Source organism: Periplaneta americana, chromosome 3, assembly GCF_040183065.1.
Source record: "Periplaneta americana isolate PAMFEO1 chromosome 3, P.americana_PAMFEO1_priV1, whole genome shotgun sequence".
Taxonomy (NCBI): Eukaryota; Metazoa; Arthropoda; class Insecta; order Blattodea; family Blattidae; genus Periplaneta; species Periplaneta americana.
Genome location: NC_091119.1, coordinates 98654724 through 99151207, shown reverse-complemented (window position 1 = coordinate 99151207; position 496484 = coordinate 98654724). Strand labels below are relative to the sequence as shown.

General features: G+C 36.7%; 1 protein-coding gene across 1 annotated transcript; it reads left to right on the top strand.

Annotated features, from left to right (window-relative positions):
* The first annotated feature begins 32170 nt into the window (after positions 1-32170).
* LOC138696314 (ras-associated and pleckstrin homology domains-containing protein 1) lies at positions 32171-485901 on the top strand. Its single transcript, XM_069821103.1, has 8 exons — positions 32171-32298; positions 206612-206711; positions 332713-333211; positions 333291-333630; positions 333980-334704; positions 352714-353266; positions 444967-445026; positions 485386-485901. Exons 2-8 carry the CDS (start codon positions 206677-206679, stop codon positions 485487-485489), a joined length of 2316 nt encoding a protein of 771 aa, XP_069677204.1. The 5' UTR covers positions 32171-32298; positions 206612-206676; the 3' UTR covers positions 485490-485901.
* Positions 485902-496484: the final 10583 nt, after the last annotated feature.

Here is a 496484-nt window from a genome sequence, read left to right as displayed (position 1 = left end):
GGCTTATGTGAGGGTGGCAATGAACCTGAGGGTTCCTTAAAAGCCATTTGTAAGTAAGTAAGGATTCCAGCTTGATATTTTGTCTGAAAATATGGCTATTGCTTCTCTTCTCTCTCTTTGCTTAAACAATGTGATCAATTTAAATGATTTAAGAGATGTTTTGTTATTGTTTTATCTTGAAGATGACTTATATGATGAATTCTGCAATGTAAAAGACATTCTAAAAATAAGGTCAATGTTATTGGTAGGTTTGCCAGAAATGGGTCAGTAATTTCAGGACTGTAAATCAAATGGAGTTTGTGTTCTCAATTTAGAGAATCTCTTGTGTTTTTTATGAGCATTCCAGGGTCAAATGCTCATACTGAAAGAGTATTCTCCTTAATGAAGCAGAAATGGACTGATGCAAGAAATAAGAATTATGTTGAACTCATAAAAGCAGAGCTACAAATTGTTGTTAATTTTCAATATTCTTGTAAATAGTTTCTTAACTTTTCAAAATTAAATCCAGATTTTGTTAATATAGCCAAGTCAAGTTCAAAATATTAAGCTATTTCGTTTATATGACGTCATTCCATTTTCGACGAATGAAGTGTAATGAAATTTTGAATTCCAATCAATCACAGTCATACATCGCGATAATTTTTGCAGCTCAATTTATCACTATAAATTTATTGCAAGGTCGTTGTTTTGTTTACTCAGTGTCGCCAACTGTTTCCCCGTAAATTGATGAGTATGAATCTACTGTACTAAATAAAGTACGAAATCCTACTTGCACATCTACATCTTCATCTTCTAATTCTATGATCATTGTATCTAAAGAAAATGATACTCCCTCATAACAATTGTTCATTTAATTAACGTATTGATTGAGACTCTGGCAATGCTGTAAAGGTAAAAGGTATCCCCGTAACATGCCATGAAGGCACTTGGGGGCATGGAGGTAGAGCCCCATGCTTTCCATGACCTCGGCACTAGAATGAGGTGGTGTAGTTGGAAAAAAAAATTAAGGGATACTATTGAAATCTCCTTGATTATAATAGACTCCATACGACTCGTACTGTACTTCTTTTTCAAGGTTATTTCTTCGGCATGCAGTCTCCTTTGCAGACCTAAGGCATGAGGTTAAATGGTGACACTGCTGGCCCAACACATTTTTGGGAACAAAAGCCTAGAACTTCTTTTACTAGAAGAGTATTCCTTTTCTTAGTCCAGATACTGTTCATTACACTAATGGTCGACCTGGTTGGCGCTGGCCTTCTATGCCCAAGGTTGCGGGTTCGATCCCGGGCCAGGTCGATGGCATTTAAGTGCGCTTAAATGCGACAGGCTCATGTCAGTAGGTTTACTGGCATGTAAAAGAACTCCCGCGGGACAAAATTCCGGCACATCCGGCGACGCTGATATAACCTCTGCAGTTGCGAGCGTCGTTAAATAAAACATAACATTTACACTAATGCGTTTTCGTATTCTGAAGTTGAAATTTGAATATAATCTATTATATGTAACAAACCGCAAAGCTCTGGTGCTTTCACATTGAAGTCAGTATATTTCGCCAAGGCCTCAACGTACTTTCGCTTGTCTTCAAGAAGGAAATGTTCATACAAGTTTGAGATGCGTGTGTCACTACAGGTTACATATGTTTGCACTCGTATTCGTATTTACAAGTCAAATCTTTTAACAATCTCTTTTCTCATCTGTCTTTTATTTTGTATTATTAATCTTAGATTTTCAAGTAGGATGTTTGTAGGCCTATGGGACTGATAAGCCTCTGCTTGAAGTTTCCTGCTAGGCTTCTGTAAAATTGACCAGGGTTTATTTCAAATATCTTTGTTCTGCTGTTTAGCTCACTATCTTTGAAAACTTTCTGTTTTGAAGCAGAGAATTTCTCCTCAACGTAAGATCCTGGCGAATATACCATAGATTCAAAGACCTTAGCAGTACAGTACGCTTTTAAGCTTCTGGAATTGTTAAATCTCTCATAATAAGGCCATCATAGACTAGTGTCATATTCTGAACAAAATCAACAGACATCGTAATTTTAGCTAAACCTGCATATTTGTATCTTTATTTAGAGTCGCTTTACTTATTATTGGAGGCTTTAGCCTTGAGGCGCCGTGTCATCAGGTTAGTAGGCCTATAAATTAGAAATAAAGGACGGTCTGCAAGCTTGAAATTAACAGATCACAACTATTCTTGAGGTGCCAGACCATGGTTCTCGAGAAAACAACGCATTTACAAGCGTTTAAGCAAAGTATATGAGATGCCAGCCGTTACTTTTATACGAGATATCAAAATCAATTATTTTGATACATCTTACATCCTCCATTCCAAAGTGTATTAAAAATTAGTTGAACATAATGAATGTTTTCGAGACTAGCCTATATTTTTTTTACCGGTACGATAACAGCGAGTTTTTATTTTAGACGGTACGGCGTACCGGTTCGTACCGGCCCAACAACAGCACTGTATTTAGATCTATATCTATTACATCTATTATCAGGCAATACATCTCACTTGACGATATGTGTCAGGGGAAAAACAAATTGTTTGTATGCATCTGAAGTCTGATTAATGCAATATGTAGCTAATCGGCGATGTATGCATTGGAGGGGGAAAAGATCACTGGTCACCTATCCCATTATCTCCTGCCCTATTTGCCTCATGAATATGCCTTATTGGTGTTACTTATGAGGTTCAAACCTGTCTTCGGACAGTTGACTAAACAACAACAATCAGGTTATTTGTAATTATGTTATAAAATGTTTAAATTAAATTATGATTTCAGCAGATAATGAAAATGTATTTGTTATAATAACAAGAGAAAAGCGCAGTACATGTAATTAACACTGTTAAACCTGTATTTCGCTTTTTCAATCGGCTTTACTGAATAACATCCAATTTCTTTATTACAGTAACCGATGTTCATCTATTTCAATTTCACAATATCTGAATAAGTGAATTATTATCTATACTAATAATAAATCTGTAGCCGAAATTTTTCTGGTAATTTTCGATTTTCCAAAAATAATTTGTCCTAACATATATATATATATATATATATATATATATATATATATATATATTTAACCGCCCTGAAACCGAAAATCGTTTTTTTTTTTTTAATTTTTGTTTGTATGTCTGTCTGGATGTTTGTTACATTTTCACGCGATAATGGCTGAACCGATTTATATGAAAATTGGAAAATAAATTAAGTTCGTTGTAACTTAGAATTTAGGCTATATGGCATTTAAAATATTTTATTTAAATGGGGGGTTATTAGGGGGCTTGAATTAAATAAATCGAAATATCTCCCTTATTATTAATTTTCGTGAAAAATATTACATAACAAAAGTTTCTTTAAAAATAATTTCCGATAAGTTTTATTCCATGCAAAAGTTTGGTAGGACTGATATTAAATGAGATAAATGAGTTTCAAAATTACAATAACAACGCCATCTAAGGCGTTGTAATGAAATAAAAAACAAATGACTTCGTCTATAAGGGGCCTTGGACAACAACAATCGAAAGTTATAAAACATACGGTAGCCTACAGAGAATGTTTCTGTGTTTGTATGAAGTAATATCGGAAGCTAAATTAACCGATTTGTATAATTAATTATGAATTCACCATTGGAAAGCGTAGTTTCTCTAGATGGAAAAAACGCTATAATGTTATTACAGTAACTTCTGAGTGAATCGAGGACAGATAAGATTAAAATAGCTTCTTATGCACAGAAAACTTGATAGGCATTCGTTTCCTGTAATTCCTAAAATAATTTTTATGACCAAATGAGTGGTCTCTGGATCAAAATGATCGAATTTTAATTTTTTTAATACAATTTAAATTAAGTAACATAATAAACGATTTATCCTTCTATCAAACACGAATGTTCCCTGGATTAAATGTCCTATTTTAATTATGTAATTACTTTATATTTGTTTGTAACGGTGCAGCGGAGCGCACGGGTATGGCTAGTCCTATACAATAGTATTAACATTTTGTGACTGAATTTTAGAGATATATTATTTACATTTTTATTTTATTCACGAAATAGTCACTCGAGGTCTGAGATTACTATAGATCATATTTTGTGATGTACCAGTTGAAGCATTAATTTTTTGTATATTGTTTAAATCCTTATTTTTGTTATCTAAAGGCAAAATATGTCGTAAGGTCATGTTAAAATAGTTTCCTGGTTTCCAAATTTCCCTTATTTTCATCATTATAATCTGGAAATCTCCCTTATTTCCATCATTATAAACTGGCAACTCTATGTATAACCCGTCTGACGAAACATTGCAGTTTTCAGATGAGGGCGCTCGTGTGTCGCGAATGCGATCCGCTCAGTCTCGATGCGTGGCGAGTCAGCTGGTGAAATGTTGGTACAGTTGACAATAAAAACATCAACGACTGTTATGAACATAATCAAATACAATTACCAATACCATAGTTGAATTCACTTTTTCTGTCATGTACGGTATATACACGTACTTTATTCCAGAAGTAGCTGTATGCCCGAGGCTGAGATCTCAATTTTATTTGCACTATCATTTGAACTGCCTTCGTCTGCTGTATCTGTGCTGCTACCTGGCCTATCATAATCCATCTCATCTTCATCACTACTCACAATGCCTGTGTTTATTCTACCCTTTCTATTTCCTCTTCCATTAACGCGTCACGACATCAATATTCGTCCTCGATATGTTTAACAGATTGCCAGCATTTTATCCAGACTTCTTTGCTGATTTCGCTTACTGATTGTGCGGTCATTTGTTTCAAAACTGACAGCCTTCAGAATGTATCTTTTCCGTCATTAAACTGTATCTGTTTCTTAACAGCATTCAGAAGCTTGCATAGGGTCGGAATTTCTTTTCTCTTCTCATAAAACTCCAAAAAATTTCTGCGGATGACACATTTTTTTCAAAATCATCGAGTACAAATTTCTTTGGATGTGGGCGGCTTTCACCAGGAGTTGAAAATCGTCCTCCAATGCGCTTTGCTTCCTCACCCTCCTTAGCTATAGTATGTATTGTTCTTTCACTCTTCCCCATCGCCATTGCTGTTATTTTCACAGCGTTCGTTAATGGAATGATAAGACCTCCCTTTTTCTCTTCTTTACAAAACTTTAGCACATTGTATATAATATTTCTGCTTTGCGAGTGTAAGACTTCGCGTGACGAATGTCTCGGCGGAGTTTCCCTTCGGTCTTGTGTACAGACACACTTCCGAAACCGACTAGCAGACTTAACGAACTGAACTGAGGCATTTCTTTACTGCAGCGCTGTGCATAGTACGTCAGAACAGGGTGACGTAATGCACTATCGATCGCATGTTTATGTCCAAGCTTACTCTACCTGCCGTCTGCAATGATTCTTCAGACGGGTTATATGAATGAGTTGGCGATAACACTCTCCGTGTTGTTTCACATCATCACCTCATATCATTATTATGAAACATACATTGAACCACAGTAAAGAGTCGGCCTGGTTAGCGCTGGCCTTCTGTGCTCGAGGTTGCGGGTTCTATCCCGGCCCAGGTCGGTGGCACTTAAATGTGCTTAAAGCGATAAGCTCATGTCAGTAGATTTACTGGCATGTAACAGAACTCCTGCGGGACAAAATTCTAGGCAATAGGACTCGAATTCTACGACATGTCATATTTTTATCTTGGTCTCTTTTTAAAACTTAAGTTAAATTTGTTAGCTTATCTGAACACAATGATACGGTTTTTAATGGCCACACAAATGTATATTTAACATTTCAACCAGGAGACAGGACGAAGCCTAGGGTAGAGCGTGCTTTGTGTACCTCTTCCGCTCTGCTCGTCAACTGAAAGCATTGTCTCGCTTTCAGGGCTATTAAGCGTCTGGGAAAAGATTATGATATTAGACGCTATCGGGTAGCGACTATAAGGACAAAATGACTTAGAAACAAGCTGTAGACCGCCTCGCCCACATAACACACCTCGCCTTTCTAACCGGCCTAGATGACGGTTTCGATTGGTTGAAAGTAATTTTTTCCGACGAAAATGTCCTCTTGACCGGTTACAGTGGACCTGTTCAAGAGGGCTAGAATAGACAGAAAACCACAATTCAAGTCACACATAATTTGTGTGCACTCAAAGTTGGGTTTCTGGCGTTTTGTCAGCTCACTTGAGGTGTGTGGATATAAAGGGAAAAGTTGAGACGGTGTCGGGTGTAGTTCCTGAGTAGCTCAGTCGGTAGAGCGTTGTTGCGCTAAGCCAAAGGTCCCGGGATTCATACCCGACCCCGGAACAATTTTTCTCTTGAAATTATTCAAGTCTGCTTCACAGAGAGGTATACCTGAAAGCCAGATTTGCACAGCGTGGAAGGCTGGTGATGTTCTGGAGGAAGGTAATGAATGGACATAAGTTTCTATTGTTTTTCATTCAGCATTTTTGAAAGAGGTCTTATCTTCATAAATTTACCATTTCTGTCTAAATTGTCATTGTCACAACAATGTAGGTTTGAGAAAATGAACTCAAACCTGTCTCTCGACAATGCCACAGCAATTGCTTCATTATAAATATCGTCACTTCTCTCCCAATATAACCTCCTCCTCGAAACTTCAAAACGCTTCGCCTATTACGTCATTTTTACGTATCAATAGCAGTACAGTACTAGTCAATGACGATAGCATACTAGAGTTAAAATAAATGTAGCCACAATGCATCGTTCTTCAGAATAATCTATAAGTAGGCTACTAATAATAAATCTGTAACCGAAATCTTTCTGGTAATTTTCTCTTTTCCAAAAATAATTGGTGTTAAAATGTATAATTAATCATTCTGAAACCGAAAATCGGTTTTCTGAAAAATTTTTGTTTGTATGTATGTCTGTCTGTCTGTCTGGATGTTTGTTACCTTTTCACGCGATAATGGCTGAATGAATTTTGATGAAAATTGTAATACGAGTAAATTAAGTTCGTTTGTAACTTACTTTTTTACGCTATATCCCATTCAAAATACTTCATTTTATTTTAAAAGGGGGGGGGTTATAAGGGGGCCTGAATTAAATAAATCGAAATATCTCCCTTATTACTCATTTTTGTGAAAAATGTTACATAACAAAAGTTTCTTTAAAAATGATTTCCGATAAGTTTTATTCTATGAAAAATTTTGATAGGATTGATATTACTATGATGTACCGAAGTACATAATTATATTTCCGTGCAGGAATTCTGGCAAGAGAACTATAATATAATATATATAGTCCTCTTGAATTCTGGATTACCATATGGCGAGATATATGTTTTAAAATAACAATGGCCACGTCAGATTAATGTACGACGTTAGCCACGAAGATATAACAAATGACTCTGCATTTATTTAAGACGGTCTTGGAATCCTTGGACAACAATCGGATTAATATACGGATGATATTATGATATGTGTTTATAATAATAATATTATTAAACTGCCCCCTCATTGAGGGTAGCCCTTACGGACTCAGTATATCCTCAAAAAATTATTATGACATATGTAAACATAGATATTAAATTTTAAAGAAGGGAAACAAAGAAAAGAGTGTCAAAATTACAATTGCTATTAATGTGGCACCATGTGATTAATTAGGATTTGGCAGGATTTTTTTAACACAATTATCACAATGTCGTCCCTCAGAGATGTTGGCAGAGCAAACTGCCGTCGAAATTCTTCGAAAAAAGCTGGTATAGTCCCTCGAGCACCTACGAGCAAGCCGAATACCTCAACGTGAATTAAGGCATATTTCAGCTTGAAATAGTTGACTGTAGGCTCATAGATCGACTTCTTCTCATGGTGGACCTCGGCTGACTGATGACATCCTACTTCAAAACATATCGTGGGGTCCACAATGATGCCCTGTTTAGTGTCAGCATTGTACGCTAAAATGTCTACTCGTCTCGTTGACCCATTTTCAGCTAGACAGGAGATTTCTTCTTCTACTATCCAGCCCTTATTTCTTAATGCGGCAGCAATTTTGGATCTTACAAGATGATGTCTAGAATTCCTCAAGAGCAATCCCTGTTCACAGAATCCCAAGACGTGTGCTTAAATATTATTATATTATAAAGAGAGAGTGTTTATGTGTTTGTATGAGGCAATCTCAAGAAACTATTTTTAATAGATTTAAATAATTCTTTAATCATTGGAAAGTGTAGTTCCTTTAGATGGACGTAGGCTTTATGTCATTACAGAAGCTCTTGAGAGAATCGAGGACTGGGCACAAATGCATATAAGGAAGGACTAAACAGAACCTTACGCACAGAAAACTTTATATATTGTCGAAACTAATAATTAGCTATATGTACTGCAGTTATTTGGAGATACCGTACTGAAATTTGATGTCTGATTTGCGCTGCGTTTTTATGAAAGAATGAAAGCTAGAGATGGAATAATTTTACAAATATAGGCTACACGCGGCACATATTAAGTATTAATTATTCAGTAACATAACAGTACATATTTGTGTTGCTTAATTACGTATCTGGGTGAACTACGGTAATGTATACTTAATAGGTAAATTAACAGTTCTATGTAGTGCACAATACTCCATATTGAATAATTAACAAACCAACATCTTTAGTATGACTTATGGTTTGTAGGCCATCTCAAACCCCAAACTCCACCCCTCTGAGCGCGAGATCTTTTATACTCGGTCAGTTACGGCCGAATGTTACAATAAAAACAAATAACAGCATAGGTATTTCAGTCATAACGTCATACAATACCAGATGAAGCTATGAAGTAATTACATAATTAAAATACGACTATTTGGTCTAGGAAGCATCCGTTTTCATTGCAAGAGTAATTCGTTTAACATGTTTGTAAATTAGTCTTGAATACGTTGCGCTGCTGGAAAAGTTTTTTTTTTTTTCCTGAGGTTCAAGAGCCCTCACAACCAATTAAAAACTTAGATAGGTACTTATAGTAGTACATCCGTTATCAACACACGTTTTAAATAATATAGGACAGTACAACACCTTATTTCAAATGTATCGTTTGGTGACAAAGCCTTTTTCCAGCTGAAAGTAACAACCTTCAGTTCTTACAAATATATTCTATTTCAGACGCTGTTAGGTCTAAACAAAATACCAAGCTTAAAAGTAGAATTAATCGAACAACTCCAGAACCTATTGCATGGTAATTCATAGTTCTGAATATAACTTTGAAAGTAATTCAGGAGCAAATGATTTAGAATTGATAATAAATTAATTATTAACTAACAATAACAAAGCTGTATTTGGAAATATAACAGATTTAAGTCAATGATATTTATTTATAACAAGTGCAGCGAAGCGCGCGGGTACGGCTAGTATTAGTAATAATAATAATAATTGTAAATTACAACAATGACGTTGTTTCTTTTCATGTAAGCATAGTACAATTCTTCCTCAAAATGTATGCTCATATGCCTACAGTTTCTAGCTCAACCATTTACAACTAGAATGTTTCGACACCATACATGTACTTCAATTATATAATGCATTAAATGTGATTTGTAAAATATACAAAAATTACAAAAATATATTTCAGGTATACATTAATACAGAAAATTCTTTTCACATTTCTCGATAATTGGTTTGAAATGTTTTCCCCCGTTCAACACCTTTGCATAGTTATTAATGATGGAATTTCTTCCACACTGTCATCTTTCATATTCAAGAAAATAACATAGTCATCTTAAACAACAGTCATAAATGAAACCACACTTCTTTCCTGAACATCACTTTGAAACTGATCAAAAGTGCTAATAATATCCCTTTTACACCATTCGCTGAAAAATTCTTCTTCTCTCTCCATCTGTTCCCCTTTCCGTTGTTGTGGATTCTTTCTGGGCGCTAGAATGACTGACAGTAAGGTATGAAGGTTGGTTAGGAAATGTGGTTGTTGGTAAGATTCGAAATTTCCCGAGGAATACGAAAATCATCACCATTTACGATAGGAAAAATATCTTTCCTAATAACTAATCTAGGTTCAAAATGTTTTGTGTGTAACACTGTCATTTTAGGAGAATAGGAATTGGTAAACCTACCCCATTACCTCTTGGCTTAGTTGCCTCATAAGTGATGCCTTGTTGGTATAATTTGTGAGGTTCAGGCCTGTCTTCGGATATTGATTAAACAGCAACAAATTGTAATTTCCTTAACTTGAAAATTGTCACGATTATGCACCTAAACCATTTGTCGCGTAGTAAAGTTATATTTTTCGGGAACTTAAACGCTGAAATATGAGACACAGATCCACTATTAGAATTACAATCCGGTACACAACACGAACGGCCCATTTCACGACGTAATTAACGCAAGACAACATCATAACAAAACGTGGTAATCATGCTTGGACCGCACCAGCGCCATTTTGGCCACTATCGATACCTACATTAAGGTCTGAGTATTGGAGACGGTCTTGATTGATTCTTGGTACGTACGACCGATAGAGAGAGAAATTCTGGCTCACTATGACATCCCAGTGGGTTCAGACTGGGAACAAGGGAATTTGCTTATTTATCGTAGTTGTCTCTGAAGTTCAAGAGAAAGCAAACATAGACATGAAATTATGTGAAATTTGTGTCAGCACAGCTTCAAATCAATGTACAGATCAATTATTTTATATCTGTCTCTGTATCAAATTTGCGGTGGGGAGGAAAGCAGACGGCAGAAAGGTTGTAGGCCTAATGCTTTTAATACGCCGATGCCCATAAATAAGATAAGCCACTTGAAATTTAACGGTCACTGACCGACAGAGATAAAATGTAAGATTTATAGACCATTGAGTTAACGCTTATTGGGCATATAGATACCGAGGGGTATGTTTTTGTTTTGCTGAATTTCAAGATATTGCTGACTCATTTAAAGTGTGTGTAACTGTAGCCTTTATATATTTTCGTTTGGTTTTACTTTGTTTATAGTTTGAGCTTTCTCTATTATTTTATTTGTATTTCTGGTGGTGTAGAAGAGGAGGCCCGTCCGCGTTAACTATACCAGATTAAATAAATAAACAAAAATAAACAAATAAATAAATAAATAAATTAATTAATTAAAAACCAGTTGAACGTAAGGAACACAATGAAATGTTTTCTTTTCGTTGTCTGATCTACAACTGTTTTAAATCGAGTTGACCCTGGCAGATATTTGGCTAAGAAGTTTATTAGTTAATGTAAAATGACGCTATGTAAAGATTCATTTTTATGGACGAGAAAAGCTTAGTAAAAAAATCGTTTTGGTCGCCTATAGTCGAGTTTCTGAGATTTCTGAATAGTCTAACAACCAGTTTAATTAAAACTAGAAACAGAAAGGATAATTCGGGCAACGCCTGGTGCTTTCAGCTAGAATAACATAAAAATTACATTATTTTGTTTCATTATAAAATAAAATTAATTACTGTAATAAACTACAACGTTTTATAGCCACAATAAAAAAATAATGCCTTTTCATCAACATCCTCTAGGATTCCAGAATGGACACTATTTTTGTTGAAATTAATAAATTTTCTAAAAGTAAGCTTCGAAAATTGGAATGCAATATTAATTATCAACATTAGTTTTAAAAGTAATTACTAGGGAAATAGACATTTATTGCAATTATCCAATGTCGAATTAACCTATTTCTATTGTAGGCCCATTATTATTTGAAAAAGTTTTGACTCCTACAGAAGTTTCTAATCTATATTTTCAATCAGTACGTTAATTACCTCATGACTGACATAATGTAGTATTATAAAAGAAATTGTGAAATTTCAACTGTCTACTTTCACTTGTTCCAGAGAAAATGGAAGAAATGTAATTTTCAAAAATCAAATACACAAATGAACACATGAGAATAACTGTCATCATCATCAATAACAGTCTTGGATTAGGCCTCCTGGCCTGTTCCGCTTCCAGAAGAAAGTTGGTCTTTCCATCTCTTCCTTGGTCTTCCGATGTCTCTTTTTCCATGAGGTGTATAGTCCAATAGTCTCTTGGGTAACTTATTGTTGGGTATTCTTAATACATGTTCATACCAGTTGTTGCGTAAGATTCTATAGTATCCGTAATGACGGTGATATTCAATTCTGTTCGGATGTCAGCGTTCCTTTTATGGTCGTAAAGAGTACTTATATCCTGTAAGAGGTCTCAGCAATCGCATTTCAGCAGCTTCTATTCTTCGAAGTTGCCCTTTCGTTAATGAACATGTCTCTGATCCATATAATAATGCCGGGACTGCCATAACTTTATAGAATTTCAAAATTGTTTCTGGTCGAACTTTCTTTAATAGAGTTTAATACAATTGGAAAAATCATAGCAAAGAAATAACCCCCAAACTTACCTCAGAATGCTTCGCAATTAGGTCGTTACAACAATTTCTAAACAGCAGTATCTTAAAGACAATATATTTTGCCTATTTTCATTCCATTATGTCCTACGGAATAATATTTTGGATAAATTCTGCAGATAGTAAAAATATATTATTACAAAAAAGAGCCATTAGAATAATAGTTGGAGTAAAGGCTAGAGAATCATGTAGAGGCCTACTATGAACTTTTATCAGATCTTTAAAAGAATAAAAAAAAAATAATCCTTACTATAAAAATATTAGTATATTTTAATAGTATTTAACAATTCACACACGTAATTATATAAAATCTAGTACTTAATTGTTCTTCGGTTTCACTTTAGTTACACTTAACGATCGAATCCTCACATTTTTTTGTTTAGATTAGGTCCTTCAAATTACATAACTGAAATTTACATTAGAGCAAAAGAGGGATTTTGAAAAGGAGCTGTTACGAAAACAATTATTATATAGTTAAAAATAAATTATTTACATAATTATGAGAAGAGAACAGAGTCCAGGGTTTTCTTTGAATGTTATTTGGAATACAATTCGTTTAAAGAACTTAAATTGGTAAATCTCTTTGTGATGAAATATTTGCTCTGGAGATGGGAATTAAAGGAAACAATTAAAACGCGATTATTACAAATGTAATTTCGGACTACCACTGTTATGAAAGGCAGCTGAAACGTGTATTCTTTCGAGGAATTCTAATAAAAATAAATTATTTACGTTTTCATGATCTAAATGGTTACTGAATTAATATTTTAAGTTTTAACATTGCTTGTTACATATCGTTAACCGCACCAAATTTATACGGAACACGAAATATTGATTTTTTTTTTTTTTTTGTAATTTACATTTCATTATATACGTCTAAAACTCACAATAAATAAAATACCGTACTAGTAGGCTTGGGGAGATGATAGATGCCTGAAATTATTACATAATCGACACTGACATAACAATATTAGCACAGTTGAATATATTCTTGTCTGCTACCCAGAAACACAATATAGTTTCCTATTCGTATCAATTAAACTTATGTGCCCCATTCATCTTGTGCAACTATTATAACTGTTTTGTTTGGATAGGTATTGGAATTTTTGTTTTTGAGCGTTATGTTAGAACGAGGGGCTGATATGAGTGTAAGGATTTGGGTAATGTAACTACATTCTGGTACAAGATACACGTGACGCCACCAATTTTTCAAATAGCACTACATACTTTAATCATGTTACATTGATTACATACATTAAGAAGAGTTCAAAAATGTATTACAATGTCACCTTCCTAATCAATAACAACAACAAAACGAAACAAAAATGTACTCCCAATGTGATAATGTTATGCTCTTAGAGCCACAGATGATGTTCCAAATGGTGACCATTCACATTAATGCACATTCGAAGGCGTTCCCCAAAAGACCGTGTGACTGCGCGGCATGTTGCTGGCTGAATGGACACACAAGCCTGTCGAATGCGTTGCTGCATGTCGTCTGGTGTTGTCAGAATATTCTGGTATACACTATCCTTTAAAGTTCCTCACAGGAAGTAGTCGAATGGCGACAGGTCCGGAGAACGTGCATGCCACTGTACGTGGATTGTGGCGTCGACAGGTGTGGCTTGTTTACATGTTAAGACAGCAAACACACAACACACGACGTGAACGGACGTCAGTCGTCTTTAGTTTTGTGTAAGTTAATGCACAAGATGAATGAGACATCACAACAAACAGCACATTCTGATGACATTCATTTTGAATTTTGTTGTCTTTATTGATTGGGAAGGTGACATTGTGATACATTTTTGAACGCGTCTTAATGTGCTATTTGAAAAATTGATGACGTCAAGTGTATCTTGTATCATAATGTAGTTACATGCACCAAATCTCTACACTTATGTTAGCCCCTCTTCTAACATAACTCTAAAAACCAAAATCCAATACCTATCGAAACAAAAAAGTTATAATAGGTGCACAAGATAAATGGGACACTCTGTATATGTTTGTGGAATGATTTTGAAAAGATTAATTTAATAAGGAACAATTGGAGAAAAATTAAATCTATAGCTACAATGGTGATCGAATCTTAAATACAGGAAGACAAAAATAGTTTTATAATATTGTACGTAAAATTAGTATCAAGTTTCAATGCTGTTAGATCATAATTTCACTTTCCAGTTAACATCAAATACTTTGGCATATTATAATGTTATAGAAGTTCTTCGCTGTTTGAATTGCTGGTTATGATACGATATCTTGCTAACCGACTGCATTCATTCTGCTATTGATATCTGGTACCACCGAATGAGAGCGACGGGCGATGTGTACATATTTTAGAGCGAAAATCACTATTACAATCTACAAAAAATTACAATTAAATCCACTTTCATAATAACATTTCAAATAATAATTCAATAATAAATATAAATGTAATCTCCACCAAAACATAAACTGCACCTTGACCTGAAATAATTTGGTAGTTCTGTAGCTAGAATTGCCCTCAGTTCCACACACTTCTATTCGTTAATGTTTGTAATTTTTATTTAACTGAACTTTAAATTACTGTACTTCTTTGATAAATAATCTGTTAGTATTATTTTCTCCAAAATTATACTGCCACATAAGTCCTAGTCAATATATTAATTTTAAGTTTCTGTAATCCAGTAATGTGTCATTACGCATTCAGTTTATCGATTTCAAAATAAATTGGGGTCGTATTAATAACAGAATCTTTAATAGAAATATTTTTTATTCTACTGCACATTTCCTGTATTAAAACTGTAAACATTTCAAGTTGTGGCAGCAAAGGTACTGGGCTGCCTCTGTTCTAAGTTCTTCAGTTGAAGTTGACTTTACTATAGCGGTTACTGAATGGAGAGAAGTGCAGACAGCTTTTACTGGATATTTAACTGTATTTACCAAATATCGCCTATTCATATTAATGTTACGCAACTCATGAAGTAAGATTATATATCAGAAATTACATCATGTTAACTAAATCTTTTGTTAAACTAAATTTGAAAAATCTGAAGTGCGCTCAGGCGTGAGGTCGATTACTGCTTGGGTTGATTATCTGTTTGCTATTTTTCAGAGGTTTATACCAAATATAAGACGAATGTCAAGTAATAAAATGACGAATATGAGGCCTCACCTCACCAAATATCATCTCGCTGTCAGCAATTACAATGAAGTGAAGTAAATAATATTTCAAATATTTAACAAAATGTATCGTATACTTTCCGTAACAGTTTAATAGTAACAGCTTCTAAAAAATAATTATTATAAGGAATCATCTGTGTACCGAAGCGTCAGCTGAATGCTTTGTTGCCTACTCAATTTACCCCAGAATGATACACATCATATATAATCATTTTATCAAGAATTAATAGATCCTTACTTGAAATTAAAACACACAATGGCTATCCACTGTGAGACACTTCAGACGATTTCGTCAATACAAAACCATCAGTGAATTTCATGTTGTTCTTATGCATTTACCACTTTTGGCGACGTTGAAAGGAGTTTCTTGTATTGTAAATATTGTTTAAGTGACCACTTAACTTAAAATTCGGCTATTTTCGTATGTGCAGCATTGTTCACTGTAACTCTAGTGTGGCATAGCTACCTGGTGGCCCGTCTGCGCCGTCTTTAGTTGAACTAGACTTCCCTTCGTGCACGAAATGCTAAACAGTTGCCTAGTTCAGAGACTTAGGGAACGGATACCAAAACAAATGCAATAGTTTGACTGTGTCCTAGTGGTTGCAACGTCAAGTACGACTAGTAACAGGGTTATGAACCCGCTCCATTTACTTCGTTCTTGTTTTGATACTAATTATGATAATAGCGTGTTTCTGGTGCGTTTACGAATGAGGAGTACACCGACATTGTCTTGCTCTATGTTGAAACATGGAAAAATGCAGCTGCAACTCGTATGCTTTACCGACAGTAGTTTGAAAGTGATGTTAATTAATAATAATAATAATAATAATAATAATAATAATAATAATAATTACAAATCTATTTCAGTATATTTAGCCATGGATCTAAACCAGTGACAATCGCCACCACATTGATTTCATGAAGGCATTACCCCTGTAATGTAGAAAATTCTATTTAATGGGTTTTCTATAATCGTTTTAAAACGGCGCAGATGGGCCACCTGGTATAATACTCCCGGTATATCTTGACCGATAGCGACCGTTAGATTGGAAGTGGTTGGCAGCGCATGCGTTACATTTACATCTAAATTTGCTACAATACTCCAGTTATAGTATGTACTATTTTATTTTACAACATGTACTTGATAGTAAACTCTTAGTAAATTAAAATAAAACTCGTCGACTTCAGTATAGTCTGTGGTGTCTTTGGATACAACTGTATGGTCAATAAAAGAAAGAAACTAATGGATACCTGTACAAACAGCGCTCAACGAGCGCGCGCGCTCTTTCGGAGCGGGAGAGCCGTGTTTACCGCTCGCCGAAAGATACGTCAGAATGACATAGACTTGCTATAGGTAGAGGAGAGAGAAACGACCACTCAGCTATCTAGTGGAGTGCAGTGTGTATTCTCAGTAACAGTTTCACGTTGCTTACCTATTGCTACAGTACAGTATGGAGGAATCTAAAAGACGGAAAAGTGATCATCAGGCAAATTCTTTCAATGTTGCATGGGAAAATGCATATTTTTTCATAGCTGCTGGAGTAAATACCCAGTGCCTTATCTGCCACAACATTTGAAAGGTAGAAAGAAACATAACATAATGCGTCATTACGAGTCCAGACATAAGATACTTACGATTGTTTTGTTGCTGAAGATCGCATTGAAAAGGTTCAGGACTTGAAAGCTGCATTATTACCCGAGATAGGTACAGTCAGTATTTATTTTTTATGAATTTTAAATACATTGTCTTATCAGAGGTACTTTCTTAATTACTTCTACACGTATGCCCGAGGTTGCGGGCAGTGGCGTAGCGTCAATGTAAGCTAAAAAGCTTAGCTTCCCCAGTTAATAATAATTTCATAAGAAACCTGCAGTTTATGGAGAAAATTATTTATTAATTTTAATAGAATTTATATTTACGCGTTAAATATTGCGATGAGGCAGCCCAGGATGATTTGTGATGCAGCAGTAAACAAGAAGCCTGCACACACCAGCTTCCAAGCAGACCGGTTTCTTCTGTGTAATCCACCCCGCAGATTTTCCATCCCTTTCTAACTGAGCTACCCTAGTCGCAAGGCTCGCAAAGAAGCTAGCTTTAACATTTAAAATAAGTAGTTTCCGAGTTATCCCTTTTCGTCAGTTGTGTTCAGTTGAAGTGTTAGTGTGCATTGTGGTTGATATAATAAATAATGAGCGAAATAACAGTTCCTGACACTAATTTACTTGAATTTTTTTAGGACAATTGTATTATCAAGACCGACTTACGAACAAAAGTGTGATTTAAAAAACAAATGACCGACTCCCTTGCTGTCAATGAAGGACACAACCAAAAGACAGACGCATACTTACGTAATGATACTAATATTGTGATTTCTCTAAGTATGACAGGGAGTGAGCTAATTTTATACGTATACGTGTTTATTTGTTAAGAGATATGTGTAAACCGTGAAATCATATTTTATTACGTATCATTTGAGGTCATGCCTTATTGGTGTTACTTACGAGGTTCCAACCAATCTTCGACTACTGACTTGAAATTGACTACTATTTATTTTAAGACTGTATTTTTGTAATACGTTTTCTCATATTGCATGAAAGACAACTTGAGTTAGCTTCCCCTGCTCAAAATTTCATGCTACGCCACTGGTTGCGGGTTCGATTCCGGGCCAGGTAGATTGCATTTAAGTGTGCTTAAATGCGACAGGCTCATGTCAGTAGATTTACTGGCATGTAAAAGAACTCCTGCGGGACAAAATTCCGGCACACGGGCGACGCTGATATAACCTTGGCAGTTGCGAGCGTCGTTAAATAGGCCTAAAACATGACATTTAACATGTAACGGTTTACAGCTCGAACTTATTGATCTTCATTGTGACCTAAGGGCTAAAGATCGTTTGAATAATACTACTAGCCTGGTTGAGTTTTATAAGACTAAACATTAGCAATAATATCCATGACTACACAGGCTAGCTGTGAAAATGATTTCTATGTTTGGCTCAACATTTATATTTGTGAGCAACTGTTTTCTACAATCAACTTTAATAAAGGCAGGCATCGAACATCTGTAACTGATGTTTCATTATGATCAGTAGGCTACTGTTCCTTTCAGCTGCCAACAGCATAGAACCTCGTTTTCATGTACTGATAAATAAAAATATAACAAAATGATATTGTACATTTAAGTAGCTAAAGAATTTCTATTATTTCTGTAAAATAAATATTTCTTTATTAATTAATAATAGTCCAAGATAGTTTTGCAAAGACTGAACGGGCATTCATTTCATGAACACTCGTAATAGTACTTCCTTTTGTGTACATTTTATACGAGATCACCCCATCTTCCAGTCCACCCTTAAACAGAGCGCAGCTAATATCTGCATTCCGCTCATGAGCTGTGAGCCGGCTCGGAGAGCGCAAACCTTGTGCAGGCCTGTACTAGACTGTGATGTTACTGTAAATAATGTAAACACACTGTTCATAAATCTGCAGAGAAATGTTCATTAAAATAAATGTCACGGAGAAGACACGTGCTTTGTTTATTATTATACACTTAAATGTTTCGCAACAGTTCAATTATTTTATCACGTTGCGAATGATTATTACTGTTTACAGTTCATATTTTAACTATTATTCAATATATATACGTAAACGGAGTTATTTACTGGGCACCAGAATAAGAAGATAAACTTTCGTTTTCTAGATCGCACACAAAAACGTTCCCTGTAATCCCAAAAGCAAGATATTTCACTTAGACTAAGTAAACGTATACGATTTTCCACAAATTCACATAAAACAAGTATTCGAATATCGCAATATTTCTAATATTTTAAAGTGTTTAAGAAAACTGACATTTAAATATAGCATAAGTAATTAAATATATTAGTGGTTTATAATAGGACTCTAAGCATTTGTTTTCCCTTTTATTTTAACCTTGCTTCCATGGAAATCCACCAAGATTAATAAGGAAAGCTTTCAACTAACGATCAGTAACCCTCTTAAGAAATAAGAAGTGTTGAGAACTACTGACTGACAATCTTTGCTGTCAACTAGAAGGAGAAGGTAACAAATTGGACTAAAACAACAAATAGTAATCATACATAATTATGCATCTATAATCAATTTCTGTCAATAATATCTTCCTTCATATGAACTACTGTTATCGCAACGAAAAAATCCACTTGTCTCTAGTAAAGCACGTGGAACGTACAGGACTACAGTGCGGCATTGCAGCTAGTAGCATTTCTCCCTTCCTTCACCCCGTAGCACAGTGATTCCCAAAGTGTGGGTCGCGACCCCCTGGAGAGTCGTGTATGAAGCTGAAGGGGGTAGTGAGATGATTTGCAAAATAAAACCAAAATGCCTTATTAACATACATTTATTTTAAATATAAACTTCATCTTACGATGTTGGATGACGTATATACGTCCGTTGATGTGACATATTAATGAATATTCATTAATATGTCACATCAACGGACGTATATACGTCATCTAACATCGTAAGATGAAGTTTACATTTACAATGTTTCTTTCCACCCATAAGCAGTGCTGACTAGATCAGACGCTATGGACAGTACTCTATAACAGAGTCGCCAGTATGAGAGGAGAATTTCAAGCCTTTGGCGTGAAACGAACTCGATAGCTCAGTTGGTAGAGCCCCTGACCGGAGTACAGGAAGTCGCAGGTTCGAATCCCGCTCGAGGTTGTGAAGTTTTTCTTTCATACCATGGCATGATTGTGACTATATAAGTATTCAAATATTCACATTTATTTTGTATTAACAACGTGAAGATAAACAGCGTTGAACTTAAAAATAAAGAAAAAATATATATTTCAGTAGTTATGAAGTAAAAAATAATTACTGCGATAGCCTAAATGTGCCTGCTATCAGAAAGTAGCTTCTCAAATCTTGATTCTGTATTCGATCCGTACACAATGATTTCAGGGAAATTTCTCGCTTTTGTTTTGATTATAATTATAGACGAAAAATTTATTTCGATTGAATATAAGGTTGCAAATATTACAAAAAAATGTAAGAGTTTCTTTTGTAAGCTCGAGTATTCTTGCATTCTTTCGATCCAAAATTGGTCTACACTCTGGGGAAAAAAAATCTAGTTTCAACATGCCATCAGTAGGTACGTATTTCAAAGAGTTTTTTCTTCATCTTCCCTGGAATTTCAACCATTTGAACGCAACTGTCTACAAACAGATTCATATCCATCTTAACTGTCGTGATTGTTTTCAGTTTCTTCCGGAAAATACTCAAAAAGCTGTTGTTTGAAACTGTGCAATCTTGACTTGAGGCTTTCCCGGCGTTTGATGTAGAATAACTCTTCTCGGGTTCTCAGCCAGGTGAGTTGGGGCGCATTCTGGTTGGTGGAAGCAGTGGCCAATATGGAGCTAGTTGGTCTTAGGATACCTGGTGTCTACAAAATACCTTGCGAGTGTGGGAAATGCTACATCGGGCAGACGGGACGCATCATTATGGAACGCTGCAAGGATCATCAATGCAGCACAAGACTATATTACCCCAGTAGCCCAACACAACCTAGAAACTGGTCACAAGATAGATTTCGGCGCCACCACCATTTTGGACAAGACATCAGGTTACTGGGACTTGGTTATCAAGGAAGCCATCGATATCCAGCTAGATGGCAATAATTTCAACAGAGACGTTGGTCTACAGCTGAGTACAGCATGGAAACCTGCCATCAATACGCTTAGACCACCAGCACACGGCAGATAGTCGGGACCAGCAACTAGCTCCTGATTGGCTACTGCTTCCACCAACCAGAATGCGCCCGGCGGTCGGGACTAGGAACTAACTCCTGATTGGCCCGCAGCGGGAAGCCCTACTATTGCATATATACCGGATAGACATGGTCCCATATCGGCTTCCCCTTCAAAATTTTCTAGAGCTCCTTCAGGGGAGCAGCGTAACCCGGAGTGAGACTAGTGGCCAACAGGCTTGGAGCTCACATATTTAGTTTTGTACAGCCCCCAACCCCTTGCAAGGACGCGTTTTGCGTACCTTTCAAATTTTCCTCCCAATTCTCCTTCGATTTTTTCGATTTTTTTTCGTCCCATATCACTTCATTCCCCGAAGAAGATGGCAGAGCTAACCGTCGAGTTGGGTTATTTTACGACGCTGTATCAACATCTAGGTTACTTAGCGTCTGAATGATATGAAAGTGATAATGCCGGTGAAATGAGTCCGGGGTCCGGCACCGAAAGTTACCCAGCATTTGCTCGTATTGGGTTGAGGAAAAACCCCGGAAAAAACCTCAACCAGGTAACTTGCCCCGACCGGGATTCGAACCCGGGCCACCTGGTTTCGCAGCCAGACGCGCTGACCGTTACTCCACAGGTGTGGACCTAACCGTCGAAAGCCTGGAAGCAAATCTCCAACTCACCTGGCTGAGAACCCGAGAAGAGTTATTCTTCTGTGCAAACTTAATTGCATATCCACAAAAACAAACACAGTACTTGTCGTATGATACGTATTGCAAGTGATGTCGACCAGAAATCAGGTTTTCTTATAAATCCGTTGGGTCAGATACGACCCAAGCATCATTTTCCACATGTGCTGAACTGTTATCCCAGCGCCAACAGCAATTATAGTTTGAAGTACTAGAAATTATGTTTACGTAGTATTTCGTGTCATTTTTGTACCATCCTACTTCTATTTTGATCATTCTTTGGGTGGTGTCTACTGATTTTCAGTAATATTATCGTTGTTTTCGATTTTACTGGAATTTGTATTTTTCAAATGGGGTTAAGTACCGGTAAGGTAGTGGAGAGTGGCAAACAAAAGTCTCGCTCAAAAGTGGGCGCGCCTTCAAACCACTGCTGTAGCACACAGGCAGACAGAGATTTTGTGTTGATTACTGTTAAGAGAAGTTGCGAATGCAATATGATGGCAAGTTGACATATGAGCTAAGAGTCTACCGTAGACTATATGGCGTATGAAAGCGAGTGACGAATTCAGTTCCTATTGGCTGATCGATGCGGGTAACGGGTAAAAATATTTAAAAAATAGATGTTACGGAGCTCAGAAGGGAGCGGAAAAATATGACATTTGATATTTTACACCACTGAGGGGAGTATGTACTTCCATATATTACAATGTTAAACTCCTCAATTTTGGGTACACTTTTCTCAGAAGTTATAAAAGATACAAATGTACAAAAAAATAGGGCATATGCAACATACCTTCATGTATACAATCGGTTAAATAAATTTAAAATTCCACTGAGCGGTTGGCAAAAAAAAAAAATTCATTGATAACATTTTTTGCATTAAGAATTACTACAAATGATTTTTCTTTATTTTTGCTGAAGATAAAAATAATCTTAATTTTTTAATCTACTGTGTAAAATGCCATCACATTGATATTATATATTAATTTCAGACTTCTGGGTACAATACCTTATGAGAAAAGTGCACCAATGTCACAAAAATAAGAAAGTGTAGAAAGATAGTGTCAAAATTTCCATATTATGCAATGTTGAATTCCTCAATTTTGGGAGCACTTTTCTCAGAAGTAATAAAAATACAAATGTATGAAAAATAGGGCATTTGTAACATACTTGTATGTATAGAATAGGCGAAATAAATTTAAAATTCCACTGAGAGGTTGGCAAAAAAATTTTTTCATTCATAACATTTTTTGCATTAAGAATTACTATAATATTTTTGCTTAAGATAGGGCTAAAAGCCGACAATTAGAAGAAATAGAACCATATTATAATTTTACACATATTAAACTACCGAAAAACGATAAAACCAAAATTTCATTTTTTGGTAAAAATTCGGTGTAGACACTTCCCTTAATCGCAGAGCATTAGGAATCATAATTTTTGTGTTTCTTCGTAAGTAGAATCAACTTTTTTCTCACATTTCATAAGGTTTCGTAAAACTTTTCATGTTATGAACAAGCAAATCTTCATATTTATTCTTATTTCCCAACACCGGCTTTCCTTTTATGTAGGTATTTCCGATCTACTGGAGAGTTTTGGAAACGAGCTTCGATTTTCTTAAAGGACCAATGACATCCGTCATATCAAATGTGTACCATGTTTAAATTATCCGATTACAAACAACCTATTGTAACACCAGCACCAGTGCCCAGTGCACCATGAAGATTCGAGTGTTGCCAACCGTGGCCGAATTCTAATGATAAACGCCCACTTTCATCAGAAGTGTCACTTTGCAAAGTGATGATATAAAGTGTCGACTATGAATACCAGCCTAAGATGAATGTACCATATGAGGCGACAAAGAGGAAGGCAGGAAATAGGAAAGATTGGAGAAAGCTGAATTGGCAATGAAAGACCTATCCTTGGGCATAACACTAAATGATGAAATTAATATCTTTTTGTATCAAATTTATTTTCCCACACTCTAATACCCGTAAGATATCCTCAAAATTACAAACATGCAGAAAATTAGATGACCGGCTAAATTCCGAACACTGCGACCCTCATTTATGGCATTGTTATTTCATTTCCCTGCTATGTGAATATCATCTAGTTCCTAACTGACGATTCATGTATTCGTGAATTCGCCGACACTCGTTAGGTTCTTTATTAGGGATCGCCTATCCAACAAAAATAAACCGGCCTCACCCCAATAAATGATGAAAAATTTCCTTCCTACTAGACTGAAAGAAATCCTAGTACAGACCCTTGTGATACCTCAGTTTGACTACTGTGAAGTTTTACATAGCGACCTAAGTGATGAACTTTCTCAAAAAATTCAACGTGTACAGATATGGAACTAAAATTTGGAGCGAGACTTGATGGGAGTCCTCCTGTTTGTAAGTAACAATTTCGTACGAATATCCTCAAGTAGCATATGCACAGGGGCTCTTGTTTACTGCACATGCGCAGTGTGTTGTAAGTGAAACTTATACGATAAGGGAACTCCAAATTTTATTTCTGTAACTGTACATAATATCTGTGTCCGATTTATTTTCAATATCCGTCGACATGATCTAGAGCCCGGATTTTATGTAATTACACATTCTGTACCTATATATGTAGCTATATAAAATGATTAAAAGCACAATTTGCAATTATATTTGTAGGAGTAAATATAAGATTATATCTTTTCATTAATTCCCAAAACTAATATTTTAAAGAAAAGCTAAAATATCGGCGAATCACAACAAAAGAAACATCATTCTGAAGTTTTAAGTTACATATTTTTACATATTTTGGTGCATAATAAATATTTGGTCATATATTAGCCTATATATTTTTACATATTTTGAAGGATATTGCATATTTTGAAAGAATACACCTTTTGCATCAACTTTTCCACCTCTTAATTCATAAGTTATGTTTCAAAATTGTTTATAAAGCTTGTTCCTTCGTCTCTAATGCATAAAAATAATTTAATAATTGAAAATAATAACGTATTCTCTAAAAGAATAGACATCCCTTTACAGTTTGTGTATCCCTTAAGAAGTAACGATAAAGTCGGGACAAATACCATGAAGTCACAAATAGATAAGCATTTCAAAACAGAACTTCATATGACAAATAAAAAACACGCTCCGTGCAAAAAGCAAGTTCTCTTACACAAGCGGTGCTGGAATCTTCTTCGTCTTTTATCAATGAATTTAATAAGATCTGTGCATGGCAATGGTTGCTACAAACATACCATGGTATTAACTTGGAGTGCCAAAGTTTCAAGAATTCCTACGCAAATACTGCAAATTCAATATTCCGGATGAATCAACACTCCGGAAAAATTATTTGAACTCCTGCTATACTGACACAACGGAAAAGATTAGAGCTCAACTTGGTGATTCCTACGTATTGTTTGCCGTTGAAGAGACAATCGATGACCGCAGAAAATATGGAAAAATAATAGTTATTTATGCAACAATTGGATTATCTTTATGATTATGGCATACGACAATTTTCACGAGTGTCATAATAAGAATATCTACGAGTTGGATTCAACACTTTATGCATCTTAGCATTATAAATTGTAGGAAATAAATTATGAAAGAAATTCGGAATCCATAGCTGACAGTCTTCATATGTTCGTAACGATTAGTTGTGCCTGGCATTGACACTGAATAAAGTGAAATGAATGACCTTGCAGGTTATGGTACGAATGTTCCTTTATTTTGTTAATACAGAGTCTCTGAAACACAGAACTGTTTTATGTGATATTACAAAAGTGATACAAAATTGTTAAAGATTGGAAATAAATGATACGTTACCTTCTGTCCTGCATTTCATTTCTTGTTACGTCGCGCGTAAAAGCGGTAAGCAAGATAGCAAGCATTCCGGTATTACGTCATAGCGAATGCGTCATTGCTCTTATTGGCACGCGTGTTATAATTAGCCAATTACGAACGATATTGGATGTAGTAACAACCTGTTTATAATGCTGGGACGGCATACGAAAATATTAATTGAGCCGCCATAGAGTAATTAAATGAGGTTTAATCACATGTGCACCTGTAATTTTTATCAATGTGCAAAAATACATCTAATAAAGTCTAGATTTTAAGTTACAGATTTTTTATTTATTAGATATTTATCTACATATTTTTCCATTGTTAGCTACATATTTATGTACATATTTCTCATTTTCATATTACATAAAATCCGGACTCTAATGATCATATATCGGAATATTTTCTACGACTCTCCTTTCTCCTCTTGCAAGATAAATGTTCAATAAATTCTCTTTGTTTACTATATCGAATTATACATGATTCCACAACCAACTACCTTGCCTCTAGGTTTACTCTCCTAGTTTCACAACATAATTGTAATACACGTTCAAAGCAGAATCTGTTGCTATCAATATCACATCATCAGACATTTCTATACTAAAGTTCTTCCTCAATAGCCATGGTCCGCTCCTAGAATTCGCTGCCGCTGAACATCAAGGCAGTCTTATTCCTCAGTCCTTTAAAATTAGGTTATTTAGAAATATTTTTAATGCACAGATTTTTTGCAGCTAGAATTTTTTAATATACAGTTATTACTTTGTTGTTTCCATTAATTATAATTTCTAGGTAATTGTTATTGTTTAAATATAACTCATACTAATTGAAGACATTATTTCAACAACAGTCCTTGTCAAAAATGTCGATTTTTCAGGAGAACAAATAAACAACCCCCAGCCCATGTAAATTATAACATCGAAATAAAAAAAAAGGTAGACTCTTTCTTCACGATATAAGAATCAGATATATGATAAACACATATAAGTTTTTACATATTAGAGACCTATAATTAATTATTGAATGTGGGAGCGTGTGACATGGACTATTTTTGTATTAAAATAGTACAAATGAAGATCGTAATAATATTAATTTAATATTTAATATTGTATTGTAATATCAGTAAATTGTCAAGAAATCACAACACTTATTAATAACTTTTTCTCTACTGCTATTATTGGACCCTTCAATATCTACAACATGTGTATTGGTAGTTTCCGTTTCTGAAACACGTTGGAGACTTTCTGGAGATAATAGTCCATACAGTTTTTTCAGGTCCTATAATTTTTATTGCTTGATCTTCAAGGGTTCATTGTAAAGAGTGGCAAACGTTAGTTTTTGAAGTATTGATACCCTTGGAACCGCCTTGGGGCGATTAGTGTGTTTATCTCTGGAGTCAGTAGGAGATTTATGATAGTTCAGCAATTATGCCTGTACAGTAGGAAGACGCTCTCTTATTATCTCATGCAAACTCATAAACGCATTGCGACAAACAGGCACATCTTTGGATATACCATCTGAACTTATTCTCACCTTATAATGTAAGCTGCTACATATTTCCCTACGTAATCAGTATTTTATTTTCCCTCTACATTAATTTTCTTAATAAAATCTTCCTTTCTGCCATTTCGTTTTCTTTTCTGAAAATTTAATCCACTTCCATCATTACTAGCCATGATGTACAGTAGCGGCAAAAAAAAAAAAAAAAAAACCGGACCGACCCTTGTAGCTCATTTCAGACCCTTGTTCACTCCAGAGCACGATAGACTGGTAAGTAAGACTTTTGTGGTTCGAATCCTGCCTGGGAAGGAAACTTTTTTTGTTCCTTATTTCGATTGCAGTGATATTTTACTACTTAATTAATTTATTAATTCCCAAAACATGAATTTTACTAGCAATTGAAAAGTATTGGAAATAAATTTGAATAAGGAACAAAAAAAAGTTTCCTTCCCAGGCAGAATTCGAACCACGAAAGTCTTAGTTACCAATCTACGGTTTTCTGGAGTGAACAAGGCTATGAAATAGACTACAAAGGTCGGTCCGGTTTTTTTTGCCAATACTGTACAAGAGACTAAAATGGAATGCTCAATGACTTCATTGTTGCAATATGAAACATTTCAATATTTATTCAATTTAACACAATGCTGCCAATAATTATTATATAATGCATAATGTACCTAATCAATTCAATGCTGAAAATATTTAACAAAAGAACAACCCATGTCAGCTGACAAGGGCAATTTTTGTACGAAAGCAGAATGACATGGGCTGTTTTTGTAGAATCGGTGTTTTTTCTTACGGCTACTGCACCTGACACAGATCGTTTTTGGCTTTTAAACACATTTTAGATTGTGGCAAAAATGCTCCTTCACGTGATGGTGTTCTTAACTCATTTTCGTTAAAAATTGACAAGGGCTGTTTTTGTAATAATGTCTTCAATTACATTAATTGTACTTTTTCTTTAATTTAATTTTTGTATTCATAAGAGGGGGGTCAGAAGCAAAGGTGTACAAGTGACATTTCCAAGAACATGAGTTAAGTGCATCCAGGACAAGCTAAAACATTTAAAATTTTGGTGGCAAAGGGATACATTTTTAACCACACCATACACTAAAATTCAAATAAACAATTTCACGGAATTTACGAAATCTTAAGTACTTTCAATCAATTTTCTCTCAAATAACTTAAGTGCACTTATATTCCTTTGCTTCTGACTTCCTCATACGTATTCAATCTTTTTCTTAAGTTAATACTTGTACGAGTAGATGTACAGTACTGTATTCTCCTCTATGTGCTTTTATCCTGGCTGAGTAGAAGAGAAGACCTAATGGCCTTGACTCTGTCAGGGAAAATAAAACTATAATTATTATTGTTATTATTATTATTATTATTCTTATTACCTCCAATATAACTTATCCGCAAATCAACTATAAATCAGTAGCATTGATAGTCGGTTCTCTTTATTATTCAAGAAGGACTCTCTCTAAACAACTTCCAGATGTGACGCTCTTTACGTATGAAATTCTGTTGACACAATGTTTACAATATTCTGCACGAATTGTCGCTGGAAGTCGACAATGAGATGGATATGCGTGGGAAGAGCCAGTTTTTAAAATAGGGAGGGGCTTATATTTAATTGTTATTTGTTTATTTGCTATTATGGCATCTTATGATTTTGAGCGTACCTAGCTTAATTTTGGTATTTTTAGCTGAATTTCGGAACATTTGTAGGTTAGTAATAGGTTATTTTACGACGCTTTATCAACATCTTAGGTTATTTAGCGTCTGAATGAGATGAAGGTGATAATGCCGGTGAAATGGGTCAGGGGTCCAGCACCGAAAGTTACCCAGCATTCGCTCATATTGGGTTGAGGGAAAACCCCGGGAAAAACCTCAACCAGGTAACTGCCCCGAATGGAAATCGAACCCGGACCATCTGGTTTCGCGGCCAGACGCGCCAGCCATTACTCCACAGGTGTGGGCCTCGGAACATTTGTAGCAGACTCATTCATGTTTAGGTTGGCAACGCTAACAGACGTTTATTTCGCGTAATGCTTCCTGCATTAGGATAATTTAATATTTGCTAAAGAATATTTGTCTTTTTTTAATTTTGGGGCTATAGATTTCATATTTTGTCAGAATATTTTTTATATTTTCCGCTCTTTAGCTTGTAAGTCACCTCTTCCGTTACGGTAGCAGTAGAGTACTTCATCTGCCAATTTATTTTACGTAATACTAAGAAAATATTTGGATTTTGATTGGAGCAGCTCAAAAACTAGTTAGATTGTACTGCATATGTATTATTTTCTGATAAACTGACTCGTAGGTGCTGAACGTGAACAAAATTCGATCAATAGTTTAGAAAAATTAATTAACTACACACAGACAGATAGACTGACACACTGCGTGTTCTAAACCACTTTGTGCGTATCAGCGATGCTGAAAATGTGCATGTTCATGAAAATTCCAAAATCGATTCACAGTACTCTCTTTATACTTCGTCTGTATGTGGAAGCAGTTCTGCAGTATGCAATTTGAGTTTGCATTCACAAGAGTATCTGCCTATACGTGGGAGCGGAGTTACAGCACGAACTGAAAGGCTTTTATGAGAGGGAGAGAAGGTCCTATGAGACACGTGGCGGGAAATAGATTAAATGAAACATTTTCTCCGAGAAATTCTGTAATTCTCACTCCGGTGTAGCCTAACATTGCGTCATTACCGCCGCATTCATTGTCGTGTAAAAAGTTGTCAAGTAACCATCTGTCTCCCTGCTTCTTGCGGAGTTAGAGTCTTCAGTTTGTCATAAAATTGTGTGCATTTTTTTTATTTTTCAATGAAGTCAGATTGAAGTCTTTTTACACTGCAATCTTATGGATATTTTACTTACCGACAGACCCACTTGGGAAGTTGATTTGATGAATGCAATTCATGAGCTTTCATGATAACTCAGAGATACCACAGAGGTAGTCCAAGTAGGTCCTAACGGCGATGACCAGCAACATTCCTTACATACCCAGCTTGTTGACAAGTGTCATTTCAATGAACTCCGAAGATCGAAGCCGAATTGGCGGAATTTTAGCATTCAGCTACAGGTAGGACAACCTCATTGCACTAATTTATTTATCACCTTCCAGTATCAAGTGATGAAGCATTAGGGCGACAATTTTTATTCCTCTAATTTTGTTCAATTCTACCTGATCGTATTCAAAGCTAGACACATAATGTGTATGTATGTATGTATGTATGTATGTATGTATGTATGTATGTATGTATGTATGTATGTATGTATGTATGTAGTCCACACCTCGGAGTAAAGCTTAGCACGTATGGCCACGAAACCAGGTGGCCCGGGTTCGATTCCCGGTCGGGACAAGTTACCTGGTTTAGGTTTTTTCCAGGGTTTTCCCTCAACCCAACATGAGCAAATGCTGGGTAACTTTCGGTGCTGGACACCGGATTCATTTCACTGGCATTATCACCTTCATCTCATTCAGACGCTAAATGACCTAAGATATTGATAAAGCGTCGTAAAATAACCTACAAAAAAAAATTAAAAAAAAAAATAAAATTATGTATGTATGTATGCATGCATGCATGTAGGCCTATGTTTTAACTTACACATTATAGGTCATTTTATCGATCATGTTCGCGCCATTACTTAAGATAACACGAGATGTCACTACGATGAGGCTAGAATGTAGGTTGGAACTGATGTAGAATTCTAGCCATTCAGGCGTAAACTAGCCTATTGTACTCGTATGTGCATTACAAAACCAGCACTTCAACAACCTTGTTGAAGTCTTAGAAACTTTTGTAAGAAGCTAATATTATATATATATATATATATATATATATATATATATATATTATATTATATAGTTTTTCTGATTCGAACATCGAACGCCGAACTCTAATAGCGCTTGCAGGAATTTAATCGGCGAAAAAAGATACCTGAGCTACGAAATGGCGGTAATGTTGTCTGGAGAACACGAACTTGAATTCTGCGACTAATATTTACGGATGTATGACAACTAACTTATATGTTTATCCTTGATTTAAATAGAACTCATGACTAAGGCTTCTTCTTCGATTTCATTTTCATTATCTGCACCATTGCTTTTTCTCTCCTTTAGATTAAGCTTCTACACAGTGTCAAGGGTGCGCTTAAAATGTTGTGTAACGGTTAAAAAATTATGCCTACTAAAGTAAGCAGAATGTATAGCGATAAGTAAAACCTATTGTCTTGAATGCAGAGAATGAAATAGGCATTTTTGAACACAAGTATTCAGAATAATTTTGATTACATATTCATAGTTCTGAATATGTTGGCCTATTCACCCAGATACCCTTTTCTAACTATTCATCCCTTCTTTGACCCGAGTTCTTCATCCATTCACTCACGAATTCTTTACTCTTTCTTTCCGTTTCTTTCTTGTTTATATCTATTTTTTCACTTTTCTTCTTTGATACTTGCTGTAATCGTTTTTAAACTTCTTTTATACAGAGTTCTGTATGGGCGCTAACAAAAGCGTTGCCTTCCATCCAACCATTTATCCATCCATCTAACCATCCAATCATCCATCTCTTTCTCGAACAACTATCCCATTACCTATTCACTCATTTTCTTTCATTCCACATTTCTTTCATTCGTCACTTCTACTAATTCGCTAAATTACTTCTTTTGTACTTCAATATTCCTCCCTTTCGTATTGTGCCGAGTACTGCTTCTGTGCTAAAATACGCGTTGTTCATTCATTCATCTATCAATCCATCCACATCATTTACTCTTGCTTTTTCTCGTTACCTATCTATCCTCCTTTTCCATTTTCCTTCCTTCTCATTCATTCATTTATTCATTCATTTCTGTCGCTCTTTCTTTCCTTCTTCATTTCCCTCTTCGCTGTTGTTCGGCTCGCGGCCGCCGTGGCGCTGTGTGCGCGGGTCTGACAGTGTGTCGTCGCTCGCCGCAAGGAGCGGACGTGTGTGTGCGCGTGTCTCCTCTCAGTGTTGTTGCGTGTGTTTGTGCTGGTGTGGGTGCGTGCACCTGGGTCTTCCGTCTGCAGCTCCACTCGGTGAGTACCCGTCTCGGAGGGCTCTCGCCCCCCAGGATCGACTTTCATCCCCTATGACGCAGTTGGCTGGCCTTGGCCTGCGACACACATGTGGCTGTTTCCATGGAGACAAAAGAGCGCCACGGTTGTCCAATCGGTCTGATGTCCCATGTCTGCGACGCCAAGTTTGTCGGATGCGTCAGCTGACGGCGGCCATCTTTAAATGCTGTCATACTTTGCGAGGAACTGTTTGGACTTAAAATTGCACTCGCACGCACTTCCCTATAAGGATAAGGCGTCCGAGTAGGTCACATCCACGCATGCGCTGCTCACAGTTGCAGTTGAGTCGCGACCCGAGCGTGCGTGCATCGGGCTCAACCCGTGGTCCGCAAGTAACATTCCTTTCAAGAATAATAAAATTCACAGCATGTCTGAATGCGAGGACACTTCCAAATTCTCAATCACCCTGTCTTCATTCCTTCTTACAGTCGCCCCTACCACAGAAGCGCAATGTCTGGAGGTGTTAAGACATCATTCATTCCGCGAAGTTAAAACTTCCGCGTATTAGAACTGGATGATGATTCATTTTCCACTTTAACAAGGCACGTGTGTTAACATCTCAGACTCTGTAACTTTATTTCGGTATCTCTTGTCATATTCCACAAGAAGGGAGTATACAGTAATTCTGCATCCTTGCCTTCTGATCTGTGTTGAGGTGACAGATTTCCATGCGGCTATACTTCCTCATAAAGCAGTGACAATGAGGTATTGAATGGATATTTTGTGCAGTGGTAACAGGCTAAGGAAGTACTTCGAGAAAATGGACATATCATCGATGATTACGTTTAAAATTACTTTTCCAGAATTCAGATATAGGTCATCTGTTAGACTATAATAATAATAATAATAATAATAATAATAATAATAATAATAATAATAATAATAATACGTACTGGCTTTTAAGGAACCCGGAGGTTCATTGCCGTCCTCACATAAGCCCGCCATTGGTCCCTATCCTGAGCAAGATTAATCCAGTCTCTATCATCATATCCCACCTCCCTCAAATCCATTTTAATATTATCTTCCCATCTACGTCTCGGCCTCCCCAAAGGTCTTTTTCCCTCCGGCCTCCCAACTAACACTTTATATCCATTTCTGGATTCGCCCATACGTGCTACATGCCCTGCCCATCTCAAGCGTCTGGATTTAATGTTCCTAATTATGTCAGGTGAAGAATACAATGCGTGCAGTTCTATGTTGTGTAACTTAGTCCATTCTCCTGCAACTTCATCCCTCTTAGCCCCAAATATTTTCCTAAGCACCTTTTTCTCAAAAACCCTTAACCTATGTTATAATAATAATACTTACTTACTTACAAATGTCTTTTAAGGAACCCGAAGGTTCATTGCCGCCCTCACATAAGCCCGCCATCGGTCCCTATCCTGTGCAAGATTAATCCAGTCTCTATCATCATACCCCACCTCCCTCAAATCCATTTTAATATTATCCTCCCATCTACGTCTCGGCCTCCCTAAAGGTCTTTTTCCCTCCGGTCTCCCAACTAACACTCTATATAATAATAATAATAATAATAATAATAATAATAATAATAATAATAGCTCATTTGAGAAACCTTTCTACCTACAGATCCAGCGATTCAGAATTCAATTTCCATTGAGGAAAGTGAAAATTCATCGTCCCATTCCAAGGTTATTAATTAGTCCACCACCTTGTATTGTACTGAACACATTGTTGCGATAGAGTACCGCCAGTTCTGCAAGAAATGCGAAAAATGTGGTAGTAGTGTTGGTGGTTGTAGTGGCGATGATGGTGGCGCTGCGCTGACGCTGGCGTAGGGTCTCCTGGCTATGTCACGTTGGTGTTGATTATGGTGATGGCAGAGGTGATGATCGTGTTGATAATGATTATATTGTTGGTGGTGAGGTTAGTTTTTTAATCTGCAATTCTCTGTCTATTCAAAATTTCAATATGTACACTTTTAGTAAAGGATGACATGTGGGTAATAAAGCAATAGTAGGCTGACAGCAGTAGAAAAAAACGTGTCTCACAGCCACTTTGTCGGGGTTCGAATCTGGTAGGCAACCCGTCAGCTGTCTGACCCGCGAGTGGTCAGTTAGTGATGTCTGCTTTCACAGAATTTCCTCGTGGGATCGAACCGAAGCCCCTAGTCAGATTAACTACGCTGCACTAATTACAGAAATCCTCTTCCCACGTGAGGGGCACTGAACTCGGGCCCGAGTACTCGTGTCGTGTGGGAAAAGTACTTTACCATAGTCTGGGAAGCGAGGGACCGCGCCCCTCCTCACTGCAAACCCGCTTTCACTGACACAGTTGCGGCACCTGTGCGGTAGATGTGGCAACACAAGCAGTGCTGATCGAGAGGACCTAGAGGGCTGAGGGCACACTCATCTTCGTGTTAACACTTACCTTCTTCGTCTGTCTCGCTATACCCCCTTGGGTTATGGCAGTCATCCAGTCACTTCGGCCTTGAGGCTCAATCCTCTATATTTCCTTGAATCAGTGTGACTTTTGTCATTTTAAGCTTTCGAGCAGAAACTTTCTTATGGGATGAGGTTGTCACTCTCAAGGACAATCCCCAGCCTGGAAAATCAGTCCCCAGATTTAATATGCCTTTGGGGCGGGTGGTCCAGCTGTACGCCTGGGTACTATTTGGCTTGTACCTCTGAAGTGTTATTTCTCTACCTATAATCTCAAATACACCGCTGATTGTGGTTATGATTGATAACTACATCTATTATTATCACTTTATCATGTAGTACATCTCACGTAATGATATTAAGTGTCAGAGAATTAGCGTAATATGTATCTAGTCAGCGATGTATACAATGGATGGGGAAAGAAACTGGCCACCAAACCCCATTATCTCCTGGCCTATTTGCCTTATAAGTTATGCCTTATTGGTATCACTTGCGAGGTTCAAACTTGTCTTCGGACAGTTGACTATACAGCAATACTGAAATAACTGGCCCTTCCTCTGTGTCTGATTGTTCTACTTCAACATCTTCGTTTAGGCCTAATTCTTTTTCTGTTCGTCTTTCTCATTGGTAGTACCTTGAAGTTCAGGCTCCAAAAACCTGCTAACTATCCATGTAATTATGAACTCGCCAATAAATGTGCAATAATAAATAAATCAATGAAAATGTTACCTTGCATTTATTTATCCCTTACAAGTGTAAATAATAAATTGTACTTTCGCTGTATAAAACTGCGACTATTTGCAATTCATGACTAATGCTTCACAGAAGTAATAAATTTAAGAAGTTGCGTCTGTAGATCCTGACGATCATTTTGTATCGCAGAGAACTTCTTCTAGGGCCTATGCCACACTTTGTATCGGGATACTAAGTATGAAAATCGTACTATAGAGAGATAAGTAGGCCTATTTGGTATGATGGAGGATATGCCTTCATTAATTTCTCGAATTTATAACATCTGTTGTTATCCAATTGTTTTAAGTATTATTTTAGAAGACATTAGGCCTAACAAATCTTCCAATGGAAAATAATGGCAGATTGTCGATTGAACCTTGTGCGTAGTGTTGAAGTGTTGGTTCGTTATCAACACGACAATTCACATTTTCAGTATTATCTTTAGCTGTCTGCTTCTTTATGTTCACATGATAGTAAATATTTATATCGGCAATGTAAAAAAAATGTCTTTCTAGGAGATTACAACCGTACTACATAGTTACACGCTTTACGCATTTCGCAACATTTCAGCTCTTTTACCTTGTTGCGAATGACAGTTTGGTGTATAGTTTATTTCCTTGACCTATTGTCCAAAATACATACATAAATAACACCTATCCGCCCAAATAGTTTCAACTTCCTTCTTTTAATCACAAGAAAGTACCCAATTTCACTTATAAATTCACATAGATACCTACGTCATTAATTTTGTACAAATTCACATAATAGAACTAGGCCTATTAATAATATTCGTGATATTTTTCCATTATAATTTTTTTCTGTTTACGAAAACAGATTTCTAAAAGTGATATAGATATTAAAACATAATGATGACATAACAGGTTTTTAAGTACATACAGCATATGTTTTTCAGTAGTCATTAGTCTGTACGAGGTTTGTCTAGAAAGTATCCATCCATTTAATATAAAAAAATAAAACATAAAAATAGCCTGCCTATGACAGTAGAACCTTAATCCCCTTCAAAGGACTCCCCTTGGAACCTTACACACATATACAAAAGTTCATTTCAATTTTCAAAAGTCGGCAAGATCCGCTTTCGGTAACGCCTTCAGCTGCCTCGTCGCGTTCTCAAGTAATCTCGTCCACAGTCTGAAATCTCCTTTTCAATGGCGATTTATCTTCGGGAAAAGTCACAAGTCGCAAAGAATCAAATAAGGGTTTATGGGGACTAACATACCTTGGTGATGTGATATTTTGAGGAAAAAACTTAGCAATGAGCGAGCGTATTGTCGTGATGAAGCTGCCAGCAGCTGCGGCCGTTTTCTTACCAGCCGACGAGAAACTTCGATATAAGAGTGGCAACAAACTAAACATAGCGCTTCCGTTCCTGCTTAGCGCATGATGTCAATGTCCCAGACCCATTAACATTACGAAGACGTGACAGAGAGACAGGCCATTTTACACTTTAACATTGACCTCAAATGCGCTAACGTAGTACGAATACAACAATGCTATATTACACTTACTTACTTACTGGCTTTTAAGGAACCCGGAGGTTCATTGCCGCCCTCACATAAGCCCGCCATTGATTCCTATCCTGAGCAAGATTAATCCAGTCTCTACCATCATATCCCACCTCCCTCAAATCCATTTTAATATTATCTTCCCATCTACGTCTCGGCCTCCCCAGAGGTCTTTTTCCCGCCGGCCTCCCAACTAACACTCTATATGCATTTCTGGATTCGCCCATACGTGCTACATGCCCTGCCCATCTCAAGCGTCTGGATTTAAAGTTCCTAATTATGTCACTTAGAGTAAACCGTATTTCACAGGAGCAGATTTCAAGAGTTTCAAGTCAAATGGGTTAATCTCCACTCCAGTATGACCGGTAGGTGCACTTCGTTTCTGCGCACTTTGAAAATCTTTGTTGCCGGGCTGTAATATAATTTGTCTGGCCTCGAGGAGCGTACTCGTAGTGGACAACACCTCCATGACAAAAAAAAAAGTTATGAGTCATGACCTTAACGCTGCTCCGACTGCGTCTCGTTTTTTCAGACGTGGAGACTCAATAGACTTTCATTGGGAAGATTGGGCTTTTGTTTCAAGGTCACAGTCGTAGATCCATGACTCATCTCAGGTTATTCGTTTTGAGGAATTCTGGACCAATGATAACGGTTTGAAGCAAGTTCTGTGCAACATCGCATTGACGCGAAATTTCTTCTCCTTTTGTGATGGGAGCAGCAGAACGAATTCAGCCTCCGTCAAAAGCTCTGAAACAGAAATCCGTGAAATCCCCAAGATACACTTGACATTCTCTTACGACCAAGCGCCGATTTTCGTTAAGTGCAGCCCGCACACGTTCAACATTTTCGAGTGTTGTGCTTGTTGATGTCTTTCAAAACGCGAATCTCTTTCAACGGACTTCCGGTCATCCTTGAAGCGTCAGTACCACAATTTTATCTTAACTCCACTTATTTAAATGTTCCCGAAAGTGCTTTAAAACTTTGAAATAATTTCTGCCAACAAATATCCAAGCTGGAAGCAAAGCTTGGTGCAGATTCGCTGGTCAGTTTGATTGGCCATTATCAATGCGACGGTCACACAGTAAACAAACTCAACCAATGGTGTGTCGCTATCAACTGAGCAACTGCTCAGCTAGCAGCAAGGTCTTCTTTGACCGACTGCCAGTACATGAAGGGGCACTACCGATTCTCGAGGTATTCAAAATGGCCGGATACTTTCTGGATGAATCTCGTATTATTAATCAGGACAAGTTATGAAAATAATTGCTTCAGAGGAATTAGAACTAGTGATCATCAAATATTTAAGAAATAGCTACCCTTTCGCTTCCTTGTACATCGCAAGAGATGATTCTTCTGTGTCGGGGTATCACGAAATCATAACGAAGTGTAGAAGTACTTTTGTAGTTAATTTCTCTACAGTTCTAAATAATTTTTATGCGAATTAATTATACCGTTTAATTTGTATGTTCGTTGTGTGTGTTACAAGAAATTTAAAAGAAAATCATCTATTTTCATTTGGGATTTGGGATAAATCGTCATTGTGCTCTTGATTTCAAATACAACCCACTGGTATTTTAGTAAGATTATCAAATTGCATGTGTGTAGGTTCCGGATAGATTGACTTGTAGATATCGAATATGAATAAAATCAGTTAAATGGATTAAAATAAATGTCTGAACACAGACAGACGAGCTACTGAAAACGTGTATCTCCGTGAAAATATAAAAACTGTTTTTGCATCATCGTAGTACATTCTCTTTATACTTCATATTATCGGAGAGTAAAAATGTACCCACCTCGTAATATACCGTATGGACGTTAACACACTGAAATTATCAGCAGAGATCTTAAGATGTTGCGGCCTTAGGCTAGCCATACTTCGGGCACTTTCCTCTCCCTCTGAACAAATCGTGCGTCATCAATATTACGTTTTATGTACCTTTCATTAAATTATTATGAATGTGAATTATCATAAGTACTTTAAAACCGCTGACTGTATGTAGAAAAGAAATAAGCGTGTTTCTAGCTCTTCAGTGAAGCTAGTAAATTAGTAATGAATCATTAACAGTTGTTCTGAGTGAAGGGGGGGAAAGCCATGGTGAAATGTTCAATGGTTGAGCTGTTTGGACGTTTTCTATTGCTAATTTTCAAAATTGTAGCACAACGTTTTGAAGAGTGGATCTCTCTTCGTCGTCAGATGCAAACCTACTGTGGGGATCAGACAGACAGGCTTTCTGTTTGTAACGATCCCCACAGTAGGTTTTCATCTGACGACGAAGTGAGATCCACTCTTCAAAACGTTGTGCTACAATTTTGAAAATTAGCAATGGAAAAAGTTCAAACAGCTCAACCATTGATTAACAGTTGTTGTTGTTGAGTCAACTGTTCGAATACAGGTCTGAACCTCACAAGTGATATCAAGAAAGCACCACTTATGAGGAAACTAGGCCAATGTATGGTATTTTAAATGAAAAGAAGGAAACCAAAAGTAAGTTAACCTTCCAGTGCTATATTATTTAGGTCTGTTGCTTGATTTGTTATATTTGCTATAAAATTTATTGGTATGGCGAATATAGACGAGGGAGAGTTTGGAAACTCCTATGGAGACAAATTAATCAAGGTAGACCCCTAATGCTTTTGTTTTAATGTATCTATGTCAAATCATCTGCACCCGGCATGACCGCAGTTCATAGTATACAAATACGAAGTAATATTTATATATACAGTAGAAGAAAGTTTCTGGAAAAGTCGTTAAAAGTTGTAGGCTACATGGTCTACAGTCTTAATTTTGTTCAGCTCAAGTCTTCTTTCAGTGAAATCCAGTTCCACACTACAAAGAAGAGGATATGACTCTATGCGCTTCACTGTGCCGGCCTTGCATCGGACAAATAGCTCATTGAGTCTAAATCTGGACTGTAGGGGGGAGGGATGAGTTACAGCGCCATTCTGGAGGGCGATTTTTTTTTTACCAGCTCACAAAAGTACAGTACATTGACCACAACATCGTTTTGGAAGAATCTGTGATCAACTGATCACCATGTTTATTTTTTCGTAATGCGGTGTAGGTGTGTTCAGCAAGCTGTGGACTCGTAAAATGGAATGGAAGCGGCAAGGACGCGGATTTCAGCTGAGATGCGAGAAACACAGGCGAATGTCTATGCGACAAATGACGACTGTCAAACTTGTATCGACGGGAATCCAGCGCGGAGACTTGAAACAAATGACGGTAAAAAGACGACGAAAGGAGAGGAAAACACTATCCAGTCTCCCAAAGTATGAAGGGTACGCTAAATTTAAGATAATTTTAACTATATTTGATAATTATTATCAGAGTTAGCCTAAATAAATTTATGTAACGTTCTTTAATCTTCACATACACAACAAAGTAATGGATCACGTTCAGGATTGACCCATAGCTAGAATCTTTTATGATCTTTGATTAAACGAATTAGTTGTGTGGATAACAGTGGCAAAGCCATATTGATCAAAGAACCACCACTGATGCGTATTTTTCTACATTCCCTTGATTTATGCAACTGCGTATGCACTATAATAATATGCGAGTTATATAAATTAAAGCTAAGATTAAACGTAAGTAACACTTAAAGCCATTAATATACGGTAGTTCTTGCCAGCTTATAAAAATGTTGCTTACTAATTCAGTGTTTATTTTTATTGTATACATTAGTTTTTAATGATAACGCGGGCTGCAGGTCGCGTGTGTCCAGAACTTAACAAGGTTATCGCTTCATTAAGCGCGAAGGGCAATTTAGCTTTATGGAGAACAGTTTGTTTACAGTACAATACATTTTGTTTCTATAACAATGTGTCGACAACTTACAATGTAACTTACGGTGCTAGTATGATTCACACTTAAAGAGAATAGCCGCTTCTAATTGCTTACAAAAGGGATTTTGACACATCTGAATTCATAAATATGCATAATAATAATAATAATAATAATAATAATAATAATAATAATAATAATAATAATAATAATCCGTGGCGCTACAGCCCATGAAGGGCCTAGACCGACCAGCCGGCTGCTGGCCTCACGCCCACATGTCGAAGCAGAGGTGGAAGATCATTCAACCAGAATGGAGGTATCGTGTGGTTAGCACGATGATCCCCCAACCGTTATAGCTGGCATTCGCAACCGGATTTCGCTACATATCGTAGCTCCCCAAGTGCATCACGATGCTGGGTGGGCATCGGTCCCATACACTGGCCGAAATTTCATGAGAAGATTTCTTCCCCCATGAGTACTCGAACCAGAGCGCATTCCGCAATGCGAGTGCTATGCAGGATGCCTTAGACCGCGACGCCACGGCGCGAGACAACGTCTATGTATAATTTCACGAATTTCAGTCGATTGAATTAATAGTTTCAGTCGGAGTCAGATTTTAAAACTAGTGAACTGGACTTTAAAAGTGCAAGTGACTTTCGATAATTATATACATTCATAGAATTCATTAATTGAAATGAGTTAACGTGTGTAGGAATTAACCGTTTTCCTTTCGGAACCAGCCATCGGGCTCCTCCAGGTGAAACTCGCAATCGCGTTCCGTGTGGCGGTTATGCTGGAAAAAGCGCGAGTCCGCGTGTTACAGCTGGACACATCCGTTCACCCAGCGAGAGGAGATCTTGCAAATTTCCCAAATTATAACTAATAATTTGTATGCGAAATAGTAACGTAATATAGCCTACTCGTATTAGCGGTAGTTAGTAGTAGTAGTAATAGTAGTAGTTAGTAGTAGTAGTAATAGTAGTAGAAGTAGTACAATAATAATAATAATAATAATAATAATAATAATAATAATAATAATAATAATAATAATAATTATAATAATAACAATAATAATCATATTATTATTATTATTATTATTATTATTATTATTATTATTATTATTATTATTATTTCAACATGGCGGAAGGCCACTACATAAGACAACAAGCTGAGCACAAGACAGTATACACACATTTACTTTCTACAGAAGAGATCCGGATTCGCAGGATTGTAGCCGGATATGCTGCCACTTGAATCACCATAGAGATGATGATGATGACGATGATGATGATAATTTCTGCAGTGAAGACATTTATTTCCTTGCCATTGGGACTCGATATGCTCTTTCTTTTGTGTTGTTCTGTGGTAGCCAAAGGTCTTCCTCCATTCTGATTAGGTACACGTAAATGCTCAGAGACCCGCATGGCTAAAATTGGTTCATTAATCCTTCCTTCATTGTGTAAAGACGGAATGAGCCAAAGAACTCCATCCTTAAAATAAAATGATAACATTGACAATGCTTTGTTGTTGTTCTCGTATTATTATTATTATTATTATTATTATTATTATTATTATTATTATTATTATTATTATTATTATTAGCACCATTAAGGACAAACATGATAGAAAACAAATTATAAAACAGATAAACCAATATAATTATTTAAGCCATAATATGACTTACATATAGGCATAATATGTTACAAATAAATTTATTAAATTTTACCTTATAACAGGAACAATAAAAAGACTCGCAAGAAAAATTAAGACAAGAGAGAATAATTGTTGTAAAATTTTATAAAATCATGGCAATTCCTATATTGATCTACGGATCAGAAACCTGGGCATTAATCACCAGACAAGAGCAACGGGTTGAGGCACCAGAAATATGATTTCTAAGACTTGTATGTGTCATAAGAACTCGTAACTTAACAGATAATAAACAGATTGAAGAAATAAGAAAACAACTACGGGTAATAAATTTGAACCTTACGACAGAGGATTATAAGCAAAGGTCGCACTAACATGTAATGCAACGTATGCAGAAGAAGGATAGGGCCCCCAGGAAGAGATGGATAAATGGACAGACGTTAGACAAACATATTTGTGTGTAATCGTAACAGGCCAAATTGGCCTAAACCGTGTTGATAATGATCTTTATTAATGAACGAGCATTACAAAGATTATCTTCCCACGTACCTAGGGCATACGCATAGTATATGCAAACCAGGACGCACTGACAGCTGCTTGCAAAACGATATGATCGCTCGGAGCGTACAGAAATGGCTCCGCTACCGTGTGATCAACGCCCTCACAATACGTGCTTCTTGCTGTCGCAACAATCAGCGACCGTGACGTCTGCAATTAACGCCGACTCGAGCTCCTGTGACAGACTCCGACCTCAAGCGTCCCACGATCCGTAGTAATGTTGACCGTTTGTCACATGTCTACAGCTGTCCGGTATGTTAAGACATGGAGGTCTGTCGAAATGAAAGTCGCTAATGAACGCAATGCATTGTACAGTCCATTTCGCGTTGCACAAAAGAATGAAATGTTGATTTTTTTACAGAATAGTAGTAGATCATGACTTCGTAATCATCTTTGTCTCAGCTTTAACAATATTCATTTTCATTCAGTGGCGTATACTGGTTTAAGGGTCTGGGCTACCACTGACCCTATTATTACACAAAATATATTTTTAAAACCCTATAATAAAATTCCTTACCTATTTATCCTATTTATATGTGAATTCCAGACGTCTTGACTGGGACGAAACTACTTTGATGACTTCGTCATTGAAATTACAGTTGGGCCGCTTGCGAAGTTTCTGTAGAAATGACTTTTCAATTGACATCAGTGCCAAGCCGGATAAACGTTCTTGTGTATGAGTTGATCTACAGTAGGATTTTATTCTCTTCAACGCAGAAAATGTTCTTTCTACCGATGCTGACGTAGCTGGTATTGTCACAATTAATGTTGCCAATTTAAGGACTTCAGGAATAACTTGGTTCAGCTGGTTTTCATATATGGCAGATAATATTTCATGGTAGGTTTGTTCGAAAAATCAAAGACTTCTGCTGAATATATTACACTTAATTCATTTCTCAAACGTACTTGATCAAAGTGACTGTTATAGGACTGAAATAATTTGTTTAGTGCCTCATTCGGGAAGTTTTCTCTATAGGCAGAAAATTTTTGAGAATCTAGAAGATGTGTGAACTGAAGCTTTCCATAATCAGAAAATCTGTCAGTAATTTCCATGTGCATACGATCTAGTATGCTGTAGTACAGCTGCCTGTATTTCAATTCATCATCTCCTTTTCTTCGCTTTAATGGTGGTTCCATTGTATTGTCTGAAGAATTTTCATTTTCCATATTACTCCATATGGACGGAAACTCACTACGTCTGAACTCGGATATAGTATGTTTTAACTTTGATACCTCAGAGTCATTACAAATGATATTTTCAAAGAAAGCAGTCAGTTGTTCTCTGTATTCCTTTACTGTATTTACAAGCCGAGATGTAAAATTCCATCTAGTTGGTGCTACTTTTGGGAGTTTCTTTTTCATAAATTCCTTGAGTTTTTCTGATCTTTTAGGAGATGATGAGAAAAATGCTGCTAAACCCGACAGTTTTTTTGAAAAAAATGCGGCATTCTGGAATGGATAAAGTAGTTTGTTGCAAAACTAAATTGAGAACATGGCTGTAACAATGGACAAATAGTGCTTGAGGATACTTTTCTTGAACTTTTGTTTTTAAGCCATTAATATTTCCCGCCATAACTGAAGCACCATCGTATGTCTGTGCAATTAACTTATTGCCGACATTGTATTCTGCTATAACACCTTCCACATGCTGAAACAAAGCAGCAGCAGTTTTGCCCGAACTGACATTTGTGAATCCTATAAACCGTTCTTGAACATTGGCAGTACTGTCAACGTATCTTAAAACAGTGGACAATTGACTCTGATTAGAGCAGTCACTTGTTTCATCAACAACAATGGCCACAAAGGGTGCTTCTTCTATTTCAGATTTTATGTTCTTTATCATAACCCCACTTATAGCAAATATTAAGTCATTCTGAATTGCGGGAGAAGTACCACGGAATACTGTTGAACTCTCAAGATGATTGGCCAGTAAATGGTCAAATTCACTTAAGGAACTTAAATATTCAATATAATTTCCTCTATTGTCTGATTCCACACTCTCATTATGACCCCGAAAAGCCAGTTCTTGTTTTCCTAGAAAGCAGACTGCGTTAATAAGACGCAGTAAAATCTCCCGATTTTTTTTCACAAGAGCATTGTGTTGATTGATGTGTAGAACTTTTTGCTTATCTAGCTGTAAATCAATTCTTGTCTTCCCAAAGTTTGCAAAGTTCATGCTACTATAAATATGAGCTTTTGATTTGTCGTGTTTTAGGACTGCCGTTCGAAGGGAGTTCATATTAGAAAACCCCTCTTTTGACCACACATTAGTTTCGCGGCTAAATAACAAACATGGCCAGCAAAATAGTTTAGACAGTTTAGAAGTACCACACAACCAATTCCACTTACCATATGATGTTGAAGTGAAATGGCGTGTGTACTCACGCTGTTTTTCTTTTACGTCCATGGACAAATTTAACTCAGGAGTTGGTCTTTCCATTTTCACAATTTCAACTTTCTCGTTGTTATGTACGACGGTTAAAAGGCACTTTTAATAAACCTTCTATTACACAGTCATTTTCAACACAAACCTCTCCAGAAACTTGTTCTGCCATATTTTTCACAATATCACTTAATTGGGAAATTAAAAACTTAATAATTCACAATTAATATAACTCTTAGACACTCGAACAAATCACAAATTTAAAATACTGCACTGCAAGAACACAATCACATTAATGAGCTAGCGTACTAAGCATATTGTTGCTTCGCGCCTTCCAAGAAACCGATCACGAGAACGGCAACTCACCCACCTACAGTGCACGATGGAAACAGGAGGGAGCGGGGGGACGAGCAGTTGTGCGACGTGAGCGGAACGGTCACAGGCTATCCTTCGTAGCAGCGGTTTCTCCAGTGATGCCGCCTTGACAACTTGTTTCTTTTCGAGAGCAGAGAGCGCATATAAATCTAACAATTACTTTAATTTTAATTACTGTGGTAAAACTAATACGGTAATACAAAATTATTACATTATGTTATATTATAAAGTTTTTCTTTTGTAATTTCCTTGGGCTACCGCCGGTAGCCCCGGTAGTCCGCAAAATACGCCCCTGTTTTCATTACGGAATAATTCAGAAACAGAACATCTCATTGGTGGTCCACTAGTTACTATCAGACCTGTGCAGTCGAAGTTGATGCGTAAGCAATTCTGGGAGGAATCAGAGCCGGTGAATGTGTTGTTTTCAACACTTCGCTTCCGTATGAGCCGCCGCGCCGGCCGGCGGTCCCACGCCAGGGAGATTCAGTGACGTGTCGAGTCACATGGTGTAGAAATACTATAGCTCTTTACCTCGAGAACCGATTTCTTTTGTAGCTTACAATAACTATTACACTTAAATTTGAATACTGGTATAAGCCTTGCTTGTTATGGTGATGAGCGCCCGACGCCAATAGCGAGCCCTAATCGATTAATATATGTATATGTATATATATATGTATATATATATATATATATATATATATATATACAGTAGCGTACAAATTAATCCGAACACGACATATTTTTACATTTTCTGTCATTGTTGGCCTCACAGCTGCTCATACCGCTTTAATTGACATCTGTAGTACGTGTAATTCCATTGTTGAAGGTCTGTCGTTATTATTTTTTTTATAATATGTGACATTTTGCCTGTCGTTTTGTACTTATAAGCATTTCAGTTGTGTTGAAGACTTAATACTGCAATCCTGTGTACATTCTGTCGTCTTCACAAATGGATACAACTCCACGAAAACGGTCTAAAATTATAACATTAGCAGAGCATTCTTCTATGACACAGAGGCAAATTGCTGCAGAATGCCACATCGGCTTAGCTACTGTTAATTCGATCATAAAACGATACAGGGAGACTGGATCCATCACACCCCAGAAAAAAGGAAACTGTGGCCGGAAAAGGAAGACTTCACCTGTAGATGATCGTTTAATTGTCAGGAAAAGTAAATTAAATCCTAGACTAACTGCTGTCGACTTAACCCGCGAGTTAATGGCTACCACTTGGGCGAATATTCACGTCACAACAGTGCGACTTAGGCTTTTGGAAGCTGGACGAAGGGCTCGTAAGCCTATTAAGAAGCAATTGCTAACCCCTGTTATGTGCAAAAAACGCTTAATGTGGGCAAAATTACATCAACACTGGACAGTGAATGACTGGAAGAATGTACTTTTTTCCGATGAGTCTCATTTCGAGGTCCACGGCCACCGTGTTTCTTACGTACGGAAAGGATCCGAAAAAGTAACAGCAGCTCATCTCCAACAAGCACTCAAATACCCCCCTAAAGTAATGTTTTGGGGTTGTTTTACACATGAAGGGCCTGGAGCATTAATACCTATCAAGGGAATGATGAATTCTGACAAATATATTCACTTATTGGAAACCAGAATCGTACCCCGGCTGCAAAAATCATTTCCGGATGGCAGAGGTGTGTTCCAACAAGACCTGGCACCATGCCATACGTCTCGAAAAACTACAGAATTCTTCAACAAGAAGAATATTCAGGTACTCCCTTGGCCTGGCAACTCACCCGACATCAACCCCATTGCGAACTTGTGGTCAATTTGCAAAAGAAGAATGCAAAAAATGGATTGTTCTACAAAGGAGAAGATGATTTCTGCCCTCATTGGTGTATGGTTTCGCGATGAAGAAATGAAGAATATTTGTGGGAAATTAGTGGAATCCATGCCAAATCGTCTCAGAGCTGTTATTAGGAACAAGGGAGGCCACATAGATTACTGAGGTATGTCTTAGATCCTTTTTTTTTATCCCGTTTGAGTGTTTTTGAATAAGCAATTACGTTGTTCGGATTAATTTACACGCTACTGTATATATATATATATATATATATATATATATATATATATATATATATATATGGTCGTTCAAAAGTCACTTCAAACTTTCAAGCGTTATAAATATAATTTTTGATGATAATAATAATAATAATAATAATAATAATAATAATAATAATAATAATAATAATAATAATCCCTCCAAGGGCCCAGACCGATCAGTCGGCTGCTGGCCTCACGTCCACATGCCGAAGTAGAGATGGACGATCATCCAACTACAATGGAGGTATCGTGTGGTTAGCACGATGATCCTCCCAGCCGTTACAGCTGGCTTTCGCAACCGGATTTCGCTACCTATCGTAGCTCTCCAAGTGCATCACGATGCTGGGTAGGCACCGGTCCCATACACTGGCCGAAATTTCATGAGAAAATTTCTTCCCCCATGAGGACTCGAACCAGAGCGCATTCCGTAACGCGAATCCTAGGCAGGATGCCTTAGACCACGACGCCACGGCGCTGGACTATAATTCTTGAGGTAGATAAAAGAAGCATCATCGTGTTGGGCGGTGGGATTTTTCATTTGCTACTTTTTGCACTTTTACACTTTCATAGTTACAATTTTGTCGATTAAAACATTAATGATTCTGTTAGTACTGCTTCTGAACATTTCAACATCTGACTTGGCTTAGCAACGGCAATGACTTAGTACACACATCTTTCTGACGTCACTTGCTTTGCAACGGATCAGATTCTTGCATTGATAATATGTTGTTTGCTAGAAGGATGGACTTGAATGAAATTAATTATATTTGTTATTTCTCTTATCATAGACACATAGGCTACAAACGGCTCTTAAACAAAGCTATTCAGCTGAAATGCTGCAAGTTCATTGTAAATAATACTCGGTTCAAAACGTTTGCGGAATAATTTTTTTTTTTCGCCGAAATGAATGTTATGTGGTATATTTCTCTTTCTGATGTTGGCATCATTCATGACGTCACTTCCGCAGAGGTTTCATGATCATAGTCATTGTTGTTGTGTGGCAACTGGCTGTTGTTTGTGTGATATTCGTCGCATTATCAAAGAAGACCGCTATCAGAAAAAAAACGTTTATATCAGGCATAGACTTGCTTTTTTCATTGCTGCTTCACCAGAAGCTTCTTCAAGGATTCTTAATGTCTCTGAAGGAGATCTGTGCAAAAGAGAATTGATATTTGCGCTTTGCTTTGTATCCCACATTCTGAAATGCGACGAACGAATATCACACAAACAGCAGCCAGTTGGCACACAAAAACAATGACTGACTAGTTAGCTACGCTTCCACGGAAGTGACGTCATGAACGATGCCAATACCATAAACAGAAATATACCACATGACATTATTTATTTCTATATCTCGGAAACTTCTGAACCGAGTATGTATTTGTACAGATATATGGCACTATATTATATTATATTATATTATAAATATGCTACTGGAGCTAAGTGACAGCTGTGAGCAGTATGGGATGAAGATAAATGCAAATAAGACGGTCATAGGAAGAAAAATACAGAAGATAAACTTGCGAATTCTAAATGAGGCAGTAGAACAAGTGCACAGCTACAAATACTTGGGGTTTACTATAAGCAGTAACATGAGCTGCTGCCAGGAAGTCAAAAGGAAGTAGCAATGGCCAAGGAAGCTTTTAATAGAAAAAGCATTTCCTGGGGACCTGTAGAAAAAGAACTAAGGAAGAGACTAGTGAAGTGCTTTATATGGAGTGTGGCATTGTATGGGGCAGAAACATGGACATTACGACGAAGTGAAGAGAAGCGACTGTGGATGAGGAGAAGAATGGAACGTGTGAAGTGGACATATAGAATAAGAGATGAAGCTGTGTTGGAAAGAGTGGGTGAAGAAAGAATGATGCTGAAACTGATCAGGAAGAGAAAAAGGAATTGGTTGGGTTACTGGATGAGAAGGAACTACCTACTGAAGGATGCACTGGAAGGAATGGTGAACGGGAGAAGAGTTCGGGGCTGAAGAAGATATCAGATGATAGACGACATTAAGACATATGGATCATATGAGGAAACGAAGAGGAAGGCAGAAAGTAGGAAAGATTGGAGAAAGCTGGGTTTGCAGTGAGAGACCTGCCCTTGAGCAGAACAATAAATGATTGTATATTATATTATATTATATTTACTTACAAATGGCTTTTAAGGAACCCGCAGGTTCATTGCCGCCCTCACATAAGCCCGCCATCGGTCCCTATACTGTGCAAGTTTAATCCAGTCCCTATCATCATATTCCACCTCCCTCAAATCCATTTTCCCTCCGGACTCCCAACTAAATTATATTATATTATATTATATTATATTATATTATACTAGTGGCTTGTGCAGCAAATGCTGCAAACTACGTAAGTTCATTAGACGTTCAAATAAACATTTTTCAGACTTATTTTCAATGAAGAATACCATACATTCGGAAAGTTATTTGCTTCCATAATAATGAAAGATACTCTCTCTCGAGCCAATAATGAAGAGAACCACGCATATAAATATCTACACCACTTGATTAATAATTATAAAAATATTTGATTTTTAATAATATTATTATCTTACGTAAGTTTTATAGCTTTCAGTAACATATACTATATATACTATGTAGCCGCCACTCAGTAAAATATAGAAATCAAAATCTAATTTAAGTTATTCTCTACATCTACTTATATAACCCCAAAATGTTTCAATTTCATATCATCAATATAGCATTAATATGTATAATTAATGAAAAATAGTCACATTATGGCATTAACTACAATAATATTTCATTTCTAATGGTAATAATGTCATCAAACCACCTCAAGTTTTGTGATTTTTAATATCCAATACACAGCTGTACCCAGAAAATTACATACCACAGAATCGAACCTGTAAATTATTTTTAGTAAGTTAAGTTTTTAATAACCAATTTAATTTGAGCTCTAAATATGTCAGCATTCTTGCAGATCATGGCCTTCGTGTAATATTGTTTACTGTAGTATGTGTTTTGTTTTCTTCTGAAATGCAACACGGCCGACTTGATGCTCGCTTCGCTTCTCCTTTACAAAAAAGCGAAGGGAATATCAAGTCGGCCGTGAATGCTATTAGCTAGTTTTCAAAACTGACGACAGATGGATTTTGGAAAATAGGAAAATTACGTTTAAAAGTTGGCATTTTACTGAAAACTACTATTTTTCCGAAAAAGTTTGAGTTCTAAGCTTCAAAATGAGAGGTGATTTATTAAAATCCGTCCAGCCGTTTTCCCGTAATTTCCATTACAGTTCAAATTATATATAGATAGATTATATTATATTATATTGTATTATATATTATATATTATAAAGAAATAAAAGTTACTAGTAATACAACACATAGCCTAATTGTATTCATTTTATTTTACTGTCAATCATATTCACAGTCCTTACATAAATAAGAACCAATTCATTAAAATCCTAAATATCACAATAATATCTACCGAGAACATCAACGGTTCACGCAATTACAGAATTCCTATGAATACCGTCACTTTTTTTTTTTGCCAAAAATACTGAAAATCAACTCTGTTTCTTTATGTAACTATAATCCAACTAAACTATATACTCGTATTTACTGGAAAACTTTAATTATGCGTATTTAATACCATCTGCACCAAGGACGAAGGACCGTCACGGAGGGCAGAGGGGCATAACGTCTAACTAAAAATTCGAATTATTCGGGATAATCAAATTTTCCTTAAGGCCAAAACTTTAAATTTTGGTCGCTCTGTCTTTCCTATTTTCCCTTATGATGATGTCAGGATAGATCATCGGCCATTGCCTGAAGACACGAATCCCAGGGATTTATAAGATACTTATTCCTTAGAACGTTCGACACAGAACGTTGATTTATTTAATTTTCTGGAAATATTATATGGCGATGTAGTTTCCCTTTGCTTTATGCACCGGTGATAATTATAGTGAATTATAGAGGAATGACAAAATGAGAGGGGAATGAATGTACCCGGAGAAAACGTGCCCCAGCTTTACCATTATCTGTCACAAATTACACTTGCCTTGCTTAGGATTTGAATTGTATGATTATGCACGTGTAATGCACTCGTCATAGAGAGGTGTAAGTTTCTACTAAAATGTAATTGCAATAGACGAATCTTAAGACGAACGAAGAAACATGTAGCCTATTGCACTCCTCGACTATTATGTTCTTTACCGCTCTGAAAATGAAACAATTTTTGACGCATTTATTTCCATCAATTGAGATAAATTCATACTAAGCGTAAAAAGAAAGGGTGCTATGCATAGACATTTCGCTAGCCCGCGCTACGAGCGTGCTAAACTAGCCCCAGCTATCGACTGATTATTTGTACAGGATTCATATCACATCATATCGCTAACACTGGTTTATGAATACGAAAAACGTTAGTTCGCTGATCATTCACCGGAAGCCCGCGCTAAGAATGTCTATGAATATGGCCACGGTCGACCGTGATATGGTCCAAAGTCTTTTGACTGAATTGCCATTGCAGTTCTACATTTCTCGCATGTTCTAGAACTATACGATGTCTAGTTTTTAGATTAAATAAGATCAATCCCATAATATTACAACCGCGTTCGCCATTTTCGTAAGGGATACACCTCAGTGGTCACTCAACCTACAGCCGTAATTGATTGCGCTGTAAAAGCGAGAAAGTACGCCACATTGTTGCCAGTCTATGAGAAAAATATATCCGGTTTATCTCGTGACTCATGTAAGATGGTTTCAATCTCTATTTTTAAACATTCCATCAGGCGTGTTATCAAGTTCACAATGCAAGAAGGCAGAGGCGTCCTTATGCTCGCCATCTCTGTCTTTCTGTTGACATACAGTTCGTGAAAAGGCGAGCGTATGAAATCTTTCCTTGAATTCAGGATTGGTATTTTCGTTTTCATCTTCATCACCTTTCGTTACAACTCGCTAACATCATGTGACCTAGATGCCTCTGTAACAAATGAAAGTATATCTTGCCTTGTGTTATTCAATTAAACAAAAACGCGTGACTAATGCGATTGAATTTTGCAGTGAAATCTTTGCATGCTGAACGTTATGAGTTCGAGACTGGTTTAAGGTACAGAATGTGCAAAGAGTAATATTACAATTTTACAGTTACCGAGTCTTGGCATAGTGCGACTTTGTTTATAGATTTTTTTTATGTTTTTGATTATATGAGTCCTTTTATATCAGTACAGAAAATAGTTGTTACATATTGCATATTGGATTCATGTGAAGTTGAATGCATGAGGATTTCCTTATAGTTCTTATACTGAGTCCAGATTCATTCGTACGCGTTATCTGTTAGCACTGCTGTAATAAACGATACAATTTCTAACTACCAAAAGATACCACTATGGACATCTACTAACATAAAGTGACTATTTGTGTTGGTATATTCCGGCAAAGTCTCACTTCTTTCTTGTTTCAAATTTTATTCCGATAACGCCAGCATTTCTTTCGGTAAAAGTAAATATTTGAGAATGAACATATAATTTATAATTAATTTTACTAGGTTTGCGTTTTAAGAATGTGGTGCTAAAAATCCATTCATCTCATAAGTGTAGTTAGTTATCGCAATCGAATTAAATTCCGAGTGGTCTGTGATATCAACAACTCTTATAGGCATGTCTGCCTTTATCTCTATAACGTCTTGAGGTGCTGGTGCTGAAAATTATGAGTCATCATAAGTTTATTATTCCTTTTAGATAATTGAATTTTCACCAATGTAGAATGATTATGCAACTGATCCGTTTTTAGGAATAAGAACTTGACTATAAAATCTTGAACTTACATCAAACATTTTAGATTTCGAATAACAGCACTGCGCAGAACGACATTCAATTGTCCTACAGGGCACTATATGTGTTAGAGGGAAATAATGTCTTTTCAGGAGAAAGATGTATTATTAAGGATTCAAGGGAAAACATAGTAACGTACAGTACGTTAAGGGGACACGCTACTGAGTTTTCGTCAATTTTGGTCAATGTTAAAAGTTAATTTTTTTTTTTTTTTTTTTTTACTGATGAACTGTATTGACTAGGAACAAACCCATGCACCATTTCATTGTAGGTAGTCTTAGCATCATTTTAAAAGTTTAAGAAACAAATTATCTTTATATGAGACTCAGATATTTGTTTACTAAAACTATAAACACTTTTTTATATTTTATTTTTTTCCGAGTACATTTTTCAACATAAAATTTGGAAAATAATTGTGCACATGTAACGCATCAACATCTATTCGATTTTAAAATTTCAAAAACTTACAATCAAAATTGTGGAGATTAGAAATCTCAGTAGCGTGTCCCCTTAAGTTGTTATTTCTGGAAACGCCTCAATTTTATGTGTACAATAAATATTACACTTGTCATTCGCGTAGTCAATAAAAATAACGAACTTTTGAGAAGTGAAAAACTGTAGAAAAAGGGAACCCAGAAATGGTCCAATCTAAAAAAAAAAAAATGGTGTATTGGTGCCAATAACATTCAGGCCTAGACATTCAGTTCATATTCCCACGCAAAATTATTTCGCAGTAAATTGTCAGCATGAGTCTGTGATCACTAGGCGGCGGATTTTAGCATATTTGCCTGTTTTATTCCTCAGTTGCAAATCATATGCCACCATTATATAAACGAATCGGGGGTTGCAGAACCAGCATGTGTTGTTTCTGCAATCCCCGATTCAAATGGATTTCAAGTTATTTGCAACCGAAGATGAAGATGTTATAGTGGATGCATAAGTTATGTAAGGGGTTAATGCTTATTTCAGTTTTTAGCACATATAAAAGCATATTTTGTTACTTTTTAGCAATTGGTGCTTAAACCAAAAACACTCCATAAAAATGCATTGCTGACTCTGTGCAAATGTGTAATAATAGAGACGTTATGATGGACGGAAATTGAGATTAAAATAACTGATAATCAAAACAAGAAACCGCCTTATTTTCTACTTGGTACATGCATAAAATTTTGACAGTTGTCATGAGAACGCTGAAATATGATCGGCACGAAAATTACAGGAAGTGTTGATAGACTTCTTTGCGCTCACCAAAAGTATTTAATTTTATTATGAATAACAGGTCAGAGAAACTTCGACAGTGTGTAGAGTGAGTGATTGTACATTAGAACAGCTTAGCCACAAAGAAATTATCAATTTTGAATTAGTTATTTTCAACGATGCTTAACTAAAAATGTGTCAGAAGTGTACTGCTTAAGCAGCGGGTTGAATGACACACAACTTTAACAACTGCTGATGTCTCAATATTTTTATGTATAACAGAAAAATCATCAATAATAGTAAATTGCTTAACATAAAGTAAGTTTTTTTAACAACGCATATTTTGTTACCTTAGTGCATATGTCCTCGTTTTTAAGTGCATACGTATTTTGCCGTTTTTAGTGCATATGAATCCGTTCCGTAGTAATCACAAACATCCTATGTTAAAAACATACATTAGTCTAATGACATGTGGATTTGTTTTCCACTCCAGAGATCCAGGAAGTGTCCAACTTTTAACATTCATGATAACAACATAGGACTATCCTCAGGCACGTAATGAAAGCTTCTTTTCTGATCAGATCAGCTACTTGAGCTGATTGCAGTTTAAGAGAGAAAATATAATACGTAAAAACAAAAACTCGACATAAAGGAGAAATTTTGTTAGTGTCCCATTTCTTTCCGAAAGTCTCAACAGCAGTGGTAGCAGGTTCCACACACAACGGGCTGGTTTCGCGAAAGTCATCTCTGCATCATAACAAAAGGAAATCGATTTTCCAGTTCATTGATTACACTTAATTCAATTACCGCGACTGCAGCTCCGCGTCACATTTTCTTCGTTGCCCCGGATACGACCGAGTGCGATCGTCAATTATTTTACGTACATAAGTCGAGATGGATTTTAATTGGTCGACAAATTCTTGTCACGTCTGAGTAGTGCCAACTTGACAGTGCTGTATCGAAGACCCTAGTGGTTGCTATGGCAACAGTTTTCATCTTGATGGGCACCCCTTAAAGCAGCTGCACACCACCACGTGAACATGCGCATACGCTGCCGACTCAAATCCAAATTTCAGAGTCGCAAGGTGACGTCACAATGGCGTAATTGTCGAAGTGTTGACTTCCTCCTTGGGGGTCGGACCACAATGCTTCTGTTGTGTTGCGAAACTGAGCTTACAGGGTACGGTGCAGTGCCTGTCGTAGTTCCATGAAGATCAACAGTGTTTTAAGAAGACTACTAGGGGGCCCGAATTACGAACTCCTGATAGATCTTTCTCGTCGATTAGTGAGATGATAGAATAGTAGAATCAAATAATTAGAGTGTACGTATTCTTTATACATTCCTGCAGCAGCGCATCAACTGACGGCTTCTCACCAAATCTACTGTCAAATCCAAGCACCAAGATGTCGTGCGTCTTTCTACTAGTACTTTGTAATTCGGATTTCTCCAAGATTCCAGCTTCGCGAAATGAAAATTCTAAAGTTTCGGCATATTAAAAAATCAAGTTGGATTACACCGCCGGAAAAAAATTGAATTATTCACATTGTTGCTATAATAATAATGATGATAATAATAATAATAATAATAATAATAATAATAATAATAATAATAATAATCCGTGGCGCTACAGCCCACGAAGGGCCAAGACCAACCAGCCTGCTGCCGGCCTCATAGCCACATGTCAAAGCAGAGGTGGACGATCATCCAACCAGAATGGAGGTATCGTGTAGTTAGCACGATGAGCCACCCAGCCGTTATAGCTGGTTTGCGTAACCGGATTACGCTACTATCGTAGCTCCCCAAGTGCATCACGATGCTGGGTGGGAAACAGTCCCATACACTGGCCGAAATTTCATGATAAAATTTCTTTCCCCATGAGGACTCGAACCAGCGCGCATTCCGTAACGCGAGTCCTAGGCAGGATGCCTTAGACTACAACGCCACGGCGCGGGACATTATAATATAATATAATATAATATAATATAATATAATATAATATAATATAATATAATATAATATAATATAATATATAAAGTGATATAAATTATAATGCCATTACGTAGTGACTACACAGGCGTAACATATCTTTCAACCTCAGACAATTAGAAGCATTGTGTTTCCTTTACTGTCTGAAATTTGAAGTAACACTGGTTTTGTTATCATGAATTCATACTTCAACAATGCATCGTAATGAAGTTTGATATAGCAACGAATTCGGGAAAAATGTCAGGGGGAAAATTCCATGTGGAGCTCAAAATCCCCCACCCTATCCCAGGGATTTCAAATGCATCTACAATATTTTTAGTTTAATTGTAAGTAATTTGTGACAAATTTAACTTAAACTGAATTAAAAATTAACGAACTCCTTGTTTTCAATCACATAATTATATAAGCCTAAAGTATTAGCTGTCTTTCAGAGATAGTATGTCAGTAGTTACTTTATACACTATGTATTATACGAGTATTATTCATGATGTATTTGACTTACAGTTTTTTTGTATACTCTTAATAAAGCATGGTTAGTGTGTTATGTAGCTAATGGGCGATGTATGCAATGGAGGAGAAAAGGATCTGGCCACCCTATCCCATTATCTCCTGACCTAGTTGCCTCATAAGTGGTGCCATGTTGGTATCACTTGTGAGGTTTAGAACTGTCTTCGGACAGTTGACTAAACAACAGCAATAAAGCATGGGATGTATAGCCGTATAGCCGTACATACATACATACATACATACATACATACATACATACAGGGTGTTTCATAATTCCTAGAAAATGTATCATTTCGATGCAAAATAAGTTTGAAGATTGAATCGATTTCACATCTCCCACTTCACTAGAGACAATGAGCTCTTGCCAGTGTGCACTACAGGAGTCTCATAAACAAGGTTCTTCATGTGGCCCCAAAGGAAAAAGTCGAGAGGAGTTAAATCTGGCGACCATGGTGACCAAGGAGTTGAACCACCTCGACCTATCCACCTTTCCCCGAATGTTTGGTGGAGATGTTCGCGGACGGCAAGTGAAAAGTGGTCGGTTGCGCCATCATGTTGGAACCACATTTGCTGACGTAGTGTCAGTGGCAAATCTTCACATAACTCTAGAAGTACCCCTTGCAGGAAAGTCAAGTACCTGCAACCCGTTAGGCGGTACGTGGAACCACTCTTGTAGTGCACACTGGCAAAAGCTCATTGTCTCTAGTGAAGTGGGAGATGTGAAATCGATTCGATCTTCAAACTTATTTTGCACCAAAACGATACATTTTCGGACATGGGTTCCTAATCAAAACTTTATCTACTCATGGCGAAGTGTATCAACATCGGTTAAAAACGCAGTAATCATAGATTACGAAACGACGGTTAAACAGTAACAGTGGTTAAAATGTAATTTCTGTGCACCATTCACAATTACCGATTACTTAAACATGGCTAGCTGACACCTCATTTAACCAGAGTAATGTCTATGATAGTACACTGTTTCTACAAAATTACTAAAGGAAAGCATCCATACCGCTGCAAAGATAATAGTCAACGTCTAAAAACGGCTGCGCTCACTCCGTTCTACATCGAAATGAACCTGTCCTACATTTTCGTTTTGCATTTGTTTGCCTTTGGGCGCTGTTATATTTGCGAGTTGCATTTCTTTGCTTTTCAGTGCTGTTAGGTTAAAATCGTACAAAATAGAAAACTGAATGCAAAAATGATTATATCCCAATGTGAGGTTGAAGCATCGATAGACCCAATTACTAGATTTAAATATAATATATATAAAAAGATGGAATATCTATAAAGGAAAAGGATGCAGAAGATTAGTAGGAATGTGTATACGATCCAGGACCCCATTTACACGAGGGAACTGTTCATTATCCCAAGATCCATCCATAACCTCTCTTTGTTCAGCCAGTGACATGGAGAAAGAGATATTCGAGTATTCCCCCTTTTATACAGAAAATAACAGTTACCTAGAATCGTAATATAAGCAACCGATCCATAGGAGAAATATGACTTTTTGTGTTATTTCAAGTGATCCATTTGTACATTTTGATAAACGAAATACCTCCTGAAATTTTCTGTCACCTAATTCCTCGTAAGAATTCTCTCTTTCCACTAAAGAAACTTCACGCTCACGCTCTATCCAAGAAATTCAAGTAGGCTACTGTGTGATAATAATCGTCTTCGAAATAAACATCTGTGGCTCTGGCCGCCATTTTGCTTTACTTGCTCTACTAATCACTGGTTATCTCTTTTAACCGCTCGAATATGACCGGTTAGAGATTACTGTGGTTAACCTCCTATTTAAGTCGTAACCGAGGTTGACCCACTGTAAAAATGCTTAACCAGCGGTTAGGTGACAATTTTAACCGGTGATTACACCAACCGACGTTGATGCACGTGGGCATTAGTCTCCTCTACAACCCCTAGAAGTTTGTCATATGAATTATGAAACACTCTGTGCATATATATAGAATATGTGTGTATACACAAAGTTTTTGCACTTCCATTTAAACGCTATTTATTATTATTATTATTATTATTATTATTATTATTATTATTATTATTATTATTATTATTGGATACATACATAATAATGGAAATATACGAGTGAAAATTTAGGTAATATGTTGCAGCATCAGAATGCATTATTTTTGTGTGTGATGTGAAAGTAAAAATAAATGTATATCCTATATTAATAATAATAATAATAATAATAATAATAATAATAATAATAATAATAATAATAATAATAATAATAATAATAAAGTGTTTTGTAACTCGAAGATTGGTTCCAATATAATACCAGTGAAACAAAATGCACTAGCTTCCAAGAATCAGAGTTGTTAACTGGTAGGAAATTTCCAAAAATATGATAAATTTTAGTATCCGGAGGAAAGCGAAAATATTTCAGCAATTAGTATGAAGAGTATTTTAAAGCATTTTCTCCGATAATAGATTTATAGATTGTTTTAATAGTTTCAAGGGACACGCAGTAGCGTCGCGGTTAAGCTGTTGCGCTGCAAACCGGAAGGTAATGGGTTCAATTCCTGATAGGATCATGGATTTTATTCATTAATGTAATCCGTTCGACAGCACTATGGCCTTTGGGGTTCACTCAGCCTCTAACAGAAATTAGTAGGTACCGGGGTATATTTCCTTGTGGGATAAAGGGTACAAACACGTTAATACCGATTGTTTGCAAATGTGGGAGCTTCAACCTGGCGCTAACCTGTGGGTCTCCATGATCTTTAATAAGGATAACTTTACCTTTATAATCAGTTTTAAAATTAAGTCCCAGCCAAGCAATGTATTTCGCTATGGCAAATAAGCTTTGTTTCGCGAGCTTTTGAGCTAGTTTGTTCATTTGTTGTGTTAAATGTTAAATTGAATACCTGCGGCAGAAAGTCAGTCTTTTTTATAAAAATAATTTTTCCACTCAGAACTATTATGTGCGCCATGAAAATGTGTTTATTGAGTTAATAATGGCAAACCTATATTTTGCAAGTCACATTTCAATTGTCAATAGTTGTGAGGGAGAAGAAAGGTTGTAATCAGTTTGTAGCTAAAAGGTTGTAACTTACAATGTAAGAAACTATTACAACCTTTCTGCACGGAAAACACATCGTTTTGTTCATCTTAGAAAATGAAGCACTTTTTCATTTTTTTTTTTTCAATATTTGTTATACATGTAGGTACATTAAAAATCTGGTCAACTTACCTCAAGTGACAAAATATTACAAAGTAATTATATGTGAAATACAATATTCTCAAATTAAACTTACTAACAATTGATTATTAAAGTGTACCTTCCAGAATATAACATAATTAATCGGTTATGCTGCTATTAAAGTATACCTTCCAAAATATAACATAATTAATCTGTTATGCTGCTATTAAAGTAGGCCTATACCTTCCAAAATATAACAATTAATCGGTTATGCTGCTATTAAAGTATACCTTCTAAAATATAACGTAATTAATCATCGTAAAAATCGTACAGAAAGAGAAGTAAAAACCTCACTTTCATGAAAGTGACGCATACTTTCCCATTATACGTTTTAAACATTTCGCATAGTTCAGTCGCCATTATTATTCCTACTTACAGCTTGTCGTCTTGAACTATCATTAAAAGACATGCACAGATAAAATACGAGTACAGTACTACGTACCCCAGAATGAAGACGAGCTTTCTGCATTGCACACAAGGCATTTGTATAACACACAAAAAATCTGAGTTGGTTTGAAAATTGTACGGTTGATTAGATTTATGTACCTAATTAATTTTTGCACAAATTTACGAAGTTATTAAATACGTAAATAACTCTTTCATGAGTTATTCGCATATTTTCACAACATTTAATGGTATGTTGCTATTGATGAATGTCGGCATTTCAGTGTGATGAAATGTTAAAAGTTATTAGTAATTTATGATACAACATTCTAAATACACTTATTAGATTATTCCTAATTTGTAAAGTAGCCATCAGTAGTAGTGTATAATCACACTTCGAAGGGTGACTGTAAATGTGTTCTGGACTTTCGTCCGTGCTTAACGTGGAATATTTTATTTGTGAAGGTCAATCCTTTGAGAAGGAAGACACCGGATGCTATTTCTGTCATGCCTGTATTTAAAATTGTTTATGGCAAGATACAGTTTCTGAGAGTACATACTCGACTTCGATTTAGAAACGTAGTGTTTTCACAGAAATGCTTTTTGTGTGTTCCACAACGGCTACGAATAAGTTAATGTTATGATTAGGGGGCGGATGTTGATGAAAAGTCATCTTATTTTTTATATTAGGGCGATGCCTGTTAATATAGAAATCCTTTCAATGTCAATATCAACGTAAAAAAGTAATTTCTTATATTGCATTTTTTTATGTTTTTGAACTAATAGGTCATTTTTATATTTTTTTCGGCATTTTTGGTCATTTTTATTACTCTGAAGAACTTTTAGATCATTTGGAATGCATTTTACTTTCTTCTTTCCCGATAGGTTTGTTAAATCATTTTCTAAGCAAATAGGTCAGTAGTAATTACCTACTGAATAAGTGAATAACAGTGAAGCTTGAGTTTTATAGTTTGGAACAGACTCTAAAATCCGTCCCTCATTCCACCGAAGGGTTCACTTCACACAACGGAAGTAATATAAAATGCTTGACAGCAGCTAAGTTTAAGTGAGGACTTCGATCGTTACTGTTCTTTTGTCGGTACGAGGGTGTCTTTAGAATTTATGTTTGGAAGGAGGGAAACTTTTACCATGTCCTGGACAGGACGTTGTGTCCTCAATATGGTTCGGAAGGGATGTCTACTGTAGTAGACAATATTTTTAACACAAAGATTGCAAGAATGTACGCTGCGCCCACAATTTTTGTCATTCACACTCCCTCATCTGGTAGATCTGGTAACATAAGTGAAGCGCGGAAGGAGAAAACAGAATGAAGGCACTGACATGGACCACTCCTGATTGAAACATATTGTAAACCCTCATTAAAATCTTTAGTTTTCCCTTAAAACTTTCATTTTGTTGCATGTTCTTTTCCTTTATCTTAGCCAAATTCCAGGAAGTTGTCTCCTCTCTCCGAGATTTGCAGGGCAGTCATTGAAACAAGGTGACTAATTTTTAAGAAGTTGTGGTGTGAGTACGGTGAATAATACTTAAATGTCATTTTCTTTTAATTTTATGCCACTTTTCCATTCGATTAAGGGCATTTTAATGATCATTTTAAGTAGATATTTACGTCATCAACATCCGCCCCCTTGTTATGATGTAATTCGTGGCGTTTTTTTAAGCCATAAGGCTTCTGTCTGAGGAAGTTTTCAGTTGGAGGCACACTTCTATATTAATGGTTTCCAACATTTTGAGCATCACAGACCCTTAAAATTCAATTGACGGATCTCAAAAATGTTTTGTATAATTTAGGCTGGTAATCACGTTCTACTCATTAAACATTTGCGTAATATAAATTAAACTTCCCTAATAAATTGACAGCAATATTAAATTTCAGTTTTAGTTTTTGAAGATAGTCTGAAATGCATAAATACAAACTTATTTTACGTTATATCATGTCTTTACTGTGAAAAATGAAACCAATTTTGTAGACTTACCATCAGGTTATCAGTGGGATGGCTGATATTGCTTTGCGAAGTATGGCTCGATTGTAAATATATGTAAGTCGCCAAGTCTACCTCAACGTTAAGTTTACTTCTATATTATTTTTTTTCTCAAGGAAAACAAAGCAGAAAATGTACTTTCACACAAGTATGCTGATGTAAATGCTTAAATAATTAACATCACAATAATATAAGACTTGTGGAGAGAATGACGACCATTAACGTTCCTCAAAGCATCAATAAATCAGCGTGTCTTTTCCTCTTGAGGCGACAATCAGGTCGTGCAGGGGGCAGGTTCCGAGGAATCTGATTGATTAAGCTATTAGAATGTGTTGGCAATGTTGCATATAACCGTGTGTAGGAAGAATGAATTACAGTCTCTACTTTGTCTATAACTAGATCTGAATGAAGTGTCTCATTTCTCAAGTATCATGGTGCTCCAGTGATTATCTTTAGTGCCGATTTTGGAATGTTTGAATACGTTTGATTTGGTTATAGAAGCCGATCCCCATAATTAACATGCATAGAGCCAAATAGGTTTAAGAAGCATTACATATTTTAACCTTTTGTTGAAAAGGAAAAGACAAGAGCTGGAAAGTATTACTTTCAATCGATGAAGTCTGTACCTTAATCTCTGAAGGGTATGAATGAGGTGTTTATTCCAGGTCAAGTGACTGTCTAGGATGAGTCCAAGATATCGTACTTCTTTCATGCTGTGATACTGGTGAACAGTTGAGGTATAATTGAAGTGGTTTTTCTTTCTCGAGATATGTGAATGTTACTGTTGATGACTTATTCGTGTTCATGGCTGTTCATTTTTTGTTCCATATTTTAATTTCTTGTAGAAAGTTTTAAAGATTGGCTGTCACTTGTTCACCAGTATCTCCTTTGCTAAAGACAGCAATATCATCAGCGAACTGGGCTACAGTTATAAAAATCTGATTTAGGTGTTGATATATCATGGATGTAAATTAAATAGAGAAAAAGGGCTAGAACACTCCCTTGAGGTACACATGCAGAAATGTATCGAATCTGAGACTGTACAACCTCGTAAATTACTGAATAAGTTCGTCTTTTAAGAAATGATTGAATTAAACGATAGTATGTGTCAGAAAGATTTTTTTTTTCAGTTTGAATAAGAGGCCATCATGGCATACTTTATCGAACGCCTTTTTTGTATGAAGGATTTATTTCTTTTCATAGGTATCAAGAATTATGTCAATAATCCTATGTAATTTTTGCGGACAGGAATGCATTTTTCTGAATTCAAATTGAGTATTTGGGAACAATGATTCTAGATGTATAATCATAAGTATTGTTACATTAAATTTGTAATGTGTGTGGCAGGCTGTTATATGAGCAAGACCTGAAACATGTAAACTTAACTACACACTAAGAATAAAGATGTTTCACGCAATTAAATGGACTTCATAAATCCCCTGTCACTTTTCCATCAGCATCCCTTAATTCTCTACAGTAGTTCAAAGTATGTAGTAGACCACATTAATCCTAGTTGAATTGACTCGTAGATGTTGAATATTAACAAAATCCATTCAGTAGTTTGGAGAAATCGTTGTACACAGACAGGAGGCACGCCGAAAATCAATTATTGCATGTCAGGAATGTTGGAAATATGTATCTACGTGAAATATCGTATATATTACATGACAATAAATTATTCGTTTAGTATGAAGTTAAAAAGGAACTATTTTAACGGCACACTTAGAAATAAATTTTAAGAGAAATAGGCAAATTGTTCTGTTTTCTGCAAGAAAAAAACTTTTAATTTTTTACTTTACAAAACGCAGCATTTCTACTGATACTCATTACGAAATGTTTAGCACAATTTTATTGATAAAGGTAATTTTAACTGAACTGCTATCAACTTTTCATTTTATTAAAGCTTTACTTGCAAATATGCCAGTATACTGTACATTTTCGAGACTAAAGAATTCGTAAGAAAATTGAAAGGTTAATATGGTATGTCGCCATTGCAAAACACTCTCTACACGATGTCGAGAAATCTCCCTGCACTGTCACACAGCAATCTCGCCATCAATCAAAATGAATCAAGAAAATATACAATTAGTTGATCGGATTGCATATTTAGGTGTAGTCCTTGATAAGCACTTGATATTCAGACCTTAGCTTGAATATCTAGCTGCTAAATCCACTACATTTAACAGATTCGCCTTTGCATCACGACCAACGTGGAGAATAAACTCTGGTGTGGTAAAAATCATTTATAGAGGTGCAGTGGAACCTCTAGTGTTGTATTTAAGATCGGCTCAGGATATAATGCGTGGATTTCCCTTATCAGTTATTGCACCACGATCGCACTTTACATTGTCAGTTTCATTCAGCTGTTTGAACTATTGAGAAATACGTATTTTAAACATGGTTAGTACACAGTACATCAACGTATTTTCCTTGTTAAAAGGTATCTACAGAAGAAGTCGTACGAATTGTGCTTACGCAGTTTCAGCGGCGCTTTCTAGAGACGACACAACCTTCGAAACATGTGTTGTTAAATTATTTAATAAGTGGCGAGAAACAGGTTCAGTTCTCGATAAGAAACTTTGTACACAGCTAATACGCAATATTAGTGAGGATGAGCTCCAGCGAATGTTCCATAACTTTAGACATCGCTGCACCATGTTACAGAACGTAATGAAGGATGTGCAACTGCTCTAAAATTCAGGTAAGATTATCTGTAATTAGTTAAATAATTCACTAGTTACGCGAAAGATTACATGCCAAACTGTACTGTCGTGAGACGACAAGAACGTTTTCCACGAGAGCTGCTTCCCCAGACTGAAGTGCCCAGAGACGGCAAGAGTGCCGGTTCCTTTGGTGTGACTCATCTTGCATCATGATCCCGTAATTTCTTAATCTTTGTTTTTTATTACTTTTGTCAACTAATAACCATCACAACATATCGGAAGAGCACTTAATGTTTAGTAATCAAATAATAAATAAATATGCATAGTGTTCACGTTACCTTATTCAGGGTACTTTATACACTGTCTGCGATATAAAAGGGGACTTCCGAGATGTTAATATGACATAAGGCGTCCACCTGATACAACACAGAACATAATAATTACGGTAAAGGTTGGTAATATTGTGATCGACTTATCGAAGGTACTATAAACTGGAACTACTTTCAACTAAAACTAGATTATGTTTTGCTGCCCACCAATAACTTGAAAACAATCACCTATGCTGATGCAGCAGTTCATATTTTCACTGATGCTATTACTTCATCCATTCGAGCAGCAATTGTTCCGTCAAGACGAGTACATAAAAAATCTTTCACGAAAGTCTCCCCTCAAAAATAAAACGGCTTATAAAGGAAAAACATCAAACCCGTCGATTGTGGCAAAAAAATAGAGAACATGGCAGTATCACCGTCTAAATCAACTAACCAGAGACGTAAAGAAATTGTTGGGCGAACACCAGTTCATATTTTATCAACACTATCTGTCCACTTTATCTCCAGAAGAACCTTATTCAGGGTACTTTATACACTATCTGCGATATAAAAGGGGACTTCCGAGATGTTAATACGACATAAGGCGTCCACCTGATGCAACACAGAACATAATAATTACGGTAAAGGTTGGTAATATTATGATATGAGTAATATTGTGGTAGTTCTTTTTGAGAATTTATTACAATTTTACTGAGTGAGAGAAAGATCGGTTTTTGCGTCAACGTATTAAGAGAATGTTCGTGGACAAGCTGCTGCACAAAACAGGTTCTTCTCTCGTTCAGTAAAATTGTAATATATTCTCAAAAAGAACTATCACAATATTACTCGTATCACAATATTACCAACCTTTGCCCTATGTAGGTCTATTAACAAACGAGTAAATATATCCTAGGCGGAATTCGAACCCCAGATCGTGATTTCCACACAATGTCTCAACCTATGAGTACATCACGGCCTAACTGTAAGGCTAAATAAAAAGGAAAATAGAATTAAATAAACAAAGAGTGTTGAAGAGTAGGTGAAGATACTTGACGGTATCGATGACGAGTGGTAACCCGTGCAGTTGGTACGATGGCCAACGTTCTCGTGCCATTTCCTCACAATTCCGTGTTCACGATTGGCGGGCGTTGCCAGCGCAACCCGAAAGGTCAAACTGTTGCAGGTCAGCAGAGTTGGAGCAGCGAATTCTTCTTCTTCAAGTTACAGATCTGAAGTAGATGGTAGTGAAGGACAGAGATGGCATTCCTATTCAAGCAATTTTTTAAGCGCAAGTTTTATAAAATTAGAACAATCTCTACAATGACAGAATACCGTAAATTAACTTCATCTGGAAAGCTTAATTTATATTTAACTTAAAAATACAGAACCGTAGGTGCGCGCGGAATACTATTAACACTGTTTGAGGATGTCATCTGATAATATTCTTATAATATGAGAAAAGCTTTCTCGACATCGATTGAAACAACTTACCATGTCCCCTTAGGCGGAGTTATGACACTGCCCCCCCCCAAACTTATCTCAACTCTTTTTTTTCCTATTAACGTTAGAAAATATTGAATTCAAAAGATCTTTTTTGCTTTTGTTTATGATTAAGTTTCTGTGCTTAAATTGATGAATTAATGTCTTCATGTGTCTGGACTATAATATTTATTTTAAATTTCTGAATATATAGGCATTCCTATAACTCATTTGAGGATTGGAAGCACTGTAGTGTTTCTTTTGTAACAGCCTGTACTCATGTGTTAGAAGTCTGCAGGTGTTCAGGCCCCCACTTGGAGAAATATGAAGAACACTGCACAACAGTGCAGAAAAAAGAAAAGTGATCCCGGTATAATGTATAAACTTAAAGACGAGATTAAATAAAATAATTAGAGTTTACATTTCGTAATATCATATCTTCAGGAAGGTAAACTTCATATAAGAAAGTCTCTGTTAGCACTGTTACGTATTTTTATTGATGTATGCATGTATTTCTGTACGAGAGACAAAATGAGGGAGATTGTTTTAATTATACCTTATTATAATTTGTAGTAGACCTACAGTTCAAGCCCTATACAACTCAGTCCGAAACATCGCGGATATGCATGTAATAATAATAGATGGGGACAAACAGAGAAATGGTAATTTAAAATATGCGTAATTTTGTTAGTTTCATTCCATTTTTTAATACTCATATCGGTATTGAAATTTTAATATAATGAAACTGTTCTGCATGCATAATAATGGAAATACATTCATTATTTATATAAGGTAATGGCAGGTATTTGCATCTAGTAAAGTTAGAGTAGTCCCGCGCCGTGGCGCCGTGGTCTAAGGCATCCTGCCTAGGACTCGCGTTACGGAATGCGCGCTGGTTCGAGTCCTCATGGGGGAAGAAATTTTCTCATGAAATTTTGGCCAGTGTATGGGACCCAGCATCGTGATGCACTTGGGGAGCTACGATAGGTAGCGAAATCCGGTTGCGAATACCAGCTATAACGGCTGGGGGGGGGGGATCATCGTGCTAATCACACAATACCTCCAACCTGGTTGGATGATCGTCCACCTCTACTTCGGTATGTGGGCGTGAGGCCAGCAGCCGGCTGGTCAGTCTAGGCCCTTCACGGGCTGTAGCGCCACTGATTATTATTATTATTATTATTATTATTATTATTATTATTATTATTATTATTATTATTATTATTATTATTATTAAAGTTAGAGTAAGTCGTGTTTCAAGTGCCAGAAGGTATGTCTCAAATTCCTGTACTTCACGGCTGAAATTAACTACACAAGTCAGTTATTAGATGGAATAGAATGCGAGAATTTAGACATTTTTAGGAAAATTTGCACCCGAGTTTTGTCTTACATATATTCATTTTGAAAACGTCTTTTGACATGTGCAGCTTGTAAACACTGATAACGGCAAAGTACTTAAGGTAAAAGCATCGAAAGTTGACATGCACCTGTAGTTCTTCCCTGAACTTAAATTCTTTTAAACAAATGAGATAGGTGGTTTGATAATATTGGTTGCCTCTACTTTAAAACTAAGTACGCACGATAACAATGCTATCGCATTTAAGTATATGGAAAATTCTTAAGCACATTACGTTATCTTCTGTGTTACAGTAAATTCTTAATATTAATGTTTCTGTAGAATGATGTTGAATGTGCAATATGTATAGGTATAGCCTAAACCATGTGTTCATTTCAAAACTTCCCATCTTGAATAATTTTAGCTGTGCAGGGAACACGATTTTGAGAAAAAAAAAAAAACACGTCGGTTTAGTTTTCGAGGGGGAAGCTCAAAACAAATGCCGATTAAATTTTCTGTTTCATCCCTTCATCACCTCCACCGACCCCTTACTTTTGAATCTTCAGATACATAATTGAAGAGTGTGAACCCAGAACACGTTAACTTCATTTTTATGACAGGACTGGGCTAGTTTTTTTTTTATCCATCAGTCTACGACTGAGCGAGTTTCCAAGTGACATGCACATAGACACATTTAGGCAAGGAATGGCGTTGTCTTGGAAGAAAGAAAATGGTTTATTTAACGACGCTCGCAACTGCCGAGGTTATATCAGCGTCGCCGGTGTGCCAGAATTTTGTCCCGCAGGAGTTCTATTACATGCCACTAAATCTAGTGACATGAGCCTGTCGCATTTAAGCATAGGCCTACTTAAATGCCATCGACCTGGGCCGGGATCGAACCCACAACCTCGGGCACAGAAGGCCAGCGCTATACCAACTGCGCCACTCAGGGCGACGTTTTGGAAGAAAATAAGTTTAAATATAGTGATAAAAGTGTCAAACATAATCATATTTATGTATAAATCATCAACTGAGCGAGTTTTGGGATCACACTCTACAGTTTTAAAGGGGTGATAAATCCTATCCTTCTAGCAAAATAGATTAAATAAATAAACAAATAAAAAGTAACGATACTGGTAATAAAATACAGTAGAACCTCTATTATCCGTGATAAGGAAGCGGGTGAACTGCACGATTAATCGAAAAAAACTTATAATCCGTACCATAAAATATTTTCATAAATTAAGTTTATTACAGTTTTGTAATTCCCTCCGTGGTTTTGTGTTTAACATGCTAGGTAGTGGACCAGAAGTTCACTAATTTAAGTCTGGTTGTCAACAATGGGTTTATAAGTGCCAAGGAAATTCCTTGTGATGTTTGTTCGCGGAATGATAGGAATAGTGTGTCTCATGTTGTAGATTTACATACTTTATACATTTTATCCTTGTTTTTCATTAAATCGCGCACAGTTTTAACGCCAATCTCGTATTCTGATGAGAAATGAGTCGCGGTTTCTCTTTTCCCAAAACTCTCAGTTATTTGTAGTTTTATTTCGATACTTAGCAAAACACTTTTGATACCCGTGAAAGATATTTTACGTTGAAAATATAAAGTACAGGCACTCGAACAGTAGGACAAGGACTGAATGCTGCACGGGTTTGCTATAAATTATGCGGAAGTTCTTGGGACCATTCTTTGAACGCAGGTAGTGGTTATTTTACAAGTTGGGAATAACACCTTCAAGTAACTGTTCTTATTCCCGGCAATAGTACTATGTAAGGGTAAAAGTTTGTAATAATACAATGTAGAAAAAATAAGTAATAATATAAGATATAGTATTACATATTTTCCGCAGCAAAGAAGAAAAGAGCGAGAGATATACAGTCGGATAATTCGCCGATCGGTTAATAGGGTGACGGATAATCGGGGTTCTACTGTAATCTGTTTCTGAGATAGATCCAGAAACATATCAGTTAATGAATACATTAACAATAATACAATTACAGGGGTTAAAAATTAATACAATCCATTTAAAATACATGAAGATAAAAACAGAATCACAAGAATAGTTCACGGCCTATTGAAAAATACCCAAAGATCTTACACACACGATACGACCTAAGCCATTAAAGCGCGTATAAATAATGTGCTGAAAAAACCATCATACAATTCTACGGCAACTGGAACTCCAGTCATACCATGCCAACAGATTTATTTTCTAGAACGGACAGTTGCACAGTATCTTCATAATACGGTGTAATAACAACTGAACTTTATTGTGTGTGTGTGTGCGTGCGTGTGTGTGTGTATGTGAGATTACTACTTGAACCCTCCTCCCCAAGCTATGCTCATTCTCCCCCACTTCGGAACTGCCTCCTCCGCACGTCGCCGGCTGGACATGGCAGAAATGCGGATGAAATTATGGATATGAGAAATGACTATGCCTATACTGGGGAAACGGGAGAACACCGAGAAAAACCCCAACTAGACCTTATTCACCATAAGTTCATTACGGATTTTTGAGTGAAAAAAATCCCTGGCCTGATCGAGACTCGAACCTCGACTTCTTCGTGACAGGCTGATGGTACAGATCACGCAGCTACCGCAAGGGAAAATATTTGCAATCAGTGATTCTAGTTTTTATTTCTACCGCTCTTGGGGGTCTGAAGCAGGGGTGTTGGTAGAGTTAATTTAGCAGCTGACAGTCTCTGTCAACTGCTCATACTCGTACATCTTAATTAAAGCAAATTGTGGCTCTATAAGCTTTAAATAGTAGCTCACACCCACACGTCAACTATTAACTCATTACATGTTGACTGCTAGAACTTATATGTTCTGGTGTAATATTTAATTTTGCTTAGAACAGCACAATACAGTGTGGGTTGCAAAATACGTAATTATTCAGCAGAATAATAAGGTCTTTAAGTATATTACTCGGAGGGAATGGTGTTGCTATTACAGCAAAACCGATCAATAATAATTGGAATATGAATTAATTCTGTTGCCTCGTGTGAACTGTCTGCTAAGAAAAAACAATACTAATGTCGTCGCTACGCCTTAAAAATCCAGTAGTGACATTTTTGTCGAAAATGGCTCTTGGCTCGGCTCCCAGCTCTCCTTCCTGCCTAAGGAAAAGCTCGAGCCGAGCCGAGCCGAGCCGAGCCGAGCCGAGCTCTCATCAGCGGCCCGGCTCTTCTCGAGCTTTATGCTTAGCAGATTGCCTTGCGGTAGGCGTTTTCCTCGAGAGTGACTTTCGATACGCTAACCTAGCCTGGCAGTGAAACAAAGAAATATAAATTACAACCTTAAATTGCACGGAGAATATTTACCTTTATTTATGCATATAGAAAAAAAACTGCTTTCCAAATCTAAATCATATATACACTTATATCGTACTTGCATATTTATTTTTCTTAAATCTAGCTTTTAATGAAAATCATAGAATGAAAAAATATGATAGAATATTTATGTACAGTAGTCAAATCCTTCCAGTATGACAAACATCTGAAAGAAAATAAAATACTTTTCACAGAATAACGCACTGAATTTGTGAAAATGTCTTCAACTTAAAATTTCATTCAATAAATTATATTTGTCACGTTCTCAAATGCAACGAAAATTCAAACTGTTATAACAAAATGTTGACTCTCTTACTAAACGTAAATAAAAGCTTGCTACAATCTTAATTATTTATTATTGGAAGTGGACAGCTTCAAATATTTGGATAGTACGAGCTGCTGCCAGGAAGTCAAAAGGAGGATAGCAACAATGGCCAAGGAAACTTTTAATAGAAAAAGGAACATTTTCTGAGTATCTCTGGAAAAAGAACTAAGGAAGAGACTAGTGAAGTGCTTTGTATGGAGTGTGGCATTGCATGGAGAAGAAACATGAACATTACGACGAAATGAGAGAAGCAACTAGAAGCATTTGAAATGTGGATATGGAGAAGAATGGAGCGTGTGAAATGGACAGACAGAATAAGAAACGAAGCTTTGTTGAAAAGAGTGGGTGAAGAAAGAATGATGCTGAAACTGATCAGGAAGAGAAAAAAGGAATTGCTGGGTCACTGGCTGAGAAAAAAGTACCTGCTGAAGGATGCACTGGAAGGATTGGTGAACGGGATAAAAGCTCGGGTCAGAAGAAGATACCTATCAGAAGATGGACAACATTAAGATACGTGGAGACTAAGAGGAAGGCGGAAAAGAGGGAAGATTGGAGAATGCTGGGTTTGCAGTGAAAGACCTGTTCTCGGGCAGAAAATTATGAATGAATTTATACTTAGTAGAAGTGTTGCTGAAATTGCATGGAGCATATCAGAGGATTTCCTTTATAAGAAATCGAACGAATCCATTATGTGTTACTGGAGAAAGGATGTGCTTGCAAAACTAGGAAGATGAAGGCGTGTCACATAAATAGCTGACTGAATACTCGTATGATAGCAGATAAACAGCCTTAACCCGTACGTAGCGGAAGCCGCGTCTTAAGACACTCACAGAAGGCGGGAATTCTTCAATTGCGTAACTGTAATGTATTTGTTTGCTATAAAGCGACATTTTTATTTCCTTCACTTCTAACTTTGGTCATTTAATGACACTGTTAAACAACTGCTCTTTTTTCGCCATAAAAAGCATATTAACTCTAAATAAACTTTCCACACATTACCAATTTATTCATAGATTCATACCATACTAGTTACTAGTACGTTACTTAGTTGTTTTACGGTTTGCAGTGGAGTCAGGGGAAAAGTCTCGTGAAATTAGCTCTGTTCTTTGGCGAAAAGAGAAAACAATGTCACTAAATACGATAAAATTGGTACCTATATGAAACGTAAGAGGTAAATATTTTATACATGGACAATACATGCATTATCATAATTATTTAGATTAGTTTTTTAAATTATTGAAACAACTCTTCGAATAATAACTAAATCACTTTTTTTCACAGCAATTTCACAAACAATGCTTGATATTGCCACTACAGTTACTCCTAAGGAGAAAAAATACTGATAGGGAATAATTCATTAGTCCAATATGCCTGTGAAATGGATCTTTCAGTTGTAAATGTAAGGACGAAAAATGAAAATACAGCGTTTTTGAATGTGCAGAAGTGTTTTTATTCACGTGTAAATGAGTATGGTTTCAATGAGCCATTAATATCTAACAAAAACAAATGAGAATAGAACAGAATAACCTGCTGTGAAAATAACAGAACTGAATCACATTAATGTTGAAACAATATCAGGATTATTTGTCAACAAGCAATACTGATCACGAAATACTTGTTGCAGAAACTTAAATAAGAGAAATACCTAAGAAATAATGAGTTACTAAGACAGTGGTACTCATTACGCGGCCCGCTGGCCGCATGCGGCTGTCAAAGACATTACTGCTCTTCAAGGTAATATTACCAGACTATTATTATTCTTTTTCTGAGAATTATTTTTTAATTTCTGTAATGCGCAACTGGAGAAAACTTCGATTACCCTGCATCATTAATGCGTATTCAACAACGACACGTAGGCCTATTTGTTTTCTTTAAAAATGTAGTGTCATGTCTCATTTGCTTATTATATCTTGATATAATAGTGAATTATAAACGTTTATATATTGATAGGCATTTGTGCATACATTCAAATTCTGGTAAGAAGTCTCAAAAACACTTTCGATCAAGAATAGAAAAACCAAAAATGTTAAAAAATGCCAGTAATATCTGAACAGAAAGTAATGTATTCCACTGTAAATAAAAACGAATTGACAACAAAAGCATCGTATCAAGTTTCAAATGAAAAATAGATTACGGGTGAAATAAAACCAATCAACCTGTTGGTATTGACATGATTTTGCAGAAGAGTAGCAGTGTCCGCTCTTAAACTTCAAAAAGACCAATCGTGTGTTAGTTATTTTATACTTATTTACTTGCAAATGGCCTTCAGAGAACCCAGAAGTTCATTGCCGCCCTCACATAAGCCCGCCATCGGTGCCTATCCTGAGCAAGGTTAATCCAGTCCCTACCATCATATCCCACCTCCCTCAAATCCATTTTAATATTATCTTCCCATTTACGTCTTGGCCTCTCCAAAAGTCTTTTCCCCTCAGATCTTCGAACTAACGCTCTATATGCATTTCTGGATTCGCCCATGCGTGCTGCATGCCCTACCCATGTCTGGACTTAATGTTCCTAATTATGTTAGGAGAAGAATACAGTGTGTGTAGTTCTGCGTTGTGTAACTTGCTCCATTCTCCTGTAGCTTCATCCCTCTTAGCCCCAAATATTTTCCTAAAAACCTTATTCTCAAACACCCTTAATCTCTGTTACTCTCTCAAAGTGAGAGTCCAAGTTTCACAACCACACAGAACAACCGGTAATATAACTGTTTTATAAATTCTAACTTTCAGATTTTTTTACGCAGGCTAGTTGACAAAAGCTTATCAACCGAATAATAACAAGCATTTCTCATATTTATTCTGCTTTTAATTTCCTCACTAGTGTCATTTATACTTGTTACTGTTGCTCCAAGGTACTTGAATTTTTTCACCTTTCCAAAGGATGAATTTCCATTTCGTACTATGTTCTAATCACAAGACATAATCAAATACTGTACTTTGTTTTGTTTTTTTTTTTTCGGGATTTACTTCCAAACCTATGTATGTCCTTACTTGCTTCAAGTAAAATTCCCGTTATACGTTATTCGTATTTTAATAATAATAATAATAATAATAATAATAATAATAATAATAATAATAATAATAATAATAGTAATAATAAAGAATATAACAATAATAATGGGATAGTAATGAGGATAATAGTAATAATGATAATAATAATAATAATAATAATAATAATATTTTTATTTTAGTAGGTTATTTTATGACTCTTTATCAATATCTTAGGTTATTTAGCGTCTGAATTAGATGTAGGTGATAGTGCCGGTGAAATGAGTCCGGGGTCCAACACCGAAAGTTACCCAGCATTTGCTCATATTGGGTTGAGGGAAAATCCCGAGAAAAACCTCAACTAGGTAACTTGCCCCGACCCCGGGAATCGAACCCGGGCCACCTATAATAATAATAATAATAATAATAATAATAATAATAATAATAATAATAATAATAATAATAATAGTCATTATCAGTGAAACGTACAGCAGAGTCCGTATAGGCCAGTTTCTATCTGATGCTTTTCCAATTCACTGCGGGCTAAAGCAAGGAGATGCACTATCACCTTTACTTTTTAACTTCGCTCTAGATTATGCCATTAGGAAAGTTCAGGATAACATACAGGGTTTGGAATTGGACGGCTTACATCAGTTTCTTGTCTATGCGGATGACGTGAATATGTTAGGAGAAAATCCACAAACGATTAGGGAAAACACGGAAATTTTACTTGAAGCAAGTAAAGCGATAGGTTTGGAAGTAAATCTCGAAAAGAGGGTTGAAGTTACAGGTGAATGGAGGAAGTTACACGACGCAAAACTTCACGCATTGTATTCTTCACCTGACATAATTAGGAACATTAAATCCAGACGTTTGAGATGGGCAGGGCATGTAGCACGTATGGCCGAATCCAGACATGCGTATAAAGTGTTAGTTGGGAGGCCGGAGAGAAAAAGACCTTTGGATAAACCGAGACGTAGAATGGAAGGATAATATAAAATGGATTTGAAGGAGATGGGATTTGATGATAGAGAGTGGATTAATCTTGCACAGGATAGGGACCGATGGCGGGCTTATGTGAGGGCGGCAATGAACCTTCGGGTTCCTTAAAAGCCATTTGTAAGTAAGTAATAGTCTTTATAAATACAATAATTAAAAATTGGCGTATTTCGTTTAGTTTCAATACTGTGAAATGCATTGTGGTTCTCGACAAATTACTACTTACCCATTTCTCATTTTTGGCTCTCTGGTGAATAACACTGTACTAAGGGCATATGGTAAAATGTATGAAGAAGCAAAGGGATATTATAGCAATATATTAATTCTGGCAGAATGCAGTGAACAAACATTTCTGCCAAAAGTTTGCTCACATGCACGCAGCAAACAGTAAAAGAGACGCATTTTGCGTGAACAAATTGAAGAGAGCGCCAAGAGAGATTTATAAAAAAATTATATTTTAACGGACATGTGATCTTTCGACCAATACCGAGACGCAGGAAAGCGACAAAGACATTCAATTCAAGCAGTATCGGAATGATTGTTCTCTACGTAATGAAAATTGAATTAAAGTGAGATTTTGTAGAAACTTTTCTCGTCAGAAGACGGGACTGAAGGAAGATGCACTCAATAACAGGGTAACAGTGTTTAATAAAAATACAAATATATTGATGACAGCAAACAAAAAATTCGAAGCCATCAATAAATAAAAAAAATATCATCTGAGAGTAAGGTAGCCAGAAAAATGTTAAAATTAGATTCGGTGATCGAATGGCTTGAAATACAGTAATAAATCTAAGTTCTAAGACATTACAGTAGAACATGTAGTTTAGGACTACGTGTGTAGTCGTATGTGGAAACAAGCCTCATGTCAGTTACGTAGTAGGCTACATACATACATACATACATACATACATACATACATACATACATACATACATACATACATGCGTACGTACGTACGTACCTAACCTTGCAGTGAAAAGTAAAATATTCTTGACATTTTGAACAAAAAATTATATATAACTTATATATGCCACAGCAAAAGCATTGATTGCAGTAGCCTATTTGTGTAGCGTTTAAAGAAAGGAAACTTTCCAGAACAAGAATATAATCTACACGTTCAGAAAAAAAAAAGGAACTGCTCATAAGATGCAATCTTTTATGTCTTTTACTCAACTTATTAACGCCAATGAATGTGCAAATTGTGTTAGTGTGCTCTACATTGTTGGTGTGGAAACAATGTTACTATCAAAAATTACGAGTTCACAATCTCGCCATACACATTACAAACAATAATAAGAAAGTTCATCTCTTTGCATGTTACGAAAAGAAAGGAATAATGTAAAACCTGCATTATCGAAAAATCAGTTCTCATCTCTGATGATTGCCCCTACGAGAATAAGGATAAGATACTAAGAACTGCTCTTGCAGATTTATTGTTTGGAAAGACCATCGAAATTAACAGATTGTTTTAGCGAAGGGACACACAATGTGGAGGTACACAACTTCATTCCACACCGCTCACATTGTCAGCAAAACAGAGGCTGTAAAAATTAAGAAAAGCACATATGTAACTATTTGGACTACGCTTTCTTAAAATAATTATGAAATAATTCGAGCAAGCTATTTTTCACTAAGACTGGGAAAGGATTGCAGATTATAGAGAAGATGGTATATGGGACGGGGTTGTAAAATGAAACACTGCTGTTTTTCTGAAAATAGTGAGCTATCTTTTGCGTACAGTGGCATATTTTCCTCCTCAGTCTTTGTCTGTTGTGGGATGCATTTAAGTCCATCGAGTGAGAGTTGTGTATGAGAGGGAGTCCTGTTCATTACGTCAGTGTTAAAAGCTTTTGCAGAGGGTGCTTTTCTCGCCTGTTACGCAGTAAAATATTAAGGTAGAGGAATTCTCTTAATGCGTAAAAAAGTAGGATGCTCAGCATCATGGAAATCAAATGCCATTGTAAATTGAATTTATTCAAGGCTTTATACTATGGTATGAGTGATGGTATTATAGGACAGGGTTTGTTCTATATTACATTATTACTATTCGTTTGAGGAAAGTAGATATTCAGGACAAGGCTAGAGTCTTAGAACCTTCTAATTTGTATGTAAAGTACTGATAAGTTGCCGAGGACAAAACTAAGGCTTTCACCTATGGAAAACGGAGAACTTCCATATTTTTGACATAGCTATCAAGACATTGACTTCCATATGAATTCTGTGTCTAATGTGTTACCAGTGTCCATGTCTTAAACACTGTATGTGATTCAAGGTTTAATTTTTAGAATTTACGCAGGCAGTTTGTCTGTCTCATATTGCAACCTTATTTTCTGCAAGTCCAATTATGCGGCATGAGAACTTTCTAAAACATAACATCTGATTCCTTGATATGATCATGTTACGACTTTGCACATATGAGGAGACGTGATATTCCTGCAAGGGATCACCTCAAATCTCATTTTTAACTTTGTTGTTTTCAAATTAGAGATTTTGAAAAAGTCTGTCTCATATTACCACCTTCTCCTCTACTGAATTTAAAATAGGCTTAAGACTACTCTCTAAAGAGCGAAGTGGTAACTCACATTCGAAAGGTCTCGGGTTCAAATCCCTACTAATTTAATCTGGGATTTTAATGGTTTTCGATCATAAGTATGGTTATTTCAAAGGCAGATGTCAGATTATTTTTTAATTCCACTACAACAAAATACGTAGAAATACATATCCATAGTTGTGCATTGTGGCGATAGATGGCAGTAAAGTGAAACCCAACATAGAAACAAAGTACGATTCCCAACGGACAATAGCTATATGACCTCGCAATTAAGGCGACTATAAATAAAACTTAGACGTGTAAATTGGGAAAAGTGTTTTACAAAATGAAGCACTGTGACAGTCACAACCTCAAAGAATACAGAATGGACAGAACCGAAACTGTTAACTTCTACAGAGTGTAACTAAATTCAATACCCAAACTTCTAGGGATGATAGAAGTTATAATAATAATAATTTATTTATTTAATCTGGCAGAGCTAAGGCCAGTAGGCCTACGCTTCCGCCCAGCCAGACTCTAATTCTAATTAAAAACATTTGCTTACATAGTTATTACATTAATATCTAGATCATAAAACAACATGAAAGTAAATAATGAAAATTGGATAACTAATGTTAGTGTGACAATAATAAACACTGGTAAGAAATAGTTATAATAATAATGATAATAATAATAATAATAATAATAGTAGGATAATAATAATAATAGGGTAATAATAATAATAATGATAATAATAATAATAGTAATAATAATAATGAGATAATTTAGATATTTATCTGTGATATATATAACCATTAAACATTGAGAAACCTGAAACAGCTATTATTGTTGACAATAATTGTTAGAAAAATATCTCGTTAGCCTATTCTTAAATTGATTTGATGTCTGACAGTCCCTGACATTACTCGGTAGGGAATTCCAAAGTCGAGGAACAGCCACAGTGAAAGAAGATGAATATGAGGATGTTCGGTGGGAGGGAATGGATAATATTGAGGAGTGTTGTGATCGTGTGTCTAGGTTGTGATGGGTGGATAAATTTTGAAAACGAGACGCAAGATAGACAGGAGTGGAGAAATGCAAGTTATTACGTCATTGAGAGCATAAAAATATAACACCTTAGAGTTTTTTTTAAATATTATCTGAAAAAGCATTATTATAGCCTATTGTTTATTTGTTTTATGTAGAATCATTATAGTTACGGTTACTATGGTAACAAATTAATTACTGATACATTTTGTTAGTCCTCGTGTTACGAAAGCACTTTCATTGATAAAATAAACATAAAACAAGGTGTTTTTATCAGAAAAGGAGAGAATTGACCGATTTGGTTGAGTTTCGTTAAAAAGTGTGCATACCTCTTGTTATGTACGTTTTCTGTTACCAAATCATATCAACAACAACATCATCATCATCATCATCATCATCATCATCATCATCATCATTAGGATCTATGGTATGGAGGTAGATAAATGCCTATAATCATATTTCACACTGTCATGTTGATTATCGCTCAACCAATGTAATATTCTCTTTTCTGTTTTCAAATTTATACGGGTAATAATTCCAAAAACATCGAATAATTATAACATGTAGTAAATGTGTTTTGTCTAATCAAGAACATCCCAGTAACGTATTTTACGCAATAGCCTATATGCTAAATCTTTAGAAAATCTCAACTACTAGTGACTTTACTTTAATTGCATTATACACACCTCCAATATGTGTTGTTGCTGAGAAATTTTTTTTATATTCTTTGTCCTAGAATAAATGGCCCTAATTATATTAGGAAAGGTTTTAAATAGTGCTTAGTTCCTTGTGCATTACATTTAAGGACAAAGAACACGTCGTAAAATAATACTATGGCAGGTTTATTCTGTTTCGATTTGATTATCACTCTTCCGTTACTATGTCACTTCTTTCTTGGGAGTATCTTAATTATTCGCCCTGACACAGACTTCAACTGAAATGCTTAGAGCTATTAAGCTTCTAATTTTACAGCGTTACAATTGTGTTATGTGAACATATTGATCTGCTTTATGTTAATGTTTACGTTTACAATGCAAACTGAAACATTAAAATAGCGTACGGAAGGAACGTCATGATTTCATTCAACCCTCTGCCCAGCAGTGATGCCCGTCGGGCGAGTTTTTTCAGCAGCGGAACACCCACAGTAGCTGGAAAAAATATATACACTATTTTTCGAAGTCACTGAAGTTGGTGTTTCTGCTCTGTAAACACTAGCCAGATGTCTGTACTTCAGAAATCCGCAAAGCAGAAATGGATTCGGAAAGATTAACAATAGTAAATACATAGCGGAAGTTGATGATTGATAAACACCCGTGCGTTCCGCACCCAGTTTTGAGTTGGAACGATGCAAGAGAAGACCGTTCTTTGTTGTGCTTAAGCAAAATATTTTTTAAATTCCACGTGGAAAGTCTGCCCAAAGTTATGCACTTTTGGTTTATATAAAGATTAATTAATTTATTCATTGTCAATACTGTAATAACAATGTTCGAAATTGCTGAATTGAAAATTAAATTTTCGGTCATGAAGTTAATTTTTATACTGAGATTTAAAACAATCGGCTCTTACACGTACGGAATTTTTGTGACCACAATACAAAACAATATTTGGGCTTTTTATCCCATATTGCGATTTAACTGCCAACGCGGCCTTTTTTTTTTTTTCAAAATACTTAGACTACTTATATTTCTTTATATGTAAGGTGACGGCGAGCAAAAGTGGCCTTCGGTGACCCGTAAAGAGTTATTTAAGTTAATTTCTTACAAGAAACGCTCTTCTGAATCGTTAGGCCTATACGAGTATGTTTTGACAAAATTATAAATATCAGAGTGTTTACAGATCGTTTTAAGGGAATGAAGAAATCTGCTCGTTATTTTATTAATGATTTTAGGAAACGATTGAAGTTGTACTGGACTTTTGAAGGTTTTTCGTGAGATATTCGGAATGGTTGAAGACTGAGGTGAAGTTTCCTCATTAGAAACTCAGCGGTATAGCTAAAGAACCTTGCATCTCGCTTACCTGAGAGACATTACAATTGCGAGCGTAAGTTATTTATCAAAAAATTTCGTCGTAAGCAAATGAATAGTAATTCGTTTCGTTTTGAGTCCTGCCCCATGAAAGGAATTTTTGGGCCGCCCAGCACCCGAAATTGATGGCAGCGGATCTCGTAATGTTATATTACTGGGTTTCTATTAAGGAACCTTCACATGAGGATTCAACCATTTCGAATATTTCGCCAGAAACCTGCCTTTTTATTCCCCGCACAACTTCACTCGTTTCTTAAAATCATTCATAAGATAACAAATAGATTCCTTAAATCACTTAAAGACGCTCTGTAAACATTCTGATATTTATAATCTAGTCAAAACATAGACATATAGTCTACACCTATGGAGTAACGTTAGCGCGTCTGGCCGCGAAACCAGTTGGCCCGGTTTCGATTCCCGGTCGGGGCTAGTTATCTGGTTGAGGTTTTTTCCGGGGTTTTCCCTCAACCCAATATGAGCAAATGCTGAGTAATTTTCGGTGTTTGACTTCGGACTCATTCCACCGGCATTATCACCTTCAACTCAATCAGACTCTAAATAACCTATGATGTTGATAAAGCGTCGTAAAATAACCTACCAAAAAAAAAAAAAAAAAAAGAAAAAACCTACTATAGACATACAGTCCTAACCATTCAGGAGAGTCTACGTAAAGATTAATTTTTTTGGTCCTACAGAATACATATATTGTGGTAACAATTGATATTAGAGGAGAAAAATTCGCAGTTGGCAGTTGACTTATTATAAATGTCAACATACATGTCAAACTTGGAGTCAGGCCACTAAGGGAAAGACACTGGAGGAGAGGGATTCGATCCGGTACTGTGGATTGAACTTCGGCGTAGCTCAATGGTTAGAGCGCTTGGTACATAGAACAAAGGATCCGGGTTCGATCCCCGGAGCCGGAGCGAATTTTTCTCCTCTAATATCAATTATTCAAGATAGGGTTTCTTGTCAGAAATCAATTAAAATAACTCTTTACGAGCCACCGAAGGCAGATTTTGTTCGCCGCCACCTTATACTGTATAGCTTATAAAAAAGAATAGGCTATATTAAAAAACAAAACAAAACAAAAAAAGGCGCGCATTGGCAGTTAAACCACAATATGGGATAAAAATTCCAAATATTTTTTTTTTTGTATTTTGGTCACAAAAATTCCGTGCAAGTAAGTGCCGACTTTTTAAAATCTCAGTATAAAAATGAACTTCATGACCGAAAATTTGATTTTCAATTCAGTAATTTCGAACATTGTTTTTACAGTATTGACTATTGACATTGAATAAATTAATTGTTTCTACAGTGTTGACATTGAATAAATTAATTAAATTTTATATAAACCAAAACCTTTGGGTAGACTTTCCATGTATAATTAAAAAAAAAGTACTTAAGCACAACACAGAAGATCTTCCCTTGCTTCGCTCCAACCCAAAACTGAGTGCGTACCGCCCGGGTGTTTATCAATAATCAACTTCTCCTATGTATTCACTGTTGTTAATCTTTCTGAATCCCTATCTGCGTTGCGGATTTCTGAAGTGCAGACATCTGGTTAGTGTTTACAGAGTAGAAATACTAACTTCAATGACTTCGAAAAATATAATTTTTTCCAGCTCGACTGAGGTTCTGGCCCACTGTGGCACCGCGTAAAACACAATTAGTGGTATATAGTATGTCGGATGTACCTGAAAGTAATTTTCTTCATTCGCTTTGACTTTTATCGTAAAAACTTGGGTGTTGTAAGTGACGACCAAGAGAAGCATTTTTACTGCCTAATACATAACCTTACTGTGGTTGTAAAAAAACTATAGATATAGTAGAGATATGTAATGATGTAGCAATATTGTTATCTTGTAGACATAAGAGTGAGAGAAGATTTGATTGCAAGAGAAAATCTTTGAGATATAAGTAGTCATAGGGAGTTTGGAAGTAAGTGTTCAATGAAATTTGTCGACTGTGTTATTTATGGACTCGAAATAACATTTAAAATATTGTATTCTGAGTATATTTGCCTCATTACTAAGTTAATACTGTTAAGGTTTTAATATATGACTAGACATCGGATTTTTAGGCACTAAAAATTGCAATTTTAGGCGCCTAAAATAAGCTCAAAATTTGTAAAATTAGGCTCTATTTTAATGAAAATAGGCATTTTAGGCACATCAAGGTATCATACTTATTTCTTTCACTGAAATTTTTAGTTATACACTAAAATACGCACAAAAAAGTATGTTTAAACATTAAAAAAGAATACTATATTATATTTATAAACAGAGCTGCACAAATTTAATATATTGAAACTAATGAAATAATGATTATTGATATCAAGATTACTCATTTTAAGTTATTGAAATTCAGTTCCATGCTCAGACTTTATTATAATTATCTGCACAGTACACCACCAGAATTTTTTCTAAATTCTCCACAGTTAACCTTTGCCTTTTGTCACTGAGAATCATTTTGAAAGCAGAAAAACTTCTTTCAACCGAAACTTATGTGAGAGGCGCAAATTTTAAATTATGTACAATAGAAACATCAATACTTAATGGAACATTTACACTTTCCCCCGATATCATTCTTGATACTTTTTCCAACAATGAAAATCCTACATTCTTATTTAATACGTTGTCCCACTTATTTTTAACTTTTTTCCCAGTTTCGCCCAAAGCAGAATGTATGTTCACTTGAGCTTCCTTTACTATTGCTATTTGGCTACAAAGAGATTGTTTTTCACGTTCTAATTGTTCAATGCTTGCAGGTATGAAAGAAAAGTTTGATGTTATGTAGGCAATATCGTTTTTCACTCGTGAGTCATTCAGACAATCTTTCACTGCTTTCACACACGCTGCACTATCAGTTTCAGGTAATTTATCAATAACTGTGACCACTTCTTTAAAATACTTAGAATAATACACCACTGACTGAATCCAGGTTCCCCATCGTGTAACAACCGGCTGAGGTGGGAGTGGGATATCTGGAAAGTTCTCTCTGAATATTGAAATCCTGGATGGGGCTTTACAAAAACATTTTTTTGTGTTAGAAATAAACGAATTGACAAGAGGAAATTCATTCCGGATTGTTTCAGAAACCCTGTGAAGGCCATGTGCTAGACAGGTTACATGCGTGAGGTTAGGATAAAATGTTTTAAGAAGTGGAGCTGCAGCAACCATGTATGAGGCAGCATCAGTACAAAACAACAGAACTTTAGAATCGTCTATATTACCTGAGTATAAAGACTGTAGGCCTTTATTTACAAAATAAGCAATGGCTTGGCTATTCACTTTCAAAAGTTCCTTAACACATACGAGGTGTGGAATCGAATGTCCATCAGGACTAAGTTTTCCTACTACCATATTTGCTATATACCTATTCATAGGATCTGAGGTTTCATCCACAGAGACCCATATGTAAGAACCACCTATATCCTCCCGAATGGAAGCTAAAGTTTCATTGTATATTCTGTCTAAGTAATTTTTTCTTAGGGTCGACTCAGATGGGATATTTTGTTTGCAGTATTTTTGTAAAAACTGTCTTAAAACCGGATTTTCAATTGCATTCCAAGGAATGTTAGCAGCAACAAACGCTCTGGTTAAATCAGCATAGAAATTGCTGCTGAGATTGGATGAAGTAGGCTGTGTTAGTAAAGTCTGTTGCAGTTGATGTTTCTGCTGAGCTTTAGCCTTATGAGCCGCTCCTTGCACATGCTGCTTTAGGTGGCACTTCTTTTCTTTTCTTGCGAAATCTAAAAATGTAAAGTAAACTGAATTAAAATAAAATCCTAATTGTTGTATTGCCGTATTTCTATCACAAAGTTAGTGGGTTCGAACAATCAAAATTTTAATGACCTGCAAATACTTTAACTATCGGAATTTAAAAGGTTAAAGTGTAGTGGTCTTAAAAAGAATTATACCTCAGGATAGCTCAGTCAATGTATAAATATTATAGGCCTACTCATTAAAATTAATAGAATTGATATATTTCAACTATTGTTACATACCTGTTTGCTACAAATCTTGCAGAATATTATTTTTCCATCATAAGTGAATTCTGAATATTCTGTTAGCCATTGCCGGATCAATGTAGATTTTGCACTCATATTTTTCGGCATTATCGCGTTAAACGTCAGAGGAAAACGTCCTACCGCTCAAAACTTCTCAACACAAATACGGTGACGAATGTTAAAGAGCATTCAAATGAACCGTTGTTATTGAGATTCAATTGGACAAAAATACAAAGTTCCACTTATTGTTGCATTTCCTGGTAGTGTTAACACTAGGAGGGCCATTCTTTTAAATATTTTGTAACGGTTTACCCTACTAATTCGCAGTTTTACGACTTTTCATAAATATTTCAAAAACACTCTTTCTCCAAAAATTGTGATTTTATGACACTCTGAAGGGCAGTACAGCTAATCGGTTTCAGACCGAAAACAGTCATTTTTATAGTATATTATATCTCTGAATCGGTAGCAGCACATGTTGTGATTGTTGCCTGCTTCAAAACTAAGGTTGGTTCTTTGTCGGCATTTATGCCTCCAAACATGTTACATTCGGTGAAATCTATTGCGAGTGTCGTGAGATTCAAAACATTTTGTTTCCTTTATCAATGGTTTCATGGCCGGTGTGAAGCAAACTTTCCACTTTTTAAATGCCTTAAATTTCGCAGTGAATGCATGTATAAATTATAAAAAGTAAGAGTAAAATGCGAAACTTTACAGTGAGTTAGGCGTTTTTAGGCGAATATTAACAAATTAGGCTCTAATAACCGTTTTAGGGCATTTTAGGGCACTATAAAACTCTTTGAATACCTTTCAATTTCCATGAAACACAAATATTAATAATTATTTTTACTTTTCTCCTAAAGAAACAAAATAGGCATTTGCCCTAGAATCCGATGTCTGTATATGACACAGCAGCGTTTTTGTATTACTTTGAAGTTGTAGGTCTATAATATCTTTTGGACCAAGCCCAGAAGAATAGACCTATTTGGAATGAGCGCCTTGATTTTCATAGGAACCAGCTAATTTTCATTGGAAACTATAGCAAAAGCTTGTAAGTAATGAAATAATTATATTATTGGAAACGGGAATATCTCTATCACAACCGTCTTTGCCAGTCATAGTTTTCACTTGAATAACTTAAGATTTAAAGCCGATGACGTTGGCTTTGAATAATTGATAGTTGTGTGGCTAGCAGTGACAAATACAAAACACATAACGCTAACAAGAACTCTTACATTTTCGAACTATATAATATGTCTCTGTGATGTGTCAAAGCTCAGTTGTAGTTCAATCAGCTGGCTAGCAAAAGAGTTTTCGTATGACACAAAAAAAGGAGACTCTCAAGAAGAATATACAGAGAGTCGTACTGAAAGTCATGAGAAACACATAGCTATCATTTCAATTTCAACAATGTAACAAAAACGATTATATGATCATTAACCTAGAGACTTTACAATATGTATTGGCATATTGTGACGTGATTAACTTCTATCATGTGACCAAAGGTAATGTTTGCAAAATGGTCGACAACGATGGTTCGTTTCGACAGCGTACTGTCATTAAATTCCTTGTTAAAGAAGAAATCTCTGCTGCTGAAATTCACCTCAGACTTCAGAATGCATAAGAAGCTATGTGCATGGGTGCCAGCAAAGTTAGGAGATGGGTGAAACATTTCGAAGATGGTAACACGAGCATCCAAGATGAGCCTCGTAGCGGTCGCCCTCAAACTGCCTCCACGGAACGCAACAAGGGAAGAGTTGATGAGTTCCGGGATGCATTTTGGTTAAATTTCTTGAACCTAGACAGAAAATCAGAACATGTGGATGGGAAACTCTTCCGCAATCTACCTATAGTCCAGACTTGACACACTCCGACTACATATTTTCGGTTCTGTAAAGGAGCAGCTGCGAGGCCAACGCTATGAGACGCTGGAGGACATCCGGAAAGCAGTGCGTCAATGTCTTCGGGAAGATGAAACGGATTTCTACAGTAAGGGAATTTTCAAACTTACAGAACGGCGGGAAAAATATGTGCAAAGAAAGGGAGACTATGTTGAAAAGTGACAGAAAAGTCTGTAGATTAAGATGATGTACCTGGCTTGTCTAAAAAATAAAAATTAAGATTTATAACAACGGGTTGGTCATGACTTTCAGTATGACCCTCCTACTGAGTACATTGCGACACTGAAAGAAAATAATAAAAGAACTAAGTAAAAATTTGTAATGAAGGTAGCTGAAATTTATAGCGCAATAATTATTATTTTTAAATGGCAGCTTGGCTTGAATAATTTCAAGGAAAAATTGTTCCGGGTATCGATCCCGGGACCCTTCGCTTAGCGCGCGAACGCTCTACCGACTGAGCTACCCTAGGAATTATACACGACACCATTTTGTCCCCATTGTAACTATCACATCACCGAGGACTACTCCCATCTATAGTCTACGTAAACGATTGGCCCTCACTGGACTGCCGGGCACTTTTCTTGATTACTTTGATTGTCCTGTCATTCCATTCCGCTCTTGCCCCATTACCACCATACTGTCACCTCATCACTTCTCAATAGTTCTAGTAATTGTAATGATGCACATTTATAAGATGTAGGCAAAAAAACATATTTCTGTCCTTTTCAACATCATATTTATGTGAACAAGCTTTCTTTGCTACGATAATTACAGTAAAATCCAAAGTAAGGTATACAATTAAGTCTTAAAGGCGTCCATCGGGGTGGAGTAACGGTTAGCATGTCTGACCGTGAAACGAGCGGGCCCGGGTTCATATTTTGGTTGAGGGTTTTTCCGGAATTTTCCCTCAACCAACTGAAGCAGAATTGCTGGGTAACTTTCGGCGTTGGACCTCGGACTCATTTCACCATCATCAGTTAACATATCGTCATCATCCATACCATAGCCCGGGTTAAGTTCACGGTACGGCATGCTGTACTTGTACAAGAGCGCGGCCGTTCAGCTACCCAATCATTCACAGAATAGGAATGATAAGCACCATAAACATCAGGCTGTAGTGTAAGTCTTCGGGTTCCTTCTCCATAGAAGAGAAAAAAGTCTTAAAGGCGGTAAGTGTGTTACATTCTCAACCATTAGGCCAGAATAAGAGTTTACTCTCGAAACACCTACCACGATATTTTCGTACTTATTTCTTATAGAGATTTATGCTTTTCAAAGCAGTTGGGGGGGGGGGGAGGATCATTTTCTTTTTTCTGTTTTCGTATTATATGAAGTTTAAAGCGGGAGTACTATGTTCTGTGAGTTGCAATAAATAGATTTAGATATTTTCGCGGAAATGTACGTTTTCAGCATCCTTGCCGAAAATGTGGTTTTTGGGTCTGCCGTGTGTGTGTGTGTGTGTGTGTGTGTGTGTGTGTGTGTGTGTGTGTGTGTGTATGTTTGCACGTCCGTCCGTGTATAGCGATTTCTCCTATTATTCAACGAATTTTGTTCATATGCAATATCTACGTGTTATTTTGTCCAGGAATGATGCACATGAATATTATAGTCTACTTACAAATTTTAGTAAAAAATTAAAACATCAACACTTTTGTTTTCTTGTTTATTGCATAAGATAACGAGAAAATTTAAATGATGTGGACAATATGTCTCTAGACCTATTTCGGAAGAAACTATTTTATTCAAAATTACAACACATGTCAATTATTCATGTAAGTTTGTGATAAATTAGCTAGCTACCTAGTATAGCTACCTATTTAAACTTACATTTTTCTGTAACTTTTGTGGTTTCTCTAGAACAAAATTTTATCTGTGATTGTAATGTTTTTGAAATGACAGTAGACCGTCATTATTTACTTCCGTCCGCCATGTACATTGCAACTGTGGTGATATCCTTGTTTTCAAATCAGGTACTCTGTTGTACATTGTGGTGGTGTTAGCGTGTGTTGGAAGATCATTGGCAATGAGTTCACATTTACTCGAACAGTAAAATATTAGACTCCTACCAATCCTAAAAACATGATATTTTTAGGAATTAAAAACAAAAATAGAAGCAAAAACAAAATTTCACTACACATCATGTTTAGTAGACCGAGATGTACTGTACAGTCTGTATAATTTTGGCAGTTTACATATTTTTTACACTCTGTATTAATGAAGTGAAATGTCTTACTTTTGGGATTATAAACAATGCCTTTTTGTGTACAATCCAAAAAACTAAATTCAGACTTATTTCGGTGGATATTAAAGAATTTACTTATATATTTCTTTCGAATGATATTTCGAGAAAATAAACTGGTAACAGTAGGCCTGTGTGTCGCAAAGTGACAGAGGTATGTGTAAATGCATAATGAGACACTTTATGTCAATTTAGTGGCATTCATTTTTCATTAAGTTTTTAAAAGTAGCTATAGTCGGCTTACATGCGAAAATATTCCAATTTAAATTGAAAGTTTAAAACGAAAAAACAGCAACCACAAGTTTTACTCAATTGTTTCCCACTTTCTTATATTAACTTTTTTTAGAATTGAAAATGTTTTATTTGAATGAGTACATTATTTAATTTATTTTAATAGTGTTGTTTGATTACTCAATTACCATTTTATTTTCTTTTTGGTGTCTTTATTTGTGTCCATACCGTGAATGAAAATATTCTCTTCTAAATTAAAACATTTCTATAATCGATTTTCCGTAGGCCTGTAAATTCAAAGTTCAGGTCATAAGACAATGAGATTTTAAAAGAGAAAATAAGTAAACATAAATTAGTAAAAAATTCATATAGATTGTCGCAAGTTCTAATATTCTTATACGGATACTACCAACATAATATGGTTGAAAATCGGTTTTATAGTTACGGTACATTTTCTGAATCTGAAAATATTGTGGAAATACTGCGAGAAATAACATTTGAGCAATGTATCAGAAAGAACATCACGACCATCTGTACCCGCGTCGTGGGAATCTGGTGTCTTGAAACAAAGGCGGTTGTCTCTCTCTTACTCGCTCGGGTATCGATCTGCGGAAAGTGGGGCAGCGCGCACGTGTCCCCGTAACCGAACCTGGTGCTCTGGGATCAACCGGCAGTAGAGAACACGGAAATGAATGCACTACTGCTGCTATTGCAGTATACTACTGTATTAGTCGGCAGGGTTCTCACTGCACCTGTCCCCGGTTCCGGGAATGTCTCTCTCTCATGCCACTGATCCCAACATCTGTGGGCACATTACAGTGCATTGCCCATGTGTTTCATTTTTATGAATGGGTAGGATTGTACACGGAGTTCGCCAGAATCCTACGAGATTCGTGATGGATGATACGAATGTGACGACGCATTTCTTTTTTTACATGTATGGCCATTATGTCATAATCGGTAGTCTAGCCGCTGCGTTGACTCAGAAGTTCGCGGGTTCAAAGCTAACTGAAGGTGCTGGATTTTAAAGGGTGATAAAATGCTTAGCATGGCTTCCTTCAGCAAGGAGCTCTGTCCCTGACACATTGCTTCAGACGAGATATTTCCACCATTTCTCACCAATGTTGAATATCGACGCTGTATAACCTCTGCAGTTGAAAGAGTGTTTAAATAAAATACTGCTATTACTACCACCACCACCACCACCACCACCACCACTACTACTACCACCACCACCACCACTACCACTACTACTTCCACTATCTACTACTACTACTACTACCACCATCACCACCACCAGACCTACTACTACTACTACTACTACTACTACTACTACTACTACCACCACTAGGCCTACTAATACTACTACTACTGGGTGTTCATTTCAAAGTGTGTCATGACGTCACTGTTGTTGGGTCACCGATTTGAAGCGAGTTTCAGCTTATATGTTAGAGAAGTTGCCTATTATTTAAGGCGTTCTTCAATCTGAACTTGAGAACGTGTACGGTATAACTTGAACGTCGTAGCAACAGATGGCGGTCTGTACGGTCTGTGTGCTACCATAACCTCTTTCGAACTGTGTTTTGCGCCGGCAAGTCGTACGCAGGGTATTTGTTATCATCGGTTGCGTACGGTAACATTCCATAACACAAATCAAATGCTCCGTGTCCATGTTGACCGTCGAAGTTAGTAATGTCAACAAATACGTAAGTAATCGTCTTAACCCTCTCCCCATATCCCGACAGTACGTATTTCCAAACAGTTCACATTCCTGCCACTACCGGCGTTACCGTACGTATCGGTATGTACGCTTCAGAATAAACGCCGTACTTGCTAGGCAACTTTTCTGCCTCTTAGGTTATGCACCTCTGCGGAAGTGTAGGAAGATTGAATTCTCTAGGCCAGCGGTTCCCAAAGTGTGCTCCGCGGAGCCCTTAGGGCTCCGCGAATGATTCTCAGGGGCTCCGTCCGCGGAAGTTATGAAGATGACAAGAATTGCTAATTCCATCTTGTCTCTAGCGGGAAAACGGAAACTACTTCCATTAAGCCAAAAATACTTTCTGAGAAAATAGTTTGCGTTCTTCTTGCTACATGGAAGCATTAATATTAGATCTACTCGTCACTGGAACTATCTCGATCTTTCTTGCTTGCCAAGTACTCAATGATTCTCGAAATTTATTTTATTTTTTATATACTGGGCAGGCAGCGTTTGTTATTCGTGGTACGTGGAATCTACAATCTATTGACTGTTATGTTACCTCAAAAACTAAATATATACTGTAAACCTGCATGTTAATTTGATAGCAGATGTGTTAGCTAAACTTTCGTTGACCGGAACTGTGGCTTAAGACGGGCTCCATAAAACCTAAGAGTCATTAGCCATCAACCAGTGCTCAGTCAAAGGGAGATAACAACAGCTATAACCTTAATTCAAAGAAGATAGTGCGAATTCCTGCGAATTGAGTTCGGAATATGTTGAGCATTATCCTGTCTCAGAGTCTACGATGCCTAGTGTAGAGGTATTGAAAGTAACAAACGAAAATATTGCGATTTATATTTGGACATGGGATTCACTGAATTTGCTTATTAACGTCCACAGTGTGTGATATGAACAAAGTTTTTCCCAATAGTTCTATGTTCCCTGCCAAGCTTAGACGGTATTTCTCAATTCAAAAAATCACAAATAAAACTGCAGACTACTTCGAAAGAAAAAGTGACGAACTCCATGCAGTTCAGACAAAATTTTACCTCGTGTAAAAACAAACAACGAGAAAGCACTGAAAACGTCGTACTTGGTTAGTCATGACCAGGCTCTTGCTGGTAAACCTCACCCTTGCTGAATTGCTGAAACTCTTATGAAACCACTATTAGTGAAGGTAGTGAAGTGCCTGGTGGACGAGAAAACTGCAAACTTGATTTCCATCGTGCCCTTATCAAATAACATTGTGCATAATCGAATCCAGAATATATGAAAAGACGTAAAAATATCATGATTTCCCGTATCAGTTGAACGAAATTTTCGATACAAATTGACAAATCCACGGGCGTTGCCGGATTAGCTATGTTAATGATGTTTGTGCGGTATGAATTTTCAGGTTCTTTCATGAAATATTTTGTTCTGCAGCCATTGCCATCCTCAACAAGCGGTACTGAAAATTGTTTTTCTTCATTGAAAACTCGATACCGTGGGACAATTGCATTGACGTGTGCACAGATGGCGAAAAGGCCATGGTATGTCCTGTTGCTGGCGTTGTTACAAGGATCAAGAAAGTTTTAAAAACTGAACAAGTAGTCACTGTGTATTACACCAACACGCCCTCGCAAGGAAAAAATGCCAGCGTTATTAAAGCAGGTACTAGACAACTCCGTCAAAATTATCAACTTTGTTAAGGCACGATCTCCGCAGTGTAGGCTACTTAAAATCCTGTGTGAAGGTATGGGTAGTATACACAAGTCATTGTTAGTAATATTGCACACAGAAGTGCGATGGTTGTCGCGCGGTAAAGCGCTGTCCTGATTACATGAACTTCGAACATAAGTTTCTTCACTTTTGAATTACCAGAACAGTTTGCTAGCAGATTATTTGAATGATCAGGAATAGTTGTACAAATTATGTTACTTGGCAGAAATTTTTCAAAAATGAATTCAGCACATACATACAAGGTAAATGGAAGACTATATTCGATGCTGATGACAAAATTGTCGCACTGAAGAAAAAGATAGCGTTCTACATAGAAAGCGTCGACAGTAAGGATCTTACGTTTCTCATTGACTTCAAACTTCAGAGAAGAAAATAACATAACAATGAATGTCTCATTCATAGCAATAATGAAAGAACACCTTGACAATTTGTTTCAAAATATCAATTCGTACTTTCCAAGGGACACTCAGGAATTGATTCTAAAGAAATATGAGTGGATTGTAGATCCATTTCCAGTGATGTCAAAACCAGCTGCCCTCACTGCTTCAGATATGAGAGCCTTATAGACATGGTTTCGAACAGCCACTGTCAGGCATAATTTAAAAGCAAACCATTTCCCAAATTTTGGGCTAAGTTAGGGGAGGATCTTTTGATATTAAGTTCAAAAGCTAAATTTCTCTCACTGCCTTTTGGTACTGTGTACCTCAGTGAAACGACCTTTTCGAGGTACACGGCTACAAAAATAAAATATCGAACTTGTTGGATACAGAAGACGATATACGTCTTCAACTGACTTCTATGACACCGGACATTGACAAACTCTGTCGCAAGAAACAGGCACATTCTTCACATTAATTTCGGGTTTACATGTATAGCTCGCGCAAGAAACGATTACCGAAAAGCAATGGTGACGTTAAAGTCTGTTTTGAAGTGAGTATGTAGGCAAGCCGAGGGGGAAGAGATGCGAGCTGATGGAAGTACTGTCTCTTCCAAGAAGATGAACAAATGAGGACATCGCTGTGAAAATAAAGAACGTAGCAAGAGAAAAATTCGAAGCTAATTAAACGCGCAACATATGTTTACGAATGAAATAATAATACCGTGCGATACAAGACACGCATTCACGTGCAATGGACAAACTAAAGTCGTAATGTATTTATCACAACGCAACACTGATTCTATCGACGTCATTTCTCTTACGACTATACTCTCGAATATCATTCAAGTTATCTCGTGACCTTTCCTCTCGCCCGCTCTTCCTTATCGCAGTGTTTGATTCGCATTCCTTCCGTCGGTAATCCGTACTTGCGAGACCTGTAACATTGTAACATTTTTTTAAATATCTTAACTACTTGTTAATATCATTTTGTAGATTTAAATAAATTATATCCAGTACTTTTTTACTATTGTTTCCTTTATATATATATATATATATATATATATATATATATATATATATATATATATATATATATATATATATATATAGAAGTAACCATTTGTTGGGGCTCCACGAGAAACTTTTGCTTCATAAAGGGCTCCGTTGCTGAAAAAGTTTGGGAACCGCTGCTCTAGGCTCATCGGCTAGCCACATGACGGCATACAGCGAGCAATGACACATTTTGAACTGAACACCCAGTATTACTACTACTATTAATACCACTACAACTATCACCACCACTAGGCCTGCTACTACTACTACTACTACTACTACTACTAGGCCTACTACTACTTCTACTATCACTATCACTACAACTACCACCACTACTAGGTCTACTACTACTACCACAACTACCACCACCACTAGCACTAGGACTACTAGTACTACCACTACTACTACACCACCATAACCACCATTACCACTACCACCACCATCACTACCACTACTACTACCACTATTATTATTATTATTATCATTATTATTATTATTATTATTATTATTATTATTATTATTATTATTCGAGATTGTTATATCATCCACTTAACCGCCACGGTGTTCTAGTGACTAGAACGCTGGATTTATAAACCTTTGGATCCGGGTTCGATCCTCGGAATATCTCCGATTTATAATTTATGTTGAGCAGGCCCATGGTCCACGTAAAGAGGGGTTTTCTCCGGAACTTCGGTTCCCCTGTGACATCCCAACAAATCTCCATCATTATCGGAACTGATTAAACTAAAAACAGGTAAAACCTAAGGTGCTATTCATAGACATTTCGCTAGCCCGCGCTACGAGAGTGCTAAACTAGCTCCGGCTATCGACTGGTTACTTGTACGGGATTCATATATCATATCATATCGCTAACACTGGTTTATGAATACGAAAAACGTTAATTCGCTGATCATCCACCGGAAGCCCGCGCTAAGAATGTCTATGAATACGGCTCTTGGTGGTTAAGAAGGAAGGATTTATAACAACTTCAAAATAATAGTGATCACTGCCGGAAAACTGACTCGTGAGGGATGGAGTATATCTACTGGTTCTTAACATCCTAACTTTTGTAAAGGATTTTTTTTTGGGGGGGGGGGTATCGATTACGCTCGAAAAGGTCAAAATCTCATCAACTGCGCGCGGACAGCTATATTGTAAACACATCAACTGCGCGCAAACAGTTATACTGTAAACACATCAACTGTGAGCATCAGTGCACCCTTGCAATTTTTATATAAATTTTATATACAGTTTTATACAAAATAGAATGTTACTATAATAATAATAATAATAATAATAATAATAATAATAATAATAATAATAATCAAAGTAATATAATGGGTGGTAACACTGCTCGCCTTTGTCAATATTTGTACATTCTGCTTTACAACGAATGACAATTTTAACTATATGAGAAATGAAAATATACTTATTATTAGACTAACAACGAGTATTGAATGTTTTTCAACCGAAACTAATTTAAGGGTACTTTGTCAGTCTGATAGAATTTTTGTTGATGGAAATTTTAATTACTGTTGTAAATTTTTTATCGACTCTTTACTATTCATATTTCAAGGAATGTTGCATACATATCCTTAGTATTTTGTTTACTTCCCAACAAATCAGCAGAAACCTATTATACGAGTAACATGTTCAAAAGCTTGTCACTGTCTGTGATAATATTAACGTTAAGCTTCAACCATCAACAATAGTAGGAGATTTTGAACAATCTATTCATAAAGAGCTGTGAAACAAGTGTGGCCTACTTCATCTATCATAGGTTGTAAGTTTCATATAATACATGCATGGTGAAGAAAAATCCAAGCTTTGTGCCTTTCATCTGAATATAAGGACATTAATAGAGAAATTAGCAGATGGTTGCACTGGGTATTCGACCTAACGTTTCTTTGTCCCCTGCAAGTAGGTGAAGCTTTTGTTGAGGATTTAATGAGTATAATTCCCACAAATCCAATTGCAACTAACATTGCTGATTATTTAGCTTCTGATTTCATAGATGCAACATTTTCTCTCGAAATTCGGGCTTCAGATACAACAACATAAAAAAGAACCACAAATGCTTGTGAGGCATTTCATAGGACTTTCGGCCTGAATTTTAACAGTACACATTCATACATACTTTTGTTGATGCCTTTATCCAGACACAGACTAGCACATACATCAAAATTAATGATAGCGACAGTGCCAAACCTAATCCTGCGTATGAAAAGAGCAAAAAATATATAGAATAACTCATTTCTCAATACAGACAAGAATATATTAGCCGATTACATTTTTTTTAAAGCGTGTCTTATTATTATAATAAGAAATAATTTTTTGACAAGTATCCAGTTCGGGTATTACCATTTTAATTTCTTGACACGTACCCAGTTCGAGTACTAGTATTTTAAGTTTCTTGACAAGTACCCAAATCCGGCATTTTTGACCATTCCTATTCATAAAATATAGAGTCCTAAGTCTTTATAAAATAGGCTAGGAAGGAAAATGCAAAAACTGACCCCTGCGCGCAGTTGATATAGATCCACTGATATCTCAACTGACCGCCGCGCGCAGTTGATGAGTTTCTGGCAGGTAAAATTTTGGCTTGCGCGTAATTGGCACTCTCCGTCTTTTATATCATATCAAATAAAGACTACAAACCAGAGTGCTTAGTATGTCTTAAAGTGCTAGCAATTTTTTTAATTGATCAGCCTCCTATGGCGCACCTTGGACAACGGCTTTGTCGATAAATCGGTCTATACAACTGGCAGAATGACGAACAGTAAAGTACCCGCTATTAGCCGCTATTAATAAAAAAATATTCACTTTGAGTAGTCTTCGTTGTTCAAAAGGAAAAAAGAATATTATTAAAAGATCAATTTCTGTGTCTTTGCTTTCTTTGTTTTAAAGGAGCGAGAAGAGAGAAGTCGGGAAGTCGATTTTCCTGTGATGTCTGTTGGATTCGTTGTCATGGGGACGTTAAAACAGACGATCTAGCCGTTCGGAATCGATGCGCCGTGAGTGTTGCGACCTGAATTAGTAATACTAGCAGAGATTGCTGCACGAATTTTGCATAAGCTGCTTCAAGGAAAACTTGAACTTGGGAGAGAACTGTTCCCAACTTCACATCAGGTGTCAAGCATTAGGGGTTACCTCAACATCTATTTATTTATTTATGATCGCTAGAAATATACGACTTCGATTCCCGACAGGAGCTGAGTTAAGTCCCCTGCTTGCGTTTGTCCTGTCTGCCTTGTAAGTGGTGACATTGTGCCTTGCTGACCCCATGACGAGGGAGTCTCCCGCACTTGTGTTGGTAATAAGAGCTTCTAGTAAGCACGAAAGGTTCAAAGGGTCCCATGCTTGAATAGATTATAAAGATTACAGTCTAATCCATTTCACCTCAGAATGAAACCTCACAACAGTTTCGTTTACCGCTGTGCTGGAGGCGGAGTCAGAGTTTTCTCTCCATTAATCTGAACCATTGTCGCTGCTGATTGACAAGTCATCTGACACATCACTGCTATCAGTACGTGCTACTATTGGCTGACAATTAGGAAGGAGGAGGTGAATAGTATATTGTGTCACTCTTTAAGATTGACGCATGCGCAGACCAACAAAGTTTTCTAAGTTGTTTCCCTTTTTTATACCAACAACAATCCTTTCGTTTATGTTCATATCTCATAAAATGGTTGTGATATCCTGATTGCTTATCTGGTCTCTGGAGATAGAGCCAGGTAGAGATAGTTACTGTCTTTCATTCGTACGCCTCAGATTTTATTCCTACTTCATTTTCCCTGTGAATCGTCATTTATTTTTATTGAATCTTAATATTACAACTAGGCAACGTTGCTTTAGAGCGAATGGCTCATGTTGTTCTGGGCGCCTAAAATCCGCTACTTCCATGAAAAGGGAATAGCCTAAGGCATTTGCCTTAAACATCATTTTTATGTTTATATGATCAGGGAATCTTGCTATTCCTGAATGTAGTTTTCATTCATAATTCTTATAAAAGGGACGGAACTGGCCGAAATACATTATTATTAATACATTATATGATATCAGGCAAATCTTGGTTGTTTTTATTAGAGATAAACTCATTTTATGAGATATAATGAAAGATCACAATCCCCACCTCAATAAATATAGGGCCTATGTACTGTTTTCAGAAAAATTGATCTCTGGTTATCTCTTTGTTGCTATCCCTATAGGAATATAGGTCGTATATTATTACTACCACCACCACCACCACCACCACCACCTCCTCCTACCAACACTGCTGCTAATGCTACTTATGGATCAACGTACTGTCCGATCGAGTGGTTGTCACATCTCAACTTCCTCCACCTGTCTCTATTGGCCTCTCTGTAAAGGCTAGTGCTGGGCTGTTTCCTAAAAATATTTGCTGTACGGAACTGGAAGTCTACGTAATATTATACAAATGCTTAAAATAATTTAAATAAAAGGGCCCCGTTAAGTAACTGTCACGTGATTCCTCCGTTTCGATGACCCTGAGATATAACCACTCAGGCGGACAGTATGTTTGCCTGTGCGGAATATGCTTCCCATTGTTGCGCTTCATTTCGATTATCGACATCTGTGAAATGATTTACTCTAGAGAACTTCTAGGTAAAGCTGCTTTTCTGCTACCACTATTTCGTCACCTACATCATAATCATCTCATCGTCATTATCTTTTTCACCATCATTATTATTATTGTCATTTCCATATTAATATATATTAGCAGCATAAGCAGCATGTATATTAGTAGTACATAAGTATTAGTAGTAGTGGTAGTAGTAGTAGTAGTAGTAGTAGTAGTAGTAGTAGTAGTAGTAGTAATTAATAACAATAATTATAATCATTCATAACCATCACTACTATTACTATCAGTCACTGCCATCATCAGTAACACCACCACTATCACCACATTTTCACCGTCCTGAAATGGTTTAAATACCTATCTCGCCATTTATTTGAACTCTAAGTTAAGAGAAGGAACAAAATAATAATATTTATGTTTTCTTTATTCAACATCTATTTCGAATGTAATTGTTAGAAGAGGAAAATATGAAGTGACTTGGAGGAAAGAGATCGTGTTTTAGGCTACTAAAGTTACTAAATTTTATTACCATCTGTTGGCTCAGTGGATATGTCCCGGAGGAATGAAATGAAGCTTCAATAATATATCCACTGTATAAGAAAGATGATGAATCTCAGTGCCTCGATTATGGAGAAGTAAGTCTTTTAATTTTTGTAATAAATTATACGCTAAAATAATTAATACAGTAAAAGTTTGGTACCTACTGGAGCCCCAACATGGATTTACAATGTTTAAGATCCTGTACGGATTATATCCTTACAACTAACAGAAAAATAATAATTCAGACTACCTACATATTATATTTCAATTGATTATGAAGAAGCATATTATTACAGTCTAGTATATACAGTCACGAAGCTCAATACGTAGTAAATATGCATCCATAGATAGTTGCTAATCACTAGAATCGCTACTATCGCCTCATTACAGACAATGCGAAATAGTACCTGCACAGTTTATTGTTCCTAGTACCCTCAACAACTCAAGCTTCGTGACTGTATATACTAGACTGTGATATTATGATAAACTTAAAAGCAAATTACCCTGGAGAGTATTAAAGTCCCAGCTCAAATAGTTATAGTGATTCTATCATTGTATGAAAATGATAAAATAAAGATTCGAACACTGTGAAATGGTACAGCTGAAGCTATCATTAACCAAGGAATCGGACAAGGGTGTCCACTTTCACCCACACTTTGTAATATTTACATTGATGAGGTCATAAAAAATTGGCTGATGACATTAAAGGCATTTTAACTATTAACATCAATTTTAATACCTTACTCTTTGCTCTACATCTGATTGAGGTTCTGGCTGATATGTACAGTACATCTATTATCAGGCAGTACATCTCACTTGACGATATGTGTCAGAGGGAAAACAATTTGTTTGTATACATCTAAGGTCTAACTAGTGTAATATGTAGCTAGTCAGCGATGTGTGTAATGGAGGGGGAAGGAAACTGGTTACCCTACCCCAATATCTTCTGGCCTAGTTGTCTCATAAGTGCTGCCTTGATATCACTTATGAGGTTCAGACCTGTCTTCGAACAGTTGATTAGACAACTCTTTGCTATTGATTAGCTTATTATAGCGAGGTCTGAGAAATTTGTACGTAAGTTAAGCCAGATTTCTGTTGAACACTTCTTCGTCTTCACAGTTCGGACTAAAGTATTTAATCTGTTTCGGCTCCATATTGTTCGATGCATCTCTTCTTTGGTCTACCCAGGTTTATTCTGCCGTTAGATTAGTATTAAGATTGTTTAGAGATTCTGATTTCCGTCTTCTTGTCAATATATTGTAACCAGTCCTTCCTGTTTTTGTATTATTTCATTCACGTCTTCTATTTCTAATTGAGTGGGTCGCGCAACAGTGGTCTAACCCTCCTCAATGCGAAAAATTAAATATTGAGCCTTCTGTTGATTTTGACGTCAACTATCTTCCTACGAAGTGGAATAGATCGATCCACCATTATATAGCTAGTTACGAAGCATGTAATTTTTCCCCTAAAAAGATATCACACACATATATATATATATATATATATATATATATATATATATATTGGTATATAGAACTTTAACTTGCTTTTTCTGCATTTAAAAAGTGACTTAGACCACTGTTGCGCTGAACCCATCAATTCTTGTCGCGTATCGGTATTTTTTTCTTGTCAAGTTTTGTTTATCTGAGTATTGATCTGAGAAATCTAATTTCTGCTGCTGATATTCTGGTTGTATGCCTTGGTGTTAGTGTCCATGTGTCTGATCCATGTATAAGAATTTTCTAATGAATACGGTATGACAGTTTCAACAAGTAAAACTAAAGTGATGACGTTCGAAGTACTAAAACCCATAAGAGCTAAAATCAGTAAAATCGTAATAGATAGAAAAGTTATCGGACAGAATATAATATCTAAGATAGTTTATTTAGGACACAATTTTGGCTATAAAAGATACGATGTTGAAATAAAACTAAATAAATTGAGAATATTTAGTGGGACATAAAATTAACACTAAAACATAAAATGCGAAAAGAAATATTATTAAAACTGTACAAGTCATCGCAATGTCAGTACTATTATATGGATGCGAAAGCTGGGCATCATTGTAAGATCAAGTAAGGCCATTTGAATAATCAGAAGAAAATTGTCGGGATCAGACAAAAATTATATGTCGAATCAATTGCAGCTAGTACATTTAAAAGTTAAATAATATACATCTTGATTACACAACTTTTAACACTGTATCACTTCGGAATATGTATGGTAAGACTTTCCTGTGTTAAATTTCAACGTACCTCGTTAACATGTTTCGACCTATTTATGGGTCATCTTCAGTTCAGATGACCCATAAATAGGTCGAAACATGTTAACGAGGTACGTTGAAATTTAACACAGGAAAGTCTTACCACACATATTCCGAATTAAATATATATACTGGAGAAATCATGTCCAGACTATGCCAAATGCCAGAATAACTAAGCCTGTCTTTCATTACAATCCTATAGGAAAGAGAAATTTGGGTCGATACTTGAAAAGACTGCGTGAACAATTTTGAGATGGAACAGGCCAAAAGATCTACTCCTTGATGTCGATGATGATTAAAACCCGGATTTGTATGCATATTATATAAGGCTTGAAATATGTCTCAAAATATACTAACTATATAAAATCTTAAAATATGCGATATTATATACAATACAGGCCCTAAAGTTTCCAAAGATAACCGTTTGTAAACGTTTTCACTTTTCAATTGAGTAAAATGTTGGTAGTTTTTTAAACCTCAATACATGAACATTTTGTTGAAACTTGTGTAAAAGACTGTACATTGCAATAAAACACAGATAAATATCTAACTTGAGTTTGACTAATATTTACTTAAGTATAAATGTTTACCTTTCACCCATTGCAGGAAATTATGAATGTTATATTCATGTTTTCCTTGTGAAGCTCCTACGCCTATCAGAAAAATTTTTGTACATTAAGAATAACTTCTCCACATAACAAGAAGTCAAAGGTTCGGGGGATAAACTCCATATTTCTTTTTGTGTCAGATCCTCTTCTAATTCTGCTGCTTCACTACGTAACAATTTTGCTATCTTGCAAACAGAATGGTATCTAGAATATTTTTACAAGCAATTACCAAAGTTCTGCAGTTTTTTTTTTTAATTCCGTTTGTTTCAGGAGACAAAGTAGGAAACTAACATTTCAAGTAAGAACAAGGACTCTTGCAGTGGAAACAGTGTGCGTCCATTTTTTGTTATTGTTTGAGATATACTGACTCACGTGGTACTAGAAAACAAATGAGCTAAGAATAGTGCTGCGTTTCCAGACAGCGTGAATCATTCCTTATACATTAAGCTTCGGAGAATTGCTGAAAATGACATTTTTTGTATTACAAAAAAAAAATGACATAGAATATGTCCAGAATAAGCTAATTTTACACTGAAATAGGAGAACATGCATGCAATGTAAGTAGGCCTAAATCTTCAAATATGTAATCATATGCACTAAAAAATGTGTTAAGTGATTACTAGGGCTAGGATTTTGATGAAATTGCATCTTTTTTTCTAGTAAGGCAGAAACATTGCTGCTTTAGTATTTATATGTTATGTGATAAACTGAGTGTTCTAAAACATATTTGTTAGGGCATTTTTTTTTTGCATTTTTTACCTCTTACAACTCATAAGAGCATTTTTTGTTTTATTCGGTCATTTTTGGGGTATTTTCATTTAATTTTGGCCATAAATCCCCATATTATTAATTATTTCCTCTGATATTTTCTCTGCATATTTTTTCAATTAATACTCATTATTTTGTATATTATTTTAATCGTTTTCCTACACAAATATTGTCATTTTAACGTAGTACACCCCATGTAATGGATCAGTCCAACCACCCCTTCAATATAGACTCCTCTGTACCTGCTAGTTCCGGATAAGAGTGGCCTTGTGGTGGACTACGTGGAACTACATCAGGTAAAATAATTAATTAAAGTGTACTACTTAGAAAAATTATGTAAAATTAAATAAACTTGAATGTTGATACTAGAATTTAATTTAATTACTAGTCTAAATATTAATATTCCTACTAAGCCAATTATGTAAGATCAATTTTTAGGACATTTTTAAGGGTACTTTTGAAGGTTTTTTAGTTCATAAATGTATTGTTTTTAGGACATTTTTTCATGATTTGTAAGTCATCAAAATCCTAGCCCTAGTGATTACTACTGTCATAATAATATAAGAAAATCGTGCTTGCATATTATGTTAAATTAGTTTGCATGCATTATGGATTTTGCATGTAAATCAGGGCTCTAATGTTGATGAATTCTTTCCCATCCTAGCATAACTGTTCCTGCTGTGTATGTTGCCCTGTCTCAATGAGTAAAAGTCAATTGCTGTGTCTGCGACTCTCTTTCCCTGAAGATGGATTCAATAAGGAGTTATGAAACATTTATTTAAAATAGAGAAATATTTAAAATCACTGAGATGGCATTATAATTATAATGAAACACATCGGAAATCAGAATTATACTGCAGAATTAACCGAATTGATCAGAGGGAATCTCTCCATCAACACCATTGTTCAGGTGAACTTATATTTCAAAGGAATCGAACCGAGTCTTGTTGAGAAGCTGTTGGAGCCAGTTATTTTTTTTATGAAAGGAGCCAACATTGTATTCGTGGAATATATCTGACTTCATATCTCGGAGATTTTTTCTGTGTACTCAGTAATATTTTTCTATGTACCCAATTTCTTTAAGAAAATACACAACCAGCACTTATAATTTAAGTCACGCAGATTCTTTCCATGAACATTCTACCATGTTATCGATGATTAAAATATATAGCCTATACGAATAAATCATATTTAATATACAGAGTGTTTCCGAGGTGGTGTTACAAGCTTTCAGGGATGATGGGGAAGGGCACATGTATCAATTTGAGATAAGGAACCCTGATCCGGAAATGACCGAATCGAAAGTTACAAGCAAAAATAGTTGTGTGGAAATGAAATAATTTTATTCCTCTGTACACCTTATTTATGTGCATTTCTCTGTATATCTTACATATACTGTATTCATCTGACGTTGTTTACGTTGTCTACTTACAGTATTCCGTTCAGTGCGCTGTCTGAGGGATGGGGATAGGAAACTACACTAAAGCAATGCAGATAGCGTAATGTGTAACGGACATGGTCGGTCCTGATATGCACGTCTGTAGACAGCAGTGTATGTGTACAAGTTGCATTGTCCAGTCGATCAGTCCTAGTGAAATGGAGGAGTACACGAGAGCGGAATAAGCAGACCTGATTTTCGAATACGGATGAGCCAATGGGAACAGTAGACAAGCTCACAGATTGTATTGGCCCAAGTACCCACGTAGGAGACATCCGGCCCATACCATTTTTCCACGACTGTTCAAAAGGTTAAGGGAAGGAGGGCACGTGGTGCCAAATTACAATTCCATTTCCACACAACTATTTTCGCTTATATCTTTCGACTCAGTCATTTCCGGACCATGGTTCCTTATCTCACATTGATACATGTGCCCTTCCTCTATCATCCCTGAAAGTTTGTAACATCACCTCGGAAACACCCTGTATAATTCATAGTATGGGAAGGTAAGGTATTCATATTCCGCCATACTCTAGCTGTCGTGACAGCTTCAAATCCTGCTCTGAGAATTGCGTAAGAAGTAATAGATTTTGACCAAACCTGGAAGTGACAACCAAATGTCGAGTTGAGCTTCGAAACGCTAATGGAGCCGTCACACCTTGTCATTGTGGCAGCGCCTTTTATCCAATTTGGACTGCGTCATCTCCATCTTGGTTAAGTGGCAGGCACCGCGTATCTGCTTTGCGATCCTCCACTCACCTGAAATCCGCAAGACTTGCAGTCAACTCAGTGTATCAAAATAAAAGAGACCCACACAGACGGTTTCACGAACAATCCTTAGTGGTTGTTAAATATTTAACAAATGTCATCGGCGTTCGTTATCTCTTGTAGGCTATTAGTCAAACCGATGATGGTCGAATTAAAATACTGTAAACTGACTTGCTAACTGTCAGTTCCTTGTCATTATGTCAGTGACGAATTGTTATGCAGTTCACCATTTAAAATGTCAGAAGAATTTCGTAAGTACTTTTAGTAAAATGGCAGAAGAATTTCGTAAGTACTTTTAATAAAATGGCAGAAGAATTTCGTAAGTACTTTTAGTAAAATGGCAGATAATTTTGATAATCGAGCATTCTGTCAGGAGTAGTTATAAATACATTTGATTAAATATTCTATACCAAAAAAGAAATACTGACTTACTACCAGTATTCACTGGATAATGATGTACAACACGATGTTGTTTTCGATACAAATCGAGGACCAAATCGAGCAATACTATCGTAGCCAAACAAACAGTTGACGCACACCTACACAACAGTTCTTAAGATTTTACGCAAAAAATTCATTTAGACACGGTTCCATATACGAACAACGGCAAAATGGCATTTTGATATTTTGTTTTCATTTAATGGTTACCGTACTTAATATTAATAAACGTATTTTCTTCAATTGAGTACTTACTTGTGGCTTTTAAGGGACCCGAAGGTTCATTGCCACCCTCACATAAGCCCGTCATCGGTCCCTATCTTGTGCAAGATTAATCCAGTCTCTATTATCATATCCCACCTCCCTTAAATCCATTTTATTATTATCCTCCCATCTACGTCTCGGCAGTCCCAAAGGTATTTTTCCCTCCGGCCTCCCAACTAACACTTCATATGCACTTCTGGATTCGTCCATACGTGCTACATCCAAATGTCTGGATTTAATATTCCCAGTTATGTCAGGTGAAGAATACATTGCATGCAGTTCTGCGTTGTGTAACTTTCTGCATTCTCCTGTAACTTCATCCCTCTTAGCCCCAAATATTTTCCTAAGAACCTCATTCTCAAACACCCTTAATCTCTGCTACTCTCTCAAAGTGAGAATCCAAGTTTCCAAGTTTAAATATTCTCAATTAAGTGCCAATTTATAAATTTCTTATCGTCAGGCTTGAAATAATGGCATCTCTTTGTATCTTTTTCCAGTATTGTCTGTTATGTAGTTTCTTTTCATAGTTGAATACACAGAGTGACAAATATGTATTTGCTAGGGATCTGCAGAAAAAGTAACAAATGTAGGAACTTCAAAACGTTATTAGTAAATGTTTACACAGTAGTAAGTAGTGTGGCCACCATTTGCCTGGCGTACTGCGTTTAGTCTATTCGGATATAACTTCAACAGACTTTCGAAAAATCCGTTCCGAGTTCCATGTGAATAACGATCACCATCTCGTTCTGTAGGCCTAATCATCAAACTTAATCAGTCTGTAATCGAGCTCATCTCACACTCTTTTTAATATGGTCCTGTCAATTGTCCCCATAGCTGCGGCTTATTCTCAACTTTAGTTCATCAATGTACAGTGATAAAATGGAATGAACACCTTGTCCTTCACATAATTCCATAAAAGGAAGTCACATGGCGTGAGGTCGGAGAAGCAAGAGAGGCATTTCATCCACTGTTGCTCTCCAGCTCTCCAAATACACCGGTTTGATAGAGTAGCATTCGCGAACTCTTCGGAGAAAAAGAGGTTGCTCGTCTTGTTGAAAAATGAACTGTTGCTATGTTCTGTAAGCTGCGGCATCATAATGTAAACAAGTCACACATGTAGAAATCCCTTTCAGAGTATTACATGTCACGAACACCTTTCAGTTTGAAAGGGGGAAAAAAAAAAATATATATATATATATATATATACATATATATATATTTTAAGTGGCGGAGCCTAGCGATAAAGATAGCTAATATGGAGATATAGGCCTACCGCCAATTTTGAAATCTTTGAGAGTTTCACTTTCAGCTGCTATCGGTTATCCGTGAGCATCCTTTGTAGTTACCTCGTGTTTTTTACCCGAAAGTAAGTTTATTAAGCAATTTACGGAAAAGGTTTACTTATCTAAACGAAATGAGATTTGCTTATTATTAAAAGTGTAGGTAAAAATCAATGCAGAATTGTGAAGAGTAAAAAGAAATGAGTCCATCTATGACAAGGAATTATTCATATATGGAAGGCAACAGAAGGCCGCTAAAGATGTTTCATTCCAATAAATCTTCGATTAACGATTCCATTAGTAGATTCTTAATTTGAGTCTCTAGTGTGACGATATTGTTGAGGTTAGGTTTAATTTAAAAAATATGTGTTTTTAGTCAACAATCAGAAAACTGGTTGGAACTTCGTAAGTGACACCAATAAGGCATCACTTATGAGGCAGCTAAGCCAAGAAATAATGGGATAGGGTGGCCAGTTCCTTTCCCCCTCCATTACATACATCGCTGGTCAATAACAAAGTTCACTCAGACTTAACAATTCTTCCTCTGACACACGTCAAGTGGTACGTAGGCCTACTGCCTGACAATAGATGTATCAGCCAGAACCTCAATCAGAGGCAATACAATTATGTATTGTTGTTGTTTGGTCAACTGTTCGAAGACAGGTCTGAACTTCAGAAGTGATACCAAGAAGAACCATTTATGAGGCAACTAGGCCAGGAGGTAATGGGGTAGGGTGGCCAGTTCCTTTCCCCCTCTATTGCATACATCGCTAACTAGCTACTTATTACACTAGTCAGACTTCAGAAAGTATGTCTTATTACAAAATAATATAAGTACAATGACATTGTGTCGTTACGCCCGCCGCGGCGTTTTCATTTGTCGCGTTGCCGTGCATCTATTGTGTTTCCCGCCTGCTTCCACTAACGAACGCCGCGCCATACAGTGAAAATTGCGAGTTAGTTTATCATCTGAACTCGTGCGTGAAGGTTGAATTAATCGTGTTATGTTGCGTGTGTGTGTTCGGCGTTGTTATAATGCGATTTTCATTATGTGAACGTCTGTATATACGTACCAGTACATAAAATACAGAAAATCTTATGCGAGAACACGACAGAACTTCCGTAATTTCCAAATAGACCCGTGCCTAATGCCAGTACAATAAGAAGGTTAACCAAAAAATTCAAACAGACAGGTTCAGTAAATGATCGCAAAATAGAAAGGAGGAGACATGTTCTTACAGAAGAAAAATTAGACGAGATAGGACAGAGACTAGAGCACACCCCGCAAAAATCTCTTAAGCGTTTGGCGCAGGAAACAGAAGTAAGTTACGAGTCTGCTCGTCGAGCAACAAAATTACTTAAATTAAAGCCATATAAATTCCGGTATTTCAAAAGTTAAATGAACAAGATCCCCCCAAAAAAGTTGCATTTTTGTAATTGGATTTTAGGGAAAGTAAATTCTGAGGAAATTGATCCGATATTAATTTATTTTTCTGATGAGGCCTATTTTCATTTAAATGGGCACGTATCATCACAAAATCATTGATATTACAGTCAGGAGAAATCCAATCTTGTACTCGAAGCACCTTTGTACGGTGAAAAAATAGGCGTGTGGTGTGCAGTGAACGGTCACAAAATTATTGGGCCTATTTTCACTCAGGGCACAATTACCAGCGAGCGTTATGTGAATGAGATTCTTGTCCCATTTTTAGATGAAGTGACTTATGGAGAACGTTCCTCAGTATATTTCTAACAAGACTCCGCCACTGCTCATACTACCGAAGAATCCATGAGAGAATTGCGTAGAACTTTCGGAAGCAGAATATCAGTAAAAATTTGTGAGCCCCACGAAGTCCAGATTCAACACCAAACGATTTCTATCTATGGTGGGGGGAGGGGGCACTTAAAAATAAGTTTATGCGAAAAACCCGCATAAAGTAAATGACCTTAAAGACTATATACTGTTCTCCAACCAGGAGATCAACCGTCATAGGAATGTGCTTACTATTGCGTCATCTATTGGAACGAAGTAGATAGATAATATTACCGTTATAACGTCAGTTTAAAAACCATGCGCTCTCCTGCATATGTTATTTCCTGTATGGAGAGATTAAAAGACCAGGAGATTAACAGTGATCTAATTTTGTAACTAGGGTAGTATCAATATGTGTGTATCAATGTTATTGTTTGTGCTGTGAGAGCTAGACAATAGAGATATGAGTACCCATGTGTGCGACCTTATGACATCTTATGACATCAACATTCATTCACAGCATTACCCCTCTTCGTCTCATTCCCCAAAGACTTTCTCGTGGTTGGAGTACACAGTACAGTATAAGAGCTGAAATCGAGTCAGTCAGTGAAGCAGAACTTCTTAAAGTAATTAACAATTTCATAAGAAGGTGTCTACCTCTGATTGAGGTTCTGGCTGATCTATTCTCAGGCAGGACATCTCACTTGACGATGTGTGTCAGAGGAAGAACAATTGTTTGTAAGCATCTGAAGTCTGATTAGTGGAATATGTAGCTAATCGGCGATTGGAGGGGAGAAATGAACTGGCCACCTTACTTCATAATCTCCTGGTCTAGTTGCCTCATGAGTGATGCCTTATTGGTGTTACTTATGGGGTTCAAACCTGTCTTCTGACAGTTGACTAAACAACAAGAAGGTGCCAACAGTGTGTAGAGTTGGTGGGGGACATTTTCAACGCCTATTTTGAGCTGGGTAAGTACAAATTCCTATACTAAAATGTTTCAGTGTCGGCAGACCGGGTGGCCGCAGATAAGCTCCTAGCTGCGGGCTACGAGAAAACGACAACCGCGCGGCGTAACAAAACAATGTCACTGTAATAATGGTATTAATAATATCAAGCTATAAATTCTTAACAAATTTAACAAGTAAATTCATATAACAAACTGCAAACAACAGCAAAACAGAGAACAGTGAATAAACATCGAAATAAAATATGAACTTCAGCTGTTCTTCAGAAGGGAGACAAACATCATGATCATAGAGGAAATTCTTTCCTCTATGGTAATTCAGCTGTTTGCCAGACGGAAGCAAGCGTGATCTAGTGTACCGGTACACACTGTAAATCGCGATCAAATATAATCCCGATTGGCGACTGTAGTCTGTATAACCTATAATGTGAATATGGGCGTGGGCGTAGCTCTAACTCCGGTGAGCGTGAGTGAGTTGTATGTCACAGATTTCAACCTCTGCAGGAAAGGTCATTAACTATGAAAACTCGACCGAACGTGAGAGTAGACGTAGTCGTAGCCTGTTCTGATAGTATGTTGCGGGAAAGCATGATTTATCTCAGATTTACGCACTACAATTTCATATCGAACAAGTCCATCTGATGTCCAACATAGGAATTCAATTCGTCAGTTGAATGAATAGACAGACGTATGTGCTTGTCAGCTGTGGTATACACCACAGTGTTCCTCAACCCCCGGACCCTGGCATCAATTTGTACAGGGCCGCGAAATTTTTCCTGGAATTTGTCATTTTACTTTTCTCTGCATTTTTAACGAATTAATATTTTTCGTGGTTGTGACGAAAAGCGCAGATCCAGTCCGTCTCTAAACTCTAAATTCTAAAACAGGGATACAGAACTGGCGAGAGAGGGGTGGAAAGCATGGGGAAAGCCTTGGTTCCCCGTCCACAGTCTACCGGCGTTGAATGACGTATCTGTGGCCCGTACGCAATCACATAAGACAGACACTGAATACAAATCCCCTCCCCTACCAAGTCAATGACGAGGGGGTGGAAGGAAGGGGTGAGTGACGTATCGATGAGTTTCGTAACGCCACAATTGTCGCCTAGTTCTGCAAACCTATTCTAAAATCTAACCAAATAACATCTGTGTAGCAAATATCAGTGACCAAACCACTTACATTTTAATTGTTGGGAATTTTTCAGTCTTAGAAATTTTCAACATATTTTTCCAACACTTCATCGGACAGAAGACAGCAACAAAAGTCTCACTAGCCTCGCTAAAATATTGAAAATTCTCAGGTGTAATAAAAAATAAAATATATTAAACACTAAGGTTAACTTTTTCAATACATTATAATTATTGCTGTGTTAATGTGCTTTGTTTTTAAATTCACAATATTAATAATTTTATTAGTGTTATAAATAGTGTTAAAATTGGGAGATTCATACTTTTTATAGATAAAATTACATACATAGCATATAAAAACATTTGGCGTGTGTGTGATAAATGTTTCGCCGACACGTTGACATCCTTCTGATGCTTCCCCTGCTCAGCTGACATGTGGTGAGTTACAGTGCATAATCATTCTTGCCATTACCATTTCTTGTGCAGACCAATCGTTAAAATTAATTTAATAATACAATGATCAGTGTTATATATTTTATAAATTTTTGGTACTCAGAAAGGGATGATATGTCAATGAAAATTAGCTTTAATTAATTAATGATGGCGTCAGGAAACAATATACTACCAAATTTGATTAATTCATTGATAATTGTTTAAATTATTTGTCAACACGTCACACCGCTTTCATAGTGTACCAACAGTCTAAAGATTACTCCATACTTGATTATTAATACTTATTTAGTTAAATGTACTGAAAATTATTTACGAGTAAATATGTTGGGATCGAGCCCTCGTCTCATGGAGAAAGAACTTACCGAGCCGCGGTCTCTCAAAGGTTAAAAACCACTGTATACACAACGGCTAAGAGGCAGCTTTAACGTCGAATGAAGCCATGATTGGTAGGTTCGAAGCTCCCCTAGAGCATGGATGCTTGCCTGTTGCTAATGTGATACTTCATATTGTCTTAGATGAAAGCATGAAGTCGTACAAATCTTGCTCCACGGAAACCCCACTATTTTAGTGCACAAATTTTTGTTGTTGCAAGAAAGTGTAGGGGGTGAATGTCAGTTAAAACGCTTCGAGGTTTTTAAATTCCATATAGAGAAGACGAAGAAGAGGTACGAATTTGTAATGGATGATGTATTGAAGAAGAAAATATGTACCCAATTTCATGCTTTTCGAAAATTGCCCATTGACTTTTTTCATCATAAGTATGCGAAATGATGGACGGATTCCAATCAGGCTTGAGTTTGTCGATTAAAAAAAATACAAAGTATGTACTCTTAAACTTATCTGCACAGTCATACTTTTTATGCATATGCTACACGAGCGAACGGACTAAAAAACCGGCAATAGGAAAGTTTCAAAACTTTCTCCTTGTATTCTAATTTAATTCCCTCCGTACAATATTCTATGAAAGTGAACTTAATTGGCTTACTTCTGAACAAGTCCCAACAATAATACTTCACTACAATCACTACTTAATAGCCCTGATCACATATAACAGATTGATCATCCTAATGGACATTCAAGACAATCACTATCAATTTCACTGTGCTTCCATCTATCAATTGCAAAAGAAGTCACGTTATAACCCTTATGGAATTGCATGAAGCAACTATACTTCCATCTAACGGTCGTCACCAAAAAAAAAAAAATGCCTTTGCGACGGTAGAGGGCTCTGGTGGTTATTTTATGTTGCCATTTCATAACATGGAAATGCCCAATCTGATGTACGTATATATATATATATATATATATATATATATATATATATATATATATATATTGTGATCAGGTCTAATAGGGATTGAACGCTATATTCTTTGTCCTACTGATGAACACAGCCATGTAAAATTATTACAGACTTTAACAATATTTTTTCAAAATGTAATAGGTTTAACACATTGTCTCCTTTTCAACAATTTGAGACATTTAACAATCCCTATTAAAATAATTATATTCTGAGTTAGGCCTACTACAGTATGTTGTTATTTCAATTATTAACAAGCAACGTTATTTCTATCACACAGCCTCTTTTCCTTTCCTTTATACCTGTAACAGGACGGAAGTACGACAAGATCACATACTCAATCCCTAATAGAAGCAAATAACTCCCCATTTCCCAGCAAATATCGAACCTGGATCTCCTGGATTCGTAGCTGGAAACGCTAGCGTTTGAGCCACGATTGAAGACGCAGTAGTAATTTTAGTCTAAAATACTGGATGGGGATATTTCGGTAGATTAGCATTGAAATTGCCGTATCCCCAGTCTTTTAGTCCTTCACAAAGTGGTCCTTAAAATTCCTCCCTTCCATTAACATTTACTCAGTTCGTTGGATTCAGCCATTAGTAAAACTGTCAGAACCGAGTTGCCTCTATAACAGTTCAAACAAATGAGAAATTAATGTGTGGCTCAAATCCCATTGTTTACCTCTTATTGTAGCAGTACGGAGAAAGTAATAAGGCGCCAGATAATACCAAAGCTGTACAGCCCTGACAACGCCGCAGGAACAGGTTTCCAAGGTGACACGAGCAACAATACCACGCGCGCGCCGGCATCGGGGCGGGCGGGATGCGATCCCAGCTCTCCGCTGCGCTAGGGCGGGAGGGAGGGATGAGCTGGCATGTAGCACGCGTGGGAAGGTGCCGACCGCCACCTGTTGCAGTTATGCCAACATGTGGCAAATTTCCCACGCACTATGGAAAAATATGTAAGGAGTTGGGGAGACGGAAAGGGAAATTTTGTATGCAACATTGAGACGGATGATTTCCTCCATTTCCATCCATGTTTACTATTCTACTCTAATCGCTTACTGGAAGCGAAGCTCGGCAGATGGCAGTAAAAGATGAAAGTTGGGATAAAGATTTTGCCTTCTGCAACCTTATATGATTTCTCACAAATTTCTAAATTGTACTTAAGATTGCATCTTTCTTTTTAGTCAACTGTCCGAAGACAGGTCCGGACCCCACAAGTGACACCAACAAGACATCACTCATGAGGCAACTAGACTAGGAGATAATGGGGGTAGGGTGGCCAGTTCCTTCCCCCTCCATTTCATATATCACTGACTAGATAGATATTACACTAATCAGACTTCAGATGTAGGCTATACAAACAAATAAAATTGTTCTTCCTCCGACACATATCGTCAAGTGAGATGTACTGGCTGGATTTGTACTCTCGAGGAACTGAAAAGTTAAATTTATGCATACGTTACGGCATGAAGCTTAAAATTTTCTGACTATCAAATTACCATAAAAGCTTGTAATCTCACAAGATACAAGTGGGCTATATTATTACAATCGAAATGATAGTTTCAATATTGATATTTGTATGAAACAACAGAGTTGTGAATTAATCTGTTACGTAATCAACTGAAGTATTTAATTTAAATTATAAAGTAGACGATTACAGAAAATGATGACAGAGCCATATAGCTACAAAGAACGAATGTAAAGCAATACCTGATACCCGAATTAAATTCTTTTTTATAGAACAAGATGAAATATTGGACTTACGAAAATGAGGTGACTAGAACAATAATTTGGAGCAGCAGTGAACTTCAGAATTCAGTGCTTGAAGAAGAAAAGATGTAGACGATCATACAAGCGATTCTATGTGAAATGTATATCTTTAAAATGCCAAAGCAATAGCAGGGCTGTGTTTTACTCTTACTGTATTTCATTACCCGGAAACAGGAAGACTGATTCATTTTACTGCAGTACTTATGACTCATGGAAAATCTATAGCGCAACCTCGCAATATTTCTCGTATGAGGTACGTTGTCATTATCGCACTTACAAAATCATTTACCCATATGAAGCCAATTGTGTAGACCAATTTATCGACAGAGTCGTTGCCCAGGATGCGCCATAGGAGTCTGGTCCACTCTACACCCGCAATGAGATGAGACGATGATGGAGATTTGTTGAGATGTCACAGGGGAACCGGAGTTCCCAGAGAAAACCCTTGGACCACGGGCTTGCCCAACACGTTATAAATTTGAGGTACACCGGGGATCGAACCGGATCCAGAGAATTATAAGTCCAGCGCTCTAGCCACTTGTTAGAATAGGCATTTGTTCCCAGAAAAAAAGTGACAGGGGATTTGAGGAAATCTCTATGCTTGCGTGTGACGTTTATATTGGAATTAGGATATTGGAACTGGAATAAATAATATAAACAATTTACTGTAAGTTTAAGTGTGTGTAATGAACGGAATGAAATAAACTATGAATAATAATAATAATAATAATAATAATAATAATAATAATAATCATCATCATCATCATCATCACGCTTTAGGCCTCTTGACCTGTTGCGAACTTCATACATATTGCTTATTCTTGGTCTTGCCATCGTTTTCTTGGTCTACCAATACTACGGAAGCCCTTAGGTTGATACCCGAAGATTAATTTAGGCAGTCTTTCATCACTCATTCGTTCCACATGGGATCTCCAGTTCTGTCTATTTTCCACAATTTTGTTGTTTAAGTTGTAGATATTCAGTGATTGCCTAATTTCTTCGTTTCGTATTCTGTCCCTCCTTGTTACACCCATCACTGAGCGAAGGAACCGCATTTCTGAAGCTTGAATTCTACTTTTATCTCTATTGGTGAGGACCCACGATTCTGCTCCATATAAACCCGCTGGTATTGCCATTGTCTTATAAAATTTTAACATTGTTTCCTTCTTTGCCTTGTTTTTTAAAGTTCTAGTTATTGTACCACACATTCGGTTGAATATTTCCGTTTTTTGTTTGACATCCGCTTCTTCAAAAGGCGATAGTGTGTAACCAAGGAATTTGAACTGGTTTACTTGTTTAATCAATTTATTATTAATAACAAACTTACAGCGGATTTGCGTTGGACCTTGGAATGCCATAGATTCTGTTTTATTAGTTGAAATTTCAAAGTTATACACCTCTATTATTTTCTGCAATTCAAGCAGAGCTCGTTGGAGTGTATTTTCAGAATTCGAGACAATTACTTGATCATCAGCAAACATAAGTGTAAGGACAAAGTTATCACTGTTTATGTCATTGTCAAAACCCAACTGTAATAATTTTCTCTTCCATGCTCTAATGGCGTCGCCAATATACAAATTAAATAATATAGGTGACATACAACAGCCCTGTCGGACACCTCTATAGTTGTTGAGGTTAGATCTATCTCTTTTCTTAAATATGGGAACAACAATAGCTCTTTCCATTAATAATAATAATAATAATAATAATAATAATAATAATAATGCATTAAAACACAGAGGATAAGAGGGCAAATATAGAACTGTTTTTTAGTTCTTAGACAGTATAATAGTTAACTGGTAGGTATACTGTACCTACTGTAGGTATATGTGCACATGAGAATATCCCGTAATATTGTTATTATTAGACTATTTATCCATCTGTATATGAGTAATGCCAATTAGTGTCCTGCAGTGTTCGAATGTGAGAGAGGCAATCAAGACATTACAAACTTCGTCTCATTTAATATTAAAAACTAATCTCAAGATCTGTGCTAAAATACTTCAGCGGTAGGTGTGAAGGACAGCGAATATTTTTATAAAAAGGTGGAAGAAACACGACAGGCCTCCTTCTGCAGAGTGAACAACGGTGAATATCGAACTTCACCTATTCGACAAACTTAAACCGAACATAGCGCCTGTAGTGTAGTCTTGGTTTTTAACAACCACGCAATGACGCCTATGTGAACGTGATGCGGCACAACGTGAAACCAAAAGTTTGACGTGTGCGTGACGCGCACTGTCGTGATTTTTAACAGACGGTCATTCTCTGCATCTCGCTAGGACCATCATGAAACTCGCAAGTTTCGTGTTGACATGGACCCACTTGTTGCCTTGTTGGCTGTTGCTTCAAGAGGAGGATGATGTTCATGATTTAAGATTAGGCCTACTGGTTTACTGTGCAACTGAGGGTGCCACAAATATGTATTTTCAATAAAAGGATAGGCTACAATTCCAGGCATTTTTCTTGGAAATCCTGTTCTTGTAAGACTTTTGCTAACCTCATAAATAACAGGAAAACTACGCACACAATCTGTTAATAATAATTTCTCTTGAAACTCTTCTTTGAAACTAATGGTACAAAAACGAATGCTATAGGCCTACAATACAGGAACAATATTTTAGAAAATATCCAACCTGTTATAAAGGTTATGGCTGTATCATTATTTGGGGTCTGAATTATATGCACTATAGAGTAGTATTGCTAGTTCGTAGATATTACTATGATGTACCGAAGTACATATGGAGTTTCAGTGCAGTAATTCTGCGTTTCCATATTTCATATATATTTAACCACGCCCCTATACGCGTCGATATCAGATGTTCCTGGATATTTAGCTGTAGTGTGGGAAGCAATGCATAATATGTCCAATCACAGAAACCTTTAAAGAAGACAAAACAAATTTAAGCACAGTGCTTCTTGAAAACTGCTGCAACGGTAAATTGCACATGTGAAAGGCTAGGCGCGCAGTGCAATAGGAGAATATTTGCCTTCTTTAGGTATTATTTAATATTATTGGAATATTTAAACTTCGTAATGCTGTAAACCACGCTTTCTTAATCGTGATGTGGACCATGCTTACCTAAATGTAGTTTATGTCATTTTATATCAGACATGAATGGGGGCTAGGTTAAATATAGGCCTATACGAAGTAGCAATACTACTTTATAGTGCATAATTAAATTTCGACCCCTAATCATTATAACACACTACTGCGTGTCACGCTGAAGTCTAAGTCTGGATCCCGCTGCCGCATTACATAGCGGATGTTGCGCAGAGTCGCTGCGCAACAGTCACGCGTGTGGCTATTAAAATCCAGCCTCTTAAATAAACACAGATTTGACTTCTCAGTGCCGCATCACGCTCACGCACGCGTCATTGCGCGGTTGTTACAAACCAAGGCTTAATGTCAACCTTGTATTATGTATTAACTCTCTATAGTTATACATATATTGTGCATGCGCCTGTTCCTGTCCATGTCAAAGCACTTCTGAATAACATTTTTTTTAATTCGTAGCGTTTTTTCACTGTGACAGAAGTTGTTATTTCAGATGAGTAGATGTCAGAAATTAATCAGTAATATATTCCCCTACATTATCTATGACATTAATACATAATACAAGGTTATATATCAATGCTGACATATTTATTTTATTATATTTGTTGATAATTATTGCAGTTTACATATTTTCTTTTACAATATCAACTTTTCCTTTTTTTTTTCTTTCAACGTTTTACATGATTCATTATTACTTTAGGTATTATTATTGGATCAATAACTATTGTACTCTTATTATTATTATTATTATTATTATTATTATATTATTTATTTTGCATATAACATCAGTAAGAGTTTTTGTATTTATTATAACAGCAATGCAGTTTTGGGGTACGAAGGTAAAATAAAGTGTATTTTGAGGATACGCTAGCAAACAAGATTGAATACTACTGATCTATGACTCTCCGCCAACGCTGGGGTTGTTTTTCGATTCCGCGTGTGAAGAAATCTGCTGGTTTGAAGTTATTACTCGACCAAGGCCAGTGGAGTCGTGCAGCCAGGAGCCGTGGCACTACTGCTCTTGCGTTCGTAATACCGCATCGCGATAATTCACATTACGCCCGCGGCTTCACTCGCCTTGGTCGAGTAATACAGAAGACAAGCCAAGTTTGTAAAACATCTTCACTATCAAAGGAGTTCCCTTGAAGATTGTTGGATAGAGAATGGAAAATGTGGAATAAGCAATCTCCTAACAACGCAGTGTTGTGGTGATGAACAAAAACGCTACAGACTTATGCATGAATCTAATATATTGCAACTCCCCCCCCCCCCATCCCCAATGGGTTATAATAAACTTTTCGAAGTGGGTTATGTATATATGCGGACTCACTTCGTGTATAGGAATAATAGAATAGGCTCTTTCACATTGTTGAGTTTATATTTATTTTCATTTATTTATTTTATTTAACCTGATAGAGATAAGGCCATCAGGCCTTCTCTCCATTTCTACCAGAGGATTACAACTACAGTGTTAAGAATACAATTATAGGATATGACGTAGATTTAAGCATTTTCATGACAGTGTCAGTGTAATTTCAGTTCCACAAAATCCTTTCATTCTTTGTATTTGTATAGGTCGAATGTAGACGTTACACGTCAAAAAGGTTTACGCAATTATTCTCTCTACCGTCAAGTACTGGATGTTATGCGTTTCGCTTCACATTCTTCTCGACAGCAAGTAAATTAATTGCTTCAACAGCTTTATGCATAAAACGTTTCATTCATAATTACTAAGATTTCGGTGCGTAAATTATCATGCCCACCAACTTTAGACCCCTTACTAGGAATATTTAAGCGAAGTAGATTTCCATTCGCTCCCTTGAGAATTGAAATGTAGGTAGGCTACTCTTTTACTTAAAGACACCCACCCTTCTCTCTCCCCCACTACCTCTTTCTCACGCACACATCATAATCTGCTGTAAACTTCTAAAGTTTTTTTTATTATTAAAATCGTGAACATTTATTTTTGTCTTTCTAAATGCACAGTCTATACGAAGAACAGAGAAAATGAGATTCTGAAAAAGAATCGAAATTTTAACGAAATTTATGTTTTTAATATCTCAGATATAGCCTAGAAGACGTTCTTCGTATTTTTCGTCTCCTAAGTTAATAGGCGAAATCAGGACCACCAGCGTAGCTCAGAGGTAGCGAGTTAGACTCGTGATCCGGGAATGGCTTCACATCCCACTTGGACTAATTGGGGTTTTCCGAGGTTTCTTGAAGCGCTAGGCGAATGTCAGATAATTCCAAGGTAAATCTTCATCTCGACATCATCAATTCCACCGACCTTGCAACTGATATAGCGTCGTTAAGTAACTGATAAACATGGACGAATTATAAAGACAATTTTGTTATTTTGAGAAGAATAGACATTTTCACGAAATATATGTTTTCAATATCCGTGATAGGCCTATACAGAAAGTGTTTTATACAGTCTTTCCTTCCTAAGATAATGGGCGGATTTTATTGATGCTCCGTACCTACGAGTGAATTCGTTGCTGAAGTATGAACAACAATAATAATTTTATTTCTTGCTTTAGGCTAATGTTTCACATATTGGAGAATGTGTCGTTACAGACCTGTGTTGATTTTCATCACTATTAGAATGACTGGTGCCTTAATTTTCCACTTTGGAGATCCGTACTGAAATCATGTTGTGTTGTGAAAAATACTGTTTGGAACTCTTCACATTAAAAGGATGAAATATACTTTTCGTAATATTTTCATGAACTTCGCAAAAAAGTTACTTCTTTATCATGTTACCAACATTACCCGTGTTATAATTAATTTTCTTGGATTAATTAGAGATCACTTACTATGCAGTCAGAAAGATAAACACTACTTTGCATTACACACCGACAGGCGTTTCTTTTTCTTTTTCCTTTTTTTAAGTTTTAAAAGTAGTAAAAGTTTTTAATATTAAGTACATTCACATAAAATATCTGTTTGCGTGCTTTAATCATCTCTAATTGTTTTGAAACTTAAGAGGACAATCCACTAAAAATTACAAATTTTCTTCCTAATCATTTTTAACCAAAGTTTGATTATACAATATCTTGATTGCACAACTTTTAACACTATATCACTTTGGAATAAAATATATATTACTTTCACGTGTTAATTTGTTTTTGTTTTGGTACGTTAGTATGTTGTATTTTTTGTTCTCTTGTATTTGTGTTACTATATTTCTTATAATTATATTTTGTCTTTTTTGTTATGTTGTCTATTATGTTGGGGTTGTAATGAGAGTATGTTTACTATGTAAAGGACTAACAAAATCCAAATTTTTAACTCCCAAATGTTTTTGGCTTTTGATTTTTTTTTTTTTTTTCATTTTTATAAATATTTTTAAACCCAAGGTATTTTTTTCAGTAGATCTCAATTTTTAAGCTTCCTTCCTTTTTTTGGTTACATTCACAAGATATAGAGAAATATTTCTATTTATTCATTGTATGAAATATCTCATTTATTCACTTTAAAAAAATTGAAATTTTGAAAATGTTATTTTTTCTATAATGTATGAAAAAAAATATTAATAAAACAAACTAGCATCATTTCTTACAAAATAAATGCATACAAACATGCAATTACCTCATAAATACTTACAGTAAATATTTCATCCAGATTGATTAATATTAATATAAAAAAGTTGGTGTTTAATCATGAAAAATAAACTTACGGCAAAATGGATTTGAAAGCAAAATGAATATTTATGTAACACATACCTATCAAAAATATATTCTCTTTCGCTATATTCATCTAGTAACTTCAGGGAGACAACTTTATAACAAAAATTTACTAGATTTGTAATAAAAAATTTGTGAAACAAAATTCTTTGATTAAAAAAATAATTTTGACAGCTCTTTAAATGTCGAACCCCCTTACAGCCTTAATTAAAAAAAAATTAAACATATTTGTAATCAGAATTGAACTAAATCCATTTGGGGTAAGAAAGTATACATTCTAAAGAAGTGAAATAGCCAATAAAATGTTTTTGGAAAATTTTCATGATTTTCAGTGGAGTCTCCTCTTAAGAAAGTTAGGTTTAGATACATTAAATGGTATTCAAAGTAAATTTATCCCTATGACAGTACATAAAGGCCTACATAGTAGCGGGTGTTAAGACTCCCATCTTTATAGGAGAGCGGCATTTTTAAGTCCTACGTACTTTCAGTCTTTAATCTCAACGAAATAACACTGGTACTCATTTCTATTACGGACCGAGTAAATCCTAGGACCACAGTGCGACCGGAAGGAATAAATCGATGGAGAAAATCCATGCTATACCAAGAAACAAACCCTCGAATTTCCGGCTTGCAGAGCAACGTCTTAGTCGCGACACTGTCGAGCGTCCCTTAAAGGGTATTAATGGTTTGCCAAATACCCAGTTATAAGCCTATTGTGAAATAAAATTTCTGCCTATCTTTTCTTTTTTCTAAACAATATTGCATTACGCACATTGAAAGGGCAAAGAAATAATATCTTGACAACCCTTGAAATAATCATCTTGAAATACCGAGCTGGTATGGCTATTTTCTATTTGAGGCGAGGAAAAATACAAACTTTGATACAACGACGACAAGTTAAATGAGTAGTGAGAGTTTTATACGGGCTATTTCATTCATCATTATGGGAACATTGGTTGGCAACATTATACATATTATCTTCTTCAAGTCTAGCAAGTCTCGAACTGGGGGCGTGCAGTGATAGGGCCAGCGACCCGTGAGAGTATCGATTGTTGCTGACCTTTACGCCACCTGATGTGATGCATAATGAAGGGTTCGAATCCCCCACTGAAAAATCAATCACAGTTCGACATTGGGAACAACCCCTCACGACCCACTTCCTCTTTGCCCTGCGGCGTTGCCAGACGCCTTCGTTACCATGGTGATCCAAAAGCGTAGTGTCACGGACAGACGCGGTCAGATGTATATTGGACAACACAAAGCGTCCAGAACTTTATTCTGAAGTAACAGTCTCTCTAGGATATAATAATGGCTTCGTAGTCATAGACTGGCTTCAGGGAGTACCAGTAGGTACTACTTTTATCCACAGTGGTACTATATCACTCATAAAGTCGTGCTATGCTGACACCATAGGTCAATATATGAGATTCATGCACTCCTATTAAATTAGAATTTATACGTATACATCACAGAACTGTATATTATCCACGATTGGTGTTGAGATGTGGGAATATTCCCGCGGGAAGAAATTTATTTGGGAATATTCCCAGGTTGAGATTTTTTTTTTTTTTACTATTCTTAATTTTCTTCACTTTGACAAATATTACAAGTCACAACTCAAGGGAAACGTAGAATGAACCGTAACGAGCATTGACAATAATCACATGATTAATCACTCATTCCACCAGCAGATTGTTGAACTGCTGACTCTGTTGGCTTGTTACGCGATGAATGAGTCAATTGTCTAAAAGAAGCGGATTTATGTACAAGCTGACACATCCGAAAACACAATGCAACCATTTATCATTATCAGGTTCAGATTTATTTAAAACAGTAGGCCTACTTCCAAAACCAAATCTCCATTATTTTGCTCATTTGCTGCCAACATAGCAGTTATGTTTGCATTTGTGAACTTTTTTTTTCCAAAATTTAAAATTGTAAAATCTAAAAAATGATCTCGCTTGAACAGACAAAAACTTACTTGCCTTGTTATTAGTAGCCGTTTGTGAAAATGATATTAAATGTTTGTGGCACAACAACATTAATTTATGATCAATTGAAAAAAGGACATCTTTTTTGTAAGGTTGTTTAAATAGTTCATAATATTATTAAAGAAAAATAAGACCTCTGTGTTCATAAATAATGGTTTTTCATGTTTTACGTAAGGAAAGGTCTGCAGTTAACACAATTTCCAGTGTGATTTCAATAATACCACTGAACTTTAAGAATCCATTACATTTTGGTGACTGGAAATTTTTCGAGGAATATTCCCGATGACGAAGTTCCCAGGAATTTACCCATCACATCCATGATGGATATATCGGCTCAGTTCAGTCGTATTTTACTGACACTGGATTTAAGTGCATCATGAAACTGTTTATTGTTAAATAGAATAGAAAATAAAAGTTTGAAGTGGTTTGGTCATCTGATGAGAATGGGTGAAGATAGATGGCCTAAACAAATTCACCAGTGGAAACCTCCAGGAAGAAGAGGAAGAGGTAAACCAAAAAGAACTTGGGACAACGAATTAATGGAGGCCATGCACAAGAGGGGGTTGAGGACTGAAGACGCACAAGATAGAAGGATTTGGAGGATTAGCACAGGAAGACGGCAGTAGCTGTAGAATCCTGAATATAATGAAACTGTTTATTATCATATCATCATAACGGACCTGTGACCTTCGTGCAGACGTAATATTTAAATAGGCATTTTATTTGCGAACAGTTCATTAAGAATCTGTGAGCTTCGTGCAGTCGTATTGTATAGAGTACAGACACTTGATTTTAAATGTATCATAAAACTGGTTTTGCCAACGACGATCTGTCAACTTAGTGTAGTCGTATAATATACCTACTTGATTTAAGTACATTGTGGAACTGCCTGTCAACTACGATGGATCTATTCGTCTACTGGAGCCGTACTATGCAGAAATTACGTATTTCCGATTTCGAGAGAGACGTTGGCGCTGCGTCATCCATCTCCTACGCAGTGTTTATGCTGTAGTTCGCCTACTGGCCGCCGGCAATCATTCGTGCAACGAGTACAGGATATCATGACACTATTTGTTATTCACGATAGGTCATTCGGCTTAGTGCAGTAGTATTATACCGGTACTTTATTTAAGTACAACGTTGACTGTTTGTTATAAACGATGGAGCTATGGCCTTAGTGAGAGTCACTTGATATAAATGCATTATAAAAGTATTTGTTATAAATAGGTATAGTTACTTGATATCCTACATCATGAAAGTGTCTGATATCCACGATGGATATATTAGCTTAGTGAAGTCATATTATTTAGGCACTTAATTTAAGCACATCTTTGTAGGCCTACTGTTTGTTAGCCATAGTGAACCTATGTTCTGCTCACTATGAATCCATGTATTTGGTGTAATAGTGTTTAGGGTTACCATCCGTCCGGCAAAAGGAAGACATGTCCTCTTTTTTAATCATTTTATCCTGTCCGGCAGGCATTTAAAAAAAAATTAAAATGTCCGGCATTTCGCAATTCAACTAGAATTAATATGAATATTGAATAATGTGCGATATTATGCATAGCATATCTAAACAAATGGTGAAAACCTATTAAAGAATATAACTGCTTTCAATGGTTGAAGCTGGAGCACATAAAAAGACAAAATATGATGACCTATTGACATGCATTGAATTCTTACACTCTAAAAAGTCACTATTCATGATTCTAAGCTATTTTATCAATTTTATTCTACAATGTACAAAGATATGCCAATCAAGTTAATTTGGACAAAGATTTGAGTTGAGATAAACAATGGTGCAAATTCTTCAATTCCAATAGTTCTGCGAGCACTGAAACTTTCTAAGAACACATAAAAATAAGTCAATTCTATTTATTTATCCCAAGTCACAATGGAAGTGTTGAGAGAGTAGGGTAGTTGCACTAGTGAATGACCAGTTAAGCACCTTGATAAGAATATTTGAATATAACCACTTATAAAAATAGGCATTCGATATAAGTAAGAGGCTTCGCTGGTTCCTGAAGACTCGCACTACTCATTCAATGAGTGAATTTTAATTTTTCTCTCATATTGGTTAAATTTATGGCATCATATTTTTATGATTTAAAAATCACCAGTGAATGACCATATTGTTCCAGTAGTTGACCAGATGAGCACTAGTGAATGACCGCGAATGGCAAATGATGAATAATTGGAATAGACTATGTTTTGGGGCTCTATGCAATGATATAGCATTGTGTACTATATATTATGTGGTTACTATTATGGTTTTCGGTCCAATAATATTAAATTTAAGATCTGGAACAAAAATATAAATTTCTTGAGAAATTTTTTAATATTCAAGAATATTTTATATAAATGTATAACTAGGCCTTGTTACCGGTTTGATTTTCCATTATCGGTACAAATTTGTTTTATAATTACTCGCAAGAGGCTACATTGTAAGAATAATGTAGTAAAATGTATACAAGTAATTGCTCAAAATTAAACTGTTCAATTAGTCCTAGTTTTAATTAAGACATTTATTTTCAGCACTGAATAAATAATACATATTTTTATGCTAATTTAAGCGCAGTAATTTTTGCGACAATGTTATGTTTTTACTATATTTGGTCAACTTCATTTGGCCATTTCCAAGTATACAGTGCACATCTTTCCACAACTTTCACTTCTGATTCTGTTTTATCCGTTTTTCTTCACTACCCCCGAAAAATAAGTTTCTTTATATTTCACAATAACGTACTACTTTTTGCGATAGATATCTTCTTCTAATGTAGTGATAGCACTAGGTTAATAACTAGGCCCATACATTACTTTCAAACAGTCAATGTTTCCTGAATGAGTGTCAGATACAAGTGACATTACACCTGAGTCAATTTCTGTTTCGCTCTCAGATAGTTTTTTTTTATTTTTTGTTTGTCTCAGAGTTCCCTTCTTTGTAGTTTCTTTCTCTTTTTTTCTTTGCGTATACATCTTCTTTACGCTGTTTCTTCACGTTTTACTTCCCTTCCTTTATTTTTCTTTTATCATGATATTCTTTCCACTCTTTAGAAGTTACTGCAAATGGAACATCAGGAGGGGTATTTTTTATATTATTTTATTATTATTATTGTCTTCTACTTTTGGCCAATGCAAATCACTTTTTCAGACAGTTTCTGATGTCACATTATTTGATGGTCCTGTAGCGTTTAGTTCATTAATACAACTTCCATCAACATCATTGCTTGGACTGAAACTTTGGATCCCATTTCCAATCTCCATATTATTTTCAACACTTCCAATCTCAGATGGTTCTGCAACAATCATATCATTAATAATAGTTCTTTGTCGAGGTCATCACTTGGAATAATGCTTTGGATTCCATTTCCAGTAATCCTATTAGTTTCAACACATCCATTCTCCACATTATTTCCGTCACAACATTTTTCAAAATTTCTATAAGCATTTCTATAAGAATCTACAGATTCATTATTATTAGGAACCAAAAAATTGGCATGAGAATCTTCTACTATTGCAACATTTCTCTGCAAATCTATGATTATTTGGAACCAGAGGATTGCTCTGGATGATATCCAAAGCTCTGAATATAACTTCTATGTTCTTTATTGTCACAAAAGGATGTCTTTTTAGAAAAAAATTCTAGCCATTTTTGCCCTGGGCGACCACCATTAAATGGGTTATTTCGTTTAATGTCTTTCGTAAACTTCTGAACTGAGTCTTTAACTTCGTCGGGATGCATGGCAATCCCAATTTGGCTTCAGCAATAATCCAATTTTCGAACCGGCCTTCCCCTTCTTTCGTTAATGTAGTTGTGGGACCCATTTTTCGCTCCAATGTTACTTTTCCATGTAGTTTATTTATTAAAGTAGCTTTTGGAATTGTTATATTCTTTGTTAGCCGTATTGGTACTGATTTGATTTCTACGTGTTGATTCTACAGCTGCATAGAGATCTCCTTCGCTATATTGAAAACATCTGTATATTTTCTTCTTTTTATTTCCTTCATGCGCATTTTGGGCTGATTTGCAGAAAAGTAAATTTAAAGGATTTCAATTGTTAATTTAAACTCATTTGAATACGAACCAGTAAATGTCTCTAGCCTCCAGTGAATGACCACTCAACTTTGGACCATGGTCATTTACTGGTACAAGTTCGTTTTTTGGTCATTCACTACCACATACATATGAAACAACAGTCACAGATTTTGAATTTCGTGCTTAGAAATAAAAATAACGCATATGACGATATCACCAGTAAATGACCAAAGTAGTCATTCATTGGGGAAGACCTATTATTCAGATCTAGTGAATGACCATCCACGTTATTCATACAGCTTTGTTGTTAGAATTAACTTTTTTACTGAAATCATTATTTAAATACCTATATAATTAATTCCTTGCTTAATATCTAAGAAAAATAACAAATAATTGCATTAAAAGGCTGCTATATGAATCGTTGTCATTAGTCTTACCTTATTAGGAGTGCAAGCAGGATTGCACATTTGATGCACACCTGAAGAAAACTGTCATATTTTATACACAGTTACGTGATTCTGAGTGACCACTGAGAGAGAATATTTCAAAACATAGTTGATCTTCTGTAATTCGGAGTTTCATATTGGTTTTTTGCAGCCCTGACTCCTATTTTAAACATATATTTTACAAGATGGTCATTTACTGGATCCGGTCATTCATTGGTGCAACCACCCTATTTTCCCTGATATCTGCTCAATGGCCAAAAGAACGAAATCGCATGCTAACGGAGACAGTCAGAGGTATCATCATGGTGAAATATATTTTCAAGGACATGTCCTGTGAACAGTTCCATAGTTATTTGGTACAAGATAGAAGTTTGTCTCTTCAGGCCCTTGTGCACAAAGTGGGCTCCACCGATAAGTAGGGTACAGATGTTATACTGATCCAGCAACTAGTGAGAATATTAAGGTGAGCCATTGTTTTTATCTTTAATTTTGTTCATATCAATTTTTAAAAAGTCTTCCTTTTTTCAGCAATGTCCTCTTATTTTAGATTCCATGTCCTCCTATAGAATTTCTTCTGATGGTAACCCTAGCGTATTTGCTTTAAGTAGCTACACTATAAATGAATATATCATGAGAAGGTAATCCGCATGTTAATCCATGTATTTGTTGTAATAGTGTTATGTAGAGATTTGTTTTAAGTAGCTACATCATGAGAAGGTTTATTTTCCGCAATTATTAATCCATATGTTCGGAACAGCGATGTGTGGGGATTTTATTTAAGTACAAAGTGGGTTAAAAGTCGCTCCCTCCAATATTCGTGCTTAGGTTTCATACTTGTAGGCCACACATAGGCTATACCCTAGATCATCTATGTAACAGATAGGTCGGCCTTATAGGCTTTGACGTTAACAACTTTTGTCAGGTTTACTACGCTGCCATCTAGTTGTTACCTAAGGAGTCACGTCATAATTCCCATTTGAATTGTATTAGCGACTGTACTGCCATCTCATGTTCGTTTACGGCGGACGGGTGGCGATCCTGGCGGTTATTCTCTTCAAAGTGCTGCCGATTTTAACATAGGGATGAGTTATCTGTTACATATATGATCTAGGGCTATACACATGTCATAACTTGAACAAACGAATAGCTGGTATAATAAGTGGTGGGTTGACAACCATGTTCGTGACAACTGTTTTACCGATGTCATGTCTTGTTATTGTTGCTGTTTTGTTTTATTATATTGGGTTACGTCCCTATGCAATAACTGCTAGTTTCTTGCAGTGAATAGAAAATTAACCACAAACAACGTGTTTTTGTGCTACAACGTTGGTGGAAGCGCAGTAAGAACACAGCACTGGTGAGAGCAGACTTTGAGACAAGATTTCCTTGTGTTCAACCGCCATCACGCCAAGCGATTAGAAACTTGAACAAACGGCTAGTGTTATGGATCTACCGCGAAGCGGACGACCACGAACTGTAAGAACGGAAGAAAAACGCCTATTATACGATGATCTGAAACTGAGACCATATCGACCAAAATCGTGAGTTATATTCTGCCATCTGTAAATCAGTGTCCAAACGTTGTGAATTATGTATCGAGAAACAGGGTCTCCATTTTAAACAAAACTTTGTAAAGGAATGTGCAGTCAAATGTAAATTGAATGTAATTAAATGCAAGGAAATGTTTGGGGAAAGCGATTTTTAATCCAACGAATTCTCTGTTGTCCAAAATGGATCTGTATCTTTAGTGAAGTATTATTCAGGTACATATTTTTGTAACTTATGCCAGTGAACTATTTGTTATTCACGATGTATCTATGTGCTTAGTTCAGCTGTATATACGTATACTTAGACACTTTAATTAAGTACATTATAAACTATTTGTTGTCCATAATGTAGATCGTGTCCTGGGGAAAATTATTCATGAATTAAATAAAACCAGACGCCTTTCACCCCGCACAACCAGCTTCTGAATTATCATTCGAATTTATGTATTAATGTTTGCTCTAGCACATACAGTATCTTGGTGACTAGAAAAGAATAAAATTACTCACCATAATATAGGTCAGAATAAGAAACTGCTGCTTAATAACGTTTTCAGGGAATTAATAATACAGGAAACCTACGTGATGGTGGTAACATTTAGTATTTTCGTCCTCCTGTCCCGAGCGCTGCGGACTGTATTCCCTAGGCTTCTGCCACGATGTATAGTATTACGTGACCATTGACCAACCGAACTGGCGGAACGGTCTGAAGTTCTGGAGTCGCACCGTCATGATGTAGGAATAATATGTAACGTTGTAACTGAAACACTGAACCGAATTTTCATAAAGAACTATACCACTGAAATATCACATAGCCCTACTGTAAGTTTATATGCATATGTATTTAAAGTCATCCATTGTGCATTCCCCCTCATCCTCGGTCAGTTATTCTTGTATCAGAACACAATCCATTTTCACTCGCATTTTCAATTTCATAATTAGGGCTAGGGTTTTTATGACCTATAAATCATGAAAAAATGTCCTAAAAACAATGCATTTATGACCTAAAAATCTTTCAAAAATGTTCTTAAAAATGTCCTAAAAATTGACCTTACGTAATTGGCTTAGTAGGAATATTAATATTTAGATTAGTAATTAAATTAAATTCTAGTACCAATATTCAAGTTTATTTAATTTTATATAATTTTTCTAAGTAGTACACTTTAATTAATTATTTTACCTGATGTAGTTCCATGTAGTCCACCACAAAGCCACTCTTATCCGGAACTAGCAGGCATAGAGGAGTCTATATTGAAGGGGTGGTTGGACTGATCCATTACATGGGGTGTACTATGTTAAAATGACAATATTTGTGTGGAAAAGCGATTAAAATATTATACGAAATAATGGGTATTAATTGACAAAATCTGTAGAAAAAATATCAAAGGGAATAAATAATATTTTACATTAATAATAGGGATTTATGGCCAAAATTAAATGAAAATGACCCAGAAATGACCGAATAAAACAAAAAATGCTCTTATGAGTTATATGAGAGAAAAAATGCAAAAAAAAAACCCTAACAAATATGTTTTAAAACACTCAAATGTTTCTGGCTTACTAGAAAAAAGATGCAATTTCATCAAAACCCTAGCCCTACTCATAATTATTGTTATCGTTCTTTAGTACCTAGTTCGTCACTGTCACTACTATCCATACCAATATCAAATATGAATAAGAGTTTTTCTACTTAGTCTTACAGTAAACCATATCAGTTCCAATAATCTGCTGTTTTCCTCACATGAATAATGGCGTTTTTCCAGTCATCTAGAATGATAATTGAAATGAATACTTTAGGAACCATTCTCTTAGGAAAGGAGTCTGTATTTATTTCAGAAATCTTTCTCTTGGCCATATTCCAGACATATTCAATGAGATTCAAGTTCTGGTGGTAAAAGGCCAATCGCAATGGAACAAATTCTCTTCCATGCAATAATTTATGAACCGAAAACACCGTCTCCGGTCGATGTAGTTCGACGAGATCAAGTAATTCGACCTTCCTTAAAGTTGGATCATACTTGTGTGTTATTTTTATCGAACCACGACTGTAAATCAGACTTCCTATTATATGATTCTGACGATTTATTTTCCTCTTTGTCGTGATTGTGCACTGTATAACCCAGTGGTTCCCAACTGGGAGACGTGAGAGGTTTACAGGAGGGCACATACAACTCAGGAAAAAAAACATGTAACCTGATAATTAGATTAATTACTATACATGTTAAAATTTCAGAGTGAGAGTTTTTTGTACAGTTGTCAGTTTTCAACATTAGCCATTACAAAAAATCAAACACTTCAACAGAAGTGGAGAATAATCTCAGGACCTGTGCCTTAACCAACTTGACATCGAACATTTTGCGTCCGTCGTCGAGCACCAGACCCGTGGGTACACCATAGCGGATTTTTTTTTGTCCATTTCATTCTATAAAAGATTATGAATGTTGAAATGAAAGCATAAGGACGTAATATCCCCAGAAAGTCTACCAAAATCTGTCTTCATTATACTAACTACAAATTCCACTAAGACATGCCATGTTTTGAACCCTAGTCTTCGGCATGTATAATCGACGGTCCAACTATGTACATCGAAAAGTGAGAAACCAAAATCGTCATAGTTCGTCACTGGCCTTAAAACGGGTTACGCTACTAGTTCTACTGTGCACATTAGTCCGTCGTACGTGTAGTCGAGACTTCCTCACTCTTCAGACTGTTCCTCTGCCATTCTTAGCAGATTGTTTAGAAAACTCATTTTAATACACCAGCATTCTATTGACTCGGCAGCTGTAATTCGTGGCGAAGTTCTTGGAGATCAGCGGGGAGCGGAGGCACATAGACAATATCCTTCACAAACCCCCAGAAGAAAAAGTCACACGGAGTTAAATCCGGTGATCGTGGTGGCCACTTAACGCGTTATCTTCTCGTCCTATGCGTCAAATCCATCTCTATGGCAAATTTTGATTAAGATAGTCTCGCACATTGTGATAGCAATGTAATCATTGCTATCTTCATTCAGCTGAGGCATCAGCCAGTTTTGAAACATGTGCAAGTAAATCATCCCAGTGACGGTGGGCTCTATAAAGAAAAATAACCCATATACCTTCTCTTTCGAAATCACACAGAAGACATTCACCTAAGGTGAATCTCGTACATGCTCTGTGACTGCGCGGGAATTTTCAGTCCCCCATATGCGCACAGTGTGCCGATTCACTTTTCCGGAGAGATGAAAAGTTGCTTCATCGCGATGAGCAAGTCAGCGAAATCGTCTACTTCAAATCTTTGACGAGGTCCTTGCATATTCGAACATACAAAACGATTTTTCACGTTTAGTAAACGCCATTTTACCACTATTGATAACTATTGCCATTTAACGATACATTATGGCAACTAAGAGCGGGTTTTTCTTATAAAAAGAAAACTTGGAGAGTTTCTCTCTTTATCGGCATATCAATTACCATGATCTGTTGCGTACTTTATTTGTTATTAACCCTTTGCAGCATAGTGGTTGTTCAGAAAAACCACAGTTTTCTTTCTTTCCAAATTTTATGGCACAGATATTCCACCAAGAAACCACCTTTTGAGTATACATAGAGGTGCAATGTGTGTTTTGAAATTGTGTGCAGAGTTAAAATGTTGAAAAAAATTGATCGAAGCTTTGTTATGATCCATGAAATGAACAACACAAAAAATTAATTTGTGCTGCAAAGACTTAAACTTTAAAATGTTTCACGGACTTACGAATAGTCCTGTACAATGCACTCTAATTTACTCTCTCTTTTATATGTAACCTTAAAGTTCTTAATAACAAATTATGAATGTGATGGGAAAGACGTATAGCTTTAGAAAACCAAGACGCAGGCGTTATAAAAAATGAAATTGTTTTAAAGAAGTCGGCCTACTTAGAGACGAAATTATTTAGTGATTGAGATGATATGATAGCGAGTAGAAATAGGACGCGGACTAGAGTTCAAACGTCGGCGATGGCGGAGTTTCACTTATGGTGGACAAAACCAAGGTTGTTTTTTTTTTTTTTTTTGTTCTCCCATTTTCCCTCGTCATTCCATCAACACTCCACAGTAACATTACTCTTTCATTATCCTCGCCAAATCGAAAAATAGGGCACCATTTGTGTTTCCACGATTTAATGAATCATTAATAAAACTATTAAGGAACGACTTTGTTTTTTTTTTTACTAATTTCGGCTGGCCCGGGTTCGAATCCCGGTCGGGGCAAGTTACCTGGTTGAGGTTTTTTCCGGGGTTTTCCCTCAACCCAATATGAGCAAATGCTAGGTAACTTTCGGTGCTGGACCCCGGACTCATTTCACCGGCATTATCACCTACATTTCATTCAGACGCTAAATAACCCAGATGTTGATAAAGCGTCGTAAAATAACCTAATAAAATAAAAAAATAAATAAATACTAATTTCGGCACCGCAGCCTGAGGCTTATTGTACCTAGACCCACAGCTCTACTGAACACACGCACACACTGCAGGACTTCCCCGTTTACTGGGTCAGAGTACCCGGGGCCACTGCGAGACACCACACACACTGGGACAATGGACAGACAACCAGTCCCTGTGAAGAGGTCCGAATTAAATCCTCCTGACTTCACGACCGGGAATCGAACCCGTGCCACCTTGATCAGGAGTCCAGCACGCTACCTTAAGACCAAGAAGGCGGGTAAGGAACGACTTTACAGATATATTACATTGAGTAAATAATATTTGAAACTGAGTTCATACTGTTTGATATGGGACTGTAAATCTGGGTGCCGATAACATAATTAATACCAACGTAATTTTGTTTCCCCTGCACCTGTTCATCTGGATTATCAAATACATTAGCTTTTGATTTGTGAATCGTACAGTGATTGACACACGCCATTTCGTTAACTCTTCGCAGTACAACTTGTTACAATGCAGAAAGCAGAGCAGATAATCAGACTAATAACATTTCCTAGATATTTGCTGAAAAACAAACAAAATTGTCTACTTTTAAAATTCTTATTTACTTGTAATTGGGACAAGATTGGATAGGATATGTTATATTTGTGCTGAAGTAACAGTGTTGGAGGTCAGGTTATAGTAGGCGACGTGTAAGAGTTTGTTGGTCATCCTGTGTCGCCAGTAAATAATTCTCGAGGGACACTTCACGAAAACAAGTGCGCGCCGATGCCAGAGGGGTCGAAAGAGTGGCCTGGAATTATTAATAAAAATGCGCGTGCTACTCTCATTTGTTCTCTCACACCCTCCACCTCTCACGTTGCTAGGATACGGGCTGTGAGTAGGGAAGTACACGGAAAAGTACGTATATTTTACTTCCTTACTTCACTGACACCGCGAAGAAGAAATAGCACTCTGGAGAGCCGAACTTTGATTAGCCGTGATAATTGCGTTCAGTAGGCTGCCTGCAAGTAGTTGCTTGGATATGAAGCGACTACTGTATGGAAGAGGAAATAATAATTAAAGGCTAATATTTAAATATTCATTGCTGAGGGGCGACTAATTTTTCAAGGACCTTAAAAATCAGCAGTATTGCTTCCTTCTGGGTTTCCATGTCTTAAATTTATGGCACTTAATAAATAAGTAGTAGGTTAATTTATATCAATATCTCAGGTTATTTAGCGTCTAAATGAAATGAAGGTGATAATGCCAGTGAAATGAGTCCGGGGTCTAGCACCAATAGTTACCCAGCATTTGCACATAATAGGTTGAGGGAAAACACCGGAAAAACCTCAACTAGGTAATTTTCCCCGATCGGGATTCGAACTCGGGCCACCCGGTTTCGCGGCCAGACACGCTAACCGTTACTCCACACCACTTAATAGAGCCCTGTGCTTGAATGAGAGGGCTTCTAACAAAAGTATATCACTAGAGCCCAGATTTTATATAATTACATAATATTTTATTCCTATAATTAGGCCTACCGTATTTACTAGAATATAATACGCCATCGATTATAATACGCACCGCAATTTTTTGATCCTGAAATCCAGAAAAAAAAATTACTGGTGAATATGATACGCACCTGTGCTAAAAACCACTTTAGACACGTTATAAAGGCACCCTTACCTTTAACTAAAGTATACATTACATTCATCATCACTTGCAGTATCAGAACTGGAACTTACAGTCGACAGGTCTGGGTTGATGTCAGAACATTGATTGATAATGATCAGGCTTAGGATCCGAGACAACTTAAGAATGAAGTGAAGTTACTATGCAACAGAGTACAGATGGAGTGAGGTGGCGCGTTGAGTTTTGTTGATCTGTGCGTTAGTGTACAATCCGGTTCGTGAACAGAGGTACAGTATTCTTCCATCTCTCCCTACGAAACGAACTCAGGCCATCACAGTGCATTTTCAATTCATAGTGAACAGTTTTTCGAACTAGTTGCAAGTATGTACAAGTTCATTGTAACGCTAACGCCTTCAACGTCTCCGAGGGACATGAAAACTTGTGATGTATGTACCCTACTTCATTTTCTACCGTCACTAGATTGTACTATTAACAGTAGAATATAACCAAGCACATTGATGTCATTGCTTACATTTACAGTATGTCTGTCTACTGTGTTCAAGGAACTCTATAGTCAAGTTGTGCGTATATTGGTTGCTAATGTAAGAAAAGCATTTAATTTCCCATTAAATGAGTACTCACGTAAATGTATTAATATTTATTTATTATCGTATATTTAATCACTGCGTACTATGACAAAAAGATGAGTAAGCATTTAATTTCCCATGAAATGAGTACTCACGTAAATGTATTAATGTTTATTTATTATCATATATTTAATCACTGCATACTATGACAAAAAGATAAGTAAGCATTTAATTTCCCATAAAATGAGTACTCATGTAAATGTATTAATATTTATTTATTATCATATATTTAATCACTGCATACTATGACAAAAAGATGAGTAAGCATTTAATTTCCCATAAAATAAGTACTCACGTAAATGTATTAATATTTATTTATTACCGTATATTTAATCACTGCATAGTATGACAAAAAGATAAGTAAGCATTTAATTTCCCATAAATGTAAATGTATTAATATTTATTTATTAGCATGTATTTAATCACTGCATAGTATGACAAAAAGATAAGTACGCATTTAATTTCCCATAAAATGAGTACTCACGTAAATGTATTAATATTTATTTATTATCATGTATTTAATCACTGCATACTATGACAAAAAGATAAATAAGCATTTATTTCTCCATAAAATGAGTACTCATGTATAACTGACGAAGATCTGAGTTTGAGATATAGCTTATCTCAGATGTTGTGAGCAATTAAGTAATTTTTTGCTCTATCTCTTTAACGCGTTGGCTTGGCTTGGTTTTACGAGAGACGGATGAGTCCATGCTCTTAACTTGCTTTGGTCCACTGTGGACCTATATGTGACTATTGTCCAGTCCGACAAATGGCCTGGGTAACATTCGTAAATCCGATGCTGTCAGGTGGGCCAGCCTGCCTCACCCCTCACAGAGCCAGGTTTCATCTCCAGACTAGTATCTAGGAAGCCCCAGGGCACGGAGTCCCAGACCCTTTCTATATCAGCATCGAGAACCCGTACTACCGCCAAGACTTAAACCAACTGTAGATTGTAGATGAAATGAGGGGAGAGAGTCGGTGGAATGAAAGAAAGAAACAAAAGTACTCCGAGAAAAACAATCGCCAAAGTCTGCTTTGTACACCATGAATTCCGTCACGATCTGGTCAGGATCGAGTCCGGTCCGCCAGAATGGAAGACAACGCACTAGCGTTGCTCCACAGACATCGCGCCTCTATTTTAGACACTCAGGGTGCTATGCATAGACATTTCGCTAGCCCGCGCTACGAGCGTGCTAAACTAGCTCCGGCTGTCGACTGGTTACTTGTGCAGGATTCATATATCATATCATATCGCTAACACTGGTTTATGAATACGAAAAAGGTAGTTCGCTGATCATCCACCGGAAGCCCGCGCTAAGAATGTCTATGAATATGGCCCTTAAATTTTCTTGTAGAAATTAGCTCTTCCAACCGTACATTTTTATCCGAAACGAAGTATTCTATTAGAGGTAATTTTTTCTGGAGGCAATTAATTTTTCAGAAAGAATCAATTTAAAGTACCACTTCACTTTAATAATGATAATTAATAATAAGTCCTTTAAGGGCCCAGCCTGATCAGCCGCCTGCCGGCCTCACGGCCACATGCCGAAACTGAGGTGGACGATCGTCCAATCAGAATGGAGGCATTGTGTGGTTAGCACGATGATTCCCTCAGCCGTTATAGCTGGCTTTCTTAACCCGGTTTTGCTTCCTATCGTAGCTCTTCAAGTGCATCACGATGCTTATACACTGGCTGAAATCTCATGAGAAAATTTCTTCCTCAGTGAGGACTCGAACCAGTAGCGCATTCCGTAACACGAGTTCTATGCAGGATGCCTTAGATCACGACGCTACGGCGCGGGACTCACTTCACTTTATCCCCGTCAAAAATATGTAGAAGAAAGTAATTTGAGTCTATATTGAGTAAATCTCCACTTTGTGTCATTTCTTAAATGCAGACTAATTAAGGTTTAGAAGGAATGTGCATCATTCCCGAACAGCGTGACTGCCCCTAGCTTAGTTGTGACGAGCTGGACTCATATTTTGAAGCTACGTTCACATGTGGGTTCGAATCGCGTTTGGGCAGATTACTCAGTTTTTGTTCGGAGATTTATCCTCGTTGTTGTAAAGCGAATGTCTAGTCATCTCATTACGAATCCTTGACGAAATCTCACCAAATACAGTACCATCTCACTATCATCAATTTCAATGACGCGGTTGAAACAGCGTCGTTAAATAACATTAAAAATTAAGTGACACTTAGATGTTGAGCATGAAAAAACTCCGGTTATAGCTAGTTTGAGAAAACTAGCTGACCATAATATTTGAACAGTCAGGCAAACAGTTAAGACGGCATATCAAAAACAAATTTTTCCGCGTCACTGAAAATGCACACTGACGTTCAAAAGGTATCCGACCTACGATTTTATGATCGTGTAAGCGAACTTTCCAACCACGGAATAAGTCAGAACCAAATATATAAAAAAATTGACAAACTTTGAAACAGTTCTGCTAGTTCTCAATAGGTGGCACCATTATTGGGACAGTTAAAAAAGTGTCACAGAAAATGATTATGTAGATTAAGCATAAATTATTATCACAATTGACAATATCAGCGGTTTCCAGCTAAACCCATTGTTGTTTTACAATCAGTTGAATGGGGTGAAAAATTGAATTCTATAATGCGGGAATATTTATCTACAATTGGCGATAGTCACTATTATCTTCGCCATCTATTCTTAGAAACAATAACTAAAGAATCCACATTTACACCAACAAATTATCGATCACTATCGATTGGTCAGATCAGATATCTTTGAACGTCAGTGTCCATGTCACAGTAGTTTTTCTTTATACTTAGTGTAATGAGAGTAAAAAAAAAGTTAAACAACACTTCCTTGAATTCGTGTTTTAAATTAATTTTTATTACAATGGAAATATTTTGATAAAATTATAAAAAAAGTGCAGTATTTTCCTGAGGATAAAAATGGGTGTGTCTGTGTAGGGGAAACAACCGTGGGTTTTACTTGAATATGTATCGACAGATCTAAAAGAGATCTTTCGTTTGATACCAAAATCAGGTGACTAGCACATCGGAATCGCGAGATAGGGGTCTATAGGCAAGAGTCCGGAAATTTTCTCGCACGCCCAAAATGGCTACCCTACCAAGTTCATGCTCACATTGTAGAAGATACCCGATCGAACGAGACAGCATTTATTTCGTGTTATTAGTCACGAAGTTACGGTGTCGGAATGGATCACCTGCAAACGTTACATCGTTATATCGCCGTTTCGTTACATCGTCAAAAATAATTAGGGTATCTTGGATCCAGGATTAACGTGGAATAATAAATATTAGGATTTTTATTAAAACAACTTTACTTTGGCACTAACATCTTTATACTCACGTACATATTCCGCATTAGTGTTTCTTCATTTGAGTATTTCATTACTAGATTTGGAATTAGCTTCTTCTTCACGTTTTCTTTTCCCGTACAGTCTCGCATATTCTGCGCGAAGCAGTTGCGTAAGCCAAAATGGTCATAACGCCTAAGCCGTAAGAGATGGCTCAAGACGGATTGCAATTGTGGAAAGGTCGCATTTATTAACACAGTTCACTCCTCCTTTTACAGTTCAGCCGCAGCAAGTGGTTGAAAGTCTGTAAAATTAGGCAAAGTATTACGTGTTCTTGGGTTATCGTTTAAGCAATGTACAATTTTACTTTGGGAATGAATTAAACAATATTTTTGGATATATCAGTCTTTGACAAGTTCCTATAAATACGGCATAGATATAAAGTTATTAGAATTCAAAGTCGGAGCTGCGTCTGTGTTACGCAAAAATCTGTCCGTTTCATTCTAGTGAGCCTCGAATAATGTTATTCAGCGTTTAAAAAATATTAAATTAATAATATACTTACATATTGATATTGGTTCTTTTAGTTACGTTAGAATCAAAACTACATGTAGAGAAAGAAGAATTAGCAACGGCTATTTCACTATTTTAATACTTGATGTCGCTACTGATGAGTTGCGTTTCAATAAAAATGAATACCTATTGCGTCAAATGTTCATAGTTCAGTTTATAGTGTTTATACGTAAGGCAAAGTCGCTACAAGGTCGCCAGCTACAGACTTGCTAAATTATTATTTACACTAGACCATTGCAGCATTGTCATCCTATATCACTGTCTTATAAGGATTTGGATGTTTTGTATACTGTGTCACGTGTACAGCCCATGCATTTTGTCAAGACACTCCCCCACTTTTCCTACAGAGCTGCGCACGAGATTGGATGAGTCTACTTACGAATTATAGGGGAATGGGTTAGTTTTTGCCTTGAATTCGGTAGACACACGCCCGACCTTCCCTTCTACTCCTACCCCTTGCACAGAAACGTTGTTTCCGTTCTGCACATCGCGAGTGTCTTGACAAAATGCATGAGCTGTACTATATTAATAAACGGTATCACCGAAACGATATATAAGTACTTTCTCATACTAAATTTTCGCATTGTTTCTTATGGAAATAAACTTTAAACGTGAACGAATTGTGTGAAATTTGGTATGAGAAAAAGGACCTACGGTGGCTGAGTGGTCAGATCTTCAACCTGTCACGCAGGCGGTCCGAATTCGACTCGCGGTTAGGCCTTGTGACACTTGTGATGGACAAGGTCGCAGTTGGGGTTTTTCTCGGGGTTCTCCCGTTTCGCCATATTAGGCAGTTACATAATTCCGTCAACTTTTCTCCATTTCGTCCTTATTCCATAGCATTTCCCGAACACCGGCTGGCGACGCACGGTGGTGGCTGTTCTAGGGACGAGTGGAGTGGCTTTCTCGAAACCTAGGTACGCAGCGAACCTTAGTGCAGTCAGCCAGTGTGGGTTTGGGAATGCGCCTAGCTTGAGGGTTAGCATAGTAGATTCTGAAAGATCGCAGTGCTGAGTCATAGTGCTCCCTTCCGAAATTCCATTCCATTGATGTGAGGAAGGCCTGTCGAGTGTTTATTGTAGACCGTCTGCAACAACATTTTCGCACTAAGATGATCTACATTGCTCTGTACCTATGTTGACACGTATTTCTAAGGACTGAATATTTCTAAATACAGGCATACAGCGTTCAAATCGATATTGTTTCTTACAATATGCGTAAATTTCTTCGTATTTCATGTAAGAATAAGAAATCTGTATGTGTCCAATTGGCTAAATCAAGTCATTATATGCTACTTGTTTTTATAAAGTCCTGAAATGCAATAGGCCCAATGCTGTTCTCAGAGCAATATTGGTAAATGTCATGCATGAAACTATCGCCGAAGTAAACAATGAGAGAAACCCCATATTCAATATCAAGATATATAAATGTAGGCCTATAGAAGGTGTTTCAGAATTAGTCCTGATTTTCAGATATGGTAGAGGGCATGTAATTAAATATTTTTTCTTAATGAAGTAGGCCTAGTATCCAGAAATGCTTTCATATCGAAGTAGATATTACGATGGAAGTCGAAAATCCTCATTAATAATAAATTGTATTTCAGCTGTTCCCATTACCAAGGAAACAAACTGAAGTTGCTTTATTTTCGTTGTGTGTAACAAAATAACTTCTGTCAGGCCTGTTTATAAATTTCAAATCATTAAAAAATGTAACGGTTTACAAAAGGTGAATTTACGTAAAACGGATTTTACTTTCGAAATTAGGGCATAAAACACGTTAGAATAATATAGTTTTAGCAGGTACAAATTTCATTGTTGTTATAAGTATCACACCTGTGAAAGTTTGGGCAGTCTGTGAAATAACTCTAAAATGTAGTTATCAGCGTCAAAAAAAAGCCTAGATACTGTAGTAAATATATTACTTTTGAGAAATTTCGATTGTGTCCTCTCTTAAGTTATCATGACCACAACTTTCGTCACACGCACGCACACACAGAGAGAGAGAGAGGGGGGGTGAGAGAGAGACAGAGAGCATGGATAAGAGAGAAAAGAAGAAGGGACAGAGGCCAAAATAAAGAATGAGTCAGGAGGAAAGGTATGTGGTTTGAGGGGTGATAATATTGGTGATTCTGAACAAAAAAGTTTATATGAATATAATGTCCAGTTGTTAACGGTTTCGGAGAAAACTGATCGAAAAAATGAGGAACAGGAAAATTGCAGGTGGTAGAAAAATTAAACCATTGTTACCTGATGTTCTGTTTATGTACTTTTATTTACAGAATATATTCAAAAAAATCCACCGTCAACTTCAATGCACTTTGCAGCTCTTGTAGACAGCTGCTGTGTTGCTGATCTGAGCTGATTCGGACATTCCTTTACTTGAGCTTGCATTTAAAATGCGAACGAGAAGTTCCTCCCTTGTTTCCACTTTACGCTTGTAGATTTCGCTTTTAAGCCAACCCCTCACACAGTAATCCAATGGAGTAAGGTTGGGTGACCTCGGTGGCCAAGAAATGACTCCACTGCGACCGATCCAACGTCCATTGCGCATTGAATTGATCAATAGAAACAATACTACAACCTAATGTCGTTTTGGTTGCGTACGCATGTGAGTTCTGATGAAGGACATGAGACTGATGCCCGTGATTTTCAAACAGCTGTATGTCAGATACTGTTAAGAACAGGGCATATGTTAATATAAACTTTTTTGTTCAAAACCACCAATATCATCCCTTACACCATGTACCTTTCCTCCTGACTCACCCCGTATAAGAAAATTTACGCTGCAATTTGTGATATACAGGGTATTTCAAAAATACGGGGCATAATTTCAGGTATGTATTTCCCACATGTAGACAATCAAAATAGTTCATTACAACATGTGTCCGGAAATGCTTTATTTCCGAGTTATGGCCTTCACAACATTGAAATTCACCGGAACGTTTTTCTTTCCGCAGGTCGTTGCCGTCAAAGGAGACATTAAGAGGGCACTCTGACAGTTCATTCCGAGGCGAAGGTCACATTCAGTGTTGTGTAGGCGTTAGACTGTGCGACATGTATTCAAATCAAGAGCTGGCAGAGATACACTTCATGTACGGTAAGGCGGACGGCAATGCTGCGCTAGCTCGTCGTTTGTACCAGGAGAGGCACCCACAGCGACAATGTCCAGATCGGAAGACATTTGTACGTCTCCATTACCGTCTGTGTGAGTATGGAAAATTTAACTCTCCTGGTTTGGGAAGGGGACGACCAAGATCTACAACTCCAGAAGTACAGGAGGAGATTCTGGAGGCTATGAACATGACTCCTTCTATCAGCACACGGAGGGTAGCGTTGCAAGTCAATGTTCCTCATACGACTGTCTGGAGACTGTTGAAAGAGTATCAATTGTATCCTTATCATTTGCAACGTGTACAGGCCCTGTCACCAGCAGATTACCCTGCACGAGTTAGGTTCTGTCAGTGGTTCTTGCAGCAGTGTGGTGTAAATCCGAACTTTCCTGCCTTAGTATTATTTACAGATGAAGCACAGTTCACACGAGATGGCATAACAAATTTCCACAATCAGCATGTATGGGCGTATGAAAACCCACGTGCAACTGTTCCATCTCATCACCAGGTGCGGTTCTCCCTCAACATGTGGGCCGGTATCATTGGTGATCGATTAGTTGAACCCCATGTACTTGTAAACAGACTTACGGGGCAGGAGTGCACAAACTTCCTGGAAAACACCATACCTCATGTTTTAGAAGACACTCACTCCACTGATCAATCGTCAACACATTCACTTTTTGCATGATGGCGCTCCTGCACACTTCAGTCGTACGGCTCGCCGGTACTTGGATCGAAGGTTTCCTGATCGATGGATAGGTAGAGGTGGCCCAATTGCTTGGCCTCCACGCTCACCTGATCTGAACCCTCTCGATTTCTACTTGTGGGGCCATTTAAAATCATTGGTTTATTCGTCTCCGGTGCCTGATTTGAAATTCCTTCGGAATCGAATTGTGGCATGTTCTGAGAACATACGCAATACTCCTGGAGTTTGGGATCGTGTTCGCAGGTCAATGAGACATCGACGTGAGGTCTGTATTCAAGCAGGAGGTGGACATTTTGAACATCTTCTGTAATGACAACGACCTGCGGAAAGAAAAACGTTCCGGTGAATTTCAATGTTGTGAAGGCCATAACTTGGAAATGAAGCATTTCCGGCCACATATTGTAATGAACTATTTTGATTGTCTACATGTGGGAAATACATACCTGAAATTATGCCCCGTATTTTTTAAACACCCTGTATAAGCCTATAAGTCTTCTAGGATTGTAGGATTTTTCTCGTTATGGAGTGCGGAGACCATCTGTGGTAGTAAGTCGAACCCAATTGCAATGAATACGCGTATGTTTTATAAAATACTGTAGCCTATGTCATTCAGAACAATACTTGTTAACTAAATAAATAATAGGCTATTTTAGGAAACTTATTAATATCGTCGTCTGTTGTGGGCTAGTAGTTACCATGCCTACCATTGTACCCGATGTTAGCGTATTCCAGAAATGTATAATAAATAGCGTGCGAACGACCTGCTGTTCCTTCGCGTGCTACCTGGCTGCAGTATATAGATTGCTGTACAAATAGTAGCAACCAAAAGACAAGGGTGAATAAAATTAACATTATGAAGTCGAGATGCAATATTTTTTATACTTTTGTTTATACATTTTTAACAAATGCAATACAATTAATTCACAGCAGAAGATGATCAAATAGCTTGGCCCTTAATCTTGGCTTTATTCATGAAAACCTACCGGCACGTAGTGCTGCAGAAAATCGTAATAGACTAATTTTCGCAGCAAATTTACGAATCTTCGGACACTGTTCATAGTTTAAGGTTTAAGGAATTGTAAAACTAAAGAAGTCCTTGTCATTATACGTACATTTCAGCAGTGCAGTGTGTGTCAAAGAGCAATTCATATTAGCTGTATCTGTGGAGGAAAATTTCCTGGATTTGAGGAATGGGGATGACAGAAGAGCTCTAATTTGTGTTGAATCATTTTCATTTAGCGTCTCTGAATACTGCATTTTTTAAATAGTGCCATATATTAAGGACAGTATGTCTCCTCTTTGTTCTATATATCACTGCTCTAGTTAACATATGCATGGGCAATCTTTGCATCGCTACCCCTCTTCCGGTGCGTTCTAGTAGGGGAACAAAGTTAACCCGCGAGCTTCATTCCGTACGGGCTTGAAAATGCACCGCTGGCATATTCAGTCTGAACCGATGGCGATGAGTAACAGTTTTAAACGATGATAAAATTTCTCAGTGGGACTCCATCGGAAGGGAGGGTAAAGCTGAAAAGTACTGTGTCTTACATTTATTGATAGTAAAAATTCCTGTCGCTGAGTGAAGGAACTCCGTACCATTTCCGTTTCCAACTTCGTGGATAGATGTCTCTGCAGGACCTCTAAGACCAGAGTCAGTGGATATACCAGAATAGCGCAATCACCGAGTCGGCCGCCATTGTCAGTCCTTTTCAACACGCTAGGGATAGGAATATTTAAAGTAAAACTCAGATATTTTTAATTTTAAGGTCAAAAACGTGTAAAGGATCTTCTTACATTATAGAACATTATTGTCAGGCAACATTCTAATGTATAAAAACTTCATTTAATAATGATTACAGCATAAATATACATTTAAGTGTTCAATATACTCCTTCATAAACATCACAGTTATAGGTATTACAGCAACATGAACTTAATAAATTACAAGTAACAAATGAAAACAACAATGTTGCAAATAAAATAACAATAAATCTAAACATTTCCAACTGCATTCCTCGTGCAAACTCTCCAATTTCCGCATTTTATAAGGGCACACTATACTGAAATTTCTCGAAGTTCATTAGTTTTAAGAGTTCACAAGAGTGAAATCAATAACTACCATACTTGCGAAGCTAGATTCACCAAGTTTTGATCACTGGTATATCTGCTTAATAGTGACAAGTGTACACAATTCCATCCACCTATGATACGTGGTCTGCATTTTATTAATTATTTTATTAAAATATTGAACCGCTTTATATAAAAAGTCGCTTGCACTACAATTGACATTATGCTTAAGTGATTTTCACTTATATGGCTCCTTACATACATGGAATCAAAGCTTACTATAAGGTTTTGCTGTAAAATTAATAAGTAAATTAATAGAATTTTTTATTATAAAAAATAAAATTAATAGTCATAAAAATTCCTAGTAATTTACCCATTCGCTGTGCAGAAAATTCCAATAGTAATGTTTGTTCCAATGTATATAAAGAATCTTATAAGTGAATAGCAATGAAAAATAATGTAAATTGTGACGCAAGGGACTTTTTGCATTAAGCAATACACTATATAATTAAGTTATTAATAAAATGCAAATCACTTATCATAGAGAGACGAAATTTTGTACATGTATTATTATCAACCAGATCTACTAATGATTAACATTTTGTGAGCTTAGCTTTAAAAATATGGAAGTTAGTAATTTCAGTATAATGCCCCCTAGGATACACTGATGTGAGATTGTGTCATTTTTGGTAAAAAAAATCGTTTCTTTGTTTTTATCTTTAAAAATTCATTTATGATCTAAAGATGACCTCTGCCAATTTTCATGACCATCTATCAGCTGTTTAGGGTCACATTTTTAAAAGGCTGCGGGCTCTGACTGTTAATTTAAATTCCCCGTCCACGACCTCCACTCTGAATTCTGCGACCATTTTGGAAATTACGCTATATTTCATACATTATGTATTATATTAGATTTCCGATTGAGCCAGTGTAGCTTCTCGACTTCTCGAAATATTTCTTCATAGAATCCAACAGGTGTTAGACCTACTTCAAAGGCTGCTTTCCTTTAAAGATATTCATTTACAAAGGAGAGCACAACTATTGTCTAAAGGAAAATTCCACTTGTTGCTAGTAGCCATAACAACGTGTTTTCCATGTTTGGTTTTTGTTTGTGATACAAGAAATATTTGCAAGTTTCTAACAGTTTTATTGTTAGTGTTATAATAGTGTCTACAGTCCATAGTGATTTGTAAATATTTATCTATTACTGTATAGTGTTTTCATAAGATTACATAATTTTTTAGTCATCTTTATTTACTAGTGTAGGTTAGGTGTGCACTGCGTGGTAGTGTATATAAGGATAAGTTTTGTATATAATATGCTAGTTCTGTATGTTTCAAAATGCCTAGAAAATAAAAAAGACAGAGACCTGGTTCATTATTATTATCCCAAACTTTTGAAGTCAATTTTCTCCACTTTAATTTTCTGTAAATTTTGCATTGCTAAAATGCTACTCTTTCTACAGATTCTGTATTACATGCATGATTTTTTGTAGAGGTTTTTGAATATGTTCTTAACAAAACTTACTATCACTATTATACCTAACACTCGTTATTTTTTTTGTTGTTGTTGTTGTTTAGTCAACTGTCCGAAGACATAAGTACCACCAATAAGGCATCACTTATGAGGCAACTAGGCCAGGAGATAATGGGGTAGGGTGGCAAATTTCTTTCCCCCTCCAATGCATACTTCGCCAATTAGCTACATATTCCTCTAATCAGACTTCAGATGCTTACAGACAATTGTCCTTCCTCTGACACATATCGTCAAGTGAGATGTACTGCCTGATTATATATATGCATATCAGCCAGAAGAGATATTTTTTAATATTAATTTTTTTACGCTCGAGTTGAATTTTTTCTGTTTTTACACTTTTAGTGCATTAAATATTTTTAATTATTTGTTTAGTAAAATAAAGAGGAAAATTGTATAGTAAGTTAAGTTTCTGAAGGTGTGACACGTATGTAGACAAAAATTCTGGCCAAAATAGTAGCAATTTTTGAAAACCTAAATTTACACAATTTAAAATTACAAATTAAAAATACACAATTTCATAGATCTACCTAGAATAGTTTAGAAAATTGAAATTTCACATCAGTCTAACCTTAATAGGGTTTCTAGTTTCTACGGTCTTTATATTTTCCAATCGAGCCAAACAATACAATCTTGTCTCAAGAATGAATTCAGAACTTCACAAATATATTATGTAATTCTTGCAAATAGCAAATAGGATTAAATTCAGAAATGCTTGGTTTGAAAGGGGGAAGATGGTAAAAATTTGACACTGATCCTAATTGGTATGTGATTTTCATTTGTTTTATGTAGAAATATAATTGCTGAAACAACTTAAATTCTAGATTAGTTTTATAAAAAACATTTTGGGGCCCAAATTTTGAAAAAATAAGTATCAAAACACAGTCATTCATTAATCTCACAATGTATGCTCGCTTAGGTAGCGGATCGTTCCTTTTTATATTTATAGTCACTTCTTTACTTTTTCCTTATTTCTTTCACCTTGTCACAGAAAAAACAAATGTACTCTTTTTTCAGTTCTCTGTGAACAATTCTGAACACAGCAGCATTTCATTTTTTCGCATTTAAATTACATTCTTTCCCTATACAACTGTATACTGCATAGCGCGCGCTGGACTAACAATGGCGGATTTGTCGGCATTTGCCGGCTCAAACGATTGCGGTACTCTGGATATCCACGGACTCTGTCTGAGACCAGAACCAATGTATATAGACCTGAGAGGATAAAAAAAAGGAGAGAGTAATCCAGGCAAATACTCGTATGTTTGAATTCGGTGCGACGGATATGACGTCAAACTACATCTTTTACGCCCCTTAATCCACCGCGAAATACCGCCAATTACCAAATATTAAGTTGCTACTATCGTTTTCGGTCATACGTAAACGGATTAGAATGGATGTGGAGGTAACAGGAGTATTAGCAGATTATTATATCAATGTACATTTCACTGTATATTTATTAAAAGTGTTACAGTTGTCACATGGACTGAACATTTCATTTCCACATTCTTTCTTTTATCAAGAAGGATGTTGACATTCCTTCATATGTTAAAGCATAGGGGGACATATCAACGAACATATTCTACAGTTGAGCCGAACAGAATATTAACTTATTTATAAAAAAAATAACACCTGCTGAACCTGACTACACTTTTGAAATATTCACAACACGAAACAATTTGTAATCGTAATAATATGAACAAAACACCTGATAAACACACCGAAAAAAAGAGATGAATTATGGATAATTTGACAGCCATACCAGTACACCTTTTTGGTTCCACCGTTTCAAGCTTAGGATATGGCTCAGGGTTGATATAGACTCAATTTGAGACTGCAGAGGACTTCTGCGCTCTACTTGATAAAACAGAAATGGTGGTTACTTGTATCGTAGGAAAAATACTGGGTCCTTGGGGCTGGAGCAATCAGAACCTACGTAGACAGCCTGTAGATAATTTTTGCCGCTTCAGTTCTGTGTATACAAATGGACTACTGGTTTTTCTCACTGAACGGTTGTGAGTGTAACTCATCAGGCATCGCTTACATAAACGTTTACACAATTCGTTTAGCACTGAGTTACTGTGTAGCAGGTACCATAGAGTGGAAAGTTTCCAACATTTAGATGAGTGGTTTTCAACCCGCGGTATTCCAGAATTACTTTGTGGTCCATCTGAATAAGTTAATACATAATACAGTCATTTCTTGATTATTTTACTTCTGTATCATTAGTTTCGTTGTAGGTAGAAAACGGGACAAACCCATGCATACTAAGCTACCCAACCGGGCCCAGTCAGAGTGCTACTCCCCAGCGTTAAATTTTGACAGGAGCAAGAAAAGATCGGAAGATTTTTCCTGGAGCCCTCTCATTGAGAAACAACATTTTTCTACTTGTATTAAATCTACGTCACGGATTCCTCAATTTTACTTCCGTCCGACTTTAATCCGGAAAACTCGGACCTAACAACGAGTACGGTAATCACTAAACCAAAGATAACGAAAGCCTAGTTTGATTCAGTGAACAGAAAATTAACACCTTTTAGTTATTTACAAGCTTATATTATTTTGACTTAGAACTACATCTTTCTCCTCATTAGGTGTGATGCCGTAACTTGAGAGTGACAGTCAGATAAAAATGCAACTATTCTCCTTTATTCCACATGTTCTCTATTCATTTTTCTTGTCTTCCTCTTGTTCTCCTTGCCTTCCCCTCGTTTTCCTTTTATTCCGTTTGTTATTTTTATATTCCCCTTATTATCCATCTTCTTGTTAGGCCATAAAACTTCTTCTCCATCTTCAAAACGTATTGAAAAAGCACCTTTTCTAATTCGTATCCTAAAATAAGTTTTCGTTCAGCCATGCTCGTCCTTCAAATGAAAAAGTGAATGGGTGCTTTAGTCCATTTTAATAAGTAGGCCTAATGCATATAACATTCCTTGCAGTTCGCTTGTTATGTCAAAAAACTATTCATCTCTAAAATGTACTGAACAAAGACTTTTATTTGTTCATTAATGAAATCAAAGATCATTAGAAGAAGCATCAGAGGATTTTTCGCATCACTCGCACGTAGTTCTATGTAAAAAATATGCCCGGCGATTCTCAACCTTTTTTCACTTGCGTACCACTCGGCAGCCCGTTTTCACAGTTTGAGAAAGGTGACTTGCATGCAGACTGTCATTCAATCCTGCACAGATGGAAAAAACTATTTTGGACAACTACTAAACATACATTCTGAAGTCGAAATGTGATAGAAAATCTGAAAAAGTACAAGTCTCCAGGTATTGATTAAATTCCAGCAGAATTAATACAAGAGGGTGGAAGCGCATTATCTAGCGAAATTTATAAGTTTGTACTTAATATTTGGGGAAAGGAAATTGTACTAGAACAATGGAAGGAGTCCATAATCATACCTATTTTTAAGACGGGGGACAAGACTAACTGTAGTAACTTTCGAAGAATATCACTTTTGTTGACGTCCAACAAAATTTTGTCAAATATCCTTTTGAGAAGATTAACTCCATATGTAGATGAAATTATTGGGGAACATCAGTATGGTTTTAGGCGTAACGGATCGACTATTGATCAGATTTTTTTTGTATTCGACAGATATTGGAGAAAATATGGGAGTATAAGGGTACAGTACATCAGTTATTAATGTTATTCATATATTTCAAAAAGGCAAATGACTCGGTTAAGAGAGAAGTTTTACATAATATTCTTATTGAATTTTGTATTTCCAAGAAACTAGTTCGATTAATTAAAATGTGTCTTAGTGAAACTTGCAGGAGAGTTCGTATAGGCCAGTTTCTATCTGATGTTTTTCCAATTCACTCCGGGCTAAAGCAAGGAGATGCACTATTACCTTTGCTTTTTAACTTCGCTCTAGAATATGCCACTAGGAAAGTTCAGGATGACAGAGAAGGTTTGGAATTGAACGGGTTACATCAGCTTCTTGTCTATGCGGATGACGTGAATATGTTAGGAGAAAATCCACAAACGATTAGGGAAAACACGGAAATTTTACTTGAAGCAATTAAAGCGATAGGTTTGGAAGTAAATCCCGAAAAGATAAAGTATATGATTATTTCTCGTGACCAGAATATTGTGCGAAATGGAAATATAAAAATTGGAGATTTATCCTTCGAAGAGGTGGAAAAATTCAAATATCTTGGAGCAACAGTAACAAATATAAATGACACTTGGGAGGAAATTAAACGCAGAATAAATATGGGAAATATGGGAAATGTCTGTTATTATTCGGTTGAGAAGCTTTTGTCATCTAGTTGCTGTTAAAAAATCTGAAAGTTAGAATTTATAAAACAGTTATATTACCGGTTGTTCTGTATGGTTGTGAAACTTGGATTCTCACTTTGAGAGAGGAGAAGAGATTAGGGTGTTTGAGAATAAGGTTCTTAGGAAAATATTTGGGGCTAAGAGGGATGAAGTTACAGGAGAATGGAGAAAGTTACACAACGCAGAACTGCACGCATTGTATTCTTCATCTGACATAATTAGGAACATTAAATGCAGACGTTTGAGATGGGCAGGGCATGCAGCACGTATGGGCGAATCCAGAAAATGCATACAGAGTGTTAGTTGGGAGGCCGGAGGGAATAAGACCTTTCGGGAGACCGAGACGTAGATGGGAGGGTAATATTAAAATGGATTTGAGGGAGATGGGATATGATAGAGAGTGGATTAATCTTGCTCAGGATAGGGACCGATGGCGGGCTTATGTGAGGGCGGCAATGAACCTCCGGATTCCTTAAAAGCCATAAGTAAGTGAGTATTACATTTTTGCACTTAATATATTAATAAGTAAAACTTGTATATGTTTTGAATTTGAAATATTTTTTGTCAAATATACAAGTAGGTATTTCATATCCGAGAAACATTCAGTGCGATCATTGAGTTTGTTTTGAAGCAAATACCGTACCTTTTTGAAATCAAGCTCAACTGATGTAAGATACAGTCTTCAATCTGGAAGTGCACTCAACTTAGTAAGGTATTATTTCTTTATAATGGAATAAGAAAGGGAATGCCCTCTCTACCAGGTTCGTATTTACAAATGGCAACAGAAACTTAAGCGCCTCGTCTGATGATGTTTGTCAAACGTTATTAAGCGATATTCCTTTGAATTCATCTTTTAATGTAGTAGACATAAATCGAAAGGTGGATCAGCTTCTTATTTTCATTGACTGATATATAATCTGGCGGCTCGGAAGTATTTTTCTTCAAAGAGAATAACAAGCCAGTTGTTATCTTTACAGATTTTGATAAACACTTCTCGAAAGTTGATTTTAGTCTTTTGTGTGTTCATTTATTCTCGTACCCATTTCCGTGGAGAGTTGTTACTTGTTTGAAGGTAAGAAATGGTCTAAAGTTTCACATACCTCAGAGTCGCTTCTTCAATGCGTGAACTTCAAGAATCTAATTTTTTAATCATTTTTCTCTGCAAGTTTGACATCGTTATCAAGGTATTCACGTGTCAAATTTTGATTTTTTATTTGTAGCCAAAATACATGATAAATATGCAAGAGCCTGAAGCCAATCACAAACTGAACCTCATGCTTAAGTTCGCATAACCGGAAAGGACTTCATCACGAGAGAGCAAGATAGAAGAAGGACTTCCAGCTCTTCACACAGTAGTTTGAAAATCGTGGAGTTTGTGAATTTCGTATAACATTAAAACCTTTAACACCTTGATCAGGAATGACTTTTAATTCACGGAAGGTGTTTAGATGTTAGGCTTTGCCTGTGGGTGGAGCATGACGCCGGGCTATATTAGGAGCTACATTCATGATACGGTCTCGAAGACTAGAGTTAAAGCATAACGTAGACTTGTCTCCATTAGTGCATAACTCACAGTAATTAATGTAGGCCTACTTTTCTTTTAAGTAACAATCAGTAGCTCTAATAGAGTATGACAAAGTAGTTCAAGGTTACTTTCACCTTCAGTGCCTTTCGAATACCTCACAATAACAAAACAGGAAATTAGCAAAATCTGTTGTTTCGTCAAAGCTAATAGCAAAGAATTTTATCCGTTACTGTCGCCTCAATAATATCAGACATAGGCCTAACCTGCATTCTTCGAGATATTGTATTGTTTGAAAGAGGAATAGTGTTCATTTTACTCACTTTTCCCAAGCATAAAGAGAGTCTTTATAATATAAGGAGAAGCTGAACTCACATCTACACTATAGTGTGATTTTTATCGAATCTGAAAATACGATAACTAATATTACCTCTGATCGAGATTCTGGCTGATACTTATATCTATTATCAGCCAATGTCCACCGCTGTGGAGTAACGGATAGCATATCTGACCATGAATTGCTGGGTAACTTTCGGCGTTGGATCTCGGATTCATTTAACCATTTCGCCATGATAATTACAATTACCGTATTTCATAATCTTCGTTCCTTTCCCAGGTTTCGGGCTTGCTCCAATGTATGTAGAATCGGCTGCGGGCCGCCGCCGAGCTTGGACTCCGTGGATATGTGGTCATTCGTTGTTGGTGGTAGCGCTATGCACCATGGGCTCTTCACTGGACTCATGGTACAGCCAGCGCCAGCGTTTTCGGCGCGAGTCTTTCAATACAAGCCCAGTCAGTGAGCCAGTGCAGTTGAGAATGGTACCACTCAAATACACGTCACGTCAGCACTCTGCCGATCATAGTCGTCAGTCTTATCGTCCATACACTGCGGCAAAGGCAAGATACTCTCACTTTCTCGGATGTGTCCTTGTGTACAGTGTCCAGTGCGGCAAAGATAAGATACTCGCTCTTAACGTTCCCATTAATTATTTCGCGCGCCAAAAACGGTAACTTTGGTTATAACTCGTAGGACCGGGGTTGAAGGACAATGGTGAGGGCTACGTGGAATGGTAAAGAGATCATGTAAGCTGTAGGAGAGTTCGGAAGTGACTCGCAGAGGTATCTGTAGCCCGGGGAGGCCTTAGAGCATACACACCATTCCATCCCGGGTAGTACAATGGGTCCAGCCGAGCGACCTGCGTGCGAGGACAGTTCCAGCCCGAGCCCTCCCCTAAAGGGGGAATAAGTCTTAATATATATATAGATTATCAGGCAGTATATCTCACTTGATATGTGTCAGAGGAAGAACAATTGTTTATATGCATATGAAGTCTGATTAGTGGAATATGTAGCTATTCGGCGATGTATGTAATGGAGGGCGAAAGGAACTGCCACCCTACCCTATTATCTCCTGGCTTAGTTGCCTCATGAGTGATGCCATATTGGGGGTCACTTGTGAGATTCAGACCTATCTTCTAACAGTTGACTAAACAACAATACGACCGGAGGCTTCAACAGCATTTTCGTTACTTTTGTTAGCTGAAGACAAACACAATGTCATAATCAGATGTTTTATTAGGCGTTGAAAAAATTCGTTCTTTGTTTGTAATGTGACAAGTTCCGTTCATAAATGTCTCAAGAGTAAAAAAAATGTTTCATGCTGCCATTGGATAACACTCCCCCACACACTTCACACTGGAGCTGGAACAGTTTAAATTTCCTTAATACGAAAATTCACACTGCACGTATTTATCACAGTACTGTCTCTTTTTACCCGTTCTAAGAACAAGAGACTGTGCCTTTTCACGTGTCTTAAAAAATAATCACTTCCCACATTATGTTTTAGCTTCTACGTTATGCAGATTTTCAACCATCTGATAATACAGGAATTGAAAAGTTAATTTACAACATATTAAACCGATGACAAAAATTACCTTACGTATTGAAGATCCGGGAGACATTGTACATTGTTCAATGAAATGGGTAAGGTACCCGCTTATACCTGTGTTATGCACTTGTACCGATGGTCACGAAGCGAAGGAAAGTTGGAAGGGGAGCGTACCGAACTTGCGCACTGCAGTGGAATGCTCGCAACACATTGTTGACGGACGAGATTCTACTTTTCGCCAAAATAACAAAGCGACGGAAAATCTACACCTCCGCTAATCATAACGTTGTATTGACTTCACAACTTTCGACTTGTAACTTGCCTTACCGTTTACATCTGCATACATATACCTCAGATCGGGAACCACTACTGAAGTCCTGGGCGTAAAGGGGATAGGAAAAGGAAAAGACATAACCCCTTCCATGTCCTTTTCGCTTACTCCGCTTTAGAAATAAACACACGTCAGGCACTGTGCAACAATGGTGGATTTTAGGCGACCAACGAGAGCCGAAAGCTATGATGCCTGCCCTTTACAATCTGTCACTTAGCAATGCTTGCCTACCTGTGTACTCGTATCGGTTCAAAACATAACTGTCTCTGCCAGGGAAGATGAAATGGGGAGTTAAGGGACAGTCTGTAGTGACTCAATCGAGTTAATAATGCCCAGGCCTACACTAGTGTATAGTGTGATTCTTTTTTCATTTCCGGCCTCCACACTTATTACAGCATGACGCCAAGCGGCCAGGACGAAATAATCGTTTTGTATGTTGTTATGTAGGCTTATCTATCGTAAAAATAATTTTTGCCAAGATAGACCCAACAAGAAATCATCCACAAATTAGGTTACATCGTAATTCAACCACTTCAAAACTGTACAAATACTCAAAAAGTACACATGTAACATTTACATAACGCTCTTTATACTTCAACCGGTACCGTACCTAATGTTTATTACAGGGTTGTTTCCCATCTGTGATAACGAATTTGAGTGACATCATGTGCGTCAGGAGTCACACGACAGATGAACTGTGGCGCGAGGTGACAGACCAGTAGTGAGTGATCTCATAGTCAGAGTGCACGGCGGCTCACAGCAGAAATTCCGAAGAAAATCGAGCCTTTTGGGGAGGGGTACATTACGACCCTTTCCAATGCCAAGTACAGTTAAGTGAAAATAAAAGAAACCTGCAATAAACGAGATTTCATTATTTTCAAGAAAAGCATCTTCTGTGTACTTAATAAGATTGGTAAAGCTCGAAAGGAATTAATTTGTATCATCTCGTGGGGTGCAGCGACTTGTGACGGGGAGTGGATTTGCTTGCTTTTTCCACTCTGGAATTAATCTCATCCGAGCATTACCAGTATTATTAGGGACACACTAGATGCCTGTCTTGGAAATAACGAAACTACGTTTTTTTTGCAGGCTCCTATGATTTTCACGTAACTGTACTTAATATCGGAAAGAGTTGTTATGTACCCCTCCCAAAAAGGTTCGATTTTCTTGGGCATTGCTACTGTGACACATCGTGCACTCTGATTATGAAATCACTCACTACTGGTCTGTCACCTCTCGCCGGAATTCAGCTGTCGGTGTGATTCCTGACGCACATGATATCATTCAAATTCGTTATCAGAAATCGAAAACAACCCTGTAGACTGTCTTTTTATGGTAGATTGGTACCTTAATTCTGAGTGTTTCAGACATAGTGTACTCAGTAAGCTTATGCTTATCACCTTATTACCGGATACCTAACATTTTCAACCCAGTTCCGGTCCTTGTTGGAAGTTTTACCCACTTTGTAAAAGGCTTCAAAAACTTTTGTAAGTGTGCCAGCATCCGACTTTTCTATTTTTCACATTCGAGATTGAGACTGTTACAGGTCCTTGGGACGGCCAGAAATATCTGTACGCAAAGAGGAGAAAATAATTTGTCATTTTACCTGGCGTCAACTTTTTCAGCAACGGCGTTCTTGTGAAAAATAAAGGCACCTCAATTTTGTGTCGTGAAGGTCCACAAGATAGCGGAAGGTAAAGACTCCCAACTTTGCAATCGGCATTAATAGCAGTAGGTATATCAGTCCTATGTGCTTAACGCCTTTACCTCTCAAGGAATACACCTGGTACTCATTTCTGTTAACAGACTGAGTAAATCCCAGGACTCTAGTGCGATCGGAAGGATTACGTAGATCAATGGAGAAAATCCGTAACTCCCTCGAGACTCGAACCCGCGATCTTCCGGCTTAGAACACAACGCCTTAATCGCGAATCGCGCATCTCCAGCGTCCTTGTACGTGCCGTTAATCTATGACGTGGAACGCTCAACTTTATTAATTTTCCGAAAAACAATGCTAAAGATATTTGTCGTCAAAATGCCTCTTTGTTGGTCAGGTTTGAACCCCTTGAACGTCGGATTCATAGTAGCCCTCGCACCACTGAGGACGACTAGTTTCCTTTTTTGGTAGTATGGAGAAAATGAAACATTCCTACTTGTTGCAGCGCAGAAGCCTGGAACTCTGCGTCACTGAATAGGCTGTCAAATTAGCTGGTCTGTTGATAAAATACATTATCTTGTGTTTGTGGGAAGGAGGCAACTTTTCTGCCTCAAAAGGAAGGTTGATTCAGCTTCTGATGACTAGCCTCATGGTCTTTAAGGTAAAGTCGTCGCTTTCTCCCTCAAACAGCACCGTGAATATTATTAGCTCAGTCAAGAAGGACCAGTTCTACTATAGACGAAGTCCATTCCGTCGTTAGTGTGAACGAGTGTCGAAGATGGTCTCTGTTTGTGGGCAGGTAGGTGGCTATGATCTCTTTGTGCGGCGGGAAGTCGCGTTGCAGGGGTCGCGCAATGTAGACTTGCCGATCGATATGAGCAAAGGAAGGAGAGCCCGAAATCCTTGATTGAGGCGGCATTAGCATGGGAACTGACACATGTATTGTTGTCCACATCACCAGTGTCGGAAGCTGCGGAACACCGTGGAGACACTTAGAGCGGGTTTCGATCATGGGCAGATAAACCGACTATGCGGCATGTTTTTCCGGAGTCCCCTGCTATCCTCATTCCATCACAACCTCCAACATCGCCGTGACTTCAACTTTCTGTTACCTTTGATAGTTTAAGGAGAAAATCGTGACTCCTTTAAGGGGTTAGGTACAGCTTACAGCAGTAAAATTTTTGGAAATATTCAACATTTTTTTCCTCCATTACTGTATCTTGTACCAAAATAAAAATTGATATGTGTAAAACACTGTCCTTCTGCTATATGAAAGAAATAATTTTACGATTAATTTTTTTTTCTTCAAAATTCAAAACGGTAGCAGTTCACTGTGCAGTGATGAAGCGTTTCTCTCATAACTCATAACCTTGTTAACTTTTTCATGTTATCTCTCTTTTATTTTATTGCTGATACTCATGTATACACTATCATGCTCTTTCAACTACATTCCTCAATAAATAATATATTTTTTTATTTTGTGTTAGAAGAAAATACTGATATTGGACCATTTTTAAATGAATTTATTTTTTATCAGTCAATCTAACAAAGATAAAGAAGTGATCTTGCATCATATTGTAGATATGAAATGTATAAATACGCATACAAATTTCATCACATAATGTTGAATAGTTTTTTTAGTTATGTGGGAAACGCTTCATAACTATACAGTGAAATGAATTTTGAAAATAAAAATGTAAATAATTTTTTTAATTTGTAAAAATATTTTTTTCATATATCAGAAGGACAGTGTTTTACACCTACTAATTTTCATTATTGTACAAGATACGCAATGAAGGAAAAAAAATGTTGAATATTTCCAAAATTTTACTGCTGCAAGCTGTACCTAACCCCTTAAGAAGAGATTGGTATGTGTAAAACACATTCAAATTCAAAGCGGTGGCAGTTCACTGTACAGTGATGAAGCGTTTCCCTCATAACTGATAACCTTGTTAACTTTTTCATGTTATCTCTCTTTTATTTTATTGATGAAACTCTTGTTTACAATATCATGCTCTTTCAACTACATTCCTTAATAAGTATTATATGTATTTTTATTTTGTGTTAGAAGAAAATACTGATATTTGACCATTTTATAATGAATTTATTTTTTATCAGACAATCTAACAAAGTCAGAGAAATGATCTTGCATCATAATGTAGATATGACATGCATAAATACATATAAAAAATTTCATCATTACACAGTGAAATGAATTTTGAAAAAAAAAAAATGTAAATTTTGTTTTAATCGTAAAAATATTTTTTCATATAGCAGAAGAACAGTGTTTTACACATACTAATTTTCATTATTGTACAAGATACAGCAATGGAGGAAAAACATTTTGAATATTTCCCAAATTTTACTGCTGCAAGCTGTACCTAATCCCTTAAGAAGAGATTCTGATTGGAATTTTTCCATTGCTTATGAATTTCCGTATTTTCGGAAATAGATCTAAAAACAGGGTACGTCCTATATGTTGATACTGAATTTGTGAATGGGTCAAATTTTCCTTGGATGCTGCGAAAGCTGAGACAGTAGTTAAATCATTTAACAAGCGTGGCTTTAGTAATGTACTGGATGGTACAGATGACAAATTTGTTGTACTAATTTTGTTGCACAAGGTCTCAGATTTTGATTTATAATATATTTCAAGTGACTCTTGATTTAGCTCTAGTGAAAAATTTCTAGGTTTTCGCGAGGAAGATTAAAAAATATGCTTTCTTTGTTAGATTTGGTATGTGGTGAAAGTAGACCTACGTATTACTTTATATTAGATATACTATAATTCTTTATAGTATTCAGAGGTAAAGTTTTCTCTTTAAAAGTGTTTACAAAAAAGGGAATGCGTCTTATACCTCTTAGACTCCGGAAAATACAGTAGTTGTAACAAACATGTTTCAAAGGTTAAATAATCCTCGTCTTCTGGTGAAGTGGATGAGGAAAATAACTCAATCCCAGCCCACTTCTGCCAGTCGGGTATCAATTTTTGGAGCCTTAAGGAGTATAAATTATTTTTGTCCTTTTCATCTGAAGTAACATTAGATACGTCTACGTATAATTAATCATCAAATGATGACGTCCCAAAGAATGACCCTACGTTATCTCACCTTATGGCACAAGGCATAAATAGCCTAATCCATAGAAGTTTCTCAAAATATCTCAAACTTCTGGATTAAAAAAATAATTTCTCTTGATGCACTGTAATTGTTAGAAAATAGTTCTATATTTCACTGTTATTTCGTTCATTATCTTCAGACTGCGGCCTAGGGTCACCGATTCGCGAGACTGAAGTTTGGAACGCACGGAGTATAGATGACGTCGGAACCTATGAGGTGAGACGGCACTGTGAGAGTACAGTTGGTTTCGTAAGAAATTACATTACTGCCTTTCTAATTCTGCTTGGCGTGAGTCCTTGCAATCACTTGAGATCCTCTGAGTAAACAAGTAGTATATTTTATTTCTTTCCATTTATTTATTTGAGTATTTATACATGTATATTTGTGTTAGTGTTAATTTTGCTGTTTTATAATTCACACTACCGAGGAACATGTCGAAAATAAAGAGCACCAAGCGTTCCCTTCAGAACGAACTTATAGAGAAGTTCGGAAAGAAATATTTTCTTATTAAAGGAAAAAAAAAAAAAAAAAAAAAAAAAAAAAAAAAAAAAAACATTGAATTTTGCAAATTGTTAAAAAAGTATGACAGGTAGAACTCGAGTCTTTCAAATCAGTGTAATAGCAAAAGGTACATGGAAAATATTTAATTACACAGTCAAAACTGGCCTTCAACATCAAAATTAGACATAAAACATGAAAAAGAATTTCATCGAGATTTGTATATAATATTCATATATGCCAACATCCCTTTCAACAATATTTCAAAGCGTTTCTTGAAAAATATTTTCTTTTGATAAGTTGCGAATGTACATTGTAATTCCGTGCATTGAATTGTGGAGAAATGTATTTTATATAAGTACTGTATATTTTTTCTTTTCTGCTCACACATAAATGATTATTTTATATTGTCAAAACTTGTATAGTATAATGTAAATTGAAACACGTAATGTTAGGCAATTATTTTTTTGTACTAGAAATGCACTATGTTGTAAACGTGAACATTTATTTTGTGTCCTGCTGTTGCTGAATGTTTACATGTTGAGCCAAGGAGTAACTGCACTCTCAGTCTCCCATTCCCCTCGATCTACACAACACAGTGGTCAGTGCGTTCGTAACTTAATGTGTTTCGGTACCCTGCACCGCATTCTGATTATCATCATCTACTGCATGGTAGCCCGCGCGTTTCAACTCAGAAGTCATCTTGCCATCGCATCGCTTTGTGGTGTACAGACGTCTCGTCCTCCTTGTGGTACATTTACGTGTACAGATTGCACCTTCTATAAAGCTATCACGCGTCATTCTTAAAATGTGTTCATTCCAGTTGTACTTTTATGTTCAGTTATTTTATCATTTAAACTAAAAATTCTGAGCTGCTCTGTTATAGTACCGTTTCGTATGTGATCATACCGGGCACATCCAGGTACATCTCAGAAACTTCATTCCACCTGTTTCTATCATTCGTCTATCAGCTCTATTTATGAGTCATACGTAGAAACAGGCACAACCATTGTTTTAAAGAACGTCAACATTGTTTCTTTTCTTGTCTTGTTTTTTAGGGTTCGTATTATTGATCCACATAGGCAATATGTGAATTCATTTTTATAGTAAGTTACAACTCTGAGTTATTTTACAATCTAAATAATTTTTTTAACTAGTAGCTGGCACTTGACTTGCGTCATTTACCGAAGCGTCCCCATTTAATGAGCGAAGCGCAGGAGCTTGTAGTTCTTTCAGCCGCCGTGAAGGCGTTGTCCTTAGTGTACCCTAGGAGGCGAACTATGTAACACCGTATGATGATTAACAGAGCAATGGTGGAATGTCGCTAGGGGAAACGGAATTACCCCGCAAAAACCTACCACCAAACACAGTCTTTGTCCACCACAAATTCCAATTGGACTCGCTGGGAATCGAACCCGGGTTACCAGCGTGAAAAACAGACGATTTAGCCGTTCGGCTAGCGGTGCGCCATGATTGAAATGTTGTGCCTGTTATAATATTTCAAATTAAAGTAATCCCTATCACAAGGCCACGGAGACCCACAGGGCGGCGGAAGGTTAAAGTACAATCGGCAGTAGATTGCAGTAGGGATGCCAATCTTACGTGCCCACTGACTTCACCGCAAAGAAATATCTCTGTTACTCATTTCTGTTTGAGACTGAGGTGAGTGAAGCCCAGTGACCACTTACTTGACGAATACCACAGTTGTATTTATTTTATTTTAGTAGGTTATTTTACGACGCTCAACATCTTAGGTTGTTTAGCGTCTGAATGAGATGAAGGTGATAATGCCGGTGAAATGAGTCCAGGGTCCAGCACCGAAAGTTACCTACATTTGTTCATATTGGGTTGAGGGAAAACCCCGAAAAAAAACCTCAACCAGGTAGCTTGCCCCGACCGGGAATCGAACCCGTGTCACCTGGTTTCGTTAATCCATATTGTGGACTACACAGTTGTATTAAAACTGAATTAATCTTCTTTGTGAGAAACAGCAAAGAAGGCAATGTAAATAACAAATATTATTTAAGATTTTTGTCTAACAGAAGTAGATGGTCAAACGTTTCTAGTACCACAGCTGCAAGATTTGGCACTTTCGCACTAAGATAAAATAACAGGGAATTTAGGAAACGGGTCGAGCTCTAGAGTTGCTGGAAAAAAAGAAAATACGTGAATCGGCGATCATGTGTTAACGTAGAACAACACGACTGGACGCGGCATTAACTTGAAGGCCCTGTCTTTGATCTTACTGTTTCCAGATTTAACCTGTATAGCCGAAGTGACCTTGAGGCAGATTTTCCCCGAGTGTTGTTCTCATTTCATCATTGGCTCTTAAATCTCTACTATTTAAATAAAAAAAGCTGAAGAAGGAAAGCAACTTAAATGTACTCTTATCTAGATGAAGGTCCTACTTACGTCCAGGACACATGTATCTGCGATTTGTTCACTTGCATGCGAACAGCCTTCGTCACGGTCTGTCTGTCCATCCGCTGCTCTCCCTGGCCTAGACGGATATTAACGAAATGTGATATTTGACAGTTATAAAAAAAAAAAAAATGAAAACTGAAACTAACATAATGACCAGGGAACGGATTTATATGGACTAAAATTATATGAAATATGTAAATATATGTGTAGTTATTTTTACCAAAATATGGAATTAAATATGGATTTTTACCAAAATATGGAATTAAATATGGACTTAAAATTATAAAAAAATGACTATGTACGTTAAATATTGGTACATTTTAATCAAACTAAACAAAAAATATAATGGACGTACCTTATCTTCCAATGTAGTTTCAACAAAACACAATTTTTATTGTCTGTTACCATAACAATAGGTTACAAACATTTCTTTCAAGTGCTGAAAAGTGAATCTTCTTCTATTGTCTCTGAGGATAGATTTATACTGACTAAAAGAGCGTTCGACGTCACAAGAAGTAACTGGTACATAATTCAATTTCACAATGTCTGCTGGGGATAAGTCCAAGTTAATCTTCACTGTTGATTCACCACTCATCACAGCAACAACCTTTTGTAGTTCTTCATATCCAGGGTTTTTTGAAAGTACAGTGTCCACCTTAGCTCTTACTGCATCTGCAACTTTACCTCTACCACGATTCAGTTGTTCCACAGTACTATTTATAATTTCAAAACTTTCAGATAGTGAAAGGTGCCTATTTTGGAGACTTTTGAGCGTTTTTATGATGCATGAAAATGTATGCTGAATGTGAGCTAAGTCATTCTTCACACTTATGTCACAGGTAACTGTTTTCGCAGTATCAATTGAGACTGCATCTTCAGAGTCCAATGCAAGGAGAACATTGTTAATAGAGTCTATATGTTCGGCATAATATTCAACTGCTTCTAGCCATGTACCCCATCTAGTTAAAATTGGCTTTGGTGGCAATGGAATTTCAGGGTACATTTCTTTCAACACGTTAACTCTACTGGGAGCTTTGAGAAATACTTTTTTCACTGATGAAATCAACAAATCTACTTTAGGGAAATTGTCTCTGACCACTTCTGCCACACGATGAAATGCATGCGCCACACAAGTAAAATGAGTCAATTTAGGATATACAACAGATAATGCTTGTCCAGCTTTGACCATATAAGGGGCAGCATCGCTAATAAAGAATAACACATTATCGTACATAATACCCTTTGGCCACAGGATACCCATAGCTTCGTTGAACAGTTTAACTATAGTTTTGTTATTGCATTTTTCTAGAACATCACAATGTAAAAGAATTCGTTCAGAATATTGTTCACTTAACAAACCGATAACTACATTACCAACAAGTCTACCTTCTTTGTCGGGAGTCTCATCAATGGAAACCCAAATTGAACTATCTTTAATTTCATCTCTTATCTTCTGTATTGTCTCATCGTAGATGGATGGAGCATACGTCTTCCTAAGTGTTGACTCATCCGGGATTGTATGTTGAGTATATTTTTCAAGGAATTCCCTGAAGACCTTATTCTTTAGTTTGTAGAGAGGAATATCAGCAGAGATGAGAGAACGGCACAGGTCGATGTTAAACTCAGATCTTACATTCGATGTTGTTGGTTGTGTTAAAAACAATTGTCTCTGCTTGGAATTTAGTTGTTTGTTGGCCTGATGTTTACTAGTTGTAATGTGTTGTTGCACCAGGAACTTTTGTGTAGATGATACTGCACACTGACACAAATTACAAAATAATATTTTATTGTCAGTTGATAAACCATCTTCTTTAAATTCTGAAATGTAACTTGTTAGTTTTGATTTTAAATTGACTGAATGACGTACTTTTGGCATATTTACCGTCTTTATAGTATGATTTACAAAACTGAACCTATGTGTACTCTGACTGGCATTTAACTGTTGAGCTGCACAACTGAAGTCTGTTAAAAATTTTAAATTAAATTAATACAGTTTTGTAACTTACTTTCCCATTGTTGATAGGACTGCTAATTTTCAAATAACTCTGATGTTAAAGGGATTACTGAACATGTGTTTAAATCTCTATTGTTGAAATGTATTTTTAAAAGTTAATGGAATTTTGTTTTGTTTTATTGTTAAACCTAATATAATATGGACTGTTTTATATGAAATATGGAAAATATATGGAAATTAACGAAAATATGTACTAAACTCTAAAATATGGAAAAATATGGAAAATAAAAGTAGGATTTTTCAACCCTACACATTGTGAAACATAAAGATAATGCAAAATATAAATTATATTAGCTTTATAAGTAAATATGTATTTACATATAAATCCTTTCCCTGATAATGACATTCAGTACAGTTGTTACAAAGCCTACATGACTCATTGTTCAAATGCATAATTTGTTTAAAAAGTAAGGTCGAGAAAACATGAGGAACATATCGTCGTTGTTTTTATGAAACCTCCTATGTGAGAGTACAGAAAATAATTTTCAGGAGAAAGAAAAATTAATGAAATATCAATAGACGTCCAACACTGATACTTGATGATGTAATTTGTGTTCATCATATTCACCAACGTTTACCGAATTATTTCATATTCTTATGTACGCCCATTGATTTATAATTATTGTTTTCTTTCTCCTAAAAATTATTTCCTGTACTGTCACATAGGAGGTTTCATAAAAACAACGACGATATACGATAACTGAAATATTGTGAAAGAACTATTTTAATGTAAACTAAATGACATTATTTGTTTTGGTTATATGGATTCACATTCGGAAAATAAACAATATACGAACAATTGCAAGTGATGTTTTGTATATTAATAAACAAAACCGAATTGTTACAATTCCGTGTATGCTTTCCTGTGACTTTCCAGCCCTACGGTTAAAGCGGTGAGGTTGGAAGTCTTGGTGTTGTGATACATAATGCAAGATTTTTTTTTTCTTTTTCATATTTCATACGCGGTAAATGGATGTGAACCGGCTACATGGCCAGCCGGCCGGCCGTCCCGAGGGTTGCACAGGGACAACTTAACGGGAATTAAGATCGATAAGTTTAGAGCTTAAGGTAGCGCGCGGCAATCGATGGTACAGCGGGCGCGCAACCTCCACCCACTCAGTCGATAAGCGTTGTGCATAGGGGAGTTCTTATGTTGAAAACTCACGTTTCCACAGAGAAGATGCCGCTACTATTTCAGTTGATTGGCCACTGAGTCAGATGGTCAGACCTGAGATAGGTACCTTATGAGGGCAATTTGCGGCGCGTTTTTTATACGCGGCACACACACACACTTAATGGCAACAATAAGTCTAAGAAAAAAGTGGCAGGATGTTTGAGAAAAGTCCTATGATTTCGTGACGCGTCTATACAGGAATTAAAAGATGGAATTTGGATGAATAAATACAATTTCCTGTAAGATTTAAGTAGGCCTATGTCTAATGAACGGAATGATATAAATTATGAATAACAATCACTCCTCCAATGATGATGATGATGATAATAATAATAATAATAATAATAATAATAATAATAATAATAATAATAATAATAATAATAATAATAATAATAATAATAAAGTGGATTAAAACAAAACACACTATTAAGATAACAAGCAAAGAACAGCTTTTTAGCAATAGACAGTTATTAATTAACTGATATAGGCCTATCTATATGTCATAAGCACATAAGAATAGCCCATGAATATTGTTATTGCTATTTATCCATCTGTCTGCGACTAATATCAAGCTTGTATTAACTTTTATAATCCATAGTTAGAGTGTATTGTACACACACTGGACTGAATCATACAATATTACAATTCCTCATAAACTATAATAAATTTTTCCAAGTATGTTATGTATAGACTATAACATACGTCGGCATTCCGTGACTCGCGAGCCTGCCCCTGGAAAAATGAAGCAAGTGAAGGGGAGTAGTAGAGGCCAGAGGTAGAGGCTATACTCCCACCCACAACTGACTTGCAGTTCGTTGCTCGCAGTGTGCACAACGTAACTAATATCACTGGCGGCTTGGCTTCATAGCATCATGCCATTATCAGGACCATTGAAAGTCCCACGGAAAAGTGAATTTCGACCAAAATGTCGATTCTTGTAAAAGATATATCAGTTATTGTTATAATTATGGTAAAATTTATAATTTACTTTCCTTTAATTTCACAATTAAACATTGATAATAATATAACTTTCATCCATTCTTTAATTCACCAAGAGGCACTATGGAGCAAAGCAACAAAATATGAAACATTAATTATGGAGTTGGTTGTTGACATGACCCATATAAAATCAAATTCAAATTAAAACATCGGAAATTCCGAAAACTCCTATAGGATATGGGGGGAAAATACCATATTTTTCATATTATACAACTGTAAGGTGACTTAGCCTTGGAAAAATGCTTCGTCGGATTTTGACAAGCGTAAAATAACTTCTGATTTTATGAAGGAAAAGGTGCGGTATTTTTTTTAAGTACCGGAAATTGTCGCTTATGTCTGAAATATATCACACTGTCCTAGGATTTCAATAAGTTAATAAATAATTACTGTTATGGAACACATAAATTTCCAAGTTGGAGGAAAATTGGCTGCTATATTTGCCATTTCTTTCCGAAATTTCAGAACACTTCAACAATTTAAATCGATAACTTCAAGGCAATAATAAGAAATATAATTCATATGTACGACAGCATCAATTCTTTTCTTTTACTTACAGGTTTATGGAATCAAAATTTATTAGAATAGAAGACATTTAATTTTCCTCGCTTGCAATCATTTGGCAATACTGTAATAAGAGATATCAAATTACAATATTACATTGATTTCTTGATTGAACTACAAATAGATTTTCGTAACAAAAGATTCGTTCAATTAAAAAAATTGAAACTGAATTGAAACTTTTGGCTTAAAAATAATGATAGTAAGACCTGAATTACTATAGGAAGTTGCATATCTCTGAAACGACGTTTTTTTTTTTGGAAACACAGAATAAAGACCCCGAAGGTGTTAATATTTTCAAATTGCTAAACAAATTAAAATACGCTAATCTGAGGCCAAAATCACAGCCATGTATGGCTCCACATTATATTACATATGAACAATTTTTTTACGAAAATGAACATTGCAAGATCAAAAAGAAGGACCCGTATTACAGATGAGCATCTCACTTCACAGTTGAAATTGGCCATAGGTATGTAGCCTAATTTTAATCCTGACTGATCAGTTACTCAAATACCATTTCTCTTTGTCCCGATTTTGTTCTGTTATACTTTATCAGTCATTGTTCAACGAAATTTGTGAAAAGTGAGAAGAAAATAATTATAAACACTGTACATTGAATACTGTGGTAGGGGGAAGCGTATCTGCCCCCTTTCACTCCTTCCATTTGAATGCTGAGCTTGTTGCGTTCTGCTGATCTATTCGGAAAGTAAATTTTGCCGATGTATAGACTATAATATGCGGATTCCCCTTGTGTATAGGAATGAACTCGTTCACATTGTTGTTTATCGGATATGACTTAGGCCTAAGCATTTCCATGGCAACGTCAGTGTAATTTCCGTTCCAAAAAATCCGTTCATTTCTTTTCTATTATTGTTGGTCTAATAAGTTACAGACGTTACATATCAAAAAGAAAACCACTCAAAATATTGCGAAACCAAGTTCGGGAATGGAACTAGCACTTCCCGAACAGTTATCTAGCACGTTAGGTATCCCATCTTCGTGCTGCATGCTCTGTCCATCTGCTTGCGGCAGATTCTCACGAAGCTGCGGAAGTAAGAAGCAATCTGCCGTTCTGGGAACGCAGATAAGCAGACAGAAAATGATTGCGATATTTTCTCACCTGCTCGCTCACTCTCACTATCCCATATTCCCGCTTCTCGTATTGCAGCATTCTGGCATACTCCAGCCTTCCGGTATAAAACGCCTCATTTCTCACTGTAGTTATCTTGTTTCATGAGATCATGTCTGTGTATGCATGTGTGTGTCATGCCAGTTGAGGACGCCTCGACGCCATATGTCGTAATCTTGTGTCTCTAATTTTACTTTTTGCGTGGAATTACTTTCTCGAGAAATAGAACAATGACAACTGCCAGAAAATTAAGTGAAAGTGTGAATTTTTTTAAACGTGTCCACCAGTTATATTTATTAACACGCTTTAAACTTTCTGTTATTTACGGATGAATTAGGACGGGCCAGACAGCAATGAAGCGTTAAACAATTGAAAGGAATCGTGTTTAATTTAAAGGAAGACAGTATCTGAAGACTACAGAAATATAAAATGCAAGCAAGTTAATGTTTTTAATTATTTAGGCACTAACATTTCTCGCTTACATTTCAGTGATTCCAAAATCAAACGACAAATTTTTCCGGTTTTCGCTATCTATCGTAGCTCCCCAAATTCATCACAATGCTGGGTGGGCACAGGTCCCAGACACTGTCTGAAATTTCATGAGAAAATTCCTTCCCATGAGAACTTGAACCAGCACGTATTTCTTAACATGAATCCTAGACATTATGCGTTAGACCATGACGCTACGGTGCAGTATGTGTACATTATATAGTATGGAGCATTGCTTGTACCTTTCCTGTTTTAAATTTTTTGAAGAAACTATATACAAAAATTATAGGGGCGGAACATGGACTATTTAGGACATGTTTTCAAAAACTATTTTTTATTATTTATAAAGAGTGTGTCAATTACTTTTTCTTTTTTTTTAAATGACACCATGTACACATTTTTGCGTTTTTTAATTCTGCCGGTCTTAAAATGTACGAAGTCACATTTTTTATCCTTAGGCCTATAAACTATTATTTTATAAAAATTGTCTCAAATATATGATCCCAATATACAGTATATGCACTTAACAAAAAAAAAAAGTGCTTCAGTAGCCTATATCAAACTATCATTATGAAGTATAAGAGGGGCATGGATTAAATAGTTTTAAACATTTTGAATAAGAATACTTGCAGTACTTTATTCCCTGGAGAATGAAGAGGAATTCAAAATATCTTATTCCAGCAATATGGTGCCCTTGTACATTATGGAAGGAAGGTGGTGAATACATGAACCAAGAATTTCCAAGACGAATGAAATATTGAATGGCCACCAAGATTCCACGATCTCAATCCATTAGATTTTTGTATGTGTGTGTGTGTGTGTCTCAACTTCAAATATTTGGGGTGTAGGGAAGCAGTAACATGAGATGTTAAGAAGTCAAAAGAACAGCAATGGCTAAGGAATCTTTTAATAGGAAAAGGAACATCTTGTGCGGACATCTGGAAAATAACTAAGCATTAATATTTATTGTTATTATTGGGGTCATTCCATTGTCACTCACATTACAAGTTGACTGTTTTCCCACATTGTTTTTACCATAAATTCTATTTTACTAAGTAAATTTAAAACATCAATAAAACATGTTTATTCCTCATTCAATTCTCTACATTTTGATATATTATCTTTTAATTTAGTGGTTTTAATAAATGGAGAAAAAATTGAAATGTTATTGTCACTCACATTACAGGAAGATGACATGACAAATTTCACCGTTAAAAAAAATGAAGATTCCTGCTCTTGTAAAAGTTCTGGAAACACAATTTTTCAGCTGTACATTAATAAGATGCACAGATTACTGAAGCAAAAGTTTTAATTTATTGGAGTAAATCTGAAATTAATAAATGCTATTTTTATCTGTCACTCACATTACAGTTTTTCGTCACTCACATTACATAATCAACAACATGATTGATTTACAATTATTTATCATGTAATAAATCCAATACAAATGAGTACATAATATCTGCATATTGAAAACAGATCATAGTAGATACGACAACTAAATTTAAGCAACATTTATATCCATTTCAAATTTATAATATATTCTGTTACCCCTGCACTCCAATTCAGGATCTGGAAGGATGCACTTTATTTGTTCTCTAGTCACAAATGCTGTATCTCCCTCATTGACAGTAAAGCGTGATTTATTTTCTCCCACCTTTTTCAAAAACGCAACCTTCACTTCACCTTCAGCATCGATTGAAGACTGACAAATTGCAGCATAATGCGAGATGTTGTGTTTTCCTTGCAGCTCCACTTTCACACATTTCCCATTTCTGACATCTTGTGTACAGTCTCTCTTTTGTAATACCAGTACTTCCAAGTTATTCGACATATTACTATGCTTTGATAAGAAGTAAGTTTTCAGTTCATTTTTAAGATACATGGCATGGATTTTAGTGATTCCACTAATGATAGGTGCTATCTCAAAAACTTTATCCACCTTCATTTTCTGATTTCTTTCTTCTATATCTACAGAAGACATTTCAATTATCTTCACAGATGATACTTTTCTGGCTACTTCAACAAAATTTTCTGCGTTGAAAACTTGAGATTTTCTTGATAAGACATGTGTTCTGACTTGCCTCTTCACAGCGCCACCCGTGCCATCTACCGGGCCTTTGCCATGTGAAGTGGCAAAATAGTTCCATCTCATCACCTGCAGTTTATGCTTTTCTTGAAGCACTTTCAGACTAGCTGCAATATATCGATTCTTAAATTGCGAACTTGGTCCATCTGACCAAACACTGACTTCATTTATTTCAGTTGGAATTTCTTCAAGTAGCCTGTCCATATACGCAACCACAGTGTGTTTTGTATGATCCAGGTTATCAGACACTATGATCATGGGATGATGTTCTCCAGAATACCAGGCTGCTACAGTAAATAAACTGATTTGAGGTTGCACCCAATGAAAACTTTGTACTTCATCTTGTGCAGAACATGTAAAATTTTCAGAGAAGTCCACCTGTACGACCGCTACATTTGGTTTGAAGCTGGAAGACGTAGCCATTAACCTTTCTTCATTATAGAATTTTGCCTGTTCTCTTTTCACAAAACAATGTTCCAAGAAATAGGGCAACAAGGAAATTATATATTCTGCCAGATCTGCTGCACTACCCTCCTCCTGTACTCTGGTGAAACGTCCTTCTTCTTTCCACACGTACCATGAACAACTCAGTGTGGATGCCTCTTGATTAAAGACATTTTCCTGCATACGATTGTACAACCTGTCCTTACAATCAGCGCATTTCATCACCCAGCAATCTTCTTTTGCTGATTGACATACAATTTCATCCAGATAAGATGATGAGTAAGCAGGGCATGCAGGAACTACTCTGTGCAAAGAATTCACAGCCAAAATGAAATTTTCGTGGTACTTGCACATAATTGGCAACTGAGCAGAACATGTTTCGGTCTGAGGTCTGCAAATTTACTCTTGCCAATGATACTGCCATGTTCTGAGATGAAGAGGGCATGTGTCTCCTTAAGTGATGAATATAAATGCCGGATTTGCATTCTCTCCTTTGAACCATCTGGTTTATGTATGGTTCTCACATCTTTCAGTCCTGGTGCTTGTCTCTATTGTAAAATTCAGTTACTGCAGTGACAGTACTTATATCCAATCCTTTTTGATTTGTAGAAGAACACTTTTCCTCACTCAAGTTTGAATTTCCTACATAAGTCTCAAATAATCTTTTCACAACAAATCTTTTTTTGCGTGGTGAATTTGGAAGAGCTTTCCGAGCACGAGATGTAGCCTTCCCAAGGGAACTTGAATTTTTGTAGGCACAGAAATTGTGGTCTTGTTCTGCGAGCTTTGTCTCGGCCCTCTCTTTCTTTAGGCGCCTAAATCTGGCAACGCGTTCTCTGTTTTTTCTTTTTTCCTCTTCTTCAATTGCTTTCTTGACTTCCATCTTACAATTCTTCAATTTCTCTTTCCTCCTTTCTCTATATTTACTTACACAGATTGTATGTTGTTCTTTATATGTATCATAATTACCTTCCTCCTTAAGCTTCTGCCTCATTTTTCTCATTCTCTCAGCAGAGGTTGATGGCATTTTGTTGAATCACAGAATGAAAACAATGTCCAGTGATGTCAGATTTTATTTCCTCACCAAAACCAAGTCAGGTACTTTGCTTCTCCTGAAATGTGTAAAAACAGCATACTATAATTTCTGTATTACTATTAAAAGCGTCACTCACATTACACTAATTTAATTTGATATATCATATTAAATAAAATTCATACGAAGCTGCTAATTTCACCCAATAATATTCTTTATCTCTATTTAGTAATACCAGATTTTTAATGAAAATGGATGGCATTTATTGCTTTTTTATTTAAAAAATAGCATATTTTGTCTCTCACATTACACGTTAATATGCAGTTTCTAAATTTCATAATACTCTGTTCATTCAACAGCTATATACATGCTTTTTGTTCTATTTTGTACCTCAAAGTATAAGAAAGAAAATTATAAACCCCTAATATATTATGTTACTGTAAAATTGAACAAAAACTTACCTTCAAGTTATTGAAAATTGTGTAATAAAATGTACAGGCTATGTTGCTATCTTCTTGGAGGCAAAGCAACAAAGAAAATTGTTTCCCACAAAAATTCTAAATGTGGAACAGGAAGTCTAAAGGGTAGACAACCTTACAATAAAAAAATAAACACAAATATACCATTTTCAAAAACAGAGGAAAATGTCCCTCTTACCATGGAATGATCCATTGTTGTTTTGTTATTATTATTTTATTATTATTATTATTATTATTATTATTATTATGATCATCATCATCATTATTATGTCACTACTAGGCATTAACGTTACAGGCCAATATTATTTCTTCAGCATACTTAAAGACTTCCCACTGTTTGTACTTATCAGAAAAAGGTTTGCAAGCTGCAAAAGCTTCTATCAAGATTTTTGCGATAATAGATATTTTCAGCATTCCTTATACCTAAAACGTGGTTTAAGTAACGGCATCTATCTGTTCGTACAGCGATTTCTCCTGTTAAACGAATTTTGTTTATTTCAGTATTTACAAATAAATTTATCCGGGGAGGATGCACAATGTATTTAGGCCTGTTATGCCTAATTGTTAGTATCTTGAACAGAAAAATATATTATCAGACTCCTTTTTTTCGCAATTGTCTACATTACGTAGAGGAAATTGATAAGAGAGAGACTAATCACTTACTTATAGTAGGCCTATGCACAGGATAAATTGATAATCATGTAGGTCTGCAAGTCTATACGTTCCAGTGAAAATTCAGTCTAGTTCTTGAAATCCCAAGGCAACTGTGGCTTGGTAGGTATAGAGGAGAACAGAGAGAAGTAGGCTAATTGTCCAAGATTTATTATCCCATGTGAAGACAATTACGCGAGGGTGAGCCACTAAAGAAAAATCTAGAAGATACAGGCTACAGTTAAATAGAAAGCATGTCAAGATACCGTAAATATATTTCAGTATCTGTATCACTTTTAAATCCCGATTTTCGTGAACAGACAAGTGCGTAATGTTAGAAACTGTTGCACTATTCATATGGCTAGCTTTCTTACATTAAAACAAACTATAAACGGTAATTGGCAACATGGTAAAGGAACTGTTACGAAACGCACCAGAAATTATGTGTCATGTTAATGATGCTATTTTTTTCATGCAGAGCGTGAATACAATATTGAAATTTCCTAAGTAATGGCAGTGACTTGGTTAATTTATTCTTTATAAAACTGAGCTGTGGACATCTTAAGCAGAAACGAGTAAGATAAGATTTCTGAGAGCTGTTGCCGGAAGCACTCGCGAGGATTTCATACGTCACGATAGCATGACAACAGTTCTATGTAAGTTTAATAAAAAAGATTACAACAAAATAAAAAAAACTGTCATGAACATATCCTACGGATGGATAAAAAAAAGCTACAAGGTCAAGCATTAGGCTTGCTGCATTACGCCCCCAAGTAAAATTTGCGTCCCGTGAATGCAAGAGACGAGCTCTAGTATAGTTCTAATTGCTCTAGTTGTTAGTATACAACCTACTGTTTCGTCTGTGAGTGAGGTTATGTTACAAGAGATAATGCAATGAGTGAGGTAATATATAATGTGTGTAAAAATATGGTGCATAATATTAACACTTTCACAGTATTTCGTTGGCACGAACAGTAAATACCTTTTATCAGCTTAGTGTTCACTCATAGATCACAAATGCCAGAGGGAGAGGGAATGGTGATTCACATTCTTTCCGGACGCAGATTTAACTTGGGCGCGTAGTACGTACGCACAGCTCGATTTAGGGATTTTGGCCCTTGCAAAAAGTAAGTAGATAGACTAAGCGCGAGTTACTCATCAGTCTCATCACTAAGGAGCGGATTCTTATGTTATTAAATATTCTTTTTGCGTGTCATAAAACACAATTAACAAAGTTAAACATTCCGAACATGAAGTTTCAAGTTTAAAACTCGAATTTTATTTAACATAAAAACACATATTTTCACAAAAAATTTATATAAATACATATTTTCAGGAAATGTATTATAAATACATAAATCTTGGAGATTTTTTTACTTAAATAATTTTTTTACAAGAACTTTTAAATATTTTAAAACTAAATCAATTATATCACTCAAAGTACGTTATCTTTTTTTAAGAATTCTTGGTTGCTTCGTGTTTCTAAGCGCTGTGTGGTTTATCCATTTTTGTAACAGTATCGCCTCAAGTTCTGAGAACTGCTAGGCAGCATATCAGTGTTATTGTTAGAGAATACATTAACATGGACAAGGAGGCGAGATCTTGCAACACATAATTAATTAGGAATGTTTATTGTTGCTGAGATGATTTCATTCCACGCTTTGTTTGTGAAACACAACAGATAAGAGCTCGGGTATGAACATTATTTAATTTAAACAAATCTCTCGCCTCTCGCTCATGTCTATCAAGTAAGGCAATGTATCTTGTGATTCCATGTTATCGGGCTTCGTCAATCGATATCCTTCAAGATATACTGAAAGATGGTTGTTTAAAAAAGATGGCTTTCCTATTAGCAAATCTAAGCTTTTTGTGTGACACCATAAAAAACTCGAAACATCCGAAAACCTGTTGTCTGAAACAGGGAGTGCGTGCCGTGGAAATTAAACTAGACTCGCTACCAGGTTCAGAAGTGCAAGTACTAAGGGACAAATTCCAGAATATGTTTGGGAAAAACAGTGGATATAAAAAAATGTGTAAAGTTGCTCAAGTATTGGAGGATGTGTCTGTAGGTGAAATTGACGGTGTATGTGTTTATGACATTCCTCTCTTTAAATATGCACGTCTGACGTCCTGTGATGTGGAAAGATCGTTTTTACAGTATAAGTCGTTGTTCAGAGATAATCGGCATGCATTTGTGATGGAGAATTTGGAGATGACCCTTGTCGTTCACTGCAATTCTCGGCCAACTACTAGCACTCAAGTGTGGTTGGTGAGTACCTAGTAACATTTTTTTTTCAAGCTAAGTCTAAGTAAGATATTTTTTGTCATATTTAAAAAATATATATATTTTTTATTTTTAGCAAATATTTTCGTACTTTTTAGCACATAAAAATCCGCTCCCTAATGATAAGTTATATTTCCTTGAGATGGAGTGTCCCTCAGCTACAAACATATTATTTTCATTCTTTCTCTTCCCCTCTTATGCATGTTTGTGATTAAATTTCTTTCTTATGACGCAACACACAGCTCGCTCACTAGCCAAACAAGCAAGAACAAGGGCCAAGATCGTTGAATCGAGCTGTACAACCACGTAGGAACCAGGGACTTAGAAGACGTAGAAACAGACACTAACAAAGAGATGAAAAGGGCTTTGATGTCCTCTAGCAATGACTAAGATTGTTTTATTATTATTATTATTATCATTATTATTATCATCATCATCATCATCATCATCATTATGTTCAATTAAGTTGCACTTACGCGTCTACAATGAATGCATAATGTTATTCACATAATATCTGTCTCTATGGCACACAGTGGGAGTTTCATATGATCAACTACTTGACCTGGAGATAGAGAAACGTAAAATTACTCAATCCATCACAGATCGGAAACCAGTCTGAGAATTCAGATCTGCACTTTGGCACGACAGTCGCGCGCAGGATATTGTGCCGGAAGCGACTCATTTCCACCAGAAATTGAGCGAGGACCAGACTTCGAGTCCGGCCTGGTTCCCTCCAGCTCTAGCGGAAATGACGCATCGTGTAATTACGGCGTGTAGCCTCACTCGAGTCGCGTTACCATGGCAACAACGAGATGACGAGTGTCAAGTAGATACTATATAGTGAACTACTGCTAAGGCAAGCCCGTCTCACTGTCACTTCACTGAGATGCGAATGGAGCAGGTTTTCTCCGAATACTTCGCTCTCGTTACACCGTTACTTCATATCACCTTGGTAGCTCAGTTGGCAGAGCACTGGCTTACATTGACTGCGACGAATCCTTGGCTTCGAATCAGGGGTCGACCTGGTTGGCGAGTTGGTATAGCGCTGGCCTTCTATGCCCAAGGTTGTGGGTTCGATCCCGGGCCAGGTCGATGGCATTTAAGTGTGCTTAAATGCGACAGGCTCATGTCAGTAGATTTACTGGCATGTAAAAGAGCTCCTGCGGGACAAAATTCCGGCACATCCGGCGACGCTGATATAACCTCTGCAGTTGCGAGCGTCGTTAAATAAAACATAACATTAACATTCGAATCAGGGGGATGACGGAGTCGTGAATTAGTGCATAAAGGCAAGGTTCCTGGCAGCTTTCTCGTTTCCCTCCAGCATTCCACTGTCACTCTCCATTCCAGTAATCAATGTTATCATTACAATAACATTAACCAAAACGGTGTCGGCGTGGTGTAGTATAGTGACCCGCCTACAGATGGCATCAGTCTGAGGAGGCGTAATGCGCTTTGGAGGTGGGGAGGTAAAAGGTAACTCTAGTCACGGGATTCAATCGGGAGATGGTTTGCCGCGTGTTGCATGCCTTCTTACCGGTCGCGCGCCGCCCGGTCGACCTATGTAAGCGAACGCTCTGTAGGTCCTAATCCATAAAGGATAATGATAATGATAATGATGACTTTTCATAACTGTTGCCCATTGGCTAAATATTTCAATTTCAATTCATTAATGCACTGAATTAAATACATAATTACAATTGAAAGTATATTTGTGGTACTTTCCCTCATAAAAGTTTTATAATTATCCGGTTCATAGCGAATTATTTGGTCTCCTAAACGCAAAACATATTGTTCCGCCATTATCGCTGATTTTGCCTTCCCACTGCGCATAATCTACTCTCGTTATATAGTTCTATGTTAATCTTCTTGAAAGAACCTGTGCAATTATACTACTTTGCAACAGACTTTTCTTTGTCATGTCGTACCAAAGGAAGTGCAGTTTTTCTATACTCTCAACAATATCCACTAAGCATTGTTGGATGAATTCTTTTAAAAATTCCTATTCGTCTTATAAATTAGATTTTTGTGGTCATTTTAACGTTTCCATTATACGAAATAATATTGAAAAGTACTGCGATGCTACAAAAAAATCGATTTTGAGATTTTCATAAACATGCACTTTTTGGCATCTGACACCGAAAAAGTATTTTTTTCATGTTCTCTGTTTGTTGTCAGTCTGTCCATATACAGAGATTAATCCTACAAAAAAAAAATCACTTTGTTCATATTCAGTATTTGCGAGTCAATATATCCGGGAGTGATGCATATGAAATATAATAGATTTCAATAAAAATGATGATAATAGACTAATAATGATAATAATAAAAACATTTAAAATGAACACACAAAGTGGCGATTCTCTCTAAATCGGAGCAGACTACTTTCTTCGTGATTTCTATTACTTATAATAACTGACAAACGAAACGGTACAATTGAAATCTATGGAAAAATGATTTCATTAGAGAAATTAATTATGTACAGATTTAATATTGCCCTTCGGTTGTTTGGTGTGTAATGTGTATCTATCGCCTTTAGCGCAGAACAATCGTCACAGCAGACCACGCAACGTGCAGGTAGGACCATAATAATTCCCCTACAGTACTTTCGTTATACGTCATAGAAGTAGTATTACAATTTCATTGTTCTTCAAAATTACTGATTTCATACTTATTTCATATTACTGCTGGTTACTTGACAATAAATCATCAACAACCATCACGTATTAGACCTCTTTCGGTCACATCCAGTAATCGTTTGAGAGGTCTGTCCGGTCTTCTGTGTACTCTTGATCTGGAAGACAATTATTATCTTTGAGATTGTTATGAGAAATGTATAGGCTATATATACTAAAATGGGCAGTGAAGTCTCGAAAGAATTGCAGTCAACTCCTTACGGGGATGAATACTTTTTTCCTCCTCCTCTTCCTCCTCCTCCTTCTTCCTTCTCCTTCTTCTTCTTCACTAGGCACGACAACTATATTAAGAATTTTGACCTTCTCAAAAACTTTCTTCCATGGGAATGAATACTTCGAAGTCAAAATTCCTCGCACTCCATACTAAGTGTTTGGGCGTGAGGGTGCAATCCCACATCTTTAGAAAAGTAATTGCTAAAAGTCTCAGCAATTAAGGAAACAATTGCGGCAACAAGGTCCAAAAGAAGGAAACTGAACGGATAGAATTTATAGATGGTGAGAACCGGAAAACGTCAGGCGTTATACAATCTGATGATGATGATGATGATGATGATGATGAATATATTTACAATCTTATTAACCACGAATAGCCTACATTAATATTTACATCACTACTTAAAAACTATTTTTCGTAAATACAGAGCGTTTTTCAGTAAACAGGTTTCGCTAATATTAATGCCGCTGGTCTACAATAAACCGGGAACAGAAACGACAACGAGTACGAGAACGGAAATATTGTTAAAATAAATGTATCTAAATGTGAGCATATACAATTAACTTTCACGTTCCCGGGCTTCGGCAAGCTTCTCGTTAATTTTCAATGCTCACATTTAAATACATTTATTTAACAATATTTCCGTTCTTGTTCTTGTTGCCATTTCCGTTCTCGGTTTATTGTGGACCAGCCTTTATAGTTCAGACGCAACTGTCGAGAAAATAGTACTAGCCTCTCACTAATATGTAATAAGTGTCAAATGAAAAAAAAAAACGTGTACTACTGAATAGTACAATCAAAGGTCAGTTGAAAAATAACCTATTTCAATTAGTTATTAGTAGAGATGAAGCAATTCCTTCCATGGACACGAGATTGTCTACGCTTCAACCATACAGTGTGGGAGTCTCTGAACTCTGCACAGAATCAGATGTAAACAAGAGCAGGTTTCAGACATACAGACAATGTATATTTCGGTGGAACATAAACGTTGCGCACGACCTGTTCGGAACATTTACAGTGAAATATAACCAATGTAAAGTTGTTACTCTTGGTAGTCCTCTATGAAGTGTACAATTCAACTAAAGCCTACATACAAGGTGTTAAAAAAAGTATCCAATATTTTAGGAGGTGATAGTATGCATCAAAACAAGAAAATAACGTCTAATAAACATGGGTCCTACAACACACACTTTCTTAGATCTGAACACCTGTTCATAGGAGGTGCTCAATGTGACGTCCATTCATGGCAATGCATTTTTCTGCCCTACAATACACCAGACTACCAGATAATCATACCGTAGTTGACACCCCTGGCATGGAATAATGATACATCGTCGCAAGGAATACTGAAAACAAAAGTCTGGTGGCGGATATGAGCGGAGTTCAGCAGAGATGGTGTTGTGAATTTTCGTAATCAACATGTGTAGACTGATGAAAATCCCCATGCAGTTGAAGAAACAAGGCATCAGCACCGATTCTCACTCAACTTATGGGCAGGCGTTCTTGGTGATAGATTAATAGGGCCATACATGCTACCACAGAGATTAACTGGGGATCGTGATCAGGACTTTCTTATTAACGTATTAAAACACATTTCAAAGAGTGCGTGATTCTTAAGCCGAAGGGCAGAGGAATGCATTGCCATGAGTGGACGTCACATCGAGCACCTCCTATGAACAAGTGTTACGATCTCAGAAAGTATTTATATGTTGTAGGACCCATGTTTATTAGACATTATTTTCTTGTTTTGATGCATACTAGCACTTTCTAAAATATTGGATACTTTTTTAACACCCAGTATATTAGAATGACTTAATATATAAAGTAATGACAGTAATACTGCACTATAGGTTAGAAATCGACTAGCTCACTTACTACCGCACTGGACACGTAGCACCACAGTTCAGCACTGTTGCTGTAACCAGACGGTATACAAACAATTCTACCCTCTTTCCTCTGACGTCATGTACAATACTCGAGTTACATATACGCTGATATCATGTTTACGAAGGAATTGTTGCATCCCTAGTTATTAGACAAACAATAAGTTAAAAATTGATAAATCTGGATCATAGTTTTGTAGTTTCACGGTATTATAAAATATAATGTCGAAATACCAACCTGTGACACATGTCCTAACCAAATTTCGAAAGACCGGATCATTAACTGTAAAGTCATTAGGGGAATATTCACATACAGCCACCAGGCACGTGGTAATTTTTTACACATTTTTTTTTTCTGAAAGGGAAAATGATTAACACGGTTGAGGATCGCGCATCGCAGCGCAGCAGGAGCCGTCACTGCACCGTCACCGTCACGGTAAATTGCACAAGTTGATGCGCTGCGTAAGTGGTTGGAATCGAGCATTTCACGGCGACTGCACGGCCCCGAGCCGTCACGTAATTGCGGATTATTGAGCCCCGCTCCTCCATTTGCACGGTTGCTAGGATACCGACGTGGAGGTGCAAAAACAATTAAAAATGTGACGTCAGCACCGTAGATATTATCTTCTAATAAAGCAAATTTTACAACAAATAAATGTCAATATAGCGGTCACTCTAAACGGAAGTTCCTTTCTTTGTTTATTTACTTTTTAGTGAACTTCTGAAAGCTATTACAGCTAGGCGAGCAGAATATGATGAGAAATTCAGAGCCATAATTATTTGTTTTACGAAGGAAAGTGATTCTGAGTTTTATTGAGAACTTTGCGTTTTATGAGATTTAACACTAAACAAAGTACTGCCATGCTGCTATAACGTATTTCGAAGTTTTGACGGATGTACACTTTTTCGATAACCATGATATCAAAATAGTGTTTATTTCGTCCGACTGTCCTTTTTGTGTACATCCCTAGTCTTGGTCATTGTTTACGAGTCAGCTCATCTCATAATATATAAACTAAAATAATATTTACTGAAAAAAATAATGGTAGTTTCTTTGAGGGACGATGGTTGTTATGGTGCATAAAACATTAGAAAAAAATACCTGAAATCAGATTTCCATACAGTTACTCCTAATAATATATAATCGTAGCTTTTTAAAAATGTTTGTGCTGAGTAAAGCCTTGGTATTTCTGAACCGACGCATGCGACGTGCTAGGTGCGAGGTCCGCCTCGCACAAATACGGACTACACGAAAGATAGTGAGTGGTTTCTATAACTGCGAGATGCGAGGTCTGCGTAGAGTGCGTACCTCGCAGTTATAGAAACCACTCACTATCTTTCGTATAGTCCGGATTTGTGCGAGGCGGGCCTCGCAATACGCAACCAAGGCTTAAGAGAACTTTTGGCTATGAATTAAGGTAGAGTGGTTATAATCTACTGCACTGTAAGCTAGATTTTTAAAATATTATTATTATTATTATTATTATTATTATTATTATTATTATTATTATTATTACACCACTGTATATTGGTGTGTTTTATTCATTTTCTATCGTTCTGATGGTAATGAAATTTCAACCACTTATTGTTAGAGGACACCAAAGTAATAATGATTTTAATGTCTATTATTTTTCTGTCTAGAAAAATGAACACAAATCAGACTTTTTTAAGATATTTTAAAATAACTGCATCATTAAGACTATCATTGAGGAGTTCATAACCGGAATGGACCAAGTCCTTCTGGAATAATTTTGAGAAATTGGGTCTTAAAGTTCCTGGCTCATGCTTAGCAACCTTCACCTTCCATAGGAAATGCTGCCTTCTGTGGAGTAACAAATGAGTTATGGACTTGGTTTGTTATGATAATGAATAAATCTTAGTTTTCTTCATCCGAGATTGTATTAATCCACAAACTGACTACTGGTGGACTTGGTCCACTCTTGTTGTGAGTCCCTCAATTATATGTATTAACATGCCCTGAAAACGTCATGACCCTAAGTAAATACAGTAGTTCCTGATAAAAGTGTTCCAGTGGAATTAATCTAAAATTTCTTTAAAGTAAAAAGAAAAATAATTTCTAGCTTACAATGCCGTGATTAACAATCATTCTAGGTTCATTCAATAGTCAAAAGTTCTCATATTCATCACTAAAAGTTACAAAAATCTACCATCATTAGGACCAAATCTATGGCAATCTGATTTCAGGAATTTTAAAAATAATTTTTCAAACACCATAAAAACAATCTTCCCTTAAATATAGAACGTCACCTCATGAAAGTTAATTTCTCTGTATTTCTGCAGTAACAAGAATGACCACTATTTTGCGTAAATTATTTATCAATTTGTCAAGACTAATTCTTCCACATTCTCTTCGCCTTACCAGTTCAAATATTACATTCTCTTCCTCATTTTCTTTACCATACGCATTTCGAATTTGATATAATTTTTCAAGTAATTATTAGCCATTTTAATATTTTGAATAGTGTTTTATAAACTGTAATGTAATTATATTTTTCATGAAAAGGTTTATTTATTTAGCTTTTATAGTAGCAGACCTGTAAAGAAACAAATTTCACTACATTTTTGCAGGTCAATGGTGTACCTCCCCCTTAAGGATAGAACTTTTCCACTTGACGAAGTTATGGCATATATATATTGTGAAAAAACCTTTTATTTCTTTCCAATAATTGACTCTGCGTCATTCACCAAAGCGTACCTATCTAGAAGTGCCGCGTCGAAGCTGCAGTTCTTTTTGCCGTCGTTTTTGGCATTGCCGTCGGTGCACCATGGGAGGCGAATTATTTAGCACCGCATAATGTTAAGGTTTTTAAGTCGATTATTAATTTGACGACGCTGTATCAACTAGGTTATTTAACGTCGATGGAATTGGTGCGACATGCTGTTTAGTGAGATTAGTCGGAGGATTCGCCATGGGATTACTTGACATTCGTCTAGCAGTTGAGGATAATCTCGGGAAAAACTTCAAACAGATAATCAGTCCAAGCGGAAAATGAATCTATGCCGGATCATTGCCTCGAATCAGCAGGCAAACGTGCTCCGCCTGAGCTACGTCGGTAACTATGATAATGATTAATGATGATCATGATTAATGTAGTAATGGTGGAATTCCTGTAGAAGAAAAGGGGTACCTCGCGAAAACCTACCACCAAGCACCGCTTTGTTCACCACAAATTCCATTTGGATCTGCCAAAGTTCAAACCCAGGTTACCAGCGTGGAAAGCGACATTCTAGCTCTAGCCGCTCGGCTAACGTTGCGCCGATGTTTTGAAAAAAGTTAATTTGAGTCTAGAGACGTTTCTAAGTGTATACTATAGTTGCGGATAGTATATTTTATAGTAGACGTTTACGTGAAATAGTACTTAAGTTACTGCGTAAAATTTGTTTCGGTGGTGGGAATTCTAAAACTTGCACTACGACTTTTTGTCATTAAAATAACAAAATGAAGTAAATAAAGAGAGAGGGAGAAATGTTCAAGGGTCTTGTCTTCTTTAAAACGTATGTTATTCGGTAAATTAACTCTTAATGTTTAAATATTTCAGTGAAATGACCTTTTCGAATTGCCTCCACAAATACGAAACTGCACAAAACACTACTCCTCTCTGTTGTAGGTACTTATTTACTGATTAGTGCAATGGCTCTGAACGTATTGCGTTCGCAGATATTATTAGAAGCTCTAAAATGAATAAATGCAATAAAACATTACTGGTTTCTGAGACATATACTGTACATATTTCTAGGCTCATTAGACTGAGTTCATGAATACCGCTCGTGGATGGGTGATTGTTGCGTCTGCCGTACATAGATATGCAACAAACTACACAGTTTCCCTGTATATTTCATTTTGAGTCGTCTTCGGTGTGGGAGTGTTACTTGCTTGGCATTAGGTCGGGGTTCATGGGCTCAAACTACACTGAAGCGATACAATCTTCAGGATCACATTCATAGGAAGAAAAATACTGTTTTAATTATATTATTGGGATATTGGAGAGTGTTCACACCTGTGAAGTAACGGTTAGCGCGTCTGGCCGGTGGCCCGGGTTCGATTCCCGGTCGGGGCAAGTTACCTGGTTGAGGTTTTTTCCAGGGATTTCCCTCAACCCAATATGACCAACTGCTGGGTAACTTTCGATGCTGGACTCCGGACTCATTTCACCGACATTATCACCTTCATCTCATTCAGCCGGTAAATAACTAAGATGTTGATAAAACGTCGTAAAATAACCTACTTAAAAAAAACATTGCAGAGTGAAAGATGATTAGTAGAGGGCTGGTGGAATGATGATATGGCAAAGGGAAATAGGAGAATCCAGAGAAAATCTTTCAACACCACCAAATTCCACCTTGATCCAGACGGAAATCGAACCCTGTCGCTACCGTGAAGGTTTACCACTTGACCACAGGCGAGATTTAGGAAGAGAAATGAACCTGGAAGACACGGTTTAGCACGAAAAATCGACAGGTTCATAGCTTTACTGTGCTACATATTTTTACCTAGAACTATGTATAGGTGGTACGAGAAAAATGAAACAAGGAGAACAAGGGCATGCAGGAATAAGGAGAAGACGACAATAAAAACAAAGGGAAGAAAAGGATAACAAGGGAAAGACAAGCAGAAGAAGGGGATAGAAAAAGAACAACGGAAAAACAAAGAAATCAAGAATAAAACAAGGAGCACAAGAGAAATAGAAATACAAGAATAACAGGGGAAATACAAGGAGAACGGATAGACAAGGAATACAAAGAGAAGACAAGGAGAAGAAAGGTTAGACAGGGGGAAGAGGGGGATTCCAGGAAAATAAGTGTTATACAAAGACAACGAGAAGAGAAGGAGAACAAGTGGAATTTTAAGAAGATAAGGAGAATAAAGGAAGAGAAGAAGAAAAAGGGGAATACAAGGAGAACAATTAGGATACAAGGCGAAAATGGCAATACAAGGACAAAGGGCATACAAGGAGAACAATGGAATACAAGGACAACGAGATATAGGCAAAGAGAACAAGGAGAATAAAAGGAAAACAAAGGGAAAATAAGGAACAGGGGTTGCAGTTTTATATGTTGGTCAATTCCCAAGTTCCCCATTACCTAGGGAGGAGAAAGACGTAGTTCTACATCAAAATGATTTTATCTTTAACTCAAAGAACTTCAGGCAAAATTATTTGTAATATTTTTTCTCGATTTCTAAGTTCAATATGATCTAGTTGCATCATCCTCACTTACCGTCCTATCATCGAGGCAAACGAATCCATGCTGACCAAAACCACATTTGTATGTCTTCGCAGCTTACAAGCAAACATTCTCACAGGGCAGATAAAAAGTTATATGTTTTCCTTTCACCATATTAATAATGTCAAAACAAGTACTTGGTCAAATTTTGGCCACTCGACCGCAATTACGAAGCCGCCCAGAAAGTGATTTACCTTGGGGCTGTTTACAGAAAAAATCACAATTGCATGAAAAGGTGTATGGAAACAGATACAGCAATTGTTGCGCTATTTGCCAACATATCCCCCCATGGGATCAAGTTTTGTATCCTTGTGTCGTAGAGGTCAGCCGCCTGGAATCGGAACCTGCGTTTGACAGCCGTCTGCACATCTCTGTCGATCCCAATTATGACAAATGTCTCAATTCCGGTGTGGAATATGTTAAAAAATAGCTCAACAATTGCTGTGTCTGTTCCAATAATTTTTTCCAATGAAATTATGTTTTCTTTCTGTTAACGGCCCTGGGGAACTTATTTTTTCCGGCTCTCGTAATTGCGGTCAAGTGGCCAAAATTTGTATAAGCACTTCTTTTGACATTAACATTATGAAAGAAAGAAATTTAATTTTTTTATCTGCCCCCATCAGAATGTTTGCTCGTGAGCGAGTACTTCATTTTATGGTTGTCAGTAAATGAAAAATGGTTGGATGATAGGAGAAGCGTGAGTGCCTCGAGAAAACCTTCGCCAGCACCGCCTCTGTCCACCACAAAGTTGGTATTGACTTGCAGAGATTTTTACCAGTCTTCGGCAGTCCGACCAAAAACTAATCAGGTCCTACACACTGAATTGGAAGAAATTCGGTTAATCGCAGCTGAGGTATCATAGCCACCCGAATCGGCACGCACGCAGACGTAGTCGTAATCATATTCCATTGAAATCTGCGACTACTGCGCGCTCAGCATAGGCGACCCACGTCACATGACGTCATGCTTGTTAACGAGTACGGGCAACAATAACAATCAATCTGATAATTGGTTGTGCCATAGACACGTCTATGTGAAGTGTACGTGAGCTGACTTGTCAACCATGTAGACCAGGACGGATCTTGGTTACATATACTGACTTTTACTTCCGAAGTGTTTTTGCAGGATATTTCCTGGAATTAAGAGACTGCACAAATTAGATCTGTGCAAAGTTTCATTTAACTCGAAAAGAAGAAGAAAATGCTTATATCACGACTGAAATTCTTGAAGAAGAAGAAGAAGAAGAAGAAGAAGAAAAGGAACAGAGCGGAGCGAAGAATTTTATTCTCAAGAGAATACAAAAATAGGCCTACTTAAACCGCAATAGAATCGTGAATTGCAGAAATCCCACATGTCCATTTGAGTAAATTTTTCTGGCGACGCAAAAAACTGATTATCTTCAAAAGTGTTTGGTATTTTGAAATTACTATATTTTAAATTTATTTTATTTATTTATATTTTTTCTATTAAAACATGATAAGATGTAGTGTTTGACATACATGAAGTTGAATATTTTCTTTAGTATTTTCTGGAAAAAAAAATCTGGATTGCCTGGACATGTGGAGTTTTTGCAATTCATGAGTAGTAACAATAATTATTTTATTCCTTTAAAACAATTTCTATATGAAGAAAACGGTGAAGAATAATTATTATTTACTCCTCAACTACTTTAAATGTATATTTAAGCCAAGAAATTGAAAAATGTACATAAACGTACAAAAATGGAAACTTATATGATTGGTGTATTTAATTCCTCAAATTCCTTTAAACCAATAAAAATGACAAAGGAAAATAAACTGAATTTTTCTTTTATTCCACATGTTTTGGACTTGTGATCCTACAGTTCACTGTAACTTATTGCCGCAGTAAAATGCGCATCGAGCACTGAATGTGAAGGATTTCCGCACCACTTAAAAAGTCTATGTATGAATATTACAAGCATATGAAAGACTGAATTTGAAAAAAAAAAAAAAAAAAAAAAAAAATCTGACTTGTGGGGTTTCTGCAATTAACGATTCATATAATAATTATATAAAACGACAGTTTTCAATGCATTCAAACACATTCACAGACCGTTTACAACTTTTACACTTAGGCGTATCTTGTTTACTTTCCTCTAATTTAGTTTCCTTTAGTCTGCAATGTTGCGGAAAATACATTGGTTTCCCTTTTCATATGTAGCCAGTGTTTTATTAAACGTAGTAATCCGTTAATTTAAAACGGCCTTCTGCAACATCCTTCGTAGCGTTAACACTCCTCATGAATTCTTGACATTTTAGACACTTGCCCTTCCATGTTGAACAATAGAATATAAAATGTTTCGTATCTTCGCTTTAATATGTATTTATGGGAAGTTGAAAAATTTGTGTTTGAGCCTCACAATTCCAGAAATTATTGAACCTTGGAATGGAATGGAATTTACGGGAGAGGGACACTGTGGTCCAGTACTGCGACCTGTTACGGTCTATCACACTAACCCTCAAGCTAGGCCAGGGCTGGGCACCGGGAGCGAATCCAAAGTCTAAACGGGGATGCTTAAGCCTTGGTTTTTCTGAACCGACGCATGCGACGTGCGAGGTGCGAGACGGGTGCGAGGCCCGGGTGCGAGGCGGGCCTCGCACAAATCTGGTCTACACGAGCGATAGTGAGTGGTTTCTATGGGTGCGAGATGCGAGGTCAGCGTACCTAGCAGCCATAGAAACCACTCACTACTCTCTGTAGTCCGAATTTGTGCGACGCCGGCCTCGCACCTCGCACGTCGCATGCGTCGGTTCAGAAAAACCAAGGCTTTAATATTCATACGTCGACATCAACGCTGCGTGGTGTTCGGCGGGGAAGAAAGGGGTTGTATAGAAGTCATATGGCTCCCAGTGAGACAGTAGAATTCGCTCTTGGTGTCCAGCCCTGAACTAGGCGCATTCGCAAACCCATACCGGCTGACAACACTGAGGTTCGCTGCGTAACCAGGTTTCCAGCAGGCAACCCCCCCCCCCTCGTCACTAGGCCAGCCATCACCGTACATCGTCAGCCGGCGATCGGGGATTGCTATGGAATTATGACAAAATGGAGGAATGGTGACGAAATGATGTAGATGCCTAGTATGGAAAAAAGCGGGAGAATCCCGAGAAAAATTCCAAGTGTGACCTTGTCCGCCACAATGAAAAATCCCAGACCTGAACGGGACTGGAACCCGGCCGCTTGCGTGACAGGCGGAAGATCTGACCATTCAGCGTCGCAGGAGGGCTATGGAAGTTTACAATTCCAATAACTGTGGAGCCTTTTAATTCCAGCAACTATAGCGCCACTCAATAAAATTCAAGGCATGCTGCAATATTTACTTCAAAGGGATTGTGAGGAGACCAACTGCTACCGCCTTTGACCATGTACCACAAATAAATACATAAGTTATTAAAGTAGTATTTCGCCAGGTGGCCCAGGTTCGAATCCCGGTTGGGGCAAGTTATCTGGATGAGCAAATGCTGGGTAACTATCGGTGCTGGACACCGGGCTCATTTCATCGCATTATCACCTTCATCTCATTCAGACGCTAAATAACCTGAGGTGTTGATACAGCGTCGTAAAATAACCTACTAAAAAAAGTAGCATATCTCAATACATTACTAACATAAGGACAAAAAACATGCATGAATTTCAGATATTGATGTGGAGCTTCCAGAATAACTGTAGGACGTTATGTGAGCTTTAACTGTACACACGTGCCAAAGAAAAAAACTAACACGTCACTGGTAGCAATTTTTCTTCTTTGTCTGATATGGAGGACTTATCGCGAAATAACATTTAGAGAAAATAAATTGCTTTGGGCATCCATCTGGCATGGTAGAATGCGGCTGAAGCGCAAGACAAGATTCTCGTAGTGGAAATTTCTGAGAGGAAGCAAACGGTTAATTCCAATAATTCTCAATGGCTCTCTCGGGGAGGATGCTGCTGTTCTTGTAAACAATATCGGACAGAGTAAAGCATTTAAGACGGGATCGTCACTTTTTTGTTTTCAAATATAAGTTAGAGTGTTTTTACAGTGTGAAACGCTGTGGCAGTAAATAACGCTGTCAGTGAACGTCACAACTGAAATTGTTGCAAGGTTTCGTGCTCGGTACAAGTGATATTCACTGTTGAGAAACCGTGAGGGTAACTTGGTTTATGTTTAATTTACAGTGCACTGCAGCGTTGTGTGTTCATATTTTTACATATTGCAAATACACAATCAGTATACGTCTTGAACTCCAGGTTTTAAATTTGACTTATTTATGCTCATTCAAGTTTCTTGAATTCCCCTTAAATTCCGCACTTTTTTTTTTAACAATTAACAATTTTGCAACGAAGATACTACTTAAAATAATTTAACAGATGCAATGTCTGGATTGTAAATAAAGTACAGTTCCAAAAAAAATGTCCCGCCTGAATTTTCTAAGTTTCAGATTCAACGCATTGCGCATGCTCAGTGCTCCAAAGCAGTACTATACGCATCCAACAAACAAAACTCAGTGCGCAGAAACCAGTGGGAGTTACTGCCTCGCGCAGATGACGTATGCTCCCTTTCCCAGCATGCTCACCGTCTCCAATCACACCACCGACACTATGCGCATGCGCACGTATTATCTTCTTGTGGTGAATTGAACACGTGTTATTGCTACAGAGTCAGGGAGTCACATAGCGTTTTATATTAAATACCGGTATTAATTTAATTTAATTTAATTTAAATATGAGGACAGTTCCAGTAAAGATAGATAACGATTGTGACTTAGAAAGAGACGATGTTGACATCTTGTAATGTTATATTCATTTAATTGGTTATTGTTACAGCTGCACATGTCCGCAACCATAGCCGTTATAGCTATACCAATAGCAGCTTATCAAAGAACCCACCTACTGCGGGGGATAAGAGGGGTATAGCATGCGCGGCGCGAGGAGTCTGAGCTGAGTTTTGCTTGTAGGATACCTATAGTGCCGAGATCGCTCTGAGAGTAAAGTTATTGAAATTAATTTTACTTCAATTGTTGTAATTCGAAAGACATTTAAAAAGATGCGATGATAATTGATCTATTCTTAATAGTAGATGTGTATTTATAAATCGTGCAGTAAAATAGAATGTAATAATAATAATAATAATAATAATAATAATAATAATAATAATAATAATAATAATAATAATAATAATCCGTGGCGCTGCAGCCCATGAAGGGCCAAGACCTACCAGCCGGCTGCTGGCCTCACGACCACATGCCGAAGCAGAGGTGGATGATCATCCAACCAGAATGGAGGTATCGTGTAGTTAGCACGATGAGCCCCCCAGCCGTTATAGCTGGTTTGCGTAACCGGATTTCGCTACCTATCGTAGCTCCCTAAGTGCATCACGATGCTGGGTGGGCACCGGTCCCATACACTAGCCCAAATTTCATGAGAAAATTTCTTCCCCCATGAGGACTCGAACCAGCGCGCATTCCGTAACGCGAGTCCTAGGCAGGATGCCTTAGACCGCGACGCCACGGCGCGGAACAAAATAGAATGTGGTAAGCGAAATTAACCAGCATAACTAATTTAAATAAGACTCTTTCCTCAACAGTATCCGGATCCTGAATTTTATAGGCTGCGAGCAAACACGCTGGCACAGAGCTATCAGAATGTTTGCGATGAATTGTTATACTCGGGGTTGTCGTACTGTATCGTGTTTGTTTACATAATTACTCGAAGAATTCTTGTCCTGTAGCCGTTTTAACCACCACAAATATTTCTGAATCTGCCGAGAATCTTACTCCGATCACTCCGGTTAGAACAACCAACTTCCAATGGAGAGAACAATCCTACAGTTTGTTCCTTCTGCATTGAGACTAATCGATCTATTACACATACAGCTCCGCAAGGAGGAAAGGAGAGATCAGTGAAATTTGAAGGATAATTTGTAGCTGGAAGATAACATGGAGATGGTCAGGCAGGTCCATTTTAACCGACCAGCGCTGTGTACCAACTGGGCGTCACCGATGTGTCTCGCGAAATGTTTTCCCGCATTACTGGCACCGTCCATGGTCGTGATCTTTGCACAAAGAAGTTCCACATGGCTGGCCATCTCCATCTGGTGCACCACTCTGTGTTTATTTATTTTGAAAGGAAAGGAAAAGTAAGGTGAAATTAAGATTGTTGAAGTGATGATTTTAAAGTGTCGGAAGAAACAGAACCTCGGAAAATATTATCAATGTCATTCATCATCATCATCATCATCATCATCATCATCATCATCATCATCATCATCATCATCATCATCTCAGTCAAGCCAAGGATCGAGTCCGAGTTCCTTTGGCGTTTCTTGCACTCTAGCACATTTAAATTCTTGATTTACAAGCGGCTTGAAATTTCGTTGATATTCCTTAAAATATTCGTCTTGCATCACTTTTGCCGTCATATTCCACATAATTTTCACAGCTTACTCTTTATTTTCATCAGCATTATTTGATTTTCTCATCTTAATTTCCCGATCTTTTAAAATATTTGCAGTCTGTTGGTGTTTGTCTTTTCGATTCATAAAGACGCATTTCACAAAACTGTTGAAACTGACTTCACACGAGCACGCACACGCACACACACATTCTTTCTGTGTTTTGTGGCTTTGCATTCTGAATAATTGAATCAATTTCATCGTTTGACGCTTGGCCAAAACGATTTGTAATGCCCGTCATTGTGGCCATGTTTCAGTGTATACTGAATCTTAGTTACGCCTGTTCAATGAACAGGGAAAGTTGGAGTTGATTAACTTCAAAGAAATGCAGTGATAGAGATGAACCTGAGGTTGCGATTATTTTCTGAAGAACCACCGCATTGATTAGTTGTAACTGAGGCGTTCTTTTTTGTTATTGATAGACAGTAGAATGACGTGACATAAAGTGAAATGGTGATTGAATTCCAGAGAGACAATGTTGTCCTTAAGTTCTTATGACAGCAGATGTTCACACTGTCTTTAACATGAAGATTTGCACAAAAGTACACTAACCGGCCAAAATGAAAAATAAACCGCAAAGCTACGTGAAATGTCATTGTAAGCAGTACACCGCCTCATTTAAACATTTTCTCACTGTTCTCACACATTTTTCAGTTCAGAGCAATATTTTTTTCTTAGTAAAGCATGGTTTATGACACTTCACCTACAACTGTGCACACCAGACTTTTCTGTATAGTAAGTGTTATCCTTCCATCAGTGAAATTTATGATTTGATAATGATTTACTTCATAACCTATGTTATAGTTTGTGAAACTGTAGTTTATTGTATAGACTTTTCAGTCTGTTTAAAATTCAACTTTGTTATACAGTGCAAAGCTCGTAAGTATAGAAGAACCCGCAAGAGTAATTTCTTTGGTAAAATATGGGCAAAATATGCGTTATGTTCGTTAGGAGCCTGGTACCATTGCTTTTTTCGGTCCAGAGAATATTCCAAAGACACAGGAACTAAACATTTTCTCTAGAAGGCCCCGAATAGATACAGAAAACATATATCCATCAGGGGCGATCAGAATCTGCGACTGAAAGTTTGACGGGATCGTCATATGTGATGGATGGTCTGTCAGTGAGAGAACAATAGGAAGAAGACCGTAAGAGGCAGATCTCATTTCTACAAGGCCAGACAAAGATTTCTTGCTGACACATCAACATTGGGTAGAGCGCTTTCCCTCGGCAGGTCAGGACAGAGGAGCACTGGTGGACTATACTTCTGACTGACGACTTAAGATTCAGTCTAAGCCTAAAATCTGATGGAAAAAAGAGTATAAAAAAGCTAAAGACAGGTAATCTTCTTGCGTGAAGAGAGTAGACCGCCAATGCTCTTCTGTTCAGAAATGATGTTAGTCAGACGTGATGCCACTGTTTAGGTAACAGCAAGTCAGCCTTGTTTGGTCTTCTAGAACCCAGACCTGCCTCCTTCAGTATTATTGTTACTGTTCTTCTACTGACTCAAAATCTTGGACACCTCTCCGAAGTGATTTCTTACTTCTACAACAGCTATCCCATCAATAGACCATGGTCGTTTTTTGTATCGCAGTTTCATTCCTGGTTGAATGTTAGAAAAGACCGTTTAGCCTTAAATTTACCAGGTTAAATAACCATTATTATTATTATTATTATTATTATTATTATTATTATTATTATTATTATTATTATTATTATTATTATTATTATTATTATTGGCGGCCGGGTAGCTCAGTTGGTAGAGCAGCTGGCTACGGACTGGAAGGTCCGGGGTTCGATCCCAGGTGGTGACAGGATTTTTTCTCGTTGCCAAACTTTCAGAACGGCCCCGAGGTTCACTCAGCCTCCTATAAAATTGAGTACCGGGTCCTTCCCGGGGGTAAAAGGCGGTCAGAGCGTGGTGCCGATCACACCACCTCATTCTAGTGCCGAGGTCATGGAAAGCATGCTGCTCTACCTCCATGCTCCCCAAGTGCCTTCATGGCATGTTACAGGGATACCTTTACCTTTTTTTATTATTATTATTATTATTATTATTATTATTATTATTATTATTATTACTATTATCGTCCCTTAAGGAAATCTCTAGATAACTTCTTTAATTCTGTGCACCTTTGGAATATTCTCTGGACCGTAAAGACATTGACACCAGGCACTCAAAGAATGTAGCACATACTTGGCCCATATTTTAGACTACCAAATAAATTGATCGTGCAGCTTCTTCTTAACTTAAAGGTGTATTACGTGAAAACTTCATTTTCAAACTGGAAAGCCTAAACAACTGAAATTTCACTAAGCAATAACAATGGATATGACCAGAATTAAGAACATTTTTATTTTAGTAGGTTATTTTACGACCTTTATCAACAACTTAGGTTATTTAGCTTCTGAATGAGATGAAAATGATAATGCCAGTGAAATGAATCCGGGGTCCAACACTTGCTCATATTGGGTTGAAGGAAAACCCTGAAAAAAATCTCAACCATGTAACTTGCCCCGAACGGGATCGAACCCGGGCCACCTGCTTTCACAGCTAGACGCTTTAACTGTAATCCACAGGTGTGACCAATTAAGAACAAGATCATAGCCAATAAACATATTGCTAGAAGGACCACATTTATTATAGTGGTCACAGAATATCTCCGAGTGTGCTTAAATGCGATAGGCTCATGTCAGTAGATTTACTGGCATGTAAAAGAACTCCTGCGGGACAAAATTCCGGCACACCGGCGACGCTGATATAACCTCGGCAGTTGCGAGCGTCGTTAAATAAAACATAACATTAAGACATCTCCGAGTGGAGTGGAGTGACTTAAAATATATTTTATTTTCCATATTTGTCCATATTTCCGGATATAGCATATATTTTTACACATTTGAGGAAAACTCACATATATTTACATAATTTAACATTTTATTTTAATATGTTCTATATTGTATGGTTTCAAAGTTATTCTTGTCGTAAAATCTTTTAAAATTTATTTTGTTAGCATAGTATTTCTAACATGGATTCTGGTAAGTATTCTGGGGATTTGAAGTTGCTACCATCTGAACGGGAACCCGGCTTCTTAAAATATGAAATTAATTAAAAAGAAATTCATATTTACTATAGTCGCGACGCTGTTATTCCCAGCGTCACTCCTCCTCTTTGCTTACGTCTTAGGAAATGAAGGTTCTATAAAGTCTATGTATTAATAGGTAGTATCGTTCGCCATTTTTTGTTCTTTCGTTGCCGAACTACCAGACGAGGAATCTATTTGCCATACCGTTAAACATTATCATATCGTAGCTCCTATGATAATAAATCAAACGCACTGTAATTCAGCAAATAATTGAGTGGCAAATAACATCCTCATGTGCTTTCTGCGAACGCCAACGAAAGAGCCAAAATGGCGGGCGAATATATTAAGTATTTATCGAGCCTTAGGAAATGCGTAACGTCATCATCAGCGAATCACAAGACGCACACGTTTAAATGTAGCCGATCTCCAACGTGATTGGCTGCCGGAAATAAGAGCGACGGGACTATAAATTAATGTGAAACTCTTACTTTGTATAACTAGAATAGTCGAATGTGTCTCTTGCGCGTTGCGAGTAATATGACAGTTGCAATTTACAACAATCACTCTACGATTATCGACTGGTCAGATCCATTTAACATTGATAGAAGGGTGTTCAGGTTCAAGAGTTAAGCTGTAACATGTTCTGCTCTGTAGTTCATGAACCATCAACAGTCGTGTATGAGCTTTAATTGCGTCTTCAGTGTGGTTTATATATTTGTTCATTCAGAGTGTTAAGCAGTTAAAATGTCACCAGATCGTAAGTCATCGTCTGTAAAATTACAATTTTATGAAAGATCTTTAAGAGGTTTGAAAATTTGATACAATATAGATATTCTCTACATTATTTTACACCATTTTTATAAAATCTGAGTCCATATTTTACTCGACATTTTGAAAATTTTTAGCTCATATATATGTACATATTTAGCCATTTTCGTTATTCCATATACATCCTAACCCTGGTTATCACGGTACAGCATGAATTTAGAATGAAATTCGAATGCAGAGAATCGCCGAGCAGGTGTGCAATAAACAGAATAGTGAAGAAGTTCGAAAATGCAAGGAGCATACTGGATAACGTCAGTAAGAAGAGGTCAGTCAGGACGCCAGGAAACATTCAGCGTGTTACTCAAGTTTTGATACAGAGTCCTAAAATGTCGATAAAACGTGTAGCTCAACAACTCAACTTGTCAGAATCAATAACTTATAGGGCGATTCAAAAAGACGTGACACTCTTTCCATACAAAATTGAAATCCACCAAGTCCTTCATGAAGCCCATAAAGCTAGAAGAGCTTATTTCTGCAGTAGCTTTAATAAATTTGTAGAAAACGTGCTACAGAATATGGTTCATTGATGAGACACACCTCCATTTAAATGGGTACTACTTTGGTTCGGTGAACACTCGTATACCATAATGAAGATATCAGTACATTTCGTAAAACACTGTGTATGGTGTGAAGTATCAGCATAAGTTATTTTTGGAAACAATATTTTTGGCATATGTACAGTGAATACCGTTCGTCATAGGCATTTAAGCCTACTTGAGTAAGACTTCTATGTTTTCTCTAAGAAATGGGTGTTATTTTAGAGATACTTTACTTATTTTTTTCCCCCAACAGAATGAAGCTGGAGTCATACTGCAAAGTAAATGCTGAATATTTTCAATGAGACTGCATTTTAAGGATCGGTTCCTGAAACGATTTTTTAATGAATGGTCCTTGCCACCATAGTCATCCGATCTCAATCCCGTGATTATTTCTTATTCGGTTTCTTGAAGGATACCGTATTCGGGGATAAACTACACAGTGGGCATGTTGAAGATTTGAAGACAATTTCGACAGTAATGGCCCACATCACAAGCTAAACTCTTGAAATTGTGAATAACTTCAGAAGTTGCTTGCAGATGATCTTGAATTCTAATGGAACACATATTAAAAATGTTTTCACATGATTACCATTTTCCCACATTACACCCACAAATGCAATCTTTATTATGCATTTCTGAAATAAAATTTAATGGAAAGAAAAGCGTCTTTTATAAAAAGACCCTGTGTATGGTAGAAAGTGAAAATGAATAATAAGGAATAAATATTTTTTCTTCCGTTGCCAACTAATATTTTTTCACTCTTCTGGTAGTCTCTTTCTATTTAGTCTTTGGAACGTTGCATATGAATTGGTAGATCGAAAACGTTAAAGTATGAAACTTTCCCGTTGTTTTTCGCACCGGTGCGCGGTGAGAAGAACAACGGTGAATTGTGGAAAAAATAATCAGATGATGGTAGGGAGAATAAAATCTGTGGCCGGGAGGAAAAAGGTCTTAAGTCAATTTTTTGTGAAAATGAGATTTTTATAATATTCTGAAAGCGGAAATAATTCTCTACAATCTGGTAAAACGGTTAAAGTCAAATAAGACTCCTGACTGGATTTATAGAGCGTTACCAAATGTCCTAAGTACTTTTTGAGTCGAGCACACACAGACTGAAGGACTTAAGAATATTTAATACTTTAATCCTTACAAACATCACATGTTTACTTTCCATGCTTCCCTATTAAAAAGATCTAACTTGTATTTTAGCCATTTTATCACATACTGATGCCCTTTCCTTTTAAAACTTTAAGCACCAGGGTAAACAGTCCTATAATAATTTAATACCCATTTTGCATTCCTAATAATTTACATTTCTCATTTATTTTGACATGAAAAAGATCTTATGTTTAAATAGTCCCTTCTACTCAGCTTGGGTTCTAGTCTTAAAAGGGCTTAAGTGCGGCTATTTTTGGAAATAATCAAGAAAGTTGTTAGAAGAAATATAAACAAATAATATCCAGGAAAAACCTCTCAATTAAAAAAACTCTATAATTGACACCAATTTCAATCTTTCTACTATTCTCCTGAAAAGTATACAATTTTTACTTAAGACCATTTTCCTCCCGGCCACAGAAATTATTCCGAGAAAAGTGCCTCAATACCAACCTTGCCTCCAACAAATTCAACTTGGACTCGCCGAGATTTGAACTCGACCAATCTTGCATATGACATAAACTATAGTGGTCATGTCGGGAAAGGAGATATCAGTGAAATACAGATTTCAACGGAAATACACGTGTCAGGTTCCCTGAACACATTTTGGATTTCGTAACGTTGTCTGTGATGTCAGTAATGGAATATTGTGGTCGTGAAAGCTCAGACAATAATTGACTGGTATTTGAGACATTGATCTACAGAGCACTACGAGAATAGCTTGATCGCAGTGTAACATATGACGTCAGGCTTCACCTTTTATGTCTCATGATGCTCCATGTGACCCGGGTAATATTCGATTAAGGCAGCGCGTCACATGGCGATTAATCTAGAGACCTATTTGTGTTCTAATGGATAATTACTACGCTTACCACACGCATACATTAGAGAATTTAAGCAGTTTGTCACCACTGCTGGCAATGGCACACTACTCTTGCGACATGGTTGATAAAAGGAATTAAGTGTGAGAACTAATAAGAACGTTCTAATGAGTAAGGAGGTTTATTTATTGCATACCTTCCTTAATTTTATAGTCAATGAAGCCTTTGTACCTACCGTGTGCTACTGTGAGAAAAGTTCTTAGTTATTTGATAATGTACCTTATCTTAGAGTCTTGAACAAACATTGAAAACAAAAATTATCATCTGCTACATGGATTAGGCCTATTGGCCTGTTTCGACTTCAGGAAACTTGAAGCAGTTTTCCCATCTCCTTGTAGGTCTTCCTATTTATCTTTTACCTTCTTGTCTGTAATGTAATAATTTCTTAGGGAGTCTTTTATTTCCATCTTATTAACGTGATTATGCCATTGTCTTTTATGTTCTTCTATTTTCTCTGTTAAACTGAAAATAATTAGTTCTTTCCTTATATTTACATTTTCCACCGGATCCATAAGTGTACAACGCGCTGTCGCTCTTAAAAATTTAATTTCAGAAGTTTCTATTTTCCTTTTACCTGATGTGTTTATGGCCCAATTCTCACTGGCATAAATCAACAAAAATAATGTTGCATATTTTGGGAAAAAATGATCGTTTTTACCATTTGTATAATGAGCATCATTATCCTACTTTGAAAGGTTGTCATGAGTCATGAGTTCTTAACTGAACATATAGATGTGTTCATAACTGTGAATGAAAAGAAAGAATTACAATATATTACAACAATGTTGTTTGAAGGTGATATGATATCGTCGTGTGAATGCAAGAACTAGGTAACTCGAAATTTGCGTTTTTTAGTTACTTCTTTTATAGCATAGCAAAAATCGCACAAAATGTAATGCAAGAACTTGGTAACTGATCGGACGATACCAGCGACATCTATTTTCCAATATAACAAATAGGTAAATTAAAACGAGACGTATTCCTTAGTGCAATAAATAAGTAAATAGGCAATGTCACAAAATATGAAAAATCAAGTTACCTAGTTCTTGCATTCACACGACGATATGATATATTTATTCATCTATCATATATCTGTAATACAAACCTGTTACAATTCTATATTACCCCAAATCTGCCTTACTTTACAATTTTAATCACCTATGCCAAGTTTCACAACTTAAAAAAAAATAAAAACAAAAAAATAAAAAAATAAAAAATAAAAACAAAACAAAAAGCACGCTACAAGATAAATTTAATACACCATTACTTTTAACTTTCTCTTCACATTTCATCTTCACCACCATTAAAAATTTGCCCAATTTATTTAACTCTCTTATACTGTATTAGTTATATTACATATTTTCTTATATGCTACATACTCGTATCTATTCATCATATTTCTTCCCGCTCTATTTACACTGTGGTACATCATACTTACAGCCTTTTCTATATCCTTCAATAGCATCCCTGCAATACCTATTTGTATTAACTCACTTATATTATATTCAGTAAATTTGAAAATTCTGTCTTATTTTCCTCCTTCCATAATAATTTCTTATAATCACTTTTTCTCTTCGCAGATTTTTTAATATTCCTACCTATTTCCGTTCTTGTATAATTTAGAAAATCTAGACTTAGTTCAATCTTTAAGGCCATATGGTTCTTAACGAGCAATCCTCTATTATGAAAATTTTAACTTGTTCCGCTAATCCGCCTGATATTATTAAATAATCAATATTTGAAGGTGATAAAATAGGTAATTAATAGTAGACAGTTGTCTGACGTCTATAAAAGAACTTGAATTTCATCACATAGAAAAACTTGTGAAGCAAACAGACGTTGCCATGATGTAAGAAGATGGCCCACTGTCTACGTCGGATTCTGAGGCTACCTGTCATACATGAACAGTAATTGTATTTACAGGACGCACAATGGACCAAAGCATGTGTAAATGTAGGGACCCGTCCCACATTCAGTCCTCTACAAGCCAAGTCAATAGAAGGAAGACATTCCATGTACAGTCAAATGTTGGTATATCGAAATTCTAGGGACAGCGACATTATCTTTGTTATATTAACATTTGATTAAACTCAGCAACTACAACATAAGATGATAACAAAACATTCTAGTCATGCAATAATACAGCAGCTTATTATATTATTATTGTACTTACTTACTGGCTTTTAAGGAACCCGGAGGTTCATTGCCGCCCTCACATAAGCCCGCCATTGGCCCCTATCCTGAGCAAGATTAATCCAGTCTCTATCATTATATCCCACCTCCCTCAAATCCATTTTAATATTATCTTCCCATCTACGTCTCAGCCTCCGCAAAGGTCTTTTCCCCTCTGGCCACCCAACTAAAACACTATATGCATTTCTGGATTCGCCCATATGTGCTACATGCCCTGCCCATCTCAAACGTCTGGATTTAATGTTCCTAATTATGTCAGGTGAAGGATACAATGCGTGCAGCTCTGCGTTGTGTAACTTTCTCCATTCTCCTGTAACTTCATCCCTCTTAGCCCCAAATATTTTCCTAAGAACCTTATTCTCAAACACCCTTAATCTCTGTTCCTCTCTCAAAGTGAGAGCCCAAGTTTCACAGCCATACAGAACAACCGGTAATATAACTGTTTTATAAATTCTAACTTTCAGATTTTTTGACAGCAGACTAGATGACAAAAGCTTCTTAACCGAATAATAACATGCATTTCCCATATTTATTCTGCGTTTAATTTCCTCCCGAGTGTCATTTATATTTATAGGTGTGTGTTGCTCCAAGATATTTGAATTTTTCCACCTCTTCGAAGTATAAATCTCCAACTTTTATAGTTCCATTTCGTACAATATTCTAATCACGAGACATAATCATATACTTAGTCCTTTCGGGATTTACTTCCAATCCTATCTCTTTACTTGCTTCAAGTAGAATTTCCGCGTTTTCCCTAATCGTTTGTGGATTTTCTCCTAGCATATTCACGTCATCCGATTATTATTATTATTAATCACGCAGTAGTCTTTTCTATAATTTGGGTTTTGTTTTCTCTTAGTTGTTACACTAGTTGACATGCTTTACTTAAGGATACTCTCTGCACACTGAAATTCCGATCATTCGTGATCTCCTGAGATAACACAATACCAGCGCAAGTTTGTTTCATGAGATAGTAAAAGTCCGGTACATGCAGAAGTCTAAAACTGTCTTCTAGCGGCACATTTAAAACACGGTAGCTCGAAAGTCAAAAGATTGGTAAGATGCTATTTGTGACAAAAGAGATTTTTTTAGGACACTAGACTTGGCGAGAAAATACATGTAGGTACCTTTAGGAGAGCGGGGATGAACAACCGTCTCACTGAATTAGGATGCGATATGCATTTGTGGAATTAGGAAAGAAGAATGCACAAAATAAATTCGTTCAATTTGTCATATTTTGATGAAGGGACATTTGAGGAGCATAGTGTCAAAGTTAAAGTCCATTTTTTTTTTGTCGATTTCGAGATATCAATTGTTTCTCATAGAATTTCATATGCTGAATTTGATTCTGGAACTGTTTAGGTTAAAAAAAGGACAGAACACAGCGAAAATAGCACTTAATTGTGCGCTTTAGAATCAAAATGTAGATAACTCCACTGTGGCTTGGTTTCAAATTAGGACGATTCCTTCAGTAGCCAATGAGAAGCCCAAATTCGTACCACCCTTTCCCATCACGCATCGCGAATTCAGCATGGCTGATTGTTTATATAATCGGCTTGTGGATGAATAAGATGTACTGTTTTACTTAAATTTCCTTTGTAAAATTATGTTAAATCGTTATTTCAATAAGAATATGGAAGTTTATGTCAAAGAAGTTCCTCAAAAGGCAGCTTCGTTTGGTTTCAAAAACAGACAACTCCATGACTTATATACAGAGACGGACAACTCCACTTTTTAAACTTAAATTGCGGCCTGAATATTAATTTTAATCACATTTTGAGACTAAAAAAATGTTTCTATGACTCATGAGAATGTTTAAAAAAATCTACGTGTAACGGTGATATTGGTTTCTAAGGATCTAGTTTTTCGCCTCTCCTGTAAAAAAAGCAAAAGTGGAGTTGTCCAACTTTGATTACCAAGTTCCTCTTTTTTTTTTTCGTTCTAATGAAGTTTCTGTAATATCGTTGTTCGTACAAATCAAATTATTTAGCATTACGCGTTGTGGAGACGGACTGGGATTACGAATTGATTCGTTAAACTGAAAATTTTGTTAAAGTTGTGTTCGTGATATCGATATGTTACTATAGATAGAAAATGTAAGAAGTTGCAAAGAAGCACGCACCGACTCTCATCATCCCTTGGCAACTTACATGTATGATACATGTAGAGAAAAGGAGAAAATCTTAGAAGGAGAAGAAGTACGATGTGGAGAAATTCAAAGAACGTAATATCAGTGATGAAATAAATTAGGTTTTGTACTTAGGTAGAAGGATTTATAGAAGAGGGATGAACTAAAATTAAGAATATCATTAGTAAAACGTCTGAAGATATTCTAGGGATTGCTAAGGAAAGGTAAATACGTATCTTCCTGATTTCATGATCAGTGCAAGATAGTAGTAAATAATAGAGAAGCCGCAAGGATGGAATAGGTCAAAAGGTAAACAAGACACAATCTAGATGAATATAAAGTAAAGAGAAGAGAAGTTAGGAACATTTAGAGACAAAAAGAGATTATAACTTACGAGAAAAAAAAAATAGAAGAACTGGCAGACTGAGGACAAACAGAAACTTTTATATGACGAAGGATTCAAACCAACTTTTGCTGCTATAAACTTTGCAAGGAAAAAGTTAAAACAAAATGGGAAGAATATTTAGAAGATTATTGAATATGTTAGAAGCTGAAATGGACACCAAGAAGTCCCCATCTGTCTTTCCTACACGACATGGAGTTCAGGGAAGACCCTGAAAGAAATTGAATGGGTGAAGGCAGAACATGCTTCAGCCAATTTGAAGTGAAGAAGAAGAGAACGGTAACCAGAGTAACATGATCTACCTATTTTCTTCAGCCCTTTTCTTAATTCTTACCTACATTCCTCATCGTAATACACTTTTTATGCAAATAACACCAGTGGATTAGCACTAAATATTTCAGATATAATTGCATAATGTAAATGTGATAAAAACTTCGACAAACAACTGACTTGACCAACCGGATGCGGCCATATTGGTATACAATTCTGTTTACATCTCTGAGGCTTGGCTTACATTCTACTGTTCTATACTGTATACGAACTCAAGAGCTCTGCGTATAGCTTTTTCCTTTCTGTTTACACCGTTTGAATCTTAACATTCTTCTACTGTATGAACTCAAATATCTGTATAGCGCTATTTAGATTTTGGTAATGTTGTAGCCTAGTATTTAATGAAGAGTCAAGAGATTGTGTACACTGCAGAGGAATTCTTAAATTCTTAACATTTGAGATTAAGAGTAACGTAATATTAACTAGACTAATTAGGATTTGATATACGTAATTAAATTTTTAGAGTGATATACTAAAGTAAAAATTATATAGGTGGAAGAAATGAAATCTCCTGTAGCAATAAACAGTACAATTATTCAAAAACTTTGTGGCACATAATTTAACTTAATTAATTCTCTGCCCATGCGAAGTAACAAAATACTGTAATCATAAATAACCACAAACTTAAAAAAGAAGTAAATTGTATTTCAGTGTCCGTACGCCATACGTATGACACTGAGATAAATGTCTATTTTGTTTACAAATCATATCACTATTTCTGATGAAGTTACTGGAATATTACACTGTATAAATGCGGTATACAAACGTCGCTAAGAAAAATCTATAACCACCCAGGTGACACGTGGGTACTTGACGCTGTTGTGTATGTATACACAGATTGATTGGACGTGTCATTAAAACTTGATGTACTGCTATGCGTTCTGTTGTTCTGTGACACTCTTCAACAGCTGGGTCGAATATTTACAAGCTTTTTTACAAGTATTGCCAGATGCGCTATATGTAACTCTGTTATTTCTTTATCTTTCCCCTCGCTTCCGCACTTTGAACTCAATCATTCTCAGCCCTCACACCTTTACAATCCCCTTTTCTTGTTTGAAGAACGATGTCTCTTCTACGCAGAAAAAACAGTGGAAGATAAAAACAAAGACAAACAGTTCGGTAATGTTATTTGAAATATTTACATAGTAGCCACATTCACTTCATACCATCAAGTATCAAATCTTTTATTTAGTATTAGAAAATTTCGACAATTGCCACAGTATAGTGCAGCAGTGATTCGTCTTGTTGCAGGTACGACGACGGGCGTGAGGCTGGAGGGCGCCGCGCGCCGCCGGAGCAGCAGCTGCAGCCCCCCCATGGCGGCTAGGTGGCGCGGCAGAAACCCCGCAGAGTGAGTATGTAGAATAGGAAGCAAGTAAGAACGCGGGTGAAACTTAGTGCGCGGCAGGAACCCACGAGGTGGCGTATTGTGTACAGATATCGACGTCTTACTGAAGACAAGACAAGGAAATCGCACACACTTAAATTAGTCTTGACATTGAGGAAAATCTAAGGTGTTTGCAAGAGCGTAGAGAAGCATTCTGATTTAATAAAGATAAACATACCAGGTGAGTAAAACGTATGGAACACGGATTGTAGCTTTTCTATTTTAAGTTTTATTAACAAACGCTATATACAAAAGTTATAGGGCGTGGAAAAGGAGTATTTTGAACATTGTTTTAAAAAACTATGTTTTTAATTTATAAAGAGAGTGGCAAGGAGTGGCACCATGTACTTATTTTTCCATTTTTGTATTCTTCAGGTCTCAAAACGTATAAAATCATAAATATAACCATTTATACATTATTATTTGGTAAAAATCATCTCAAATTCGTGATCCCAAGTATGTGTACATAACAAAGAGAAATGCTTCAGTGCATCAGTTTAAGGACAATGAGGCCAAATTGTCCTCTTATTCGCCATAGTTACAAATTATTGATATGAAATGGAATTTCGGGAGGGAGGCACTACGACTCAGTACTGCGACCTTTCAAGATAAATTGTGCTATCCTGTAGGCAGGCGCATTCCCAAACCCACGCCGGATGACTACAGTAAGGTTCGCTGCGTACCTAGGTTTCGAGCAGGCAACCCCAATCGTCCTTAGGCCAGCCCCCTCCGTGCGTCGCCAGCCGGCGTTCGGAGAATGATATGGAATCATGACGGAATGGAGAAATGTTGACGGAATGATGTAGATGCCTAATATGGGGAAACGGAAGAACCCCGAGAAAAACCCCAACGGTGACCCTGTCCGTCACTATGGATTTTTCTATTAAACATCCCAGGCCTAACCGAGATTCGAACCCGGGTCGCCTGCATGACAGGCTGAAGCTCTGAACACTCAGCCACCGAAGGATAAATTGATACAGGTACTGAGGCATTTCTCTTTGTTATTTATTCATACTTTGGGAGCATAAATTTCAGGTAATTTTTACAATGTAATCGTTTATAAATTGTACCCACAGATAGATATTTCATGTTTGCTGATAGCTATTGATATTTTATATTTTCAACTTACGGCACTTTACATCCAGTCTTAAGTGCGAGAGGCTTTTGGAAAAGAAAGACGGTCGGATATTACCGAAATGAATCGTTAGAAATAGCTTCAGCATGCGCATTCTATTGAAATGAGCATTTGAGAAGCCATATTCCGCTTTGTAAGTTGGTCTGATTACTTGTCACTGTGGAAATGTTGGTTGAAAATGAGCAATGCGATCGAGAATCTCGCCAGTTGTATTGTCCGTGCTGTGATTCACTTCCTTCATGCAAGGAATGTAATCGCCGAATAAATTTTATTCATCGCCAGTTGTGCCAGATGTATAGGTCTAATGTTGTGAGTGAAGGAAAGGTCAGACAGTGGAATAGGCACTTCAGATGTGGGAAAAGGAACAAGAAAAGATGAGAAAAGATACGGTTCTCTATTGTCGGTTATGAGTTTATGAAAAATTTCGAAATGAAAATTCACAAAAATCAGCGCTTTACAATATTGGAATTGACAACATATTTGTGCGATGTACTGTAGAATCGAAGATGTTAATAGACGTTCATTAAAATCACCGCTTAATTTTAGCTTTGAAAATTGCTCAGTGTTATGGGACATGACGATAAAGTTCCTTCAAAGTATATTTTATATATATATATATATATATATATATATATATATATATATATATATATATATATATAGGGGGAAATTCGCGACCAAAAAGCTTATGGCTAATGCCCTTTAATGACAAGGGAGGTGTGTTGCTGGTTGATTTTTTAGGGGAGATGAACCATAGTTAATGCTGAGATGTATTGTAAAGCCATAACAAAATTACAGTGGGCAGTCGTAAACAAAATTTCTCATGTCATCTTGCATGGTAACGCATTCCCGCATATAGTTAGAGCACACTATAGAACCCATAGCACTTCTTTTTGAACATCAAAAGTTTCTACGAGAACTTGGAAGCAGCTTTGAAGATTTGGCTATTTTCATTGACGCCAGATGCCATTGACGAAGGCATTCAAACGTTCTTACCATGCTCTCTACAGTGGTCAATAAAATTCCAAAATCCCGCACAAAATTCTGAATTATACATTTAATTTAAAACGGTTGTTAAGAAAATAAGCTGCAATGTAGAATACATAAGCGGTTGTTAACAAAATAAGTTACAATGTAGGTCAGGACGAATAATTGTAAAGAGAAAACGCTGCGATCCTGGAAAAAAATATATATATTTCAAGATTTTTGGAAAATACGGGTACCGAAAAACGACTACTGCTATTTATAGAGATTTCTTCTAAATTGTTGGAAGGATTTTTGTTTTTTTTTTTGTTTACGGGACACAACATTGTTATAGAATGCCAGGTAAATCAGAGGATAAAATACATTTTATACGTCAAAACAAATAATAATAATAATAATAATAATAATAATAATAATAATAATGTTTTATTTTCGCTGGCAGAGTTAAGGCCATAAGGCCTTCTCTTCCACTCAACTATTGAACATGGATACAGCACTTCTAATGTAACTAAAGTCGACGGCAATTCGGAAGGCGGTATCTGCTAGCGTTTGCGTCGAGAGAGACAGATAGAGAGAGCAAGGCAGCGTACAACATTGCCACATCGTACTTCACGAGCACGTGCAATAAAATAGCGCAGGAGAGAATTTAAATTATCAAAAGACAATAATGAACTTAGCCACTGGTTACTATAAGCATGACACCAAACAAACCCTCTTTCCTTCACTAACAGTATTCTTTGAACGGTTCTCAATCCCACACCCTATGCTTTTGCAGTCGTTTCTTGCACTTTTGCAACGTTACAGTCAGCATCATGATGGCCGACAGCGTTCTGGTCGTCAATGTTTTTAAAATAATTATACACCTTAAACATATTTCCAACGCCTGTCTGTGCAGTGCTAGTCTTTTTACAGTCTCTCCTTTCATTTATTTATCTTACACACAGTATAGTGTATGTTAGTTTTACTTATTCAGTACATTGAAACGCTCACACGTGAACAAACGAACTCGGGAATCGGACTAATTTCGATTGGTTCTCTGTACAAACTTGTGACGTCACATGCCAGAAATGCTACGACGCATATAGCAGCTGACCGCCTTCCCAAATGCCGTCAAATTTAGTGATCAAAATAAAACGATTTAATAAACTGTAACGTAAATATATCTTTGTAAAGCAAAAATCCATGTTCACTGCCGTCTTTTTATAGTGTACATATCTTCAAAATGCTTTCCATTACTTTCTATACAACATTCATAAAGTTCACGTAGATTCTGATACATGTTTGCAGATAAAGGTTGCTGAAGTTAGTGAACTGTTGTCGCCGGATTCTGCATAAAGATGGACTCCTTTAACATACCCCATTCATAAGCATGGTGTGGTGTAAGGCCAGATGAATACGATGGATAAGGAAAATATGTTCAATGGAAAATTATGCGTTCCCCAAGAGTTTCTGGAGCAAAGCGAGTGTGTTATGGCCGGTGTCAACAACTTGTAACATTAACGTGTTAACTCGGTGACGGCTTGTAAAACATTTCACAAAAGCCTTCTGAAACATGTTTCGAACTTGGACCATTTGCACATCCAAGTCCGTATGAACGGAAGTAATACTCAGCAATGAAAATTGCGAGAATTATAATTGCAGCATTAAGCCAAGCACTGAATTTACAATATTCTGGCAAGATAAAAAATACTTAGTTGTTAGGCAAACATGCGCAGTAGCCGAGCGAATATTTCAGTACTGTTTGTATTGGCGCATGAATTAACTTAATTTATATAATTCTGAAAGACTTTTCTGTCAATGCACAAATGAAACTTATGCTTGTTTGAGCAAGTATAAAACAGTGGTGTTCGACACTAAACAGATCGTGTTGTATACTTTATAAGTGTTGTGATGAAACAGAGTTAGGCGAAAGGAAAGAAATTAGGAAAGGAACACAACCTGCCTTTAGATACTGTCAAAATAGCCGACCTGTCGACTACGCAACGTTCGACACTCCTGGAGAACACTCTATTTATGTCCTAGGGCAGTTCTTAATTTAACAACCCTCTCAAGTACGGCGTCGCCGTCATTCTCGGCGGCCTGATGATTACCACGGTTACCACTGGAACCAAGATACACGCGCTCAAACTCGGCATTTTTAAGAGTGATAAATCCTTACCACGACTTTCTTCCGGGCGTCCTCGGTGGCCTACAATTCGCCATGCTACCCTTTGGATCGAAGTTCGCGAGTTCAAACACGGCCACGGAAGATGGATTTTAAAGGGCAATAAAATTATTAGCATGACTTCTTCTTGGTGTAAAGTAGTGCTAGGAGACCTTGTCGTAAGCCTACAGCACGTAAAATAAACCTGTGCTTGTTAGAGGTCTCCAGGTAAAATTTGTGTACCATTTCTCGCCCACATTGAATTTCTACGCTGAATAACTTGTGAATTAACTTTTCTGTTTTCTTGACTTAGCAACACTGAATTTGTACAGAAGTATAAAGTGTGGGTAATTTTTGAAAAACTCTTAATGAGCACTATTCAAAAATAAAAAATATATATTGGGTGTTCCATTTAACCGGAAGTAGAAAAAACTCGGTAATACCATTATTGAAGTTCTTAGTTAATATGGTTATCCCCACATACCAAGTTTCATGTCACTGAACCACATGCTTCAAAAGTTATTTAGGTTGTGCGGGACTTTTAACTAACCCTGTATATATATATATATATATATATATATATATATATATATATATATATATACCAAGCCTTGTACTTCGGGCGTGGTAAGTGATTGAAGATGTAAGTGAGCGGAAAATGTTGCATTTTTCAGTAATTCTGTATCAATGTGTAAAATATCCGTTACAGAATAAAATATACCTATTACGTAGACAGAAAGCTTTTTACTTATAGTGTCTATCTTATATAACTACTGAGTTATTGATATTTAACAATGTTAGGCACCAGCGCGACTTAACATTTTGTGTCTAGCGCTGAAAAGAACAGAAATGATTTAGTAGTGCCAGATAGCAGACGTGAAAGAGATAGGACAATGGTCTCATTAGAGTTGAAATGGTTTTAACTGACCTAGCCCGCCTTTAGATCTAATCCTCCATTCAAATTTCAGAGACTGTCCATAGTCACGGAGTTGGAAATAAAGGGACATTGTTTATAGGTTAATGAAAAGGGTAAGCGGCACACGAGAAAATCTGCGTCACAGCCGCTTTGTGAACGAGAGTCCGTCAGCTGACAGAGTTGCGGCTGGGTTCATTCAAGTTGTTAAGTCAACACGAACAAAATCCGTCTCTAGGGCTTCGCAATTCAGTGACATTTAGAAGGGTCTGTGTTGAAACAGAACTCCACCTGGTTTCGTTTCCACTCGGAGCTCTGCCGGCTTCGCTAGGGCACTTGTCTGGCTTCGTTCCGCGTCTCTCAACCCGCGGGCAAGGTAGGAGTGGCAGCATCATTTTGTATGTACTGTAACTTATACGGTACGCCTTGTCAGAAACCTGCAAGTTCAAAACCGGAAGCTCGAAGTGAACGGGGCAGGATAATTCGAGGCGTGCAGGTTTCACTATTATCATCTGCCTCATCGTCACCACTGTCTATGACGTGTCTGCACGGCACCTATACACTAGAAATCACCCGTTGAGTCTTATAGTAAGGCTGGCTTTCCCACTTTTTGATCCATTCAGCCACACATAGAAGGACAATTTGTTGGAGATGGGGAAGAGGTTGTTGACAGGAACTATGATTTACGGTACTTCACTATTATCATCGTAAAAAACATTGGCCTGTGTTTTGATCACTGAGGCCCGTATTCATAGACATTCTTAGCGCGGGTTTCCGGTGGATGATCAGCGAACTAACCTTTTTCGTATTCATAAACCAGTGTTAGCGATATGATATGATATGAATCCTGTACATGTAACCAGTCGATAGCCGGGGCTAGTTTAGCACGCTTGTAGCGCGGGATAACGAAATGTCTATGAATAGCACCGTTAATGTCTAATCGCGTACTTGCAAACTATGCGCGGTATTTATGGTAGAAATAAAAGTTTTCCTGAAAATATTTCCCTCATTAAGCAATTTTTAGGTTACTGATTTAATTTCTTACATAATTTTAAATTTCCCTGAAAATTTTCCCCTTATTAAGTAATTTTCTTAACTTACTGCCTTTGCTAATTTTATAATTGTACTGATGTAATTATAAATTTTTCCTGAAAACCTTCCCCCTATTAAACAATTTTTTTAGATTACTATAGATATTCCTAAGTTTTATAATTATAACGATACACAGATTTCCAAAATGAGGAACATTTGACTGACAACTTCGGCTGGCCCCAAGAATGCATGAAACATATGAAAGTTTGCAATTAACAATTTGTTGCAAGAGACAAAATACTATATACAGTCAAGATCAATGTGAAAGTAAAATTTCCTCTCAAGCAATTCTTTTAGATTATTTATTTTGAAAACCTTTATAATTGTATTGATACTAAAATTTCCTGTACATTCAGACGATTTATCCAATCCGGTATTTATAAGTTTTAACTACCTGCTGCTAGTTCTATAAAATAATACTATACTAGATTATTAAGCCTTATATTAATACAGTACTATAATATACATGTACACTGCCACTTCACCACACCAAAATAAATGCACATTGAATTCTTGTTAAATTGTAGTGTCTATTTAAGCTATAAAAATAAATAAAAAACACTATAATAATTATTATTATTAAGCTATACAATATACAATAATATTAACTGTCAACGGTTTTAAAACAGGCAGTTCAATACTTCACTTGATCAACAATAGAGCAAGATTGAAAGGAAAGGGAGAAGTGTGAACAACATTTTGCAACGTTGCGTGGTCGGCGTTGCTAAATTTTCAGGTATGTCCCAAAAACAACACGCAGACGTTCCTGCAGAACAAATATTGCAGCATTGTGTCCAATGCCCAGGGTGCGAATATATAGTATACTTGGATGACTGTATTTTTCCACTTACCGGATCTAATACCTCGGGGTCTAATGGTTATCGCGTTTGTAGCTAAGGTACTTGAATTCGGTCTCGGCCGAGAACAATAGGGCCTGTATTTTAGGCATAATAAATTCTAAGCGCGGAATTCATCGATGTGGACGTGTAGACTTATTACATGTAAAATATCCCATTTTAGTGAATGGATATGATTAAATTCCAACACCCCTCAACTCGTGCTCAACTCTTTATAACGCATGTCCACGATAATGATTGTGGAAGGAACATAGGCAGAGTTACGGGGGGGAACACTGCCCCCCCCCAAACTTGTCTCAACTTTTTTTTTTTCTATTAACGTTAGAAAATATTGAATTCAAAAGATCTTTTTTGCTTTTGTTTATGATAAAGTTTCTGTGCTTAAATTGACAAATGTCTTCAGATCATGTGTCTGGACTATAATATTTATTTTAAATTTCTGAATATATAAGAATTTCTATACCTAATAAATTTGAGGAATGGAAGCATTGTAATATTTCTTTTGTAACAACCTGTACTCATGTGCTAGAAGTCTGCAGGTGTTCAGGGCGTCACTTGGAGAAATATGAGTAACATATTGCACAACAATGCAGAAAAAAGAAAAGTGATCCCGGTATAATGTGTAAACTTAAAGACGAGATTAAATAAAATAAGGTTTACATTTCATATATTATGATATCTTCAGGAAGGTAAGCTTCATATAAAAAAAGTTTCTGTTAGCACTGTTGTGTAGTTTTATTGATGTATGCATGTGTTTCTGTACGAGAGACAAAAAGAGGGCGATTGTTTTAAGTTATACCCTATTATAATTTGTAGTAGACCTACAGTTCAAGCCCTATTACAACTCGATCCGAAACATCGCGGATATGGATATAACTCTGTAAGAAACATGCCCCGGGAAATACCTTTATTAAATGATCATATCCCGATACACTGTACCAAGGTTAAGCTATAACGGGGGGAGGAGGTAAATGATGTCCCTCATAACCCCGCTATATGGGGATTCTATGGTTGTGCTTCCCCCCCCCCTCCCCCAAGGAAACGGTTCTCTCTCCGCCCATGGGAAGGAAATCTTTCATGGAGAAGACTGAGAACATGTCGATTCATAAGGTTACCGGTTCACAGCACAGTATAACGATGTCCACTGATGTACCTGAACTCGTGCACAAATCGAAATTAAGTGTATCGAGCCGATATCGATTGTGAAGACGTGAAGAGCCAATGACTGCTCGGCACTGTAAAGCTACTCGACTGATGACATATCATGAGAATGAAATAGGTAATCGGCACTGTAACCCTTATGACGCAACCAGATTCAGAGAGTAGTAGTCCTCAAAGTTGGTCTTGGACAAACGACCGCTATTAACACGTTTAATGTTTGTTCCATTTCGACGGCCATACTTCGTGGTGTTAACATAGTAATACAGGCAGACTTTGCATAAGTTGGCAAAATAATATTAAATTAGCCTTCAAAACTGACCTTGTCCCACCAACTGCACGTGGACTGGGTAGTAACAATCTTGCAGTTTCAATTTTATTTGTGTACTGTATAAGATCGTTCGATAAACAATCCTTAAAAGTGATCTTGTGCCACCAATGTCTAACAATGTAAACTGTTTGTTCAGCTCCCAAACGCAAGCTAGGCCAACAGTGAAAACTGAATTATAACGCGGTACTCGGGGGACATACTTATTAATAGGGAATACGCGTAGCTTATCCGCTGTGTATCGGAGGGGGGACGTGACGGGAGGACAGAAGAATATATTATGTGCAATTTTGCGTCATCAAACACACAAACGAATCGTCCTCGGTGGTCTAGTAGTTGTTACCATGCTATTCCTTTGGAATAGACGTTCGCCTGTTCAAACCCGGTTTAGGGCGATGAAAATTTTAGCATCGTTTCCTTTGGAAGGGAGTAAATGGAGTTCCTTGTTGTAGATAAGTGATGTCAAAGCAAGCGCATTTTTCTGACCTTGACGTCGTGCGCGGGCATCAAGCACTAGGTATGGAAGGAGGAAGAATTATGTATATGAATAAGCAGCCTGTTGATTAAGAAAATAGTGGTGCACAAACTTCAAACGGAACGTGAAATTTTATGTCGCAATTTTTATATGGCTTCTTTCTGTTGGATATTATCTATATTGTCTGTAAAACAAAAGTACTAACACTGATTTCTTAATCTGACACTTGTGTTTTAAATGTTAATAACATAATAAAAGAGTTAAGAAGGAATATTCACATAAATTTCATAGTAGTATTATATTATACTAAGTGAATGAAACATATCATTTATAAAGAAAGTGATATTCCAAAGAAAAGATTGAGTATGACATGGTAATTTGGAATTGATATTGATAATATCTTTAGCCTTATAAAAGTAATCAATAAAGTAATCACACAATATTATAGTACAAAGCAAAGTTACCTAGGTATATATTTTAACTGTAACTAATATTACATAACAAAACTCTTATCGCATTATGCTTTTAAGGTGATATCGGTGCGCTTCTTTCTATCATCAGGATATTAAATCATTTTCTCGAAATCTGCTGAAGCTATAGATCTGAAGTTTTACAACACATGGGCACATATCTTTTGTTTATGATGTAATAGTAGTTGCTTTGTTAATTCATTTCCTTACATACATTTTCCATGCGAATATTTTAAAAAGTTCAATACAATATCTTCAATAATACGTACTTACGTTATATCAGACTTACGAAAAATTGTTTCAGTACCTGTAAGGCTACTAAATAAACATATCTGAAAATTTCACTTAAACATATCTGAAAATTTCACTTTTCTATAAAATAAAGTTGAGAAAAAATTCATTTTGAATAAAAAAGCAAACTTGTGAAAAATGTGCATTAAAATTAAAACTTACATTCTTATAATGCACTTATACCTCTCAAACAAATATAAAAATTAACATGGATACAGTTTTAATAAGTTATATTCTCATTATCCATTGAATCAGTTCTGGCCATCCCTGTATATAGCTCGACCAAGCGGCATATACTACCTCTTTCGTCTGTCTGAGCTCTAAAGCGCGCGCTTGCGCCTATGGGCATCAGTTGACATGAATGTTGTAGATTTACGACATGTAAAAGAACCTTCTTCCTGATAGGGACTCCAAAAAAAAATTGTTGATAATTATCGAGGGAATTATAAATTTGTTGCCTATGTTGAATGTCGACGACGAATAAGTTTGCAGTGGAAAGTGTTGTTAAATAAAATACTAAATTGTTGTTTGCTGTTGTTGCTGCTGCTGCTGCTATTGCTACTGCTACTGCCACAAAAATAAAAAAAAGTAATCAGTTACACATCTTTAGTCGTACGAATCATAAAATACAGGATTTCCTGTAGGCTTATAAAAATTAAGGTATAATTTCTTGTGTTACATTATATAGCCTGCAACAAACGTATGAGATAAGCAAGGAACGTAAACTTATTCTTGCCGTAAAAGCATAAGAACATCAAATTGATATTCACCGATGTATTTTTTTGGGGGAACCATACTTTCCACCGCATTACATCCGAACACGCAGTATATCGGTCCGCGCTATATCGGGGTTTTACTGTAGGCCTATTTCTTGTACACATTATTGTTGAACTTAGCCTCAATAATTCTGGATATTTATTGAAAAAATCCCATCTCGTTAATCCGTTTTTAACTTGAAGTGGGTGAAGAACTATCTGGAAATACTTTTTTCGGGTCACAGATGGTATGAAAAGAGTAATGTTAAATAACATGGGTCGAAAGTGCTTCCTTATAACATTCAGACTGCTGAAGCGTTTGTACGTTAAATGTAGTTTATGGTGACCAATAGGCACTCAAACGGTGTTAATAATGTTTTATTCATTTTATGGTGCACTAGAGGAAACAACGTTCAGAAGCACGGTCACCAAGCTGTAAACGACCTGGCAAGGATTACCTTATGCGCTCGATATATCCTCGAATGACTTTCGCTTCTTCTGCAATATGAGCAACAAAAGCCATTTCGTCTTCAAGTAGTGTATCGTAAGTTATGTTTTCCGTGTATCCCCGTAAACAGAAGTTCAATTTATCAAATACGACGACCTCAGACGCTAGGGTAAGGTCCTTATTCACGGCTTGTAACTTTGTGAAGAAACGTTTTGCAGCCGCGGTTGCTGAATATGTGCCATCTATCACCCCAGGAAGTTTTTCCAGGTGGTTTTTCTACACTCTGTTTGTTAGTAATGGATAATGTTAATGAGCGGACATAATAACTAAGAAATAATTTTAAAATATAACAACAGTTTTGAATAAGTTACCATGCGTAGGAGATGAGGTATTACTTGCAAAAAAAAAAAATGAATTACAAGTACAAATAGCCGACCACAAAAATATAAATAGTACAGAAAAGGAACGAAACAGTGATTTCAAATAAAATATATTGAAATTAATAATAAACATTAAAAATAACAGAATAGACTTCCAACTTAGTTATGTGAAATGTACAATAAACCCCACAATTATTTAACACAAAAATTAAATCATTTCAAAATATGCATGGCACAATACTGAAGACATTTAGAAATAAAATCAGTACAATGTCATGGCAGTCCTTAAGTAACATTCGATGCTCATACCTTCATGGAACAAATAAATAAAGAATCAAAATCGCAGAAATGAAAATTTTAAGAAGTGTAGCTGCTTATATCCATAAGGCCCAGTCAGCAAAGCAGTTGTAAATATTTCTAATTTAGGAGTAATTATTACATGTCATGCAAGACTAACTGTGAAACAGTCCCCGAATAAGCCCAGATAAAATAGCATACTTGGTAGGTAAACAGCTGCAAATCTAGAGGACATAGTGAAGAAAATGGGTGGACGTTTTCTTAGACGGAACTATACTCAAATCTAGTTTTGAAAATATTATTATTATTATTATTATTATTATTATTATTATTATTATTATTATTTATTATATTATTATTATTACTGTTATTATGGTTATTATTATTATTATTATTATTATTATTATCATCATCATCATATATAGTTAGAGCGCTATACTTAAATCTTGTGAACCTGATTCGATCCCCGGTGTATCCCCTATTTATAACTTGTGTTGGGCAAGCCCGTGATCCAGGTAACACACTGCTTTTCTCCGGGAGCTCCGGTTCCTCTGTGGCATCCCAACAAATCTCCACCGTCATCTCATCGCGGGTGTAGCGTAGACTAGCCTCCAACCTGTACGAATACTGTAAGTTCATAGTGAGTAATTATTTATTTAATGTTCTTTGTCAAAACAACACATTATTAGCCTATGAGATTATGTGACAATGGAACAACGATGGAATGGGAATAGCTTTCTATATGAGACATATATCGAGATGTGCCGGGGATCGAACCCTTCTTTTCTTTTGTAGGAAGTCGTTAAATAACTTCCAAAATAATACAGCAATAAGAACAGAGCATACCACAAAAATAAAGGTGCGAAATGTTACGAATAGTATCAGGGGAGAAGAGCCAGTCTATATGAATTTAATGTACAGTTTAAGTACGCGGGTTAAAGTTCACCCCGCAATCTCCAGCACAATTAAAATATTTTGTGGAATAATTTCCCCTAACGCAATTACCTCACGTTAATTGACGTTGGAACGAGGTTTCCATGACAACTGATACAGTCCGTCTAGCGTCTGACGTGATGTGAAGAGAAGCACCACCAATCTCTCAGACCTAAAACCAATGGGAAGTAGTCAGCTGAGTTATGAGGATGGAGCAGTAGGGGTCCACAATCCATTTATACAAAGTTGTCTCTGTATGCTGGAATTCGCTTTGCCTAGGAATCTTGAAATTGTAATGTGTCAGTTGTGAATTGAAGACAAAATCCAATAATGTAAGCATGAATTACTTTGGAAACTGAAGACTAATAATTGTGTTACAGTTGACCGTTCATTCATTCATTCATTCATTCATTCATTCATTCATTCTTTTCATTTATTCATTCATTCTTTTCATTTATTCATTCATTCTTTTCATTTATTCATTCATTCTATTCATTTATTCATTCATTCCATTCATTTATTCATTCATTCATTCCATTCATTCATCCATTCCATTCATGCATCCATTCCATTCATCCATCCATTCCATTAATCCATTAATGCATCCATCCATTCATCTATTCATTTCATTCAGTCATCCATGTCATTCATGCATCGATTCCATTCATGCATCTATTCCATTCATGCATCCATTCCATTCATCCATCCATTCAATTCATCCATCCATTCAATTCATCCATCCATTCAATTCATCCATTCATTCCATTCATCCATCCATTCCACTCATTCATCCATTCATTCCATTCATCCATCCATTCCATTCATCCATTAATGCATCCATCCATTCATCTATTCATTTCATTCAGTCATCCATTCCATTCATTCATCCATCTCATTCATGCATTCCATTCATTCATTCATGCATTCCATTTATCCATTCCATTCATCCATCTATTCCATTCATCCATTCATGCATTCCATTCATCCATTAATCCATCCATTCATTCCATTAATCCATCAATTACATGCATTCATCCATCCATTCATTACATTCATCCATCCATTCCATTCATTACATTCATTCATCCATCCATCCATTCATTTATTTATTAGTTCTCAAACTGTAGAAACATTAATTATAATTGGCTCATGCAATCGATGTGGTGACGATAGGTAACTGCCACACTTGTAGCTAATTTAGGTGCAAAGTGTTGTCAGGGGCTCCGAAATTGCAAACTCTGCATTCATTAAAACAACAGAGTGCTAGATTACTTGCGCGTTACTATTTGGAAGAATATGTTTTTGTTCTTAGAATTAAAGTATCACAGAAAAAGAACAACAGTAGGCCTAAATTATTAAATTATTATGACTGAACTGTCAAACAAATAAATTGCTCCTATTTATGGCTATTTTGCTGCATTATATATAGGCCTACCTATTATGAAGTGATTGGAGAATTAGAAGAAAATGCTCAAGCAGATAACAATGTGCATTTTGGAAGGAGAATATAAAAACATCCAAATCTGCATAATGCCTTGAAACCAGTGCTTCTTGACGAAAGCAAAACATGAATGTTACGAGAACAGGACAAGAAACGAATAGAAGTTATTCAAATGAGATTCCTCAGACCTGCTTTAGGAAAGATAAAACGAAAAGAAATGGAAATGAGATAAAGATTGAAAACTAAACGTAAAAGAAGGAATGAAACGATACTAATAAGTTGTGTCCACGACAAGCATACCCTGCTGGACCTAAAGTTAAGTAAAGGTATTCGATTAGTCTGGGAGCTTCACTGAACCATTGGTCTACTTAAAAATTCTAGAATTCATAATTGTGCAGTTGAAATTATGTAGCAGATAGAGATAAGATATTAGGGAATAACTGAAAAAAGGAACCTAGCAACATTTCCGGAAAGATCGATTGCAGAAAAACTGAAGAAGCGATAGTAAAGGAAAAACAGTTTATCATAAACAGCGTAACGTTCAGTACTAGCTTAGAGCTGAAGTAACGCACTCATAATAAACAAAATGAGATTTGGGAGAGAATGTACATGAGAAACAACACCTGACGGAGTTACAGGGCTACCAGCCAGCTTGTCGAGTTTCCCCCAACTATAAAATTAATTTCGGAAAACGTAGCCAATTATGTGTCTTTCTCGAGTTAAATTTTATATTACCTAGTTATCAGGTATCGATCAAATTCCAGCAGAACTAATATAAGAGGATGGAAGCGCATTATCTAACGAAATTTATAAGCTTGTACTTGCTATTTGGGAAAAGGAAATTGTATCAGAACAATGGAAGGAGTCCATAATCGTACCTATCTTTAAGAAGGGGGACAAGACTAATTGTAGCAACTTTCGAGGAATATCACTTTTGTTGACGTCGTACAAAATTTTGTCCAATATTCTTTTTAAAAGATTAACTCCATATGTGGATGAAATTTTTGGGGATCATCAATGTGGTTTTAGGCGTAATAGATCAACTATTGGCCAGATATTTTGTATTCGACAGATAATGGAGAAAAAATGGAAGTATAAGGGTACAGTGCATCAGTTATTCATAGATTTCAAAAAGGCATATGACTCGGTTAAGAGAGAAGTTTTATATGATATTCTTATTGAATTTGGTATTCCCAAGAAACTACAGTAGTTCGATTAATTAAAATGTGTCTCAGTGAAATGTACAGCAGAGTTCGTATAGGTCAGTTTCTGTCAGATGCATTTCCAGTTCACTGTGGGCTAAAGCAAGGAGATGCACTATCACCTTTACTTTTTAACTTTGCTCTAGAGTATGACATTAGGAAAGTCCAGGATAACAGAGAGGGTTTGGAATTGAATGGGTTACATCAGCTGCTTGTCTATGCGGATGACGTGAATATGTTAGGAGAAAATCCACAAACGATCAGGGAAAACATGGGAATTTTACTGGAAGCAAGTAAAGAGATAGGTTTGGAAGTAAATCCTGAAAAGACAAAGTATATGATTATGTCTCGTGACGAGAATATTGTACGAAAGGGAAATATAGAAATTGGAACTTTATCTTTCGAAGAGGTGGATAAGTTCAAATATCTTGGAGCAACAGCAATAAATATAAATGATACTCGGGAGGAAATTAAACACGGAATAAATATGGGAAATGCATGTTATTATTCCGTTGAGAAGCTTTTATCATCCAGTCTACTGTCAAAAAATCTGAAAGTTAGAATTTATAAAACAGTTATATTACCGGTTGTTCTTTATGGTTGTGAAACTTGGACTCTCACTTTGAGAAAAGAACATAGGTTAAGGGTGTTTGAGAAAAGGTTCTCAGGAAAATATTTGGGTCTAAGAGGGATGAAGTTACAGGAGAATGGAGAAAGTTACACAACACAGAACTGGACGCATTTTATTCTTCACCTGACATAATTAGGAACATTAAATCCAGACGTTTGAGATGGGCAGGGCATGTAGCACGTATGGACGAATCCAGAAATGCATATGGAGTGTTAGTTGGGAGGCCGGAGGGAAAAAGACTTTTGGGGAGGCCGAGACGTAGATGGGAAGATAATATTAAAATGGATTTGAGGGAGGTGGGATATGATGATAGAGAATGGATTAATCTTGCTCAGGATAGGGACCGATGGCGAGCTTATGTGAGGGCGGCAATGAACCTCTGGGTTCCTTAAACGCCAGTAAGTAACTATTACCGAGTTAACATGTTTCTGCCTGTTATCGGCCATCTTCAGAACTGGTTGTTGCTGGTCTTGGCGCCTTTTGTTTGTGTTGTCTATGGGGGTGTGTTTGTGTAATGTAATGTGGAGTCAAAGAGTGTGTGTGTGTTCTGAAATTGAGTTGTGTGTTGAGAATTTCTTTTGGATGTGTTTTTGTGTGTCTATATATTTCGTATTGTTCTAGTGTGTTTAGTTTCTGGCTTTTTGGTTGAATATGTAGAATTTCCATGCCTGTGTTGATGCAAAACACATCACAAATGCTAACCACGCCTACAGAGACATCAACACAGACATGGAAATTCTATATATTCAACTAAAAAAGCCAGAAACTAAGCACACTAGAACAATACGAAATATGTAGACACACAAAAACACATCCAAAAGAAATTCTCAACACACAACTCAGTTTCAGAACACACACTCTTTGACTCCACATTACACTACACAAACACACCCCCACAGATAACACAAACAAAAGGCGCCAAGACCAAAAACAACTAGTTCTGAAGATGGCCGATAACAGGCAGAGACATGTTAACGAGGTAATATAAAATTTAACACGAGAAAAACACATAATACGTTTTCCGAAGTGATATAGTGTTAAAAGTTGTGTAATCAAGATGTATATAAAATTAATGTTAGGTAGTTCCATGACGGATCCTCGAATCTTGTCGTCATAATACCATCTAGTATCACCGATTCAATGAACGCTAAATAACCTCGCTGCTGATACAGCGTTTTCATATAACCATTTAAAAGTGTAACATTGCGAGTGCAAAAACATATGCAGATAAATAGCAAGGGACAGACTTCTCCAAATTATAAATACCTGGCAAGATACGTAAGAAAACAAAATTTAAAATTATGTGAAGTAAGAACCTTCTATACCATTTCATATGGCCCAGAATGTTACTTTTATAAGAAATACTGCAGTGATTCAGAATTCAAAATTAGATCGGATGGAATGCCAAGAAACGAATGAATTAGGAATTTTCTTAGTAGGTTATTTAACAGCGATGTATGAAATACTGGGTTATTTAGCGTCATAGGAATTGGTGATAGCGAGATGGTAGCCTATTTGGCGAGATTAGGTCAAAGATTAGATTGCCTCATATTCACCTTACAGTTGCGGAAAACCTGGGAAAAAATCAATCAGATAATCAGTCGAAGCGGGAATCAAATCCAAGCCCAGCGCAGCTCCGGATCAACAGGCAAACGTACTGTCTTCTGAGCTATGCAGGTGGAGTGGAATCACTCATGAGGGGCGGGAGAAAAAAAAGTTATATGAGTAAAATAATAACATAAATGACGGAGAAATGTAAGAAGAATATACTTTTGTACAATACGGAATTATAACCCTAATAATATTGGATCATGAATACCTTCGTATTACTGCATTTAATGCTTTAAAATAATGGTTATTTTTGTCATGAACTTTTGCATTTTAGCATTGATAAATTCGTGACTATTGACTCAAGATATCGGAATAGATTTTCAGAAATAATCCTATATAACTGAAAAGTAATATCAATCAAGGAAACGTCGTCGAAGTTTGAAACGTCCCTTAAATGAATGAAACCTACGATCACACCTTCGGGGCCTAGGTCTACCTATATAGAGGACAGACGAAAAAGAATGCCTGACTCATGCCTGTCCAATGAGAGAGAAAGAAAAAAATCTATTGTTGTTAGTCCTCCACTGTGACCAAAGTACCGTTTCTGGCTGCAGAATCCAGCACATCCGGATGAGCAGTAGGTTATTTCCCTTCTCCTCATCAGTGTTTTGTCTCGTGTTGCCTTAAGCTATGGCCTTGCACCAATCTAATTTCACAAGGTAACCAAGGAGTCTCGATGCCTCTTTGTTGGTTCATATTCTTCACTAGAGCGGGAACGAAACGGACGAAAGGCCCGAAGTTTGTAGATTAATAATAATAATAATAATAATAATAATAATAATAATAATAATAATACTTACAAATGGCTTTTAAGAATTCCGCAGGTTCATTGCCGCCCTCACATAAGCCCGCCATCGGTCCCTATCCTATCATATCCCACCTCCCTCAAATCCATTTTAATATTATCCTCCCATCTACGTCTCGGCCTCCCCAAAGGTCTTTTTCCCTCCGGTCTCCCAACTAACACTCCATATGCATTTCTGGATTCGTCCATACGTGCTACATGCCCTGCCCATCTCAAACGTCTGGATTTAATGTTCCTAATTATGTCAGGTGAAGAATACAATGCGTCCAGTTCTGCGTTGTGTAACTTTCTCCATTCTCCTGTAACTTCATCCCTCTTAGCCACAAATGGTTTCCTAAGAACCTTATTCTCAAACACCCTTAATCTCTGCTCCTCTCTCAAAGTGAGAGTCCAAGTTTCATAACCATACAGAACAACCGGTAATATAACTGTTTTATAAATTCCAACTTTCAGATTTTTTGATAGCAGACTAAAGCTTCTCAACCGAATAAAACAGGTATTTACCATATTTATTGTGCGTTTAATTTTCTCCCAAGTGTCATTTATTAGTATATTTGTTACTGTTTCTCCAAGATATTTGAATTTTCCCATCTCTTCGAAGGATAAATCTCCAATTTTTATGTTTACATTTCGTACAATATTTTGGTCACGAGACATAATCATATACTTTGTACTTTATAATAATAATAATAATAATAATAATAATAATAATAATAATAATAATAATAATAATGCGTTACATCAACTGCAAGATTATCTAGCGTCGTAGAACTGGTGGTGGCGAGATGAGGCTGAAAAATTTACCGTGAGGTTACCTGACATTCGCCATACAGTTGGAAAATCTCGAAGAAATCAACCCAAGTGGAACTCGAACCCACGCCGAGGGCAGCATCGTATTAGGCCTATTATTAATTCATTTCATTTCATTTAGTGTTCTGCCCAAGGGCAGGTCTTTCACTGCAAATCCAGCTTTCTCCAATCTTTCCTATTATTATTATTATTATTATTATTATTATTATTATTATTATTATTATTATCCCATGTGAGAAAATATCAAGCTTTCGTTTATCGTTTGCAGTGAGTTTCACATCTATTCCTCGTTACGCTGAAGCCTGCCGTGACCTGGCCGGTTACACTGCAGACCGTGGGGTAACAAAAGAAGGCCGCGGATAATTGCTACCGGGTGCTCGAGGCTGCAGATTCCAGTGTGACTGAGCGAACCCTCTTGTGGGAGTCGGTTGCTAGGCAACTGAGTCACACCTCTGCGTGGGCCATTTTCCATATGACGAACACGTCCGTTTAACAACTGAGAAAGGTTACGTATGTGGCTGGAGCCCGAGGCGTTCACGGCCGTGGTGTGGGGCAGTCAACAGAATGAAGTGTATTGCATACTTGGTCCTCACAACCTGACCACAATTATTTTAGGAGCCATCTGCTGTGCCTTGCGTAATACTGGACGAGTCACGTGATATATTCACTACATACATACACACATTACATGCATATATACCCATATTCATTTATAAATTTACACGCTTTATATCCATTACAAATCCTCCGGACCCTTTACATCCGGAGGTTATATTTGTTGTTTTATATTTGATTTTACATAGTTGACATTTCGGACCTCATACATCCGAATATTTTATAAAATTTTATTGTTTTAAAATGTGATATACAATTTATTCTCTGGTGGCCTTAGTTAATTATTTTATTGGTTCGTTTTGAATACTACCTAGGGCCGGAGAACTGCTCACTTTTATGATTCTTTACAAATCACCTTCTGTATACTACATTTGTGTATCTCGTTTTACCGTGGCAACGTTTTCAGTTCTTTTAGCACTCTGATTATTATATTATTTGTGTCTTTGTTTTATGAAGAATTTTAGATAAGGATGCAAATAGCCATAGTAGCTGACGCGCCATTTTTAAACCCCACTTTCTATCTATCCATTACAGGGAAAAAGGAACTGGCCACCCTACCCCATTATCTCCCGGACTAGTTGTCTCATAAGTGGTGCCTTATTGGTATCACTTGTGAGGTTCAGACCTGTCTTCGGACAGTTGACTAAACAGCAACAATATCCATTATATGTACATACACTTATCGAATTCAGCACATTACATACACCATTCACACTGCACACATTATTACAGTCACATACATACATACATACATACATACATACATACATACATACATACATACATACATACATACATACATACATACATTACATTAATTCATTTTACATACGTTATATAAATGCACAAATATTTTGCACACGTTGCACACTTGCACATATCTTGACATACATTACATATTGTAATATATGCAAAAACACGTCACACTTCCGCATACATTTTACATACTGGTGCATTATATAATACACACATAATATACGTATACATATGCCTATACATTCACTTCAGGTAAAGTACATGCATGAACATAGGCCTACACTTACATTACATACATTTAACTCATCACATACCTGCACATGCTGTACAGTTGACAGTACATGAGTACATTAGTGCACATAGGCCTACATACTTTACACACAGTTATAATATTACATACAGATACATTGCATACATGCACATACTTTTCATACTCATTATACACATGCACTTACACTTCACATATTGTAGGCTATATATACATACACACACTTCACACACATAACGTTTAAACACTTATATATACTCCATACGCGTGACATATATTTTGTTATTTATGTAATCCAAATCCGTAGAGAATTATCCTGGAAAACATCGACAGATTTTCAGTAATAATATTACACATCGTCGTTATTCCTGCAATAACTCCTATGTACAAAATATAAATTTTTTCAGTGGGAAGAAAAAACACATTTATTCATCCTATGAATTCTTACATTTTCGAAACAAAGAAATATAATTACATATAGGAGATTTTATTATTTGCTGTATCACTATTTTAAGTTATTTAATAGAGCAAAAATCTGAAAATCGATAAATATGTCACATTGGAGTTATTGCAGGAACAACGACGATATGATACGTAGGAGTTTAGTGAAGTAGGGAACTGGTATTTGCTAATGTCTTGTTTTGACGCTAGAGCCGTAAAACTCACTGTAAAAGTCACCATTTGCCACCGTAATCTTAGTCCAAAGTCCTTCGGAAAGGCATCGTCTTAGAGACTTGTGCATTGTGAGCTCTTCTCCATACTCCAGGGTATGTGGCTCGTTTTGTAGTGCATTTAGACCTGGAAATTTAAGTCAGAGGAGGTGGCTGGCATGCAGTTTTCTTACGGTACAGCGCGAGTATAATTATGCTAATCTTCACCAATGAAGTCATTTATCACATCACATCATCTTTTAAGTCATTCGCCAACAACTATGGGATTCGGTAACTTTTCGTAGAAACGCACAGTGTGAACTGTAGGATTTGTGGGTGAGGTTCTTAAATGCATCGTTGAGTCTCCATACACTCGAGCCTATGCCATCAATATGAGTTAGAGTTTTGTTTTAGAATTCTGAATGAACGATGTGTACGTCTATATCCTCAAAAGGTCCAAACGATGAGGCCAGCAAATTTTCCTCTTGGGTTGGAATTTGTCCAGTGATTTCTTCAACGCTGTATTAAGCATTCGTGTTTCTCCCCTTCGTTCTGTGGACGGACAAAGCAAGCTTCACACAAGATGGCGTCATTAATATTAGAAAGATTCATATTTGGGCGAAGGTCGCAAAGGATGATCCAGATGCTGTTCGAATTAATTCGAAAGCATAAGTGCTGGGATTTGTATGACTATCTAATAGAGCCGTTCCTAGCGCCTCCGTAATTTAACGCATTCTTTGATCAACAATGTCTACAGCATACTGGATATGTTATTAAGGAGCTAATGAGTAAATTGTTTTTCTTCTCACTACATAGTTATTTGCAGATTATCAGTTATTAAAGGAAGATCCTTCTGCAGACCTTTGGAAAAAGAACTAAGGAAGATACTAGTGAAGTAGCTACTTTATGTAGAGTGTGGCATTGTATGGGGCAGAAACTTGGACATTACGACGAAGTGAAGAGAAATGACTGGAAGCATTTGAAATGTGGATATGGAGCGTGTGAAATTGACAGACAGAATAAGAAAGAAATGGAGCTGTGCTAGAAAGACTGGGTGAAGAAAAAATAATTCTGAAACTGATCAGGAAGAGAAACACAAACTGGCTGGGTCAGTGGCTAAAAAGAAATTGCCTGCTGAAGGATGCACTGAAAGAATTGGTAAACGGGAAAAAAGTTCGGGGCAGAAGAATATAACAGATGATATACAACATTAAAAATGCTTGATTCATATGCCGAGACTAAGAGGAAGGCAGAAAGGCGGGAATGCTGGGTTTGCAGGGGAAAAGAGTGTGGATGAAATGAATTAAAGGAAGGTCACGAGATGACATTCAGGTAGCATTTTCATATGGAAATGTCACCTGAAGACACTAAAGTTATGTAGTCTGAAAGAATAAATTCATTTCGGGCGAAAATTGTAACAGATATAAAATTACAGAGTAAGTTGTTGAGTTCACATATTTTGGCTATCACAGTACAAGTAACAAATTGCATCACCTGTATATTATGTAAACTTAAAAGATTTAGACATTTTGTATGAACAATAAAACGTATTCTGAAATATGAAGAAAGAAAGGAGACTTTTTAAATTAGGCCTATGCGAAGTTACATCATTACTGCTACTGCTATAAGGCAGTGAAAGTGGACGTTAACAACAAACCAATTAAAGAATATAATCATCAGAAATGAGATTTCTTCACCATGTAGCAGGTTGCACATTGCCTGTTCATAAGTGCCGGTACTGAAATTAGGAAATGCAGTGGACTCTCTTAAGTTCGACTGATCAGAATTGAAAGTTCAGTCCAATAAGGGTAGTGGGTGTGGCAGGTAAAATGAATACAAATTCTTATGCGGGACTTGTGTATGCGCTTCTAGTACCGCAGTGGGTTTCGACAGTTCCGTCTCACAAACGGCACAATTCTCAAACAGAAAAAGAAGAGTTCATTAACTTAAAATCAGTGATTAAATATGGATATTTTAATCAATACAATATTCCGTTTTCCTTTGACAAAAGTATCACTACAAGACACAGAACCAATTCCCATTCAAATGGCAAACCCATTTCTTAGTGCCCGTATAGGGGCGTGTCTAATTCTCTTACGTAAGCAGTCGAACTATAGGATGTCGAACTTGTTTTCTGTCGAACTTAGAGCTTCCACTGTAATTGAATGTATAGAGCATCACAGATATAATTACACAACATAGGCATAATTGTATTGAATACTTGCACCGTATATCAAATTGTAGGCTATACAAAACAGCACAATATAAACCTACAGGACGACGAAGACAAGAACGAGCCTGGAAAAATGGAGAGAACAGACGCAAGGAGTTGGAAAAGGTATATGATCTATATTCTATAGCTTGATATCGATGATGACGAGTAAGGAAGGATATTTCACTGTAAGATGTACTCGTAGTTCAAGCTTGATAAGATTCCAGCGCATTTTGCATTCCAAGATACAGCTCACCTAAATGCAACTTATCATGGTCGCTGTGTTTCTAGATATTGCAGCACTCGCTTATTTTTCTAGGAGAACTTGAAACTTCTATGGCAACAGAAGAGAATTTATTGATATTGATATCATTCGCGACATAGGCCTACCAGATATTTTAGAAAATACTCCCCACTCAGTGAAAAGGTGCCAGCACCTCTCCATTGAAATCGGCGGTTGATGTTTTGAGCAGCGATTAAAAGCACTATGCTGCCCTGCATTATCACAGAATCCCAGCGCATGTAAATAAACCAATTAAATGTTCATGAATTACAATCAGCGACGTATTTTCAGTCCATTTATTTAACGCAGCATAGCAGCAAGCGTGAAAACTGAACAGGTCATACGATCCAAACCTTGAAGTAAGTGTTGATGGTAATGATGGTGGTGGTGGTGGTAGTGACGGTGATGGTGGTAATGACTGTTATTACGTTAAACGCTTTCTAAGCTGCTGCACCCTCAATTGCATGTCGGAGTTCAGAGTTAAAATTCCTGCCAAGTCCAGTGAAATTTGCCATAGACAAAGACCTAACTTAAGCAACATGTACTTTCGAGAATTTCCGTTTCCCCTGCTACAATTCCACCAATTCTCTAACGTGGCCCAGGGGCAACGAGCTGGACTCGTGATACGACTCTGCGCTCTGGCATGAGTTCGAATTACGTGTGACTGATTACCAACTGTAAGGCAAATGTCATATAATCCCATGGCGAATTCTCTGTTTTCTCACTAATATGCCATCTCGCTATCATCAATTCTGCAATATAAGCTCGGAATGGGTACAGAGTCGTTAAAAATCGCATACCCATGATTGCTCAATTTTACAGACTGCTTGCGTAACATCCTGGCCAGCTATATGACCTGATTACAAAAATAGAAATGAAATGTCACACATTTGTTACAACGGAAACATAAACAAATCAGCAAATAAGGCAAGTCTTCTCCTTATCTGCAGTAAATTTCAATATTTATATTGACGAAATTGTTAAACAATGGATGGATGTAATGAGGACAGAGGATTCATCTTACTGTTATAAATTTTGTTGATGAACAAATGGTGATAAACTGTATATCTCTAAGATCTTAAAAGTATTTTACTAGAGGCCATTTTGAAATGTAATGAGGTAGCAAAAGATTTTAATATGAAAATATCCACAAAGAGAACAGTGATACTGAACTCATTACAACAAAAATGACAGAAAATACTTCATTCAATCTGAACAAGCAAATTGTTTAGAACGTGAGGTCCCTTACGCAGAAATATTATAGATTTTTATTTTAAATTAGGTAGTTTTAGGCACATTTGTTGCACTATAAAATACACATTTATACAAGTAAGAACTAAGACGCTCCTAAAGTTCTGTGAAGTAGGCCTAATGACCATTCAAACATTGCTTAAAACTGAATGTTTGGGGAAGAATCTTCTGAAAGTAATAAAAATGGTGGAATAGTGCAGTAACAATTAATATTATAAGACAAAAAGTTAAATGAATATACAGAAAGAATTGAACATAAGTAGAAAGCAAAAGTTACATTTTTTATAAATATGGAAATAACTAGAAACATCGCTTAGTCTGTTACGAATAACAGACTAATAGAATTATGCCCTTGAATATAGGCCGACTAGTGTCCTGCAATGTTCGAACATGAGAGAGACAACCAAAACATTATAAACTTCGTCTTATTTCGTATGCAAAACCAATCGCAAGATCTATGCTAAATTCCTCAAGCGGTTAAAGTATGAAGGGGTGACAGTGATAGCAAATATTTTATAACAAGGTAGGACAAACACGACAGGCCTCCTTCTACTGAGCGAACATCGGCGAATATTGAACTTCGCCATACTCGACAAACTTGAACCGAACATAGCGCCTATAATGCACGACGCTGGAATATACAGTAGGCCTACATCCAAATGACATAATTAAACTATAATTGGTGGTGGAGCAAGCATGTACTATCTGATCCTTCATGCTGCTGCTGCTGCTGCTGCTGCTGATGATGATGATGATGATGATGATGATGGTGATGAAGAGGAGTAGGCGGAAGAGGACAACGACGACGATACAAAAATTGTGATCGATTTAGGATTATATTTTGTATTCTGTATTGTTGGTTGGTAAATTCAACTTTTTGTTTTGTCCATGCGGTCGATGAGTCGCGGTCTGTGGTAATTTTGAATGTTTCTTTTCATCTCTCACTCGTTTGTTGTTATTACTGTATAGGGGTACATATTTATTTCTATAGCCGGTTTTTTATGCAATGTTCCCATTCTGGAACATATGGAATAACGTTTTTTTATTGTGTTTCAATCGACTATTTTATATACGTTGCATTGTGCATATAAATGAACATTTCGATGGGGGAAAAAAAAACTATTTTACATGCTTATTTTCCCAGGTATAAATGAAATTACAGTAGAGCGTCTCGTTTAGGCACAATAAAAACGTAAACAAAGTTCAGGTAACGTGTGGGGGGAGGACGAGCCGTACAATAAACACGAGGGATGCACAAGCTTTTAGTTACAACATTTATGACGGAACATTAATTGAAATTATATTTTCCAAATACACACAAAATAAAAGAACACAAATTGCATAACGTTATCACATACACATTTTAACAAACAAGCAATTGTAACGTTGAACTAGTTCAATATAACAAAACAAATTTTGCTACTTATATGATGTTGCTTTCAAGCAGCATTTTTTTACGTCATTATTTCATTCTCTATATGACTAACATAATATCACCATATCTTTCGTGCCGAATTAACAAAACTATAGTACTGTAATTATGTTTAGGAAATAGTGTTGTCACTTCAGACCAATATACTGTAGTTCTGTTAATTCGGCCACAGAAGACGGTGATATTATGTTAGTCATACAGAGAATGAAATTCATGACCGTAAAAAATGCTGCTTGAAAGCAACATCATATAAGTAGCAAAATTTGGATTGTTATATTGAATTATTTCAACGTTACAATTGCTTGTTTGTTGCACATGATAACGTTATGCAATTTGAGTTCTTTTGTTTTGTGTGTTTTTGAAAAATATAATTTCAATTAATGCTCCGCCATAAATGTAATTAAAACCTTGTGCAGCCCTCGTGTTTATCGTACGGCTCGTCCTCCCCCCACAAGTTACCTGCAATTTGTTTACGTTTTCACTGTGCCTAAACGAGACACTATACTATAATACTTTTACTGACATTTATTATTATTATTATTATTATTATTATTATTATTATTATTATTATTATTATTATTACTTATGGCTTTTAAGGAACCTGGAGGTTCATTGCCACCCTCACATACGCCCTATCCTGTGCAAGATTAATCCAGTCCGTACCATCATATCGCACCTCCCTCAAGTCCATTTTAATATTATCCTCCCATCTACATCTGTCTCGGCCCCCCCAAAGGTCTTATTCCCTCCGGCCTCTCAACTAACACTCTATATGCATTCCTGGATTCGCCCATACGTGCTACATGTGCTGCCCATGTCTAACGTCTGGATTTAATGTTCCTAATAATGTCTGGTGAAGAATACAATGCGTGCAGTTCTGCGTTGTGTAACTTTCTCCATTTTCCTGTAACTTCATTCCTCTTAGCCCAAATATTTTCCTAAGAACCTTATTCTCAAACACTCTTAATCTCTGTTCCCCCCTCAAAGTGAGAGTCCAAGTTTCACATCCATACAGAACAACTGGTAATATAACTGTTTTATAAATTCTAACTTTCAGATTTTTTGACAGCAGGCTAGATGACAAAAGCTTCTCAACGGAATAATAACAGGCATTTCCCATATTTATTCTGCGTTTAATTTCCTCCCGAGTGTCATTTATATTTGATTTACTGACATTTACTATTTAAAAATTAAAATATATTAAGTAGGTGTTATTTCATCTTTCGAGAGAAAAACCAATAAATTCAAGCGTTTAAAAATCATCTTACCGGTATTTTAAGTTTCTGTAATAGTTTGGTGTAGGTAACGTGTTTTGATTTTACAAAATTGCAGATTGATTTCATACAGCATTTTACAACATTGTAGACTAAGGTAAATTAATTGTCACAATGTAATTGCATGTACAGCGTGTTAGCTAAAATACAGGTGCAATAAATAGGCTCCTTGTCAGTCATCACTGCACAGGATGCGTTCCTTGAGCCGGAACAGCAGTGAACGAGGTCAGGCATGAGAATACTACATGGCATCGAGATCAGCAGCTGCTGAACGACTTCACGAGTGCTACGATGAAACAGCATCGAGTTTATACATGGGGGGGAGGTTAGGGGAAGTGAATCCGGTTCGGTTCACTTTTAGGTAACAATCGTATTACTTTCGAGTTAATATTTTTCCTAGCCTATTAAACTGGATCATTTATCGTATGGAATTATTATAATAGTTCGGCGCATATGCAGCTTTATCTCTCCGGCTGTGTGCGGAGGCGGGGGTTTGTGGTGGACCAGATAAAGCCGGGTCAGAGGGTTGAACTCGAGACCACAACCGTTGTGCGGTTTAATTCCTGTTTCGCCAGAAGCGTCGCTGCTATCGATTTTCCGCCCGCCTTATTCCCCCACAGCTACGCAACACCCCCTCATTCCCCGTGATGCGGACTTTGTGGGGACCTTGACTTTCCTACCGCTTCACTTTGGTGCCAAAAGACGCTATGCAAATGGTTACCAGATTCCTGTAAGTTTCCACGACAGCCAATAAAACAAATTAATCTCATCGGGTTTTGCGTGTCCGGCATATGCTTGCTAAACTGACACGAATTCACGAAAGCTGCCAAGAAACACTTGAAAACCGACTACTTTAGTAGAATAAAATTGCACTGGAGTGCAATGTACTATGTTGTGTTCACTTCCTCATGAGGAACGCCTGACGAAGTGAATGCGTGACTTAATCGCCATTTTGTGGTACAGGGTATCAAAATTGTTATCGCTTGGCTCATAACACAGAGTATAAAAGAAAGTATTGCATTTTAGAAACCGATTTCGAGATTTACACTGGAATGCATGTTTTCGTATCCATCATACCTGATTTGTAATCTGCCATCTCTGTTGACTTCCCCTCTGGAACAGATTTCGTTCATTTTCAGTTTCTATAATCAGTGCAGCTGGAACTGATGCAGGTTGAATATAATCACTTTACTCACAAAAATGATTAAACATTTGAAAAATAACAAAATGGCGATTTACTCGCTATCATCTCTATTTTTTTTCTTGAATATTTTGTTGTGCAAAACAAAGTGTCAAATTGAACAATATAAATCTATGTTCCCACATATCTTTGTGTCATAGAAAGTGTAATCATATCTGCAACTGAAAATCTCGGACAAAAATTTAAGGACTCATTTCATTCATCCAATCATTCATTCATAGTGTTCTGCCCAAAGGCAGACCATTCACTGCAAACCCAGCATTCTCCAATCTTCCCTTTTTTCCGCCTTCCTCTTAGTCTACGCATAGGACCCATGTATCTTAATGTTGCCTATCATCTGGTATCTTATTCTGTCCGAACTTTTTCCTGTTTACCATTTCTTCCGGTGCATCCTTCAATAGCCAATTTCTTCTTAGCCAGTGACCCAGCCAATTTCTTTTCCTCGTCCTGATCAGTTTCAACATTATTCTTTCTTCGCCCACTCTTTCTAGCACAGCATCATTCCTTATTTTGTCTGTCCATTTCACACGCTCCATTCTTCTCCATATACACATTTCAAATGCTTCCAGTCGTTTATCTTCACTTCGTCGTAATGTCCACGTGTCTGCCCCATACAATGCCACACTTAACACAAAGCACTTCACTAGTCTCTTCTTTATTTGATTTTCCAGAGATCCACAGAAGATGCTCCCTTTTCTAAGGACGAAACTGAATAAATTATTTAAAAAAAACATAAATTACTCGTTTATGGGACAGATAATTCAGAGACAATATGCTCCCAGAAGCTATCACCTCGTTGCCTTAACGCCATTATCATTTGTTCGTAGTATTATCTCTAAATAATGCTTTAACATGGAATAATAATATAGGCTATATATTATTTGTTTATAGATTGGTGTGACAAAGATCAATAATAATAAACAGGGTAATAAGTAGGGGCTCACATGCTTTGGAAAAAATAAACAGGCTACACCTCTCTGTGCCAGCAATATAGAACCCTCCCCCTTTACAATCAACAAACCTAACTTCATTATAATAGAGCCGTGTTTAGCTATTAATATTATGCCAGGGATAGGACGGACAGGCACAGAGGTCTTAGATTGACGTTGTTGCCATTTTACCGCAATGTACTAAGCTTATGATATACAGGGTGTCAAAAAAATGTACCCAATATTTTAGGAGGTGATAGTATGCATCAAAACAAAAAAATTATGTCTAATAAACATGGGTCCTACGGCACATACTTTCTGAGATCTAAACACTTGTTCATAGGAGGTGGTCAATGTGACGTCCATTCATGGCAATGCATTTTTCTGCCCTACAGTACACCAGACTACCAGATAATCATACCGTAGTTGATACCCCTAGCATGGAATACTGATACGTCGCAAGGAATACTGAAAACAAGTCTGGTTGCGGATATGGGCTGAATTCAGCAGAATAGTGTTCTGAATTTTTGTAATCAGCATGTGTAGGCTGATGAAAATCCCCATTCAGTAGAAGAAACAAGGCATCAGCAGCGATTCTCAATCAACTTATGGGCAGGCGTTCTTGGTGATAGATTAATAGGGCCATACGTGCTACCACAGATTAACTGCGGATCGTTATCAGGACTTTCCTATTAACGTATTATAACAAATTTCAAAGAGTGCGTGATTCCTTACTCCGAAGGGCAGTGGAATGCATTGCCATGAATGGACATCACATTGAGCACCTCCTATGAAGAAGTGTTCAGATCTCAGAAAGTATGTGTTGTAGGACCGATGTTTATTAGACATTAATACCATGTATAGCAAGGAAGGAATATAGATGAAAGAAATAAAGTTACACTAAGTACTAGAACAGTAAAATGCCTATAAGTTATTATTTATTTTTAAACGACATAAATATATGTCTTTATTGAAGAGGAAAACAAAGACTTCGTTATCTTACCAACATAATAGGTATTATTGAAATATATAGATTATTACTGTAAAGGAAGGTCATTTTTTTCTCACACTGGCACCACTGCTAACCCATGCTATTCTATGCATCGAGTCTTGCTGACATGGTAAACTAATTTTTAATTAAGTGAATAAAGACACAGGTGTACTTTGTTTTTGAACGTAAAACAAATTAAATTTTAAACTGTCGATTCAAGTACTCGCCAATAAAAGCGATTTAGATAGTATTTCATTTTTAGAGTAAATAATTATACAGGGTGTTTCAAAAATACGGGGCATAATTTCAGGTATGTATTTCCCACATGTAGACAATCAAGATAGTTCATTACAACATGTGTCCGGAAATGTTTCATTTCCGAGTTATGGCCTTCACAACATTGAAATTCACCGGAACGTTTTTCTTTCCACAGGTCGTTGTCATTACAGAAGATGTTCAAAATGTCCACCTCCTGCTTGAATACAGACCTCACATCGATGTCTCATTGACCTGCGAACACGATCCCAAACTCCAGGAGTATTGCGTATGTCCTCAGAACATGCCACAATTCGATTCCGAAGGGATTCCAAATCAGGCACCGGAGACGAATAAACCAATAATTTTAAATGGCCCACAAGTAGAAATCGAGAGGGTTCAGATCAGGTGAGCGTGGAGGCCAAGCAATTGGGCCACCTCTACCTATCCATCGATCAGGAAACCTTCGATCCAAGTACCGGCGAGCCGTACGACTGAAGTGTGCAGGAGCGCCGTCATGCAAGAAGTGAATGTGTTGACGATTGATCAGTGGAGTGTCTTATAAAACATGAGGTATGGTGTTTTCCAGGAAGTTTGTGTACGCCTGCCCCGTAAGTCTGTTTACAAGTACATGGGGTCCAACTAATCGATCACCAATGATACCGGCCCACATGTTGAGGGAGAACCGCACCTGGTGATGAGATGGAACAGTTGCACGTGGGTTTTCATACGCCCATACATGCTGATTGTGGAAATTTGTTATGCCATCTCGTGTGAACTGTGCTTCATCTGTAAATAATACTAAGGCAGGAAAGTTCGGATTTACACCACACTGCTGCAAGAACCACTGACAGAACCTAACTCGTGCAGGGTAATCTGCTGGTGACAGGGCCTGTACACGTTGCAAATGATAAGGATACAATTGATACTCTTTCAACAGTCTCCAGACAGTCGTATGAGGAACACTGACTTGCAACGCTACCCTTCGTGTGCTGATAGACGGAGTCATGTTCACAGCCTCCAGAATCTCCTCCTGTACTTCTGGAGTTGTAGATCTTGGTCGTCCCCTTCCCAAACCAGGAGAGTTAAATTTTCCATACTCGCACAGACGGTAATGGAGACGTACAAATGTCTTCCGATCTGGACATTGTCGCTGAGGGTACCTCTCCTGGTACAAACGACGAGCCAGCGCAGCATTGCCGTCCGCCTTACCGTACATGAAGTGTATCTCTGCCAGCTCTTGATTTGAATACATGTCGCACAGTCTAACACCTACACAACACTGAATGTGACCTTCGCCTCGGAATGAACTGTCAGAGTGCCCTCTTAATGTCTCCTTTGACGGCAACGACCTGCGGAAAGAAAAACGTTCCGGTGAATTTCAATGTTGTGAAGGCCATAACTCGGAAATAAAGCATTTCCGGACACATGTTGTAATGAACTATTTTGATTGTCTACATGTGGGGAAATACATACCTGAAATTATGCCCTGTATTTTTGAAGCATCCTTTATATTATATGTACACGACTGTTTCGTTGTATTAAATGGTTGAAGAAATCGATGCACTACAATTTCTCTGTAGTACATACGTCTAATTACATCTGCACATGTATACGGAATATACACCATTCCATTTTTCTGCTAATAAACTGTAGAATGTTTAATATCCAAAACATAATCCTTGATAAGAGAGCAGATTTGATAAAAAAAACATGATAGCGCCTATAAATTATTAGACACACAACAAACGTTAGTTTTTTACGTAGTTAGTGAATAAAATGTATAACATGAAGCATTTCCTAATTCATAAAATAGGTACTTTTTATAGCATTTCATATCAGATGGGCGTATCAAAAAATGCAGCGTTATTGAAATATTTAATGAAACCTATTTATGTTTGAAAATAACAGTTTGAGAATTACAATGGACATGAGGAACAATCAAAGAAAGCACCCTGTTATGTAGACAAGGATAGGAAACATTATTCTAAGTTATATTTAAATGACACTAATGCAGACTTGCAGATTTGTTGGTGCGCCTTTCTGGCATGATGCCCTCGATATGCATATTTCTCGAATGATTTGACATGAGATATTGAATTATGTGTATGTTCGTGAAACCGAAAACGATTTTTAATAACACTACAATAAGCTCCTTTGTAATCAATAACGAATAAATAAAATGGAAACACTAAGGAGCCGAAATTGTTTGTGGTGTCGAATTTACTGCAACTCTGATATTACTTGCTTGAAACTCAACCCTAGTTTGGTGATATATTTCCGAACACCCGACTGCTGAAATACCCTGGACAGGCATCACATACATGAACAAAGGGCTGATACTACATCCTCTGTGCGAGTTAAAGATCACCTCCCTTTAGCAACCCTCCAAGTTCCCCCATTGTTGTCTGTTACACACTCCATAAATTTGTTCCCAGCTTCCGGATCAAACGCGCTGATATCTTCACTATCGAGGGTGCACCATACTACACATACTGTAGATGCGTACAAAAAGGCAAGAAGTAATGTAAATGTAACTGAAACCTTGCAGATTTCGGAGGACATACCGACTCTCAAAATGAACAAAAAATTAGCTTGGAAACGACAGGAGAGATTAATTTCAACGCAGGTATTTAATGATACGTATCTCATCCAACGTGAAAGTCTGCAATCTCAAATAATACAAACATTTTAAACAACTCAAACTTACGAGATAAATTATCGAAATGTCTATAGATTTATGTTTAACAATGCTGTATTAACTGTTCCAACTATTTAAAGTTCAGTATTTTTAGTCGTAGCTCCACTGGCCTCGAACTCATAACTGCAGACGAGTGCTCATCATTCCACTACTTTCACTTATCCGTTATCATAGTTATGAAAACGAAATGAGGAGGAAGATCATACTGTCGCTGTGATGTGCATGCTCCATGACCAAGCAACGGTCACACATGGCTTGTCCGCGATCGCTTTCATGCAAATACCTTTCTGTTTCAAAATCCACAACCATCTACACTGGCCAAAAAAGTGTTGCATATTACAGAATTTTTTATTTCTGAATCAGATGTGCCACAAATGTCTATACATTTATATTACATGCCAATTGCTTAAATAAAAAAACAAAATAAAATTTGTAAACTTCTTACACACATAACGAAAAAAAAAAATCTGTCTTAATTTGCAAGAAACAAAATCCAAATCTCATTGATTTGACAAAACAAAATAAAAACACATCTTAAATCAATTCAATAATGTGTGTGGTCTCCACGAACTCGTAGACATTCCTGGACACGATGTGGCATGCTGGAAACCAGGTTATCCAATTCCTTTTTATGAAGATTGCCCCATTCCTGTATGGCAGCTGGTATCAGATCCCTTATGGTTTCTGGAGGGTGTGAACGGTTGGCAGTTGCTAATTGCATAGTAGATAGACACAAAGCAAGAAGACCACGTAAGACAACGGCTGGAGAAGACCGGTATCTCCATATTTCTGCACGGCTATGCCCTACATCCACTGCAACTCAGTTACAGAAGGACCTTCGCAGGGCTACTGTGTCAACTCAAACAGTACAAAATCGACTGCACGATGTAGGGCTACATTCCCAAAGACCTCTAAAGGTTTCTCGACTCACTGCACAATACAGATCACATCATGTAGCATGGGCCAGAGACCATGTAAACTGGACTCGGGAACAATGGAGGCAAACATTGTTTACAGATAAAGCAAGGATTGGCCTTCATCCAGATAACAACATCATTCATGTGTGTAAATCCAGTGGTCAACGTTACAATGAATTGTTTATGGCTGAACACTATTAACAGCAAAGTGGTTCAGCACTGTTCTGGGCAGGAGTCATGTGGGGACGTCGCACACCATTAGTCCACATACAGGACAACATGGATGCACAGAAATAAGAGGACAACGTTCTTCGACCCATCGTTACTGGATTTGCTTAGGATATTGCAGCAGGATTCACGTTCATGGATGATAATGCCCGACCCCATTGTGCCGGTGTTGTGAATAACTTCTTGCTGAGATATGGAATTCATAGATTGAATTGGCCAGCAGCTTCTCCAGAGATGCATTGTGTAGAACATATATGGCGCCTTCTGAAAAGAGCAATTGCCAACAGCCCACATCCTCCAGAAACCATAAGGGATCTGATACCAGCTGCAATATAATTTTCCTCAAAATAAATTGGATAACCTGGATTCCAGCATGCCACATTGTGTCCAGGAATGTCAACGAGTTCGTGGATGCCACACATTATTGAATTGACTCAAGATGTGTTTTTGTTTTGTCAAATGAATGAGATTTGGATTTTTTTATTATTTTTTTTATTTTATTTTATTTTATTTTATTTATTTATTTATTTTTGCGCATTAAGACATTCTTTTTCGTTAAGTGTGTAAGAAGTTTACAATTTTATTTCGTTTTTCCTTTCAACAATTGACATGTAACAGAAATGCATAGAAATTTGTGGGATATCTGATTCAGAAATTAAACAATTCTGTAATATGCTAAACTTTTTTGACCATTGTAAAAAAATAATTACACCGAAGCTAAATATCATTGCAATTGAAATATGGTTGTTTATACTTGGTCGTAACCGTTGATCTTCATCTATATCTCGAGGTAGTGTACCAGGCCTGCATTTCCTCATTAAAGTAGGTATAACCTTTGTGCACTTTCGACATGGTTCAGTATATTCCTGGATACTGTAATGATATTTCTTTTTTCCTCTGAATCTCATACCGGTGTGTTACTCACGAAAATATGTACTGGTATATTTTCAAATACCATCTTAGCAAAGGTCGTCATGTGATAAATCCGGCGAAGCGCCTCTCGTCCCCGGTCTGTAAATAAACAACCCGTCTCGTCTCCGGATGAAATATGTTTCGTTAATCCAGGAACCCGTCTCGTCCCCAGTTTAAATATATTTCCAATTTCAATTCTCATGCATCGACTACTCGTATACACGATTGAGTGAAATGTTCACGGGGTAAACCAATTCTCATGCACCGACTATTGGCCACCCTGCGAAAGATGGCGATGTGTGGTTGTTAGTGTTACGACAATTCTGCGTTTCTGTATTGTCTGTATCAGAACCTACTCGTCAACCACACAGTACACAACGATATCTGCGTTTCTGTATTTCTTGTATCGGTACCTACTCAACACAACATGTCGTAACTGAGTGAAATCTTGAGTCAGCGAGGTAAAAGAGTATTTGACGAATACTTGTTTCCGTTTTCTTCATTCTCTCCGACAGTATGAACTGATTTTTCTGCTGCACTGACCAAAACTACAAATGATTGTGAATTTTTTCACTCACATCTTGCCAATTCTTTCTACTCTCCACATCCTTCCATAGCCACTTTTATAAAAGCTCTACTTGACTTTCAATCAGATACCTATGTTAAGTGTAACAGCATAAATGATCATTTTAAACATCCGCATCATATCCTAAAAAAAGCTGGATTGACTAGAAAAGTACCTGGTCAAATAAAAGAATGAGGAATACTCACGCCTGCAATTTGTACGGATAATATCGCATAATTACAGTGAAAATGAGACCTTGTTTACTTTTAAGTATGTGACTTTTAATTATTTTTAAGTAATTTCTTTATTTAATAGCATTTTATAGTATAAAATGGATACTATTTTACTCATGAAAGATAAAATTTTTAACTACACCAACCTGCAAAATGGTTGCGCAGTCCCAAGTTTGCACAAAGTGGGAGGGAATATTTTGTCTTTAACTGATTTCACCTCTTCTTACACACCCGAGACCAGTTGGACTACAGGATTAACGTGCCGAAAATTAGATGGGGACGACTTGGACTATTGCATTAACGCACCGAAAATTACATCGGAACGAGTCAGTCGATCTGGGACGAGACTGGCTATGCCCGATAAATCCATCAGCTTAGATGTATTTGTAAACTTGCAAGCATATGAGTTTTTCTGCACCCAGTGGCTAGCAGGAGGAAGTAAAGTCCAGTGGAGGACTGCCACTTTCTTCCTTCTGGGCAAGTAAGGATCCTGTTCCAAGCAAACGTTTTATAAATTACAAAAAAAGTAAATTAATTTAAATATATTGGTTTCAAACTATCATTCTTGACAGAACTAGACATTTCGAAAAAAAGATTAATAAATTCATAGTGATTGTGATTATAAATAGAGCAATGAAATCTTCCCTCGCCCCAAGGCATATTCGCACTCGATTATACAAGACCTTAGAAAGATTTATTCTATGTCCCGACTTCTAAGAAAGTTATGAAAGCGGAATTATTACAGCTAGTGAGATCAAGTTCGTGTGCCGAATAGCTGGTATACTAGATAGGATCACAAAAGAAATGAAAAGTTATACGAAATGAACTTTAAATGGAACCAGTACTGGAATACATAATTATCAAAATAAATGGCGTCAATATGTTAATCTAATGTACTACTGTAGAATCTAGAGCAAGAATTCTAGAGTAATCTTGATTTACATAGTACATACCGACAGGAAGATGATCACTGGGACACCTCGTAAAGAGATGGCAAGAACATGTTTGTAGTCCATAACAGTACTTTCAGGACCATAACCAGGAAAATAAAAACAGTCGGTACTCATTTTAAAGTTTTCTGTATGAACGCATGGGAATGAGGTTGGGTTGCCAGTTTTCTTTTATGAGAATTGAGATATTCTTCTGATCGTACACTCGAGTACAACCAGGATTTCACTTAGACATTGGATCAAACTGATGCAGCGACAGCTCAGTTAAATTAATAACCATTAATTGGTGTCACTTTTGAGGTTCAGACTTGTCTTCGGACAGTTGACTAGACAAAAACAACAACAATTCCGCAGTATGTTTTGCCAAAAGAGTAGTTCTGACTGGAGTTACAATTTCCTTGAAGAACTGAAGGTCCACACTAGAGTGTTGCAGAACAGCGCTTAGAACCGGTTTATATTCGATCGGTCGGAGAACAACCGGCGAGGTTGAACATCCTACCAAATATCCTATTTTCAAACGGTTACGCCTAATGTTTTGCAGGGTAGACAAAACACCAAGCGCATTTCACCATAGAAGAACTCTGATGACATTTTCTGACTACAAAAATGGAGTAACAATTGAAGGAAATTTACTTTTTCTAATTAGAGAAAAAAAGTGTTAGCTTGAAATAGGCCTATAATTGATTGACATTTTGGTACATTTATCTTCATAACTATGTACATAAATCAACTAATGGACACTGGTAACAACAAAGGAAATAAGCGTAATGCATAGATAAAATCTGACATGTAAACAAATGTAAGAATAAAATAAATTACAATTACTTACAAAACAGAAGACCAAATATGTACACACTTACTATTGTAGCATTCATATTTTAAACTCAAAAGAGTAATATTGTTAATATAGCTTATGCCTTTTAATTATTCTAAGTCTATGTATTATTATTTTATTAATAAATCATTTTTAAGAAGACAAAAGTTATTAACAAAAATAAAAACATTCTCAAGCTATAACGATTGTAGTTTCATGATCTGTTGCTTCTGACGATACCTAATTGCAATACCTGAATGAACGAACGAACGAATTAATTAATTAATTAATTAATGGAATGGGAAGAGATGAAGAAATATCAATTGAAAAGTACACGATGATAATCGCGTCCTTGCAACAATTCCTGAAACTCCTGGATGGCTCAATGTCGTCTGTCTTTCATGACCCAGAGCCGTCCACTCGAGAAGGATTCGGACATTCGTTAAACCGAACAGTGGATCACTCCGCGAGACGAAGAGCTTTGCATACTGTCTATAGCGCCAGGCGTTCTGTAGCAATATATCATTTTTATTTTTCGTAACCGACTCTAGACTCCACACTGCTCTCTGGATATTGCTGTCATGTTAACAGAAAATAAAAGGGGAATAATAGCACTTGATTTATTTTCAACATTCTAGCCCATTACGCTATTATTTCCAGAATACAACTCGATTTTAGAGCCCATAGCATAAACAGCATGGCAAGAAGAAGAGTATTTCTTATACTTAGTTGCAATAAACTCTTTCCTTAAGCATTTTAAATATGTTAAGATGTTTTAATAGCTTAAAGAGAATGAGAAACTGTGCGGGTACTGAACCAATTAATGACTCTGATTATAACAGTCAGGATGATGATGATGATGATGATGATGATGGTGGTGGTGGTGGTGGTGGTGATGGTGGTGGTGGTGGTGCTGGTGGTGGTGGTGGTGGTAGTGGTGATGCCTTAGTAAAATTAAGGCTATAGCGTAATTCAATTAAAATCGCACACAGCATCTCCATTAGTAGCTAACTATGTTGATTATCTCGTAATGACATCGTGTCGGATAGAATTCCTGGCGGCTAGTACATTTCATTTTATGCTCATTATATTGTAACACACTGGGAATGTCAGAGTTCCAGAAATAGAGCGGCTGGAAAATACATAATCGGTGTTTACAAATAAATTAGCGGCAGAAAAATATACAATAAATCTTTCCAACCAAATTTAAGTTTGAATTCAGGACAGTAAAACACGCATGATTTGAAACTTAATAAAAGAAAGCAAGCTCTAACCAATTTTTTCAAAGAGGTGAAAGAACACTACAAACGATATATGTATTCCGTTCAAGTGACCGGATTATGAAACCGATGTCACTATTGCTGTTCATCGAATTATATGCTGAATTATGATTGACTCATTAGTTTATTAATTTTGATTTTAAAAGTTAAATTGAAAATTATTTTTTTAACTGAGCTCAACTCCACTTAAAAGGTATCCATCATGGGGAATCGAGAGTGGAAAGCATATTGCTAACAACCTGTAGGTTAGTTAACTATTTTAGTTAACAGAAGTTATGAGCCGCACGACCTGTGTAAAGGAATGAATTTCCCAAGCCTTCTTTTTATTTCCTCGTCGACGGCATCAACAACTTTTAAGAACTTTACTCTAAATTACTGCAGGTAGAGTGATTTATTGATCTGGACTTAAAGAGTTCTAATGCTAAGACTCGGTTCTGTTTTAACTTGAAAGAAGAGAAAATGAAGCAAGAAAATACGACAATGAAAAATAGTCTATCTGTTTTTATTAACAATCGTTCAAAATGGCTTAGCACATTCTTAATGCACATTCCTTCCAACTTCCATTCGAAGTAAAGCCACAAAATAATATTTTCATTATCGAAAGGATTATAATTCGATTAATTCTGTAGTAAATTTGTCGAGTCTTCCTTAGAAAGAATCCAGTATAGGGCAGCTAAATTTGTTAAAGTCAAAAGAGAAGAAGGAAATGATACGATAAAAGAACTTAAATGGGAAACATTGGAAAACAGACGTAGAAAAACTAGAATAACATCATTGTATAGAGCACATCTAGGTCAAAAAGCATGGGCAGACATAACGGCACGGTTAGAGAAGCCAACGTACTATGGTAGGAACGATCATGATTTTAAAATCAAATGTAGGAAACAGAAAACGGATGTAGGTAAATTCTCATTTTTAAATAGAACTATAAATGATTGGAATGACCTACCTGCAGCGGTCTTTGAGGGGCTGTCTTAAGAACTCAAGAATAACTCAAAAAGTTGTGTATAAAGTGTAAATTAAAATTAAGGTGACATGTATTTATTTAGCCTGACGAGTTACTCCCTTGGTTTGAATTGTAAATTATTTTAAAATAGCTTGTAAGAGGGTCTTAGACTAGAAATGTTTAGTTTAAATGTAGTTTTGTTTATAAGTGTGAGTAAGGGTGTAATTGTCTTATTTGAACTGTTGTATCAGTGAAGCGAGGTGAGTCAGTGAAATTATGGTTTTACAGTGCAGTGAATAGTTTCGATCAGTGATAATTTATAGTGCCAATGAAATATGTTCTATAGTGTCAGTGAAATGTGTTCTAAAGTTTCAGTGAAATGTGTCACAGTGCCAGTACAGTGAGTGAGATGAGAGTAAAGTGAAAGATTATTATCAGTACCAATGTGAAACTTATGTAGGGCCTATACATATGTAAGTTGTAATGTAAAATTAGGTTCGCTTAATTAGGTTATTTTATGTATTATTAATTGTAATTATTGTGTGTAATTGTATGGTATTCTAATTGTATTGTGTAGCCTATTATAATTGTATTGTGTTTTTGTATAATTGTATTGTAATTTTAGTGTGTATTGTGTATACCGCTGCCACCGGGTGCTTGCCCACTTGCAGTGTAAATAAATACATACATACATACATACATACATACATACATACATACATACATACATACATACATACATACATACATACATACATACATACATACATACATACATACATACATACATACGAGTTCTTAGGCTGCAAATTGAATTAAAGAACCGTTAAAAAAAAGTTGAGCTCCCTCTTCAGGTCTAATATTTTTTCAATTTTCTTTTCACAAGATGTATCGTCAGTTTACAAGCAAAACACATGAAGTCAAAAATACTACTACTGAGAAAAAGGCGTTTGAAAGTGCTTGACATAACCCCAGATCACATATAGATTGCTCATTCCTATGTTAAAATCGGTTGCAGGATCGCCACCAGTCCGCCGTAAACGAACACTAGATGACAGTACAGTCGCTAATGCAATTCAAATGGGAGTTATGACGTGACTCCTTATGTAACAACTAGATGGCAGCATAGTAAAACTGACATAATTTGATGAAAGATGAGTGGAACGGAGAAAAATTCTCTCCGGCACCGAGATTTGAACCCGGGTTTTCAGCTATACGTCCTGATGCTCTATCCACTAAGCCACATCGGATTCCCATCCCGATGTCGGATCGAATCCTCTCAGTTTAAGTTCCACCTCTTGGGTTCCCTCTAGTGGCCTACCCTCATGCACTGCGTCATAGACGTATGACAGTGGCACAATGTCCACACACACATGTGCAGAGGTGCACTCGTTATGAGTGACTAAGTGGCCGGGATCCGACGTAATAAGCGTCGTCTTAAATCACTAAGTGATTATTCGCATATTATATATTATTATGATGTACCGAAGTACATATATCGCGGGTGCTCGTGTAAAGGGGGTTAAGTTGTTTTGGCTACATTGGAATAAGTACAGATTTGAACTATACACAATTACTTTTCTCTTGTGTTAAAGGGGTTAAGTCATTCTTCCATCTATGATGCGGTTACAGTGCTCCATATTTTGTGACAAAGGGGTTTTGTTCAGTACGAAAGAAGAGAAGTTTACAAACCTTGCAATTTGACTTAACCCCCTTTACACGAGCACCCGCGAATTATTTCCGTGCAGATATTCTGCGTCACCATCTTTCATCATATGATGACGCAGAATATCTGCACGGAAATATCATATGTACTTCGGTACATCATAATAATATCTGACAAAAGTTGTTACCGTCAAAGCCTATAACGTCGAGCAATCTGGGTATATATGATCTAGGACATAACTCAGCCTTCAAAATTTTACTTTTAGTAAGTTGTCTCTCTTTATGTGTATTTCGTTTTCCAATTCTAAGTTCATATACATCCATTACGTACATTATGTATGCTTTTCCTCAGAAGTAATATTATTGACTTAGACGTATGTGTTTTGCTTCTAACCGACGACGGTATGTTCACGTTATTATATTAGCAATACTATTTTCCAAGAGAAGATGAAATTGAAGTTCCTCGACAGAACTGCCTTATATGACATAAAGTTGGTAACATGTTATTCAATATTATGCTGAAGACATATGTTCGAGTCCGGATACCGGCTTTTTTATGTAGGTATTTATTTGTTTTAAAAAAGTAACGACATCGCTCACTCTACTTTGCAGTCGCTCAGGACTACATCAGCACACTTAACAGTTGAAATAAAATTATAATCAGGACTGATTTCTGGAAAATATATTATAACTCTCATTAGAATCCTCACAGGCATTCGTTTATATTTCCTGCCACAATAATATTCCCTGGATGCTAGGTTAACGAAGCAACTGCCGTCAAGTGAGTTGAGGCAACACGATAGATAATTCTCCTACACTGTCATATATCTTCCTCATATCTGCATAGGTGTGTAGGGTTTAGGCTGCTTGTTAGTTCAGAGAGAACAGAACTATACTTAGCCTACAACATTTACATTTACATGCTGAGAAAGAGAAAGAGAGAGACAGACAGACAGACAGGGAAGTAAAATTAAATAACGAAAGACGGTGATAAGACTCGAGTTCAACACCATCTCTTACTACGTATACAGGATGCTAAATAAATATTAGCTCATTCGCCCACATTATCACATTAAATTGTTACAGCTACCGAAAACAATCTTCGAATTATACAGAACGTTCACCAGGTGTCGTTCAGATAAATGCCGTCGGCCTTTTACTGTTGTGGGCTACATCGAACTCCACTTCCGAGAAAGAAGTATGTGCATTTCCCTGGATCGAACGTGGAAAGGCTTTGTGTTGCGTAATATGGTCAGATAACACATGCTGAAGGGACGTCGTGGTTAGAGTTTTAGTATACAGCTGACTTCCATTCAGTGCAGTTCAGTTTACTTCGTGGCAATTCAGTACACATTAGAACAGTAGATCTTCATTTATGATTCGTATATTACGAAGAAATCATACAAAAAGTGTTGTGCTATATTTCTACGGGAATATAGCTGGCGCTCAGCAACAATCTGGTTTAAGAATTCAGAACTTAATGAAAGAAACCGGGTCATTTCTAAATAAAAAAGAAACCGCATAAGTTGCGTTCTAACTGAAGAAAACTCAGCGACATAGGCAACCGGCTAATACAGTCTCCCATGAAATCACTAAGAAAATTAACTCATCAGGCAGGTGTAGGCCTCTAAGACATTAGTTTGGAAAGCAGTTGTTCAAAAATTGAATGAAACGGATCATGTGCCTAGGGTTCAGAAATCCAGAATGAGTCTAATCAAGGATACAAGTTTATTTACCTATTAGATGCAATAATTTATTATTATAAATGAATGCTTTAAAATTACTTTTTTTCACCTCAGTTACATATTTCATTAATATGATGTTACATCCTTTTTCCGGGGAGGTCTTCAATTTATTATAAAGTAAGCCAATATATCACATCTGTAATGTAATGTATAATTCGCCACATTTTTTTCGGAATGTTGATCAACTGAATCACCCCTAAGCGGACTGTGTTGCTTGGTCATATTACTCGTACTTTTCGAACGGCATCGTACTAAGTAAACCTATTTTCAGGAGTATACAGCCATTACTGACTTTGCTTGGCTTTACGAGGACTGAACCTGTCCCGGGTTCTTACACATAGGCATGCTTTGTCTATATCCGACAGGTAGTCTAGATAGCATTCGTGAAACCGACGCTGGCAGGTAGGCCATCCTGCCTCAGCTCCTGATAGAGCCAGGTCCCACTTCGCGGACAAATAATACTTTAATAATAATAATAATAATAATAATAATAATAATAATAATAATAATAATAATACTTTATTTCCAGAACAAAGATACATATTGATTTTTTACATAAAAACACTCTAGCACTCCCAGAAAGAGTAAGTTACATACACGTGCTCAGGGGAAATTCCACGTAATGTTAAGACATTTTATTAAATAACAGAGTAAAAATTAAAAAAGGAAAAAAATAAGAAAAAGCACAGATATCACAATAATTGAACTTTAAATTTTCTCTGTAAAGAGCAATATTTTAAATTGAATTTTTGTCCACACCTGTGGAGTAACGGTCAGCGCGTCTGGCTGCGAAACCAGGTGGCCCGGGTTCGAATCCCGGTCGGGGCAAGTTACCTGGTTGAGGTTTTTTCCGGGGTTTTCCCTCAACCCAATACGAGCAAATGCTAGGTAACTTTCGGTGCTGGACCCCGGACTCATTTCACCGGCATTATCACCTTCATATCATTCAGAAGCTAAATAACCTAGATGTTGATACAGCGTCGTAAAATAACCCAATAAAATAAAAAAAAAATTGAATTTTTGAAATAAGGAGCATTAGCAAATTGTATGTTTGGGAATTTAGCTGCTATCATGTTATAAAGCCTTGGACCGAAGTTGCTACTGTGATTATATGCTACAGCTGTAGTACATTTAGGTACGATACAGTAGCCTGATAAGCCCCACAGGTCCGGAGCCCCAAGCCCTTCCTGTATCAGCATCAGAAATCCGTACTAGCCCCACTATTTCACTTCAGCCTATTTTTACTATTGTAGACGATTAATGAAAAGCGGGGTAGGTGGAGTGTGTTGGTGAAATGATAGAGGGAAACGGGAATACCACTCTAGTATATACAGTCACGAAGCTCAATACGTAGTAAATATGCATCCATAGATAGTTGCTAACCACTAGGATCGCTAATATCGCCTCATTACAGACAATGCGAAATAGTACCTAAGTACCGGCACAGTCTATTGTCCCTAGTACCTTCACAACTCAAGCTTCGTGACTGTATATACTAGACTGTGGGAATACCCCGAAAGAAACGCTCTGCAACATCTGCTTTGTTCACAATAAATTCCATCACGACCTAGTCGGTGGTCGAACCTGGGCCGCCTGGATGGAAGACCAGCGCACTACAAAAAATAGAACTTGAGCCACAGACGCGGCCAATAAATAGACATAGGTGGGTGGATTGATTCATAGGTATATTGATTCACATGCTCATCTCTCTAAGTAATCCATGGTTATTAATAATAGAGTGCTGGGTTCGTATGAATGTTTCGACTGTCTGCCTGCGATCCCAGGTGTTTCAAGAAAATTCTAGTTAATACTACTTCAAAACGGAAATACATAATCAATCGAAACAACATATGAATCAGCAAGTTCTACAACAGTAACTATAAAAGCTCTAATCCTGCCGTCGGTACTCAGTCCACTGTTCAAATCTCTGAAACTCGTTACAGCAAAAGTAAAAGAGAGAGACGCATGGGACTCGCATTCGGGAGATCCGTGATTCGATTTCCGGACCGACCAACCTGACTGAGGTTTTTTCGTGGTTTCACACAGTTTCTTAGGCAAATGCCGGGTTGGAATTTTCATTTCCACGGTCCATTTCCCTTTCTCTCTCGTGTAGAAAAATGATTTAGATTTCATATCATTCATCTTCTTCACCTCATTCCATAGACATATTCAGGTAAAGACGCATGTTTTCGTCCACCTAAGGGAGGGGGCGTTCTCTCCACAACCGTCCCTGAGTTCCTTGCCTTCCGCAATATCTCTGCCAGGATTCATTCCTTAAGAGCACTTCAAAGGGCGCTTCGGCATCTTGGAAAGGCCGTTGGAATGGATTCTGTGCTGCTTGGTTACCTTGGTGGTATGAACTTAGGGCGGGGGGGGGTAGGGGCCCGCATTGGGTGAACGGAAGACGGGTCACATGCGGCCGGTGGGCTGGTATAACTCATCCTCATTTATCTCATAAATTCGGGGTGCACAATAGGCCTCCGTATGGCCGACATGGGTCGTCCGTAACCCATCCCTAGCCACCGTTACCTTATCTTACCTAAAAGATAGAGACAGAAGAATTGAATATACTGTAAGATGTTCCAGTAAGCAGAATATATCAACATGGTCCAACTCCATGTCAATTTCGTATATCTTAGACTATGTGGTCTGTCACAGTCTGAATCCAACATTTGTTTTGTCTATCCAGATTGTGAAGTTCTCATGGTAGTGTCGCTAGGAATACCTTGAAATAATGAATAAATTGTGTTAAAACTCTGGACTCTCTGTTCTTTAACGATACCTTCTTACTATGTCTCCTGATTAATTCAAATGAAACAAAACAAATCAATTAATTTTATGGGACTGAAGATAACTTACGTATTAAGATATGATAATAGACTATCGGAACTAGAAGAAGAGCGAATAACTCGGTAGGAAAAACGCGACTAGAAGACACTCTGGAAGGGCGTAAGAAAAAATAATTAACATAACAAACAGGTTAAGTGCACATTATTACACAAAGACTAAAATTCGTTACATTCACATGACAATAACAGTGGACGTTATATCTATCCCTGATTCCGCCTGCAAAACCATTAAATACCGCCCACATGTCTCGGCTGCTATTGGGCTGCCTAAACAAAAATAATTTTATACTTTCGACAGTAGTCTATGTGTAAGTTTGCTCTTAGGAAAATATATCGTTCTAAATTTAATATTTGCTTATGCAGACATGTTATTTTACAAGATAAAACAGAAGAAGACATTGAACAGCTGTTCAGAGTTCCTGCTAATGAGACAAGAGACACTGGTTTGAAAAGTAAATATATAAAAGTATCAAGATATTCTAATTATATAGGTCTAACTCACTCAAGACAGATAATTGGGAAGCCGAACAATGTAAATACCTGGGCTACATTATTAATTATGAAAACTTGTTTGAGAAGGAAACTGAACGTCGTCTAGCTAATGTAAACAAATGTTATTAGCTTATAGTCTTCACAGTATTTTAAGTCTGAAATGCCTTTGCAGAAGAAAAGAAGAAAAAAATTAAGCGTTTTGAAACAATAATTTCACCCATACAATTTATACATTGTTGCCAATTCAGCGGCGTTTTTCAGTATTTAACGGGTAAAATTTATGAAATTTGTGTTGCTAATTATAGAGATTTAGCTGTTTTTTTAACCCTCACAGCGGCAAAATAATCTCATTTTACATTGACACAATAGTAATTGAGCGACTTCTGCACTGATTTATAGCGGGTTTTTAAGACTCGAGTTGGCAACATTGTATTTATATTCGTGAATCCATCTCCTGTTTGAGGATTACAAATTAATATAATTATATATACTGTATGTAACGGAAAATAAATTGGACACATTGATCAATGTACTGTTTTATTAGACATTTTTTTCATGTGCAATGAAAACTTAGAAGAGAAAGTCGTTATTACCAGTTGTGGATATTATAAGAAGTAAAAATTCTGCGACGATGCATAATGATAATTTTAAAACCGGAAAATTTGAAAAGTAAATATAAATAAGTATGTATTCAAAAGTTATACTACAAATATCCAAGGAAAAGAAAGAGAAATGAAAAACATCTTGTCAAATATATGAAGACAAGCAAGCGACTTATAGCCGTGGGGACTCTTCCTGATGAGCTCTCTGGGATATTGACCACGATTGGCAGCGAAGTGCGAAAAGTGAAAAGGAACGGAAAGCTATTCATTGATCCTCATTCTGAGATTCTCAGATAATGAAAGAGGAAAACACGACAGTCAACACTGCATGCTTTCGTAAAATGAGGGGGAGGGGAACACTCTCAACCAAGCACTCCATCAGAGTAGTGAATTCCGACACTGTCAAATATGAACAATGGAGGCGTCTTGTATCGCTACAAAAGCTTCAGGTCTGGCCTTGAAACATATCAAAATTAATGCACAAATTGTATTTTCTATTACTTAATCAGATTTATTTGTGCGAGGTTTTAGTTATTTTTCCACCGTAACAGATACAAAAGCTATGAATGAATGACACACCTATTTGCACTCAGTTCAACTAGTTGATTAGGCGAATCGTGTTGGTGGTCTAGTGGTTACCGTACTACCGCTGGATCCGAGATAGGCGGTTTCAAACCCCACCGACAGTGATGGATTCCCTCGAAAGAGAAGTAAAGCTGTGGGTGCCGTGACGTAAACTTACGGTATATAAAAGAACCCTGTCTCTGAAATAGGCCATCAGGTAAAATTTGTGGCCCAATTCTCGTTCACGTTTAATTTTGATGTTGAATAACTTCTGCAGTTGAAAGTGTTGTTAAATAAAATATCACTGCTATAGCCACAATCAAATTACATAAACTACTATTGCTACTCCTACTGCTACTGCTAGTGCTGGTTGTGTGGAAGAGAAGGCCTTACGGCCTTAACTCTGCCAGCTAAAATAAATCATTATTATTATTATTATTATTATTATTATTATTATTATTATTATTATTATTAACTACTACCAAATACTAACACTAGCCTACCACTATTAACTACTACCAAGTACTAACATTACTAGTATTAACTACTACCAACTACTAACACTGGCCTACTACTATTAACTACTACGAACTACTATTAACCACTACCAACTACTAACACTAGCCTACTGCTTTTAACCAATACCAACTACTAACACTAGCCTACTATATTAACTACTAGCAACTACTAACACTAGCCTACTACTATTAACCACTACCAACTATTAACACTAGCCTACTACTATTAACTACCATCAACTATTAACACTAGCCTACTACTATTAACTATTATCAATTATCAACTATTAACACTAGCCGTCCACACCTGTGGAGTAACGGTCAGCGCGTCTGGCAGCGAAACCAGGTGGCCCGGGTTCGAATCCCGGTCGGGGCAAGTTATCTGGTTGAGGTTTTTTCCGGGTTTTCCCTCAACCCAATACGAGCAAATGCTGGGTAACTTTCGGTGATGGACCCCGGACTCATTTCACCGGCATTATCACCTTCATATCATTCAGACGCTAAATAACCTAGATGTTGATACAGCGTCGTAAAATAACCCAAGGAAATAAATAAAAAAAACACTAGCCTACTACTATTAACTACTATCAACTATTAACACTAGCCTACTACTATTAACTACTACCAACTACTAACACTAGCATACTACTATTAACTACTACCATTTACTAACACATTACCTACTACTATTAACTACTACCAACTACTAACACTAGCCTACTACTAACTACTATTATTACTGCTAACTACTACTGCCAACTATTTGCTACTACTACTTATTACTATTGTTTACTATATAATAGTACTACTAAACTATTATTACTGCTGCTACTACTACTACTACTACTAACAGTACTAGTATTCACTACTAGCCTACCAGCTACTAACGTTACTAGTATTAACTACTACCAATTATTAACTACTGCTAACTATTACTATTACTACTAACTACTACCTACTACTGCTATTTACTACTACTCTACTACTACTATTTACTACTACTCTACTACTATTTACTACCACTACTACTACTGCTATTTACTACTATTACTACTACTAATTATTTACTACTACTAACGCCAATTTTTTGTGACAATTATTTTAGTAATCGAGCCCCGATATTTGCGGTAGCTATTTTGAGCTTTGTTAAGGACTTCAAATAACCTCCATTATTTTTCTATTGACTTTTCGCGACCGTATTCACTGAATAACTGAGTTCAGTATACCACACAGAGATAATGGAAACAAAAATTTCCTCCGCTATAGCTCAAGTAAAGTTTCTGAATAAACAAATTCAAACAAGTTGGCTTCGATCTTTGATATACGTTTATCTCCCTCAGATAGGGATTGGATATGTATCGGCTATTTTTCGTTTTCACCTGTTGTCTTAAGATGCTCTCAAGCAATGCTGACGACATAACCACACAGTCATGCTGCTTGTAAATGTCTGGCCCTTTACTGATATTAAAACGGAACTGAGCCAAGGGCCCAGTTTTTAAAGATATGCATGTAAAGAAGAAAGTAAAACAAAATTCACTAGATAAGGACAAAAAACAGTCCGCAGGCAGGCGGAAGTCATGGACCAGAATTGCTGAAAACGAGTAATTCCATCAGAATCTGGATGAATAGGGCTATTGTGCAGCATCTGTGTGTACATGATTGATATAAGACGTGGGGCATACGTTACACGTGTGCGAAGGGCTGGGATCTTGCGGCACATCCTGCCCCGCATCAGTGCATCGACTTTCATATCCGCCGTGTCTCAACCCTTCCAGCGCCATCTCTTCATTGTCGTCAGTTGCTATGGCAGCAGTCGCGGCCTTGACACGCTTATCGACCGTATTGAAATCCACTTGGCACACGCGCGCGTCCTAATTGCCGGCATCAGCATTCGTCCGTCGAGGTTCGCAGCTTCACACCTGGGAAGTCCCAAGTCATACATTCATCAATTTAACTGCATATGACGAAAAAAAAGCTCTTGACATACAGATTTTATGCCGTATCTCTGCACTCGATGTCCGCTATTAAGCAAAGAAAAAACACATGAAAAATATAAGAGAACTGTACTTAAGAAAACATCCGAGTTCTTTCCGGAACAGATGGTGACCACTTGCACTTTTAAAAGCGTTTTATCTAATCATTCATTTGTAGTTTTAAAGTACGATATGCATAAAATTAGCTCAGTGAATGGAATCTTCGATAAAAGTCATTTCGGTTTGCAATATATTATAGTTGAAGTTATTGCATATTTGATATTTTACTTTGATTAATAGTAACAGTGCATGGCAGATATAAGCTATTCCTCCCTGAAGCTATGGGCTGTATAGATAGAACGACTGCAATGTAGCAACAATTTAGAACAAAATCTTCCATGTGATAACTGATAACTTTGTATGTATGTATGTATGTATGTATGTATGTATGTATGTATGTATGTATGTATGTATGTATGTAAAAATAAATTGTGGTTTATTTAACGACGCAACTACAGCGTCGCCGGTGTGCCGGAATTTTGTTCCGCAGGAGTTCTTTTGCATGCCAGTAAATCTACTGATATGAGCCTGTCGCATTTAAACACACTTAAATGCCATCGACGTAGGCCGGGATCGAACCCGCAGCCTGGAGTACAGAAGGTCAGCGCTATACCGACTACACTACCTAGGCCGATTGTATGTATGTATGTATGTATGTATGTATGTATGTATGTAGGTAGGTAGGTACGTACGCACACACTCACGCATGTACATATGATCTATTCGGCGTGTATAAGATATATGTAAGTTATACAGGTCTTGACTAAACAATCCACAAGATACGTAATAAATTTTAATTTGACATTATGTAGCCCAGCGGTTCCCAAACTTTTTGAGCCACGGAGCCCTTTTTGAAGCAAAAGTTTCTCGTGGAGCCCCAAGAAATGTTTGGTCTTTAGTTCTGTCTGTATATGTTCTATGAAGCATAATACACATGATATGTATACGGAAGTATGAATAATAAGGTACATATCGACCCTCACAAGTATTAACATTGTAACTCACTTTCTTCCATTTTTCAGGAAAAGCAAATGAAGTTTTAAAATGATCATGTAAATCAGTGTATACAGATAGTAACAATAAGATTTTACATACGATTGGGAAGGTTTAAAGCTACAATGACAATACTGGAAGAAAAAGAAACAATTTAAGACCATATTAACTAGCATAACTCAAAAATCATAAAAACTGAGTTACAATGTTAGTATTTGGGAGTTTATATATATATATATATATATATATATATATATATATATATATATATATATAAAGGAAACAATAGTAAAAACGAACTGGAGACAACATTATTTAAATCTATAAAATGATAATTATAAGTAGTACCGGTAGTTAAGATATTTAGAAAATGTTACAATGTTACATTTATACCTGAATTAATGTGAAGAATGTGCCTGTTTCTTACGACAGAGTTTGTCAATGTCTGGTGTCATAGAAGTCAGTTGAGGACGCATATCGTCTTCTGCATCCAAAGAATTTAGCTTTTGAACTTAATATGGAATGATCATCCCCTAACAGCCCAAAATTCGGGAAGTGATTTGCTTTTAAATGATGCCTGACAGTGGCCGTCCGAAACCATGTCTATAAGGACCTCATATTCTTGCCGCAGTGAGGGCTGCTGGTTTTGACTTCACTGAAAATGGATCTACAACCCACTCATATTTCTTTTGAATCGTTTCCTAATTGCCCTTGGAAAGTATGAATTCATATTTTGAAGCAAATTATCATGGTGCTCTTTTATTATTGCTGTGAATGAGTTATTCATTTTATGTTATTTTATTCTATAAAGTTTGAAGTCAATGAGAAACATGTCATCCTTATTCTAGGCTCTTTCAATGTAGAACGTTATTTATTTCTTCAGTGCGGCAATTTTGTCATTAGCATTGAATATAATCTTCTGTTCCCCTTGTATGGATTGCTGAATTCGTTAATTTAAAAAAAAAATGTGTGCCAAGTAACATAATTTGCACAACCATTCCTAATCATTAAAATTATCTGCTAGCAAACACTTTTGGTCAATCAAAAGTGAAGACAACGCTTATCAAGCGACAACCATCGCACCTCTGTGTGTAATAAATAACTAATAACAATGACTTGTGTGTTTTTCCCATATCTTCACACAGGATTTTGAGTAGCCTACACTGCAAAGGTCGTGCCTTAACAAAGTTGATAATTTAGGCGACGTTGTCTTGTACTTGCTTTAATAATGTTGGTATTTTTTTTTTCGTTGCGAGGGCGTGTCGGTGTAGTACACAATGACTACTTAGGCCTATACAGTTTTTTCAAACTTTCTTGGTCCTTTTAACAGTACCAGCAACAGGACCTACCATGGTCTTTGCTTCATCTGTGCATACATCAATGCAATTGTCTCATGGTATCGATGAAGGAGGATAGAACAGAAGAAAATTCTGTTCGGCACAAGGACTCGAGCCCTGGTTTTCAGCTCTACGTGCTGACACTTTATCCACTAAGCCACACCGGATTCCAGTTCCAATACCAGATCGAATCCCCTCAGTTTAAGTTCTGTCTCTCAGTTTCACTTTTGGTGCCTATCCCCATGTATGTGTCACAGAATATGTGACAGTGGCACAATATCCAATGCACTATGTACAAAGGTACACTTATTACGAGTGACTAAGTGACCGGGATCTGACGGGATGAGCGCCGTCTTGAATCATTAAGTGGTTACTTACTCATATCATATTATTATGATGTACTACTTCGGTACATCATAATAATACCATGGTGTCGAGTTTTCAATGAAGACATTTATTCAGTACCGCGATGGCAATGGCTTGCAGAACAAAATATCTTCATGAAAAGAACCTGAAAATTTGTACCACCTAACGTCATTAGCACAGCTAAATCGGCAACGTCCGTGGTTTCGTCAAGTTGTAGCAAAAATTTCGTTTGACTGACACGAGAAATTATGGTATTTTTAACATTATTTGATAGATCCTGGATCCAATTACGCACAGTGTTATTTGATAAGGGCACACTGGAGATCAAGTCTGTAGTTTTTCGTCCATCATGCACTTCACTACCTTCATTAATAGCGGCTTTATAAGAATTTCGGCAAGGGTATGAGGTTTACCAGTAAGACCCTGGTCATGACTAACCAAGTACGACGCTTCCAGTGCTTTATAGTTATTTGTCTTTACACGAGATAAAATTTTTGTCTGAACTGCATGGAGTTCGTCACATTTTCTTTTGCAGTAATCTGCAGTTTTATTTGTGAAGCCAGGATGAGTTTCGAAATGCTGTCTAAGCTTGGCAGGTAACATAGAACTATTCGGCAAAACTTTGTTACATTTCACACACTGTGGACGTCCATCAGCAAACTCAGTGAATCCCATATCCAAATATGAATCACAATATTTTCGTTTTTTGGTTCCTTTCGGTACCTCTACACTAGGCATCGTAAACCCTGAAGCAGGATCATGTGCAGCATATTCTAAACTCAATCCCAAAGAATTCGCACTATCTTCTTCGAAAGTAAGGCTGTTATTATCACCCTTTGACTGAGCACTGGTTAATGGCTGATGACTCTAGTAGATCTATTATTCCTGCTTCTATCTAGCAAGAAGATATCAAACTACTTTCTGAGAAAGTACTTTTCGCTTGATGGAAGTAGTTTACGTTTTTCGCACTAGAGACTAGATGAAAGCAGAAATTTTTGTCATTTTCATAACTGCCGCGGTTGGAGCCCCTGAGACTCACTTGCGGAGCCCCAGGGGCTCCGCGGAGCACACTTTTGGAACCGCTGATATAGCCTATGTATGTATATACAGGGTGTTTAAAAATACGGGGCATAATTTCAGGTATGTATTTCCCACATGTAGACAATCAAAATAGTTCATTACAACATGTGTCCGGAAATGCTTCATTTCCGAGTTATGGCCTTCACAACATTGAAATTCACCGGAACGTTTTTCTTTCCGCAGTTCGTTGTCATTACAGAAGATGTTCAAAATGTCCACCTCCTGCTTGAATACAGACCTCACATCGATGTCTCATTGACCTGCGAACACGATCCCAAACTCCAGGAGTATTGCGTATGTCCTCAGAACATGCCACAATTCGATTCCGAAGGGATTCCAAATCAGGCACCGGAGACGAATAAACCAATGATTTTAAATGGCCCACAAGTAGAAATCGAGAGGGTTCAGATCAGGTGAGCGTGGAGGCCAAGCAATTGGGCCACCTCTACCTATCCATCGATCAGGAAACCTTCGATCCAAGTACCGGCGAGCCGTACGACTGAAGTGTGCAGGAGCGCCATCATGCAAGAAGTGAATGTGTTGACGATTGATCAGTGGAGTGTCTTCTAAAACATGAGGTATGGTGTTTTCCAGGAAGTTTGTGTACGCCTGCCCCGTAAGTCTGTTTACAAGTACACGGGGTCCAACTAATCGATCACCAATGATAGCGGCCCACATGTTGAGGGAGAACCGCACCTGGTAATGAGATGGAACAGTTGCACGTGGGTTTTCATGCGCCCATACATGCTGATTGTGAAAATTTGTTATGCCATCTCGTGTGAACTGTGCTTCATCTGTAAATAATACTAAGGCAGGAAAGTTCGGATTTACACCACACTGCTGCAAGAACCACTGACAGAACCTAACTCGTGCAGGGTAATCTGCTGGTGACAGGGCCTGTACACGTTGCAAATGATAAGGATACAATTGATACTCTTTCAACAGTCTCCAGACAGTCGTATGAGGAACACTGACTTGCAACGCTACCCTTCGTGTGCTGATAGACGGAGTCATGTTCACAGCCTCCAGAATCTCCTCCTGTACTTCTGGAGTTGTAGATCTTGGTCGTCCCCTTCCCAAACCAGGAGAGTTAAATTTTCCATACTCGCACAGACGGTAATGGAGACGTACAAATGTCTTCCGATCTGGACATTGTCGCTGAGGGTACCTCTCCTGGTACAAACGACGAGCCAGCGCAGCATTGCCGTCCGCCTTACCGTACATGAAGTGTATCTCTGCCAGCTCTTGATTTGAATACATGTCGCACAGTCTAACACCTACACAACACTGAATGTGACCTTCGCCTCGGAATGAACTGTCAGAGTGCCCTCTTAATGTCTCCTTTGACGGCAACGACCTGCGGAAAGAAAAACGTTCCGGTGAATTTCAATGTTGTGAAGGCCATAACTCGGAAATAAAGCATTTCCGGACACATGTTGTAATGAACTATTTTGATTGTCTACATGTGGGAAATACATACCTGAAATTATGCCCCGTATTTTTGAAACACACGGTATATCTTGTATGTATATACAGTATATATATAGATCTATACTGTATTTATTTTTTCACAAAACCATATAAATAATATACTACTTTATCAAAACCATATAAATAATATACTACTTTATCCTAACTTTATGTACGTATGTGTATATTTCAAAAGTGTCGTATTATGTATGCAAGTATGTATGTGGTTATGTATGTTTGTAAAATGTACACTACACTACCTGAACTGAAAATATGGATATTTTAAAAGCTTAACTTTCAGCAAAACCATTTTGCTAAAAAATATAGAATATGTAGCCTATTAAATATTTATATTCATAATAGCATCCATTATCACTGTTTGACCTAAATGCATATAATGCCCTCACACCTGTACCTAGGGTTACCAGATTTTAAAAATATCAAAGAATAATGTATTAATACAGTGTAGCCTATGTACGCCTAGGATTATTACATATTTACTTTTTCAACATTTTAACGAATATTTATCATTACATTTGATAATATTGTGTCATTTAATGTGACAGTTTAATAGGTCCTATAAAAAAAACAAAAGTACTTTTTCGTTAAATACCGCTTAGCTTAGCATATAAACATATTCTCTTAAAACTACATACCCCTCAAGTTTGAACACGGTGTGTGGTGCATATTTTGTTCCGCGTCGTTCGCGAATTTCAGTTTCGCTTAGGAATGTGTAATATCTTTAAAAAGGCACATTCTGTGTCCCGCGAAGGGTATGAGCGGGACACGGGAAAATTTCCTGAAAATCGGGAATGTCCCGCCATATCGGGACATCTGGCAACCCTACCTGCAGATTGTCCCTCGATGATCCGACTATGCTCTGCATTGTACTTTACGTTCGGGCATTCAGACCCGGCTGAGGGCGATGAATTTTAAAGGCATAAAAATTACTATCGTGATTTCCTTCAGCAGGAAATGAAGTTAGGAGATCCGTGTAGTAATGTAAGTGCGGCACACAAAAGAAACCTTTCCTTGAATGAGAGAGCTTATGCAAAATTTGCGGGCTGTTTCTTGCACACGTCAAAATTTGGAGGTAGTACATGAGTAGCTCATGCAAGTTTGTTCTATCCTCAATCTGCATTTCACGCCATATATGTGTGCGTACATATACCGGAGACGTAAAAGTCACTTGAAAGTATAAAACTGTTTTTACTTTTATGCGTTATGACCAACATCTTTTCCTCCTGCATTAATGAAACAAATTAATAATCAACTGACTATTCTTCAGACAATACAGCCAACCCATCGTAACAAAATTATCAATACATAATCAAGTGAACAGAGCCAGAGAGAGAGAGAGAAGTATGATTGAAGACATTCAACATTCCAGTTGAGGCGAGGATTTTACCTTCTTGCTCGTGCCATAGGTGTAAAAACTTTCGACGTTTCAATCGAAAAACGGGTATGACGGTGTAAAGCAGTGATGATATTAACGTGAGTTTGTATGTTTATAGTATAAGCTGCTACACCCCCTGTTCAGATAACAGTTTTCGGAAATCAAAGCTTCTTTATTTCGGTTCTGAGAAACACTTTTGAAATAACGAATAAGTGATCCAGCGGGAATCAGCATCTCGCCTACATCGCAATCCCAGAGTGGTTCAATGACCTTCAGACAGTCTACGTTGAGTTTGGATGCTAGCTAGACATACAGGTCAACGAAAGATCGGAGGACCGGGAAGCATTGTGGAGGTTGGATGAGTGCAAGATAGGCCGGTGAAAATATCAGAGGGTTAGTGTTGCCTTCATTTCTAATCGTCGGCAATATTGAATTACACGGTGTTCAATGCAGGATGGTTGTAGATGATTCTTCGTTGAAATAAATCACGTTCCAAAATTTCACCTCTTCATTGCCAATCAATATTACTTTCTTTTTAAATAACAAAGTAGAGTAAAGAAATTACATATACAGGATGTTAAAAAAGTATCCAATATTTTAGGAAATGCTACTATGCATCAAAACAAGAAAATAATGTCTTATAAACATGGGTCCTACAACACATACTTTCTGAGATCTGAACATTTGTTCATAGGAGGTGCTCAATGTGATGTCCATTTATGGCAATGCATTCTTCTGTCCCTCGCCGTAAGGAATCACGCACTCTTTGAAATTTCTTTCAATACGTTAATAAGAAAGTCCTGATAACGATCCCCAGTTAATCTCTGTGGTAGCACGTATGGCCCTATTAATCTATCACCAAGAACGCCTGCCCATACGTTGATTGAGAATCGGTGCTGATGCCTTGTTTCTTCAACTGCATTGGGATTTTCATCAGCCTACACATGCTGATTACGAAAATTCACATCATCATCTCTGCTGAACCCCGCTCATATCCGCAACCAGACTTTAGTTTTCAGTATTCCTTACGACGTATCATTATTCCATGCCAGGGGTGTCAATTACAGTATGATTATCTAGTAGTCTGCTGCATTTTAGGGCAGAGAAATGCATTATCATAAATGGACGTCATATAGAGCACCTTCTATGTATAAGTGTTCAAATCTCAGGAAATATGTGTTGTAGGACTCATGTTTATAAGACATTATTTTCTTGTTTTGATGTATACTATCACCTCCTAAAATATTGGATACTTTTAACATCTTTGAGCAAAACCATATTATATATATATATATATATATATATATATATATATATATATATATATATAGTTTTTGATCATCTATGAAAACAACTATATACTTTATTTCAATGTACAAACACATCGGAAAAACTAAATAGAACAACAAAATAAATATTTTCTCTCTCTAGCATTATGATATGATAGAATATTCAAAACGAAATCCCTGTTTTAACCACAAATCCATAGTTGTGATAAGTGATCGAAAAGTTTTGACCGGTAGTATATGTATATGTATATATATATATATATATATATATATATATATATATATATATATATATATATATAGTATCGTACTTCCAGAAACACGGTATTGAATTATGAAAAAAAAAAACACAAGTGAAATCAGGACCAGTCCATATCCCCACCAATACTCCAAAAAGGTTTAATTTTAATTGCAATATAATATAGATAGTTCATGACATGACCATTTATTCGTGGTTTTCTGCGCAGCATTCTCCAATCTTTCTTATTTTTCGTCTTCCTTTTATTCTCCGCATAGATCCATGTATCTTAATGTTGTCTATCATCTGATATCTTCTGTTCTGTTTTCTTCCGTTTACCATTCCTTTCAGTGAATCTTTCAGTAGGCAGTTTCGTCTTAGATCCAGCCAATGTCTTTTTCTGTTCTCGATCAGTTTCATTATTATTCTTTCTTCACCTACTCTTTCTGGCACAGCTTCCTGTACATTTCCCACGCTCCACTCTTCTCCATATCCATATTTTAAATATCTCTAATCGCTACTCTTTCCTTCATCGCAATGTCCACGTTTTTGCCCCAATACGATACCACACTCCACATAAAGCACTTCGCTGATCTCTTCAATAAGGTTTGTTTTTTCCAAAGATCCGCAGAAAATGCTCGTTTTTTTTACTAAAAGCTTCCTTTGTCATTGCTATTCTCCTTTTGACTTCCTGGCATCTCTCATTTGATAACCATAATTTATCTCTTTCTGTCTTAAATAGAGTACAGATAGAGAAGTACACTATATTGTATAACGGGCATGTCGTGTTGAACGACATTCACTGTTAAAGGTTAAATATTTGGGATATAATTTATTTAATTTTGTGAAATTTAATAATATTATACATTCTCGAATCGTGAAATTTCCCAGAATTTTAGACAACTTGTTAAATGGTTCCCTTTTATGTGGAAACGCGATGGAAAAATTTCCTCAAAAAAAGGCTAATTTCTTTCGACTTACCATTACTTATGTAGAAACTAGTTTCGTGAAATAATCGAACATGAGAGGGGATATCAAGATATTACGAACTTTGCCCTACTCCTTAGACATCCAGCAGTACGTAGAAATGGAGCATGAAAACTAAAATAACCGATATCCTCTTCTTCCCTGAACTCTTCTCCCGTTCACCATTGCTTTCAGTGTATCCTTCAATAGGCATTTCTTCTCAGCCAGTGACCCAATCAATTCCTTTTTCTCTTCCTGATCAGTTTGAACATTATTCTTTCTTCACTCACTCCAATACAGCTTCGTTTCTTAACCATTTTACACGCTCCATTCTTCACCATAATATATCCACATTTCAAGTGCTTCTAGTCGCTTCTCGTCATATTATGAAAATGAAAAGATTTATTTAATATTTTGGATATTATTTATTAACAGAGTGGATAGTGTAAATTGTAATTATATATTGTATGAAAATGAAATCTTATTATTTTCTATTTTTAACAGGTAGAGTACTGTAAGTTTATTATGTGTAATATGAAAATGAAATAATCTTATTTATTCTCAGGTTGGATATTGCAAGCTACAACGAATTATGTGTAGTACAAAAATGAAATCATATATTTTATTTATTAACAGGTTGAATATTATAAGTTATAATGTTGTAGTATGAAAATGAAATTATTTATTTTATGAACTTATACGATTTATTTTATATATTGTGTTCATGTTATAATACTTTCATAATCCGTATAGTCACACATCTATTGTTACCAAGCAACTGTTATTTATTTAAATATTATGTGAAGAACGTAATTATAGCTACTTTCTGTCGGTAATTGGTATAGTAAAAACTGTCATATATTTTTAAAACAAAATGTGATATTACCTGTACGTATATTTCTGTCGATATTCAATGATAATTTTGTAATACAAATTACCTGTCCTTACATCTGAATAAAAGCTCACCAGATTTGTTCTAAAATCATTACGCAGCTATAAGCATGAAGAAGGGTAGAAGAATCCAGCGAACTTGAAGGTGCAGATTCGAGCGAGCTGGATAGATCCGCTTCTTCAAAGCAGACTTCGGTTCCTGTCACGTTTGACAAACTTCAACGTAACATAGTGCTTGAAATGCACGGTATCCTACAAACAAAACTCAGCTCGGACTCCTCGCGGCGCGCATGCTATACCCCTCTTACTCCCCTGCAGTAGGCTTGAGAGCATGCTGGAAACGGGAGCATACGTCATCTGCGCGAGACAGTCACGCCCGCTGGTTTCTGCGCACCGAGTTTTTCTTGTTGGGTGCCTATAGTAGAGACATCAGACCGCGAAGCAGAAAACTGATCGACAAAATGGTTTGTACCGATAATTTTTCCTGACGCTATCAAATTCAGAATATGATTCCTTTATATTCTATGAATCTGCTTGGCTTTACTTTTCTTTCGAAGCAAGCCATGTTATACTCGCTTTTATCGTTGTTGAAAGTCCATCGCTTTCAGAGGGGTTTAAACTTGGGGAACTCGGAAGAAATTGCTAGCACGCTAGCCACTAGACCACCAAGAACTATACCCTGCGTTGCTTTGAGCTCTGCGATGTTGAAATCTTGACAGTACGACGAGGAGACAGTACTCTTCTGTCACAGGGTGCCTGACACTTCTGATTCGTCGAGACACTGTCTAGCAGAAGAGTAAATGCTTGGCAATAGAGCAAACCGATCAACTAGGCCCCGCCAATGAATTCATAACTTTACGGGAAAATGTAATTATATAATTATTTCATCTGCTTTCTCTTTATTTAGTAATATTTGTTATTTTATTTTACTATGTGAAATATAATAAGGAACCAAATAATGTAGCCATTTTCATATAATCACAAATGTAAAGTAATTTCTTGTAGCTATTATGTAACATGGCTCGGCTTCTCATTGTGTTTTTTCTATTAATATTGCTAATTTCTTTCTTGTTCCGTCATTTACTTCAGTGTGTCTTTTGTGCAATGAAAGACAAAAAAAATTTGAACACACGATAATGTACATTCCATGGTTTGCTGTTCTTTTTGTGGCAATAAGTTTATAAAACAAATTACTTACGGTGCTCGACGATCGGAATTCAATTTAATGTTAGGGTGCGAGAGTGTTATTAGAAATATCGGCAAAGTTGTCCCAGAAATAAATTTTAGCTTGAATTCGTGTCGTAAATTTAAGTTTATTCGTATTATTTTAAATCAGAGAGAAGACTGCTCAAAGAGGTTATAATATTACACTATACACCCAATAGTTTAGTCTGATTGGTTTAAGTAAGAAATAGTGATGAGTGTGAAGTAGAATTTTGCTATGAAAAAGCAAGGTTGAATCATTTGGCCTCTCCTATATCGTAGGTAACTGTCATGGCTTCAAAGTATAGTCCGGATCAACTTACTTAATACCCTAGGGCCATATTCATAGACATTCTTAGCGCGGGCTTCCGGTGGATGATCAGCGAACTAACGTTTTTCGTATTCATAAACCAGTGTTAGCGACATGATATGATATGAATCCTGTACAAGTAATCAGTCAATAGCCAGGGCTAGTTTAGCACGCTCGTAGCGCGGGTTAGCGAAATGTCTATGCATAGCACCCCTAAGGGTGAAACCTAACCATTTCCCCCACCCATTACTACAAAAGCTAGTGGATTATGGTGATTTTCTAGCTTGCAAGTTGAATTTTCTTTTGCAAACTTCGTTTCTAATTTCGATACTGAGAAATACTACAACTGGTAGTGATTTTATAACTGTTATGTTGGCAGCAGTGACAAGTTGTCGGTAGTTTAAATTTTGAAAATTCAAGTTGTTCTAGATTTCTGAGCCGATTACTGGAAGCTAGTGAAATTTGAACATACTAATAATTAATTAATATCAGTATTAATGTTAATACATAGTAGTTATTGTGTGTGTTGCTTTGTGCTGTAGTTACAATTTCAAGATTATAGTCATGTAGGCTAAGTGTAAATAAACATAACATATTTCGTGTGACATATGTCCTTGGGTAATCGAAAGAAATACCATTTCACATTTTAATTAATTTCTTTCGTGTTTAGACTTTTATTACGATAATGGAGTAAATATTCTTAAGCATACATTTCAAAGTGGCATTCGTTTTCGGAATTCGTACTAATCATTTCACGTGATCAAACAAAATACATGTTTAGGTTATGTCTCCTAAATCGTAAACTGTTTAATCAAAGCAATGAATTTCATGTTGTCAGACAAAATACATTTTAATATTAGATCATACACTAATCTACTAACTACTAACATAATGGGCCAGAGGTCCAGAAGAAAAATATACTCTTTCATAAATTATTGAACCTTTTAGAAAACACCTTCCCAAAATAAATATGAGATGTGGTAAATAAGCAAGACATCGTTATTGTTAATACTATATTATTATTATTATTATTATTATTATTATTATTATTATTGTTATTATTATTATTATAGTACTTGGCATTGTGATTTTACCCTCTTTTGGTGATAGGGTAAATTAGGGTCTGTTGGACATTCGGGCATGTTGGACACTTTGTACTTTAACGTGTTACCTCGCCACTTGTGGGCACCACATTCTGCTAGAAGTCAATTACGGAAGTAGCCCCTCTCGTTAAAGTACAAAGTGTCCAACATGCCCGAATGTCCAACAGATCCTAATTTACCCTATCTAGTATTAGTTGGCAACACTGAAGAGACGGCCAAATTAGCCTTTTAGGAACTACTCTTACGTGATCATCACTATACACCGTGTTTCTGTGGCTACTATTAAATGGATTTGACAGCATCCATTTCATTGCCTCTGAGCATTAGGAAATTCTGATTATGCTGAGGCGAATGTTTTTTTAATGGTCAGTATCATCACATCACTCCCTTCACTATACCATCCTATTGTCCCCTCGCAGAACTCTACTCCTTACCTCCCATCAGTACATACAGTATATCGCAAGATCTGTGGAGAGTCAAACGCCGACCCCCCTAACTGCCTCACTACCAACATGCTGCTTAACTCTCAGTATCGGCAACGCAGTCATTACACCGAGTCTCCTGCGATGGGGTGAAGGAACGCTTTTGAAAATTCTGTTATTAATCTGCAGGGAAGATGCGGGGCGTTACGCGGGTAGTCATCCCCTTGGATCAACATTAATTCTCCTCACCCTTGTATAGTTTTCTTTCACCCCGTCATCCCATCCAACGACAAGTAAAACAGAAGCGTGTAAAAAGAGGGAGAAGCTTCACCACATCTGGTGCAGCAGTAGTCTTGACAACGCAATTGCGATCCAAGCACGTGGGGTGCATGAAATGCTGTAGACTGCCATTTGTCGAGAATGCAGAGAGTACATGGTTCGATTTCTAGCAACGTGGATAACATTTGTAATAGCAAGGTGGTTGAAGAACAGGTTTTCTCAGAATATTTGGGTTTTCCACGTTAGAAATGTTTACAGCCTTTATAAATTTATACGTGTGTGCTGACATAATTATAAGTGTTTTCAAAAGAAAGAGTTAATTTTAATTGTTCACATCTTTGTATTTTTATACCATCTTAAAGAAATGTAGCACTGCCTTATCTGGGCCTACATAAGAAGTGGGGTTTTTAATTTAGCCCACTGCGTTAAATTCATTGTAAATGTGTCCACTATTTCATTCATGTACAAGTAACAACATTTCTTCAGTACTATAAACTATTGGTATGTAATTACTAGGCTTATTATAGCTAATTACTGAATAATATCATTTACTTCTTGTGTAGCTTATATTTTTAGGTTAAACACTTTGTTGAACTCTTTTTATGTCATTACTGTCTTGTAAAATCATTTTATTGTATCTATTTCAGTTTATTATATTAGGTAGTTCTGATTTAGTAGAAGGAAAGTCCTCAAGGCCTTCACTTTTCCAAACGAACAAATAAATAAATAAACCAACGAATGAGTGAATAAATAAATGAATAAATAAATAAATCTAAAAAAAAAACAAAAGAAAAACAAAATAAAACAGTAACTTTCAGCTCTCATGTTCTGTAATATCTGTTACATTGATTTATTGATCAAAACAGTCGTGCTATCAAAGATACAAAGTAAAAAAAAGCTAAAATACTAGCTTCTATAAATTCATTTTGATTTTGATTAGCCAGTCACGAATAACACACTTAAATCTATTAAACTTAACAATATGTGCATGATAAGTAAATTTATTAAACACAGACAATGCAGTTGATGTGAACCATTGTTTAGACTTGGCTAATCTACCATAGGCGTCACAAGGTGGTAATTATGTCTCGGAGAATAATGATGAATCTCACTATGTGGATAATAACTGTTTAAATTTGATTTAATTTTAATCAGACATTGGAAATATACAAATCAACAACAGTTAACATTTTTTTCAGAAATAAATAAAGGTTTGCAGTGGGCATGAAAATCAGAATTAGTCAAAATTCATATTGTCTTTTCTTTTTGCAAGAGAGAACTTGATCAATTTCATGACAATTTCCCCACAAATGAATACAATAAGAAATTATATTATTAAAAAAGCAAAATATGAAGTTTTAAGAAATTTCTTAGGTACTAGGTATCTACGAGTAAGTCTCCTTAATAAATAAATTATTCTTGACAATCTAATACACAGGTCATTAATATGATCTTCCGAAGTTAACTTGGAATCAAGAACAACACCTAAGAGTTTAACCTGTTGAAGGGTATTATCACATACTCTCTTCGCAACGAAAATAAAATACTCTGAGTCTTGTTGTCATTAAGGCAAAGACCAAGAAGCAACATTATCAAAAGATTGAGAGATTGTTACTTTAATTCATTCGCATTCCTATTAATGGCATGAAGTGTGGTATCATCTGCAAATAAAACAGATTCAATATCAATATTAAATGGCAAATCATTGATCGTAATAAGAAATAACAAAGGTCCCAAAACAGAACCCCGAGGATCACCATACTGAATGGCAACAAGATTCGAGCACCTTCCATTAAAACATAGTTTGTTTACGATCATATAGATAAGTTGTAAACAAATCCAATTCAATATCTGAAACTCCATAATAGCTTAATTTCCTAATCAATATATCGTGCGAAACATAGTCGAATGCTTTGGTTATGTCACAAGGAACTGCAAAAGTATTATTAGATTTACCAAACCAGATATTATAGAAGAAATCAGACTCAAGAGCCTATATAGTAGAACTTCTCTTCTAAACCCATATTGATTCTCAGTGAATAAATTATTACTTTAGAAATAATCGTACAATTGAATTTGCATTACAGTTTCAATAATTTTTGCAAAAATAGATACAACAGAAATGAGGCGATAATTCGCGGCTTGAGATGGATCAGCTTTCTTCATGATGGGAATAACGTTAGATAATTTCAAATATTACGAAAATTTACTATTCATAAGGCATTGTTTGATACAAAACGTTAAAAGATCAATAATAAGATAAATAACATCCTGTATTATATCAGCACTTACAACATAAATGTCTTTACTATAAGTAGGATAATACTTAGTCCCGTGAGACAACTTTTCATTTAAAAAGGTTACCAGACATTTTAATATTCGCCAAAAAAAGATAAAGACTGATGAATGTAACTATTTACACTATTTTTAGTGCTGTAACCAGTTTACAAAATATGAATTAAAATCCTCACATTCAAGATTAATATAACTACTTCTACCACTAGAAGAACCATTATCATTGATAATTTTCCACGTCGCTTTACACATTTTAATAGAATTATATAGACAAGAAGTATTAAATCATAATTTAGCTTGTTTAAGTGCACATTTATATTTTTTCATTGCATTGGCATATAAGCATCTACAGGGACATCATTTTATTTTTACTTCAATTTTTATTGTACCTGAGTTTTTTAATGTACTTCACTCCCACCCCTTCTACTAATGAAGTTTCAACTGTAATATTACGTTTACGTAATATTATACAACTGTTTAAAATAACTTAAATAAAAGGGCCTCGTTAAGTAATTAACTGTCACGTGATTTCCCCCCTTTCTACGATCCTGCGGCATAACCACTTGGACGGACAGTAGATAGCATGTCTGAGTAATTTTATCTGTGCGGGTCGGGCAGAAGTGAAGATTGAATTTACAGTACGTAAGGTACTCTTTTTATAGAGTAGGTACAGAATTATTTCAACATGAGTTACTAGTACGAAGGACGAAACTGGCAATTGGAATTAGATGCAATAGTCTATAGTGCGATAATATGCACAAAAGAATTGAAGCCTGTATCGAAATGAACAGCCACCATTTTCAAAAATGTGTTTAAATATCCATATTATGATTATTTTTCAATTTAACTTCTTTCTCTATATTGTACGCTAATGTACTATAGACAGTATATTATACACTGCATAATGAATACGTTCGCATGGATAACTCAGTTCGTGAGTAAAAACACTTATTCTTAATACGGTACTGTATTTTGATTAAACAAAAACCTAATGAAAATTATCGAACTCAAAATCGCGATATTTCCTAGTTTACGTAAATGGATGAACTACGTTTCTTCCCTCCTATACCTAGTAGAGTGATTTGTTTGTGTTTTACGCCAGTATCATCGAACTACAGTCGTGGAGGGGGGTAGCAAACTGTGTTTCCGTTTCTCTAAAGGTATAGCCAGGTTAATATTAAAAATGTTAGTAAAAATAAAATGATGTCTCTGTAGTTTCATCAGGATTAACGTCGTAATATATTGACCACTGCATGTAACTTTATAAATGAAATATATGACCTTTAAAAGCTTTCAGGTCATCAGTGTACCAATTTAATTTGTTATTTATGCCATATGAATGCTTAGATTGGCACGTTTCACAAGCTTAAAGGGGAAACATGAATTGAAACAGTCTACAAACACTACCATAAATTTATAAAAAAACACTCAAAATCATTATCACAGAAAATATCAGACCATTGAATATCACTCAAACGCTCTTTAAAATTAAAAGAATTATATTCACTAAAACAACGAGGTTTCATAGAAATGGAATATCCATTATTATGTAGGCCTACATTTTTATTAATATCACTACGAAGAGCATTGATCTGACAAAGGCACCTTAACAACATCTATACTAATTAAGTATTAGTTATAACATTATCAAGGCATGTTGCATGACGGATTCCTTCAAGTAATAAACTGTCATAGGTTTACTCAGGAACACTCTTTCCTTCAGATAGCCAAACAAGGCCAACAACAACTATCCGCAGGGTTAATATCTGGCGATCTTGCAGTCCAAGTGACTGAGTTACAGGAAATTATTGGTACCTACTGATTAAATGGCCATCAAAAGTGTTACCTATGTAAAATATTTTTGCCGGATTAAAAATGTGGGAGGACACACCATCCTGTGTGAATGTAGTACTTTTGTTATCTGATCTCGTAAAGCATAATCAGGAAGCTTATTCAGATAAGATTGTCCATTCACTGTAATAATTTTTGTTATTCCATCTTCAATCTCGTCAAAGAAGAAGTATGATTACATTATGAAATGTCTTATGAACACCACCATATGGTAACTTTTAAATTTTTTAAATCCTTGCTGAATGAATGTGGATTATTGAAAAACCAAATTACACAATTATTGTAAGTGTTTGCACCACCATTGAATTGAAAATGCGCTTCGTCAGTCCAAAACACATTATCAAGCTGCTTGCATCCACTTAACTTGCGCTGTCGTTTGCAAAGCAAAACCATTTCGTCCATCTTAATCCCTTTCTTTCATTTCGAACAAAATTTGCATTTTAGATGAATACAGTTTAAGTTCCCTCTTCAGTATTCCATTACCTTGCTACTTTATTGACAATGCTAACTATCGCACCTGCGTGGCTCGGCCGGTAGTGCATCTGCCTGCTGATCGTAGCTGCTCTCGGGTTCGATACCTGTTTGGACTGAGTACCTGGTTGGGGCTTTTCGAGGTTTTCCTCAACTGTAAGGCGAATATTATGTAATCACTTATCGAATCCTCGGTCTCATCTCGCCATCACCAATTCCAGCGACGCTAAAATAACCTCGCAGCTGATACAGCATAGTTACAGCTCATGCATTTTGTCAAGACACTCGCGATGGGCAGTAGGGGAACAACGTTTCTGTGGAGGGGGTAGGAGTAGAAGGGAAGGTCGGGCGTGTGTCTACCGAGTTCAAGTCAAAGGCTAACGCATTCCCCTATAATTCGTAAGTAGACTCATCCGATCTCGTGCGCAACTCTGTAGGAAGAATGGGGGAGTGTCTGGACATAATGCATGAGCTGTAAATAACAGACTAAAATATTGCCACTGCATAATTCATAGTGGTTCTTATAAGCAGTAATTTGTGTTTCTTGTAAAATCTCAGCAACTATTACATCTGTTGCCTTTGTAGTTCTTCCTGATTTCTTTGCATCTTGTAACAACCAGTTTCTTCCAGTTATGACACAAGCTTCTGAAATGCGTAGGCCAACTCTTAAACCATTACGGTCACGAAACCGTCGAAAGGCTGCTGAAATACTGCGTCCGCATTCGTAAAAACATTAAGTCCAATACAAGTTCCCAGGAGTGGAATGGAATGGAATGGAATGGAATGGAATGGAATGGAATTTCAGGACCAGCAGTGCAACCTTTCAAGATCTATTGCACTAATCCTCAAGCTAGGCTTATTCCCAACTCACATCGGCTGACTATATTAAGATTCGCTGAGTACCCAGATTTCGACGTCCCTAGGTCAGCTCTCTCCATGCGTCGCCAGCCGGCTATGGAATGATGACGGAATGGAGAAGTATATTGACGAAATTATGTAGATACCTAATATGAGGAAAGGAAAGAACCCTGAGAAAAACCCCAACTGCGACCTTGTCCGTCGCTAGTGTCACTATTTTTGGATGAAAAATCTTAAGCCTGACCGGAACTCGAACCCTGATCGCATGCGTGACAGACTGAAGGTCTGACCACTCAGCCACCGCAGGGATATTTGCAGTTGTAATACCATTTCTTTTAATTAATAAAGCACCCTTTCAGTTCAGATATTCCGTTGAAATTGTCATATTCTAACAGAATATTATTGCGCACAAAAAAAAAAAAAAACAAACTCTTTGCAATCCAGTTTTTGTGTAATAAGTAGAGCCCTGCATTTGGTTACCTAAAGTCTCCGAGCAACGCGCAACAATGTAGGCATGGAGTATAGCCGACGTACACACTACAGGTCTTCTGTTCAGTGAACCATGTGAAAACAAAACAAAGCTAGACGGTTGGAAATGAGTGTTCCAATAGAAGAATTTGGTAGCGAGCACTTCAATAGGAAAGAAGAAAACGTATTTTATAAGATAGAAGGAGAAAATTTTCTTTTGAAGGACTTGAAATATTTACAGTCACTCGTTGTAATGTAAAGCAAGTAGTCAGTGTAAATAATTTTGTTTTTATTGTGATTTATTATAATATTATTGTAATTTCCACCATTTATTTATGTATTTATTTATAGACGTGTACATACATAGGCTGTGTCCAGTTACAACGTTCATGTGCAAAACAAGTAGGCCTATTCATAATTAATTTCTGTAATCTGACATCAAAGACGATAATACATGGAGACAGAAAAAACCTACAAACATTTCTAAATGAACAGAAGTTGAAACATCGGAGCCGAAATATATTATATACATATATTTCGATATTAACTCATTTTTAATTGTGAATATTCAAATTTCAACCCTTTCAATAAATTATTATATTATTTACTTCTAAACTCATTTCGCTTTGATAAAATATATATTTATCTTAAAAAGTGAAATTTAAAATATTCAAAACTCTGTAAATAGGTGGAAAATAATGAGCATTGGCTTTTACTTTTTGGGTTAAAAATATTGTGAAACAAAAAAGTAGGCCTAGCTAGAATCTAGATGAGTTTTACTTATTGTGAGAATAATCGTCTGTTGTCCATAAGATGGCTTTAAATAAATATTTTGTTTGTTATTAAATACACATGACAGTATATTTTGTACGTGAGTAGCATTCTCATTGTTCAGTGCCTTTACTGTCCCATACGAATAAGCAGATGTAAGCACATGAAACGGAGCAGGCAGACGAGTCAAGCCGTCCTTTGCAAGCGAAGCTAGTATGATCTATGTGCATCTAACTTGTACTTAAAGTAACCAAACGCAGGACTCTAATGATAAGGCAGTTTCAGAAGTTTTAAGGTTGTATAAAAAGTAACAAAGACATGAGCAATTAAAATTATTTCAAAAGATTTTCATTATTTCCTCTTTCACATTATATACTTTGAAATTATTAATTAATCACCATAAAGAATTCAAAATACTTTAACGAGCAAAACATATTAATTAAGGATGATCTTTCATGTTCAATCATACTTCCCAGTAATAATTGTATTTCATAATTTCATAATTATTGCCCAACATTTTTACCGGAAAGAGTCATATAACTTTAACACTAACATTAGCTATCTCTACATTATGACAAACTTCAACATATTTGTCCTTCTTGTATCACAAGGGACTATACGAGTCCAGGACAAAAATTAAGTTGAGAGAAATTCGCAAATGAAAGGGGAAATTTTACCAAAAGGGCTTACCATCATTGCTCTATGTCTATATTATGCCCTGTGAGATTGTAATGCACTTTTATGAATTGTATTAATTATATAAATAAAGAGTGGTATCCAATGGACTGGCCATGTAAATACAGGGACATCATTTTATTTTTACTTCAATTTTTATTGTACCTGGGTTTTTTAATGTACTTCACTCCCACCCCTTCTACTAGTGAAGTTCCACACAGAACCAAGGCCGCATATAGTAAACAACACTGAGTTGGTGAGTATAGTACGTTCCAGAAATATGTTCGCGTTTTCCAGTGACGAAAGAGCTATCAATATTGAATCATATTTTCGCACAGGTACTGTCCGTTTGCCTACATCGCATCCCGATTTCCCCCACCTGCTTCAGCTCACCCCTCTGTAAGAGCTGGGCTGTCTTAGCTCTTTTCTGAAAACATTAATTTCTGTTAGGAATTGGACGTTTACGTAATATTAATACAACTGTTTAAAATAACTTAAATAAAATGGCTTCGTTAAGTAATTAACTGTCACGTCATTTCCCCCTTTCTACGACGATGCGGCATAACCACTTGGACGGACAGTAGATAGCATGTCTGAGTAATTTTATCTGTGCGGGTCGGGCAGAAGTGAAGATTGAATTTACACTACATAAGGTACTCTTTTATCAGGGGCGTATTTTGCGGGCTACCGGCGGTAGCCCAAGGAAATTACAAAAGAAAAAGTTTATAATATAACATAATGTAATAATTTTGTATTATTAGTTTTACCATAGTAATTAAAATTAAAGTAATTGTTAGATATATTTTGTGTAATAATAGGGTCAGCGGTAGCCCAAACCCTTTAACCAGTATACGCCACTGTCTTTTATAGAGTAGGTACAGAATTATTTCAACATGAGTTACTAGTACGAAGGACGAAAATGGCAATTGAAATTAGATGCAATAGTCTATAGTGCGATAATATGCACAAAAGAACTGAAGCCTGTATGGAAATGAACAGCCACCGTTTTCAAAAATGTGTTTAAATATCCATATTATGATTATTTTTCAATTTAACTTCATTCTCTATATTGTACGCTAATGTGCTGTAGACAGTATAATATACACTGCATAATGAATACATTCTCATGGATAACTCAGTTCGTGAGTAAAAACACTTATTCTTAATACAGTACTGTATTTTGATTAAACAAAAACCTAATGAAAATTATCGAACTCAAAATCGCGATGTTTCCTAGTTTACGTAAATGGATGAACTACTTTTCTTCCCTCCTATACCTAGTAGAGTGATTTGTTTGTGTTTTACGCCAGTATCATCGAACTACAGTCATGGAAAGGGGTAGCAAACGGTGTTTCCGGTTCTCTAAAGGTATAGCCAGGTTAATATTAAAAATGTTATACTTCGCACGAAAACATGACGACCTTCCCTCATCCCCTTCACCAGTTAACTGCAGGCACGCGCAAGGGATAAACCCTTAGCCGAGTTGCCAATTCTTGAAGTCATTGAGATTTGCGAACGTTTTTCAAACTGTGTTCCGTGAAACCGCGATTTTCAGAAAGACTATATTATCTTTGTAAATATACCTTAATTTATAATTACTAAAACAAAATTGGTATAAAAATGAACAAACTTATTTTAAAAACACTGTATATTTATGTTTTGCCTAAATAAACAAAAAAAAAATGCAGACTTCTATAATAAGTGTTAAATTCTCATGTTATTGAAGTTCCAGAATTTTATACTTAATTAAGAATGTTGCGCTGGTAAAATTTTCTGAAACTGTGATCATTGAATAGTTATAGAATTTATAGTACAAAAGAGTAAAGTTAGATTTTATCAGCTTCGCCTTGGGTGATAATTTCCACGAACGCATAAAATCTGTTTACTCTAGTATGCTATACAATATTTTATCATTACTGGTATGTAAATTTAATTTTAAATTGTAGGGCTTTTCTTTGTACTGTGTTGTTGGCGAAGAAGTTCATATATATTCATTTTACTATTGCTAATATGTTGGTTGTCATGTAGAATGATTTAAAAACATTTAATTCACTGCTGTAAGTTAGAAAACTTTTAAGCACTGCTGTGAATAATGTCATTATTTAGGTTGCTAAGGACGGTGTTGCTGTTGGCGATATCTCTTTCGCGTACTGTTCACATACTGTTCGGCGAAGTAAATCATGTATAACGGCGAAGTAAATCACGTATAAAATCGTCTATCTTACCGAATTCTGTTTTAATTTGTTTATTTTCTCTTTAGTTGGTGAACCGTAATTCTTAATTTCTATGCCCATATATCCAACTCCGCCGGTTGCGTCCGATGTTAAGTGATTAAGATTTATACTTATTAAACTGCCTGAACTTTCGATTACTTTATGGATAGAATTTCTAACGTTAGACACAAGTTTAACACTTTGTTTTCTTAGCTACGCTCCTCTGCAAATAAGATATTCTGTTTTCTTCGACGGTGTTATTTGTTCTTGTCGTGATGGTCCTGGATCTTCAGGTGTATCAGGAGGCCTGGCTGCGGATCATCTGCTCCAACACTCATTAATCATGGCCGGAATAAATTAGACATATTGAAGCGCACAACGGTATAAAACAACACGTCGACAAAGACACTGAGAATGGGTGAAACCCAACAGGTAGAGGCAATGACTACTAGATTTGGCAATGCTGGGATCTATTGTATTTCTGCCACGCGGCTAGGAGTTGAGTAGAGGATGGGGGTTTATGAGGGATTACCAATTCCAAGAAGAGAGGCCGTCATGTTTCCGAGCCAAGTATAGTAAAAATAAAATGATGTCCCTGTAGAATGGAAGAATAGTGCAACTTCAAGAAAGAGATGCAAAGTAGGATCGAAGAGAAAAGACCAATGGGAAGACCCAGAGAAACGCTATACTAATGAAGTGTAAAAGGACGCTGCTTTTGCTTCGAACAAAACAATGGATTTCTTCAGCAAATTGTAGAGAGAGGCAGAGGCACTTGATAATGGGGGCTGAAGCTCGACTTCGAGCTGTCATGTCTGAAGAAGAAGAAGAAGAAGAAGAAGAAGAAGAAGAAGAAGAAGAAGAAGAAGGGATGGTATTTCTTGTACGGTAATACATCAGTTTGTTCACAGTTATAATCTAAAAGAAAGGTGTTTATATGCATATAGGTAGGCTTTATATTGGGGACGAATTTTCGCTTTAACATGGGTTTAATCAGTGGTCGTCAACATTCGCTGAAATGGGTAACGGGTAAGCAGTGTATCTGAGTATGCACCGTCGTGCAGAAAGAATAGAGAGAAAGCATACCCGCCAGCAGCGACGGATGCGCGATAGTGCAGTCTCTTATCGTCGGGTAAGAGACGCTATCCCGAGGGTGCACTGTGCTGATGACCGCTGGTTTAAATGATTCGATTATCGTCGTTTCATAACCGTCGTAGTTTTGTGGAACGTATAGCTCGAAAAATTACTAAAAACGTAACTTAAGCAGAACTAACGTTTATGACAGTCATAGCGGGAATGTTTGAGACTCCAAATCAAGTTTGTCTGTTGTTTTATCGCATGTCTTAATTCAAAGGAATTGTTACCTGTCATGATACTGGAAAAAATTATTATGGAACCTTGGTTTCAAGATTCACGTTGAATAACGTTAATATCAGATCTTGTATTAATGCAACTTTACTTGGGCATTAACATTAATGTTTATACTAATTACTCGCGTATGTATTCGGCATTATTCCTTCTCGTTTGGGTAGGCCAACATTATTACTATATTGGGAATTAACTTTCGCTTCACTTTTTTTTTCCCTATAAAGTCTCATATATTCTGGGCAACTGCTTCTCTTAGACATGTTTGTCTGTGAGTGACGACACACGTTTAAAGTTAAGGTTATTGCGTCATGCTCTTAGCGTAACAGTTGTGTAAGCCAAACATAAATGGTTCTAACTCCTAAATCGTAAAGGATGGATCAAAACGGATTGCATTTTTGAAACGGTCACATTTATTAACGTATTTCACTCACATTATGACTGGACGCATCTTATACGGTTTAGCCGTAGCAAGTAGTTGGAAGTCTGTGAAATCAGAAAAGTATTAAGCCTATATCTTGTTGGGTTATTGTTTGAACAATGCATAATTTTATTTTGGAATAAAATAAACATCATTTTTGGGTAGATCAGTGTTTGTTCTTTCATTTACATACTATTACATGTTCCTGCAATATACCATGTAGTCCTAGGTTTATTGCAACTATTTAATTATAGTTAGAATTAAATTTACGTTTATTTTATTTTTATTGCTGTAATTATTGTAAATTTTATTAATATTTATTGTAATATTATTGTATATTATAGACCTATATCACTGCCACCGGGTGTATACTCAGTTGTAGTGTTAAAAAAAAAACACACGTTATAGGTGTGAAGTTATTATTAGAGACCGTATTTTGGCCCACGAAGCTGCAAGGTTAAGTATTTCTGTTATTGTATTGTTATAATTGTTCTATATAATACTGGTTGAGTGAAAGAGAAGGCTTTATGGCCTTAACTCTGCCAGTAGAAATAAATCTATTACTACTACTACTATTACTGGAGTTCTTAAGTGGACTACGCGCATGCATATGTAAGCGACACACCAAACGAAGTACTCGATTAGCTGCTCAAGCGACTTCTATTTGGTCAAAATGGGAAAACAAAACATGAACCGCTTTAACAATTACACTAATATTTACAATTTAAATTATTTACACTACGTACACTAGAATACGCAATTTTTACTATTTACACTATCATAAAGAATGTAGGCCTACATTGATCAAACATTATTTACACTTTTATGTACAGTGTTGTGCATTGTAATGCAAGGTATTTTATTTAATAATACTAGAGCCTACGTATTTTGTAAATAGTATATAATAGTGTAGTATACATTTTATCAATGTAAGCCTACATTCTTTATCATAGTGTAAATAGTAAAAAATAGCGTATTCTAGTGTACGTAGTGTAAAGGGGCTGTCAGATATTGACTACTTTCAAAACCTGATTGTCAAAAAAAAAAAAAAAAAAAAAACTGCTTTTCGTCTATAGAATATAATCCTTCTTCAAGTATTACTTTTGTAGGACATGATTTTAATTTTTAATATATCAATTTCCTTCATTATGTTAATCATTCCTTTGATTCAAATTATCTTATTTAACGCTAAACTGTATATTATGTTTAACTCTTACAATTACATGTATCTAAACACAACTATATTTTATTCTTATTACTCTTACGATTATTACTCGTATTATTATTATTGTTTTCTATAGTGCTGCTATTTATAATATTTGCTATGTATTTTTATACTGGCTGAGTGGAAGAGAAGGCGTAAGACCTTAACTCTACTAGTAAAAATAAATAAATTGAATAAATGAATAAATATTTTAAATTTTGTAGGAAAGGTCATCGTAGTAACATTCTTTATGACTAGAATGTATTGTGAACAGTCCGCGTGGTCTAGTTTTGAATCATGAATAGAATGTCAACTACATCACAAACAAGACACAAATAACGTCACGTCAATATAGTCTATGAAAAACTAACCGTAGGCCCTGAGACAGAATACGGTCAAAGACTGAGTTGTATCAGTGTTACGCGAAAATCTGTTCGTTTTATCAACAGTAATCTCACTAGACGTTTTGATTTATCTAGAGAAAATCAAAACTCGAGTGGGATTTAATTGACTATTACACGATTAGAAGAATGTATATAAAGATTAGAAGTAACGAAGTACTCCAATACAATAAAATATTGACTTACGAAAATACAACTGTCTTCAAATGTATTATTGTACCATCTCAACATTACAAATATTACGCTAGATGCATGCTAGATGGCAGTAGTGAGCAATGCCTTCTCGTCGAGAAGTTCTAGATCTATACACGATGGCAATGTTACTAGTCAAGGCGGCTTTGTTGATTCAGTTTGATTTTTATTATTAAAACAATTGGATTCCACTTCAATTATCCGAATCCCAGTAATCAACGTCACTTGACAGATGATTTTCAATAAATCTTAATATTAAACAATCTCTGATACGTGACTATCCATAATATCATATAGCAGAAGCTATAACATAACCCATCTAATATACTGTACACAAGTGTTAGAAAAGTTTTAATTAACGACGATAACATAAAAAATAAACATGAATAATTTTAAAAGGAATAATTATTGAATGTACAATTTTCAAATTTGAATGTGGTTGGTGGTTCAATTGATGTTATATTGGACGTGTGCGTAATAGAAGTGGAACTCGTTGATTTAGGCCTACATGGTGTATTCAACTTATTCAGGATTTCCGAATGGTGCTCTTCATTTATTTGTAAATCGGATTTCAGAAGATGCATAGATATGATCAGTGATTTTTATTAATTCTTGTTCTTGAATGCCAATGAGAGTCATATTTGAAACTGCTGTGCATCAACTGGAGTGGTTTGTAATTTTATATATATATATATATATATATATATATATATATATATATATATATATATATATATATATATTTTGACGTCCAGACCAGCGCAGTTTCAAATGTTGGCAAACAAAGAAACAAATGCTAGGGACGCGATAAAATTAAACAAATGCTAGGGACGTGATAAAATTAAACAAATGCTAGGGACGCGATAAAATTGTGCGATAAGCAGCCATGATTGGTTGAAATACGTCCTTTCGTACCGTTTTATTGGTCAAAAGTAGTATGACGTAGTAAGAGTGTAATAGTCATAGTAATCCTCGAATAATAGCGATATTCAAAGTAAAAAAATAGATGTAACCATGCATTTAAAATAAAAAATTAGTACTGGCAAACCGAAGGACTGATCGATGACATCAGACGAGATTGCAACTCTAATGAGAGTCAGTGTTACACGTTTAAATGTAGCCGAACTGCAACGTGATTGGCTGCCGGAAATAAGAGCGAAGGGACTTTAATTTCTTGGACTAGTAACGACTGTAATCGAAGCTCCATTGTATTCAGTGTTCGTGAGATGTGTCGATAATGAAATTACGTCGAAACCAGTAGGATCGGGGAAACCGAAGTACACGAAGAAAACCAGGCGCAACTCTACCAACTTGTTGACCGCGGTTCAAGGTCGCGCTCCGATATCTTCAACCGCAACTCTGCGAGTATTTGCGGGGGCGGGAGTAGTGGGGGAAGGCGTTGCTAGGCGACGGATGCTGCAGCTCCTCACGCACCGTACGCATTGCGTCTCGCCCGCCGCATTGATGGACAAAATCTTGATATTCGGGTAGAGAAAGCACCAGGTGCCTCGGAAACTCGGAGCCCATCTTTTCTCTTTTCTCACGTTCATCCAATTTGTCACTACAGTCGCGCATTAGAGATTTCAGTTTTGGCATTGTTTTTTTCTTCTTATTATTCGCCTACGGATTAAGCGCAAAACCAGTTTCAGACATCCAACCAGCCAGCGTTTCCTAAACCGTCCAATGCCCTCCTGCCTTCATGTCTATAGGCTACGTAATAGGGATATTTCAGTGTTATTTGCACCTGAGTTCGGATTATTTTCGCTTAAGGTTTCTTCTATTTGTAATTATCGCTACGAGAAACCTCATTTTTGTTATCTGTAATGAACAAAATCCCTTTTATGTTTTCATTTTACACAGCAAAAATTGGTGTCACCAACATGACACGAACATTCTCAGTACTCATACATTTCATGCATTTCGCAACAATCCAGTTTTCCTGCCATGATATTTGTTTATAATTAATTTTTTAACTATTATTTAAAAATGTAATACATAATTAATTTACTATGAATTAAAACTTTCGCTTTCTGGACTGCATAAAAAGTCATTTTCTTATAACCACCCCTCCACAAAGATAGAAAGATTTGACTTAATTGTACGGTGTAAATAGATTATGTAATTAATTTTATGCTCGACCATGCCGAAATGTAGTAATTATACACCTGGTAGCAGACCTTTAATGCATGTTATTAAAGTACACCTACTCATTAAAGGTCAGGTCTTTCAGCCAATGACGATTCAGTTTACAACTGTTCAGCCAATGACAGGTCAGCTTTCTACCGTTATAAAACCGCAAGTATCGATTATTCTCGGATATGCAATTGAAAGAGAATTAGCGAAAAGTCACGGAGGCTAGAAAACCAATACTGTCGCAGAAGGTTATGTTCTGTTACTATAATAATTAGCGTTAATTGTAAATAATATTCAAATAAATGCAATTTGTCATCTCGTTTTTCAATGTCTAATTTAATTTCAATGTTATCTCTGTAGGTTCTTATGGCTTGCGCTCGTTTCATAAATATCCATACTCGCTTCTTAATTACCTTCATTATAGGCTCGTTGCATAATGTACTATTATACAAGTACACATGAAATACCAGTCGTATATTGCATGCACTCCTAGTATTATTTCACTATTTGCAAAAATCAGTATTAGAAACTAATATAGGCCTAAATAGAATACATAGAATTAGTGGTTTACAATAACAATAAGATTCGGAATATATTTCTTGCCAAATAACTAACAATACTGTTAATGCAGACGGTTGAAATTCAAGTTGTAAGCTTATATAGGTTTTACTCCTGTAAATATTTCGATAGCGCATAATAAAGCTGACGGTTACTTATTCTCGAATATCTATGTCGCCCTACCAGTCTCTCTAGTTATTTGTGACAAGAAACTGTTACTTCCTATAGTAAATTTACAACTGCAATTAAACATTAAATATGTTACTGAAGTTCGCAATATGCAATGCCAGATAAATAGCTTACGCAACGCTGAAGGAAAACTAGCTGCCACTAGAGTATTACGAAATACTGAAGGAAAAGTTTCCACAAGTTTAATATTCGACAATAAAAGCTCTGGAATGCTTCTTTATACCATATACATGCGTACTTTAGCGTTATCAGATTAAAAGGAGAGAGTAAACATTCTACAGTCTGCGAGACCAACACTCCTCATTTTCTATATTACTCGATCAATTCTTGCACAAAAATAAGGTGCCTTTATTTTGCTCAAAAAATTTAAATGAAGGTTTGTTTAATGACGCTCGCAACTGCCGAGGTTATATCAGCGTCGCCGGTATGCGAGAATTTTGTCCCGCAGGAGTTCTTTTACATGCCAGTATATGCCTGTCACACTTAAATGCCATCGACCTGGGCCGGGATCGAACCCTTAACCTCGAGCACAGAAGGCCAGAGCTATACCAACTGCGCTACACAGGCCGACTATTTTGTTCAATGTCTACAAAGCTTTGACATTGAGCAAATTTTCATAGATATAAATACTAAAATGTTTATTTCAATGTCCTAGCAAATGTCGGTGACGATGAGGATTACGTCATTTTTCAAAGCAGTCAGGATAGACTTCAAATTCAATTTTTTCCTAAGTTTTCAGTTTGAGACATAATTATTTATGCTAATAATATTTTTTTTTTTCGAAGCAATAGATACTGTTCTATTTATCACTTCATTTCATACAGAGTGTAAACGATTTACTGCGAAAAAATACTGTTAGTAAAGCATAAATAACAAGAATAAAGTCAAATAATGTTGTTCTCTAAGTGTCAAGGTTTTCCCAGAAAGAAGATATGTTATGTGAGTCTAACTTTTTTGAAAATGAGAACAGACAGTCACTATTTATTTCGCCGAAAATGTACGCTGAAGAAGTCGTTTGTTACTCTGTTGTGTACTGGTATGTATTGGGCGCAAGGTCATTGGCAGTGGCATTCACGTTCACTCGAAATGTAAACAAATATTATAATGTTATGAAAAATATGGTATTTTAAAAAAGTAAAAATAAAATTAGAAGAAAAAAATAAATTTCTCTGCACAGTCTGTTCAGTAGACCGATATGTAGACGCTACCGTATGTGTAATTATGGCAATTTACTGTATATCGTTTACTTTCTGTATAAGAAACAATTTGAAGAAAATCGTAGAACCGATTGCGAGTAAATCACTCCCGCTCCCAAATACAAACCCATTAATTATTTAGTAAAAATTATTGTATTTAATGTTCATTATTCCCGGGTGAATTGACTGTATGTAGTAGAGATGAACAAAACTAACTGCCGCACTCGCTCGCTGTATTCGTTGCATTTGTCTTTCGAGTCTCGTCTCGTCATTCTCGTGCGCTTCGAGTCTCGCTCATCATTCTCGAAATAGCATTTGGTCGGCGTGGAAAGATTTCGTAACTTCGAACAACATACATCATTGAAATAAATAACATTATAAATGTTTAAATGAGACAAAAAGACAAAACAGAACAGTATCTTAGTTACCAAAATGTTCTGGTTCTGTTACATATGGATATATAAATAGAAAAAAAAAAAAAACAATTCTTAAATAAATTTACATTTCTAAGAAACATAAAACATAACGTTAATATCTTTTTACTTGAGATTGCACACTTGATCTTAAACATATGATAAGAAAGTTCCTAGCCTTTTAATAAGGGCCTAGTAATTAAATAAAGACTGGGGAACGGATTATTATAGGCTACACTGAAAGGTAGAGATGGTGTTTCAAATAGGCTACTTTATTATTTATACATATATAACGGTTGCCAAAGTAGATAAAAGTTCAGTCAAGTATCAACAACTGTGGCGATTCAAGGCTCCTTGACGTTCGGGACTTCGGGAGTGATCAATCTCGACGTCTCGAAACACTCACAAGCAGTCTTTACGTCAACGACGCGACGTATTCAACATTCTCATGCGGGTTTTCGGCTTTGCGGGCGCTGTTAATCTTGCTTTCTCGATCGTTGTTCATCTCTAATATGTAGTACTGTAGCTCTGTTTCTGAATAACCTTCCTCTTTATTTCACTCCTTTATATAGGGTGGATGGTAACCTCTGCAGCAAAATGAAACTGCTAATAGATCGTGAGGAGGTATTTGAAAAATCCAAATAAATTTTTTCTCTGACATTCACCGTTTTAGAGGAAATCGTTATGTTTCTATGAAGCATTTGGCAACATCACGGCTGCTGCAATAACTCTAAGCAAGCGCGGCCTGCACTCCTTACCAGCCCCACTCCCGATGCTGTACTCAGTCGGTAACACACGACGTTCGCTGTGTTGCAAGATTTATTTCAACGATTTTCGCTATTATTCAATTTAAATTCATGGCTAAACTGTTTAATTTACAAAAAATAAAAAAAAAATAAAAAAAAAAAACAAGATTCAGGACATTAACAGTTCAGATTATTTTTACTGATCTGCTTATATAGCAATCAGCAATTTCTTTCGCGCCATTACCGCAATAGAGCGTTGCAGACATTGGGCAAAAGCAATTTTTTTCACGCTTAACGGTGCTTTATTGAAGAAAAAGTGTAATAAAGGTTTTGTTATATTTAACATGTAGAATCGCCTCTTAATTTTTGTGCAAAAGTTACCGTCTACTCTGTATAGTTTCGGCAATATTTAGACGAATATATCCTTTTAATTGTGTGTTAACTTACAAGTCTACAAGACCACCGGCTGGCTCAGTTGGTACTGGCTGCGAATTGGCAGGTCTAGGGTTCAATCCCAGGTGGTGACGGGATTTTTATCATTGCCAAAATTTCCAGAACGGCCCCGAGGTTCACTCAGCCTCCTACCAAATTGAGTACCGGGTTTTTCCCCGGGGGTAAACCGCGGTCGGATAGTAGTGCCGACCACACCACCTCATTTGAGTGCCAAGATCAAGAATGCGTGGGGCTCTGCCTGCATGCCCCTCAAGCGCCTTCAGGGGAAACCTTAAAGACTACAAATAACTCGGATTTTACAACCGTTTATTATGAACCATTCCGCTTTCTTTTTTTACAATTGATGCAGATTATCTTGCCAACAGCTGCAGATGAAAAGTCGTTACATGATGTACATGAGTAGGCAGGGAGCAATGAATATACTGTTAGGTACACTTAGTCTCACTGTCAGTGACATGAAGGACAAGTTAGCTAGGATTTGTAGAGGAGATAAGATTAGTGAGAAGTGGACCCACTCCAGTGAAAAGTAGCCCCACAATCAGTGACAATATCGACGTAAAGTTTCATGAGATAGATTAGTGACAGGTTGATCCACTGTCACTGTCAAATACCCCCACTCTGAGTAACAAGGTTATGTTGGGTTTCACCATAAAAAACATGTATGTACCGGGTCAGTTATTTTGGCTTGGAATAATTTTATGGCCAAAATACATAAATATTAATCTTATTATTTTTTAGCGTATTGCCTTTTAATTAGCAAATGGATTTATTAGACTTTTATATTCTAATGATCCCAACAATTCTGACTCAATGTTCAGAATATCTGAAGTACGTATTAAGTCTGTTCTCATTGAATTTTGAGTGAAAAAAGCTTTTAACTCTCCCCAAACAAGGAAAGGTACATTCACCAAACAGTTCAAGTAGAACAGTGTCAGGCGACAGTGAGGGGCTAAATCTCTCCTCCTACAGGTTATTCCACTGATGCTCTGACTCCATTTTCATCTCGACAACCATTTTTCCTCTATGCAAACCAAACTGTTATAACGGAGGAGAAAATGTTCTTTGAAAAAGATTGCTGTCCCTAAAATTTTCCGCTGTTGGCGGATTACCAATAGCCTGCTTAGCCTATTGCTAATCCGCCTTTGCATACCTAGAAGCTTCTAAAATAGATTTTTCTCACAATGCTGAAAATGACCCAAACTTACAACTCTTTGATACGCGGGATATGGAAGATTAATCTTATAACTAAAAATTCTTGCTAACGCTTCTTTACATCCTGTAAATGTTTTGGTATCAGACAGTTTGAGCCCTTCTTAATGTTGATTTGAGAATAGTTGATGTGGTCTTTAATTTAGTTGCTATCGGTAATTTCTGAATACAGCATTTTTAGGTATACTTCATCCACCAAAATTCATCAGAGACCCCTTTGACACGCTGCGAGCTTTTAGAGTTTCTTGTCACACGTGTTGTCTCAGTTTCGACATTAACCTATTCACAATGTTAAAAGACTTTCTATACCGGAAATTCAATCAGGAACATACAATACACGTACTTGACGAGTACCTTCAGTTTCATAACCAATATTAGCTCTTAAATGAAGGACGCGATGTCGGTAATAGAATCTTCCTACTTACGGCGTACTGTACTTAAAGGGACTATCAACATCTGTCATGATAGTATCAGCAACTTTACTTCCAAACAGTAAAAGTCATCCTCAGTACAGGCCATAAAGTTACACAGGATAGGAGGCGATTAAGGCCTTCACCTGTACACACAATCGGCATTAATGGCAGTAGGGATGTCAATCCTACTTGCCCGTCACCATTAACCCAAAGAAATACTCCTAGTACTCATTTTTGTTACAGGCTGAATAAACCCTAAGGTCATATTGCGGCCGGAAGAATTAGATCAATGAAAAAAATCCATGTCCCCCTCGGGAATCGAACTCACGACCTTCCGACTTGCAATATAACGCCTTAATAGCGACGCAACCGCGCGTTCCAGTTCCAAACAGTATGCAGATGTACCAATTAATTTCCATCAATGTTTTAAAGTTTTCAAAATTCATTCACTTACCTATTATTTTCATGGTCCTGTAGTGAAGTGTTTATTCCATCACAACATCTGCACATATTTTTACATTTTGCTGCTTTAAAGGACTCCATACAGGCTAAGGTCTGTCGTAGACATATCCAGGAAGTATGTATGAATTGAATGATTGTCAATACAAGTTCGCTCGCTCAATCTTACTTCGTAGACTTATTGACGAATGCACCAATCTCGGTTATAATGCTTGGTCAGATAACCATGGTTAACTATTAAAAATATAAACCGATGCACCATCAACTTCGCTTGGTTACGAAACCGCGGTTAGTTGCCGCGTGTTTATTTCGCTATTATTCCTCTCTGGAGCAATGCATCATAGTATTCAGGAGGCAGTGACTAGTTAATTTTTCGAAGCAGTATTATTAAATATTGTATAAATAGATGAAATTTGTATTTATTCGTGTACATATAAACGTAGGCCTATTTTCTATTTATAATCCCTTGAAATAAGTAGGCCTATTTATGGAAAGGAAAAGAAAGAAAAAAAAGAGGGTGAGCAGTATTATAAAATATTGTATAAATAGATGAAATTTGTATTTATTCATGTACATATAAACGTAGGCCTATTTTCTATTTATAATCCCTTAAATAAGTAGGCCTATTTATGGAAAGGAAAAGAAAGAAAAGAAAAGAGGGTGAGCACAAAATTTCAGCGCACACTAAATAAATTCATTTTTACTCGATCTTGCTGAGAAATGCGTGAAGTTAATTAAAAATACGTAGAGTTTTCTCCTATGCTTTATATGTGATGGAACAACATTTTTTATCCTATTACTCGTATCTGCTTATTCCTTAGGTGTTAAGTACAGAAAAAATCTACAATAATTTGAAAACAAGCTATTAATGTTTAAAGAGGAAGTGTACGGAAAGTCGTCAAACAGTAGTTCAAAAGTTACTAGATTCCTTATTATCAATGGATAAAGTTTTATTTTTGTCGCTAGGGGATTCTAAAAATTGCTAAATTCCTATTTAAGCAATAGAAAAGTTAAAAGAAATTGTCTCCGAAAAACAATTAAAAGTCGCTAAATTGGCAACGCTGACTATAAACATAGACGTAAGTTAGAGTTGGTGTGAACATAACTTCAAATACTATTTTCAACATTCATCATTTAACTGATTTAAATCAAATCTAGGCTTCGCCAAGCCTCGTTCCTGAATGATCCTTTTTCTGTCAACATTATTTAATATATCCTGTAATAAATCATCTCCCATGCCTCCAAATGCTATGATCTGACGCAGTTATAATTTTTGTTGTCTTTACTGTATCCAATCACTCATTAATCACCTGATTTGAATAGTCACTTCTTCCAGTAGCTACAATAACGTCTGGACGAATTTTTACGACTAAGTTATAATCAATTTCAGGATCTGGATTCGCCAGAGCAAATACAATCGAATCTTTAGCCATAATTTTTAACACTTCTGGACTGGGGAAAATCTCTCATACTACATACCGTTATTGTAGTCACCGTATTCTGTTACGTGGCATTAGAGTAGGCCTATACCGTATCAAGAAACACGTTATTGTAAAAACCTCTATTATCATACTCCATCTTGGATTCACTGCCACTCACACGACCGATTAGTAAATTCTCATGGTTAGCGTGGTTTAACTCGTAACCGAGCTTGGTCCACAGAAAAACAATATAATCCGTGGATTAACTAATATCTATTATTTAAACGTTTCTAACCCAATTTGGTGCATTCGGCGATTATAGTTCACCGAAAAGTCGTAAGAGTTCGTCGATATCAATTACTGTATTTCCCTTGAAGAAATGCGATCACTCGAGAAATACTATTCCTTCATGACTCTGAGTTCATTTGTTCACCATTCCTTTTCGCCATTCTTAAATCTGTAGGGTTTCATAGCTTGTCGCCATTTCACTATAGATAACTGTTTAAAACGAAACAATGACGAAATCTCGACACATGCTTGCAGTATTGTTTGTTTCTATGTTTGCTTTTTCTCCCGCTTAATTTGGAGAGCGCTACAGCTGGAAAAATTCAAGCATTCGCCGAACACTGGATATTTACTTCCAGGTTGAAACTTTCCGCCCAAACAAGAGAGGATTTACCTGTGAATTACTTCCAGGTAAGTCTTTGAGTGTATGAGGTCCTTAAGAGAGATGATTTAATTTCCAATGCGTTACTTTTGAGTTTCTTGTATTTTCTTTTCACTTCATTCAAGGCAACAATTAGGCCTTCCTTTTAATGGTTTAAGTCCCAGTATAACCTTTAAATGGCCTAATTTCCCCATACACATTGTCCGGAAGAAGTGACAATTTTATTCTTTCTAGAGAAATCAGCTAAGAAACTTAGTATTTCGTGTAATATCACTACAGTAATGCCAAACTGAAAATAATCGTGATGAAGTTGGAACATATGAATATAGCATGAACTGTACTCACCAAACGTAGTGAGTAGTTTCGGTAAATTCTTAGTTCTAGAACTGGCGACAGGAGTCAAAGCATGGCATGTGCTCCACAGTGCACGTACGATACCTATGCTTTTTCTACTCAGACTTCAGCATGAACCTGTCCGATACTACCACCAAAATTAACAGCTTCATCGAAAAAATATGGTACTAGGTTTTGTATCAAAGGTTTCCTTTTTAATATTTTATCAATATACGGACTGGAAGGTCCGGGGTTCGATCCCAGGTGGTGACAGGATTTTTTCTCGTTGCCAAACTTTCAGAACGGCCCCGAGGTTCACTCAGCCTCCTATAAAATTGAGTACCGGGTCTTTCCCGGGGGTAAAAGGCGGTCAGAGCGTGGTGCCGACCACACCACCTCATTCTAGTGCCGAGGTCATGGAAAGCATGGGGCTCTACCTCCATGCCCCCCAAGTGCCTTCATGGCAAGTTACGGGGATACCTTTACCTTTTATTATTTTAATGTACCGAAGTACATATGAAGTTTCCATGCAGAGAGGATTCGATCCGACACCGGGATTGGAATCCGGTGTGGCTTAGTGGATAAAGCATCAGCACGTAGAGCTGAAAACCCGGGTTCAAATCCCGGTGCCGGAGAAAGTTTTTCTCCGTTCCACTACTCTTTCATTTTATCGATAGCCTAAGTTTCATAGCTCCCAGTACTTAAAAGTCCATTGTAATTTCAAAAGAACGGGCGGCAGCATCAGAACAGACTATTAAAGACAGCTCACTTCGATTAATAATATTTATGTACTAACCCGCCTTTATGGTGTAATTCGATCATAGTATTGTTTATTGTTTTACATTTTATCAATGCAACTCTTAGAAGTAGAAGAGTTGGTAATGTTCCTGAATATTTCATTTTGTGGTTTCATCAAATTGTATAGATGTTCATTGTTATTTTTGCAAGAATCCTGAACTCTGGGAACTAGGTGTTCATATTTGAATGTATGAGGTATCGCAGCTCTGCCCATTCTATTCCACTATCACTTTTCAAAACTGGTTCACAAAGTGAAAAGCGGAACGGAATAGTACAAGGAACTTTTCAAATATATTATTGCTATGTTCCACCATTACAATAATTTTGAAAAGTACAAAGTCATATGCTGAAAAGTGAATGGAATTTTTGCAAAGAAACAAGTCTCTCTGCCTTTAACATTAAATTCATTATATTCAATATATTTTTGTTTTGGATTTAAAATAATTTAGAGAAGAATATGATAACACGAGAAAATTTACTATTAAGTAATTCAAGTGATGAACAAATAAAGCGTATATAAAAAGGGATAAATTTCCAGAACCTAAATTTGTCTTAATTCTGTGAATGTTTTCGAATTAGGTCAACTTATTTTAGAACAGAAAACAGGAATAAGTTTATGTCTCATCTAAAGAACAGTTTATTACTCATACATGTCTTCGTTGGCTAGGAAATGGAGCTAAATTACATGGAGTTGCGATGCTTATGCTTACATTTTCACTTTTCAACTTTTGAAAAGTGAAATGTGAAATGTTACGAAGTTGTAGTATTCAATGGTGAAATAGGCCCCTGGTTGATAAAGTCTTCTGATTTATCTTTATACATTGTAGTCTATTGCTATGTGGCATTATTTGTGAATGAATCGAAATTTTTCGCCACTATAACCAAGTATATTCAATCGAACAGCTTTTGTATTTTCATGTCATTCTTATGTTTTTTTCTCTGTCATATAATTTATTTTTTAAGTTTGTAAAGTGTACCAAAATGCTCCATTTATTTTTGAAGTGCTTCCAAATCACTTTTTCAATACATCTCACAGCATTTACAAAATACTCCCTGCTTGTCGATTACAGTATTAAGTTGTCTCAAACAGTTTTCTTGTAACTGTGCTTCGATCACTTCTTACGGATCTAACCGTCGCCGTTTAGACACAATCCTGAATTGATGGAGTGACGAAACACAAAGGCTTGCTGGCAGTGTACTCACAGTTACAGTATTCCTACTACGTGGAGACTGTTGCTTTTGGTGGATACAGCCTCATTCTTAAGACCGTCTAGTCTTCTTGAGCGGAATTGATCCTCAAGACTTAGGCCTTCACAGTTGAATCACTTAACTAGCTTCACGCCGTTCTACTACTGATCATTCCTTCGCCCTTTCACCACACGTATGTTTTTAGCTACTGATTTTCATGCATGCCTTTTTCTCCAAAGAAATGCAGAAGCACTCGAATTGCAATTTTTTCGTCGCACATCTTCAATGAGAAACTGAAGCTAAGACACTGTATACGGGTGAGTCATAGGAAAGGTACATGTTGTGAGGAGTGATAATATTAGTGATTCTGAACAAAAAAGTTTATATGAACATATCCCTTTTTCTTAACAGTATCTGACATACAGCTGTTTGAAAATCATGGGCGTCACTCTCATGTCCTTCATCAGCGTTCACATGCGAACGCAACCAAAACGACATTAAGTCGTAGTAGGATCAATGAAACACAACCTTGGCGTTTCCTCGGTCGCGATGAAGTCATTTTTTGGTCACCGAGGTCACCCGACCTTACTCTAGTGGATTACTGTGTTTGGGGTTTCCTTAAGAGCGAAGTCTACAAGCGCAAAGTGGAAATAAGGGAGGAACTTCTCGCTCGCATTTTACATGTTTGTGCTCAAGTAAAGGAATGTCCGAATCAGCTCAGATCAGCAACAAAGCAGCTGTCTACAATAGCTGCAAAGTGCATTGAAGTTGACGGTGGACTTTTTGAACATGTTCCGTAAAGAAAAGTACACAATTAAACAGAACATAAGGTAACAATGTTTTAATTTACTGTCACCTGCACTTTCCTGTTCCTCATTGTTTGCATTAGTTTTCTTCGAAACCGTTAAGAATATGGCATATGTTCATATAAACTTTTTTTGTTCAGAATCACCAATATTATCACCCCTCAAACCATGCACATTTTCCCTGACTCACCCTGTATACCGCAAGAGGCATGCAGTTAAATGTGTCTTTAAATGTGTTTCAAAAGAATATCAACAATAATTGATATAAACATCGTCTGTGACTCAATTGCTAGTGTGCTTGCCTTCCATCCAGCCGACCAGGTCGTGTTGGAACTTGTGGAAAAACAGACGTTGCAGATGCTTATTCTCTGGTTAGTCGCCTTCCATCATTCCACCAACACTGTCCACCTCCCCCTAACTTCATCTATCGTCTGCAATAGTAAAAATGGGCTGGGATGAAGTCTTGGGCTAGCACGAGTTTCCGATGCTGATTTAGGAAGGACTTTGGAGCTCTGGGCGTAAGGGGCTTATCAGGCTACTCGCGAAATGGGACCTGGCTCTATCAGGGACTGAGGCAGGATGACCCATCTGTCAGCGTTGGATTCAGGAATGCTACCCAGGCCATCTCTCTGCTTTGGACAATCACCGCATGTATAGAGCGCACAATGGGACAAATTGTGCCTAATTAAAGTCTGTGTGATGTATCTCGTCTCACTGTGAAATGAGAGAGAAAGTAGATATGTCTTACTTCGTCTGTGTTGTTATGGTGATGGGGGGAGTGGAGCGATGCCGTTCATCCATCCAGTGTCGGAAGGGACTAGTTGCTACATTCTGTAGCGCAAAATAAAATTACAAAATATCTCTCTTCGTACTGTGTAGTTCCGTCACTGAGCTTGTCTTTCAAGAAACTGAGTTCCGGCAGCCTGTACAATAACAAGGTTTTGAAAGGAATCCTGAAAATTTACAACCCTCCTATAATCTCCACCCTCATTTGAAGGGACTTGGTTTTATTGCTACTGAGACAAGATAAACCTTACCAGGTATAAAACCAAGTCAAATCTAACATCGTCCGTTGTCTACCAAGTCTAATCGTTTATAGCAAAAGATTTTTGAGACGACCTATATAATCTTGTTTGCTATCAGTTTCCTTTTACTACATATATGAATACACGTTCAAAACTTTTTCTGGAATATATAGTTGCTAGCTTGTGTAAACTAGCCGACTAACAGTTATAGCAATTTCCTGAGTAGTATCAGTTTGAATTTCCATGCGCAGATCTCAATTCCATGTCTCTCTTTTGTGAGGGATGCTAATGGTCTGTATGGATTTGTTACCTATGTTCTTCACAAAGGAAACTGCGCAGTGCACAAGATACGATTTGTAGCGTAGTATTGATGGGGAAAGCTATTCTTTTTCTGCAACTGCTCCACCTGTTCCGGCTCACCTGAAAGACCAGGTCCCAAACAGCAGTACGGAAATAACACTTTGACAAATGAACTGTGAGCTGAAACTGTCAAACTAGTAGAAGACTGTATAACATCACGTAACACGCTGTTGGAAATAAACGGAATGGGCCTGTCTGTATACCTACAGAACTTGGGGACGAAACTATTAGTAGTTTCACAATATTAAAAGATTTGTATGAAATACGAGATGGTTATAGATTCTCTGTACTATTTTAACATAAAATGTCGCTCACAAGATTGACACAAATAAGTGGATTCTCGATTCTAGGGGGTTTATAAGTTTAAAGGAAAATGGCGAATAATGTTTGTGATTCTTATAAATGACTCTCTCTCCCTCTCTCCTGCGATTACTCTAGTCAGAACAAAAGAACACTGTTACCAGAGTTTCTGATAGTCCATAAAAATGGTTGAATTTTGATTCCTGTGCGAAATTTAAAAGTTCCATGTTATTTCTGCTTCAATTAAAATGATTACGATAGACATGCTTCTCTTATAGCTTTCAAGCATAGACAGGATTTTCGTAAACATATTATCTTCCTGGATAGATATTTCGACAGGAAGTTACATACTTCTATTTATTTGTTCATTGAACAAAAATGTGTTTGGAAGAACTAAATGTCTATTTTGACGTTAGTGCCTATTTTTGTTTAGTTTTACATGCTTTTAATGGCCACAATTTTTAAAAGCCCATCATAGAATTACAATTCACAATTAGACTCTATGTATCTAATAATAGACTAACAACAATAACAATAACAATAATAATAATAATAATAATAATAATAATAAAATAACTTTATATAATGAATTTGAATACTATTATAGTCACAATCATGCCATGGTATGAAAGAAAAATTCCACAACCTCGAGCGGGAATCGAACCTGGGATTTCCTGTTCTCCAGTCAGGCGCTCTACCACTGAGCTATCGAGTTCGTCTGACACCAAATGCTTGGAATTATCCTTTCATACTGGCGACTCTGTTATAGAGTACTGTCCATAGCGTCTGATCTAGTCAGCACTGCTTATGGCTTGAAAGAAACTTTACAAATGTAATCTTCATCTTACGATGTTTGGTGACGTATACACGTCCGTTGATGTGACATATTAATGAATTTAAATACTATTATAGTCACACTCATGCCATGGTATGAAAGATTCCCGCTCGAGGTTGTGAAATTTTTCTTTCATACCATGGCATGATTGTGACTATAATAGTATTTAAATTCATTAATATGTCACATCAACGGACGTGTATACCGTATTTTGCGGGCTACCGGCGGTAGCCCAAGGAAATTACAAAAGAAAAAGTTTATAATATAACATAATGTAATAATTTTGTATTATTAGTTTTACCATAGTAATTAAAATTAAAGTAATTGTTAGATATATTTTGTGTAATAATAGGGTCAGCGGTAGCCCAAACCCTTTAACCAGTATACGCCACTTCACCAAACATCGTAAGATGAAGATAACTTTATATAAATTACGAAATTCTAAATCTTGGTTATAAATTTACGTTTTAATTAAATTATGAATCACTACTGCAGTTTTACGTATCCCAGTTATTAAAATTGACGTCACCTTCGAGCAGGCTATAGTTTCTCTAAATAGGGTAAAGGTTGGTAATATTATGATAAAAATAATATTATGATAGTACTTTTTGAGAATTTTTTTACAATTTTACTGAACGAGAGAAGAACCGGTTTTTTGCAGAAACTTGTCCACAAACATTCCCTTAATATATTGACGCAAAAAACCGGTTCTTCTCTCGCTCAGTAAAATTGTAAAATATTCTCAAAAAGTACTATCATAATATTATTAGTATCACAATATTACCAACCTTTATCATATATTACACTCCGATTATCCGCAGTAATGGAGGGGAGAAAGGGCGCAAATAACTAAAAACAACGTTAATCCATTATATATTATATAAAATGCACAGGTATAATGCACTTACATAATGATTCATAATTTGTATAGGACTGCTTACAAAGTTATTTACTTATTGACGCTTATCTTTTATCGCGATGTTTTAGTGAAATCGTGATGTAGAACATTTGATGGAAAACGAAAATTTAGTAAGTTTTAAAAAAATAATTCGACATTTGTTTTAAAAATACAGCCCCACGGCTAAGTCGCAAAGCGGTATATACGCACGGATATAATTGAGAGTCTACTGTACTCTGTTTTAAGTTTTAAGGTCCTTGTCGTTGGTAGAGATCCACTATTGTTTGTGTTGTTTAGGTAGTGGTTCTTTTTATATTTTAGTTATTTAACGACGCTGTATCAACTACTAGGTTATTTAGCGTCAATGAAATTGGTGATAGCGAGATGATATTTGGCGAGATGAAGTCGAGAATTCGCCATAGGTTACGTGACATTCGCCTTACGGTTGAGGAAAACCTCGGAAAAATCTCAACCAGGTAATCAGGCCAAGCGGGAATCGAACCCACTCCCGAAAGCAACCCGGATCAGAAGGTAAGTGCCTCTGCCGACTGCGCTACGCTGGTAACTTACTAGTGGTCCTCAACTTTTCTTTCTTTTGGCTGGCGTGCCACTAAATCAAGGATCATCTTTTTCGTGTCACCAAATAAGGTTATAAATAAGCTTGGATTTTCAAGATATATTTATAGAGCGAAGTAACTAATGATTATTATTTTAAAAAATAGGGATTTATTATGATAAATTTTAGCTTTAAGCGTACTGATTTTAACGTTAAAAATGCCAAAACAATAATACATGTACGTAATCGATTTAGAAAATAAAACTGGAACTTCACACATTTAGAAACATTAAATATTAAATTAGGTTTTAGTGTAAGAATTTAACGACTACAGCAATGTTGTATTGCGTTTCAATTTTTATTTTGGAGGAGGGAGTAATTATAATGTAAAGATTGAACTTGTCCGATTATCACCGTTTCATAATTTCAGGGCGTAGGTTTGTTATTTTACTTGTTAAGTCTAACACAATAATATTTTCCTGTATTTATTGTATTCCTTATGTAGATTAGAAAAGGAAAAGGTACATAGGATGCAATTGAACTACTACGAACGATCGGCGAAAGATACCTAGAGAAGAATAAAGAAGAAGAAACTGCTTACTGAAGGATGTACTGGAAGAAATGGTGAACGGTAGAAGAGTTCGGGGCAGAAGAAGACATCAGATGATAGACGACATTAACATATATGGATCATATGGGGAGACTGAGAGGAAGGCAGAAAATAGGAAATATTGGAGAATGCCGGGTTTGCAGTGAAATACCTGTCCATGAGCAGAACACTTATGTACTTATGTATGTATGTATGTATGTATGTATGTATGTATGTATGTATGTATGTAAATTAATGAACTAAATATGTACTTTCATGAAAGTGCGAAAGAAAGACAGGAATTTTACAACTTTCTCAAAATTTCTTTGACCTTGCCAACCAAATCTTCGTGAAATCATCCTTTCAGAAATGTTTCATAACTTCTCTCACAGGAGATTTTAATTAATTTGTCCACCTTTTTCTTCACTTATGAACAGCATCAGCACAGCATCTGTAATAGAATATATATCTGTAATACAAAATTCTTAAGTTAGATTTTCTGGAAAATATTCCTTGAATTCTGATACTATTTAGTAAACTCTCAGTGTTTAGTTGTATCACCCAGCATTACAATTTTTACTCTTATTTCACTTTCACTCACGAAATTGTTCAAGAGTGGAAAGGATGGCAACCTCCCACTTTTAAATCTTCCATAAAGAGGGCAATCTTTTTCCTAGAAGCTTTTGTTTTGTCAGGGGGCAGAGAAAGGCTTGGTATAGCGGATCTGCGGACTCTTACTTAACTCTTTGAAACTACAAACGTATCTGTTAAAATTGCCAGTCAGCAAAGCTATATTCATTCAGGAAACGATTCTTGAAGTCTGAAGTGGTGTCGAAGGGAAACGTTTGTACTTGCGAACGTAGTTCAAAAAGGCGACAAACATTCCTTCAAGAAAGTCTCGGTTTAAAGGAGAAGCTTGCCATCCTCGCTCATTAATTAAAGGGATTTAATGAAGCTAACAATTCTAACAACTTCATTTACTACTGTCGTTAAAACGATTGGAAACTTCTTTGAACCCAAAGCCTCACGACAAATGCTACAATGCACACACATCTCGTAAGCGTATAAGTTATTTAATTAATGTTCATCTGCTGTCGATTTGTCTATGCATGTAATTAGCCATTTAGAGTGTTTCAGAGTCTAGCATTGAGAAAAAATTCATAATAATTTCCATTATTTTGCACTTTCTTTTTCATGGTTTTTATCGTTCTGCCTACCTATAACCAGAGATCGATGTACAAGTTCAGTATGCATACCATAGATTGAGAGATCCTGATTTAAGCTGAATTAAGTAATCAGACTGTGGGTATATTGCAATCTGTAGTCGTTTTCATTATTTCGTAATATCATTTATTTTCTCAGTTTGTGCTCTCATTCTGCCCTGCATACAAGTAACCATAGATCGACTCCCAGTATGGTACGCATACCAAAGATTGAGAAGTTGAGATTTAAGCTGAATTAAATAATCATACTCTGCGTAATTATCATAATCGGCAGTCGTTTGCATTATTTCGCAATATTATTTATTTTTCCCTGTTTCTGTATCAATTTGCGTACCAGTACGTTGAAGTATCAGAATTAGTTTGCGAACCACAGATTTAGAAGCCCAGGCCTAAGTTCATATTAGTGTCGTGCAATGTTCGAATAAGGGAGAGGCAACAAAGATAATACAAAATTCGTCTTATTACGTATGAAAAACTAATCGCAAGCTAGGCCTATGTGCTAAAATCCTTAAGCGGTTAAAACATGAAGGTGGTATGTTCGATTCAATATTGTCGAGTTTGACTAAGCCGATGTTCGCTCTGCAGAAAGAGGCCTGTCGTATTTGTTCCACTTTGTTATGAAAATATTCGCTGTCCTCCGCTCTCACTCCTTCATGTTTTAACCGCTTAGGAATTTTAGCACATGTCTTGCGATTAATTTTCATATGGATTGTAATGTCTTGGTTGCCCCCTCTCGTGTTCGAACATATTGCAGGACACTAGAGACTATTGTAAAAGATGAAGAATACGCGGCTGTTCTGTTGAGAGGGGCTAAGTGTCTTATTGTAACTGGGTATACAGATTATGAAGTAGGCCTATGGATAGATTTTAGCAAATTTTAACTTTTTTTTGTACTGGGCATGTGATACAAGTTTTCTATATAATTTGAGCCTCTTGAATACGAATATAACAATAAAAACAGTTGTTGGTTACGGTTTTTTGAGAATTTTTTTAATTTATATGTATTCAAAATACTTCTTTATATAATGACAGTAAGGTTAAATATTCACTGTTCAGAAGATTACAGCTTTCTTTTTCTGCATTTTCTTTTATACTGGGCATCAGGTAAATCATGAGATAAAGTTCAACAATAGTCTGCTAGCATATTGGTACTTCACTGTCCTTGGTATTTTTTTTTCCATAGTTGAAATTTCTTGATGAAAGCGCTCACCATGTTCATCACTGAAATCGTCGGGGAAAAAGTCAAGATGGAAGTGAAGGAAGTGAATTTTCAAGCACATGTTACAACCTATAGTTTCATACGCCAACAGTGAATTTTTCACTAGTTCTTCATTGTCCTCACTTCCACGGTTACCAAGAAAATTTAATACAACCTCCTTGAATGAAATCCAGGCGGCTTTCTCTTGCCTTCCAACAAAGATTGGAAGTGATTGTCCTTCATTATTTCTCTAATTTGTGGCCCGTTGAAAACTCTCTCTTTTATTTTCGAGTCACTAATAGCAGGAAACTTTTCCTGGATATGTTTAAATGCTTCAGTTTTACGATTCATCTCTTTAACAAAATTCTTTATTAACCCTAACTTAATGTGTGAAGGGGGTAAAATTACTTTACTTTGAGGTACAAGGCGTTGATGTATATTTTTCTTCCCTGGCTCTAGTGATTGTCGTTTTATTTTATAATGCTTATCTCGAGCGCGACTGTCCCATTCGCACAGAAAGCAGCAAAATTTTATGTAGCTTAATTGCATTCCAATAAGCAATCCTACAACCTTCAAATCCGCACATATAAACCATTCGTAATTTGAATATTATCATTCAAACACACTTTAAAGAAATACACGTCTTACACAGAATACAAACACCACGGAAATCTCCCGGTAAACTGAAGCGTTTTCATATAGTGAATCTGTTTCTCCTCGTCTAAATAGAACCGAAAAGGGTAATAAGTCGTTTTGACAAGGTGGTCTATTGCAAAATATAAACTACAGCAATGTCATTAAAGCTCACATTGAAAGAAATGCACATCTCAAGTAAAATCAGGTAAACTCAAGCAAATTCATACCGCGAACCTGTTTCCCCCACCAAATAGACTCGTAAAAGGGCAATAAAATAATTTCCGTTTCTACAAGTGCTTCTAATATGGTGGCCTACTTATATTAATATTGTTTTCACATAATGGATCGTCACATTTGTAAAACAAAGTAGTTACACATGAAATACGGTGATTTTTTTTTTAATAGAATGCATATAAAATTAATTATATTGTGCATCTCGAAAACTCGAACTGATGGAACATTTTGATTGTTATGTTTTTAATTCAGGAGGTCGAAATTTTATTTGTTAGTTTTATGTCTGGCGCAAAATGGCTGTTGACCAGTGTTATAGAATCGTGATGCAGGTAGTCAGAGGTTGATATGTGCAAAATCTGATGGATGAGAAAACGAGAATGAACATTGCATCTGTCAATCAGCAGGAGTCAAGACAGTTCATTGAAGAGCTGAGATATTGTGATCATAGATGCAAATATTACATATTATAAACCCAACGCAGGCATTATGGACACGCTGTAATTTTGAGTCAGGTCACATCAACGATGATTAACACAATAAAACGATCTATTCTACTGAAAAATTGTGTTGAAAATGTTCGAAGAAATGATTACTGTCTTCTGCCGTATTCGTACTGATATAAAATGGAACGAAGTTACTGAAACCGTTGATGTTTGCTTGTGAGATAATTTTGACTGAAATCGGTTCCCGCACACACAGACAGAGCTTCTACTTGTAGGATGTACCACTTGTTTCCCAGTATCTAAAACCTGCGGGAAACGTCGCAAAGATTATTAAATTCTACAAGACGTTCGTCCGTTGAAGCTAATTAACTAGAATTCCTATAACCGCCTCGAAACCCGTTGCCTAGCAACGCGAGCGTCGTGTAATATGCTGTGTAAGTAAACTTTGTTGCGCATCACCTCGTTCTGCTGTTTGTTGCCAGTTGCTAATTTGTGCAAACTAGGGCAGATGGCGCGCGCATTGCTTCGATATTTCGGAGTGCGTTCTAACAGGTACAGACAACGCAAGAAAGCGCTACACTGCGTCGACATATTGTTGCGGAACAGTGCTACTATTTCGCTGTTGTGCGATTGTATTTGCGTAGACACATTCCATGAAATTGCACCACCGAAGAATGATAATGTGATATCTATCAGCGAGCCGACAGTGGCAGAATTACGAGATTATGATCATTATGTGGAGGTGCGTCTTCACATAGCTTGGGATGCGCCATGATATGTCAAACAATAATTGCTCGTAACCAAGGGAACGGACATTGCTTTGTATCGCAAAACATGCGGGAAATACGCTTCCGACAGTGTATAGGTCTTCTCTATAAATACTTATGTTACAATAATTTCTTTTATTAATGCCCAGATAAAAAAAGGTTTTCATAATCATATAATTTTATAATATTATATTTGTTACATCTTACTGAGTACAAATACACAAAAATTACAATTTTGTCTCTTCCAGTATAGTAGATATGACCTGTATGATATAACATACGCTGGGCAGTTACAGTATCTTTTTCATACAAATACTTAATAGGCCCCTACAATGTAAGAAAGGAATTTTGAACTAATATTTGAACAATATATCCATGTCTAATCACTTTAATTATTATTTTAGGTAGGCCTACTTCAACATTTTTTTTTTCGGTTTTCTTCATTTTATATGATATTTTAGAAAACAAGTATCAGGATAAAGATCAACGTTACATTTGACGCAACAAAATTTAGCACATATCCCACGGTAAGCACATCTGCGCCGAGTGCTTTACTGGACAACTAGGTGATCAAGTCTATAAAACGTATTTCATTGAGAACTTGGTTTCTCCCTGTAGGTGTTACAGTCTTAGAAATGCTTATTAGTGGTGTTGCAAGCAATGACTTTACAATTTTTCTTGTGAATTCCAGCAAAGATATTGCCTTCTGATATTATCTGTACAGCATTCACAAGTTGACTATTGATCTGTTGATATAAAAGTCTGATAAGTGGCCAGTACCATTTCTTGGACCATAGTCGAAGTCGATAGAGTCCTCTCAATTTGCCAAACATGTCCACACCACCCATACACGCATTATACATTTTTATAACTTTCGGTTGTTGAACAATGATTTTTCTCTTATCCTTAGTTCTCCACTTTGAGCATGAGCCTAAAGAAACTACATCTAGTGTTGCTGCATTTGTTGCTATAGTGACCTGAGCATTGTCCTTCCATCGTCAGATTACTAGATGTGTCTTTGATGGCATGGCAAGTACCTCTAACGGATTTTTTTTCAGATCCTTTGGAGGTGCCTTTTCAATTCTATCAGCTGTTATAATTCCAAAACACGTGATATTTTCTGCTGAAAATTTTTACAATAACCCAAAGGAAGTGAAATAATTGTTTATAAACAGTTTACTGTCATCAGGTAGCAATCCAATACAAAGCATCTATGCAATAGCATTTCCTAGAGTCACCCCTGGTGCTCGTTCGACTCTCCCTGTGTACGGTTCGAACTTTATAAGGTACCCAGCAGGCGTCGTCAAGCACGAAGGCTTATACCCAGATCTGATTGTTTTTCATCGTATGAATTGCTTGATCTATGATGAAAAAAATATGGTTCCATTCCTTCGTCAACTGAATATGAATTTGGAACAATGTCAACAATGTTCTGGAGCATTTCATTTAGACGATTGAAGAGGGGCCTAAGTTTGTATATTTTATCATTCTTGTCAATTGTGTTATTGTGACTGAAATGAAGAAATGATGAATTGTTTCAAATTTGTTTCTGGTGATACAGTTTGCAACTAGAATGTTATGGCTATCAGGACGAATCTCCCAGTACATCCTTCGCGAAGGCAATTAGAGATATCCAGACAAAAGCAAAATGTCAAGGTATTGATACATGTCTTCCATAGATCCTATGATATATGGATAATCTTTCATTACAGCATATTTTACAGTTTCTCGAATTGTGTGAGTAATAAACAGTAAGCTAAATGCCATCACTGTCTCGAGTACGGTACCTACTCACTCACCCTGTGCAGAAGGGATAATACGTCATTATTCCGTAGTATACCCCTTTCACCTCTTTGCAAGGGTTGGAGTTAAAACTTCACTTTTGAACACCTCTGCTCTAGGCTTATAGTTTGTAGATTTTTTGCCGTCCATTTCACACATGCTCCAAGGAGAATTCATCTAACACAATATACAGAAAATGATATCGTTACTGCTCAGCGTATGATATATCATACCATATGTAGAAACTGAAATTGCAATGCTTCTGTACAAAGATACATGTACACCAAATGGCCTGAATTATTCACTAATACCTAACAAGTAATATTAGCACTAGTTTCATAATTCATGATATAATTTATATTGAAAATAAGTACATTTATTCCAATCAAAGTTTTCTTTTCTTTAAGATCCAAACTCGAAACCTCATACCAACAAGAGAAACAATCACAGAGCATTCAACAATCCCTGAATCTTAAACCACATCCATGTACTGCCTACATGAAAAAAATTGTTAACTTGAAGTCAAAGGAAAAGGAATGAAAAAATCTTTCTCACCCCGTATTTTTAATCATACGCTGGGCATTAATGGGTTAAACACGTCACTTTACAGACATAAATGTGAAACTACATCACGCATAGGAAAGTGTATTATTTACACATTATTGTTTCTTTTTAATTTTTGGTCGATTATATTTAGCGAGGCTGTATCAATATTAAGTTATTTAGCGTCGATGGAATTAGTGATAGCGAGATGGGGCAGAGGATTCGCCTTGGATTTACTTGACATTCGCCTTACAGTTGGGAAAATCTCGGAAAGAAACCCAACCAAATAATGGTCCAAGCGTTCTTTCTTTCTTAGCTGGCATGGAGTTTAGTTATAATATGTAAGTAGTGGCGTCAATGTTTAGAAAGCATTGGGTGGGCTCAAACATCTGAAGTAGAATTTAAAATGAATAAATATCATACATAATAAAGATAATATTAATAAGACAAATTATTGAGTGGGCTCGGGATCCTCGGCCCATATAATTTGTCGCCACTGACTTTAAGTACATATTTATTTAATAAGATTGGTTAAATATGCCTACTTATATACTATGAACGTACGAAATGCAGTAGGTACATGCTATTGTTTTGTACTGTAATACTTTCGTATTTCACCCTTAACTTTATACTGAAGTATAATAATAATAATAATAATAATAATAATAATAATAATAATAATAATAATAAAAATAATAATAATCTTAATAATAATATCGAAAGACGTGTGTATAGTCTAAACTGATATGCGTTTCATAGTACAGTACTAGCATTCATAATGCATCATACCATAAAATACGTGACACATTTAGGGGGAAACTATAAGGCGCAATGCACACAGAGAAGACGTAGACAAGACGTGGCTCGGACGTCGGGCGGAGACATGACGCGGACATGACGTGAGCAAAGCATACTGAAGAGTCAAAAGTCCTTGCGACACTTCTGCGTCGCACAGCTTTCGTAATGTCTTCTTCAGAAGATGAGGATACCCTGGCTCTCGTACAACTGGATAATATTCAAACATAGAGAAGATTTTGGGTTCACCCTTTGTGGTTGAAAAAGGGAAGGAAGTATGCATATTCGATGTAATGAAAGAATTGAACATGTATCCGGACCGTTTCCAGACTTTTTATAGAATGTCCCATCAATGCTTCTATGCCATATTACACAAATTAACGGACAGCCTTAAAAAAAAGGTACAGATTGGAGACAGCCTATCTGTTCAGAGAAGAGGATTTTGATAACATTGAGCCAAGTTAAACGAAACCCTTAATTTCCAGATATTTTATTTTTATATTACATAATACATTACAATACATTTCAGGGAGATGATGGGTGAAACTCGTATTTTCTAGAATTGTTTGGTTAGAGGTGTAAATTTGTAAAGAAAACATTATATTGGCCAACTATAAGAATTGACATTTTATGTTACTATCAGCCTAATATTTATTTTTACTTATTCCATTATTTTTGACAAAAGAAAGTTGGATATTTCAGAATGTATCACCTTCTACAAATTATAAGTCCCATACCATATTTTTGCAGCATCTCTGAACTCCTATAAAGAAATAAAGTGTTCTGAGGAGTAAACTTTCACACCTCTTAATCGTGATTGTTTTAACTTTCACACCTCTTAATCGTGATTGTTTTATTGTTTATAACTTAAAAATTCACTTCAGTTGAAACTATTTTCTGTCATATTTTCCCTCATAGAAATAAATGCCTCTTTTGATGACTGACCTGAAGTAGTGCTGTTTGCAGACGATGTTGATAAAATGGCATATGTTGGAGTTGCGTTGACTGATTCAAAACTTATGACGTCACACCTTGATGCAGCGATTAGTTCCCTGCTAAGAGAACCGTTGTCCGTGGAATAATTAGAAGCATTTTGTTCAAGAATTTGTTCTACTAATTGAGGATTCCCATTTTAAATTTCCGTTTTTGATGACAATTCATGGCTTTCATGTCTGGTAAAACGCTTTGCAAGAATGCCATATCTGGATGATGTTCGGTAACGTTCTTGTTCAACAAACTTTTTCTTCTTTATTCAAAGTAGTTACAGGCAGTATCATTTACATCACTCAAAGTTTGTGTTCTTTTCTTCCTACATTTATCAATGGCTACTGGTGGAGACGGCTTTCTAGGAGGAACGATACGAGGAGGAAGAAATGATGTTGTTGGAAGAAGAGATTGGGGCAACGGATCATGTTCATCATTATCATTATCATCGTCATCGTCGTTTGGTTTCTTTTGCATTTGTTTTGTCATTGTGTTGCCTTTGGAAGGGCGAGATTTCAAAAAGTTTTTCAAATATTGTGGATGTGGTGCCAGATAATACTCTTTAACTGGTTTAACTCCAGAACCTGAGGACTGAGCTATTTTCTTATTGTACTTGAAGTATCGTCCTTTAATATTTTTCCAGCGCTCCTTGCAGTCGCTTGCTGAAAACAAATGAAATCCACTTATGTATCGAAAAATTAATAATTTAAATACTATTTTGCCAGAATGACACATCAATAAATTTTAAAATATATTAATAAATAATTAAATAGCATTCTTTATTCCTTTGCAGGTACTATGCAACTGGATGTTCATTTAAAGCACTGTTATTCTATTTTCTGAAAGGACACTCCACGATACAAAACATTGTGCATGAAACCTCTCGGACGGACGAACGGAGAATATTTAAAACTAGCTTGTCTAGAGAACGAAAATCCATAGAATGTGCACTCAGTATATTGACATCGAAATTCAGGGCACTGACTAACTCCATTTGTTGTCACCCCTCTAAAACTGATGTGATCATTTAATCAATGTGCAATGTGCGTGTTGTACAATGTCATAAGGAAGTGTGATGGAACATTTTCAAGACCCCGTAATGACAATGTTATAATAGGTAACTCCATGAACGTACCACAACCAAGAAGATTAGCTCTGCAATACATCAGGGAATAGCTTTGCAAATACTTGAAAGAGCGCGCGCCCATCCCATTATAAGATAGATATTGCGTCGATTAAACACTTACATTTTGTGATGTTTCTGCTAAAAACACTAATTCATGCTTTGTGTGCAATGAAACTAATAATACATTGTTAATAAACTTACCTGTTTCGTTTAATTTTCTTGCGATCGTTTGCCATGCTTTGTCCAGTACACTTCTGTTACAATAATTTGAGCGATTGAGTCGTATAATGGTGGATACTTTTTAATCTCTTCATAAAATTGAATATTAGATTCAAAATCGTCGCGCATTTTGTTATAAAGTCAGACGCCACGTGTCGCTTTGAAAGATCGCTCGTGATTGGAAAGAGACGCAGCGCAGACTTCGGAGTGGCGCGTCCCCACCCCGTCCTCTCTGTGTGCATTGATACATTTGTTTACATGGGAGAGACTCGAAAAGGCATCATGCCTCCGTCCGATGTCCGAGCCACGTCTTCTCTGTGTGCATTGCGCCTAAGAGCAAGGGAAAAATAAGGCGTTATTTCACTTGTATTTTTCTTAAACAAATGTCAAAATATTCCCACATATATCCCTCACACTCTGTATAGTCTAATCATTCAATGAATATGTTAGGAATAACACGGTCAACAACTTATTCTGTTTATACACCTGATTCTCTTTTAATGATGTACTATACATTAGTGAGATCGAAGCTCGAATATGCATCTGTAGTTTGAAATACCGATTCGACCAAATTGGAAAATATTCAAAGAGAATTTATATCCTTATGTTCATTCATATTTCTGCCCGATAACTCCAATTGTGAGTACTTTAAATGTCAAAGCTTATACGAGTATGCTAGACGACATGAATTTGATTAAGTACCTCAAGACATTTACTCCATATTTATTGTATCATGGTACTCTGTGTTTATGACAACCTGTAGTGGTTATAGGAAGAAATAATAATAATAATAATAATAATAATAATAATAATAATAATAATAATAATATGCAAGATCTTCAAAGGTGACATTAACTGTGAATCTTCCATCAGCAACGTCAGCTTTCGTATCCCGATTAAAAACATGAGACTTCACAAACTTTTCTATAGCCTACTAGAAATTCAGTCTCTCTCTCTATTCTGCAGATGCTAATATGCATGGATGTCATTTCGACTTCGGCCCAGTCAATAGGCTGTACAGACTTATTTGTGCATGTCATTGTCATATTCTTTTATATAATCTTTAAAAATAAATATTCTGTGTTATTTTTCTGTTATGTTTATACCATTCTTAATCACTAAAATATGTTATTTATATTAGTTTTTATTCTTCTATCAATTAACTGTTCTTAACGTTGTTCTTTCATTGTTATTTATTATGCTATTCATGTTAAATAGTTAATATGTAAACACTATAGTACAATTTATTAGGCCTACTGTTTTTATTACTTGTATCACTGTGCTGGACTTCTATTGGCCAACCAGCACAAATATCATTAAAACAATAATACTTACTTACTGGCTTTTAAGAAACCCGAAGGTTCATTGCCACCTTCACATAAGCTCGCCATTGGTCCCTATCCTGAGCAAGATTAATCCAGTCTCTATCATCATATCCCACCTTCCTCAAATCCATTTTAATATTATCTTCCCATCTACATCTCGGCCTCCCCAAAGGTCTTTTTCCCTCCGGCCTCCCAACTAACACTCTATATGCATTTCTGTATTCGCCCATACGTGCTACATGCCTTGTCCATCTCAAACGTCTGGATTTAATGTTCCTAATTATGTCAGGTGAAAAATACAATGCATGCACTTCTGTGTTGTGTAACTTTCTCCATTCTCCTGTAACTTCATCCCTCTTAGTCTCAAATATTTTCCTAAGCATCTTATTCTCAAACACCCTTAACCTATGTTCTTCTCTCAAAGTGAGAGTCCAAGTTTCACAACCATAAAGAACAACCGGTAATATAACTGTTTTATAAATTCTAACTTTCAGATTTTTTGAGAGCAGACTGGATGATAAAAGTTTCTCAACCGAATAATAACACGCATTTCCCATACCTATTTATTCTATGTTTAATTTCCTCCAGAATATCATTTATATTTGTTACTGTTGCTCCCAGGTATTTGAATTTTTCCACCTCTTCAAAGGATAAATTTCCAATTTTTATATTTCCATTTCGCACAATATTCTCGTCACGAGACATAATCATATACTTTGTCTTTTCGGGATTTACTTCCAAACCTATCTTTTTTGCTTGCTTCAAGTAAAATTCCCGTATTTTCCCTAATCGTTTGTGGATTTTCTCCCAACATATTTACGTCATCCGTATAGACAAGAAGCTGATGTAACCCATTCATTTCCAAACCATCTGTTATCCTGGACTTTCATAATGGCATACTCTAGAGCAAAGTTAAAAAATAAGGTGATAGTGCATCTCCTTGCTTCAGCCCACAGTGAATTGGAAACGCATCTGACAGAAACTGACCTATACGGACTCTGCTGTAAGTTTCACTGAGACACATTTTAGTTAATCGAACTAGTTTCTTGGGAATACCAAATTCAATAAGAATATCATATAAAACTTCTCTCTTAACAGAGTCATGAAATTTATGAATAACTGATGCACTGTACCCTTATACTCTCATTTTTCTCCATTATCTGTCGAATACAAAATATCTGATCGATAGTTGATCTATTACGCCTAAAACCACGTTGGTGATCCCCAATAATTTCATCTACATATGGAGTTAATCTTCTCAAAAGAATATTGGACAGCATTTTGTACGACGTCAACAGAAGTGATATTCCTCGAAAATTACTACAGTTAGTCTTGTCCCCTTTCTTAAAGATAGGTCCGATTATGGACTCCTTCCATTATTATTATTAATATTATTATTATTATTATTATTATTATTATTATTATTTTGTGACAGCAACACCTACATCAGAATGAAGATTCAAATACGATTATGCCCTCTTTGAGGATGTGACCTTGGAATCCTACTTGAAAAGTGCGCATGAATATACTTTTAATCACTTCTTCGGTGAATATCTCCTCTGTTCAAATCCCGTATGAGTTTTGAAGTCGCTCATACTCGTAGAAGATTTCTTAGCTTTCCCTGTGATAGCGTTCCTTTCTGTGACAATTCAAGTAATTCAATTTTACAAAACACAATTTCTCCTACTGCATAGCCAACGTTTCCACATTAACAAGACCGAACGGATGGGGCTAGAGCGTCAGATTTTCGGGCTGGTAACCTGGATTCGAATTGCGACGGATCCAAAAAGCTTCTTGCCCTTCTGACTTCCATTCTAAAACGCAATTTACACAACACAAACAGACCGTAACAAGGCAACTAGAAGTGAACAGTAACAAGTGAATTCTATAAACAAGTAAGAAATAGGATAAATATCGTTCTGAGAAGCAACAGCAACTAGACATTTATTATCAGCAATTCCATACTTAGTACTGATCTTGTACAATTTAGTTCTAAAAATAATATAAAATGTTCGATATATCGAAAGAAGAAATATCATGCCACAGATCTCGGGAACCACTTCGGACTACTTCAGAGTTGGGAACTACTTCGGCCATAAAGATAATAAGTGCTGTTAGTCTCAAACAAGTCTGAAAATAAAGAAACTATGTCAACAATGTCTTAACCGACTTCTTACGTTACTGGCGAAATCCATGACGGACGAGTACGAAGCAGTTCCCTGGTGTCCCAAGTGAGTGGTTTCCGGTCAGTTTCAAGCATTACGTCCGAGATGGTTCTCATTATTCGAACGTGAGCTATCAATAATATTCATATAATTCCATTTCATATAGCCTTATGACTAGAGCCCGGATGTTTAGGCATTTATTTTGGTTAAAATAGGCAGGCATATAGGCACTAAAATAGTAAAAATAGGCAGTGAAATAGGCATTTATTATTCATGGAAACATAGAAAAATAAAACAAATACTTAATAAACTATCCCATACGGTATTCACTTTCCTTGGTTACATGTCACAACAAGATACTTTTTTAAAGTGTCAACTGTCATAGTGAGCCACCTGTCAGAGAGAACGTTTTTCATGGTGGAAAATATCTTTCTATTTCTACTGAAGTGATTGGAGCAAACTTAAAGCAACTTTTTTTCAGAAGGACTGTCTCTACTGTCTTTCAGAGATCGGGAAAAACCGACTGTGTATTGTCTCAAAAAGAGAGGTGTGAGAAGTAGTTAGAGACTTCAAAGTACGCGTGACTTGTGCGTGCAAGCGACAACAGTAACGAGACCTGGAGACTTGCTTTTAATACTTCCCTCATTCCCTTTCTTTCGCTGGTGAACCCCGAAGAGACCTGAGCACTGAGGATTATACTGTTCAAACATCTTTATTAAGTGACATAAAAGATGGAATCGGTAGGGGAGAAAAGTTTACGACTTATTGGAAACTTATGTATTACTAGAGAATAAGATTCTCAGCAAATATTTGTGTGAGGTGAATATATATATTTTTAATTTGTACAACAGTTCTTTTTTGTTTTTTGATATAATTTATGTGAGGTTTATTTTAAATTCATTAAAAATGTATAAATTGTACAATAACGACGTAAAAGGCTAAGAAAAGGCATTTAACCTTAAAATAGGCAACGGGAGATAAAACAGGCAAAAGAGGCAAAATAAAAATTGAGCCTATCATCCCCAAATCTGTGGAAACGTGTTTATCTCTAATAAGTCTTTCATACACATACTCAGTGTAAAAAAGGCATTTTGCCTAACATCTGGGCTCTATTTATGACTCTCTTATTTACCTTTACCTTTTTTTTTACCTTCTTTATGAAGGTAGGCCTACGGTTAAAATATTTACATCAATGCACTTCAGCTTTTTTTTTTTTTTGTATTGGCAACACCAACGTCAGGATGACAAATCCACTTCTGATCAGGGAGAAGGGTAGAAATCGTGAAATTGTGTCACTTGTAAATTTATTAATTTCTTCCTGTAAAAACTGTTTTTCCTCCTGATTTCTTTGTTTTATTTCTATTTGGAGCAACTTTTAGGCGTAGCCTACTTCTTCCAAAACTTCTATGAATATTAAGATGCGAAGCATATAAGTTACAATTGAATTTACTAAAAAATGATTCACAGCAATTCGTAGTACCTTCTGAACTGCTATTAACTCTGCCCACATTAATGGTGGAAAGTCATTATCGCTCATTATACAGTGCGTTTCAAAAGTCACGTATATTTTCTACTACAGCGAAATGGAAATGTTTTTCGAAAAACCCTCGGAAACGTCAAACAGTATATTTTGAAAGACACTTTTTCACAAAAAACAAATCATTCTTGATATCGTTGTTGTGAGAATTGTAACGTTATCGGAAACATTTTTTTGATAACAGCATGTCTTTTTTTATGTACTATACCATCTGAAAGATTTTATTATTTTCCACGGTTACACAAGTTATCAATTATTTTACACAACAAACGTTACTATGGTAACAAAATAAATAGATTTCCTGGTGTTATGAAAGCAGTTTATTCGTAGAAATTAACAGAAAATAACGATGTTATTAAGTGAAAGTGAAAGAATTGAGATTTTAACGATGATTGGATATGGTGACACGCTGGATGGTAGAAACTCACATGCAATTTCCCCAGAAGGTAAAAGTATGCGCAGGGATTCTAGGATGCAGAGTTGTGGGCTCCTACTTTTTTTTTTTTACAATACACTTAATGGGGACCGGCATTTAGAATTTTTGCGTGAAGAGTTAATACCATCCCTTGCCGTTCTTCACCCAAACCTCCAGGATCCAGACTTACCTAATGATTCCATCTGTTATCACCAAGATGGGGCTCCTCCTCATTATGCTGCTCCTATACGGCAATATCTGAATGAAGTGTTTGCTAATAGATGACTCGTAAGAATAGAATTTGTAAAGTGGTCTGTAAGATCGCCGGATTTTTCCCCTCTTGATTACTTTCTATGGGGTTATTTGAAACGTAAGGTATTTGCTACTAATGAGTTGAAAAAAGAATACGAGTCGAGTGTAGAGAAATACGACCAGCGTCATTGAAAATGTTAAACAGGAACTTGTTCTGCGTCTTTCACATTGCTAGATAGTAAATGGGCAACATTTTGAATATTTAATTAATTGTACATTTGCTTCTGTAACACATTTATTTTAACTATTTATTTTTTTACCATAGCAACGTTTGTTGTATAAAACAATTGATAGCTTTTGTTACCATGAAGAATAATAAAAATGTTTCCGATGACGTCACAATTCGCACAGTAATGATATCAAGAATGGCTTGATTTTGTAAAAAAGTGTCTTTTAAAATATACTGTTTGACGTGTCCGAGCGTTTTTCGAAAGATATTTCCATTTAGCTGCATATGAGTGACTTTTGAAACGCACTGTATAATTGTCAAGAATTTAATCAAAGAACTCAAATACTGAATTCATTGTGTAAAAGCTTTCATGACATTATATCTTTAATGAAGCACTTTGTAATTTCATGTGATGGAAGGATGGGTGGAGCGGAGAAAAATTCTCTCTGGCACCGGGACTCGAACCCGGGTTTTCAGCTCTACGTGTTGACGCTTTATCCACTAAGCCACACCGGATTCCAGTTACGATAGCGGATTGAATCCTCTCAGTTTCAAGTTCCACCTCTTAGTTTCCCTATAGTTGTCAACTCTCATGCATTGTCTCACAGATGTGTGACAGTGGCACAATGTCCAACACACTATGTGCAGAGGTGCACTCATTACGAGTGACTAAGTGGCCGGAATCCGACGGAATGAGCGCCGTTTTAAGTCACTAAGTGATTATTTAGGCATATATTATTGTGATGTACCGAAGTGCGTATAATATTTCCTCCATACGCTAGTGCAGAATTCCTGCACGGAAATATCAACACCAAGATTGCCATGCCTGTGATCCCCCTATTAAACTTTATATTTGTCTGCATCCCATATCCCATGACACATTTTTTTAATTTAGAAATCGGACGTTTAACATTTCTGTTTCTTTCCTTATATTATGCAATTCTGCTCTCCGGCTTTTTATCTGCCAACGATTGAATAGAGGCATCCTTTTTTCTGCTATAAGCGATGCCACCTCCTCATTCCACCAATATTATCTTCATCTTATTTTCCACTGATCCTAGTGCTTCATATGCTGCTTTATGGATTACAGCCTTCAAATCACTGTAGCACATCTCTATATCTGTATTGTCCCATCAATTTCAGATAGATACAAGTCCAATCTATTTTGGTACAATTTCTTTATACTCTCTTGAGTAAATAATTCCAAGTTGTATCTAATATCTTCCACTGATGTATTTTTCTTTACTGAACTTACTTCCTTTCTTTTTCCTTGATTCACCCGAACTTTCCATACAATGTCTGCGACAAGCAAGTAATGATTTGGCCCAATATTAACACTACTAATCACTTCCCTAATGCCCTTTAAGTGTCATTTTGAACCCTGACTATTTATTTATTTATTTATTTATCTATTTATGTATCTATCAATCTATCTATCAATCTATCTATGTATCAATCAATCTATCTATGTATCAATCAATCTATCTATGTATCAATCAATCTATCTATGTATCAATCAATCTATCTATGTATCAATCAATCTATCTATCTATGTATCAATCAATCTATCTATCTATGTATCAATCAATCTATCTATGTATCAATCAATCTATCTATGTATCAATCAATCTATCTATCTATGTATCAATCAATCTATCTATCTATGTATCAATCAATCAATCTATCTATGTATCAATCAATCAATCTATCTATGTATCAATCAATCAATCTATCTATGTATCAATCAATCAATCTATCTATCTATCTATCTATCTATCTATCTATCTATCTATCTATCTATCTATCTATCTATCTATCTATCTATCTATCTATCTATCTATCTATCTATCTATCTATCTATCTATCTATCTATCTATCTATCTATCTATCTATCTATCTATCTATCTATCTATCTATCTATCTATCTATCTATCTATCTATCTATCTATCTATCTGTCTGTCTGTCTGTCTGTCTGTCTGTCTGTCTGTCTGTCTGTCTGTCTCTCTGTCTATCTGTCTATCTGTCTATCTATCTATCTATCTATCTATCTATCTATCTATCTATCTATCTATCTATCTATCTATCTATCTATCTATCTATCTATCTATCTATCTATCTATCTATCTACCTATCTACCTATCTACCTATCTACCTACCTACCTACCTACCTACCTACCTACCTACCTACCTACCTAACCTGATAGAGATAAAGCCATCAGGCCTCCTCTTCCCCTCTACCAGGGGATTACAACCACAATATTAAGAATACAATTACAATTATAGTTACAATTAATATTAAATTTACAAATACAATAAAAATCAAAGTACTAAAAGATTAACTGATTAATAAAGGCTAGATAGCTTATTGTAGAAATTAAGAAAGAATTTTTTTTATGAATTAAGTAAAAATTAAACCTACTTTACGCAGTAAGAAAATGCTTAATAAGTTTGTTTTTGAACACTGCTAAATTCCGACAGTCTCTGATGTCACTGGGTATAGTCAATGATGGATCCTTGTGCCATTGAAGGTCTCTCCCATGTACATTTATAGATCATTTTATGTTGATACCAGTCGTTTAGTATTTTCAATTTCTACTGTTTACAAAATATCAATCAATCTTTCTCTATTATTATTGAGTACATGCTCTCCAAACCTTCCAACAGTGTCATCTCTAATTCTGGACCCAGTTCTACTATTTAAATCCCCTGTAGCATACAATTCTTAATCACATTTTATATTGTACAGCTACGCATCCTTTTCTATGTCTGATGAATCATCTGATGGAGCATAAAGTCCTAATACCACCACTTCCCAACCATGTACATTTATGCATACTCTGATGCATATTCCATTAATTTGCTCATAATTCTTAACGAACTTCGCTAAGTTATTCTTAATAAGGATACTACGAGTAACTCCTGCTCTGGCTTTAGATAATAACATCGAAAGAATAAATATCATGTTATCTATTAAACAGACTGAAGAACCACTTCTGATATTTCAGAGCTGTTTACCGTACGCTATGTGGGAATCACTTTGGTCACACACAAGATACTGATTAATAATACATTAATGCACAGGCACACTCAAATGCGTAGCAACGTAATCGCGCGCCTACTCCTAGTAGTTTAAAAATCGTAACACAACCGAAATGTCAATGCATCATATCCCGCTTAGAGGGATCGAGAAATAAGTGCTCATTTAAAGTATAAATAATGGTTTTATAACATAACTTTTTGTACAACTTGATGTAAAAACTCTCAGAGTTTCGGAGAATGGTCAGTGCAACTCGATGTGTGCGCCTCGAGTTATCCTGAATACTTCCAAAAGGTACTCAATCTTCTGCCAAGCGTTCCGCAACATTTGTGGAATGATTAGCGCAGCTGCATTTATAATACGTTGTCTCAGTTTTTCAAAAGTGTCAACTGTTGGTACACAACATTCGTCATAAAGCCCCAGAAAGAGATCAATGGGCGTCAAATCGGGTGACTTAAGTGGCCAGTTAAGGGTTCTCCTTGTTGCCGAAAAACCGATCCTGGGGTAGTTGATCAACAACAAAAGTTTTGCACATGTCCAGATACACATTCCTTTTGATTGTCGCCTCGCTGAAGGAGAATGGTCCAATGACGGAATGTTCTACTGAATGGCGCCAGGCTTGTTTCCACGATAAACGTTAGTTGAACTACTTGAGACTGCTTAGTTGTACATAGATAGCTGACCCGCGGTAGAATCGTTGACAGTGCAAGCCTAATTTCTTCATTGATGAATTTGAGCCTCTCCCTCTTTAATGTTTTAATTTCAGTTAACGTCGAGAAGCCCAGTTCACACAAATATTATGTAGTTGAAAATGGTAATAACATATTAACTGTCATCTCAGAGATAGTCCAGTATTCATCCCTTATTGACAACCAAAATGTTTACAAAGGCACTTCGAGAAGTTCTAATTCAATGTTCTTATGTAGGAGGAGTGTAATGTGCTCTGATCCCATTTCCTAACACAAAACAGAAAAAACAACATATTTAGGTACCGTGATTTAATTAAGTTCACGACTTTTACTACTTCGTCCATCACAATTTTCAGAGGAGATGGCAAAACAATGGCTTCGCGGTGAATGAGACAATGGTCGCCCGTATGTTATAATATAGGCCCACTTCACGTACTTAAGCCGTGAATTCTTTCACTCGGCCTGTCATAGAAGCGGTTCCATCTCTAAAACACTAATGCAATCCTCCCATGTGAATTCATTACGGACCACATATTCATTCGTTATAAGAAACATTTATTCTCCGGTTGCTCGCTCGGGCAGTTTGCACAAAAAAAATTGTAATTACATCCCTCCCCATTAATGTACCGAATGTAGGAAAGAAGTTGTGCATGACCGCTAATATCGGTGGACTCGTCGATCTGAAATGAGAACTTCTGACTGCTCTTTATTTTATCCTTCATAATGTCTTGGATGTCATTGGCCATGTCGTTATTAACTCGGCGGTTAATTGTGTCAGCAGAGAGAGGAATTTAATTTTAATTAATTTTATTAATTTCTTGCAATAATAGGTAAAAGTTCGCGTCATACCTTTCACCTTGTGGAGGCACACCGGTTGCGGAACACTGCCTAGACGACGCGGCTATGGTGCGAGATGACTTCGCAAGAAAGGAAATATTACAATGTATTGTCTTCTTTTTGTACCACTGTCAATGGTGGTTAGCTTTTGTCATGGCTGAATGAATCTACTCCATGAATGGATTCTGCGGCTCCCGGCTCCTCTCGCAGGCCTTGTGCCTCCACAGTCCTGCAGCGCGGCACGCATCGATCAGGCCCGCATCGCTACAGATTGTGCATGCGATTCACAATCACACAATAAATGCCATGCGCAGTTCGAAGAGGCGCGCGGCAAGGTCAGCACACTAAGCGACTAGTGTTTATGTTATTAATTTTCTTTCGTAGACTCCCCTAGAAGAGACCACACATCCACACGTCGTGTCGTCAGAATAGCGCACGCCCAGAATACCGGGTTGGCATACCATATGGTTTAGTGCAGACCACGACAGAGCTTGTGATCAGTGTTGCCAATTCAGCTATTTTATAGCTAACTCTAAATCTAGCTCTATCATAAAACCATTTGCTACAAAATATTCACTTCAGCTATTAGATAGGTTTTTAGTTACTGTGTCTTATATAAAAAGACAAGTTGACAATACGAAAATACCAGCAAGGAAAATCTACGCTGTAAATTGGTAGCGTTGTGATACATGTCTTCTCTGAGCATTTCTGTTTTCGTTAGTTTCGAATTGCCTTATTGTCGTATCAGTTATTCAGAATACATCCATATGAGGCTGTCAGATGAAATCCGATCGTTTCGTCTCTTGTTTGAACAAGTGTTAACTGGTTCTATGTAGCTGTAGATATTTCTTATGCATTCCTGGCACCAAGGTTAACAAATCAAAGCGGATAGTGAGAAAATTGCTCTTAAAATCACTTCATGTCGGTTAAGGTATAAAATGTTAAAAGTACCAAAGAGTGACAATTTAGTTCCTCAATGACGAAAATTGACAATTTACAGAAATTCATATATCAAACAATCCTCAACCTCCATACAGCGATCCAGAGAAATAGATCAGCTAACACAGCAATAGTCATTGTCTTGTTGCACAACAAACCTATATGCAAGTAACATACAGGAAAACCTTGGTTATTTAACGACGCTGAAATGGTATTTGGCGAGATGAAGCTGAAGACTTGCCATAGATAACTTGACATTCGCCTTACGGTTTGGGAAAACCTCGGAAAAACGCACTAGGTAATCAGCCCAACCGGGAGTCGAACCCGCTCCCGAGCGCAACCCCGGATCGACAGGAAAGCGGCTTAGCCGACTGAACTATGCCGGTGACTAACACGTTGTTAACCAAAAGACTAGAGCAGTGATCGTCAGCACTCGCTGAAATGGGTAATGGGTAAGGGATGCAACGAAATATGCATCTTCGTGCAGAAGAGAAAGGTAGAAAGCATATCCTGCCAGCAACCACGGACGCGCGCTGGTGCTATAAGAGATCTGAAGGTAAGAGACGCTAGCCCGAGGGTGCACTGTGTTGATGACCGCTAGACTAAAGCTTCGGCTATTCACATCATCTCTTGTTGGTAATGTTTGGTTGGCAGGTTTCAGTGGGGTATTCCAGTTTCTTCTGCCGGCATTCCGCCAATTACTCCATTAATAATCATATTTTTGTGTAGTGGATGAGCAAAAATCAAGAAAGTCCTAAAAAGATATAGATTCACTAAACTTAAGATGATGGATGCTGCACTGTACACAAATCGTTCAGTAAAGAAAACAGCATCGCAGAATTGAGGAAACACTTGGACGACTATCTAACTTCAATGTGTCATGTCTAAAAAAACCCTCGCTTACAATGAAGGACTCTGTCTTTATTATAGCATCATCGGTATTTACTTCACACTGAGAGAAGAGCAGACACGTAATCTTGCTCTCACGGAGTTGCCACTTCTTTCTGTCTTAGCTTATCTTTGCAAAGCGCATTGGCTACAATATTGATATGGCTAAGCTAACCAGACGTTTTCCTTTCGGCAGGACAGTCCTGCTTTGGAGATGTTTGTCCTTCCGTCTTCCATAACTCTGGCAGGACGCGTGAATGTCTTTCTTTGTAGAAGTGGACTACAAATGTTCCACCTCTCAGCAAAATGAAGGCTTAGTTAAGAAAGAAAATGTGGAAGAAACTGCAGTAATGTTTTATGAAAACTGTGTAATATATTCAGACATGCTGTGCAACAAACAGTTCAAGGACTTTGATATTTTCTAGTGAGCTTTGCTGGAGCATGCTCCTCTGTGGTCTGAAGAGAGCGCTGAGTTGATAGCTAAGCAAAGACTTTTAAAAATACTGATAGCGGTACAGAATTTGTTTGGCCAGTTTTCTTGCCTTACGAAGAATGTAATTTCAGATTTGTGGAATGTAGGTCAGGAGATTCTGTAGACAAGTTTTGGAGAGAAATATTTGTTCATTTCAGGGACCACAATGTCAGACATCATTAGGCCTACCGTTCGTCGATCATTTAATTCATTTCCTTTCTAGGTAAAAATGCATCTGTGAAAACAGTAAGCCTTATATTACAGAATATACCCAATTTGAACATTCGAAAAATGTTAATTACAAGTAAAACCAATAAAAATCATTATGACGACAAGCATAATTTCCTACTACTTAGCAATGCATTTTTAATTTTTTAAGTGTTTCCCAAAATGATTTAATGTCATCCGATGAATATACTCGTAAATAGAAAAATAAAGAATAAAAAAACACAATTTTGTCCTCTAATAAATACAGGCATATATCTGTAATCAATCATTAATGAAATTTCATGTTCACTGGTATAATAATCATTACACTTTTAATGTCATAATTAACCCTTTGAGGCATAATGGCTTCATTTAAATCATCCTTTACCACAAGTAGCCTAGTTGTGGTATTGTTTCTAGGTAGAAGTCTGAATTGTTTTAATGTCGTGAAGTTGGGCAACAGTGGCTCCAAATAAATCAACCTCCTAATTTGTATGCAAATTTATGAAAATACCAACTGTTTGCAAAGTTCATCTCTATTTTATGTATTTTATTTCATTTGACCAATATCCACCTAAAATTTGTTAATTAAGAGTTCTGTGCCTTAAAAGGTTAATACCGACATAGTCTATTTTATTTTATGTACGCAAATCAGGGTCCATTGACCAATGAAAAATCTGGTCAGTTTAAATATGACAGTGATTCATAAGAAGCGGCAACGTCTTGTTACTTGGAAGACGTAATATCACTGCTTACGTACAGTACGAATATTTAGTCCTGGCAGTCGCCAACAATGTGCGCCGGGTCAGGCAAGTCTATCAAGTTACGCCAAGGGGTGTTCGAGTTAGTCAATCGCTTGCATTCAGAGCGATCGGATGTCGCACGTGCTATAGAGCGGTATGTTTCAAATACAGTTAAGCTGTACTGCATTTCTTTACTGATCGCTCGCCCTTATCTCTACTCCGGAGCTCTCTCCACTCCCCCTATTACTTTCCTTCTTTCGCGTCGACCAGCTGTCAGGACTAAATAATTGGTCTGTAATAGGCTACATACAAGCTGGCATATTCATAGAGCACAACTGGGTCGCGGAGTGTCATTACAATTTCTTCGGCTAGGTTTGCCCCCAAAGTTTTATAAAACGATTTTCAGTTCCATTACTAAACACTGTGTATCGTGAAAATTGTTTGATTAATTTTACATTACTGAATGAGTACAAAGATAAATATGTCACGCATATTAAAATGTTGTATGAGATTTGTTGATGACATGTTAAATAACAATATGCAGATTTTCAGTGTGCTTTAATGGAATTTACAATTTCATTTTCCGAAAGCCTGCATTGGTTCAATTAAAAAATCTACTTTCAAACTAAATTCTCCACCTGCTTTTTCTACTTTGGCAAGTTGACTGTTTTTCAGTGCCGTGTTTTTCCTTCAGGATTTGTTCCCTTTAATTATGCATTTTTATTGCTGGAAGTGAACTACCCTACGTCTTCCGCTTTCAGACATTATTATTATTATTATTATTATTATTATTATTATTATTATTATTATTAAACTAGTATAGTACTTAGTTTGTCTTAAGACATTTAGTAGCTTTATTCAATATCTTTGAGGTATAGATGACTAAAAATTGCCTACTATGGCGAAATGTTCTACGAAAATGGTCAACTGTTACTTCTGAACATTGGCACATACACGATTCGCATTATTTAGGATAAAAAATACGCAGTAAAGAGATGCTTCCCTCATCATCGAAGCCAAGTCAAACATTATTATGGCATTACGAGTAATTAATAATAGTTACTGGAATTTATTGTGCTAAGGTAACTATCACTGTGTGGTGTACCGAATTGTGTAGGTATTTTTTTTTTTTCATTTTTCTTTATTTATTTTTTATACTTTCATTATATGTGTGACTACAGATAACACCTGGGGGGAGTGAGATGCAGACATTAAAAAAATAGAGGGTTGGAGAGGGCAGATGTGCGTATGTCTATGGCGGCAAAATTCCAATACCGTCCCTGAGATATCAGTTTATGTTTTGGGAATCCTCAATTACGGATGGTACCACATTAGGAAGCAAACGCTTTCTTGTTGTGCTAATGCTAAATCAGCTTCATAATCTCTGATTTGTCCCTTAGCGACAAATGGCTAAACACCACTTCTTTGTTAGTCCATCATCTTGTCGAAGATAATGAAACGACAAAACGCATTCTTTATTGTGGCTCGATTTGCAGACTAAATTCCTCCTTTAATTCTAACTTCTAATTAAAAATAAATTTATGCATAAAAATACTACAGCAATTAGGCCTAATATTACTACACATTACAGATTTATCAATAGGAATATTAGACATAATTTTTACCACTGCAAGAAAAAATTACGCAATCGTACTTCTCATGCATTGTGATACCAAATACTGCTCCATTGCGGAACATGAATGGATTTTATTTTCTGTCTAAAGTTGGCTCTGAATTTATAAATCAGTTAAATTACCGGTTGTTCTGTATGGTTGTGAAACTTGGACTCCCACTTTGAGAGAGAAACAGAGGCTAAGGTTGTTTGAGAATAAAGTGCTTAGGAAAATATTTGGGGCTAAGACAGATGAAGTTAGAGTAGAATGGAGAAAGTTACACAACGCAGAACTGCACACATTGTATTCTTCAGTTAACATAATTATGAACATTAAATTCAGACGTTTGAGATGGGCAGGGCATGTAGAACGTATAGGCGAATCCAGAAATGCATATATAGTGTTAGCTGGAAGGACGGAGGGAAAAAGATCTTTGGGGACGTAGATGGGAGGGTAATATTAATATGGATTTGAGGGAGGTGGGATATGATGATAGAGACTGGATTAATCTTGCAGGGACCGATTGCGGGTTTATGTGAGAGCGGCAATGAACCTCCGGGTTCCTTAAAAGCCGTAAGTATGTAGAATTGAAATGTATCTGATGAACGAAATTAAATAAGGTATGAATATCAGTCATTCCTCCAATATAATAGGTCTAGTAATGCATTAAAACAGTATGTAACATTAAAAGGACAAATAAAGAATAAAATTGTTTTTGAGCCACAGACAAATGACAATCAACTGGTATGCTGTAGGCCTATATAAACACTCGAGTATATCGCGCAAATTTTGTTATTGTTATTTATTCACCTGTTTGTATTACTTCACCAAAGCAAGTGAAGCCACGGGCGTAATGTGAACTATCGCGATGCGGTATTACGAACGCAGGAGCAGCAGCGCCACGGGCCCGGGCTGCAGACTCCACTGGCCTTGGATGAGTAATAATGCCAATCTTGTATTAACTTTATATAATTACGTACGTATTCTGCAGTCGTTTTTTTTTCGCGCCCATGTCAAAGCACAACTGAATAACATTATTATATAATAATATAATATATTATATTGCAGGCCGCCATGGATTAAAATAAACTCTTCCGAATTGGTTATGTACAGTATATACAGGGACTCTCTTTTTGTATAGAAATGGATTCATTCACATTGTTGAATTTATCACATACGACGTAAGCGACTGAAGTGGAATGACGTCAATGTAATGCTTTAATTTTGTTCTATTAATGCAGGTCAAATATAGGCATTGCACGTAAAAAAATGCAAATAAAATTGTTAAGATATGACGTGACTTGAAAAGTCTTACTGAAGTGACGTTATAATACAATACAATAGTTATTTCCGAACTAAATGCAGTGAATCAATATTTCCTGCGCTTAGTTTCATTCCCACCAGTCATCCTTTGTAGAAATGTATTGTTAACGTTTATTTTTGTTCAAAAGTTGGACACGAAGAAAGTTTGAGTGTGGCATAGGCCTATTATACTAATACCATAGTCTAGTATATACAGTCACGAAGCTCAATACGTAGGGAATATGCATCTATAGATAGTTGCTGACCACTAGGATCGCTACTATCGCCTCATCACATACAATGCGAAATAGTACCGGCACAGTCTATTGTTTCTAGTACTCTCAACAACTCAAGCTTCATGACTATATACTAAACTGTGCTAATATCATGTCTCAAGAACACATCGCTATCGTTAGCAATAGGCTACTTAGAATGCATTATGTATTTCACAGTGCACTCGCCATTTTTGCGCTTGATATGAATGTATCCAACAGTATTACCTCTATAATGTTATCTACTAGGAGAAAGTAAATATTTAAATAAATCTCATATCAATCACTAAAATTAAGAGTTAGAAGAAAATCTATACTCTAGTCCCGTCGCTCTGATTTCCGGCAGCCAATCACTTTGCAGGTCGGCTACATTTAAACGTGTGCGTCTTGTCATTCGCTGCTGATGACGTTATACACTTCCTAAGGCTCGATAAATACTTAATATAATTGCCCGCCATTTTGATTCTTTCCTTGGCGTTCGCAGAAAGCACACGAGGACGTTATTTGCCGCTCAATTATTTGCTCAATTACGGGCATTTTATTTATTATCATAGGAGCTACGGCATGATAGTGTTTAACGGTGCGGCAAATAGATTCCTCGTCTGGTAGCTCGGCAACGAAAGAACAAAAATGGCGAACGATACTACCTACATAGATTTTATAGAGCCTTCACTTCCTAAGGCGTAAGCAAAGAGAAGGAGTCACGCCGAAAATAACAGCGACGCGACTGTTTATCTTATGTTCTTGACGCCTCGAATTTTGGCAGATACGAAGCAATCGTTCTCTTTCAAGTAGTTACTATATAAATTTACACATTGTAATTATTGTCGGATTGCCCTTCCCGAATCCTTCAACGATCGACTTCGAGTCGGACATACGAAAAATTAACAATCGTCATGCCAACAGAAAGCTAGCATAATCTGAGCCACGACCAAGTAAATGACTATAACTCAAATAATCCCTGGCGCGACACTCCATGAAGGGCCAAGGCAACCAGTGGACTGCTGGCCTCACGTCCACATGCCTCAGCAAAGGTGAACAATCATTGAACCAGTACTAGATCAGCACGATGATCCCCCAGCCGATATAGTTGGTTTTCGAAACCGGATTTCGCTACCTATAGTAGCTCCCCAAATTCATCACTATACTGAATGGGCACCGATCCCATACATTGGAAGAATGATGAGTGACTACCTGCATGCATAATACAAAGCTCCTGTGGGAGATATAACGTGACATCCGTTTTCAGTTGCCTCAGGTAAAGAACAATTTAAAATATGCCATTTTGGAAGTAAAGAAATAGTTTGATGAAACCATTAACTTTTCGACTCTAATTATAATTATGGAACACTGAATCTATAGTTATAATGCACCTTTCCCATTGTAAGAGCTACTGTACAGTATAGGCAACCCGTCAGAGCTTAGAGAACATGATCTTTCTTATGACTCAAGTAGTTTCGAAACTCGGAGACAGTGTATTTCAAGACAGATGACAATCCTAAATTGTTTTTTTACAATATCTATTGGTTATTTTCGATCAAAGTACAGTTCACATTTTTAAAGAAGCATGAATGGGTCTCATTTCTTCAGAGCATTATGTTGTAGTTCCTTGAAACTGTAGAATAAGATACTGAGTATAGTCAACTTCGGATATAGTGAACCTCTGCGGACTTGCATATTTTGTTCACTATGTCCGAGGTTCACTAAATCCGAAGTGTCTCTTCCCTAATCTTAAATGACAGAAATGAATGAAACTGTGAACAAGAAAATATTTCATTTTCGTCGAATGGATTACACTGTATACTGTTATTCACAGTTGATTTACTTAAATTATGCTGTCGACCCACATCCGCTTGCAAAAGACCACGTTCAATGTCACTTATAATATTTGTCGTATCTTCCAAAGAAAACACTTTACGCTTTGACATTTTATACAGTACATTCATTGTTGGAACACTAGAAACAGAAGGTAGAAATGACAAATGCTGTTATGGTATGACTGCGTACTCAGCCTTGGAATTTCCCGGGTCACTTAATGGAAACTGGGAAACTGATGAAGTTTGAAAGCCATCGGAATCTTATCTTCATTTATTTTCAGGACATAATGTCTATCCCCTTTTAATAAAAGAATGCAATTTCATTTTCCGTTGTTTCATTGCTATCCGTCATAATGGAAATGTTTCTGAGAACAAAAGGCAATCCTTTGACGGTGGAGCATTCGCAATTACAGTAGAGTAGAGTACCTGAGGATAGAGTATCAAACCCTTCGACGGTGGAGTGAAGCAAGATCGTCACATGTCTAGGAATCACTAATCCTACCTTTATCCTTTGACTAAAGGAGTAAGAAACTTAGAATGTTGTTCTCAACACATTCTTTCAATTTTATACAAGAAGGTTTGACTTCAAATAAGAATTTGTCAGGATACAACACTTGTAATAAAATTTCAGTTTTTAAGGTTCACTATAACCGAAGCGAGAGTTCACTATAAACGGAAATATTAATGTACTTTTTAATGTATACGGGTCGGGTCCAACGACTTAGGTTCACTATATCCAGAGTTGACTGTATTTCTTTTTGGAACGCTGTCGAGGAACCGTGAAATGTGTGGGCAGGACAAGGCCCCCGCGGAACTGCCGCGTCCTTGTAAGCGGGCCGGGCATGCACAATGTTAGTCTGTTCAAACGCATCCAGACTGATCAGATCACCGTCTCAAAAAAATGCTACATAATACGATTATTAATTTAATAACAGTTTATATAATTATGTGGTGTTTAAAATACAATGTTATTTCTATAACTGTCATCATAGGTAGGAAGGTGTGAAGTTGATAGAAGTACGCGTTTCTTTTCGCGTATTAGGCTGGTTTCTATAATGATTATTCATAGCCTATCCTCCTGAGTCCTGAGAATATAGTATACTATACTATACTTCAACTATACTTCAAACATGATAATGATATAAAATGTATGTACAGAGACCCGAAGTATAGTATAATATACCTGCATTTGTGCCCTAACTGTAACCTGCAGAATTTTTTCAGCATTTTTCCTCATGTCAGTGACTTTTTTTTTTGTAGTAGGTTATAGAATTATATTGGACTTTAAAAATAAAACAACAAATATCTCAGCACTTAGGAGACTATGGGTATGTTTGCAAGTTTATCCTTCTTTCAAGACCTTCAACGTCCCAAGCATGAGTTCTACAAATCAAGCAAGTTATGTATGACATTAGGTCAGAAGGGTCATTTCTTAGAAAATGAACAAAGTGAAGGGATTTTTTTGTTGTTTTCATTGTAGAATTCACAAAAATTTTGTATCTATGCCGTATCGTAACAGTATAATAAATTAAAATTAGTATACAACTAATCGCAGTTGTAGTGAGTGGATCCACTAGCTCGAGATTTCCTATTAAATCTTTTTATTATACTTTAGCGCGTTTTTACACTTGAGTAAACTTTTTGTGACTATCGTTAGGCCTACATCTAATTGTTTGTAATCGTCTATGCTCGAGTTCGTGAAGCAAATTAAGAAATAGATACATTAATATGAGTCTGTCCCGTCCTCTAAGAACAAGAGAATCAATGATTATGACGCTAGTTTTAGTTCCAAGTTGCTTGCAGAGTGTACCAGCACAAAATAAGATGAACTTCCAACTAAAAAAAAGTTAATAAAGTAACGGAGTCATGCCTCCCACTGAAGGATAATGTCCATTTGAAACGTTGTGTGTTGCAGGGGCGACGAGGTTCAGCGGTCGCTGGAGCTGCTGGACCGCGTGCTGTCCGAGTTCGACGACCTGGAAAACGGCAACGCGGGGGGCGAGGGCGGCGCGCGGGCCCCCGTGCCCCAGCCGGCACCGGGTCACGTGTCCAGCAGTACCCCGGAGGACGAGAGCCCCTCGCTGGGGGGCCACCAGTCCGAGGACGACGGTTACATGAGCATGAACGGGCGTCGCGCCAAGTTCGTGCTCAGTTTCCGACCCGTGCCCGACGAAGGAGGCGACCTGCCCCCCACGCCGGACCCCCCGCCCGATCCTCCGCCTCCAGTCGCAGCCCCCGACTTCCCGCCGCCGCCGGAGGAGGCAGAACGCATCATCTCCACGCTGCTTCCAAGAGTGTCGCCCGGCAATTCGGCCAAAAGGAGCGGCTCGCGTCGAGGCAGGGCCTTCCTGAGCGCCATGGCCCTGGAGGACCAGCTTGGCAGCAGGGTCACTACGGCCACTCAGACCACTCTGGTGAGTCACCCGCCAGGCACCCCCCCCCCTGCTCGCAGCACGCGACCGCTCCCCTCTGACACGCGACCCTCTGTTACAGCCCAAGTCGAGACACCAGAGGCCCCACGCCTGGGAGTCGGCGCAGCGCTTCGGCAGCCTGCCCTACTGGCTGCCGCTACCGCCCCGCACGGTGCCGGGGGCCGTCGAGCGCCACCGCGAGGTGCGGCGTCGAGGTTCGGGGGAGGAGCCTTGCCTCGACGAGCTCACGGACGACGCCAACTTCTCCGAGGACTCTCTGGAGGAGCTGCTGCCGCCACCGCCTGCTTCGAAACGCAGCAGCATCGCTTGGGAGGTGCCCTTGGACGACGCCGACCCTCTTTTGACGCCGGGCAGCACAAAGGTGGTGGGACGCCGACGTCGGCGATCGGGGGATCACTCTAGTAAGTGGGTGGCACCATTCGCATTTCCATAATCATGTTGAATATCGTCTTAACATTTGACCTTATTACTCATAATTCAATTGAAAGACTTCTTTTAAGGTAGTATATAATTATTTGAATATTATTCTACATAACAGAAAACGTTCATTTATGAGAATATTTTGTGATGAAAATAATAGTGTAATAAGAATGACTAACTGCTCTCAGAATGCTTATCCGCAACTACTGTGTACACCGAAATTCAGGTGATCTAATCAAGGTTACTTTAGAGAGAAGTCAGTTGATCTGGTCAGGATTGTACTTCTCCCGAGAAAGACAGCTTATCAGAAACGTATGGGTTTTGTTGCAGGCACAGGCTCGATCCCCAGACCTGCCAGCACTGAGGACGAGGCGCCATCCCCCTTCAGTGATTCGTACTATGACTCAAACGAACCGGAGGACACGCTGTGCCCGCCTGCAGACCTCGATAGTCGTGATATAACTCCCGGAGGAACCTATGTCATCCGTAAGGGTCGCCGAAAGGAGCGTCGAGCAGTGCCAGAGCAACCTCGAAGTGGAGACCTCAAGCGCTGCAGCTCCACTTTCGACAATATTAAATCTCTGCTGCGTGAGGGACTGCTTGAGGGGCTCGATGAGGCGCCCCCCGACTTCAGCCCTCCAGCACCTCCCGCACTGGTGCGTGTGGTGTCACTGCCCAGCCTGGCCGGTGGTGAGGACTCAGGCAGTGGAGGCCAGCGGCTCGCCAAGCTGGACGAGGAGGAGACGGACGAAGAGGCACGCCTCATCGAGCAGCTGCGACGCACGCCTGAGACGCCACCGCCCATCGAGGAGTTCCCGCCACTGCCGCCCTCTCCAGTCGAGGAGCGCGACGACGAGTACTCCGAGATACTTCACCCCAGCCCCGAACCGTTCTATCGCAGCCTGGAGCCGTCGGGTAGCGATCCCTGTGGCTCAAGATTCCGGCCTTGCCTACCAGAGCCTCCACCACCACCTCCACCACCACACCAGGATCTCAAAACGCGCTCCATGGATGCGGGCTTCAGTCGTGGTCCCCGCAACCATAGCCGGAAAGAGGTATTAAGCTTGGGCTGAAGCCGTTTGGCATACTAGTGGGTGACGCCTTCTGCAGTTCATATGCATGCAATACTATACCTACAGTCGCGCTCAAACCTCCTGACGTTTCGCGAGCGCGACGTTGTCACAACTACACTCGTCTCTGTCTCTCAACGACACTAGTTTTAAAACTGTGGAGCGCGCCCCTTTACCTGAGATTGGTTTGTTAGAGAGATGCAGAAGGTTTAATAAATATCATCAGATTGCATCGAATGAAATTAAGTCACAAAATATAGAAAAATTAGTTGAATCAGACGTAAATAATCATACTCGCTGAGTTTATATCAGTCTTTGTAATAGTTTTAGTTTTATTAGGGTTAATAAAGTTGTCGAATAACACAAAGGCGCAGTGTGATAAAATAAATTGAATGATAGGCTTAATTTGAAATAGTAATTTTCTGTACAAATGAATTGACATGGCCCTAAATAGCATTATGTCCATGCTGTCAAAGCATATTCTTGCAAAAATAGCGGTTACTATATGACTGCACATTTCATATTATAACGCCTTTATAAAATAGTCTAGCAGGATAGAGTGGGCCATGGTGAAGATAGCTCCAGGTTCTGAGTGTTCTCCGAGTTAATCTTTATTATTATCACAATTCTAAGTTAAGTGTAAGTCATCAAAGCAGTGTTGAAATAATCTTCAGTTTTTCTTCTCTTTAAGTGACATATAGATTTGGTGAGTCTTGAAAGTTAAATTTTATATAGCTGAATAATAAATAGCCCAGCCTACAATTTGTAGGTTAAAATTACGAGATGGCTGCTATTAGCAGCCAACAATGTCAACCAAAGAAATTCAGCGGTAAAGATGTTTCTATTCAACTAAATGACAATTCAATACATCAGAACAAGAGTTTAAGTAACAAAGATTCCGCAACAAATAATTTTCATCCTAATTCAAAGATTATGAATCCAAAAGACACTCCTTCGAATCAAGTAACTTATTCTAAGGTACTTCAATCAACCCCTAGTAGAGACCAAGCTATTATTATTGAATCTAGTGATAATATAACAATTAAAGATTATGTTTTAGCTGTCGGCAAACTTACTGATCCTTCCAATATTCGATTCATATCCAGAATATCGAATGGCCGAATCTGTATATATTTAGCAAGTAATAAAATTGTGGAAGAACTTACAACAAAATATCAACGAATCATGATCAATAATGAATCATTACAACTTAGACCTTTTCTCACTAAATATAAGAGAGTAATCCTATCCAACGTGTGTCCTGTAATTCCACATAGTTTAATTGAGGAAAGTTTACTACAATTTGATGTCAAACCAACGTCTCCAATTGAATATATTAAGGCTGGTATATCAACCCCAGGATTCTCTCATATACTCAGTTTTCGACGTCAAATGTATGTCCAACCTGATGATTTTGAAAAACTTCCAGAAAGTATGCTAACCTCGTATGATGGGATTAACTATTGGATATACATTTCTGCTGATACTCCAACCTGTTTTTTATGTAAACAAGAAGGTCACCTGGCGAGACAATGCAAAACCAACCACACCGAATCCCTAACTGATTCTTTTATACCAAGTACTGATCAGGTAACCTTAACCTCTGACATGATTTCCTCTGGACTTGACGATATGCTTGAAACCGACTCTGTAGTAATCAAAGATCCCGTAGCTACTTCAAACAATACTAACTCTCTTTCTTCTGCTGACCAACTGAACTTACCAGAAGAATCAGTTTGTACCAAAAAGGACTCCGAACTACCTGAAATTAATACTAATTCACACACTCAACCTGAACTAGAGTTTCTAAATACAGAAGAATTTCCTCCCTTACCTAATAGGCTAAGCCCAAATAGCAACAAACAAAAGAATGTTAAGAGAGCTGTAACGTCTAGTGACTCTACCATTCAGTTTTCTGATGACTCTGAAGAACTCCTAAATAACATTCCAAATGAAGATGCTACTATCCCAATTCTCACGCAGAAGGAAAAGTCCAAACCTCCTAAAAAGAAAGCTAACACTCTATACAGTCCAAGTATTGACGAATCTCTACTTTCAATAAGGACAATAGTAGAATCATCACCTAATGATTACGTCCTAAACTTTCTACAGCTTAAAAGTTTCTATGAAAATGCTGTAGGAACAACTGATATTCTCGACGTAGCCAAATCTCATACACATGACATTGAAGGCCTGATTGATACTCTTCGTAAACTCTACCCGCATTTCAAATCTCAGAATATGAAAAACAAAACTACGAGAATCCTTACTAAATTAACAAGCCATAGTAATGCTCCCGAACATGATACACTCACATGAGAAAACAACTCCACCTCTTCTTTGTTATGATTCTGATGGATACATTCCTGCTTCAATGGAACATAGACGGCTTCTGGTCTCATTATGAATATTTCCAGCAGCTAATTACTTTACATAAACCAGATATAGTTTGCCTACAAGAAACTAATTTTCGACATGAATATGTGGCAAAACTTAAACAATATTCTTCTCACCATAAAAATCGTCCTAATCCTATACATGCAAGTGGGGGAGTTGTTACATACATCCGACAGACAATTTCTCACCAAAAAGTCCAATTGAATACCAACCTTGAAGCAGTAGAAGTACTTTTGCTTCTACCATTAACATTGTGTGTATGTAACATATACCTACCCAATAGTCAGACTCTCAATTTGCAAGAATTACAAGATCTGATTCGCCAGTTACCAAGACCTTTTATTCTTCTGGGTGATTTCAACTCTCACAGTACTTTATGGGGTTGCTCTTATACAAATCAGAGAGGCAGAATAATAGAAACTTTGACTGACAACACAGATCTAGTTCTACTAAACTCTACAAGACCAACTCATTATTGTGTCATCCATAATACTCTCAGCAATATTGACCTTTGCCTCTGTACTCCTGACATAGCACTTCTCTATCATTGGTCTGCCTATGAAACTCCCCTTGGAAGCTATCACTTTCCAATATTGCTACAAAGAGAAGCTACAAAACAATGTAACATACCAATTAAAAAATGGAGCCTTTGCAAAGGTAATTGGGTAAAGTATAAATCTGATTTCCAAAATACTATCTCTAAATTAATTCCAACGCACGAATTCAACAACACTTCAATTAATGATGTAATTGATAGATTTACAACAATTATTCTTAAAACTGCTGAAACAAGTATTCCTAAACGAAATATATTCTCTGCTAAAAGCAAACCGTGGTGGAATGAAGACTGTAAGTTGGCAATCAAGAAGAAAAACAAAGCCTTTTACAAGTATAAAAGAAGACCAACTTTAGAAAACAAGTTGACCTTTCTACAACTTAGAGCTGTAGCTAGACGCACCATCAAAGAGAGCAAGCGAGCTTCCTGGTTGTCATATTTATCTTCACTGTCACAGCAAATACCACAAAATTTAATTTGGAACCGTTTGAAGAAAATACGAGGCAACAAAGTATCATCTCCTATTGCATCGATCTTAAAAACTGGTGATGAAACTTATGTAGACTCTCCTCAAGATATTGCCGATATTCTAGTTGAAACATTTTCTGATGTATCCAATGACTCTCATTATGAAGCAGATTTCTTAAAATTTAAAAATAGTTCTCCTGCAATAGATCTTAGTAACATATTTCGTCATACCATGGACAGTTACAATGATAAAATCTCCTTCAAGGAACTTATTGATGTAATAGATATTTCGAAAAACACTAGCCCAGGTCCTGATAATATACCATACGACTTCTTAAAGCAACTCCCTATGGATGGAAAAACATACCTCCTTAATATATTCAATCATATATGGACAACGCAAGTATTTCCTGACAATTGGAGAAAAGCTATAATAGTCCCAATTCCTAAACCGAACAAAGATCATCGCTTACCTGACAACTATAGACCAATAGCCCCTACTTGTACAATGTGTAAACCATTAGAAAAAATAATTAATAAACGTTTAAGATGGTGTCTAGAGAAAACTAAATTTTTTACTCCAGAACAAAATGGTTTCCGTGAACACCACTCAACAAACGACAGTTTAATAACTTTAGAGACTGAAATTCTGGATGCAATCTTGAATAAACAACATCTTATTGCTGTTAGTCTTGATATACATAAAGCCTATGATATGGTTTGGCATGAACATGTAATTAATCTTCTCCTTCGAAATAATGTTACTGGAAATATGTTAGCTTTCATATACAACTTCTTACAAGATCGAAAGATACAAGTAAGGGTGACAAATGCATTATCACAAGAAACTCCTGTACAAAATGGAATACCACAAGGATCTGTAATTAGTGTAACGCTTTTTCTGATTGCCATTAATGATATAACTTATGTAATAAATTCTCCTATTAAAGCCTGCCTCTTCGCAGATGACCTTATCATCTTCTGCAGAGGTAAAAATGTATCTACAACACAAGAAATTCTACAAATATGCCTTAACAAAATCCTAAGATGGTCAAAACAAACTGGTTTTAAATTATCTGCAAGCAAAAGCAAAAGTATATTATTTTCAAGGAAAAAAGCTGATCATCCTTCCCTTAATCTACATTTGAACGACGTAATAATTCCAACTGTAACAACATTAAAATTCTTAGGAATTATATTTGATAAAAAGCTAACATGGTTACCTCAACTCAAGGCCCTCAAAGATGATTGTCTTCGCAGAATTAATATTCTGAAAGTACTGTCTGCAAACAATTGGGGAGCAGACAGCCATGTATTAATGTGTTCTTATAAGTCCATTATTCGAGCCAAACTGGATTATGGAGCTATAGTATATAATTCAGCAAAACCTACTATTTTGAAAATGCTTGATACCATACAGACTTCAGCTCTACGTATAGCTTTGGGAGCATTTAGAACTAGTCCCACCACCAGTATACTTATAGAAGCTGGTGAAGCACCATTACACATTCGACGAAAACAACTAAGCATTACCTATGCTCTCAAGACAGCTGCCTTTCCAAATTCTAGAATGTATATGTATGTTTTCTCCTCTGCCTTTAATCATAGAGTTCTTCCACAAGTAACACATTCAGTACCATATTCTGCAAGATTAAAGACATATCTGAGTTAAATAAATATAGAAATCCCTCAGATATCTTCTAGAGAAATACAAACAAATATACCACCTTGGAGGATCAAAGTACCATATGTAAATACAGAATTATGCAAATATCCAAAAGAACAAACGAATAAAAACATTTATCAACTACTGTTCAACGAAATCTGTGGAAAATATCCAAATTACCTTCATATTTATACGGATGGTTCCAAAACTGAAGACGGCACTGCATGTGCAATAGTTTATCCTACTCACATCATGCTGCATACATTACCAACATTTTATACAGTTTACTCTTCTGAACTATATGCAATTAAAAAGGCCTTTGAGAATGTACTAAAACATCCTGATAGCAATCGATATCTGCTCTTCATGGATTCTCAATCTGCCATAAAAGCCCTACACAACTCATCCTCTAAATCTCCACTGATCAACGAAATTCAACATTATTACACTGAAATCTACAATCAATCAAAGCAAATTATCATAATCTGGATTCCTTCCCACCAGGGTTTGCATGGAAATGAACAAGCTGATATGGCAGCAAAAGAAGCAACTCGTCTTCCTATACAGGATATGGACATAGCCACTTGGAATAGTGATATAGCCACTCATCTTAAAACAAAGTTAAATGATCTATGGTACTCCAACTGGCTTCAAACATCTACTAGCAAACTCTGGGAAATTAGAACTGCTTTCAGATTATCATATCCAACTAATCATCTATCACGCAGGAATCAAGTTCTCATCAACCGACTACGTATTGGACATACCAAGCTCACACATGGTTATTTATTAAAGAAGAAACCTCCTCCAGTTTGTAACACTTGCAGTGAAACTCTTTCTGTGAAACACATCATCCAGGACTGTCCTCAATACAATCAGTTACGACAACAACTAAAAATCCCCAACAATATAGCAAGATCTCTTGGTGAACCTTCTCACTGCAATAGTGTCAAAGTTTTTCAAGTTGACTGGATTGTTTGATAAAATTGTGTAATATTCTTTTTTTATTTTTATTTTACGACTTGCTAAATGTTATATATTGTTAAAATTAATTCGTGTCGCGATATGACTTTTGTTATAAGTTAAAGCGACAATAAATAAATAAATATAAAAAAAAAAAATAGTCTACCCTGTTTGATGCGTATAATACGCTATTTTTGTGAAATATTTTCGATGTAATTTCCAGCAATGTACTGTAACAGCAATGAAACATTTTGGCCATTGAATGAAATTTTTGCTGGTCATTTTGTTGTCTTTTAGAGTATTGAAGTGTCAGTGAGTGTGATTACAATGAAGCGCTTTTTATGTCGTAAAAATTGGAAATCTTACGAAAGTACGATGGAAATAGTACTCTTAATCAGAAACAACTCTCTGATTCATTAGGAATCCCAACATCGACATTAAGGAGGATAATAAAAAATCGTGACTCAATCACTGCAGCTGCGACATCGGGAGGATGTAATCATAGGAAAGTGAAGTGTGGTAAACATGAGAACTTGGAGAACACGCACGCGACAAACAACTATAAATGACTTTTTTCGAAAGAATTAAGTACAGTACATATTGTAAATGTCTTTGACGTATAGTGTAGTAATAACATAATGGAGTAATACTGTATTACCTTTCATGAATCATGTATTTCACCTAAAGAAAAATGCTAATACATACTGCATATAAGTCAAAATTAGTATACCCGCTAATATGCAGTCCTGGTTAATATGCGGTTTACACGCGGTCCCTTGAACTGCGTCTTATTGGAGTTTTACTGTATTAACCCATAAAATTGGAACCACTGGGGTAGAAATATGATTTTTGTTTCTGTGTGTTCAGAAAACATTGAACATTCATCATATATACATGCAGAGTCCCTACAACATACAAATTTTCCGAGCACACTTGTTATTTGATTTTGAGACTTTCTAAGCGGCGAGTATGTGGCACGTCTGCATGCCCATATATTGCAATGCAGCATTGCCGCTATTGGCTGTCGCCGATGAGTGGAGACACCTACAAACGTCAGGAGGTTTGAGCGTGACTGTAGTTACCGTACTGTAAACATATACTCCAATTTCTACACCCCAGATGCATTGCCTGTTCCAGCCCCCTTCTGCATTTACTTCCTATGTTGCCTGATGTCCCTTCTACCTTGAGGCTTACACAATACAACTTTTCTTGATATTGTTTTTTGCAGTCACCATATATGATACAAACAAAATTATTGTTGTACCAGATTCTCTTTTCGCTCAAGTCTCTTATATTTAATTCTGTACGAATTTACAGAATTCTAACGTTACTTTTTGGCAAAGAAAGTAATTGGAAGCAAGGAAGAATTCTTTGACGTTATAATTCTATCATTTTCCACCTATTCAAGTGAAATAATTAATTGCTACTAAGTTCTTACGAGTATGAAATCTCAGTCACCGTGAAAGCCTAAAAACTCATATTCTTAAGAGTATGTTATCTAAATGTATTAACATGAAATCAGTTGAAGCCAATATCACTTGCTTAGTCCAGCGGCTCTGTCCCCTCGTCTAATGAGGATAGCAATGTCTTCCTCACACCACTCATTGCGTCCCTTCTATCATCTTAGGCTATACTGCCCTGCTGCTCTTAGCCATGTTGCAGATAATACTCAGCGACATCTCTTCTTTTCTGGTTCCTATTAGGTTTCGTCCATTTTTGGCTTTCCCTTCGAAATTTCTCTAAGTTCTTTCAATGGAATGGAGAAAAACAGAGTGGTACAAGTGGTCAGATAGCTTGGAGCTGACATATATACTTACCACAGCTCCAAATTCTCCTACAAGGAGGCGTGCTTGTGTATCTTTTGTTTTTCCTTCCTGTGTTCTCATTGGAAATTAAAATAATGCTACCCAGTCATAGTACGAGTAGTCAAGCATAATGGACCAACAAAGTAGATGACTCTTCAAGTCGTACAAATTTGCTCTCTTGATGGAATCTGTATGTAGTTCCGAAATGTGTGTGTGTATCTAATGCTCTGGATTTAACAATGAAGTCATCATCCTTCTTACTTCCCAATATTTTGATGGAAGGTCCACAAATGTCCTAAGAGTTTCACAATTAGCCAGGTGCTCCAGCTCCATGTCCTCTTCTCTGGTGCACAGTAAGCATTTAGGTGAATTCAGTACTCCAATACGATGGAGGTGTTTACTGAGGCAATCATGACCAGTAATCAATCTAAACATGACCACGGCAGATTTTCGAGGTAGGTCAGGAATTAGTTTTGGATCTTTGAATTATTCTTTCCATTTTGCTGTTCTGAAAATGTTGCTTCCCAAAGTTCCGAAATGTTCGAGATATAAAGTTCTAGGACACAGCTGAATAACCAACAGTCTAATTGAGGACCGTTTTGCAAAACTTGCTAACTGTAAAAACTAAATTTTATAGGAAACACAAAAAACTGAAATAACCGCAAGTTTTGCTATAGCTCTCACATAGCAGAAAGCAAGTTTTGAAAAAACGATCACACTTTGACACATTACTGTGAAGGAAATAATAACTAATAAGATTTTCCTAAGCAGCCTTTATCATCATGTAGAGGCCTGTCTTATATTAACTAATCCACCAAAATCTCAATTTTGAAAATTTGGCAGATAGCAAGTTTTGCAAAAACGGTTCTCAATTGTTAAAAATCTATGTTTGGTACGAGTATATACAGAGACTATGATACAAATAAAATATCCAGGTCCCAGAAGCTTCTCTCCAATGAATATGAATCTGGTACTAACGCAAGAGTACCTTTTGTCGCCCATGTTATTTAACGAAACTATGACATATTACAGATTGTTATTTGAATCAACACCCGAACAGGAAATTTGTAACTGCAGTTCTTATTTGCTGATGGCCAGTTAGCACAAGACAAGAAGATAACTTGTAAAGAATTTTATCTCAACTGAACAAAGTTATTGTTTAGGAACATAACATAAAAATAACAAAAAGGGAAAAATTATGACATTCACAATGAAAACAGTAATTACATGTAGAATTATTTCAATTGAAAATGTTCCTTTCTTGAAATAGCTGAAATACCTTATAAGTTGCGTTAATCGTAAATACCGAAATATAAAAATAATTTTCAAATACTGTACCAGTATGGCATAATAAAAAATATTATGGAAAAGAAAAAATTCATACATTTCAGAAATCCAATAAATCTATGGCTTTACGAACACTATTATATGAAGGGAAAATATTGACTTCTAACAAAACAGCAAAAGAGGAAAGGAAGTTAGAGAAATGAGATTCTTTTGAGGAAATAGCAGTTGCCAAAAGACTAACAAAATTAGGAATGATTATATTATCACAAAAAATAAATAAAATATTTTAAGCATGTGAAATGAAATGGTAGATGATTAACAATGATGATGGCATGATCACGTGAAATATAAAGGAATCTCGAAAACATCTCAAATTTTAACAGTACATTATTTTCTACATACAGATATAAGGTGTAGATGCAGACCAATTTCAGATCTTGTTTGGACATGGCCTGCTGGAGTTGATCAGAATCTCTTTCACGTGATGTTTTGAGACTTTTTATTGTTTATTGGTTTAATAGGTCTATTAGTTTACATTCATATGTAGTATCTTTTGTTATATGGCGTAAAAGAAAAGTGGCTCACAATAAATGGCTTTTAGAAATTTTATTTACAGTTAAAATCTGGTAGTTGTTTAAATTGCTTTGTTTAACTATGATTATAAACTACTGAAGCTATTCTGAGTCGATGGAATAACTATATCACATTAATGAGCAATGGTGGAAAGATGTCAGTTGATAGAGTTGCTGGCTTAATGGCAAGCTGTGGACCATTTGGGACATATCTGATTTTGAAGAACTTGTATAATATTCATCCATTTATTATATCATACAGTAATTATTTTTTATAGGATGCTTTTAAAACTGAGAGAGGGAGAACTACTGATTCAAATTCGAAAAAAATTGTAACTATTCCTTCATTCATTCATTCATTCATTCATTCATTCATTCATTCATAGTAAGGTATGTAATTTATATATTTAAATCCACTGCACTCATCTGCTCCAAAAGCATAATAATGTGTTACTATTAATATTGCTTTATACAGAAAATGTCAAATTAAATCTAGCACTCTCTTCTAATAATAAGGTTCTTATTATGACAGCAGAATAAGAATTACAAAGAAGTGTAGCCTACATAAACTTAATGCCACTGTCAAAAACTGTATGAGAATTTCGTAAGGAAACCCGAAGTTTTATCATTTCAAGGCAGGAAACTAGTAAAAGAAATGTAATATAACTGGTGAAAAATTTCATTTTTACTTCGAATTTCAAGTAAGCTGTACCAAAAATAAAAACTTAAATACAAAATTAAATAAATTCCAGCCTCTTTATAGTACAATAAAACGAACATCAGGATATAAAAGTAAGAAATTTATTAAACTCTTTTAAAATTAGATAAAATTTTACCAATAAGACAACGAACAGAAGCTGCTGAAATGTGTTTAAGACCTGCGGTAGGATATGAAAGCAACTGTAATACCACTAATTTTATGAAGAAAAATGGTATTTACACATACATAGGATGAATGACAACAGAATATATAAAAATGTTAAATTGTAAATAGTGACGAAAAACCAAGGTTATAATGAAACAGAAACTACTGCAATTCGACTTGGATGCTAATAATGATAATAGCCAATGACAATGACGATGATGATGATGATGATGATGATGATGATGATGATGATGATGACGACGACGACGACGATGATGATGATGATGATGATGATGATGAGGAGGAGGATTTACTTTATTAGTAATTATTATGAAATATTAATAATACTATCATTAAGTGCTTCTTGCCACCAGTATTCTTTGGGGGTTAGTGAGCAGGACTCATTCAACAAAGCTGTGTTTGGATTTGGGCCCAAGTCCCGATTAGGCTGATTACCTGGTTGGGTTTCTATCTATCTATTAGTCCTCCTTGAGGGATGGTTGGACTGCCCTCACATGTAGGCCATTTGGGTTGGTCCATTGTACTACCTGGAATGGAATGGTGTGCATGCCCTAAGGCTCCCGTGCTACAGATTCCCTTGCGAGCTGCCTCCGAACTTCCCTACATCCTACAGAATCCTTTTACCTTACCACGTAGGCATCACCATAGTTTCCCAACCGTGGTCAAATGAGCTACCATGAGTCCAGGCAGAGCCCACGGTACATAGTACCACCACTAGCAACTAATCACCACATACCACCGGGTCCAAGTTCAGTGGTGGCCCGCAGCCAACTCTATAGTGGAACAAGCCCAAAATATAGGACAGAGATGGTGACGATGATGAAAAGGAGATGTGTAATTATGATGGCGAAAGGAGTCTGAGGTCCAGTGCCGAAAGTTACCGAGCAATTCTGCTTCAATTGGTTGAATGAAAACCTCGGAAAAAACCTCAGTGGGTAACTTGTCCCAACCAGGATGAGCCCGGGCTCGCTTGTTTCATGGCCAGGCATGTTAACCATTACTCCATTGTAGTGAATACTGGTTGGATTTATTACGGAATTTATCAAAACTGTAAGGTGAATGTTAGATAATGGTGAATGCTCGCCAAAGTCTCACTTATGAATTCCATCAATGCTAGATAACTGTGCAGTTGTTAAAGTGTTGTTAAATAACATATATAAAAGATTCTTTCACACATGTTCGATCAAGGTTAGAAGAATTAATATAATAGCTATGTATCAATTGAAGCGGTGAGATCAGTAACCATTCAAGTCCACTTCTGGCCATTAATTTTTTGCAAATTTGAAATTAAATTTTGGATATTTCCACAAGTGTTACGACTTTAAAAGTTGGTATATTATTTTGTCTTGATCTCGAAAACAACCAGAAATATTATGTGCAAAAAATAATAATTAGGTAAGAAATAAAAAAAAATGTTTGCATTTTTCTCGAAACTTGTGTAAATGGACTTGAATGATTATTGATCTAACCACTTCAATTGCTTAGGTCCATCATGAACAAACAGTCCAGGTTACCATATATAGCCAGACAAATTTTTATCTAGAGAGAGATTTATGTAGCTCCAGTGATTATGCTGCTTTCGGTTCTTTGCTCAGAATTAATTGAGTATTAACTTGTCTTCTGTGTAAATCAAAGTATAAATGAATTTAAAGAGATGTATGCTATGTCTTTCTCTGATAATCTCTTACAAAAGCTGGTTATATTACTGTGTTAAAACTATGAAAATTTAACAAGAGATGGGAAGGATCTGGACATTTATATTGAATAACAGAAAGTGAACAACTTAAAATCGTTAAGTCTCATGTTAATGAAAAACACCTTCTTAGGACAAGAATACGAGAAGTCATTCAGTGAACTGGTTGTTACGCACCAAACTGTTTGAAGTGATTGTAACATGTTTGCTTTGATTCCTGTCACTTTGCCATTGCTTCATAATCCTTATCGTAACATAGAAAGTCATGCTAATTAAATTAAGAATTTATTTTACTGTCTAATGATATTGTTGTATGAAAAGTGCGGTTGAGTTACCATACTACAATGAAACTAGTTTAAAATGGTCGAAATTCTGAATTGACAACAAATGAATTTTCTGTTATCATCTTATCCTGTACTCAATTAATTACAGTACCCAATGGTTACCCTAAGCGGGAGGATCAAACATACCTTTTTTTTATTTTTCACTTTCTTTTGGTCTGAAGAAGCGCCCCGAAGAAATTAAAGTAATGATACTCCAGCTTGTTGAAAATAGCCAATGTTTCCTCTAAATTCCAAAATAAATCACATTTAGGTCTATGCTACAGTTTAGTCATTCAGTGAATGGACATTTGAGGTGCTCGCTGCATATTCACATGAACAAGAAATAGACCTAATATTATGTAAGATGATGCAATACTCCAGATTTAGTTCCTTATCTGTAAGCGGCACTTTTACTGCCTGCAGCTGTGCTACTGCCCCCAATGTGGCCTGCAAGATAGTCGCGTAAAAATAGAAATAAAATACAAAGCTTTATTTAAAAAGTATTACCGGTATATTATACAATGTTTTCTGTGTCAAAACATGTCGTCTCCACCTATGTTTTTATTCTTCTGAATTTCCAGTCTCTCTCAATTTTGTAACAAGATTATGCACTGTAGAATGGCAAAGAACTTCGACACCTGGAAAATCCTCTGCAAATCTTATTTGTTCTTGATACGCAATATTAATGAATACCATAAAAACATAAATGCTCACTAGTGTGTAGTGAACTGAGAAACATCCATTCCAGCCATACAATCACAAAATAAGAAATTCTCATTCATATGGGCTGTCAAACTCAGGAGGAAACTCCCTTGAATTGGGTGAGCCCAGTAGCTTTGTGTTTGTCCTATGTTATTGTATTGTTATCTCAAGCTTTGCTCTCATTGCTAGCCAATGTACCGTAAAATGGGGTGAATCCGATCATATGGCGTGAATCCGATCATTTGTACATTTTTCAATAATGATGAGTGTGCGTATTTCACTATAATAATAGCGCAGCTGATTTTTGTTTTTTGTTCTTAAGTAATTGGTCTACAACAATGGTCAGCTACAGAGCACTAAGTCAACAGATTTTCTTTTCAACCTTCTTCCACAAACGCAGCATACATTATAATGTAGAAGGTAGTGCGTGAGATAACTTCTCCTGTTGCAACTTATCATTGTTGTCAAATTGGTACCGTATGTCATGATATTTTTACATTCTAAGAATGTTCTTAAGTAGGCCTACTAGTTTTAATTTCCATGTGCATAGCTTATGTCAATTTGATGTTACATTTCACTAAACACAGTATTACAATTTTGTGGGGTGAATCCGATCATGCAGTGTACAACAAAGTGAGCACTTGAAAACATAGGCATGAATTCTTAATCTAATGCCTTGTCTGGATTCGGGAAGGCAGTAATTGTTCCCTTCTGTCCCAATAAAATAATTGTTCAGATTTCTGAAGAAGAAGAAGAAGAAGAAGAAGAAGAAGAAGAAATTTGAAATGCAGCTGAAAAAGGTTCGTTTTGATGAATCAACAAATATAAAAACTCGTCGAGCAAAACACTTACCCCAAACTCCAGGCAAAGGAAGTGTAGTGAGAGGCATTGTTGGAAGTGATGATGAAAGTGCTGATGACGGAGAATCTGCAATCTCTCAGGATTTACTTGTGCTGTGCCAGAGCATGGAAGGCGTGGTATACATTAACTTTTCAACAACGTTAATAATCATGGCATTGAGTAGTAAGTCACACCATTTGAAACTTTATATCACTGGAGCTAGTTTAAGATATGAATTATACATGTGATGTCAATATTATGTATTTGAGAAATTTTGTACAGAATATATGTTAAGTGAATCGATGATGAGCTACTTTTATACATTTCTAACACATATTATATGAGATTAAAAGTTGAACAGTACTAAAATTTGATGTATTTTTCTTGTACATATTTTTAAAAACACAAAATAGTGATCGGTTTCATCCATTGGCAGTCTGAATCCGATAGAATAGGGAAAATATATATGTGATCGGATTCACCTCAATTTGTGATGTGAAACCGATCAACAATTAACTTTTTAAATTATGTTAAATTATAATTAAAAACTAAATGGACATATTATCCTCAAGTTTCAATGAAACTAAATTCAAATTGGCGTTATGCTGTAACAATTTTATATGGTATATAACTACAAAAAAACTGAAATTTTTGATCGAATTCACCCCACTTTATGGTACACAGTGCGAGGCACATAAGAGAGTCTCACAATCACTCGTAACATAGTTATATTTTGAGTTAAAGATGGTGACTTGTTCCCTTCCATTGCACTGTCAATGTGTTTGCACCAAAGTTTCTAAGAATAGTCGTTCCATATTTCTCCATAATTTACTGGTATATGCAGTGATGATGCAGAAAGCAACAAGACTAAGGAGAATTTTTCACCATATCATATTCTGTGGACACAAACTCCTATATTGTTCCATACAATTCGTAAGTCAATCATAATTCCTGGAATATTGATGTCAATACCTGGAATCATGTCTGTCACTTGAAGAAGAAAAAATAAACATGGTAACTGTACCATAAATTGTACATACGTCCTTATTAAATATATTATTCGGCTGACATAAGATTGGAAAAAATTGCATTTTCAATGCACAACTCTAAATACAATGAATTAGAAGGCACTAAGCTATAGCAGTAAGTCCAGTCTTTCAATTGCCTTATGGAATTCAACAGTAAACACTGCGTTATCAATGAATCTGTCAATGCTGTGCATATTGAGGAAGAATAGTTTAACACTTAGTCAGAAGTGGATTTGAAACTTTCGCTGCTGTAGTTTATACAGCGAATACTACACTTTGCCTGAAGTAATCACATATTGGTATTCTAAAATGAAATTTTGAAAATAATAATTAATTTATAAATATATTCAGTACTTTAATGTATTCTTTAATAACAAATAGACACTACATTTATTTTTAAAGCTGTTTGATGTCAGCAAGAAAGTAGGAAATATAAAAAAAATTGGTCCTTTTTATTACAGTAAAAACTTTTAAGCTGTTTCACGTATTTAAACATTATGCATAAACATGTATTATAGCACAGAATTAACTAATGAACAGCCACTATAACAGATTTACCTATGTATCAGATCAGTTACATTGGCTTAGCATATTATGTGATTGCCAAAATATCGGTACTGTATTTGAATCATCACTTTTGGCATCTTGACTTTTTATTACAGAATAGATTTATTAGATTGTCATGTCTCTATGATTCCAACAGTATTGACACAGTGCTCAAGAACAACTAAAGCATGAAGTCTGTCTTCAATACTGGTTATTAATATTTGAATGTAAATAATTCTTAATTCATTGTAAACAAGAATATTTGCGTTCACCAGAGCAATTATACGTGAATTCAAGGGGAAGGAAGTCAGACGATAAGAGGGACTAAATTCCCTTCCTACAGTTCATTCCACCGGTGCTCGGATACCAAAATCATTTCGACAATAATTCATACTGTGTGCAAATCTATTATAACAAAACAGAACAGAAACATAATTTGTTTATTGCCGATCCAACTACAACTACTGTCTCCTTTAAGTGGTAGTAAATTTAATTTAAACAACTGGCATTAGCACTTTCTGCTCTTATGTCATAAGTGTATAATACGGCATCTTCAACTTAAGATGCAATCCAGGCACCTGCAGGCAGGCAGTGCTCTCAAACATTAACACCCAGCGGCATTTTGCGGTAATTGAACTACTAAGTGGCCTGGTATGCATTCTTTCTACCCGTATTTAGTGTTAGTTTATCTTCCATAAAATTAATTTAATGGTGTTTATTTCCTTACCTTAAGACATAAGATGTTCAAAATGATCTTCACCATCTTCAATACAACGCTTACACTAGCAAAGAGGATGCTGAAATACGCGATCCAATTCCTGCCTTGGAATGCTGGAGATCACGACCCGAATATTTTCTTGAAGTTCCTGTAATGTATGAAGATTGTTCACATACGGTACAGTTTATGTTTTAACATATCCCAAAGATAAAACTAAACAGAGCACAGATCACCAAACACGTTAAATAAAACTAAAACTGACCAAACATGTACACACTTTGCATGCTGGATCGCACAATACCTGCGTTTTTCTGCTTGAAATACTGACCTATCTGCCCGCCCACCCACTTGCCTGCCGCCGTACAACACCATTTGGTTTTGGGGTTATAGAGAAAATGATGGTAGGGACGATTAATCTTGCTCAGGATAGGGACCCATGGCGGGCTTATGTGAGGGCGACAATGAACCTCCGGGTTCCTTAAAAGCCATAAGTAAGTAAGTAAGTAAATCAGAATATCAACCTAAATCCTAAATGTTTATAGTGTTTTAACTTAAGTTGTTACAAATAAATGACAGGCGCACTGTTAGTCAGACAACTAGATCAAGAGCTTTCCATTCAACAGACTAATTCAAATGCGAGTCTTGGAGGAATTTCTGGTGAACAAAGGAAGTGTTGGAACAGGTCTCTTCAATGATACTCACATTTACTTTGCTATAATTTCACCATTTCACCATTCACTTTAATGCATAAAATGAAATACTGTAAATGAACATGGCCTTACTGTCACTGCATTACATGCCCATGGATCTGATCATCGATGACAAATGCAACAATTTATCACCCATAAAAGATAAATGAGCTTAGTCTAGTGGACCTAATGATAAGTCTGTCTTTCAAACACACACAACCCCACGCACGCACGCACACACACACACACGCGAGTGGTATGAAAATTAGAATAAATCTTTCTGATCAGTCATACAATAATCCATGTATCAGCCTTTCAACATAAATGGTCCACAGGTCGCTACTGACAGCTCCTGATTGAAAGTGAATGCCTCGCTTTCACCCATTTTATAATAATTCATTGTGGTAGGATTTCTCTCCCATAAGCTCTTTTTAATACCCTAAAGTGCCGAGTTTCATTTTTTCCTCTTGCAATGTGGATATTTTATGGAGCACTACTGAACATTTGTTAGGGTTGTATTATGTGCTGCAAATCAGAAACAGTCACCGTATTTACAAAATATGGTTACTTCGAGTCTTTCAATACTGCATATTTATGAAATAATTGCTGCTGTATTATGTAATACAAGATTTCAATGGTCACTGCTAGGAGCATTGATTTACAGCATTGTTAGCATTACTTATCGAATGCCCTCCTGTTATGTTCCACGTGAAGTCCTATTATTTTGTTGTTATGTCATATGATTGTTGTTACATTTTGACAGCTCTTCAATATGTAACGATAATTGAATAAAAATGGCGAGAGAAACAAAAGAAACTGTATACAGTCTGAATTCATAATTGCTGTTTGACACAGGTTCCTGCAGAACGACGGACACTGCCATCAGAACTACCAGGTCCACTTCGGCGTCGCACGTTCCAAAAGCGTGGGGCGCAGTCTCCTCGTGAGGAGGCACTTCAGACCTCATGCTCGCTGCCCGAGACGCCAATCTTTGCACGGGGCTGCGACATTCCCCGCACTCCACATCGTAGGGCTCCCGAAATACCCAGTATGGCACGGACAGCACCCCGACCAGGGGGCCTTGCATCTGGAGGGTACAGCAGAAGGGTAGGCACGGGAGTGGCACTGGGGTCAGGAGGACTGAGTCAGGCCCTTGCTGGCGCCGAGCTGCTGCGCCTGGCAGGGGGTCCCGGACGAGGTTGGTACCCACGACATCGACAGCAGCCACGTCCTGCTTCCATCGAGCACCTAGACCGCCTCGCCCCCGGACACAGTGCGCCTGGGCCCTGGGAGTCCGCAAGGGACGCTCGCAAACCCCTCACACTGCCTCCCAACCTGTCGCCCAAGTTCTTCCACCGGTCGCCACGTGAGGCCCTGCGCAGGGTCACTAGCCTCCTCATCCGGAAAGGTGAGTCACCTGGTGTGCTGTTGTTGACTGATTGAGGAAATTGCTGTCTTGTTTGTAGGAGGATACTTGATAGCCGATTATACACTAGACATTCTGTATACTCAAGGTGCATTACCAGACGTCTGATACTCCATATCATGTATAAATTGTCATGCTAAAATTTATTCCAACGTTATAATAGGGCAGAATGGATCTATTGGCGTATTAGATTACCTGTAAGCACTTTCGATCTAATGAGCCCATTAACGTTAAAAGAACGAAGTTAATTAAATAGCCTGCAAATTTAATCAACAGTATCAGAAGCTTACTCTCAACCTGTTTTACTGATATTCTCACCTCCTAGTTATAATACTAAACAGTTCGTATCTTCTGAGGTTACTGTGTCAAATCAATATGTATTATACTCTATGTCAAGTGGTCTCTTCTTTCCAGCATACACAACTAATATTTGGAGTTTCTTTCATCATTTTGGACATGATTTTTTAAGCATATGGCGTCTGCTGGAGTGCTCGTAACTCGCGTATTCACAATTTATTCATATGTAGATGTTTTCATTTCAAAACATTTGGGAGTAGCCAACTATTGAAATATCAAATGACTCAAACAAGTCACGCTATATTATTCTTCGGATATTGAAAGCACAGAAATCATGTTGGTGCATTTTCTCATTCTATACTTTTTTTGTGTATTTCGCAACACTGTAATAATATTTAATGTCTCTATTGTTTTAGATTTATTTGCTTGTTTCATTTTAGGTAGTCTCAATCAAGATACGGAAGATTCGTCAACTTTGCTTTGTTCATTATACTTGGATAGCCCAATCAAGTATAAAGATGAACCCAATAATTTGTTAAACTCTGATGATAATATTAGTAAACTATTACAGTAAAACTATAAATCTGAGAAACAGCATTTATTATTAGGTACTGTCGATGCCTCAGTATCATTAATTTAATTGAACTAACCACAGGTATGTAGTCATAAATAAAATAGTACCCAGAGCACATAGTGAAAATAATAATAATAATAATAATAATAATAATAATAATAATAATAATAATAATAATAATAATAATAATAATAATAATAATAATATTATTATTATTATTATTATTATTATTATTATTATTATTATTATTATTATTATTATTAAGATAAACCCCAACAAGATGCTATTCAATGAACCGTGTGGATACCGCATATTTACAGCAACTGCGTATTAGGCGGGTAGTTTAATTTTGATTTATACACAGTATCTATTATAATTTTCTTACTGAATTACAACTTTCATGGACAGTAGTATGTACCCCTTTATATAATAAGTCAAAGGCATTTACAATACCGGTATGTACTTAATTGTTTCGAGAGAGAAAAATAGAAGCTTTTATAGTTGTTTTCCTGGCATGTGAACCCTTACAATGAATAAATCACATTTCAAGACGATTTAAATATGAATTTTCAAAAGAATGATATACTGTATCATCAGAACAAGAGCTTTCATTTAACACCTATTGTAAACAGAATCACAGTCACAGAGACTTCAATGCACCAAAGAAAATAAACTGACCCTGCTATTTACTTGTAAAATACTAAGTTGAATAGAAGCAAGTAAAACATTTATTATTTTAAAAAGTAAAAATAAAGAAGCAGGGTGCTCCTAGATTGTAGAAAAAAGTACCGGGGCAGTGCCTGTCCTGGCACGACTACACCCCTGACTAACCATATACATATATCAGATAATTAATTAAATCTAAAGCCCAGGTATTTCACAAAATGTCATTTTTAATTCGTATGATATAGCCTACTAAAGAATTACAAAGGAATAAAGGAATAAATTTGTTTCAGCATAATTACTACAGGAGTAATTTTGCATAATTTTATTTAGTGCGCCTATTTTGTGTTCTCTAGTCTGTTTCTGCCTTTCAAAAATAACAGACCTTTCATCAATTTTAAAATTGTTTAATTTAATTTTCAAATATACAGTATATATAATTAATTTTATTATTATTATTATTATTATTATTATTATTATTATTATTATTATTATTATTATTATTATTATTATTATTGACTGCTCTGTTCGCAGTTTGAAAATTATTGATTTTGATAACTGACTGCCTTCTTATGAAAGAAAAAATTATGGTACTGAACACAACCGAAGTGAAATTCATCATAAAAAGAACAATAGTACTCTAGTCACATGACGATATGTGTCAGAGGAAGAACAATAATTGTTCGTATGCATCTGAAGTTTGATTAGTGTAATATGCAGCTAATTGGCGATGTATGCAATGGAGGGGGGGAAAGAAACTGTTCATCTTGCCCCATTATCTCCTGATCTAGTTGCCTTATAAGTGGTGCCTTCTTGTTATCACTTGTGAGGTTCAAACCTGTCTTCAGACAGTTGACTAAAAATCAACAATGCTCTAGTTTTCAAGAAGCAATCATTTCTGTTCTTTTAAATATTTTCGATAGGGTATATAACTACAGTGGCATCAATAACAGGGTTGACTACTGGCAGGAAAGATAATAAATTTTCAATTCTTCATTATCTGCTTGTTTGAAGAAGTAGTATCAAATTAATGGATTTTACACATATTTAACATTCGTGCAATATGTCAAAAGTCGGTGTACCGCTGAGCTGTAAATATCATGGCAATGGTCGTGAATTCAGTGTCATGTATTTTCACCATATGGAACTGTTCTTTTTGTAAACTTTGCCGCAAATCTATAAATCGTAAAAAGTTTTGTTACTTAACATATGTAGCCAAATTTAAATCTTCATCATGGTTAAAAATATTTCACATTACTTTCAAAAGTCGTGTCAACTTTCAGTAGACCATTAGACCGTATCAGTTCTCTTGAGATTCACGCAAGGTTTTCATTAAAGTTGGTACTTACTCCTTTTTGTGAGCTTAAAAATCAGTCCCTTAAATTGTCTTCGAAAACATACAATGCATAATTTTTCCCTAATGAATCAATATCGCAGAAGAATTACTTATCTGTGTGCTGTGGGCATGTGATTCAAAACATATGTTCGAAATGGCCTGCTTTTCACTGTATTTGATGCCACGTTGTGATTTACAGGCAAGTTACCTGTAAAATTGATGCGGGCAATCGTCATCATAATGTTCCTCTTAGGTCATCAAAGCGAATGGATTATTTTGTATAGATATTTTCTTTGAGATAACCCAAAGAAAAAATTCTGTAGGTGACAATTTGATATCAGTCAAAATGGCCGTTCTCTTGGACTTTTTCCTATCTGTAACTGATACGCATCTCTGAAAACGCTTGATTAATCTTCATATAGTTGAATTGTTAGGGATTGTAGAATTAGGCTATTGTTGTTGTTTAGTCAACTGTTCGAAGACAGTCTGAATCTCACAATGATACCAACAAGACACCACTTATGAGGCATTTAGCCCAGAAGGTCAAGAGATAATGGAGTAGGGTGGCCAGTTCCTTTTTCCCTCCATTGCATACATCACCGACTAACTACATATTACACTAATCAGACTTCAGATGTATACAAACAATTGTTCTTCCTCTGACACATATGTGATGACTGCCTAATAATAGATGTACATATCAGTCAGAACTTCACTCAGAGGTAAATTAGGATATATCCGAAGAAAATCATCTGCAACACGTACATAAGAATGACTTAACGAAATAATGCTCAACAAAGAAACTCCATTGTTCCTGGAAAAATTACATTTTAATTCCTCTATGAACAAAGCTATACTGATACTGCATACTGGTTATGTCATAGAACCATCACATGATAGATAAAGATTCCAGTTTCTGTCAACAGTCTTATAGTGCTATCTTGAGATAGGAGATATAATTAAATTAACTTCGATACAATTTACGTAAACTTGTTTACAGGTATGCGACGTTTCGATCACTCTTGTACATCAGTTATACTTGTATGTAGCATTTTCGGCACTTTATCACCTTCATCCAGTTGTTTGGGCTATTGAAGTATAATGGGTCCAACAAAGTAGGCAAATATTCTAAATATCAAGCTATACTATTCTAAGAATGAGTAATTTCTAAATGCTGAAGAGATATTGTGAAACCCAAAAACTTAATCACAATCCAGGCATAGTAAAAGATTGAAACTTGATTGGTAGTATGTTTCTGATACCACAGTACTCACTTGACAATTTTGTCAGTGGCTCTTTTCGACTGATCTTGGTTCAGTTGATGTCCATTTTATTTCCGCATGTATCATTAATACATCAGCGATATAATTAATTAGGTACACCTAAGATTGTGAACTAGTGACGGTTTGAATTGACAACTACTTTCTCTTTTCTATAACAGTGGTCCACATCTGTTATCTTTTTCTTTTTCTCTCTTGTACGGAGGAGGGACCCAAAGGCTTGCACTGCAGTCTGAGGCTTATTGTGCTTACCACTCCTATTCTGTGAATGATTGGGTAGCTGAACGGCCGTGTTCTTGTACAAGTACAGCATGCCACACTATGAACTATCTCTTATCTTGGTGACATCTGTAAAGATGTAATAGAGCATCTAGATCTATATTTTTCCATGAGAAAAGGTATCTTTCACATGTAATAAAGGCCCAGAGCTTTTCTCTTCACCTTACTTCCAGAACAGCTCAATAGCACATTCATAGTGCTATGGAATGAATTCTGTAAAGTAAGAAGATCTGATATCCACGATGTGTCTGTGAGCTCAGAAATGCGTTTGTATTTCATTTCAAGGAACAATCTGATCTCTTCTCTAAAATGGAAAACCTTAGGCACAAAAATAAGAAAAATCTGTATGTGGCTATTCGATATCTTGTAAATATTATATAAATTTTCTGTGATTTAGTCCTGCAGATCTAATAAACCTGTCTCCACTCCAGTTTCAATAATTTCTTCATATTTAAGAACTTTGGCGCACAAACTTTCCTGATGAAGTATATAGTGTACTGACTAACAAAATACTCGAATTATATGCTTATAATTTCAGATTGCAAACGGGAAACAAACAGTTTTGCCAATCATAGCAGGAGCTATGTCTGTAGCAACAGACACATTTTCCTATGTTAACTGCAATTGTTTACGGTGTCCTTCACAACTATGAAAATATCTTACCCTGTAATTTTGTCCATTAAAGGAATTGTTTCTAAAAATTCCTCTTCACACAAAGATGTTGGTCCATGCCTTTAATGAAAATTACTAATTGTCCAATACGAACAGTATCCGTACTTTCATCGAAGGAGACAGAAATACTACGAATTCTTTCATAGTAATGATAATTGCTGTTCGACATCTGAACTAAGTTCTATATGGCTAGTCACAGTTCGAGCTGAGAGGTTGTTCATGTTAAGCAGTTGAGCAATTATATGTAAGCACGGTTTCATGAAAGGTCATTCTGAAAATAATCTGCATTCTCTTGCATTTAAGTCTGCGATTTTGTATCTAGCTGAAATAGCAACTTGATTCCAAGCTCTAAATCCGTTTCCTGATTGAAACGTTACAAAAATGAAGTGCAAAGGTAAACCATTAACTAACTAAATCTACAAATAAAAATAAATCGGTGTTAGCTTAAATTAAAGAAAATATACTGCATCAATAACATAGAATATAAGAAATCATAAGAATATAACATACACAAATTAAAAAAAAAAAAAAAAAAAACATTTTCGATGATTTTAGGTATTCAATAACCTGGAATAAAAGAAATCACAAGAATATAACATATAACAAAAAAAAAAATTACTGCTTTTGATGATTTTAGGTACAGTATTCAAACTTCTTAAAACGTTCTTTCTCTCCTAATTCATCATACGTGAGAACGTGTCTAGCTTTGTAGTGTCTTTCAATATTATATTTTCTTGCTGTCATAACAATTTTAGACATGTTGCACAGTTGTTAATTGCAGATATAAAGTACCTATCATGCCTCGGTCTATCAGATTGGGTCTCCTTATCCCTTCTTTTGCTAGATTTCACATGTTCTGCCGTGATGATCCAGTATATCTGAGAAGTGATCTGAACACTTGCCCAGTCAAGACACGGAGCAAGCAGTGGTACCCACTCATAGAATATGCTATGCTCTCATGCCAACTGCTGGATTAAACAAACACAATTTACTGAATCATCATTGTTAGTGCTTTCTTACATTTCATACTGTAAAAAATATTTTCACATTACAATGTAGTTTACGATAAACAAAAACCACTGGAATGACATTCATAGTGTTTTATTAACTTTATGATACATCAGAGAAGATATACAAAAGTATAGCCACTGACTATGGTCCAAAGATGTAAATTACTCACATTCACTTATGGTCATCACTGAATTGGATGCAGTAAATCTGTGTTCAGGTTTCTGAGATCACTGAACTAACACTATACGATTACTGATTTCCCTGAAGCAACAATTATCAGAGGATATGTCAGTATTTTTTAGCGTGAGAGACAACTTTGCGCAAAAGTTGATGGAAAACTTTTGAACATCTGATCTAGTGTTTCATAAATTGAATAAAACATTATTTGGTATTGTTTTAGTTGTTACTAATATTAAACTCATTGTAATGTACATGTTTACCAGTCGTGTTATAGTTTTAAATTTAGAGAAGACTATAAATGAGCATATTACTTCACCTGCAATCGTCCAGGAGAGTTGTATATTTATTTATTCATTTATTCACTGATTTATTTTCGTAAGTGGATAGTTAAAACAGCAAATTTACTTCTTATTACTAGTTCATTATCATCTCTGGTACGAGAAAAAAATCATCACGGGCTTATCACTCACCAAAGTCTTGCTAAATGGCGTAACTGCCACTTCTTATGGTACTGTACTCTGTCGGAGAGTTTATAAATTTGCCTTAAATGTTACAATTTATGTTAATAAATAAAATATACTCTTTAATCTTGTCACAGTGTTTGTGCTAAAATGTAAGCTGCTACACATGACATTTTATAGAGGTTGGTGAAAGATACTTATGCGGAGAAATATGACCCTTCAGGAAAATAAGAAATGACAAACCTCATCCAAACCACACTCCCAGCTCTGTTACACATGCGTTATTTGTAATTGGAGTCTGCAAAATACTACATATCTGAAAAATATCTACTGAAATCAACTGTTTCAACTATGTTGAATGTCATTATTCATTATTGAATGGTAAGAGTAAAATTTCGGAACGTTTTCTATTAGTCTAAATTCCAAATTCAATTATTAAAAAGTATATTTTAGGTTTTTGTAGGGCCAATTGTGCCCCAGAGCCTTTAACTATAAGCCATATGCTTTTTAACACTGTAGTGTTGTAAGGAAGCACTCTGGATCCCTAGTTACTTAGTAAAACTTGTTTTTTTTTATCTCAGCACTCATCCTGAGAAGTTTCTCCATATAATTTTTCTGCACCTGGTATGTGACTGTGATATCATCCAACCATCTATCAATCAACATTGGGTATTCAGTCACTTTATTTCGCACATAAAACCGAATATGTTACAGAGTCTTTCTAAAAATACTTATTTTCATTATGTTTCGTATAAAGGTAACTTAAGATTTGAACTGAAATATCGATACGCCTTTTCCAAGTCCTATTACTATGTTTTGATTATTTTCACAATGGCATCTGTATATGTGAAGGTAATGAAAAATTGTGGTGGCCAAGATAATTCAAACAGTAGACCTAATTAATCAAATTTATTCTCACAGTAACCAAAAGAGTAATAATTAAACAGAATCTTCCAACTAGGAAGTATATTACAATTTTTATTGAAATACCGTACTTAAATTTACTCAGATTTTCTTGAACATACTTAAATTTTGAGTTGTTTAGGCCATAATAAAGAACCTAAAAGTTGTAGACAAAAAATTTCAGTATTAATCCATCGAAACTCTTCAAATGACCCACTCATATATAAAGAATACATTACCTTTACCTGCGCAGAATTTGGTAAATGTAGGTTAGTTTTTTCAATTCTACCAAGTTTATGGGACGATATTTCCATTGCTAATGTACGTAATATTTTAAATGCAGTGGTGAAGGTTTATAATAACATGCTCACAGATTGCCATGAACAATAGGAATAAAGAAATTAAACTTCATTGGGAAGCCTTTGTAATGTCAATTTTTATGCCATATGTACTCCTCAAATATATTTTTATTACAAGAGTAAAAATTAAATTTCACCTTTCATAATAAAACACTGCCCATTAAGCTGACTTCCATACTCCATCGGCAAGTCTATTGTGCTATCAAAAAGGAGTGCGTTATATGGCAGTAAAAATTTTTAATAGCCTCCCTATCGATATAAAACATAAGATTATTTAGGGCCAAATTAGAGAAGTACCTAATTTCTCACGCCTTCTATTCTGTAGGTGAATTCATGACATTCAATAACACTTCATGAAATTGATACTAAAACTATGTGTTGTACTAGTAGACTATATTGTAAATCTCGTCTGTATATATATATTTCATCTAGACTGTGACTATAAATTAAGACTTTATAACAGTATTAAGTTTTTTTACTTGTTCCCTATTCTAGCTGTAAAGCAATGCATGAATACCATGGAATGTTAATAAATACCATACAATACAATACAAAACTATATAATTAGGTTGGAAATAGCGAAGTGACATATATATCACTAATGTTAAGGAGATCACTTACGGTATACCCGCTGAAATAATTGATCAAAGATTTAAAGAGCTGGATGCACATCTTAACTGGAAATACCGTACTTTTAATACTCTGCAATATTGAGAACTACTGATAATAATGAAAACTTCTTCAATCCTTGTTAAATCAAGCTCTCCTTCTGTTCCTTATTAAGTCTATAAAATAATTTGATTTCAATTTCGAGGATTATGTCTGCCTTTTCTAATAAATACTCACTTTTCAGGAAGAATGTGATGCCGGAAAAATTATAATTTCAGTATTTTCACGGATATAGGCCTACACATTCTCGTTTTGCCATCTGCTAATCTGTCTGTAAGTAAATTAAATTATTGGACAGTTTTTCGTCATATTCAGTATCACTGAGCGAATTTATTTGGGAATGATACGTAAGACATATAATTACAATTACTCAAAGAACACAAAATGACTTCTTTTAAAATTAGATGTAACGATTTCCTTCTTGGAATATTTTCTTGCATACAATAAAGTAACAAATCAAACATTTGAGATTTTAGACTTTCACAGTGATTTTGACCAGAATTAGGCTTATGGGTGTTCCACCGTGTCCTGGAATTTGACATTGGCAATGTTTAGGAACTACATACATGTTCCATCATCAGGGCAAAAGGTAAGACCAGGGAGGATGCCTACTCTGTTGAGCTCGTTATGCCAGGCTAAGTCGTCCAGATTAGCCTGGCATAACAAGCCCAACAGAGTAAGCGATCTCTCTGGACTTATTTATTACCCTGATGATGCAACCTGTATGTGGTTACAAACGTTGGAAATGTCAAATTCCAGGACACGGTGGAATACCCAAAAGTCTAATTCTGGAAGCAAATATTGCAGATCAGTGTGCTCCAACTGATAGCCACATTAAGTAATAAACTGGTTCCTGAACTTGCATTTCTGCCTATATATTTATGTTATGTACAGTAGAGCCCAGATGTTAGGCAAAATGCCTTTTTTAAACTGAGTGTATGTATGAAAGACCTATTAGAGATAAACACGTTTCCACACATTTGGGGACAATAGGACCAATTTTTATTTTGCCTTTTTTGCCTATTATAGCTCCCGTTGCCTATTTTAAGGTTAAATGCCTTTTTTTTTAGCTTTTTTACGTCGTTATTGTATATTTTCTATATTTTTAATGCATTTAATATAAACCTCACATACATTATATCAAAAAACAAAAAGAACGGTTTTACAAATTAAAAATATATATTCACCTCACACAAATATTTGCTGAGAATCTTATTCTCCAGCAATACATATGTTTCCAAGAAGTCGTAAACTTTTCTCCCCTACCGATTCCATCTTTTATGTCACTTAACAAAGATGTTTGAACAGTATAACCCTCAGTGATCAGGTCACTTCTGGGTTTACCAGCGAAAGAAAGGGGATTAGGGAAGTATTAAAAGCAAGTTTCCAGGTCCCGTTACTGTTGTCGCTTGCACGCACAAGTTACGCATACTTTGAAGTTTCTAATCTCTTCTCACACTCTCTTTTTGAGACAATACACAATCGGTTTTTCCCGATCTCTGAAAGAAAGTAGAGACAATCCTTCTGAAATAAGTTGTTTTAAGTCTGCTCCAATCACTTCAGTAGAAGTAGAAAAATCTTTTCCCACCATGAAAAACATTCTCTCTGACAGGCGACTCACTACGACAGTTGACAACTTAAACGAGTATCTTGTTGTGACATGTAACCAAGGAAAGTGAGTACTGTATGGGATAGTTTGTCTTTTTTTGTCTGTTTCCATGAATAATAAATGCCTATTTCACTGCCTATTTTTTACTATTTTTAGTGCCTATATGCCTGCCTATTTTAACCAAAATAAATGGCTAAACATCCGGGCTCTAGTTATGAGCTTATGAGTCACATTGTTTCGTTCAGGAAAAAGATAATCGTCTTTAAAGAAGATATTTCTAAAAATGACACAAAACATTTCAAATTCTGATCTACGATGAAGCTAGAGTGTGAAGATGCTGATTTTTCTCCATTTTCTAAATAGGCTATATGGCTGAGATTCAGAAGGAATTTACTTCAAGGTTTCCTGGTTTTGAAGAATTATAACTTAGGTTTCTTCTTTCTATCAACCCTATGGAAGCGTCTCAGACCGATGAGGATCCAGATCTGGAGATTGAGCTATGTGACTTACAGAATGACAATTTTCTTATACCGTATCTATAAGAAATTATTGTCAGCACATTGAATTTTGGCGACTAGTTAACAAGGAACTTAAAGACCTAAACTTGCGAAATTTTGCTTTGAAAATGTAGTCCATGTTTGGCAGTACATACTCATGTGAATGCATATTTTCTGCGATGAAATTGTTAAAAACTAAGCAGAAGAACAAGTTATAACAAGACTTACTGAAATCGTCATTGCTGCTTGTCAGTATACAAAGGGAAATAGATACTGAATTAATAGTAAGCCCAATACACAACTCAATTTTATCATTAAGTGTATCTGATTGTTATCTTTATATTCTTTAAGTTTGTAAAATATAAGACAAAATAGTTTATGTATCTTATTTATTTCCATTTTCTAATAACTACAGTATAACAATTTAATATTATTATATCATTTCAGCCCGCGAATTAATTTTGAAAGTGTCAACTGGCCCTACAACCAAATATAGTTGGATCAGTGTTGTGATCATATGCTTCTAAAAAATGTATATTTCAGAGAAATTAGATATTTTGAACTTAGGACAGACAGCAAACGAGTTATATTTGTACCACTTTTTCATATTTACAGTACCTATGTATACTGTCATTTCTTTTCTGTCGGGCAAAATGTGGCCATGCTTAGTGCGACAAACTTTTACTTGATATAGAGATTATTTTAATTATTTCGTCACATGTGTAATGAGAAAGAACACCTATTCTTCTATAATTATACTTTTCCCACACAACCATTTGCCAATACCACTTCCTTTGCCAGAGGTCAGAATCAAAAATGTAATTTGTGATATTTTGTCCTAGTTTTCTATCGGTGAATGCCTGGAATAAAGACTTGATCCATTACTTCTCAGAAAATATCCAACTTCAGATAATCAGAAAGTGAATTAAACTTAATTTATGAAAATTTGTGACTTTAGCTCTGAAACCCTCATTTGCTACAGTCTGAGAGAATTTTTACTGGATATGCATTTCAGGTTACTTATTTTTATCCATATTTTATACATTTAAAAGAAATTTTATCACGTATTGTGTGACAAGACCATTAATTTAAGAAATGAAGGATAAGTTTATTGGTGTTATGAAACATAGATGGGGAATGCACTAGAGTAATAGTTAAGTTGCTATGTTACAAAACTGAAGGTCGCAGGTTTGGTTTCTGGTGGGGTCGTGGATTTTTCCAATTGATCTAATCCTTCCTATTGCACTATGGCCGTGGAGTTGACTCAGTCTCTAACAGAAATGAGTACTAGGGAGATTTCCTTGGAGGTAAAGGCAGCAGGCATATAGGACTGACAACCCTATTGCTATTCATGGCAATTAGCGTATTCGCAAAGGTGGAAGCCTTCTCGCACTACCCTTTCGGTCTCCATGGCCTGTAATTGAGGTAACTTTGTTTTATTACGATATGTGACAAACAGGAATTTCAAATAAATCCTCCTGAAAGTGTGTTAATTGTGTCAATACTTATTAATATCAGACTTTGTATGAACTCATAATATTGAAGTACATAAGAACATCTGTAGATAAATGTTGACAGTTTTAATGTACAGGTTATATATGCATGTTTACTCCATACTTTCTAATAATGAAGTATAATCGTGGTTACATTTACACTTTCATTAAACAAAATTCGTTTGTAGCAGATTTCTTATACATAAGACATTTCGAAAGCTGTCTGAACCTGCTTTCTGTTAAATGAATACTGGTGCATTTGAAACATTATAAATCGAGAAATAAACATGAATTCTAGGATATAATAATATCTAGTACCTAGAAGACCTATATAGGGTGCGACAAAAATTATTTTGAAAATTAGTATCACATTCTTTACAGTAACAATACACTATCATAATTGAAGTAAATTAATTCTTTAACATAATCAAAAACGAATTAAACGATTTTCTAAAATGAAGATAAATCCACAAAAGAAAATAATAGGTATAATAATTAGATTATACCGAATTTCTAGTTCAGTAAGTAGATGCAGTTAAAACACTAGAAATAATCTTATGAAAAAATGCAAATATACAAATAATCTTAATTATAATTACAGAAATAATTATGTTCGGTACAATAGGATCATTCGTTGGGTTGAGACTAATTGCAAGCATTGTATTAATCATATATTGCTATTTTAGAAATAATCTCTTGTCCAAAAATATGTAACTTTCTCATTCCTCTTCTCTCCTCTGACACAAATTTTATTTTATGACAATGCTCAAAAAGATGCTATGATGATATGCTGCAGTGTCGAGATATTGTCTTCTATGTGTTGTATCCATTGAATTATTATTCGTATCCAAAGTGAGTAGGATAGTAATGGAAATTACTGTAAATTAAATTTTTAATGACAAGTTTGATTTGGATATTGTATTTTATATTTAAAATTTCTTCTATTGTAATTTCCTACATTACATATTTGTGGATTGGAATTTTTGTTTTTGTTATTGTAGGGAGAAAGTAGTGTTACCTCTTTTATGAAGTTCATGATGTAATTACGTAGGACTACATGGCATCCAAGTCTTCATATGCTGCGCTGTGTTAGTGATAACCTCAGCTAGCTATAGTTTTAATGCATACAACTTCGGTCTGAACAACGTGCAGTAATGATAAACTAGTCAAACTGATGCAGAATATGTAATTATTGATATTTCAATCATGGGGGTAATTTCAATTTCTGCTTGGTGGGTGGGGGGGGGGGAACAAGATTTTTTCGGGAAGACTTTATCGGGTATAACGTGTGGTGTACTCCCTCCCTATTTCCTATGAAATGAACTCATTTCTATACTGTAAACCAGGGTTTAAGTCGCATTTGTTGCATTTTGCTACTCGTGTTCTAAATATTGTAAATTTATTTAGTAACAACAATGTAATTTATTCGCCACAACAATAATTCCTTTCTACAATTCGCCTTAAACGCTCTCGTCAACAATTGGATTTTCACTCAACACAGTATTCGTTATAGCACTCCACCGACGACAATGACAATTTACTTGACTATTACGAACAACAATGAACTGTTAATCTTAACTAATATTTACAAAGCACTATTTACAAATCAGAACTGTCAGTTCTCAGTTCACAGTTCTTCTAGCTCAGTCACTCGAGTTCACAGAATCTCGAACCACAGACCTTCAGAGACAGTTCACTGTACTCGAACTCGGGTCCCTCCAACTGCGGTCCACTGCACTCGAACTCAGGCCTTCAGATGCTGACGCAGTTGCGAACGCACACTCGAGTCGAACTCCGGTACACAAGACTGGCTTGCTTGCTCTGGCTTTCTCACTGACTGGCTCACTAATCAACTGAAAACTGCTGTCGTTCCTTCGCGACCGTAATTTATAACCACAGCGACGTAGCCTCGAAAGTTCCACGCGTCTCTAGAGATGGCACTCCAGAAAAATCCAGAGCCCTCTCCTCTCTACCAGCACCAGATGCGCGCGCACTCTCTCTCCACTCTCTCTCCACTCTCTCGCCGCGTTGGCCCTTTCCCCTCTCCGCCGCGCGCCATCCCAAAGTGCTCCGCGCGATCTTCTCTCTTGCGGGACGCTGGTCGTGAGTTCGAATCTCACGTCACTGTCACATTGCTCCCTCCTTAGGACTGCTCGTCTCGGGCAGTCCCTTGGTAGGCTGCTAGTCGGTCCAACGTTTGGGGTCCTCCGGCTGCTCCCTCCTTATGGTGGTGCCACCCCATCCTTGGCTTGGCTGGGCAGCAATACTCGTACTGCGTGGGCGCCATCTTGCTTTTCCACTTGGCCCTCCAAGGAGAGCTCGCTGGCCACGGGTTGGTCCTCGGCGTCCATCAGGAACACTTCATCCCGACCAAGACGGAGTATACGGCGCCGGACGTCCACCGTCGCATCGAGTAACCGCATGGCGTCGAGTCCCAGGACGACGTCCTCGGTGATGTTGGCGACGAACACCCACATCTCCAGTTTCCTCTTCCCCAAGGTCAGGTCCAGGAAGACCTCTCTCTGGATGGGCAAGCTCTCGCCTGAAGCAGTCCGTAGCTCATATTGGCGCAGCGGCGTCCTCCCAGGTAGGCCACGCACGACGTCTGGTCTGGCGATAGTGAGCATCGCCCCGGTGTCCACCAGTACTCTGCATGGACGGCCTTTTATCCGTCCTTCAGCAATCAGCCCATCGTCGCACCTTCTGTCGACCGGTTTCAGGACGAGCCGAGGGGACGGTGATGATGGCGCCGACGTGCTCCTCCTAGCATCGGCCCCCTCTCTCTCCTGACTGTTGCCAGGTCGGTCGCAACTCCTCCGCAGGTGCCCAGGTTCACCGCAGGACCAGCAGGTGGGCACCCGTCGTCTCCGTTGCTCAGACGACTGTTGGTTTCTCTCGGTGTCAGCCACCTCTCTCTCCTGCCGGTGGCCGGAGCGGTCGCAGTCCCTCCTTAGGTGTCCCGGTCTCCCACAGGACCAGCAGTTGGGCGTCCGTCGTCTCCGCCGCTCCGTTGACTGTTGGCGCTCCTCGACGTCGGCCACCTCTCTCTCCTGCCTGTGACCGGATCGGTCACAGTCCCTTCTCAGGTGTCCCGGTCTGCCGCAGGACCAGCAGGTGGGCGCCCATCGTCTCCGCCGCTCCGTTGACTGCTGGCGCTCCTCGACGTCGGCCACCTCTCTCTTCTGCCTGTGGCCGGATTGGTCACAGTCCCTTCTCAAGTGTCCCGGTTTGCCACAGGACCAGCAGGTGGGCGCCCGTCGTCTCCGCCGCTCCGTTGACTGCCGCTCGGGTGGCTTCGGTTGGCGCCCCCCAGCATCCGTCGCCGTGACGCTCCTGATCCAGTGCGGTGTTGAGACTCCCGCCGCCGACTTGGCCGCCTCCATCCTGAGGGCCGCCGCCAGAGCTGCGTTGATGGTACGATGCTCTGCCAAGAGTAGCTGTTGTCTGATTTCGGGGTCTCGAACTCCGCTGCCGAAGGTGTAGGCCGCCTCTCCAGCGATGAAGTCATTAGGTAGGCCCCTGAGGGCCTTATGGGCAAGTTGTTCCACCGCCATCGCGAATTCTTGCAGGGACTCGCCTGACTGTTGGACCCTCGTTTTCAGTTGGGTCCTGAATGCTGCAGCAAGTTGATGGTCACCATAACGTCCCTCCAAGGTCGCCATTATCTCAGCGGCTGTCCCATCTTCTGGAACGCTGTGAAGAATCTCCGACGCCTGTCCCTGAAGCGCGGCCAGCAGCTGAGTGGTTTTCTCTGCTGGCGTCCACCCATTGTGCTCTGCGATGGCCTCGAACTGGCGACGGAATATCGCCCAAGACGTCGTACCGTCGAACTTCGGCGTCTTGACGTTGTAATGTCTGGCTGAAGGCGATGGTTCCCCAGGGCCACTATATGGAGTCCTCAACTCTGTGGCCGCTTCTTGCATGGCACGTCGAACCTCCTCGGCAACTATCTGTTTATGTTCTCTAGCCTGGCGATCCACCAATGCGAGGATGTGCTTGTTTTCTTCAGCATGTCGGTCCATCAACGTGAGTATGTGCTTGTTTTCCTCGGCGTGTTTGTCCATCACCTCACTCGTCTGCTCTTGACGACGCTCGAGATCGCGGATTTTGCCGTCGAAATGGTCTACATCTTGTCTCAACTCGGCTACTGTCTCGTTTATAGTTGTAAAATTCTGGTTTAGTTTATCCAAATCGGCCTTAAGTTCGTCTTTCACGATGGCGACAATTCCATCTACGTGGGCCGAAACGCTTTCAATTTGCGTAGTGACGTCATCTTTCACTCCGCTTATGTCGCCTTTCACTCCGCTTATGTCACTTTTCATCTCTGTTTTCACTTCACTTATGTCACTTTTCATCTCCGTTTTCACATCGCTTATGTCGTTCTTAACCTCACTGATGTGCCTGTTCATGTCGTTCATGTTATCTTTTACTTCACTGATATCGTTCTTCATTTCTGCTTTTACTGCACTTATGTCGTTTTTCAATTCCACGATGGCTTGCAGGATCAGTTGTAGGTTCTCCATTATCGATAATGTCCCGATTCTGACACCAATGTAAATTTATTTAGTAACAACAATGTAATTTATTCGCCACAACAATAATTCCTTTCTACAATTCGCCTTAAACGCTCTCGTCAACAATTGGATTTTCACTCAACACAGTATTCGTTATAGCACTCCACCGACGACAATGACAATTTACTTGACTATTACGAACAACAATGAACTGTTAATCTTAACTAATATTTACAAAGCACTATTTACAAATCAGAACTGTCAGTTCTCAGTTCACAGTTCTTCTAGCTCAGTCACTCGAGTTCACAGAATCTCGAACCACAGACCTTCAGAGACAGTTCACTGTACTCGAACTCGGGTCCCTCCAACTGCGGTCCACTGCACTCGAACTCAGGTCCCTCCAACTGCGGTCCACTGCACTCGAACTCAGGCCTTCAGATGCTGATGCAGTTGCGAACGCACACTCGAGTCGAACTCCGGTACACAAGACTGGCTTGCTTGCTCTGGCTTTCTCACTGACTGGCTCACTAATCAACTGAAAACTGCTGTCGTTCCTTCGCGACCGTAATTTATAACCACAGCGACGTAGCCTCGAAAGTTCCACGCGTCTCTAGAGATGGCACTCCAGAAAAATCCAGAGCCCTCTCCTCTCGACCAGCACCAGATGCGCGCGCACTCTCTCTCCACTCTCTCGCCGCGTTGGCCCTTTCCCCTCTCCGCCGCGCGCCATCCCAAACTGCTCCGCGCGATTTTCTCTCTTGCGGGACGCTGGTAGTGAGTTCGAATCTCACGTCGCTGTCACAATATGCAACAACCTAGTTTTGAATAGTTTCATGGTCATTTTAAACGCATCTCACACAGTTTACAAAAATGCACCACTCCGAGTATAATAATCGAAATACAACCAATCGTATTTAGTTTCTCATTTTTTTTATATTTGATTTCATGTCCAACCATTTAGTTTCCCATTATTTTTTATATTTGATTTCACGTCCAATCATTTTATTCATAGACTCACCATTAACACTATTAGACGAAGGAGCACAGATGGAATTACTGGCTCAAAGATTTAACTTTCACTGAAAACAAATTGAGAATTTATTCATTAAATGCAACAGATGCACTTTCCGTTGACTGCTCTATATGTCTTTCCTTTTAAGAAAAGTAAACAATGTCTGTTTTGGCATCGTACAGTGAAATATTTATATTTATGTATATGCTATACCAGGCGCGGATACAAGGGGGGGGGTCTGGGGGGCTGTAGACCCCCCTATCAATTCAAAGACTTTTTTTAATTTAAAATGTACAAAGCATTATTTTTTCATTCATATAACTTATATGATTTCTTCACTCTCTAAACTTCATATTATTTTGCTATACTTGGCTCGGAAACATGACGGCCTCTCTTCTTGGAATTGGTAATCCCTCATAAACCCCCATCCTCTACTCAATCCCTAGCCGCGTGGCAGAAATACAATAGATCCCAGCATTGCCAAATCTAGTAGTCATTGCCTCTACCTGTTTGGTTTCACCCGTTCTCAGTGTCTTTTCAGACATTTGTCGACGTGTTGTTTTATACCGTTGTGCGCTTCAATTTATCCAATTTATTCCGGCCATGATTAATGAGTGTTGGAGCAGATGATCCGCAGCCAGGCCTTCTGATTCACTTGAAGATCGAGGACCATCACAAGAACAAATAACACCGTCGAAGAAAACAGAATATCTTATTTGCAGAGGAGCGTAGCTAAGAAAACAAAGTGTTAAAATATTGTGTCTAACGTTAGAAATTCTATGCATAGAGTAATCGAAAGTTGAGGTAGTTTGATAAGTACAAATGTTAATCACTTAACATCGGACGCAACCGGCGGAGTTGGTAAAAAATATATATAGGGCATAGAAATTAAGAATTACGGTTCACCAACTAAAGAGAAAATAAACAAATTAAAACAGAATTCGGTATGATAGACGATTTTATGCGTGATTTACTTCGTCGAACAGTATGTGAACAGTACGCGAAAGAGATATCGCCAACAGCAAATAAACTTGCGGAAATATATTCTGGCCTGATTTGTACATTACGTTTAAGAATTCAGAAAAAAATGTCATTCGATTCTATCCAGCACTTTCGGAATTACCAGGAAAAGGGTTTTTAAGGAATATAGTTTGGGAAGAAGAAAAAGCTCATGCCGTTTTCCACTTAACAGCTATTACAGCCAATGCCGCACTTTACATTAAAAATCATAACTTCAGAACTAATACAGAGCCACTGGCGTAACTCAGTTAGCTAAGTTAACTAACGATCTGAAGTTGCACTTGGTCGTGGGTTCAGTTCCCGCTTTGGCTGATTTATCTGATTGGGGTTTTTCCGAGGTTTTTCTCAACAGTAAGTCGAATGTCAGGTAATCTATAGCGAATCCTCGCCTCATCTCGCCAAGTACCATTTTGCCATCACCAATCCCATCGACACTAAATAACCTAGTAATTGATAGTGTCGTTAAATAACTAAAAAAAAACTAATAGGCCTACAGGTTGTTTTTACCTGAATGAACTTCAATAGTTGGTGTAGAAATTTAAATTTTATATTAGGCCTATATTTTATATAACAGAATTTTAAGGTATAAGAAGTGTACATGCCCCCTTAATTAATTAAATCATATTTCGTATCTTATAACGTTCCTTAGGCCTACAGAAAATTTCCATCGAATCAGCAACTAAACTGGCAGACAAACAAATGTATTCTTTCGTGCTTTAATATGGTTTTCGTGTTATGAAAAAATGATGTAAAAGGAATACATTTATCCATGACTGGTATCTAAACTGGTCTTTATTTCACCGTCCTTAGCAACCTAAATATGGACATTATTCACAGCAGTGAATAAAAGTTTTCTAACTTACAGCAGTGAATTAAATATTTTTAAATCACTCTCTACATGACAACCAACATATTGGCATTAATTAAAATGAATAAATATGAACTTCTTCGCCAACAACACATTACAAAGAAAAAACCTACAATTTAAAATTAAATTTAAATCGGTAATGAATAAAATATTGTATAGCACACTAGAGTAAACAGATTTTATGCGCTCGTGGAAATTATCACCCAAGGCGAAGCGGATAAAATCTAATTTTACTCTCTTGTACTATAAATTGCTATTCAATGATCACAGTTTCCGAAAATTTTACAAGCGCAACATCCTTAATTAAGTATAAAATTCTGGAACTTCAATAACATGAGAATTTAACACTTATTATATAATTCTGCAGTTCTTTGTTTATTTAGGCAAAACATGTTAGTGAAAATATAAATATAGAGTGTTTTTAAAATAAGTTTGTTCATTTTTATACCAATTTTGTTTCAGTAATTATAAATTAAGGTATATTTACAAAGATAATATAGTCTCGCTGAAAATCGCGGTTTCACGGAACACAGTTTGAAAAACATTCGCAAATCGCAATGACTTCAAGAATTGGCAACTCGGCTAAGGGTTTATCCCTTGCGCGTGCCAGCAGTTAACTGGTGAAGGGGATGAGGGAAGGTCGTCATGTTTTCGTGCGAAGTATATTTTACTTTCGCATACAAACTCTCTTTACAGTTCGCAGTGAATAGATCAGGTAAGTGGTCGCATTCCTTAGGGGTCGTTACCATGGGGTTTAACAATAGCTCGGACTTCGGAACGGAAATCTAACGGTAACCACCCCTACCACACTGCAGCTAGGCTGCTATACTTGACTCGGAAACATGACGGCCTCTCTTCTTGGAATTGGTAATCCCTCATAAACCCCCATCCTCTACTCAACCCCTAGCCGCGTGGCAGAAAGACAATAGATCCCAGCATTGCCAAATTTAGCGGTCATTGCCTCTATCTGATGGCTTTCACCCGGTCTCAGTGTCTTTTTAGACATTTGTCGACGTGTTGTTTTATTCCGTTGTACGCTTCAATATGTCTAATTTATTCCGGCCATGATTAATAAGTGTTGGAGCAGATGATCCGCAGTCAGGCCTCCTGATTCACCTGAAGATCACGACAAGAACAAATAACACCGTCGAAGAAAACAGAATATCTTAATTGCAGAGGAGTGTAGCTAAGAAAACAAAGTGTTAAAATTGTGTCTAACGTTAGAAATTCTATCCATAGAGTAATTGAAAGTTGAGGCAGTTTGATAAGTACAAATCTTAATCACTTAACATCGGACGCAACCGGCGGAGCTGGTAAAAAAATATATATGGGGCATATAAATTAAGAATTACGGTTTACCAACTAAAGAGAAAATAAACTAAAACAGAATTCGGTAAGATAGACGATTTTATGCGTGATTTACTTCGTCGAACAGTATGTGAACAGTACGCGAAAGAGATATCGCCAACAGCAAATAAACTTGAGGAAATATTCTGGCCTGATTTGTACATTATGTTTAAGAATGCAGAAAAAATTTCATTCGATTCTATCCAGCACTTTCGGAATTACCAGGAAAAGGGTTTTTAAGGAATATAGTTTGCGAAGAAGAAGAAAAAGCTCATGCCGTTTTCCACTTAATAGCTATTATAGCCAATGCCGCACTTTACATTAAAAATCATAACTTCAGAACTAATACAGAGCCACTGGCGTAGCTCAGTTGGCTGAGTTGACTGCCGATCCGAAGTTGCACTCGGGCGTGGGTTCAGTTCCCGCTTTGGCTGATTTATTTGATTGGGGTTTTTCCGAGGTTTTTCTCAACAGTAAGGCGAATGTCAGGTAATCTATGGCTTCATCTCGCCAAATACCATTTTGCTATCACCAATCCCATCGACACTAAATAACCTAGTAATTGATACAGTGTCGTTAAATAACTAAAAAAATTAATACAAGTTGTTTTACCTGAATGAACTTGGTGTAGAAATTTAAATTTTATATTAAGCCTATATTTTACATAACAGAATTTTAAGGTATAAGAAGTGTATATGCCCCCTTAATTAAATCATATTTCGTATCTCATAACGTTCCTTAGGCCTACAGAAAATTTGCATCGAATCAGCAACTAAACTGGCAGAGAAACAAATATATTCTTTTGTGCTTTAATATGATTTTCGTGTTATGAAAAAATGATGTAAAAGGAATACATTTATCCATGGCTGGTATCTAAACTGGTCTTTATTTCACCGTCCTTAGCAACCAACATAATGACATTATTCACAGCACTGCTTAAAAGTTTTCTACTTACAGCACTTAAATCACTCTCTACATGACAACCAACATATTAGCATTAATTAAAAAGTATATATACGAACTTCTTCGCCAACAACACATTACAAAGAAAAGACCTACAATTTAAAATCAAATTTACATACCAGTAATGAATAAAATATTGTATAGCACACTAGAGTAAACATCCAAGGCGAAGCGGATAAAATCTAATTTTACTCTCTTGTACTATAAAATTATTGCTATTCAATGATCAGTTTCCGAAAATTTTACCAGCGCAACATCCTTAATTAAGTATAAAATTCAGGAACTTCAATAACATGAGAATTTAACACTTATTATATAATTCTGCATTTCTTTGTTTATTTAGGCAAAACATGTTAGTGAAAATATAAATATAAAGTGTTTTTAAAATAAGTTTGCTCATTTTTATACCAATTTTGCTTTAGTAATTATAAATTAAGATATATTTACAAAGATAGGCCTAATAGTCTCGCTGAAATTCGCGGTTTCACGGAACACAATTTGAAAAACGTTCGCAAATCACAATGACTTCAAGAATTGGCAACTCGGCTAAGGGTTTATCCCTTGCGCGTGCCTGCAGTTAACTGGTGAAGGGTATGAGGGAAGGTCGTCATGTTTTCGTGCGAAGTATACCAATATATTTGTTATCGTACTTTACAATAGCCACTACATTCGACTTTTGAATTGAGACGAGAAGTGATCAGTCCGCACAGGTGAATTATTTAGTGTAACAGTTATAAGAAATTATAAAATGTCGGAACGTAAGTTTCAAACAAATATCTTACAATTCGTCAAGAAGCCGTGTAGTGAAGTGAAAGAAAAGTGCAGTACGGATGACAATGATACAACTGATGAAGAAAAGTGTATGCCTGTTAATACCGTAACAGTGGAATCGGTTATGTGCGGTGAAGTGATGACGCTAGTTCGACGACTCATAATGTATTATATATTGGTTGCTTAGTGGAAAAAGAAATATGCAGTGACGAGATAAAATACAAAGCTCTAACAAATCCATGGGTTCCAGACGAAAAATATCCATTTCCGAGGACACTAGAATCGGGACAGTCTAGACAATTTCAGCATGCGTGGCTTAAAAGATTTCCATGGCTGTCTTACAGTAAGAAGGATAAAGGTGCGTTCTGTCACGTGTGCGTTTTATTCGGACCTATAGAGGGAGGGCAAAGCAAAGTTACGTTACATAATTTAGTTACGAAACCTCTAAGGAAATTCAAAAAGGCCTCTGAAATATTCAGGAGACATTCAGAGAACAGTTATCACAAAACTGCTCTCTTAAAATGTGACAACTTTGAAGGAGTGTTTGAAGGTAAGGTAGAGAACGTTCTGGTTCAATTGAATAATGAAGTGTTACAAACAGTGCGCGAAAACAGGATGAAACTTGTCCCAATAGTAAAAACAATTATTTTGTGCGGCCGACAAAATATTCCATTAAGAGGGCACAGGAATGATGGTGCGATTGACTTGGAAAGCGAAAAACAAAACGAAGGTAATTCCAAGGAGCTTCTTAAATATCGCGTTGATGCCGGTGATCAGATTCTGCATATTCATCTTAAAAATGCCCCCAAAAACTCTTCTCTAACAAGCAAAACAACGCAAAACGATCTCATAAACTGTTGTGGCACCATTATTGAAAAGAAAATTGTTGAACAGGTTAACCAAAGTAAAACATCCCAGACGACTTCAGCTTCGTTAAACTGTAAGTAACATTTAATCGACTTTCCATTCCAGTCACCATTTCCTTTAGAATTAGAACTAACTGAAGACTTAGAACCTAAGAGTGACAATATTGTTGTGGTTTATTTATTTGTTTTTAATTCCATTGCTCTGTGTTATGATTATACTACTGTATTCATATGTTAATTGAGGGGTTGGTGCAAGAAAGGCACTTCTCTCAAATGCAAGTTTTGAGAAAATTGATGTTGGAAATTCAAACCGTAATAATGTTATCTATGCATGCCTTTACATTTTGGGTACCGGTACTCCTGACCTCTATGATTACAGTATTGAACTACAACTTTGTGATCATATGCATAACAGATCAGAGATCACAATAAAGCGTTTTACTCAAAAAGGGCACATCCTCTAAAATGCCCTTCTTGCACCCAGCCCCTCAATTATTATTAGCCCCCCCTATTATTAAATTCTAGATCCGCGCCTGTGCTATACTATTTTAGTGGAGTGTAAACAAAATTATTATATATTATTTTTGCTAAACGAAACAAACATTGAAAACTACGTCAATAGAACATGGCACACCTGACTACTTCAACAGTAACAATCAAGACTGAAAATTCAGATTGTTTAAATTTCCACCATTGATTGGTCGACAGACCCAACAATAATAGCTGTATCTCCAACTAGTCTTTCCAAAAATCTCCTACAGAAAAAAACACCAACTTTCAATAAAACAACTACCTGAAAATCTATATAACAGAATTTATTTTAGTTACTGAAAAGACTTATCAAATTGAATGTGTAAATTGTATTTTTAGTTTAAAAAAAAGTCTGAAATCTCCAGGAGGGTAGGGTTGCCATAATGAAGAAACACAAAACCAGGACATGTAATCTTCATCTTACGATGTTTGGGTGATGTATATACGTCCGTTGATGTGACATATTAATGATTTAAATACTATTATAGTCACAATCATGCCATGGTATGAAAGAAAAATTTCACAACCTCGAGCAGGAATCGAGTAGAGCGCCTGACCGGAGACCAGGAAGTTGCAGGTTCGATTCCCGCTCGAGGTTGTGAAATTTTTCTTTCATACCATGGCATGATTGTGACTATAATAGTATTTAATTCATTACCAGGACATGATTGACACATCAATTCACTAGACATCAGAAAATATATTAATTTCTAAGAAACTTATATCGTATATTTTAATGTGCAGCCAGGACATAAAGATCCAGGGCCCCTATGCAGTTAACAGAGTTGGGCCCCCTTTTTGGCAGTTTAGCAAAAAACAAACTTCACTTTTATGTTTTATTTATTTAACGTTCTTTGACTTAAGAAAACAGACAAGCAGACTTAGAAATGAAATAGACAAGTACCAACTATACTTTTTCACACATCATTTTTACATGTATAATTAAATTACAAGATTACATGCTAGGCAACAAACTTTCTTCTCTGTAAAAGAACGGAAGACCTCACTATAGTCCACAAACTGCATTATTTCTGACTCTATGTACAGCACAGAGAGTGAACAGGCTTACTGTTCTTTTCTGTTCTGTGGTAGATCTTAATAATTCTTTACTCTCTTTAGCACTGAAAACGACCGTTCTGCCAAACAGTTTGACCCTGGTGTAGGCTACACAATAGTATTCGGAGCGTTATTCCCACATTTGGATAAATGTCCAAAAATCCTTTTTCCATAATATACTTGTATAGCTCCAGTGACAATAACCCCTTTCCCCTGTAGCCTCAGCGGACAACAAATTTAATGAGCTAGAAGGCTTCCAGGTTCCATGCTCCGTCATAGACATCTTGGGATTCCAAACTATGTACCTTCGTGAGAAAGTCGTAAGCAGATCCACGTCTCTATAGTTCTGCAATCAATCTGTCGATAATGATGTTGAAGACTTACATAGTCCCTGGATAGTGGAATTTGGTGGGGGTTCGATCAATCAGAATACATGGTAGTTATACATAGTACCACCACAGTCTAGTATATACAGTCACGAAGCTTGAGTTTATGAGGGTACTAGGAACAATAGACTGTGCAGGTACTATTTCACATTGTCTGTAATGAGGCGATAGTAGCGATCTTAGTGGTCAGCAACTATCTAGGGCTGCATATTTACTATGCATTGAGCTCCGTGACTGTATATACTAGACTGTGATACCACCACAGTCTAGTACATACAGTCACGAAGCTTGAGGTGATTTTTTGCATTTCTCGCGATACAATGCTCCAAGCGGTTAGCAACTGAGAGTACTAGGAACAATAGGCTGTGCGATAGTAGCAATCCTAGTGGCTAGCAACTAATGTGCAACTGTCCCTAATCGAACATTCTAGAACAATGGTTCTCAAAGTGGAGTCCACTGATACCTGGGGGTTCCTGGAGCTCATTCTGGGGGTCTGCAAATTTTGTGGATAGGGAATTTTTTTCTTCCTTCAGAAAGATTTTTTTTTTTTTTTTACGTGATATGTCAGAAGCCCATTGACCACTGTTGGCACAATTTGTAGATTAGTTCGACTGTTGTTGACAGTCTTCGTGTACTAATCTTAAACACTGTAAAACTGTGAGTTTAAACACAATAACCACATAAGTTTTGTACCAGATCACAGTATAACAGATTGATCACTCTTATGGGCTTTGAAGGCAACAACTTTGATCAATTTCACTATGCTGCCATCTAGTAACAGTAGAAGAAGTTACGTTATAACTCCCATTTGAATTGCATGGAGTAACTGTACTTCCATCTGGCGGTCATTACTAATCGACAGTGGCTGGCATTCCTGGTGGTTGTTCTCTTGTACATGTTACTGTTTCTAACATGGGGAGAGCCACTCTTTTATATATGCAATCAGGGATTTTGTCTGTAATAAAACTGATCGTTGGCTTAAACATCATCATAATACGGATGAAGATGAACTTAGAGATTATTTTCCGCTTAGTTCCTAATTCTAACAATATGTGAATTCAGGTTCCCTTTATCAGCATGGAGACTTACGATCTCACCGAAAAGGAGCAAGATCAACTTGTTGAGTTATCATTTGAGACTGCTTGGAAAAACGTTTAAGTGAATGTCTTTTTTTTTTTTTTTGTGCTGAAAGTTCATGTAGAACAAAAAGAACTCCCAGAACGAGCCTTGAAAATTCCGTTTCTCGCGACTTATGTGTGTGAGCGGGCATTTTCTGCTCTTTTCTGTATCAAAACTGTTAAAAGAAACCTAGTAGACTTAAAGATAACTAACATTGATATTAAATGTAAAAACATTTCAAGCACAAAAAAATAGTTCCATCAAACTAAAGTAGGGAAACTTCTAAGGTGTGGCATGCTGTACTTATACAAGAGAGAGACCGTTCAGCTACCCATCATTCACAGAATAGGAGTGGTAAGCGTAATAAGCCTCAGGCGCCGAGTCTACCGCTGTGCAGTAATGGTCAGAACAGCTGACTATGAAACGAGTGGGCCCAGGTTCAAATCCTGGTTGGGACAAATTACCTAGTTGGGTTTTTTCCGGGGTTTTCCCTCAACCAATTGAAGCAGAATTGCTGTGTAATTTTTGGCGTTGGACCTCGAACTTATTTTGCATCATTAATTCACATATCATCATCATCATCATCATCATCATCATCATCATCATCCATATAATAGCCCAGGTTAAGTTCACAGTGCAGTGTGCTGTATTTGTACGAGAGCTATCCAATCGTTCACAAGAATAGGAGTGGTAAACATAACAAGCCTCAGGCTGCAGTGTACACCTTCAGATTCCTCCTCCGTACAAAAGAAAAAAAAGCCTTAGGCTGCAGTGCAAGGCTTCGGGTCCCTTCTCCGTACAAGAGAAAAAAAAAACATATAGGCCTTCTTGATTTCTTTTTCAGTACAAGTATAGAACAGAGTATTATACAGAGTGATTCATATAAAACTCGTGATTTTCTTTATTCATTCATTTGAACAGGTATGCATTGAAATGTTTCATTTACCTTTCAAATCATGCAGGAATTTTTGGATTTGTATAGGTTGACGTCTGTTCATGAGCTGCTTGAGCTAGATGGAGCTAAAAGAGTGAAATATTGTCGTTGGTTCCAAGTGACCACTGTTCAAAATCCTGGCATGGTTTACAGACGAGGCATGGTTTCACTTATGCGGCTACGTAAACTCACAGAACACACGCATTTGGGCCGCACAATATCCACATGACATTTATAAAATACCTATGCACCCATTGAAAGTCGGAGGTTAGTGCGCACCATGAGCAGAGAGAATAGTGGGTCCAGTTTTTTGCGACGGAACAGTGAACACCGCACAGTACCGACGCATTTTCATGGAATTCATTGAGCAACTGGATGTTACTGAGCTGCATCAAGCGTACTTTCAACAGAATGGTGCCATTTGTCATACTTCACATGACTCCATAACGCAGATCCAAAGTTTCTGTGACGGCCGCGTCATCTCCAGGAACTTTTGGCCGCCAAGATCACCGGACTTGACCTCACCAGACTTTTTCCTGTGGGATTACTGAAGGGAAGATCTGTGCTACACACCCTTGAACTTTGAACGATCTGAAGGAGAACATCACACGCAAATGAACGGTACTGACAACGCAATGCTCCATCGAAACATGAAACGACGTGTTCAGCTGTGCCTTAAGGTGGACGGAGGGCATTTTCAGCACTTAATGTAAAGGTATTGTTTGTATGCATCTGACGTCTGAAAAGTGTAATATGTATCTAATCGACGATGTATACAAGATAGAGGGAAAGGAACTGGCCACCCTACCCCATTATCTCCTGGCATAGTTGCCTCGTAAGTGGTGTCTTGTTTGTATCACTTGGGTTCAGACCTGTCTACTGACATTTGACTAAACAACAACAACAAACAACGTAAAGATAATCTCCGAGATTCTGTAGATTTAAGAGTCCATACAATATTACTAGCGTCCCGCATCGTGGCGTCATAGTCTAAGGCATCCTGCCTACGATTCGCGTTACGGAATGTGCGCCGGTTCGAGTCCTCATGGAGGAAGAAATTTTCTCATGAAATTTCGACCAGTGTATGAGACCGGTGCCCACCCAGCATCGTGATGCACTTGGGGAGCTACGATAGGTAGCGAAATCCAGTTACGCAAACCAGCTATAACAGCTGGAGGACTCATCGTGCTAACCACACGATACCTCCATTCTGGTTGGATGATCGTCCATCTCTGCTTCGGCATGTGGCCGTGAGGCCAGCAGCCGGCTGGTCGGTCTTGACCCTTCGTAGGCTGTAGCACCACGGATTATTACAACATTACTAGCATCCTTCTTGTTAAAATAAACACATAATTAAAATCATGAGTTTTATATGAATCACTCTGTATAAGGAATGTATTGAAAGTAACTCTGCTGTACAGGGGCGAATGCTAGTCACGAAAGTTAGACTTGCTCTTTTATTCATAGGGGAAGATGGGAGGATATAATAATTCATAATTAATAAAAATAATCAAACCCACATAAATAATTTATTTTATAATTATAAAATCATTATGAGTCATGGATCACATTCACTTATCAGATGTAGAAGTTCGATATAATATAACAAACATGGCCAACAAAACATTTTATTTAGTTTTTTTCGACTCTGCCAACCAATGCACATTGTTGTATTGAGCTGCACAGAACGAGCGCACATATTCTCTATAATGTCTGTCTTCTCTTGAATAGTCCTTCGGGAAAATGGATTTAATAATAGGGTTTCAATGACACACAATTCCGAACTCATTGCAATACTTCAAATTAATGTTTAAGAATTAATAATACATGCAGCAGCTAACATATGCATTCCGCTCATACAATTACATTGCACTCACAAATCACAGCACATTCCCGCTGTCAATACTGCTCTGTGTAACGTTACATAGTCGTTGGTGTAGCTCTCGGACCAGAGCTTCAAACAACACATAGTGCGCCTAGGACGGACTAAGGAGGAAGGCACTTGCGCGCGCATCATATTCTCGCTATTTCTACGTCTTTCCTGTAGCTCCGAGAAACGAGCAAGCGTTGCGATACTTGCGGTGTGCAACCTGCGGATGGTATTACGCCTATACAGTATTCCAAAAATCAAAATAAATTTTAATGTACGTAACGCCATTTTGAGAAATACACATTCTACGAAAATATTGGGCTTGCGCAGCAAGCATAGCATGCCCTGAGAAATCGCCCCTGCTGCTGTAACATATTAAAAGGGCATCTTTTTTTTTTTTTTTCTGGACAATATTATATTTAGGTTTTAATTCAGATGTACAGTTAATATCGATTCAATTTTGGAAAATGTAGCAGAAATAACACTACTCATATTCACTTAATATTAACCCGAAAATCTAATTTACTCATTCAATTAACGACTTTGAAGGGGTCCGCAGTGCTGGTAATTTTGAGAACCACTGTTCTAGAATACAGGTCTAAGACATTATAGAACATTCTTGAATGGACTTTCTATACCTACGCATACAATATCGAAATATCTAGTAGAACCTTCGAGAATGTTTCTGTATTGGTGTACCGGTACTACCATTTACTAATAATTCCCGAAATAGTCTGTGCTATTGGTTAGGATTCTATAGAATCCTAAGACACCATACACTAGAAAATGTAGTAGAATGAAGTCAGGTGCGATGCGGAAAAAAAAACACATACACACAGTGTTACCACTTGAATGGTGAGAAAATTAACTGTGGTCATTTATTTTCTAATTCGTTCGGAAAAACTGACATTATTATTATTATTATTATTATTATTATTATTATTATTATTATTATTATTATTATTATTTCCTGGCCGGGCCCCCTCCCCCGAGGTTGGGGCCTTAGGCAGAAGTTCGTAATGTGGACACTAAATATCATTTACTTAATATATAAGCTACATTGAGTCAGTATCACTTGTTTACTTAATATGGACAAGACTGGATATTTCAGTAATATGTTTTATCTTATCTGATACTTTATTTGACATAAAAATTACATTATTATCATTTATATTAGCGGTATACATTCAATTCTTTATGTCACCACTACAGTACCACTCATACTTCTAAGAACTGCGAATAGAACAAAGAAACTGTTTCTGAATGACCTTGTGAAATTCACTGCAGTTTACGTTTATTTTGTCATATTATACTGTACCGGTACTAGTAGAATTGCTTTCACTGAGTTAAGTCATAATCTGTTCCTTTCTTCTGTTCACTGAGTATCCATAATTTTTTTTTTATTTTAGTAGGTTATTTTACGACACTTTAACAACATCTTAGGTTATTTAGCATCTGAATGAGATGAAGGTGATAATGCCGGTGAAATGAATCCGGGATCCAGCACCGAAAGTTACCCAACATTTGCTCACATTGGGTGAGGGAAAACCCCGGAAAAAACCTCAACCACGTAACTTGCCCCGACTGCGAATCGAACTCGGGCCACCTGGTTTCGCGGCCAGACGCGCTAACCGTTGCTCCACAGGTGTGGACAGTATTCATAAAAGAACATACTCTTTCAACATTGGCATAATGCCTGGGTGCAGGGAAATAAAATTATACAATTTTTAGCAATTTAGATCCATAGAAAAACACTTTGAAAAAATGTAACCAGATATTGTGTGAAAGTACTACTGTAAAATGGGGTGAATATGGACGCAGGGAGTGAATAGGAACTAAGTTTTATTATTTTTTATTTCTTTGTTTCAAAGAGTAAATATAATAATAACTGTGTTTATTTATTCACTCATTATGAATTAAAAGTTTTCAATTATTGAAAACATAAACACTCTTATTATTATATTATTTTAATATTTTACACAAAGAAATAAAAAATAATAAAACTTCGTTCCTATTCACCCCATTTTACGATATATACAGTATTTATAACTTTTCGATAGGAAAGATTCAATGTGACCACCTGTTCAAGGGGCAGGCTCTCGTTCAGTTCGCATGATGTACAGTATTATCTTACATCTTCTTGAGTGTAATTTTAACACTATCCCACAAATTATTGCATTTACTTAATAGTATATAAGCTACACTACGTCAGTGTCATTTGTTTACTTAATATGGACAGACTGGATATTGCATTCAAAATCGTGGACTTCGTCTTTTCGGCCCAGACTTTCTTCTTACATTGTAAAATCGCGGACTGTCCGCCAAAATCCGCGGCCTATGGCATCCCTACAGGGGAAGATCCTGATATCCGGGGGAACACTTCCTATGGTCATCACTGCCCGTAGTGCTCAATTACACATTGATGTCTTGAAAGACCTGAAGGAAAAAAAATTTCAACTTTGCTGCAATAGGTGTTCGTAAGTTCCCACCATGTCCGCCAGTTGGCGCAGCGATGCTGTATCCTCGAAATGTGCTGCCATCTTTCGAAGACGCGCAGAACTGTTGGCAATCGACCTCCCGGCGGGAGATAAGGGGCGGGCGTGGCACGCGTCGCCGTGCTCTGCGGCCCGCTGATCGATTCTTTGCGCGATGACGAATCCAGTGACGTCACTGTCCAGTGATTCAGACGGCAGAGCCTCGCCTGCCCACGCGCAGGGAGGTGAGTGGTCAGCATCTCTCCCCTTTCCCTCAGGTGCTCATTATATAGGAGACGGTTGCTTTGATGCCGATCTGACATTTATGGCGAAAGCAGAAAGGCCTTGCTTTACTTGGAATTGAACCCGTAACCTTCTGACACGCAGCTGTCTGGTTCCATTTTGTGGATATATGACGTTAGCTGTGTCATGTGTAGTGAAAGGTAAAATTTCCTTTTATATGTCATGAAGGCATAGGGGGCCTATGGACGAAGAGCTCCACGCATTCATGACTTCCGACACTAGACAGGTGGTGTGGTCAGCAAAGTGTCCGGGAAAGATCCGGCACTCAATTTGACGGAAAGCTGAACCGATCCCGGGGCCCATAAAATCGAGGCGCTCACACTGATTTCTTATTTAATGTAAAGTCACGTCTTGGTTTGCATACGAGTACTAATTAGTTATATTTTATGTAAATTTTCCGTGTTGGCGAATTTATTGACAGACGATTTTGGACAGCCTTTCGGGATCCGTGTCGCTATTCTACCAGTCCTCTTATAATTTACTATCATAAAATAAATAGACAAAGTCGTAGGTCTACAGTACACCAACTGTATTTGGTAATCGGCCAACAAATTGTCCTTTGGTTGCTTGGAATTAAGGCTAAGCCATGAAGAGAATGCTTATATTTTTCTGATAGAGTAAATAAAAAGACAAATTATATTCGCATATTTCATATAAAACTATATTATGTATTCGAGGCTTTTACGCTGACTACTTGCCTCTTTTATGGTTTTTGTGTTTGAAATGTAGTATAATACCGTACTGTATGTTATTGTATTACACAACGTTTTTGTGAAATTCATATCTTTTTAAAGTTATGCTTTATGGCGATTACATTGTTGCCTGTTATCACTCATTTTTTCAAAGGAAAGAGATTAATTTTGTAGTTTGATGAACAGTCTAGCACTGTTATTGGAAGCATTCCCATGAAATTATTTAGCCTAATGTATCTAGTTCCGACTGACATCAGTTTCTCTGGAAGGTATTTTTTCTACATACAAAATGGTTCTAATGGACAGAATCTAAGCTTGATAGAAGAGAATTTAACAAAAAAACTACGGTAATATTATATTGAACATACATGTATATATATATATACAGTACATAGGCGCCGACTTCGGGGTGGCGAGTCACTTTCTGGCCCACATGTCTTTGGACCAATTTTCTGTGGACCTACTATCTCTGTTCCCTTCTAGAGCGAGGGGCGTGGCCTCCCAATAAAATTAATGGTGGGTCCCGCCCCCAAAATAATCGAAGAGAGACTCCACTTTGTCTATGAGCCTCATTTTTTAGTTCAGTTCAAATTTTTCAGTTATTGCGATCCAACAGTGATGATCATAAGTATAACCAAGCGGAAATAATACTACAGAATTAACAGTGCAAATTAAAGTGCATTCAACTGTATTTTTGCCAAATATCAGTTAACAGATCATTATTCATGTTCAGCATTTTTTCATAAACAATCAAATTTCTTTCAGAATTTCAAAGTAACCGTTATCAACATGCAGTTTCAGTTATCGTTTTTGTGATGACCGTCATCGTGGGTGTGAGCTTCTTAAGTGATAAGCGATTGCGATGTAACTATTATTGATAGACGTAATGGATAAATTCTTAATAAAGGAAACTGTCCAAAATAAAACTGCACTGAACGGAAACAATGTTAAATTGGGTTGTAGTAGGACAGTAAAACTAATAGTTCATGTTCAACATCGCTGCAAGGATTAATGAATGATGAGCAAAGCAGTGAAAGGAAAAAGGTAGTGTATAAGAGCTGTAGTTTTCAACCATCTTGAGTTAAACAATTTCCCTGGGTTCATTCATTCATTCATAGTGTTCTGCCCAAGGGTAGGTCTTTCACTGCAAATCCAGCATTCTCCAGTCTTTCCTATTTTCTGCCTTCCTCTTTGTCTCTTAATGTCGTCTGTTATGTGATATCTTCTTCTGCTCCGAACTCTTCTCCCGTTCACCATTCCTTCCGGTGCATCCCTCAGAAGGCAGTTTCTTCTCAACTAATGACCCAGCCAATTTCTTTTCCTCTTTCTGATCAGTTTCAACATCATTCTTTCTTCACCCACTCTTTACAACACAGCTTTTTTTTATTCTGTCTGTTCATTTCAAACGTTCCATCCTTCTCCATATCCACATTTCAAATGCTTCTCGTCGCTTCTCTTCACCTCGTAGTAATGCCCATGTTTCTGCTCCATACAATGCTACACTCCACACAAAACACTTCACTAGTATCTTCCTTAGTCCTTTCTTCAGAGGTCCGTAAAAGATACTTCTTTTTCTATTAAAAGCTTCCTTTGCCATTGTTAATCTCCTTTTGACTTCTTGGCAGCAGCTCATGTTACTGCTTGTAGTACACCCCAAGTATCTGAAGCTGTCCACTTGCTCTACTGCTTCATTTAGAATTCGCAAGTTTACCTTCTTTACTTTTCTTCTTATGACCATGGTCTTCGTCTTGTTGGCATTTATCTTCATTCCATACTGTTCACAGCTGTCATTTAGCACCAGTGGCATGTGCCTTAGTATCGTCTCCTCTTCTGCTAACAACGCCATATCACCAGCAAATCTTATACACTTTGTTTTTCTTCCTCCTACTATCACTCCTCCCATGTTTTGAAAACAGTTCTTTACTAAATCCTCCAAGTAGATGTTGAACAGGGTAGGTGATAAAGGGCATCATTGTCATACTCCTCTCCCTATTTCACTTCCTTCTGGTATTTCTTCTCCTATCCTGACTTTGACTCGTTGTTTCATATAAAGGTTATTGAACAGCCTCCTCTCTTTCCAATTCACGTCAATTTTCTTTAGGATCCCCATCAGTTTATTCCAATCCACTCTGTCAAACGCCTTTTTTAGGTTCACAATTATTATATACATTTTTTTTATTCTTCTCTATGTATCTTTCGCCGATTGTTCGTAGCAGTCCAGTTGCATCTCTTGTACCTTTTCCCAGGGGCGTATTTTGCGGACTACCGGGGCTACCGGTGGTAGCCCAAGGAAATTACAAAAGAAAAAGTTTATAATATAACATAATGTAATAATTTTGTATTATTAGTTTTACCACAGTAATTAAAATTAAAGTAATTGTTAGATTTATATGCGCTCTCTGCTCTCGAAAAGAAACAAGTTGTCAAGGCGGCATCGTTGGAGAAACCGCTTGCTACGTGAGGTAGCCTGTGACCGTTTCGCTCACGCTGTCCTTCGCACAACTGCCCGTCCCCCCCGCTCCCTACTGTTTCTATCGTGCAGTGTAGGCCGTGAGTTGCCGCTCTCGTGATCGGTTTCTTCTCAGGCGCTAAGCAACAATACGCTTAGTACGCTAGCTCTGAATGTGATTGTGTTCTTGCAGTGCATTATTTTAAATCTGTGATTTGTTCGAGTGTCTAAGAGTTATATTAATTGTGAATTATTAAGTTCTTAATTTCCCAATTAAGTGATATTGTGAAAAATATGGCAGAACAAGTTTCTGGAGAGGTTTGTGTTGAAAATGACTGTGTAATAAAAGGTTTATTAAAAGTGCCTTTTAACCGTCGTACATAACAACGAGAAAGTTGAAATTGTGAAAATGGAAAGACCAACTCCTGAGTTAAATTTGTCCATAGACGTAAAAGAAAAACAGCGTGAGTACACACGCCATTTCACTTCAACATCATATGGTAAGTGGTATTGGTTGTGTAGTACTTCTAAACTGTCTAAACTATTTTGCTGGCCATGTTTGTTATTTATCCGCGAAACTAATGTGTGGTCAAAAGAGGGGTTTTCTAATATGAACTCCCTTCGAACGGCAGTCCTAGAATACGACAAATCAAAAGCTCATACTTGTAGTAGCATGAACTTTGCAAACTTTGGAAAGACAAGAATTGATTTACAGCTAGATAAGCAAAAAGCTCTCACATCAACCAACACAATGCCCTTGTGAAAAAAAAAAATCGGGAGATTTTACTGCGTCTTATTAACGCAGTCTGCTTTCTAGGAAAACAAGAATTGGCTTTTCGGGGTCATAACGAGAGTGTGAAATCAGACAATATAGGAAGTTATATTGAATATTTAAGTTCCTTAAGTGAATTTGACCATTTACTGGCCAATCATCTTGAGAGTTCAACAGTATTTCGTGGTACTTCTCCCGCAATTCAGAATGACTTAATATTTGCTATAAGTGGGGTTAATGATAAAGAAAATAAAACCTTTTGTGGCCATTGTTGTTGATGAAACAAGTGACTGCTCTAATCAGAGTCAATTGTCCACTGTTTTAAGATACGTCGACAGTACTGCCAATGTTCAAGAACGGTTTATAGGATTCACAAATGTCAGTTCGGACAAAACTGCTGCTGCTTTGTTTCAGCATGTGGAAGGTGTTACAGCAGAATACAATGTCGGCAATAAGTTAATTGCACAGACATACGATGGTGCTTCAGTTATGGCGGGAAATATTAATGGCTTGAAAACAAAGTTCAAGAAAAATATCCTCAAGCACTATTTGTCCATTGTTACAGCCATGTTCTCAATTTAGTTTTGCAACAAACTACTTCATCCATTCCAGAATGCCGCATTCTTTTCAAAACTCTGTTGGGTTTAGCTGCATTTTTCTCATCATCTCCTAAAAGATCAGAAAACTCAAGGAATTTATGAACAAGAAACTCCCAAAAGTAGCACCAACTAGATTGAATTTTACATCTCGGCTTGTAAATACAGTAAAGGAATACAGAGAAAAACGGACTGCTTTCTTTAAAAATATCATTTGTAATGACTCTGAAGAAAACTGGGATGATGCTGTAATTGTGCAGGCTCAAGGATATTCGAATTTTTTCACACAGTTTCAGAATATATTTCTTCTTGAAGTCTATGCTAGAGTGTTCGCACATACAGATGTACTCTACAATATTCTTCAGACAAAAAGTCTAGACATAGCATACTACTTGCAAGAGGTATCAAAGTTAAAAAAAAAAAAACTATATCCGAGTTCAGACCTAGTGGGTTTCCGTCCATATGGAGTAATATGGAAAATGAAAATTCTTCAGCTAATACAATGGAACCACCATTAAAGCGAAGAAAAGGAGATGATGAATTGAAATACAGGCAGCTGTACTACAGCATACTAGATCGTATGCACATGGAAATTACTGACAGATTTTCTGATTATGGAAAGCTTCAGTTCACACATCTTCTAGATTCTCAAAAATTTTCTGCTTATAGAGAAAACTTCCCGAATGAGGCACTAAACAAATTATTTCAGTCCTATAACAGTCATTTTGATCAAATACGTTTGAAAAATGAATTAAGTGTAATATATTCAGCAGAAGTCTTTGATTTTTCGAACAAACCTATCCATGAAATATTATCTGCCATATATGAAAACCAGCTGAACCAAGTTATTCCTGAAGTCCTTAAATTGGCAACATTAATTGTGACAATACCAGCTACGTCAGCATCGGTAGAAAGAACATTTTCTGCGTTGAAGAGAATAAAATCCTACTGTAGATTAACTCATACACAAGAACGTTTATCCGGCTTGGCACTGATGTCCATTGAAAAGTCATTTCTACAGAAACTTTGCAAGTGGCCCAACTGTAATTTCAATGACGAAGTCATCAACGTATTTTCGTCCCAATCAAGACGTCTGGAATTCACATAAATATGTAAGGAATTTTATTATAGGGATTTTAAAATATATTTTGTGTAATAATAGGGTCAGTGGTAGCCCAAACCCTTTAACCAGTATATTCCACTGCCTTTTCCCTGTGTAATGTATGAAAAATCAGACGATATTAATTTCTGAAAAATACGTAGCGGAATTTTTTAGAAACAACAATTAAAGTTTTCTCAGACTTTTTAAATTGGTTTATTTTCTGACGTTTTATGAACTGCGATGATTATCTAGCGTCTGAGTGAAATCAAGGTAATAACGTCGGCGAAATGAGTACAGGGTCCGACGCCGAAAGTTACCCAGCATTTCTCTTGATGGACTGAGGGAAAATCTCGGAAAAACCTCAACCAGATAACTTCTCCTAACTAGGATTTGAACCCACGCGTTTCACGGTCAGACATGCTGACCGTTACTCCATAGAGATTGGCTCTCAGACTTTCGTGCAGTCATACATACATACATACATACATTACATACATACATACATACATACATACATACATACATACATACATACATACATACATACATACATACATACATACATATATACATACATACATGCATACATACATGTTATAAAATGGGTTGTAATGTCAATCACGTTAAGTAGAAAAGTAAATTACTTAGAATTTATTTAATAAATTGTACAGATTTATTGATTAGCTTAAAGTACACATTCCTTTCCATAATTAAATAGATATGATTACTTTACTAACTAATATTGCTTGGTTGCAAAGATCCTACTTAGGTGCCTAAATATGTCTTGGTTTCAATGTGAAAATCCGATGTCTTAAGTAGCAACATAGTTTACACCGTTATACGTTACGTTACACCTGCTAGCTTCCATGCAGCTCTGACGTTGTTCGATAAAATTAACTTTTTATGGGGTAATGACAGCATACTTGACCGACTTTTTATTTTTAAAACATCTCAGTAGTAAGCGTCGTCGAGATGTTGCACACACAACGGATGGGCCATTGATGCGCGATAGTACAAAACTGCAAATACTAAAAATGTATTCTATTTTTCTTTTGAAATATGTACAGTACGTCAGCGTATACTATTGTTTGAGAAATTTCCTGGTACCTGCGTATACATGTATGTGATACGTGTGTGTGTGCACCACATCTATCATTCGTGTGTACTGTACAGTTTCGAATTCTGCGGCCTCGGCAGAGAGATTTATTTTTCAGCACCACCACCGCTACCATCATAATCATTAACAGCTGCAATGTCAGATTTTATAGTTTTATACCAAAGTGGTTTGTCCCACTTCCTGACGCAATAGGTCGTGTTTGGGTTTTTGTGAGAAGTGCAAGGACGCATCTTCAAAATAGGTTATATGTAGTACACAGTGCAAACAGCCGACCTTCACCTTGCAAGAAAACACTGTTGTGGATTCTGCAGAAAAGAAGTGTTGAGAAAGGAACGTGTTTGTTCCAGACGTTATAAATAGAACGCGGTAGTCATTAGGGAGAGAGTTGGCTTCCGACAGCAATTGCGGGGAGAGCTGTAAATCCTGGCTCTTCGTTGGAATAGGCAAGGCGACACCTATGAGTTACTTGCATGTTACTGCATATTATATTCTGTATGAGTGTAAGAACATTCCATTCCACACTTCCCAGTCATCACCACTTTTCTCGGTACTACCTGACGTCACGGGAAACCGGATGCTAATTATTGCGTCTGCCGTTGATCACCGTATAATCACAGTGACGATATGACTCTACCATCTGTTTCATTTTTACTTTCACATTTTACGAAATATAGAAAGTGTTGACACTGCAAAAAATCTATTTCGAGATTTTCACGGAAATAGTCGTTTTCAACATTTCTGGTACCGAAAAACAGTTTCCAGAATGTCAGTGCTTGTGTTGTATTTTATCCCAAATTAGCCTACTGGACGCATTTTGTTCATATTTAGCATTTGCAAGTTACTTCGCTCGAAAATGTAATGAAATATATTATTATTTTAATTAATGAGCGCTGATGAAAGAGGAAGCAATATGAAATGGCTATTTACTCTAAATTTGTCTGATTTTTTTAAATATAATGTGATGTAAAAAATTTATATAGGCCATATTTTTCCACAAATAATTTCTTGGAAGAAAATAATTATTAAGCACGTAATTGTTTCCAATTGAAAACTTCTGCAAGTAAAACGTTTAGGACTTAAAAACATCTACATGGGTAGATAGATACCTTGTTAGTCGTGTTTTTAAAACGAACGAACCATGGCGGCTATTGCATATTCGCTTCCACAATAATTTTTGTTATTTACAAATAAGAAATAAGTCATTACGGTACTTGGAATTGTATACACTATAAAGTAGAAAATTGTTACGAAAGGAATAAATATGCAATAAGAAAGTAGGCCTATGTTTCATCCCCATGACACTTTATTTATAGATTATAGTTAATGAAAAAACTGTGGACTAATGACAGAGAAAAAGGAAGTGCCTAAAATATATGCCTCACTATGTTTCGTTCGCTACAAATTAACTTATACAGTATGATATTTCAAACATAGTCTAGTATATACAGTCACGAAGCTCAATACGTAGTAAATATGCATCCATAGATAGTTGCTAACCACTAGGATCGCTAATATCGCCTCATTACAGACAATGTGAAATAGTATCGGCACAGTCTATTGTTCCTAGCACCCTCACAACTCAAGCTTCGTGACTGTATATACTAGACTGTGCTTCAACTGCAGAGGTTATTCCAAGTCGAAACTGAACGCGGGTGATAAATGACCAGCAGATTTTGCCCAGAACCCTCTCTTCAAATGTTGAACAGTGATTATATTTAAATATCTAAATAATATTGTATTTTTACTTCATAAATGATAATCCTAAATAATTATCTTTACATTTCTAATGCATTCAGATTAACTGGTAACTTAGATAAGTTTCAATAATAATATTTCACATTATCATAATCATCATCATCATCATCGTCATCACAAGGAATAGAATTCTTTTACGTGCCGCAATCTAATACAAGTGACCCATAACTTCACTTTTCTCCCGAAGAGAGCCACACAACAGAATTTATTGCCCTTCAAAATCCAACACCCTCAGCCGGGTTCGAACCCGCGAAGCTCGGTCCCAACGGTTAGCAAGGTAGCCACTAGACCACCGAGAGCGATAACAGACATGAAAAAACAAAGCTATACCAAAAGCAGTTTTTAGTCATTTTGAGAACTTCTATCGTTACTGACGGACGAAAAGTTGCCCGTTAATACGCAAGTGGTATAAAGAAGCATTGCAGGAAATTCTGACTGCTGGAGGAAGAAAAAGAGTGTGCTGAGCTTTCTCGAGAGTAAAGGCTGATCCACAATAAACCTGGAGCGGAAACGAGAACGAGAACGGAAATATTTTTAAAATAAGTGTATTTAAATGTGAGCGTTCACAATTAACGAAAAGCTTGCAGGAGCCTGGGAACGGGAATGTGAAAGTTAATTGTGTTAATTGTGAATGCTCACATATAAATACATTTATTTTAACAATATTTCCATTCTCGTTTTCGTTTCCGTTTTATTGTGAACCAGCCTTAACGATGGATGAGAATCCAAGTACTTGGGGAAGCCTGACTTAAAATTATTCATCACAAATTTGAGCAGGAATGAGGAGAAATTGCGTGAGCTGATTATAGTTCATTCGTTATCTCGTGAAGCCAAATGAATGCGTGCGTCGTAATAAGAACCTCATTCGGGGAGTAAGTGAGCTGACTAACTGCAAGTGGAAGCGGAGGAAGGGAAGCTTCCTAGTCCTCGTTCTTCTTCCCCTTATGCACAGGTAGGTTTCACGAGGTAACGAATGGTCTATACTTAATTCGGTTTCCCCTTCCCCCTTCCCCAGCTGTAAGGTAAATGTCAGGAAATCAACTCAACTCTCCAAATATCATCTCGCTATCACCAATTTCATCAACGCAGATAACTTTGCAGTTCATAGAACGTCGTTAAATTATAAACAATTAAAAAACTGAAAGAGAATTGCACATTCCGACTCAGTTCGTGACTGTCCAGCGCAGTGGTTCGTTTTTACAGTCATTGGTGACATGACGTCCTATCACCGATCAGTTCGGGGTTTGGTCCCCGTTAGATTTGTAATAAGAGTTGTTATGACGCAAGATAAACATTTCCAGAACTCTTGTTTCACCATTGTTCCATCACAATGCATCTCATGTCGAGTAGCGTCTTTAAAGAACTACGTAGGTATATGAAACATTTTTAGAACATTACTGTGCCAGTTTTCCCACCAGTGACTGCTGATATGGGACAGGTTCAAGCCACGATAATACTCTTGGATACGTATTATGTAAGCTGATAATGTGTAATCACTACACCTTAACTGGAATACAGCCTACACTTGAACGTCATGACTCGTTCTAGCTATAACTAACTTACAGTATAAGTGAATCAAATAGAAAATAACACACTCAACTTTATAATCAGTAAGAAAATCAAATTCTATCTACCCCTAACGTTCTGTTTATTATATTTAACCTAGTATATCATCATTGATTTTATGAAACCTCCTATATGACATTACAGAGCATAATTTTTCAGGAGAAAGAAAAAATTAATTAAACATCAATAAGCCTATACTGATCCTCGATGATATCATATTCACCAACGTTTTCTACCGAATTATCTTAATTATCTAATAATCTTCTGTAGGCCTAATGATATTTAATTACTTTTTCCTTCCTCCTTAAAAAAATTATGCTCTGTACTGTCACATAGGAGGTTACATAAAATCAATGACGATATGGAAATTCGAGTTACAAAAACAGTATTATACGATTAAATAATAAACAGGAGATAAAATTGTATACATTGTAGGATTTTATTTATTTATCTATTTATTTATTTATTTATTTATTTATTTTATTTAGCTAATAATTGTAACATATAATATAATATAAACAGAAAAACTTTAGCTCGCCCCTGAAAGAGTAGAACTCGTGCTCAGGGGCGGATTCCTGAATTTAAATTGAGAAGTATATAATAAAATTTGTCTTACGTCTACTACGCAATAATAATATATAAATTTAAATTTACAATTTTTCAGTTTTTATAAAATCCATACATACATTACTTTTTAAATTTAACACTAGAATTATTAGAATTGACAATATTAGGATATTTAAATATAAATGTATTATATATTCTTGGGCCTAAATTACTACTATGATTAAATACTGTATCAGTGTTGCATTTTGGTTCAAACAATCATATCTTTTGTTTCATAACTATGAAAATTATCAAAATTATTTCGATTTTTACGTATGAATTTTATTAATACAATATAATAAAATTGACAATATGTTTACAAAAAAAATATTATAAGTACCTTAAGTGTGATCAACTTTGTTGCAATGAACAACTATGTGGAATACATTCTGAAATCCGTTTCCAACATTCCACCGTCACTTTCCCTTTCAATATTCATATCATAATTACAATAGAATTAACCAAAAAGATGTCGACGTGATGAAATATTGTGACTGGCATACAGATGGCATCTAAGGGGGGTAATATGCTTTCATGGGTGATTGAAAAGTAATCTAGTGGGACTCGACCGGAACCTTACGACGTGCAAGCTGACATATATGCCACCACACAGCTGAGTCACGATACGCACAAAACCGCAACCGTTCGGACTTCAAAAATCATTCCCAATATAGAAGAAATAAGGTACAATAAGCCCATTCGAGACCGCTCCTCCATACTAAAGGGGGAGGAAAGTCTTGTTCACATGTTAGCAGGTTTACTGTTTGTAAAATACGATTCGTACGATTCTTTTGTTCATTAACAAAAATAAGTAAAATGGTAGATTTACGGACGCCATCATTCGTTTTAATCTCTTCGTGATACGTAAGTCTGTTCAAGGTTACGATTATAGAGGTCTCTTGTAGTAAATAATAGGAAAATATCGATTAGAAATCTCGATGGTCAATAATAATAATAATAATAATAATAATAATAATAATAATAATAATAATAATAATAATCTGTGATGCTACAGCCCTTCAGGGGCCCAGATCAACCAGCCGGCTGCTGGCCTCATGTGGACAATCATACATCCACAATGGAAGTATCGTGTGGTTAGTAGTGTCGTGCAATGTTCGAAAATGAGAGAGGCAACCAAGACATTAAAAACTTCATCTTATTTTATATGAAAAACTAATTGCAAGATCTGTACTAAAATTCTTCAGTGGTTGAAGCATGAGTGGAGGACAGCGAATATTTTATAACAAGATAAAACAAAGACAACAAGCCTCCTTCTATAGGACAAACATCGGCGAATATCGAACTTCGCCATACTCGACAAACTTGAAGCGAACATAGCGCCTGTAATGCACGACGCTAGTGGTTAGCACGGTGATCCCCCCAGCCGTTACAGTTAGCTTTCGTAACCGGATTTCGCCACCTATCGTAGCTCCCCAAGTGCATCACGATGCTGGTGAGCACCAGTCCCATACACTGGCCGAAATTTCATGAGAAAATTTATTCCCCCGTGAGGACTCGAACCAGCGTGCATTCCGTAACGCGAGTCCTAGGCAGGATGCTTTAGATTAGACCACGACACCACGGCGCACAGTGTGTAATTTAGCGAGTCATTTCTCGAAAACTAATCGCTCAATTTTCATAAAATTTGGTATGTAACTTCATTATTGAAGTAGATATGTTTTCAATAATGAAAATGAAAATAACAACTATTTTTACTGAAAATAAAATTAGTAATATTGCAAAAAAAAATCGATTTGAGTGAAAAAATAAATTAATGTTCATAATGTGGAATGCGCTTAAAATTGAAAGTGTAAGACGAAGGAATATTGCTACATATCTTATTCGTTCAGACGTCAGATGCATCCCCATCAGAATCTGTATCCACGCTGCTAGTCTTTCCTTCGGCAGCACCGAGTAATAGAGGCTCGGAGAGAACAGCAGCACTACTATTAAAATCGACAGCGATTTTCTCTTTTTAATTTCTTTAAGCTGGTGATGTAAGTGTCCAAAGAAATAAGTAGCCTCAGTAAAAGATCGGTATTTGTGTCTTTCTTGATGTTTTTCTTGCGAAGACTTCTCTGAAAAGTCTAATATAGTATTTGTTCCTCGTTTCCTGGGCTTCCTCAGATAGTTTGCCAGTAGGTATAATAGTGTTAAACCTTATTTTATTTCAAGGAGTGCAGTTCGGTGGCTCCTTTGAACACCGAACTGCACTCCTTGAAATAAAATAAGGTATATGTGACCTTCTGTCCATGAGCCAAGAGTTTGTAAAGGGTTGTAGGCATATAATACTATTTGTGGAAGCATAAACATAATTCCCTTGTCTTCCTTGCATACATGTCAAGTGCCCGTTCATCAGTATTGCAAAACCCCAAGAAAAAGGTTTCTGATAGAGTGTAAACGACTTATTAAATTTCCATCTATTCCCGTAATATATGCGAAAGTGGAAACCTCCCTGAAAAATATTCTTGCGGTATTTGCATCGTTTTTATTGCGACTGCCTTGTTTTATCATGTCAACAAGGTAGTCCCCTTTCCTGCCTGAACCTATCCTATCTTCAATATTTCGCAATAAATGAAACGGTGGATTTAAATTAACTTTTAAAAGATTTTGCATTTTCCTTAATTCTTTATATTGATTAGAGGTCAACTGTAAATCAGTAATCAAAGCGAGATCCTTATTAGGTGACAATTGTTGGTTGTTCCTGCAAAATCAATTTTCACTTTTTTTTCTCGATTTTGTCGCACGTTGAAGTGATGCATGTAAAAGCTCTCCTACAATATTGGCCGCATCTCTTTTCCCAGAAATTCTGAAACTCATATGGGCAGCAGAAAGCTTTTCTTCTGGTGATCTTTCTTTAAAAAGTGGACTAAATTTTTTCCGTTTTGATCTTTCGCTCAGTTCTCCGAAAAGTTTACGTGGACGTCCCCGAATGCTTGTACGGGCAGACTCAAATTGGAATTGTTTTGTAGTAGATTTCAAAGTATTATATATTTTATTCTCAGACTTTGCATCTTGGTTCAAACATAGCACATTATATTTTAAGAAAATTTTCTCATTCATGTTGTATTTTTCCCACCGTAATCGAATTTTCGAGCATAGAAAATTAATTAATTTTTTTATTGACTGTAAAATGTCTTCAGAGTAATCTTTGAGACCAAAATGTTCAATTATATTTGAGAATTTCACTTTTTTCTCGCTATTGTTCCATACCTGGAAAACAGCTCTCCGGATTACGGAGCGCATGATGTCTGAAAATAATTAATAGTTTTTCTGTCTGCATCTGGTTGCAGAAAAAAATCACGACATCTTGCTCAGAAAAGCATAATGAATATCTCCACAAAATTTTAGCGAGGTGATAGAGGGCTACACCTTTTAAAATTCAACTCAAAGTAATGTAATAAGATAGAACTTTGACTCTCTGCACATGTATATTCAGACACTTATTCTAGACAATAAGATAATTTTTAGCAAAAGAATTAATTTATTTGTAAGTATATACCTTCTTATTATATATCCACACTGTATATTAAAGAAAAATATTATATTAACTTCCTCACTTTGCATCATCCAAATACAAACTGCGCGCCTGCCTCTGCAGCGTAAATGATCTTATCGGAGACATGCAACTTTCGCTCTGTTGTGAGGGTCCCCTAACAGATGTAAGCATCTGTCTACACTTGGATAATGTACTTTGGAGTGTTATAAACACGTCTATATAAGAATTTAGAATTAAAGATGGGGTGTCAAAATTGATTTTTGGCCGGCTAGCTGCTTGAAATTACACACTGTGCGGCGTGGGATCTTACTGGTCCATATTCCTTTTACATACACTACTCATCCATCAACATACAAATCTGAGGTGCAGAAATTCCAGTCGAGAAGAGCTAATCATCCGGTGACGTCGTTGTCAAGAATATGACATTGCACCAGCCACACGGATGATGCTGCAGTCACAAAGTATCCAAAATGGTGCCAAATGAAAATGTCTCTCGTGTAGATAGGCCTCTGCTAGTGTTGCCACTTATATCTCCGAACTTCATCCCTTAACTTCTATATCTGCGGTATTTTTGGAAGTGTTTGTGCCCTCCTCAAAAGGCATGCAACAATACGTTGTACTGAGTATGGCACGATTAATGATTTCTACGCCATAGTTGGCTCGTAGAAAATTGTCAGAGTTGTGGACAACGTTTGATAAGAACCATGACTTGCAGAAGTCTTGCTTCTATGTATACTTCTGACCGCTCTTCACAGTCTGGTCAAATTCCAGTCTCAGCAAATATGCGTCAGTGTTGTCATGTTACCATGGCAACCGAAAGAATCTTGTCCCCTCAAGTCAACAGGTGGCGGTCTGCGTTCGTGCTTGCAGAATGCGAAAATCACATCATGTCTTCATATCCTCTTCCAAGGCTGATCTTTGCGGAACTTGATCCGCATTTAAGAAAAAATCACTTGCGTACGTAATTTGGTTCAGAGGTTATGACAAGCGTTGTCTTTACATCGTTGTTCACTGTCAGTTTTCGAAATGGCAGACGTATGAATTAGGAATTGTCGCGATAGTAGAATTTATTGATTTCTTAAAAATTAGTCATTAAAAAAACAAGGACATTTTGTTCGGAGGTTTTCATTGTCTGGAGGGCAGATTAAATTCTCATTTCGATAGTAACTTCAAACAAAATCTGTTCAATGTTCAAGCTGTAATTTTATTACGGGAGCATGGCAGTGCCATATCTAGTTACAGCGTAAGAGTAAATATAGGAACCAAGTTTTTTAGTTTTTTTTTTTTACGTAGGACAAAGTTATGAAATAAATATTATATATACGTATTTCAGGGTGTCCAACGTAGTGCGAGATTTTTTACAATGTGTTTTATCGTACCTGGTGGTGAATTGGAACACGCAACATAGGACTTTCAGTGCTAAAATCTATATAATTATTCTCTAATTATTATAAGAAAGGTACAGAAAACACTATCAAAATCACAATTCTTTTAAGAATGATATCATCTAATTCAGTATATTAGCCTACTGCAAAATTTATTGCAGTTTTTCATGAAAAAGTAGGAAAGGATGATTGTATCCGCGGTGAAAATTCTCCTTTACCAACTTTTATAACAAAAACACAAATTTTGCAATAATATACTGAATTAGATGATGTCATTACCCTTATGAGAATTGTGACTTTGATCTTTTTTTCTCTGTACCCTTCATATAAGGAAAGGTTATTTCAGTTTTTATATAGAAAATTTTTCCGTCCATTCATACTACTAAAAGCAGACTTTTTTTGACTGTGGTTAATATCATAAATCTATATATATATATATATATATATATATATATATATATATATATAATAGTTGCCTTTAGTTCGGCATTCTTCGTAGATGTTCACCATTTTCTATTGTTTCTCTTTAGTTCTCCAGCAATGATGTCACCCCCAGTTTCTTCCGAATATCTACCTGCTCTTTTTCATAAATGTAATTTCTGCTGTGTGGACTTTTGATTCGTTTCTTTCTATCATTACTCTGGGTTCACTTCCATATGTTAGCATGGATAGGCCTACAGCGCCCATATTAAACATTTTATGCCGGTATCTTTTCATGTTTGTTTCTTTTCAGTGATCTATGGACTGTTCCGTAAACATTTCAGTTAAATTATTTTTATCTAGATCAGGGCTGGGCACATTACGTGATTCTGAGAAATGAGCGCTGTGTGCTTTAAAGAGCGGTCCTTGCGAGCATGGTGACGTATGCATACTGTACGTCATTCAGTGTCGGTACAGTGGTGACTCTGCAATATGATGGCGAACTTTGAAGACGGAGCTTCCGCTCATACATTAAAGCGGCTGATGAACATGATAATGATGATGATAAGTACTGTATCACAGAATATTCCGAAATGACATTAGTAATGCAGTATTTTTTTGATATAACCTAACTGATTAAGAAGCTCAATATCCAACGCCATTATTCTTTACAACATGCTACTGAATATGACAAATATGTTGGTAATGAACGCCATAAATTAATACAACAACTTAAAGAAAATATTTCTCAGGTACTTTATAACAGAGTATCTATTTGATATTTATATTGCATTGTAAGTTATTATACATTTAGTAATATATAATTTTAAATTATAAAAGTATTATATTACATCACAGTATAGTATGTTACAGTTTATATCATATCATATCATGTATCATATGTTATGTCATATCATATCATATATCATATTATATTATATTATATTATATTATATTATATTATATTATATTATATTATATTATATTATATTATATTATATTATATTATGTATTAACAGGATGACAATAATGCACTTAGTGAATCGGCTATGAGAATTAGCTACAAAAGTTGCCACGAAATTGCAAGAGAATTGAAAACAATCAACAAAGATGAATTAAACAAGCGATGTTTAATTATATTGGCAGATGAACTCTGTCCACAGCAAGTAGGGGAAGTGGAAGCCATATGCCTATCTCGTAGAACCGTGGTGAGGAGGTTGCAGTCTGTGCGTATGGGTTATGTAAATAAGCCTAATGATTTGTGTGTGTGCATAGAGCGAAGTTTATTTCATTAAATTAATAAGAGTTATATAAATTCTGTAATGTACAATGGATTGATGTAATATCCTTATAAACTATTATGTACTGACAGACTGAACGAATAGAACAACCGTGGCTCTTGTTATATTAATGCAGGGAAGGTAACTGTAATGCGAGTCCCCCACTGCGTGAGCGTTCTGCTCTGGCTTGGAATTGAAGTGTCTTGCGGAGCGAGAGCAGCTCTGGCCGACTAAATGGAGCCGCTCTCATGCCCGGCCCTGATGTAGATATACAGTATACCTATATCTCTCTCATATTACATATAGCAAATCAAATATTTAAAATATTGAACTTGTTCTATGATTATTTAATCTATTGGATATTTTTTTTTAGTTCTTACAGGTTTTTTTCATTGTTATATTTTTTTTTTGAGTTGATATTTTGAACTATATTCTTTTGTTATTTTATTTAAAACTCAAATTGATTTCTGCAGCTTATATTCACTATCTTGAATTATAACTTTATCATCAGCATATAAAAGGAAGTGATACCAAGTATAGCAAAGACGATTTATAAAAAGCATGAAGGTTACTGAGTCATTGGTAGCAAAGTTGCGGTTTGCCGTCCCAAATACGAGTCGCGACTAATTATTTGTCTTTTCCTTTTCTTTTTGTATAATATTCTACATTTAGGATTGCCGCTGTAATATATATAATCTACTGAATGGTACTTGTACGATGCCGCGTCTGTGACTCAAGTGCTAGCAGGCTGGTCTTCCATCCAAGCGTACCGGGTTCAATTTAATATAAACAAGATGATGTGAGAATTCCTTACAATAAGATTCTGAATATTAAGGACGCAATACTTCTTTGATCCTTATTTAAAAAATAAGAGATACGTATATAAATATAATATAGCAATAATTCTAAATGTAAGATAGCACCGGCGTAACTCAGACATAGGCGCGTTTGACTACTGATCTGGGGCTGCGCTTGGTCGTGGGTTGATATCCGCTCGGGCTGACTACCTGGGGTGACTGAGTGGTCAGATCTCCGACCTGTTACGTAGGTTTCCTGGGTTTGAGTCCTGGTCTTATCAGGGAATTTTCATGTGAAAAATCCATAGTGACACGTGTGGCGGTCAAAACTAGAGTCATGCACAACCGGTTACGAAAAATAGAAATTATATATTTCTATTGAACGCCTGGCGCTGTAGTCAGTATGCAAAGCTCTTCCGTCTCGCGGAGTGTCTCCGGTTCAGTTTAACGAATATTCGAGTTGTTTCTCATTCTTTGTGGGTGGACAACAAAGACCACATTGAGTCATGCAGGAGTTACAAGGGCTCTGCAAGGATGCGATTATCATCGTGTAGGCCTATTCAATTTATAATTCTTCTTCTCTCACTACAATCAATCAATCAATCAATCATCCATCGATCCATCGACTCATTGATTGATTCATTCATGGATTCATTGATTTATTCATTGACTGATTCAGTGATTCACTGATTGGTTGATTCATTCATTCATTCATTCATTCATTCATTCATTCATTCATTCATTCATTCATTCATTCATTCATTCATTCATTCATTCATTCATTCATTCATTCATTCATTCACGTATTTCAGTTGGTATCGACAAGAGCAAAACGTATCTTCTTAAAAATTATTTATCAGTGAAATAATGCATATGCTTAGAGTAATTAAAAGGCATTAACTAGTGTTTTTAAGTGCAAGTTTGAACCAATAAATTATTGAGATTTGCGATAAAATAATGAGTCTAGGAAATTGTATATTTAGTATGTAGAACTACATTTGTTTATAGATCTTTTGTTATATTAAGTTTTGTACTTGTGAACTATATCAATAAAATCAAATCAAATCAAATAACTAGTGTTTTAGATGTAGGCCTATGCATTTTGAGCTTAAAGTGTAAACGTTGCAACAGAATGTAGCCTATGTAGGTACTTGTTTTCTAGTTAGTAAGTAATTGTAATTCATTCTATTCTTGCATTGCTTTACACACCAGATTTCATATTATGCACTAACTTGTTTCCTTTGTTGTTACCGGTGTTCATTTGTTCATATATAATGTTGTGAAGATAAGTGTAATGAAGTATGCACTCAATTGTAGGCCTACATTAAGCAAATACATTTCCTAAATTACACATAGTAAATTTCCTTCAATTGCTACTCCGTTTGTGTGCTCGACAAGTCGGTATTCTGTCTAGTCTGAAAGACATCAGGGGCAGTCGGTTGAAATTCAAACATTCGATCAGATGCTCTACCAGACCTTGACGGATGCTCTCTGACCAGTCGAATGAAAACGGTTGTAAGCCCTATTCTGCAGCTCTCTAGACAAGATCGGAGTTCTCCCGTTTCCTCAATATAATATGGACATTTACATAATTTCGTCAACTCTCCGCTTCGTTCTCATTCCATAACATTCTCCGATCGCCGGATAGTGACGCGACTACACTAAGGTAGTCAAATGGTCTGGGTGAATCTGTGCCTAGCTAAGGGCGCTTTCACAATAAATTGTTCCCATGCAGGATGGTCACATGCAAAAGGGAAATGTCAGGTAATGCCATGGCGAATTCTCGACCTCAACTCGCCAAATACCATCTCTCTATCACCAATTCCATCGACACTAAACAACACGGTAGTTGACACAGTTTCGTTAAATAACCGACTACGAATCCCTATAATTGCGTAGAAGTTTAGTCGGTGATTGTGTGACTTTAAATAACCGTAGATCACCGCTTGATGTGAATCATCTTAGGATAACCATAAAACAAAGAACTTGAACTTTTAGTGAATATCCAGGGCGAAAAAAACTAATGTGGCATTCGCTGCTCAAACCACTAGCAATTTTTTAATGTAAGACATATAGGTACTGCACGATGAAATCCGATTCTTTTTGACGAAAGAAGGGGCCGAAGGCTTGCACCGCAATGGTAATTGTAACACTGATACGTGAATAAATGATAGCGAAATCAGTCCGAGGTCCAACGCCGAAAGTTACTCAGCAATTCTGCTTCAATTTGTTGAGAGAAAACCTCGGGGGAAAAAACCTAACCAGGTAACGTGTCCCAACCAGGATTTGTGAACCCGGGCCCGCTAGTTTTACAATCAGACATGCTATCAGTTATTCCACAGCAGTGGACAAAATTCGAACTTGGTTTATTTTTCCAATAGTGATATGTTGCGGTTGCTAAGGAGAAAGATATTCGTAGAGCCGTAGAATATTACGGAAATGGTAACTGGCATTTATTTTTCCTGAATATGTGGGCAATTAAAGGTTCCACGTTAAAAAGTAGCATGGCAAAAACGAAATAAAGAAAAAAAAACAGATGGATCTCGAACTCGGAAACTTTTCATTACTAGCTTAATGTCTAACTTGTCAGAAAAAAAAAATAGGCATTATATTGCATTGTATTTATTTATATTCCATGGTATTCGAACATCGCTTCACAGCTAGAAAAAAAAATCTTAATAGTACTATGAAGTATTAATTACAGCTACAGTCTAGTTGAAATATTTAATTTAATTTAAATTTGTTTTATTTAACGACGTTCGCAAGTGCCGAGGTTATATCAGCGTCGTCGGTGTGCCGGAATTTTGTCCCGCAGCAGTTCTTTTACATGCCAGTAAATCTACTGACATGAGCCTGTCGCATTTAAGCACACTTAAATGCCATCGACCTGGCCCGGGATCGAACCCGCAACCTCGGACATAGCTATATACCAACTGTGCCAACCAGGCCGACAAGTTGAAATATATACAGAAGAGTTTTACAATATAGTCTACTAGTACAACTCAAGGTTTTAGTATCAATACTTAATACAACACAGAAATATTCATGAATAGTTGTTGAATGTCATGAATTCACCTACAGAATAGAAGGGATTTGAATGAAAGCAGCGGGAGACCGTAATTTTAATGAGTAATAACTCGATAATCTTTGAGCATTCTATAATTGGGCTCTGTTATAGTTACTACTTCCACATTGTTAACTTTAATCCAAAACCGAATAATAAAAATCTGTGATCCCTAAAACGTATTCTCTCATTGATAGTTATAAGTGTGGCGGAATGACTAAAAAGCATAATTAGTTATCAGTTCTTGCCTATATTCCTAAGTCAAGAGAAACAGCAGTATAAAATGAAAACCGAAATGCGACTTTACATTACCTGGAACAATTTCTTAGTTTGAAAGTTGCTGCTTGTCCGGGTCTGTGAGATGATGATGATGTTGCGATAACAGAACAATAATATGAAGCAATAGCCCTTATTCACCATCGATGCCACAATACCCTCCGGGAATCGAACTTCGCCCCATGTGTTAACTGACCTACGGTTGGGCCCTTTCACTGTGTTCCCATGGATAAATACACGTGCCGTCATCGATTGTCCTGACGAGTTTGTTATAGCTGTTGACCCTAGAAACAATAATCAGAATCATGAATCCCAACTGCCCTGCAGTATCATGCTCCGTGGTCGAGAGGTGACCACACTCGTCATCAGACTAACAATAAGGTTCGCGGGATCAATTAAAAGTTCTCAGTATGGTTTTTAGAAAGAGAAGTAAACCCAGGTTCGCGTCTAGTAGATTCACAGCAAAGAAAAGAATCTGTTGTTGAATGAAACGAATTTATTGATTGCTTGTCGCTCATTTAAAAATTCACCTGCATTACTGAAACGATAGTTTTTATTTCTAAAAATTATATCAACGGGTTTGGACAGGTTACTGTCCATACGAAAGGATTATACGTCATAAAGATTTAGGTATATTATTTAGCGTAATTTTACATTTCATAGTCATATTAATAATATTGTAAATTTAAAGTCAAAACTATAATAATTTTGTATAATTTGTAACAGTCGTCGTCGCCCTCGGCTGCCAGCTCCGAAATATGGAAAGTATCTCGAGGATGCACGTCGATGTCAATAATTAATTACGTACACTGATTAATTTGGGCGCCAGCCTCCTCGAGATTACTTCGGTAGAGGATGAGGTTCCCAGGTCAGCTGCAAAACGGTCGGGACATGGGGTTTGGGAGACGTGCTCGTAGGTTGAAATGATGTAGGCGCACACCAGAAGTTGTTGGTAAGAACTATGAAAGCGTTTATTATTATTAAGTGTTCGTTTCAGATTAGCAGAAATGCGCGTCCAAGTGTATAATATCTCGCTCTCACTTCCCGCAAGTTGATATACTAATTTCTGACTTCACGTAATTATATAATTTGTACTATAAAACACCAGTAATATAACGGACAGTTGATAACGTGATGAGAGGAAAGAATTCAGACTTATAATAATAATAATGCAACACACGACTTCTTACTACACCCACTAAAAATTTCTAAGTCCGTAAATTGTTATACTTCCGAATTAGGTTTGCCGAGAATATGTGGAGTGCAACTTCTCCGTACGCGTTCTATATGCCTTCTGTCTATCTGCCAAATCTATCCCCTACTTTCAACCACCAAACATAGAATTTCACCCTCCTATCTATATATCACGTGTCTCTATTAAGAATCCTGATTGGCCATGATTACACTTACGTCACTTAAGACGCGTTCTTCAAAAATTGTTCGTTAACTAGAACATCTCCTACTTCCGGCGTCCTGACAATTCTCTGACATATACCAGATCATCTCTTTTGGAACCTGGCTTGGCGTCATCTTACTGACCACCCGCAGGCAAAGTCCATACATTCCCTCATCAGTCAACTCCACGCCTGGACACATGTTTCCTGTCAGCCTGGCTTCCTTTCGGCCTTCCTGTCCACCTGTTACTTCCGTCTCAGATTTTGAAACTAACTTACACGTCCGCGCATCCTATCCATATAAGAATATTAACACGAAATACTAATCTAATGAAAATCTCCTTATCCTATACGAGGAACCGTCTCAAATGCCCTCTCATAACAAAGAATATTCCCAAGGGAATATTTGTTGTTATGAGACGTCCCAAAAAAAAATACCTTCGCTACTAGTCTCCGGTGTCCCCTAATTAGTCACACTTGGATACACCTTTTGCTATGCTTATAAACAATGTACAATTTTACACTTACAATTATTACATATTTACAACTATTCACATGTATGAATCTATATACACACCTCACGCCTGCTTACATCTCACACGCCAGTTTAACTGACTTCTACCTGACATATATACAGCATCCAATCGTAACATTCAGGGCACATCCGAATACAATGGCGCTCTCTCACTCACATTCATGATCGGTTCCTTGATACATACTTATACTTATAACATAGAAATAAGAATTATGAACCACAATAAAAAAATACACTAAACAATACACAATACATTTTAAAATACCAATTAACCCTTTATATCATACTTAATACATTATCTGCAACCTTCAAAACACATCTACATTCATGAAACCGAAATAATAACCATTAACCAGAATCAAAATTATACTAAACGATGCACAATACTTCTGAAATACTAACTGACTCTATTTATCATATCTCATACACAAGCTGCAACCTTGAATACACATCTCGAATAACGTCCCCTCAATATAGAGGACAACTTTATGTCTCGAACTAAAAAAAAATGATGGTCTGGCACTTAATATTGATTCTAAAAAAAATGGATTCATATTCAAATCGAATCATTCAACCTCTACAAATAAATGAACATAAATGAAGTTAATTAAAAAAAATATTCTATCATTATTATTAATCATTATTAACATTATCCTTAAATTATTGCCACAGGGAATACTACTTATCGCATGATCCTACAAGAAAACACACAAAAACAACTAATTCTGAAGGTGGCAAAAAGAAAACAAAAGCAACAAAATTTTCCAAAGGTTAACATTTTCAGCACTGAAATTAGTTCTTGGTTCTAGTTGTTTATACCGCTCAAATATTACATGCACAAAACAAACACATTCTTATTTTTCTTATAATTAAAATCATATTTTCAACTTTACACAAATTCTCGTTTATTAACCTGGTACGTCGCCTGGATGTCTATCATGAATCGGATCGTCATTCTCCGAATGGGATCGTCTGCGGCCTTCCTCATATGTCATTGTGCCATTCTTAAATTGACAATTTACACGTGGAGACACACTTCTCCTCACTTTAAATCTACCAGCATGCTTCCACTTAACTTTTTCTCCTCCTGCAGAAAAATGAGGCCTCCAATAGCCCTTCCTATATTCATTCCTTTGATCGTTGCAGTACCGCTTCCTACTATTGTTAGAGAATCGGTTCACAAAATACCGCGTGTCATTATTGTAGGGTTGTAAACCATGACCGCCAGCACTGTGTGGCCGATCCCTGCTCCAACCGTCATTATGGTCATTGCTTTTGTACCCTCTGTGGGGTGGGAAGGCTTCTTCTGCCCTCCGCCCCATGTTTGTGATGGTTTCCGCATTCTCTTTCACAAGTCCACTATAGCTCCCAAACTCATCAAACTTTTCGATTACTCTATTTACTTGCTCCTTGAATGCTCCATAACTTTCTAACACCTGGCTCTCTAGACTGATACTATTCTCGGTTAACCTATACTCCAATTCATTACTATTCTCATCGAGATTATCGTCCAATCCATTAATATCCATATTTATATTACTTTCCACCTCATTATTATTTTCGGCTACCTTAATATTCAATTCCTCAGTATTCTCATTAATATCCTCAGCTAATTTACTCTCCACTTCATTACTATTCCCTGCTATCTTATTATTCAATCCATTAATATTCTCAGCTAACTTATCTTTCAGTTCAGTACTATTTTCATCTAGTTTCTCTTTCAACTCATTAATATTCACAGCTAATTTAATTTCCACTTCATTACAATTCTCAGCTAGTTCATTACTCAATTCATTAATATTCTCGGCTAACTTATCTTTCAGTTCAGTACTATTTTCATCTAGTTTCTCTTTCAACTCATTAATATTCACAGCTAATTTAATTTCCACTTCATTACAATTCTCAGCTATCTTATTATCCAATTCATTACAATTCTCATCTAGATTATCTCCCAATTTATCCATATCCACAGCTAATTTACTGCCCACATCATTACTATTCTCAGTTATCTTACTATCCAATTCACTAGTATCCACAATTAATTTACTTTCCACTTCATTACTATTCTCGGCTCTCTTATTATTCAATTCACCAATATCCTCAATCAATTTACTTTCCACTTCTTTATTATTCTGGGCTATCTTATTATTCAATTCACTAATATCCTCAATTAATTTACTTTCCACCTCATTACTATTCTCGGCTACCTTATTATTCAATTCACTAGTATCCTCAATCAATTTACTTTCCACTTCATTACTATTCTCGGCTACCTTATTATTCAATTCACTAATATCCTCAATCAATTTACTTTCCACTTCATTACTATTCTCGGCTATCTTATTATTCAATTCACTAGTATCCTCAATCAATTTACTTTCCACTTCATTACTATTCTCGGCTATCTTATTATTCAATTCACTAGTATCCTCAATCAATTTACTTTCCACTTCATTACTATTCTCGGCTACCTTATTATTCAATTCACTAATATCCTCAATTAATTTACTTTCCACTTCATTACTATTCTCGGCTATCTTATTATTCAATTCACTACAATTCCAGACCAGCATAGATTCCAATTTCCTATAATTCCCGGCTACTTCATTTCTCAAATTAACGAACTGGCTCTCTAGCCTGCTAGTATGGCTCTCTAGCCTGCTACTATTCTCAGCCATCTCACTCTTCAAATTATTACTAGTTTCTATCATTTCGTTCCTCATCTGATTCATCTGCTCCAATATCCGCTCTAACACATTATTCGACATGACATTGTCCGAACCTAGCGAACTTTCTTTATCTTGGCTAGTACTCGTCCCTGCTGTAGTCTCCATTTTTTTTTACTTCTAGTCTGGCTCCTTAGCAACATGTAATATGTAATATATCTTCAACAATTCCCCTTAAACTCAAAAACAAAATAAACCCTACCAAAATGAATTACACACATGTACATATATATGGACACAACAATTGAAATGAAACCCTTTATGCTTACGTATCGACGTCTTCTAGGTTACGCCTGGTTGATCGTCTCCCCCACCGTCCAACGTTGTTCTCAGCTGTTTGGGGTCTGCCTGGTGTTGTGGCCGTCGGTCGTTGACACTGCATGATACTGCAAGCTGCTCTACTAACACTGCGTTGGCTATCGGCTCTCGCGTCGATCCCCGCTGCGGTCATTGTTGCCATCAGCCGCATTAACCCTGCGTCGGCTGTCGGCTCTCGCGTCGATCCCCGCCGTGGTCATTGTTGCCATCTCGGGCCCCACGTTGGGCGCCAAATTTTGTAACAGTCGTCGTCGCCCTCGGCTGCCAGCTCCGAAATATGGAAAGTATCTCGAGGATGCACGTCGATGTCAATAATTAATTACGTACACTGATTAATTTGGGCGCCAGCCTCCTCGAGATTACTTCGGTAGAGGATGAGGTTCCCAGGTCAGCTGCAAAACGGTCGGGACATGGGGTTTGGGAGACGTGCTCGTAGGTTGAAATGATGTAGGCGCACACCAGAAGTTGTTGGTAAGAACTATGAAAGCGTTTATTATTATTAAGTGTTCGTTTCAGATTAGCAGAAATGCGCGTCCAAGTGTATAATATCTCGCTCTCACTTCCCGCAAGTTGATATACTAATTTCTGACTTCACGTAATTATATAATTTGTACTATAAAACACCAGTAATATAACGGACAGTTGATAACGTGATGAGAGGAAAGAATTCAGACTTATAATAATAATAATGCAACACACGACTTCTTACTACACCCACTAAAAATTTCTAAGTCCGTAAATTGTTATACTTCCGAATTAGGTTTGCCGAGAATATGTGGAGTGCAACTTCTCCGTACGCGTTCTATATGCCTTCTGTCTATCTGCCAAATCTATCCCCTACTTTCAACCACCAAACATAGAATTTCACCCTCCTATCTATATATCACGTGTCTCTATTAAGAATCCTGATTGGCCATGATTACACTTACGTCACTTAAGACGCGTTCTTCAAAAATTGTTCGTTAACTAGAACATCTCCTACTTCCGGCGTCCTGACAATTCTCTGACATATACCAGATCATCTCTTTTGGAACCTGGCTTGGCGTCATCTTACTGACCACCCGCAGGCAAAGTCCATACATTCCCTCATCAGTCAACTCCACGCCTGGACACATGTTTCCTGTCAGCCTGGCTTCCTTTCGGCCTTCCTGTCCACCTGTTACTTCCGTCTCAGATTTTGAAACTAACTTACACGTCCGCGCATCCTATCCATATAAGAATATTAACACGAAATACTAATCTAATGAAAATCTCCTTATCCTATACGAGGAACCGTCTCAAATTCCATTGTCCGATCTAAATTAGAGTATGCTGCGGTTATCTGGAACCCAGTTACTAACAAATAATATATTCTGTTACTAGAAAAAATTCAAAATAAATTTCTAAAATGGTTATATTATAGACTTTATAATAATTATCCTACTTATGAGAGATATGCTACAATGCTTCAACATTTCCACTTTACTAGTTTGCAAATTAGACGAAATTGTCAATCTTTAAATTTTCTTTATAAATTATTAACAATAAGTTGGGCTCTGTTGGTTTATTTTATTACATAACATTATATGCACCTAAGCTTAATGAAAAATTTCGAAATTTATTTTTCATACCAAGGGCAAATACTGAATCGCACAAAAATTCCCCAGTTTTCCAAATGTTACAATTATACAATAAATTACATCCTCATCCGAATGTTGATATTTTCAATATGAATTTCTCTAAATACAGAATTATTTGTTTTCATATTTTACAGAATATTGTTGTTAGTTAATATGAAGCTACTTTCACACCATATTTCAATTTCTCTTCTTTTTTCCTTCCTCTTTTTTCTATTTTGTTTCAGTTTTTAATAAGAGTATGTTTCCTTTTCCTTGTTTATATTTTATAAATTACTTTGTCAGTCTTGAACATTGTAATTGGGCTTTGCCTGTTATGTTCAATAACAAATAAATAAATAAAAGCTGAAATCATCACTTATATTTTGAGATATATCAGTATTTGCCACTAAATAATAATAATAATAATAATAATAATAATAATAATAATAATAATAATAATAATAAACTGAATTTGAACTCCAATACATTTTATATCTTAACGTGGATTACTACTTCCAGCTTGAAGTTTTCTTTGTGCATCATTTCATTTTTTGTGTATATAAAACCAAACCAAAGGTCAGTTGTGAACTGCCAAAGTATATGCATTTAAATAAACTGTATATAGGGTGAAGGTTGGTAATATTGTGATACGAGTAATATTGTGATAGTTCTTTTTGAGAATTCATTAGAATTTTATTCGGCGAGAGAAGAACCGGTTTTGTGCAGAAACTTGTTCATGAACATTCCCTTAATACGTTGACGCAAAAAATCGATCTTCCTCTCGCTCAGTAAAATTGTAATAAATTCTTAAAAAGAACTATCGCAATATTACTCGTATCACAAAATTACCGACCTTTACTCTAAGCTTAGAGTTCTTAGCATAAGTAGGATTGTAAATTGTTTGGAACACTTCCCAGACGCAGCTTCGATTTTTAATTTAAAATTGAAGAGAACATCTTAAACAAAAAATCCACTACCACACCCAGCTATTAGAATTATTATACAGAAGACTTTTCTGTATCTAGAAGCACTAAAAACAAGAACAAATTTCCTTGCAGTGAGGAAACTGAGCTGACACTCTGTTGATCCATGGTGATGAATGGAGCTGCTGATCCGTTGTCAGCTTTGGATGCATCACGAGCGAATTCTTGCACTTAACCGTGTATTCTGCTATTATGATGCCCTTGTGTACTTGACCGGGTGCTGGTCTGTCAACTAGTGGAAAATGCACTGACCTCGACCTTGACATCACGCGGGTGCATCGGACGCGGATGTCTTCGGTTCGATTCTCTTCGGGGCCGATCAACCCTCGCAGGAACTGTGAATCGTCACGGAACTCGCGCTAATGGGCGTGCGGAACATGTTTACGGCGGGACAATTAGTTCAGCACCAGATTCACCAAGATTTGTGGCTGTGGGTATTACTGTTTCTCCTGCCATTCTCATTTTACTATTGATCCTTTTATTACTCTATATCAACGGTGACCAAAACTCGACCTGCAGTGATGCTTATGAAGTAAGGAGACGGAGGAAAGGTAGTTGGCATGAAAACTACAACCAGTGGTGGTTTCTGCACTAACATCTTGATCAATCCCGCGGATAAAAATCTAAAGCTTTGCTGTATCAGTAATATCACTGCTGTCATCAAGAGCCAGTGAATAATATACTATTTTTCTTACTTCTTTTTTTAATCTTCCTCTTGAATAAATGAGGAATTTTCTAAATTCTTCTCTCGATACTTGATCGAGAAATTCGTAGTTTTTCAAAATTAAAAACTTCTTATGGACAAGTTATTTAATTTACTTTAATCATTACTCTGTTGAGAAATTCTGTTCTATTAAAAGGCTTCAGAGCACGAGATATTTCAAATCCCATTAGGTAGCTGACTTCCTTACATTTATTTATCTCATCTTTCTCTTTTTGGCTATGATTTAAGACATGCCAATTCCTGGCGTTTAACAGTTCGTTGGCACATAATATTGAATCAGTTTTTCTACAATATTATTATTAAATGAATAACTAATAAATAGTTACCCTCATCTAAAGATTTAGAAGATTAAAATTGAATGAAACCTAATATTTTTATCCTTCAAGGGAGAAGATATAAAAATATCAATATTCATGCACGTACAGGAGAATGATAGAAACACATGCTTAGTGGTCAATAATAATAATAATAATAATAATAATAATAATAATAATAATAATAATAATAATACATTATTCAGCATGTCAGTTAATGTTTCTATATACTCCTAATTGAACCATTGAGCAAAGTAAACATACTATATTTTGTCCGACAGAACAACAAAAAAGTTCTCCTTCTCATTCTTTACGAAACTACCTCTTACTGTTTGTAGAGACAGAGTTTGTAGCGCGACATGATTCCGCCACTGCTTGCCTTCAGTACGTGAATGAAAAAACAGCAATGTACAGGAAACTCCTCGTACCCGTTTGAATGTCTGTGATTACACGATCTAATCACGACACCCGCTTTGGTCACCGCTGCTCTATATGTTAAATAAGAAAGAATCGTTAAAAGAAAGTACCAGTTACAAACGCATGACAAATTCACAGTATTCCAATGTCAGAGGTTGCAACACAGTACAGTAAAACCTCTGTAACATGACCACCTGTCTTAATTGACCACATTTTTATGGAATCGGTAAATTTTCATTTCTTTATACAAGGTCGTTAATATAGGCTATGTGGTTGTCGTAGCACGGGATCTGACTCCCGGACGACAGGTCGAGCATCAGCTCATAAAATGTTGCCTACAAAGGCGGAAGCAGAAATGATGAAACCTACCTTACAGTAGAGTTGAAAGTGTCGTCCTTCCGCCCGCATACAAGCTTGATATCGCGAGAATATGTTATCACTCACTCGGCTCATGGACTGAAAGTACACACGTGTTCATGCTTTGCGAGAAGGTGATCCTGTTCAACGAGTGCATTATTGTAATTGATTTATGGATTCAGTTCAAAGTGGTGAAATTGATCCACACCCCCTTTTCTTCTCAGACGACGAATCTTGGTTTTTTCTAAATGGGCATGTAAACACAAAATTGTCGGTATTGGTCTTCCGAAAAACTCGTAATTTTGCATGAAACCCTCCAATATGACCAGAAAATTGGTGTGTTGTGTACGATAACTGCAAGGAGAATAATAGGTTCAATATTTTATATTTTATCATGAGCCAAAGCGAATCGGTATCAAACGACACCAATATTTGCGCCTTTTCTACAGCAGTTGACAGAAAAGTATTTTTATTTATGAGGTAGTTTAAAAGACAAACTGTTTTTCACGAATCTGCACACATTAGAGAAACTCCAGACTAATAAAATAAGAAGAATTTCAGTTGATAAGCTTAGACGAGTGAGTGACAACATATTCTGGCGATATCAAGCTTGTAGGCCTATACCAGCTGAAGGACGACACTTTCAACATCTACTGTAAGATAGGTTTCATAATATATTTCTGCTTCCGCTGTTGTAGGCAGTATTTTACCGGTCGATGATCGACCTCTTACCCAGGAGCCAGATCCTATGCTACGGTAGCCATATTTATTGAGGACTCTATATATGAAATTTACTCTATAAATTGACCACCTTCTCTAATATTTAAATCTTGACCACAGTTTGATAATATTTTATGAATTTTTCACTTGTGTAACAGTAGTTGCTGAAAATTTTGTGTAGTACTGTACACAAATTCTTCATAAATGTACCGAGATAAACTTCGAAGCATCTTTGAAGCGGTCACCCACCCTTTTGTGTTAAGAAATATCCACTATCTCTAAGCTATTGTAAGTGGTCATCCACTCCTTTCTGTAACATAACATGACAGATAATTCTGAGGGTCTCTAGTCTAGACGACGAACTAATAGTTCCGAGGTGGATAAATAGAGGCTAGCGGTCCCTTCGGGTGCTGCTCCTGACTCTCTAGGCTTAAGGCCTACTTACATAAAAATAAACTGGAGTTAAAGCACTGCTGAAAAGTTGAATACACAAAACTTAATTACGTGTAGAATAATTATTATTACTATTGAGATGAAATGTAATAGAAAATGGAGGAAGCTGAATAAATGTTTTTCTTTTTTTTAATAAAATATTTTGCAAAGAAACAAACATTTAAAAGTTAAATTACGAATACGACAATACTTTGATTTGGATAATGGATTAAACTATTTGTCTGAAAATACTCTGTGAGCTTCCATTGTCTTTGTCAGTTTTTTGAAGTTGGGCTGTTGTGTTGTAAATTATGTATGTCCTCAGTAATTTCTGTAAAGCCACCGGCGTAGCTCAGTCGGCTAAGGCATTTGTCTGCCGATCTGAAGTTGCGCTTGAGTGAGTGAGTGAGTGAGTGAGTGAGTGAGTGAGTGAGTGAGTGAGTGAGTGAGTGAGTGAGTGAGTGAGTGAGTGAGTGAGTGAGTGAGTGAATATAACAACGTAAGTAAATAAGTAAATAAATAAATAATGAAATTGTAAAGCTAATGTGGCTACCTATTTTATTAATCTGAACATCCAGAATCGGCTGCAGAAACATCTGTCCAAGGCAGAAAGTCTGCAACACGGGACTCCTGATTCCCCTTCTTCTTCCTCCTATGCGAAGACAGCCTTGCCAAGATCCTTTTCGCCCTCGTTGGGGCTTGAACCCGCTAATTTCGGATCCAGCGGCTAGCGTGATAACCGCAATACACTTATGGCTGTATGATGTTTGGGGCAATTTGAACTTTACACTAGGCAGGCACGAGGTGGAATTTCCGTGTCGTGGGGTAAACACGTCGCCGGGTCTTCTTCGTCTTAGATAGACGACACAGGACATCACATTAACAAGGACAAACATCCACGCCCCAGGCGAAATCCAGCTTAGAATTGTGCCCGCAATGCTAAAGTGCGCTCCTTAGCCGTTGCGCATACCGCATTCGACCACCGATAATTCGTGGTAATTAATATACGAACATCCGCGAAATATCGAAAACCGCAAATTAACAGCAGATATTTTTATTATTATTATTTAAAATTCAGTACAAGTTACTCTGGCAGGTTTAATTACTCAAATACACGTCAAAATCAAGTGCAAAATGTGGAACAGTGCAAAACATTTTGAAACGTTATTGTAATACTAGGACATTCGAAAAGTAATAACAACATAGTTACTATTTCTCACTAAATTTATTTAGGTTACTTTTGACGTTACATACTTCAAATATAGACACCTGCCATGTCAACAGTACGTCGACAAATCCTTGGAAGACGGCGGATTCCATCTGGATCTCTTTTTAACTGATCGATCTAAAGCTATTCAGATGCCAACTCTTGATTGAAAGCGAATGATACGAATTTTACAAAATATCGTAAGGCACTAGTTTAGCAAAAATAATGTCATCTTTTTTTATTTCTTAGATTATTGTTCTTTTTTTTTTCTGATTTTAGATCGCAAATTTCTTAAAAGATAGGAAGGGAGTGTAAATCGAGTAGGTAAAAACGGAAATGACAGTGTTATCTTCGACCTCCCTTACCCCCAAAAAAGATCGCGAATTACCCGCAAAGCGAATTAGCCACACACGAATTATCGGGAGGCAAATGTGTATGAATCGAATTGTGAATGCAAACAATGTAGTACAATAAACGACGTAAGTAACTTTGCGTCCTTCTGCAGTTTTTTTATTACTGAAAATATTTTGAACTATTCAAAGAGATTTATAATGTAGACAACGTGCTCCTTCGTGTATGTATGTATGTATGTATGTATGTATGTATGTATGTATGTATGTATGTATGTATGTATGTATGTATGTATGTATGTATGTATGTATGTATGTATGTATGTATGTATGTATGTATGTATGTATGTATGTATGTATGTATGTATGAGTTTAGTTTCTTTATACAAACATATATCTTGCACGAATAACATTTGTTTTCATTTATAAAGAAAAATACAAAGTATTATGATACAGTAGGCCTACTCCAAAAATCCACACAGAGACTTGTGATATTGCGTACACGCTTTCGTTAACCTTCGTAATTAAAACGTGTTTTTGGTATGCCGTCTCGTAAACGACTAAATTAATTTTGTTCATACTCGATAGCCCGGTGTGAACTGCCCGGTGTTGATTCCACGAACTAGCAGAGTGCGTTATCCGCCCCACGAATAGTTTGATCCCCTTAATGCGCAGCTCTCCGTAATCGCATACTATGTCTTGTATACGACAGTGGCGATATTAGCTCTCAGAGGTCATGTAACTTTGAACGCGTAGTACGAGTCATTTAATCCAGGAAGTATAAACTGAAATATAGCAACTATTATTCTAATAATATCAGACCGTTTGAAGCCGTTATGTCAAATTTCCACAAAACGGTGAATTGCTCAAAAGTGGGCAGTAACTGTTTCCTTGTTGATCTCCCTATTACACAAGAAACAGTGTCAAAAGAAACAGTATAGATCGTATGTCTAAAAATGTCTAATTCACAATACTTCTAGGATGACTTGCTCATGCTGGTTAGTAGGCCTACACATGATTTTGAAGTCTGAATTGGCAGTTTCATCAACAAGCTTATTGGTTGCAAGTGTTGGCGAGGCATTAAAATATGTTAGTTATTGAGGCGATGGTGAGAATTGTCTTTATAATTTATAATTCATTTGGGTATTTGTTACAGTGATAATTTTGTGACTACAGAGGAAAGAAATTTACATAGGTAGCCTATAAGAATGCGATCGTGGGTAATGCAATTTGACAAAATATTTACTTGATATAGCGCTTATTTTAATTTATAAATGATATGAGTACCTGTGTTAGCCATAATGTACAATTGTCGAGTAGAAAGTGTGGAAAGGTGGATATCTTCAACCCATAGAGGAATCGTTATCGTCCGTTCTGTACACAAGCAGCGGTTCTGCCTTGCGGAACGCTCGTAATTGCTTCTAATCTACGTGTTCTAAATTACGGTGAGCGATTTATATCTGTTCAGTTAGGGTTTTCCATTCTTCTGTCGGAGTTTTTCGACCCCATAGCCATATTAGACGGGCGAACTCCTGTGAAAAGATGTCGTTACGACGTCGGAACTCGACGAAGCGTCAAGCTAATTTTTTCAAGACTCATCGCAGTAATAGAATTCATGATTACGTGTTGACAAGTGCTAGGATTACGAAACAGTTATAGTTTACATATTAATAGCTTACATATTAACTACTGTATAACATTGTCAAATGTAAGTACTTTGAATGGCAAGAACTTTCTTACTTGGAGAAGTAGTTACTATGCTATTTTAACACGAAACAATTCATTAAAATGTGAAATATATTTCTGTCCATAAGCTACATGCATGTTTCATACCAGATAGGTCTGTAAGTTATATATTTTTTTCTATTACACTCACCTGAATATAATTTTGAATTGGAATCACAACACAATTTACTTACGTATGGCTTTTAAGGAACCCGCAGGTTCATTGCCGTTCTCACATAAGCCCGCCATCGGTCCCTATCCTGAGCAAGATTAATCCAGTCCCTACCATCACATCCCACCTCCCTCAAATCTATTTTAATATTATCCTCCGATCTACGTCTCGGTCTCCCCAAAGGTCTTATTCCTTCCGGCCCCCAACTAACACTCTATATGCACGCCCATACGTGCTACATGCCCTGCCCATCTCAAACGTCTGTATTTAATGTTCCTAATTATGTCAGGTGAAGAATACAATGCGTGCAGTTCTGCGTTGTGTAACTTTCTCCATTCTCCTGTAACTTCATCCCTCTTAGCCCCAAATATTTTCTTAATCTTATTCTCAAACACCCTTAATCTCTGTTTCTCTCTCAAAGTGAGAGTCCAAGTTTCACAACCATACAGAACCGGTAATATAACTAACTTTCAGATTTTTTGACAGCAGACTAGATGATAAAATCTTCTCAACCGAATAATAACAGGCATTTCCCATATTTATTCTGCATTTAATTCCTTCCGAGTGCCATTTATATTTGTTATTGTTGCTCCAAGATGTTTAAATTTTTCCATCTCTTCGAAGAATAAATCTCCAATTTTTATAGTTCCATTTCGTACAATATTCTTGTCACGAGACATAAACATATTCTTTGTCTTCGGGATTTACTGCGAAACCTATCGCTTTCTTGTTTCAAGTAGAATTTCCGTGTTTTCCCTAATCGTTTGTGGATTCTATCACAACACAACACAACGGAATTGTAGCCTATATTAATATTAATACCGGTATTATTAATTAATTATTCATTCATAGCTTGATTACTTTCATTTCATCAGTTTCCTTCTACTGCAAACCAAAATTGTTGCTGCCAACTTAACAGTTAGAAAATAACTGCCAGAAATTCGAAACAAAGTTGGTAAAAGAAAATTCAACCTGTCAACTAGAAAATTACTATAATCCACTAGCATATACAGTAATAGGGGGAAAAATGGTCAGGTTTCACCCTTAGAGTGTTAAGAAAACTAATCCGGACTATAATCTCAGACTATTTGAAACGTCCTTCCCCCAACGGCGGGTACTTCGAATGTTTTCATTGACCAAAGTGTTCCCGTCGAGAATAACGTATCAAAAATATAAACCAAGGATTAAGTTACATAGGAATCCGCTAATAACGAAGGTGTGTTCGTGAGGCGTTGGCGTAATATTGCTTCATCATGCAGATTCACATCACTAGCCTACGTCAGAGAAAATTGACTGATACTGTAAGTCAAAGGACAAGTGACGAGATGTAATGAACTGATTTCTAGGTACCGGTAAGCAAAGAACAATGAAAACTTATCTTAAATGTTAACAAACTTTTTTTTTCATATGATTACTGTAGTTCCATTTCTTAAAGAAAGTATTGGATTTTGATCTTTCAAGAAACATTGTAAAACCATTTTTGTTGCCAAATATTACATTGTTTCTTGTTTACTTCTTTTAAGTTCAGAAATTTGATAATCTTCCTGTTCAGAATTTGATGCGCATTACCTGCACTTTCGGATTAGCAGGGTTCTACTGTACATATTAATGACATATTTGCGGAGTCCGAAAATGAAAAGCTTAAAAATGCGGCACTTACATATAATTTAGAAATATCCGCCGATAGACCTAAATCTAAAAGCATGGCCTTCCGAGGTAAAGAGCCCAGAAGAACGAAGATAATATTCAATGAATAAATTATTATAGATAGGTACAAAGCTTCAGTTATTTAGGATATGAAGAATAGTACAGACGGCTGGGTAGCTCTGTTGGTAGAGCAGCTGCCTACGGACTGGAAGATCAGGTGTTCGATCCTGTGAGAGATTTTCTCGTTGCCAAACTTCCAGAACGGCCCCGAGTTCGCTCAGCCTCCTATCAAATTGAGTAACGGGTCTTTCCCGGGGGTAAAAGGCGGTCGGAGCGTGATGCTCATTCTAATGCCGAGGTCAAGAAAGCATAGGGCTCCGTCTCCATGCTCCCCCAAGACCCTTCCTGGCATTGACGGGGATACCTTCTATGAAGAATAGTACAACAATGATATAATATGTATTTCCTTTTCGTTTAATCTGCTCCTGGTGTAGGACTTACACACCAATGTCTGTAGAAGAGAGGACGATTCCATGGACCACACACACTAGACAATGACACATATTATGTGGGTCTCCATAGCTTGGGGTGAGCAGAGTGTAAGGGTCTCCACAGAGACACTCACAGGACAGAACATTAACGAAGGACATCCATCCATGCCCGGAGCGGATTTCGAACTCACTAACCTTCTGACCGCGCCATCTAAGAGGAGCGCGCCTTAGACCGCAGTAGCCATCGGCGTAGACTGCAGCTATGATAATGATTGAAAACAAAAATTGCACAAATTCCAAAGTTCGTATGACACAACAAAAAGAACACTACAAATTAAAGTCACAAGGGATGCAGTGCCAAATACGACAATGTGGTGACGGTGCCAAAGTTGATGTATATGGGTCGGAGAACTAGGTCATGAACAGAACTAACAGAACAGTACAGTAGAGACGGCTAAAATGACATTTTTAAGACATGAGCTGGCTTCACCCTCAGAGATCACGTACTCAGTGATGCTGTTCAACTATAACTATGTAGATTATTTTCGACCTGAATGTTAGACTATAAGAACATTATAGAAACACATTTTACGGAAGAAAAATAAAGAATTACCCGAGTATTATAGACCAAGGGAAGGAGTGATGCTGCAAGATCCAGACGACAATGGAAATACACTTTCTGAGGAGGAAATGACCAAAAGGCCCAGCTTGAAGTTGATGATGACTAGAGAACTCACACTGCAAATAGGTAATGATGGTGGTAGTGGTGATGAGAATGATGATGATGGTGGAGAGTAGACATCGGCGTAGCTCAGGGTTAGGAGATGGTCTCCTGATCAGAGGCTGCGATTAGATTGGTTGGGTTTTGACGTACAACTACATCTTTCTCCTCACTGGGTATTAGGAGTAACTGACTATCACATAAAAATGCAACTCTTATATTCCCCTAGTTCTCCTTGTATTCCTCCTGTACTCCTTGTATTCCTCTTGTTCTCTTTGCATTCCCCTTGTTTTCCTTGAATATCCCTTGTTCTCGTATTCTCCTCGTTCTCCTTGCATTCCCGTTATTCTCCTTGTATTTCCACTTTGCTCCTTGCACATACCTTGTTCTCCTTGTAGTCCCTTGTACTCCTTGTCTTCACCTTTTCTCCTTGCATTCCCATTATTCTCCTTCCATATCCTTTTCCTCCTTGTATTCCCCTAGTTTACCTTGCATTCCTCTTGTTATCCTTTCATTCCCATTTTTCTCCTTGCATTCCTCTTGCTCTCCTTGCATTCCCGTCATTTTCTTTGCATTCCCATTCTCTCCTTATAGCCTATATCCCTTCGTGTTCTCACATTTCCCTTTATCTGCTTCCATTTCCATTTTCTCCTTGTGTTCCCCTATTCCCCTTTCATTTTCCTTGTCCTATTTGCATTCCCCTATTCTCCTTGTATTCCACTTTTTCTCGTTGTAGTCCCCTCGTTCTCGCATTCCTTTATCCTTGTATTCCCCTCGCTCTCCTTATTTTCTCCTTGTCTTTGTATTCCTCTTCTTCTGCTTGTTTTCTTGTCTCCTTGAATTCCCCTTATGATTGTACTCTTCTTGTATTTCCCTTGTTCTCCTTGTCTTTCCCTGGGTGGCGGCACATTCCGTTCACTATCCGTCAACAAACCCTTCCTTCTACGTAAAGATATGCAATATAGTACAGCCTATGCACCTGTCGACCGGTGACCGCACCCACACATAGTTCTACGTAAAGATACGCAACATAGTAAAAGTATGCACCTGTAGACTTTTTCGTAGGTTGTCCTCAATTGTAAGATAATGTCCTTGGTCTCAGCTCGCCAAAATACCATTTCCCTATCACTAATTCCGCCAGTTCTAGCGTCGTTTATAACAGATGAAACATGACAGTGATTGTGATGTGGTGATGGTGATATTGACGACAAAGACATCGCGAACAAAATCATTGAGACTGCTCACACCGAACCTCTGCTGGGTCTACTATATTTGCTTGGCTCATGAGCCATCAAATGGCCAAGTTTCACTCTCTGCAGAGGCACTGAACCCAAGTAAAGCTTCCTATCGCAGAACGTTCTCAACAAATACAATCACGCGAGAGCCCATCCGCAACGTCTGCTTTCACTAATGAAGTAACCGTTCACCAGAATTGCGGCACACAAATCAAACTATTGATCGTTTCCAGCAAGACGTAACTTAATTACGGATAATTACACGAATAAAATTAATTAAAACCACTCGCTAGGGTAGTGTATCTCTCTTTCAGTATGTCCCTTGTTTTGTGTTTGCCTTGTGTTGTTTTAGATGATGGCTTTGCGTCATGCTGACCACATGATCAAGGAATCTAGTATTATTATTTTAAAATTCTCATTGGAAAATGGACGAAACGGACTGAAGATCCCAACGCTTGAAGTAAAATTCTCGTAGGAAATGAAAGAAACGGACTGAAGATCCCAACGATTGAAGTAAAATTCTCGTAGGAAATGAAAGAAAAGGACTGAATATCCCAGCGCTTGAAGTAAAATTCTCGTAGGAAATGAAAGAAAAGGACTGAAGATCCCAACGCTTGAAGTAAAATTCTCGTAGGAAATGAAAGAGACGGACTGAAGATCCCAACGCTTGAAGTAAGATTCTCGTAGGAAAATGAAAGAAACGGACTGAAGATCCCAACGCTTGAAGTAAGATTCTCGTAGGAAAATGAAAGAAACGGACTGAAGATCCCAACGCTTGAAGTAAAATTCTCGTAGGAAAATGAAAGAAACGGACTGAAGATCCCAACGCTTGAAGCAAAATTTTCGTAGGAAAATGAAAGAAACGAACTAAAGAGCCCTATGCTTAAAGTAAAGTTCTCGTAGGAAAATTAAGAAACGGGCTGAAGATCTCCCTGGTTGAAGTACATGTTTATGGCTGCCATTGTGGTAAACAATTTTCATAGGGCGTTTCAAAGGCGTTCGCTAATATTTCGGGTTCGAAATGAAACAAGTTTGTCCGTCGGTTCAGCATGCGGCGCCATGTTGCCATACCTAAACTGAATTCCCTTCGTGTGTTCGCCTAGTATGAGGTGGAAAAAAATTGTGTTGAGAGTAATTCCCGCTAAGAATTTGAAAACCTTCGAAAGATAAATTATTTGTACATAATACTGTGTCCCACTTACAACAGCAATCAAATGAGACCTATGGCACAGTGAGGGTGGTAGGGAGGGGTGGTTGAAACAGCGGGAATGAGGAGGCTTGATAGAATTCAAATAAATCATAAGATATGTTTATGTTATGGCAGTACGTTGCACTTCTCTTAGGTACTACTATAATAATGACAGTCCTTTTGTTATCAGTACAGTAGCAGTAGCAGTAGTTTTTCGTATGTACTTTGATAATAACACGCATGCCTAATTGAGGAAAGAACATATCATAGGCTAGTTTTAAAGTAGAGAGATTCTTATCTATGGGAGAGATCCGTTATTGTTGGCCTTAAAGAACGGAATTTGTTCATTTTTATTCAGCTTTTTTAAGTTAAGTTAACTCGTCATAAATAAATGCACCTTAATTCTCAGAAATGGGAGAAGAATGCAATTTTGAGCTCGGGGGGGGGGATATTCACTTCCTCCGGCCATTTCCTGAATTCTTCACTCTTCTAGCCTGAATGTAGTAGGCTAACCAGATTTTTTATGGTCCAGCAGGGGACAATTTCAAGAAAAATCACAAACACTTAACCTAGTCACTCTCCATTGAAATGTTAAAGAAAATACATGTAACAGTAGATACGATAGAATTTTGCACATTAAATTTATAGGGTATCTTAAAGGTTTGAATTAAATGCATAAACACACGTTAACACCTGTATATAGATAATTATAGCTACTAAGAATTCAATTTCAGTACTGATGCATGCATGGAAATCTTCCACATGATAGGCCTATTGTACACACTGAACTCTAACACACACATTTTACAAGTACTTGTCTGAAGAATGTATCTTTTTAAGGAGCTCTTCATTCCTGTACAGCTTCACACTAAGTTCTTCAATTAAGAAATAAAAGTTTTCAGACCTAACAAAGCTTTAACTGTTTCAACTTCTTTTCTGACTTTTTATCAGTCCAGATTGAGTTCACTGTGGAGAAGTGTCTTTCAACTGATGAATTACTGACTGGAAGACACATGATTAATGACACTATTTTGAGAAGATTTTCAAACGGAATGAATTTTTTCTTGAGATGTTGCAAAATATCATACCACTTTTCACCTATTGGTTTGTCACAAAATTTCTCATTTTTGAACTACTTACTTTTGGACGCTGCGGCAGTTCTAACGCTTCCACACAACGCGAATGCTAAGATGACCAAAGTTAAAGAGCTATGTTCTTCTCAAAGAGAGCAGAATATCTCATACTGTGCTCGCTGGTTCTTCCGTCTGATACTGAGAAGCGTTCAGAAATGTGCATGAATCGCAGCAGTTCCATCACGATTCTTAAATATTTATGTGTAAAATTTTACTGAAATAAAATCAAAGCTTCTGGGGACAAAATTAAATTCCGGGGACATAACGGGGACATTTGCTCCCCGGGGACAGCAACTCAAAACCGGGAACTGTCCCCGGAAATCGGGGACGTCTGGTCAGCCTAGAATGTAGGAAAACATACTTTGATGCTGTTGTAAATAAGATGTGCTGTTATGAGTGAATGTCTGTTATGTCATCATCATAATCATTATTATTATTATTATTATTATATTATTATTATTATTATTATTATTATTATTATTATTATTATAATCACATCACCAAAAAGTTCATAAATAATTACAAATAACGTATTTTAATTCTTATCTGAAGTATGTGACGTTGTTGACTGTAGTTCAGACTATGTTTGTTGTTAACTGCATGACGATTGCCTGTTTTTATGTCCGAATAGAAATTTTGTGATTGACGTAGTAGTAATGCTTTACTTAACGTCGCATTCAAGTGCAGAGTTTATTCAGCGTCGAAAATTCAACGCGAGCGAAAAATGACCGACATATTTTGCCTGGAGCTCTCAAACAGGGATAGGATTCTTTTACATGCCGTAAATCTACGATACAGAACCCACAGGTTTACTTCCCTCCCTTTAAAATCGACTGGTTTTGAACTCCCTATGCGGTAGATCACCGGGGACGATGGTTAACGAAGGATTTAAAAAGGATCATAATAAATATAATTAGGGCCTATTTCACCTTGAAATCATTTTAACATGTTGCAGGAATAATTGATCTTCACATCGGCAGCTACACTCAGAACATGAAAATTTCTTATGGAAGCTTGTAACCATTTCCTTCTTCTCGTAGCATCGTTGGACACATATATGAATAACTCATCAGGTGGAGGTTTTAAACGTACACACATTATATCACGCATAGAATTTCTTCGTGTAGCGGGAAAAGACGTCATAGTATAGCTTTTGGAACATGTTGTGACGCCACTTCAAAAAAAAGATTGAAGTTTTCGAATACACAATGATATAGCCTACAGACCGTTCAGCTCGACTCCCGGCCGGGAATACGCGCATCAGACATGCTTGCTTGGTCGATATAAACTGCATCATTATTGATCCGTAACCACCAGTGAATTTTTACACAATTACGAGGTTATACTTAGTACTAACCTGGTGCTATAGGAATTGTTCAAAGTGGTATTCGTTTGCATTCACATATTCACGAAATCTTTGTTACCACACACAAAAGTTCTAAGTATTTCTGTAACGCATGTAATATATTGTCTCTAAGTTCGTATAAAGTGTGGGAATTATTCCTGTATACTCTATTTTTAGGTTGTGAATAACCATATCATAAAAGATGTCGGGAATGTAACTAGTACTCATTATGAGTAAAAATACGAAAGAGATTATGGATCGATAATGGCGCAGTCTGCGCCTGCCATGCGACCATGTGTGATGCACGTGTTCTTAGACTAGATCCGAGCCGAATACTATGTAGTAACATAGTTTCCACTATAAAACTATTTTAGGCACAAAATAAAAATCTATGTTTTTTTCCCCATTCATGTCTTAAATTTGTATTGTGGATTCATACCAAACTGTCGTTGATTTCAAACGACTATTTTCAAAAGACGCAAAAGTAATATATATGCGAAAATCGATTTAATTGCGTGCGGTATAAAGCACCGACCAGAACATGCGACATTTTTACTTTGGTCGGGGTTCAATGCCCGTCTCCGCCGTTTGACCAAGTCATTCATGTCGCTTCGACTATTGGAGTGCCGCCACCGTCGGCCCCGACCCACGCGCGTTACCATGGAAACGCGCGAAAACAAAAGAAGGCGAATCTGGATACAGATGAATGGCGTCTCCTGCAATCGATAGCACGTGATACATGTCATCAACCCCGCCGCGCTAAGTGAGAGCGGCCGGAGCGTTCCACGAACATAAGCGCATAACTTTAATTTTCTGCCCCGACCGGCATGCGACAGTGGGACAGGTTTCCTCCAAACACTAGACAGCTTTTCCTTCCATTACTTCATAATCAGTCCTTTTTCAGTATCCTCATCGCGCTAATCTGGACAGCATCTTTAATTTTATATAAAAAAAAGACATGTTTAATAGTGCCAACAGACTAATTTGTAAATGCCCTAGCCGGAATTCATAGTCTACCATAATCTTCGCTTTTACGCGCAATCTTACAGAACGTTAACTTCCTTCACTTCTTCAACGGCGGACATTTTAACTCTCATTAGACTACTGACTCAAGAGCCCATCTCAACGGACTAAAAACTGTATGACATTTTGTTGTATAGTCTTTCTTCGTGATGCATTATGAGAGTTTGATGTACGCTTCTGCTGTATCGTAATGAAGAAGAATAACAATGGAGAAGTGAAAACGGGAAGTATTCCCCGGTAAATTGAACCACTTTGAAATGCGAATTAAAATTTCTCTTGGATGTTGTGATGGTGAGATGTCTCTGGGTTACAGAGAACGCCGAACTTCAGACAAAATGATATCACATCCATAGTAAAGTCGCGATATGACCATTGTAGTTAAAGCAACTGTAAATAAAGGACAAAAAAATTGCTCTCGCAGTTTTGAAGAAGAACTGAATTTATATGAATGCTGCGTGAATAGATTGACAAGCGGTTACTTATTATGGATAGTTTAATTACCACGCAACATTATAACAAGGAAAGATTTCATTTAACACATTCGTATTCGATCTAGTTTTCAACGTCTTTTGATATTACACTGACAACCTCATTTTCGTTGTTCGTATTGTAATTTTAGCCTCCTTCATCTCACCTTTTAATTCCAGTATTTCAAGCGTATATTATTAGCTAACCGAGGGGAAGAAGAACGACATTTTTTAATCCTTATTTAACGACGTTGTTTAACTGCGAAGTTATCTAGGTCGGTGGAATTGATGAGAGCGAGATGAATCCAACGATTCGACTCGGGATTATCTTTCTCATTTGGAGAAAAAAGTAATAAAAAACCGAACCAGATAATCGGCCCAAGCAGGATTTGAACCCATATCCCAGCGCAGCCTCGGATCACGAGTCCATCTCGCAAGTTTTTGAGCTATGTTGGTGGCCAAATCATTTAGTATAGCTTACAACCTAATATGATTAACTTTTACTTTCTGGAATGCACACAAAATAATCCGAAGAGAAAGGCATTTCATTTCATATTTTATAAATTATAGCGCTACTATTTAAATAGATAGGCCTACTGTATGTAATTAGGCCTAATTCTGCACGAATATTATAAAACTATATCCAATATACAGTGACACCAAAAACTTTTTTCTTACATTTTTATTGTACCTCGTTTTTTAACTATACCATGCAGACTTTGCTTAATGGTACGTTTTAGTTGCCATGGTAATATTTTACACTGCACAGGTACAATCCGGACATAGTTAAAAATGCAAGGAAAAAGTTTTTGATGTCACTTTACTATCATTACTTCCAATATTTTTTATTTACGAAAATCTGCACTTAAAAATGATACAAATGATTATTAGACCTTAACATGATTATTAGACCTTAACATATTGGCTTACTCAGCTGCAATAGATGTGTTTACAAGGGCGCTAATTCATTAACTATAACACACTCTCCGATTCGCTTCGTACCTGATCAAATGATACCTGCGGCGTTTTTGACTTAAAATATTTGCATCAAAAAGCAGAAATAATTATGTGTAGACTATAATATAGCGATCTGACTATCACATTTTAATTATCTCTTCATCTAAAGTGAGAAACAAAATAGAAGAAAAACTTTAGAATCGATTTCGAATTAACCGTCTTTTTGTGTTTTTCATTTCAAGTAAAGACCCATTAATTTTTTACTAAAATTATACTTCGTGTTGACCAGGCACTAGGTGCATTTATACTTTTTTTTTTTTGAAAGATGGGACACGACAGTAGCGTTGCGATCGGAAAAACAACTGAATGTCACATAGCGTGGTAGGCCTGTTACTATGGTAACAACGGTTGCCAAAGTTACTTCCCACGTGGCGAGTGCTTAATAGCTTTCTTGGCGACATTTATTGTGCACACAATGTTAGCATTGATACGTTTCGTCTTTGATTCTCTGTCGATTTTTATATCTTTTTTTTTTACCTTCGCGTCAATTGTCAATTAATGATTTAACGTCAGCCATCTAACGTCAATTGCTAGCTTCCATTAGCTGACAGCGTGATAGTCCATATTGGCAACATAGCACTGTAGTTCCAAGCTCGGCCGCTTAACTGCCACGTCTCATCTTAAAAAAAAAAAAAAAAACAAGTATACCTACTTACTGGGAGCTGCGCTCGGGCATGGGTTCGATACACGCTTGGAATGATTACCCGTTTGATTTTTTCCGATATTTTTCCCAACTGTAAGTTAAGGCAAATGTCAGCTAATCAAATAGCGAATCCTCGGCCTCATCTCGCCAAATACGAGTACTATCTCGCAATCACCAGTTCCATCGACGCTAAAATAACCTGTAGTTGATACAGCGTCGTTAAATAACGGACTTAAAAATATGTTTAACCTGTTATTCTAGGATAAATTGACTCGTACATCCTGAACGTGAATGAAGTCGAATTGTTTAAGCGGAATTGATGTACAGAGACACAGCATGTTTAAAATCACGTTTTCGATATCGGAATGCAAAAAACTTGTGTTTTCGTGAAAATCTGGATCGATTATGCAGCAGAATAATACGAGGTATTCTTATTCATTTTATATATGCTACTTCGTGTAACGAGAAAGTAAAAGGAAATCAATCTAAACATTATATTTCACGTTTTAAGATTTGAAAGGGACTGTGATCTCTTCATGTAAAACTTCATTAGCGCGAAATGGCTAAAGTATTATTATTATTATTATTATTATTATTATTATTATTATCATTATTATTATTACTGCTGCTACTTCATGGTTAAGAACGATGATATCTGTTACGACTTCAGGCTCAAATTATTGTAGTCAGGCATCTAAATATGTTGAAGTCGTAAATTAATAAGAGGGACCTTGGATTGTTTCTAATTGATTGCCAACAGTACAAAATTAGTAAATGGTATCAAACTTCCAAAGCATATAAAATCTTAACTTATTTTGTCTTTATACCGACCTACAATACATTTTAGAAACAATATTACGTCTTGTATTGCATTCTCATAGCAACTGAACGTCATCAGGTAACAGCGATAAGAAACCTGAAGCCGTGTCCTAAATTTACACGTATGTAAATGTGGACTGGTTTTTCTAGGTTTTCACTTGCTATCGCTGTTGTCAGGTGCTCGGTTGCTTTTTACCAATCAGAAAAATATACAAGTAAGCGCACAGCTGCAAATTTCCTACAGATGACCATTCTCGCAATAAATTTTCTCCGACCTCAGCTGTTGTCTGCATTATGCTTATGGGGCCGCACCTGGTGACGTAACGTTTGACGAGACTTGGCTGACGGAACTGATGTTCGAATTTAGCGCTGTTTTCTGCTGGCCTATCTAATGGCAATACTTCCTCCTTGAGGGTCAAGGGTTCAATCTCCGACGAGGGCAAAGGCTTTTGCACTTTACAGTCGAATCGACAGCTTGCCGTTTCTAGTGCCGGGAATAAGAATTTGTATCCCTTGTTTGCTTAATGACGCATTGTCTTTAATAGTTCACGACTCAACAGTCGTGCTAATTGTGTCAAAAGTGTCTGTAATGCGCGAATTTGTTCATAGTTAAGCAATAAGTAAGTATGAAAATGAAGTACCAGAACATAAAACAGTTTTCAATTAACTTATATGCGATTTTTCTTGATGCGGCTGTGCATTGGGCTACCGAAAAAATCCAATAAAGTAGCATAATATGTCGCATACTTCTTCACTATACGACTTGTAATAATTCTGTTTCATTATCGTGTTGCAAATGATATTACTGTTTATAGCTTATTTCCTACAATTACTCGCATTATCCAAAATACATACACAGGAACATCATTTGATTTTTACTTCAATTTTTATTGTATTGAGTTTTTGAATGTACTTCCCTCCCACCCCTTCTACTAGTAAACTTCTACCTGTTCTTCACACAGAACCAAGGCCGCATATGGAATCAAAGTCATCTTACGATCACAGTATACAGTACTCAGTGAGTAGGCTATAGTACGTTCCAGAAATGTGGTCGTATTTTCCAGTGAATAAAGTGCATTCATTATTGAATCATATTTTCGCACAGGTACTGTGTCCGTTTGGTTACGTCGCTTCCCTGTTCCCCCACACGTATCTACTGGTCCCTCTGTAAAGGCTAGGTGGCTGGGCTGTCAGCTCTTTTCTGAAAACATTTGCTGCCAGAAATTGGACGTCTACGTAAAATTGTACAACTGTTTAAAATAATTTAAGTAAAAGGGCCTCGTTAAGTAACTGTCACGTGATCCCCCCCCCCCTTTCTACGACACTGCGACATATCTACAGTACTTGGACGAACAGTAGATAGCAATCTGAGTAAATTTATCTGTGCGAATCGGGCAGAAGTGAAGATTGAATTTACAATAGGTACGTAAGGTACAGCTGTCAAAAAAAAGTGGCCGCACTCGTGAACAGCGAATATTTTCAAAGTCCACTTCGGGTCGCGGCGATGTTACACGATGCATGTGCTTGTACAAGCAGTTCCGGAAATTTGAAAGTGTTCCATATCTGCTCCTCGCAGACCAGCGGTAGAGTGCTTGTTTAATGATTCAAAGGTTCTGGGTTCGCGCCTTCTTCAAGTTTTCATTTTATTTTTTAATCGTTCTTTAGCGATGTAAATGATATTCAAATTATCATTTATATCCAGTTATCGTTCTTGATGGATATCACGTTATTTATATTTTGTTATCGTTCTTTAGAGATATGAATAAAATTCAAGTCATCATTTGTATTCTGTTATCGTTTTATAACGATATGAATAATAATTATTACTATTGTAGTTACAGTATCTCCAATGGGGGTTAGCCCTATTTTACATATGTATGTTAGGGCTATAGTTTTATACACAAAAAAGATAAGCATAAAGAGAAATGGAAAAGAAAATTAAATTAGCTTACGCGATGTAAACAAAACATAAACAATCCGTAAATTAGGCATTGCGATTGCAAAACAAATATCAGTTATCAATTTGAAACATACAAAAACATTAACAACAAACATACGTAACACTTCTATAACACAAATATGCAGCTTTCGTACCATACATCATGAATTAATACACAATAGTCACACAAACACAATCAAACTATAATTACGACATTGCGACGACATCAAGCATCCCATAACTGACTCACATACATAACAAATCAAGCATCCGTTGCAATACATACACTTCAACATAGTAACCACACTTTTAAAAGTTACAAATTTGGCTCCAAGAAGAATAAATAGGACACTGTTACTAATTACTATTCTTCTACAATTTCTTAAATACATCTGTAATAAATCTGTGAAATTCCGATATGAATAATATTTACGTTTTTTATATTGTTATCGTTCTTTAGCGATATAAATAATATTCAAGTTATCATTTATATTGTTTTCCTTCATTAGCATTATAAAATAATATTCAAGTTATTTATATTGTTATTGTTCTTTCGCAATATAAATAATCTGTATTTTATGTAGGTAATTATTATAACACAAATAAACATCTTTCTTTGTAAAATAGGTTATTTTATTTAGATAATTAAATACGTATTATATAATATCTTATATTAATTAAACAAACCGATATTTATCATTTATATTGTGTTATCGTTCTTTAGTGATACTGTATAAATAATATTAAAGTTATTTATATTGTAATCGTTCTTTAGCGATATAAATAACATAAATTTAATATTAGGTTTGGAAAAATCCAGTTGCATAATACTGCTATTAGTTTTTCTTTTTGTATTATTACATTATACTATCTTGAACCACAATAAAATGAAAAGGAGTAACGAGGAATTGAACCTGAGACGTTGACATCTAAATTCCGACGTTCGTCAGCTGAGCTACGAGGGCAAAAGTGTGGAAACATTTTCGGAAAAATTGGCCCAATCACACTTTAAGATTTTCTGATGATTCGTAGAAGCTAGTCCAGGCAAAGGCTAATTGAGATTTCCCGATCTCTGATAGGGTCAAACATCCTGATAGAATTAATATTTAACCCTTGCCGTGACTTTCGGTGAAGTCCGGAGGGCCCAATTAGCCAAATCCACTCTCCTCATCTCCACGCTTGGGCCCCCTGGAATTTAATAAGATGCGAAAGAGATAGTGGTGTGCGGAAAGCAACGGGATGTTACCGCATTTAGGCCTATCCTTCCCAAGAAAAACTGCAAACATGAACAAAGGAAGCTTTTAATAGAAGAAGAAGGATCTTCTGCGGACCTCTGGAAAAAGAACTAAGGAAGAGACTAGTGAAGTGCTTTGTGTGGAGTGTGGCATTGTATGGGGAAGGAACATGGACATGACGAAATGAAGAGAAACGAATTGAAGCATTTGAAATGTGGATGTGGAGAAGAACGGTGCGTGTGAAGTGTACAGATAGAATAAGAAATAAAATTGTGTTTGAAAAAGTGAGTGAAGAAAGAATGATGCTGAAACTGATTAGAAAGATAAAAAGTATTTGGTTGGGTCTCTGGTTGAAAAGAATAATAGACGACATTAGGACATGTGGATCATATGCGGAGACTAAGAGGAAGGCAGAAAATAGGAAAGATTGGAGATTGCTGGGTTTGCAATGAAAGACCTGCCCATGGACAGAACACTTATGTACGTATGTTCAGAATGCCTGGAATATCGTGTCTAAAAACAGTCGCTATTTGCAAAGACTAGTCAGTTCCATGCCCACTCGACTGCAAGATGATCGAGATAACAGGAAGATAGACTAAATATTGAATTGTGGCTTTTTGTTTTGTTTTTTGAACGCTTAATTGTTTGAATGTTTTAAGGCCGACGCCAGTAAATTTGTTTTGTTTATGCCACGAAAGATATTTTTATTGAGAATAAAATCTTTTTTCTTTCCATTTGCAGCCACAATATCATCATGGCATAATATATTAATGAACCTGATGTTAATTACTAAAACAATCGTAAAAGAGAAAGGAGCCATTGTGTATAGTTTGTCTCTCTCAAAAACAGAACAAAAAAGAACATAAAAAGCACGTGGTTGTAGTGGAATGCAGGACCTCATGAACAAGAGGCCTGAACGCTACCATTATGCTATCGATAACACACAGAATACTTCAATTATAACTGTAGATATCAGGCAACGTGGTCCAACAACATGTAACATCGCCTGTCTCCGAATTGTAGCGAAGATACCCGAAGGGAACTTTGTTTCAGGAGAGCGGCCACTTTTTCTTTTGACAGCTGTACTCTGTTATCGAGTAGGTACAGAATTATTTTAAGAGGCACAGGTTTATGGCCTCCCCATATCGACTGATGGTTTGCATTATTTCTTTTGCGGTTACTGTAAAAAAATTGTATTTGTTAAAAATCCTACAACAATAGAAGAATTAGACCCGATTGTATAAACCATTTAATCTTAGATCAGAGGTTAAATTGATCCTTGTTTCTGCTGAACTTGGAATTTTGTGTTGTATAAAGTATAATCTGAGATTAATTTGTCTCAAACTAAAGTCAACTTTGACTGAAGAAATTTCTCCGATTAAGTTAGATGATACAAGTTCAGTTATTTCTTTTGTGTTTGAAATATACGAGTGACAGATTGTGCAAATAAAATATCCATTATTATTAATATTAATAGATATGATAGGTACATTTATATATATTTCTTTCAATTTCTTGCCTTAATACATAAACATTCTTATATTTTATAAGGCTCTATCGTGTTCAGCAGTATCAAATAACATAACCTATAATTATATTATGTTTATAACAACCATTAATTATTAATGGATATGATAAATATAATAAATTTTCAAGTAACTGTATTACTAAACGAAAATTGTCGTTTTATAAAGCTCTATTATGTTTAGCAGTATCAAACACCATAACATGATAACAACTCGGAGAACAGTCAACCTTCTTCTTATTGTCCGCCATTATTTACATTGCACAAAAAACCAGTGTCTCCAAGAGAGTGTACGGAAAGTCGCCAAAAAGTAGTTCTAAAGTCGCTAGATTTCTCATTATCAACAAAGAAAGATTAAATTTTGTCACTATGGGGTGCTAAAAAGGTCATTAAATCCCTATTTAAGCAATATAAAAGTTAAAAGAAATTGTTGTTGAAAAAGAGTTAAAGTCGCTGGATTGGCAACACTGAACAAACCTGTCCGCGCATTACGTATTTCACCTGTTTATGCGATGTTGCCAAATCCTTTTCACGTGAACTTAGATTGCATTTGAACCAAGGTAATTTGATCGCAGAAAAGTTTTATACAATAGAAGAAGTGTCTGAACTCGGTTCACTTTTCGATCTTCGATCAAAGTTGATCTTTGGTCAGGGAGTTTTATACAATTGGGCCTTAAAGAATTACATTCCAGAAACAATAGATTCAATTGAGAAAATGTGCTTAAAACGTTTTCGATAATATGTAGATACACAAAACAACTGAAGCCCGCATCGAAATGAACGGCCATAATGTTCAACAATTTGTTTAAATATCTAGATTTTGATTAATTTTCAATTTAAATGCATTCTCCATATTGTATGCTAATATGCTGTAGACAGTGTACTATACACTGCATGATGAATACATCCACCTGGATAGTTCAGTTAGTGAGTATTAATACTGTAGGCGTACTGTATTTTGAGTGAATAAAAACCTAGCGAAAATTATCGAACTGAAAATCTTAATAGTTTCTAGTTTACGTACCTAGTAAAGTGATTTGTTTGTATTTTACTCTAGTATGATCAAACTCCGGTCGTGGAAGGAGGTAACATAGTGTTTCCGGTTCTCAACCGTTAATCCAAAGGTATAGCCAGGTTAATATTAGAAATGTTAGTAAAAACAAAATGATGACCCGGTATAAATGAAATCATTTATTAGGCACAATAATAAGAAACAACGCTTCTGTTTCCTGAATGACACACAAATACAGACAAAAATACTCCATGGCTTAAGTAACACAAATTTACAAAAAAAATACAAAACTCGGGGCTATTCAAAATTAATGCCTAGCAGTTTTATTTGACATATACGGTTGTGAAATATGGAATGAAACACAAGAAATAACTAAAAAATTATAAACATTTGTGAACCGCTGTCTCTGACATAAAAATATGGTAGCCCAAAACTATTCCCCAAAAAATCTCTGGGAAATAACAAATCTGCCTCCAATGGACCAAGAAATTAAGAACAGGAACTGGATAGAATATGCGTTAAGAAGGGAACCAGAAAATATAACTACATGAGCACTGGAATGAAACCCGTAAGGATAACGAAAAATAGAAAGACCAAAATAACCTGGAAAAGGACAATATAGTAGAAACAGAACTGAAGCAAGTAGGGACATCAAGGGATGAAGGGAAGAGTTATGACTAAGAATAGAGTTCGATGGCGTAGATTTATTGTGGCCCTGTGTTTCACCTGGAAACTTAAGGAAATTGGGACGCTACCGAATTGCATGTGGGATCAGTGCAAGTCGAAAAAGTAAACATTGAATTGCATGAGGGGAGTTTTGAAAGCACACTTGAATTGCATGTTGGCGTGCCATTGGACGTCTCTTAAGAGTCCAGTTTGAAACAGACTATCAAGCACATACTGCTGGTTCATAAGATGTCAACTACGGCGTGTCGTGTCGTGTCTTGAATCTTGCAACAAAACAGTGTTGAGTGAAACAATGTACGAGGAAAAGTAAGATAAGAGCTCTCATGGACAAACTTTATTTCACAGGCAGATATACCGATACATAGTAGTCGGGCACTGGTATGCATTACTTTTCACCATAGTCACCATGCTTGTTCCAACGGTAGACCAAAGCATCGATGCCGGCATTGAAGAAATCTGCGTCAAGTCCCTGAAGCCAAGTCATGACGGCTTACTGAACGGCCGTATCGGTGTTGAATCACTTATCACCCAGGTGCTTCTTCAACGGTCCGAAGAGATGGAAATCACTCGGTTCCGGGTCGGAGCTGTAGGGAGGATGGTCGAATACATCCCACCGGAAACACCGTATTAATTCACGCATGAAAAATGGGAAGGGAAATGCTACATGTTTTGCCCTGTTTAATCCTGTTTATATCTGTGAATGTGATGACACGCAACTCGAATACCTCCTAGAAAACGTCGGTTCGCAACTCGGACATTTTTTCCCATTCCGCATGACATTCATAAACACGGGGAAATTTATTATTATTATTATTATTATTATTATTATTATTATTATTATTATTATTAAAGTATATTATGTGAGCAATGCAAACACTGATTACTTCTATGAAATTTCATCCACGCGTAACAAGATTTACAAATGGAGACCGTTAATCCTTTAGGAAAGAGGAACCACCTACCTGAGCAAAGTCCGCCCAACAAATAGAGAGACCCTGTGAGTGGTAGAAGTTGCCTCACTTCCTCACTTTCATTTTTCTCACTCAACAGAAAATTCGTCAGCTTCTTTCACTACTGCATACCAATAGAACTTCTACGAAGTTAGTCATTAAGATCCCTTTTCTTTACATAGACATGCAACATCGCCAGAAATACTTTTTAAAACATGTATTTTCGCAAAAATCTCGAAATTTATTTGTAGCATCACAATATTTACTCTTTGCATTTCGTAAACTGAGGAAAGTAAAAACCGCTACCCAGCTGAATGTACTGACTTCTGACACAATCATACACCTGACCTTTTTCCTGTGTTGCACCAGTGTACTCGCGTCTGTTACCATACTCCATAAAATAATAGCAAAAGCCACACTCGCTTTCTTACTTACTTTCTTACAAATGGCTTTTAAGGAACCCGAAGGTTCATTGCCTCCCTCACATAAACCCGCCATCTGTCCCAATCCTGAGCAAGATTAATCCAGTCCCTACCATCATATCCCACCTCCCTCAAATGCATTTTTATATTATCCTCCCATCTACGTCTCGGTCTCCCCAAAGGTCTTTTTCCCTCCAACCTCCCAACTAACACTCTATATGCATTTCTGGATTCACCCATACGTATTAGATCCCCTGCCCATCTCAAACGTCTGGATTTAATATTCCTAATTATATCAGGTGTAGAATACAATGCGTGCAGTTTTGCGTTGTGTAAATTTCTCTATTCTCCTGTAATTTCATCCCTCTTAGCAGCCACACCCGCTCGCACAAAGAAAAACTCCATGTCTTTTGTGAATGTAAAATGTACTGTGTAGAATATCTTTTAGTAAAGAGCGATGGCAAGGAGAAGTCCCTTCCATATTACTATAATGTATTTTAAACTCTCCTGGCCTAGTTGCCTTAAGTGGTGCCTTCTTGATATCACTTGTGAGATTCAGACCTGTCTTGAGACAGTAAACAACAACAACATGATGGAAAGCTGTCTTCCAAGCTGCCAAAATCCACCCAGGGTTGTAGAGCCAAACAGCGTATTCCGAATCTCACCGGACCGGTGGACATCAATGACGTTACGCTGCAACGAAACAGGAACAAAACTGCTGGAAGATGCAATGGCTATCATGGCTGCTGTACAAGTTGTTGTCTGTGCTACGCTAGCAAGATTTTGCGAAATTTCCGTACTGTCATCTCGTTCAAAGAAAAGAAAACATAAACAATATATTTCTTGAATCAGTAGTATAACTGGTCCGTTGATATGTTCGCTCATAAGCCATTAACATATTGTTTTTACGTTGTGCTCATTACAAACAACACAACAGAACCAAAGCAGAACACACCGCCATGACACAACAGTGCACGATGTCATTCGTCTGCTAATTTCCGCCCTATACAAGAAACAATCAGATTCACTGATGGCAGCTGATGGAGAATGCCACCACCTCTGCAAGCTGATGGAACGGGTGCGACACCGGTGGAGTATCAGTGACGTCATCACTGAAATTCGAAACACCGTGATGCCATCAGATTGCTGAGCGCTGAGATTCGGAATACGCTCAAAGAAGAATAATTTAAATATGTTCATGCTTCAGAATGTCAACTGACGACTTTAACCTTTTTCTTACTCCGTTATTTGACGACACTTCGCTGTTATCTAGCATCTGTGGAACAATGTCATCATGTAGCTTTCATGGTGTTAGGCCTCTTGTTGACCTGTTCCGGCATCACTTAACCAAAAGTCGTTTGATAGGTTTTGCCTGTCTTCTTCCTTTAGGAACATCTTTTTATAATTTTTGGTAGTCGATGGAACATGTGATAACGTAATGGCATTTTAGTAAAATATGTTCAAGGGTTCGTCATGGAATTACTCGACATTCTCATTACATTGAGGGGAAACCTTGGAAGAACACAAACTGGTAATCAGTGCGGGTTTTATCAAGTCTCGCTTGTTTTCCCTAGACCACCACAGAAGCCTTTTAGATTCTGCGGTCTCATTTATTTACAATTCACTTCCGGTTAGGAGAACGGTATTTCATGAAATTGGAATTAAATTTTAAAAAGATAACATGCATTTGTGTGTTCTCTTTTGCATGCTATATATTTATTGTACCTGAAATCAGATGCCCCATTTCTTGAGATTCTTATAAGTAGCTTTCTTGCAGGCCTAATTGTAATTTGTATTTACACAAGTTGTGGTTTTCAAACCGCGGTCCGCTTGGAAGTTTGCGCAACTCATGCGAAAGGAAAGGACTGTGGGTTCAGCAGTTCCGGCGCGGCGTCTTACAGGAAGTCGCGGCTGAGGCGGGAAGAAGGAAGCAGAGTCGATATGAGGACTGCGGTCGACTTGCTCAAACTTACACAAAACTACGACCAACGGAAAAATCCCCAGACAGAATCAAGAGACCCGGGTTTAACCGTGAGGTTTCTGGTGAACAAGGAGGTTGTAGGACAGGCTTTCTCTAACACCTCGGATCGCTCTCTATTCTCGTTCCATCATTGTATTTTATTTAACGTTCCTTTGTATTGGATGTTATTTTTAGGCGATCATTTAAAAACGTTATATCAACTACTATAGTTTGACAACTTCAAGTGAAACCCGTAAAACACGCCAACTTCTGGAATCTCTCTCTTTCTTTCTTTCTTCTCTCTCCCTCGCTCCTCGTCATTCAGTCACCAATCACCACGTAAATATCTGAGAGGATGTGTGTGGGCATCGCGACCAATAGAAGAACCACTCTCCAGTATTACCACAATAACGGATTCTTCATTTTTGCCTCGACTGTCGGCTAGGAAAGTTCCATTATGCTAGCATTGCAGGCAACTAGTCAACCTTTTAATGCTTTTGTTAGCAGGTTTGACAAACTGTGAGTGGACCTGCAAGTACATAGTGCATAGTGCTCTCTCCCTTCCCCACGTACTTTTTCACTTGCTCCTCCCCAAGACAGCCAGCGCTCACGTAGTAACTCGGTCAGGGTTTCAGTTCGATTTGTCAATCTATAGATTATTTAGCTTCGAGGGCATTGGTGATAGCGAGATGGGATTTAGCGTGTTGAGGCCGAGGATTTGCCATGTGATTACCTGATATTCGCCTGACAGGAAAAACAAAGACGCATGAGGTTAACCCTGAGTAGGCCTACTTCATCCACGATGATTCTTCATACATGACTTAAGTCAGTTATGATATTTTCGCAAATTTTTATGAACTTAAAGAAACTGTCAAAACATTTGCAACGATGCTAGGAGACCGTTCTTTCTTCTTTATTCAATCATCAGAGATCAGCAGTCTCACCCCACCTGCAAAACTGTCCGCCAAAAGAAACATTTCTATATCAGCCGGAAACATGAGTCTTTTGCTTGTTGTAAATCTACAGCATCAACTCTTAGCTCTATCTCGCTTCCTTTTCTAAGGAATTTTACCACTCTTAGAAATAAATCGTCCTCGGCCGGGTTTGAATGCGCGAACCGCGATTACAGTGACACTAGGCCACCGAATATGACTGTCGATATGACAGTAAGGCCCGTAACACACTTGAAGAGATCTTGTTAGCAAGAAATATGTAGCGAAAAAGAGGCGAAGAGCCCTCCTCCACACAGCAAGTTTTCGCTATCATCATTTATGCACTGCCTACATACAGAGAGTATTTTTCTGATTGTAACTAGCACTCGTTGGGGAAATAGTACAGGTTATGTACAGTATATTGTCGTACTTTACAAATAATGTACGAACACCACTATGTTGAATCTGAATCTTCAAATGATGAAGAAATGAATTTATATGTGAACGTATTTTGTTAATGAAAAGAAAATGTAGGCCTAAAATTAAAGCCATAAAAATCTAGATAAGAAATCACATGACATCTCACGAAGATAAAGGCGATTTTCGGTCTTTCGGATTTGGATGATAAGTTTAGGCTTTATTTCAGGTTGAATAGATCTCAGGTTTTTGCAATTCATGTTATGATAGAGGATTCTTTGCTATGTTCTGATTAAAATTATGTAATCTGTTAAGACATAGACTATAGATACAATTTCAAATGTTATAATTAATAATATTAAAGCTCATCAAAATAAAATATAACCCTAGTTATTTTCAGATCATCTGATATTTGTCTCCAGATTTTTTTTTATAGTTTTCATCCCTTGTACCATATATATATATATAGATCTACGGGTGACATCTTACAAGTTCGATAAGTTTCTCACTGCAATTATTATCGACCATCTTTCCTCATTGTCAATGTCAATAAAAACAATACAATACATTCAACGCCACCTGTGGTATCACTTTCTACATTCAATCGTCAATGCGTGTAAATGTCAAACATATTTGATAATTTGATAAATGTGTCAAGAAAATTCGCTGAGCTACCGATTCCAGCGAGAAACTCGCTCAAGGTTTTCACCTCGAACGAGAATCTCTTCCAGTGTGTGGACGTCCGTTTGAATCCATGTTATCAAGCTTTGACTTTTCTCGCTACACATTTCTCGCTAGCGAGATCTCGTCAAGTGTGTAACGGGCTAAGGTGAAGTGAAATTGCAGGGGAAGCTAAATCATAGGAGAAAGCGTGCTCTATATTCTATAGCGACTTTGTTTACTATAAACCTTATAAGATCTGTTCGCTACATTTGGGCCTCGAGTTGAGTTTGATTACGCGACCCACCTGCGAAACGCGTTGCAAAATTCATGGCTATACCGATGTGTTATTACGTCATCAAAGGGACAGGTGATCGATCCTCCAAAATTTCCTGTTCGTTATTTTCGCTGGATTCCAGTCGACTGAGCTAGCGCACTGCCACCAAAATTAGCATTTCACGCACCGCGTGTAAAAATAGGAGCGCCCACGGATTGGCGCGCGCTCTGAAACCCGACCCAGAGGCTTATGGATGTTGTGTCTGTTGCAGGGAGCAGCCCCAAGGAACCCAAGAAGGACGCCCTGTCGCCCACTCGAGGTGGCTCTGCTGGTGAGTGGTATCGCACATAGAAAAATGCGACGGTTCGTGGCCCGATGCAACCTTCGAAACGTCGTATTTTTCAAGCGTATTTAGAACACTGGAAATAATCGCAAGCAAACCTCTTCCGATTGACAAACCACAACTGCGTTCTGCCTCCTGCCATCTCACGCTAAACAAACGCAGAGTGAGTGGTAGAATCTCTCAAGTGGAGATAAATAAAGTAGTTGAGGAATAGCAATCTGACAAAGAGCTGTCCATCATTCTTATCTCTATCCCTAAAGGCAGAACTGGTAATAAAGATATAAAATGAGTTGCAATTAAATTCAGTGAGATCAGATACATAGGTACAGTAGCCTATATTAGGCCTATAGAATAACAAGACAAATGCCAGACTATTCACTCAGAATAGAAAATTGTTCATAAATACCTAAATCCCAAAGATTTCTAATACGTCAGAGTCTCCTTCATTTAGGCTATAGGAACAACTCGAAATAACTCACTGTATAGTATATAGGCTAGTGCAAGCGAGTATTTTGCAGATTTTTCCAGTGTGCAAATACGATTTGGATATTAATTTTAAGTACATCCAGCAAAACGTATTCATTTAAGAAATTATCTAAAACGATTTACTATCACAACGCAGAGGGGGAACGATATCAGGATAGGTTCTGGTTACTCATGCAAAGACACATGACGCCTGGCAGAAGAAGTAGGCCTACATACACTAGAAAGTGTAGGAAAAGAAACAATGTATTTCTAAAACACTGTACACACCAATACAATATCACACTACAAAAATGAGACACATTACTGTCGAATGAATGTGACATTTAGTCCGGATCAGCTTATTTCATACCCTAAGGGTGAAACCTAACCATTTTTCCCTCATTACTACATATGCTAGTGGGTTGTGGTGATTTTCTAGTTTGCAGGTTGAATTTTCTTTTGCCAACTTCGTTTCGAAGTTCGATACTGACAAATACTACAAATGGTAGTGATTTTGTAACTGGTATGTTGGCAGCTGAGACAAATATCGACAATATTTGTCGGTACTGGAGTTCTATGAAATTAAAATTGTACTAGATTTCTGAGCCGGTTATTGGAAGCTAGTGAAATTTGTACATACTAATAATTAATTAATATCAGTATTAATATTAATATATAATAGTTATTTTATGTGTTGTGTTGTGTTGTGGTTTCAAGACTATAATCTGGCAAGTTTTCGAAGTTAGTAGGCCTACTAATAATTTCATGTGGTCAAACAAAATACATTTTAGGTTAGGTCTCGTGAGTCAATTGTTTAGTCAAACCAATGATTTTCGTATTTCCAGACAAAATACCCTTTCTCGTATGGTTTGCCTACGAAAATATGTTACAAATTATTTAATTATTTAGAATAACCTTCCAACATAAAGTACAGTAAGTAAATATGTCATTTAGCACGTAGGATCGTGTGATATCTGGTAACAGTTGGCAACACTGACAAGACGGCAATATTTGCTGTTTAGGAACTGTTCTTATGTGACCCTCACTATAGGTACTTAACAGCGACATGGAAAATATGGTAGGCTACTTGTAAAGGCTAGCTCACTCTTTCACTGACCACACAGTTGTTCACGTCCCCCCCCCCCCCCGATTTTAAATGTCTCAACCAAGGAAAGAGATCTAGGTTCGAACCCCAGAAGATTCTATCCATTTTAGTTGTATTTCCGGGGACATTTTCTCCGACTGCCTGCCAATCTAATTCCGCCATTGCTTCGTTATAATCGTCTTTAATAGTTACGACTTTTAAGAACGTCGTTAATAGAGCAACAGTCATGAAGTCGCCCGCAGAATGTTACGTCACAAGCTCGGTTCTAATAGCCCTGACATCGATCCCGGCCTGTGCAACTTTCTCCGATCCGCCAAATACGGCTCAACATAGTTAGTGCGTGTGTCGCCACCGCCTTCCCCAAAACAGCTGGTGCCTGGCAATGCCGCGCTCTGCAGATGCACAAGACCAAATTCGTGGTGTGTTCACTCTTTCGTTCACAGAGTAACCTGTCCTTCGCAAGGATGTTACATCCTGTAATGAATATCAGAAATTACTTTGGTTGTTCAGCCTTCATTGCGAATGTAGTTTCCATCTGCTTGCACAGCGTTGATAAGTTTATAGTCACGTGTATCAGGAATACAAACCTTGCGGCGTTTCATAAAATATACATGTATAATGCCAAGCAGATAGACCCATCGTGAATAACAAAAGAGTCTATGGTGTACTTAAATTAAGTACAACCACATAGATCATGACTCAGTGACGTTCTTAAATCAATTATAAAATACACTTACATAATACAACTGCACCAAGCATGTAAAATCATTGTAGACAACAAAGAGCTCAGTTTTGTACGCTCACAGAAACAAAAAGTGCCGGGTTGGGACAAGTTACCTGGTTGAGGTTTCTTCGAAGTTTTCCATCAACCCATCAAGAGCAAATGCTGGGTAATTTCGGCGCTAGACTCTGGACTCATTTCGCTTCATCTCATGCAGACGTTAGATAACCAGAGCAGTTGATAAAGAGTCGTAAAATAACCAATTAAAACATTAAACAAAAACAAAAAGTGGCCGGCGGTGTTTTTTTATTGGCCGCCAAATGGTACAGTTATCGCCATAAATGCAGCATGCATAAAACGCACAGTAATAAAATTTAAAACTAATCCTGATGTTAAGTATACAATAACATGCATCGTAATCAAGATTTAGAATGTTGAGACGCTACATTTATATATGCAAATGCTTGTTGATCGAACCTTATACCCTAGATCATAATATATGTAACAGATAGGTCATCGCTATGTTAAAATCGTTTGTACTTTGAAGAGAACAACCGCCAGGATCGCCACCCGTCCGCCGTAAACGAACACGAGATGGCAGTACTGTCGCTAATGCAATTCAAATGGGAATTATGACGTGACTCCTTATGTAACAACTAGATGGCAGCGTAGTAAACCTGACAAAAGTTGTTAACGTCAAAGCTTATAAGGCCGACCTACCTGGGGTATATATGATCTAGGCTTGTACTTATGCTAAGAAAATTTTCTGTGTTCGGTTCCCGGTCGTGATTTTTTTTTTAGTCTGTTATTACATTTTTGCAATTTGAACGTGTGTTACTCAGAATTATTGTATGTTTTTTTAATATATTTTGGGAAAATTATGTAGTCCTGAAAAGGGCTGTTTTGGGGTGTCCATTCAATATGCACACCAATAACCTCTGTTGTCACCGACTACTTGTAGTCGAGTGGAAAGAGATACACTAATTGTTAATACTCGCTGAAGTATATTATAAGATTGAAACAATTTCACAGACCAGAACAATAATTAAAAATTTAACATGACTAACGTTATCATTATGTATTCCATTCTATAATGAATGAAGGATGGGCATACGGACAAAATATTTAAAACGTTCGAGTTAAATAAAATTGTCATAAATTCAATAATAATAATTTACAAAGTCTTGTTAACATTTGTTTGTTAAAATGAAACTTAGTGGTGTTTTTCACAATTAGAATTATTGCATGAAGTTAATATTATGAAAGCGTTAACGATGGACTATTAAATTAAATGAATTAGAATAAAATGTGTGTAAAAGGGTTACGTAAATTTAATTACTGAATTTTTTTAAATATTTTCATAACTTTATGAACGAAAGATAAAATGTGATTCATAGAGAGTCCAAGAAGAGACTTATCTAAATCCATAGACATGATCCGCGCTGAATTCCCTATTTTGCGTAGATTTTTTAATATACGTAGAATGGGAGAATGTGTTCTTATGTAGAGTTATACCAAATCATATACAGACCGAGAGCATAGTCAAGGCCGCTGACCGGCGCGAGAGGCACGTGGAGGGGAAAGCAGTAGGGATACACGTTTCGAGGCAGTGCGACAAGGGCAGTGAATGTGTGCTACAGAGAATACATGCTACAGATCGAGTAAAAACATTGACTCGGTTGTTTAATTTATTTGTCAATGGACTCATTTCACTACAGGTTGATTTTTCCGCACCACCAGTACAACTCTCTAGAGAGGGAGCGCGACTACCATCTGCATGGTATCAGCGATTGCATCAACTGGCCTGTGCACCCCCTGGTTACGTTCTGCAACCTCATAAACTCTTCCAATGCTGGTGCGCATCGTGTTTACACCGGCCGTGACTGTGCTCTCGGGCTGTACAATGCTTAGTATGTAAACAGTACTTCTTTATAAGAAAATACAATATAAAACGACATTATGACTTTAAACACCAAACGGACAATGGAGGATTTGATGAAAAGAACGAGTTGTTCTAGTAAAATGTCTAAAAGTGGGTAACTGTGATGTAAGTAGTTCGCCGACACTGTGAGATATTACAATTATTTGTCCAACAAGTTAAATGCCATTACCGTACCCGCACAGTTTTAAAGCTCATGGAATTTGCTGATAGTACATATGGGCATATTTACTGTTGTACAATCCCAAGAGAAAGTTCTGTTTCGTAGAATCATAGTTAATATGTAAAAAAAAAAGTCATACGTAATAGATAATATTAATGACCGGGATCTGCACTTTGATGACCCAAGCAAGTATAAAATTTATACCTGCTAGAGTTTGAAGGAAATGACCACAAATGTAAAGAGAGTGATAAAATAGCATTAATTATTTCGCAAGGTACACAATTTCTATTATAATTACTTATGTATTCTGTTAATGTTTATTATACATTCTCAGCTATGTATCGTATTTTCCGAACCATAATATGCACTTTTTTCTTTGAAAATAGGTCTGAAAAGCATGGTGCATCTTATGCGTCGATATTAACTTTGTGAATGGGTAAAGGCTTCATAGAATTCTGTGAAAACTGAGATAATAACCTGTCCGTTAGCGCCCTGTTCTTAAAGTGTTTATATATAATCAGGGAACGGATTTATATGGACTAAAAATATATTAAATATGTAAATATATATGTAGTTATTTTTACCAAAATATGGAATTAAATATGGATTTTTACCAAAATATGGAATTAAATATGGACTTAAAATTATAAAAAAATGACTATGTACGTTAAATATTGGTACATTTTAATCAAACTAAACAAAAAATATAATGGACGTACCTTATCTTCCAATGTAGTTTCAACAAAACACAATTTTTATTGTCTGTTACCATAACAATAGGTTACAAACATTTCTTTCAAGTGCTGAAAAGTGAATCTTCTTCTATTGTCTCTGAGGATAGATTTATACTGACTAAAAGAGCGTTCGACGTCACAAGAAGTAACTGGTACATAATTCAATTTCACAATGTCTGCTGGGGATAAGTCCAAGTTAATCTTCACTGTTGATTCACCACTCATCACAGCAACAACCTTTTGTAGTTCTTCATATCCAGGGTTTTTTGAAAGTACAGTGTCCACCTTAGCTCTTACTGCATCTGCAACTTTACCTCTACCACGATTCAGTTGTTCCACAGTACTATTTATAATTTCAAAACTTTCAGATAGTGAAAGGTGCCTATTTTGGAGACTTTTGAGCGTTTTTATGATGCATGAAAATGTATGCTGAATGTGAGCTAAGTCATTCTTCACACTTATGTCACAGGTAACTGTTTTCGCAGTATCAATTGAGACTGCATCTTCAGAGTCCAATGCAAGGAGAACATTGTTAATAGAGTCTATATGTTCGGCATAATATTCAACTGCTTCTAGCCATGTACCCCATCTAGTTAAAATTGGCTTTGGTGGCAATGGAATTTCAGGGTACATTTCTTTCAACACGTTAACTCTACTGGGAGCTTTGAGAAATACTTTTTTCACTGATGAAATCAACAAATCTACTTTAGGGAAATTGTCTCTGACCACTTCTGCCACACGATGAAATGCATGCGCCACACAAGTAAAATGAGTCAATTTAGGATATACAACAGATAATGCTTGTCCAGCTTTGACCATATAAGGGGCAGCATCGCTAATAAAGAATAACACATTATCGTACATAATACCCTTTGGCCACAGGATACCCATAGCTTCGTTGAACAGTTTAACTATAGTTTTGTTATTGCACTTTTCTAGAACATCACAATGTAAAAGAATTCGTTCAGAATATTGTTCACTTAACAAACCGATAACTACATTACCAACAAGTCTACCTTCTTTGTCGGGAGTCTCATCAATGGAAACCCAAATTGAACTATCTTTAATTTCATCTCTTATCTTCTGTATTGTCTCATCGTAGATGGATGGAGCATACGTCTTCCTAAGTGTTGACTCATCCGGGATTGTATGTTGAGTATATTTTTCAAGGAATTCCCTGAAGACCTTATTCTTTAGTTTGTAGAGAGGAATATCAGCAGAGATGAGAGAACGGCACAGGTCGATGTTAAACTCAGATCTTACATTCGATGTTGTTGGTTGTGTTAAAAACAATTGTCTCTGCTTGGAATTTAGTTGTTTGTTGGCCTGATGTTTACTAGTTGTAATGTGTTGTTGCACCAGGAACTTTTGTGTAGATGATACTGCACACTGACACAAATTACAAAATAATATTTTATTGTCAGTTGATAAACCATCTTCTTTAAATTCTGAAATGTAACTTGTTAGTTTTGATTTTAAATTGACTGAATGACGTACTTTTGGCATATTTACCGTCTTTATAGTATGATTTACAAAACTGAACCTATGTGTACTCTGACTGGCATTTAACTGTTGAGCTGCACAACTGAAGTCTGTTAAAAATTTTAAATTAAATTAATACAGTTTTGTAACTTACTTTCCCATTGTTGATAGGACTGCTAATTTTCAAATAACTCTGATGTTAAAGGGATTACTGAACATGTGTTTAAATCTCTATTGTTGAAATGTATTTTTAAAAGTTAATGGAATTTTGTTTTGTTTTATTGTTAAACCTAATATAATATGGACTGTTTTATATGAAAAATATATGGAAATTAACGAAAATATGTACTAAACTCTAAAATATGGAAAAATATGGAAAATAAAAGTAGGATTTTTCAACCCTACACATTGTGAAACATAAAGATAATGCAAAATATAAATTATATTAGCTTTATAAGTAAATATGTATTTACATATAAATCCTTTCCCTGTATATAATTATATGTGTATAGTGTTGATACTATGAGAGCAAGTTATGAAATAGCGCGCATGATTGTCGCAAGACATGGAACTTATTCGGACAGACATTTCATTAAGGACTACATTTTAACAACAGTAAAGAATGTACTCGTATGTCCCAATGAATCTCCGAATTTCGAGGCCATATAAGCAAATCGTCCACAAGAAATTTCGCTCAGTGCAATGTGATCGGTCACAGAACACTGAATGCAGGTGCGATTAAATTGTCGTCTACTTTAAGTCATCTACCCGAGTCTGCTACCGTACTCTGTGTAGGTTCATGGTGGCATTGAGTTTGACTGGCGTAGGCGATTCCTCTGGTCTTACCCGTCTTCCCTAATGACGGAACGCGTGTAGTTCCGAAACGTTGGAAATGTAAGTTCTAGAACACGGTGGAATACCCGAAAGCCTAATTCTAAAATTTGGATTGTCACTTCAAAGTAATTTATCGTCTTTACTTGAAGCGCCACACTAATAAGACACAATATGAGCAAAATGTTACGACAGGGATAGTGAAATAAAATTAACACTTACTTATTTACTGGCTTTTAAGGAACCCGGAGGTTCATTGCCGCCCTCACATAAGCCCGCCATTGGTCCCTATCCTGAACAAAATTAATCCATTCTCTATCATCATATCCCACCTCCCTCAAATCCATTTTAATATTATCTTCCCATCTACGTCTCGGCCTCCCTAAAGGTCTTTTTCCCTCCGGCCTCCCAACTAACACCCTATATGCATTTCTGGATTCGCCCATATGTGCTACATGCCCTGCCCATCTCAAACGTCTGGATTTAATGTTCCTAATTATGTCAGGTGAAGAATACAATGCATGCAGTTCCGTGTTGTGTAACTTTCTCCATTCTCCTGTAACTTCATCCCTCTTAGCCCCAAATATTTTCCTAAGCGCCTTATTCTCAAACACCCTTAATCTCTGTTCCTCTCTCAAAGTGAGAGTCCAAGTTTCACAACCATACAGAACAACCGGTAATATAACTGTTTTATAAATTCTAACTTCCAGATTTTTCGACAGCAGACTGGATGATAAAGTTTCTCAACCGAATAATAACAGGCATTTCCCATATTTATTCTGTGTTTAATTTCCTCCCGAGTATCATTTATATTTGTTACTGTTGCTCCCAGATATTTGAACTTCTCCACCTCTTCAAAAGACAAATTTCCAATTTTATATTTCCATTTCATACAATATTCTCGTCACGAGACATAATCATATACTTAGTCTTTTCGGGATTTACTTCCAAACCTATCTCTTTACTTGCTTCCAGTAAAATTCCCGTGTTTTCCCTAATCGTTTGCGGATTTTCTCCTAACATATTCACGTCATCCGCATAGACAAGCAGCTGATAACCCTCTCGGTTATCCTGGACTTTCCTAATGGCATACTCTAGAAGGTGATAGTGCATCTCCTTGCTTTAGCCCACAGTGAATTGGAAACTCATCTGACAGAAACTGACCTATACGAACTCTGCTGTACGTTTCACTGAGACACATTTTAATTAATCGAACTAGTTTCTTGGGAATACCAAATTCAATAAGAATATCATATAAAACGTCTCTCTTAACCGAGTCATATGCCTTTTTGAAATCTATGAATAACTGACGCACTGTACCCTTATACTCCCATTTTTCTCCATACAAAATATCTGGTCAATAATTGATCTATTACGCCTAAAACCACATTGATGATCCCCAATAATTTCATCTACATATATGGAGTTAATCTTCTCAAAAGAATATTCGACAAAATTTTGTACGACGTCAACAAAAGTGGAAATAAAATTAATATCACGTGAAAATACAAACTTAAAAAGAATCAAGCAATAAGCAGGAACCGAACATGGTAACTTTTGTTTGGTAGAACAGAGTAACTTGTTTCCATGGAGTCAAGCATTATACAGTAAAATTCCTCGTATTCGGCACCCAAATAACCGGCAATACCAAAAGAACGGCACTTTCGGCTAGGCAAAAAAAAAATCATTCATGCGGAAGGGAAGAGTCGAAGATGTGAGTGGTTTTCGTGAATCGCACATGTCGCATATTGTCTACTCTTTACATTGTTCAAGCGTGAAAACATAGACACAAAACCCCGTTATGTCACTGGAGATCGGTAAGCTGTCACTTGGGCATTGCAAACAATTCGCAGAGACGATATCTTTAAATTTACCACTTGAACTCACCCGCTCGAAGGGATGTTGGACGAGTCTAAATAGGAAAGTGTGAAATTCTCTGTTCCTACAGCGCGTAAAAGTTTCATTTCAGTGATAGATAGTATATATAAACAAGAATACATTAGAGATATATTATGTTCATCGAGCGCTACTTCATCTTCACAGTTGCGACGATGGCTACACTGCTCTTCACGTACATGGCCGCTATTTAAAATTGTCATAAGGTTACAAAAACGTTTAGTATTTTTTACGCTATTATGCATTACAATAAATTATGAACTCATGAATGTACATTACCGTATTCAGTACTAAAAATAAACATTGTACGGATTTCAAACTTTATTTTTAAATATCGACATATATGAAAATTACTAAATTTAAACATAGAGAAAAAATGTTTGTGCAGTACAGTATGTCTTTAAACGTATTTTCCAATTATCCGGCAAAATCAGTTATCCGGCACTGGCTTTGTCCCACAGTTGCCGGATACGAGGAATTCTACTGTACTAATGAGCTACCGCACACTTCAATAAGCCTTTCCACATGTACGAGTATGTGCATCTTAAAAATTATTCATGTTTTGTGAGTTATATCATTATCTAAATTAGAAACAGATAACGGCAGGACAGGATTTAAGTTCGTTTTAAAGGCGTGGGAGGGAAAAGAGTGAATGGAATAATAAAGATAGTGATCTTATGATGAAAATTTTCGGTACAGCTGTACTGCATGACCGCTATGAAGACGTTTCTAAGCCGGCCATTCTTCCTTCTCATGAGTGTACTTAATCTCCTGAGTCCTGAGACATTTAATGTTTTATTTTTAAAGTTCTATATCATTCTACGCTTCAAAAAAAAAAGTCACTGCCATGAGAAAAATGCTGAAAAAATTCTGCAAGTTACAGTTAGGGCACAAATGTAGGAATATTATACTACTGTATACTTCGGGTCTCTGCACATACATCTTATATCATAATCAAGTATGAAGTATGGTATAGTATACTATACTCTCAGAACTCAGGAGGGTAAATCGTATCTGTATAAGACGACTGCACGAAGCACATAGATTGATCATGGACAAGAAACAACTGAGAGATGTACTTAGATCAAATATTTACTTAATACGACTGCAGCAAGCACATAGATTCATTGTAGGCAAAGAAGAGTCTAGTGATTACGTACTTTATTTACTACCGTAACAAAAAGTAGGGATTTCCTGGATATTTTTATGTATAAAATGTACAGTAAGACTTTTCTGAACGCCGTGAAATAAAATAACTTCAACGTACTTTATGGCCTGCTATTAATTGTTATATCACTATAGAAACAAAATACTTTTACTAATAATGCTAAAATTCGATCCACGGCCTGCTGTAATATACTACAGTTCTATTCTCTTTTAAAATCATAGGATATATTTTTATTATGAAAGTAGAATAAGAGCACACTTCTTGTAGATGTGTCTATATACCAAAATTAAATAAATAAGATTTTATATGAAACTTCTGAGTAGCGTGGATTTTGGCACGAGTCGACGTCCTGAGAAACTTCTCACTCGTGCAAGAAAGTTCCACTTTACACACAAGTTACATAAACAACTATTAATCATCTTGTCAATAAAAATGTTGAACTCTGTAGCATATTTCTTTTGAAATATGCTTACATATTATAACTTATGTTACAACTTTGTAAGTGATACGTTAGGATAAATTTCTTATGTCTGTATCCTGGGCAACGGAATATTAAATGTTCTACTGTCAGCAGCGCTTCTTCACAACTCCACAGACTGTCACCTGATGAGTTTGTTCCGTATTGTCGAGGTTTCTTTTGAACTTCCCATGCCCTGTCGCAAACTGTGAAGTTATAAAGTCCGGTTGAAAGAACATTCACTTCAAGCGATACAACACTGTTGAAAAAACAGTTCCCTTGTAACGTGTTCATGTTTCTCTTTGTTCTTATTATGTTCCATGGTGTCATATCCTTTCGCAATACTGTTTTGATTTTTTTTTATTTTAGTAAGTTATTTTATGACGCTTTATCAACATCTTAGGTTATTTAGTGTCTAAATGAGTTGAACGTGATAATGCCGGTGAAATGAGTCCGGGGTCCAGCACCGAAAGTTAGCCAGCATTTGCTCATATTGGGTTGAGGGAAAACCCCGGAAAAAACCACAACCAGGTAACTTGCCCCGACCGGGAATCGAACCCGGGCCACCTGGTTTCGCGGCCAGACGCGTTAACCGTTACTCTACAGGTGTGGACACTGTTTTGATATAGCACGAATATTCAATATTTGTATTTTTTCGCCTCAATAACTAAATAAATATCAATAAACAAATACCCCGTTTGTATGTTAAATCTTAATTTTAAGAATACTGTATTTCTGCTTTTGCTGCGTATATTTCCTAAACAGTAAAAGCTTGTATGTAGGCTATCTAATTCTGACACTGTCGCACGGTGTACAACATACACTTGTAAAAGCAACTGCATTTACTTAAAAAAGGTAATGGTAACAGTGCTATAATTTTGAAATGGTTTTATTATCAGAGGCAACACCACTTACATTTCTTCAATATAATCGCTTCCCATATTTACCGCCTTCTGCCACACTTGTGGAAGGCGTCGTACACCATCAGCGCGTCCATCTGGTCCATCTCTGTTAATGTCCCGAACAGCGTATTCCGAATCTCATCGGACTGGTGGACATCAATGACATCACGCTGCAGCGAAATAGGAACAAAACTGCTGAAAGGTTCAATGGCTAACATGGCGGCTGTGCAAGTTGTTGTCTGTGCTACGCTAGCAAGATTTTGCGAAATTTCCGTACTGTCATCTCGTTCAAAGAAAAGAGAGCATAAACAATCAATTTATTTCTTGAATTAGTAGTAATAACTGTCCGTTGACATGTTCACTCATAAGCCATTAACATATTTTTTTACGTTGTATTCATTACAAATAATACAGCAGAACCAAAACAGAACACACCGCCATGACACAACAGTGCACGATGTCATTCGTCTGCTAATTCCCGCCCTATACAAGAACCAATCAGATTCACTGAAGGCGCCTGATGGATACTGCCATGACCTATGCAAGCTGATGGAACCGGTGCGACATCGGTGGAGCATCAGTGACGTCATCGTTGAAATTCGGAACACCGTGATGCCATCAGATTGCTCAGCGCTGAGATTCGGAATACGCTCAAAGTGACTGTCCAGTGGCACGATTAATGGCATCTCTTGTGTTGTAATGCTTCCCTCTAAGTGACTCTTTTATTGTGGGGAAGAGACCATTATTGCACGGACTCTCATAAGGTGAGTATGGAAAATTTTCCAACGCCAGCGGCGCAGAAGATTCGTCTCGGCGTTAGCATTGTAACTCCTCGCATTGTCGTGAAGGATGATAGGGGCCGCTTCCAGAAGGTGCAGTCGCTTTCTCCTTAAAGCTGGACGAAGGTGTGTTGCAGGAAATTGCAGTAGTAGGCAGCATCTACCATCTGCCTTGGTGGTACAGCATGGTGCAGTATTACTACATAGACATCATACGCCACAATGAACATCACCTTCACACTATCTTGTGCAGAGGGCACTGTACTTGGATGAGGAGAGCCGGGATGCTTCCATTATTTTGATTACTGCTTCAAGCGTGGTTCGTTTGAACGAGCCCACGTTTCGTCCATAGTGAGGATACGTCCAAGGAAGTCGTCACCTTCCTTCTGTTAGCGGTTCAGCAATTCCTGATCATCGCATGGTGCTGCCACTGTTGCACCTAATTAATTCGATGGGGTGTCCAACGCGCTTCAGTTTTGCGTAATTCAAGAATATCGTGCAGAATGTGAAACACGGTTTTGTGGCATACGCCAATCTCTGCGGCTAATTCACGTGCAGCCCATCGTCGATCAACATCCAGCAGGGAAGCAAAAAGTTGAGTAGTGTGGTCGTCAATTTGGGATCGTCCTGAACGGGGTCTTTCCTAAACAGCATCTCTGTCTTCACGAAACACTTTCACCCATCGCGTCACTGTACGATATGACAACACTGCATCACCACATGCTTCACGCAGTCCCTGTTAATAGTCTTGTGCACTACGACCTCATACAACTTCAATTTTGATCCACAAACGTTGTTCCAGCTTTGTAAACATGTCGTTAGGGAGCTTACACTATCCTCTTGTACTTTAAGGAGTCGCCGTATTTGACTGCATATCGTGCAGCCGATGCCACTCTCTGCACTATAGTCATGACGCTGTTATTCCCGGCGTGACTCCTCCTCTTTGCTTACGTCATAGGAAGTGAAAGCTCTGTAAAGTCCAGGTAGGTAGTATCATTCGCCATTTTTGTTCTTTCGTTGCCGAGCTACCAGACGAGGAATCTATTTGCCTCACTGTTAAACATTATCATGTCGTAGCTCCTGTGATAATAAATCAAACGCACTGTAACTGAGCAAATAATTGAGCGGCAAATAACGTCCTCGTGTGCTTTCTGCGAACGCCAACGAAAGAGCCAAAATGACGGGCGATTATATTAAGTATTTATCGAGCCTTAGGAAATGCATAACGTCATCATCAGCGAATCACAAGACGCACACGTTTAAATGTAGCTGACCTGCAACGTGATTGGGTGCCGGAAATAAGAGCGACGGGACTATAGTAGCTCGTCTGACCTTCCTTTCTCAGCTCCACAACATCCTAAAGCTGACTTACGTGACTGACATAGCAGCAGTGTTGCCATTACTTTTTGTCTCCTAGATTGCCGATATCAGTGTTTTATGTAATTTCATTCTTGCATATGATGAAGTCTCAATGAAATAATATTGACTGTGTGTTTACAAAATGTATTTCCGAAGAGAAATTGTTGCTCACATAATTTTATTATGCTTATAACTTACTAAAAATTGTTACTCAAAAAATAAGTTTTATATTGAAGATAGTAATTTCAATTGCTTTGGAAAGTTAACTTAATCCTAGCCCTTTGGGAAGCAAATCAAAACAGAGGCTCTATTCGTATATAAAAATATACTTTTGCTGCGCAAGTCGCAAAATGTATAGTCAGAACTTTTTCATTGCAAATACTTCAAAAGCCTGGCAGTGGGTCGCTTTATGTAATAGACTTAAAGGATTACCCGTCTTAGACAAAGTTGTAAAGACCACTTATTTTACATTCGCAGGGGACTGTCCATTACCAATAAATTTTCTCTTGAAAAATGTGATTTTTAGCGCTTTTCATTGCTTCACAAGTACAGTAGATAATACAGTTAGAACCTCATTATGAACCACTAATACCTTTACGTAGTTTCTAAATACCGATATTTATATTATATATATTAGAAGCGATTATAATATTTACATCATGCAATTTATGTACATTAATTTAATCCTATTTAAGTAATACAGTTTATCAGATATTTATCTTGCTTTATCGGATGAAAATAAATACCACTTGTTCAATGCACAGAATGTTATTTGGGTGCACAGTAAATCATTTCATTTCCTTATGTTTTTTAATAACAGTTCCAGAAAGTAAACTACAAAAGGAAATAATTCTTATCGCAGGTAATAATAAGGAACTCAGTTGTTTTGAAAGACGTTGATTATGCAATGGTCCCGCGCCGTAGCATCGTGGCATAAGGCATCTTGCCTAGGACTCGCGTTACGGAATGCGCGCTGGTTCGAGTCCTCATGGGGGAAGAAATTTTCTCATGAAATTTCGGCCAGTGTAAGGGACCGGTGCCCACCCAGCATCGTGATGCACTTGGGATCTACGATAGGTAGCAAAATCCGGTTGCGAAAGCCAGCTATAACGGCTGGGGGGAATCATCATGCTAACCACACGATACCTCCATCCTGGTTGGATGATCGTCCACCTCTGCTTCGGCATGTGGACGTGAAGCCAGCAGCCGGCTGGTCGGTCTGGGCCCTTCACGGGCTGTAGCGCCACGGATTATTATTATTATTATTATTATTATTATTATTATTATTATTATTATTATTATTATTATTATTATTCAGTGAGAAAAAAGTGTCACCTTTATGACACCAATGTTTATATAGAACATGTTTACTCCATTGTAAAATGAAATTATATAGCCTATTTTGGACAGTCATTATCTGTATCTGACTCAGATTCTTCTTGAAATTCTGAATCCTGGTCGCTTTCACTAATAATATTTTATCTTCTTCCTCAGACCCATCATCATTCCCGTTATCAATTACGTTCTGGACTCTGTATCCTCGTTGAAAAACCAATGAAGTTCAATATCTCTCAATATGTCCTTGCCCTCTTTAGAAGAGTGATTCCATTATACCAGAACGAGAAATGTATAGTTTTATTAAACCGCAATGTATTTAAAAGCATAACAGAAAAGAAGAGCTGAAAGAATTACGCGACTGCCCGTTCAAAACTAGTTTATTTCAATTTACTGCTCTTCACTTGCGAATTCAATAAAAGAACGTCCCACTATAGCTGAAGCGATGACAAAGAAAGTGCTAACATTTCGGTATCCTCCAGCAAAACATTGTTAAAAACGATTTATTTTACATTAACACACTTTATACACGGGAACGTCATATCGAGGGTTAAATAAACTGTTCCTTGATTCTCAAACTAGGAGGCGCCCCCGCGCCAGAGGAGTATTCCTGGGGAGCGGGAATCATGATAAATTCACGAGGAAATGGCAATTTCTTGTAAACATTGTAAATAAAGTAAATGAGGACTCAAGAACGGCTTTCCAAGCTGTTTACTTCTCTCGTTGTCTCTATAACTCTACAGTCCTCTAAGTTTAGCCTTTGCTTCCTTTATGATTTATGCACGCAGCTCACGATCCAACGCATTATTCTTTCGTCATTTGACTCCCAGTTCCGTCGGATCATCTTCCACACCAATCAAACCATCGTAATCTGGTCTTCCTCTTTCTCTACCTTCCAATTTTCCTTCAAAGGACCATCACCCTTTCTTTATTGGCCCTGATAACACGTTTAGCCAATTTACCCTTCTTGTTTAAATTACTGAAACAATACAACACGATTTAAATTGATTATTTTATTTCGTATTTGTCTCAATTCTCCACTGACAACTGTCACGTGTAGGTCCATAAATAATAATGTTTTAATTCTTGCAATGTTATTTTTTCGTTACGTTGGATATACCGTCGGGTTTGGATACACATGGCAAAGAGTGTTTTAAATTAAACAGAACTACTGTCAAACATTTGCAACAACTGACACGGTTTGAACATGTTGCATGTGCGGTTATAATAACTCCGCTACCTAGCAACATTATTACCTGATATCTATAAAGGGGGGGAGCTCGGTTTGCCAGACCAAACGGGGAAAGGGGGGGGGGGAAGAACGTGGGCTGAAAAAGGCTGAGAATCACTGGTCTATATGTAATGTGGCTGCACCAAGCACACAGATCCGTCGTGAATAAGAGAGTCGCATGGCGTTCTGAAGTAAAGGCCTACGTAGTGCGACTGCACCAAGCACGATAACATCTGATCTGCCTTAAAGGCAGCAGCAATATCCTCGTGTGTATTATTAACTCATGTGCTTCTAACTTCATGCAAACTTTACAATGAAATGTGACTATGTATGTATGTATGTATGTATGTATGTATGTATGTATGTATGTATGTCTTAGCCTCTTGGTCTAATAGTTAGCGACACTGGCTCCTAACCAGGAGGTTTCGGGTTCGATTCCAACTCTGCCTATTCCTTGGTATGTATGACCAGGGTGTTTGTGTCGTCCTTAGGTTTAAGTTAGATTTACATAGGCCTATGTAAGTTATATAGAGTAACCGGTGGTAAAGATCCTATCCTAAACATTTTGTTTTATGTGAATCCCCAGATGACTGCATTGTTGAGATAACGTCCGTCATATTAGAAGCTGTCTTTATACAGGCACATCATTTTATTTTTACTTCAATTTTTATTGTACCTGAGTTTTTCAATGTACTTCACTCCCACCCCTTCTACTAATGAAGTTCAACCGTCCTCCACACAGATCTAAGACCGCATATACAGTCATGGTAGCCTTAAGGTGCAATTCCTATGATGCGGCTGACGGATTGCGTGTGACGCACTACACTGCTACAATGGAACGTTAGGGAAGTGATTCCTATGCTGCGTCAGCCGCTTGCGTCGACCGCAGTGCAAGTTGAGCCGCGCGGCTGTACCCCTTCGAGAGCAGTACAGACGCAGCCGCAGCGCGTCTGGGAGAAAAGAGTCTCTACTTGCCTTGCTGTATAATGTCTGAAGCAGTAGATTTATTTACCGTTCTGGAAGATGAAAAACTGGTAGAAATGGTGTCGAAGTTTCCATGCGTCTTTCATGTCGCAAGCTCAGTCTACAAAGACCAAATTGTTAAAGACAATGCTTGGAAAGAAATAGGAGAATTTGTCGATTATTTTGCCAGGGTACTGTCCCTGCGTGACTATAGAAATATTTCGAAAATGAATCTCGCACATAAAACCCATCAATATTCGCAAAACCATCACTCCTAGCAAGTGGTATAAGATTTTTAGTGTGGAGGGCGGCGGCGGTACGATCATCCACTCCTCTTCTTTATCTTTCTTATATTGGCTGCTTTCGCCAGGTGGAGAGCACATTGGAAGGATTGGATGTGCGCAGTGGAAGACTTTTAAAATGAATAGGGTGAATTTGTAAAACAAATATAATATAAATAATAAGTAACAATGTACATAAATGAAAAATGAAATAACAATAAATATGAAATGGGTGAGTGAAAATAGGACAAACTAATCTGAAATTATATCCCCAAGATATGTAAATCATGTATCACAAGGCTGAGGCCAACACACTTATAAGTGATTAAACAATCTAATATGGCCGTCTCTCGACAATTAGTGACTAACCTATTAGCCATATGTTCATGAACCACTCTTTAAAAAAAATATATATATATATATTAACTATCTGAGTATGAATCTGAACACAACATCCAGCCGGCACATTAACTTAATACATGATCCATTCGAGCATAGATACCACTCAAACTGAGTAACCAAACTATAAATACATATACACTGAATAAGAGAGAAACTCTACCCAGCATAAGACATTACATGAGTGATCACTATACATTACCCATTGCACATATTGCTCACATACTCTGTGCAAATTGCACTAACACAAATCTCTGCACTTTACAAATGAACACCCAACGGAGAGAGAGAGGGATGGAGACAGATACACGTAATAAGTAACGGACAATAATTCCAATCTCAGGGATCGTTTAAATAGCAACAAAACTCGACGCATATGATAACAAAATAGCGGCGAAGGAAACCAATAATCAAATGGAGCAGGGAATACACTAAAACAATATGTGAGACCGTAACCGCTGCTCTATCACTCTAACCGTCTCGGAACATGAACTCACGTTTCAAATCAAATCTCATAACATAATTCCCAAATACAGTTTACCTCAAACACATATATCTCACAAATATGTTACTCGATGCAAATACTAAAACTTGCCCCCAAGACGTATCACAAGCAAGCGATGTTTCAAAACTACGATCCACTAAAATCCCAAAGACACACGACGCAATATAACTACTCCACTGATCTATCTCCAACACGTACAAAGCCCGAGTCACGTTGTCTATATCTGCCGCGTACCAAAATCCTAAGTATTGTTAAATGTTTCTGCCGCGTACGAGAGCTTGAATCTGAGCCAACTGTTTCCGTATATCTCCCGCGTACGAGAGCCTACGTCGTGTTAAGTGTATCTGCCGCGTACCGGAACCCGAGTGACGCTCTGTGTATCTCCATTAAAACAGGTAAACTCTCTCCCCCTCTATCCTCGTGAGACGTAATGAACGGCCAATAGGGTTATTTGGGAAAGAACAAATGAAGGGACTGATAGCGCTATCTATACTGTGACCTCTGAGAGCGCTCTGACGGATGAAGTGACGTACTAGGTGAACGGCCGTGGTCGTGGTCACGGCTCATTAGATGGCGGTGATTCATTAGGATCTAGTTCATAATAAAGTCTAAACCACGATAAACTGTGAAGTGTAGTACAACTATTTTTAACAAAATAATCTGCCCTCAATGAGGGTGACCATAAAGATCCAGAATAAAAGCACTACAGAAATAATTTAGAAAGACAAAAAGATTAAATACGAGAATTGTTTAGTAAAACATCCAGAGAAATGCAAACCCAAAAGAATCGTCAATGGCCAAAATATAAATGGTAATGCAATATTTGGATTGAATCCTTAAGAATAACCAGTAAAATTTTTTGAATTTCAAAAAATCGGAGACCGAGTGCTTTTAAAATATTCCATGTGAACTTAGGAAGAGTGCCACGCGCACCAAACAAAAGACCAGAAACACTCCACTGACTAGTGGGAAGGTTATATTTCTCACTTAGGTATGGGATGCAGGACTCATAAATGGACTTCTTCTCCTCATCAACGTGTTGTGCCTGCAGGGCATCCCTCTCAAACCGGATTGTAGGATCAAGAATGATTCCCTTAGATTGAGTCCTGTGGATGGCTACAATATCTGCTCTTCTGTTCGAATCTAAGGATGAAATGCAGTGGATCTCCTCGTGTACTTCCCATCCACTACGCTTGAGGACATCAGCAATACCGGTCCTGGCCTTATGGTGTCGATTGTTGCGCAGCAGCTCCGTTTTTCGACAGAATCCCAACACGTGACCAAGAGTTTCTGTCTCGTTACAGCCAGGATGGCGACAACGGGTTGTGTTGAAACTTCTGCCGGGCACAGATCTAACCGCAGATAGATTGCTGGACATCTTAATTAACAATTAAATTGTAATTTTTAATTTCACAGAAGCATATTATCCTATATTCACTGTGCTAATACAAGCGTCAAAGAAGACGACATACTAATGATGGAAGACACTGCAACGGAGGATGCTGGTGCACCATCAGCTTCTTAAATCACAAATGATACTTCAACACAGAATATTGACAGAACGGTGAATTCACTTCGACCACCGAGTAAAAGCCAAAGAAACCACGAAAAAAATTATAGGCTTGCTGGAGGATAGGCGCATCGATAGAAAAAAAATATAATTGACAGTTTGAATCAGAATCGCGATGATGACACCGATTAAAGTATTGCGATGTCCGTAAAAAAACTAAGATCAAATTTGATTCATCATGAGATGAAAATGAAATCACCGCAGATGGTTTTGATTTGGAAAGTCGCTACACAAATCCTTTCATTTTTACACCGGAACCTTCAGCATCAACAAGCACTAGTAGTTGGATTACATGACCATCACCTTCTAATTTGAATATCAGCAATCATTCAACCGTCCGTGACTCGTATGACTACACGGGATTTGAAACCCGAAAAATTTTGAATCACTTGATTGTTTTTCAGTGTTAAAAAATAAAAATTGATTAAAACACTACAGTTTATACTAATAAAATATTTTTACTTGCAGTTTTTGATTAAATATATTACTAAAATACTACTATAAAGCATTTTTACTTTACATACCTCAGTGTTATGGCTAACTTTTCGTCAAGAGTTATAGAGTACAGATATCTACTTGAAGAATCTTTCTTGAGATCGTCTTTGATCAGATCGAGAACACAGTTGAACTGAGCAATGTTTAGCCTGAAAAACTCCCGAAATATCGTGTCATCTTGTAACATGTGCCGATTGATTAGTGTTGTAAAAAACCTTCCTCACGCCTTGTCCTAAATATGGGATATAATTCAGCATTACCCTCATTTATTTGTTGGAGCAGAATTTCTTCCCCTTCATTTTCTTCCAATAGCAAATGAGGACCTAACATTCAAATGTGCTAAGTGCAAAAAAACAACTTTCTGAGATATTGATGAAAAACACATTGTGAAATGCATGTTGAGATACCTATAACACCGTCTTTTGGCGCCCGAATGAATCTCTTACAGTTGAGGTACGACAAAGACAATTTAGTATCATATTCTCTTGTGGATGTTCCTTCCTTAGATTGAATAAAATGAAATTTGAAAAATTGGAATTTCGCATATTTAGAATGTTAGTTCTTCAAATATAACAATAAATCGCTTTCACTCATTGTGCAAGTATCCTCTCACTACCAAAAGACCGCACACGTCTGACGTTTCATAGGAATCGCCTACTAATGCGTCAGCCGTGAACGTCAGACGCACTACGTCAGCCGCGTGCGCCAGCCGCATCATAGGAATTACACCTTTACGGTCACAGTAAACAGTACGTTCCAAAAATATGTTCGCGTTTTCCAGTGACGAAAGAGCTTTCAATATTGAATCATTTTCGCACAGGTACTGTCGTCCATTTGCCTACGTCGCCTCCCGCTTTCTCCCACCAGCTTTTATTCGCCAGCTAGTGGCGGGGCTGTCTTAGCTCTTTTCTGACAACATTAATTTCTGTTAGGAAATGGACGTCTACGTAATATTATACAACTGTTCGAAATAATTTAAATGAAAGGGCCTCGTTATGTAATTAACTGTCACGTGATTCCCCCCCCCCTTTCTGCGACCCTGCGACAAAACCCCTTGGACGGACAGTAGATAGTATGTCTGAGTAATTTTATCTTTTCGGATCGGGCAGAAGTAAAGATTGAATTTACAGTACGTAAGGTACTCTTTTAAAGAGTAGGATACAATTATTTCAACATGAGTTACTAGTACGAAAAACGAAACTGGTAATTGGGATTAGGTGCAATAATCTCTAGTGCGATAATATGCACATTAGAACTGAAGCCTGTATCAAAATAAACGTCCACCATTTTAAAAAATGTGTTTAAATATCCATATTATGATCATTTTTCAATTTAACTTCATTCTCTTTTTGAATCTCTTGTTTCGCGGATCTTTACCCCAATAGCTTGGATAAAGATCCCAGTTGTTATAATTGAATTTAAATTGCTACAAATCTAATAAAAATAACAAATACGATTTCCATGATTTTACGAAAATTAAAGAAAACTATAAGCAAGTTAAAATAATGAATAATGTGATCAGAGGAACAACAATCATAACTGCGGATTTTTACTCCCTGTTACTCTATGCATCTGGTGCACCCTACCAAAAATCCGCGTGAACATCCCCTTACAGCAGGGGTCGTCAGTACAGAGCACGCTGGGGCTAGTCTCTTTTACCCGCGGAAAACGCAATGCACTAGGGTGCACTCCGTAGCTGCTAGCGGGTATGCTGTCTGTCTCTTCCTGTTGCACGACAGTGCACACTGGACAGCACCGCGTACCCTTTGCACATTTCAGCGAGTGCTGACGACCACTGCCTTACAGGATCCGATGGACTTACATCCAACCATGTGGCCAGTCGGCGATCGGGGAATGCCGTTGTATTATTATAATAACAAAGAAATCGAACGGAATGATGTTGATCTCTAACATGGTAACGTTTTTAGCGATCTTAGCACTGGAATTCGGTGAGCATTCCCCCACCCGCCACCTGGAGAGAGGCTCGATGGTGGACTAGCATCTTTACAAGGCAACAGTATATTCCTTAAACAACTCCAAAGCGTCCTACTATATTTTCGACCTGTATAGATAAAAATTTGCAAATGTCTTTTCGATTAGGACGGCGTGGGCGGAATCCAACAGGAGGCCCTCGTGCTAGAGCACATGTATTTGTTCATATTAGCTTCAGGAACCCTTGAAACGATACGGTACTTCTCTTGGTAGGCCCAGCGTTTAAAGTACTGCTCGAACTTTGGTCTTTTGCGAACCCCCATGTTACCTGAATAATATTCTATCGAAATGAATTGGACTTTCTTCAAACACATTTGTTGCGCTAGTAGCAGTATGTAAAAAAGTTTAACAATACAATACTTTTCACCCGTGCATATATTATATCCATAAACTATGTTTTAAAATTACCTTATAAGATTTTAATTTTTGAATTAACAATCTAGTTATTCTCTGAAATCTAAAGAAAGTGGACAATAGTTGAATAGTATACTGTGAGAAGTAATTAGGAAATTACTCTTAAAGATTACATCAGTCTGATAATGACAGTCATGTTATTATGGGTACCGTACTACATGTAATCCGTTGTTTTAACGACGCTGTATGAACTGCGCTGTTGTCTAGCCATGTTGGAATTGGTCATAGCGCAATGGTATTTTGGCCGAAGGTTTGCCATCAGTTTAGTAGACATTCATCTTACAGCAGGGGAAAACCTCGGAAAAAATCTCACACAGCTCAAGTGAGATTCGAACCCACACCCAAGCTGAATTTCGAAGTAAAGTAGCATCGCTATCCGCAGACCATGGCAGTGGCCATTATATTTTTAAGTGTAAAATTAAGGGGTTAGGTACAGCTTACAGCAGTAAAATTTTTGGAAATATTCAACATTTTTCCTCCATTACTGTATCTTATACAATAATGAAAATTGATATGTGTAAAATACTGTCCTGCTGTATGAAAGAAATATTTTTACAGTTAAAAAAATATATGTTTACAATATCATACTCTTTCAACTACATTCCTTAATAAATAATATATTTTTTTATTTTGTGTTAGAAGAAAGTACTGATACTTGACCATTTTTTAAATTAATTTATTTTTTATCAGACAATCTATCAAAGGTAGAGAAGTAATCTTGCATCATATTGTAGATATAATATGCATAAACACACACAAAAAATTTCATCACAGAATGTTGGATAGTTTTTTTAGTTATGTGGGAAATGCTTCTTCACTGCACAGTGAAATGAATTTTGAAAAAAAAAATGTAAATAATTTTTTTAATCATAAAAAATATTTTATTCATATAGCAGAAGGACAGTGTTTTACACATACCAATTTTCATTATTGTACAAGATACAGTAATGGAGGGAAAAAAAAGTTGAATATTTCCAAAATTTTACTGCTGTAAGCTGTACCTAACTCCTTAAATCTACTTATATATTCTTACGAAATTGTTTTAATTCATTTAATTTATGATATAGTTTGTTCAATATTCTCGAGTGTAGTGTCACAGAAAAAACTTTGCCGATTGACCATCTACCGTCCCCTACTAACTGACTGTCATAAATAAATATTGTCTTTCTTATTGTGACAGAAATCGTGTCTTCGCCTGTTAATAACCAATCACAACCCTTGCTTAGAAAAACTGACAACTTCCCTCTACTTGGAAGGAGAGCTGCCAGATCGTTTCCGAATTTAAAAAATCCCATCAGAGGTCCAAGATTGCTGGAAATGTGGCAACTGCGCAGGATGTCAGTGGGGGTGTAAGAGCTGTCTAGCAAGAAGCAATAAATCTGTTAAGTGGACAGTCAAAGAATTCACCAAACTGCACTCAAGCAAACTAAATGAACTATACATCGTAAAATTAGACCACCATTAGTGATCAAATACCAATTTCTAAATCAAACCATCTATGGTGGACTGAAAGTGCATGTTGTATCTGTTCTGTATAGGAAAAGACCTGCAATAATAAGATAAATTTTTATGCGTGTAACTATTTTCTTTTCTGTTCATTTATCATTACTTAACTGTGGACCATATGACATGTTGCCCAAAACCACTGCTTTGAATTAGCTTTCCTCCCTATAGTGAGTCCCTGTTAATTGCAATGCAAAGCATCAGAGAATATCTGTCTGGCATGGCAGCCAACACTCCGACGCTCGATGATCATTTGACAGACATCGCGTTTGAACGCTTTGAATGAAGTGATACAAGTGCACTGCACGAGGATATTGACATAAAATGAGGAAGTGCGTTTATTTTCCATGTCCATAGCGGAAGTCTTGCCATCGCTTTGGTATCTGCCATGTTGAACGTTCGATAGCTTCGCGAGAAGAGTGACAACTGACAGTGGGTTTATCATCTGATTCACGAGGCATGACTCAGCGCCAGCTGATTGCAGCGCAGGGTTGTACAGCGTTAACGAACTTCGCCTGGCGATAGGCAGTTCGTTATGTAACAACCCTAGTTTGAAACTAGAGAGGTTCGGTAATGAAACAGATTATTGGCACGAAGATGGCACATGATTTCTCACATGTTTTATACGTTTCGTAAAAATCCAGTCATCTTATCATGTGAATGATTACTGTTCCTAGTTTATTTCTTGAACTATAATTTAAAATATCTAAGCTGTACAAAAATATAATGTAGTACGAGCAAATATTAAAATATGAGCTGTAGTCTTCTGGATTTGACAAGAAACGCATTTTATTTTAAGCCCAAAAGTAAGGCATATAACTCAATTTGTACATTGTAAGTTTTAAGTAGATATGTCATTAATTTTTCACAGATTTACATGAAATAGTTGTACTTAAATTGTAATTATTAAGTTTGTGATAGTTCTTTAATACTCAAATACGCCTATGTTGAAGGGTCATTCGAGAGAAAGTGTAAGATACAAAAATGTGTAATATCCAGCGCTATGCCAACTTCAACTGTCAATTTGAGGCTATCAAATGCAAAACTCGCCTTATCCAGGTAAAGTGATTTGTCAGAAAATAGGAAAAACCCGTTATGGATATGGACAGTTTTGCATTTGATGGTAGTTTTCTGAGCTCTATGGAAGAGGAATTAGACAAGTTTTGCACAAACCGACCAGATAGAGCTCTGCAAGAAGTACAACATCCCATATGTAACTTTATATATAAGGCGAGTTTTGCACTTGATAGCCTCAATTGCTCAATCACTTTTTGTGTAACATACCAGATGTCCTTCCTTTGTTTTTCCACGCTGTCCATCTCGCTCAATTTCTAATTTTATTGGATAACGCAGTATAATTTCTCATGGTCTTGGTTTTCCGTGGGCGCTATGACAAATGTGGGATGAGACCTAGAAGAAACGGGCGACGGACCTGCTCCCTTTCTTCAGAAATTATTTCTATTTACTGTTAGAAGTTTTTCTAAATTCACGTCGTTCGCTTTCTTTTCGGGCTCTAAATTCGGTTCTTGCCTTCGTCGTCAATCTCGTCTGCCGAGCAGCCAACCATTCCCCAAGCTCTCGCAGTTGCTTTAGTTAACAAATGAACTTTAGTTAACAAATTCAAAATTATAAACTATGAGTCATATTAGTTAAATATTACAGCCCTCTTTAAGTGCGGTCTAGTCTATCTATACAGCTTTCGATTTCAGCTTGAAAAATATTATTCTACTTTGCTTACCTTCAAGTTAAGCATAAATAGGGGACTAAATAAACTGTTAATTAATCATGGCTAACGGCTTCAAAGCTGGGTACCTAAAAATCGAGTGCAACTTTTTTTTTTTTTTTCAAAATCAACATGGAAGCATAGATAAATAACCGTGCTAGTCATTAAAAATTCACTCCTTATGGTTTCACCCTTATCTAATTCGATCGAAAATCGGAGTGAGACAAGTGACCAACAGGCTTGGAGCTCATATAGGTAGCCCCAATTTCCCTTGCAAGGACGCGCTTTCGCGTACCTTTAAAATGCTTCTTCTCCCATTTCCCTGTTCATTCATTTTTTACATTGTATTTGGACTGTTGCGGTTCAGAATTTGATATTAACCATATTTGAGAATTTTTTTTACATAAATACGTCTATACCGAAGGGTCAATATGCCTATAAAATAATTTCAACATAGTCGTAATTACATAAAATTCTTCGGCATTAAGATTTCACTGTCAATTTCTTTCTTTTTACGAAAATCAACATTTAAATGCGATATTAATGTTATAAAATGTATTAGTATACTGTATCTCCCCATACATTCTAAACGTTCAAAGATATTGCTTAAATGATTCACCCAAGCGTAACAATGTTTTTATAATGGAGCGGAAATCCGCTTAACAGTAAGAAGCTCTCTGGCTCCTCCTTACCTGCTCATCGTTGGAGGAATTAGGAATTAAAAAAATTCGCAACGATAAGTAGACAGAACTCTGTCTACCATAATTAATGTCTCCTATTATTTTTTCCCATCGGAATTAAATTCACCGCCTCATTCGTTACTTTATTATATAATGCAAAAAATCACAAGAACATGTTTATGATTTGATTGAGGATGACCATGTTTATGATTTGAGATAAAGATCCATAAATGTTTTACTTAAACATTTAGTTATTTTAAACTTTTATTCCATTTGAATCATTTCTGGATAAATGGACTCGTAGATAACATGGACAAAATTCGTCAATAGTATAGAAGAAATCGCTCTACACAGAAGACATGTTCTAAGCCACTTTTTCGGTATCAGGAGTGATGACAGTCTGTATTTTCGCAAAAATTTGAAAATCAGTTTTTTGCTGCTGTCACAACTATCTCTTCATACTTCGTACGATGAGAAAAGAAGATGGTAGAATGTCAATTGCAAATGAAAAGGAAGTATTCTGAGCAAAGCTATCTTACACTCATTACTCGTATTAGAGCCCAGTGTTTGGTCACATTAAACTACAAGTTTAGGGAACACATACGTGCTGCAAGGACCCAACTACTGATACTGGGCATGTATAATGTACAGTTAGCCCACGAAAGAAATTAGTGTATTCATCTGTATGTAAAGCACTGTTTTAGGAAGTGATTATTGTTTGTTTATATTGCAAGAAAAACGTGATTGTTTATTATTTTTAAAATAAATAGGCCTGTATAGTAAATTAAAATTTTTGTAAACAAAAATATTGCAAGACTTCCACAAAAATCTTTTGTTCCAACATAAAAAGCAACAAATTTTAAGACTGTGATATTCAGCAGTAGCCTTTAAATCCATGAAGGCTATAATGAATAACTATGTAGGCCACATTTTAAAATGTTCAAACGAAAATGTTCTTTTAATGTTTGTACTTCGGAAATTTTTTTTCAATTTCACAAGAAGTTGCTGATGCGTACATAAAACATGGTATAGCTCGCGCAAGGAACGATTGCCGAAAAGCAATGGTGGCGTTGCTGTCTGTTTTGACGTGTGTATAAGGCACGCCGAGGGGGCGAGAGGTACGGGCCAATGGAAGTACTGTTTCTTCCAAGAAGATGAACAGATGAGGACATCGCTGTGGAAATAAAGAACGTAGCAAGAGAAAAATTCGAAGCTAATTAAACGCGCAACATATGTTTACGAATGAAATAATAATATCGTGCGATACAAGACACGTATTCACATGCAATGGAACAAACTAAAGTCGTAATGTAACTATCACAACGCAAGACTGATTCTATCGATGTCATTTTTCTTTCGACTGTACTCTTGAATATCATTCAAGCTATCTCGTGACCTTTCCTGTCGCTCGCTCTTCCTTATCGCTTTGTTTCATTCGCATTCCTTCCGTCGGTATTCCCTGCTTGCGAGACCTATACCTGTAACTTATGTGTGTGTTAGCAAGACCCTCGTCCACTAAAACATACAAGCTTTTACTAATATTGTAATCGAGTCAGGTGAGATGAGTTGGGTTGTGTGTTTATGTTGTGGCTGTATGTTTGAATTTCCTATACAGATCGGCAAAAAATAGTTTGAATCAGACTAACAATCGACATCTAACCATGATGCCATCGGTATTCTTTTTATAATATCTACTGCGCTGACTATACCGAACGTGCCATATGAGTGCACACTCGCCATCATAGCACAGCTAACATATTTCCTAACTCGGTGACCAAATGCTGGCCTCTACTCATTGTGGCTAATACAGGATTTGCGAGGAATTAGTGAGGCGCTATCAACTGATGGATTATGCTCTCGTATCAGTATTGAAGCGTAGCTTTGCATGAGCCAAACCGTATTGCATTACAAGAGACTGACGGTGAGACATTCTGCGATAGATGTGGTGGATTGAGCTCTAATCGCTAATAGCTCGAAACGAGGGAACCAGTCCTTGAATTGGGGCGATGGCCACCGGTGTGCGCACCACGACAGGTGAGTCATGTCGGATGTAGGTCAGTGGGCCCGTGCCAAGGAGAGCGGCCTGTATGAGGGCTCGAACCGCGTTCATTGGGGAGGAGCTGAGAGTCAACTTTGTACGGAGAGAGTGGCGCAGACCGCTGGCAGTGCATCCATTGCAAGACTTTCTCCATAAATCAATGAAAATAGTTCCAACCATAGATCTTAGTTACTTAAATAGAGAAATCCATATTACAGAGATGGCACACATTTTCTCTTATTTTTACGCAATTCGCAAATGGCAACTCAGATTTTTTTATCGCGTTACAAATGATGTTCCTATTTGCAGTAGTTTTTCTTGAACTATCACTGAAATAAATACAAATTAGATACAGTAGGCCTACCTCGTGGATTTATCGTAGGTACGTGAGAGAAACCTGTCTCCAACAGAATAATCAAGAAAAATCTGTCGGCTATGTCTTCTAGGAAGTAGCATATGGGCCCATGTTAGTGGGTTTATCCCACACTCCATTCACCTTCCATCCATCCATCCATCACATACATACATACATACATACATACATACATACATACATACATACATACATACATACATACATACATACATACATACATACATACATAGACGACCTCATAAAAAATATACTAAGAAATTTACACAATTTGTAAATAATATACCTTTTGAGAAAATGAGCCAGTTGTAGAAAAAAAATAGAATTGTAAATAAGAATGTAAAATATAAATTGTAGAAAATGTAAATAATTGTAAAACTAGAATAGCCTATCTTAAAAAAAAAAACAATAATTTTAGAATCTGCAATAAAATCACAGGCTAACAGTAGATTGTAAACTATAAACGGTAGATAGCTGTAATTGTAACCTTAGAACATTTTTATAGAGAAAAAAAGAGAGAAAATTGTCGAAACAAAATAATCCAAATCAGATTGTAAATTTTAAATTGTAGAAAATCAATATAAATGTAGCATATATTTTGAAAGAAATAAGTGAATTGTAAAAACAAAATCACATCAGGTTCAAATTGGATTGTAAACTTTTAAATTACTGTAAATAATTGTAATATTATAAGAGAGCATAGTGCATGTAGTATTACTCGGTGTAATGGAACATGCCGTTTTTAATAAATACATTTTTAAAATATACATACATACATACATACATACATACATACATACATACATACATACATACATACATACATACATACATACATACATACATACATACATACATACATACATACATACATACATACATACATACATACATACATACATACTGTACATGAAATCATTAATTACTGTGCAGTTTATTTTCTGCATTGCACGCATGAGGTATATTGTATATAATTGTACGCAGAGTCCCACGCCGTAGCTGCGTCGTGCCTTGGACTAGCGATAAGGAATGGGTAAAGAAATATATAAAATTTCGACCATTGTAGAGGACCGGTGCTCTTGTTTGCTTGGCTCTATCAGAGCCAGCACCGATACATGCACTTAAGACTTCGTCCATTGTACGTTTGTCTAAGTTCTAGTGACATTCGTGAATCCGATGCTGACAAGAGGGTCATCCTGCCTCAGCCCTGACATAGCCAGATGAGTAGCCTCATTGCCCTAAGCCTCAAGCCCTTCCAATATCAGAATCAGAAACCCTTACTACACCCAAGACTTCAGCTTTAGACTAGTTTTAACTGTTGCAGATGATAGATAAAGTGAGGGGAAGTGAAGAGTTTTGACGGAAAAATGAAATGAGGGGAAGTGGAGAATTTCGATGGAAAGATAAGTGGAGAGTTTTGATGGACTGATAGAGAAAAACGAGAATACCCCGACAAGAACCCTTCTGAACGTCTACTAATTCCATAACGATCTGGCCGAGGATCGAACCCGGGTCGCTTGCATGAAAGACCAGCGCGCTAGCGCTTGAACTACAGACGCGGCAGAACTGGTGTTCGCCCACCATCTTGATCAATTTAGGGAGCTACCTTGAGTAGCGAAAGCCAGCCATAATGGATGAGGGAATCGTGCTGGTTGTATGATTGTTCACCTCTATTGAGGCATGTGGACGTAAGGCCAGCAGTCGGTTGGTCGGTCTTGACCCTATATGGGCTGTCTCGCTACGAACTTCGGATTATTATTATTATTATTATTATTATTATTATTATTATTATTATTATTATTATTATTATTATTTACCGCTGCCTGATGTGTACATCTATTATCAGGCAGTACATTGTGTGAATTTTGGATTGGAGGCGTAGACTACTATTGTAGACCAATTAATTACTTTCTATGAAACAAATTGTTTTGGGGACATAATATGGTCTATATCGTTTCGTATATCGTAAGAAAAATATTTGTGTGGAAAAATTGTTAGGACGAATGTTTAATATACTAGAATATTTTCTTTTCAAATAAAACACATTCCATTCTTTTTCTAATACAAATTATTACATTTATTTTGCATCATTCCCGTATGAATATACTCGTAAATAATGAATATCACAAAAAAGTATTCAGCCCTACTTTTGAAGAAATCGTACATGCATGAATTGACGAAAACTATTTTTTCGTATGAGATGCTGTACTTCCTGAAAATCTCGAACATTTTTTACAGTAATGTAATATAGGTCCTACTTTCTCTTCTTAGTTCATGTGATAAGAGAAGAAGAAAACATAAAGAAGTTCATAAAATGTTATCTATTTCTGAAGCAATGAATTCAACGAACTTCAGTTCACTATGTTGAAATTATTGTTTCCATACAATTTAAACTCTTCAGTAAATTACGAAACGCATAAAAGTATGAGAAAGCATGCGCCACCTTAGTGCCAACTATTTTTTCTTAAAATAATAAATTACTTTTGAATTAATCTTGAGTTTCTGAAGATCATCGTGTTTTGCCATATGGACTTCTTATCTGTTACAAATGATATGCAGTCAGATATATCTTGAAGACGCCATAATTTCTTCACGTGTCTACTTCTTGGGAAGTGTTGTTTATCGAAGAATGATGTAACAAACACTGATTTTTTTCATTTTTTATTTGTAAGCTGACCACTTTTGAAATAGCAACATCATTTCCCATTACATTCTTAATTATGTTTATGAATGGGGGCACTGCCAGTTCTCGTTAATGTGCTGAAGGTTCTGAATTCTTGCAGAAACCATTTTTTTGAATGTGAACAGTCGTTGCAAGCAAGAATCTGGCGAGTATGTAGTCTATTCCTTGTATTGTATATATCTTCATATGCACAAAGTCATCTAGCAGGAATATATGACTGGAAGAACACTTGTCCGACAGAACTGTTTGTCTTTGCATCATTTTTACTATTCTTACATTGCGGTTGGTTGTTCGATCGGGCGATCAGTTTGTTGATAACACCTCTCAATATGGTCGATTAACACCTTCGTGCAGTCTGTTAGTTTGGTAGTGTGAAGAATTTAAGTGAAGGACATCTGTAAGGAGGAATTCATCACTCCCGAAATAGGATAGTTGCTGAGGATTATGATTTATACACGTATATCCACATTTGTTTATCACTTTTTGCACTACAGTAAGCATACATTTGCAATAATGATCACAAATGACATTCAGAAAATAGCCCAGTTGTGGTCAGAAGACCACAAAGCATGTTTCTCCATTTGTGTCATAAATTGTGTCTTTCGAGATTTCGCTTCTTCCTACCAGTGGCATATACTGGTTTAAGGGCCTGGGCTACCACTGACCCTATTATTACACAAAATATATTTTAAAGCCCCTATAATAAAATTCCTTACCTATTTATATATGAATTCCAGACGTCTTGATTGGGACGAAAATACGTTGATGACTTCGTCATTGAAATTACAGTTGGGCCGCTTGCGAAGTTTCTGTAGAAATGACTTTTCAATGGACATCAGTGCCAAGCCGGATAAACGTTCTTATGTATGAGTTGATCTACAGTAGGATTTTATTCTCTTCAACGCAGAAAATGTTCTTTCTACTGATGCTGACGTAGCTGGTATTGTCACAATTAATGTTGCCAATTTAAGGACTTCAGGAATAACTTGGTTCAGCTGGTTTTCATATATGGCAGATAATATTTCATGGATAGGTTTGTTCGAAAAATCAAAGACTTCTGCTGAATATATTACACTTAATTCATTTTTCAAACGTACTTGATCAAAGTGACTCTTATAGGACTGAAATAATTTGTTTAGTGCCTCATTCGGGAAGTTTTCTCTATAAGCAGAAAATTTTTGAGAATCTAGAAGTATGTGAACTGAAGCTTTCCATAATCAGAAAATCTGTCAGTAATTTCCATGTGCATACGATCTAGTATGCTGTAGTACAGCTGCCTGTATTTCAATTCATCATCTCCTTTTCTTCGCTTTAATGGTGGTTCCATTGTATTGGCTGAAGAATTTTCATTTTCCATATTACTCCATATGGACGGAAACCCACTACGTCTGAACTCGAATATAGTATTTTTTAACTTTGATACCTCTTGCAAGCAGTATGCTATGTCTAGACTTTTTGTCTGAAGAATATTGTAGAGCACATCTGTATGTGCGAACACTTTAGCATTGACTTCAAGAAGAAATATATTCTGAAACTGTGTGAAAAAAATACAAATATCCTTGAGCCTGCACAATTACATCATCAACCCAGTTTTCTTCAGAGTCATTACAAATGATATTTTTAAAGAAAGCAGTCAGTTGTTCTCTGTATTACTTTATTGTATTTACAAGCCGAGATGTAAAATTGCATCTAGTTGGTGCTACTTTTGGGAGTTTCTTGTTCATAAATTCCTTGAGTTTTTCTGATCTTTTAGGAGATGATGAGAAAAATTCAGCTAAACCCGACAGTGTTTTGAAAAAAAAAATGCGGCATTCTGGAATGGATGAAGTAGTTTGTTGCAAAACTAAATTGAGAACATGGCTGTAACAATGGACAAATAGTGCTTGAGGATACTTTCCTTGAACTTTTGTTTTTAAGTCATTAATATTTCCCGCCATAACTGAAGCACCATCGTATGTCTGTGCAATTAACTTATTGCCGACATGCTATAACACCTTCCACATGCTGAAACCAAGCAGCAGCAGTTTTGCCCGAACTGACATTTGTGAATCCTATAAACCGTTCTTGAACATTGGCAGTACTATCGACGTATCTTAAAACAGTGGACAATTGACTCTGATTAGAGCAGTCACTTGTTTCATCAACAACAATGGCCGCAAAAGGTGCTTCTTCTATTTCAGATTTTATGTTCTTTATCATAACCCCACTTATAGCAAATATTAAGTCATTATGAATTGCGGGAGAAGTACCACGAAATACTGTTGAACTCTCAAGATGACTGGCCAGTAAATGGTCAGATTCACTTAAGGAACTTAAATATTCAATATAATTTCCTCTATTGTCTGATTCCACACTCTCATTATGATCCCGAAAAGCCAATTCTTGTTTTCCTAGAAATCAGACTGCGTTAATAAGATGCAGTAAAATCTCCCGATTTTTTTTTCCACAGGAGCATTATGTTGGTTGATATGTAGAGCTTTTTGCTTATCCAGCTGTAAATCAATTCTTGTCTTCCCAAAGTTTGCAAAGTTCATGCTACTACAAATATGAGCTTTTGATTTGTCGTGTTTTAGGACTGCCGTTCGAAGGGAGTTGATATTAGAAAACTCTCTTTTGACCACACATTAGTTTCGCGGCTAAATAACAAACATGGCCAGCAAAATAGTTTAGACAGTTTAGAAGTACCACACAACCAATTCCACTTACCATATGATGTTGAAGTGAAATGGCGTGTGTACTCACGCTGTTTTTCTTTTACGTCCATGGACAAATTTAACTCAGGAGTTGGTCTTTCCATTTTCACAATTTCAACTTCCTCGTATGTACGACGGTGAAAAGGCACTTTTAATAAACCTTCTATTACACAGTATTTTCAACACAAACCTCTCCAGAAACTTGTTCTGCCATATTTTTCACAATATCACTTAATTGGGAAATTAAAAACTTAATAATTCACAATTAATATAACTCTTAGACACTCGAACAAATCACAAATTTAAAATACTGCACTGCAAGAACACAATTACATTCATGAGCAAGCGTGCTACGCGTATTGTTGCTTCGCGCCTGCGAAGAAACCGATCACGAGAGCGGCAACTCACCCGGCCTACAGTGCACGATGGAAACAGAAGAGAGCGGGGGGATGGGCAGTTGTGCGACCGGACAGCGTGAGCGGTACGGTCACAGGCTACCTCACGTAGCAAGCGGTTTCTCCAGTGATGCCGCCTTGACAACTTGTTTCTTTTCGAGAGCAGAGAGCGCATATAAATCTAACAATTACTTTAATTTTAATTACTGTGGTAAAACTAATAATACAAAATTATTACATTATGTTATATTATAAACTTTTTCTTCTGTAATTTTCTTGGGCTACCGCCGGTAGCCCCGGTAGTCCGCAAAATACGCCCCTGCTTCCTACACAAAGCAATGTGAAGGAATTCAGTAGAGAAAGCTACGATAAAGAGATTTTCTCTAAGATTCTGTTCTCAAGTGAGCTACAAATCAGGTTTTATCCAGCCTGAATTTGAACATACGATGTTCATATTGCATGATTACTACTACAATAATAAATTATTGTCGGCCGCCTGTACGCGATACCTAAGGCAAGCAGCTTTAATGTTTTGTGGATGCACAGCCTAGATCATATATGTAGCAGATAGCTCATCTCTATGTTAAAATCGGCAAAACTTTGAAGAGAACAATCGCCAGGATGGCCACCCGTCCGCCGTAAACGAACACGAGATGGCAGTACAGTCGCTAATGCAATTCAAATGAGAATTATGACGTGACTCCTTATGTAACAACTAGATGGCAGCATAGTAAACCTGACAAAAGTTGTTACCGTCAAAGCCTATAAGGCCGAGCTATCTGGGTATATATATTATCTAGGGCCACAGTTGTGTCAGGAATGTTCATCAGTGGGAATGTACTATCTTGTCTTACGTGAAGGCTGGTAATCATGAAGACACCACATCATGGGAGTCATATTGTGTGCTTAGTGTAAAGACAATACAGTACTCAGAATATGATGTTAGGAAAGACCGCTAGATATATGCAATTTTTGTACAGTCATTATTATTATTATTATTATTATTATTATTATTATTAGCATTATTATTATTAATCATTATTATTATTAATCACTTAAAGTTGCCGTTATTCAGCATTAGTCATAGCACACAAGACCCCAGCTAGACCTATTTTAACCTATGGCAGCGAAGGCTGGACAATACGTAATTGTGATAGGTCCTGAACTGTGGCTGGCGAAATGAAATTTTTACGTCGTACAACAGGTTATACATCTATACTAATAATAAATCTGTAGCCGAAATTTTTCTGGTAATTTTCGATTTTCCAAAAATAATTGGTCCTAACATATATAATTAACCACCCTGAAACCGAAAATCGCTTTTTTTAAATTTTTGTTTGTATGTCTGTCTGTATGTTTGTTACCTTTTCACGCGATAATGGCTGAACCGATTTATATGAAAATTGGAATATAAATTAAGTTCGTTGTAACTTAGATTTTAGGCTATATGGCATTCAAAATACTTTATTTAAAAGGGGGGTTATAAGGAGGCCTGAATTGAATAAATCGAAATATCTCGCTTATTATTGATTTTTTGTGAAAAATGTTACATAACAAATGTTTCTTTAAACATGATTTCCGATAAGGTTTATTCTTTACAAAATTTTGATAGGACTGATATTTAATGAGATAAATGAGTTTTAAAATTAAAATAACGCCATCTAAGACGGTGCAATGAATTAAGAACAAATGACTTCGCCTATAAGGGGCCTTGGACAACAACAATCGAAACAGGGGCCTTGGACATCAACAATCGGAAGCTATTAAACATAGCCTACAGAGAATGTTTCTGTGTTTGTATGAAGTAATATCAGAAGCTAAATTAACCGATTTGCATAATTAATTATTATTTCGCCATTGGAAAGTGTAGTTTCTCTAGATGGACATAATGCTATAATGTTATTACAGTAACGTCTAAGTAAATCGAGGAGAGGTAAGATTAAAATAGCTTCTTATGCACAGAAAATTTGATAGGCTATTTTGTACATTCGTTTTCTGTATTTCTTAAAATAATATTTATGTACACTCATTTTAATGTCAGAGAATTAACGAACAACGAGAGTGTATTGATTTAGTATGCAGTAATAGTACGTTACCTTAGCAATCCATTATTTTATAATTCAAATTTTAACTATGCTCAATTGAATCGTGTTAAAATACATAAAATATATATGCAATAAATGCAATGCAAAAAAAAAAAATTGGGTAATGAGCGAAGCAGATTATCTTGCGCTGTTGTAAAAGTTGTTCCCTGGATCAAACGTCCTATTTTAATTATGTAATTACTTTATATTTATTTTTAACAGGTGCAGCGGAGCGCACGGGTACGGCTAGTGATTAAATAAAAGAAAAAATACCGATATATTAGAAGAGTTACACATTAGATCTATTATGGGATACGAGTATATTGTCTCTTACAGAAACAATTGGAAACAGCATGTCCAAAGAATGGACCGATTCCGTATATTCCTTCAACTTCTGAATTATTATCCTAAGGGCAGAAGATCGCTGGGAAGGTCATTTGAACGTTGGCGAGAGACCGTAACAGGCTATTGGCCTAATAAGTGAGAGGCTGAAGAAGAAGTGATATACCGTACTTATTTCGAGAATAGAATAATGGTGCAATAGTAGTTTGGAAAAAGCAAAACTTTTTTAGCGCAAAATAATGTTATAGGCCTTGTCGGGCATCAAACCCCACAGTCGCGCGCACGTAGGGTGTGGTTGCCATAGATACTGCGGGGGTATTGATTGCGAGCGCCGCGTGGGGCATCCTGTATGTTCGAGTTGCGAAGCACTCTGTAGTGTCTTTCCGGCTTCGCTATCTTGTGCAGACGCGGAAGGGGAAGTGGGCGCGTATGGGTGGCGCGGAGGCGGCAAGCGCTGTGGCGTTTAGAGAGCCACAACGCGAGAATTTAATAGCTTTCGCACTTGATTGTAACTGGTGTTCAGGTGTAAAGCATATACATGGAAAAGCGCCTTATGTATTTGCCTGCTTGAAACAATACAGCAGACCATAGTTGGCAGTTTCATGACATTCCACTAACAATACCTAAGCTACGTTAAAATCGATCAATTATTTTGTATCTCATGTACATTGATACAATATGTGTTCTACTTACCTTTTAGTATGAGAGTTTATGAGACTGTGATGCACAGACTTGTCCAATGTAGAATTATTGTAGCAATTTGGTACGTCATTGAAGAACAATTTCTACTCAGATACTTTTTCCATCCCATACACATTATAAAAATATGGTGTACTTAAGTGTGAAAATCTAAAATGTTATAATGTGGAATGTATAATTTTATAACAAAACCGATATCGAGTTTTTAAATTTAGGTTGCAATAACATAAAACATCTTTCTTGCAATAGATCATGAAATTTCGTAGAAAATTGCCATTGAAATGAATGCTTCGTAAGGTGTACCTAATGACTAAGAGGCAACTTCAACTATTTATGGAGGCCGTGATTGTGGGTGTCAATCTCATAATATACGACATAGAAATTTACCTGGTCTTCACGTATTGGCTGTGTAATGTGTTCTGTTAGATTCGGAGACCCAGCGCATGTGTTGTGACCCTACATCACGAGACTCCTATCGTATGTTCGTCTAATTAAAGTCGAAAAAAATAATGACTTGGGATAAACTTGGAGTAAGGACACGAAGAATCTTAATAGGTAAACTGTCAATGGAAACGATGCAGCTTTTTTATATATTAGGAACGAACTAAATAAATTAAGACGTGAACACGTACAATACCCTGTCTTGCACGGGGTCATTTTGACAACACCCAGTTTATATATATATATATATATATATATATATATATTCCAACTGTGAAGCAGTGGCAACTCGTTTTTTGTAGGTAGGATATGAGATTGATGACTGATGACCAAGACAGAAACTAATGATAATAATAATAATAATAATAATAATAATAATAATAATAATAGGCTAATAATAATAATAATGATAATAGAGCATGCAAAATCAATACAAGTAGGCCTATGTTAGTCTTTGACCCACCATTCTGGAACTGGCAATTTATTTGTAGTGAAGTTCGATTCTCCTCCCCTTCATAGTTCCGATTATACTGTCCGATATTTACCGATGCTTCGTCGTACGTTTGAGCAATTAATTTCTTGCTATATTTAAATTGTTCTAAATGATCAAATACAACTTCAGATATTCTTTCGGCTGTTCTGTTATCTGAAAGTCCTGTTAATTCTTGTATTTATTATAGCTTATTTTATTTATTTTTATATATCGGTAATTTTATTTTTTTATTTATTTTATTTTTCATATTACATAATTTTAAATTATTTATTATTTCGTTTATTCTTTTCTTTTAAAATGACCAATGAACTGCATTTAAGAAGGCTATAAGGATACTTGAAAATTCATAGGCTATTGTAGTCTCTGACAGGATCTCTATCATCCAGAAAGAAGGGTCGTAGTAGTAGGATACGCGGTCATATCCTCAAACGCGGTTAAACTCAAGCCATACCCCTCCCTCCGCACCCGTCCCTGTCCGCTAACTTCATTGCTAAAAAAACCGTTTGCTGTAAGATATTTGGATGGTTCCTCGGAAATTATTTCTGAGCTGTGCAGTGGCGACAACTCACAACAGAAAGTGGAAGCTTAAAGGAAATTATTACGTCGGGACGCTTTGAAAATCAAAATCTGTAATTAAAATGTTCTCTATCCTCAGAGGCACGAAATTAAACAGAACGATCATCCTCATATCCTTCATGGAGGAATCGCCACTGCTGTGAAGCTGCATAATGGAAGTAAAGACGAGATATGTTTAATGCAGTATAATATTTTGTATCGACATTCGGTAACCAGTGACGCTCTTCTCTAGCCGCATAGCCTTGGTGATGTGTTGAACTGCAGCCGAGAGCTTCCTTTCATGACGTAGACAACGGCCAAGACAAACATGTCACAGAGCAGTGGCAGCTGTCGCTGGAAATTCCATCCTTATGCTATCTCTAGCAAACAGGCGCTATCTGGCTGATAAAGCAATCCGTCGCGTCGTTCAAAAACCTTAAGTGTTATTATCTTTTTCAGGGGGCGCAGGCGCGGGAACGGCGGGCGAGGTCTCCCGGCAGAAGCGGGGCTTCTTCAAGAACTTCTGGAAGCGCTCTCGGCACTACTCGCTGGAGCAGCAGTAGGGCGCAGTCTCAGGGTGCGGGTAACAAGGACACTGCCGGGCCGCACGTGCCCAACAACAATTTGATAAGTATAACCCAAATCTCCATTTTTTTAAAACGTTTTACTGGTTCACAGTCGTCTTCGTCAGATAATAAACAGATATTAGCAACAGTTGCGATATATTTTATGACGTGTTACAGACCGTAGGGCGAGATCCCTCTCCATAGTGGCAACATTCCCCCTCACGTGTATAAATAGTTCTAACTTCCAATTAATATATCGGTTTTTAATTTCCAACAGATGGAAATGACAAAACAAACTAATTTATTAATTAAATGTATTTACAGAATAAAGAGTAATCCACGATGTCAAAATAATTATAGCACAAACTAAAGTTAGTGAGGGTTGAATAAAACAAGCATTTGCATTACACATGTGACCTAGTAACATCCTGACGTCCCCGCGAATGGCTTTGGCCTCGCATCGCACAAGCCAGTCAACAATATCACCAACATTGAAAACGTTTGACAAAAAGGTTTACTGACGGCTTTTGGATGCGAGGTTAAAGCGAGCGTGAATCCCGTTCCCAAAAAGCCAACAACGCAACCTCTTATTCAACAGCCAAGAGCTCCAGCTACACCAGCGGAACTGCAAGATTGAAGCCGGCGAACATCCTGCTTTAATTCCAGAAGTCGAAAACTCCACTAGGTTACTTCCACGGTCTAATACGAGGGAGAGTCAAAAAGTAACCTTAATAATTGTTTTATTAATTGAATATGTACAATAAGACTACATCACTTTTCAACATAGTATAACAGGAACACTTGCATTGAACGTACTGGGGACATTGTTGAAAAGTGATGAAGTGTTTGTAGTCTTATTGTACATATTCAATTAATAAAACAATTATTAAGGTTACTTTTTGACTCTCCCTCATATATTCGACGGTTATTATTTTTGCCAAGCAATCTCATATTGTTGCAATACTTTCTACACCGGTGACATGGATGATATTGGACTATGGAGAAATAGTGAGAAAATGGTGAGGAAACGGGAATAAAAGTTTTACCTCACCTATGCTGGAGAAAGTTGTAAAGTAAATGGATAATCGACAAGTCTACCTTACTGCGCAAGCACCGCTCTCGTAAAAGCATGATGTTTAGTAGCTATGGCACTATCGAATAAATTTGACAATAGCTATCGAACAGTGTATTCGATTGTTTTCATTACTACTTTCATTTCTTATTGTTATTTTTAAACCGAATTATTTCTAAACTGTTTAAAACTGTCGAACAGTTCGATAGTTTTGGGTCATCGAATTATTCGACAGTGTTTGTTATAACTTCTCTTCCATGCACCATTAGTGGAGGCCAATGGCCAAAAATGACCGTTTCTGTTGTATTCGACGGTAGGCCTATATGAAACGTGACTGTTTCATGCAGGGTGCGAATTAAGATTTCTGATGAGGGGGGGATAGAATCCTAGATAGAGAATACCATACATAAAATTATTATTATCATTCAATATGGCTCGAAGCTTGGTCGCACTGAGTTGCTTGTCTTGCATCTTGATCATAATAATAATAATTATATTCATGAACAGGCTTATGATAAGATGTGTAATTCCTAAGTTATTGATAGTTGTCAGCTTGCTGGTGATGATAATAGGCCTACATCAATATTTTCTTTGCTTACTTACTTTATAATTATAAAGTACATATACTCGTATTAAAACAATTATTTTTGTGAGGGCGGAATAGAAGTTATCCCTGGCAGGGATGTTAATATGAATTTATGAGAGGGGGATAACTTTCCAACAGGGGGGAGAAATCCCCCCATCCCCCCCCCCATTAATTCGCACCCTGAGTTCATGATGCCTGCTCTGAAATAAGTTCAACGGTGAGAGAAATTTCGCGATTTAAACGCAAGGACATAATTATCTTCGATATCTTGATGTCCGTAGGAAATATATATCTTATTGCTATATATTTGATTGTAACCCGTATTTTCTTCTTTATTGAAGCTCCTTTTCCCCGCCTACTTTCAGTCCTCCTTTCTCCATTCTTACCTGATCACTCAAGTTTCGGCGCAGACTCCAAGAACTCTTATAGCTACATGCTCCTTAGAACATGCATCGTGGGAAAGAAGCTAGTCTCAGAAAAAATGATATGGCACGGTAATTTCCCTTTGCTTTCCGTTAAGGATGATTGTAAATTATGTAGAAATATTTATAATGTTGAAAGTGGAATATTTCGAAGAAACCTGCCCCAACTCCACTTTTATCTAAAATAAATGCAACTTTAGACACGTCAGGATTTAAACACGAGTCTACAGATTGAGAAGCCGATACTTCAGCTCAGTGGTCGTCAGCACTCGCCGAAATGGATAACGGGTAAGAAGTGTACCGTATTTCCCATAACTATGGTCCTGGAACAACTATTCAAAGAACGTTGTAGAAGTAACATAGACCGTTCGTAGATAGCTGCAGTGACTTGACTTCAAACAACAGTACAGCAAAAATATAAACGAGGTACTACATTATGGAGTACAGAATTTGAATGGACCATAGTTGTGTTCCAGGATCATAGTTATGGGAAATGACGGTATCGCAATATGCACCGTCGTGCAGAAGAGAGAGGGAGGAAGCATACCCGCCAGTAGCCACGGATGCACGCCAGTGCAATGTCTTATCCGCAGGAAAGAGACGCTAGCCCGAGGGTGCACTGTGCTGATGACCGCTGCTCTAGCTATTCTGCTAAAGGAGCTCAACTGTCTTGATTACAGGCCGATTATTTAGTCCTGACAGCTCAGCGACGCGAAAGAGGGGAAGTAGTAGGAGTAGTGGGGAGAGTCCCGGAGTAGAGATAAGGGCGAGCGGTCGGTAAATGAATGCAGTACAGCTTAAGTGTACTGGAAACACAACGCTGTATTGCATGCGTGACATCCGATCGCTCTGACTGCAGGCGACAGACTAACCTGAACATCCCTTGGCGTAACTTAATGGACTCGCCTGACCAAGGCGCACATTGTCAGCGACTGTCAGGACTAAATAATCGTACTGTAGTTTAGTAGACAAACTTTCCTTGAAATCTGGCAATTTTGGAATATAACTTGCAATGTGTTTAGTACAATGATTTGTCGATCAATGAAATTATCCCTAACCGAACAAATGTAAAGATTTTCAAGAGAGCTCGAAATTGTTCTACAAGGAAAGCACTGTAATACAAAAAAACATCTATTTCGAAATGTTGACACAAATACTCGTACTCTTTTTCACTATCCTTGATTCCTAAGAGTGTATGTTTTATGCTTGTATAGTATGCCATCTGTCCGGTCACTCGCCTACAACATTTTCTCCTGAAATATTGGACAAGTTTATTAGTAGGCTATTTAATATCTGAACTTTCATTTTTAAAATAAGAATGTTCATATATAATTAACACACTGACATTTTAATAAAAGTAGCCTCCAACGATTTTTAACCAAATTTTCTTTCACTCACATGGAATAATAATAATAATAATAATAATAATAATAATAATAATAATAATAATAATAATAATAATAATAATAATAAGGGGCAGTATTGAGCTCATGTTTCCTAAAAGGAAAAGCTATCATTTAAGAAATAATATGTTTCAAGAGGAATTCTCTCCAAACAAAACATGGTCTACATTTCTACAAGCATTGCTAGAGACAAATTAATATGAAGTTAGCCATGCAGGTGAAGGAATAAGAAGTATCTAGGTCTATGTACTGCTGCAGATTGTGTTTGGAAAACTTTGTATGATGTAATTCATCTAACCTCAAACTTCACTTAGCATGTTTGATTTTATCTTAAAATCAGTCGCTATTATTCAATATACTTCAAGGTTTGGACCTGATTCTAATGTCTCTTGTTCGAGCGCTCTCCTCGTCTCTCTTTATTAAGATTATGCTTGCCGTTTAGTTTACTTATGACTATACCTGGGATTTTAGGGTAATTGCCTATTTTGTCCCTTAAGGGGTTAGGTACAGCTTACAGCAGTACAATTTTGGAAATATTCAATTTTTTTCTCTATTACTGTATCTAGTACAATAATGAAAATTAGTATGTGCAAAACATTGTCCTTCTGCTATATGAAAAAAATATATATATTTTTACGATTAAAAAAATTCTTACCATTTTTTTTTCTTTTCAAAATTCAGTTCACTGTGCAGTGATGAAGAGTTTCCCACATAACTAAAAAAAAACTATCCAATATTCCGTGACGAAATTTTTTGTGTGTATTTATGCATGTCATATCTACAATATGATGCAAGGTCACTCCTCTGCCTTTGATAGATTATCTGATAAAAAATAAATTCATTTTAAAAATGGTCAAATAACAGTATTTTCTTCTAACACAAAATAAAAAAAAAATATTTATTAAGTAATTAGTTGAAAGAGCATGATATTGCAAACGTGAGTTTCAGCAATAAAATGAGAGAGAACGTGAAAAATTAACAAGTTTATGAGGGAAATGCTTCATCACTGCACAGTGAACTGTCACCATTTTGAATTTATATATATATATATATATATATATATATATATATATATAATTTTTTTAATCGTAAAAATATGTTTTTCATATAGCAGAAGGACAGTGTTTTACACATACCAATTTTCTTTTTTGTACAAGATACAGTAATGGAGGAAAAAATGTTGAATATTTACAAAAATTTTACTGCTGTAAACTGTACCTAACCCCATAGGACCATATTCATAGACATTCTTAGCGCAGGCTTCCGGTGGATGATCAGCGAACTAACGTTTTTCGTATTCATAAACCAGTGTTAGCGATATGATATGATATGAATCCTGTACAAGTAATCACTCGCTAGCCGGGGCTAGTTTAGCACGCTCGTAGCGCGGGCTAACGAAATGTCTATGCATAGCATCCTTAAGCTTTAATTTAAAAATATTAAAATATGTACATGTTTCATGGAAAACTATGAAAGTTGGTACAGTTTTAAATTAATCTAAAATGCCTATTTGGGTCTTCAGTATTTATTTCACGGTTTGAATGTCTAAAATACCTATTTTAATATATTTTTGTTAATTTCTGTTTAAAAATATTTAGTAATATAAAAATAGAAGACACAAACTTAGCAGTACACACTCCTTCATGTCTGTGCTATCTACACCATTATTATGGTATCAAATTAACAACAATCAAAGCCACCGGCGTAGCTCAGGCAGTAGCGTGTTTGCCTGCTGCTCCGGAGTTGCGTTCGGGCGTGGTTTCGATTCCTGGTTGGGTTTTATTCCGAGTTTTCCCCAACCGTCAGGCGAATAACAGGTAATTTATGGCGAATCCTCGGCCTCATCTCGCCAAATACCATCTCACTATCACCAATTCCATCGAAGCTAAATAATCCAGCAGTTCATACAGCATCGTTAAATAAGAAACAAGCAGGTAATTTTTTTTTAATTATAAGCAGCTGTTTCAAAACCTCTTAAATTATCAAATAACCAGTAGTAATGGTCTTACTACGAAGAACACGAAACTGTCAGGAGTCAGATACTTTCTGTTTTCTACATTACCCTGAGTCTTTAAGTTGAGATAGAGATGTGTAGAGAAAAACCATCAAAGTATAGACTCATACGACAGTACATCCTGAAGGCAATACCATTTTTTTTTTCAGCACTGCAACAAACACTAAATTATGTTAATTATTTCTAGCTAGCAGATTCTTTAAGGTGGTGCTTTCTTTTGTCAAGGTACTCGTACTGTTAATAAATATTATCTGTGACTTTATGCATTTTATTTTTATTTGTAAAGGTGATTACTTTTACATTCATTATCAATTTAAACTACGGGCTCCTACAAAATTCCTTTCCGGTTTCGAAAACATGTAATTTACGTTTTGTGAATCTGAGGTGTATGAAAATAGCACCAATGGAAAGAAAAACTCAAAAAGTTTAGTTGTAGCAACATTGTTTTTCTAGTTGATAACTAGGGCTCGGAAGTTGAGGAAAAATACTTTTTTTTTTTCGAGTGTCCGAAGACGAGATCCAACATAATATATATATATTCATTTTTGGGTCATTGTAAGCCAGAAAATGGTGGGTTTTATTTGTCTTTTTCGGCATTTTTCGGCTTATTGGTCATTTTAGCCTCTTTTTTTTTTAGGTCTTAATGACTTTTTTTTTTTTTTGCAACTTCAGCTTCTTTCGACTACATTTTTACTGCAATTTTCACAGTTCACCACGAGATCTCACTTGCTTCAAGTAGGCTATGCACCAATGACCTCCGTTGATGTGGAGCGAAGTTTCTCCATGTTTCGCAACGTGCTGTCAGAAAACCGACGATCCTTTACACTTAAGAACCTGGAGACGACTATTGTGATACACTGCAATACTGAGGCAAAGTTTCCGAAGTCTAATTTCTGTAACCCTAGTGTGGTTAAGCCAGATATTCTAGTTATACTAATTTCGATTTCTTTCTCCAGGATGTCCATTGCGGGTATGCTGAACTCATTCTAGGTGGCAAAAATCGTTCATTCTAAATTCTCCAAGTACTGTTTTCAACAAACACGGAATTCCTTCTTCAAATTACGTTAATCTAAAAGATATATAATGTCTGAAAGAAGAAGCATTTCATTCATATAGTTTTTTTCCGCAATGTATGTTGCATACCAGCAGAATTATATATTTTTGAAACATTATATTAATTTAATGCGTAATTTAAACTGCAATTATTAATTAATTGGGATCAACTTTTTTACGTCCCTTTTTCAGTCTTTAGTATAACTTTAGGTCTTTTTAAAGATCTTTTAAGGCAATTTATAGGTCTTCAACTTACGAGCCCTATTGATAACACTGCCTCATAATAGCGCATATAAACAAATTTGTTCATCGTTGAGGCGAAATGGCTGCTATAGAGGACAGAAAAGCTTGATTTTCATGTGAACTAGTCGCTTATTAATGTTCAACGGCATTACCGAACAAAGTCTAGTGCAGATCCACCCAATGGGCCTACAATCCGTAAATGGTACACTGATTTTAAGACAAGATTCTTCGCAAGTGGTTGCTATTTCATCCGTACAGACTACAGTTGCTGCAAGTTCTAAACCAGAGGACGAAGTGCTACGAAGAAATTTCTGTATAAATATGCAGACTTTAATTGAAAACGATGATGAATTTATTCGTTCCGCGGTGTTTTATGACGAAGCCACTTTTCATCTTTCTGGTAAGGTAAAATAGACATTACCTCAGAATCTGGGGGTCGGAAAATCCGCGTACCTACGTGAAACTTGACTATAGGCTTGATGTGTGTCGTGTTACCATTGAACATCTTTAAGGTAAGGAACTAAACGTTTTGAGTTTCTTTTTCCATTGGTACTATTTGCATGTACTTCAGATTCATATAACATAAATTACGTGTGTTCGAAACCGGAAAGATCTTTTGTAACAGCCCTGTATTTCGAAGTACTCAAAAAGTAGTTTCTGATAATATTTACCATTGAGTTTATTTCTCAGCGGTTTTAAATCTCGTCATTGGGCGACTTTTCTGTTGAGCTACATATTTTCAGTTTTAGAAAGGTATATGACATGAACAAAAGACACAGCTTGAGCATAGTAGACAATTTGGAGAAGATTATTGTTGTGCACTGCTGAGCAACTTATGAGTGGAAGTATTGTAATTTTTTTGATACCGTAATTTTTGTTTCTTAGAAATAAATAAAATTTTGAATGTCTACTATAGCACTTTGTGCCTATTTTAGAAGCTTATTTTGGTGTCTAAACATACATTTTTAGTGCCCTACAATTCCAGGTATACTTTTGGCTCTTATGTCATCTTTGTACAGACGCCGATGTAAAAACAAATCCATATATGGGTTGTATCTGACATCCCAATACTTTCCCATTATAATTCGTGTAAGAAAAAAAAACATTTGAGTGAAGAGGTAACAGGACTTGACAGCCTGAAGTTCACAGAGCTACTGCCTCTAGGACATGTTGCGATGCAAGAATTGTAATAGGCTGGTAGAAAGGCAACATTTCATACCCAGAACGGATTCTTGCACTTGGACCTGCTTTGGTCCATTGTGCGCCCTTTTATGCGATGATTTCCAAGACCGACAGGTGGCCTGGGTGGCATTCGTGAATTCGATGCTGACCGGTAAGCCACCCTGCCTGTGGGACAGAGTCTAGTGTCATCCTCAGACAAGTAGTCTGATAAGCCCCACGGCCCGGAGCCCCAAACACCTCTTATATCAGCACTGGAAACTCGTACTTACCACAAGACTTCTTCCATCACGATCTAGCCGGGGATCGAATCCGGGCTGCCTGGATGAAGACCAGCGAACGCTTGAACCACAGACGCACAGTGTGCAATAACGCAAATCAAGCTGGACAAAATTAATAACTTCTCTGCATTCCAATGGATTGTTATGAAACTTTGTACAGACCTTATAAATAGCACATATTTTTTGTGTACAACTCTGACTACATTTGTGTACGAAGAACTACTCCTTTATAGGGGGTAGTTTTAGACAAAAATAATAACTTCTCTCCAATCTAACAGATTTTTATGAAATAGTGTACGGAAGTTACAGGTAGAATACATTTTTTGTGTACAAACTATATTTACGGTTCCATAAGAGGAAGTACTCCTTTACAGGGAGTGCATTTACGCAAAATTAACTTCTCTCCTACATAACAAATTTTTTATGAAACTATGTACAGGAGTTACAGGCAGCATATATTTTTATGTACAAATTCTGATTACATCTATATGGTACCTGTAGTCCTAATTGTTGTACAAAGTTTCATAAAAATATATTATATAGGAGAGAAGTTATTAATTTTGTCTAAATGCACCACTATAAAGGGGCATAAAGGGACAGCTTTTCTTATGAAACATAATCAGACTTTGTAGACAAAAATAAAATATTCCACCTGTAACTTCTGTATAAAGTTTCATAAAAATTTGTTGGATAGGGGAGAAGTTATTAATTTTGTTTAAATGCACCCGCTATAAAGGGGTCATTTTTCTTGTGCAAACGTAATCAGGGTTGTACACAAAACATGTGTGCCACGTGTAAGGCATGTACAACGTTTCATAACAATCCGTTGGAATGCAGAGAAGTTATTAGTTTTGTCCAGTTAGAGATTTGCATTCTGATTCACTGTGCGTTTGTTAAGGTTAGATAAAAATGTGTCCAATATATTTTTAACCTGATGTTCGATGTCATGTGAATAATTTTGCAGGCCTAAAACACTCACACAGTGATTAAAAACTTCTTTGGTCCATGATTCTTTTCTGCTGTTAAGCCAAATATGGAACAGTTGCCGTATGCCCCACCACTGAAAAAAATTAATTATTGATAAATGCGCAAGAACACGCAAACTTTAAAACAGGAATTCAACACTTTAAATGATGCTGTATTAAATGGTAAAAGAATTGTTGTAACCGGACGTGACCGGCTATATTAAAACTCACATTATATTTGGAGAACTTTTAAAATGGCATTTTTTTTTCAATTGTAATGTTTAAACTCTTCTGTAAGAAGAATAATGCTTTACAAACTTGTAATTGAAGTTACATTAGTAAGAACGTACGAGGCGTGTTCTTAAAGGGTCATTCCATATCAAATCAACAAGGCGCTCAACCCGACCGACTCAGATTTCTTTCAAATTTTGAGGGTTTGTTTTACTGCCGAGTTTCATATGTCCTGTGCTTTTCGTTTTCTGTCAGTGGCGTTTCAAACATGAAGAAAAATCATTTTGTAAGCACGTCGCTTCAATTAAAATTATATATCTCAACAACGTCTCCAGATAAATTTACAAAAATTGGGTGATACATTCTTAATATGTGATAGTTTTTATTGATTATATTGTTTTCTGCATGTATTCAATTACACTAAAAAAACATGGTGAAACAATTTTCATATATTCATATTTAAAAATGCGGGGGTTCTATTTTAATGAAAAAAATATATAGTACGCCTCAATTAGTGATATAATGAACTGATAAGTTTCAACTTGGAATCATCATAGGTTACAAAGATAAAAATTATTATGTCACTGCAAGCGTAAGCTAACCGTATAAGTCGCGATAATTATGTCCCACACATTCGTTGTATTTAATTATATTTGATCATATTCTTGAATGTCCTATGTAATATAACATTTAGTACATAATTCGAATTTTTTTAATTATTACCTGAAATAAATTATTGTCACATGGATTTTGTTAACCCAGATAAGACTGACGTCCTATATATAGGACCCGGACGTTTTATTTTTTTTAACATTGCTGTGTAAGATTTTCATAGTCGGCAATCATGATACCATAATCCTTATGTGTTATAAATTACCTCCAATTTTTTTTTCTTATATTTAGTGTCATAGCCAGTGTTATTATCATATTTGTCTGAAACGTCCGGTGTCCTTTATGTAGGACGTCAGTCTTATCTGGGTACCTGAAGTTCTGTAAGAAATGTTACCTTTCATTGCTGAGATGAAATAGCCTGATCATATTTCCAGACAGGATGATGCGTTGTTTCAGCTGCATTTTGAAACTGCTTAGCAAGTATAATACCCATCCTAAACAGCAGGACTGTATGAAACTTGTGTTCCAGGCACTGCGGTGGATTTTGCAAATCGAAGAGCAAGCTTTTTTTTCCTCTTCAATATAGCCTTTTTCAGTCACATAAACGGTATTAATGTTTGGGAGATGATCCCTTGTCCAGTCGTGCAATTCCCTAGGTGTAGTTATTTGTTTATCGGATGGTCTCTGCAAACTAGCACAAGCCGCAAACCTTTCAAGTGTCCCACCTACAACGTCGCATGCTCTTTTGCCATGCGATATGCAAAAATAATGCAATTCTGTTGGAAATCCAAAATCTTCTTCATATAATGTGAGGTTCAAGAAATGTTTTCCTATTTTTATACTGAGCAGAGAATCCATTGGAGAAATACATAATTTTTGTTGTGAATTACAGATGTTTGTTTTAATGACTCCATTAGATATTTTTGAAACA

Bases quoted from the DNA above. Each gene is read 5' to 3' on its own strand.
- LOC138696314 (XM_069821103.1), top strand. From the start codon at position 206,677: ATGGCGGCTAGGTGGCGCGGCAGAAACCCCGCAGA. The intron at 333,212-333,290 runs GTGAGTCACCCG...CCTCTGTTACAG, and splicing joins CGGCCACTCAGACCACTCTG to CCCAAGTCGAGACACCAGAG. The intron at 334,705-352,713 runs GTATTAAGCTTG...TGTTTGACACAG, and splicing joins GCAACCATAGCCGGAAAGAG to GTTCCTGCAGAACGACGGAC.